The following is a 576,716-nucleotide window of genomic DNA, read 5'->3' as shown; positions in this document are numbered from 1 at the left end:
GACCACAGAGTTAATTCTTTCTTCCTGTTACGTAACTCACACAATGGAATTTTTTCCAATACAAATTCTCAAATTTCAAACCACAAAACACTGTTTTAAATGGTGCAGAAATAAAGCCTATATACCTCAACATTGTAAGGTACACTGCAATTAAATCAGCAATGTATAATTTGTAAAATTCTGAGACCTGACATAGCAGAACATCAGCGTATATAAGAAGCTAAGAATCAGTGTGACTCAGTCGCCACCTTAAGGACTGTTTTATGCAGCAGTCAGTACAGCACATCAACTGACTGAAATGTATAGGCATCTCTCTTACATAAAAGATTTTGATTTCCCTGGCAATGAGCTTTGCTACAAATACTCTTGGCATAGAATTCAGCCTCTTTTGCCAAGATGTAGGTGTGACATAGACAGTCAGAAATTGACAAGCCTATATTTATCTTGTATTTTAAATTGTAATTTTAATTTACACTCTATATGTGTACTTATATTTATTGTTTCATTAATATTTATAATATACAGGTATTTGTAATATTGCCTTAATTAAGTTTTGCTTGTATGCTTCAAACTGTCATCGTTATTATTAATAAATCTAGATACCCATAAAGCAAAATTGTGTATATCAGCTCCCTTCTTACATTTAAAAGTCATAGATCAAGCTGAATATTTTAAATGCCCCACCTGTCATTTAGCAAACACATCTACAATGATGTACACTTCGTCATCAGAAATGTAGATAGGACATGAAGACATCACACACACCCTTAATCTCTGAAAATGGCTGAGCAATAAAAGATGCACCTAACATGATTCATGTTAAAAGATCTCATATATTTACTGAGTTCACTAGGTCTCTGAGCATTCTTACACAGGCTACTAATTGCAGAACATATATCAAACATATGTAAACAATGTCTGTCAGAGTGAAAAAAAATAAAATAAATAAATAAGGGAAGCACTTATGTGGGAGTGCTGTCTTTTGTTTGACATCTCATTTTCTGATGATTCGTTTGCGGGGGATATTTTGAGACTTCTGCATTTTAGACTCCTTGAGACAATGGTTTTATATCTAGTCTATATACTTAGTTTTATTCCTTCAATGAGTTTTCAAATTTGTAACCACCAGTTAAAAAAGTATTTTCGATAATTAGACACTCGCAAACAGAAATCAGAAGAACATAAGAATATATTTTTTTTAAAGTTGGTAACCAAAAAGTTGATGGTAGACATTGACTTCCATAATATGAAAAAAATACAATGGAAGTCAATAGCTACTGTCAACTTATGGTTACCAGCATTCTTCAAAATATATTCTTTTGTTAAACACGTTTGGAGCAACTTGAGGGCGAGTAGGCCTAAATAATGACAGAATTTTCTTTTTTGGGTAAACTATCCCTTTAAGGATGGTATATTTGACTAAAAGCATTGTCAACAATTTTGTTATAGATTTACATATCACCAACGGCCTATGTTTAATATTGTAGAAAGTAAGTGCGCCAAATGACAAATTCTGTGCTAGATGAACAACACTGCGCCTCGAATTCACTGAAGAAATTCTTTAAAATGCTGACAACTCGAAGGTCATTCGGCACACATCGTATTAGTTTCACTAAAAGTAGGTTTTGATGTGACTTATCACTAATCATCATGACGAACCGTCATGTTGTTTTTCCATTACTAGGCTAAGACAGAAACTGCAAAACGATGTCATTGTTAGATTAAGTCATATTCAGAAATTTACACGCCCACCACTTTGAGTGCGTTTGTGAATTTCGTAACGAGATGTGACGTGTGTTAGTGTGTCAGTCGAGTATTTAACTTCTGGAAAGCAGGGCAGGAGATTACACGCACTCGTCATGATGTGGACTGCGCTTCTCCTGCTGGGACTCGCTGTTCTGTTGCTGTGCGCGAGACGCACGAGGTGAGTCCAGACCAGTCCGACAGACGACACTTAAACTTTACAAATACGCTTAAACAATTACGAATTGAACTTGTCGGGGTTTTTTGCAGACGAAGAAATGAGCCTCCTCTTGATAAAGGAGTGATTCCCTGGCTCGGTCACGCGCTTGAGTTTGGCAAAGATGCTGCTAAATTCCTGACACGAATGAAACAGAAGCACGGCGACATTTTTACTGTGAGTTTTTGTTAGGTCACGTTTTGGTTGAGTAAAATAACACTATCATTAAATAAGCATTAAATCAGTAATCTGCCATAATGTGCAGTTTGTTTTGTTAACGGGTAAATATAGTTATTTTAAGTCAAATTTCACTTGAATATGTAAATGAAAAGTGCATGTTTTGGTGTGACAGGTCAACAAGTTTTCAAAATTTAAGGGATTTTGGAGTTTGCTTAACTAGGTAAAAGTACAAATATTTCATATAGTCTCTCAATTTAGGTCAGATTAGAAGAATATATACAGAACAGAATATATATACTGTATATTTATGAAACTTGTATATATTAAGGATGGGACGACAGGCCTACACCTATATATATATACATACAGCGGGTAAAGTAAGTACTGAACACGTCATTATTTTTCTCAGTAAATATATTTCTAAAGGTGCTGTTTTCATGAAATTTTCACCAGATGTCGGTAACACGAATACAGACATACATACAAAGAAAACAAAACAAATAAGTCTAAAAATTAATTTATGTGTAATAAAATGGAATGGCACAGTGAAAAGTATTGAACACATGAAAAAGGGAGGTGCAAAAATGCATAGAAAGCCAATCAGTATTTAGAAAGCAATCCTGCCCCTTGTCAGTGGAAATTAATATTAGCTGGTTCAGTCCCAACACCTACCAGGATGATGAAGATGAAACAAGGGTGGACATTTCAGCAAGATAATAATCCTAAACATACAGCCAAGGAAACTCTCAACTGGTTTCAGAGAAAGAAAATAAAGCTGCTAGAAAGCTGCCCAGCCAATCACCTGACTTGAAACCAAAATAAATCTATAGAACGAACTAAAGATCAGAGTTCAAAGAAGAGGCCCACGGAGCCTTCAATATTTGAAGACTGTTTGTGTTTGTGTAGAACAATGGGCCAAAATCACACCTGAGCAATGCATGCAACTAGTTTTTTTTCATACAGGAGGCATCTTGAAGCTGTCATTACCAAAATAGGCTTTTGTATGAAGTGTTAAATTTCAGTAAGCGTGTTCAATACTACACATAATTTAATTTCTGAACTTATTTGTTTTGTTATATATAATTATATATATATAATATATATATTATACATGTGCATACATCAAATATATTATACATGTGCATATTGTATCATTTTTATGACATTTGACTACATGGATGACTTATGACTTTCTTCTTGCTGCAAGTCTGCATTTTTGATTTCCACTATTAGTACTTTGACTTTATTTGTTCATACTTGCAACTAAGATTTACAGCTACAGCTGTTTATAATCCTAACGGTACATTTTACTGATGCAGTGTGGCTGATTATGCAATGAATATAGGTCTCCAGAATATTAATTGCAAGCTGTAATGTTCAATTTTTTTTTTTTTTTTTTTTTCAAAATATAATGAATGCGTAATCATCACATTTATAAGAATGAACATACAATGTATTTTACACATTTTAATAATGACGAACATTTACACGACAATGTAGCCGTAGCTGCAATTATTCCCGGGTCTAGAAGAAATGACCTGGGCTGCATTTCTCTAAAGCATAGTGAGCTAAGTTGATTGTAGGGACCATTGGAGGCAATGGTACCTACCCTTAGTTGGCTGTTTTCTTAATAAATCTTTATCTGGATATTGCAACTGTATACGAGAGTTCAGATAACAATCTTGTTTTCTCACATGACATTTCCTGTGCCAGCTTCCTTTTACTTGTTTTTAGCACTAACCACACTCATCTAATGTGATCCAGGTGCGTGCAGCTGGACAATATATCACTGTTCTGCTGGACTCAAATTGCTATGATGCTGTCCTGTCCGATGTGGTCTCGCTTGACCAGACCGGCTATGCTCACGTCCTAATGAAGAGAATCTTCAGTCTGAATCTGCCCAATCACAACCCTGAATCTGAGAAGAAAAGAGCAGAAATGTAGGTTTCTAATAATGTTAAATCTCTCTGTCAGAACTACTGTCATCTTGAGAATTTGCTTTGAATGATTTTAAGATGTTTTTCAGATGCTGAATAGATGAAAAGATAACATCTAAGCTGAAATATCAATTAATCTGAACCATATATATATGTGTTTGTGTGTGTTTGACTAGGCATTTTCAGGGGTCCGCTTTAACCCAACTCTGCAGCTCAATGAAGAACAACCTCCAGCACCTTGTGACCCCTTCAGAAATGGGCCTGAAAGTATCTGAGTGGAAAAAAGACGGACTCTTCAATTTATGCTACAGCTTGCTCTTTAAGTATGCCAATCTCTAAAATCAACATACTAGCAACCCTCTGAAGGCTATAAGACCCATTTCGCACCACAAGTGCAAACACTGATATGCAATTGTGAGCAGGTTTCAGAATTCACCGCAGCTGCAACGCTTCACGCTTAGTAAGCTGAACTCAGCAGAAAGCATGTTGAAAATGCATTATAAAACTAAAATGTGATGATTAATTTCATAATAAATCTCAGTGGTCACTTCCTGATATCCATTTCATAATTCATGGGCGTTATTGGAGCAAGTACTTAATGTAGAGCATAACTGTTATGCAACAGACACACTGTCATTACGCACTGCTCGAGTATGTAGGCTTAATACTTTATTTGGCATTCATTCTGTACCCATCAACAAGCAGAGACTGTCCCACCCAAAAGCTGGCACAATAATTATCACTCACAATTGTACAGATAAGACCTGTTGTCATGCCTCCACAAGGTGCAGCTTGGTTATCTCATGAATGCCTTAAGGTCATACTGTAAAACGTGGTATTTTGTGACAGTTGTTAAAATTAAAGGCTTAGATGTTGTACTACAGATTTTAACAGACTGGAAAAACCTGATTTCGTGGGAAAATGATTAAGGCTGACTTAGGGTTTTTTGAATGCTGTATATCCTTATACCAATCACTATCTGTCTTTCTTCTTCTCTGCAGGACCGGCTATCTTACTGTGTTTGGCACAGAGAAAAACAGTGCAGCACTTGCAGAAATTCATGAGGAGTTTCGCCGGTTTGACAAGATTTTGCCAAAACTGGCTCGGACTACTGAAAACAAAGGTAATGCGGTTTCATTTGGTTTCAAATTGCTTAGAAAAACAGACGTTCTTTATTCCATTATTATTGTTTTCTTTTAAAAATACATTTCATTAGACATGATTTATATAACTAACCTGTGTTTTTTTTATGTATACATTCATTAGAGGAGAAACAAATTGCAAGTTCAGCACGAGAAAAGCTGTGGAAATGGCTGACACCATCATGTTTAGATAGAAAGCCAGAATGCCAATCATGGTTGGGGAACTATGTACAGCAACTGCAGGATGAAGGAGTTGATGCTGAGACTCAGAGGAGAGCCATGCTGCTACAGCTATGGGTCACACAGGTGAGTTTCCCTCTGTCTCTATCACTTAGTTGTCCTTTCACAACACATGCTTGCAAAAAAAATGTAATGCGTTGCGAAAAAAAAATGTTTCTAAAAGACATTCTGTTGTAATAAACATACATCATTCAGAAGTTCAAGCTGGTAAGATGTTTTTAAAAGAAGTATTTTATGCTCACCACAGCTGCATTCATATGATCAAAAACAAAGAAAAACTACAGAAAAATTACAATTTATTGTTTTCTATTTTAAAATGTAATTTTCTGCAGCCATTACTCTAGTCTTCAGTGTCACGTGATCATTTAGGAATTATTCTAATTATGTTGATTTGGTGCTAAAGAAATATTTATTCTTATTATCAATATAATGCATTCTTGCAGAATAGAAGTATTAATTTATTTATTTTTTAAATCCCACTGACCTAAACTTTTGAATGGTTATGTACAAATTTTCCTGCCAAATTTAATACTGCCAGGCCCCTAAATAGACAATAAACCCTTATGGCTTAAGAAGACCTATAGATGCATTATAGTGCCTTTTTTGTGTTTATTTTGGAGCTCGGCAGTATAAATAACCATTTATTTTCATTGTATGAAAGATCTCCTTTTGTATTGTACTGTGAAACTGAAAAATAATATAGGGTTGGAACACCATGAAATACTGGGTAAAGTAGTAGTTCATCATCATGAACATAAACTATTCCTTTTGTCTGACAGCATGCTTAATCACTCAAAACTACATAGTGGTGACACAGTAATACCTCGAGGTTTCCGTAGGGATAGGCTGTTTTGCACTCCTGATCTTACTGTAAACACAAGAGCCTGTCACCTCTGGAATGTGCGAGTGTGTGATTTCACTCAAGTTTCACAGAACCTGATAAGCTGCCCAAAGCACACCTGAGACGCCATAGCCTGAGGCCAAACAGCTCCTACTGAATGATTCCTTTGTAATTGAAGGGAATTAGATAACGCAGGTTTTGACCCTTGTATGTACAATGCATTTGACAGAATTATTACATGCATATTCAAGCTTGTTAACACAGTCACATATAAATTATCTAAATAAACGCCATGAGGCACAATTAAAGGATTAGTTCACCCAACAATGACAATTATGACATCATATACTCACCCTCATGTTGTTCCAAGCATGTAAAACTTTCTATGGAACACAAAATGCATACGTTTATGCATATGAGGCAGAATGTTCACAGGGTTCTTTATATACACTGAAAACATACAATCTGCTGTACGAAAACACAATAAAAGTCATTTATATGACTACAAAGAAAAGTCAAAGGGGTTTGGGATGACAAGGTAAATGAAGAAATTAATTTTGTAATACAATATACAATTGGTTGCATTGCAACTATACCTCAGTTGTTGTTGTTTTTTTTCATTTTGAGTATAGATTTACATTTCCTAAGGCATCAATGCAGCAGTTCTCAGCTTTAACCACATGAGAGCAGTGTAACTATAGAGAAACATAATTAGTGGTTCTTGCTAATATGACTATTGCTCATATTTAGGGTTAGGGATTTGAACAAACCACTAACTTTGGCACAGAATACATTTACAAGAAATCAGGCTTAACATTTTTATCATTGAAGAATCTCAGACAAATCTGGGATAAAGAATATTATAAAGAATTAAGCCAGTAAGAAGTCACCCAGAACACACTAGTAATGTGCTTAAACCACTCATCTTTTCACAAAACTGTAAAACTACTGTTCAAACATTTGGGGTAATTCGTTAAAAAAAATAATTAATTACATTTTAAAAGATATTCAACGATTTTACAATTATGTTAAATTGAAATAGTTCAAAATATTACTGTTTTTACTGTATTTTTGATCAAATAAATGCAGCTTTGGTGAGCATAAGAAACGTTTTTCAAGAACATTAAAAACATCTTACTGACCCGAAACCGTTTAAAAGTAGAGTAGTTTTTGGCATGCATTTTAGTGTGATGGAGCTATGTATCATGTCCTATCCTAAGCTAAATCAAATAAACCCATAGGCTTTATCTTGCATAATGTGTTGTCATAGCTTGCCACAGCATGTTATACTCTTATAAAACCAGCATGTGATCCAATTTCAAAGATATGAGCACATGGGAATTCCCTCTAATAGAAAGCGATTCTTTAGGTTTGTCATGTTTCCTTACGAAAAAGAAGTTTATTCAAGTGTGCTATTAGTATACTTCTTTAAACTAAAAGTAGGAAAGTATACTTTGTCTACTTTTTATGTACTTCTCAGAAATGGGCTTTATGTACTTCTCGGAAATATACTTAAAATGACATTTACGTATCCTGACTTATTAGAAAAAGTCTAAATATATTTGAGCTATACTTGTGCTCCTAGAATCTGTGTTTTCACTGTTATATGGTTGGGGGCGCTAGTACACATCTTCTGTACAGAATAAAAAAAAAAAACACAAGTGAAGAAGAAACCAAAACATCAGATGCTTCCACATGTAATCTAATGTGATCATCAGACATAAAACAGCATCAAAACTGTGTAACGTTATGGAATAAAATGTAGACCAATGAAGAGGTAATAATGACTGTCAGGCTTTGGGGTGTCTACGTTTTGATTATCATTATGAATCTAATTCATAGTCTTTTTTTTCAGCTTTTTGTTCAAAATGTTGTTTATTTTTTATTTTTTTATTTATGAAACTTTCCCACATTCAAGTGTTTAAAAACGAATGCATGAAGCTAGAATAAAATGTTTTTGTTTACAAATAGATACTCTGTTCTTTCTTTTGATGTTTTATATGTTCAGATATTAATTTACAAAATATATACAAATTAATACCTAAATAGGGATATAGTAGTATACTTTAAGTGAACTTTACATCATACTTTAAGAAAACGTACGAGTATACTTGCAGTATAAAAATACTAAACGAGTAGTTTACTGAGACTATACTTCAAAGTGTACTAAAGATGCTACTACACATATTTAATTAGTAAACTATCAGTATACCTATAAATTCACTTTTATTATAGTTGCAGTTCAAGCTAAAAACATTGATGTAAACTAGTTGTGTACTCAGTTTACTACTGTTATACTTAAAGTGTACTTGTATATACTAGAAAGTGGGCCAATTTAGTCCCAAGGAGTATTTATATAGCACACTTACCAGTATACTACTAGTACACTGATTTTTGAATACTTACTACATAAAGTATACTTAAAACTATACTTGAACTTTACTTAAGGATACTAAATAAAATAAACTTGAAGTATACTACTTTTTGGTAAAGGGTATCAGCAGGTTTATTGACAGACAGATTCACCTAACAGTCTGTCTGAGAGTCTTCACCCCTCATTGGCCTTGTCTGTCAGTGAAGAGTCACCCTGAACCCACAGCAATTGTTGTATGACAGGTTTAACTGCCCTGCTTCACGCGCACTGACAGCAATGTTGATATAAAACTTCTTTAAGGAGAAGCAATATGCTATAGGTTAGACCCTGTTGTATATTTATATGAAATGCCATAAATCTTCTTTTTTTGCTTGTTTTGACTTGTTTTGCAGGCAATTAAAAAGGTTTGTTCTAGATTTAAAGAGTATAAGTATCAGCCTTTTTAGTGGTTTGTTTGACGGTAATTTAAGGAATGTTTCTGTCCTCAGGGAAACGCAGGCCCCACTGCATTCTGGGTACTGGGCTACTTACTCACCCACCCTGAAGCTCTAAGGGCTGTGAGAGAGGAAATCCAAGGTGGGAAGTACCTCTGTCCGGAAGAGAAACAGAAAAACACTCCAGTGTTTGGTAGGTCACATAAGAGAAGTGATTTATATCATTATTTAATATATATTAAAATGTATATGGCAATTACAAAACCAATTCCAACAAATTTTACGGAAATTTAAAAAAAATCTGAAATCTGTTTTTACAGATAGCGTTCTTAGTGAGACACTGCGTCTAACTGCAGCTGCTCTCATCACTAGAGAAGTGAAGCAAGATAAGAAGATTTGTTTAAGCAATGGGCAAGAATACCAGCTCCGACCGGGCGATCGGCTATGCGTTTTCCCCTTCATCAGCCCTCAAATGGACCCACAGATCCACCAACAGCCAGAGGTGCACTTTCAGATTCCACTTCCATCCAAACCTCAACCAAGCGGAGAGATGAGATTCACTTGGGGCAGAAATCATTTCATTACTTGAAGAATCTGGGCAGATTTTAGATAAATTTGAAATGTGTATTGATTTTCACTTTGTCAAAAATAGGTGCAATTGAAATAGACTACAGCACTTACACTGCATTATATAACGACCCAAAAATATTCTGTAGACTTACATTAAAGGTACCAAGCAACATCTAGAATATAATAAAGACTTGGGGGTTAGTTCTTGGCAAGAACACCCTAGCAACCACATAGCAACACTCTGGCATCTCGACTTTTCCATGGGCAAGAAAATGGAAAGAATTGTTTTTTATAAAATGATAAATATAATTAATGTAACACTTTAGCAATCAGAGAATGGAAAAAAAAAAAAAAATATATATATATATAGAAAAAAAACACATTTAACTTTTTACACTTTAGAAACCACATAGTTTTTGCAATATATTTTATAATTATTTATATTTATCAATTTGAAGTTGAAATTGAAAAACCAAAAACTATTACATAATAATACATTAATCACAAGAGAACAAAAAATGAACAAAAAAAGATTAGTGTTGCTATGCAATGCTATATATTTTTTATTTTTATTTTTTGCAGAGAATGCATTGCTTAGTATGTTGCTTTATTGACACACATCACTTATTGATACAGCCTAAACCTCCTTAGCTTGAACTTTATTGACGTCCACCATTATGATCAAGCTTGGATTACATTCTGCATAGGTCCAACGGCTAATCTAGTGAGATATTTGGGATTAGCTATTCAAGTGCTGTCATTGGCACAAAGACATATAGGGGGAAGGGGGTCACAATTTATAGGCACTGCTGCTGCTTATACTATCTGTGAGAAACAGATGCTCACACCATACACATTGCTTTTTAGGCCAAAATGCTGACGTTGCATACCGTAGTGCTGTGTATTGGCACTGTGAACTAAAGATCTGATCCAAGCTTCCATGTCAAGCACACTGATTAATAGTGAATTGATTAACAGCACAGCAAGATCTTGTTCTTGCAAGCTAACATTGGACGCGTCTCACAAACATATCACAAGAGCACAGTTTCTTGCTTTACAGTGTTACATCAACGGCAATTGGATGTTACAATTATCAATATAATGTATTCATTTTCACCTAAACACGCAATAATAAAAATGCTAATTCTGCTTGTTTTCTCCTCATGTTACAGATGTTCCAGTTTGACCGCTTCCTTAATGCAGATGGGACAGAGAAGAAGGACTTCTTTAAGGAAAGAGTGAGGGTGCAGTATCCCTCTGTGCCCTGGGGGACCAAAGACAACCTGTGTCCTGGACGCCAATTTGCAATTAGTGCAATTAAAGAGTGAGTATAATTGCATTAACCATAAGGTGCAGTCACATTTACCATTGCAAAATCCAATCATTTCAGTAGGGATCTGTGATACTGGAAGTTTCAAGGTGCAAAATGTTTTCCACACGGATGGAATTTAACTTGAATGAAAATGAGTGATAAACTAGCAGTCTTTACAATGGCATGCACTGTATAAAAGTCCTAGATCATTTTCAAAACCTTTGTATGGAGTTTTTATCTACTGAAAGTTTTTTTTCCAAAAAGATGTTTCGTCAGCTAAACAATTGGTATGTTGTTAAACAAAAGTACAGTCCGTCGAACACAATGTTCTTCTGTCCCTCACAGCTTAATTTTTATTCCTGTCAAAAGAATCAAAGAATCTTCTTGTCTGTGAAATTATTGCCAAAATTTCACTTATGTGACTGCACCTTTATTCCTTGTGTTATGCTTTAAGTTGATTTTATTCAACAAATTTTATGCTTGTGTCTGCAACTATTATAACGTTTGGAATTCTTCTTTTCAATCCCTTTAGGCTTGTATTCACAATCTTGACTCGATTTGATCTGGAACTGTGTGACAAGAATGCAAAGCTGCCATTGGTAGACCCCAGCCGATATGGCTTTGGCATTCTCCAACCAGCTGGTGATCTAGAGATACGCTACAGAATAAGATCTTAATAGGACAAATCTAATTAAAACTGTACAGATAAAAATATCCTTTTTTTTTTACCAGTGTCATGAATACTTATTGAAATAATAAATATTGTATTTTTTTTAAACTCTGGTTTGTCATTTCTCAATCAACCTGATGTCATTTTGTTTTATAATCCTTACTTTTCTGCATCCAAGGCCTCAAAAAAAAATCCTAATTCTAATGCAATTCAACATGTTTTAAATCCCATGAAAAATGCACAATCAAACACACTTGGTTTATTGTATTATTTCTTCAGTATTTTTGTTTGTCAGGGTCAAACTGAAACAAAAGTAAAAGTACTACTATAGTAGATAACACATTTTGGAAACATGCATGTCTGCTTTGTTATACAACAAAGTTAAAGCTTTGATGTGTCTGTAGTGTTTTGACTAGGTCAAAGGCACATAGGTTACCCCAGGGTAAAAGGCACTTTTGATTTTTTTTTCGCCCAAAATGCTAAAATGCAACAATCAACACCACATCACTTTCCTAAACACCTGTTTCCTGAGAAATTGAAAAGTCAATCCATTATCCACAATATAAAAGATCAAATTTGATATAATTCATTCTAAAATAACATATTTACATACAATTTATTCTAAAAATGTGTGTGTATGTATGTATATATATATATATATTACAGTCGTGGTCGAAATTATTGGCACCCTTGGTAAATATGATCAAAGAAGGCTGTGAAAATTAATCTGGATTGTTAATCCTTTTGATTGTACACATGGGGTACTTTTTATCCGTGCTCACCAAACCCATGTTTGCTGCTACAAACCTGTGTTTGCTGCTAAAAAGCTCATTTTTTAGTTTCATCTGACCATAGAAGCCAGTCCCATTTGAAGTTCCAATCGTGTCTGATAACTGAATATGCTGGAGTTTGTTTTTGGATGAGCTTGGATTATTATTCTTGAAACCCTCCCAAACAACATGTGGTGATGTAGGTGCTGTTTGAATTTTTGTTTTTTAAAGGTTTTCTGACCCCAAGACTCAACTATTTCCTGCAATTCTCCAGCTGTGGTCCTTGGAGAGTCTTTAGCCACTCTCAAACTCTCCTTCTCACCGTGCATTAGGACAATATGGATACACGTCCTCTTCCAGGTAGTTTCGTAACATTTCCTGTTGATTGGAAATTCTTAATTATTGCCCTGATGGTGGAAATGGGAATTCTCACTGCTCTAGCTCTTTTCTTAAAGCCACTTCACTAATTTGTGAAGCTCAATTATCTTTTGCTGCACATCAGAAATATATTCTTTGGTTTTGCTCATTGTGATGGATGATTAAGGGAATTTGTGCTTTGTTTACCCTCCAATTTATATTTATGTGAAACAGGAGCCATGGCTGGAGAATTTCATGTTCATAATTACCCTGGAGTGCTCAAAATTGTGAATATGAGTGGGAATATACTTCAGAGATATTTTACTCATAAGAATTTCTAGGGGTACCAACAATTGTGTCCAACGTCTATTTGAGAAAAACATTTATTCCATAATGAGATTGTTGTGTTTTTTTAAAAATAAAAGATCAAAAGGATTAATATTGCAGGTTTATTTTCAGAGCCTTCTTTAATCATATTTGCCAAGGGTGCCAACAATTCTGACCACGACTATATATATATATATATATATATATATATATATATTTTTTTTTTATTTTTTATTATTATATATATATATATATATATATATATATATATATAATTAAAAAAAATATATATATATATTTTTTTTTTTACAGATTTAAAGTTTCTAATGAGAATCCCAAGTAGATGTTACATTTATTCTGAGACACACACACACACACACACACACACTCAAAAGGCATGTGTGTGTTGTGTAAATGCATGTGGTAACAAATTATGCCTGGTCACTATTGCAGCTGTTTCTACACTACATGACTATAATTTAAAAGACAGAAAAGTCAGTCTCAACAGATCAGAAATGTTTAAATTTACCCTTAAAATAATTAGGATTGATAATCTACTCTATTTGTTGAATTTCAATATAAGGGCTCTGAAATGTGATGGCAGGAGAGTGGAGACCAAAGAATGTGAGCATCTCAGTACAGCTGCTGTGCTTCACCATGGTAAAATATTAAATGAAACTCATATATTCAAGGAGCTGCAGCTATGGCTGAACTGACTCAGAGGCTGCTTTGAGCACTGCCCCAAAAAGCGGATGCGTTTCCTAACGTATATGAAATAAGGGGCTATTTTCCGTACTGTCCACTCTTCAAGCGCCATTTCCACACAGGTTGCTCGTTACGACACAGAAGGAGCTGCTCCGAGAGCCTCTTGGTGCTGGGTGGCAAGGGTTAAACGCGCCGTCTCTCTGCCATTGGGCGGTGAGACTACTGAGAGCCAGCCATCTGCAAGGAAAGCAGCTGTCGCTTTCACGCCAGAGACGTTAGACATCAGAGAACGAAAACAGTGTGGATTCACCCCAAGACTTGTTGATCTTGTTCCATAAACAAAAAGCGGAGCGCTATGTTTATGTCTGGAGAAGAAGAACGAGCTGCTATCTACTGGTTTTATCTAAACGTTTGCCTTTATTTAAATGCTTAATTTCACACCGCTGTCAGCAATGAGTCTTCACAAATTAAGGTGGGTGTTTTTTTTGTTTGTTTGTTTGTTAGTTTTTTTGTAGATTTATCAGTCTAACTGGTTTTGAAAATATATTTTTACCGTACGCTTAGATATTATTGGTCGTATTGAAAATGTATGCTGAAGACCTTGTGTGAAAAGTGTGACATGGTGTGTAGATAAGCTATAAGCGTTTTCTAAATAATATTTAATTGCATTCACACGTGCCATACAAATAACTACAGTTGCATTGAGGTTGTAATGTTGTTTTGTGGCGTCTGAAGATGCTTTTTTCCCCCATGCATGATGCAGGATCAATACTGGTGGATGCCACTCCTACAACGTTTAAATGATCTTTAATGTCTTTATAATAGCATATTCATGTTTGGAATATGTCCAGTATTATATTCTCCGCTTTGGTATTTAGCGTGATCAATAAAATCACATCATAAGCGCAGCGGCATTAATGTCAATTACCGCCAGATGTGATTAATAACATTTTATCCAAGACTAGACGTGCGATGCTCATTAATAATAATAATAATAATAATAATTAGCCTTGCAGTGTGTAATATAGGCTAAACCAAAGTGTCTATCATGCCATCATATTTTCGTCCTGTTCTGCATGTTGTTGTTGCTGCAGCTGTACAGTCGGGCTTCAGAAGATCTTATACTTAACTCTTTAGTTGCAAGGTATGGACATAAGCTTTTAGTCTTTTACTGAATAGATGGAGTATCTACTGTACAACAACAGGGATATTGGGAGTTCTCGAACGGTAGAGGTAGCCTACTGATGTTGATGATTAGACAGCATGCTCATTTAGAGGATAACAGGTAGATCGCGTGCGTTCCAGTATATTTGGATTTAAATGTTTTTGTTATCTTTTGAGAGTTTATAGAGACAGCAGCAGGTGATTCAGCACCACGCTAGTGGACAGCGACTGCTCCGGCTAGTAAGGAATTTAATTATTTGTGATTCTAAACGATTCAGGTTCCTTAACGTTTCATTAAGTACTTCAGATTCATTTAGTTGCTTATTATTTAAAAACATAATTGTATTTACTGCACTTAACAGTCTGTTGTCAAATAGGCCTAATGATATAATTTCACATGCCAATAGGACAAATATAACAAATTTATTTCAAATGTCAGTTCTTTTAAAAAGTTTTTTTTTCTTTCTTTTTATGTTTTGGATTCACTAACAAGAACCGGCTCAGACTACATTGGTTGCTCTACGTTACTTAATCACTGAAAAAAAAACCGCTATAAAGTAATTTGTTTAGGATTCTAACTATTTTAGTCGTGCTTTAAAATAATTCTCTGAAAAGAGCCGGCTCATGAAAGTCATTGGTTTGGGAATCCGATCGATTTACACTTGTGTTCTACATGTTTTTGATTCACTAAAAAGAACCGGCTCGTACGAGTCATTCGCTCGGGAACCGAACACCACTGGCCGCGCTGTAGATTCGATGCTTAGTGCGGCGTGAAGTCAGCACGGGCCTATATGCATGCACGTTCAGAATTAAAGGTCATGCAAATCACTTTTTTTTCAAGTGAACCGTAAAAATATCAAATGCCTTTGAGGGATGACATACTTTTAATAAAGTATGCTTCTGCTTGTAAGTGACTGGTTTAAGAATTTATTTGTTTTGCAGGGATAAAACTTAGCAGAGCACTTAACAAACATCATAAAACATGCAGCTAATTTCTTGTTCCTCCTTTCCTCTTCAGCAGCTCAAATAAAATGAAACAGCTCGGAGAACCACTGGTAACACCGCCAAATTCATAGGGTAGTCTGCACAAAAAAAAAAAAATGGATAAACCCTCCGCAGAAATGAGTAAAGTTGGCTCTCGCTCGACAGCCTCTCTGCCCCCGGAGCCTGTGGATATAATCCGGAGTATGTCGTGCTACCGGCGTGTCAAACTGAATGTAGGGGGTCTGCCGCACGAGGTCCTGTGGAGAACCCTGGACCGACTGCCACGCACACGACTGGGCAAGTTACGAGACTGCAAAACCCACGAATCACTCATGGACATATGCGACGACTACAACCTAGAGGACAACGAGTACTTTTTTGACCGGCACCCTGGGGCCTTCACATCTATACTGAACTTCTACCGCACTGGGAAGTTGCACATGATGGAGGAAATGTGTGCCCTGTCCTTCAGCCAGGAGCTGGACTACTGGGGGGTGGATGAGATCTACCTGGAGTCGTGTTGCCAGGCACGGTACCATCAAAAGAAAGAGCAGATGAATGAGGAGCTCAAACGGGAAGCTGATACTCTGAAGGACCGGGATGGCGAAGAATTCGATAATACGTGTTGTTCGGAGAAAAGGAAGAAACTGTGGGACCTACTAGAGAAACCAGGCTCGTCTGTAGCAGCCAAGGTATACATCACTACATACACTGACAGCATCTTATCAGTCTGATAAACAGGCTGAGATTCAGACATAAACACACGTTTACAGAAGACCAACTTCCACAATATTATGCAATAGTTCAGAAATAAAAGGAGACTCCTTCTTAATTTATTATAAATTGCACAGCCCTGCATCTTGAAAAAAGTCTGCTGATTTGCAAAAAAGCCTAATGTTACTTAATTTGATGAAGCAGAGTAAACAAATATCAATAAAAAAATATATATTTCACAAAATAAGAATGAAATTGTCAAAAGTTTTTTTTTTTTTTTTTTTTTTATGACAGTAATAGCATTCAGAATGTATCATGTAAATGACAATCTGTAAATGGAATGGAAAAAATGTCAAAGACTTTTCCAGAAACTAAAGTTTTGTTTTTTTTTTTGCAAAAAAAAATTTAGTAAAGATTTTTAGTAAAAGATTTAGTAAAATACCCACAGATGTAGACAGAAACATCTGGGTCACAGTAACTGGCCATAATTCTAACATTAAAATCAGAACTATGCATAAATGTCTTCCGAATCCTTCATATATGAGAAAATCGGCTGAGAATTGAACAAACAGAAATAACCTAGCTCAGAGGAACATAGGAATCATGCCTTTCATTCACTGCTGTCATATTGAGGGATGATACAAGACTTCTTCACCTTACAAAAATGCTACGAAATGCACATATTTTTTTATGAGAAAGTGTGACGTGATAAAACAAAAATGCAATATTTTTCAAATCAGCACCCCAAAATTTGTATTAAACAATTTCATACTGTGAATATGATGCAGGGCAGTGTAATCACACATGTATCATAAGCAATAGCCATCCAGCAGCATTCAACATTGTCTGTGTCAAACATCTTCATCAGCCAAGAAAAAAAAAAAAAATACGCAACCTCCACATAAGCATATATCAACACTCAATTAGCTTAAAAGGGCAACGTAGAAAGTGCAGTTCAAGCCTCTGGACTCTAACCAAATTGCAGCAGTCGTGTAATCAATCACAACAGAGTGGCACTCTTGTGCTTCTCACATAATTTAAAAAGTAGTATTTCCATGTAAACGTTCATCGATCACAGGTGAGGTCTGACACTTATGTGTGTCTAAAATAGTTTCTGCTTGATATCTATGGTCACAGATCAATAAGAGCAGCATTTTGGTTGAATCATTGTTAGAGATGTAATGCTTGCTCTAATTCCATAATTGTGTACCTGTGCTGATATATAGTCACATGGGATTGGGAGGGACCGTAAGACTGTCCTTCCTGTTACCAGGCAACAGAGAGATGACTCTATCACTTTAAAAGGAAGGACTATAAGTCACTAAAGGACAAAGTTAGTGTTAGAGGGTGTTTGAGTTGCCGTAGTGGACCATTGTTTTGAGACACATGCATTTCCTACTTGTATTCAAATAAGACCGAATGAAGAGTCAGGCTTCTTTTTGGCTTTTTCCACTTCCATCTCTCCCTCCCTCTATCTTGAGGCTCCTTCACTGCACCTCTGGCTAAATGTCAGGGAAATGTCACATTAATTATCCTCCATGAGACTTTGTGTCCCATTCTGTTTTTAAGCCCCTCCTTTCTCCCCTATTCTCACTAGAACGGGCTCTGTCTACATCTGTCTCAAATCAGATTTCGCTGCATGGCTCTACCGCACAATAAGATTATGTCAGACTGCCGTCATATCATTGCAAATTACCGCCCGGTCATATTTCATAGCTAGACTTCACCTTTTTGGCATTTACTAGTCCTGCATTACCATGCTATTTAGTGGATACTAGAAGTGTAGTAATTAATAGTGTTTACAAGATAGAAAGTGGCATTTGCTTTAAGTTAAGGACCTTTTATTGAAGCCTCATGGTCAAGGCTGTGACGCTTCAGTCGAGGCATGAATGCTGAGGTAGTAAATGTTGTTTTTAATTAAACTGTACATGCAGTTTATCACGTAATGGGCTCTACCTTGATTCAGTGCAATTTATAACTGGTATTGACAAACTTCACTGTAAATCTAGGTTATGTATCTATAATATATGCATTTTAAGCACCGGTCTTCAAATTTGAGTATATGCGTATATAACATAAAATGTTAAAAAAAGAAAAGAAAAAAAAAAGTGTTCAAAAATGCTCTCAAATTCTTTAATAATTACTAAAAAAAATAATATCACACACTAAAAAAGGTGGTAGCATCTAAATTTACTGGTTTACAAAAATATTTAACACCTCTGAAATATATATAATATATATATATATATATGCATATATATGTGTGTGTGTGTGTGTGTGTGTGTGATAAAATGATATGATATGATTGCAGTCTGACATAAACTTATTCTATAGTAAGGCCATGCAGTGAAATCTGACATATATTATATATCCCTTATAAAATCATAAAGATTTTAAACAAAATCTTAGAAGTTAACAGCAAACAGTATATTGCTTTAAATATTGCACCTGGAGGAGTCAGACAGACTTCTGGTATTAGAGTACTTTCCAGATGTAAGGAATGACAAAGATTAATCCCAATTAAAGGTGGTGCTGTGAGTTCAGGCTATAAGCACGAACAGGTCAAGACGGAGTAATTATCAAATGTTCTTTTCAAAGAATCTCATTTATGATTTAGCCCATCACATGCATTGAAGACCCACAGTTGTGACCCAGGCCTGTGCCTGAGGATGTGGGCATTTCCTCATTCTCTGAGATGTCACAACACACCAATCTTATTTACTATCTCCATTTGGTATAAAGGGAAGTAATCACTTACTGGATGTGGTTATTTACAGCAATGTCCTTCCAGAAGCCCTTGCAGCACTGAGGTAATGGTAGTTACCTTCTGGTTTGCAACGCCTTCCGTGATACTTGATAATTGATATGAGACATTTTCACAGAGATTATTTTCATGAGATTATTATCAAGACTTTGATTTATTAAAATATTTAAACGTCATATGGCATGTAAAAAACGGCTGAAGGTGACCCTGTTTATTGTGAGAAAGACGACCTTTTTCCTGTTCTAGTTAATGCTACTGCAGTTTTATTACTATTATGTTCAAGGGACATTAATTCTTGTGAGAGATACAGATAATAAGCCATCCATTCTATCAATGCAACATTTATGAGGATATCTGACTAGTGCCTATAAAGGTGTCTAATGTCAGGATGGCTAACCCAAAAATAGAAAACTACGGAAAGACTCAAGGATCAATTCCTGTGCAGTCTAACCAGTTCAGATGATAAAAGTGAAATTCATATCTCACTGTATGAATTGATAGGACTGGATGAGGTGAAATGAATTTGAAATTGCTACTAATATTTCTAAAGCTCCACCCAAATGGCAAATGAGTAATTTGTGTAATTTATTTCACTTCATTGTCAATGTGTAAGCGGTTTATTTAATAATAGATCCTGTTATAAAAATCATAACTATAGCAGGGACAATGTAACACGATTTGTATACTGTTGAAAGTGATAAATGGTAAAAAGAATAACACATTATAAATATTACATACAGTTTCAAATTCAGATTTAACCACAAATAAAGCATAGTGTATGTATTGAAACACTTCTATAAAACAGTTAAGTGTGTAACTTACATTTTAGTCACGATATTACCAGTAGTAACTTTATCTGTATTTGCCGGTCCAACCAAAATAGTTCCAAATAAAGCCGAAGCACAACCATTGCAAACCGATCGATATACTTCAGTACTGTTTTGTTACTGAATGATTCACCGTTTTTGAAAGAATCGGTTGAATCATCGAGTCAATAGTTCACTCATAAAACACTAATTTGTCACCACCTACTAGCGCAATGACGTAAGTTCCAGAAAGAGTAACCTGCTCACCTTCATTATCTTTGCAAACCTGTATACATTTCTTGCTTCTTTCTACATGAAAGAAGATATGTTGAATTCATATATGCATGGAACAATGTAGGGTGAGTAAATAATGGCTATCCCTTAATTAAGTGTACATCATTTTTAATATAATGACAAGATTGTACACAAATGTTTAGGATTTGCAGCATTTTGCGATGTACTTTTTGTGTTGGACAAATATTGGAGGAAGTGGTGAAAGTTTTAGTCCGCTTCACTGTATTTAGCGCTAGACCTTGATGGTGGCATTTTAAAACAGCTTCGTCAACCATTCTGATTCTGTTGTTGTGTACTGGATTCCCTTTTTTTCTTCACAACCCAATACTGACTCTTTGGTTCAGGAATAAAACAGAATTAAAAAATAAATAAATAAAAGATTTTACAGCAGTTATGTTACTTTCTGGTTTCTGAGGTATCAGGAACACTGACCATATCATAGGCTTGAAAAGCCAGTAGTTTTCGTTTCAGAGATGTTTTAGAATCTTTTTGTAATTCTTTCCTGGATGAGAGAATTTTAGCAAGTCAACCCATCTTGGCAATATTGATCCAAGTGTCGTTTTTTAAACATTAGTTTACCAAAATACTAAATAAGAAATGGTTTTACTCTCAATTTGGTCTTCTCGGTGATGTTGTTGATAGGTTTGTAGGCCTCTATTTTATACTGTTTAAAACTTTTTTGGACCAGGACGGACGTCATTTCCCAGAATGTGCTGAAATTCTTCAAACTGAAATCAATAAATTCATTTTCCTATCATTCTAATGCCAGAGAATGTGGCCAATTCAAAGAAAAAGAATTTAAATATATTTATCACATCTGTAAATTAGCTCAGTACAGCATCTCATTTTACATTAGAATCTACAACATGTTGTACTTCAGTAAGCTCTGAGTAAGTGTTATGAACAACATGTGCATAATATGAAATCGTTTTGCAAAACAGCCTGTAATTATGCATTGTTATTGTTACCACAATGAATTATTTTGACATGTAACTTGAACACTCGTGTATTATTAGAAGGTGTCCTGCAGTTTTTGCTCAGCCCTCGGCAGCGGCTTCACGAAGCCCACCGTGGTGCACGGGTCTTAACCTGTGGTTTGCTGCGGTTACGATAGCCTAATTACCTGTGACACAGAAGTTATGATGTGAACTTTTTCTTGTGAATCACACTCTCATGAATCACAACAGTGTGATATGAATCATCTAATGCTTGGTGAGCTTTGTATCTAAATGCTAGAAGCCATGTGGCTTGTTATTGTGCAATCAGGCCTAATCGCCTTTCTGTCGCATCTCATTCACCTTATTTATGAAAGTGGGTCAGTAAAGTGTCTGAACTGGACACTTCTGGGCAAGATATAATCTAGCGTTATCTCCTAAAGAATAACACATTAAAAGGGTGCCAATTCGATTTATGCATTGCATAAATGTGGTGTTTTCTTTTTTAAGTAGATTACATTCTTTGAAGCTTGGGCCCCATCTTATTAATAACAGCCCATGTTTCTGCATATATAATTAATCATTCTTTAATTACACCTCATAAGGAGGTGATTTGTGGCATTTAGTAGGCTAGGCCGTCTTGGAATCTAATGAATAGAGAAGTGTAATTATTTTTTCAGACCCATCAATGTAAGTTGTTGAAATGAGATGTGACTGCAGAGCTCAAGAGAAATTTACCATCATCCACCAATAGCTTATCTGTGCAAAATAGTTCTGAATCAGAAGGCCGCGTTCAAGCTCGGCTATGTCTCGCTCTTTTCACTCATGTGCACGGCTACCGAAAACATGCCGCAAGTCAGAAATACAAGATTCTCATGTCAGTGTCTCGGCATGAACAGAAGCGACTTTTCTGGAGCAGCGTGTCTGGCTTTGACATTAAAGAACAGGTTCGTGCTACAGTTAAAGAAAGTTCATACAAAAATGATGGGATTTTTTTTTTGCCATCATATCCTCACTCGCATGTCATTCAAATCCTGTTTGAGGTTATTTTTATCTGTGAAATAAAAAAGAGAAATTCTGAAGAATGATTGTCTGCCTTTTCCATGCAATTAAATATTGAGGGAGAAGGACTTAAAAAGCACATTAAAATATCCTGAAATTGTCCATTTGATCATGCACAAGTCTTAAGAAGACATGTAAAAACTAAAAACATTAATAAAAAAAAAAAACTGACAGAAATGTACTTTCCATGAAAGTTCATGAGTAAAATAGTGATGTCTGCCTTGCAGAAAAAAGTTTCAAAGAATCAGTTGATATGGTTATCAAAATGAATCATGAATCAGACTCATTGACCTTTGAAAAGGAAGATTATCAGTGAATATTGATGTTTTAGTTCCCATTCATTGCTTTTGCATGGAAAAGAACAAAGTCTTTAGAATTTCTCCACAGAAGAAAAAAAGCCATACAGATTTTTAAATGAAATATTCCTTTAACTAAAGGCACTGGCATTAAGCCTGGCAGTTCGACCTATGCATTGCAGAACTGTGAATTCTTCTTCTTTTTGTTAACCTTATTAGACATGAATTTAGATAGCACAATCAAAGCTTTCTAGTTACTTCCCTATACACTGTGGACGCTTTGATCCATATGCAAAAGTAAGAAAACAGCTATTTAAAAATGCATTTTCCCATAAATTGTTTAACTCTCGAAAGGTCTACATACAGTAAGTGTTAATCCATCCCTAATCACAGCATTCCCATTCACCTACACAATTGGCAGTAGAGCCTCTGTTGCCATGGCAAACTGCATCAGTTTCCAGGGCAATGGCTTGTGTCTCTGTGTTGAAGTAAGAGGATGTAGTGTGCAGTGAGTACATAATGAAGCTTACGTTGACTTCCTTATTGAAACTTGCAAGTTTGACCAGCATGCTTAGCAGACTCAGAAATACCATATCGTGTATGAAAACCACTGTCACGTGTTCCATTCTCTCTAGTGTTTGCTTGTTATCCCTGAGAGGAGCTAATGGAATTTTGGGAAAATATAAGTGTATAATTTTCTTGCTAGATTATTCATGATTCATTTCCCGTTGCAGTCTTGATCCTTTGGTACTGTAATGAATCATATTAATGCACCTGTTCCCATCTCATAATGATTAATACATTATACATATAGGTACTGACCCCTTCTACATAGTCATTACCCTTGTAAGTGCTTAGATCTGGAAGATGACATAGCTCAATACAATGTCTATTAATTCTTCCGCAGTTCATCCTACAGTGTCAGTTTCATCCTACATCCTACACCCTACACTCATATACTGGGTAAATATAATTTTGAAATTCAAAGAGTTTCAAACTGAATAGATAAAGTACATTCTGGCTTTATCCCTCATTTATTTTTGTAAAAAAATTATGAAATAAATATATATGCGCTGAATGGAATACACACACACACACATAATTGTATGTAATTTATAGGATTATTATAGAAAGAGTTAGTTAAGAAAAATATCATTTTTAGGATATCTTATAAATATAGCAATAAATGTACCATTACTATTACCTTTTTCTATAAAGTATCAATTGCTATATATGTGATCACTACAATACAAAAAAAAAAGAAAGATAGAATGAACTACGGAGTCTTCACAACATACACATGTACAGGGTATTGATGCTGTGCTATATGCATTGTTAAACCAACACGTAACAAATTAAGAAAGACTGAGTCGGCAGAGGTTCATGTTCACAATCAGCCTTTGTCATCCTGTACTGAGTGTCCCTAGAGACAATATATCAATACTATACTGTCTCAGTACTGCACTATCTCTGTCTACTGGGCTGTCCCCACGGTTTCTTTTTTAGCATCTGCAATGCCCAAGGACAACACAACCTGATGAGACCTGGTGTTTCCAATACTGCTGACTTTTTTCCTCTAATTGAAACTCACTGAGTAGCAAGTTGAGTTAGTACCAAATGTGAACATATGGACTACTGTGCCAGTCATTTGTTTGTTAGTTCGCATGATGCATCAGCTAACATTTAACACTCTAGTCCAATTTTACACATATCTTTTTCACAGCATCACTACTGCGCTTCCCAGTGCATGTATTAAACTGCTGACAGCTGAATTGTTGCAAAAAAACACATGGCACTCTCAATTAAAAAAAAAAAAAGTTTCTACAAGAGATTTTGCCTGGCTGACTTAATCTACACTCCCTAAAATCCTTCCTCCAGAGACATGTCAGCTGATGCAAGTAACCCCAAAAAGCTCAAAATGACAGGCAGAGGTTTTTTTTGTATTTTTGGCTAAAAAAAAACCACAGGCCTCCACCCTGACTAAAGTGTTGCTGTTTACAGAGTCACAAAGACAGGTCTGATTTCTCAAAACACCCATTCGAGTGATAACTGTCAGGTAGAAGAGACCATTTATGTGTGGTATTCACCTACAGCATACGCCTTTAATTGCCTTACAAGAACTATCTGCCACCTCCAGAAATGTGAGCACTTGCATAATGCATAATAGAGGTTCTTTCATAATGTGTAAATCACCTATGAAAATAAACAGAAACAGCAAATCCAATACAGATGCACAGCTTTTAATTAACATGATTTGATGAGTAATTTTTTGTGCCCTCAAAAAAACTATATATTACTGCCAAGAGCAAGTAATAGCAGACCTACATTAAAATTAAAAGGCTTTCTCTGGCAGTGTTAAATGTTGTTGTTTTTTTGCCATCTTACTTAACCTTTTCAGATGACATTAGATACAAGGTTTATGTGATAGCGATGCATTAAGTACATCTCTGACCCCCTTTACTGGCCTTCATTATCCTACCCTATTACTATGGTATTGGTTTAGCCTGGTCAATATATAATATATTTGCATATTTTAGCAGCAGAACTATGGAATATTGAGCATGTTCTTAGTGTAAAATAATATTACATTTATAATAATAATGTAATTTTTAATATAAATTTATTCATTTAATATATTTATAAATTATATAGATGTATATTTTAAATATTTAAAAATTAATATATATATATATATATATATACTAAAAATATTTTATTTTACATAAATTATTGTATAATGTTTTCATAATACTATTTACATTCCTCAATATATTTTCTAATATACATTTATAAATATGATAAAAAATATTATTTTCGTAAAGAAGAGAAAATATATTTGCAATCAACATATTCCTCCACTGACAAAATGTATTATTTTATTGCCTTTTCTGCAAATTATACATGTAATGCTGCCTTACACAGCTCACAAAGCTATTTAGAAGAGCTCAATGCTCTTTATTTAATGTGAGCTGGGTATATTAGCAGACACATCTTCTATGTAAGCGATTATGAAACAACGAGAAAGTTCCGGCATACAAGAGAAGGCTAATCTAGGGAGAGATAATCAAAGATGGTTTCAGTCAGCATATCACGGAGGAACATGGTGTCTCATTCTATTGAAGTCTTTCCCAGGCCATTAATACTCCATCGAGACATGAGCTTGACTGAAACAGGAACAGACTGCGAGTGTGTGATAAACAGAGGAAGGTGTACGTGTGTGGGGGGTAATTTGCTCTTGAAAGAATCCAATGAGAAAATGAGTTTGTATTGAAATATGCGTCTTTTGATTAAAGAATTTGGTATTTTAGCTATTCTGAGCACATATCCATTACTGAGATCAATAATATACTTTAAAATTCTCCATTTAGTCTCATAATTGGAGAAACAAATGAGATTAAGAGTGTCAATTTACCATGAAAATTAATTATTTAACATAATAATAATAATGCAATATAAAAATATACACATTTAATCACTCCCCAAACTTTATGGATATGGAAATAAACAATATTCTGATTCTTAAGTCCTTTTTTGTAAAGTATATTTAGCGCTTTACTCATCTGACACAATAATATATCCAATATTATTTATGATTCATTCATTTTCCTAATTGAAATATCTTATGAACTCTTTATTGTCTACTGTTTAAGAAAATCCATCAATTTCTTTCCCTCTTGCACAGAAATTCCATTCGAATGAGCAGCAGGCTAATAAATCAGAGGAATGGCAAATAAAGGGAGTGGGGTTCAACAGTTTCCCATGTTGTCATTCCATTCTGTCCCTGCCACTTGGCTTGTCATGTTTATAGTGACAGGTAGCTCTCACTGTGCTACGTTATAGCCAGTGCAATCAATAGAAACGACCGTAAAACACACTACATAAGGCCTACAGAAGCACGGAGGGCATCTTTAGTGCAGACCCTTGTCTGGGTGTCAGAGATTGGATTGCCGCTGGAATGGATTTGACAGGGAAGCAAAGGCCAGGATACAAAATAAATGGCACTTGAGGATGGGAAAGGTTTATCAAAACCAGTATGTGATTCTAAGGCAGATGCAAGAGAGAGCAAGAGAGAATGACCCTCTAAGTCTTTCAGCTAGAACCAGACTTGCTTATGAAAGAAGGTCTTCATACTTTACAACTGCTGGACATTGTACATTGTACACGCCTTTCTCAAGAATGAGTGCCACTTGTGCCACAGTTCAAGATTTTACAGTCAGTAAGATTTTTAATTTTTTTTTAATTGATACTCTTATTCAAAAAGGATGCATTACATTAATCAAAAGTCGTGGCCTAATGGTTAGAGAGTCGGACTCGTAATCCAAAGGTTGTGAGTTTGAGTCTCAGGTCCGGCAGGGATTGTAGGTGGGGGGAGTGAATGTCCAGCGCTCTCTCCACCCTCAATACCACGACTGAGGTGCCCTTGAACAAGGCATCGAACCCCCAACTGCTCCCCGGGCGCTGCAGCATAAATGGCTGCCCACTGCTCCGGGTGTGTGTTCACGGTGTGTGTGTGTACTTTGGATGGGTTAAATGCAGAGCACAAATTCCGAGTATGGGTCATGTCACATCACTTTTTTTTTAAATAATTTTACATGGTTACAAAAAATAAAAGCTGTACTTTAGAATTTTTTATTCAGCAAATTATCTTAAAAATGTATCAAAGTGTTCACAAAAATATTAATCAGCAAATCTGTTTTAATAATAATAATAATAATACTTAAGTACCAAATCAGCCTGAAGACTGTAGTAGTAACTGTTATCATAAAATAGAAAAGCTCTTTTAAATGGTCATATTTCAGAATATTACTGCGTTCACTTTATTTTGATCAAATAAATGCATTAATAAAAACATAACAAATATCTTACAAAACTTTGGAATAGAAGTGCATATGATTAGAAAAAATTACTACTCAACTTTCTAAAAAAAAAAGATCAGAAAGTATTATATAATATCAGAAAGATCCATCCATTTTCTTTTAACATGAATGAATGAGGAACACAACATAATAAAAAAATGAATAGACAAAGACAAATTCTGAATTCTAACATGTAAACTAAACTGACAGTGAATGCATGTTTCATGCAATTGCAATACAGGCTATTTATTTTTGTAAATAATCTTAAAAAAGCACTGGCTGATAGATATTATACTGATTTACATTTTATTGCACTAAATACTAATGCTATGAAATAATGTGATTACAATCAGTCTCCTGTAAATTATATACGAAGTCAGCAAATATCGGAGTTTCCTGTAAATGAGCCTTGGCTACGCTTGTGTAACCGCTAATGTAGGTTCCATGTGGAAAATAACTTAGACTAATCTCGGAGATACATTAAAAAATAATGTGAATGCTGCGGAACGCCTCTCTTAATTACCTTTTCCCTTGACCTAAGTGTAAATCTCTTTGTTGCAGGGTGTCGCTGCCTTTAAACTTTAAACATTCAGGTCAAGAGTCAAATTACATGATTTGTTGTGCTGCTAGCTGACATTTGTGTGGGTACAGGTTCATGCCAACTGCACATATTGTCAAGGGTTTAGTCTTTTTGAATTAGGATGCGTTGCTGCTCTCCATGCCTGAACTTTTCATCTTTAGCTTGTTGCGTTTTTGTTTTCGTACATGCCTTCGCCACTGTCTGCTTTTCCGCTGACACACACGCACACACACACACACACATACATTCTTTTCTCTCTCCCATCCCTGCAATGCTAAAAAGCATGTCGTCATTGTCACCATAGCAACTGTGTCTTGTGCGACGCTTGAACGCACAGCTGTCTCTGCCAGGATAAACAGTGGTGTGTGTATGTGTGCCTGTGCATGTGTTTACTTTGTGTACCGCTGTTTTTTGGGGGGTTTGTGTTTGATTCTTTGTGTCAGCATCTTATGTGAAATGTATGAACTAATTTGTGTGGTCGGGTGTGTATCAGAGTGACAATTAAGTGTCAATGATGCGTAAATGCATGTTTGTGACAGATATGTGTCTGATTTCTTGAATTTCATGCAAATAAGAGATGAGATATAATGGGCAAAATTATTAGGTCAGTCAGGGACCTAACTGTTAAAGGGAAAATGTCAATTCTGTCATCATTTACTCACCTTTCAAACCTTTCTGTGGAACACAAAAAAGGTATTCTGAATCATGTTAACACCCAGACCAATGTCAATGGGAATTGAAACAGTTTGGTTAGCAACATTCTTCAAAATATCTATCTGATACTTAAAATAATGCAGCTTACTGAGGAGAGGTGTGCTATTACTTTTCAAAGCAATCATAGGACCCTATGATTTCTGCGATGCGGAAAATGGAAAACGAAAATGGAATCACAGAATCCAGCCATAAAAATGGAATTTACTGTATAACGTAGAATGTCACGGAATTTGCCAAATTTTGGATGAATAAATCAAAAGTAGCTCAGTACACTTAAATCAAAACGCGATATGGACTAGTATCTGTGAATATTAAGCTATAAAATACTATTTACAAATCCTGCATGTTCTGCATGTCTCTGTGTGAATGAATAGCGCAGACATGCGGTTGGTTTCATGTACTACACACACATAATGAAGCGCATGTGACGCTCGCAATGTTTTCTGCCTCTGCCGCCTTAATATATGAGAACATGAACATAATTAAAACTACTCTTAGAGTCACTTCATTAGCATTTTACCATTTCTTTTGAGAAAAACTGTCATCATATCATATAAACAGAGAAACTTAAAAATAAAAGTTTGGTTTAACTTGAAGAAACTGTGACAGAAATATATGTAATGATAGTACTATAATAAAATAGGAATGTTTACCAGAATTTTTTTTACCAGAATTTAATTTCCAAAAAAAAAAAAATGTAAATACAAAACAGTATTTCTGAAAATAAAATAAATTATTATTATTTTTTTTTAATATAAAGTCTATTATTTAGAGATGGTTTTGATTATTAAAGTTTAATGAAATCATTAAAATGGAATCCAGAAAATTAAAGGAAAACACAAGAATTTTGTCAAAATAAAACTAAATATGAGAAAAAAATAAAACATATTTCATAGAGCCTTCAAAAAATGTAATTTTTGTTAAACTTTTGCTGTTAAATTGTGTAAGTTTCATGATTTCAGTTAATTAGATGTGCTTTTTGATAAATAAAATTGAAGTTAATCATTAAAACTTTAACTTAAAAAATTAAATGCAGAAAAATTAAAATGGAATTTAGAAAAAAAAACAATTTCATAGGGCCTGTAATCAGAATTACGATTTTGAACTTGCGCGTGTTAAAATAGAAAATAATATCTCATAGGCTCTCATTGAAAAAGGAACCAATGTCAAATGTAGTTTACTGACTTGCGAGTCAGTAAACAGCCACCATGCAACTACCAGAGCATTCTAGAAACTGCATAGCAACACATTAAAAACCACTCAGAACACCTTAGCCACGACCCAGAAATATCCTGCCATCGTGGAAATGACACCAGAAAATGCAGAAATGTTGTTGCTTTTTTTAATTGTCTACAATGCAACAATTAAATCATAAAAATTGGAGCATGAAATATTGCCACATGCTGTCCGCTGGATCGTCCTCTAAGGTGTGTGTGTGTGTGTGTATTCTAAGAAAGCACTCCTGTAGGATCCCAAAGCTGCCCGACTGGAGCTATTAATAACTATGTCAGGGGCTGGGCAGGTTTATAAATAGACTCGGTGGCTGGATTTTCCCTCTCATTGCCGACAAATGAATAATGAACGAAAAAAATAGGGCTCTGCCAAGAACCAGTCACTCAGGTCATCTAGCACTGTGTATGTATTTGTGTGTGTGTGTGTGTGTGTGTGTGTGCACACGAGGACACAGCTGTTGCCTATGTATCTCAAGGGCTTCACAGATACGGGCGAACCTTGTCTTCCAGCTCAGGTCAGAGCTGTTCCAAAAGACAAAAACAGAAGACGAGGACAATTCTTCAAGGGCAGTACTTAAAGGGGTCATATGACGTTGCTAAAAAGAACAGTATTTTGTGTATTTGGTGTAATGCAATGTGTTTATGCGGTTTAAGGTTCAAAACATATTATTTTCCACATACTGTACATTAGTGTTGCTCCTCTATGCCCCGCCTTTCTGACACACGTTGATTTTACAAAGCTCATCGTTCTGAGAAGCGAGGCGTGCTCTGATTGGCCAGCTATCCAGTGCGTCGCGATTGGCTGAATACCTCAAGCCTGAGATGGAAATGTTACGCCCCCTTACCTGTATTGTGATGCCGTGTCCTGGCGCAACAACACAAAAACAATAAAACCCATTATAAACAAGGCATTTTTTGCATCCAGTGGGGACATACTGATTATAATGATTTATACTGTCTTTTTACACGTCACGTTGCATCGCGCCTCGTAAACATTACCATGTCTGCATTTGTGATCAGAGAAACAACACACAATAAGCACTACTCTACACTGCTCAAAACTCGCGTTTGAATTGTCAGTGGCCAATTCTTTAAATATGAAAACATACTTACAGGCTGTGAGTCAGAAGCGCCAGACAGTCCTTGCAAAGTTGGAATGGCTCCACTTTATAGAAACAGCCTTTGTGTAAGCCAGCGTTGTAGGCTACTCTTCCGGGTTCAGGAAATAGCCCTCCATAAAATGCACTGTCCACAATATTTGGGTTGAACTGTTCTGGAACAGTGTTGTAAATACAACTTAACCACTGATTTCTAGTTGTGTCCTCTTTTGGAAGCCCAAACAAAGTACTTTCACTTTCACAACAAAACGCAGCGTCTCCAGGACATGGCGCCGGCGGCAGCAACAATACTACAGCGAGAATAAAAGTTACGCCTTCTTTCTTTGCGTATACATTTGACGAAGTTTTGCAAATCTCCCCACACCGTGACATAGACATGTGGGGGCGTGTTTGAATGAGCCGTTTTAGGTGGCCGTGGTAGAGTCTTAACTTTTATAAAGAATATCTCTTTGGTTTTGAGACTTTAGTCTTTGCAGCTTCAGGGATCTTATCTATGCACAAACAGCTTGTAAGACTCCAAAGAGAAAGGAAAACTTGAAATCGCATCATATGACCCCTTTAAAACCGAAATGAAATGACTCGTTTTGCATTGCTATACATGAGAATGTGTGCATGCGTTTGAGTGATTTGTCATGCCATCATTTGTTGGAAAATGTAGAAGACATGGTCTCTTCTGGTAACCATGGTGACAGTGTCACTTTCAGAGGGTGAAGGCAAGTTCAACAACACTATCAGAAGCGCATCTCTCCCCACTTCCCTTACGTCAACCCACAACAACAGCAAGTCTGGGTCTGTCTGGATTCTCACTTTGATGCATTTTTTTAAATGATCGCTCACATTACACATAAATGATAATGAAGGAATGTAGCTAACTAGAAGCAAAGCCATGATGCTAGGTCGTTGTAGGTGGTTGCAAAAGAATTTCTATCTAGTAGCTAGGGTGTTTCCGAGTGCTTACTCATTATGACTCTGGGCTGGGGCTGTATTACAGAAACATCCTAACTTAGAATCCTATCTTAGCTTAGGAAGTAGAGCACACAGGATCCAGATTTTAAAAAAAACAAAGCCAAGTTGATTTTTAGTGATACATTTTTAAAACAGACACGTTGTTAATCAATGGTCTATGCTTTTATTGAAGCCCTCTGTTCGCATTAAACTTATTATAAACTAATCATTTTTAACTAACAGTGGAATTCGAAGTAATATACAACATTAAATACTATTTTAATACAGAAGATTCCACCAATAAAAGAGTTGCAGCAGCCATTATATGGTTATATAGCCATTACATCGGTATCCCTACTCTCAAATATTTGAATAAATACATGTTTTGCAATAAACTTAGTTACATATATTGCTTCAATATAATTATATATATATATAGCTTATATATAATGGACAATATATATTTTATTTCACAATGTTTTATATAATTATCATTCCTATTGCCTAAAGGATTAGTTCACTTCTAGAATAAAAATGACCTCATAATTTACTCACTCCTATGTCATCCAAGATTTTATGTCTTTCTTTCTTTCATCAAAAAGAAATTAAGGTTTTTAGGAAAACATCTTCATGGACTTCAATGGCAGCCAACAGGTTGAAGGTCCAAATTGTAGTTTCAATGCAGCTTCAAAGGGCTCTACACGATCCCAGCAAAGGAATAAGGGTCTTATCTAGCCAAACGATCTGTCATTTTCAACAAAAATAAATAAAAATTTTGATACTTTTTAACCACAAATGCTCATCTTGCAATAGCTCGACCTCACATATCACATAATCATGCATTAGTGACGTAGGTGGAAGTACCTACCCAGTGTTTACAAAGCGAACTTGCAAAGAAAGTCAAACGCCCTTTACAAAAAAAGGTAAAACATCGATGTTGGACGATTTTGAAGTTGGAGGAGAAAATGAGATGGAGTTTTTCACCTTATACCTTTTTGAACCGAAGTACACAGACAAAGAACTAACCATGTGTGACCTTTCTAAAGTGATTACGTAATGCATGAAGATGCTGAAGTTGCACATGCGCATTCTAGAGCTAATGCAAGATGAGCAAATGTGGTATATAATTTTTTTTTCTTAAATTGGCAGATTGTTTCGCTAGATAAGACCCTTATTCCTCGGCTGGGATTGTGTAAAGCCCTTTGAAGCTGCACTGAAACTGCAATTTGGGCCTTCAACCGTTTGGCTGCCATTGAATTCCACTATATGGAGAAAAATCCTGTAATGTTTTGCTCAAAAACCTTAATTTCCTTTCGACTGAAGAAAGAAAGACATGAACATCTTGGATGACACGGGGGTGAGTGAATTATCAGGGAATTTTCATTCTGGAAGTGAACAAGTACTTTTTCAAATCATAAGTCAAGAATTACATACAGCCCCTTGTTTCTAGATAATGGCTCTGGTCCCTCTTTCAATATTGGTTCTTTTACTTGATTTATCATCTGCTAGATGAAATCAAAAGTCTGATGGCCTGTAAAAGTAATCTTACTTTAAGTTGTATGATTTGTGGTATCGTTCATGTCCTTAGCATGATAGGTTGTTCAGACACTCGAAATCAACCATTGACGTCAATAGGATATACTGCCATTGGAGCCATGGTCTAACATTTATTGCACATGCTCTGGCACATTGAGTAGTACAAGTTCAAATCTGGCTTGTGACATTTTCAGATTCTGTTCCACATCATTTCCCATTCTAGCTCTAGTATACTACACTAAAGGCCAAAAAAGAAAGAAAGAGCACAGATTGTTAAAGCTACCATGCAGGCATACAGCTGTATGTTTGTTTGAGGCTACCAGTCTAGGATGGTGTTGATGCTGATGATAAGAGGGACAGAGACATCTACACTTTTCAAACAAACCTCTTCATGTGACTGCCTCCTACCGAGCTTGAAGAAGGTTGCCATGACAATGCTGCAGCAGCGGTTGAATGTCAGTGGTCAAGGTCAAAGGAGTTTTCACTGAAGAGTCACAGAAACATCTGCACAACGAGTGAGTATATCTACAAATGGTGATAAATAATATATAACGAGAGATGAGTGTATGGTCTAGAAATAAGTGTTACCAAAACTTTATCTTTTTAAAATAATAATTATAATTATAATTTTAGAACTTTACACTATACATTTTGAACATAGAAATATATTGTTTAAATGTTAAACTAAAACCATCAGTAGGTGGCGGCAAGTCAACGTCTTAATGAATGAGTCACAGAATCATTAGATTTGTTCAAAGGACTGATTCATTCGAAACGAAGCAACTGACTAGTGATTTTATGAACGGATATTTAAATCATTCACTCAGCCGATTCGTTCATAACGTAAATTCATTCAGGAACCAAACATCTGTGTTAATCGTGACAATCATGTCATCCTTAATCTCGGGAAAACAGCACTCTTATTCCTTGTCTAATATAAACAAACGTCAATGGCACTACTTGAGAAAATGGACTTATGGCGTGAAAAGTGAATTGCGCGAGTAATTATTGCGTGAATAAATCAAAACATCTAGGCCTACCTGTTTCTTGGATTGTCTTAGATTGTTGTAAAAAAATAATAATTATATATTTATATTTATATATATATATATATATATATTAGGCTTTTAGGGAGACAGAGATATTGACGAGAATCTCATTAGTGATTTGTCTTTCCTGTGGAATTGCATGGAATTTAATTGCGCTTTATGGAATGTTCTGCTGTGCAGCAGCTTTTGGAGCCTTCACGCGCTTGTGTGTGTATGAATATGAATATATTTGTTGTGTGTCTCAGGAGAACATAATTTGTACTTGCTCGTAGGAGCACCCCACTGGATGTGATAATGAGCCGCTCGCCTGAGATGACGCAAAGATGCCGGGATTTCTCCCTGTGCATCCTTATCTCTACTCAGGGAGTTGACCCTGTTATGCCTTCCCCAGTTTGAGTGTGTACAGACATTATTTACAGATTATAATTTGGTCAATGGCTCAATTGATTGCATTCTGAGAATTTGTGCTGAACCCTTTTAAAATGTATTCCCCATTTAACATTCATTGTCACTGTAGTGGACTGTCTTTTTTTAGCTGCCCTTTTCACTTTTTAACATTTAGAATACTTTGTAACGCACATGTGCACACACGTTTGGCATAAAAGGCCAAGAAAATGACCTAGAAAGGATTTCTTAGCTTCAGGGTTCAGAATCACTCAGAGCTGTAGTAAATTGTTGTTGCTCAGAGGTTGCTCTTTCAGCTCAGGAGGCATAATGGGCTTGCCAGTTACATTTCTTTAATTTAGGTATTAAATTTATCTCCATTTGAAAAAAAAAACACTAAAATATCTAACTTTTGACTGCAAAAATGTCAAAATCTTGTCTGAAATCTAAAGGAAGCATATGAGATTACTGGAGTGTTTTTCACAAGATTTAGTATTATTGCTCTGTAGGATAAAAACTGACATCTCATTTGTCATTTCTCTTAAGGGAATTCTCATGTTGTTCTACTCCAATTGTTTGTCTTTTATAGCAGAGTTTTTATGACCATAACTACACTGCTAACCACTTTGGACCAATAAAAAACAACTTTATATCTCTAGCAACAGAATGTATACTAATCACATCACAAACATCCAGCCAATGTTATTGGCTGCTATCAGACAGTGAGTTTAAAACAGAAGGGGGATAGGAGCTCCTGTGTGATTTAGAGATTGCGGTTGCTGATACCGGTGTTTACATAATGCTGTTGAAGCTCTGGCAAGCTTATAAATAAAAGGCTAATCTTTCCTGTTTATAGGTTATGGGCTGTTTTTAATCTTATTACTGTTTCCAATTTACCCTCATGACTCACGTGACTGCAGGGTATCATCTCTTCTTAGACACATTAATACACACAGAAAAACACCTACAAATGCAATGAGTCACAAATGATTTTCCATACTATTCATATGAAGGCGAGTCATTTGATAAAACTGACAAAGAGAGATTAGCAGACTAAAATAGAAGATAGAGGAACAAGTTAGGGATTCATAATTCTGTTATGTCTTGGCATAACAACAAAAGCCTGGCTAAAGCTGACCACTTTATCCTTCACAAACAGTGTGCGAATGAGACAATATGTATGCATATTTTGGTGTAAATGTCTTGCTTTTTTTGAATGTAATATCCAAAATTGACTCATCTTAAGAATCCTGAATCATGTTGCCACCACCATGCTTTGGTTTAAGTACAAAAAAGAGCAGAAGTCAACAGAAATATTACAATATAATGCTTTTGTCACATTGCCTATAGTGAACTGAGTTGCTCCAGGCTTTGACCAGAAGTGGCCTTCTTCTTTCCACTCCCCCAAAGAGTCTATGAAGAGATTTTTGAGAGTTTCTTTGTCAAAGTTTCTCTTATCTCAGCCAAAGAGCTCCGCAACTCGGTCACTGTTCGGGTCTTGATCATTTCTCTGACAATTGTCCATCTTATTGAATTTTTTGGTACAAAATCCTCTTTTAGGCTTAATAGTGTTAGGATTGTGCCACGCTTTTGCCATTTTGTTGTAATGGACTTTATGTTCTGTTCTGTCAGAGGTTTAGAACTTTAAAAGTCTTTTTCTAGCTTTAGTTTTTTTTTTTTTCTGGAAGGTTCCACAGGGAGCTATTCTGTGTTTAGACAGCAGATCGTATCTGATGTTTTAGTTGAGAGACCAAGTGTTTTTTGTTGCCTAGATCTCTAAAAACAATTAAAAACCCAATTTAGTTGTTTAGTCATTAATTGTATTTATTAGTTATTTTATTACTTGGCGTTTTAGTGTAGTTTTCTGTCAATAATGAGACTTTGTTGGGGATTTACTAACTTCTGGTTTTGCTGGTTATTGCATGTTCCACAACATATCTGTATTTCTCCATAACCCTCAGCCCTGTATTACTCATTCATTTACTACATTATACTGCTTTCTTGACCGAACGACACAGGCAAAGCCATTATTATGCAATGTCTTGACATTCACTACTCAGCAGTGAGTATAAAGATTTAGATTTCATTTACATGTTTTGGCTGACAATGTAGTCGACAACTTGTTTTGTACAGGGCTGTCTAACCAGGTTTCTGGTGTAAAGCATGTTTCTACAAGGTTTTCAGCAAATCGCAACAGTGGCATAATCTCTTGCTCACAGTCACAAAGAAAATGATTTACCTAGACCTTACTCACCACTTTTTCAAGCTCATTCTCTGTTGGCCTCACTTTAATTAATCCTGATTGCGCACTTTAAAGAAGAAGTCCTTAGTGGAAATGTCGTATTCAGTGCCTCCATGCATTTCATCAGACATTTAATTCAGCTGTCTTGGTTTAAGCACCAATGTTGGATTTCTCTTAGGGTTAGTAGAGAACAATTTCACAAAGTATGAATGATCTGTCAAGCCATCACAAACCTCAGTATTAAAGGTTTTTCATGTTTTCTAATGATGGATTTTTTGTTTGCTTTTTTTTTTTTTTTGTCTTTCAGATCTTGGCAATCCTTTCTATTCTATTCATTGTGCTCTCCACTATCGCTTTGTCTCTTAACACCCTCCCAGAGCTGCAAGACACAGACGAGTTTGGTCAGACAACTGATAATCCCCAGCTGGCCCATGTGGAGGCGGTGTGCATCGCTTGGTTCACCATGGAATATCTTCTTCGCTTCCTTTCCTCACCAAGCAAATGGAAATTTTTTAAAGGTCCCCTTAATGTCATCGATTTGCTGGCCATCCTACCGTATTATGTCACCATATTCCTGACCGAGTCAAACAAGAGCGTGCTACAATTCCAGAATGTGCGGCGGGTGGTGCAAATCTTTCGAATCATGCGGATTTTGCGCATCCTCAAGTTGGCACGTCACTCCACTGGGTTGCAGTCACTGGGCTTCACGCTACGACGGAGTTACAATGAGCTGGGCCTGCTTATCCTCTTCTTAGCAATGGGGATCATGATCTTTTCAAGTCTAGTTTTCTTTGCTGAGAAGGACGAAGATGACACCAAGTTCAAGAGCATCCCTGCCTCCTTCTGGTGGGCCACTATTACTATGACCACTGTTGGATATGGGGACATTTACCCCAAGACCCTTCTGGGTAAGATTGTTGGTGGACTCTGCTGCATAGCAGGAGTGTTAGTTATTGCCCTTCCCATTCCCATCATCGTCAACAACTTCTCTGAATTCTACAAGGAGCAGAAACGGCAAGAGAAGGCCATAAAGAGACGGGAGGCTCTAGAGCGAGCCAAACGCAATGGCAGCATAGTGTCCATGAATGTTAGAGAGGCGTTTTCACGTGGTGCAGAGCTTCTGGATGTGGTGGTTATGGACAAGGGTGAGAGAACCCAGGACAACCATCTCTCACCCAGCCGTTGGAAATGGTCATCCAAGCAGGCAGCTTCAGAAACCAGTTCTAATCGTTCCTTCAACCCAGACCAAGGTTCTCCTAGCAAGGCGAAAGCATCTAGTCCACAGAGGCTTAATGCACAGAAACTAGAAGAGATGTACAACCAGATGGCAAAGACTCAGTCACAACCCAACCTGAACACCAAAGACAGAGGTTCATCCCGAGCAGGCCATAGAAGGGATGAAATTGAGTTGGGAGCCTTGCCAGGTCAAGGAGGCGACCCACTGATTGGGGGTCGGGAAGGGGTGGTAGACATGAAAAGTCTGTCAAGCATTGACAGTTATATCAGCTGTGCAACAGACTTCCAAGAAAACCCACGATTCCCCTACAGTCCGGCAGGAGGTCTCTCCATCCCAGAGAGCTCTCGGTTCTCCCACAGCCCTGGTTCTGGCCTCTCTGGTCGGGTCAGTGCTAATCCGAGTCTGCAGACCACCTTGGAGCACGACACTATGCTCACACCACCATGTTCTGGTGCTAAACCTCTCAACAGCGAGGGTTTACGGCAACAAGGACTTCTCGGAAACTCTCAGAAAATGCATTCGGTTAGGGTGAATCATCGCAATTGCGGGGAGGCCAGCCCATCAGGTGGTCCTCTGTCTGACAGCTCTATTCTTTCTGACCACTCCATCCTAAGCCCCGAGGTGTCGGTCTACACTACAGCCAGCAGCAGGACTCCACCTAAGACACCCGAGAGAAAGGCACTCACCCCTGCAGTCTTCACTTTTCACGACGCGTCCATCAGCAAGTACATCGATGCCGACACAGATGACGAAGAGCACTTGCGCGAAGGTGGCCCGTCGGAGCGCTTGCTGGGTGGCCTGAGCTCCAAGCCTCGGCTCAGTGGTTACCAGGGGGCCACCAACCACTTGGAAGCTGCCCAAAGGCTGCTCGGTCAGAACTGCCTATTCCCACTGGGAAGTAGCCCAAGTGTTGGCCATGAAAACCATGTGGCTTCAGAGACCTCACGAAGGCCTAAAGGGGACAGGGGACATTCCAATGCATTTGATAAGGGCCTCTGAGGCCTCAGGGTCGTCAGTTGGACTCCAAAGGGAGTCCAAGAAGGGAAAGAAGGCCAAGTTCAGTCAAGAACTTCGGGGAAAGCAGAGACTAATGTACAATGGAGAATCATTTTACAGGCATCTGACCAGGGGGCCTACCCTGGTGACTTTATACAGGAGAGTTCACTGGAAAACAGTGGTCATGTTACATCATTAAGGAACAGGATCTTGAGGATGTACCACTGCCTACACCTCTTGCCCTTTTTCTTATTCTGTAAACAAGCCTGCATTGGTGCGTTGCAGGGGTAAGATAAAGCCAGAGCGGATCTGGTCTACAGTTGTTTGTGAAAAGAACAGAATGTATGCTAAAGCTTAATTAGCTTGAGGCTGAACACTTGCCAGACATTTAAGCGCAATTGTTATGGTAAATCAAGGGGGACAGTCTGTCACTGCCCACTTCAGCTAGTCACTGTCCAGAACCCACCTTAAAGATTAGCATTAGAGACATGTTATACCCTGTTTACTAGTGCACCCTTCGCCTGTCCCCTAATAAACTGGCCTTACTTAACTGCAGTTATGGGTCTGCATACAGTATGAGTGCTTGTGTGCAAGCATATTTGAAATAGGGAGGGTTGATGGTATGATAATGTGCACGTATAAAATAATTAACATTCCTGCACACAAGCTCACTCTCCACATGGTGTGTGATTCTACTTGATTAATTTATTTTTATATAGACATGAAGATTATCTGTAGAAGTCTGTCTCACATATTTCTTGTCTCATATTCACCAGTATAAGAATAAACCGTCAATTGTTTCATCGGAAAAAGCTAAAATCTGTTTAAATTTACCTCCCCTCATTTACTTGTGTCATCTTTAAGATTTTTTTTTTTCTAGTTTGGCATATTTTAAAGGGATAGTTCACCAAAAAAAATGAAAGTTCTGTCATTGTTTACTTTGTCTCATTTCATTCATGTGTGCTATATTTCTTCGGTATAACACATTTTTTTTTTTTTTTTTTACAGCCAGTGGGGTCCGATGTTGTTTAGACCCAAATATTCTTATAAATATCATCTTGTGTGTTCTGAAGAATAAAGAAATGCATACAGGTTTAAGTGAGTGAGTAAATGTGACAGCATTTTCTTATTTGGGTTAACTATCCCTTTAAAATTCAAAGGTGTTGTTATTTAAGAAAATTACTCAAGATGCACTTCTTGCTGTGCTTACATATGTAATATTGTCTTTCAAAAACCCCATGTTTATGACTGCTTTTTTTAATTATGTAAAAAACAATTACGCAGCACATGCATATTGGCAGCCCAAACAGAAGCAACAACGAGAACGAATGGACAACACATACCTCGCCCTGTTGTTACCAGATATTGGTAAATGATGGAAGGCTAGAATTAAATCTGACCAAGATAGAAACTACAGAAAAACTTCAGGTCAATTCAACATTTCAGTTAGAAGTTTCATAGCAGTATATGCTGTCTCAAACACAAATATTTCTGAATATAAGAATAAATATATATTTCTAAAGTATTTTCTAGATGATCATACAAAGTGAGGGAGATGGTCTCATACTTTTGCATTGCCAGGGAGAATATTTATTTTAAAATATATGATTTAATAAAATGTTTTATGGGACCTTTTGTGTCCTCAATTGTTATTTAGGCTCAACATTCACGACATGACCAAGATGACCACCAGTTAATCCCAAACATTTATCCTTTTTGATAGAGAGCTCTGTAATACAGTACATAATGCATGGCCACGTTTACCTCCAAGTTTAATACAATCTTTTCACACTGCACAAACTTAATATCCTTAAAAGATTAGATCCTTATCTCCAACATCACCATCTGTAACCACATGCATACACGTAGTCCAGCATGTATTCACAGGTATGTAGACAATGTCCTGAAGATGACTATATCCAGTTTCCATGGTGACCACAAGCCCTCCCTGCTAGCGCTCGTATCCTATTTGAAAACCGGGATAGTGAGGCTAAATTAGATCAAAATCATACACTCAGTTGCATCTGTGTCAACAAATAGCATCACTAAAAGTCACATTGTCAGAATGTACTTGTCTTTTAGAATATGTATGTGCGTGCATGTGTTATCAGGGGAGTGCAAAGATGATGGGGGAAACTCTGCCTCTCCTGAGACTTGTGAGTGTGTGTACGTTTCCATCCTTGTCTCAACGATTTTTTGCTGAGTTGAACTGAGGTGTGAACGGAATACCAATTTTCTGCAAGAGAGCAGGAGAAGGGTTTGATTGGGAGAACGGTGAAAAAAAATCTGCAAGTGAGAGGGATTTTCTCTCTCCCCTCAATTAAGAATAAATTATGAATGCAACGATGTGTACTGCTTACTGTAATGGTGGGAAAGGAAGCTGCTTTCTGAGTGCTAAGGTCCCTTGCTCCACTTGTGGTCTTTTATGTGGATATTATATAATATCCATGATCTGTTGGGTGTATGCTCCACATTTAATTCCCTATTCATTCAATAGCTTCATATGGAGAGAACATAGCTCTACAATGTGACTTTACTGAAGCCAATCAAAACTCTCTTTCCTGTATCTGTGTTAGGCTGTGTCCTGAAGTCAATGTCAAACCTGTTTTTTTGTAATGATCTATGGGTGAATCTCACAAAGAAATGTCTGAAAAGATTTCACCCAAAAATCAAAAGAAAATAATGTCATATTTGTCTTTTTAAATGATTTTAAGAACATTATCACCCCCCAAAATTATATTATTTAATTTGTTTTCAAAGCAAAATATAAATAAAATTTCTATAGATATAAAAAATACTTAACTGGATACTAAAAACTAAAGGAAAATTTGGTTTAAAATAATATATTTTACACACAAACATTACCTGGATCGTAAAAATTTGAAATTAGACTAAAAATTAGAAAAATAGATTAAATATAATATATATTTTGGGGAATGAAAATCAGGGGAAAATGTTCTTAATTTGTCATGTAAAAAATGTGATAAAACTTCAAATCTTACTGGCTCCTAATATTGCTTTCATTTTCTTTATGCAGTATGAAGTACCATTTTTACATTTTCTTTTAATTTTATTGATGTTTTTCCATTGAAATACAACCCAAACATGAGCTTGACAGGTTTTGTGAGATTCACCCCCATATAGTCCATGTTAATTGCTCAATCAGAGATTAGCATATGTTGTGTTATTGATGAGTTAGGTTCTGCAGATGTCATTCTGTGAAGTCCCACAGGAGCATTTGCAGTGCAGTGTGCATAGAGCATTTACAAAGATTAGAGCGAATTATATATGGGTGTTTATTTTGGGGATATTTTTTTTTTTTACACCAGTCTATAAACAGTGATGACAATCAGTAATTTGAGTCCAATGTCAGTGTCTTATTGAATGGTTTGATGGCATTAAAGGTGTTTTGTCTAAAGTACCCACCCACACAGTGCAGGTTGCAATTCATCATGGTACATTTATAAAATCCTTCAAATTAAGTGGTATTAAAATTTCTCACAAATGTGTCAAACTGTGACGACCTGATGATGCTTCCAGCATCAACATGGATGCTGTTTGAAAATGAAATGTGATTTTTGGTTTACAGGTACATGTAATAGATAATCTGCACTTTGACTTTTAATTCAGTTGATTATTAATGAGAGGCTTTATATTGATGTATTTAATTTCAACGCAAAAGCACAAATAAGATTTATTTGATTTTTCTTGTTTTCTTATGAAATTGTACAATAACAGTGGTAACTAGAAGTATGAAATTTAGGAGTTATTTCATGATTAAAAGAAATTACCGTAAACATCCATGTAGAATTTCCAGGGAACTAAAAAAGAGAGCACTGTTTACAATCCCTCCCTTGCCCTAAATCTTCTACAATGTTGTTTGTAGGTCTAAAGGCTGTTTGTTTTGTAATCTTTCTACCTGTTGACTTTCTATGTCGTTGTTTCTGTATGTGTGTTATGTTGTTTAATGCATGGCGTACCTCTGAAGCTGTAACTTGTTCTGTATGTGACAAAAAGCCAATTCCTTGTGTTGTAGGAAAAAGAGCCAAAAATGTGTCAACATGTCCTGAAATCTTTAGATTTATTTGCAGTATAAAGAAGAGATATCCCCTCCCCCCTTGGTTGGCTGGAAATCAAATAAATGATACAGATGATTAATTTTACCAATTATTCTGTGTTGTCATTAGAGTTTATACGCATGAATTCAAATGGTGACCCAATTCACACTTAGAAGTCATTTGCTCTAAAGAAAAATAGCAAAAGCAACCTAATATTTTTATTTACTGCTTTTAATATATTACTGGTTAAAATTCATTATTACTGCTGAAAGGAATAGTTCATCATCAATGAATAGATTTGGAGAAATTTAGCATTATATGACTTGCTCACCAATGAATCCATGCAGTGAATGGGTGCCGTCAGAATGACCAAACATCTGATAAAAACATCACAATAATCTAAAAGTAATCCACACGACTCCAGTCCATCAATTAACATCTTGTGAAGTGAAAAGTTGTGTGTTTGTAAGAAACAAATTATTAAGGTGTTTTAGCTGTAAACCGTTCCTTCTGGCCAAAAAGACCACCAGTCTATAATTCATAATAACACTTCCTCCAGTAAAAAAAAAAAAAAAGGCCATTCTCTGTTGTCCTTTCACATCAAAATCCAAAACATGTTCACAAGACATTAATTAATGGACTAGATTCATGTGGATTTCTTGTTGTGATGTTTTTATCAGCTGGTTGAACTCTCATTCTGACGGCACCCATTCACTGCAGAGGATCCATTAGTGAGCAAGTTATGCAATGCTAAATTTCTCCAAATCTGATGAAGAAACAAACCCATCTACAGTGTCCTCCATAAGTATTGGAACAGTAAAGACAAAATTGCTCTGTTGGCTGTGGAGTCAAGACATTTGCAAATATGATTAAAAGATGAATATGAGACAAAATTTTGTCTTTACTGTTCCAATACTTTTGGAGGGCACTTACATCATGGGTGGCCTGAGGGTGAGTGAATTGTCAGCAAATTTTCATTTTTGGGTGAACTGTTCCTTTAATCATAATTTGATGGCCATTAGCATTAGTCTTTTATGTATAAATGGGAATTAACTGTAACTAATATTGAATATTTTCTTGATAACGTACTGTAATGAGGTTTCATTTGGCATACAAGCCTAGAGCTGGTTTGAGCTACCAAAATAGTCTGCACATTCAACTGTCACTTCTTTAAAAGTGTGAAATTTCATGACCCTGTTTAGGCTGATTGAAGCGTGCAAGTTAGATGAAGAGAAAACTGTGTACAGTAGGACAGGAACAGGAGTCTCGTCGACGGACCCGTCTCCACAGCCCTCTGCACCGAGAATTCCCCACGGCCTGCCACTGCAGAGACAAGCTCCTAAGAGTGAGAGAGTGAGAATGTGATGGAAAAAGATGATAGAGGAAGACACAGAGTGATGGGTATCGCTCTGGCTGTTGTCCTTGTGCTAGGTTAAGAGTTTCAACCCTACCTTATGAATAATACAAGCATTTAATGTGTTGGTTAATATAAAATATCGTTATAGTATTATTAAAAATACTACATAAAAAAATACACCAGCATCATTATGGTTTAAAATTTAGCCCAGATTAAATAGGCAATTGCTCTCTTTTTATTAAAAAACATAACAAGGCTCTAGAGTGCTCCAAATGAGTGCACAAGTCTTAAAGCAGTACAGGATGTTTTATACACTAGCTTTTGAATATTTAAAGATGTGTCATGGTTCCCTCTAGTGGCCAAGATCTAGTCTCAGTTACTTGGAAAAACCTGGCCTACCTCACTTCAGGAGGCCATATTTCTTTCACATGAGATTTTTAGACTTGTCACGATATTTTGTAATGGTTTGTCGAAGTAATTTTTTTTTTTTTTTTATCTTTTTATGAATCGCATAATGATTTACAGCTGAAATGCCTAATAATAATTATTCATCTCAGTCAACTATAGTTCAAATATTTAGAGTCAGTGAAATCAATACTTTTACTCAGCAATGATGCATTAAATTGATCAAAAGTAGTAAGAAATGTTTCTTAAAGCACAGAATCAGCATATTAGAATGATTTCTGAAGGCTCACGTGACACTGAAGACTGGAGAAATGGCTGCTGAAAATTCAGCTTTGCATCCCAGAAATAAATTGCATTTTAAAATATATTGAAAGGGAAAATAGATATGTTTAGAATATAATAATATTTCACAATATTACAGTTTTGACTGTACCTAGCATATATTAATTCCTCCATAAAAAAAATTGTGTGTGTGTTCTTTGAGTTGTAAAGCTGTCTAAATCCTCAGTTTGTGGTAGGAGTAACTTGTTTTTGAGTGTTTTTTGCTCTATGAGAAGATTTTATCACACTAGTCTCATGTGAACATGTATAATATCTTAGTGCAATACTTTTGACACAACTATTTAAACATTTCTAATTCTAATGATTATTGTTTGTTTTTATAAACTGAGGAGAATGTCTAAATTACTGCACTTCATTTAAAAAAAGAAAAAAAGAAGCATTTATCTAGAAAGGTTTCTCTGCATTTACCTGTCCTGTCCCTTGTTCCCCCCGTCCCTGGAGCAGTAGGATTGGCCCTGGGCCAGTGCTGGTGGCTGGCACTCCACACACACCTGATGCCCCTCCTTCAGGTACCGCATCCAGCGAGTGTGTGGACTGAAACTGCGTTGACAACCCGCTGTTAGGGACGTGAGTTTGAACTCCACACAGTAACTGAAGTGTGCACATACAGATATATAAATACACAAGAAATTACACGTACACTAAATATATAAACATTTGGAATAAGAATGATTTTTTTTTTTATTTATACTTTTGACAAGAATGCATTAAAATGATCAAAAGTCATATTACAGATTTGCAAGGCTTGCAAATATAAACAAATTATATTTCAAATAAATGCTGCTGTTCTATTCCTCGGCTCAAAGAATCCTGAAAATAAATATATCATGGTGTCCAAAACAATATTAACCAATGCAACTGTTTTCGGTGTTTATAATGATAATAAATGTTTCTTGAGTACCAAATCAGCATATTAGAATGATTTCTGAAGGATCATGTGACACGGAAGACTGGAGTAATGATGCTGAAAATTCAGCTTTGCATCACAGGAATAAATAACATTTCAAAATATATTAAAATCGAAAACTTAGTTACTTAAAATTTTTATAATATTTCACAATAATACTTTTAACTATATTTTTGATCCAATAATTATAGTATTGTGGTGATTTGTGAGATCTTACATATGTACCATGGTTAAAAAAATAATAATAATATAGTACCATGGCCATTTTTGTTACTTATTTTGTGTTGGATTGACAAATCTTACCCTGTGATATTGTTGTCCAAAATCTCCCTCTTTTTCCTTGCATTTCCATAGCCACCCGTGGTGATGAGAGCTGGGACTGTAAAATAATGAGACAGAGGAGTGGGTCAAAGATTAAGGAGGAGAGATTTTAATGCATATGTGCCCCCATCCTTCACCTGCAGTCTCATAGGAAGGTTCGACTCATTTTCAAAAGCACATGGTTGCTCAGGATAACAGGTGACATTTAGATTGCTGCTTTAGTGCCTAGAGAATATGCACTGACGAAGATGATTACAGTTCATCATTTGATTACAGTCAGAACCACTCTGTGTACTGATAATGTGATTATATAAGATAAATATTCACTCAGATAAATGGGATGTAATGTGTACTGTGGAGTCCATCCAAGAGTAACAATTCAACGGAAAAATAATGGTTGTATAAGTCATTTTAAATACATTTCAGATGCTTTTATTATGGATTATAAGGGTTGACTTCAGACCTTCTGAGATTGTTGATTATGATATGTGACACTTGTGTAGATGAATGGCAAATGGCTTTGCTTAAGCTTTAGATTTCCATACCTAGTGATTGTAGGCAGGGGCCGTGCTGGTCGTGATACTCCGCGCAGCCTGCGGTCTGATGTAGAGAGGGACAGGGTTTGCCTCCATTATGTGCTTCCTGAATCACCTGTCTCTGCCTGGTACGCAGTGTGGGTTTACACGGCTCCAGACAGCCAGACCACACACTCCATTCACTCACCACACAGGATACAGCTAAAACACACACATAGTAGATGTAGAAGCTAAAGAAATGATATCCACAAATGTAATAAGCAGCAGCAGCAACAGGAAAAAGTGTCATATCATACATTTGATCATTTTTACTTCAGTTTTTCGTGACCACTTTCCACCCTCCCTCTGAAGCTTCAAACTACACAGGCTTTTTTGCTGCTGCTGTTGTTGTTGTGCCTTTAAGGCCTCTTTGCATGTGAAATGAGGTTTAGTGTCTCCAGTGTAGTTTTTAACTGAACCATTACACAATACACTGTGACAGGATCACAAAACAATCAGCACTAAAAAGATGTTTGAAAGTTTTTGTCCTCCAGTGCGTTAAATAATAAAAAGCGGAAACATCTGTAAAGTACTACAGTGAGAAGTTTTCAAAGGCCACAGAAACTTTGTTTTGTATGAATGCATGCAGCAATGCCTACTCACTACATTCTGTATTAAATGTATTTATTTACTTTAACATTAATTCCTCAAAAAATTAATTTGTAGCATTAAGTAAAATATGAAACAAAAGAAATTATAAACAGCTACAGCACTTATACTTTCCCAAATGCATTCATATACTTTTTTTTTTTTAAAGAAGCTATTACTTTTATTCAGCAATGATGCATTCAATTGATTAAAATAACAGTAAAGACATTTATGATTATATTTAAATAAATAAATGCTGTTTTTTTTTTCTTTGGATCATGGTTTCCACAAAAAAAGAAGACAAACCCACTGAAAATAATACAAAATGTTTCTTGAGAACCAAATTAGATAATTAGAATGATATCTGAATGATCATGTGACACTGAAGACTGGCGTAACGTGCTGAAAAAAAAAAAATCAGCTTTGAATCACAGGAATACATTACATTTTAATAGACATTAATAAACATTTAAAATTTTAATAATATTCCTCAAGATTGGTGAGCATTAGAGATGTCTTTCAAAAACATTACAAATCTGAAAATATCTGAAAATATTATATAAAATATGTTGTTCGCAATAAGTGTTCAGGATTATTTTTTGATTATAATATATTAATATTGTTATATTTGGTAGAATTTTTTTTTAAATACAAAGCTCTGGAGCAAATCTAATAAAATCCAGTACAGACATGGCCTGAAGTAGTTTGAATCTGTTTTATAATTTTAATATATAGCATCTGAAAAATATAAAATTCTAGAAACCTGGACAGGCAAGGTCATAGTCGTGACAGCAGTCCAATGTCGTCTTGCATGCCTGGTCGCAGTAACATTCCCCATAGGAGCGATCTTTCCTCCAGTCTTCAGTAATACATGACTGGTTTTGTCCAATGCAACACAGTCCCGTATCCTGACAACCTCCTTCACTCTGGGACACCAGTGTTACCAGCAGAGCAAGGTAAAAAACCATCCATGAGCGTCTGGAGCTGCACGCTGACATGATAATGAGCCGCCTGAATATGTCGCTCCCCACATCTGAAGAACTCATGCATGTAATTGACTTCTACATCTTGCTGCACCTCTGAGCTGGACTGTGACATTTACTGGGCCTGTTTTAGATGACATGCTTCACTCAGTCAGAGATTTTGGTTTTCAATTTTTTGCCTCATGGCACTTAAATGAAAAGTTCACCCAGAAATTTGAGGCCGTCTGAGATGTACATGAGTTTTTTTTCTTCAGAAATTTAGCATTACATCACTTGCTCACTATTGGATCCTCTGCAGCGAGTGGGTGCCGTCAGAATGAGAGTCCAAACAGCTGATTAAAAACATCACAATAATCCACAAGTAATCCACATGGCTACAGTCCATCTATTAACATTTTGTGAGGTGAAAAACTGCAAGATTGTAAGAATCCATCAAGATGGTTATAAAGAATGGGGACTTCAAAAATCACGGCCTGTATGAATTACAAAGATTTAAAGTAATGAATGACCAAAAATGTTTTTCACTTAAAATGTATAAAAGATCTAATGTATGCAAGTTTGTTTTGCATATACAGTTGTTAGATCAGTGTTTATGGTTGAAGACCCTCTTCAATGTTTCCTTAGCTGGCCAGGATTGCCCATTGATGCTGAAACACGTGAAAGGAGAGGATTAAATTCATTCCTGTAGCTAGAGGCTATTCATGCAGAAAGAACAATACCATAGGCACTGCTGTAATGTAGGGCCTCATATATCCACATTCCCACGTCTCATATGCAAAGACAGAGGGACTTAATAGTTATGTGAGGTAAATGGCACATGCAAGAGCATACATGACGTGTGTGTAAAATAAATGGAGCTTTGATACTGTTAGTGAAATACATGTACACATAAATATAAAGAGGCTTTGAGAAATTTTTGGGGTACATTTTTTCTCTCAAGTATTATTAATTTATAGTCCAGTACATCCATTGTGCTTAATTTAAAGCATTGCATTTGTTATTGTTATTATTACATATGATTATTAGTAAGTAATTGACATCGGCAGGTTATGGTTAAGATAACATGGAAACCTTTGATCCATTCTTCCCAAACTGAACATGCAAGAATTCTACATTGATTTACAAAAGCATAACCACATCAGATTAATGCTATACACACATAATCTATTTACTGAGTTGTTAAAATGCATTTTTTGTGCAAATGCACATCTTGGACTAATATATGTGGTTTACTAATATCCACTTTATGGATTGTTTTTGTGGTTTAGGGAGCTCAATAGCAGTATAGTAAATATAATAATTATTTTTCAATCATTTTAATACATTTCAAACAGTAGAACATGCCTCTAGCAATATTAAGGGAATGCATGAACGTTGAACATAGATAGACTCAAGAAATAAAGATGCTTAAATAGCCTCAAATAAAGCAAAGACTCGTTAACGAATCTTATAAGATGAGAACGATGAGAGTCAGTAAAATAGACAAATAGATGGATTAAAAGTAAATGCCGCTTTGCCTTCATTGTATTACTTGATATGCATAGAACACATGATGTGGGAATTGCCTGATTTTATCCCTTTAGCCTTCTTTACAGGCCTTCTCTGATGTAAACACATTATTCCCCTATGAAAGTCTCACTTTGATCGGCTTAATGCAAATAACCGTGACCACGTATGAAGTGGATTAATGCTCACATTGAGCAGTCTTTACACATTATTAGCATTGGGCTGATTTGTCTGGATGCCAACCAGTGATGGTGACACTGTGGTTCTTTGCATTCATATATGTATTCAATAGGCAGACGTTTTTATCAAAGTCTGCTTAAAGTGTATCTATATTTTTTCAGTGTGTTTGTTCCCAGAGAATCAAATCCATGGAAGTGAAATTACATGAGAGCTTTTGATTTATCATTTGAGCAGCTACTTGAAGAGTTTGATTTATTATTTTATCATTTGATTTATCTCCATTAAGTCTCAATTTACTCATGCTAATGCCATTCCGATTATGTTATGTTTGTGTGGAAAACAATCTGATGATTTTGGAAGAATGTTCATGCAGCTATTCATAATAACCATGGTTCTCAAGATCCAAAAAAAACCTCTCTGCCAAAAGCTCTGAAATAACACACATTTGAATGACTTTGGTTGTGACATGACTGAACGTGAGAAATCTCATTCCTAACTGAACCAAATGAGATTTCAGAACTTTGCCTGAGGGGAAGATTATCATCGAATTATGACTTAAATTTCAATCTCTTCCTCGCACAAAGCTATTGTTTTTTTTTTTTTTCAGAAAACATGGAATGTGAATAGATAATGTTGAATACTTTAATTGTACTGTTATAGTGCTTTTCATAGAGCTGCATGAAGATTTTTATAGAATTCTCAGTTTGTGTTCCACAGAAAAATTAAGTGCATGCAGGTTTAGAACCCAGAAGTTTAAGGTTGTATACTGTATATCAAACTACTTGATTTTGTTTGTCGGCATGTAGAACGTCAAGGCGTTCATGCCCCAAAAATCATGGCCACATCATCACTATAGCGAGCGTCTTTGGCCTCTTCAGCACAGCCTGTGTAGAGGTGAGATATACAGACTGGGTGTATTAGCAACTGAGTAAAAATAGAGTTCAAAACCCACCTTTAAAGTGTTTGATTTATTCCTGATTTCCATTTTAAACTACTGATGTCTTAATGTGTGAATTTTAGGAGTACTGTGCCAGTAAGTTTGCAGCGGTGGGGTTTCATGAACTGTTGACAGAAGAGGACATGGATGGACTGAAGAGCACTCTTGTGTGTCTTTATATTGTGGACAGTGGCATATTTGAGGGCAGCAGAACTAGGTCAGGAAATTTACATATGGAAAACTTACAAAATTTCTAAATACACTACTGTTTAAATGTTTGGTGTAAGATTTTTTTATGTTTTTGAAAGAACTTTGATGCTTTTATCCAAAGCGATTTTTGATTTATGTGATCAAAAGTACAGTAGAAACAGTAATATTGTAAAATGTTATTACAATTTTAATTAATAGTCTTGTTTTAATATATTTTAAAATGTAATTTATTCCTGATGCAAAGTGGATTTTTTTAGTATCATTACTTCGGTGTCACGTGATCCTTCAGAAATCAATCTGATATGCTGATTTGCTGCTAAAAAAAATCTTTTTTATAATTATTGAAAAAAGTTCTGAGTTAATTGCAGTAAATAATCCTTGATAGTGCTCTTGTTGTTTCTCTGCTCCTGCAGGGAAGAGACTGAACTGATCCTGCCTCCACTGCAGCCCTTATACTGTGTACAGCAGGCCCTGAACACCATTCTAACAAACCAGCCGCTAATGTGCATCCCCAGACTGACCTACATGCCCTTCCTGGCCAGAGCATGAGTGTACACTAACATCCACATGCTTGACTTAACTCATTTCCATTCACATTGGAACCTCATTTATGGCACCACACATATTCTAGCTGTTTTTATAATAGCAAACCTTGATGCCCTACACATTAGATGTTCACTTAACTGACATCTTGCCTTTGCAGTCTGTTTCCATGGGAATCCAATGCAGTGACATGTCGCTTTCTAGGTTTAAACAAGTGTATGTACCTATTCACTAAGGCCACGAGGAAGAAAAGAGTAGCTAATGGTGCCATAGAGGCTGCTTAAACATCTGGAATGCTACAGATCTGACTGGTCTTTTTCGAATAGCCGCAGCAACTTTTTAATGTTGTTACTTAGTTTATATTATTATGGATGTTTGAATGTGAAATGGGTATCTTCTAAAATATATTTAAATATTATGTAATAAATGTCCATTATGTATATAATTTAACTTAAATGTGTACAAGTGTTTTTTATCCTTGGCTTCCCTTTACATTAAAATGGAGAGTTTGTTGTACTTCATAAAACAAAAGCATATATATATATATAATTATTATAATACATTTATTTCAATATGTAATATTTATTTGAAATTAAAAATTATTTACTTGAGAAAATTACTAGAATAAAATCTTATTCTCAACAAAAAAAAAGGCTATTTTCCTTATATTCATTCCATAACTGGAAACCCAGAAATTAGTATTTACAGCACACACACAATGTTTTTATTTGTGCACATCGTTTTTACTCATATTCCATGAGGAAAACAGGATGCAACTGGTAGAGAGATGGGCGGGTCAACACTGATAGGAGAATGCATCAGTTTAACTGACATGACTGAAGATTATCGTGCTTGAAACAAACATTCACTCACTCGCTTCCATACACACAACACAAAACACCACCACACACTCTACACTGAAGTCACAACAACATTTTCCCAGACCTACATGAAAATGTAGATAAATTAAAATAATTTGTGTGGTCGTCATTGTAACTCAAAAAGCACTGGAGAAAAACCACCACAGCAGAGACATGTTTGAGAGCTTCATCGTATCCTTCAATGGGGTTTTATACTGCACTTCACAACAGCGCTAACACAACCCAACTCGCTGGGTTCCAATAATACAACGTTAAAAATAAAAATAAAAGCGAGAACAAAAAATTCATGACACTGAAAACATGATGTCCTTGGAGCAACGAAGAAAAGCCAATCCACTCAAATCAAACTTCACGATAATCGCTTTACAATTTAACAACGAAAACAAAACCACCACTTCACTGGATATGATGAGGCGACTTTTCCAAAGCCTTAGCGTTTAAAAATTTATCACTGCGTGTGACATCTCTTGACCTTGTTTAACTGTGTTTTGAATACCTTAACTTCTTTAAATCTAAGATCTATTAAGTATTACTCAAAAGGCCTTTTTGAGCAGTCAATCAAAACTCTGCTTCTGACTTTTCTCTAGAGTTTTGGAAATAAAACGACCAATCAAATAGTCAATTCTACACTGTGCCGTCCAGCGTCTTTCCGATGGTACTTGAGTTAGCCGGTTTTAATAATGCATCACCCTCAAGGTCTTGTTTGTTGCATCTATAGAGAGGGAGAAACGTGAGAAATTAATTGCAATAAATGCAGTTACTGGACTCTTATCAGCTCTATCTTTAACTATGTGCATTAAAAAAACTGCCACTTACACAAACTACATTTTTTTAAATGACTATGAAAGGCACCTACAAAGTCCATGTATGGTATAATATAGTAAAAATTAAGACCCTTTTTAACATTTGAGACTGACCCTTTCATTGGTCCATTAGCTGTGCGCTCATTGGACTGCTGGTCAAGTTCTGACAGGAGCTTCAGGATGTTCAGAGCAGCCTGTTTAGAGACAAAAATACATTGCAGTAAACAAGATACAAGTTGATACATACACTGTCTATAATGACATGAAGAAACAGAACAAACTGAGACAGACTAAATCCAGAAGAACTGTGGCAACATCTCCAAGATGCTTCAAGAAACCTACCTGCAAATTTTTGTTTGCACTCCTTGTGCAAACAAAAATCTCACTGGATTATTACAATTAATGGCAAAATGAATGTTTGGAAATGTAAACTGATATGTCCAACTGACACACTGCAGCAAAATATAGAAATAACTGGCTTAAAACCATTTTTTAGCTGGTGAAAATACTAGTGTTCTAATCATTTTGGCCATCCCTGTACTTTAAATTATATTATGGTGGGAAAGCTGAATTTTAATTATAAATGTTTTTATTATGTATATATACACACACACACACAAAAAAAACAGTAACATTCTGAAATATTATTGTAATTTAAAACCTGTTCTATTTTAATATATTTTAAAATGTAATTTATTCCTGTGAAGGCAGAGTTAATTTTCAGAAGCCATTACTCCATTCTTCAGTGTCACAATCAGGATTTTTAAAGTCAACTAAAACCATAAATTTGGTTAATTGTAATAAATGTTAACTGAAATACACAACACTTAACCTCATTTTCCTAGGCAACATCACTCATTTTCATTTAATGACTAAAATTGAAAAATAAAAAAGACATTTAAAAACAACAAAAACTAATAAAAATGTCAAATGTGCAGTTAAATTTAACATGAAATCAGAAAATTAACTATTCAATTTAACAAAATATATTATAGTATCTCAATGACACTAAAATACCTCTGATACTAATAAGAAATGTTTCTTTGAAGAATCTTGTGCAATGTTTAAAACGGCTTAATACTCTTGTGAAAACAGAGATACTATTTTTTTAGGATTCGCTATTCTCTGTCATCAGTAACGCATGGATACGCTGTTTCCGTTCAAATCAAAGCATAAATAAATGTACAATATGTATCCATGCGTTACTGATGATAGAGAATAGCCTACGCACTTTGCGTCCATTGGATGCTCTCCAAAATGGCGCTACGCTGACACAGAGAGGAGACGAATTGTTGAATAAATGTTATTTTTATTTTCTTTGCGTACAAAAAGTACTCTCGTCGCTTCATAAAATTCAGATTGAACCACTGCTGGCAGATGGACCATCCTGACGATGCTTTATTTACTGACAGTCACAAGCCTCCCGGGTTTTCATCCAAAATATCTTAAATTGTGTTCCGAGGACGAACGAAGCTTTTACGGGTTTGGAACAACATGGGGTAAGTGATTAAAGATAAAATTTGCATTATGGGGTGGAGTCCCTTTAATGCATCCTTACTGAATTTTTTTTAAGAAAAAATAAGTGTTAGTAAATGTGTTATTATTATTATTATTAATATTCAACTTACCATGTCATGGCAGGACTCCACGTCCTTGCCGATGCCGTGGCTGATGAGAGGGGGCTGAGAGGAGCAGTTGATCAGAGACACAAACTCATTCTTGTTATTTTTGGGAAAGTCTTTGTATTCAACCTGTAGAAAAAAAACAAAAAGGTACCGATTGGTTGAACAACATCACTGGGGTGGATAAGTGAGTGTTCACTGTTAGATTCAACACCTGTAAGCCCTGTACAGAGGCCAGGTAGCTGAGCTGTTCGGATGGTCTGGTAAGGGGTCCGTGGGGTCTGTGTGCCAAGCTGTTGTTGGTCTTCAGTATACCCTCCGCGGTCGGGGACGTCCCGGCGTATAGCAGCTCACTTGCAATCATGGCCGTTACTGTGGCCTTGGCTGGGTTGGGGGCAGCTGTGCGACCGTAGTCTTTGGCATGGAGTCCCTGGTTGGCACCCACTGCCTGTGCCACCTCAGGCACCATGGGTAAAATGCCAGCAGGAAGCTGCTGATGGCTGAGGAAGGGAACTCGGAAATCCTCCTCCTTACTGACTGCTTTTAGAAACACAGGAATCAATTGCACATGACAACATTCAAGTGAATGATATTTATGACACAGGGTTTCTGCAGGATTTTTAAGCTCAAATTTAAGACTTTAAGACCTTTTACCATATGAGCAGGGTAGGAGAAATTAATTTCCAACATGTTTTATGGGCATTTTTACCTTTAAGCCATTTTTTCTAAAAGTATGCACCATCTTTTGAGTCAAATTCTTGCATTTGGGCTGTTACCAAGCAAATGAAATCAGAATCAACCAAATGTATCTTGGCAATAAAGAGGAAACACAGAAGCTGCATCAGAAGTGGTATTTAGATGTATTTACACACGGTTTAATGCAGCTCTGAGGGACATGGAATACTTTAACCTGCAGTTACAAATGCATAAATAATGTTTTGATATTTTAAACAAACCACTGAAAACTGATGTTTGAAATTATTTTAAAAATGAAAAGGTACCTTAAACGTGAAATTAAAACTGCCAGTAGGTGGCAGCAAGTCACTGTTAAGAGAGTCATTGGGATTGAACTGAATCATTTAAACTGTTGATTCATTCAAGAACCGAACACAGTCATGTTGCTCAGAGACGCAAAACAGCACTGTGGCTGTGTTTGGAATGATTTTTGTTGGAGAAATATAGCAAAAACAGAACCAGAGATGCAAACAGGTAAAGGGGAAAAAAAAAAAAAAAAAGGTGAGAACCGGGGACATGCTCCACATGGAATTTTTTCTTAAAGATATTTGTTTTTCATGCTCATTTGTAGTAACTTTAAGGTATTTTTGAAAAATATTTTTTATTTTCTTATGTCCAAAACTGTATTTTTTCACCAAAAACAAACAAACATCTTGTTGCAACATTTTACAAAAATCAAGATTGAATATATTTGGTCAAAATCCCATGTTATAAAAGATGAAGTGCTATGCAAACTATTTTATTGGCTAAAATAAAATAATGATTAGACGGCATTTCTGACCTAAAATGCTAAATGTGTGCCCTCTCTCTCTTCACTGTGTCCACATCTCAGACCTCAAATACACAAAAAAAAACCCTTTTTAGACAGTTTAGTAAAGAGTAAAGAAAATACTATACAAAACTTAATAGCAGTTGCTCAAGTGCTTATCGGTCTTACTTTTCCAATACAAATAAGACCAGTCTACCTTTTCTAAGACCAGTCCAGGTGACTTGATCTCAAAAAAGTCGAGTTGTCACCTAAAGGTGAGGAGTTTTGCATCTATGCAGAACATATGGTGTCTAAAATGCAAGTCTCTTAATATGAACTACTACTTTATTGAACTGTTGTATAAAATCAGTATCACATTTGTAATCATGCTGACTTTGAGAAAAAAAAAAAAGTCACTCTTCGTGTGATATTAACTATATGAAATGTAAATATATACATTTTCTGCCCCATATATTGAATTATGTGACCATTCTGAATTCTAGATTTTTATAATGCATTGTCTTATCGATCCACCAGTTCACTTTTAAAGCTCTGCGTGTTTGCAGGGTAAAAACATGGGTTGATTTTTGCATTGGTCTGAACAAAACAGTTTTATTGAAAATGCACATTCATTCTCTACCAGCAGGTGGCACGTTTGGTAAAAATATAACTGTATTACCGGTAACAGCAGAACACAAAGCGGCGCAGCACCGGACTTTGAAACGTGCAGCGCTCATGTTTATTTCATGAAATCATAAGACTTTTGAAGTTTAATCTTCACATTCAGCATATCACAATTCTGGTCTTTCCGTCCTCAAATTTAAGACCTCTTAAAATCAAGACTTTCTTGTACAATTTAAGACTTTTTAAGGCCTTAAATTCGATACAACTACATTTAAGACTTTAAGACCTGCGGAAACCTGAATATGAAAACTGACTACAAAACACATACCAAGACCAGCCTTCTCCACAGAGCCCGGTTCAAAGAAGGTCACTTTACGTCCATCTCCAGGTTTCTTAGCAGGTGCCTTTACAAAGATAAATAAGTTTATAACCGTTTACAAATGAAAATGATTGATTCTTGGAATTTATCTTGGAAATGTAGTTTTGGAAGATTTGGAACAACATGAAAATTTGTAAATGTTCCTTTTTTGGAGAACAAATGTTTAGATGCCAAAGTGTCCAAAATACAACGTTCCCATTATGAGGGATCCCCTTCCAAAAAAAAAGATAGGAATTAAATATTTTCAATTTTTTAGAAAATTATTTCTGCTGAAAATTATCAGGTGCAATGTTATAACATACAAGTTATTTACTCTTCTCCAAATTAAATATTTGGCTTTTATATTGTTATACCAAATATTTTTCTTATACCTTTTTTTTAAACAAATAGTTTTAAACTTATCTAGAAAATATTTTTTTACACTAAACTATATTCATATTGTTTTATTTGCTCATTGTTAAAAGTGTGTTCTGTAAACAAAACAAAAAATAAATAAAATCTGACCCTTATTTACAAAGCTGAAATAATATTATACAGTATCAAATGTGGTGAATGTATAAAAATAAAAAACACAAAAAAAAAAAAACCACACACATTACATTAAACATGTTGCATTAATATTTATTAAGTGCACGCCTTAACTTTGAGAGCCCTAAAAAATTAATTTTGAAAAAAAAAAAAAAATCCTTAAAAAATTTCACAAACACCCTTATCAGTCCCTTGCAGCCCTGGACCCATTTGAAAACTCCTGAAACCGATTCCAACATGTTTTTAAAAACAAAGTAATAAAGCTGTTAATAAGCAGGCACACACCTTCTCATCCGTTTTCAGTGCCGGTTTGGGTGGTTGTGGCTGAGGCACTTTGAAGCCCAGAAGCTCCAGCATCTTCTCGGCTGCATTTCGCTTGGCCACTTTTTTACTAGGTCCCAATCCCTCTGCATTCTGACCTGCAACTGACACCTGAGTGAGAGGAAAAACAGAAAGTAATGGGGTGGGGGGCACATTACTTTTTCAGGGAACATTTCTGACAAGAAGCAATTTTGCAAGTTGTTTGAGAAAATGGTGGGCAAAAGAAGAGCATGGCCTTCACACAAAATGTGCACTGAACTATTATAAAAATGCTGAGTCAGAGAACAGTTTTCTCTCTGATGGAGTACCTGCATGACAAACTCCCTGCGTCGAGGCAGTCCTCTCTCCGTTACTAAAGTGTACTCGGGCTCTTTTTCTTTCTTAGCCTGCTGGATCTGAGCCAGTCTGCTGATGGGGTTCATGCCCTGACCGTACTCAGGGCTGGTCTGCAGCTGAGAGCAGGGACAAGGTTCATTAAGATAATTTTTTTTTTAATAAATAAAACAAGGCAGTTGATAGATTTTGGACTAAAACAAAGCAAAATGACTATGTTAGCTAACTGGCTAATCCAGCACAATTATGTAATCGCTAAATGAGATATAATAAATGCAATCGCTAAAAAAGATGATTAACTACCCAGGCTGAACTACTATTAGCAAAGTGTCTGAGTTTTTGAGTCAGCATAACACTCTAGCCATCAAACTAACTCAGCCAGTCTAAGTCATCTTCTACCTTAATAATGGACTTGCTTTTCTTTTTAATACGTAGTGGTATCTTGTCAGTGACAGGTAGTTGAGGCAGGTTGTGGAGCTCCTCCAGGACAGCGACGGCAGCCAGTTTCTTGGAAATCTTCTTGCTTTTGCCTTCACCCTCCCCTGAAAACTCGCCCACAGTTACCCTCACCACAAAACTCTTCATGTGGGGAGGCCCAGTCTCTTTTAGCACCTGTATATAGTTAGACCAGTTAAAGAAAAGTCGACAATTGTTCCAAAAAGTTTTTGCTTAATTATGTGCATTTTTATATACTTGTAACCTATCCATGATGGGATCATGACATACCTTGAAATTCACAGGCATGTTACGCTTCAGTGCAATCTCAAACACTTGGCTGATCTCTGATTTGTTAAGGTTTTCTTGTACTGGCTCTTCGTTCATCTACAGAATACACATGACATGTATTTTCAGTCAAGATTTAATACAGATTAGATAAATGTATTTTGCTTGTATTTTCTAGTCTAAGTTCAAAATTTAATCTACTGATAGCCCATTCATCATGTTAGTAGGATGAAGTCTCACCTCAGCTAGTTGCTGCATTATTGGTTCTTTCTGCAGATATTTGATAGCTTTAGCCGCAGCGTCATGTTTGGCTGCCTGACGCGTGCGGCCCTTGCCGTGGAATTGTTGTCCACCGATAGACAGCTCCATGTGATACAGTACTGGCCCCACAGGAGGAAATGGGTAGTAATAACTGATCAAGAGAAGAAAAGCAAAACAGTATATAATCAATCACATTTAGTCACTATCATATCAGCCAAAATCTCTACTGTGCATCAAGTAAGCAAAAGGAATAGATTAAAAGAGAGAGTGCATACTGCTGCATGGAGCGTGCATAAGGGCCTGGTGCTCTGATGTTGTAGTTGAATGCTGGTCTCATCCCCTGGTAGGCACCTATAGGTTTGTAGATGGGCTTCTTGCCCAACTTCATACAAAGTGCATTAAGCTCCACAGTGTGGGTTACATTATCTGCATGAGAGAGAAACACGTCAGCTGATTGCACTAATATACAAGAGGTTCAACCTAATACTGTAAACACATTAATATTGTAAAATGATTGCAGTTTAAAGTAACCTTTTTCTGTTTAATATGTAATTTGAGACCCTGGATCACAAAACCAGTCGTAAGGGTACATTTTTCGAAATTGAGATTTACACATCACCTGAAAGCTGAATAAATAAGCTGTCCATTGATGTATGGTTTGTTAGGACAATCGGACAATATTTGGCCGAGATCTGGAATCTGCAAAAAACAATCTGGAATTTGCAAAAAAAAAAATCTAAATATTGTGAAAATCTCCTTTAAAGTTGTCCAAATGAAGTTCTTAGCAATGCATATTACTAATCAAAAATTAAGTTGATACATTTACGGTAGGAAATTTAAACAATATCTTTACGGAACATGATCTTTACTTATGCTGCCTTCACGTGCTATCGGAAATTTCCTATTTCCCACTTATGAAGTCATGATTATGAGCTCGTCGTATTAAAGTGCTTGTTCCCTCCACCATGTTTAAAGATTATGACCCGCCCAACTCGGAACCTCTGGTATCAGAATTATTTCAGAATTTCCCAGTAGTAAATACGACTTGAGAGGCCGTTCACGTCCAATTTCCGATTAGGAAACTCGTATTTACGATAATTCCGATACCACATGAAGGCAGCATTAATATCCTAATGATTTTTGGCATAAAAGAAAAATGGATCATTTTGACCCATACAGTGTATCTTTGGCTATTGCTACAAACATGCCCAGCGACTTAAGACTTTTTTGTTTTGTGGTCCAGGGTCACAATTATTCCTGTGATGAAAAGCAGAATTTTTAGCATCTTTAGTCCAGTTTTCAGTGTCACATGATCCTTCAGAAATCATTTTAATATGCTGATTTGGTGCTCAAGAAACATTTCCTATTATCAATGTTAAAACATTTGTATTTATTAACCTCTGTTAGTTAATAAATGCACAACTCATCATTGTTAGTTCATTTTAGCTTGAGTACATTAAACAATATTAACACGTACACCTTTAATCATTTAGAAGTAAATGTTCAAATTAGCATTAATTAATGCCTTTAAGTTTGTTTTTTTGTTAGTTCATGTTAACTAAAGTTAACAAGTGAAAACTTAATGTAAAGCGTAACCTAAAAATCCTCTGTAACCCTGTAAATGTCTTTACTATCACTTTTGATCAATTTAACATGTCCTTGCTGAATAAAAATATGAATTTCTTTTTACCAAGCATTTGAACGGTACTGTAAATGCAAAAAACACACTGATATACTGAACACTACATCATAAAGACAAATGAGCCCCAACGGATGTACTCAAAGTTAAAATAGGTGGAAAGATGATGTTTATTTTTAAGTTTAAAGAAACAGTTCACCCAAACTTTTAAAATCTAGTATCAACTACTCACCATGTATGAAAGTAGTTCATGTGACTCTACATTTAAAGTTTTAAAAGCAGTTGAAGCAAATGCTGTTTCTGGATAGTTCAGTTGCTACACACCTGCCTGTAATTTTCAAGTAATCCTGAACACCTTTGTTAGAAGGTTCAGGTGTGTTTGATTAACTCTACATGACACTAGCTACCCCTTCTCTACAGCATACAGACTTCTTTTGCAATATATATATTTTTTTTTTTTTGCCTTTTTGGGGTTTGACCGCCCTATTCTATAGAATCCAGGTTCTGCCATTGAATAAAAAAACTTAAAAATATATAGTTTTATTTCACAATTTTGGCATTTTTCTTGCAATTGCAAGTTTATCTCTCACAATTCTATATTTTTTCCTTGTAATTGCGGAAGTGTCAAAATTCCGTTTTGATAATGTGGGGATGAGAAAATCTTTTTAATTAAGAAGATAAAGGGAACAACTGGACGTACACTCTGAGCCCTTGTAGATCCCACCTGGGTTCTTTCCTGGGTGGCGGAGGCTTCTGTGACTGGGTTTGGGGAGAGTGGTTTGGGCGAGAGCACATGTTGCTGCTGAGTGCTGGGCTTTTTTGATACTGGTCCCCTCTGCATCCCAGTGCTGATCCCCCAGAGTTAACCGCACTGAGAAAATCTGACCAACACACAACATCAGAAAGTTCAAGCAGGCGGGAAGAGACAGTTTTGTGTGTTTGTGTATAAAGTAAAGCGCCAAGTCTTACCTTGGAGTGGGCTGGTCCTTCTTCACTGAGTAGCTTGTATTCAGGTTGGATCTTATTGTAACGGGCTAACTCATTTACCAAACACATAGGGGTCTTCTCTTTAGGGTTTGCCATGTTAGATACTAGAGGACAACATTAAAAGATTATGCCTAAATCAAGAAGGAAACATTTTAAAACTCTTCCAGTCCAAGAAATTACTTTTGTTATCAGGCCATAACCAGGTCCAGATTTTTCGAAAGTTTAGGGTCAGTAACTTTTTGTTTTGTTTTTGAGAAAGTTGTTTATGCTCACCAAGGCTGCATTTATTTGATAAAAAAATACATTAAACAGTATCTCTGTGAAAAATAATTACTATTTAAAGACATTTTAAAATGTAATGTATTCCTCTGATGGCAAAGCTGAATTTTCAGCATCTTTAATCCAGTCTTCAGTGTCACACGATCCTTCAGAAATCATTCTAAAATGCTGATTTGCTGCTCAAAAAACATTTATTACATCAATGTTGACAACAGTTGAGCTGCTTGATATTTTAATGAACATTAAGTTAAAAAGATTTATTTAAAATATACATTTTTTTTACTATTATAAATATCTTTACCCCTACTTTTAATTAATAATATGCATCCTGGCTGAAAAAAACAAAACAAAACAAAACATACCAATCCCAAACTTTTGACCAGTGGCATTAATTTTTTCAGCATGTTTGAAATAAGACGACAATTTTTATACCACTGTTATCAGATTTTTTTGACAACATTTGTGCTGCTTAATATTTTTGGTGAATAGAAAAAAAAAAACAGTATTTATTTAAAATAGGAATCTATTGTATTACTGTCAATATATTAATAAAAATATGAATTTCTTAAAAAAATGTTTTAAAAATTTACTGACCCCAAATTTTGGTATTGGTTGTTTTTTTTCCCCCAATATATTCTGAGATAAAAAGATGATTTTTTATAACCACTGTTGTCAGATTTTATTGCTGAATTGAAACATATCACTAAAAACTTTCCATATGAGATTTCTATATGGGCCTGGGCATAATTGAATATTTCAAATGTACAAACTGTCAAGTCCTATATAATGCATCACCCACCTGTGGGGTTGCAGAAGGGCGTGGCGGAGGCGGAAGGCAGGGCGGAGTTTCGGAGCGGGTGACTGGCACTCTCTGAGGGTAAAGGAGCAGCGGCGCAGGGAATGCTGAACCCGGGTTGGGGCGGGGCCAGCTGTAAAGGGGCGGCACTGGGTGCAGGGTTGCCAGGCGCCTGGAACTGAAGCTGTGACATTCTGATTGGCTGGTAGGAAGGTGGGTTGTTTGAATGACCAGGTATAGACTTTGCAGTCAGATAGGAAGAGAACTTCTCGAAGAAGGGTTGTATGAAAGAGAGAGTGGCACAGTGAGGGTTTGTAGAATGAAGGACGACTGCAAAGCTTTACCTGCAAGAGAGGAAAAATGAAAAGGATTGTAATTATCTCCCAATAATATTATTAAGATAATATTAAAAGCTAATCAAAGCTCTGCAGTTTTTATTGTGGTGGGCAGAACCTATTATGCAATGCAATACAATGATGGCAGAGATGAACAAATAAAATGTTTGTTTTTTTTCCTCAAAATCATGAAGGAACATTTAATAGAATTTTCCTAAAAACAATTATGCATGGATAATGCTTTAGTCCAGTATATTTTCATCTTGAAATATTACTAAGAATATAAAAAGTTATTCTTACATTTAGTTCATAAAAGTTATGAACGAAAGACCGTGTACCACAAACTAAAGGTGGACATTTTTATACTAAGAGCCTGCTAAAAAAAATTAAACAGTCATCAATCAGACAACTTGAGGCAGTAAGGTTTTGATCATTTCGATAATTCAAAAGCCTGAAATGATAAAGCCAACAGACTTTATGGGGTTAACGTTATGATGGCAATGTCAAAATGGAAAAACATCATATTACAGTAACATGGCAACAAGCTCTTATTGGCTGACAATTCCTGGAAACCTGTTTAACAGCACAAAATCAAAAGACATCGTCCTTGCAAAAAAGTTATGGCAAAATGAAACGTCAGACAGTGTCATTTAGATTAAAACATTTTTTTTTACAAATGAACATTAGCACAGTTTGAACAATTAGTATGTACAATATTATCTGACCTACTGCACTTCTGCATGCACTGTCAAATGATTTTTTTTGGTTTGTTTTTACATTTGAAACAAAAAAACGAACCTCAAGCTGGAAATATGAACAGAAAAATAAATATCAGCTGTCAAGACTCCTCCTACCCTTACACAAGTATCAAAGCCAGCAATATACACATACTACAGCTATAAATATAAAAAGCATGGCATAACCGAATCCGCCCAATTTTTATAATGTTATGCATGTTTCTCGTGAAAAGCCGCTATGACAATATGCGATGAAATGCATTGAGATTAATATGAATGGCTCGAGCTAACACACTAGCAGCTCGCGCATCTCCACAAACGCCGGCTGAATAAAGCTCACCTCGGTTTATTTCTCTCCGGTTGTGATTTACTCCATGAGTTACGATGTTAAAGTGTAGTGTCTGTTCGGTTTCGTCCTGTTTTAAGGGGTTCTGGACTGGTTTAGCATGAAAATACGGGGACGAGGTAGAGGGTGAGTGTAGACAGGGCAAACACTAAAGAGAATAGCCCGATATTTTCCGCCCCTGACAGGAAATGACATCACGCCAGTCATTTGTGGGGTAAACATTATGAAAAAAATTGTATTTAATAATTGATTCCTACTTTAAATTACTATTCATCTTTTTAATTAGTCGTATTTAAACATAATCTGCATCGGTTTGGTGGGCCTTGTGTTACAGTGGTGTGGTGGGTGGAGGGGCTGGTAACCCAATCCTCTCACAAACATGTTTTAGACATACTTGAAGCACACTTTATGCATTTGAAATGCTGTTTATTGGTGAAATTGAGACAATTTTGTCCTTAATGCAACAGTTCAAGCATTTCACAGGCTTTTTTTTTTAGTAGGTACACAATGAAAAAATAACAAATTACATTATCGTTAAAATAAAGAGGAACTCGGCTTATTTAGCCTCTGTATAAAAAAGAAAATATATTTATAAACTGCTGCTGTGTTCTCTTACAACTTTTGAAGCCTTTTTGTACATAGTGGCCATAGCCAGAGAACTTTGTAAGGATTGATGTTTTCAGCAATATAAAAATGATGTGGTTTAACATAGCGCAACCAAAATTCATTTAAAGTAACAGTCAACGTGACATATTTCAAATCCATGTCAGTAGTTATAAATTGATGCATGAGTGACTTAATTCCAGTGCGTCGTACTTACCTAAATGTGGCCAAAACCTTTATTTCTCACACACACACACAAATACACACACAACTAGGAGATTATTGCTGAAGCATTTCTGACAGTACATAATACTTTATCACATTGTGATAGGAAAGATTTGGTAGGAGAAGGCTTGCATAAATTAGAGTCCTGAGAGTTGGGGATAAAATAAAGGTTTAAAGGTTGTACGCCTGACGGATATTGAGCGTGTCTTTCATCATCAGGTCTCGGAGTCGCCATAATGCGTCGGCCATCGTGGTGTGAGCACCCTTGCTTTTTAGCCAGTGAGTAGGGAGACGGCTCTCCTGCTCCCTGGTGAGCCGACAGTCTTTTCTTTGTGCTGAAGGAATGAAAATTAGAAAAAGCATTTTTAAAACATGCATCATTTGGGATAAGGCCACTAAAACTGAGCAGCAAAATTGGGTCGTTCAGAGATGCTTTGGCTGTAACATCACAGAAGTCACTTACAGACAGAAGACTTAATGGTGCAGCCATTTTTATGAAAACAATCATTTAAATTACTAAATTATGAATGTTTTTTGTGCAAGACACCATGTATACCATATACTAGCTACATATAACATCATATATGTTGCATTTATAGTAAAAATGCTACAAAAGTGTGGTATAAGGAAATATCATAAAACAATTGCTTTAAAAATTTTAATTATTTTGTAATGATTTAGTATGTACTACTATTCAAAAGTGTGGTGTCTGTAACATTTTTAAATGTTTCTGAAGTCTCTTAATTCTCCAAGGCTGCATTTATTTGATCAAACAGAGTAAAAAAATATTATTGCAATTTAAAATAATTATTTTCTAATTCAGCATATTTTAATATGTAATTTGTTACTCTGAGGGCAAAGCTGAACTCTCATTAGCCATTACTTTAGTCTTCAGTGTCACATGATCCTTCAGAAATCAAGAAAAATTAAAAAGTAATATTTTCATAAAAGCCAAAAAACATTCAAAAGAACAGCATTCATTTGAAACAGAAATCTTAAATATTCTTATAAAGAAATCTTTATATTCTTATGTGTGACCCTAGAAATGTCCTACTGTAAATATGAAAACTTAATTTTTGATTAACAATATGCATTGCTAAGAACTTCATTTGGACAAATTTAAAGGCAATTTTTTCAATATTTCGATTTGTTGCACCCTCAGATTCCAGATTTTCAAATAGTTGTATCTCGGCCAAATATTGCCATATCAAACCTAACTAACCATACAACAATGGAGCAATTTATTCAGCTTTCAGATAATTTATAAATCTCAATTTAAAAAAAAAAAATGATCCAAGTGACTGGTTTTGTGGTCCAAACCCATGTCTTTACTGTCACTTTTGATCAAACTAGTGCATACTTCCTGAATAAAAGTATTAATTTTGGTCAAATTAACATAAACCTAACTGACCTCAAACTTATGAACATTAGTGTAACTGTATATAACTTCAAAAGAAATACATAAAACAACTCATATTCAATTCGTATGCAAATCATCTTTACCCTTAAGGCTCTGGTCCCACTTGCTAATAGTGGAGGATTCAGCACTGAGGCCCTCAATGTACTTCAAATAAGCTTCCGAATGCAGAAGACGTTGGGGTTTTGGAGGCGGGGCCACAAAAATAGGCGGGGTTGGCTGCTGCTGGCCTGGTTGACCTTGACCTGGATATGGTGGAGGAGCTTGTTGTCCTGGCCCATATCCACTCATCTGGGAGGACAAAGTAAAGACAGAGATGACAATCTGCATCTGCTTTAGCGTCACCACTGAAAGCTGCATGAACATGTTCTTCACCTGCATGCCATAATGGTTTCCAGGACCAGGACTGCCGTTCATTCCTGGGCCCATCACACCTAAGTAGGAAAGCAAAACAGTTTCAATCTCAACTCCAACAAATAAGGTTGCAAATAATGTGCACTGATTGAATAAATAAATAGTTTACATAAATGTTTGTTACATTTTCCCCAAGCAAGTGGTGTTTTTATAAAACAATGATTCAGTGAAGTCAGAAAAGTGGAAGTGACAAATCATGTGTAGAAAATAGATTAAGAAAGTGTGATGTGAGATATTGAGGGGGAAAAAAGCATGTTAATGGTTTTGTGTGAATATTCCCACCCTATGAATTAGATACAACTACAATTAGACCATGCAGAAATACAGATATTATCTAGTTATAAAAAGCATTTCTTCATTTACTAAAACAATGTACAGACAATCAGCTCTGTTTCAAAACCATATAAGCTGCCTTGCTGTCCAGGCAGCTCACTAGTTTTTGGAACAAAGCCATGATTTCAAACCGAGAAAGGAGAAAAAAAAAAAAAAAAAAGATTTATTTTTTAAAATCTGGATTGGAGCTGGTCTGAAGATCTTCAGGTGGGGTTTCTGTCTAGTTGGGGTACTTCTTACCCGGATGGGGCATATCAGGGTACCCAGCCATGCCTGGTAGAAGGTAGTGCTGGGAAGGCAGCTGGGGCACCCCCATGGAATGAGGTGGTGTGCCACCCACGCCCATCATGCCCTCAGAAGGACCCTGCATAGGCATGTAGGGCGGGCCATAATTTCCCATCATGCCTTGGGTGAGGAGGAGATAGCACAAAAAGATCCATGCATTGATGACATGCAGTTGTCTAACAAGTCATGCAACTACAAAATAACAGTCATATCAATGTCAAAGAAAGTTTTAGTTTTTAAATGTGGTTAATCCAGGAATATATAAATAGAGCTCTACATATTAACAGGTTAATAATAAAAAAAAGGTTATCATGCAAAGAGAAAAGTGCAAATGTGAAAAAGAATGTGGCATTATTCAAAAACACAAAACAAGGCCAAAAAGGTTGGATACAAACAAAAGGCATTTAGTGAAATGAACTGAATTATCACTAATGGGGCACACTTTTGGTACAGGCAAGATAGAGACTTGATTGATGAGTTGAGGTTTTAGATGGTTTAAATGGATGAGAACTGTCGGAGGGTGCCCGGATGCTGCATCTGTCTCTTTCAGCAAAAGTGGGGGTGATTTGGCGTTACCTGGCACAGGTGGCATGGCCTGGTTTAACATCCCAATAGCGCTTGGGGGAGGTACCACCTCCATCATTGAGCTGACTGGGGTACCTGCTCTTGGGGAAGCCTGTTGGTGCTGCTGCTGAAGGACCCTCTCCCGTTCCTGCTGCTCTACCAGTTTAGCTGCCCGTTCTGAGAAAACATTGTTAACTGAATTGAGGCTCTTCGGCATGTGGTTGTGTTAAGCAACACTGTGAATACGAAAAAAGTTTCTATAAAAGAAATAATCTGCAAAGCATCATATGTTGTGCACGGAGGAAAACTAATCCTGGTTACCATTGTTATTCATTTCTATGGGGAAAATAAACTGCTGGCTATTTTTAAGGAGGACAAATAATCTTTTCAGACATTCAGCTGTGAGATCCCAAACACATCTCATATCTTGTGACTGAATTGGTTGTATTCATAGCAGTGTCTTGTAAAAAATGCTTTACTTTGAGTATAACTAGATATTTATCTTAATGGAATATTTTACCTTAAAATGAAAATTTGCTGACAATTTACTCAGGCCAACAGTCAGGTGCCATCAGAATGAGAGTTCAAACAACTAATCATAACAGTAAAATATCATAAAACATCACAGTAATCCAAAAGTAATCAACCATAAATGTGAAGTGAAAAGTTGTGTGTGTGCACAAGAAACACACAACTTTTCACTTCAAAATATGTTAATTGATGGACTGGAGTGGTGTGGATTACTTGTGGATTATTGTGATGCTTTTATCAGCTGTTTGAACTCTCATCCTGATGGCACACATTCACTGCAAAGGATCCATTGGTGAGCAAGTGACGTAATACTAAATTTATCCAAATCTGTTCCAATGAAGAAACAAGCTCACCAACATCTTGGTCATGTGAGGACAAATATAGTAATCGGGACTAGAGAAACTTCTCAGGAAGGGTTGAGAACGTACCTTCATATTCTGCCTTCTTAGAAGCTTCCAGGTTCCTCCATTCTGTGCCCACCAGTCGGCTTAGCTCTCCAAAGGAGAAATCAGGGTGACGAGCCTTAATAATCGACCTCACTTCACTGCTAAACAGGATGTAGCCACTCATGTTGATCTTACGCTTGGCTCCTTCCTTTTTAGACATACCCTTAATCTTTGGCATGGACTGCAAACAGGGGTGTAAAGAAAAAGTCAGCTATTGTTAAATATGAAAAAAAAAACTATGGAGAATAAAAGTTGATCAATTTAAAACTAGACAGTTGAAGATTTATGTGTGCTTGCATATTGAATTTAACTTTCAGACAACAATGGATTTCTGATAGCAATAACTATGTAATATATTTACTCATGTTTCCTTGTTTGCTAAAAAAACACTGGTTATGATGCACATATAATTGGAAAATTATTAATGTCTGAATATTCTTGTGCATGTAAAACTGGACAGGATGGGTAATGACTGATTTCTTGGGAGACTGGAGTACCTGTGGTGGAGTATAAGGCATATCCATGTCACTTGTTGTGGATGCCTGACTGGGTGGCATTGAGGGCGTCGCTGCTGCTTCATCGTCATCTTCGTCCAGGTCATCCATATCTTCATCCAGATCTTCCATGTCTGCAAACTTAGCCTCTAGCACCTCAATCTTCTTATCCAGCAGGGGGGATGGCACCTTCTGGGGCACGATGGGTTTTCTGAAAATTAATTTAGAGCATCAGTTAGTCGCTAAACCCAATCAACCATTTCGAGTCTTAGTTTGAAGTCTGGCACATTAATTATTAACAAAAGCAATAAGACTCTGGCTGTAACACATATTGCACACTAAATGTAAGGTAAGAAAATAAAAAGCACCTAAAGTAGAAGATCTCGTCATCAACGACTTTGCCTGAGAGGGAGAAGCGTTTCAAGGCTTTAAATTTCTTCATCTGCTTTTCACTCTCAATGTAGCGACTTTCAAACAAGAGAATGTCTTCTTCTGGACATTCAGTTGGTCTGCAGGACAGGAAGTCCTTAAAAGACGAGACCACACATTTGCCTGTGAAAAGAAAGAGAACGACTTAAAATATGGTCCATACTAAGTTTTCAAACAGAGTCAGTTTTTTCAAATACAAGGGAGGGAACCGAAGAAGAGAACAGAGGAATTAAAATGAAAACGTTCAAGCACTTAATCAGCTGTATAAATCCCATTTGTGGGAATGCACAGTCTTATAAGTTTCAACATGATACATTTGCTACTGGATCTGCAATAATTTATTTCACTTGGCTGCTTTTTGTTCTTACTCGAGCCAAGTGATCCCGCATTGATTCAATTATGCATTCAGGGTTCTGAGGTTGCTAAATTTATACCATAAAAATCACTGCAGATTTACACAAGAAGTAGGTCTTAATTGTATTTCCAGTGTCTTTGTGATATGAAAAGTTTCCCAGCATATTAGGCGCCTTGTGCATTTGATAGTGAAGTGAAGTAACATACGGCCAAGTATGGTGACCCATACTCGGAATTCGTGCTCTGCATTTAACCCATCCAACGTGCACACACAGCAGTGGGCAGCCATTTATGCTGCTGCGCCCGGGGAGCAGTTGGGGGTTCGGTGCCTTGCTCAAGGGCACCTCAGTCGTGGTATTGAGGGTGGAGAGAGCGCTGGACATTCACTCCCCCCACCTACAATCTCTGCAAACTGATATGAAACTAGGATTTTATTACAATTATGTAATGCCTGATCAGGATACACACACATCTAGGTTCAACACATTCCTGATGCAAGGATGGATCAAAGCTCGCATTCCAGCTCAGGAAATTCACGTTTTGTCATTTCGAAAGAAAACAGAACTCCCCTTCCCGGAGCCTAAACTTTAAACCTAAGTCTCTCTCTCTCTTCAGATATAAACAACTCGCTCCCATTTGTGTGTATGTTAAATTGTCTGTTAATGTTGTGTTAGAATAGTGAATAAAACCTTGACTTTATTAAGAAATCTTTTGTCTGTGTTATGTGATTTAACATGTCGTAACTATTTGCCAAAAAGGTCGCGTTTTACCTATACGCTCAGGAGCTAACTAACTCAATTTAACTATTTGATTTATTTTAATCGTTGGCCACGAATTAAATAAACAAAGCGTTAAGAAATAACTTGCTGTTATTAATGCTTGCCGGACAAGTCGTTAACAAGGCATAAGTTGTACATTATGATTGATAACAATTAATCATATGAAGATCAACTCTTAAGAGTGATTCCCTAAAAGCTAAATAATAATAATAAATATATGTAGGATTCATTTTCTACAATTACAATGGATTCATTCACTCAGTGCCCATACCTAAGATGCAGGTCATAGGACATGTCTCCTCCAGGCTGCTGAGGAACACCTCACGTTTGTAGAACATCTTTGTTGGCTCATGTTCTGTTTCCTCAGGGTGGATGAAGATGGTTCCAAAGAAGAATGCTGCTTCATCCCGCAACCACATCTTCTCGATTCTGTCCATATCAACCATAACAACTCAGACTAATGCTATAAACTTTTATTACTATCAATTGTGTACTTTTACAATGAGTTATTAGAGTAAAATAAGCATGATTTTTCACACCTGCCAACTCGTGGTCGCACCAGCCCATGGGAGCGTATGTAGACACAGTCGCCCAGTTTAAGCCACATATCATTGTAGTGGAGCTGTTCATAGTACTGGAATCCCGGCTCCCCATTGGCCACTTCAACTGGAACATCTTCTCGCTCCTGTAATGAGTGCAAGAGAGTATTACATGCTTAATTTAATTTAAGAAAAAAAAGAAATGTACACAAAATCAATAATTTCCTTCATACCTTCTCGATGAAGCCACCACTCTCCCCATCAGGAAGATCAGCCGCTTTGTCTTTTGCACTGACAAACATGGAGGCAACTCTGACTACAGGTAACGGAACCTCTCGAGAGACTAGTTTGACAGAGCTTGGCGGCATGGACCATATTTTTATCTTCTTGAAGGTTTTGGTCCTGGCAGTGTAGCGGGATTCACAGACATAGACGTCTTCAGGTCTAAAGCCTTCTGGTTGCAACTTAAAATACTCCTAAAACAACAATTCCACAATTAAGAGAATTAAATGCAAAATCCTTCAAGAGCCTGTGAGGAACATATTGAAACGAAAGTAAAATTAATAAGACATATATCATTAATTTGACTTACCTTGCAACACAGTCTCTCGTGGCATATGGCTTTATTTTGTGAACCTCTTGGTCATATAAATTTATTATTTAAACATATTAGCCTCATGTTACTCACCTTTACAAACAGCACAACACATTTCCCCAAGATCTTGCTGAAAGGCACACGGTTGTAGTAGTCGCTCTTGAATACCTCCTTCTCCAGAAACTTGCGGTTTGCCAAATGGAAAGTTTCCCCTGGACGATAAAACCAACATCCATACATCCACTGCTCACCTGCAGTCAACAAACATCCAATTGTTAATACAAGAAAATGGAAAAATTTAAATAAAATATATGATTTGTCAAATGGAGGTGATACGTCAGCAAAAAAAGCAATAGAGAATTAAGCAACGGCAATAAAGAAAAAGTGAGAATGCACGCACCAGCTTCATCCTTCCAGAGTTTCTCAATACAGACAATGTGAGGTAGCAAATTCGCTTCTGAAGGCTGAACATACACACAATCTCCCACGCTGTAGGTGCTGTTCTCAAAATTGCAGTCCTGACTATATGACCTTTGAGGACCTGATGGCCACTGGCTTCCAGCGGCACCCTCTGCCTTGTCCTCTTCTGGAAGAGCTATTAATCATAAAAGCAAAGTGCACATTATTACACTTCTAAAATAGACAGTGATTATAGCAGCAAGACTTTAAAGGGTATCCCAAGGTGTTACATAACTTTAAAAATGCTAAAAGCAACAGCAAAGCAATTTCTGAAAACATCAAGAGCAAAGAACCTTTTTTGTCTTCTTCCCGTTTCAGCTGGTCTTCCTCAATTTCTTGGGGCAGTTTCTCTCGCTTCTCTTGATCTATGTCGGCATGCAGATGTTTGGATGTGTAGCTCAGTGCTGGGGTCAGCAAGATTTCGCCATTCTTGCACAGCTCGTCACGGATCCTCACAAAGAAATGCTGCAACTCCACAGAATCCTCAAAGATCTCAGAATCAGTCCTGAAAACGCACAACAGCTGTAATGAATTCTCAGATTACCATTTCTAAACTTGATTTCTATTCATGATTTGTGACTTTCACAGACTGCATACATTTTAAATACTAAGTCATATTTCAAGTTTTAAAATAATATTGTTACTGATTGCATCTATTTAGAAAATATTTTAAAATAATGGCAATAATTTGCATATTGAATATCTATAATAGTCATTCAGTTGTGTTAAACAATGACTTTTCTTTTACTATACCTACTCTAAACATCATATATATATATATATATATATATATATATATATATATATATATATATATATATATAAAATTATATAATATATAATTATTTAATTTTTTTTCTAAATAAATTTTAGAAAACAGATATTATTTAACCATTATCTGTTTTTTTCCATACTTATCATGACCTGGAAATGACTAAAATCAAAAAGTTGTCTCAAATAGGAAAAGGAGGACTAAAAGTTCCTACCCTTCCATACTGCATAGGAATCCTAACATAATGAAATATGGAAAATGTATAGTGACCCTGGACCACAAAACCAGTGTTAAGTATAAAAGATTCAAAATTGAGATTTAAATAAGCTTTCCATTGATGTGTGGTTTGTTAGGATCTGACAATATTTGTCCGAGATACAATCTGAATCTGAGGGTGCAAAAAAAAATCTAAGTATTGAGAAAATCGCCTTTAAAGTTGTCCAAATTAAGTTCTTATAAATGCATATTACTTATCAAAAATTAAGTTTTGATATATTTACAGTAAGAAATTTACTAATTATCTTCATGGAACATGATCTTTACTTAATATCCAAATGATTTTTGGCATAAAAGAAAAATCGATCATTTTGACCCGCGCAGTGTATTTTGGGCTATTGGTAAAAATATACCCCAGTAACTTAAGACTGGTTTTGTGGTCCAGGGTCACATATATACACGCATACATATATATACACACATACATATACATACATATATATATATATATATATATATATATATATATATATATATATATATATATATATATATATATACAAATAAATACATTTTAAAAAGCATCAAAAACATCTCATAATGGTCCAATATATTAAATTGTGAAATGAGGTTTGAGAAAGACACAACGAGGGGAAGAGAAAACACTGGCACATTTTCTGTCATTTTTAAAGCCTAAAACCATTCCTGTTCATTTTATAGAAAGTGGCATCTTTTATATTCCAGTTTCTTTAATGAGGACAAGAATAGAAAATTTTCACACTCTTCCCTGCTGCTTACCTGTTGAGACGTCTTGCTTTCTCCAGTACCTCAAACACATGCTCCTGGAACACATCCAGTCTCCGATAGCGGCTGCGATCCACATTATTACGAATAATATCCAAAGTGAGGGGTGGGTCCTCTGGATTAGCGGGGTCGATGGCAGGAACCTCTGCCAAAGAGTCACTATAGCAGCGGCCTTCGTCATCCTGGTGGCCCATCATCGAAACAAAGAGGTTTCTGATGAGCTCACGCACAAGAGAGGCAACCGACAAACCACCCAGTCCACCTTCATCTCCCTCCTCTTCATCCTCAATTTGTCGACGGGCTTCCAGGAAGGCTCGATGGAGCAGCAGTGCATCTCGGTATATCAGAGACTCTGGCTCGTTGTAGGTGCAGGCGTTGTTAAACATAAGGATGAAATCTTCTGCTAGCGAGTCAACATCTTGATAGCGTCCCTGTACCATGTAGCTGCGTATACGTTCCATATCAATAGGACGCTTAATGGCGGCATAATAGTCAGGCAGCTCAGAACGCGATGGAAGACGCAGGAAAATGGCGCTGAGACGTCGGCCACGATTGTCTGTGAAGTTGCGCACTGCTTCGTAGAGATCAGTAAGCTTCTGCTGGAGTGGGGTGGTCTGGGTACGGGCCTTTTTAGGGGAGGCAGCAACTCCACTACGGCCTAGAAAAAAAGAAAGGAATTTAGTAGAAATCCTAAACAACAAAAAAAGTTAAATCTGAAATTCGTTTCTTTATTAGTGCATTAAAGTGTCAAATTTTAGCCAAAAAACATACGAAGCTTGAGTTTGGGAGAGCCCATGTTATCTTCCTCAGGAGGAGGGCCGAGCTCCTTTTGTTTATCCTTAACTATCTTCTCCAAGATGTTTGTATCATTATAAACCTGCAGGTAAAAAAAAATTTAAATTAAAAATTAAATGGCAAGCATAAATTTCAAATTAGACTCTTCAAATTAGATCTTTTCAATTTTAGACACTATATTCGGGTTTGAACCCACACAATTAAATAATGAAGAAATATTATTTCTGAATGAAAGGGTCCTTTAACACTGCTGTCAATCATCATAGACATACTTGTAAAAGATAAGAATGAGCAACTAAATATAGACAGTTTGGGGTTGGTAAGATTTTTAGTGTTTTTGAAAGATGTTTCTCATGCTCAAACGATGCATTTTTGAGTTAAAAAACAGTAATACATTTATACTGTGAATTATTATAATAAAAAAAAATAATAATAAATGATGTGGCAGCAAAGCTGAATTTTAGGCAGCCATTACTTCAGTTTTCAGTGTCACATGATCCTTCAGAAATCATTCTAATATGCTGACTTGGTGCACAAGAAACATTTCATATTATTATTATCAACATTAAAAACTTTTAATGATAAATATTTTGTGGAAACTGACATTTTTCAGGATTATTTGAAAAATAGAAAGTTCAAAAGCACAGCATTTATGCGTTTTCTTTTTGCAACATTATAAAAGTCTTTCTCATTACATTTTTTGTCTTTTTGATAAATTTAATGCCTCCATTCAGAATAAAAATATTTTTGACCCAAAACTTTTGAACAGTAGTGTATTACAATTTAGCATTCAGCTTGAGTAAAGTAATGATACTCACCTGAGATCCCTCCTCATTATAGTGGCGGGCATTGCGAAACATAAGCTTCATGTCATCCATAAGTGCTTCCTGATTGTTATAACGCTCAGTGCGGATATTGTTCTCGATAGTACGCAGGTCCATTGGATCTTGGATGATCTGGTAGTAGTCTGGGTAATCCTTCTTAGAGGGCTTCACCATGAAGAGATCACAAAGGCGCCGTCCAGTGCCTGCCTCACGTGCCTCAGTCACTGCAGCATACAGCATCTTCATTCGGTTTTTCTTGGTGTTCTTTTTGTGGCTTTAAGGACCACATAATGGCAGCAATAAAAAAAAAATTCAAAACGTATTACTGACTGCAAGTCATATGGATAAAAATAATGCGAGTGACATTTAAAAATTACCTTTTCCTTTTACTACTTCCCAAGTCAGAATTTGCTGTAGAGACATCTCCTTCATCGTCATCTCGAAGCTCTCTTTTCTTTTGCTAGAACACAAATTCAACCAAAAAAATAACCCTTTTTTCTCATTTCCCTGAAACACTAGGATCTTCCTGCAATGGGTTCCTCACTAGGCTACTGACCTGCGTTATTTGCTGTAACCTCTGAGCACGTTTGTATATGGAGGAGTTAGGCACGTTGTAGCGTTTAGCATTCTCAAACATTAACGTGAGGTCAGCCTCAATCTGCTCGATTCCTTCATAATCCCCATTCTTCATTTTATCTCTATAATGAACATAAAATATGGAAAGAATGTGTAAATGTTGACTGTTTTCAAACATTACGATTCAAATCATCAGATATATCACGTGTTTTATCCACACTTGATCTGTTGAAGGGAGATGGGGTTTTTGATCTGATGGTAGTAGTCTGGGTATTCTCTTCGTGTGGGCAGTTGGAGGAAGGGTTCAGCGAGAAGCAGCCCCTGAACGCTTCGGGCTCCTCGCACTGACTGGTACAACAAGAAGATTGGGTCACTTGCACTAAGACCGCAATCGGCCTCCGATTCTCCAGTGTCATAACGTACAGTGCCTGAGACAAAGTATAAGGACAGACAAAGGTAAAATCCTTCAGGTATATTAAGCTGCAGACCTTGCAAATGCATTTTTGAATAAGAGTGTTGGCAGAATCTCTCAAATGGATTGCTATAGAGTAATCTCGGACAAAGGGAACTGTGGATATGTACCTGTCAGAATAGAGTCTTCATCACTTTCGGATCCAGCCTGAAGAGCCATAGTGATGGCAGACAGCCGGTCACCCTGAGCAGACCTCCGATTTCTAGCAAAACACAGCATGTTAAAGACTAAAATATGCATTTTCAAAGCAACCAATTGAGGAAAAGAAGAAATACCTGATGCGGAGGCTAGATTTAGTGGGTTCAGCCTGCTCAATCTCAGTCCTTCTCTGGGCGAATACCTTCTTAATTGTGTTTGCATCCTTTACAAAGACAAAAATGTGTTTACGTTGTATACAAGGAGTTAAATGTTTAGGATGAATAGACAGCAAGGGTATAAAGTGCACAAACCTTGAAAACTTGTGACCCTGGCTCATTGTACGTTTTGGCATTTTTTGTCAAAATATCAATGTCCTTGGCCATGGCACTGATGGATTTGTAATGTCCTGCCTAAAAACACAACAAAATATTACTATTATTCACCTTATTTTGCAACACAGGAAGTAAACCATTTCGTGTCGATGTGACAGATTCCTCAGTGGGTAAGTAACTAGAGAAGAATAACAAAGTGAAGTAAACAAAACTATTTGCGCTAATCAGCATGTTCCTGATAACGATAATAAATTTGAAAACAAATACCAGTTTGCAATATCAAGCAGCATAACGGAATATTTTTGTACAGATAAAATAACTAGATGCACCTGACATGTTATAATAATTATTATTATATAATAACTGATATATAATTATTATAAAACTTTTGCTAAGTAAATAATCGGCATTATTATTATGAACAATTACATGTGATATTTATTACATCAGCGTTTGACAGTCTTGTCATGGTTGCAATTATTATAACAGCTCCAAATACACACCACTACACATTTTGATCGCTAAAGGCCGCTAGCATATTTTCAAAGCAAGCACCACATACCTGTATCTTCTGAGCTACAGCACGCAGATCTATTGGTTCTTTTATTACGGCATAATAGTCTGGATAATGCTGGAAAGGAAAGAATGGAGATGGGAAAAGTCAGTTGTAATTAAAGTAGCAAACTAGTCATGATTATCCACACTGCAAAATGACTAACCAATTTGGAGGGAAGTTTTTGGAATAGCTCGCTAACAAGCCTCCCTGAGGAATCAGTGCATGATACTATGGCCTCTAAGAGCTGCTCCAGTATGGCTTTTAGATAGCTTGGTGGTCTCTGTTGGGCAAAGGTGTATAGAGGAGAAAAAATTATCTCAGTTTGGATATGCATATGAATAATAATAATTAAAAACTATTAAACATCTATAAACAAACAGAAAAAAAAATCTGTCTATTTTCTTTACCACCACCTCCTCCTCCAAGGAAGCACTAGGGTTTTCCCCATCTTCACCGTCCTCATCATCCTCAGCCTCCTCTCCTTCGGCTCCCTGTAGCAGTTCATTCTTGGTAGACAGGAAGACGTTCAAAAGCCTACAGGCAGCTCTGCACTCTGCACTGTCAGCCTGTTTTAAGAGACCCACAGGTGTATTAGCATTTCTGAGTTAACGGTGGTTGTGATGCTGAACAGTTTTGCTTGTGCAATAGCTATGTTATCGTCTCTATGACTAACCAGTAGTCTAAAATAACAGACAGACTGAGCTGATTCACGTGCCAGAAACTTCAATGTTATGTGTAAATGCAAATACAAACTCACTTGATAGTAAGCTTTGGCGTTATTAATAAGCAAATGAAAGTCAGATGAGAACTGCTCTACATCCTGGTATTCCTCTGCCCTGAGCTTCTGCTGTATTTTCATCATGTCTATGGGCTGGCTTACCACTTCGTAATAGTCAGGCTGATTCCTAAACAGGAAAAATAAGAATGGAGGTTGAGGTGTAGGTTAGCGTCTACTGCAAGCATTAAACTCAGTATGGTTAATTCATCACATTGTAAAATTCAAAAGAATGATACAGAATTAATTTCCTAAAAAGCTACAAGTGTGATTACTACTCTTACTTTTCTGCATACCTTATTTTATAAAATGGATGTGTTGAGCCAGTGTTTTTTTTTTTTTATTATTATCAATGAGATACTACTATTGCATTTATTAATATTTTGAAAAAGATTTAATTTGTAATCTTCCATTTTATTTATTTTAGATAATGTTTATTTTATTTCAAGAAACAAAAATGCTTATGATTTTAGTTTAATCAAAGTCTCTTTAAGACTAAAGACTTTAAAGGTATTCTATAGTCTTTGGTTTTATATATTAGACTACTAACAAAATAAAAGGAAATTATACAGCACAATGATTTTTTTCTAATAAAAATAAACAATTGTGATAAATGTGATGTAATAAGTGTAATTTTAAATTAATTACTGTTTTTATTCTATGTTTATTCCATTAAAGGTAATAAAAATACAATGGTTTTAGTTGTAGTTGACTATAATAACCCTGAGACTAGACAATAAAGTAAAAGCAGCCATTAACTGTCCAGCATTCAGTTTTATGACTTTACTCCATTTAGAAATGAGTAAAATACTATGTATTAAAAAAACTGTAAGTGTATCCAAACATTTGACTAACAGTGTGCATTAAAAAACAAGGAATATACTCGTACCTCCTCTTTGGTGTACGAACAAAGAGCTCACAGATCTGTCTGCCTTGGTCATCTTTGTAATCTCTGACAGTGTTGTACAATTCATGGCACACAGCAATCTAAACAAGAAATAAAGTCAAAGTCAATCTGACAAGATCAGTGTTATGATCTAAACTGATCCAAACTGTGAGCTAGAGCAACTCATCTGACTAAACTAAACCCCATGTACTCACTTGATCAACAGATGGAGCGGTGGAAGCTCTCCTCCTCTTGCATCCACTGACTGGGGTGGATGAGGTGGCATCATCAAAGTCTCCTCCGCTGGCACTGCTGGAGGGAGAGGTGGCTCGTCTTCTCTTAGAGCCCATTGAAATAGTACCTGTTCACCAACAAACATCCATTTAGACTCAGGGCTTCCAGCACTAATTTATTTCCATGACTCTTCCAGTTGTATTAATAAAATGATGTGGATTCTCAGAATTATTTCATAGAGATAAATGCCTTTTGTATGCCAGGTACCAATCCTTAATATCTAAACATTTACATGGTTATACTTTTTACTGAACAAATGTCACCAGTTAAACCTAAAACGCCTACACGTCTAAAAGCTCAAGATAAAGCAGAATATTATCGAGTACAACATAACAAGGAACTCTTTACGATAACTATCGCAGATTTTCATGATTTTAAAGATGGTATTATATGTCTGTAGATCACCATATAGCATTTTCCCATAATAAATGTTTACCATACCTTTGAGCTACTTATCATAAACAAACTACAGTTGACCTGCTTAATGGAGGACAAAGGAAAGTTTAGACATTAATTCATCACCCATATGTTCATTATTTCATACCAGCTGTTAAGTAAGCCTTTAACAGAAGCGGTTATGCTTTGGACTATATGCATGTACAGTGTTGTGTAGAATAGCATACTTAGCCGCATGCTAATCTTCCGGTAAACAATCCCTAAACGCCAACAGCCAATCGACGCTCCGTGTTTCAGTCAAACAAAAGAGCGGTGTGCTCTCGTACTCACTCACTTCTCTAGAAAAGCGCACTTCGGTTTCTTATATTAATCTTGCTGAGCTTTATAAACGTATTAGGGAACAAAGGGTTTAGACCTACCCGTATTAAAATCTCGACTTTATTGGCGCAGTTAGGAAGTATCCTTCAGTAACAACACAGCGGTAACTGTTAGCCAGCAAGTAGCGTTGATAGCTAGCAAAGTTCCGCCTCCTTCGTCATACAAAACCGGAAGTACATTTAAGAAGCCATTCCTTACTTCCGAAAATGTTTAATCTCTCTTTTTTTATTGTATTTTTTTTTTTATATATAAGTCATTGTTCTTAAGGCTTTCAAGTTTGAATCGTAAAAAAAAGGTTTACATTTAGAAAATTTACATGTATGAATATGATATTTAGCTAAAAGGAAAATAAAGTTTATAAAATAAGCATCGAACAGTTGGTGTTAATATCATTCTTGAGTCTTTTAAGAGAGCACTTAAAATCTGGGTAAATTCTATGAATCAACTTGAATGCAATTTCTCTCATTTTGTTAGTAATTAAATAAAACTTTCCAAACTTTCTTCCAGGGAATATCACTTACTAAACCATTCCAATAAGAGATTACATAAGGCACAGAAGTAGACTCCATCTGAAACCAAACTCTAATTTTCTTATTGTTTTTTGACTTGGATGACGAAAGGCGCTGTTTTCCAACAAATGTTTTACAAAGATCCACTGAGTGACATGAGATTGGAAAAGAAAGAGCTCTAAAAAGCATGAGAGCTCCACGTGGCACTGCATCAGCAACAATCGCAACTCTTTCAGACTAATTCCATGCTAAATTAATGGATTAAAATTTAAGGAGCATCTTTCTAATTAAATTTTTGTTATAATAACACCTAAATAAGATATTTGATCTTTGATTTGAATATTACACATTTCTGACAAATTACATTCATCAACACAAAGTTGTTCAATTGTTGAGAGGGTAAAATTATGCTTTTCTATCTTAAAAAAATATGCGGGACTGAGTTCTCCCTCTTCGAACCATTTTTTCCTGGATCTCATATAAGCGCCCCTAGCCTTTGATAAATACAATTCACCCAATTTCATTTGCAAATCTGCAATTTCAGATTTTTCCTCTAGAGACATGCAATCAAAATTATTAGACTGAGATAATTTCATGATTAGGCTGTCTTCAAGAACCCTTCTTTTTTTGGCTAAAAGTGTTCCAACTTTTCTTAAATAAACACCTGTCTCAAACTTAAAAAGCTCCCAATTGGTACCAAAAGAATTTTGAATTGTGGCTGTTTTCCAATAGCTAGCAATTAATTCTTTAATTTTATCCTTTACATCTGGTAATTCTAACAGTGAACTGTTAAGTTTCCACAAAGAAGCTCTGCATTGGCCTGTTACATAATCTGATTTTAAAGAATTACACACACACACACACACACATATATATATATATATACAGTTGAATATATATACAAAACTTTCCATACACCTTTCAGAATCTGCTAAATGTTAATTATTTTACCAAAATAAGACAACTGAGGGACTCATATGCAACTATTACAGAAGGTTCAAACGCTCACTGATGCTCCAGAAGGAAAAGCCATGCATTAAGTGCCGGAGCATGAAAACGTTTGAACAGAATGAAGATGAGTGTGGAAAGATGAATCTCAAAAACATACAGTCATTGTTGGAAAGGGTTCAAATACACAAAAATGCTGGAAAACCAAGGAAATTGTGGGACCTGAAGGATTTTTCTGAAGAACAGCAGGCAGTTTAACTGTTCAGGATAAACAAGGGACTCATGAACAACTATCACTAAACAAAACAAAAAAAACACAGCTTTGGATCGTTCAGGTAACAACACAGTTTAAAGAATCAAGTGTATGCAAACTTTTGAACGGGGTCATTTTTATGAATCCAACTATTATTTTCTCTTGTGGACTATATGTAAACATCTTTTATGTGAAATATCTTATTCAGGTCAGTACTAAATAAACAATAACATGCATTGTGTATGATCCTTCTTATTTTGGTAAAATAATTAACATTTTGCAGATTCTGAAAGGTGTATGTAAAGTTTTGACTTCAACTGTATATATATATATATATAGAGATGTGTGTGTGTGTGTGTGTGTGTGTGTGTGTGTAATTCTTTAAAAGCTGTATATATAGGCCCTATACAGTCATGGCCAAAAATATCGGCACCCTTGGTAAATATAATCAAAGAAGGCTGTGAAAATTAATCTGCACTGCTAATCCTTTTGAACTTTCATTTAAAAAAATCATAAAAATCTAACCCTTCATTGGATAATAAGAATTTAAAATGGGGGAAATATCATTATGAAATAAATGTTTTTCTCAAATACATGTTGGACACAATTATTGGCACCCCTAGAAATTCTTATGCATAAATATCTCTGAAGTATATTCCCACTCATATTCACAATTTTGAGCACTCCAGGGTGATTATGAACATGAAACAGCCATGGCTTCCTGTTTCACAGAAATATAAATTGGAGGGTAAACAAAGCCCAAATTCCCTTAAACATCCATCACAATGAGAAAAACCAAAGAATATATTTCTGATGTGCAGCAAAAGATAATTGAGCTTCACAAATTAGTGAAGTGGCTTTAAGAAAAGAGCTAGAGCAGTTAAAATCCCCATTTCCACCATCAGGGCAATAATTAAGAATTTCCAATCAACAGGAAATGTTACGAAACTACCTGGAAGAGGACGTGTATCCATATTGTCCTAATGCACGGTGAGAAGGAGCATTTGAGTGGCTAAAGACTCTCCAAGAACCACAGCTGGAGAATTGCAGGAAATAGTTGAGTCTCGGGGTCAGAAAACCTTAAAACAAAAATTGTCAAACAGCACCTACATCACCACATGTTGTTTGGGAGGGTTTCAAGAAAAATTCTCCTAGCTCATCCAAAAACAATCTCCAGCATATTCAGTTATCAGACAGGACTGGCACTTCAAATGGGACTGGCTTCTATGGTCAGATGAAACTAAAAAATTAGCTTTTTAGCAGCAAACACTCAAGATGGGTTTAGTGAACACGGATAAAAAGTACCCCATGTGTACAATGAAATATACTGCTGTATTTTTGATGATGTGGGACTATATTTCTGCTGGAGGTCCTGGACATCTTGTTTAGACACATGGCATCATGAATTCTATCAAATACCAACAGATAAAAAATCAATAAGTGACTGACTCTGTTAGAAATCTTATAATGGGCCTTTGTTTGGATCTTCCAACCGTACAATAATCCAAACACAAACCTCAAAAACAACACACAAATGGGTCACTGAGCACAAAACCAAGCTTCTGCTGGCCATTCCAGTCCTCTGACCTGAACCCTGTAGAAAATAAGTGAGGTGAACTGAAGAGAAGAAGCACCAACACTGTGAATCTGAAGGATCTGGAGTGATTCTGGATGAAGGAATGGTCTCTGATCTCTTGTCAGGTGTTCTCTAACCTCATCAGGCATTATAGGAGAAAAATTAGAGCTGTTAAACTGGCAAATGGAGGTTTCAAAAAGTATTGAATAAAAGGGTGCCGTTAATTGTGGCAAATGTGTATTAGAGAAAAACATTTATTTCATAATGATATTTCCCCCCATTTTAAATTATTATTATCCAATGAAAGGTTAGATTTCTGTGAATTCTTTAAATAAAAGATCAAAAGGATTAACAATGCAGATTAATTTTCACAGCCTTCTTTGATCATATTTACTAAGGGTGCCGATATTTTTGGCCATGACTATATATATATATATATATATATATACACTAGAGACAAATATATATACATATATATACACTAGAGACGAAATTTAATAACTACAGAAGGTGACACAAATGTATGTGTTTTAAATTATTTGGTTGGATTTTTATTCATTATATTTTATTATATTGAATCTATTGAGTGCAATTTTTGTCCTGTCATTCGGCATTGTGGTCCAGCAGGCGTTTTCAAAACTCATCTACTTACAAAACTTAATAGCTTATAAATCTTTGGGTTTTGCGAATAGCACTCGGGAATAGTATCGTAGTATCCGGACTGTATCATTATATTGTCAAATGAAAGACGCCTCCTCCAGTCGCTACTTGACGTCAGGGTAGATCCCGCAACTATTGCATCGAAAGAGAATTGCGGATAGATAAAGAGGCAGAAGAGGACCATCCGTCCGTAGGAGCAGACGATCAGGTATCGCATTTATTTGAAGTTTTCCTGGAAGTCAGCGGTTAAGGTGTATGTACTGATTTAATATAGTATCAGAATCTTCTGCAATGCCACTGTAAGGTTTCATGTGTGATGTGGGCAATACAAAAGTCCATGTTGCACATTAGGATTCTGTGTAAGATAACGTTGATTTAAAACAAACATTTTATCTGTTTTCAGTCAATTCATGTTAATGCAATTCATGGTAGCAACAGACTCCTGCATGCGCATCTATGCGCAGTGTTTGAATACACACACACACATTCATACACGAACAACATGCATCCACTGGCATAGCGCATTGCTTGTTCAATGACTCGAGATGCGAAACACTTTCAGATAGTGGTAAGGGGTTTTGTGCATTGCAAGTTTTGTCATATTCATATTACATAGCATGGAATTACTATGATACATGTTAAAACATCATTGCATTGCTTTGGTACAAGATCCAAAAATAATACAATAAACGTACTTTTTGTACTTTGTTGCAGATCTGAAAAATCTAACTTGTACTTTAACTGAATGCTGACTGGATAAAATTTATGATAAATGCATGATATATCTATGTACAACAAGTACAATGGATTGCTGAATCTTATTTGTTATTTTGCCACCTTTGGTTTGGCTTCTACGAACAGGGTAACTGAGCTGATATTTTTTGTTCTTTGTCAACAAATTGTCAACAATCAAACTTATATTATGACCAGTGCTTATCTATTTTAAATGTCTTAAAGATGACAAAGATTACAATGAATAAGGAATGACCAAAGCCAGATATATAATAAATAATAATAATGAAAAATGTTGCCATATAAAATAAAAATACATGACTAATCATAATTACAGAACATTGTAAAACAAAAGAAAATTGAGGGGTCATGTAATTCGTTCTAGAGCTTATTGGAAATATCAGTAAGTGTGTGTCAGTTAAACTGAGTTATGGCACCTCAAAGGAGCATCAATAGTTGTGTAAATCACAATTATCCATTTAGACTCATTAATAGTTTCATTTAAAGGAAATTCTTGAGGACTTTAAGATAGGACTTGTGAAGTTTAGAACAGCCGATACATATTTTTCATGACAAAATAGTTTCAATTTTTTTTATGAATATGCGAGTATGCATTACTTTCTCTTATTTTTTTTGCTTTAATCATCTTGAAAACAGAATCACTAGAGTTTGCCTCTAAAAAAATTATCTCAAAATCTATAAATAGTAAAACTGGTCACTGGCTTACAGATAACAATGTGCTCAAGCAGTCCCTGCAGATGCTGAGGCTAAATAAAATGGCTTATGCAACCACAAACTATTGGTTTGGCCCATGTTACCCTGTACTGAGAAGAGTAACAGGTACCATGATGATGGCATTCACACATGCAGGCTTCAGTGGCGGTGAGATTTGGTAATACACACCTGAACAATGCCACACTATTGCAGTAAGATTTAATAATAGCCATGAAACCAGAAACACTCTTCTTAAATACAGCCAAGTTTTTTGCAACATTGTTTCTATGTCTAATTTTCTATTGAATTGATTTTTATTGATTTATTCACTGATCTCTACTCCTGTTTTTTTAGTTCCTGAGTGGAAATCAACTATACAATGCCTTTAGGAGATGATGAAAATGGATGGAAAAAGAAGACAACTGATATTAAGGAAAATTATGATTTCAAGGAGGTCTTGGGGACGTGAGTGTTTGATAAATGAATTGCTTGATTTTACAGTGAAAGTGGCCAGATACAAGTGTTATTTTAATATAATTTTTACACTATTGATATTTTGAATTAGCTTTTATTTTTATATTTTCAGTTTTCATTTAAATTTTAGTTATTTTTAGTCATTTTGTTCTGTGCTTTCATTACTATTTAGGTTTAAATTATTTTTATTTCACTTTCTGTTTTAGTCATTTTTGTGCTCTAATATATTTTATTTCAATTAACAACGATAATAATCTTGGTTTGAGTGATTTCATACACTAATAAAATGACATTGAAACCACACAAGACTCACGATGACAGGAAAATCAGGTCTTCACAGTGTTTTAGTTCTGTTTGGAGCTGTTGAATCACACCTGCAACTACTGTATCAACAAGTATTCTTACTCCTAATCTTCTTCTGTAGCTCTGTAGATCCCCTTCATTTGTTTTAGCCTGTTGAGAATAACAATATGTCATGTTGGCATTATGAAAACAATATTCAGAGTATATTGGCACTGAGTGGCATCAGAAACAGATCTCATCCATTTTCTGTTGGAGCAGTTGCTTCTTTTTCTCACTTTGCCGGGTGTGATTAATGACACCTCAGTGTGGTACGCAGCAGGGCTTTCATTATCCGTCAATATTGGGAATTAGTTGAATTTACATTCGCATTTATATTATTCCCAGATGCTTTCCTACAAAAGCAACAACAACATTTCTGTTTTGAAGTCATGTAGACCTGCTTCTATTATTAATGAAGCCAGTCGTAGCCGAGGACAAGAGAGAGTTCGTTGACCCTAAGTGCACTAGCCCTTTTATGCCGCAGATATATTTATAGTGCGTGGGCAGAGTGTGTACATTTTACTGTCACGTTCGGTGCATCTTGGGCGACGTGGCTGTGGACGGGAGCCAGAGAGAGGGATAAGCAGATGGACAGAGCGATCTGCTATGCCGAATCTTAGCGACACTCACGCAAGATCTTTCACGAAGCACGTGAGAAGCAGGACGGCGAATGCTGGGTGGGAAGCACATCGCCATCCTCCAAGGCACTGCTGAGGGGAAAGTCACTAGCGTAGAGCTGTGATGAAACCTTCAGACACGCACACACAGACACATACACAAGCATATAATATTCATCAGGGGGTTGTTATGAGTGTCTCTCCCCTCCTGCGGCCAGAATGACTGCTATTTCAGATGGCATAACAGAATCATTTCGGCATGCGTACTTCACCTCGAGTTCACATGGCCAGCCTCATGTTAAATCCCCTTCTTTGGAGCTGTGCATGCTACACACTCACCAGAGATACATTCTTAGCATCACTGTGGAGCAATTGTCAGTCTTGACCCTTGTTGCACCAAAACCTCAGCCTTTAGACCTAAATTTGGACCACTTTGCAGCTTATTCGGGCAAAAAATTGTCTACATCAACAGAAGGAGACCATTTTAATGATATATAAATTGGCCAAGTGCAGTCTCGTTTGGAGGTAGATACCTTGTGGCAAATTGCAATGCACCTTTAGTTGACAGATCCCACTTTTCAATTTGTGTAACAGTTTTTTTCCAGTCACTTTAATTTCCCTTTTTAGCATGAGTACACGTTTTACTCTATTTACAAATATCCTGGATTGATTTCTATTAATTGTAAATATTATATACTGTACTGTTCACAAGTTTAATTCGACATTTAACTGATCAAAAGTCACTTTAAAGATTTATTTTTCAAATAAATGGTTTTCTTCAGAAATTTCGATTCATCAAAGAATCCTGAAAAGTGTTTTGCAATTTCCACAAAAATATTATGCACCACAAATGGTAGATAGACAGACAGACAGACAGACAGACAGACAGACAGATAGATAGATAGATAGATAGATAGATAGATAGATAGATAGATAGATAGATAGATAGACAGACAGACAGACAGACAGACAGACAGACAGACAGACAGACAGACAGTTAGATAGATAGATAGATAGATAGATAGATAGATAGATAGATAGATAGATAGATAGATAGATAGATAGATAGATAGATAGATAGATAGATAGATAGATAGATAGATAGATAGATAGATAGATAGATAGATAGATAGATAGATAGATAGATAGATAGATAGATAGATATGCCTTCATAAGCAGAGAGTTGTTGGACCCCATTGACTTCCATAGTATGGAAAATATTACAGAAGTGAATGGGGGACTGTTTGGTTATGCACATTTGTCAAAATATCTTCATTAGCGTTCAACAGAAGAAAGAAATTCAGGTTTGGACTCACTTGAAGTTTAGTAAATGATGACAGAATTTTCATTTTTGTGTGATCTGTCCCTTTAAGGTGACTTGCAGCTTCAACACTTCTAGTGCTGACCGCCTTAAGCAATGTGACATCCGTCACTTCTAGTGTAGACACAGTGTTACATAAATTGTTGCATTGAATTAAATGCAACAATTTATGGTAGAATGGTTTTACACAATTCGTTTCATAAATGAATCCCGTTGTACCTTACAAACATGACTTGTTTCATAGCAATCGGAATTTGCATAGCATTTCTGTACATGACATTTATATATAAACATTTTTCAGACACTTTTATCCCAGACAGCCAATCAGTCTTGTTTGTCACATCCATGAGATGGTCAATGAACACTCTGGACTCTATAACTATTTAAATATCCTGCATTGGACTGGAGTAGTGCAGTTAATTGTAAATGGTACAATGGAACTATCAATGTCAATGAGCAATATTAGTTTTGTGCCGAGATGCACATTCCATGCATGTTTTCGTTTGTCGGCAAACAACGAATTCTACAGAGAGCTGAATGAACTGAAGCGGATTGTGTAGTAGGCAAGATTGCTGCAGCTGGGACCTGTCTGCCCCATCAGCAGAAATAAACAGAGAGAAAGAGAGTTATAAATCATGGGAAAGTCCAAAACTTCAAGGAGACCTTTCTTGAGGAATGTTGTATCAATAGCAGTGCAGAAGCAACCTCTAAATATTGTGGGAAAAGGTTAGTCTGCTAATCTTTAGTAAGATGGCTCAAAAGATTTCTGTTATTCTGTACTCTTAGACCACACACTGTATGGTCATAAATCAAAAAGTGCTCTTTGTCCTTTCTGCACAATTAATTTCGCATTAATGCAACTATAGACAGAAAATGGAACGGTTTCTCTGTATAGGCAAATCTGTAACCTAGCTTTGTTTTCACAGTGTCATGCGGTTTTGACTAGTTTGCCAGTAAGGCATTGTTCAGAGGATTTAACTGTATATGTTGACAGAAAGCCTCTTTTCTAAAGTAGATTATGGAATTGGTTTAGCCGTGAATTCTTTGAGTGGAGTCAATTGATTTATTCTGGGGAAATTGTATCTGCTCTGGCTTATCTAACTGCGGACCTGGATTTTGATTAAAAACATGAAAAACGGTTTACAACTGAAGACTAGAGAGTTTTTAATTTTAGCAGATTATGCAGGATTTGCTACAGTATGTCGAGAGACTAATGTTTGAGTAAGTGGTACATGTGTGTTTTGGAGGATAGCTATAAAAAGAGATAAGAGTTGTGTTAACAGTTAATTGCAACTGTAAGCAGTATGCATTCTGGTTGTTTTCCATATTGTAATTTATACAGTTTATGCAAATGTACATGGCTGTTAACATAATTAAGAACAGGTGGGTGGTACTTTGGAGACTTTGTTATGATATGTTATGAGTAAGTGCTTAAATCATTGCGCTAACTAATATATACAAATAACAGTTTGCTTATCTTGTTTCTGTAAGAAGAACAAGGTCTGTTTTTGTGAGACGAGGTTAGTATTTGAAATTTGTGTGTTTTTTTTCAGTGTTGCTGTCTGAAAACAGTGATATTTGGGAAACAAAATGGACTGTGTATATTTGTGCTCTTTCAAAGCTTACAGAATTCAAACATTACTTTGACTTTGCTGTTTTGTTTTTGGTTTAGTCATTCACAGTGTTCATCTTATTTACAAAGTGAGCAGAAGAGGTCAAAGGAAACTGGTTGCTATGGTGATGGGATTAGATATTTTTTTGATGAAAGTTTATGTTTCAATTCAAAGCTGTTTTTATCAAAGGTCCCTTTGTTGATTTAAACTCTCAATCTTCCTAAACAAAATGAGAAAGGTGTTTTGAAAGATTACATTTAGTTAACCAGAAGGCCAGTTTTGTCAGGTTGGTATGATGTCAGAATTTTTTTTTTCAGTCAGTAGTAACAGCCAAATTTATACGGCTTTCTAAGGGAATCTAAAATTACATTAAAAGCTCCCCAAACAACCTACCGTTTTAAAAGACATCCATAAAAAATAAAACAGAGCCACTCATGCTGCATTTTTGTTCAATTATTAATCACAGCTTGTTAGCATGAGTCTGTGATTCAGAGTGAGTTTTAAGATGCCTTTTTTTTTACAAGGGATAATTTTAACAATATTTGCTGAGAAAAAAAATTATTTAATCATTTTAATGTAATAAATTAAACTGATAATTTATTGTGGCAGACAAATGTATGATAGATAAAAAGTTGAGTTGTTCCTGGAGTTAAAATCATAATGAGAGTTGTCTAGTGTTCCGGCACTGGATTATTGCTTCACAGATTATTTTCCAGGTCAGGTACAGTGGTTAAATTAAATGCTGCGTCAGTATTACTTGAATAACCCTACTAGATATTGTAAAAAATCGATTCAAACACACTAAAAATAATATATTTGTGTGTGTTTTTGTGTATATGTGTGTGTGTGTGTGTGTAGAGAGAGACAATTCAGAGATAGAATCTTAAACTCGTATTAAATAAATTAGACTTAAATTACTTATATTTGTATAGTTATTGAAGCAATGAATTAACATTACGTATAATGCAACACCAAAAATATGTTTAAAATACTTCATATTTTATGATATCAGAAAATTTACATATAATGACTGGGCCCACACATTTAGACAAATTTCCCTTAATTCTCAAAATGCATGTTAATTTATTGTTCCTCCTGATGCATATTTAAATATTAGGTAAATTTTTAATATGTTTTAGCTAATCTAATAATGCTTTCAATGACCAGTAAGAGTCTCTCAATGCTGTTATACCACATTTAAACATTTTATGAAACATAAACAGTGTAATGTATTAGCATTTTGTACATGTTTGTAATTTGTCCTTTCATGTTGTTGATGTTGTTTTCACTTTTTGTTGACATGTAAACTACAATATCTCCATGATTCTTAACCCCTCACTAGAGAAACACTTTATGCCATGTGTATTTTTAATCTATTTTAGAGCACAGAGCTGCTGTTGGGAAATGATTGGCCTTGTAACATATGTAAGGCATTCCATCAGCTATATGTCTCTGCGAAACAATTTTCTTATTTACAGACCCAAGCACCCACATCGGCTGTCTTGTATCATTTCCTAATCTCTATTCTCTCTCCTCTCTTCCTCCTCCTTTACCCACAGGAAGCCACGGGAAGCCTTAATTACACCATGTCTCACGGCAACAGCACAGCTCCCACTCTCTTCATTTCCTCTCACTCTCTCTTTCTTTCCTTCATTCTTTCTTCCCGACCTCCTTTTTGCCCCCCGCACCTCCCCCTTTCCACTTAAGGCAGTCTGAGAAGTCTGTGATACGAGTCCAGTAGAAAGTTTGTTGACAGCTGCAGCGCTGTATGAGCTGCTCTCTCTCATTAAACAACCCTGCTGTGATCATGACTCACTAGCATGGCTTCCAGGTCATTGGAGATTTCCGTTTTATTTTTATTATCTCAACAACAACATATCATAAGGTCCTTTTAATTGAAATCATCCTCATGGAAACAGACAGACACGCATGCAAGAAAAACTGTCCTCTGTGATTTCAGAAAATTGTACATAACGACTGAGCCCAAATTTCCTGTTATTCTGCACTTGTTTTTCTTCGTTTTACACGTTTTGTGTAAAAGTTTTAAATATTAAGTCACATTTGAATATGTTTTACATTTTTCAAAGGATTTCAAAGTTAAGAACAAAGGTTCTTCCAGGAGCATTAATAATTATGTCATTCAAAGTTATCTTATCTGATTTTTAATATCGTTCTCAAAATATTACAAAAACATTATTTAGACATTATCCATGAACCTTTTTTCTATCGTTTGTCTATCATTTTTTTAATGTTTCTACACATTTCAGAATGTTCAGAGAATGTTCAACAGTAATATTTCAATGATATTTGTAAAATTATATGATAGAATATTCCATTACTATTCATATAACCAAGAAAAAACGTTTTAAACCATTAAAAAATGTTTTTTTTTTTAATGTACAAATAACCGCATAAATAACATTTTCATAATGTTAGAACATATTTTTTGTTAGCTGGGTATCTGTATTCATATGTAGATGTTATTTTTGAATAGTTTGAGACATAACTAAAATAAGAATGAAATGTTTGAAATCATAATCAGTATTTTACCACTATATCAAATTTAGTCTTGGAAGTGAGGAAAAGACATTTCCTCTATACTGTCATTTATTCTTTAACTTGTTTATTCCTCTTTTCCTTAGTGGCAAATTATATGTTTAATTGCTCCCTCTGTGATTAAGAAGGCAGTTTAGGGAGTGTGTGTTAGGGACAGCTAGATTATACATGACAGTGCTTGTTTTAACTCATGGGCTTTGTGTTTAAGGAAGAGAACGAGAATTAATGTGTTTTGTCTACAAACCTGCAAGCCTGAAAAGATGCTGGAAATAGGACAAACACACACCCAGATGGAACACACACCCTAAACACATGGAAACATTCCTTGGATGATTAAACAGCTTGTGCTGTTTGTCTTTTTCTGGCACTACCTGTGTCCCTCTGGAGGATGCAGACGTACAGCACACTGTTTCATCTTTCCCCATCTGAAGAGTCTGGCCTGATAAAATATCAGCCGCTCACAATATTTCTGTTGCGCAAACAACACACAAAAAAAGAAAAATACTCTTGAAAAGGCGTTAGCGCTGTTTGCGTCCCTTTTGTGTTGTGTTACACAACAAAATCAGGGTTGAATTACCGCTGAAGGGTAAAAATGCATCAATGCATTTACTATCAATCCATCAGTGATGTAGGAAAACTTATGTGAATTAACTTTTAAAGCTGTTCAGAGTTACACCAAGCGAGTTTTTTTTAAGAAATTGTACTTTTATTCAGCAAGAATGCATTAAACTGATAAAAGGTGACAGTAACAACATTTACAGAGTTACACAAGATTTCTTTTTCAATAAATTCAGTTTATTAAACTTTACATTCAATATAAACTTTATTAAAATAAATGTTTCTTGATTTGTAAATCAGCATATTAGAATGATTTCTGAAGATGATATTGAAAATTCAGCTTTGCATTGGAGGAATAAATTACTTTTTAAAATATATCATATTAATATATTTATTTCACAGTATTACAGTGTTTAATACATTGTTTTTATTATAATAAATGAAGCCTTAATGAGCATAAGAGACTTCTTACAAAAACATAAAAAAATCTTACAGACTCCAAACCTTTGAGAGGTAGCATATGTTATTTTTATGCTGTTTATTCCTGGTTGTTATTCTTAACTGTATATAAATATTTATGTTAATCACCAGATTTATATCATATATTGGTGACAAACTTAACACACATAATAATTGCAGTTGCTGTTATCATCATGTATTATTTACAATAAATATTAAAAATTCTTTAAAACATTTAAATATAATCAATATCGTTAATATTTACAATAACCATTGTCAAAAATATATTTTTTTAAATAATCAAATTTGATTTAGCTTACTGACTGATGTTAATAATCTTGAAATATTGGTAAATTAATTAGCCTAAGTAGATCGTAGAGACTGTGGGTGCATTTACTTTTGAGAAATGCAGTTCTGGTCAATATATTGGTTTATGTCTGCTTTCATATCAATAGCTTAGAGGTCCACTGGGGGAAGATAAATATCTAATAGCACTAACTCCATCTTTGCTGTCCTCCAGAGGTGCGTTCTCTGAGGTGTTCCTGGCTGAGGAGAAGAAGACCCAGCGACTCGTGGCCATTAAATGCATCCCTAAGAAAGCGTTGGAGGGAAAGGAGAACAGCATTGAGAATGAGATTGCTGTGCTACACAGGTCAGAACTGGCTATCTAATGATTTACAGCATACAAAACTAGCTTGATAGTCAAGATGGACAGCTGGCAGATCAACTATCTAAACCAGCTGAGGACCAACTTGGCCTTAGGCTGGTTTAAGCTGTTCATTTTTCATACAGGACAGGAAATATTTATCATATATGGAGAAAGCCAAACAGAGGAAACCTGTAGTCTGCAGGACACCTTAGTATACCATGGTATTTGGGACTGAACTCTTTGATTACAGGGAGAATAACAGATAAGACCATGTCATGATTTGTGTGCAGATATAGGACAGATGCTGCCGAGAGCTTGACTCTTTGTGAGGTAGTGTTAAAGATAATTGGCAGTCAAGATGCTGAAAGGTCTCTTCCTTTTCCTCTTAAAAGCCAGATTGCTCTTTGAGAGAAGAAAAGCTCTTGTGAATGCTATCTGTGCCATAAAAATGTGCTATAGCTTTAGAAATCATAGAAGTGTGTACCGGAAATGTCAAGAGTATACTGGAGATAGTCCTATTTTTAGTGACTCTGTTGCCAGGGCAACAGCACACACAGAGGCTGAGATGGTATGGAGGTTCCCCGCAGCAGTATTGTGAAAGAGAGAGAGAAAGGGACCGAAGAGGAAGAATAAGGATAGAATTAAGAGAGAGAGAGAGAGAGAATCACTGGTGTGAAAAACTGTAATCAAATGGAAGGCATGCAGGAAACCAAAAGAGTGGAAGTCAAATGGAGATGGAGCAAAATGTTATTAATGTCTGTTTGAGTATAGCTGGTCTAGCTTCATAAAAGAGACTGACAAAGCACATTAAAAATAGGGAAGAAGGAAGGAAAGCCATCATGAATAGAGCATACAAAGATCTTTAGAGCAATGCAATGACTTTCACATGCATATTACATTTCCTGACAGCAGTGCTGTTATAACAAAAATTATTCTTCTTTTTCTTATTATTATTATAAAATAGTTTTCAGTGTTTAAATATATTTGAAATGAGATTATATAAAAATCAAAAGAAAAGAAAAGAAAAAAAAAACAAATGATAAAAATAAATAGTTGGCAATATTTAAATACATTTGAAATTTGATGATAAAAATCTAAAAAAATAAAATAAAACAAAACAAATCAAAATAAAATAATTGACAAAAAATTAACTGTTGATTTGTGCACACATGGCAAATAAAATGAATTAATTAATGAATTAATGAATTAATGAATGAAGGAATTAATTAATTAATTAATTAATTAATTAATTTATTTATTTATTTATTTATTTATTTATTTATTCATTCATTCATTCATTCAATTATTCATTCATTAATTCGTTCAAAAACTGAAACTTAAAAAAAAAACTTAAAAATTTGAAATGTTTCTATGGCAACTAATTGAAATAAATTAAAGTTATATAGATTTATAAAAAAAAACTAAACGAAAAAGACAAAAACATAAAATTAGTAAAACATGAACTAAAATAAAAATAAAAACTGAAAACATAAATTAAAAGCCAATTCAAAATATTTATATAATATAATAGTATATAAATAATACAAAAGTAACAGTGCCTTAAGGCCATTGCACACTGAGTCCGAAATGTTTCACGTGCGTTTTTTTTCCATTTTTTCATATTCCTCATCCTTTCCTATCAAAATGCATGCTACGGATGCGAAAACGCAGAAAATCGAACCTGATCCAAAAAATGTTTTAACTGACAAAAGTTTTGGAGTCAGCGTGCAAACGTGATTGACACAACATGAGGTCGTATTTATTTTTTAACGTGCAAAAATTCGGACGAAAATTTCAGACTCAGTGTGCAGTGACCTTCATAGTGAAATAAATCAACATATACACAATGTAAAATATGAATCTGCAGCATGCACAAATTGGATCCTACAAGTTCTGGTCACTAATGTAAGGGTCTTAAGCCATTTTACTGTCCACCAGCTGAAATAATAAGTCTGATTGCCAGTTTAGATTCTAATCATTGCTGTTTTTTTGTTTTTTTTCAGAATAAAACATGAGAACATTGTTTCACTGGAAGACATCTTCGAAAGTCAGTCGCATTTGTATTTGGTCATGCAGCTGTGAGTTTTCTCATAAAAGATACTGGCTGATGTTGGTTTAATTTGCAGTGTCAATTGAACACTTGTGTGATTATAGTAGACGTGCTAATTGTAGTTTGTGTGTGGGTCTTCACAGTGTATCGGGGGGAGAACTCTTTGACAGGATTGTGGAAAAAGGCTTCTACACAGAAAGAGATGCCAGCAAACTCATTCGGCAGATTTTAGATGCGGTCAAGTATCTGCATGATATGGGCATTGTGCACAGAGACTTGAAGGTAATGCTTACATATTCTTTCCCTATTGCCTTTCTAACCAGGCGTTATGTGAAAATTATTCAGCATGCAATCTTTTTTCTGTCCTCGCTGAATAAATATGACAATATATTCACTGAAAAAAATTCTAATGTGCTGATTTGGTGCTGAAGTAATTTCTTATTATTTTCAGTGTTGAAACTTGTTGTGATGTTTAATATTTTTTGTGGAAATCATGATACATACCAATGGATGTCCATAGATATGACTTGAAATTACGTTCAGTTGATATTCATTCATTCTCTTTCTGTGCAGCCAGAGAATCTGTTGTACTACAGTATGGAGGAGGACTCCAATATCATGATCAGTGACTTTGGCCTGTCTAAGATCGAGGACTCGGGAAGTGTGATGTCAACTGCCTGTGGAACACCTGGATACGTAGGTATGAATGAGAGCTATTCAATATATTTTACCATCCTCAGCAAGGGTCAGTAATGTGTTGGTTTTTAGAGGCTCGCAGTCATTTGAAATGCCATACAGTGTTAAGTGCTAGCATTTTAAAGTGTCTCTTTGATGCTGCCCTCATTCTCTTATAAGCTCAAAAGGAAAGGGAACTAAACAGAAAAAAGAAACACTGAAAGCTTCTCCCTCTCGTTCACTCTCTCAAACAGCTCCAGAGGTCTTGGCACAAAAACCATACAGTAAAGCTGTAGACTGTTGGTCCATAGGAGTGATTTCTTATATTCTGTGAGTATTTCTTGATGCTATCTGTCATATCACAATTTATTTTGTTTGTATTGATTGCCAATTTTATAGGAATTTATTTAGTTTGATCGAATGTATTGAATGTATTGAATTATTTATATTTATGGTCAAACCTCATTTATTTATTTAGGGAGGAATGTATTATGAATTAGCATAAATCAACATTTCAATCAAATCAGAATTTCATATGTATTTATGTATTTGTCATATCAAAAACATTTTGTTTGTGCATATTTATTTATATTTTATATTAATTTATTTATTAATTTAAATCCTTTATGTATTGAATTTATTTTAATTATTTTTTTTGTTTGGAAGCCTGTTTCCGCCACTGAATAAAAAAATGAACTCAGACTTTTTATCTCACAATCTCACTTCTTTTTCTCACAATTGCGAGTTTATGTCTCGCAATTCAGACTTTTTTTTCTCAGAATTACATGATAGAAATTCACAATTCTGACTTTTTTTTCTCAGAATTGTGAGATATAAACTCCAAGCCACAATTCCAAGATAAAAACTTGCAATTCTGAGAAATAAAGTCAGAATTGCGAGATGTAAACTCACAATTTTGACTTTTTTTCTCAGAATTCTGCACCACTTTGTTTGACAAAAAATGAAAGAGTTTGTATAATGTTTATCTGATAAAAATTTGTATTAATATTTTATGCCTTCATTTGATTACCAAAAATTTTAATACACAACACATAATTTCTGAAAAAACAAACAAACAAAAAAAACAACATTATTGGGCCTTATTATTTTAAACAAATTAATAAATTAAATTGTTTTTGTGCATTTAATTAATTAGATATGTTTTTGATAAAACTTAAACTTTTGATTGAAAAATGAAAACAGAAATTGAGATTTTTTAAAAAAATATATATTTCATAGGGCCCTAAAAATGTATTTTTGTTAAACGTAATAATAATAATACATTGTATTTTTATTTTTTGTATAATAATACAAGTTTATATAATGCAGTTCTGAGACAAAAACTCAGAATTTCGAGTTTATATCTTTCATATTAATTTATTAGTTTGTTTGTTTGTTTGTTTATGATTAGCCAACTAATAAGAGAGGGATAACTAACAGTCTGTTGGTTGTTATTACAAAGCTATGTCTTTTGCAGCTTATGTGGCTACCCTCCATTTTACGATGAAAATGACTCCAAGCTGTTCGAGCAGATTCTCAAAGCAGAGTATGAGTTTGACTCTCCGTACTGGGACGACATCTCTGACTCAGGTACATCTTTGACTTCAGTCGTGATAATGTAATCATAATCCAGTAGCATCATTTTGACAAGTTCTTGATACAAATGAATGCGCCGATTGAGCTCAACAGCAGGTTTTTAAAAATAAAAATACCATTAGTGATGTAACAATGTTAAACTGAGTTCATTTTTATATAATCCGACTTGTCTGCCAATAGGAGTGAAGAAAAACCTTCTCAAAACTAATGATGAGCTCAATCCTGGGCATTCTCTTAATGCTTTCTTAATGCTTGAATATTGTTTGACAAACATATTGTCGATCACATCCCATCCCAGCCAAGGATTTCATCAGTCACTTGATGGAGAAAGATCCCACTCTGAGATACACATGTGAACAGGCTTTACAGCACCCATGGTAGGATTACCTAAAAATAAGTGTTATTGTTGGACTTAATCTATGATCATAATATCCTTTTCCTCTTTTCAACAAAATTGCATTAGTAACTCATTTCTAATTTTGAAGGATTTCTGGAGACACGGCTCTCGACAGGAACATTCATGAGTCTGTCAGCGCTCAGATCAAGAAGAACTTTGCCAAAAGTAAATGGAAGGTGAGAATCCCATCTTTTTTTTTTTAACATCTTGCATTTCCAGTCCAACAGATCTGGGTGATGTTTTTTGAATATGGCTTACTTGGTTTGGCAAGAATAAACCTGAGCTATATTTTCAGCCTCTGCAGTCTCACCATATGACTACAAAAACTATTGTTTTATCACATAGACACAGAAACTTAAAGGTCTTCACAGTAACCCATCAAAATACAAGTTTTGATTCAAGTTGAAGAAATTGTGACAGAAATATATTACATTTGTCTTAATGTAATGCTATTACTACTAATAATAATACAATTATTATTAGAATTTAATTAATTACAACTTTTGTTGTTAATAATCACACAATGTTTCATGTTTTTAACAGTAAACTTATGTTGTGCACCACTTTGTTTGATGAAAATGAAAGAGTTTGTATAATGTTCATCTGATAAAAAGATAAATTTATATTTTATGCCTTCATTTGATTACCAAAAATTAAAATACACAACACACAATTTCTGAAAAACAAAACAAAACAAAAAACATTATTGGGCCTTATTATTTTAAACAAATCAATAAATTAAATAGTTTTTATGCATTTAATTAATTAGATATGTTTTTGATAAAACCATTAAAATGGAAAACACAGAAATTGAGAAAAAAAAATTAAAATAATAATAAAATATATTTCAGGCCCCTCACATTTTTGTAAATATTGTATTACCTGTATATCTTTTCATGTGACAACACTGAAGAAATGACACTTTGCTGCAATGTAAAGTAGTGAGTGTACAGCTTGTATAACAGTGTAAATTTGCTGTCCCCTCAAAATAACTCAACACACAGCCATTAATGTCTAAACCGCTGGCCACAAAAGTGAGTACACCACCTAAGTGGAAAATGTCCAAATTGGGCCCAATTAGCCATTTTCTCTCCCCGGTGTCATGTGACTCGTTAGTGTTACAAGGTCTCAGGTGTGAATGGGGAGCAGGTGTGTTAAATTTAGTGTTATCGCTCCTTTTCTCATACTGGTCACTGGAAGTTCAACATGGCACCTCATGGCAAAGAACTCTCTGAGGATCTGAAAAAAAGAATTGTTGCTCTACATAAAGATGGTGTAGGCTATAAGAAGATTGCCAAGACCCTGAAACTGAGCTGCAGCACGGTGGCCAAGACCATACAGCGGTTTAACAGGACAGGTTCCACTCAGAACAGGCCTCGCCATGGTCGACCAAAGAAGTTGAGTGCACGTGCTCAGCGTCATAGCCAGAGGTTGTGTTTGGGAAATAGACGTATGAGTGCTGCCAGCATTGCTGCAAAGGTTGAAGGGGTGGGGGGTCAGCCTGTCAGTGCTCAGACCATACGCCGCACACTGCATCAAATTGGTCTACACGGCTGTCGTCCCAGAAGGAAGCCTCTTCTAAAGATGATGCACAAGAAAGCCTGCAAACAGTTTGCTGAATACGAGCAGAATAAGGACATGGATGACTGGAACTATGTCCTGTGGTCTGATGAGACCAAGATAAACCTATTTAGTTCAGATGGTGTCAAGCGTGTGTGGCGGCAACCAGGTGAGACAAGTGTGTCTTGCCTACAGTCAAGCATGGTGGTGGGAGTGTCATGGTCTGGGGCTGCATAAGTGCTTCCAGCTCTGGGGAGCTACAGTTCATTGAGGGAACTATGAATGCCAACATGTACTGTCACTGTGACATACTGAAGCAGAGACTGGGCCACAAGGCAGTATTCCAACATGATAACGACCCCAAACACACCTCCAAGACAACCACTGCCTTGCTAAAGAAGCTGAGGGTAAAGGTGATGGACTGGCCAAGCATGTCTCCAGACCAAAACCCTATCAAGCATCTGTGGGGCATTTTCAAACGGAAGGTGGAGGAGCGCAAGGTCTCTAACATCCTCCAGCTCCGTGATGTCATCATGGAGGAGTGGAAGAGGACTCCAGTGTCAACCTGTGAAGCTCTGGTGAACTCCATGCCCAAGAGGGTCAAGGCAGTGCTGGAAAATAATGGTGGCCACACAAAATATTAACACTTTGGGCCCAATTTGGACATTTTCACTTAGGGGTGTACTCACTTATGTGGTCAGCGGTTTAGACATTAATGGCTGTGTGTTGAGTTATTTTGAGGGGACAGCAAATTTACACTGTTATACAAGCTGTACACTCACTACTTTACATTGCAGCAAAGTGTCATTTCTTCAGTATTGTCACATGAAAAGATATAATAAAATATTTACAAAAATGTGAGGGGTTTACTCACTTCTGTGAGATACTGTATATGTTTATATGTGTATAGAATGCAGATGTGCAATAGCTGGTAACAGATTTCCTCATTAATCTCACTGAAATGTTCTCAAAGATACTTGTAAACATATTTCAGAGGCACGTTATTTCTTGTTCTTGTCCCTGTAGCAAGCATTCAACGCAACAGCAGTGGTCAGACACATGCGGAGACTGCAGCTGAGCACCAGCCTAGAGGGGCCGAGCCAAATCACCACCACCAGCCCCTACCACAGACACCTGCTCCTGCCCGCCAAAGAGCTCGACCAGGAGGAGGATGAGGACGAGGAGGAAGACGACAACAGTAAGCCTGAGATCATTCTTGAATGAAAGTCACATACTATCCATCCTAAATAATAAACAGAATTATTACTTGACAATTTTAGCACATACAACCTGTTAAGTAAACAAGGGAAGAGAAGTTAGTACCAGTTTTCTTCTTGGATTTCTTTTTAATTGTAGAAAATTACCGCAGCATGTATTGATTTTTTTTAAAGATAATTGATAAGGTAATGAGCAAGGTCATGTTTTCAGAAAGAACTTAAGTAGATTAAAAAAAAAAGAATTTGTGAAATATCAACTTTAAATATCTTAGTATAGATGTGGTTTTTATTGTATTGTTGCAAGAAAGTTAGTAGACAACTGTTTGTTTCTTTTATTTTAAAATACTTTGATAGTGCCATACCTTATATGGCGCTAAAATAAATATACAAACAAACAAATAAATAACTTTTTAAAGTGAAGTTAAACAGCACACAGGGAAAAAACACTTCATAGAAAATGTAAAGTATGTAAAATATTTGTCGTGGAATTTTAAGATGGCTAAATTAATGTTACTTCAGCATTATTTATGTACTATTATAGTATTTATTAACATTTTTATAGTTTTATTCGTTTTTTATATTTCGATTTATACTGTATTTCAATTTTAGTTCTATGTCAAGACAACATTTCCAGATATATATTTAAGTAATTTGAACATGTTATTTTCATCAACAACTTTTTAAAAAAAAATAGTTTTAGGTAACAATAACAACACTGGGCCAAATGCTGTTTTATATACTACACTGTTGCTGCTTGTTTTCACATACACTTTTCTGTTTAGGTTCCCCGAGTGTGGACGGGCGTCGAGGCAGTGCCGATCGAGACAGTCTCAGAAGCTGTGCTTACTGCTGCCGACCAACCAGCAGGATCTGAAGCAGAACTCTGAGCCCAGCAGAACCTAGAGGAACCCAGTGGAACCACACATGCACCAGTCTGACCCGGAACACAGAGCTTTCCTGATAACATGCACTAGATGGAGCTAGTGCTGCTGGTGGGACGTGAGAGGAGAGCATCATTGTTCCAGACATTCAGACTTGGGTATATCATAGACAGATATGTAACTCCTCTATTGTTTTAATTTGATTAATATTTCTGTACCCCAACCAAAGACAAAAATATGTTTAAGTTGTACATTTATGGAAGGTTTAATTATTTATTTTATTCACATTATTTTTTAAAGAAAACGTTCAGGTCTTGTACCCTGTAGCAATTTGGACTTTCTTGGAAAGCCACTAGTTATACAATGTCTTAACAAATATTAATGTCTTAATAAGCCCCACTTGCTCAGGCGATAAGTTCATGAGGAAAAAAAGATCATATAATTTTTAAGCCTTAATCCATTGTGGCTTTTTTTTTTGTATGGTCTGTTGGGTAGAGCTGATTTTGTGATCTGCTCTGACTTCATATGCAGCTTTGTACAATTCTGAACCAGGAGTATTTCCAAGCTGTTACGGAGATCACATGATCTTGTCGTGGGTATAAACCTTCATATGAAGCATGTGGACAGAACAGGGGTTAAGAGATTTGAGCCACAGTCCAGATGCTTTTTTGTTTTTTACACCCAGATTAAATACAATACTTAGATAATCTCCACATTCAATGAAGATGACTAATTTTAGATTTATGGGGCAAAAGTAGTCTGTAGCTCAGTTCCAAAACTTACATTTATTTGTTTTTTTATTTAAATCTTAATTTAACATGTATTTGAATTTGCATATAAAATATTCATCCATATGAACAAACTCATAACTTAATGTAATGCATATTTGACAATCATACATGAATGAAAGAAGTAAGATTTCTGTAATATTACTACTAAAATGTAACCAGGTTTATATATTTATCATCAATAAATCTGAAAATTTGTTTCAATTGAATGCATATTACTAATTAAACATTGCTTGTAGAGCTAGCCATATTTTAACCATGTCCATACTTTATTTTAACTGAATAAATTTAATTGTTTGCACAATTAACAGATTTATGCAAATTCCAAGCATTTTGAATAAATGCATTTTCACAAATGAGATTTTTGCGATAATGCTAATGTGTTTTAAATCCACAATAACCAAGGTTTATATATTTCCCATCAATTAATCCAATTTGATTATCTAATCAGTCTTATTAATCTAATGAATATATTTTAACTTACCATGTTCATACTTTTATTTTAACTAAATAAATGTAATTGTTTCCACAATTAACAGATTTATGCTGATAAGCAATTGGAATAAATACATTTTGAAAATATAATTATATAAATCAAATGTGATGGATGAAAATAGTTAATAATAAACTAAGCCATGCTTTTTTGTGTGCAGAAATCTTATCCATTTCATTTATTCATGACTGACAAATATGCATCACATTAAGTTTGCTTACACTAAATCTGTGAAATTCAAATAGATGGTAATATTACACAATTCAAATACATTTGAATGTATTTGTAAGCCCAAGTTTAATGAGAAGAAATCAGATGCACACTCCTGGTCCAAAATAGGTCTTTTAAGACTATACTTGTTTTGGCCAAAATTCTAAGGCAGATTGTATTGTTTACTGCGAAAGCAATCTCATAATGCAATGCAACAAGCGCAGTAAATATTTATTAAAAAAATCTATTTTAGCCAATATTTGTGAGCGCTATGTGGAATTATGCTTTTTAGAGTATGCTGGCATCAAATTCTGTTGCACTTGTGAGTCGAGTGTTGTATTGCGCTGCACATGTGAGGCACTATTTGTTGTAGAGTGTTTCAAATCAGTCACTTATGAGATTCCGTTTAAATTAGGATTCAGCCTTAGAAGGTTTTGGAACAGATGTTGATGAACTACTTTGCACACAATAGTGATTTAGTTCTGCAACCAAAATGATTTATCTGTCCATGATTATCAGTTATTCCATGTTGTGCATGTTGTGTGAGCTGATTGGTTAAGGTTCTTTTGTTTGGGTCGCTGGCCGTAATCTGAGCAGAAGACGTCTAATGTTTGCATGACCTCGTAAAAATATGTTTACAAGAGCGATGATCAAAATATAAAATATACATAAACATATTCATATCTTTACAGTACTAATCGCAAAATAAGACAGACTATTCCTGTCACAAGTCATTGGGAGGCACAAGAAATTTGGACACTTAATCTGTTTCTTTTTCTTTATGAAATATGCATACGACAGAAATGCTGAGTTAACATTATCTTAAGAACTCAATACTGGCCTTATTTTAAAACTGGATTAATAAAAAAAAAAACAATGCAAGAACATTTATCACCTTGTTCATCAATATATCATATCTGTGCCAATTTGCGCACATTACATACTCGAAGCCAACAATAATACAAAAAAAGTTTTAGTTTTTTGCTAATGGACCCTTAATATAATAAAGACATTTTGCTTTTAAACATGAACAATTAGTCTTAAGTTGACACTCCCTCTGTCTGATATAGCTGTATTTATCATTTATTTGCATAAAGTAAATTTCTAGTTTGTCAGAACAGTGTTGTCAATTCAATGAAATTCTAAAACATTAAGTACATAAATTATGAATATATTTAAATTTAGAACTGAGTCATACCCAAGTGCAATCATTGATGTAATTAGTATAAAATTGCAACAGTCTAATGAGCAGTTCAGCAATCAGTTCATTATGATAATTATGCAAACTGCCTCAGAAGGGCTGATTAAATATCATTATAAGTCATCTATGACTTACTTTGGCTTTGGAAAGTACTATAGGAAGTTACACCCAGGTTTTGGGTAGTGAGTTCCTCCCTTGATCAATTGGTTTTTCACATGGAAGTGCACACACTTCAGGAAGTAAAGAGGAGACACAAATACAGTATGTGTATTATACATAAAGATGATGTATACATATATTGTATTTTTTTTTTTGTAAAAGCTACAAATGTATGGATGCAATGCATCATGTGTTATCAATGGAGTTATGAAGAGCCAATGATTTGTACCCTTAAAGATATACAGGTAGTAGCACGTTATGAATAAACACTCCTTGTCTATGCATTGTGTGTTCAGTAAAATCTTTGTGTACAGTGAAAATAAAGTTCACATCCGAGTGCTATGCAAAGGCAGACTGTGGTTGGTACTTTCAGATTATATACTCCGAACTGTATGACATGTCAAAATCCCTTTATTTAAAGATTATTACAAAATGTACAAAACGTATATATACAAAAAACTAAGTTGTGTTGTAAGCCAAAACATACACATCAAAATCAAATGATTTATGATGATAACATAATATGAGTGGAAAAGCTCTGACAGGAATAGTTCACTCAAAAATGAAAATTGACACCCTCAGGCCATGCAAGATGCAGATGAGTTTGTTTCTTCAACAGAACAGATTTGGAGAAATTCAGCATTACATCACTTGCTCAGCAAAGGATCGTCTGCAGTGTATGGGTGCCGTCAGAATGAGAGTCCAAACAGCTGATAAAAACATCACAATAATCCACAAGTAATCCACATGACTACAGTCCATCTATTAACATTTTGTGAAGTGAAAAACTGCAAGTTTGTAAGAATCCATCATTAAGATGGGACTTTAAAAATCACGGCCTGTATGAATTACAAAGATTTCAAGTAATGAATGACCTAAAATATTTAGCATTTAGCCAAAAATGTATATAAAATCTAATGTCTAATCTAAATAATCTAATAATCCACATGACTACAGTCGATTTAAAGTTAAAACGTCCCCTATTATAGATTTTTGAAAATGACCTCTAATGAAATGTGTAACAGCTCTAAGTGAATGAAAACATCCTGCAAAGTTTTAAATCTGAAAGTGCACCGTGCATAAAGTTATTGTCTCTCAAAAGAAAGAGTCAACTCTGAATCATTGAAAAGAGTCGTTTTTAAAACAAATCTTAAGATGTTTCATTTTGAAGTCATCATGAAACATTAGCATATTGCCTGCCCACTTGTTGCCACTAGGTGCTGCTTTTGGAGCCTTAAAAATAGTTATTTCCCCAGTAACGGCTGTACACAAAGCAGCACTGTGCTCTGCATTAAATTAAATCGACCAATCTGACCAATAACCGCAGATTAGCGTCACGCAAAGGTTTGGAAAAATGAATCATTGAGTGAATCGTTTGGAAGTTGTTGAGCAAAAAAGGTAAAAATAAATATTATAAGAAAATGAAAGTGTTTTTTGACCTTGCATGCATGCCAACCGGTTGTTGTGGACTCCCAAAACAAAAATATGAACCTTTCATAACCCATAATCGAGGCACTTTAATGATGGGTTTGTTTGATACAAACACGCAGCTTTTCACTGCACAAGGCCCAATTGATGGATTGGAGTTGTGTGACTCTCATTCTGACGGCACCCATTCACTGCAGAAGATCAATTGGTGGGCAAGTCATATAATACTAAATTTATCCAAATCTGCAATACAGAAAATTCCTTAAAAAAAAAAAAGTCACTTATACAAGAAGTGTAAATCAACAATACCTTAATTGTAAAAGATAATTTTGTAATATTTTGTGATAATGTATTTTGTTAAAACGAAAATGCACTATGCAGTGATACAGATTATATATATATATTTTTTTTTTTATTCTAATTCATTTAAATTCCGATTTCCCTGCCCAATCAAATAGTGAGTCAATAAAAAGAGATGCTAAAATTGGCTATCCCAAAAATGGAGTATCAAGTCGAAAACATTGCATTATGGGATATAGTGTCCTTCTCCTTATGCTCTTTTTGTACTATGCATTGTGTTAAATGTAGTAGTGCACAATATCCGAAACTAGTATGCATATGTGAACATACCAAATGATTTGAACCATAAATGTAGAAAAAGTTGAAAGAACTGCTGTCTGTTCATAAAAGTATATAATCTATAAATATGGAAGATCAATCATTTCTATACTCAAACACTAGATACAGTTCCAGCATACTGGAGTTATTCTGCTCTTGTGTGTTTCTCTAACTGGTGCAAATTACAGCCACTTAATCAGCAATTAAGTTGAAATCTTATTAGACCATTACAAGTGCTTAACATGACATAACATTAGCCCACATTTTCAACATGTGTCCTTTGTCAACGGTTTTTCACATTCTGTGATTGCATTCAAAATCCAAACCTCAAACTTTGTGAATAAAACTAAGAATCATTCAAATCAGCAGCTGGAGGAGTATCAACACTCATGTAGATCAGTGAAATAAGGTAATGTGTGATTACAGCTCTTTCTCCACAGCACTTGTGATCGCCGTCCTCTTTAGGCTCTCTTTGACTCTGATGAACTCGGGCGCGCACTTTGACCTTTCTCTCTGCTCTTTGACCTCTCTCTCAAACTGAAAAGAAGAATGATTAAAGTTAAATCATTTCTGAATGAGGTTATAGTACATGGTGTATATATTATGATTGACAGCTCATTTATTTGGAACCCGAGATCAATGTGTTCTGATATATTGGTGTATATCAAACAATATTGTCCATTCAACACTCATTTCAGTATAGTTTGAGGAATGTTATTTCAGGTTTTACCTTCTCTAACCTCATCTGTCTCTTCAGTAACTCCTGCTCCAGTGGTGATTTCTCCTCCTTCTGTTTTCGGTCTTGTTTCAGAACTTGAGCTCTGTTTCTCTTTTCCAGAACTCTCTGTAACTCTGGCTTCTCCTCCACCGCTGCTCCTCTGATGGAAAGGGAATCCAGGATGTGAACGCTTAAGGTCAAGTTCACGCTTAAGAACATCTCAACATATGTTAACTCGTCTATTGTATTACAAACCATTAAGCTATTAAAATATGGTAACAAGTTTCCATTAGTTAATGCATAAACCATTATAAACCAACATTAACAAGCAATGAGCAATACATTTGTTACAGTATTTATTAATCTTTGTTAATGGTAAGCATTAAAAATACAAAACTGTTCATTGCAATATGCATCTTAACAATATCAACAATATGCATTGATGGATCGTTCACTATAAGGAGTGTGTATTAAGAAAGCAAATAGGGTTGATTTTGATTTCAGTTGTTTCAAAAACATCACATTTAGCGATAATTTCTAAGAAAATGCGTTTTGACTTTTATAATGTATCCACAAGAGAGATACACCACGCCAGAGACTCTAACTACACGCACAACTTTGACTTTACTGTCATCTGTTGGACAAAACATGTACATCCAACAGAGACATAAACTGCAGTCCCTCTGAGGCTACATGTTTGAAGTGAGATTAGGAATTGGGTCAGGTGATAAATTAAGGCTGCAACTAAGCTTGTTCATGCTTCAAAATGTGAACATGCTTTCAACCCAAATTCTGGGTCAGTTTGCACCTTTTGTGGGTAATAATCAGCTCTCGCTGGAGCTCCCGGTGGCTCTTGGACACTTTGATGGGATTGTGGAGCTTTTTGGGCCTGATGAGCTCTTCATAGTAACCGCTTTCTGTTTGCTCAGGAAGCAACTTGCTCTGGTCTAAATCATCTTCTCTGCCCTTACCCTGATCAGGGTCTATCACGGCTCCAAGGTCAGAGACTAAATCTAAGAGTGGGAGACAAGCAAAAGAGAGCATTCTATTAAAGGAATAGTTCACTAAAAACAATGAAAATTTGCTGAAAAATCTTTAGCAAATTCCAAACAGCTGATAAAAACATCACAATAATTCACAAAAAATCCACGTGACTCCAGTCAATTATTTAATATCTTATGAAGAAAAAAGCGGCATGTTTATTAAAGAACACATCCATAATTAATGTGTTTGAACTTCAAACCATCTACTTCTAGCCAAAATACCAGTACATAATTCATAACTCAACTCTTTATCCTATTGTCTCTCACATCAAAATCCACCCACATACTTTAGAACTGTTTTTGCTTGTAAATGGTGCTTGATCTGTGCCTATTTCTCTCCTGATTCAGACGATGTAATTTCAATGGAGAAAGCAATACTGGTTTCAGTTGAGGAAGACTTCAAGCTAGAATCAAATGTTTGAAATTAAAAAAATCTTAATGATGAATTTGTTTCATCTTACAAACACCCAGCTGTTCACTTCACAAGACGTTAATTGATGGACTGGAGTTGTATGGATTATTGTGATGTTTTTATCAGCTGTTTGGACTCTGATTCTGACGGCACCCATTCACTGCAGAGGATCCAGTGGTAAGCAAGTGATGTAATGCTAAATTTCTCCAAATATTATTAAATGAAGAAACAAACTCATTTACATCTTTGATGGCCTGAGCGTGAATCTTTCAGCAAATTTTCATTTTTGGTGAACTTCCCTTTAAAAACAGCCAATATCATCCACCAGGAGAAAAGTTAATTTGCATGGAAAAATAATAGCACACCTCACATGACCGTAGCACCAAATGCACCTTTGTTCAAGAAAGCATGAGTAATAATAATGATAGCACTATTAATCAATGTAATTGCATCAAATAATATGAAAGGAACATAGAAAACCTGATTCACCAGGTCCAATAAGTGGTTGAGCACAAACAGAGTTATGATTTTGATGATTATGATCTGCCTGTGAAAGAAAAAGGATACAAGTCATTATTATTTTTAACCACAAGACAAAATACAAAAATTCGATTTTCATTTGCATTTTCCCCTCTGCATTAGTGATAGCATAATACCATGGTACTGTATGATTAACATATTTATAATACCATGGTATTACCATAATAGTACTCAAATACCATCATTATTATCATGTCCAGACCAGAAAGTATAAAAGGACATTGCACTGCCTCATCCTTATCTAGCATCCAAACGATCTAAAATAATCTCCAAAGCTGTTGATGAACAGCACAATAGCCCTGTGTGTTGAGAGAAATTTGCACTAACACAAGGGAGGCATTGTGTGTGTGTGTGTGTGTGTACCATGCTGGGTTGATCATATTGGACTAAAATGGTTTTGGGACCAGCTGGCATTTAGCCACCTCATTACTAGCCCTGCCAAACAAACTATCAATTTTCCCTTCATAATCTGTTTGCTGTCTAGAATGTGATTGTGTCAGGACAGTCACGACGAGTCCTCGGACTAAATCACCAACCGAACGAAAATCAGTAGGGAATCAAAGTATTCAAAGGAGGTTAATGTTACAGATTGCAACTAAATATGCACACTTTTTTACACTGAAAGAAATCAAAAGATGTGAAAGCTACAGATAAAGACAACTGGAGTTGAGAAGAATGTAGGCTGTTTCTATGTTAATTAAACAATAAAGCATATATAATGTATATATATATATATATATATGGCAAAGAAATGTTGCTTTGGTAACTAATAGAAATTTAAGGTGAAGCACTATCATTACAAACTGGAAATAAAAACTAAAACTGAACTGAAAGTAAAACTAAAATAAAAATTATATTAAACCTGAATAGAAAATAAAATAATAACAAAAACAATGTCAAAGGCACATAACAATATTACCAATAATTAACCAAAAATTAAACTGAAATGATAAAAAAGCTAATTTGAATTATTAATAAACCTATAAAATAGTATATAAATAATAATAAATAACAGCTAATGCACCTTGATTTCACACATATTCCTAAGAACTGAAACCAAATCAACTTAAGACACTCAACTCATAAGTATATTTTTAATAAATGTCTCATGCTCAAACTTTGTGATTAGAAGTCACACAAACAGGAAAAATAGCATCAAACAAAAGAAACAGTCTCACCTCATCAATTTCAGTATTTTAAGCCTAAAACAGTTTTCTGAACAATGTCCATTTACAATCATCCATACAGAGTTTGAGTCATGTCAGATCTTTAGAGGAGATGTATGACTTACACTCGTAATATACCATCAAACAGGTTCTTCAAACTGGATGAAAATATTCTTACTTTCTTTCCATGGGTCACTCCCATGATTCCTAAGGTGCAGAGTGCTCAGTGCCTCAGGATTGTTCCAGAAAAAACTTCTCGGGGATTCCACCTGCTCTTGCTTTGCAGAGCAAGAGGAGAAGCAGGAGGGGGATGTACATCCCTCCAAGCAAACCCAAGCACACACACACTTACTTTTACAACCCCCGGAGTGCATACAGTGTCCTAACTAGTATTACGATCCAGCAGAAGGAGAGGGAATGAAAAAAGGGACTGTGTTAAAGTGATGTCACTTTCCCATTTTCCACTCTTCATTGTTAATATCAACAGCAACAGTCTTACCTTATATACAAGAGCCAGTGTGAAGGAATTGTGTATGAGAACTGTGTATGCAGAATGCTTGCTCTTTTAGTGTTTGGAAAAGAGCATGGTAAACATATGCAAAATGTTGCCTAATGTGTTCCTTTGAAAGAAGTCAACAAGAGTAAACGATTCCTTCAATTTTATTTGCTTAGGGAGGGAAGATAGCAAAAAAAGCTTCTGTGTTAAATGTCCTATTTTCATATGTCCTAAACGTGGTGATATGGGGTTGGCTACTCTGGCTTATTCAGTCTCAGATACTCTGGGAAAGCAGCCAATGATCTCCTCCATCTCTGGCCAGTCTTCATACACGCTGCTCCTCATATCATTATGAATCAACTAGCTTCATTTATTCCGTAGGCGCCTGCGAACACCCAGCTATCCCTGGGCTTCAGGGATTTGACCATTGTGCTGCCCAGTGCAGTGAATATATCTCTAATCTCATCAGTCAGCCTGGAAATGAGGCGGTGGCAGTGCAAGTGACACATGTAAGAATAATTCAACTCTAAAGCCAAATTAATCATGTTGATGGTGTGTCACATTTTTACTTTGGTGTAGGGTCAATGTGTGAGGCCACAAGCACTATATTTCCTGGTTTTAGTGTCTTTAGATAGACAAGTAATTCCTAAGGATCTTGAAAGAAAAACAAGTGGTTCTGTACATCAGGATAGTTTTATTTCACATCTTGTTAGATTTAGAACAATTTCACTAAAAGACCCACCTCTAGATTCCAGATCAAAGTTATTATTTCTTAAAACCTCAGCGGTTTCACCTAAGAAAAGAAGAGCCAATGAATCAAATTGAATTTTATTTGCATATATTAATACTTGCATAAATAAACAGTCAACTATTTTTAACATAATAAAATATGAAAATGATTTCAGATTTCAAAAAATTGAAGTCCTGTGTAAATATTTTTAATAAACGAACCATTTACTAACACAATGTTCAGACCTTGTCCTGCATTATTCTTAATGCCACCCATGATGCTGTAAGGATTTAGCATCTATAAATACAATTGAATTAAATATTTCATTCAAAAATGAAAACTGACATCTTTTATCTCAATAAATCTTAAAAATGCTGCATATCCATCAGTTATGCATAAAAGAAACAAGTACCGTAATAAGATATTTCTGTTATAGTACTAATAAACTGAATGTGTTTTAACCAGCTTTATATATAGCGTCAATAAATCTGATTTGATTTCATTTCATACATTTAAAAAAAAATCTTGCTTGCTTCACAGCTATAGCCATATTTAAACCATGTTCATAGTTATTAACTGATTAAATGTAATTGTTTGAATCTAAAAGTAATCTAAGTAATCCAACAGTTTAGCGTGAGGAACAGACAGAGATTTGTTGTTATTCGCCAAAAACATTTAAATATATGCAAGCTATATGATTGCAAGCTTTGAAAAGTATGGACAAGCAGCATAAATGTTCTCAGTTTGCATTCATATGGGTGAGTAAATGGTGAAAGAATTTAATTTAAATCACCACTGTGTTAGTTTTTCAGGAACAAGCACCAGAATGTAACCGTTCTTACACTGTATTGTTAAAGCAGATCTTTGCAGCCACCACATTGGCTACACCGCTGTGAATGTGGAAGGGAAAGTAGTTGATAGGGCAATGTTTATGTGGACAGCAACCAAAATGAGGCTTAAATAGACCTGTCCAAAAAAAAAAAAAACAGGTTGACTGAAACAAATACAGTACTACAAGCACCCTAATAAGCTCCTTCTCCATCTCGTCCACTAATGAGCATAAAAATGAAGCTTACCTGGATTGTCACAGTCTGTCACAAAGTCATTAACTTCATCTGGAATACAAAACAGCCCCAATCTCAGCCAAAGTAAAACATAACAGCAATAAAAATAGATTTGAATAATGTTAAATATTAATAAGCAGTCATATGTGATCACCATGTTCATTACATAACCGTTTGGCAGCTTCTTGGAGTTCTGACCAGTTGATAGAGAAACACCATATTAAGATGATCAGCATTGTTGTGAGAACATACACATGATCTGAAAAACACAATTGCATATGCTCAATATACACATAAACAGTTATACAAATTAATCAGAAATGCCAAAAATGTTTTCTTTACCTTTACGTCTCATTTTTGATAGCGCAAAATAATCTTCTGGGCGTCTCACCTGCCTGATGCAGAAGCGATATAATAAAATGATTAAAAATGCAACTGCCTGAAATCCCAAGGAAAAAAAATGATATATAAAAATATTTTGTACTTCAAAGTTGTTACCTGTTTGAAAGTTCTCAGGACTATTGTGGTGTGTGAAACCTGACCTAACAGGATGTATCTTAAGGTGTGGCAAATTTGCACCATTAAATCCAATCAAATCTAACCTAAACTAACCTAACCGGTCAACTACACAGATGAGATGTGTTGTTGCATGCAAACTGATTTTACAGTTGTGTGCTGCCCTCTTGTGACTACCTATGAGAAAAGTGCATGCATATTCAACCACACAAGGAATATTAATGTATATGATTTTATTCCTTCTCAGTTAAACAAACAATTTTTTAAGTAGTCAGTAGTTCAGTCTCAGATATGAAGGTGCAAACATATGAAAATCTAAAGATACAGAATTCCATCATCAAAAATACTTCCCAGAATGAACTGAGCTCATAGAAACACCAACATTGTCATATTTAAAGAGGTGAAGTCAAACACTGTCATTAGTAAATACCAATACCTGTATATGAGTGCAGATTATTGTTCAAATACCACAGAGTTAAATTACACAGTAACAGATTTCAGTAAGGCACTGAAATGCAAACTCTATAGCATCATTACAATTGTTAAGACTGGTTAACAGTAAAATGCTTATTCATATGTGCTTCTGGTATCAGTGGCACTGTTCACAGTATCCAGTGGTAACAACCCTGAGATTGTAAAGCGGTTTTAAAATCAAGAAAAGGTCAGGCACAATAAATAGAGGAACAATCATTTCAACAGGCTTTGGTACAATGTGCCTTGCATAGAGAAATTCAAGAAAATACTAAACAAGTTCTTCAAGGAGTGCATTTAAAAAGTAGTTCCAATATTGACCAAGTATTAAGCAATGGGCACAGTAACCATAACAGCTCTTTTCATAAGTTATTTGCCTGCAAATAAATCATAGTAACTTTTATCTCTAATGAGCATATTAAACCATTTCCCCACAGTTCTTTCATGTAGGGGATTTTAGCCTTCCAAGCCTGCCAAATTTAACCAGCTAATTTTAACTGGTTGGTGGACATATCCGTGCTGAAAAATGGTGGAACAGATATAAATATTTCAGAAACTCCTGGTGGTTTTTAAATGACCCATGTGATGCTTTTGGCCATATAATGTCACAGAAAGAAAAACGTCAAGGATAAATTATGTGATTCACTCCAAAAGGTCCTGTGGAAAGAACATACAGAGAAAGAATAAAAAGTAATTAAGTATATATAGTTTTGAAGGCCATTATTACTAATTTTCAAGTGCCATATATACTAACCTCATCTGAATCATTCTCCTCTTCTCTGTCTGCATTTTGTTCTTCCATTTGTCGCAGCTCTGAGTATCTATATGTTATATTACTGGAATAAAATAGTCTAAATTTAGTTGTCACTTAATAGGCAACACATATTGGTTTAAAGCTATTCACTTTCTTATAAATTATTCCAAAGTATGTTTTCGTACAACAGGAATGTAAGGATAGGTTGTGCTGTCAGTGTCAAATAAAGCATATACCTCTGCAGACAGCAGTATTTCCGGACGATGAAGACAGCAGCTGCTATTGCTGCTACAATAACGATCACAACAGACGCGATTACTCCGACATGGAGTCTTGCAACCTGCGAAACAACATACCGCGGATAGTAAGTGTGCCAACTAATAGAGAAGAGACTGAAGCAAGAAAGTCAAGTTGACAACGAACCTGTTGAACATTTGGTGCTGAGGTGGGTTTCTCCAAACTTTCTGACTGTCTGGATTCACGATATGACGGAAAGGCGAAGGCGAACTCATTAAAAATGCTATATAAAATCACATTTAGTAACATATTTGAGTACTGGCTTAACTTGAAGGACTTTCTCGCCATTAGATATGTTTACTTCCTATGTGACGCTACCTGTCTAATGACGTACAGGAGTAACTGGTGTGTGATTGGCCGATGACTTCCGTCAACAGTATACTGTAGAATAACTTTAAAACCTGTGAATTGAATTATAGCAGGTATTCTATAATTTTAGTTCGTTTTACATAATAAAATTGTTCCTAGTCAATATAAGTTTGGACTAATAAACACTGAAATGAATTCAACAATGAGTTTATTTCTTTATAAACTTAACTTCTGTTATGAGCTTAAACAAGCTTGAATGTGAATTTAGAACTAAAAACTAATATTACATTAGAAACATTTACAAAAAATACACTTTAAATCCCAAATTTCCATTAAAACCATTAAATGTTATGAAGGACAACATGCTTCAATTAATCCATACATATAAATGGCGGTATTGAACAACATGGTTGTAGATGTAACTCATCTCAGGATCAGAGCAGTTCGTAATATTTCCCAGATTGTGGATCAAAGTAACAGTTGAGGCAGGGATCATGCATTAAATTGAGAAACTCTTCTTCTCCACTGTTGTTGTGCAACGTAGACCCTGTGGATAGCATAGAAAAAGAGTTATGATATATAACAGTTTAGTTCACATTTAAAAGATTTATAACATAAAAACCACACATAACACAGTTGACATGAGTAACACAGTTGACAGGTATGAACTTCGTATCCATAAAGCCATTTAAACACACACACACACATTATAATAACATACATTATAAAGTTAATGACTATATTACATTATTATAAAGTTAAATGAAGTTGTATAATGCATCATGACACTTCAAGTTGTATATTGACAAACTTGCTGCTTTGGCGAGGGGCGGCGCAGTACTGAAAAGCCGTCTAAGCTGTTTACCAATCACAACGCACTGGGACAGCTAACCAATCACAACACATTTCCTTTTTCGGAAGGCGGGCCTTCATCAAACCCGGAACTAATCGAGTTGTTTGTGTCAGGCTGGGGAGGAAGGTATTGTAATAATGTAAATTATGTGAAAAATAATGCGATTATCGAACAACCAAGCATGAGAGCATGTTCTAGTACAACCCCAAAACAAAATCAAGACTTTGTAAAAGAGCATAATAGGACCCCTTTAAGAGTCTTGCAGGGCTCTCAAGTTATAGCAAAAGTTTGGAGTAAGATTAGGGGAGGGGCCATGCAAAGGGGAGGAGCAACTCAAATATTTGCAGCACCCAAGTTTTTACTAGCAGTTCAATTTTACTTATTGTTCATAATTGACCAGCACAAATAGAAATGATAACATCTGATAAATCTGAAGAAAGACAAATTTATTCTAATAAAATAAAAAAGATTTATGTATTTAAAAATACAAATGTATCAAATAAAAAAAAACTTTGCCCCAAACCTGCCAACTGACCAGCAGTACTCAATCTACATACTGTACACATACAGTAGGATTACAGTACTTACCCTGAGCATGTATGCCAAGCTGTGTGTGTGTGTGTGTGTGTGTGAGAGAGAGAGAGAGAGAGAGAGAGAGAGAGAGTGAGAGAGAGTGAGAGAACACATTTCAGCTTATGTTTCTTTTTTTCTGTTGTAAATGTTTGTTGCACATTTTGATGCCTGATGACAGGGGTAGAAGACTCCCACATAAAGCACTGTCATGATAGATGATAGCGTTCCATCCAGAGCCAAACTGTTCCTAGTTTTGTTCAAACCCACCATGGAAAGCACAATGCATTTGAATTTGAGTAGGGAAGCCACATTGCTTTATATGGGAGCCCCCTACCCCTGTCATCAAGGCATCAAAATGTGCAACAAACGCAACAGAAAAAAATAAATAAACACACACACACACACACACAGACAGAGAGAGAGAGCTTGACATACATGCTCAGGACAAGTTCTGTAATCCTACTGTATTGTTGCAATCAGAATTATCTAAATCTTACCCGGATACAACAATGCTATTTTCTGATTGGCTGTTCGGTAGCTATATTTTTTTATTTGATTAGCTGGTGCATGACAGGGCCTTCTGAACTCTATGGGGAACTCAATTGATTCCTCTAATAGCGGCGCAACTTGGGGGGCGTTATCCTGGAAATTTCTCTGCGTGAGAAATACAAGGTGTGGCGTGTGAGCGGGTTCAAATGCGTGTGTCTCACGCGATTGAGAGCCCTGGTCTGGTCACAGACATATCACTGTGGTTTTAGATGAATGTAATTGTTCCAGTTCTTCTCCGCCCAAGAGAAATCTAGATCATGATTTATTTTTAGCAACAAAGGGTAGAGAATATGATTTTTCTGGTGTCGTACCTCTGGGTGAGACCTTGCCGTGGTCTCCTTTACCATTTGCCATCTGTTGATTTGGATGAACTATCGGAGGGCTGAGGACATCCATCCATTCTCTAAAATAGGGTTAAACCATATAGTCATTCAAATATAGTGTATAATTTTTCTTTTTCTTTTTGGGAGCCAGGGTTTAATGGTCCTAAAAATATACTTTCTTCTGCCTTAACCTATGATTTATAGTTTAATTATACAAAAGCTTTTGGAATCATACGAAGCTGCATCAAAGCCCATTTTTGAAATTCCTGCTCTGTCGTTAACATGTTACCTCTTGTTATGAATAAAAGACCCCTCTTCTGCCTGTCTCTCGCTTTCATATTCTCTCATTTACATGACACTTTTTAAGGCACCATGTGGAGTTGATGGACGGGCTCCCTGGTGAGACGGGAGGGAGGTGGATGATGACCTCCCAGCGAGCTCTGCTGCAGCGGTGACAGCTAGGTGACATATGCAAGCCTCTGAGCACATGCATAACTCCTGCTTATTCATTGTCCCTGACAACCATGCTTAATTAATCACCGAGGCGTGGCAGTGTGGGCAGCTTCCCTTGACAGGAAAAGTTCTGTGTAGGAAACTAGCCATAGTTATGCTCTGTGTACAAAAACACATAAATGATTTTTGATCGGCTGATTTATATTTAAAGGTCTACTTATAAACAGTCATTATGCAAAATCAGTTTCTTCCTAAACAATATTTAATTAGTGCAGTGTAGATTTTTTTATTTTTATCGTCTTAATTTATTATTTACTTACATCCTGCTACTACTACTAATTTATAATAATTATGTTTATGCAATTAATTCATTACTGATGTTAAAAATACAATAATAATAATTATTATTGTTTTTAATTATTGTTATTATAATCATATTTTTTACTACTACTACTATTAATAATAATACATATTTAATTTTTAATAATAATAAATATTTGTATCATCATTATCATGATCATTTGTCATACAGTTATTATTATTATTAGTAGTAGTAGTATATAAATATTATATAAACAAAATAGTTAAGTAATAACTAAACAGTTTTAAAATTTGTATTATTATTATTATTATTGAAAAGAATGAGGAGACAAAAATAAATAAGGTGCTCCGTTATGTAGACAGTCTGGAAGGTTTGTCATGAAATGAATGGCAGACAAATCTTTTGAAGGCTGGCATAAAATTTTGTGGAGCAAACCACCTGCTCTCTTTTTTATGCTTTGGTGTTCAAAAGTTCTTAGTATCCTGGAACCATTAGATACAATTGTCAATGGAAACGTCAAAATGTTCAGTGCCCAAAAAGCTATCACATTTTCTTACCACTTTTCAGAAGTCCAAATTATTGAATGTGCATGAGCCTGAGGGCTGACAAGAGTTCTCCTATGAACTCACATGATGAAGTTCTGAAATGACTCATTCACATCTGAGCCTCAACACTTAAGATACTGACAGGCTTAGCATAATGGCTTAGAGTTATGCGTCACAAATTTAGAGAGGCTAAAAATACTGTATTTTTCTCTTACCTGGGATTAGAGTGAAGAAGAGGGTTCATTTCTTTCTGATAGTGCTGGCCTTGGTCCACTGGCTGTGAAGCACAGAGAGAATAAGTACTGTATATTTGTAATCTGGTACAGGGGCCATATCTGCCCACTATTAGCTCCAGTCTAGTGGGAAAAAAAAATATATGTTCTGGATAACTGCATTCCTTGCTGTAAAATTATGATTTAAGCCTTTATAGTTTGGAGCAGTGGTTCTCAACCAGTGGGCTGTGAATCAATACTGAGTTGCAGGTCTGTTCTGATAGAATGTAATACTAATGCTGTTCCATCAGCTGGAAAAATCGATTCCACCGATATCATTCCGATCCGTTATTGTTATAGTTGTGGTGTGGATTGTGCTATTTATTTATTTTTTAATTTAGAATGATTTTTAAAACTATATCTTTGAATATAAAATGTAACATTTTTCTTTTACTTCTGCATGATAAATGATTTGTTACAGAGCTGTTTCGCCACTTGATGTCTAATGTAAAAGCTGGTTCCTGAGACAAAACCACAAGCACTTGATTATTGTGCATGTTCCTCTAGCCTGATGGTGGCAGTATTGCTATGTTTTCACAATCTTACAGTCCACTAATTTGCAGTTTCTCAATACCAGGCATGATTAGCAGTTGCAGCATATCTTTCTAATCAACAGACAACAGCAACATCAACAACTGATGGATAGGGTCTGATATTGAAATGCCATGGGAGTTTATTTCACTCTAATTAGTGTTTTTTTTTTTATATAAACTGTTTGATTGCCCTTCTTTTTAGGAAAACAGTTTTAATATGCACTCTATTATTTGCCTGCTAGCTACAGTTCATCCATACAAAGCACTCTGTACAACTGAGGAGCCTAATAATGAAGAAGGAATTCAGGCCTTCCTGCACTGTGCTCAAGTGAGGCAATGCTCTTGACTTCTGTAATCATAAGTGTCTGTAGTGTATGTGTGTGTGGTTTGTAAGCCCACCAAAGGAATACACTGAGCCCAGGTTGAGGTGACTCATGTTGCAGTGGTGAATCCGACGGAAGATAAAATAGTGTTTATTTATTGTCTTTTTGTCTTGTGACTCTCACAACACTTAGAAAGAACATATGTGTCATATGGATGAAGTTAGAATTATTTTATTACCCATGTTGAATTCTCTGTTTTTGTTTTAGGATTCTTAAAGATTTAAAATAGAAATAGAAAGAAGCTTTCAAAATGTTATAAATCTATATAAATTTACTATCACTTGATATATATATATATATTTATATTCTCTTATACTTACCAAGGCTGCATTTATTTTATCAGAAAATACTGTAAAACTGCAACATGTTAGTGCAGTCTAAAGCAGCCATTACTCCCATCTTTACTGTCACATGATCCTTTAGAAATCATTCTGATTTGGTGCTCAATAAATATTCTTATTATCAATGTTGAAAACATTGTGCTACTCAATATTTTGTGATAACCGAAAATTCAAAAGAACAATTATTTAACATATAAATCTTTTGTAAGGTCAAAAATGTCTTTACTGTCAGTTTCAATCAATTTATTTATTATCCTTAGTGAATAAAAGTATTTATTTTATTTATTTATTAATAATTCTTTAAAGTATTAATTTATTTAAAAAAAACAAAAAAAAAACAAACTAAAAACAAAATCCTGCTGACCCCAAACTACTGTGTATAATAAAATAATTATATTAAAACATTTAAATATATATATATATATATATATGTTGTGGCGGGGTGGAAGGAACACGCGACAAGCAAAGCTTAGGTGAAGTCCCCGGAGGGTGGATTTTATTAACAAGTGCGAAAATATGTGGGCGGTGATGGCGGTCTTCCTCGTGGCGGTGCTCTTGAACGTGTCCAGGTGTGGGTGAATCCGTGCGGTGCTCGTGGCGGTGCAGATCCGTCACACGCTGCTGTCTGGAGGGAGAAAGAGAACAGAGGATTACGTCGCTGTCTCATGGAGAGGCTTCTCAACCTTCCTCTGTGAGCATGCTGTTTAAATCCAGCCTGGCTGACGAGGCGCAGGTGTAGCCGATCAGCCCGTGATGAGCTGTGAACAGGTGCTCCACGTGTGTTTCCAGGGCAACGCTGATGTGGACTCGGGACGCTCGTCACCCCCCCCCCCCCCAAGTGTTGTCCTGGCAGAATAATATGGTGTTAGTAGGGGTGACATAAGGGGTGGGTGGGGAGTGACCCCCGACAGACCTGTGAAAGCTGACCAGATCCGGGAGAGGCCGTCCGCATTGGAGTTGGCTGCTCCAGCCCGATGTCGCACTTCAAAGTGGATGTCCTGGAGCACGAGGAACCACCGCGTCACCCTGGCGTTCGTGTCCTTGGCCTGGGCCATCCATTGGAGGGGTGCGTGGTCTTTAACGAGGGTGAACTTCTGGCCGATGGACTTGGCGGTGGCCTTTCGGAGGGGCACTGCTTCGGGGTACCGGGTGGCGTAATCCACAATCACTAGGATGTGTTCGTGGCCCCGGGCAGACTTAGGCAACAGCCCCACTAGGTCCATCCCGATGCGCTCGAAGGGCACCTCAATGATGGGCAGTGGGATCAGTGGGCTGGGGGGAGGCTTCCGCGGAGACGTTCTTTGGCAGGTTGGACAGGCCTGGCAGAACCGCCTGACTTCGGCTTCCATCCCCGGCCAGTGGAAACGGTCACGTATTCGGTGGGTGGTATTTTCAGCCCCAAGGTGTCCCACCAGGGGGTACGAGTGGGCCAACTCTAGCCCACTAGAGTTCTGTCTTCGTCTGGGGCACCACCAATAAAATATTTTCCTCCCCCCTTCGCTGCGCGACACAGTAGGATGCGGCCTCAACATCGTCATCAGCTGTCATCTTCGGCAAGAGTTGCGGGACTGAACAAGGCTGACCACACTGCCGGAGTCCAGAAGAGCTGGGAAAGTGTGGCCATTGATTTTCACCTCCGCTTCCGGAACCCCCGCGGGTAAGTCGCGATGCACAATACAGCCTGCCAGCCACGTCCGTGCGGGAGATGCGGGGTCCGCTGTGGGCATGTGCTCGTCCCTTGGAGTGGGAGCCGCCGGCCTGACTACTGGTCGCAAGGTGCCCTCCGGCGCCCGTCGCTCCTGGACCACCCTCCGGGGAAACGGCCTCGTTTGCTCCCCAGCATCCCGGTGTTGGGCAGCATCCGCCAGCTCCACCGCCTCGACGAGTTCGGCTATGGTGGTGGGGTTCCGCATTCCCGACAGCCTGGCGGTGAGACCTCGGAAGAGCCCGGAGGAACTGGTCGGTGACGACGCGCTCCGGCACTTGGGCAGCTGTGGGTTCTCCGTCGAGCAGCCAATGCCGAGCGAGGCGTGACAGTTCAGCGGCTTGGGCTCGGGCTGGGAGGCGGGGTTTATACTCCCAGTCGTGGAAATACTGGGCTGCACAGACCGAAGAAAGCCCCAAGCGGGACAGGATTTCCTTTCTAAGCTCGCCGTAGTTGCTTGATACTTCCGACGGCAGAGCGAAGTAGGCTCGCTGAGCCTCGCCGGTGAGAAGGGGCGCCACCAACCGCGCCCAGTCATCACTCTCCCAGCCCTTCCGGGTTGCTGTGGTTTCGAACATCTGGAGAAACGCCTCAACATCGTCATCAGCTGTCATCTTCGGCAAGAGTTGCGTGACTTTCGCCCGAGGATCGGGTAGCAGAACGCGTCGCGTGGCTGCCGTGCACTGCTCGTCGAGCTCCCGCTCGGTCTGCCCCTGGCGAGCAGCAAGGTGCTCCATGATCTGTTGCTGACGGATGCTGACCTCCGCTAGCCGTTGGAGGATTTCGTCCATGTCGGAGAATGGGGAGCAGCGGCCGCCTGGCACAAGGAAAACAGAGGGAAAAAAAAGGAAAAATTAGTGCGTTGCCGGGAGATCTCTGGTCGGTGTTCCTCCCACTAATATGCCCGCATTCTCCACCAGTGTGGCGGGGTGGAAGGAACACGCGACAAGCAAAGCTTAGGTGAAGGCCCCAGAGGGTGGATTTTATTAACAAGTGCAAAAATACGTGGGCGGTGATGGCGGTCTTCCTCGTGGCGGTGCTCTTGAACGTGTCCAGGTGTGGGTGAATCCGTGCGGTGCTCGTGGCGGTGCAGATCGGTCACACACTGCTGTCTGGAGGGAGAAAGAGAACAGAGAATTAGGTCGCTGTCTCATGGAGAGGCTTCTCAACCTTCCTCTGTGAGCACTCTGTTTAAATCCAGCCCGGCTGACGAGGCGCAGGTGTGGCCGATCAGCCCGTGATGAGCTGTGAACTGGTGCTACACGTGTGTTTCCAGGGCAATGCTGATGTGGACTCGGGACGCTCGTCACAATATATATATATATATATATATATACTTACATACATACATACATACATACATATATATATACAGTATACACACAAAAGCGGTTTACAATTTTTTTCAATGCTTTCTTGTTTTGATTTTAGGCTAAAATATGAATATGAATTTCCTGCCTGTGATGCACTAAGGCCCTTGCCTCCAATGTCTCCGTCTCCTTCTTCCTCCTGCTCTCTCTTCAAACTGGCCAACATTTGCAGCTCATCTTCCTCATCCTCTTCGTCTTGACTTCTCCTCAGATCACACCTGCTGGAGCCCAAAGGTTGAACCCTCTCATCGACACTCACCTGTAAAGTCCAAAAATCTCATTACTTCATCAGTGTCACTTTGTAATGAGACCGATTGTTACTGGGAATAGCTAATTAGCAAGCAATCAATCAAAGCTTGCAAGCTAATTGGCACCCCCATTAAGGCCAAGACATCAGCAGGGATGGCTGTCTGCTGCTTAGAAATCCACTTATATGAAGTCCTACCTGGATCTACAAGCAACCTTCCAGATAAGCTCAGCAAACGTCAGCAGCATCAAAGATATGTGCCATGTTTAAATGGGGGGAAAGTAGTGTTATGGGGCATCCGTAATGATCCTCCATAATTCCCACATCAAGCTCCATTTAAAACATTTAGTTAATGACCATCTCAGACCTGTGGTGAGAGTCTGCGGTAGTTGTGCTAAATGCTTGGACCCGTTTTAGTCCAAACATGTTCCAACGTCTAAGAGAGGAAATAACACTAATGAGTTGTCTTTGATATCCCAGTTGTTTCTTTAAGGCAACAATGAGAAGAAATGGAGAGCAAATGGAGACTTTACTTTGAAGTCTACCGCTTCTCAAGTCTATAGAATAATTCTGTCATTTTGATATTCTAATATTTTGAAGAATGTTTCAGCTGTTTTTGTCCATACAGTTGAAGTCAAAAACAATACTGTTCCCCATTTACTTTAATTGTATGGAAAAAACAGGAAAATTGTATGGCTATTCTTCAAAATATCTTTTTTGTGAAGATTTTTATTGCATGCATCTGTAGTGATAGGGGAGTAGGTTATCTCTGTGTACATAATTATTTCATTTTATTTATTTATTTTCTCAAAATATCATCTTTTGCATCTTGCAGAAGAAAGAAATCCATATAGCTTTGGAACAACATATCAGGTGAGTAAATGATTAAATGTACATTTTCATTTTTGGGTGAATTATTCCTTTTACATAAAACTAAAATGCAATATGATTGTGTACACACTGAAAAACAAATTGGAGTAGGATTGACTTTGAAACCATTTTATTCAGAAATTGCTATTAAATTTCACAAATAATGACAAAACAATGGCAACACGCACATTTAAACATGAAATGTAGAAGTTAACCTGTTAACCCGCATCGGCCCGCGGGCGGGCCGGAAGGGCGTGGTCGGGCGTGGTCGGACTTTTTATTACCTTTGTTTTAGAACAATATTCAATCAATTATCATTAACTATATATCATTTGAAAGCTAAAACACTCAAGATTAACGATGTGAGCTTGTTTTTGAAATCAATACACCAGAGAGGAAAGGGTTAACAGAAATGCTGAAAGACCGGCCATTTAAAATGAACAAAGCGAACCGCAGTACTCACGTTTGATCGCCAATAGCGCTGGTCAGCTCAGACTTTTCCAAGACACACCAGCATACATTTCAAGAGAAGGGTCCACTCTTCAAAATGCATCCACTTTTTAATCCAAAACAACGAAAAAATAGGGGAAAACACGATAGATCCTCCTTTGTTTACATAAGCGATTCGAGTTATAGTTATCGATAGCGTCCATTTTCCAATAAATATCGATTATAATTCGTATTCCAGCTTTGAAACGCCATCTATTTCCAGCAGAATCGTCTCTTCCGAGTAAGAATAGCCCTCCCTCGTCTCTCTCCTTCAATCGCAGGAGCTGTTATAACCCGGGACAGTAAGCGCGTCCGTGAATGGGTCAGCGAGGTGTCAATCCGGACACATCACAATAGGGGTGTTTGAACCCAGCCAATGCCTCGCCAGCACAGTTTTGATGGATGGAAGTGTTAGCCAACCACAAGGACGTTTAAAGTGATTGACAGTTTGAATAGTTTACGTAAGATTGTTTAGAGAATAGCTCGGCGTATTGTCCGTGTGTTTTCGTGCGCTCTCGGGTTACGCATGAAGCGTACACATAATGGCGTCGCAGCGCTACACAGACTGGCTATCAGCGAACAGATGTTGTCCAAAGCTCACATCTGAATCTCTCCATCGTGGATCTTCGACTTGAGAAGTGTTTCTGTGGCGTTTGGTGGTGTTTTGGAGGACGTGGGGAGAAAAATGGCTAATTTAGTAGCCGAATACGCGCTGAGATCGCTGGGAAGCGTGGATAGCATTAGCACGTAAGTGTCTCCACCCTCCTCTTGAATGTTTATGTGTCTTTATCATGTATTTGCAGCTTTTGTTTCATGTTAGCTGTTTTAGATTCTAAAAATGACAACGGAGAGGGATAATATGAGGGGATTACATGAGTTTTGTTCGTGTGGGTGGGTGGGTGTGTTTGTTTGTGGGTATGTCCCGGTTATTGTGTGTGTGTGCGTGCGCGCGTGTGTGTGTGTGTGTACAAAATGTAAACAGTGTTGCAAGTTTGATTTGTTTTGCTTACACACTTTCTCACTCTTTTTCTCTCACTCTTCCCTGTCTTTTCAGAGGTCTGGTGAATCCAGATGGTCAGAAAAAAAACCATTTTAGTGGCTGCTAGAGCGTCTTCCTCCACTGTAAATACTGTAAATAGTTTTTTTTATTATTATTTAGTAATATTAGTAATAGTAATCTATTACTATATTAGTAAAATAGTAATATTCATAATATTCACCATATAAAATAAATAAAAAATACAAATGTTGTAAAAACAATGTATTTTGCATGTTTTGTGTTTTCACTAGTTCAAAAATGATCAAATCTGTTTTGGTTCACTGTTTTCATTATTGGAATTGTTCAGAATAAAGACTGTTTAGTTATGTTCAAATTCTGAAATAGTTTTGTGTTTTTTTGTGGTTTCATTGGTAGAGCAGTTCTGAATTGATATACATATGTAGTATGCAGTGTCTTATGGAGTCTCTAAATAGCATTTTTGAAAGGATTCCTAGACTTTTCTTGAAATAAAATATCCAAATGACTTTTCCAAAGCTTTTCTTGAAATGAAATACCATAAAGATGTACTTTCTGTAAGTCTTTACCTATAAAAAATTTATTATTTCATATTTTATTTCAGGAAATATTTAGGCGTTTTTTTTCAAAAATGCCATTTGTAGACTAACCAAATGACTAAATGAGTCAGCACTACAAATGCTGTTCAGAAATAGTTTTTTATTGTGTGTTTTGGTGGGCAGAGCAGTTCTGAATTGATATACATATATGTATTATGTAGTTTTGACTCATTTGGACATTTGTTTACAAAGTGTCTATTTGGGGTCTCCAAATGGCTTTTTTGAAAGGACGCCTAGATTTTTTTTAAATAAAAGCTTACAGAAACTACATTTTTGGGAGTATCATCCTCAAATTTGAATCAAAACATGGTCAGATGTTCAGCTTTATCTTTATGGTGTTTTCAGGCCTTTGGCATGAAAGTCTCATCCATTTTTCCCTTAGTGAGCTTCATTAAAACATATCGCGAGTCAATTTCATGTATATTTTACCTTGTTTTACTCTATTGCTATACTAATTTTGAGTTATTATGACTCTAGAGTAACAAAGGATCAAGTGTCTAGTTTCAAACAACACCAGATTTTTAAATATAGACCTTAGGGTTCAAGAGCTACAGACATTTTTATTTGGTTATATCGTTTTTTACAAAATGCTCAAAAATAGGGGCGCAGGGTAACAGGTTAAAAGACTGAAATAGCAGTTTCCTGTAAAACATACTCCAATAATCTTTGCTTTATTTACAATGTTTTTTTTTCATTGTCTTTGCAATGTTAGCATCCCATTAGGTTTTGATTGTGTGTGAAGAATTCTCATTTGTGCCTATAAAGGACAAATGTACAAGATGAAGTAATTGTATTGTAATGTAACTCCAAAGCTAAGAAAGAGCGACCTCTGATCAATAGAATTTTCTGCTGGGAGTTCAAAACGCCAGAAAATGTTTTATAAATCACGAACACAAAAGAACACTATGTCCAAGCCATTTGCAATATTTTGCCATTTGCAATTTCCAAATGCATCAGAGATGCAAGGGCACAACCCACTCCCCTCAATCTGAATGGATTCAGATTAAAATATCCAGCCTCTGGGGAAGATAAGAACCACACCAGTTCTGAAATTACAATAAGAACAGAGGCCCTCATAAACAAGCCACTCTGCTGGAGTGCACCAATTCAGCTGAAGTATGTGCTTGATTTGATCCCTCTAACCCTGCATGCTTGAAAACATTTCATCCACATGAACACAAGGCCATGTGATTGGTGTGGGTTCACTCCACAAAACCTAAGAGCTTGCTATATTTTGAGGATCATTTCTATATCTTAAATAGATTATGCTTGCAACTTTGTGCTGATTATTCTAAGGGATAATTCTGTGATCGTTTACCTACCTTGATGTTGTTTCAAACGTGAACTTTCTTTCCTCTGCTGAACACATAAGAAAATGTTTGGCATGCAAACAACATTGGGCCCCAATGACTTTCATTGTTATAGAGATTAATAAAAAAAAAAAAAAAAAAAATCTTATTTTGTCTTGATTTTCGCTTGCATACATATGAATCACTTATTTAATTTAATTAAAATTATTTTATTTTATTTTACCCCTTTGACTTTCATTGTATGGACAAAAACAATAAGACTATCTTAAAAAATGGAAGAAATCCATACAGGCTTAAAAGGACATGAGGGTAATTAAATGATAGTAGATTTTTCTTTTATCCCTTCAAAAGGTAAACGGGCTCACCTTTTGGAGGCTAGAATTCTTCAGTGAAATCTCTCGCACAGATGTTCTGTTGATAGATATCCTGGTATCTCCATCAGGCAATGCTCTGCCAGCTTCGAACCAATCCAGTCTGCTCCCTTGTCTGGTTTGGGTGAGAGGCAGCGGGTTGGTGCTATTCGCATGGGTTCATGCCTTTTTGGTCCTTCAGAGACATGCTGGACTGTGGAGGCCTGAGTCTTAATTGGCTCAGAAGAGAACTTGGGTAGGACTGTGTATTTTTGTACTGAAGGAGGTGGTGGGGGAGAAGTAATGGAATGGACTGCACATCTCTGAAGGAACTCGGTATGCATTTCATCCTGTGAAGCAAAAAGAAGTAATTGGTGTTAGAAATAGTTTGTATGAAATAGCAAAATATTTAATTTTTTTGAAGAAAGTCATGAAATGGTTGTTGCTAGGGTTGTTACTAGGTGATAGCTTATTAGTCTTTATTATATTCTAGTTGCCTTCAATGTAAATCTGTGGGATTTTCTGCTTATGGCTGTAACACAAAGGACTTAGTTCACACAAAAATTTAAATTTAGTGAAGATTTGCTCACCCTCATGCCAAGATGTAATGCTATAAAATCTGTTCTGATGAAGATACAGACTCATCTACATCACTTGCTCACCATATGGATCCTCTGTAGTGAATGGGTGCCATCAGAACGTCCAAACAGAGAGACAAACAGTCAATGAGTCCAAACAGCTGATAAAAACACAACAATAATCCACATTTCACCAGTCCATCAATTAATGTCTTGTGAAGTGAAAAGCTGCAAGTTTGTACAAAACAAAGCACATCATTAAGACGCTGTTGCTTCTGACCAAAATACGAGTCCATAATCCAATTATTTTGGACTGCTTTCACTTGTAAACACTGCTCGATATGTGCATATTTCTCTCCTGATTCAGATGTGACGACTTTTTCATTTGAGAAAGCAATTTTATGGATGGAAGATTTGTATTTTAGATGGAAGTTGTGTGAATTATTGTGATATTTTTATCAGCTGTTTAAACTCTCTGACGGCACCCATTCACAGCCAAATAATGCAGAATTTCTCAATCTGTTCTGATGAAGATACAAACTCATCTACATCTTTGATGGCTTGAAGGTGAGTAAATTCTCAGCTAATTGTTTTTTTTTTTTTGGGGGGGGGGGGGGGGGGGGGTGAACTATTCCTTTAAGGAATAGTTATTTTTGTCTCTCTTTTTTCAAATAAACTTCCTTAGCAAGCATCACTAATTATGACATATCGAAATGAATAACGCCACTACGCTCAATTATTTTCTTTCAGCCTGAGCCATTAACACAAGGAAGGAAATCTGTGAATATATCAAAATTCCCCCTAAATCTACAAATCTTAAATTTATCAACAAACTTGTAATGGAGTCATAAAGAGAATGATGAAATCTCTTGCAAGGGTCTTGGAGCCACGAACGCCAACGCTGCCACAGATGAAACGCATTAATAGCCACGACGTGAGACAGTCTGGCGCGGGCGGAGTAACATCAGAGTTACCTGTAATTAATCAGGGCGACACTGTGCCCAGAAAGTTGTCTGTCTCTGCTCTGTTTTGGAAAAGATAAGGTCTTTAAACTAGTGAGGCTTTGATCTACACTAATGGTCTTAAACAGCAAGCTTCACACATGATGATGACAACCTCACTAAAAGGGCACGGCCAGCCAGCCATCAGATCAGCCAGAGATTTGTCTCCTTTCTTTCCATCTTCATATCCCATGAAGGGACCAGTTTTAATATTTCAGCTTTTTTATTTTTTTGGAATAAAAAAAAAAAAAAAGTGTCATCTCTCACTATGAGAAATGCTGACATTCGGTAAACACACATCGTCTGGCGCGGCCCTGTATCTATTTGCAATGAATTTATTTAAAATGGGCAGGTTATCTACGAAACTGAATGTGTTTAGTGGTTATTAAGCTGTGTTAGATGAATTTCAATATGTTACCGTTTCATCTGTCTTCCGATGACAACTCTGTGGCATTAATGAAAGTCATTAGGTGAATATAATCACCTCTGCTTCTAGTGGAAGTGATTTACACAGGTGCAAGTTATAGAGGTACAACATAAACATAATGTTCAGAATACTCAAACAAGTCATTATTTTTTTTCATCTCCCATTAGTAATAAGAAGACAAATGCAGACGTCTACTTTTTTGCCACTAAAGAGAATGCAGATTAAAAATAAAGAAAAAAATGACACAAAAAGGAATTTATCAAGGGCAGGAATGGAAGGGGAAATAAACAACAAATAAAACTGTCAGCGGTATCAATCAAAAATCTCTAATTAAGTGCAGCAGAACATATGTATGCCAAAGATGAGACTGATTTCCCAGGAGGAGATGAAACAGACTGCGAATAAATGAATGATGTTCCTCTCAGTGGACGCAGAACCCAAGAGCACCGTGGAGCTCAATGCCGTCTCGTCAGAAATGAACTGAACTGAAGAAAACTGATGGTTTTCTTCATGGATTCAGCTGAATGGCAGGGCCCCTGGGGGGCTCAATCAGGTTGTGTTGGTATCATTAACAGATGACTCCACTAGATCGTATTTCTTTGGGAGGGAACTTGGGAAGAAAACAATGCAGGCAACATGTGTTAAGGAGATGGGGAATTGTTGCTGATGTTGTGTTTGCATATTTCTACAGTACATACATCTGTAGCAATAAAGGAGGAATTGATTATTTCGACAGGTGTCTCAACAAAAGTGTATAATTAGATTAAAAATAAAGGATTAACAAAATTGAAAGTACCTTTGGGTATACACATTATTTAATTCAATTTTATTTTATTGCTAAAAATTACTTTTGTTGTAAGGATATTTTTTATTTTTACTTTCATTGTGAGGACATTTTCAAAATAGCTTTTATGTTCCAAAGAAGAGAGAGATGCATGCTGGTTTGGAGAAACATCAGGGTGAGTAAACAATGATACAAAATATATTTTATATTAAACTGTTCACAAATTACTTTCATTGTTTCATTGTAATGTTTTAAGATATCTTCTTTTTTTGTTTTAGAAGAAAAAATGCATTCTGGTTTAAAATAACATGAGAATGAGTAAACAATGACAGCATTGCCATTTTTTTATGTTGATGACATTGAAAATAGGTTTTGTTTTGTTTTTTGTTTTGATGTCATTGAAAATAAAAATCTTCAATATTACTGTGACCCAACATAGAACACGCAGTTGAGAAAATGGATAGACGGATGAAATATAATTTCATAAAAATTATTTCAATTAAATTTATTATTATTATTATTATTATTTTATAATGCTAAAAATCCCAACTTAAAAAATTAAAATAAGGCATCAGCCATACCAAAGTGCACCCATACTGTAAAAATAAGGCCTGATGGTAATAATGTTGAAAAAAAAAACATTTCTATTCTCTTTCTTCAACTGACTTACTATTTCTATAAAGATCAATAATGGAGATCTAATTACTAAATGTTTCGTCTTTCATTTTTTATAGAGGCACCACTGTTTCTCACCTGCGTTCATTTTAATGAGCATATGCAAATAAGTGCAGAAGTAGAATCCTTAAAGACTGAGATGAATTCTACAACGCTTGCCAACTGAGGGCGAGTAGGAATTTATAGGACTCTTCCAACCTCTTTCATTTGATAACTGCAGCATTATGCTTTAATTACACCAACTTATATTCCTCATGAAATAGTACCATCCGACTTATCCAATCTGACAGAAACTATGCATTTTCTCTTAGTGATTTCATTTGAAGATCTGTCTACAGTACTATAAGACTACGAGCTTAATTTTTTTTTTGTCTATTTTATACAGTTTATCACAATTTAGCTCCAATTATCTGTTGTGCAGCTCTACTAGCCACTTGATAACCCAATAGAGTACTAATCAAACTACTTTAGTAAAATTCTGAAAGTCCTCAAATCTGTTAATTGGATGTGAGAAGCAAGTCTCAATTCCTGTTAAATCAATTAATGTCAAAGCCATAAATGTATTGCTGTCTCTGCGTGTGTGTATGTTGTCTGCGTGCCATACCTCTTCACTCTCACTACCGACAAAATCATCCTCCAGACGTGCATCTTTGCGCTCTCCTTCTGTTACCAGTTTGTGACCTTTAAGGGCAAAGGTCAAGTCCTCAACAGGGTTGCTGCTAGCCTGATTCCATCTGGCTGAGTGAGGGCATGAGGAGAAAGTGAAGACTACCTTTTGAGAGAGAGCTCAGTCTCTGTGTCACAAAGGTCAGCATCATCTGTAGTCAGCAGACGCTCTGGAGGTGAAGCAGCACATGGAGGCTTGAAGGCTGACCTAGATGTATCCGCACTAGAAGCACAGTCTGCAGAAATACGACAGGGAGATTTTCAGGTTATATCACCATTTGTTGCCATTTAAAATGTGCTGTACTTTGTATATGTTAGTAATTTGTCTTGTTTTTAAATGCTATTTGGCTTTATTTGAACTGATTGACAAGTCTTAGGCCACACATACAAATATATGAATATTTGTGTTCTATATAACAAACACAAAGTGCCATTTACAGTATTTAAATGAAATTTGAAAATTGTTTAGTCCACAGTTTTACAAAATTATTTGGACTGTCTAGTTGTAAAGGCAAGTATAATGCACTGAAATTCATATATTTGTGTGCCTAAGTACCAAAAAAAAACTTTTTTGGGCAACTGTATTCACCACCATTCAAAAGTTTAGGGGTCAGTGATATATTTATTTATTTTTAAGAAATTACTACTTTTATTGATTAAGAACACATTAAAATGATCAAAAATGACAGTAAATATGTTTACATTGTTATTAAAAATGAATAAATGTTGTTCTTTTGAACCTTCACATTGATTCCACAAAAATATTAAGTGGCACGACTGTTTTCAACATTGATAATAATAAGAAATGTTATTTAAGCAACAAATCAGCATTTAGAATGATTTCTAAAGGATCATGTGACACTGAAGACTGGAGTAATGATGCTACAAATTCAGCTTTGTCATCTCGAATAAATTAGATTTTAAAATATATTCAAATATTAAACAGTTATTTAAATTGTAATAATATTTCACAAAAACATTGTTTTACTGCATTTTGATCAAATAAAATTTATGCAGCCTAGGTGAGCAAAAAGAGGACTTCTTTTAAAAAAATAATAATAAAAAAATCAGACACCAAATCTTTAAATGGAAGTGTAAATATAATTTTTAGAACTTTTTTTAACACTTGCATTGGCAATAACAGTAGAGAGGACACATAAAATCATTTAAGGAGAAAGAATGTGCACAGTTTCTGTGAAAAAAAAGCTCTGTTGAAAACAAGGCCTTATGGTAATTCCACTGACTTACTGTTTCTATAAAGATCAATAATAGAGATCTAATTACTAAACATAATGTTTCGTCTTTCATTTTTTATAGCGGCACTCGTGTTTCTCTCCTGCGTTCATTTTAATGAGCATATGCAAATAAGTGCAGAAGCAGAATCCTTGAAGACTGAGATGAATTCTACAACGCTTGCCAACTGAGGGCGAGTAGGAAGTTATAGGACTCGTCCAACCTCTTTCATTTGATAACTGCAGCATTATGCTTTAATTACGCCTTAAAATATACATAAATGGGGGAGAAGCATTGAAACGATATTTTAAAGATGTAGATGGCAGGAATTTACATCTGCGGTCCTAAGAGAATTGCGGAAAAATAGCATTAAACTTACTCTGTGTGTGTGTGTGTGTGTGTGTGTGTGTATGGGTTCAGGAATGGGGGAGAGGGTGGGGGGACATTCTGGCTTTCCCACTGACAAAAACAGCATCATTAGTAGATAGGGAGCAATGGTACAGTAAGATCATAATTCAGACGGGGCGATGTGTGCCTGTGGGGTCTGCATGCCCTCATACTAAAGAGAAGACACCCAGAGAGCAGGGAGCAAAAGACACCGCAGAGACCAAGTGATGAATTTGCCGTGAGAGCGTACAGCGCTTTGATCTACTTCAGCAAAATGCACAGCAGCAAAAAGTCTAAACCGCTGTGAAGTTGTGTGAACTGTGAACCTAAGCTGTACTTTCTCGTACTTAGAGACAAGGACAAAGAAATGGCATTGGAGACCCAAACAAATTGTTTTGTGCTTTAAAATACTCTGGCTTATGACTGTCATTGTTCACCACAAATGCACAGAGCATTTTGATGACACTACATTTGCCATAATGTCATGTGGACTATTAGATGAATGCATTTAGATTAACGTTGTAATATTACAGCAAATATATATTTTTTTTATTGCTCAGTGGTTGCTCTTTTATTAGCTCACAAGACTTCTCAGCTATGTTTCATTTAAAGAAATAGTTCACCCAAAAATGACAATTTACTAAAAAAAAAATATACCATTCAATATACAGATGAGTTTGTTTCTTTATTGGAGCAGATTTGGAAAAAAATTGCATTTTATCACTTGCTCACCAATGCATCCTTTGCAGTGCATGGGTGCCGTCTGAATGAGAGTCCAACAGCTGTGTGTTTGTCAGAAAAACACATCCATAATTTGGTGTTTTAACTTTAAACTTCATAATTTATGGCCAAAATACCAGTCCATAATCCATAATAATGTTTCCTCCAGTGAAAAAAATCCATCCTTTGTTGTGCTCTCATGTCCAAATCCATGCATATGATTCAGATGAGATGACTTTGCACTGGACAAAGCAATGTTATGGATAGTGGACTTGCTGGAAGCAACAGTTTGAAGTTAAAAGTATCTTAATGGATTTGTTTACTACAAACACTCAACTTTTTGCTTTACAAGACGTTAACTTGTTGTGGATTACTTGTGGATTATCGTGATGTTTGGACTCTCATTTTGACGGCACCCATTCACTGCAGAGGATCCATTGGTGAGTAAGCAGTTTAATGAAAATTTTTTCCACATCTGTCCCAATGAAGAAACAAACTCATCTACATCTTAGATGGCCAAAGGTAGAGTACATTTTTATTTTTGGATGAACTGTGCAAAGACTTTCTGAGATCACTAAAGTCTTTTTCTCATCACGAGCTAGATACTTCACCCATCTCCACCCCCCCCCCCCCTCCCCCATTTAGTCTCATTGCTGTCTAACTGAGATATAGGGATCTCATTTGTGATTTCCTTTACTATGGTTTGTTTTGAATGGCCTGTGTTTTGTTCTGTTTGTTTTGCTCACATGCATGGATCATAAAGACATTATCGGCTAAACAACTGCTTACATATTAAAATGAAATATGAAAACAGCAACATAATAGCCATGTCAGATAAAGTGATGTAAAGGCTCTATTAAGCTCTTCACAGAGTAGCGTTTCATCTAATTAAAGCATGCACGCTCACAGAGCACCTCTCAAGAGCTGCCTTCCCTCTTGCCATTCCGAGGGGTTTAGCATATTTCGATTCCTGGCACGTTTTTGAACAGGCTTATATTATAATCACCTTTTCTAATTGCCCACGGTGCAAGCTTGCCTGAACCCCAGAGACTTCTTTCTGACCTACACAGTGTACTTAATGTCCCATTACCACTAATGAACTCTCTTTCCTCTGCTAAAGGGAAGTTCGAGTTAGACCTACTCCACAGGAAAGGACTGTTAACGTGTAACAACTGCTTGTGGCCTCTGTGTCAGCGTCGAGACAGATTCCAGTATCGCTCATATGGTATGTTTGGTTTGCTAGACCTTTGGTCAAATCACCTTTATTTATATAAAGCTTTAATAGAGCTTGTTTCAAAGCAGCTTCACATACAGAATTAAACAGAAAAGCAAAAGAATCATTGATGCCAAAAATGTTGCTTAAGACAATAGTGTACTTGTAGTTTTACTGTTAGTTCAGTGTTGATTCAGTTTAGTTCATTAACTGTCAATGTTGCACATTTTATGAATGAATTTGATTTTGAAAACCTCTTCCATTAAAAATGTGGTTCTTGAAGGTTCTTAAAATCTTTGAGTTAAAAAGAATTAGAGGTAAGGTAATTCTAAAAGAAAGAAAGAAAGAAAGAAAGAGATGGATTGATTCGGCCCAAATTAACACCTCAGTATTCTAACATCTGCCATTCAAGTGGAGTGATGATGTATTAAAATAGATAATATAATATTGTTTGCATTTAGACTAACAATATCATGGACACCCTCTATGACAATAGACTGTTTTCATATCCATAATCCTTGTAATTGTAAGGCCCTTGCCATCTGTTGGTTTGCAATTGGCATATTTTCAATTGTTATTTAGCGCAGTGCTGCAAGAAAAAGCAGCGTTAAGGTCATGGCAACCTGGCAACAAAACACAAAATACTGCCATTTGTCATTTCAATATAGCAGCCAGCTCAGGATCCAAGGCTGTAAGCTACATCTACACGGTTTCATACACAAGGCCCACGGTGTTTTGATACGTTGTTGCTAGGTGATGAAACAGGGAAAAATGATAGAACGAGAGACTGCGGTCTTTTGTTGCAATATTTGTAGAAACATTTTATATGATCTCATTACAGTCCTACACCTCTTGTCAGTGATTGACCTCCTGTTATATTAATATTTACATTTAGTCATTTGGCAGACGCTTTTATCCAAAGCGACTTACAATTGGGGAATACAAGAAGCGATTCATCTTGAAGAGGCAATCAGACAGAGGAAGTGCTCGTAACACCAAGTCTCAGTCATTGTTCAAATAAGTAAAAGCTAGCAAGGGAAGGAGAGAAAGATAGAGGGAAAGATTACGTTTTTTTTTTTTTTTAATATCTTGCTAGGGCATTATTTGAGCCTTTTTTGAGAATCTAAGGGTGAGATGACAGCAGTCTGGCACTGTGATATGAGGCCAACAGATGTCTGGATAAATAAAAACTGTAAGAACGGCTATGAAGGTCTCACTGGGCTGGCAGAGTGGACAGGTATGTGACTAAAGAGAGATGATTAGAGCTCTCTTGGCAAGAGGTGTCTCTTGTCAGCAAACTAACAGACAGCAAATAGCAGGAGAGTTCTGCAGAGGGTCTGACCTTCTGTTTAGCAAAGAACAAGAGGGAAAAACACAAAACTTTGACTCAGTTCAGTTAAAGAAATACAAAACTACAAATAGAAAATAAGGAAAGAAGAGATTCATGTTGAACTATAAAGTAACTGACCGGCATCTGAGTTTGTAGGTCCACTCTTTAAATCAGTCTGTCCCAGTGTCTTCATGTTCACCAGCTGAACTTCACTAGGAAACTGACAGTTCCTCGGAATCTCTTCTTTTGGACCATTACTTACTTCTAAACCTTAAGTAAAATACAAAAAGTAGAAGGTTTTCAGGCTTTGAGTTCAAGGTTTAGAAATCAATGTTGTGAAAATGCTTCAGCAAGTAAAGAAACAGATCTAGGCTAAAATGTCAAAAATAGAATATTAAGGCGAAGCATTTGTTTTTCAAATGTTAAATGTTTTTAAATACATATTTGTAATTAATTTAAAATATTAACATATAGCATTTATTGTCCCTAGCTTATATATATATATATATATATATATATATATATGTATATATATATAATTCTTATTACAATAAGTACACGTTTGAAGAGCTGAGCTTGACACAAATGTAGGACACAAATAAACATTACATTTATGTTCATTAGAAAACAGTTTATCTAACATATCCAATTATCTCACTAAAAACAGTTTGTGCCTCAAATGCTCTAATTAAAGTAATGGGACACCAAAGTGAACCCAAAAGTGGGCCACAAAATAGTATACATAAAGTAAAGCAGGATGCATTTTCCCCTAACCTCCATCCATGCAGTCTGCAGGTTCATTCTTCATCGTGAAGATGCGGCAGACCTTACAACAGGCGGAGATGATGATGCCATCCAGAGACAGGAAGCACGTCCCTCTGAATATCTTCAGATCGATACACAGATTACACCACTGCACACAGACAGAAGTACCTTATCACACTAGCTCAAGAACATTTTCAGGTCATTTTTGTGGTCACGTTACAAAGTGTCTCACTGAGCTAAGATCAATTGATCTGATGGCTCTTTTGTAGATAGTCACAGAGAATGCAGCAGTCGGGACTTACAGTATTGCGTTTGAGGCACGTTAGAGGTATTCTCGCATGCAAAGGGGTTGCTGAGAGCTCTTTGTGCACAGTAGACAGGTAGAGTCTCTTCTTTAGATGCTCTTCGCCAGTCACTCTAGAAGACAGCATTGAAAAGTTAACCAAATTGCTTGCTCTGTAAGGCAGATGGAAAGATTTTTAATCATTTTCTTGTGTGTGTTTATGTGTGTAGAAGAATGTGTAGGAGTGGTATCTGCATGCGTGAAAGTGTGAATTAATTCACCCTGCATGGTAATAAACCCTCTACACTCTCTCTGAATTTCATCTATATTATAGCAGCACAACAAGGCGTTTTCAGTAGATTGAAAATAGATGTCGGAAGGAACCTGTTAACAATGAATTAAAAAAAAAAAAAAAAAAAGAAAGAAAGAAAAGCTGGGACTTACAAAAACTCAGTGGAAAAATCTCTTCCCAAAGGAACGTTGACCTGTAGAATCAGAAAGCTCTGAATCAGACCAACTGTAGGAAAAAGAAACATGAGATTAAAAGATACGCAAAAGCAGGTATATATAAATGGCGATTGAACCTGATGCGCAATATGATTTTTTTTTGTGTGATTAATCTGGCTTTGTAGATGTCCACACAACAACAACAACAACAACAATCTATAGGCCTAAGCAAAATATACAATTTAAGTAATCTTTCAAAAAATTTTTTTAAAACTAACCATTTATTAGCTGTGAAAGATAAAATGTAAAAAAAAAAAAAAAAAAAAAGTAAAATATAAGTGCACTACATGATCATAAGGCAGCTAAGAAAAAAAAAAGAATTCTGGCCAAAAATGTATTTAAATATATGAAGCTTAATAAAAATATATGTATTTCAAAATGTATTTCAGGGGCAATAGAATATATTTTCAGGCTTACAGTAGCCTACATTTAGGCTAAATGCAATCAGGGAAGGAATAGCCTATTTGAGATCAAACCTAGATATTTAACGATTCTATAATGTTACATTTTTTTAATATATGGTAATATAGTTGTTTTTTGTTTTTGAACATTGTTGATTTTTATTCAAATATATGTTTGCATTTTCTTGGATTGAAATATATGGAGGCCATTATATATATATTTTTTAAATGCTTTTAAAAATAGATTAACATTTTTAACATGTTCTCAAAAATAACAACATATTGGTAGAATACATATTTACATATATTTTGAAATAATATTTAGCAAATACATTTTTTTGGCCATTTGTATACATTTGTATATTTTGAGATATTTTTGAAAATATATTGTTTTATTTATTCTGGTTTTATCAGCACTTACGAGCCATCTTGCTATCCTTAGGTAACTGCATCTTGTGTGTTTGACTGCTGCCTTCAAGACTGTATACAAAGCACTTAACTTCTTTATCAAACACCTGTTAAAAAGATAAAATAAAATCAATAAAACCCCCAGAAATGCTCCAAATGCTCCATCTCAGTAGTATTAATCTTAATATCTCCGCAATAATAAAATAAAAACACTGGACTTCTGCAGATACTATTGTGTTACAGTAACAAGCTATTTCGGTTGGATTCTTTAGTGGTGTTCGTGTTGTTGTTTTTTTTTTTATTTGCTGCTAGTCATATTGTGTTTCATAGATGAACATGGAAAATTATAACCATCATCCAGTTCTATCTGAGATTATTTAGAGGGCAGATTCCACTAAACAAACTGTGTCTATAAGAATCTGTGTTCCTTTTAAGCCAGTAAATAAGTTTTTTCTTATTATTAACTCCAAGGTTTTTATTTTCTTTTTACATTTATGTCTGAAGGCCAACTTCTTTATGACATGCCTTAGAGTCTTGGCTGCAAAAAGCAATTGAACATTTTCACCATTATTGCCCAGAAAAAAAAAAAAGATAGAGTTCACTGAACATGCTGACTTTGTGACAACATGCCCCATTAGTGCAGCATGTTGTGATACTGTACGAGGTAAGCTGTCAAATGGGAGGCTTTCATTAAATTGCTTTTAAGCTAAATTTAGAGTACAACTATTATGAAACATAGAGAAACATGACGGTATTGGAATTTATGCTGAAATATATTGAATATGTTTTCAGTTAAAAACAACGTCCCTTTTTCGTTATGGTAAAATCTGCTGAAACATACTTTAGCTATTGAAGATTCCCTGCCATATAGTTTACATTTGCCACAGGGTCTTTTCCTTGTGCGCTGAAGATGTCAACCATGAGACCACCCTACACACACACACACACACAACCACACACACACACACACAAGAAACACTGAAAAGAATTGCAACTGGAGATAACTTAACAGTTACTTAGCGAATGTTTAATGCTTACTGTAACTGATAATCGTTCCTGAACATGCTTCCAAACGATTGAGATATTCTGTCGAATTCGAAACGAACAAAAGATGACTCATAACCACTGCCGCACAATAACGGCTATAGTTGCTTTCATAATGTTAACAAACAAACATGTTTTAACCACGTTCAGCAGAACGAAAATCCAAAAGTCTTGGTTCGTTCAGTCATTTATTAGTTGTAAGAGCGCTTTATTAATTAAAACACCTAAGTTGTTTAGCTATATTTCTTTAAGTATGAGTTGCCAATAACATTTATTTATTTATTTATTTATTTATATCTTAACCATATATCATGGTACCATGGCCTGTGCTAATTGTTAAATAACTTGATTTTATCTGAACTATGTCATGGTGAATAAGCATCTCTTCACTCATGCTGAATGTCTTAATATTGCAGACTCAGAAAGCGGACTACTGCATTTTGAATGACAGTGCAATTGCATGTGTTAGAAATAACATCTTCCTCGAAGTCTTGCAACACTTTAGACCCACTGCTTTAAGTGCATTGTGAATCATTCATCACTGTTTAATGGTGAATGTCAAATGCATGCATTTTTGTAAGTCAGAGATTAAACTTTCAGTATTTTACCTTGTGACTCTGGAGACCGGCATCAACAGAGAATTAGTATTCATTGTGCAATGTGCAAAAAAAATGAAATATTATCTGTTGAGTTCCTATCCGTGATAATTTGGAGAGAGAAGCGTGTCTTGCGTTTGTGTGTGACAAAGGTTTAACTACTTTGAGCAGATGGTGGGTCTTTACATGCATTTCAATACTAATGATGCAGCAACTGCAAACTGCTCCCCAAATTGGATTTTGGAAGGTTTTTAATAAGTCTATTACTAAGCAATGTAAATTAAGGCCATTGTCACTGAAGGTCAAATATGTAATTTGATGGCAGCTTGGAACATACCTGAATAGACACGCTCATACAATCAATAAGCAAGCAACACTATTCGAAACCAAAAGGGTGCCACTTCACAATGAATGCAGTCAATCTGTTGAATATTGAAAATTATTACCCCAGTTTTCTGTAATTCCCTCTGTGATAGGTGACTGCTGAGCTGTCATTTCAGATCTAATGGAAATGCATTATGTAGCCCTATGGATGCAAACAGACATTTACATCATCTTCTGTCTAAATACATTTGCACAGTTCATTTTAGTATTCATTTTAGAGTTAATTTTAATATTTTTATTGCGTGCATACTATGCACCTATAATTACTGTTTTTGCCAATGTTAATTCAAATCAGCATACATGCATACAGTAAATGAAATTGTGCACTGAGTGAATTATCAGCTTGTTTTGGTGTAGATGTGTTTACATAATGCTGAGTTGTTTATTCTGTAATTAATTTTTGCATATTGATTTTTCTATCATTTTAATATTATTCACATAATTTCATTTTTATGAACTATTCCTTTAAAAATAACTTGGCCTTTAAATAAATGCATGCCTTTAGCATTTAATGAAGCTCTTTTTAATATAAACACTTATAAGAGAAACTGTCTACTATGCAAAAAATCTTATAGTTCATTATTCTAAGTATATTTTCATATCTATAGGAATGTAAAGGCTGACCTCCAGAGAGCACAGAGGCTTTCTAGTAGTTATATTTTTACTCTGTTCAGTGTTAGGTTGATTTTAGTACTCTGATTAAGCTGTTTCTATGTCGGGGTTATTATTGGTTTAATACATTAATATAAAATGTTCAGGACCACAGAAGACAAAGATAACAAATGGACTTTAAATATCTCATTCACTGTAATGGTGATGAATTCGGTCTATTTGCTGTTATTTTGCACTTAAGCATCTGTTGTTTTATCTTTATATCTATTTAAACATGTCTCTTGAGGTTTAGCTGGCTGCCTGAGATGCAAACTGTATGAATATATTGGACTATGAAATATTGTCTTTGCTCTAGAGAATGGCCTCAGCAATTAACCTATAAACCATAGACTTTGTAACCATCATTCCACCGTCACGGAAATGTGACAGCAACCTCAAGATTTCAACAACTTGACAACTTTTCTGAGTATACATGTAACAGCTTTTTTTCCCCAAGTAAACCAATTATAGGGAAAATAATTGTGCTGTAAAACTATTTTAGATTGTCCTTCCCTGGTGTAGAGAGAGTTTTTTTCATGTGCCATGCACATGTAAACAAGCTGCTAATAAACTGCAAATTATTCACTGACAGAAAGGCAAAAGGAGAGTGGCTCAACAGGGAAACAAGTCCCTTTGAACAATTAATGACTGTCTTGTTTTTCTGATTGAGGTATAAAAATAATTTCTCTAATTAAATCATGAGAAACAAACTTATTTCAGACATCTGGTCCTGGACCTGTACGTAGAAAGTAACATATTAGTCTTTTACAGTATATTTTCTTACATATCTTAAATTGTATTCAGAATCATGCTGATTTTCAATTTCATGTGTCTGCACCGGTAAGTGTTCATGCTTGACTTGAAATGATACGTTTAGTTAACTTTATTTAAGTTCGATAGTAATAATAATTCATACAACTGTTCCTGACACTTTCTTACATGTAATTGACACTCTTCTGTTGAAGTGAAGTGAAGTGAAGTGAAGGGACATACTGCCAAGTATGGTGACCCATACTCGGAATTCGTGCTCTGCATTTAACCCATCCAACGTGCACACACACAGCAGTGAACACACACACACCGTGAACACACACCCGGAGCAGTGTGTATATATTGAATATTTACTTTACAGAAATGGTTCAGTGTCATCGAGAAAAAGTCCGTTAGCATCACAACCGTACAGAGGCTAACTATAAGAGGTAAGCTAGCTAAAGATTTGAGCTCTTATTTATGAAAGTTTGGGATTTTAATCGCATATTATATGTAGATGAGTTATTTTTATAGCATTGTAAATGTTTTGCTGGCAATTTGTTAATAAGTGAAGTGACATACTGCCAAGTATGGTGACCCATACTCGGAATTCGTGCTCTGCATTTAACCCATCCAACGTGCACACACACAGCAGTGAACACACACACACCGTGAACACACACCCGGAGCAGTGGGCAGCCATTTATGCTGCGGCTCCTGGGGAGCAGTTGGGGGTTCGGTGCCTTGCTCAAGGGCACCTCAGTCGTGGTATTGAGGGTGGAGAGAGCGCTGGACATTCACTCCCCCCACCTACAATCCCTGCCGGCCCGAGACTCAAACCCGCAACCTTTGGATTACGAGTCCGACTCTCTGACCATTAGGCCACGACTTAATTTTTTATATTTATATTTATAATATTTTAAAACATTGTCACAATGTTTGCAATTGACATTATCGGGATTTAAAATAAAAATAATCCCAAACGCAAGTACGGCGCGTGGGGCTGTGACGTGTGGTCAGTGATCCGTTTCCAAAACCACCGGCGTTGCAACGGCAAAACACACTGTTACCCATTTGAAACATTTTAATGTGAGTATTATGACACAAGTGAGGTACAAAGCTTTGTTAATAAGATAAATAATTGGTTAGCAGGCAAATGTTACATCGCGACCATGCTTTTGGATTCATGCCGTTCAAGCGCATAGATTTAAATCAAGCCATACGTGGCTTTGTGTTCTGTTTTGCCAGATGGTCACGAATTTAATATTATTTGTTTCTTTTCCCAAATCCTCACTGTCTCACCCTCTAGATTCGCAGGTTTATTTTATTGTTGTTTTAATCACTGTTTTCGCATCTCTTACTGTGGTAAACATGTGGAGGGAATTTAAGATTACGTGGCCATGAATTAAGAATTCGTTACTATGACTTAAATTGCTCCCGCATTTAAATTCATGGGTTTTCTAGGGAACAAATTAATGAAACCTGAACAGTGGCCACAAATTAATATGTCGTAGGAACGAATTAGCAAGTTGTATGAATGAATAGCCTCTATAGTATCTGTCCTGCTCGTGTACACGCAGCCCTGTCAAAGCTAAGTTGCCAATATGCAACAATTATCTAGGGAAATTATAATTGAACATGACTTACTACATTTCAGTACAAAATTACTTTGTATTGTATCTGTTTTAATGTACTTTTAAAATTTGGATCACATTAAAAGCGTAGTTTGTACATTAGTAAATTATTTTCGTGTAAGACCCAGCCCGTTCACCGTCACTCACAGACTTTTGCATGTATTTTGCGCATGAGCTGCACGCACCCCAAAATGAAACTGCTTAATCGACCATCGATAGCTCTTATCGATTACATCGCTTATCGACAATTAATCGATTGTCGATTAATCGTTGACATCCCTAGTTGGGGGCTGAGGAGCACTGCACGTTTCAAAATCGAAATCCAGTGTGGGTGTTTTTATATCACTGTATTTCTGATGGAAACCAACTATTTTCAGAAAATTTTGGATGTCATTTTCATTGAATCTTGCATGTAATGTCTGAAAAAGGAGCAGAGCTCTGCTTTGTGTGCAGCGTTCCCGGGGAAACCTCGCTGTCTCCCGCTCCAACAGCGCCTACTGCTGGCAGAGAATTAATTTGCAAATATATGCGGCCACAAAAAGTGTAAATCTGTGGGACTATGGTATAAATAAATTCAACTGTATTACAGTTTCAGTGCAATTCATGTTATAATGTTAGAATTAAAGAACAATTTAACATAATACATATTACCGTTGCACTTATCTGTACATAGTCAATGCAGTTATTTTTAAGCTGTTGTTGACATCCCATCTAAAACGTGATTTAGCCAAAAAAAAACAACAACAATAACATTACCACTTTAATATGTCTTGCAATATGCGTGCATGCAAAGGTTCTGCACGATCCTCTTGTTCAATATTCTCGGGGTCTGAATTGATATAGACGAATATTTGGCGAGGGGCGGGGCAGTACTGAAACGCCGTCTAAGCTGTTTACCAATCACAACGCACTGGGACAGCTAACCAATCACAACACATTACGTTTTTCGGAAGGCGGGCCTTCATCAAACCCAGAACTAATCGAGTTGTTTGTACCAGGCTGGGGAGAAAGGTATTGTAATAATGTAAATTATGTGAAAAATAATGCGATTTTCGAACAACCAAGCATGAGAGCATGTTCTAGTACACCCCCAAAACAAAATCAAGACTTTGTAGCATAAGAGCATAATAGGACCCCTTTAAAAAAATTTATCAAATATAAAATATTTTTTGAGTCCTGTATGTCTTACAAGGCCATCCTGTTTAACACTGCATTGAGGACACTGCAACCTACAGAGGGGTACAACCAGGGCTCGAATTGAGGGGGGATGGAATCCCCCTGGTAAAAAAACAATGCCAAAAAGCATCCCCTCTGTAAAACCACCATCCCCCCTTACCATCCCCTTTGGATTATACATTTTGTGTATTACGTAAAATTTATCATGGACATGAAATGTTAAAATTCTCTACTTATGATCATATACGAACTAAGTAACGGCGATTGCCAATCAGAACTCAGTACTGTAACAAGCTGCGCACAAGCAGAAGCAATTTCATCATTTTTCGTGCAAAATGGTTCAAGCGCAACTTTTGAAGATCTTTAAAAAGAAGACAACAGAAGGTATGATTTTTCCTTGATTAGAATTTAAAGAAATTCTCCTGACATAATGTATGTGTGACTGTGAGGGACTGAGAGACGATAGGAGAGCTGACATTATCCAGCTTTGAGAGAAAAAAAACAAAACGCGTCTTGAGAGTTCAAAGGCATTCACTGCGCGATGAAGCCCATTAGAATACAGTTAGAATGCCCTTATAATTGTACAATGTACTTTTCTGTATATCAGTGCATGTGCGCAAGGCCGCAAGCACAAATGTGCAATTAGTTTTATACAACAGTGCAGAGCAACACTGTGAATGAATCAGTTTTTGAACAAATCCAGTGAGCCTGTGATTCAACGGTCCATTCAGATGGTCTCACTTGTTTCGTTTCTTTTGAATCAGCCGTTTTGAACGAATCGTTTGATATGAATGATTCAGCAAGTCATTTATTAAAACAGGGACTTGCTGCCACATACTGGCGATTTGATTGTCATATTAATTTATCCATGACAGACCTAAAACAAAGAGTATAGAAGACCATATTCTTTGCCTAAACTAGCCAAGGTGCCAGCACAAAAACACATTCAGCAAAATATTGTTTAATTATCAATATTGACCAAAATTTCAGGCCCCAGAAGGCATTTTTTTTAAATAAATAACAGTTAATTTAATAAGGATAGTTTTTCATTAAATAGAAACCAATTTTGTAATCATTGTGTAAAATTAGCCACAAAACCTACGGTAATTCACGCTGGCCAAAACACACAAGGAAACGCGTTGTGAAAAAATTCACCGGCAATCACAGACATGGCAGATTCAGACGGGATTAAAATCACCAAATTATAAGTCTGTTAAACACAAATTTCTCTAACGACCCCCTGTAAAACTAGTCCCGTTCGAATAGGACTTTTGTTTCTTGTAGAAACCTCACACAAGCCTGAAAGGTGCTTAAAACTTAAAATCTTAATTGTTGAAGTAAATGTTGAAATCTGAATTCTTGAAAACTGTTCACCAAAGACTAAATTTCAGTCCGGCAGAATTTTCTGCACACTTCACCACCAAGATCAAAAAGAGCATTGTGAATGTAAAAGCTTCACACTACATTTATAACAATAATTATTAATATTTTAATTGCATTTCAGGGCTGTTCGTGAAGACCGACAATCAAGAGATGTTGTGACAACCTGGACAGAATTCAGCTCCAGATCCACCCTCCACACCAGACTTCTCACTCACAAGGATTGCTTTCTAATAGCATATCATTTGTTCTCTTCAGAGTTTGGTGCATGCAGATATTACTTGATTTTTGATATAATGAAAACTATATATATACAGTATATATATTTTTTCTTCCCCCAAAGCACCTAAAAGCCATTTTACACTTGCTGTACTCCAAAAGGGTGAACGCTGACCAGACAAAACAAAATAAGCATTTTTTAAAAGAAAATAGTTTTTTGGCAGTGTGAAGTGACCATAATGCTGTATGGTAGGTGTGAGATTCATTAAACTTTGTTTGCTATAATACATCTATTCAGAAGGGCATCAGTGTGAATCATAATTCCCCCCACATTTGCTGTATATCCATAGAGTGATATCTTTGTCATAGTATTATTTCATTGGTTAACTAACTCATTAAGACCTCCAACCTACTGGCATAACAATGTAGCCTGCAATGTTTTTAAAAAAAAAAAGAAAAAACAAATTTTTTTGCATGATTTCAAATTAATTATTGGAAGTGAGTTGGTTGAGGGCCTGATTAGCTGATGTATTACAATGCTTGATTCAGGTTCAATAGAGGAGCATGTGATTAGTTGAGAAATTGTGCATAGTTAATGATGGCTCTTAAATATTTAAATACAGTGTGTTGAATGCCTACTAAAACTTGCATAATGTTTTGACCCTGGATGCTTATAGAAGAATAATCTTTCATTTATGTGCCAGAAACATCATAAGCGTTCATAATTTTGTAGGTTCATGCTGAACTGGTGTTGATAAATGTACTCTTTATATTAATAAGTCCATTTATATTGTCACTGTTTTTAAGTTACTTTGTCTGGAGAGTTTTTCAGTGCCCAAATTTTGTTTGTATTCTGTTTATAATGAAGGGACAAATTCTAATCTCGATAATGAAAACATTCACATGTGTGGAGATAAAATTTATTTGCATAAAGTTTGAGTAAACGGGAATATATTCTATGAAACATGTTCGAGATGATTTAATTGAATATTTTAATGTTTTAAAATATATTAGCATGTATAGAAATCTAATATATTTACATGTACAGAAATGTAATATGTTAACAAATATTACAAATTAATATATGGACACGTATTGCAAATTAATATATTTGCATAGTCTGATATCTAAATGTATTTACATATAAACGAAATAAATATATGTAAATATTTTTATCGGAAATAAAAACTAAAACTAAGAGGGCTAAACTAAAACTAAGTCATGAAACTCCAGGGCTGAAAATGAGTCCCACTCCGGCCCTGATCTCACCTGCGTATATTTGCCACACAAATGAAAATGTGACCGCACTTTTATTGTACTAAGTTGTTTCCAAGTGTAGAAGTTCAGTTGAAAACTGAGATAAAGGAAACTCATCTTAAAACTCAAGTGCTGCTGCTAACTAATATTATTGAGACGTTTTTCTACATCACATCTCTTCTGATTCCTCAAGCATACATTGTTCCTCTTTATCAAAAATGAATTAGTTATGCCTGGATGTCTTAAAGAGGAAAAGATCATCAGGATACTCTGTTTTATATGGCATGTGATTTGCTCATATTGATTTCTTTGTTCTAAGTTCAGATTAAAAGCGCAACATAAAAGGTCTAATATTACAGCAGAAAATGCATTGTGAAACCCCATTAATTTGTAATATCCTCATTCTTGGTCTTCTTTAAATATGAGCATGTGTTACTCCTACTGGTAGGGGAACTGCAGATCTTGTTTTTTTTCCTGCAAATGTCAAAGGTTCAGTCAAGTGGAGTGAAACTCAGAGGCCAAAATACATTAGAAAGCTCTCTAAGCAATCTCTCTAGACATGCAATATTAGTGGCCCTGCCATGAATTGTGACACATGTCATGGACATTGTTGCTCACTGAGTGAGTGTGTGATATTTCTTTGTTATGACAATACCATTACCGTATGTCCAAAAGCATGAGCTGTGGAGAGCTTATGGAAACATGTTCTGATATTTCTATGAATATCTTTTACACAGCCCAAGGGTTGTTACAGACTGATAGGTTGCTATAATGAATGAATAAATCTGAAATGACATATAGGAATATGGCCATTTCTTTTACAGGGCATTGCTATGTGATTTCAGAGAAATTAAAGAAAATTAATAATTAACATTTGTTATTATACAGATTTAAAAGTCCTTAAAAGTGAACATTTTAGAAGACATAAAAGTGGAATCTGTTAAGTGAATATGCAGCGCTTCAGCCAGCGGAGTAAAGTGCTCTGGATTGCCTTGTGTTAGCTTGGTCTGTCAAGCACAGAAAATCAATGAACAGCTTCCACTTCAGTTTACAGTCATTTAGTATAGACATTATGTTTGTTTCTGTTCATTAGATGCATTAAAATCTCTTCACGTTTTAACTATATGTGATGTTAACATAGCTGTAGGTAATGGAACACAGAGACTGATCTTGGCACAAAAATCGGTGGGTTGTGCACAAATACATGCCTTGAAAACTCTATTAGAGAGTTATAGTACTAGCAATGCACCTTCAGTCCAAATTTAATTGTGTGTGTGCTTTATTTATTTACTTAGTTTTGTACAGTTCTATAATATAATTTTAAAGCAGAAAATGTTTTAATACATTTTACATTTTCTCTATTTTATGTTTCTGTAATGATTCCCTGTATACACTGAACAAAATTATAAACGCAACACTTTTGTTTTTGCCCCCATTTTTCATGAGCTGAACTCAAAGATCTAAGACTTTTTCTATGTACACAAAAGGCATATTTCTCTCAAATATTGTTCACAAATCTGTCTAAATCTGTGTTAGTGAGCACTTCTCCTTTGCCGAGATAATCCATCCACCTCACAGGTGTGGCATATCAAGATGCTGATTAGACAGCATGATTATTGCACAGGTGTGCCTTAGGCTGGCCACAATAAAAGGCCACTCTAAAATGTGCAGTTTTACTATACTGGGCTTTTAACACGTGCAAAAACTCCCACTCTAGACCAGTTGTTTGGTTTGAACAACCTTTGTACAGTATTGAGTGTCATGAGAACACTAACCAGATGATAATGATCGAAGTCATTTTATTTCAGCCCATGAGCCTCTTTATTTTCCTATTGAAATATCAATGCAAACATGTTCTTGCACAGAAAATGCAAATGTATTTTCCATTGGTTAAAATGCCAGTCATGTGCATAAGTAACTTTACCAAAGCACATAAATGTTGCAAGATATTGTTCTTTATTAATAGGCCACTAAATATAGGATTCGTTTCGTACGTTGCTGAAATAGGACAGGAAAGGTCGCCGAAAAAGCAATACGGGGAAGAGGACATTAATCACAGATTTCTCAAGGAAAATTAAACTGACCTTTTGGCAGGCCAGAAACACACTGAAACTCTTGCTCACTCACATGAAATATGCTGCCGTAACAAACACAGCTCTCACTGTTCTCTCAGAGGGAACGTAAATGGTGGAATTTACTCTGTTATACAGTGTTTTAACAATATGATTGACCCCGATTTGCCAATGCACTCGGGAATAAACTAGAGAATTATAACCATTTTTCACTTTGTCTTTTGCGGTGTTTGGGAGCAATAAACTAAAAGTATTTCTCAGTAGCAAGACAGTGGCTAATTCAGTTTGTTACATGTGTTTGTTTTTCATTTAATATTTATTTATTGATTTATTTAAGTTATATTTAACAAAATAATTTTTTATAGTTTTAGTGTATTTTAGTATATTTTTTAGTTAGTTTCAGAGATGGACTGTGTGTGTTACTATATGATGTTAAAAGATTATGAAAACAAATATTGTTTTCTTCTGATAATGAGCACTGATTAAATGTGGGCGATGTGAGCAGGAACATTTATTAATTATGCACCATAGTCAAATGTTGTTTTCGTTACCTATGGAAAAGTTTCTGTAAATAATGCAATTATGCATAGCCTTTAAAAAAAAGCTCTTTTAAAGTACCAGTAAGTGAAAGAAAAAGTGAGTGAATTGTTTTGTAAGTTGTGTGAAACAGGATTTCAGTTTGCTGGAGGCTTGTATCATATCTCTGCACTCGTCCACCTTAATTAAGCAGGCCGGCAAGTCCATCACTCTAATTCTCTTCCATTCTGTGTCTCGCTCTCACTGCTATCACCCCTGTCCCCAAACCCCTCCCACTCATCTTAAACAAGCTGCCGAATCTGTCTCTCTCACTCGCTTTCGCTCTCATATAGCGATGACTAATCCCTCTGTCTGGAGCCTCAGGCTTTGCGTCGGCTCCCGCTCACATACTGACCTTTTCCCGCTCCCCTGGATTACAGTACACTTTTAGATTACTGTACAAAACAGAAGAGTAAGAGAGTGCCGACTGCTTGAGGACCTTTGGCTTCACAGTTAATGAGTTCCGCTTGTGTTTTCCCAGTAAGTTGGTGATGGAATATAAAGGTGAAGGAGCAAACAAAACATTTGTAAGATGCAAAAACTTCTTTGAAGTTTGGAATACAGGATGACGTGTTTAATTATGTATCTCCACAAAAGGAATGGGAATGACATTACTGTAATATCCATCCTCTATGCAGCTTACAATCATTAAAGTGAAAATTCTTTAAATTCAACATAAAACAGCTTTCATATCCCGTTTTCACTTCATAAAGAAAACATTTGACATTGGAATTCTACGCGTCAAAGTGATAGGAACTTCCATTATAAGCACATATCTGTTTATTTTTTAAACTGAAGGACAAGTGGAAAATATTTTCTGTAGTGACTGACAGCATGTCATGGATGCTGTCCATATAATTTAAACATTAGTATTTTAGACTGTCAATCTGTGCATTGGTAGGGAGTTTTCAGCATCTCTTTCTGCAGATTCCATTAATATGCCAGTAGGGGGCAGCAATTAAAAGTCTTTATGAGTGACTCATTGGGCCCTATCACACACTCGGTGCAATGTGGTGCCAGGCGCAGTTATCGTTTTCACGTCCATGTTGTTTAAATAGCAAATGTATTTGCGCCCATTTGTGTGCCCATGGGCATGCTGGTCTGAAAACAAGGTGTGTTCAGGCGCATTGTTGGCGCGTTGCTATTTTGAGGCAACTGAAATAGACTGCGCCATTGACCAACTAAACCATTGACAAACCTGGTCTATAATGATGCAGTATTTTTTTTTGTTATTTAAAGAGTGCGTTAGTAATATGCACCTATAGGCAGGTACACAACGTGCATACACTTATTACACACACAGGGATGTGCAGCAGCACACAAACATGTCAAATATTAAAATTTAAAGGATTACAATGTAAAAGATTATTATAAATATGAAAAATGCCTATGTCATAATGGAAAGTCATTGCATGTATCAGAATCAGCCTACCTAGGCCTATCCGTTTTTGCGCTTGCAAATTCCACTGTGTAAATAGCGAATCCGCCATGGCGCAAGCGCAGTTGGCTCTTGAAGAGAATGGGAGATGAGACTCTGATTGGTTTATTGCACAATGTGCCCAAAACATACCCTTGACTCATTAAGACAATAGGAAAAAACCCTTTTAAACCATGCGCCGGGAGTGCCAACCATTTTTCTTGTCATTAAACTAGCAAAAGTGGATTCGGACATGCCCTAAGAGCACCTGCGCCGTGCGCTTTAAACCATGCTCGTAGATCACTAAATTAGGGCCCACCGAATCATTCACTGAAATGATTCACTCAAAAATGTTGATTCATTCAGGAATGAAACAAATGACCATCTTTGTATGTGAGTCATTGAATTATTCGTTCAACCAATTTGTTTACAAACAGTTATTTATTCAGGATCGAAACAAGTGACTGTTTATAAATGAGTCATTAATTCATTAAATCCAATTGTTCAAATTAAATAGTCAAATCAACATATTCATTTCACTGAAGGATTCGTAAACATTTTCTCTAAAGTCAATATGTTAATACTTGAATGTTTCTGTGTCTATGTTAACATACAAAATGGTAACTACCATTACTAATGAAATCATCTTAAATTGTATTTAACCTGAAACATTCATTTAAAGTTGTGTTTTTGTAAATGTATCTGAAATGTAAACGTCAACCCATGTTCTATTCTGTACAAGGAACTCCCATTAAAACCAGTATTAGAGCACGGCTCTCTGTTAGATCATTTATCTGAGGAGCACACATGATGGATACACCAGCTCTCTTAGCATGATGCATGTTTCTGACCTCTAAAGGATTACATTATCAATAAGAGTTATCTGCCGCAAGGCTGCCATGCGTGCAATTCAGCGCACTGTGAGCTGTAGATCTCATGATTAACATGTTGGCAACTTTGAGCACTCAGCTGAAACACAAGCTGTGTGAAATCCTCCTACATACATTTATACTGTACACCTCTGTCAGATTTACAACATCCATGATTAATGTGTTCTTTGGACAGAAATATAATATAACCAAATGAATGGCAAAATAATTGTGTGCTAGTTTGTCTAAGATGTTAAAACTCACTAATAAAAACATCTCTTTATTCTGTTTCGTTCCAAGTTAGAGTTATTATTTATCTAATAATATTTATTTATTTACTTGGATTGATATTGAATCTTCGCCCACGCTGTTGTTTGAAGAAGCGGTGAGTTGTAATTACTGTTTATGTATGAGGTAAATAAAAGCCAGCTCTAAATGCCATTTGAAGGCCACTGTTGATTGTTCATGCAATTGCTACAAAATTGGGCTGAAGCAAAACATTTACGCAGAGAAAACTTGCTGATAGCTATTATTTGTTCTTTATTAATTGACAATGAGCTACGAGAATAACAACATAATTCAATGCAAAGCCAATATTTAGCTCTGCAAAAAGCTCTTTGTGTTGCAGAAAGGTGCAGAACAATCGTATTGTTTAGGGAATATATCATCAAAGAAAATCAACTGCTTTCACAGAAGGATGCCAGGTTTCAGCAAATGAACTTTTCACTTCCTAATCCATGTTTTTCTCTTTTGTGTACTTTTTGAAAGCTTCAGTTAAAGAACAGTAATACTTGTAGCATTTAAATGTCACATTTTCTGAATGAGCATTGAGATATTAGATTGCATGTGCTTACATTTAGACTTACATTCACACACACAGACAGTGATGGTGTTGGGTGTAATGCAGTACTGAGTAATTAATTACTGTAATTGAATTACTTTTCCCTTGAGTAAGAGTAAAGGATTACTCTTCATTTTTCTGTAATTTAATTACAGACACTTCTGATATAATTGCATTAAATACTGTACAGACACAATTCTACATAAAGTATAGTGGATTTACCAACCAAATGTAACATTTAATGTTAAAATGTATGTTTTTTTATCTAACTTTATCCCTTTAAATACTTTGGTATTTTCAAGAATAATGTATGCAATTGTATATTATTATTTGAAAGAATGAAAAGCAGTATTAAGAAATTAAATAAGAAATTAAAAGCAGTTTAATGACTATCCTTGTATTGTTCATCTAGTCGAGGATGAACATTTTTTGTATATTTCTAATAACCTTTTCATGCAGAAAAGATAAAGATGTGGGTTGCTGCCAGGTTGGTGTGAGTTGACATTTAATAAATAACTTGCAAAAGCTTTTTTGTTCTGGATGTGAAGGTCGAAGGCCACGTTTAAGTTCATCCTTGAGCATTGTGATGTATCCCAATGATGTCACTTCTGCTGTTATTTGCTAGTTTGTTGTAAAACTATTCATTATATTATGTGGCCTGGGTGATATCATCCAAATGGAAGATATTTTCAGAGGTGAAGCAAGTTATTATATTTTGATGAAAGCTTATGAAGGCTTTTCTTTCCTTTGGAATAGTGTTCAGAGTCTCGAGAAGCAAACTGTGAGAACAGGCCATTGTGAGATCCTTGTGTCGTGTCACTCTCTCATTGAGTTGGCTCATATATAGACATGCTTCGCTGTCTCCTCATATCTTGGCATGCGTGATATTTGTTCATCAGCATGCATAATTACCCATCACAATCTGTCATGCCAGATTTTGTGTGAAGGAGACTAATTAAGTGCAGATTGATAACGAGCCTTTGGTTTTTATTTAGCAGCCCAGTAAGAGGTGTAGGGTCAGCCGGGAATGTTCCCCAACCTGGAATGACACAAAATCGTGATTTGTTGGTCGTCAGACCTGATAAATATACACTGAGATGTTTTTGTTAAGATCAGGGTTTTAGCATGTTAATTTAGTGTCACTGAGTGCAAAAACATGATAAAAAGTAATGTGATAGGAAATAATGAACCATTCACTCTGTCCTGTACGTATTCTGCAATAATAACAGATTATTATGATTACCATCATTTGAATAATTAATCTGTATCATGTATTTAGTTTATTTTTAAATTATAGATTATTAGAATTAAAATTTCTATCAGTAATTGTCTATAATAAAAACTAAGAGAAGGACATGAAAGTCCATGGCATTGGAAATGTACTATTATTTACTTAGTTTATTTGCTTTTGCTTTTCTGTGATCTTAATTATAATAAAAAGCCTCTTGATGGTTGTTATCGGGACCATTTCAGATAATGAGAGCCGCATCCCTGCTAATTGCTTTTATTTCAGTGGAGGTACTTGTATTTAGCACTACAACTTTACAGTATTTCTACAATTCAGTTAAATCATTAAGCTGAAAAGACAGCATCTGTCAAGAACAAAAATGTACAAGCACAAGAGCTCTCTCTGGGGCCAGGCAATTTTTAATAATTGTGTGCTTTTTGTCATGTTCTGATCAGACCGACATAACCGCTTCACCCCATAATACTATGATTACAACCCTTACTAGAAGTACTGACTCATACACAGTCTTGAGCCTTGATGGGCTTATAGTTTATTGGAACATTGCAATAGCTTGTACCTCTCTTGTGAATTTGCAATTAGTTTTCAGTTTGTTTATAATATGTGGAATGCTCTAACAGGAAAAGCACTGATGATAATTGCCAATATAGTTCTTAATACATCAGTAAAGTATGTCTTTCATGTTGGAATCTTAACTTAAAGGGATAGTTCACCCCAAAATTAAAAGCATACCATCATTACATATACAATGCAATATATTATTTTGCAAAACAGAACATGAGATTTCAGGCAGGATATTTGTCTTTTTTTATACCGTGAAAGTGGATGGTTGACCAAGTTCTGTCAAACTCCAAAAATTAGACCAAAAAATATGTCCCCATAAAAGTATCATAGTAGTCCGTACAAAGAATCCTATTTATTTATTTTAACCCATATGATAGCTTTATGTGAAGAAAAGCCCCAAATTGAAACCATTATTCACTGTTTTTTATTATTTTATGTATAAAAGCAGCATTAGCATCCTGCTAAAAAATCTTATTTTGTGTTCTGTGGAAGACAGTCACACTGGTTTGGAATTACATGGTGACTTTCATTTTTTTCTTCATTTGTTTTGCATTGAAGACACTGGGAATATTGATATGGAACAATTTGAATAATCTAATGCAAAGTCTGCTTCTTGAAGAGAATTATACTGTATTTGGTTGCTTATATGTTTCACACATTTTAGCTCAGGCTTCGTTGAAGTTTTCTAGTACATAAAAATGCTTTTAGAATCACACCTTCATTCTGTGTTAGCTGTAAAATTAAGTTTAATCAACCTGTTTTCTCACATTTTATCATTTCCTCCTTAGTGTATTGTTAGTCTTGCCGGTACAGAATAATAAACAATAAGCAAACTACATTATGCACATTATTAATTTTACAATGGTGTGACAAGCAAACTATAATGAACCCAAAAACTAATTTTATCCATGAGCTTGTGGATTCCGTTTTTTTTTCCACCACTGTAAAAGCAGCAAATCAAATGCGTACATGGAATGTATTATTCAAATATATTTAAATGAAGTCAGTGTATTCAAATGGAAACAGCAACGGGTGGGTAACTCTGACTGCATTATGTGCCGAGGTATAGCTTACTTTTCTTGTTGCGATGAATGCTGAAAAATGAATACACATATTCAGCCATCCAACATGTTGTCTCAGAATGTTTCGCATTAGACAGATTCCAGAAAATAACTGTTCACTTTAGAATGTCCACAATGTGTTATCAAGTAAATGTATCACCTTTTAGTAAGTTTTACTTTATAGAAATACCAAACACTGTATATGCTAGTGCAGTGGGTTTCTTTTAACCCTGTAAAATGTTTTTTTTTTTTTTTAGAAATAGAACAGTTTATTGAGAATGAGGAGTTTTCTCTTCATGCCTAACGCAAGAAAAAAACACCCTCACTTGTTCTCATTCAGAGGCCCAAACTGAGCAGCAATTTGGTGCAGTTGCTGATATTTACATGTTCAAAAAGTAAGATGAGATCTTGAAAGCTTATAATGTAAATCAATGAGATCTAATAATATGCTATATAATAGTATTGCAGACTACTTGCATAAAATGCTTATAATATCAGTTCATCAAATGTGGTGATCATAAATATCACTTCCAATAATATGTCTTATAGTAAGATGATAGTTGCTATAAACTATCAGTCAGAAGGCATGTAGAAGAAGGCATGTGTATAACATTATGATTTAAGCGGTTAAATTTGAGTAGAAAAAAAACCCCAGAGGAAATAGCATCCTTTTAAAATATTTTTCTTCAAAATTCAGACTACAACAAAACTGCCTTCTTTTGAAATATGAAACAATTATACAGTATGTTGCAAAATTATATGCAGAACCAGACTGTAGGTCATAGTATTGAATTTAATACAAAACTTAAGAGATTTACGAGGGCAATTTACCACTTGAAAATAAATTATATTAATGAACTCCATATGAAATAAGAACACATCTCAGAGTAATATTATTGCTTTAATACTTACTGAATAGTTTTTCACCTTTTATGTGGTTTTATGTCTGTTTAAAGCCATCATATTTATTTCATTCATATTTTATCAAGTAATATTTTATAACCAGTGCTGGCCGCTGGGTAGAAACTGACTACAGTGATTTTTTTATTGATTACATGATTAGATTAATCACATAGTCACATGCCATGCAAATAAACAACAGGTATATTTATTTTTTATATAAAGTTTTATCTTTATATATATATATATATACGTGTGTGTGTGTGTGTGTGCATGTTTATGTGGTTTATGAGGACACAAATTTGTATAATGACATGGGTATGACAGAGGTGTTACAATATGAAGGTGGTTTATGAGGACACTGCCTATGTCCCCGTAATTCAAAAGGCTTAAAAAACATACTAAATTGTATTTTTTTGAAAATCTAAAAATGCACAAAGTCTCCTGTGAGGGCTAAGTTTAGGTGTAGGGTTGGTATAGGGCAATAGCGCACACAGTTTGTTCAGTATAAAAACCATTACGCCTATGGAGAGTCCCCATAAACCACAAAAACATGTATGTGTGTGTGTGTGTGTGTGTGTGTTAGTAAGCAATTTACCCAGCACTCTTCGTAACTTTGTTTTGAAAAAAAAAAAACATTACTTTAGTATCGTATCTACCAGCATCAGTGTTAATCTTATATTAATTTTACCAATTACCTAAAAATTAAATAAAGATTAATTTGAACTCTATTACTTATATCCATGATTAAAGAAATGTAGTGTTGCAGATTGCCCCAGTTTCTCAAACTTTATCTTTGAATGTTACAAGGATCACAGACAACAAGGAACCCTTTAGAGCTAAAGCACATCAGTGCATGTCCTACATGGGTCGCAGTCACCATCTGCATGCAGATAAATCATTGATTACACTGATCCATGGATCGCTGGGACCTCTGGGAATTGAGCGTCAGTGGTACCAGGAAGGGAGTGAAAAAAGAAAGAATGAAAGAAACAAGATTAATAATAGCTTGATGCTAGAAAGCCCTTTGGGAGCTGACTGCTAAGTGTTGTTGACAAAATGCAGGGTTGTAAGGCACAGATGAATAGTCTTCAGAAGCTGACACCATGGGGGAGTGCTATATTGTTGTAGTAATAGAAAAGCAGCCAGTGAAGCACCTGTCTTTAGAGTCCGGCTGAGGATGGCCCGCACATGCAAATCGCATCCCTCTCTGAGGCCTCTCAAATATACACTCACCTAAGATAAGGGCAGCACAGGGGGCCAATCAGTATGCAGCTGTATGCTTCTAAAACGTGTTGTTGCTAGGAGCGAGGCAGCTAATCTGAATGTGTTGATTCTGAGGCAACAGGTGAACATTTACAAAATTGTAAATGCACCTAACAACGAATGTAGATGAAGTCTCCGTGTTGTTGGCATCGGCATATATATCCAAAATATTCAGAAGAAAAAGAAAAGAGTCACAACTCAGTTGTGATTTAAACTCAGTATTGCAAGAGAAAAGGTCAGAATTTTGAGTAAAAAGACACAATTACCATTTTTTATTTGTATCCCATTTTAAACATTTTCTTTCACATTTTCTTTAAAAATTTACTAACATTATTAACAATTAGATTACTAACAATTAAACTGCCTTGTTTTGAAATATAAAACAATTATATGTGGTAAAATTTTATGCAGAATTAGGCTATAGATTATTGAATTTAATACAGTACTTAAGAGTAGAGTACTTAAGAGAGCAATTTTACAACTTGAAAATTAATTTACTATATTTAAAATAAGAGCACAGTTCAGAGAAATAATATCATTGCTTTAATTCTTAAGAATATTACTGAATATTTTTTTCACCTTTGGTGAAATGGTTTTACATCGGTCATATTTTATCAATTCAGTCATATTTCAGCAGGTGAAGATTTGTGAATATAACAAACAATGAACGTGGTTGAAGTCTCCATCTTCTTAGGATCGTCAGCTTATAAATGAACTGTTGCATATTTGCCCATGGGCGTGCTTGAACCAACCTCGCCATTTCCACTAAACACAAGGGAAGTCTTGTCTCACCACCTGCAGACATTTATTCTAGAAAAACACACATTAAGCGGCTGAAAGTGATTGGAGCGTGACCACCACTCCCCCGGCCCGCCTCCTTAAGGCATGGCCTTAATTGGATTTTATGAACTATCCCTTCAGGCTCTAAAACGTCCCATCAGTCCATTTGAGAGGGTGTAGAATGTGTAGAATTCAGCAGAAGCTGTATTCAAATAGGACCATTTCTGTGTCATAGCGAGGGGGGTTGTTCTAATTAAATCTGAATATGGATAATGCAACTGACCATGTGCATTCTGGGACTGTACGTCCCAGCCTGTTTTCAAACTCTTCATTCCTGGCTTCCTGTGTAGATTATGCTTACCAGCGTTTTGTGGTCTTGTTTAAGCAGAAATGCAAGATCAACATTTTTCTGACCTCAGATATCTTCTGTTCCAACCAGCTGCTTCACTTGATGCCAGCATGGCAACATTTCAGTCCATTTGACCTCTGGCCTCCTGTAGCACCCATTAGGGAAAATTTGTTCCTTAATGATTCCTGCATAGCCTTAGCAGACAATGCTTAGCATAACCTTGCATTTGGTGTCATAAATACAGTGCCTTGTGAAAGTATCCATACCCCTTCATTTTTTTCACGTTTTGTTATGTTGCTGCCTTAAGTTAACTGCTTTAAATTAATTTTTTTCTACATCAGCCTACACTCCATACACCATATTGATAAAGCAAAAACAGAATTGTCACAACTTTGTGAATTACTTACAAATAAAAAAATTGAAATAAGTACATTTCATAAGTATTCAACTAAATATTTAGCTGAAACAGCTTTACAACCTCAAATCTTTTTTGTTGGATGCAACAAGCTTTGCTCATCAGCATTTGGCAATTATCTGCTATTCTTCTCCTCACCTTTTCACCTCTCAAGCTCTGTGTCAGGTTGGATGGGGGCAGACACACATTTTCAGGTTTCTCCAGAAATATTTGATTGGGTTCAAGCTCAGGCTCTGGCTGGGTCACTCAAGGACATTCACAAAGTTGTCTATAAGCCACTCTTGCTGTGTGTTTAGGTCCATTGTCCTGTTGGAAGGTAAACTTTCTGCCCGTCTGAGGTTCTGAATGCTCTGGACTGGGTTTTCATTAAGGCTATCTCTATATTTTGGTGCATTGAGCTTTTCTTCTACTCTGACGAGTCCCTCAGTCCCTGCCGCTGAAAAACAGCCCCACAGCATGAGGCTGCTACCAGCACACTTTACTTTTGGGATGGTACTCTGCATGTGATGAGCAGTGCCTGCTTTCTTTCAAACATGATGCTTGGAATTGAGGTTCATCAGATCAGATAATATTATTTCTCACAGTCTGAGGGTTCTTTGGGTGCTTTTTTGCAAATTCTAAGTGTGTTTTCATGTGTCTACACTGAAGAGAGGATTGAGTCTTGCCACACTTCCATAAAGCCCAGATCGATGGAGTGTTGCAGTGGTGTTTGTCCTTCTGTAGATTTCTCCTACCTGCATATACGATCATGGAGCTCAACTAGAGTGACCATCAGGTTCTTTGTCACCACTCTAACCAAAGCCCTTCTCCATCAATTGCTCAGTTTGGCCAGGAGGCCAGCTCTAAGAAGAATTCTTCCATTAAGGGTAACAGAGATGCTTCTGTGACCCTTCAATGAAGCAGAATTTTTTTCTGAACTCTTCCCCAGATGTGTGGCTTGACACAAACCTGTTTCTGAGCTCTACAGACTGTTCTTTTGACCCCAGGGCTTGGTTTTTGCTCTGATATGCATTTTCAGCTGTTGAACCTTTTATTAAGACGTTTGTGCCTTTCCAAATCATACCCATTCAATTGAATTTGCCACAGGTTACCGTCACTCAAAGTCTAGTAACACCTACAAGCAATATGAATGCTCCTGAGCTCAATTCCAACTGTCCCAGATAAGGGTATGAGTACTTATGCAACATAATCATTTAAGTTTTTTATTTTTGATAAATTTGCAAAGATGTTAAACTTTTTATTTTCTTACCATTATAGTGTATGGAGTGTAGATTAATGTGGAAAAGAGTAATTTAAAGCAGTTACATGCAGCAACATAAAACGTGAAAAAAATTAAGGGCTATGAATACTTTCGCAAGGCTCTGTATATCCATATTTCTTTTGCGTGGTCTTGTTGGCAATGTTTTATTGCAGACTTGCTGCTGAGGTGTGATAGATTTTATAAACTGACATTTTGAACTGCAAATTCAATCTCATGGGGCTCCAGGGAATGAGATGTTCATGGTCTGTTATTTCGGTCTCTGCCTTATCACTTTTCAATATGTGATATATATAGGTCAGTGTGTTTACTGCTGCCAGATATATTATTGATGGTCTCATTATGTCACTCATTTGCTTTATTTTGAGCCGTATGTGGATCTCAGTGAACTTGTGATTTATATTTGCAATATTTTGTCTTGTGAAAACATTTGAATATTTCCTCGCAGTTTATACTATGCACCTAGGGAGATAATGCTCTTAAATTCAATGCTCTGTGCCAGACTTGTGCAAAATTATGATTCATTTCAGAAAATAACTCAGCCTGGAATATGGAAACAGGCTGAACAAGATTAACAATTAACAATACATTTGGCTGGGTATAAAACGCTTTGAAAGAACCAAAGTACTTGAACAAAGACACAACTGCAGTATTTGGAAATGCGTAATCTGTAGATGACTGGCAGCTTGAGCGGTTTGAGAGTATCTGACCACCTCTCTTTGCGGCTTATTGTAAAAACTGTGCAGAAGTTGTCCTTGGATCAGAGCTGTATGCGGTAATGATGTGTACTGCGTACTTTGTCACTTTAAGTTAGTGAAGCAAAAGAACTGACAGAATAGTTCACCCCAAAATGAGTTATTTACTAATTTCAGGTATTTTCTCACAAATTTTGATCCATTTCTCACACAGAGGCTGGTTGGTTGTGTGGCTTCAGATGACTTGGGATATAGCACTCCATTATATAAGTCACTTGTGATATTTTTTGAAGCTTAAAAGCCTCACCCAGAAGAAAGAAAAATCAAAAGTGAGATCTCTTTAACATCTCAAATATTTCTCCTAGACATAAATTAGGTTACTTTAAGATCGAATGGAGATATAGTTATTAAACCAAAGACTCTGGTGGTCTCATATTTGTCTCCTACAATGTTTCAAACAAAATCTCAATGTGAAACAGGGTCTCACATCACAGGGTCAAGATCTCAAATATTCTATGTTTATTCCAATGCACGGGGTCAGTTGCATTATCCATATTCAGATTTAATTAAAACAACCCCCTCGCTATATGGCACAGAAATGTATTATTGGCTATTTTTAGGATAAACATCTGAGACACTTTTGAGACTAAAATGAGAAATACACGAGAATCACAACTAAGTCTCCTGAGCTTAGAAAGAGCACTGAGCAATAAAATATTAATGGAGTCTTGATAGAGATTGCAACAAGACAAAATTAAATATTCTATGTTTATTCTACCACATTCCCAGTTTGGACTCATTTTGTCTCATATCATTTTTTTATCATATCTCATTTGCGTCTGCTTTTATTTCTACTAAGGAATTTTAAGAGAAAGATCTGAAATATTGTTGATACTAAAATGAGAGATATATGAGATATATATGAAGTCTCCTGAGCTTAGGAAGAGCAACCACTGAGCAATACATGTTTCCTCTAGGCAGTCCCCACTCATTGTAATTGTGTAGAAAATAGTCTTTTGTGTTCTACAGAAGTATGTTTTGGAACAACATGACACAATTTTCATGTTTGGGGGAAGTACTTTTTAAAATTTTGGGACAATTCAGTCAACCGCAACTAAGATTTCAATATTTTGTTTTTGTGCAGTCTGATATATGAATGCAAGCCATTCAATTCCAGTTCATAAAAAACATGTTATTGCTGCTTTTCGATCAAACAATAACTTGACGTTCCTTTCATGAGAACACAATTATGAAAGACCTTGGTTTGGGAATGCAGCTCTGCAAGAACAGGATCAAGAGTCCTTATTTGTTTTCAGGGACTGTTTCACACTCTAATTGCTTTGCTGATGACCCATATACTGCCTTTGGATTTCTTCACCAAAGCATTTGATCGGCTTTAACACAAAGCTCACACAGCTCATGGTCATTCCGGTAATGAGAGTCCTCTTTTGCTTCATTCTTTCCAGCTATATGCAAGTGCAAAAATACACACCGTGTTAAACCCTGAATCATACATCAGTGTTGTTTTTCAGAAAAATAATTATGTTTTAAATGAAAACATATTGTGTTTTCAGCCTTGACTAGAAAATTAAGATAAATTCATTCAAACCACTTTTTCATCATTTTAATATGAACTAAATTATTTAAATGTTTAATAATTAAACACTTTTAAAAAGACTGCAGCAATAATATTTTGTCACACATTATTTTGTTTCATGGGAGAATTGTGATCTCTGTTTGAGACAAAAAAAAATTGTGATTCTCAATTTATCCAGAATCGTGCAGCTGTCGTATGTGACTGAGTGCAGAGCTTTGGTAAATATCTAACATGAATAACGTTATCCTAACACTACATCCTTTTCAAGCTAGTTTGCCTATTCACCAGGAATTTAAGTTGGCAAAGTAGTGTAAAGTTATGTGCTCGGTGACAGAAAAGTGTGTGTGTGTTCATGACTTGCAGCTAACAAAAAAACATGACATCAGATGAGGACACTGACAGGGAGAGAGAGCAGCATATACCTAAAAAGAAACCAAAAAGAGTCCATGCCCCACAGCAGTTCCTCACAAAATATGAGGATATACCCCCCCCCCCCCCCCCCCCCCCACCCTGTTGTCACACAAGTGGCACTCAAAAAAAAATTCAAAGGTTGGCAGGTCTGACATTGAGAGAAAAATAAAATAAGTAAATAAATAAATGATATTGCACAATGAAAAATGTATATAGCATAAAGTCCAGTATAATTTAAGTCAGACCATGTATGTGCGAGTATGGAGTCAGTGCATTCGGATGGTAATAGCTTTTGGGAAAAAGCTGTTCTTAAATCTATTTGTCCTCGTTCTGATGCACCTGTAGCGCCTACCTGAGGGCAACAGGTTGAACAGGTCGAAAGCAGGATGGTAGCTGTCCTTAATGATATTCTCAGCTCTGCTAAGGCAGCGGGAGGTGTAAATGTCCAGCAGAGAGGAGAGAGGGCAGCCGATGATCTTTTGAGCTGCTTTGACTACCCTCTGAAGCCTCTCTCTGTCTGCCATGGTACAGCTACCGTACCATACCGTGATGCAATATGACAGTAGACTCTCAATAGACACACGGTAGAAGATCAATAACAGGCTGGGGTCCAGGTTGTGCTTCCTGAGAACTCTCAGGAAGTGCAATCTCTGCTGGGCCCTCTTAATGATCGCTGTGATATTCACTGACCATGAGATGTCGTCTGAGATAAGGACGCCGAGAAACCGGAAAGTATGGACCCTCTCCACACACTCGCCATTCATGTAGAGTGGGGCCAAGTCGCTGCTGTGCCTCCTGAAGTCAACAATGAGCTCTTTGGTTTTCTTGGTGTTCAGAGCTAGGTTATTCCCTGAACACCAGGTTGCCAGCTTCAGGACCTCCTCCCTGTATGCTGTTTCATCACCCCTTGAAACGAGTCCGACCACTGTGGTGTCATCGGCAAACTTCACAATGAGATTACTGTGTAAAGACAGTACAGGAAGGGGCTCAGCACACAGCCCTGTGGGGAACCGATGGTCTGGGGGCAAGCTGGGGAGCACATGCCCTTAGCACCTTACCAGGTACTCCGTCCGGACCAGCTGCTTTCCTGGGATTCACTGCTAGGAGCACCCGTCTGACATCTTGCTCCGTAATAGTGAGTGGAGTGGAACAGGAACCAGATGGAGGTGGGGGTGAGGGTGGGAGCAGGGCTGAAACGGAAGAGTGCTGCTGTTGTTCCTTCCCAAACCGGGCAAAGAAGCTATTCAGCTCCTCTGCCAGCGGCGCACTCATGTCCCATGCTGTCACATCACAGCCCCTGTAGTTAGTGATGTCACGAATGCCCTGCCACACCTCTCGTGCATTTTTGCTGGACAAATGGGACTCTAATCTCCTCTTATAGTCCGTCTTGGCTTTTTTGATTCCTTTTTTCAAGTCGGCTCGGGCAGCACTGTACAGGGCTCTGTCGCCTGACCTGAAGGCAGCATCGCGGGCTTTGAGGAGTCTGCGAACCTGGCTAGTCATCCAGGGTTTCTGATTTGGAAAAACCCGAATGTTTTTGTTCACAGTTACATTCCCAATGCAAAACCTGATGTAGTCTAACACCACTTTTGTGAATGTTTCCAGCTCCAGATGTTCAAACATGCCCCAGTCTGTCTGTTCGAAGCAATCCTTCAGTTTGAAGAGTGCATTGTCAGGCCAGATCGTTACAGATTTTGTAGTGAGCCGGGTGCTGCGAATAAGGGGAGTGTAAGCTGGGGATAGCAAGAGGGAAAGATGATCTGACTGGCCAAGATAGGAGAGAGGTATGGCTCTGTACGCATGCTTGATGTTAGAATAAACATGATCCAGAGTGTTCTCTCCTCTGGTCGAACACTTCACATGCTGATAAAATTTCGGAAGTACAGATTTCAAATTAGCCTTATTAAAGTCTCCTGCAATTATATGAACTCCATCAGGATAAGCCCGCTGCTGTTCGTACATGGTGTTCAGCAGGAGAGAGAGGGCAATGTTTACGTTGGCGTTGGGCGGGATGTACACAGCTGTAAGGATCACCACTGTTAATTCTCTTGGTAGAAAAAAAGGCCGGCATTTTACAGACATGTGCTCAAGGTCCGGGGAACAGTGTTTATCGATGATTGTCCCGTTGTTACACCAGTTGTCATGTACATAAACACAAAGCCCCCCTCCTCTGCTCTTACCAGAGTCTTTTGTTCTATCCCAGCGTAGCTGATAGTTCTAGAAACATAAATTTAACACAAAAAAAGAGAAATTAAGTGTGTTAAATTACGATACTGATAACAATTGTTTACCTGTAATCTTTGAACCCCTCTTTGATTACAGTACTTTGAGCATATAATTTCATAGCCTCTTCTAATACATGATCTTCAAAGGTAACCTAAAAAGCACATTTTTTGATTGACTCCATCCACCATTGTATGGAAGTTCTGACATTGTGATTTTTTTTTTATATATATCTTGGCAGCTCTTTTTGATATAATGTAAGGAAACTGAGACTAAGGCTGTCAAGCTTGCAAGTGACAACAAAGGCACTATAGAAGTATCATACAAAGCTATTGTATGGCTTTAGGAGATGTGGAATTTTGCACATTTTTTGCACATTGCTATTTTATGGTACTCTCATGGTGCATTCCATGTGATTTTTAGAGCTTGGCAGTCCTAGTGTCCTTTCACTTTTATTACACAACCAGGATATTCTTCAAGACGGAAGATGTGTATTTTGTTTTTCCTGTGGCACGAAAGATAATCCACAATCTTTTTAGTAATTACTTTACAAAAGGAATGCAAAAATGTAAAAAATGCAAATTTTTTAGGGGGCAAAATTTAGTATGTGTCATTTTCTGCTATAAATAATCAGAATTAACTGTGCTGGTCTAATTCAGGGCTTTTTGAGAAAAGACCACACAACCGTGGATTTGTCAAAATCTTAAGGAATAATTCATCCAAAAATAAAAATTTAGATGAGTTTGTTTCTTTATTGGAACAGATTTGGAGAAATGTAGCATTATATCACTTGCTCATCCTCTGCAGCAAATGGGTGCTGTCAGAATGAGAGTCCTAACAGTTTGTAAGAAACAAATCCATCATTAAGATATTTTAACTTTAAATCATCACTTCTGGCCAAAATATTCACAATCCTTAATAACACCTCATTTAGTGGAAAAGTCCATCCCCTGCTGTTGTCTCACATAAAAATCCACCGACATATTTGTTTACTGATGACTGTTTTTTTTGCCAAAGACAAAGGTTTAAGGTTAAAATTATCTCGATGGATTTGTTTATTACACAGCTTTTTGCTTCACAAGATGTTAATTGATGAACTGGAGTGGTGTGGATTACTTATGGATGAATGTAATGTTTTTTATCAGCTGTTTGATTCTGACGGCACCCATTCACTGCAGAGGATCCATTGGTGAGCAAGTGATTTCCAAATCTGTTCCAATCAAGAAACAAACACATTTACTTCTTGGATGGCCTGAGGGTGAGTTATTTTTGGGGTGAGCTATTCCTTTAACAGGACGAATGATGGTTAAAACGTACCAATGTTTGCACATCTGTTATTTTTTATTTAATTCTAGCAATATTCTGCATTCATGGTGGTAAACTAACTAACCTCTTATATTACTTTTAATATTCTAAGGGTATTTTGGGAATAAACCCAAGGTGGGAAAAGCATCTTGTGCATTACCTCGCTTAATGTGCTGGATATCGAAAAAGGCATAACTGTAATTTATCAGCACACCTGTTTTAATGAGCTTCTCATCCTGAACAGTTATTTTTACATGAAACACTTTGTTCTTTGACCTATTTTAAAATGGTAGTTATTTGTGAAGCTTGTTAAAGTAATTTATACTCAGCGTGTTAATATGACCACTGGGATGCACAACCTCTCCTTGCACAATCCTGATTACAATTCTATATTTCACAGATCTAGACAGTACAGTATGTTATAATATTCTGCCTGCATGCATTTTACAGATCATTAAGAGCTGAGACATATGTTCTGTGATCAGTCATCATAAATAAGCATCTAATGTGAAGAAAAGTGCACAGTGAGGCATTCAATAACCATATCGCAGTCTCGGTTCCACTTGTTGACATAAATTTGACAAAGAAGATCTGGAAAACAATCTTCTGCTATAGGCTTTTTCGCTGCGGCTCCACGTCTAAGAAAGTAAAGTTTCTTCTTGAACCGCCTTCAGTTTTTCTGTGTGACAACCTCATAATTGCCACATTGACTTTAGGCAGAGCAAACATCTCATCACCAAGTGCTCACTGTGACAACAGTACAAATACTCCCACATTAGCTGCCTCGCGATGCAGAACGGAGGACAGGCTGAAGACGAGATGATGATGATGGACTCTCTTTGTTATTTTAAGAATTGTCTAATTACACACTTTGATACTCGTGCATTTATTTTTCTATTTATCTTATTTTATTATTATTATGTACTAAAGAGATCTGCACTTTTGCCCTCTAAATCCATGCAGTTGTTTCTCAAACTAATAATTCATGACTTGTTTGCAGATAGAGGGTTTTGTTTCCTCTGCATCAGAAAAAGATAAGTCACATTCATACGTCCTAATTTAACTCCGGTCTTGATATAATCCATGCAATTAATTCCGCACCGTGTAAGGGAAGCCTTCAAGTCAAATTGTCGATAAAGCATAAAAATGTACCTGTACGTTTGTAACACGCTTGTACTCATTTATTACACTTCCTCGCCGTGTTAATGTCCTCAAGCTCAGCTTTGGTCGCTCACAAGCTTAGCCGTGAAAACAAGACACCAATTATGTCTCGCTGCCTCTCTATGGGTGAACATTTCTGTTATTCATATCCTTGAAAATAAATTGCTTCTTTCTAATCCTGGAATGACCATTAAAATCCATCACTTAGAGCAGGATTATAGTTCCCTGCATATATCTTAAGGAATTTGAAATTATAAATATGACAGTTCTATACTTAATGCTCATAAATTCAAACAGGCAGGACAATACATCACCTCTGTCCATCGCTGCAGTCCATTTTAAACCCAAACCCTCATCCCTCCACTAGCCCACATCTATCTATCTATCTATCTATCTATCTATCTATCTATCTATCTATCTATCTATCTATCTATCTATCTATCTATCTATCTATCTATCTATCTATCTATCTATCTATCTATCTATCTATCTATCTATCTATCTATCTATCTATCTGTCTGTCTGTCTGTCTGTCTATCTGTCTGTCTGTCTGTCTGTCTGTCTATCTGTCTGTCTGTCTGTCTGTCATTTGTGCTGCTTAATATTTTTGTGGAAATTGCAAAACATTTTTTAGGATTCTTTGATGAATAGAAAATTCAAAAGAAAACCATTTATTTGTAAAATAAATCTTCTACAATTATAGCATACATGTCTTCTTTAAAGTGACTTTTGATCAGTTAAATGTCGAAATAAAGTATACATTTCTTTCAAGGAAAAAATCTCGCTGACCCCATCTATCTGCAATCACTTAATAGGCGAAATGTGTTTTTGGGGCAAACTTTTGAAAATGATGTTGTCATTGTCTCTGTGTAAACTACAAAAATACAAATTTGTGAAAACCAATAGTTTTTAGGCTGTACAGTACGTATGTGCACAGATGAGTAATGTTTACTAAGTGACATCGCCAACTACTGGACTGGCATGTATAATGCAGCGTTTGTAGACATTTTCGTTAGTCGTGAGCGAGGATTGTTTTGACAACGTTGTCGTCTGTACTCAAAACTTGTCAAAACGTAAAGGTATCACTTTTCTGTTTTTAGTCCATGGTTGTCATGTAAACACTCTTAGTGACATCCTTAACAGCCACCCCATAATTTTCAGCTTTGTCAAGCTAACGTGAAAGTTTGTCGTCTTAACAAATTTTGCTATGCTGTAGTTTAACGGTCACGGTTGTTCTACATTTGGCCAACAACCAAAGCTTCTGTAGAAACCAGTTTCACTTCTATATTTCAGGAATCAGGTTTAGAAAGTGAGTTGAGAAGGCAAAGGCAGCTGTACTCAGTGAGGGTTTTAGAACTTTGCTGACCTATACTTTCGGCAGCAATCAGTCTTGTCCACTTAAGGGAATTAGTTTTCAATTAACTGTTGCCACCTCACATGAACGACTCTGTGTAATTAAGAATGATGATGTAATCTTGGAAACCAATTTTACTGCCGAATAACTTTGAATGCCATCAATCAGTATCAGAATTGGAGAAGATGCCCAACATTTCAGCCATGCTGATAAACACAAGTGGGGTTAGATAGAAAAGTTCAGTTAAAAGTTAAACATATATTGAAATGGTAAGAAATATATACTAATATAAGATTTTATAACGATAGCATACATTTGATGAATTTAGGCCATTCATAAAGTGAACAGAAACATTACCTATCAATCCATCATGTGTTTAGGACAGACTGTGTCATGTCGTGCTTCAATCTCCTGTTCAGACAAAGAACTTGCTTGCATCTTACATGTTTCATAAGCCCAAAGGTCAGGTGTTTCAATATACATATCAGATCAGCCATAAATATTAATTTTATGCTAGAGTTAACAAATGCAACACACAGACTGGCAAAACTGAATGGTTTTCATGTCAAGTAAAAACATTTTCTAAACCATAGCATTTCAATTTTTGTCATTTTAATATACATTCTCTATACATTTTATGTACAGTATATTTCGCTTTAATAATTAAATCAAATGTTCCAGATAACTTATACGTGTTTTGATGATTAAAATGTGCTTATGCTTGCAAAATTCCTGGCACATTCAGAGTAAGCAAAGGTTCCAATTAAGGCATGTTCATAAATCATTACCAGCGTGCTGTGTCAGCATATCACAAACTTCAGCGACGACATTGAGCTTGTAGAATTAGATTAGCATGAGCTGGTGACTGAGGTGCAAGGACATTTAAAAAAGCTTTGGGGAGATCAGATGCAGAGGTCTATAGACCACTATGCAGCTGACATGGACCAGCTCAGCTCCAATAAAGCTTCCCAGAAATCTGTGCATGCTTCCTCATGTACAGTTAATGTCTGGTATGACACTTTTACATTATCCAAGAAATATGTTATATAATAATTAAACAGTTCTCTTTTGTGAGCATTTATATATTCAAGAATGTGTCTTAAATATATAATAGACTTGGGCATTTCAGGTGGTCAGGTGGTGACAAGCGACTGTCTTAATGAGTGAGTCACTAATTTGATTCGATCAAACATGCTGATTCATTTAAGAACTAAACTAACTTAGTTAGTTAGTGAATCAATCACTCAAATAGATTCTTTCAGAAACTGTGATTTACTCAGGAACAAAACAAACAACTGTTTTTATGAGTGAGTTATGAGTCAATCATTTAATAACTTACTCAACTGATTCATTAAAAAATAATGTTTAATTCAGGAATATAACAAGCGTCTGTTTTATAAGTGAGTTATTGAATCACTCAATCGATTCATTCAAACACAATGGAGTACGTATCGACAAGTGATCGTCTTAATGAGTCAAATAATCATCATTATGATCAGTCGATTTGTTCAAGTGCACTGATTTATTCAAGAATTACACATTATAAATGAGTGAGTGAATCATTCACTCAATCGATTCTTTCAGAGTTGCTGATTTATACAGAAACAAAACAAGTAACTATTTTATGATTGAGCCGATTCGTTCAAACACACCGATTCATTGTGTGAATCAACTGTGTTCGTGCTGTTGGAAATATATTGCAACAGTAAGAAATATAGACTAAAATTTAGATTTTTTTTTATGATATCATGAATTTGATTTATTTAAGTGGCTCAAAAAATGAACAGAAGTTGCTGTTAGAAATAAACTTCCATAAGCACATTTTAATCGTCAAAACATTGCCTGGGATTTAGGACATTTGATTTAATTGGTTTCAACCAAGCGTGAATATACTGTACATGTGAATGTTTATAGAAATTGTTATTTCTGCTGTTGCAAATAACTGGTAATATTAATGTCTAAAATGTACGTTTCTTCTGAATAACTCCTTATTTATTGAACTGAAAAGTAATAGAAATAAAATAAATGCACAATGCATTTGCTGTTGCTGCACTCACAGTTCCCAATGTATTCGAATGCTCAACTGCTTTAGCAGTGTGATGGACTCAAAAAGGGCAAAAGTAGCAGCCAGAAAAATAAGGTTTAACAATCCATTTAAATATTAAAATAGCTTTCTTGATTGTGTAGACCTCCCTCTTGATTTTGTTCAACTGGTTGGACATGAATAGAAGAAAGATGTGATTAACAAACCATGACATACAAAGATAAAGTGGCCCTCGTTCAAACAGAAAGCCAACTGGCATATGTAATTGAGAGTCTGGCAGAAATTAAATGATTAAAAGATGGGGGTAGAGGGGAAGAGCTCTTCTGTCTGTTTAAAGCTAGAGGGAAATGTATAGGTTTTCTTTTCTCTCTCACCCATTTCCTCCTTCACTTCATTCTTCATTTATAGGTGGCTAAATTTCAGCAGCTGCTTTACAACAAAAGTAAAACATCAGATAATAAATGAAACGGTGTACTTGTACCGCATCAAAAGTAAAGATCCTTAATTTCGTCATCTTAATGGCAGGATAATGATATCACATTCTTACAGCTATATTAAAATGCTGGATGTAATCATTCATATTTAACCATGCAGCACCAATATTAAAAAGCTGGAATTCTGTTAAGCATTGCCTTGGTTTGAAGCAGAGGAAATATGGCTGCAAAACTTGAAGTCTGATCTGGTTTCAGTGATTTATCATCTGCCATACGCCTGCGTTAATACAATATGCCACAATTCACTAATCAATTGATTCAGAACAGACAAACACCATCCATTATAATTATAAGCTTATTGAAGAACTGCCATGGCTAATGTTCAGAGATAAACAGTTTGTCTTAGAATATGTGTTGGCTTTTTCTCAAAGTATACAGGGAGAGAGTTTTATCATTAATAAAGTGGATGGTAGGTAGAAAATAGTTATTACTAACTGCATAAGTGCCATGTAATGGGGCCAAAAAACTCAGTTTTGCCGACAAACTGGATGTTTAAAGTCCATCCATCCATTTTCCAAGTTGCTTATCCTAGAGTATGTAGGATCTTCAAATTTGGCCACTTACGTGTCGTGGTGTATGGGAAATTATACTAGTATGTTATCGTGTAAGTTATTTTAGCCTGGTAGACAATGAAATCGGTTTGTTTAGAGATTCAGTTGAACTGTTCTGAATCATTAACAAACAGGTTATCGAGTTGGAGTGGTAAAAAACTCACTAATTTAAATGATTCAGTTGAGCAAGTCTTCCAATCTTCCTCTTAATCGCAGACACTATCTGGGATATAACTGTTAGCATAATGCCGCTGTTAGCAAAAAACTGAGACTTTTAAGGCTCGTTCACAATGAGGACAATAATGATAAAGATGTAATTTTAAAAATCATTCCATATTTATAACTTAAATTCAAAACCCTTTTGAAATGTAATGGAGATGGAGTAGGCAAATTTTATACAAGAAAATGGGGAGGGATATACTTGTTAAGATGTGTTGTTCAGTTGTTCATTTATTCAAGCCTCTCCCTAACCATAAAGTCTTATTGATTAATGTCTTTCCAGGAAAAAGAAGGATGTTGGTCACAGTCAAATTACAGCAAGCATATAAGCTAAAGTGAAGAATTTATAAAAATCAGTGGTGAGTGACGACTATCCCTCAGGCTATTTTATTCTCATCTCTGCTTGAGGTGTTAATTGTTTTTAGTGCCGTTTATTTCCAATGAGGGATGCAAGTACAACATCCATTATTCATTTCCTCCAAGTGCAGTCATAAACAAATATAGATTGCACATTAACCATGCATAATGTCCTAGATTCCAAAATATCATAAAAATGGCTTTCCTAAACTTTCTTTTAATTGTGTTTGGAGGAAAAAGTTCTGACAGTTTGATCTGACCTTGTTTTTCGGGTCAGGGTGACGTTAGCAGGTGTTCCAATCAGTTCAGCTTAATACGCTGATAAAGTGGAAAAGGCTGGGTAAAATGGAAGAGTTTTACAGATACAAGATCCAATTCAGTCGGGCAAATCACATAACATCACACCATTGCAGAAACTGGGTTCAGTGAATGAAAAGTGATTTATTCAAATGAATGATTCATCTTCATTATTAATTTTTCTATAAATTATGTTCTGGTTCATACTACTATACCAAATGATGTCTGTCATGATAGACTGTAGACTGGGACATTACAGTATTTTGTAACATTTTGACCTAATTTCAATTTTAGATTCTCTGTAATTCACTGAATTATTTATTTTCTCATTTCAAGCTATTGTTCTAACATTAACATGCAAAAATGAGTGCGTCATGGTGCAGTTCCACAGATCTAGAAAACTGACCCCATTGTAGACGCACAGAACTCAGGTCTTTCTGGGTTGTGTCTAAGGTCCTGTTGTCATATATCAAAGGCTTGGTCAAGCATTCACATGCTATTAAACTGATTTATAGTGGCGTTGTATCATATGCCTCTGATTCTTTAAATGGGCCATTTTTCATCAGAGTGTGTGAGCTGCAGCTTTCAAAATGTACAAGTGTAAAGGTATTTCTTCTCCATTTACATGCATATTGATTTTTTTGTATATCACAGCATTTCAAGTTAATTAAATTAAATCAGCTCAGCATTTCTGATTACGCATTCAACAGACATTTCCTTTGATGATTCCGATGTTGTCTCAAACAGTATCAGCCCCAGCGGGCCCATTTGGCACAGCAAACATATTGAAATCTCAATGCTGAGTGTCCGTTCAGAGGACAGTAAAGGGACTTTTCTGGAAGCTAACAACCTTCCGGCTTTTAGCTGCCTGCCGCCATCAGCATAATTAGGTTGAGCGGCAGCATTTGACCCTCCTATTCACATGTCCTTGGGAGAACTGATGGTTACAGATATTGACAACCAGAGAGATTGCTTTAGGGGTGGCGAGGGGTGAGAAAAGAGAGGAAAGGGTGTTCGGAAAAGATGACACTGACAGAGCTTATAGATTCATTGATGTCCCTCCGCTCGTGAAACCTCTGACCTTTTAAAACGGGCTAAATTTGTTCTGTGTGAGCAAAGCCTTTAGTATAAAGAATAAAATACACATAGTCCTATTTTTAGTTTCCTACTTTATCACAGTTGACTATTTGCTAAAGCAATTTGAACTTATCCATGGCGGACTGCCAAATGCTTTGTACATTTACGCGTTTGGCAGCAGTAACGTGATCAGCAGTATCATTACATAATGTATCTTTTCAGGAATTAAGCTATTGTATTGATTAAGTAGTGGGATAGTGTTGTGAAACACTTAAAACATTACACAGTATTCTCTGACAGCTGTTTAGAATGTGCACTGTCCGATTTGGGAATTAATTAGTCTTTTGAACCGGTTCTTTTAGTAATTCAGTTGATCTGGTCTGAATCATCAACACACAGGTTGTCCGTTTGAGTTTGAACCAATTGGAGTGGTAAACTACTACTCACTAAATGATTTGGTTGGCCAGTTCTTCCACTCTTCCTCTTAATCGTAGACGCTGCCAGGGAAATAACTGTAGCTGTTAGTGTAAAACGGAGGCATTTAAGGCTTGTTCACACCAAGAATGATAAATCAAGCATTCTGCGTTAGTTCAGGCAGGCCTCGTAGTCAAGCTCCGCTTTTAGCTGATTGGAGAAATTCAAACCTGGCCCTTATCAGCTGATCCGACTCCTAAGCTCTCAATTGGGAAATCTCAAACAGGGCACCTTACTTAAACACGGCTTCTGTCTGCTTGCTTGGCTGCTTCTTCTGTACGCTGCTTGCACCCCACCTCCTCCCCATCTCCTCCTTTAACTTGTGTTTAACTTAATGTCATTCTGTTGTCATAGTTGCATGCTCTGTTCTGGGGTTTTTGTGCTACTCTCCTATTCTTAAAATAGGAGGGTTGCCCCTGAAGCGGCTGCTGTTTCCCTGTCTTGGCTTTCGTGGAGCTCATGAAAAGGACAGGGAACTTGGAACAGAGCCATACTGCCAAATGTAACTTTAGTAAACATGCCAATAAAAGTTGACTTAAAGGCTTGTCTAGGTTTTCTTTTTTGCCTTAAAAGGTCCTGACTGAACTATAATTATAACAAAGGATATAGATTTAAAAATCATCCACACCTCAACCATAATGATTACATTTGAATCACTTTCAGATTTTTTTTTCAGCTCATGAATGATAAAAACATTGACAGCTAATCAGAATCCATCCTGCTCTAAAGAGCTTGAGCATTTAAAGTGGCAGTCAACAAAACTACAGTGCATGCTTATAATAAATAGAACGTTATCGTGCATTAGTACTAATATAGTTATCCTTATAGTTATCTGCATAGTTAGCATTCTTGATGTGGACCGGCCTTTAGACCTGCATCTGACAGCTGGTTGTTTTGGAAGTGGGTGGAGCCTAGGTGCAAGTGGTAATACCACTGGCTGGTGCTCACCAAATCGGAGCAAACCCCACCCCACAGCCAATTTCATTGGTCAGCTCGAATATGTAGTCACCTGTCAACAAAAGTTCAAACTTCAGAAAAATCATGGATGGATCTGATTGCGGCAACAGTGATTCTATATATCAGAATGTGCAACCAGCAAATGTTATGGTTTAAGGTAGTGGTTTAGTGTTTCTTTTCAATTTTGTGTAGGCAGTTAGCACTGTGATTGATCTGACCAATGAAATCTTTATAATTGATATGTAAACAAATTCCATTTTACTATTTTTTTTTTATATATCACACATGAAAATAATGCAGCAAGTTACATTGAGCCTTTCAGCTAATGTTTCTATAGAGTCATCTGTATCTTAGCAGCCTACATTTCTTTATGTAGCTTGCCCAGTTCTGTTTGGCAGATGCTTTTATTCAAAAAGACTTGCGGTGCTTTTAAGGTAAATGATATATTAGTCCACGCATTCACTGAAGTCAAACCCATGACCTTGGCTTTGCTAGTGCTGTTCTCTATTGTTTGGACTACAAAAATGTTTTGCTGCAATGCTTGTTGCAGTGCTACAGAAAGACATGCCAACACACAGCATCAAAACTGACACAGTATATTACCGTTCAATTTACAAGCCACACTTTCTTCTTTGGGTCAGAGTCTCTCTATATGATATCACAACTTCGACTAAGCCTGGGAGTCGGTACCTTCTAAATGTTTAACTCACACCGCCTAGGGCTATTGGCACATTGAAGCAGAAATGTAAAACAGTCTTGGAACAGCAGTGGTGCAGCAGATTTTTGCTGAAATTCAAATTCCCTAATCCCAAAATGGCCTAATTATGGGCTATGGCTTGTGAAAGCAGAGGAAACGCTCCTATTCTTATCTCCTACTTATTTTGACAAGCCTCCTCAGGTTAGTGTCTCGGGTTGTGGATGTCGTTCTGATAAATAGATTTCCCTGCGGATTGAATGTGCTGGTGTGATGATGTAATACGTTAAATTGCATATATATGCAAATGGAGCATTTATTGTACAAGCTGATATGTGTGCATATCTCAGACCAGAAAAAAATGCATATTGTGGCCGTGATACCTTAGGCTTCACAAATAGGCTGCATTTTTATGCAGCCGACCAGAAGCTAGACATTTTCATCCGCAACCACGCTCTTTATGAAGTTCACAAATAATGTATGACAAACCATGGTGACAAAGCATCCAATTTGCATAAATATCCCTCTCGCAGTTGAGTCAAACTGATTGCCAAGATACATTCAGATAAGTCTTTAATAAGGGTTTCACGTCTGTTTTTGATTAGTATCAGCACTGAGGGAAAGGCAAGATAATAATTCATGGAAAGAGAAAAAAAAGCAAGCCGCCCCCCTTTGGTTTCAGAATCATCCGAACATCATTAAGAATTTTCTAACATGCCTTTTCTATGAGGGTGACTTGAGCCATTCCCAATTGTATAATGACCTTAGTGTTGAATCGCTGCGCTGATCCTCATAAAATGCTCATCTTCAAAAGGTTCTCTCTGTCTTTTTAAAGCTTTTTTAGCATTTTAATTGCAGGCCACATTGCTGTCAAGGTGAACAGACGACCACTTCGTTCTTTTCATGGCCAAGCTCTTTTCTTTTTCTCAAAGCCATTGCTGCATGTGGTTTCCTTTGCGCCTTATCGCTCCGATAAACAAAGAAATGTGTCGACCAGGAATTTTTATCAATAAATGCCATTATATTAGGTGAATGAGGCGATGAGGTGTCATTGCATTCCAGTAGGCCCTTGATTTTTTTAGCACTTCCTGTTTGACCTCAGTCTTAAAATTTTTATGAACGTCACCAAATCCACAGAAGCACTTTCTATATCCTTTTATATGCTTTCCACGCTCTGTGGCATGAACTATGTGCACAGGACCCCTTTGGGAAGAAATATTTGCCATACATAACAGTGAATTATGACTATGTCTGAGATTTACAATGTGCAGGGTTGCACTGATTCATTGAATTTCACATACTGTATAGTTGTTGTCTGAATAAATGCTACATAATTGATGCGCTCTTCCATATATTATACAGCAACTGTCAACATGTGAAATCAACTGAAAAAATAATAAAGAGTTGCTATATAAAGGACAGAGTGTGTGTTTGTGTGTGTGTGTGTGTGTGTGTGCGTGAGTGCGTGCGTGAGAGAGAGATAGAGTGCTAAGAAGTGAAAGAGAAAATGGTTTCTTCCCTTTTTTGCAGGGGTCACCAGAGAGCGCTCCAGAAGTACAGGCAGATGGCTCACATCCTACACGCTCAAAACACTGTGACAATCCCCAACAGCTCCTCTGAGAGAAGGGTAATTAAATACCGAATTTAATCAGATTCTTCAAATTAAAGTCCAGCTGGGCAGCTCTCCCAAACTCCCCTGCTGTTCCCTGTCCCGTAGCCGTTTTTGTGGCTGTCTTCGGAGAAAACCGGAGTTTCACACAAACACACAGGCTTTGAGCACTGGTGAGAAAACCTCAGAGTGATAATTAGCGATAAAGTATTAAACTCACAGCTCTGACAGGGTGATGGAGAACCATTGGTCCATGAGAGCCTTCTCAGATCTTGACCTCACAACAAGGATGATAACATTAATTCATTCTCATATGAATTTTTTTAAGATGAGAAACTGTAACTCTGGATTTAATTTTATTTTTTTTAAATGTGTAATTAAATATCTAAATATCCTTATCTAATACTCAAATGTAGAGCTGGACTGTTTTATGTAACATTTCAATTGTGTTACATGTGGTAACATACAAATGAACTGTTTTTTGTCAAGTATTATAAACATTAAATTATACCAATGAAAGAAAAAAATAAAGGAGTAGTTCACTCAAAATGAAAATTAACTCACTCTCAGGTCATCCAAGATGCAGACGAGTTGGTTTCTTTATGAAAACAGATTTGGAGAAATTTAGCATTGTTCACCAATGGATCCTCTGCAGTGAATGGGTGCCGTCAGAATGAGAGCTGATAAAAAAAATCACAATAATCCACAAGTAACCCACACGACTCCAATCCATCAATTGACATCTTATGAAAAGCTGCACGTTTGTATAAATAAATCCATCGTCAATTTTTAACTTCCAGCTTCCAGCCTATTGCTTTCTCAAGTGAAAAAGTCTTCTTGTCATAATCAAGAGAGAAATATGCACAGAACAGTCCAGAACTGTTTGAAATGAAAGAACAGCAGAAGATGATATTTTTTACTGCTGGATTTGTTGTTACGAACTGTTTTTTTGGCCAGAAGTGATGCAGCTTTTTGCTTCACAAGATGTTAATTGATGGACTGGAGTCGTGTGGATTATTTGTGAATTATTGTGAGGTTTTTATCAGCTGTTTGGACTCTCATTCTGACGGCACCCATTTACTATAGAAGATCCACTGGTGAGCATGTGATGTAATGCTGAATTTCTCCAAATTTCTGCCGATGAAGAAACAAACTCGTCTATATCTTGGATGGTCTGAGGGTGAGTAAATTTTAAGCAAATTGAATTTTTTGGGTGAGCTATTCCTCTAATTGTCTGACGAACTAAAAATATCTCTTTAATGTAACAACTGCACAGTGATTCACAATATATTATACATACAGTCTCTTAATAAGTGACACTGTCGTGAAATGGGAGTTGTCAGCACCATGGATAATGCATGACAGCTTGGCAAACTTTCAGCACCTTGGAGAGCGACAGTGTCTGAGGCCAGAATGCGAAGCAGGGATAGAAGCTATGGCTTTTCTGACAGGATAACTGAATATAGCTATACATTGCTTTAACTGAACTGTTGGCAAGTGGGAAATTTGAGCTCCGCTGAAATCTGAGAAGCACAGAATATGCCGTGTAAACCTTCTGTCAACATTGCAGGGTAATTTTGACTCTCCCGTCTTGCAGTGAAGAGTGAGGGCTGAATGAAAATGCAATGCCTATTGAGTTCTGCTGATGATGGGATGATATAAAAGGATATCCCGAAATCATTTGGTTCATGAAATTAGATGGAAACGCACATAGCTTGATGTAGATTTTGTCTTTTGTTTGCAGTATACAAATAAAGAGCTGTCCCAACAGTACAGTAGTGTATAATTAAACAATATCACACTAGCAAGAGTGTTGTTGCACTGAAATGGGATGCAGGCTGTGGTTACTAACATCACAAAGACTAAAAGCTGGTCTTAAACAGCATATGAGTGGACTGACGAATATTTTTCTGCTCAAAACGCTCTATAATTATGGCTCCAGCTCCAGGCAAGTACTAGTCAGAATGTGAAATCCTTATAAAATTCATACAAGTTCTTAGAAACCTGTATTTATATTGCTTTCGTACATTTTGGTACCATTTTGAACATATTTAGTAACTAAACATGTAAAGGGGTGATGGAATATATTTGTATAAACAAATGATATCTAAAATAAAATATAAATATATTATACGTGTATAAAATAAATAATAATACAAATTAGGTTCAGGTTCCTTTATTTTATACCTGTAGATAAGTTAGGTTTCAGTGAGCAAGTTCAGACTGTTTCTCATGCATACCATAGACAATACAATAAACAACACCAAACACCATAATAAACCCATTACTTTATCTTATTACTGTTCATATGATTAATCACTACTGGGACAAAGCTGTTCTTATACCCTTTCGTATAAGATTAATTACATAAATTAAGTATAAAAATATCATGAATTTTGAAGTAAGATTTTTAAGATGTTTATTAAGACGTTTTTAAGGGTTATTCCATTCGACAAAACGTTTTTAAAATATGAATAATATTGATTACATATTAGGATTATATGTAAGTTTTATAATATATATGTATAATGTATGTATTTTTAAAGTAATTTTTATATCAATATAAATATTTATTTATTTTCACTTTAAACCTCGCAAAAATATCAAAAATACGTAATTTTCATTATAGAAAAGGTGTATTTATTTATTTTTTTATTTTTTTTAAATGAACTACTAAACCGGACAAAAAAGCTACAAGTCATGGACTCAGTTGTCCAGTACCCAATCCTCATCTTTCTTCGGCAGGCGTGCAGAACCACAGCCTTCGGCGCTAGGATCCAGAGGACAGGGCTTTGATTTCTCAACTAATTCCTCTGGCAAAACACGAAACGCTCATATGCACAACTTCCTGGATAGAGAAGCGGACCGCGCCGAATGTGATCGAAGCGACTGACTTTGTAGATGCCCGAGAGCGAGAGCCGCCGTGCAGAAGAGGAGCTGAACGAGCGTCTCAAAGTGCGTCCGGTTGGGATTAATTTGAGAATGTAAAGGACGCCACAGAGAGCAGAAGTGTGCGCGGGTTGTGGGCTGTCCGAAATGTCCCACGAAACAGGCACAAGATCTGTCGCCGGTCATTAAAATCGCCTCGATCACTTGTAATTATTTTGATTAGTCAAGTTAGCGTGTTTCCTTCATTGACGCTCAATTTGATCCGCCATTCCGTGTTGCTCTAATTGCGCATTTGGACATGTGGAGACTGCGAGGATCCTGGCGTGTGGGGATGTTGTGTTTGACTTTGTCAGCCCTTCTCATCCAACCCATCATCTGTCATCCCGGTAAGACGGGCCTTTGTGCTTAATATTTTAGGATATGAACGGTGATTGTGGGATATTTCTCTGCAAAAAGTTGTGTTGAATGAGCAGGTGCGTTCGTGTCGATCAGCATCACAGATCAGAAGGCGTTAAGAGTGATCGTGTGGGTTAAAGGCAAATATGTGCCTTGCAAAGCAAAAGGATCTTAACTGCAGATGCTATAATTCAGTATTTAAAAAGGTGCATATGATTCATGAAGGTCAGTTTCGCAGTCCTCTGCTTTGTGGCAGAAGTAAAGGCTAAAAGCAAGAGCTCGGATGGTCTCACGGACTTGATTGTTCCCAAGGTGATGTCATCCAGGCTGTGTGAAGGGTATCCAGAAACTTGTAGATTTGACTTCCAATTAGGAATTATTTAATGCATTTTTATGTAATTTATTTGTATTATTTTTTATTTTATATAACAATTTATTGTTTTATTTTTATTGTATTTATTTATAATTATTTTGTTTAGTACAAATGCAAATGCCAAATGAGCTTTATAAATAAAAAGCATGTATTCTATTATTTAGATTTTTTAAATAGAATTTTATTTTTTAATTTATGGCTTGTATCAGGCTGCAAGATTCACATTCAGAAATGATTCTCTTATCATTTGCGCATATGAAATTAATCTGAATTGTAGAAAAATGCTTATTTTATTAAGATGTTCCTCCAGCTTGTGAGCAGATGTACTGTAAAAGGTTTTAATTGTTACAAAAGCATCTTTATTTTCCATCCATTTAACCTGTCACAGTAATTTCTGTGATTTGAAATTTGGAACCATTTAGATTTTACTTCAGTTTAATTGCTGCCTTAAATTTAATTCAGTTTATTTGTTACCCTTAAATTCTTAATTTCCATTGGTTGGATATGTTTAAGAGTGATGGGAAAAAAGCATCTTAAACCAGTTGGTTTGCTGGTCTTATATGGTTTAAACTGGTCTCCCAACCTGGCCAAGCTAGTATTTAGCTGCCAGCTTGACCATCTGAAAAATACCAGCCAAAAGAACATCTTGACCAGATGGGAAGACTAGCTAAACCATCTTATGAACCCTTTGATCATACATAACTGTGATATTTAGTGTAAATCTGGTTTAATTACCATGGGTTTTCCTAACTATGGCCGTACCCACCCACCAAATTGAATGTTCTTATTAGTGGTTGACCAGTATCGCATTTGGTGCCCATTAATATGTGCTTTCCTAACCACGTCTGGTCATGTGATTTGAGAATATGACATTAATTGTGTGCATTATCATTATCATTATCGTCACATTACCATTGTACGGAATCATTATGAATCATGTCAGCAATTACAGCCAAGACATAGCAGTTCTCTTTAAGCTTCACATATGCCAAATTTCCCTTTTAGACTGTGGCTCATGAACACTCTTGACATCATGTGAGCTTAATGAGCATGGCTAAAAAAAAATCCAAGCAATAAGTCTGGCTGGAAATGTGGAACATGATAACAAATTGAGCAAACCAGACCTTTTCGCCACTGCCGAGGCGGCACTGAAATTAATAGAAATATAAGCTTGGAAATGTGTCGGGCCTTTATTACTCATAGATAATAGCCTGAGCAGATGAACATGGCGGACATCACAACTCCTGTTTCCTTTTCCTGTCTCAGCCCTCATTAGCTTTTATTTGAGTACAGACACTCACTTTTGTACACTGTCACAGATCCCGTGCCTGTATTTCTATCAGCTGTATCATATTTCTATAGCTGGCAGTGAGCCGAGATGGTCTCTATGTAGGACAATGGTTAAACTGCAAGTTTAGATAACTTCTATTGGTAACAGCCTGTTACATCAGCTTGCACAATGGTTTATGGGGAGAGGTTACATTTGACATCAAAATCAGAACAGATGTTTTATTCTTTTTGAAGCCAACCTGGCCACTGGGCATCGGCATTCAATGATAGAACTTTCTGACCCAATACTGTTCCCCATTGTCTTCCCCCGAGCTTCTCAGAAATGAAAGGGCACTTCATTATTTGGTTCAGGAAGGGCTGGGACTTCCGATTATATAATTCTTTTTGTTTTGGAATTCCATTTGAATTATATATTGTTTGTGTGGCTCTGAATTTTCTTACGTTGTGGAGACCAAATATATATGGCAGATTAAAACATAAACTCCTGGTCAAACGATTGCAATAATTATGAATTGTTTTGTTTTGTATTATTATTAAAATTTAAAATAACTGTTTTCTATTTTGATGTATTTTAAAATGTAATTTATTCCTGTAATGCAAAGCTGAATTTTCAGCAGCCATTACTCCAGTTTTCAGTGTCACATGATCCTTCAAAAAACATTTTAATATACTACTTTGCTGGTCAAGAAACATTTCTTCTTTATTGTTAATAATGATTTTTTTTTTTTTTTTGCTGCTTAATAATTTTGTGATACACTATCATTCCAAAGTTTGGGTTATGTAAGATAAAGCATGCACTCAATTGATCAAAAGTGACTGTAAAGACAATTATAATTTTACAAAACATTCATATTTCAGTTTATTTCCAATAAATGCTTTTTTTTTACTTTCTATTGATCAAGAAATCTTGAAAAAATGTACCATGCTTTCCACAAAAAAAATTCAATATTGATAATAATAACCACTATTAAAAATAGATCTCCAATCATATTTAAGCAGCAAATTAGCATATTAGAATGATTTCTGAAGGATCATTTGGCACTGAAGACTGGAGTAATGATACTGAAAATTCAGCTTTGCATCACAGGGAAACTAAAATAGAAAACAATTATTTTAAAAGATAATATTTCACAGTATTACTTGACATGTCCACAGTCAATCACAAGCCCCAGTTCACATCCGAGCAGGTTTTGTGTAAAATTGAATGCGCACCCTCGAGCTACTACCTGCTCCTGTGCTTTTGTAGATGTCTTTAAACTTATATCAAATGCATAGTTTAAACTTTTCATTTGTGTGTTCTTTCGTGCTTGCAAAAGAAGGTCAAAGATCTCCAAACCCTGTGGGGAGTATCTATCATCTCCTCTGGCCGACACCACAGGAAGCTTCTGCTTGACACCAGTATCCATCAAGGGCCTCTTGTCAAAAGACACTAGATTTTTAATGCTCTACCTTGCCCTTCAGTCTCTGTTGCCTCACTCTCCCCTAATGAGGAGTCCTTTCCTGTGTGATTGAAAGGCAGTCGGCGCAATAAAATCTGAAAAGAAGCCCTCTACTCCTCTGCCATTCTTATCCACCCATCACCAAAATCCTGACCTGCATACAAAGAGCCTGTAAAGCATTTAATTGAAAGCAGAGAGTAAAAAAATCAATACGCAGGAAGCATTAAATATAATGGGAAGCAGTGATCCAGATCCATATTTCATATCCACAGATGGGTGTGACTTTTATATATGTCACTTGCTCACTTTAGCATGCATTTTACAGTCTTTTTTAAACAGGATTGGAGTTTGACTGTGGGCAAGTGCTTTAATAGAGTGGTTTAAGGTTTTAGTTCCCTGGAAGATCACTCCTGTTGTAACACACATTTAGGCTAATAAAACGCTGGCATTTCGCCCCAACAAGATGCCTTAAGATGAGGATATGAAATGATTCTGCATCCTTTTGTGTCTTACTCTAGGATTCTGAGATGTGTGTGTGTGCTTGTTTCAACTTCGTCAGCAGTATGTTGTCAGCAGGGAGAAGATTCAGGAGGGACGTCTCCTTCCGTCTCGGGCCTTATTTTGCATAGTCATTTTTGTCATTTATTTCTGTTTGATCATGACCATGACATCTGGCATTGAAATCCAAACAATTCTAAAATGTCTACATGATTTATTCAACTTACTTGTAGGAATGTAAAATATTTTTTTGCAGATAAGTAGATAATTATTAAATATTACAGTATCAATTTATAAAGTTTGGGGTCATTGAGTAGGGTCCTATTAAATCCCTTTTATTTTTTTCCCAAATTCAATTTTTTTTCCTTTTTAATTTTTCTGGATTCCATTTTTTTCTGTTTTAATTTTTAATGGTTAACTAAATGTTATTTAATCACAAGCATGCCTAATTAATTGAAATCATGAAACTTACACAATTCAACAGCAATTAGAAGTTTAGCAAAAATTAAATTAAGTTTGATCATTTTAGTTATCAAATCATCTCTAATAAATGGATTTTATTAAATTGTTATTTATTTATTTATTTATTTCAGAAAATATTTATACTTCTATTTAAGAAATGAATATTTCTATTCAGCAAAGATGCATTAAATTGTTCAAAAGTGACCGCAAAGACTGAAAAAACTGTTAATTTAAATAATTACAGCCTTCACTGAGAAAAATTATTTTGTGGTGAAGTAAATGCTACATAAAAACAAATGTAATTTCTACATTAAATAATTTAGTTCAGGCAATAATTAAAACATTTAAGTAAATTCTATAATATTACTCCATTTAAGCTTGTAGAAATTAAAGTTTGAACTTATAAGTATAATTTACTTAGAATTGTTTGTTTACAAGGATTTTTTAAATTATGGTCCCGTTTTTCCCATCATGCACTGGGTCATGAATAATTAAATTGAATGTATTTACACTATTTTATGGTTTCTTTTGTTGTTAGGTTTACTAACTTACTGTTTTCTGACATCTGGAGTTCATTTTCTACTCAAAAATGACCCATTCCTACTCAAACACTATCCACTGATTGTCACCGTCATTGTGTATGGTGTACCAAGTATTGAGGTCTCTGTGTTAATTTGGGTAATAGTTATATTGAGTGAACATATTTAAAAAGGATGATAAGCTGCCTACTTGCTTACGTTTGCAAGTGAACCACGTTTTAATAGCATGTTATTTTCCAGTGCTACATTAAGTACATTTTATAGTGACTGAGTGAAATGTAGCAGTGCAGTAAGCAGACCAATAGTTGAAGATCTAAAATAAGTTAAAATGTTATTGTTTCTACTCAATTAATTATATTTTTAATATAAATAACTTTAAATGTTAAGTTAACACAACTTGAAATTACGTAGTAGATTATATCATATTGCATGTTTTAAGTAAAGAATGTTCATTTAACAAAAATTATCTTTGTTATTTTACTTAAAATAAACAGGTTGGGTTTACTTAAAAAGTATGATGCAAAAATGGTGCATATATATTTTAAGTAAATCGAACACATCAGTTTTACCAGTGTTGGTGAGAATCAGAGACTTACAAAAAAATCTTACCGACCCCAAACGTTTTTGTGCTGTATTTTGCATTCATACTTATTTGTGATTTATTTTTATTTTTTTTATATATATTGTACATTTGAAACATATTAGAATATACTCTTATTGACATTTACAGTAGGTTTTAAATATATTAACATAACTTGTTCTGCACCATTGAAAGATACTCCAATTGTGTAGGTAGTTGAAGTGCTAATTATGTGTGATTTTCACCTGCTGGATCATAAAAGCCCTTCAACTTGCACTGAAAGAGGAACTCTAGTGACCAGAATATCATAGAGACTTGCAGGTAGCTCTTTTTAGTTCTACTAATAAGTGGCCACCTAGCAACCACCCAGGACACCTTAGCAGTGGCATAGCAACACTTAAAAAGCACCTTAATATCATGGCGGCGAGTTCTTCAGTCTCATTTTCTGAAAATCAGAATCTTCCGGTGCATAAATCAGTGTAGTCTTGAAGACACGTCTTTTTAATGATTGCAGTATTGCGTTTTTGAAGATGTCCTGGATTTATCTAGTATCTTGGGTATTCTGTTATCTAAAGCACTATTGCAAATGTTATTTTAATTAGTCCTTTAAAAGAAGAGGAAATGTGAAATTGTGTAACCAGCTCCCTATTTGAGACTTTTTCTTGACTTCTTTAGAAGCTGAGTGAGTAGTCGCCCAGAGCAGATGAGGTATTTACATTTTTATTGAGGTGCAGAGGCACACAACTGGAGGGCAGGGATCGGGTCAGAGATTATTTAGCCACAAGCTCTCTATGAGTCTTTTATCATATGTTTCCAATTGCCACATGCTGATCTTTGGATCTTCTGTGTGGTTGATGAAGGGCCTTGACCTGCCGCATCCTCATATCGATTCCAAGCCGACTGTCCAATCACCCACACCAATGACACTGTGAACCACGTTAAAAAGGCTTAGGATGTTTGGAATGAAAGACTGTTTGGTTCTGCTGGTTCACAGGCGCTTTTGATGATACTGTTGCACATGATGCTGTTGCACTGTTGCTGCTTAGCTGGAAGGCGGTCTCCGATATATCTTTTATGTGCATGATACTTGTATAGTATCTAATTACATGTATATTCAGTTCTGTGCAGACATATTAAAGCGATATGCGGCTATGAGTTAATAGCTATGTTTTATAAGCCCTGAAATATCCACAGATAACAATCTGATGGCAGTAATTGGATGTCAGTTCATGTAGCCTTTCACAAATGATTTTGCTAATTATACCTTATTTTAAGAGAGAGGTTATATTATCTTAATATAATGATTGATTTGTGCCCTTAATAGCCTGACAGCTTCTGAAGCCTTGGAGTGGATATTTTTCTCTCTCTCTCACACACATTCACTTTGTCCTTCTTTTTTGCTTCTCACTCACTCTCTTTCTTGACCTTAATACTGTTGAGATATAGAAGTACGAGAGAGTTATCGCACCCCTCGACTTGTTGCAAGTCCATTCAAAATGCTCAGAGAAGTGGTAATTTTCTTCTCTCAGATGTATTACAGATAGTGCTGAGGTGGATGGACATGTGCACACACAGACACACACACACACACAGAGACACACACTTTTCTTTAAAGTGCCCTGCCTGTTAACATCCACAAAAAATAAAAGCCATGAAGTGAAAAATGGGGGAAAACGTGTATAAGCAGTCCACCCTTTGTTTTGTTTTTTACAGTTAGTGATTTTTTAGATCAGGCACATCATGCGATTTAAGAGCCGCATGTTGGGTACCCTTTAAATTTGATTAAGAGAGTTTAGAAAACAAATTACAAGATTACAGCTTCTCTAAGGGGATAAACACGCATTCAGTCTCAACAAGCATCACATTGCTATTCTATTGACATTTTTCTATTGACATTTTTTCTGTTGACGTTTTTTGTAAAAGCAACAAACCACAAAGAATAAGTTTAAAAATGGCAGAACAAATAAAATACTTAACCTGTGTTTTCTCCGAGCGATTAATTAATGAACTTTTTTGTGATTCTGTCTATTTATAGAGAACAGCCAATCATAGAGAAGGGAAGGAATGAGAAAATGATGAGTCTGACACTAGATCATTGTTTTGGTCATTTTAATATTGTGTAATTTATCTAATTGTGTAGTTAGATAAATTAGTTAAATGTGAGCTACAGAAGATTTCTCTGGGTAAAAGTGAACCCAAAATTGCATTGAACAAGTACATGAAATAAGTGTTCTTGTCTTAACCTATTTTAATAATTAGACAAACAATTTATATTTTGACCACTCAGGCCTATTTTGCTGAAAATTTTACGTTTACGTCATTTTGTCCTTGCACGTTTAATGTCAATCTCTGTAATTTCCTTCAGATTTTATGTTTTAACCATAGGCGGTGATAGAGAGGCCTGCAGTGTACTTCATTGAAGGAATAGTTCACCCCCAAAAAATAAATAAATAAATTCTGTCATCATTTACATCATTTTCACATAAAACAAGAGATTTTGAGAAATGTGGATACCCAGACAGTTGTTGGTGCCCATTGACTTCCAATGGAGAAAAAAAAAAAAAAAAGTCTAAAGTGTTGCTTTTTTAGTAAGAAAAATCATTTAAATTTGTACATGAAAGTAATTTTTTCTTATGAATATCTCAGATGTTTTAAAGTAACCTTTTGAACTCTTAAAAACTGAGATCAGTAGATTTTCAGACCCTTTATGGTTCTGTGATTATGATTGTCCTTCTAAAGGTTGTTACACTTTCATCCAATTGCTTGATAATTAAAAGCGAAAATGTGTTTGCCCTTTCCTCAAACCTATAACATATGATTAATCCAGCTAATGGATTTTCCCAAGCTTTTGATAGACTCAGTCAGCTGAGCATTCAGCTACTATAGCTGGTAAATCCTTAGTGTTAGCTTTGGCAGCTTTAGTGATGGCTACTGGTCTAAGAGACTCCGTCTATAGGGATCTTAATTACTCCGTAATTATCTCTCACACCGGGTAGATGTTAAGGCATTCTCTGCTCTTAATAGCCTCAATGGAATTTTACATTATGCAGTCTACTTTGCCATTTTCATTATATTCATGAATGATCACGTAATACTCCAGCGGAACCCAATGGAGGACTCTATAAAACGGAGCTTTCTCGTTCCGCGGCGGCTGTTTAACCGTTGGCTTTTCCATGCAGGAAGTTGTACTGTACTGCTGTTTAAAATAGGTCAGTCTTCTTACTAAACAATGAAACAATAGACCATCACTTGTTCCATAAATACAGGATAAAGCCAGGATGTCAGTGGTTTGCAAACACAATGTGGGCTGGCTTGCTTTGACTCCGGACTCATGGAGCGGGTCCACCTTGTAAAGCCTTTTGCTTTAATGCTATAGATGGGATCTTTTCTTCCTTTTGGGCATTGATTTATCCTCATTGATTGAATGAATGAGGATAAATGTTTAGTACTTACATGTGAGATGTTAGTGATTAAATTACTATAGGCCTTCTCTGTAAACGCTGAGGCAGAGGCGTTTACAGAGAAGGCCTATAGTAATTTAATCCCATTCCCCCTCTTCTTTTTTGTTTTGCTACTTGGCAACTCAAATCACATGCTTTTTTGAGAACGTGCTATTATTGTATTTATAAGTCATCAGATTTATCTTTTTCATCTGGCTGACAAACAAACAAGTAAAACACTACTATAGACTTACTTATTATATTTTTCACTCATATTTTCAGTATGTCTTTCACTTTCCTTCATTTGTTTTACAAAAAATAAAATAAAAATTATAACACTGACACAAGGCATTCAGCCATATCTTGGTAATCAGAATATCATTTAGACTTTTGTTTGAGCTTTTTTGAATTGGGGTGATTATAAACTCTCTAGCAACCACCTAGCAACACCTTAGCAACAACCTACCAACCATTCATAATAGCCTAGAAACCACAAACTTCCTCGAAACCACTGATAATCCCTTACCAATGGTTTTGCATACTGTAGGCCTATAATTTATTTATTTATTTTATTAATGCTTAGAACTTTGGTAATCAGTCAGAGTTTGTGACCCTGGACCACAAAACCAGTCATAAGGGTCAAATTTTCAAAATTGAGATTTATACATCATCTGAAAGCTGAATAAATACGCTTTCCATTGATGTATGGTTTGTTAGGATCAGACAATATTTATCCGAGATACAACTATTTGTAATCTGAGGGTGCAAAAAAAAAATCAAAATATTGAGAAAATCGCCATTGATATTACATATCAAAAATTAAGTTTTGATATATTTACAGTAGGACATTTGCAAAATATCTTCATGGAACATGGTCTTTACTTAATGTCCTAATGATTTTTGGCATAAAAGAAAAATCTATAATTTTGACCATGTATTTTTGGCTATTGCTACAAATATACCCCAGGGACTTAACACTGCCTAGCAACATCCTAGCAACCAATTGTAATTCCTTATCAATGCCATAGAAACCTCTCGGAACTCTGTATTTGCATTTAATTTGCATAATCATTATATTCTTCTCTAAGATATTTTCAATGTTTTTCACTCTCTTAAATTTTGATAATTTTATTTTTCTTTTTTTTCCTGGCAGACAGAAATGCACGCAAACCCCCCATAGACTTACATAGACAGAGGGCCTTTAGCCATATCTAGGGACCACAATATCATACAGTCTTTGGAGTGGACTCTTGATTTTGAAACAATAAGACAAAATCTAGACTAGATTCTAGACTCTTGTATAATACCTGTTTATATTAGAGACCTGTTTATATTAGAGAGTGTGCGATATTTAGTATTTTTAAAACTATGCTTAAAGTATGGCTTAAAGAAAATCAAATATGTGATCATTGACTTGATTTTTTTATTTAATGGAGTATGATGTGATATTGTATGTGTTGTATGTATTGTATTCTTTGTGACTGAATATTGTAATTTTGTAACAACATCCTGCCCAGGGACGGCAGATGCATTTATAGCTAACTCTGGCACAACACTTCTGTTGTGCATGGTCCCTGTATAAATAAATGAAATAAACTAAAATAAATTGCTTAATAGAGTAATAGCAAATAGAGTAAAAGTTGTTAGAGACTGTGGTGAGGTTTTACATTTAGTCATTTAGCAGACACTTTTATCCAAAGCAACTTTCAAATGAGGACAAGGGAAGCAATCAAAATCAACAAAAAAGCAATATGCAAGTGCTATAACAAGTCTCAGTTAGCATAATGCAGTACATGTACTAAGGTTTTTTATTTCTTAAAGTAAGTTTTGCATGCGCAAGCACCATTTTACTTTTTGTTCTAAAGCCTAGTTTTGTTTGTACTTTTTAATGATGACAGTGTTCGGTGATAGGAACAGAGTAGTCTAATTATAAGAAATATGCACATTGTAGATTACTTATACTTATATTTTACTTAACTTATACACTCCACTATTGCCATACAAAGCTTTCAACCACAGTTTAGTAATTAGGATCTTCCCATTTTAGCGATTTCACAGTTTGTAAGCTGGTTTCACACACAATGACACATAATCTTGGGTCAGCTCTTTAACCTGACATCTCTTTTTAGATGATCTCCACTGGGTCAACAGGCAAATGTAAACACTAACCGCAAAAATAGATTATGAAGCCAGAGCGGGAAGCAGAGGCCCAGTTAAATATAACTCAAGAGAGCTTCACAGTTAGCTCTGGATTCTGCATTTGAAAAGCCTCTGTAACGAAAGTAGATTGTTTCTTTGTGGACACAGAAAAATCACTCATATGCCGAATCATTTATCAAAGGATTGTCTGCACTAACCAAACCACCGACGGAGGTTTATCGCTCGCGTTTATATCTTCATGCACGTCAGGTGCTTTAGGTAGGAGGGAGGAGCCGTGCATCCATTATGCTTTCCTGACCTTTTCCGCTTTTAGGTCTGTGCGTGCCATGTTTGCCCTTTGAGGACTTGCTTTGGAACACAGTGTAAATGTCCGCTGTGCCATTTAAGGATGTTTGTGCCACGGATTTAGAGCTTTCAGTAAAGGTCGACAAAGAGAGGTATTGTTAAGGAAGTTGAGAAGTGCAGATGATAGACTCACCTGCCGTGACCCGCGTGTTGAATTTGGACGTGCCTGGACCCTGAAATGCAGCCCACTCTTGTTGATTTACTCTTTCCCTATCCATCCGTGCATTCATATGTTGTTTAGAGCGCAGTATTTTTATCCTGCTTTTATTAGTGCATTCATATTTCCTTTTTCACTCTTTTAAAGCCTCTTAAAATTGATTGCACTTGAAAGCACATAATTGTACTGAAAGTCCATTATAAATTGATGTGTTTCAAAGAAACAGTTCACCAAAAAAATTTAATTTGCTGAAAATGTACGTGCTCTCAGGGCATCCAAGATGTAGATGAGTTTGTTTCTTCATCGGAAGAGAAATTTGCATTACATCACTTGCTCATAAATGGATGAGTGAATGCAGTGAATGGGTGCCGTCAGAGTTTAAACAGCTGTTAAAAACCATCACAATAATCCACAAGTAATCCATATGACTCCTGTCCATCAGTTAACATTTTGTGAAGTGAAATGAAAAGCTGTGTTGTTTTTAATCTTTAAACCATCGCTTTCAGCTAAAATACAAGTCTTCTATCCATAATATTTCTTTCTCCAGTGAAAAAGTCATATTATCTGAATCAGGATAGAAATATGCACAGATCTAGCGGTTTACTAGCAAAAACAGTTCAAAACAATTCTGTTATGTTGGTGAATTTTGATTTGAGAGCACAATGTGGATGGACTTTTTCACTGGAGGAAGTGTTATTATGCATTATGGACTGGTATTTTTGCCAAAAGTTACAAATGTTTTGATAGATTAGTTTCTTACAAACACAATTTTTCACTTCACGAGATGTGAATTGATGGGCTGGAGTGGATTACTTGTGTATTATTGTGATGTTTATTGATATTGATCTGTTTGGACTCTCATTCTGATGGCACCCATTCACTGCAGAGGATCCATTGGTGAACAAGTGATGTAGTGATACATTTCTCCAAACCTGTTCTGATTAAGAAACAAACTCATCTTGGATAACCTGAGGGTGAGTACATTTTCAGCAAATTGTATTTTTTAGATGAACTATTCTTTTAAAACACATCAATTACACAGCCCACTTTATGTAATTATAAACTTATGAACAAATGACACAACTAATTTTTGTATTATACAAGTGGTCAGCAATGATAAACAAACCCTTGCTTCTCTGTGTTTGATGCTAAATCATGTGAACAGTTTGTTTCCATTAGGGTGATGTAAAGGTTGCATGATTTGCTGTAGTTATTATAGCAACTATTCAAAACTACGCAGCCTGATTAAAAAATTATTGACATGAATTATCACTTAGCCACCGCAAAACATTATGGTTGATGAGAACCGTGTCGCGACATTTTAGCGTGTCTTTACTTAAACCATGTTTATTTGTCAAAAAAAGGGCCATAGTGGGTGTTTCGGCTTAATTAAACCTCTGAGTTCTCATGTTAAATTGTGACGTCTATTTTCAGCACGCCTAGTGGGAGTATGGGTTGTTTATGTATTATGCTGAGAGGTCCACTGAGAAGCTTATGTGAGCATGGTAACAGTAGCTTTATATAATAAACGTGGAATAAACGCACTAAATAAACACACTCAACAATAAACGTGGAACACACAACTATAATACTTTATCCATTCACCACACTCACTTATTTTGTTTTTTTCATTTCTAATTTGCACATACTTGACCTGTACATGCATAGTTGTCTATATTATATATTGTGTTTTTGCTGCTTTGTACATTGCATATTTGTATATTATTCTTTTATTTTCTGTGTCCTGTCCTGTTGCTGTCTTTCTGTTGCACTGTGGAGCTTCTGTCACTACAACAAATTCCTTGTATGTGTAAACATACTTGGCCAATAAAGCTCATTCTTACTACTTTTTATTCAGCAAGGATGCATTAAAATTATCAGAAGTAACTGTAAAGACATTTATAATGGTACAAATTATTTATATTTCAAATAAATCCTTTTCCTTTTAAAGAGGTCATATGATGCTTTTTTAAAGACCCCTTTAACTTTCTATGCATCACAAAATCCTGATTTCTAAAGGATCGAGAGACTGAAGACTGGAGAATTGGCTGCTGAAAATTCAGCTTTGCATCACATGAATAAATTGCATTTTAAAATGTATTTAAACAGAAACCAGTTATTTTAAATTGTAAAAATATTTCAGAATATTACTATTTTTACTATAGTTTTTGTCAAAAAAATGCAGTAGCAAAGGAGACAAAAAATGGTACTGACCCCAATATTTTAGATGGCATACATTACATTGATTGTGACACAGACAATGATAATATCTCATATTATGCATCTTGTAGAAAATAAGTGTTCTGTTATTTTTCTGATTTTTGCTTGGCAAACAAAAAACTTGCATTGAAGGGGATTCGAGGTGCATCTAATGATCAGAATATCATAGACGCTTGAGGTTGGGCCTTTTTGACCTTTTCCAGTAAACAACCTCTTAAACACCTTAGAAACTACATAGCGAGTTTCAGCGAGCTTTCTTCAAAAAATATAAAACTTATAGTTAAGCTGTGCTGCCCACTTCATCAAGCAAACTGCACTTTTTTTTCTCGTTATCATACTTATTTAGAGAGCTACCATCTTTTTTTTTTTTTGTATGTATGTACAAAAAATATTTATACATGACAGGTGAAATAAATTTTGAATCAAAGGAGTCATCCATGTCTAAAAATATATATCATACAAGCATAAAAATAAGAAGTATCTTCTACTCGCCAAAAATCCAGTAAAACAAACAGTAATATTGTGAAATAGTTTACAGTTGAAAATCATCTGAATTTTGAGCAGCCATTATCCAGTCTTCGCTGTCACATAGTGCTTCAGAAATTATTTTAATATGCCGATTTGGTGCTCAAGAAGCTTTTCTAAATATTTTTACACATTTTCTGCTTAATATGTTTGTGAAAACTGTGATGCTTGTTTTTTTTCAGGATTATTTGATGAAAAGATAATGTAACAATTTTGTAATAACACAAAAGTCTTTAAAGCAAAGCATGCCATTTTCGATCTATTTAATGCATCTTTGTTGAATAAAAGTGTTAATTTGTTTAAAAAAAATTTTTTTTTAAATGGCATTCAATGTTCACATTTAAAAAGTGTTCACAATGATTTAACATCCTGAGAGTTCTTTGCTTTGACCATTTTTTTGTTATTTTTTTTTTTTACCTGTCATCAAGAAATTTGGCACCAAGGTGAGCAAATGATAAAATGTTCATTTTTCAAGTGAACTACAGCTTTAACAAACCATTCCCTGATGTATAGTGCAACACATCTCGTGCACACATGTTGTGAGCACTTAAACAGAGCACCATGTCAGGCAGTCATCAGATCTCAAAACCAAAGTGCAATTCCTCATTTTATCTCACTTCAAAGTGTCTTAAAGTGACTCAGTCTCCGGGGGTGCAGACACCCTGGCGCTGCTACTCTTGCATAAACAGATTTTCCAATCCTTCGCTGTGCTCTTGCCCTCACTTGCATCATTACTTTGGAGATTAATTAGTGGCTGCACTAAGTCGATTCCCTCCATTGCAGCAATTACGTCCACTCTTATTGGTTAGTAAGCAATTAGAACTGCTCCCATTGGTTAGCGACCTGTCTGGGTCTGTTTATTGTTTAATCCCTGATGGACAGCAACAGACTACGTAGAGCGTTGTACTAGCATGGCAGACAATTAGCATCTGTGAAAGTTATCAGAAAGCATTCAAAGGTTATGAATAGGGTTCACTAACCTGTAATGATTTTCCTATCGCTCCTTACAAAGGGTAAACATTAGGTTGCGACCTAAAATAAAGGACTCGATACATTAGTGCTTATGCAAGGCTTGTTTGAAGTCTTCTCCCGTGGGCTTTTAAAACAGTAGCTACTAGGGGTGGGACAATAAATCGATATGGCGATATATTGCGATTCTTCTCCATGCGATATGAGAATCGATATCTGGCGCCAAATATCGATATTTTCATTAATACAATAAGGCGCTCTAAATAGATTTCCCTGCTTCCAGCGTCTAAAAATGCGTGGAAATCGCGGCCGCGCCATTTCCACCTTCTTTCCAAAGCACTCTGAGCAACCATGAACCACGTTCTCTATGAAGATGGTGAAGCACGAGGAACCGAAGTATAAACAGATTTCCAGCCACTGTATTAGCTCTACTGCTATATTTTATGTTTATGGAGATGAGAACTAAAAAATCTGCCCCAGAAGTGCCAGAACAGCTATCAGCGTGGACCATAGGCACCGATCATGTTTCAAATGAGCGCATATTCAGTCCGTGAGTAGCCTCTCTGCTCGAATCGCAGGTGGATTTCCCTCACTATATGTGTTAGAGAGAGCACTGCCAGCGCGTCCAGTTTTCCTTTCTCTCTCAGATATTACAAGTGCGTGTTATGCAGTATGAGGGCAGGGGGCACCCGACTGGTAGAAACATAAATCTGCACCTATGGCATGGACGGTGAAAAAAAACCTTGTCAGAGCCGTCATGTAGCGCAGAAGTATGTGTGCTTGTCGCGCATCTACATTTGAAATAATGAACCTGAGCGCCCAAAAGACGCGATGCGAACGGCAATTTTTTCCCTGCATGCTATATGTGCAGGGCACCGTTTTTATAATGAGAGGAGAGGAAAGTTGATAAGCAGTTAAATGTGTTGGTTTACACACAGAGAAAAGTGTAAGCTTTTAAGAAGTCCAAGAATAAAATGATTAATTTACTTAACATGTTAAAATTGATTTACAGAACTTTTTTTTGCTGTTTTCTAACAGTTTGGACTCGAATAAAGAAAGAAAACTTGCACTTAACCTTTTCACAGGCATTTTGTTTTCATAGTTAGACAGATATCGTGATGTGTCATTATATGATTGTCTAGCACTATATAGATTATCGCAGAATCGCTGTATTGGGATATTATCGTTATCGTGAACCATGTATCATGATTATATCGTATCGTGAGGTACCCTGCGATTCCCACCCTAGTACCTACCAGCCAGCAGGCGCCACATCAGCAAACCAGTCCTCTGAGGGAATATGTTTGCATGTCTGCCATTTGACGTGGTAAGGAGATCACGAATAAAGTAAATGAAGGATGGCTTGCTAAAGGTGAGCTGTGTGTGTGTGTGCCTGTAGCTGGCTTGTTGTTATGAGGCAGGAGGGATACAAGAGACAGGCAATATGTGTGCTGGCAGATTGTGATGCCAGGTGCATTTACGCAGTTCAGTGCAGCTAAACATGACATTAAAGAGGAACTGCTGCCTCTGAACTCACAAACATCAACATAACAGGTAGCCTGGGCAACCTACACACGGGTAAACACGTATACGCAAGGACACGCAGGTGTTGGCAGATGTTAAGTGTCCTCTAACACACAACTATATGTTACATCTACCATGTTTAACAATGTCGTTTACAGATGAACTAACATGCTTAAGTAAAATGTGCTTAATTTTTATAAAATTTAAAATAAATTTTGTTAAATAAGTTTTATTCAAAATACAATTTAATTTTGTATGCGGTTTAATTCATTACAAATAAATCAAATTGACTACATTAGATTACATCGACACAAGTACAGAAATTTTCTTAAAATCAAGACTTGCAATAACTGCACAATTTCATGTATATTTACTCTCATTTTTTATGCAGTGAACCATTACTGATATACTTATAAATGCACTAAACCACTAGTCTCTCCCTGACATATGATCTGCCATTTGGTTAAAAAATGCAGGAAAAACACCGCTCTCTAAAGCGGAGCGTGAAAAGTGTTGTTGAGAGTTTCTCTAATTGTCTTGAATAGACATATGAAGCTTCTCAGCAGGAAGCTTTGAAACACACAGAGCAAGATAAGCAGGGTCTTTACAAAGCCAAAGGGAGAATAGCAGGGTATGCCAGACACAGCTGAGAAAATGTGTACTTTTAAGGTACTGCTGCTTGAAATATTAATCTGGAGGAGAAATCCTATCCTACACACCCCAGCATGCATCTTTCTGATGCACACCAGGAAGCATTGATTACATCCCATCATCCCTATCAGTCCCTGGTACAGTGAACTCTGCTCGTTTCATCTTAAGAAAGCCAACTTAAAATTTTAAGGCAACCAGCTTCAGCAGATTTTTGAGTTTCCTCAACTTGTTGTTTTAAGTTTATACAACAAAAAGTTGAGAATCTCCTACAAAAATAAGATGAGAGAACTCAAAAATCTGCTGAAGCTGGTTGCCTTAATTTTAAGTTGGCTGAACATTTTATTTATTTATTTTTTTTACAGTGCACTCGGACAGTTAGGTTCTATTACAAGATGTCTTGTTTTGACATAATTTGTTCTTCAGACATTCCTCTTTAAATGAAAAATATCAGCTGTGTGCAAAGCGACTCGCACTTGTTTTTTGACCACTGAGAATGTGTAGAATTGAACAATTTACTCATGGACCCACAATGAAATCCCAATATCTCTGGAAATGAACCTTAAATAACGAACATACCAAAGGAAAAGGTTGTTAAATCTGTTCGAAATCTAAAAGGATATTAAGATATCTTTAATATTTCTTGAGTTACAGGCATTCAAAATCTGGAAGAAACACCCATTTCCCCATTTTTGAACTGCCACCATTGTCCTATTATGAACGAGGATTGCTAAAGTCAACAGATTTTGCTAATAGACCCATCTTTGTGTAAAAATAACATAATGATGCTGCCATTTTCCTCTGGATGAGTTGATACAGAATGACCCATATGTATGCATTTATATATGTGTGCGTGTGTGTGTGTGTGTGTGTGTGTATGTACTGTATACAGATTTACATTTGACATATTATTTAGGATTATGTTGTCATTTAGAATTATTTATCCTTGTTACAGCTGATTTTACTCTGGTGAAAAAGAATAGCCCTAACGACCTGTGCATCATTAAAATAACATTTTTCAGTTATGCAGTCATTGCTCGGGGTGTGAATTTGTAAGACAGCTGTGAAAATGAAGACTAAAGACTATTCAGAGAAAGTTAAACAAAGGCATAAATGAGAAAAAATGTCCCTATATCTCCATGTCGATTAGACACCCCAGAGAGCACTTTTTGTTCAGTTATCACAAAGTCAGCTATCCAGCTTCTGCTTTGAAAAGACTGTCCCTCAAAAGCCTGCATGCAGAAGGAGACAAAATGAAAGAAGCCACAAAGAGCCGAATAATCACTTTGAAGCGGCTACAGAGTTCAGTAGCTGAGAACTGAATAAAGGTGCACTAGTCAATCTTATAAAGATCTCTGTATAGCGCTGGCCTATATTGGAGGTTGGTGCAGATGGATGAATGGTTTGGGAAAAATACTGCAAGGAAAGTTGTTTAAGTCTGCTAAAAATCATTAATCTTTCAGCAGTACAGTGATCTCAAAAATCAGACCAAATTAATATTGCGGTCCTACATTGTTCAAGTGAAAGCATTGAAATGTTTAACGACCTGTGTAAGTATATATTTGCCACAAAAGATGAAAAGCTGCCATTGATTTAAAAAATCAGAATGGTGAAAATGAATGCTTATACAGATTGTCTGTTGTTATTTAACTCTTTTGACTGATGAGCTAAGCGGTTATTCATAATGACCAATATTCCAGATGACAAAATGTTATCAAATTTAATATCAGGCTGATAAATTTTATGCTTTGAACTTCTGTGCTTTGAAATATTTTAACTCTCATATCCTGTGCAGTGGCCCAAAAATGTTTTTAGTATTAATGCATGAATGCTTAAATAATGGGTGTATGAAATGGTGTGTATAAAATATATTTTGTAACAAAATTTTATTTTAAAGAATAATAGGATAAGCATATTTCTCAAGGAAATTATTTAACAAAATAGCTTTTTGGTCTGTCCGTGCTGAAAAGTACAGTCAAATAGGCTAACTTTTTTAAAGAACAGCATATTAACAATAGAATTTAATGAGTTTTTGTAACTATGTGAATATCGTAACTATCACTTTAATGTGTCCTTGCTGAATAAACCTATTAATTTAGTATTAATTAATCTTACTAACCCCTAAAACTTTTGTGTAGACTGTTAAGAATGAAGACAAAAAAATATTTAAACACTTTCTGGCTGTCAAATGTCACATGTCCTTTGTTAATGTGATTTCAAATGTGACTTATTTCATTTCACTCACGTCATTAAAGTAAAAGACAAATTGTACTTTTCCAAAGCTCTGTACTATAAGCCCTGATGCATGTGAATTTTAAATGTAGAAACTATTTTTGTTGGTAGAAATTATGGTAGCTATTATTTCTGCTCTGTTGGTTCAATTTCTTAGTCGATCAATTCATAAGCTTAGACTTGACAAGTGAGAGTAAAAGAAGCCTGATTATCAAAGAGAAACTTTCTGTTTGTTAAGCATGACCTCCCACTACTCTCTCAGAATTACAATGCTGTTCTTTAGTAATTATGACGACCGGAACTTGAGCTGGTGTGAGTGTTTCTAATGAGAGGAGCAAAGTGCCAGGTTTTTCACAGGTTTGAAGACCCCGCTGAGTACTCTTTGAGTGTTATTATTAGTGTTATTATTACTTTTGATTACTTTGTCAAGAGACACGGCATGTATGCAGTTCTAGCAATGGAGGTAAAAGCATTAGGAGTTGCATTATAGGCAGAGTATTTTCTAAGGTTGACCATATTGCAATATTGATCTTGTTTTGCATTGACTGCTAATGGAAAGTCATTATAGTGTCATCTGATTTATCTCCGACAGCTTCTCATGTGGAAACAGAGCATCGTGGGAGCTCAGCCACTCAAAGAGAGCGGAGGGCGTCTGGGGAACCCTATTGGGCGTATTCAGGTGAGTCACTCTCTCCTCGACCAATAAACAATGAAAATGTATGCACAGCATCAGTAAGCAATAGCAACAATGTTTACTCAGCATAAGCCTGTGTGTCTGTGGGGAATCAACCCTATTGGGAAATTTAATGAGTATATTTCCTTTTGAAAAGCGGCAGGTGGGTTTGGTCTATTAGTTTTACATGTTTTGCAGCAGGAAAAGACCACTATGGAGCCACTAGGCAAAATCAATTGGAAATACTGAAAGCTTTGTCTCGGAGAGAGATTTTTTTTTTTACATGATCTATTACTCATAACTCAGCAGAATCTGCGAGCGATTGCTGGATAGTTGTTATTTCGTATTTATTGAGAGTTATGAAAATGAATCAATCAATGGCCTCTGGCGATCATACGGTCAATAATCGTGAACAGCAGCTGCTCTTATCTCATTTCAAACTCTCTTTCCCCCTCGTATTTCCAGCTGTTCTTTTGTCTTTTTATTTCAGACTTTTTTCTTCTCTCGTTCCTCTGGGCACCTGAACTGTTTGCTTCATCAACTCTGAGGCTCTGACAGACCAGTGCCGGCTTGTTCTTTGCCAGCAATCTGACTTGTGTCGGTGCTCAGAGGGATGAGGAACATTTATGCCCGTGGTTCCAGCAGCCCTCTAGCATGGAATGATCTTTAAATGGTGCTTTTTCCTTTCTTTTGACTTGCTGGCAGCCATATACGTGTATTTACCATGTGAATTCGTGCGATTAGCCCTGCGAGGCTTTCTCCCTCAGTGTGTGCCTGCTCTAATAGACGATGCAGCGTTTTCCAAATGTCGTTTCCATAATCCAATGATCTGTCAAAAGATACTGTTTTCTGAGATTCTGATTTTTTTGTGGTTGCTTTTCATGTATCCCTGTAGGAAAGAAAACCCCAAATGATCTCTTTAATGTCTCAATATCTATCTGTCTGTCTGTCTGTCTGTCTGTCTGTATCATATATTATATCATTCTATATTTTGTTCTATCTATCGTTCTGTCTATCATTCTGTTGTTTAACTAACTCTCAAAACTTCAAGACTTTTAAAACGTTTTAGAACTTTCTCAAAAAAATTATCTTGACATTCATCACCAATTTAGCATTTCTTGATTTTTTTCTGGTTCTGTTATTTTGTTCTTTTCAGTTCATTCTTTACATTCAAAATCAAGTTGCAATTCTGCATCATGTTTGTTATTGCAGAAATTGAATTGGGATTTAAAAGGCTATTAATTCAATTGTGAACCAACCTCACAAGATGCTAAATGTCTATAGAAGAAAAGTCCGAGATCTCAATATGAACTCAAATTATCTGAGCTGCTGTCAATACTAATATTTTTAGACCTCCTCTAATGGATTTTAAGAGAAACGTCTGAGATTCAACATAACTCCTGAAATATGAAAAAGCAACCTATAAGCAATTCAGTTTTCCTCTAGGTTTGGATTCTGAGCGAAGTAGCCTGTGAAATGTTAAGATTTTCTGTAGACCTTGTACGAGTGTTTTGAACAGATGTTGTTGTTGTTTCTCAGGTATAGCTGTGGTTCCACAGCAGTTTCTCTGAAAGCATTAATGAGGCTAGTCAGCATGAAGGGTTTATGATTCAATTCACAAGCAATAGCTGTCTGCTGTGCTTGTTTGTGCAATTTGCTTGTCTTTCACACATTTTTTCTCCTCTTACAAAGGATTTATGTTCTCACCAGACACTTTAACTGTCATTTTTGTTTCTTTTTGATTCAATTTCATTGTTTTGCAGCTTGTTCGTGTCAGAGTACTGTGTTGTGTGTTCACTGTTAAGTTAAACCCCCTGCTAGTGTCTGATGGCGTCTGCTAATAGCTGATGTGGTTCTGTGGACTAAAGAGAAGCACAGTGGATTTTCGAAACTGTTCTGGGCATCAAAGCTTTTTCGGTTTCCAATTCTCAAGTAGTTTTATGAGCTATGTTAAAGAGCATTACAAATGTTATAAGGAAATATTTTATTTTATGGATCTCTGCCTGCAGCAACCAGTGCTGTTTTTACAGTAAAGTTTTAGTTAGCTTTGGAAGAGAAAATACTGTACAAATGGTACTGTCATGGTTTTTGGACATGGTGCTAATGCAATACTATTTTTGGACATGTACCATTGTATTCTTTGAAATAATTTGGAGTATTGTGTAACTACTATTGCACATGATTTTCAGTATTTCAGTACCAAAGAACCATGGTGTTTTGCTTGCCATGGTATCATCTAAGTTCTTTGTTGTCACGGGTTGACCACAAAATGCATCTTATGTTGTTTAAAACATTGTTTTACTACTAAAATATAAAATTTGCATCAATTAAAATGCAGTTGGATTTAAATATCTGAGACTAAATTCTCAAAGAAATCTAACAAAAAAAAAAAAATCTAAAAATAAGCAAAAAAAAAAGTTATGGCATAAAATGAAGAAAAAAAAATTAATTTAATTTCAAATACTAAAGTAAGAAGAGACTGAGAAAATTTAATGTACATTTTTAAGTTGAACAATTTTTCACCTAAATATTTATGCTGTTAGAATAGGGGTGGGCGATTTATAGAAAAAATATCATATCAAGATATTTTTTTTTAATATCACGATTTTATCACGATTCTTTGTCATGTTGGTTTTGCTATTTTGGTTTTACAAGTTGTCTGAGCATTACAGCCAAACTAGAAAGACAAAGCCTTTCAAGGTAACAAAAAACAACAAAAAAAGACACGGCAGATATTTAGGCCAAAGTGGGCGGAGATAAAAATCTTTGTCATTATTTAATCTTTCTTATTAAAAACTAAGAACAAAGATACACATTACAAATACACATAATATACAAATAAAACAAACAGTGCTTTATTTTCAGGTACAATAGACCATTCAATGAAATTGAATGAAAAAATATAAAAATAAAACACTAGATAGACTGATTCCTAAAGCAACTGTATTAAAGTTTTTCAGTCAAGAATAGTGAGTGATTTTTCTCTTTGCGTTTTGTTGTTTTGTTAGCGTTAAATGAATAGTTCCCCCAAAAATAAATATTCTGTCATCTGTCTGTCAATTCTGTCATAATGTTTTATTTTTATACCATCATTTACTAAACCTGAATGAGTTTCTTTCTTCTGCTGAAGAATGAGTGTAACCAAACCGTTGCTGGTCCACAGTGACTTCCATAGGATTTTTCTTTCCTGCTATCAAATTCAGTGTGGACCAGCTCGTTCTTCAAAATATCTTATTTTGGGTTCAGCACAAGAAATTAATAGAGGTTTGTGACAACATGTGAGTGAGTAAATAATGACAGAAATTAAATTTTAGGGTGAACTATCCCTTTAATGACAGTCGACAGCATGTTTAGTGTCCTGTCCCTTTAAGAGCTGCATGCATCTAATATAGAGGCACGCATCTGTTTCTCTCTTAACTATTTACTTTCATTTTAGAGATAACCAACTGAGTCTGTATGTAAACCTTGTGTGTTTTGACAGTATTAGTGTAAAAGATGAGTTAGTTGAGTAATCAGGTGCTGTTAGACAGGCTTTTTAGTGTGCGTGCTTCACATCAGACCAGCGCACAAATTAAACATTTAACCAGCAAGGCTTGTATGCAAATAATGTACTTTTGCGATCGCGAATAAGTGCAGTGTCCTGTCAGAGTAACTCTACTGCTGTATGTCGTGTTGTACAGTATAGAGTCGGAGGCGCCAGAACTGTATTTGACGACATGTGCACTGTAGCACGATACTACGATATTTCTTCAAAAGCAGATCGTGGAGACATATTTATCCTCCACGATCAAAAATCGTCATATCGCACACCTCTATGTTAGAATAATTTGTAAAGAATGCAAAACATAGAAGTCTCTCAGGCTTCTGGACCAGAATCTGTGCCTTGTAATGATTTCTGTGTTAAGCTTCTCTTAACAGATTCTCAATTGAAATGTTTAAACAAGAAGTCATTTTTAGGACGTTCATGAAAGCAATAGCTTTTCTTTGCTGAGTCTTTAGTGTTCTTTTCAAATTCGGTGACATTTGAAGCATTGCAAGTTATTATTATTATTATTTTTTTTTTTAGTCTGTATGTTTGTGCTTCTTTTGAATGCCAGAATGCACTCGAACCTTTCATGCTCTCACTATAATTTCTGTGCCAGAAGCATTTTGCTGGCTTTACCTCTTTACCTCTTCCCTCCTTTAAATCCATTTTCAGAGCAAAAGCAAATCAAAGCTTGACAGGTGCGGGAACAATTACAGATTGCCCAAAAAGCCCATCTAAACTCTTATTTCAGGATTTACACCTTTGCGTTTATATGCAGTAAGATGCAATAATTATGAAAAATAAGCTCCAAAAAATTGCAGGAGACGCTGGTAATGATTAGCCAATGCTATAGATTGCTTTCTGCTTGGAAAAAGGATGGTCATCCAACATTAATTTTGTAGCTCATATTTTCTAGCTTGACATTATTCAGTTTGGAAACAAGATAAGGAGGCCTTTGTTGATAATTTTCCCAATTTAGGCATGTAATGTGCAAATCAGCAGTGTTTATGTGCATGCCAATGATCTATAAAGGATCCTGCTAACTTTATCGTAGAGTGGATGAAATAACAGAACCCCCTCTTACAATATATTGCTCTCAAGAAGAACCTAATAAGGAGCAGATCCAGCCTTTGCCTTCAGAACAGCTTCCAACAATCTCGAGAAGAATATTACACAATCTTTCACAGGAGAAAAGCTTCCAAGAAAGAGTCTATTTCTTGCTTTGTGCTCCAGAACTTCATTCCAAGAAGTGATTCTCTGTATAAAGCTCTATATAGCATAAAAACACTGTATAGGATGTACCTGGACCTGTAAAGTTTACTTTTTAGGTAAAACTGTTTAAAAGTTTGGGGACAGTTGTTTACTTATTTATTAAGAAATTATTACTTTATTTAGCAAGGAGGCATTAAATTGACCAAAAACCTTTTATAATTTTAAAGTAAATTAAATGTGTGTTTTGACATTTCTGTTTATCAAGGAATCATAAAATATGTATCATGGTTTCTATAAAAATATGAATTGTTTGTTTTCATCATTGATATGAAATGTTTCTACATCTCCAAATCATATTAGAATGATTTCTGAAGGATCATGTGACACTGAAGACTGGAGTAATGATACTGAAAATTCAGCTTTGCATCACATAAATACAATTTTTTAAATGTATTAAAATAGAAAACAGTTATTTAAAATTTTAACTATTTCTGGATATTGCTGTTTTACAGTATTTTTGATCAAATAAATGCAGTCTTTCAAAAAACATTCAAACATTTTACTGATCCCAAACCTTTTACCGTTTTCAGTTGTGCATAATGCATGTTTAAGTTAAGTGTCATTTTCAGCATCATTAGCAGCACCAAAATTTAGAAGTAATTATATAATGTGGCACATAACTCATCATAGTTATTCAACCATTTAGGTTTGAACACATCTTTTGACTTCCTTAAAACTTAATCGCATCAGACTGAGGGAAACAGATTCATTAGGTATATTTTATTACTTTTGCTATTGCTCAGGTGTCTAGGATTTATTCCTACACCAGGTTATGTGTCTTTGTGTTGACCTTGGATAAAGACAGTTTCTGTATAGCAGCACTGTAATAAATTTCAGCTTTGTGAGGGTCTTAATATAGAGGTTTATTTTTTTCATATAGGTTTCATAAAAGTTTGGTTATAATCTCTGAGATTCTACTTTTTTACTTAATTTTGGCCTTTTGCCACTTTTATTTGCTGAGATAACATATAGAAAGGTCAGGAAGTGATGAAGAGAAAAGTGCCCGAGTGTCAGATTTTCCTCAGATGTTTCTACCAAAATCCCTTTGAAGACAAAAATAATTTAATCATAGAAGAATTTGATAAATTGAAATTGACATCAAATATATTTTTTGAAACTGTAGATGTAATGTAAGATTGCTGGGGTCTTTTCTCAGGAGAAACATCAAAAAAAAAAAAAAAAGAATCTCAAGCAGAAGTCACAATTTGCTCACTGCTGTCAAAAATGGAGATAAAAGCGATCACATTTGTGACCCTGGACCACAAAACCAATCTTAAGTCGCTGGGATATTTGTAGCAGTAGCCAAAAATACATTGTATGGGTCAAAGTTATTGATTTTTCTTTTATGCCAAAAATCATTAGGATATTAAGTAAAGATCATGTTCCATGAAGATATTTAGTAAATTTCCTACTGTAAATATATAAAAACGTAATTTTTAATTGCTAAGAAATTCATTTGGACAACTTTAAAGGCGATTTTTCTCAATATTTAGATTTTTTTGCACCCTCAGATTCCAGATTTTCAAATAGTTGTATCTCGGCCAAATATTGCCCGATCCTAAGAAACCATACATGAATGGAAAGCTTATTTATTCCGCTTTCAGATGATGTATAAATCTCAAATTTGAAAAATTGATACGTATGACTGGTTTTTTGGTCCAGGGTCACATTTTTCTGTTTTGAGACACAAAATTTGTTGAGAAACAGTTTTCATTCAGACATTTTCTAGTAGAAAAACTAGTAAAACATAATCCAATAAGCTTTGTATTATCTATGAAAAATCTTTTTTTACAGTACAGACTTAAACAATACCCACATGAGCATAAACTAAGAACTTTATTTTTTGTTACATTTAGCAACTAAATGGTCTCTACATGTGAGCTTGGACCACTTTTCCCTTTTTTGCTGATGCAATTTGTCCATGCTCTGCATATGCTGTTATAATTTTCTACTCTCTCCCATGTGACACGACAAATAATGTTGCTATTTTTGTGACAGATGTGCCTGCAATTCTGGCACTGGCAATATGATCTTTTTGGAACTCTGTTCAGTACCATGTGATGCTTTAGAAAAATGACATATCGAAGTGCTAATTGTCAGGTCTCTTTAATTGCCGAGACACACCACTAATTGCCTGTCAACATAATGTGACCTACCTTTGCAGCTGCATTTGTAATTGACTTCATAATTAAACTCTTTTCATTCTGTTCATAAATGCAGATGTATGTAAAAGTAGTTGTTAAACGTAATTAGGTTTCTTTAAGAAGACAAAAAGACTCTATATGCACAGATAGATGTGAATTCGGCTGAGGAAGGAGCCCAGTATATGACTGTAGAGCTTGCAAGGTGAGATTTGATTATGGTTTATTTAAAATGTGCGTGTGTGTGTAGGCATTTTTCAAAAGGGACAGATAATATGCCACACTGCAGGGTCTCCCCCAGGAGGTGCGGGCATGCATCATTACTCATATTTTTCCTCTCATATTCTGCCAGGTTTTCATTTTCTTCTGCCAGTATTCTCTCATTCCCTCTCCCTATCTCTTTCCCTCCCCTTTCCTCTCGCTATATCTGAGCAAATATTCACTTTGTGCTAAAAAGAGAGTATCGGTGTTTGACAGCCTTCGTCGTCCCAGCATGCAGTTATTACAGGAGCAGTTTGCGTATTTTATTTACTCAAACGATTCAAGATTTTAGGGTGAATTCTGGGTCATTTGGGTTCCATTTTTAACCACATAACAGTTCATAACTTTGACATTTAGGATTATGAGACTGCTAAGGATTTGAATGGTCGTTCCCAGTCATTTATGTGATGTAAATGCAGCACCATGACAGCCTGTTGTGGTTGGATGCTAAAATAAGTCAGATCGACGTTCCCCAGCATCATTTTTCTGTGTCCCTGGCAACCCTCTGTGATTGATGGGTCAAGATGACCAACAAGACGAGCTCTCATAATTTGCAATGATAAATCGCTAAGACAGGAACCAATTTGTGTGAGGAATCCGGCTCCTATATCATCCTCAAAGTATTTTGTGGCAAAGTGCCTGTCCTTGCTGGAAAAACAAGTTTTATTAAGAATTCAAATTAGATAGGATCTGTTTAACATAATGGAATATAGCGCAACAGAAGGAGATGCTTAGAATGATCTCAGATGTTCTGTGGTTACTCGGAGAAAGGAGCACGTAGAGCATCCAAAAGAGGATTTGTATTCCGAGCTGTTTACATGTGGAGTGAAGTGGATAAATGTTTGGAGAAAAGATTGGTAGAAATGATGCAGTGATTCTGAAGAAAGCTGTATAATATATGCATAATTGCTAAGATGATATATACTCTATATAAACTTTAGGAAGTACTCACTTTTTTTTCTTTTTGTAAATTAGAATGTATCCTGTTGTCCTCTTTTCTTAGCAGAAAAAAATCATAAATTTTATCCATGTCTATAAATATATATATATATATATATTTATAAAATACATTTTATACATAGATTTAACTAAAGAATCATGCAAGCACTTGAATATTTCCTCCTTTACTCGTACTGCACAAAAAGTGGTTCAATAATGTTGAATGTTATAGGGACTGATTATTGCAAATGCAGATCCCAGTGTGTTCTGCAGTGTGTTCTGGTTAAACTATTTTTGTTTATTTATTTTTTGCTAAGGTTTGCATATGGTGGTGTGTTCTTAATGACAGCTTTCCTAAAAAATATATATCCTAAAATAAGAAATATCCCAATATATCGCCTTGCTTACAGCATCGCAATATATCGTTATCGCAACCCCTGTATCGTGATACGTATCTTATCGCCAGATTCTTGCCAATACACAGCCCTAAAAATGACAGGTATAGAGAATTTTTGATTGGCTGTAAAAAGTCCAGGCAAGCCCCTTGACTGTTTCTGGTTCTGTACAGAGCCTGGGAATGTCACAGAAACAAATGCATTTTCTCAGGACACCGCTTTCAGTGATACATGTCACATAGTTCTGTGAAATCTGAACAGAGTTTGAGTCATTTGTTAGGATCTCTATGAGTTTTACTAGTAAAAAAAATATATATAGTTTGTAGCCACATAAGTTCTAGAAAAAAGCTCATGTTGGCATTTGAGTTTAGGCAGTTACGTGCAGCCTGGCAGGCTAAGAGAAATCTAAGGTTACTCTCCCTGCCAACACGAGCGTTTTGTAATCGTGACCATGCGTGAGGAGGGGTTTGTTTGGTGAAACCTTCCTCCCCACCCATAACATCGCTTGTGCATACAATGGAAGTGACCATATCTCTGTGTCTGAACAGGAGGAGAGGAAATGAACACATTGGAGGGTGAACTTTAGAACATGCAGCTTCATGCTAGATAGTTATTTTCCACAAAATACAAGATAATTAGTGACCTTTTAATTTTAATTCACAGTTAAGTTTCTTGTTGTAGTTTTCCTTCCGTGTGAATCCTCCTCACAGCGCCCGTGGCTACAGCCATTCATAATTCATTATATGCTCACCAGAATAATAGAAGAATACATAAGAATATATTATTTATTATAGACACCCTGAAAAATCACTGCTTCAGTTTACTTCCAAATACTTTTTACACTTTTTGTCATAAAAACATATTCATAGCTTTGTGTGGAATTTCTGTGACAGGGCTTTTTTTTATCAAAAGATCCATTAAATACTATGTTGTAAAATCAGTAAAAAGATGTATATGAAATTAAAACAGAATGTTCCAAACCACTAAACACAGAAACCCAAAGTTTCCTTTTTTCAGCCTCCTAAATTAAGTTTTACAGGGTGTGGAACAACATCCAGTTCACTTGAACTCTCCATATAACTACTCGGAACAGGAAAGGACTTTTTTTTACGTAGCAAAGTACCTTAAGATGGAGACTGATAATACTGGAGGCGGACCTTGTTTTGTCTGGAACGCCACTCGCCAGCTAATTAGACACAAATAGACCTTTGATTTATCATTTCCTTACTTGTACTGTTTCACCATGCAAGTGGAACGCAGCCGAGATACTTTAGAAGAATGGGTCAAAGATTAGTGTTCTAGAACATTCCATTCCTTATATAAAGGATGCTTTTAGACAAATTATGTATAATATGCCTCACATCTCATGAAAAACAACTGCAGTACTGTTCAACAGTTGGAGGGCTGTATGATTTTTTTTGAAAGAACTCTTTTATGCTCTCCAAGGCAACATTTATTGATCAAAAATTAGTAAATATAATTAGAATTTAAAATAACTGTTTTCTATTTTAATATATTTTAAAATATGTTTTATTCCTGTAATAGCAAAGCTGCCAGCAGCCATTACTCCAGTTTTCAGTGCCATATCATCCTTCAAAAAACATTTTTATATGCAGATTTGGTGCTTATTATTATCAATGTTGAACACAGTTGTGCTGCTTAATATTTTTGAGGAAACCATGGCACAAGCAGCATTTATTAGTAACCACGTAAGAGTCTTTACTGTTAAGGTCATTGCCCACTGAGTCCGAAATTTTCGCATGCGTTTTTTCGTATTCCCCATCCTTTCCTATCCAAATGCATGCTACGGATGCGAAAACGCAGAAAATCGAACCTGATCCAAATTTTTTTTTGACGGACGAAAGTTTCGGAGGCAGTGTGCAAACGTGATTGACACAACGTGAGGTCATACTTATTTTTTAACGTGCGAACATTTCAGGCTCAGTGTGCAGTGACCTTAACTTTTAATCCGTTTAACTTGTCCTTGCTAAATAAAAGTATCACAAAAAACTTTTGAATATGATATAAGTGCAATTCAGTTCTTATGCATCTTATTGGTCGTTCATTTTTGAGGGATTTTTTTTTTCATTTATAGGGACTAGGGAGGTGTAGTTTATGGTGAGCGTTTGGTTTGCTATTGTGTGTATGTGTTCTAGACTGATTATCGAGGGCAAAATACTGTTAATCCTAGTACACATTACAAAGGAAGTGGGTGGAGACAGTGAGATAAAGGTTGTAATTCAGTCTGAAAGGTATCAATTAATGAGTTCAGTTATATCTCACCAAACAGCGGCAAAACCCATTTTCCTGTTACACATTTTTTTACTCTAATGAAGGTTACACAATGTTTGAAAAATGATTCAGACACAAAGCTTTAAATATGGAAAGGCTTCTGAATTCAAAGCAGGTTCTTTAAAGCGGTCATCGGATGCAAAATTCACTTTTCAAGTTGTTTGACCATAAATGTGTGTTGGAAGTGTGTGTACACATCCATCCTATAATGATAAAAATCTACCCAGTGTTTTTTTTTTTTAAATCCCCTTTCTGAAATCAGGCTGTTCTGAGACTCCTGTCAGAATGACGTAGTTCTGTACAGACCCCTCCCACAATAGTTGATTGACAAGATCGTCTTACCTTAGACCCGCCCTGGGTGAGGTGCGAGCTGAGAGCTGTCTGCCAAGATGTCTCCAATTAAGCGGTTGAAGTGTTTAGTTGTTGGATGTAATAATGAATATAGCAGTCATCATTTACTCCGAACATCTGAGCCACTGAAGGCAGAGGATTAACGTTACTTTCACTTTGAAGTGAATGCAGCCGATCCCCGATCTACATAAATGCATCTATGTTCGCCCGAATCATTCGTGATCCAGCTTTATCTACAGAAGAAGTGAGTATTAGGGTTTTTTATTAATCTTTGCAAATCGCCTTTCCTAATAATGTGCTAGTTAGCCAGTTTCGCAACTGAAGTTTAGCATGCTCCATAGATATATATACCTAGATGCCTCATTATGTACAGTTTCTATGGACCACGATAAGTAACCCATCCACCATTTTTGGAACGGTCTGCGAATCGTTGAGCGCATTGACTGTGTGCGTCTACAACAGCAAGTTATACGCTTGTGTATATCGTTGAATATTCATTGATTATTATGGTGAATGCAAGATGGCTGACGCGTCAACGTGTCTGGAGCGGTCGAATAGGGAATCTACACATATCTATGGTCTGCTCGTCACTCCACTGAAGAGAGGGGCGGAGTCAGCAGAGCTCACTAGGATTCAAAGGAACATGGACTAGATCAGCGTGCTGAAGACAGAACTGATTTTGACATGTTTAAAAAGATGTTTTTTACACTATCATTGAGAATTTTTAACCAAAATATGTTATAGACTTTTCCTTAAGACCCTAAAGAATCATACCAACTCATATCATTCTGATGTGAATGGTTCAGGGCAATGTTTTGTTAATGTTTCTATGCAGTTCATATCATAAAAGTCTCTTGTGTAAGTTTTTTTTTTCACCTGTTTACTTTCCACTAGTTAAAAATCATGAGTCTGATTGCTCAGAAATGTAATCTTTCCTCAAGCCACAGGGTTTGAGGCATCATTCATTCCTTTTTATTGCCCAAAGATTAATTTATAAGCAGGGCCTTCAGATTCTTTCAGATTCTTCAGATTCTTTAAATTACATATTAATATTACTTTTTTATTACGTTACAATACTCTTAAAGTGTTTTTCATTCCAGAAAGATTCAAAGCTTTAACAATTTTCTGACTGAACAGCTTCGAGTAGTTAAAACTATGTTCCTCTTTCAAACAATTATGACAAGAAAAGAGGCATTATTGTGCATTTTCCATTTTCTTTGTATTACTGAAGACGTTTTAAGGTAAATGTGAGAAAATGAAAGAAAATTGGTGTGGTTACAAAAGCTGTCATAATGCATCCAAACAGCAATTGGAATTTTACTCTTTAAGATGCAAAGTATATTATAGCTGAATAAATTGTATTTTGAATAACTGGACTTCTCTTGATTTTTGTAGAGTCCATCAAACTGATTAAAACATTTCAATTGAACCATTACTCGCACTCATGCTGCTCCAAAGATGCATGACTTTCCTTCATCCGTGGAAAAGGAGAAATTTTTATGAATTGTATTAGTCACTCTTTGCCATGCAGTTACACTGAATGAATACTAAGGCTTTCAAGTCGCAACAAGGATTCAGAAAGCACCAACAAAGTATCTTAAAATACAATTCATGAGTTATATTTTAAGTCTTCCAAAGCCATGTGAGAGATTCGTGTAAATAGGCTTGTGTGTGCCTATAAACTTGCATCAACCGAGTCAATGAGTTGAACTTAAGAACTGGATCAGTCCAATTCATGAACAAATCATTTCACATGCCTTCATCTTTACAGTCGTATTTACTACTTATGATACTTTTCAGAATAATACAAATTTTCTTTTTATGTTTCACAGAGGAAAGAATGCATCCTTGAAATGATGGTGTCGAAATAGCAGCTTTTAATTTTTTTTTTAACTAATCCTTTAAGACAGATTTCTTATTGCTTCTCATTTCTCTTTGAATTAAGGACATTTAGCATATTTTCCATGAATATTAATACTTCTAGTTCTATTCACCCATTGAATATGCATACCTATAATCTGCACACAAAGACACCAAATTCCTCATTTCCCATGACTAACATGTTTAATTCTTTTTGAAGCCTAACAATCATTTGCTTGTTCATTTATGAATCACTCCTGCAATGAAGCTCTAAGTCTTTCGAACAACAAGCCTCTTTCGGCAAATAACGATTTAGTATCGGTGACCGAATCTGCATAATTCGCATCTCGTTGATTTGTAACTTTGTTGTAGCTATATTTGTCCAGATTCAGATCTGATCCGGCCTGTTTTTCGCATCGCTTGCAGCTATCAATGACCCTGGAAAAGTGCCAATAACCGCAGGTCTCCTGTCCTAAACCCCAACCAGCTCCACTGTCACTATCAATCGCATCAGCGTTGCATGTTTGTTTCCTGTCAACCGTGCGTGGTCTACAGACCACAGAGGGTTAGATTGAACACGACTGGTGAGCGGAGTCACGCCAAAAAGTGTGACGGCTGCCAAAGTGTGTGCCGCGTGTCCCATTTTCTCAGGGGGGACAAAACAGACATGACAAGGCAATCTCCACACAGTCAGCGTTCCCCTGGCAACGCCGGTCAGGTTATTTATCTGCAAGGTTAATGGGATTACAGCTGGTAACAAAGATAGTGGATTGAGACAAACATGTGCCCGTCGGACTGAAGGGAATGTGACAGAGTGGTAGCTGTTGAGCTAAATGACTCAGCTAGCCCAAACAGATGGTGTTCAATACATACACGAGTCATAAAACTGTTTTATGGCTGGCGTTCCTGGTTTTTCCCTCCAAAAGAGATCTGAATGTGGCACAGCATATTTGGAAGCATTTGCATCGTCTTGCCTGTGTGTGTTTTACTCAGTTGATTTAGATTTTAATTTCTTTGTTCTACTTCTGTTATGTAACGCTGCAAACATGTGCCAGAAAGTACATTGTTCATTAGAACATTGTACATTGTTCCAGAAGTACATCTGGGTATTCATTAGCAAACTTGAGACACGTTTTCCTGTAAAATAAAAAAGTATTTGAACAAAGATAAAATTACTTTTAAAATTACTTTAAGGCATTGGCAGTTATGTTTTCTTTTGCCTTGTTTTAAGCATGAGTCTATTTAAATTTAGCTATAGGTTTATGCTCAATAAGATTAAAACAATTTGCCAATGATGTATTCTCTAATATCTTGCACAGTCTGATATATCAAGAAAATGACTGTCTACTTTAGTAATAGTCTAATACTATTCAGAGTAATACAATCTTTTACTTTTGCTAGATTTAGGTTCAACATGATTAACACAATTGCCGATGATGTGTATATGTGTGTGCTAGATATATGTACTAGGTATACATATGTATTTTTAAAAATAACAAATACATATATCAATTTATATTTTCCAGTCCAGTTGAATAGAAAAAAAAGAAAACAAACACACACACAAGCACGCACTGACAGCCCTAATATATATAATATATATCAGGGTTCCTCAAATCTTTCCCTGGAGGGCCAATCTGCTGCAGAGTTTAGCTCTAACCCTGATCAAACTCACCTACCTGTGATTTTCTAATGATCTTGAAGACTCTGATTAGCATGCTCAGTGTGTTTGATTAGGGTTAGAGCTAAACTCTGCAGGAGTGGGCCAGTGAGTTTTCTTATTTGTAAGTCGCTTTGGACAAAAGCGTCTGCTAAATGACAAAAGTAAAGTAAAGTACAGTAAGATTTGAGGATGCCTGATATATATTATGTAAAGGATTAGCCCTTATTTTAATTTAGCTTTTAGGGAATCTATTCTTAAGATTCGATATTGATATTTACATGATTAATCGATATTAATCAAAACGTCCAACTTATACCTTGTTAACAATACCTCATTAACAACTTGTCCAGCAAGCGTTAAAATCAGTACGTTATCTCTTAACAATTCAGGTTTATTCCCGTGGCCACGATAATAACACAGAATTGATTAGGTAATTTTGAGCATAGGTAACGCAATCTTTGGCAAATAGTTTAAGACTTGAAAATCACACAGCACCAGACAAAGATTCCTTTATAAAATCAAAGTTTATTTTACTACTCTACTATACTACTAAGCTAAATAACGCAAAACAGAATACGTAAACACACAAACACGCACATTGCAATGAATTGTTTTGATCTGAAGAGAGTTTAAGGTTCTACTGCTCGTTTTCAAGAATGCTCTAACTTCAACCTGAGGGAGTCACAAGCAAGGAACTTTACTATCTTTACTCTTAAAGATGAATGAGGTTACCGAACGGTACCCAACCCTACTTGTGACTGTCCCATTGACTGCCAAGTAAATACCACTGTCAAGGCCCAGGAAAGTATGAAAGACACTGTCAGTTTTTTTTGTTTTTATAAGCATTTCTTACTATGTGTAAGTTGTGTGTTTTTTGTTTTATTTTTTTAGCATGTTTAGCAGTGTTATTTTTAAGGATAACTGATAAACTACTGTTGTTTGATTTGTATTTGTTATTTATTTTAATTTTAGTTAAATTATGTCAGAATTTATGTCTGTATAGGTCTTTTATTAAGTTTTAGTTTTATTTCATTTGAGTTATTTTAATACTTCCACAAACTAAATGGAAATGAATGAATATATATATATATATATATATATATATATTGAATTTATAGGTGTGTGTGTGTGTGTGTGTGTATGTGTGTGTGTGGTTGTACATACACACACACATATATATATATATATATATATATATATATATATATATATATATATATATATATATATATATATATATATATATATATATATATATATATATATATATTAGTTGTTTTTTTGGTGTTTGGCTTAGTGCTATGTTAGAAACATTATTATACTCTTATACCTTTTGTTCTTTAATATTTTTTAATTGTTTTTAGCTTTATTTTTTGTTTTTCATTTAAATGTTTAGTTTTTAAATTTTGTTGTATGCATTTGTCATTTTTATTTAATTTCTTTATTTTTAAAATGTGTATAGGTAGTATTTATAAAGTTTTAGCTTTTAGTTTTGGATCTGTTTGTAGTTGTTTTAATAATACAGTTGATTGCTTTTGTTGTCCTCATATACATATATATATCAAGATGAAATTACTGATTTAGAAAATTACTTGTGCTGTGGACTGAGACTTTCTGAGAAAAACAACAACTGTTTTCTTTTCTCCTAGGAACACTTGTGGCTTCATGTTTTTATAATGTTAGACTTTTGAACACAGACGTTGTAGCTGTCGTCTTGTGATTCATAGTCACTTTTCAGGGATCCAACAGAGTTCCTTTGCACCTTCCTTTACAGGGGGTCCACTCCTACGGACAGCTAAAATGTCTTCTGAAATTGAATTGAAATTTCTGCTAGAGCAAAGGGCATGCAACCAAAACTTTTTTCCTTCTTTTTTTTCTTTTTCTTTTTTTTTTTTTACAATATGGCAGGTCAAATCAAACCAAACTGAATTCCAATTACTTTTTCCATCACGATTTGATATTTAGAGGCGTTAGAGAATTATTATACTTGGCTAGGGCTAGAATATTATAGAGACTTTTCTTGACTAGGGCCTGTAACTACCCTAGCAACCACACAGAATACCTTAGCAACCGCATGAGCAATATTTTGCAACATTTAATTAGTGTGATGCTTGTTAAATAAAACTTAGATGATGATCAGATATCATTTTACAAGATTATACATGAAGAAATCCAAATAATTCTGATGGGGATTTCCATTTTCTAAATGTGTTTTTGATTTTGAATTTGCATCTAGGGCCTTGTTGCATTATTAGTATTTTTACACTATCCAGTCCCACAATCCCTTCATTCATTCATAAATTCAGGCCTTAGGGCAACACAAACAACATAATCCAAGATGTGTTTTTATGACAGCTTCTGTTATCAATAAAATAAGTTACATAGAACCACTTCTTGTTTTAACCCCTAGTTGTTTACAATTTAAGTTTGATTAAAAATAAATCAGATGATGATATAGTTGTGTATCTCTTTGCATTGCTAGGCCTGAGATAGACAGGAAAAAAAATGTCGTTTCTTTCTCATTATCATTATCTTGCTGGGAATCGGATCACGCAGAATTAATCCAATTAGTGTCTCTGTTAATTAGCATGCTATTCCAAGACTGAGATATAAATTAGAGCTTTCAAATTGTTCGGTGAGTTTGTTCTGAACACTAATTAAAATGCAGTGTGAATTATATGAATTGTCAGGACATAAAAGATGAGTTATTTCTTGGCCGAATGAAAGAAAAAAGTTGGGAAAGTAGTCAGATTTAAAACACTAAAAGCTGCAAGATTGCAAGTACTTCAAGTCGCCCATTGAATCAGAAGCAGTCGTTTATGTAGATGAGGCTGTTATAGGTTTATTGATGTTTCTGTTATATACAGAAAGGCCACGAGGAGTGTAATGGCTGATAAACGGTAATATATCTGAAAAGGATGATGACTCGTACAACATGTAATTATCCAAGTCAGTTTGTTCTGCTATAACTTCTATATATTGCTGCATAAAACTGTTTTTATAAAGGAATTTTGTGCATTTGATGGGGTGAAAGACGTCAGCAAACACAATGGCTTGCTATATGAGGTGCATTGCATGGACTAGTCACACCTGTATGAATTAGTTTTTATGTACCTGTATATATTAATGAGTTTATTTGATGCAAATTCACATTTAAATTCAGGCAAATCTTAAGCTTGTGGAGCACCAATAAGAGTGAAAGTATCGCAGCGTAATTGCATCTCTCAGGGAACTGTTTGAAAATACACACATGTAGCGCTCGCATCTCACACTGCCTTGATGTTGGAATGTCAATAAAAAATTCAAAAGGGCTTCAAGGCATATAATATAATTTTAGGATCCATACCGATGCCCTTAAATGCTCTGAAATGTATTTCAGCAGAAATTCTCAACAATGAGTGAAAGGTAATGAAGCCGTTAGAGTAAAAAAGCAGCATAAAAAAATCTCTTCCATAGCTCTCAAATGTCATTCACACTTATGCATATTTAGAGGCGAATATGCATTTTCTTTCAGTTAATAAATTAAGATTTCATTAAGTTATTATTTCATTCTGTTCCTCACTTTAATGATACACTACCCTTCAAACGTTTGGGGTAAGTATGTTTTAATGTTTTTGAAATAAGTCTCTTACCAAGGCTGTAAGAGACTCTGCAATTTAAAATATGTTTTCTTATAATATATAATATAATATGTAATATATTTAAAATCTTAAATCCTGTTATGGCAATTTTCAGCAGCCATTACTTCGGTCTTCAGTGTCACATGATCCTTCAGAAATGGATCTAATATGCTGATTTGGTGCTCAAGAAACATTTCTTATTTTTATCAATGTTGAAAACAGTTGTGCTTCTCAATATTTATCAGGATTCTTTGATGAATAGAAAATGGAACGTATAAAAGAATAGCATTCAAAAATGAAAAAGAATAGCATTTATTTGAAATTAAAATCTTTTTGTAAAGTGAACTCTTAAAAACTCTTTCCTGGTGCTTTTGATCAATTAATGCATCCTTGCTGAATTAAAAATATTATTTTCTTATTTAAAAAAAGTACTAACCCAAAACTGAGCTTGACAGCAGTTGGTCAAAGTATGCTTGCATTGTATAGTCTGCAAAAATAAATAAATAAATGAAATAAAATGATATGGGTTTGGAACAAGGTGAGAGAGTAAATAATGACATACTATTCTTTTAAAGGAATTGCTTGGGCTAAAACTATTCTATTACTCTTCACTCACCCCTCATGTGTTTCCAAACTCTCTTTCGTCTATGCAGCACAGACTAAGATATTTTGAAGAATTTTCAACTGTTTTTGTCTGCATAATGAATATTATAATAAGTGTGAGTAAATGATGGCAGAATTTTAATTTTGGGGGGAACTATCCATGTAAGTCTCATTAATTATCTTGTCATATCTCCTCTGATGTTTTTGTCAGCCTGTGAAGCAGAGTTGATAGGTTTCCTCTCTGTGTTGCTGCAAATTTGTTGCGTTTTCAGAGAGCAAGACACGACAAAACTGTCAACTATCACCTTCCCTCAACACATCTCTCAGTGTGACGCGATGAAAGTTGTTGCATCTCGCAGCTCGTGAGCCACATCGTCTGAGGTGACCGGTCATCAATTATGTATACAGTCCTTAAGGATGAACGAAGTGTCGAAGCGAGGGAGACGTTGAGCGACTTTTAAGAGAGAGCGATCCAACGATCACCCTGGCAGGGTGGATGTAGTGTCACTGTCACAACTGAAAATACCGGCAGAGCCAATTGTTCAGTCTGTGACACGGAGAGATTAAATCGTTCAATGAAGATTTGTGGACTGTCAGTTGGACGGACGTGGACGGCGTGCGGGAAATACCGTAGGGCCGATAGCTTAGGATGAGAACCGCGTCTTGATCTTTTCACAAAGGAACCTGGATGACTAATTTGTGCAGGTGTTTTAAATCTATTTCAGAGAAGATGGTGACCTGCATTGCTGTGGGGGGCTTATGTCGAAGCGGGCTGAATCTGGAGGAGAGATTGAGTATTCCAGGTGAAGTGTCTTTGTACGGATATCCAACCCCTGCTGGGACAAAAACCGACAGCTGGATCGGGCTCACCGTGCAAGCACTTAACAAATCAGAATAGAGGAGTCTGGCCGAAAGAGAAATCAATGGGGAGGTGGAAAGGGGTAATCCAGGATCCATCTAAGAATCATATTAGCAGCGAGACTCTACGCCTGGGCGAAAAAAAACAAGTGGCTGACTGTCGTCTGAGCTGCCATACTAAAAGCATAGACGCAGAACCCTGAGGAGATACAGTGAAAGCCAGGATAGCCCTCAGGATGTGTTTAATTGGCTTCTGACATTGGGGAAAAAACAGCGTCAGATTGTAGAATCAATTCATCATTTTGGACTTGGACAACCGTGTGCAAAAATATTCACCAGTTGCTTTTTCATTGCTGAAAAATTGATGTCAATTAGCAGAGCTCCGAGGAGATTTCCTCACCGTAGCTGCGGGCCAAGAACTTTGGAATGACCTACTTGTCCCCTCGTTAATTGGGTAAGAGGAGTAACCTTTCCTTAAAAGAGGAGAAGCATGACTTCTTCTGTCCCAATGGAAAGTGATCTGACCTTAATCTGTCAGATGGAAAAGAGAGCTCCCCCATTCTCTCGTGGTCTCAATGTTCCTGTTCCATGACCTAGGTGAAGGGTTGAAACTGGTCAGGGCATATATCAGGCTGTTTTCAGTGTTTGATTGCTTGGTCCATTAGCAGTCTACCACTTATTTTATTTTTTTATTTTTATTAATTGTTTTATTTCTTTATCTGTATATTTAGCCATTATTCAGTGACTCTTTCTGCAGGTTACATCGATAGACCAGTAGTGACCGTCTTCATGAGTGAATCATTGAGTCATTCAGGCAACCCAATCGCTTCGTTCAAAAGCATTGATTCATTCAGTAAAGCAACAAGTGAATGTCAGTGAGTGAGTCAATGAATCATTCACTGAACCAGTTACTTAAGAAACACTGATTTTCATAAAAACAGCGTTTGATTTGTTTGCTTTTCTGTACTCTGCTCTCCACTAATGCCAGTCATACAAGCCAAACTGTCAGACTTGTGTGTCTCAGAATATCATCAGGATGTCATACAGTCTTATCGACAGGGAAAATACGCATGACTGAGCTCAGTTGGGAGTCGACAGACTTTTAGCGCAGAAGATTAGAGATGGCATCATTCTTGACACCACGATCAGACCCTCAAGCCCGAGGGCAAATCTGATGTGCTGTCTTTGAACCTCCGGCATAAAATACTTTGGTTATAACTCAAAAATTGCTTCATAACGCAAGCCCATTTTTGACTATGCATTTGATTGGCATGAGGTCAGTGTATACACGAGATAGCGTTGCGATGGCAACAGTGCACCTTTTGAACCAATCCCATGAGGTTGTTCTGCTATCCTCCCACTTTTGACTATCTAGGCTGGAAAGAATCTCAGTGCGAGCAGTGCTGATGATAAAATTATAGTGGCTAGTTAAATTTTGTACCTTCTTGTGATTAATAGTATTCAGGTTGCCATAGCAAAGTCTGTTTAATCTGACTCTGGAAAAGCAGGTCCCAAAATTGGAGTGATTAGCTTCAGGCGCACAAACTGCTCTTCAGAAATTATAATAACATATTGCTGTGTACATTTGTCCTTGCAGGAAGCTGAAAAAAGGTGATTAAAATGAGTTTTCCTTAGTTTTCACAGATTGTTAAACGGAAACACAGTTGCTTTTACTGCTCCTAACAGTCCCATCCAGACATATAGCTGGTTACTGCAACCCTCTACATGTCACAGATTATTATTCATATACTGTGTGGGAGACTTAATTTGATGCGCAAAGCATTAACCATTAGGAGACAATTTACATACACCACTATGACATGGACTCTGATACGTCTGCCACCACCGGTAATGAAACCATTCATCAGTTTAGCGCTGCATGTTTGCAGAACCATGTGTGCTCATATTTCTCTGTCTTAGACCAACACAGATGGCTGATGAGTATCAAATGATAACTCAACAACATCACGAGAAGAGGGATTATGTGCTGAAAAAGTTTGCATTGCATTTGTGTTTTGCTAATTCAGGTTTACATTGCAAATGTGTACTTTTCCTCAACTGCTAGACAGAGATGAGTTAATGTTTAGTCAACAGAGGAATAATTTAATTCTGTCCTGGTGTGTGACATGATCACACTCCATCTAAAACAGCATTTTGCAAATTCAGTTTTTTTTTTTGATTAGGCATGCCATTTTTATTTATTAAGAGGCCTCATGTTAACTGAGAGACTACTTGAAATATTTTAGCTTTTAAAAAGTAATTTGCCACACTGCAGGACCTTTTAAAATTACCTAGTGAAGGAAAAACGATTTAAAAAGGACATTATATATCAACTACAGAGTTTATATTGAGGTTAAATTAATGGTGCTATGTACATACTTATAATTTATCAAGCATCTGCTAATGTGTAAATGTAAAGTTTCTTGTTTATTCTTATTTTCTTTCACAGGCACTTACGGACCAAGAAGGTGGGCCTCTGCTTATCCAGAATGCGGGGAAAGGAATCAGTCTCCGGTGGATATCCCAGATATAGACACCCAGGTCTCTCAGGAGTGCCAGGAGCTCACCTTGGATGGCTTTGAAACCAAGTCGTCAAACAGGACCACCATGAAAAACACAGGCAAAACAGGTTCGTCAAAGAATGAAACTGCTCTTGTTTTAGAACTTTGACCATCACTGCACTCTTAAGGCCACTTACATGTTTAAAATATTTCCAAATAATTGCAATATAGAGTTTGCAGGCGTCCCATCATGACAGACAGTTGCATCAGTTCTGAGGGAGTTTGAAAGTCAAAGCCCAAGCAAATATCAGACATGCTCACTGCCCTCACAAATTTTCTATAAGATCTGTTGTGATGCCTTGCGGATGTGGAAAAAATAGCAGTGTTAATTACAATTTTAAAAAACTATAAGTTCCATACAAAAATTTGAGGTTTGAGGATTTTTTGCATATGAATAATTTGAATGCAATCTATACTGCAATCATCATCATCATCATCATCATCATCAAAAAAATATTTAATTATTGTAATAGAAAAATGTTCCATTCCATTTCCAAACCTTATTTTACCCATATTTTGCAGTCATTTGTAGGAAAATTATTCCTTTTGCCTACAAACCAATAACTAGCCAAGAATGATGATGCAACAGCATACTTTGCACATTTCAAATGTTGCTTTATGGTGGTTTTAATTAGTGATTTTGTGTGATTTTGAGAATGGCACACTGTAGAGCGCTATATTTACTCCTGAGAAGGTTTTTGGGAACGCTCGCCAGGACCATAAACACGCTGTGGCATAATTACCATAGGAGCTTTTTCTACTGTTTACAGAGGACGGCGTTAGATCCTTTAAACCCCAGCATCACGAGCGTCTCCTGAGTACCACGAGTCTTTAGCCCAGTGTGTGTGTTCACCAAAAGATCCCATCTCTCCACAAACATTCCTCATATCCGCCTAAATCGGTTTGTTTGTTTTCACCCCAGCACTTTAGTTTACTTAAGAATTAAACAGAGATCTCCACACGAGAGCTTTGCTGATGTGAGATTCTTGAGTGATTCCTTTTAGTTCATCCTAGTTTTTTTTTTTTTTTACTCAACAAAGGACATGAATGGGCCTTGACCAATTCTTAGAGAGTATGCGGTAGAGCTCTGAATTAAAGTGGTCATTTAAAGCTGATTTGAAGTGAAATTTGTAGTTGTATTTCTGCATTCTCCTATCCAATCACAAAATACTTAGACAATTATATTCGTTAGGTCATTCTAAGTTGAACATTCAATAAATGCATTGTAAAGTTAATGTTTTTATGATCCGTCTGTGAAAATTTTAGTTAACGTTCTGATTTATTAATAATAAGGTCAGTAATGATGCAGATGATGCACATATTTGACTTCACTTGCAGTTAAATGGACTCAAATGTCCAGAATGTTTTAAAACAGCATTGAATTTGACCAAGTTCATTAAATGGCCATGGAAAAACAAGTTGTATAAAATAGTTATACTGTCTCTGCAGAGTCTACCCAGCAGAAGAAATGGAAGATATTTCAATTTGTTTACCAATCCAGGCTTTAAAGAGTCAAGAGGTCAGCTCTTAATATGGTATAATGTGACGGTCTGTGCCAGGAGAACCCATGGAGCTAATTTTTTATGTGTCTGCTCTGGCCTGCAGAGTGCATACTCAGTTTCTTCTGCATCATTATTTGTTTTAAAGGTCCTTTGTCAACATAAAAAAGACTAAATTCCCCTGGAGCATTTTACAGTCTGAAGAAGAGTGGGATATTAAAATGTATATATATCTGTCTGCATTGTGTGTTGTTTATTTACACAGCTTAAAAAGTACATATACTTGGCAGCCTTGGTTTTACATATACTGCACATAAAAAAAAAATAATAATAATAATAAAAAATAAAAAAAATAAAATATATATATATATATATATATATATATATATATATATATATATATATATATATATTAATTGTAATTTATTTTTTTAAAGTATTTCACTCTTCCATTTGGTCTTCTTTTTTCATTCCAGTGTCTATTGTTCTGAAGAATGATTATTTTGTGAGAGGGGCCGGCCTACCTGGACGCTTCAAAGCAGAGAAGGTTGAGTTTCACTGGGGCAGCACCAATGGATCAGCTGGTTCTGAGCACAGTATCAATGGAAAGAAGTTTCCAGTAGAGGTGAGTGTCACATTATGTCCGTAATATTAAAGGGATAGTTGACCCAAAAAGGAAAATTCTGTCATTAATTACTCACGTCCCCACATGTCGTTCCAAACCCATATGACCTTCGTTCGTCTTCGGAACACAAATTAAGATATTTTTGATGAAATCCAAGTTCTGGTATAGTTCCGGAAATCTGATCGTTCCCTTGCTTTGTGTTCAGAAGATGAATGACATGAGGGTAAATAATTAAAGACAGAATTTTAATTTTTGGGTGAACTATCCCTTTAAATGTGTCAACTACACTCAAAGAAACAACATCAGTTCCACTTCCATTTAAGTTTAAGTGCTTTTCGGTATGTTAGTGCCATCAGTACAGCTCTGGAAACCTCCAAATCTCAAATCTCTCGTCGATAAAGAAAAAGTTTGTGCCTGATGCCAAAAGGCCTAAAGGAATACATTGTTTCTTTACAAAATCCTGTTCACAACAGTCCTTGTGAATAGTCCTTAAACCACCCACTTTCACATTTAAAAAATTTTAGGCGAGGAGGATAACGTTACTAAATGAGTTCCTTCAATAAAGTTCAAGGATTCCACCTTGACTTGAGTAGGTTGAAAGCGGTGTACTAATCTGCACTAATTGAAGAACCTCTCAATGAAACTGGGATCGATACATTTTATCAACTTGATGGTGCAGCTACTACATTTCACTGAAGAGCAAGGATATTTGGCTTCCTTAATTCTCCCCTCAAGGTGATGTCTTTAAAAATGATTTGAGTTCTGGTCTTCTTCACCAGTTCATCTTGATGTGTAAATGGGTGGATTTGTTTCTATTCAGTATTATCTTAATTATTGTAATAATTATTTTAGATATTTGTATTATTATGTTATGATAATACTAATAAGACATAATAAATGTATATGTATGCTGTGTGTGTGTCTGTACATATATATTTATATTGTATTTATTTATTTTTTGTTTATCTATCTTTTTATTAGTAGTATTATTAATTTGTTTTGTTTTATAAATGAATTTTGTGGATATGAGAAATGAAGTAATGAGCCTTAGTGCTCATCTCAGTCAACAATGACGAAAAGCCTTAATTTGTAATTAAGTGTAATTATTTTCTAGCCTTGCAGGGTAGTTCCAACTTGTTTTCAACAACCCTCCAGTTCAGAAAGTGTCTCTTTTGGCTTACAGATATTATTTTGCGCAAAAATTTGTATTAGCTCTTGCTTGTAAACCTACATTTGCCCTTGAAAGCATTGGATGCACATTCAAGTTTGAGAGCTGTGTGAGACAGAGTTAGTCGCAGGAAACATTTTGAGATTTCTGAGAAAATGGTGCAAAGCCAGAGAATTCCGGATGGACACACCACTGCATTCAAGTTAAATATTGTTATGCAATCGCACATTATACGCTAACTTGTGAAGTCAAGTGTATGCTGGCCTTTTTTTGTTTCTGCACATGGTTTCTGTCCCATTTTGATTCATTAACTAAACGTGTTTGTGCTGTGCTTTACTTTCGGTCACCATAAACTCTGTATTGGCTCTTGGAGGAAGCTAATTGGCTAATGAGGTTTAGTGATAAATGAGTAATATATTTCCCCCTGTGAAGACACAATAAATGGACACCATTAAAGTCTGTGATTTAAAAGAGGCCTGAAGGAGACTGATTGGTTTTCATTAAAGACTTTAACTTTGTTCTTTCTTCTCTTTATTAGTGGTTTAATTTATTGTCCACCCCTTCTGACATCGTCTGGTCTTAATTACTTTGTTTGGAGGTTATTTTTCAGTTGCCTAGCTTTTGCCTGAAATGCCCTGGGTTCCTTTGACTTGTCTGTTGCCTTGCCAAGGGCGTACCAGTCTCCTTTACAGAAATTGCTCTTTATTTCATTCCATTTCATTTCAGTGTTCAAAGAAGGTCAGAATAAACTCAGAGTAGATATGAATCCTAAATTCTTGAGCCAAACCCAACTGGCATTTATCCATGATCTAGCAGTATTTCTTTTCTGTCAATGCAGTGTCTACACAACAACAATTTAGAGGATGGGAAAGTGAAATCATTTGTATTCATCAGTCTAAGTTTGTTGGAAATTAGCTGGCACAGAGGTCAGACGACCTGGGCTGGCTCCACCTCTCTGGCAGCACTTTCTCATTAGACGAATCGACTTCGCTCCATAAATCCCATTTTACACAGAAATACAATTGATGTGTATCCGCACGCCGCTGGATAGCCACTAAGCATTATCTAGCGATTTAAAACCCAAATGCACTGAAGCCAGAGAGTTAGAAAAGAGGCATCCAATTATCTCTCGACGACTTCTGTTGACCTCTGGCTCAAATCTGGAACATTAAATTAAACTACAACAGCAATAATGTTAATTTTATTTTTTTGGCCTTTTTGCCACTTTTTACTGTTTCTTGCCAAGGCAAACATCAGCATTAGTATTTAAATGAACTCTTAACCCAAAGTATTAAACTTCAGCACATACTGTTTGCATTACATATGTTAACCCTGTAAAGCCTGATTTTTTTGGGAATAGTTGGAACAGTTTACTGAAACTTTTCTGACACTTTTTATTTCTTTCTTTTTTTAAATTTTGCACATTTTATGTTTTGTATCATATTTGATGCATCAGGCTTATAGTGAGAATGTGGAGCTCAATGTCACAGAGGGAAAAAAAACCTTCAATTTTATTCAGAGGCCCAATGTCAGAAAAAATATGCAATTTGGTATCGACAACAGACTACTTAAATCAATGAGAGTGCAGATTACTTTCAAAAAATGCATAAACAACTGTAACAACTGTTATTTATATTTCCCAAAAATATTTTTATGATCAAACTTCTGTTCACAGTATAGCAAGATTTTTCAAAAAAATTATGAATGAATAATCAAGTAACGCTAGTTGTTTCAGTCCAGTAAACGTTCTTATGTTTACTTTATAATCATTAAATGTTTCACAACAACAATACTTGTGCACCACAACCTGAAGGTGTACATTTTTAGAAGTATATTAAAAGGCTTTCTACTTGCTAAAATCGGAGGGCAGATTGCATTCAAAAGTTTTTGTGCAACAGGTTTTTCAGCAAACTTTTGCTGATCATGTTAATAATTCAGAGACCTTAGATTCATATATCAGATATGATACAGTAGGCTTCGTAAATCTTTAATTGTGCAGTTTTTTGAGAAAGAATGTTCTTTAATTTTTTAAGGTACCAGAGTGTCATTGCACACTGAGTCCGAAATTTTTGTACATTAAAAAATAAATACGACCTCACGTTGTGTCAATCACGTTTACACACTGCCTCCGAAACTTTCGTCCATCATAAGAAATTCAGATCAGGTTCGATTTTCTGCGTTTTCGCATCCGCAGCATGCATTTTGATAGGTAAGGATGGCGAATACGGAAAAACGCACGCGAAAATGTCAGACTCGGTGTGCAATGACTTTTAGTATGCAACTACATAGAAAGTGCTAAACACCACTCCAAGTGCCTTAGTAGCTACATAACAAAATCATAGTATATTTTACAGGCCAGTACTAGACCTGTAACCTGTTTTTAATGTAGTTTGGGTCATACACTTTGCAATGCTTATTTTACCATAGCTAATTTGTCTACAGTAGCTTCTAAAATATTGAATTTGATTTGACACAAAGCCTCCGTTTTTTTTTTTTTCTTTAAAAAATAATTTTCCTTTCCTAAGTGTAAGATTATATGGTTAGCCGCATTTTAATCTTTGTATTTAGCATTTTTTCTCATCTCCTCTCTGCAGCCTTATCAAAACAAGCTGCTGCCCCGTCAGTTGAGAAGCACTGGTATAACAAAATGAGAGCTTGCTATTTTTCTTACATGCACCATTAAATGACCAGGGAAATGTGCTAAAGCGAATTCTACAATATAAAATGAAGAGAAAAAAACATCGGTGGGCAAATAACTTCGGCGCACGAAAGGCTGCCAGAGAATAAGCTGAATTGAAACGTGATTGTCATAGCGAGGCTTAATCTTATTCCCTGCATTTCAACGATCTCTTTCACGATTGCTCAGCTGCTGTGAGCTTTGACATGCCATTCATCCCGCTTTCCTTTCTCTCCCTCTCTCTTTCTTTGTAAGATCGCCCCTGTTTTTTCTGTAATAGTAGATTTAGCATTTATTTGACACATGGCACTTTGTGCGTTTGTTCAGAGACCATGTTTAAGGCAACAAAGACATGTTGTTTATTGCGCCGCACAGAGGGGATTTGCTTCTGAGGTTCGCTTTCTTCATAAATCCGTCCTCAGAGAGAAAGCGTATAATCCTTAGTTGTCTCAGATTTCAAAATGTGGAGTGATGAGAGAAGTAGGATATGACAGATATGCCGCTATTGTGCGTTTGAAGACGATGAGAGGAATATCAATTCGTGAGGATTTGACAGCGCTACTGTACCAATTTTGATACCACAATGCATTGTGTTTACCAAACAGGAAAGTCAAAGTAGAACATTAGTATGAGCCGTTTCATACCCTGTCAAATACGAATGCAGTTATAAAATCATGTTCTCATCTCTTTGCCTCATAGATGCAGATTTATTTCTACAATTCAGATGATTTTGACAGTCTGAGCACCGCGATAAAGGAGAGACGAATCATCGCCGCCATGGCTGTCTTCTTTCAGGTGAAGATCTTCTTTGATTTTTGGGGGTTTTCAAATGTTTACCAGCCTGTGAAATAGGGTTTTATAGCCCATGGTACCAGAGACAGAGAGAAAGAAACTAAAAACATAAGATTTGGTTTGGGCCCATGTAGCCTCAAGGCTTATTTTCACCATTAGCAACAGGTAGAAGAAAGCGCAGATGTCTTCTGCTGCCCTTTTGCCATCTTCCTCTCAAAGTATAATAGAATCAACTTGCTTCTAGCTTCAGTTTCAAAGAATAATGAAAGTCCATGGGGTAAAGTCCATTGAAAGTCCATTGCAATTGGATAAAAGTTAAAGTATGACTAAACTGCTTCAGAAGTGTAGCTGCAAGACTTTGTGTCTAGCATGATGCAGTGGCCTTCTAACCTTATCGGTTTAAAGGTCCATGCAATCATGTATGAACATGTAAATAATGGCATGACGTAACCAAGAGGTCAAGATTTGGCTGGTTAGCATGGCCTCTCTGGTAGATGAAAACATGTTTGACTAAAATTGTTAGATAATGCTGTGGTTTATGGATAAATGTCTGATTATGCAAGCCCAGATTGGAAACCAAAACAAAGTTTACATATTTTTGTGGAAAATCTGCAGACTTTATTTTTGTTTTCCATCTGGGCCTGCATAATCAGACATTTATCCTCTAGAAAAGTAGTCTGACCACTGAAAGGATGATTTAGACAACGTTACAGCTAATATAACACATTTTACTGTTATTGATTTTTTTGTTTTTGAAAGTTGGTTGCATTTATTTGACCAAAAATACAGTAAAAACCGTAATATTGTGAGATATTATTCCAATTTAAAATAACTGTTTTCTATTTTATGTATTACAATTTTATTTATTCTTGTGATGGCAAAACTGAATTTTCAGAATTATTACTCCAGTCTTCAGTGTCACATGATCCTTAAAAAATCTTTCTAATATGCTGATTTGCTGCTCAAGAAACATTTATTATTATTGTTAGTGTTGACAACTGATTTTTTTGTGGTTTGTGAAAGTTCAAACGAACAGCACTTATATGTAATAGAAATCTTTTGTCACAATTTAATGTAAATAAAAGTATTAATTTCTTGTATACTATACTGATCCCAATCATTTAAGCGGTAGTGTAAATGCAAGCTTCATATTTCTGATTTTGCAGAAGGCGTACTGAAATGCCTTGCTTCATATACCTAATTGTAGTTGCATTGCTACAAATATTTTTCTTTTGTTTTAACAAACTTAGGGACGAGTTGAAGAAAGTGACATAACAGGGCAAGTACATATACCATTATGCTCCTACCAGCATTGTCTCCTGTTTATTTTTACTTTTCCTTCTTCTTCAACTGTGACAAATGTTCTTATCAAGGCACATTTTCCACCCTTTTCTTAATGAGTCAGGCCCAAAAGGAAGATTTGTGGTGCACAGCCTCAGTATTCAGGGATGTCACATGAATGAATAGAGAAAAACAGGCTTAACAGGTCAGCGTGATGATCCGTGAAAATAACACAAGCTTTTTTGCAGCGCGGCACCACATTCTTTCCCCTTCATTCACAACATCGCACACTCGAATACAGTAGGTATTTACACACCTTAACTAATGTGACAGGCCTATTCTTCACGCTGAAAGTGGAACGCAGGTGTGTCCTATGTTTATCCATTGTCAAACGGTGAAAGAATAACCTACGTCTGCGGACTTAAACTCTTTCGCCCACATGTGACAGCGTTATGGCTTACCGCTATTAGTGCTTAGATGAATGGTGTCATGTGGAGTGTGACATGTCCGTTCCTGGGGGTTTTATATAGTTAATCGATGTGTAGCTCCTGTATTGGTGGTTCCCTTGGGCTCTTTTATTGCCACCTAGTTCAACCAAATGAATCCACAGAGAGCACAAGTGAGTATATTTCATCTCTGGCCTGAATGAGCTTCTCCATCAACCTGAATAAAAGGTGCTTATGTCAGCGTGCTCCAGTTTTTAATGTTACATAAGCAGAGAGCATGGGAAACTTATGTTCGATAATAGCAGAATTTAAATGCAGCCCATACTTTTTGTTTCTTTAACAGAGAGAAACAGAATAATCGCTAATTTCATGCTGCATTTTTCTGTTTTTTTTTTTTTCTAGGTGGCGAAGAAAGACAACATTGCAGCTGAGCCCATCATCACGGGTCTCAAACGGGTCGTCCATCATGGTAAATGTTGCTATATAAACAGCTTTCAGAGTGCACAATTACTGTATAATAAAATTAAATAAAAATAAATAATAATAAAAAAGTGCCTAAGCGTTAGCACAACAAACTATTTTTGCTGTATATACAGTTCTTATGTTGGTTATATGGCTCTTTGGAGATTAAAAAGTCAAGGTGTTGCAATATCATATTATATTATATTATATTCCAAAAGTGAACTTTTTCAAATTCATGGTCCTTTTAGAAAACCATCTATTATCTATATATCTACATAGCTTCTTCAGAACAACGTAGTGGTTCTAATAGAGAAAAAATTAAGCTTTTCTAGCAAATAGATGGTTTTCTAAAAGGACCATGAATTTCAAAAAGTTCTGCTTTGGAATTAAGAACATGGAGTTCATATAATGAGAAGCTAAATATACATTTTGAATTGTCTTTTTTTTAATAAAAGTTAATTACTACGAAAACACTACTGTTCAAATGCTTGGGGTCGGTGATATTTTTTTTATTTATATATATATATATATATATATATATAGAGAGAGAGAGAGAGAGAGAGAGAGAGAGAGCGAGAGAGAGAGACTGCAAAAACAGGAATATTTTGAAATATTAATGCAATTTAAAATGTTTTATGTTTTATCAAATGTTTTATAAAATTGAATTTATTTCTGTCATGGCATTATTCCCATCTGCAGTGTCACATGATCCTTCAGAAATCATTCTAATATGCTGATTTGCTGCTCGTTAAATATTTAACTATTATCAGTGCCAAAAACAGCTGTGATGCTAATTTAGAAACTATGATACATTTTTCAGGACTTTTTGATTAATAGAAAGTTCAAAATGGATATAGTTCAGAACAGCATTGATTTAAAAAACAATATTTTGTAACATTCTAAAGGCATTGACTGTCACTTTTGAGCAATTCCATGCATTTCTGCTGTTTAAAAGTATTATTTTTCTTTTCTTTTTTTCTTTTTAAAAAAAAAAAATCATACTGAGCCCAAAACTTTCAAGGGTAGTGTAATTGAAAATTTAATCAAAACTCTCTCCAAGGTCCTAAAAGTTATTAACATGCAATCAATGCATCTATTGTTCAGAAACTTGGCCCACCCAGTTACAGTCTGGAAATAAAGAGAAATCTGGGCAGATGCTTTTATTTCTAAATGCCAGAAGAACTAACAATAAGATAATAAAATGTCACCAAAACCTGTGTATATGCCACATGTGCATCACATCTTGCTGCCTCATAGTGCTTCAGGCAGGCTTCATAAGATCTCCTTCAGTCTTGGAGTGTTTATTCTGTGTCTTTTATTTAACAGAGAAGGAAACAAACCTTGGTCCATTCATACTAAGGGATCTTTTGCCATCATCCTTGGGAAGTTATTATCGCTACACCGGCTCGCTGACGACACCTCCCTGCAGTAAAGTCGTGGAGTGGATCATCTTCAGTCGACCTGTTTACCTGTCCTACCACCAGGTTGGCAAAAACACACACACATAATCATGCTTACATGCACTTTACATTCATGATCATGTATCACCTCCAGCTGTGTGCACTATGCTTGAAATTGGTCTGCGTTCATTCTCCTGTATCACATTCGTACCATCTGCAAGCATGCACACAAACACAGACAATATTACATTAGCAATGTGACACATCTGCTGTGTGCTCAAATGTTCCTGGAAATGAGATGGTGCAGAAGATTTACTAAACAAATTCATGCATGTGTATGTATATGTATATGTGTGTTGTAGATATATAGTATCATTACATTGCATATAATGCAGTGGTGCTGATCTTCACCAGAATAATGTTCTTTCTAAAATTATTCTAAGGATGCACAATATATTTGTGAACATATCAGTATTGTCCAGTAGTAGTGTTATCTGTTTATTTGTGTTTGTTTGGATTTGTTTTATTTATTTATAATTATTAATAAAGCACATTTAAAATAAATAAATAAATATATTTCAGCATCACACAGAGTAAAGCCACAAAGTCATACCCAGCATGCTCTTCTCTCCTTTCTACGCCCTTTTTGCCCAAATAAATGGAAAATAAATTAATATATTCTCTTGCAAAGCCAACCTAAAAATGATGAAATGAAACCTAAAATCATGATTAAACTCGTAGATAATGTTGTTCTTTGTCTTTCTGCCTCTCTATCTCTCTCCTTCGCTGTAGCTGGAGGCTTTCTACTCCATCTTCACCACAGAGCAGCAGGATCATGTGAAGTCCGTGGATTACCTGAGGAATAACCATCGGCCCACTCAAGATCTCAACAGCCGGCAGATCTTCAAATCAGCTCTGATGGATGCGTGGATTCCCGACCTCATGACAGACAACATGGCCAGCGCTGCAGACTCAGAAACTTCTCGAGGTATGATGGCTTTCTTCCCAAAACTGGCCTGACCAATGAAGAAAGAAGGATACATGCTTTTATTTCTTAAGTAGGAGACATCGTAGCCTTCAAAAGGATCCTATTTCAGGAAACCGTCTTTATGAATGAAACATCTGTACATTTACCACTGGAACTGTGCTTATTTCTCTTGGCTAAAACTGTAGTTCAGTTTTGTACTTCATAGACGTCTTGTTTGGGTTTCTTTTCATTCATCTCATGCATAAAGTGCAAAGCTGGTTGTTTTTGGGATATCCATTGCTCTTGAGATAGACTGAATAAATAGGATTTATTAATGCAGTGACTACAGCAGCGCAGCGCTCTGAGCTGAGCCAGTAACTGGGGGACGCTGTACTGTGTGCGTTAATGATAGCGTTGTTTTCCTCTCCGGCTGAGGGAATTGATTGCTATTGGTTGTGATGAAGTCGGGAGTGATGCAACACAGCCGAAAGGCGGAATAATCATCATTAATATTCCCTCTAAAAATAAACTCGTACAAATGAACACTGTGTGGCCAAACAGTAGTTCTGCCGTTTTCCATGCAAGCGGTTGTGAAAACCCTTTGCAATAATACATCTTTTTATCATAGTGTTTTTCTGTTTCTCTTTTTCATTCGGTTTCAAATGCTTTCTTCCATGGCATTTTTACTTGAGTACGGTACGCTTTTGTCTGCTTCTTTTTAAAGAATTAGCAGAAATATGATGTTTTTGTTGTGAGAATTATTAGATATGCTCAGCTTAGTTTGATATGATATTGTGTTATTTAGCAATCAACAGAACCAATCCAATGTTTAAATTTTTACATAAATTGTGTGTGTGTGTGTGTGTGTGTGTGTGTGTGTGTATATATATATATATTATATATGTATATACAGTTGAAGTCAAAACTTTACATACACCTGCAAAATGTTAATTATTTGACCAAAATAAGAAGGATCATACACAATGCATGTTATTGTTTATTTAGTACTGACCTGAATAAGATATTTCACATAAAAGATGTTTACATATAGTCCACAAGAGAAAATAATAGCTGAATTTATAAAAATGACCCCGTTCAAAAGTTTACATACACTTGATTCTTAATACTGTGTTGTTACCTGAACGATCCAAAGCTGTGTTTTTTTTTTTTTTTTTTTGTTTAGTGATAGTTGTTCATGAGTCCCTTGTTTATCCTGAACAGTTAAACTGCCTGCTGTTCTTCAGAAAAATCCTTCAGGTCCAACAAATTCTGTGGTTTTCCAGCATTTTTGTGTATTTGAACCCTTTCCAACAATGACTGTATGATTTTGAGATCCATCTTTTCACGCTGAGGACAACTGAGGGACTCATATGCAACTATTACAGAAGGTTCAAACGCTCACTGATGCTCCAGAAGGAAAAACCATGCATTATGTGCCACTGTATAATATTAATAAATTTGGCAGTTTATTGCCTTTTCAAGCTCAATCATTTAACCCTGTTGCCAAAAATGTAAGAAAAAAATTATCAAACATATATATTTTTTTATTTTTGTGAAGTTTATCAGTAACTACAAACCAATATTAATGTAATATTTCTTTTGATGTGTAAATTCAGCTTAAAAAATAACAATAGCACACAAATACTCGGCTTTTAATTGTATTTATTTGGCTAACTGGGTTGTAAAAAGATATAAAGCTCATATAAACTTATAGAAAATATTACAAATGTAGAACACAATATTTTTTTCCCCCTTTATTAATTTTTATATAATACAACCATTTCTTACATTTGGTGCTTACACGCAGATATAAGAGGGACAATAAACATATAAAATAAAGCAAACAATGATGATAAAAGGAGAGATCTAAGTCAAAACGTTACAGCAACTATGATGCACCAGTACAATCTGCAGATTTGCCCATCAAATTAATAAATGACTCCCACATGCTCTTTCTTTTCCTTTTCCAAATGCAATATCTTTCCCAACTCCATGATCCACATATCAAGTGTTGGTACTGCCTCAGACTTCCAGTGTTGTAAAATCAGACATTTTGCAAGTAACATGCTGAGGGCAACAGCTTGTACTTCATATTTGTCCAGCCCCGTTTCTACACCAAACAATGCCATAATAGGATCTGACTTAATAGTTCTGTTATATACCTCAGAAAGATGATCAGACAGCAGGTTACAGAAATTATTGAGCTTGTGACATGTGAGGAACTGATGGCTGTGTCCCTTCTGCAGAACACAGAATTGTAAAATATTCTGGAGGACAAACATGTCCTTTTACTGACTATTTGTTGATAAAGAAATAATAAATAGTTAATTTGAAATCGTTCCAAGCCCTATTTTGTACCCTAATTGTGGGAAGTGCTATGCAATATATGTACCTGTCAAGCACAGAGTGTTACTTGCACTATACCCAGTGCTGACATCTTAGCTTGTTGACTACATAAACCAAAGAACCGCCATGAGAATAGAGTAAATTTGAATCATCAGACTCTGTGTTATCTCTGCCGGACAGTAATGGCGGCAGTCATTAGCATGCTGATGATTGAACTGATGAAAATAATGGGCTCTCGCTGAGTCACCCGTGCTAACAGAGCTCTCGAGGCCGACTTCCACAGCAAATGCCCTTTCACTAATCACCCCCTCGTCCTTGTTTCACTTCTTGTGTTCTTGCGATCTGCCTCTCGTTTCACAGATGTGTTTATCACAGGCTTGTTGACAGGTCGCTAATGCTGATACACATACACATTAAGAGTAGAGGTTTCGGCACAATGACCTTATCAAGCGCCACTTATGCGGTTCGCCCAGCTTGATTAAAACATGTCCCACCAAATGATTTGTGTGATAAGTGACGTCAATCGTGCAATTACGTCTGTTCGCCTTTTCAGGGCCTCTGTAGTCATTATTAAAAACAGCTTTTTTACTGTTTATCAGGTAAAAATATATTCATTTAATAGGAAAAGCATGAGTTAGATTGATGCATGCACTCCAGGTAATCTTGGTTCAGATCTGACCTGCAACAATTTAAATGTATTCTGATTGGCAGTGATGTCACATCACACAGCAGTGTTACATTCTGTGTAATGACCTGTGTTACATTTCAAGCTAAAAACCTGCTTGAAAGCCTGAACTGGGCACATTTGGTAAAGATTATTTTTAGCTGCAAAACTAACCTAGTTCTTGTTTGTAATGCCTGTGACATCAAAAAAGCGCCAAAAATGAGGTCACTGTAACAAGGAAGTTGAAAACAATAGCCATTGAAACAACATGATGAGATGTGTTTTTGTGTGTATGTGTGTGTGTACTAACACTCCTCTAACGGTCCTCAGATACTTTTGCTTATCCCTACACTCAAAAACATGAATTAGATCAATAGTACTACCACTATTAATCAACATTAGCAAATTATATTTACACAATTACTATTTATCAAATGTGTAGACCCTAATTAGCAGTTCTAGGGCTGTCAATTTAACATATTAATTGCATTTAACTAAAAGAATAGCAAGTTTATACATTTAATCATACCTGCTGTACCTTACATAAATTATAAGGATTTATATATTTTAAGTTATATAACATGGAATGGGCAAGGAGGGCTTTTCTTAGTAAATATTGATATGCAGTCAGTTGTTATTTAATTGATCTGAAAATCATGTATTTAAATGTTTTTTATTTATTTATCATATCATGCTTGTGCATTTATTCAAGTAGATATGTAAAAAGCAGGACTACACTTCTGTTTAAAAGTTACTTTTTTTATTCAGCAAGGATGCATTAAATTGGTCAAAAGTGACAATAAAAACGTTTGTTACAAAAGATTTCTATTTTAAATAAATGCTGTTATCATTTTAACTTTCTGTTCATCAAAGAGCCCTGAAAATCTGTTTTCTACAAAAATATTAAACAGCACTGCATTCAGCTATTCTCACATTGATAACAATAAGAAATATCTCTTGAGCAAGAAATCAGATGACAATGATTTCTAAAGGCTCATGTAACACCGAAGGCTGCTAAAAACCCAGCTTTTCATCACATGAATAAATTGCAGTTTAAATTGTTAAAATAGAAAACAGCTATTTTCAAATGTACTAATATTTTACAATATTACTGTTTGTACTGTATTTTGATCAAATAAATGCAGCCTTTGTGAGCACAAGATAATTCTCTCAAAAACATTTTAAAATCTTTCCAGCCCCAAACTTTTAAACGCTAGTGTATTTTTACTGCATTAATTTTTCATCGTTGTATCTGCATTTTAACTGACGTGCGTGATTGGTGTACTTCTTCCACCACTGAGAATTACGCGCACACACATACACTCAGACTTCCTACTGTGTCCACAGTAGCGCACACAGCCACAGCCACGCATGTGTGCGCTCACTGCAAGGCTGTTTGAAAGCCTGGAGGCAGATTGAGATGAACTCATGTATTATTTTCCACTTTGAAGCAGTTTCTAGTGAGAACGCTTTGGTGAGTCAGACAGCAATAAAAGATTTAGCTTCACCTGGGGGCTGCAGTCGTGGACCTGTGCGGCTGAGATCTGGCTCCGCTCCTACTGCCGGAGAGCCGTAATTCCACCTGTTTATCTCCAGTCACACATCCCTAATCAAATAAGAACAACTGTACTGTACCTTCTTCCTCCTTGTTTTTTATCAGTCGTATCTCATCGCTCTGCTTCTCCTCTCTCCATCCAGTCTGCAGCAGCATCCCTGACAACATGAAGGCCCACCCTCTGAACAGAACTGCTCTTGTGTTGACCTGGGACAGACCGTCAGCTGTCTACCATCCGCCTATAGTGGGCTTCCTTGTCTCCTACAGCTGGGCGAAGGATGAACTCTCTTTTGAGAAGACCTTCACGCAGAGCGGTGAACACAGAACGGTAAGGCTCCCGACAATGAAAGGCAGAGCACATTCAAAGTGTCAACCACCGCAAACCTCATTCCCTCATAATACTTTTAGTCCTGGTTTTATCTCAGCCATGTATTCAATCACTGTGTTGATGTTACATTAGACTGAAGGCGCAAGTGGCATAAAAATTGCTAGACCATCTACGTTTGGTCGATTAAAGATGAGTCTCTATTAAATATCGTAAAAAAAAACCTGTGTTAATAACATGGACATTAGTGTATTATATACTACTGTAACTCTTCAAAACATATGTGGTCAGTAAGACTTTTTTTAAGAATTAAAACTTTTATTTAGCAAAAAAATGCTGAGATATGTTACAAAAGAGTTCTATTCAAAAATGCTTTTAGAACTTTCTATACATCAAAGAATCCTGACAAAAACGTATCATTGTTTCCACAAAATAGATTAAGCAGCACAACTGTTTTCAACATTGATAATAATAAGAAATGTTTCTTGAGCAGCAAATCAGCATATTAGTTTGATTTCTGAAGGATCATGCGACACTAAAATACTGTTTTCATTTTAATATATATATTAAAATGTAATTTATTCCAGTGATGGCAAAGCTGAATCATTACTCCAGTCTTTAAAGTAATATTTAAATAATTAGAAACCATATGTAACAACATTTATTTTTTACTGTGTTTTTTAACAACTAAATGCAGTCTTGGTGAGCTGAAGAGACTTAATATATTAAATGTTATTAAATATTTTAAAAAATAGTTGATAACTAATATTCTTTTCTTTTCCCCCATGAATGTTTTTTGTATTGGCATCCCAAATAAGTTGGAAAAAATATCAATTGCTGTACTACAATGGACCCTTTAAGGGTCACAGACCCCCTGTTGAAGACTCGAGCTAGACAGGAGTGTAAGATGTAATGGAACACTTCCTCTATTACAAATCCAGGATCTCGAGACGTGTTGTAGTGCCAAGACTTGTCGGGAGTAATCTGGAATGAAAGCGATTAAGACCTAAAACACTGTTATATGGGACAGATGTGAGGACGGCAGGTTGGCCCGATTGGTGTCATGAGCCAATTAATTGACTGAATTTGAACATTTGAAAATATATATAATTTTTACCCTTGATATACAACCTCTTGCCAGAGCCTTGTCTTCTGGACCCCAGCATTCCCTCATAATTCTGATAGATGGACTGCTCTCATCGATTTGATGGACTTGAACAGCATTTTGTCTTTCTTCCCTCAAGTCTAATGAATGACTTACACCCATGTCTGTCAGTCACCTCATTGAAGCGGCCGTACACACACACAGTATCCATGACAACAAGACAGTGTCCAGCCAGTTGAAAGAACTTTTTCTGATGAGCGCTGTCAGTCTTTTTTAGCCTCGGTCAAATTAGATTTGGATTTAGTTGAGGGATATAACTGCCCCGGTTAAAGTCCAATTACTTTCTTTCACTCTACATCCCATCATGACTCCCTCATCTTTACATTTTTATTTCAATTTTGAGCCCAGTCGCAGGTTGTGCCAGCGAATCAAGGCCAACTTTGGTATATGAAATTTAAATCAATATCTATCTATTTCTGGGACAACGAGGATCGCTGAAAGACGGAGCAGGACATTGCAATAAATAAATGTCAATTTATACAAATAATAATGGCAGATGTCAAATTTGCTTTGACATTTCGGTTTTGTAAAATAAGATCTTGTCAGATTTACATCTGCTCACTCTGTGTTGTGTAATGAGGTTTTTGGATTTGTGTGTAGCTGTTGAAGGGACACTCTGAGTGTGTCCAACATTCAGAAATGCATAAATTAGACTTAATTTTGGTCAACTGAGGACAGTTTGAAATCAAAATTGAAGTTTTGTGGTGTTTAATCCGTGTCTGTTTGCTTGGAGGCCATCTATATATGACTGTACAACAAAAACGTATATAGGCATATATACACGCATTGAAAATTTACCATCTCTCTTGCTCAAGGTTTAGTACATTTTGTTTTCTTCTTCATAATTTACTACAGCCATTGCTCTCCATTATAAAACAATGGTTATTTTGTTCTGTACTGTTGTATAGTGCATGTTGTCAAATGTACACTGGTACCATTCAAAGGTTTGGGGTTGATAAAATTATTCAATGTTTCTTATGCTCATCAAGACCAAATTCGTTTGATTAAAAATACAGAAAAAAACAGCAATATTGTGAAAAATTATTAAAATTTAAAATAGCCGTTCTCTATTTTAATGTAAATATAATTCAAATGTGATTTGCATCCATTACTCCAGTCTTGAGTGTCACATGATACTTCAGAAATCATTCTAATATGCTAATTTGGCACTCAAGAAACACATTATTATTAGTTTTGAAAACAGTTGTGCTGCTTAACATTTTTGTAGAAATCATGATGCATTGTTTTTGAGGTTCTTTTGATGAATAGAAAGTTAAAAATTACAACATTTTTATTAACATTGTTAATGAATTAACGTTAACATTGTTACTGATAATTTGGATCAATTTAATGCATCCTTTTTGAAGAAAAAAGTATTATTGTAGCGCTTACATACTGAAAATGTACTGTACATACTGCAAAGGTAGAATGAGTTATTTTGAAGGTATCCAGTTTCTATTCCTGCCGTCTATACTGTTATTAAAATGCGTCACATGTTTCCTGCAGAGGGCAATCATCACACTCGTGTCTCCAGATGTCCTGTATCTGTTCAGAGTGCAAGCTGTATGTCAGAGAGACCAGCGCAGTGACTTCAGCCAAACACTTATATTCAAAGGTTTGTTCCATTTTAAGTGGTTTTCTGTTCTTAAAAATTCAAAATGCTGCTGCTATTCAAACAGTCCATTAGTATTGATTATCATACTGTGCGATTTATTCTTCAAGCAAACACCACAAGGATATTCGAGGGCACAAGGATTGTGAAAACTGGAATGGTGGGTAACTGGTTTAATCATTTCTAAAGGCCTGTTCACACCAAGGATGATAACTATAACAAAAATGATAAAGATATCCTTTTAAAAAATCTTTCTAAATTTTAAAGAATAGCATAGATTCACCAAAAACATTCAGCAGATATTAACGCTTTGAAAAAGAATAATCTCTTACTGGAAAATTAACTAAAATATTAATACTGTCTTGCTCAAGGTTATTACAATTTTTTGTCTAATGAAATGTTTATCTGTCCAGCTTTAAAGAGCTTAAGTGCATGCTTATAATCTTGAGTTATCATGAGTTGGTGTGGATGCTAATGTAGTTATCTATCTTTATAGGTATTTATTGACTTTATTTATCGACTAAAAGAGCATTTCTTTTCTTCTTCCGCCCCGTTCTAGCCCACGGTTTCCCCCGCCTCTTCGGCAGACATGGCCCCTATAAGCTCAGGCTCCTCTACTTGGACATCCGCCGGCCTCCCCTTTTCCTTTGTTTCAATGGCGACGGGAATGGGGCCTCCATCCAGTGGTGGACAAGCCACTGTAGCATCTGTGGTGACCAGCACTCTGTTGGCAGGACTGGGTTTCAGTGGCAGTGTGATTTCTTCCCTCCCAGGATCCTTTTGGCCGACCCACTCAACAAACTCAGGTCCCACGCCCACTCAACATCCAGCCACTCCCACAGCCGAAAACACCCCATCTGACAGCAACATCCTGACCTCTGAGGACAGCACTGAAGCGAATAACAAACAGGAAGAAGACCGTGAAAGAGAGGAGAAAAATGAAGAAGAAGAAGAGGAGGAGGAGGAAGAAGACCAGGGAGAAGAGGAGAAGAAAAAAAAGGGGAAAGATGTGACAGTCAAGGACAAAAAGCAGGACATGACTGTGCCCCAAAAACCAACTGCCCCCATCCCAACTTCAAAACACAGGGAGAGGGGTCGAGAGAGGGCTGATGTTAACACTGAGAACTCCACATTGGCCCCTAGAACAGTGGAAGAGCAGGTGCCGCGTGCCACAGAGACGCCTTCTGGTGAGGATTCATCAAAACCAACATGGCTGGTAGAGAATGACACTGTAGACATGCAACTTCCCTCCAGCTCGACTGAGACCACCGAACTCACCAATGAGGAGAAGGCACACTGGCCATACTTCATTCACACTGGTAGGTGAGCTACAGACATGCAGTCTAAAGCTCAAGGCAAGTACTATTAAAGTTAATATGTGGTGCCAAATTGTGTCCTAAAACCTTTAAACAATATTAATATATGTATATTAATATGTATGAATATATTGAAATATAAAATGTGTTAAAATGTATAAATACAAAAAAAAAAGGATTTTTTAAAAAAAAAAATTTTATGAAAGAAATTAATACATTTATTCATCAAGGATGCATTCAAATGATTTAAAGTGACCAGTAAAATTTTACATTGCTACAAAAAAAAAAATCTATTTAAAATCAATGCTATTCTTTATTTGAAAAAGAATCCTAAAACAACTATTGCAATTTCCATAAAAATAAGCAGCAGCACTGTTTTTGGCATTGATAATAAGAGATGTTTCTTGAGCACCAAATCAGCATATTTAAATTATTTCTAAAGGATCATGTGACACTAAAAACAGGAGCAATGACTGTTGAAAATTCAGCTTTGCTATTACAGGAATATATAAAATGATAAAATATATTAAAATAGAAAACAATTATTTTAAATTGTAATAATATATATAAAAATACGCTTTCCTGTAGCTCAAATAGTAGAGCATGGCGCTAGCAACGCCAAGGTCATGGGTTCGATTCCCAGGGAAAGCAAGAGCTGGTAACATGTAAAAACTGTAACTTGAATTCAATGTAAGTCGCTTTGGATAAAAGTGTCTGCTAAATGCATAAATGTAAATGTAAATAAAAACAGGCTTGGTGAGATTTATATAAAAAAAAATATAAAATACATATCTTACCAACCCAAAACTTGTGAATGGTAGTGGATGTAAGTATTATTGTGAAATAAATATATAATAAAATGTAATTAAATAATATAAAATATGTAATAAAAACAAATTGAAATAATATAAAATGTATAAATGTAATAAAAAATGATCAGAAACTAAATATAAAGTTGTATGTAATGTAATAAAGACTGCTGTATATGGATTATTGTAAACTATATTGTATTACATGCAGATTTATAGTTGAAATAAGCTTGATCTGCAAAGGAAGATCATTGTACAAAAATAGCTGTGTTGAATTTTTTCATTTATGCCAAAATAGACTCTAATATAATCTAATATAAAATTGTTTAAAACTCTGCTTTTGTATTTGTATTTGTTACCTTGCTGTGGTCTCCTTTGACCATCATGCAGAGAGGAACAGCATCTCCTCTGTCACCCGAGACCCGGTGTCACCCTCCAGCCGGATGGAGTGGATCATCCCCCTGATGGTGGGCTCTGCCCTCACACTGCTCTGTCTGATCATGCTGCTGGCTGTCCTGGTCTACTGGAGGTAAGACGCTGTTGAAAAACCATAGGTCATAAGGCAGAGGTGAATTGGCTATTGACCAGCACACTGGTCTTAGATCATCTTGGACCTTGTTTGGGATCTTAACTGAGAGCATCTAGAATCAGTTTTCTTCATCTAATTTCCTTCTCTTGTAACAGCTTCTACATTCATCCGTCTGGGTTTTTTTTTTTGTTAACAAATGCATCACCTAATTAATATTCATGACAACATGTTTTGTGGAGTAGATCCGTCTGGTCATGGTTGTGGCTGGTTTGTAAACAGTGTAAGGTCGCTCTGACCCCTGAATCCACACCTCATCTACCTCTTTCTACTCCATCTACTGGCCTTTATAAACCTGGCTCAGCTCCCTGGAGAGTCCCAGCCCCATCTGCCCGCCCTCTCCCGGACCGCTCTCAGCCCCATGGTAACCGAATTAAAATCCTCCTATGGAGCTTCCTGCCAAATACCACCATCCTCCTGTTCAGTCTTGTGTCTGTATGTGAGCTAAGAGGTTGCGGGCCCCCTAGGGACCATGAGTCTTATGTGGAGGGACCCAGCTGTGCTCCAATCTGTGAAGCTGACTCTTTGAGCGTATCATTTAAAATGTGAACACACAGTACAAACAGTAATGTTACATTAAAACATTAATATTTAAAAGCAATTTTATATTTAAAATGTCTGTATGACGTAAGATGATTCTTAAATGTTATTTTTTCTATTTTATTACAATGTTATATTCAGTATTACTTTTAGTTATCTTTATATATTATTATTATTATTATTATTATTATTGATATTTTGAATAAGCTTATTTTTATATTCTGAGTTATGTTTTATTTTTAAATTGTCATTATTTGAAAAGTTTTCATTTTAGTAATTTTAGTAGTTTAAATTAAACCTATTTATTTCAGGTATAGCATGATTTATTTCACCAAAGCAACATTTCTCATTTCTTGTTTAAGGTTTTTAAGTTTTCATGTAATATTAATATTTTTATTTTATTTTATTTGAGCTTAATTTCAATTACTGAGAACAGCTTTTAATAGTTTTAGATGTAGTAATTTTAGTACTACAGTTTAATCTATTTATTCCAGGTATACTTCTAATTTTTGGTCTAAGGTTTTTAAGTTCAAGTTTTCATCTAATATTTTATTTTGTATTTAAAATTTTAGATATAGTTATTTTAGTACTACAATTTAATGTTTATTTCGGGTAGTTGCCAAGGCAACAGTTCTAATTTTAGTTTTTTAAGTTTTTCATCTAATATTAAATGAATAATTTATTTCAGCTTTATTTGACTTATCGAAAACAATGTTTAATGGTATTATTTTTAGTCATTTTAGTTAAAGGGATAGTTCAACCAAAAATGAAGAATGATGGTAGCCAGTAACTTCCATAGTATGGAAAAAATACCATGGAAGTCAATGGAAGACAACTGTTTAGTTACCAATATTTCAAGAAAAGAAAGGTTTGGAAGGTTTGGAAGAACTTCAGGTTAATAAATGATGACAGAAATTTTATTTTGGATGAGCTATCCCTTTAAACATGAACGGAAATTGGAAATCTTGGAAGGCTTTTCATCTAATATTTCTATTTTACGTCAGATTTAAAATGATTTTTAAAGGTTTTAATTAACAATAACAGCACCAACCTCACATGGCCTTATAAAGCACGGCAAATTTCGACAAATTTTTGCCTGCAAGTTTCTAATTGCAAAGCAATTACGTCAGCCGACAAATCATGCATCTTGAAAGGAAAAGATAATAGCAGTTTGATTTGATCGCTTGATGGCTTTATAAGAGGTTGATCAGTGACAGTTGAAGTGAATGAAAGACTGTTTGCACGGTAATCAATCTGTTAAGTGAGTGGAAGGAAGACAAGTGACGAGATGCAACCGCTCCCCCGAGAACGTGACGGCAAATGTCTTTGTCAAGACATCACCGTTGTCAAATTTCAAGAACATGGAGAACAAAGCAAAAGCCATTCAAAAGATATTCCATTCTCGTTTTCTTATAGCTGGAGTTCACACGAGTGTTTACCAGAAAGTATGCTATTATTTGCTTAAAATGAAGTTATGATGTTGCCAAGGCGATAGGCTAATGAGAGGTTTATGTAGGCAGGGTTCCATCTGGATGGCTCAGAGGCTTTCAGTCTCCTCCGACTCACAGATGCCCATTAAAGACCAAAGATGCTGCACTCGTCTTCGCAGTACATTTCTACACGTGCGCATGAGATCGCCAATGAGTTAAAGCAATTTCAGAGCTGACGCTGATGGGGTACGATAAGAGGATATATTTATCTTTTAACCATTCGCCTGTTTTGCATTCTCAAGGATTAAACCGCAGGGTCCAAAACTTCACTGAAGGACCCCTCTTCACCATTAGTCTAACATCTCTAAACACACGAGAGATCCCCATCATAAAAAGATCATTAGTGTAGGGTATTGTCCCCCCTCAGTCCCCCAGCCCCCCTCCTTCATCAGAGCTCAGCGAACATTCAGTCTTTCTTTTTCTCTCACCTCCCAAGGATGACTAGCATCTGCTCATTGCTCTGCATAAAGTACAGGTAGGGGCATGCTTATACAAATGCTTCATGGGAATTGCATGAAAGTAAGTCTTCGATGAGGGGTGGGAGAGGTCTGTTTTTGTGCACTGAAAATGAAATAAAAGATAGATTTTTAAAAGATCAATCCCAAGGCAGCAGGAGTTGCGTGTGCAAAGTTTGGCTGGATATTTGATGTCATCACTTTGCTGTTCATGTATATTTTATGAAACCTACAGTGAGAACTAGACATCTGTGGGTGTCTGTATTAGCTAATGCATTTTAATTATAAAAATGTGTCGGGGATAGACTTTATTATGCATTATGAATTTGCATAACTTTATTTTAGAGATCTTGAATGTAATTGCTGTCATGCTGTTATAATCTTAATTTGTTGCTGTTGAAAATTTCCCAATTGTTAAAGACACGGTGCTATGCAATATAAAGAAGTATTTGAATGGATTTATCGTTTCATGCATGGTTTATATTAATAATGATAAACTGATATCTACCGAGCTGATTCATTCATCCGATATTTAGCTGTTTTGTGATGTTTAGCCTCAGCCGATACCATACACAATTGTACAATTTGTACAACAGAATTTAAGTTAATGTTATTTTGTGAAAATAAATAATAAGTTAAATGGAATAATTATGAGATAGATAGATAGATAGATAGATAGATAGATAGATAGATAGATAGATAGATAGATAGATAGATAGATAGATAGATAGATAGATAGATAGATAGATAGATAGATAGATAGATAGATAGATAGATAGATAGATAGATAGATAGATAGATAGATTCAGTTGTATTGTCATACTTATACGTACAGTATATTTAGGCAATATGTTTGGTATACTCATTCTTTTGTAGTAATGGACTGATATTAGAGTTGAGACTAAAATTGCAGGTTATTGAAAAGAAACTTGGGTCAAAACAGCACTAACAAGAGTATACAGCTTGACATCTAAAGTGGTTTGTAAATTAGACTCTTGACGTTAAGTAATCACCCTACAACAATTCTCACGCTTCCTCGAAATTAAGGAGCTGTCTAAAATCCTCTTGTTTACCTGCATGCCACTAACTGAGACCGTTTCTGTTCATAGGAGATTCTTCCAGACTGCACATTTGTATATTGAAGACAGGAACTCTCCCAGAGTGATCCGCAATGACAGTTTCCCCATCCTGTCTACAGCGGGTGAGTAGCTAAACAAAACAAATGAAAATGCATTGTGCTGCAATAGCTTTTATTTTTACGTCATTTCATAGGAGTTCTTTAGTTTTGATTTCATCACATGTGCCCAAAGGTGATCCTAAAATGGGAGGCAGCTGTTTATTTAGGGAGCATAAGGTTAATAGGTTTTGGCATGGCTATATTCTGAATCTGAAATGGATCAATAAGATATAAGAAAGTATAGTGAAATGACATTTTATAAATATACCTGACCTGCTGACAAGCAGTTATTACAGAATGTCGTTTATTCACTAAATAGTAAAATAATTGATGAAATTCTATTAAAACCCACACCCTTACTACCATTTCAGCCATTCAAAAGTTTGGGGTTAGTATAATAATATTCATTTTATTTTTGAAAGAAGTTAACAGTTAAGAATTGAAAGTGACGGTTAAGAATTTATGTTACAAAAGCTTTCTTTTTCACACAAATGCTGATTTTTTTTCAAGGATTCCTAAAAAAAGTTTCATGCTGTTTCCACAAAATATGAAGCCGCACAACTGTTTTTAAGACTGATAATAATAATAATGTTACTTGAGCAGCAGATCAGCATATTAGAATGATTTTTGAAGGATCGTGTGACACTGATGCTGAAAATTCAGATTTGCCGTCAAAGGAGTAAAGTATATTCAAAAAGAAAACGTCTGTTTTTGTAAGAACATTTGACAATATTTCTCTTACTAGAGTAGAGACTTTTGATATAGCTTTGGTGAGCATAAGAGACTTCTTTCAAACACATTAAAAAATCTTACAGACCCCGAACTTTTGAACAGTGTACTTTTATTCCGTAGAGAACAAAAGGAGGTGCTTTGCTGAATGTTCACAATGCTCTTGTGGATCAGGACTTTCAAGATCTGATGATAGCATTGAGTGAGAAGAATATCTCTTTTGTGTTCTATTGATGGACTATTTCTTTTAATGATCAGCATTCCTATCTTGTGGTTTTCTGGATTGTTGAGTGGATGCATATTTTATGTTCTGTGTGTGTCTGTTTGTCAGTGGGCGAATGGAAAGTCTGATTGCTCACATTGGGTAGTGTGTGGTTTTCTAAAATTGCATGAACTGCTTTCAGTATTACCACTCTTTTCTCTCTTGCTTTCCCTTGGTTTCTTGCCTCTCCTTCTCTCTCCTCATGTGATGCAGTCCAGCTCTTGACTGACAGGTCTATATAACTGTAAGCCAAAAGAAGTAAAACTAGCCATTAATGTTTATGAGAACTCCGTTTGAGGTGATAGCTTAATGTCTCTGCTGTAATAGAGAAGTCATCAACAAGCCCTGTTAAATTGAAGAAGTCGTCTGTGTGTGTGCATGTCTCAGTGATTTAATAAGACAGAATATTTTCTGTTAATTGCATAGACACTGGATACAGAGTGGGGGTTGAATTGATGTGTGTTTGATCATCCTTCACAATGGCAAAGCAGTAAATGCTCCAGGGGATTCTGGTCTTTTTTAAATATGGTCCCAGCTGTGTACTTTCCTAGGCAGTAATGAACCATACCTTTATATTGCCATTCTACGTGACAATAGACCATCGGTCCAGTCCCTTTCTTTGATAGATAACTGATGAGCTTTATGTGACACAGATGTGACCAAATATCATCACTCAGGAAGTAAGGCCACAAAAGTAGGGCGGATGAATTTTGGTTCAAAGTCTTTTGTCATTTGGAACAAGGATGTGTTTTATTTATTTATTTAAACTTTTATTTTCCACAGGGGTTTGTTCCTTAAAAGTGACCATAGATATTTTGAAATTACAAATATTCATTAGATTGAATGTAATTAATGAATAGTTCAACTGTTTAATGGAAAAAAAGCTGCATATATTATCATATGCAGCCACTAAATAATGTATGTGTTGTGAAATATATGTCAGTTGCAGTAATCTGATGTTTTTTTGGTATATAATATTCTATGAGATAATTTGGTGTATTTAATGAAAATATACAAGTTTGGAAAAGTAAATGCTTATTACTTTTATTAAATTTTTATATTTCATAGATTTTTACATGAGCTTCAACTAAATGCTGTTTATTTATTTATTGTGTGTGTGTGTGCGTGTGCGTGTGCGTGTGTGTGTATGCATATATATTTATTTATTGATTTGTTTATTTCTATTTGTCAAAAATCATCAAAAATAAATAATGGTTTCCACAAAAATACTGAGCAGCACAATATATATATTATTAAAAAGAACTGCATAATACAATAATGTATTTGGGTAAAATATTATTTAATATTATAATTTAATACTAAGTTTATATGTTAATTATAAACCTGCACCCTAAATATGAGAACAAATATTTAAATTTAATATTCTATTTTAATATCATAAAAAGTAATAATATTTTAACAAAACATTTTAATTTAATACTAAGTTGTTGGTTTTCTGTTGTTGTTGTTTTTTAAATAAACCACTATCTTTAAATATGGGAAAAACTAATATTTCAATTTAATATTATAATTTAATATAAACCCCTATCCTTAAATATGAGAAAATGTCATAATATTTTACTGTAATGTTATAATTAAATTCTGAGTGTATATATACAGTATGTATTTTTTTATTATAAACCCTTATTCCTAAATATGAGGGAAAAATATTTATAGTATGCATTTATCATCAATTTATATCAACATTTTTGCTTTAAATAGGCAGATGTAGTATGATGTATGTATGGTTTGTGTTTCAGATGACCTGGAGGCTGTGCCAGTCAGGCAGTTCATCAAACACATCATGGAGCTGTACTCCAACAGCCAACATGGCTTTTCTCAGGAGTTTGATGTGAGTATGGTCATTGTAGTTGGAGCGTGTTAAAATGTGTGTGTATGTGCTCTGCACATGTACCGGTGCTCCCAGTAGCACAGAGGCACAGATGGCTATGGGAAAAGGACTAATTAAAAGAGGAGAGCCTCATTAAAATCACTCCTCTCGCTGGAGGAATCTATACAGGAATGCAGGGAAGCTTGAGTCTGGTTCATGCCCACAGCAAACATCACAATCCAATATGGACACATCCAAAAGCAAGAACTGGGTCTCCTAAAGAAGATTTACTTAAAACCTTTGATGCATACCCGTATCGGCGATGCAGCAGGTATCAGTTCATTACAGAGGTGCTTTGTTTTACAGATACTGAAAGACGAAATCTGCACGGTAGGTTAATGTCTGCTTCATTATGGCTCACTGGGGAGCTAATTATTATGCTGCTGTATAAAATTTATTTCAAATTGCATTGATGTGACAATTATTAAATGATTTGGACAAATGGGGCAATTTATGTAAATTCTAATCAAAGTGTGGCTAATTACTGGAATAATTAACTAATTATTTTGGAAATGAGTCTTAAATAATTTACCGATAATATGGTCAACAAAATTTCAACAAAGCAGTTCTAACAGGACTGCATTCAGAATTAAATAATCTAAGTATTCATTACTGTTAAAAATTTTTTTTTACAATTATTACAACCTCACAGATAACCCATGTGAAATCCACTTATCATATTAGAGTTTTTTCTTTCTTTTTAACCCAAATTGATGTATTGACAGTTGAATTAAACATTGAATCTTTTTTTTAATTGCTGATGCTGTTTACAGTTTATCACATGAGAAATAGATGGTGAATTGGTGTGATGTTTACTGCACTTTACATCTATATAGTCCATGCACACAGAAATGATGCATATTGTATATGATATACATGCTCTGTACTGCAGAAATAAGAAGTGTAGCATAGTAGTATGCTATTTTCAACATAGTGTGTAGTCTGTGAATTACAATACCTGCAACTAATAATTTGAAATCATACTTTCCCTGCAGGAGGTTCAACACTGTACATCTGAAATGAAGATTACAGCAGAACATTCAAATCACCCAGACAACAAGCACAAAAATAGATACATCAACATTGTTGCCTGTGAGTTGATTATTATTTGCCAAGCATGAACATTTACCTTCTTAAACATACTGTGAATTCATCTGTGATGAAGTGCTAGCAGTGCATGCACAATGAAGATAAAAGATATTAATATCCATTTCTCACTCTTGCATGCACTGCTAGTATTTCTAAATAGCTTACGTATCTCAAATCTGATTCGAATGATACATCATTTATTGCTTTTTAATATCCAGATGATCACAGCAGAGTGAAGTTGCAGCAACTGTCTGGGAAAGACTCCAAGCACAGTGATTACATCAACGCCAACTATGTAGACGTAGGTATTTTATTACTAAGTGCATGCTTGTTGCTTTAATGTTTGTTTTATCATTTAATATTCTCCCTCTCAGGGTTATAAAAGACACAGGGCTTATATAGCCGCTCAGGGCCCTCTCAAGTCCACGTTTGAAGACTTTTGGAGAATGATTTGGGAGCAGAACACCACTGTGATTGTCATGATCACCAACTTGGTGGAGAAAGGCAGGGTGAGTGAGTAATAACCACTTCATCTGTTTTACACAAAGTTACACCTTGCTTACACAAAGTTTATTTAACATGCATTAGCATAAAAAAACTATTTGAGAGCTATGGTGGAGGGTAAGAATTTAAAGGAATAGTTCACCCAAAAATCTAAATTGCTGAAAATTTACTCACCCTCAGGCCATCCAATATGTAGATGAGTTTGTTCCTTCAGCAGGACTTTCAAGAAATGTTTAGCATTATATCACTTGCTCTCCAAGTGGATCCTCTGCAGTGAATGGGTGCCGTCAGAATGGAAGTCCAAACAGCTGATAAAACCATCACAAAGTCCACAAGTAATCAACAGGACTACTAGTCCATCTTGTGGAGTGAAAAGCTGTGTGTTTGTAATAATCCATCATTAAGATGTCTTTAACTTCAAACCATTACTTTCTGCAAAAATAGGTCCTCTTCTATCCATATTTCTTTCGCCAGTGAAAAGGTTGTCTGAATCAGGAGAGAAATATGTACAGATTAAGCACTGTTTAAAAGTGAAAACAGTCCAAAACCCTGGAGCACAAAACCAGTCTTAAGTTGCTGGGAAATATTTGTAGCAATAGCCAAAAATACATTGTAGGGGTCAAAATTATCCATTTTTCTTTTATGCCAAAAATCATTAGGATATTAAGTAAAGATCATGTTCCATGAAGATATTTTGTAAATTTCCTACCATAAATATATTAAAATGTAATTTTTGATTAGTAATATGCATGGCTAAGAACTTCATTTGTACTACTTTAAAGGCGATTTTCTCCGTATTTTTATTTTTTTTGCACGCTCAGATTCCAGATTTTCAAATAGTTGCATCTCGGCCAAATATTGTCCTATCATAACAAACAATACATCAATGGAAAGCTTATTTATTCAGATTTCAGAAGATGCATGAACCTCAATTTAAAAAAAATTGACACTTATGACTGGTTTTGTGGTCCAGGGTCACATATGTTGGTGGATTTTGATGTGAGAGCACAACAGGAGATTGACTTTTTCACTGGAGGAAGTGTTATTATGGATTATAGATTCAAATTTTGGCCAGAAGTGGCAGTTTAAAGTTAAAATGTCTTAATGTTGGATTTGTTTCTTGCAAACAAGCAGTTTTTCACGTCACATTGTGTTAAGTGTTGGACTGGAGTCATTACTTGTGGATTATTGTGATGTTTTATCAGCTTTTTGGACTCTAATTCTGACGGCACCCATTCACTGCAGAGGATCCATTGGTGAGCAAGTCATGTAATGATAAATTTCTACAAATCTGTTTCAATGCAGAAATAAATACATCTACATCTTGGATGCCCTGAGGGTGAGTAAATCTTCATTTTTGGTTGAATGTTAATGTTAATCTGTTAATGTAGACGCTGATGCTTTAAAAAGCAAAACAGAAGGTGCTTTTGTTGTTTTTACAGAGGAAATGTGATCAGTATTGGCCATCAGAGAACAGTGAGGTTTATGGGAACATAATGGTAATTCTGAAGAGTACTAAAGTTTATGCTTACTACACTCTCCGCCATTTCATCATACGCAACACCAAACTGAAAAAGGTGCGTTTGAGCATTTGTACCGTGTTTATAGAGCAATGAAGTATTAGACACTGCATTTTGACCTCTGGTTTGTCTTTCTCAGGGTCAGAAGGGAAGGCATAATGAACGGCTTGTTGTCCAGTACCATTACACGCAGTGGCCAGACATGGGTGTACCCGAGTATGCGCTACCAGTCCTCAAATTCATCTCTCGATCTTCAGCGGCACGCACGCCGGGCACAGGCCCCGTTCTAGTTCACTGCAGGTACTGACTGTTATGGAAATATAAGCTCCGCCCACTAGCGTGTGAAACGTCAGTTCCAGTGTCGTACTTTCCAACTGTGCAAGCTTTCCCATCCCTACATAATATTCAGTGGTTGAAAGTGTGAGCAAAATGAGATGTCGTTTTTATCAAACCATCTCTTTCTCTGTGTCCTGCAGTGCTGGAGTGGGCAGAACAGGCACATACATAGTCATAGACAGCATGCTGCAGCAGATAAAGGACAAAGGCACTGTCAACATCCTGGGATACCTCAAACACATCCGAGCTCAGCGTAACTACTTGGTCCAGACCGAGGTTATTACCTGTTTGATTTAATACACTATATTTTCACATACTCAAAACGCACACTGAAAAATCTCTGGCTGTTGCTGTTTCTTGAGGTAATATTAGTGTACTGCTTACTGCATACTGTGCTGTTTATAGTATATACTCCAGAGACTCTTTGTTAAAATTTTACATGGAACTGTGTAGCACTGCATTTTGTCACATGACCTCATTGTTTTGCATGTTGCATGTGAGAGTTACTTTTGTTAACTAGAAGTAAAGCTAAAACTATTAAACATAAATGTTTCTAAATTAAATAAAAAATGAAATATAAATATTAGATGAAAAACAAATTAAATCCAAATTAGAAATGCTGCTTTGGCTGATTAAAGTTCAAAGCACATAACAAAATGAATAAACATTAAAATTAAGATTAAAGCTGAAAATATAAAAATAACAGCTCATTTCATCATGCTAAAAATAACTAATGATACTAATCATTCAGGTTTTAATTCTAATTTATTAATTTTACTAATAATACTAAAATAACACTGTTGCATATGTAGCTTCCAGTTAATGGCTATTTTGCTTTTGTTAAATCCCATTTTGTGTAAGATTGATTTACTTTTGGCAGTCCAGTCAAATTGCTTTAATTTCATTATAGTGGAAATGTAAGGTCAATACAAGTGCATTGCATTGTAGGATACAGTATGCAATGTTTTCTGATTGCATACTGCACATTTTGGCAAATGTAGAAGGTCATTTTGGTTTAACAAGCATATAGAATATTTGCATACTATTCGCACTCTGCATACTGAAATAATTAGTTGAATTGCAGTATGCCATTCTGAACATAACTCACACATACCTAATGCAACATTGTTTATTTTAATGACTGTGTATGTGTGACCTACAGGAGCAGTTTATCTTTATCCATGATGCAGTAATGGAAGCTGTGCTTAGCAAAGACACCGAGGTGCCTGCTTGGCAACTCCATAGTTATGTCAACAGCATTCTCACCCCGAGCCCCACGGGACAAACACGCATGGACAAACAGTTTAAGGTCTGAACTTGATGACTGTGTTGTGGCTCTATGCAATTGTATTGAGATGTTCGTTTTCTCAGTTAGGCCACTAACCTGCTCCTCCTTGTGGACGCTCTTGTTATTGTTCCTCCAGTTGTTAATGCAATGCAATTCTCACCTCACTGAGTGTTTCAGTGCCCAGAAAGACTGCAACAAAGAGAAGAACCGCACCTCGTCGGTCTTGCCAAGTGAGTCGCTAAACCTTCCAAACCCATATATCAAAATCAACAATCCTGCTTTGTTGCCTATATGGATTTTGCTATATTCTCAGTATTTAGTGTAGCACAGTGTGGTAGTGCAATTTTTTTTTTATTATTATATAGATAGATAGATTGCATTATGCATTGCTGCATTATGTAGTATAAAATAGATATGCTTCTGATATGACTATAGTCTTCATATGATTGTATATTACTGTGCGTATTATTGACTACTTCTGGAAGATAACTTTTTTTTTTAAATGAAGATGACAAAGAATAGCAAACAATAGTATTTTAAAACACAATGACTTAATGAATGAAAGAGCACAAGGTTTGGTTTGCTGTGACTGTTACAGTGAGTTGTTTATCATTGATGTTTTGCCCCTCAGCGGAGCGGGCTCGGGTGGCACTAGCTCCCCTCCCAGGAGTAAAAGGAACAGACTACATCAATGCCTCCTACATTATGGTATAGCAACAAGACTTTACTGGAACATTATACATTATTTTTGATCATATTTAATAATGCATGGAACATTAATTATTTTTGTTACTTGCATTCCTGCTCCCTATCTGCTCGTCTCGTTTTCTTGTAGAATAAACTCAATGTTTATCCACTCACAGGGCTATTACAGGAGCAACGAGTTCATCAATACCCAGCATCCTCTGCCCCACACAACCACAGACTTCTGGAGGATGATCTGGGATCATAATGCTCAAGTTATTGTGATGTTGCCAGACAACCTCAGCTTCGTGAGTACAGCGTTGAAAAACTACTTATGAACATGAGTTTTTAAGTGGATTCATACTGCGTTATGTAACTTATGTTCTTTTTATAAATGTTCTGCAGCTTGTGTTAATGCGTTCTCAATTGTTTCATACCAGCAGGTTATCATGGCACTTATACTTTTGAGTTCAATTGAATTATTACATTATATAATACCAAGTTAACTTAAAATAATAAAAATAAAATCTAAAGAAGCACCCTTTATTAAAGGCAAATTATAAGGAAATTTTAATTTGTTTAACATTTATTATAAAATCACTTTTATTTGCTTGTAAATTTGTAAATATTAAATGTGGAAACATGCTCAACATTTATAAATGAGTTAAATCTGTATATGATATGATATGATATGATATGATATGATATGATATGCCCTTCTCTTGTTTTTATAGACTGAGGATGAATTTGTGTACTGGCCCAGCAGAGAGGAGCCCATGAACTGCGTGGCCTTCACTGTCACCCTCATTAATACTGACAGACTCTGTTTGTCTAATGAGGAACAGCTCGTCATCCATGACTTCATCCTAGAAGCCACACAGGTACCTCAGTCACCACACAAACATCACACTTCAATTGAAAATTCACATGAAGTTAGATTAAGTTTAATGTTGACTTTAACAACTGATGCACATATGTAACATTCAAAGTAAAGTGATTAAATCTTATAAATAAATACATAAATTCTTATATTTGTGTCCTTTTTTTACTTTTTTTGTAGTTTTTCTTTTTGATTTTTGTTGATTTATTTCTTAATTTTCTTATCAATTCAATCATAGTATTATTAACCAGGAAAGTAAATAACCTAAAAAATATGTAAGTATATAATATATAGTGCAAGGATCCATTAAATCAGAAAATACATTTATAAGGTTATGAAAGTTTTTTTTTTTTTATGTTGAATGTTTTCAACGTTAGTAATAATAAGAAATATTTCTTGAGCACCAATTCAACATGTTAGAATGATTTCTGAAGATCATGTGACACTGAAGACTGGGGTAATGATGCTGAAAATTCAGCTTTGTCATCACAGGAATAAATGACATTTTAATATATTAAAATAGAAAACTGTAATTTTGAATTTCAAAATTTCACAGTATTACTATTTTTAACTGCATTTAGATTAAATAAATGTAATCTTAGCGAGATTAAGAAAATTCTTTCAAAAACATGAAAGAAGGGAGGGAGGGAGGGAGGGAGGGATGGATGGATGGATGGAAGTTTCTGCTTCACCATTAAAATTGAAAGCAACCAACCCATTTTACTTCCCGTTTTAGCTGCACTTGTTGGTTGGATCAAGTCAAGTCAAGTCAAGTCTGCTTTATTGTCAATTCTTCCACATGTACGGCGCGTATACAGAGAATTGAAATTGCGTTACTCTCAGACCCTTGGTGCATACAGTTAACATTAAACACGTTCAAATACAGATAATACAGTTTAAACATATGTACATACAACTATACAGCTATACAAATGAGGACATTGTAGAAACATAAAGAAATAGATAAAGTGGCATAAGGCGCATGGTAGAATAGATAGTGCAAACCAGTTAAATAAAACAAAACTGTGCAGATATATGTGTAGTGCAAGAAGAGCTTGTCAGTAGGGAAAATAGTCCTTATATCAGACTATCCGAAGAGCTAGTTTGCAGTCAATGCTGGATGAGGTAGTGATCAGTCCAATGTTGCACAAGGGACAGGTGCTGGTCACAGTTTTTAAGTTGGTGAGGGGGGGGCCCATAGTGTCAGAGTTCAGTGTTGCATGGGGTAAAAGAGGGGAAGGGGGGCAAGGACGGGAGGGAGTTCAGCTTCCTGACAGCCTGATGTATGAAGCTGTCCTTCAGTCTGCTGGTCCTCGCCTGGAGACTCCGCAGTCTCCTCCCTGATGGCAGCAGACTGAAGAAGCTGTGTGTCGGGTGGGTGGGATCACCTGCAATGCGGAGGGCTTTGCGGGTGAGACGGGTGCTGTAAATGTCCTGGAGGGAGGGGAGAGGGACACCAACGATCTTCTCAGCTGCTCTCACTATGCGCTGAAGTGACTTGCGGCAGGATGCGTTGCAAGCGCCATACCACACAGTGATGCAGCTTTTTAGGATAACTGTTTATCTTTGCTGTGCAGGACGACTATGTTCTAGAAGTCCGACATTTCCAGTGTCCAAACTGGCCAGATCCTGATGCATCCATCAGCAGCACATTTGAGCTTATCAACATCATCAAAGAAGAGACCATGTCAAGGGATGGTCCCACCATCGTGCATGATGAGTGAGTGCATGAACCATGAGTAGAAGTGCATGTAACCAGAGGAAGAGAGAGCCTCATGGATTGTGTGTTTCAGGTTTGGAGCCGTCTCAGCTGGGATGTTCTGTGCTTTGACCACACTTTCGCAACAACTGGAGAACGAGAGTGCTGTGGATGTCTATCAGGTCGCCAAAATGATTAACCTCATGAGACCTGGCGTCTTCACTGAAATTGTAAGTTCCTCATAATACAAGTCTGCTTGATGATGAATTAAATTAAAGAGAGGTCATTGGGGTTTTGTGTAGAAGTTTGACACAGTACGGTTAGAGTTCCAAAATGTTCTTTTCCTTCATTGTGTTTATTTCCTTTTTTTTCTCTCTACCTCTTTTAGGAGCACTATCACTACCTTTACAAGGCTATGCTCAGCCTTGTCAGCAGTAAAGACTTCAGACTTGGCTTCAACTACATGGACAAAATTGGTGGGATAGTGGTAACAGAAGAATCCAACCAGGCTGAGAGCATGGAGTCCTTGGTGTGAAGTTTCCGGAAAATGCGATGGAACAAAGTGGTTCCTTGAACTTTCCATGAGGCCTTTTTTCCCCAGACTCTTGGTGAAATGAAAAAAAAACAACAACAAAAAAGAGCTTTTATATACTGATAAAAAATAAATTCTTTTGATATTTATTTTTGCTGCTTTTTGTTATCCTGCTGAGCGCCACAACCTGCTCTCCAAAACACACGCACACAGACACACACACACACACACACACACACACACACACTTTGCACTACACTGGCAGTGTTACTACTTGATGCCTAGCTGATTATTGATAATTGTTGAATACGTTTCTGAGTATCACTTTATTGTTGCCGATAAAGTCTGCAGACTTGTGAGGGTGATCAGCGACAGCACATTAACACACACACATCAGCCTCATACCCATGAAAACTGTACACAGAAAAATTCCAACCTAATGCTCATAATGATGCGACTTTTAACCGTCAAGCATTGTGACTTGTTAGATTAATGTTCTTTTTTTATTTATTAAGATATGCCATTTTATGTCTAACTTATATACATTATTTCAGTGTGGTATCATAACAGCAACTGTGAACATATATTGTTATCAGTAGCATTTCTATTGTTTTGTAATATATAAAGATATTGATCAAAAAATGTGTCTTGTTTACTTTAATTGAGTTATGTTTTCAATTACCACTTTGAGTACTTTTTAATAACAGGCATTTACTTGGAAAGTTGATTCTATTTTATTTTTTTCTTGGAATGGTGACTGTTCTGGGTAAAACATCACCAAACATATTTGGACAGAAAACTGAGAATTCATATACTGAAGTAAAAATACTTAACTGAAAAGGTTAAACAACCTCTTAAATCTAAAATTATCACGTCTAGTCAATGAAACGACTGAACAATCAGGATCAACATTTAGCTATTTATTTATTTTGGCTATGTATATTAACCAGATAGAATGTATATTACAACTCTTTCATGATTTTTTTTTTTTAAAGACATCACCAATAAAAACAAATTAAAGGTATGTCAGATTCCAGCAATGCAATACATTTTAATGTCCCCATCATATATTTTGTGTTTAAATATACTGTTGGCCTTTTAAAACGAGTGTTTTACAATTAAGTCAAATTAGCATTATTATATGTTTTTCTTATATCACGATATCTCTATTAAGCGAACGGGAAAAGCAAAAATTATTTTAGTACTTGAACTTCTGCTTTCCCCATCACTGAACATCTCGAGACTCGAGTAAATAACATGGATGTTATTCTCATATCTGCCACTAGGCGCACTATATCTCTGAGAGCAGCCCACTGTTACACAGAGAGAGGTGCTTCTGCTTTCATCAGTAAACTGTTCTGTTACACAAATGACTTGTTGCACTTAAATTATTCAGGACTAACAATTTATATAATTACATTTTATGTGTACATATCACCAAAAAAGCAAACATGAATGCACACCAACAGTGTTTGTTTTCCCTTTTCTCCCCCCGTGCACGTGTAAAAATGAGCTCGCCCACTTGTGACGTGTTTCCTTCATGACTTAGGTAAGGCCATCTTGATACGAAAATAGTGTCGCATGAGTTCTACGAAACGGAATATTATCGTCTTAATGTTATATACAGAGATTGCATTATTTCGCTTTATTCTAAATAGAAACCGACACTGTTGAGTGTGTCATTTTCCTTGAGTTAAGTGGCTCATTCATTCCTGGCAGTCACGTTTTTCTGAACGAGGAGCGCTGCTGCTGGTGGCGCTAACAAAGGAATATCTGGACCCGAGCAGTTGTTCATTGGTAATGTTATTTGAATTGTTTCACTATAGCACATACATTAATGTGTATCTAGACCGCATATTAGTGGTCTGCTGATACCGTATTGTACTGTTACTATTCAATAAGGATTCTCGAGTTTTTTGCACGCGCTAAGTACTGAAGTTGCGCGCACGGCCAGCTCGCATTACAACTAGTGGAAGGGGTTTGATTCGAATCGTTTAATTCGGTTCGCTAAAAAGATTCATTCAGTGACACTTTTACATTTTTTAATGGTGAAGACAAGTCATTAAATTATTCGCTTAACGAAACTGAAATACGCCGCTTCTACTGCTATTGTTGTTGTTTTAAAATTCGTTTCGACGTATCTACATCTACCAAGTATGAAACATTTCCAAACAAATGACCACAACGCACACGTTATTTTAACAATAACAGTGAGTTGAATTGTGAACATATTTCGTTCAGGAAGGAGATCAGCACTATATTGAAGGGGGCGTGGTCATTGGGCACTTCCAACCAATGAAACAGCTCCTTCACAGCCTGCACTCGATTGCTATTGGTTCGCTATTGCCAGTGTTTGATCAGAAACAGAATCAGAATGAGCTTTATTGGCCAAGTATGTTTACACATACAAGGAATTTGTTGTAGTGACAGAAGCTCTACAGTGCAACAGAAAGACAGCAACAGGACAGGACACAGAAAATACAAGAATAATATACAAATATCCAAATAGGCAATGTACAAAGCAGCAAAAACACAATATATAATATAGACAACTATGTATGTACAGGTCAAGTATGTGCAAATTAGAAATTAAAAAATAAAATAAGAGTATGGTAAATGGATAATGTATTATAGTTGTGTGTTCCACATTTATTGTTGAGTGTTCATGAGATGGATTGCCTGAGGGAAGAAACTGTTTCTGTGTCTGGTCATTCTGGTGCTCAGAGCTCTGTAGCGTCGACCAGACGGTAACAGTTCAAAGAGGGAGTGTGCTGGATGTGAGGGGTCCAGAGTGATTTTACCAGCCCTTTTGCTCAGAGTGGGGAGGGTTGTACCAATGATTCGCTCAGCAGTCCGGACTACCCTCCGTAGTCTTCTGAGGTCAGATTTGGTAGCTGAGCTGAACCAGACAGTTATTGAAGTGCAGAGGATGGATTCAATGATGGCGGAGCAGAACTGCTTCAGTAAGTCCTGTGGCAGGTTGAACTTCCTCAGCTGGCGAAGAAAGTACAACCTCTGCTGGGCCTTTCTGACAATGGAGTATATGTGAATATCCCACACTTCAGGTCCTGGGAGATGGTGGTGCCCAGGAATCTGAATGAATCCACTGCAGTCACAGTGCTGTTCATGATGGTGAGTGGGGGGAGAGCAGGGGGGTTTCTCCTGAAGTCCACTATCATCTCCACAGTTTTGAGCGTGTTAAGCTCCAGGTTGTTGAGACTGCACCAGACAGCCAGCTCTTAACCTCCTGTCTGTAAGCAGACTCGTCACCATCCTGGATGAGGCCGTTCAGTGTGGTGTCGTCTGCAAACTTCAGGAGCTTGACAGAGAGGACTTTAGAGGTGCAGTTGTTGGTGTAGAGGGAGAAGAGCAGTGGGGAGAGTACGCAGCCCTGAGGAGCTCCAGTGCTGATGGTACGAGTGCTGGATGTGAATTTACCAAGCTTTACTAACTGCTGTCTGTCTGTCAGGAAGCTGGTGATCCACTGACAGATGGAGGGTTTCCGTGATGGTGTTAAAAGCTGAGCTGAAGTCCACAAACAGGATCCTCACATAAGTCCCTGGTCTGTCCAGATGCTTCAGGATGAAGTGCAGTCCCATGTTGACTGCATCATCCACAGACCTGTTTGCTCTGTATGCAAACTGCAGGGGGTCCAGTAAGGGACCAGTGATGTCCTTCAGATAAGCCAAAACCAGTCTTTCAAATGATTTCATGGCTACAGACGTTAGGGCCACAGGTCTGTAGTCATTAATCCAGTAATTTTGGGTTTCTTTGGGACAGGGATGATGGTGGAGCATTTGAAGCATGGGGAGACTTCACACAGCTCCAGTGATCTGTTGAAGATCTGTGTGAAGATGGGGGCCAGCTGGTCAGCACAGATTTTCAGACAGGCTGGTGACACACCGTCTGGGCCTGGTGCTTTCCTTCTTTGATTACAGGAAAACAGTCAGATATATGAATCAAAGTGACCGAGATCGATTCGCTCAAAAACACTGATCCTTTCACGAAGGAAGTGCCACTCATTATACCATTGATTCACCAACAGCTCGATTGAGGAGAGATGGCCGAGATGTACATTCGCGTCGCGGAGGAGGAGAACGAGGAGCCGATGGAGATCCCGTCGGAGGACGACGGAACGGTGCTGCTGTCCACGGTGGCCGCTCAGTTTCCAGGGGCTTGTGGCCTGCGTTACCGGAGCCCGGTGTCTCAGTGCATGAGGGGAGTTCGCCTTGTGGATGGAATCCTACACGCCCCCGAGAACGGCTGGGGAAACCTGGTCTATGTGGTCAATTACCCCAAAGGTAGGTCATGTGGTCATTACGAATAAGCCTCGGACTCAATTTAGAATATAAACATGAAAAAGTTCCTTATAACTGACAAAAGCATGTTTTATAATATGAAATAACATTATTAACCCTAACTTCTCCCCCTAGAAACATGAGTCAAGAATAGGGGTAATTATTTGTATGCATTTTAGGCATGTGGCTAACATTGTACTTTAACATTGAGGTTATATGTCATAATAACCAAAGTTGAGCAGCACAGTCGGGTGATGGAAACGTGTTCTTCTGTATTTCTGTCTTTAGCTGTAAAAATTCAGTTCATCTTAATTTAATGGGGTTGTTTTTGTTGCATGAAAGGTGATTGACATTTTGCAGAATGTGAACTTGTAACAAGTGAAGTTTTCTGTTCTAGAAACGGTTCTGCCGGATAATAAGAGGAAGATGGATGAGATCGATGCTTCATCTGCAACAAAAATCAAGAGAGGAGATCAGAAGACTTCAGATCTGATTGTGCTGGGTCTGCCGTGGAAAACTACAGAACAAGACTTGAAAGACTACTTCAGTACGTTTGGGGACGTCATCATGGTGCAGGTAAGATATACTGACATAAATGTAACACTCCAACTGTGATTGTCTTTGTACTGCCATATTTTGGTGAAAGCTATTCATGATTTATGTCTCTGTCTAATGTTTTTAACTTTTTATGTGGCTTTTAAAAATAGAACTGGGCTCAGCTGTCAATCATGAAGTCAGATTAGATCTGGTATGAACGTAGCTCTTGACTTGATTCTGTTACATTAGGTCAAGCGGGATGTGAAGACGGGAAATTCAAAAGGATTTGGGTTTGTGAGGTTTGCAGAGTGGGAGTCTCAGGGTAAGGTGATGTCACAGCGGCACATGATTGATGGCAGGTGGTGTGACTGCAAACTACCCAACTCAAAGGTCAGTGTTTTTGGGGGGGGGTTTACACTACCATTTAAAAGTTTGGTGTGAGTAAGATTTTATATATATATATATATATATATATATTTGAAAGAAGTCTCTAATGCCTACGAAGGTTGCATTAGTTTGATCAAAATTACAGTCAAACAGTAGTATTGTGAGATTATTACAATGTAAAAAAAACTTCTTGTATTGGCAAAGCTGAATTGTTAGCAGCCTTTTCTCCAGTCTTCAGTGTCACATGATCCTTTAGAAATTAGGGATGCACTGATCCAATACTCAGTATCAGTATCGGTTAGGGTTAGGGTTCCCGGATCGGGTATCGCGGATCATGAGACTGATCCAAATCCGATATTGTGCGTATAGTATTCTGTGTTATTGTTAAGCCCCACAAAAGACACAAAAACATTATAAAGCACCATAAAGTTTTCGTGCACTATATTCCAAGTGATCTGAAGCCATTACATAGTTTAATGTGAGGTAGAGATGAATATTTAAATCAAGTTCACGTAAACTCTTCTCTCCACTGCGGCTGTCTGTCATCCTCCATTCAGCATTCAAACTGCGTGCCGCATTTGGTTACTACAGTCAAAACGATGAAACTCTCTCCAAGAGCACAGTAACTGAAATTTAAAACTGTTAAAAGAAAAGGCTCAATGAACTATCGCACAGATTTAATATACTATGCATCAATATTTCTTCACTTTGAACTTTTCTATGCTGCGTGCTGTGACTCCGTGTTGCTTCAAGCGCATCATTCTGTGCACGAGATGCACATACACGTCTTGTGCCACTCTATATTGGGGCCTTTCGTATTATAATACTTTTGCGCAATGAAAGATTATTAATAGCCTTTCTGGTTCTGTCCTATCTATCATATGTTGCTGCCTCCATTACTGTGCTATATATTTAAAAGAAATATCTTATCATTTTATAGTATATATTTATATATAAATAATATATTTACTTGTTTTTCATAAATGTATTTTACAACAATACAAAGACCCATGTGTAACATTTTACAAGATTCAGTCCTACACTTATTCATTTATTTGTTCCCCACTAAATAATGTTATTTAACTAAATGTTTAGATGTTATAAAATTGTGCACATGATTTTTCTAGATTAACTTTTGCTTCTGAATTAGCCACTAACCTAGTTTATAATAGTATTTTTGTCATAGATTGATTAAATATGTTTTCATTTATTTTTCTTTAAAACGAAGTTGTCTATATTTAGTAGATTGTGTTTAACACAAAACAGTGATGATCAGGTCAACACCCTGAGGTATAGAAATTCTACATTGATTATGAAAAAAAAAAGAAAAACAGTGCTTGGATCGGTATCGTCCGATACTCTGAATTTTTGGAATCGGATCTGATCTTAAAAAAATGGTATCGGTGCATCCCTATTAGAAATCAATCTAATATGCTGATTCGATGCTCAAGATCATTTCTTATTTTTAGTGATTTATTTATCAACGGTTCCGCTGCTCAATATTGCTTTTGGAAACCACGATCATTTCAAAATGTAGTTTTGTAACATTGTAAATGTGTTTTTGTTACTTTTTGATTAGTTTAATGCATCCTAGCTGAATAACAATAAAATCTTACTGACTTCAAACTTTTGATCAGTAGTGTATATGATACTTTAAATCAGTTGGCCATTTAAGAAAGAAATGTCAGGTTTTCTCTTTTTGGGGTGCTAAACTGAGTGATCTGTCTGAATATTTAATAGCAAGGCCCAGATGAACCAATGAGGAGCAGGAAAGTGTTTGTGGGCCGTTGCACGGAGGACATGACCGCTGATGAGCTCCGTCAGTTCTTCATGCAGTATGGGGAGGTCACAGATGTTTTCATTCCTAAACCCTTCAGAGCGTTCTCTTTCGTCACCTTTGCAGATGACCAGGTAAGCTATTGTTGTTTTCACATCGATTTTAAGGTGATAAACCAGAAATAAAAATAAAAAACAACTGCTACAAATTGACAATGGAAGTTCTTTTCTTAACGAAAATTAAATAAAAATTAGCATGCTTTAATGCAAGATACAGCCTATATGAATATGAAAGCCTTTGAATATGCTCAATTAAAGATCTTGTTTGTGGTGAAATTCTTTTTTTTTTTTTTGATACGAGGATTTGCCTTTACATTTGCAGCTTTCAGGAATTTATTGTTTAATATTCTACTCTGGATGGAAAAATCAGCTGTTCATGCATAATTATGAATTTCTGTTTTCTCAGGTTGCTGCCTCCCTTTGCGGAGAAGATCTGATCATCAAGGGCGTCAGCGTGCACATCTCAAACGCTGAGCCAAAGCACAACAACACTAGGCAGATGATGGAGCGAGCTGGGCGCTTTGGGAACGGGTTCGGAGGTCAGGGTTTCGGAGGCAACCGTAGCGCCATGGGGGGTAGCTCCAGCAGCTTGGGAAATTTCGGCAATTTCAACCTCAACCCAGCCATGATGGCTGCCGCCCAGGCCGCCCTGCAGAGCAGTTGGGGTATGATGGGAATGTTAGCGCAGCAGGGTCAGTCAACAACATCTGGCACAAGCACAAGCGGCACAAGTTCCACTCGGGACCAGACCCAAACATACAGCTCGGGCAACAGCAACTACGGCAGCAGCTCAGCCGCTCTCGGCTGGGGCTCCGGCTCTAACTCTAGCGCTAGTGGGTTTAACTCCAGCTTTGGCTCTAGTATGGAGTCCAAGTCGTCAGGGTGGGGTATGTAAGCCGGTTTGTGTTTGAAGTGTCGTTATTTCTAGCGTGTTTGGTAAGTATTTTCTGAGAGACTTAAATCATCACGTGTGTTTGGGAGTGGGGATGGGTGAAAAGGGAGTCTGGGGACAAAAAAAAAAAAAAAAAAAAGGAATATTTTGTACACTGAATGGGATTTGAGTTAGTGTTTGGAGTGAGATGTTAACCAGGGTGCTACGTTAATGTATCATCTTAGGTGTTGTTTTATTCCCCCCCTAATGTTGTATTGTCTTGATCGATTCAAATGAAGCATTTCAACTGGATTCTTATAATGCATGTTGTTCAATCTGTGGATATCTGAAAACGCATGAAAATTGCATCATATTTTAAGTACATTTATCTTTACGTAGGACAAAAAAACTTGCATTGGAAAGAATCTGGTTGAAACCTGAACATGTTATAAGTTCAGCTTTATTTCAGTCCAGTTTTATGGAAACCCTTTAAAACAAGCCTTCATCAAAATCTCTTCTGCAGTTGACATCTGTGGGGTTTGCCTGGGAAGAGCGCCCTCTATGGCAGCACAGTGTGGCTGAGGTCATTATGTCACCTTCCTCCCATGTCTATATGCTCTCATCGCACGGCTCGATGACACGGTGGGTGTCTCCTTTTTTTTTATCCACTTTTTAAGACAACAAGTGCGCAGAAAGTGCCGTTTTTTTAAACAACCCTTGAGTGCGATTGGTGATGGCGAAGAGTGAGAAGGCTGCGAGTGAGCGAAGAAAGTGTGGAGCGCACGAACGAAAAGACTTGCGAGTGCGATGAACGAGCCGAAATGTGACTGCAGTGGGTGAGCGTGTGAATGAGAGCTGCTGATACTTCCCAGCTTCCCCCTTAATTGAGCCCAAATTGATGGACATTTAGTACATGTACCTCATGGATTTTTTTTTTTTTTTGGTCTCCCTAGATCCCCAATTTTGCTTTTCTCCTTTAGTATACTGACAATGTGCTTATATAGTTAATGGAATGTTGTGATGATGATGATACATACTGTCTTGCTTCTATTATCCCATCTGAATGCTGTATGGTGTGTGTGCTTTATTTCCTTGTAACTTGACCTTTGATGTGGATGACATCTTCAGTGGACACTGGGGGGGCATGAGTGATGGTGTAAGTGGGACCTGTATGTTGAGTGCTGTGGATGTCTGTGGAGTTTCCCTCTAGATAACGTCACTCAGTGTTTTCAAAGGCATTTTATATGACTTGTCAAATGAAGGGAGTGCTTCAATAAAACTTAATTTGAATAGATTGCTCTTTTCTCATACTGGTTTATCACGTGATGTTTGAGAGCTAATACCACACAACTAATTGAATTCACACATTTAGGGCCTGGAATATGGCTGGCCGCAACTGAACCCCAGGCGGGAAGTCCGTTTGGGGATGGAGGAAGATGGAGGATGCTGTGGTTCTGCATCTCTGGTAACGGCCATGGACACGGTAGACTCTAGCAGAATTTGATAGATGCTTCAGGATGAGCGCTTTTCTCAGAAACGTTAAAACCCAATACATTTCAACCTGTATTCGGCTTGATCTAGTTTTGAGAAAGCAGCTCATCTGATTAAAATGCAGGTTAAAGTCTTGTTTTTTCCAGGTCCATGTTTTTAAAATGTATGATTTAAAAATCTGTATTGTTTCATAGAGCTTAATATTCCCAACAAAGAGATGTTTACAGAATTTCTTATTACAATAAAAGACAAATGAACTCATGTTTGAGTAAAAAAAATGATTGGTGTTTAGTATCGAATGTGATTCATGTACACACATTTACACAGCTTTTTTTTTACTACATGCAAAAACAAAGTACTCTGTAAAACTCAAATGTCAATAGTGAGAATTTGTACACTTATTCAGTCTTCAAGCTCATTCTCCTCTTCAGCTTCCATGTCTTTACTCTTCCTCTTGGCAGCTTTCTTCTTCCTCTTCCCCTTCAGTTCTTGGTTGTTTAAAGCCAGTTCTTCACTTTTCTGCTAAATGTAGTTGTACTGTGAAGGTATAGCAAGAGTACAATGTTTTTCACTAATTTGACAGAACTGTAAAATCTAAAATTATTTAAACAAATAGCAAAATGTCCTTGTATCTTACAAATATTTAATATATTGATTTTTTTTATATTAAATATAATGTAATTATATGATAACTTTTAAAAAGATCCTGCTAACAAATTTAGAAAGTTAATATTTGCATTGACAGTTACAACACATCAACACTAAAGTAAATTTTATATTAACATTTCATGTTTAGACTTGGTTTTGTTTTTAGATTATTTTTTTTATTGCAATTTTCTATGACAAGACTTCTGAACACAATTACCTTAATTGTAAAAGGAAAAAAGGGTGGGGTTTTGAACACTGATTTCTGAACATCCTACCAGTGCAGTGGTTCTCCTCGCTGTCAGCTTCACATCATCCACTGTAACCGTGTCTTTTAGCATGCCTGTAAACATTGTAGAGAACCATCAGTACAAATAAAGCATCTTCACCGCGTGGTTAATTCCTGAGGAGAAACTTTTGAGTGTGAAGTTTACCTCGCAAACGCTTCTAACTTAAGTCTCTAAAAGCATAGAAATACTGGCAATGTGAGAGAAATACCTTCTTTAGAACGTGTATATGACAAAAAAAAAGTATATCATGGATATTATGCATTAGCTGGTCATTAAATTTAACGTTATAACCTGTTTTTGTGCCTCGTCCTCATCCATTTTCAGTAACTTCGGTAAATACGCTGAAGCTCAACTGTGTTCTTCAGGTTGCAGTGACTGTGTTTATTTTCGTCGTATCAGCGCCTCCTACTGAGGTGGAGTGAATGTCAGTCACGATAAAGAAAATAGAAATAAACATGTTTCTTGGTAGGTCTTCATTATATGATAATGTCATACGGGGAAGTTGCAAGTGAATATTTCCGTTTGTTGCTTCCTTAAAAGTAAAGCATTCAATAGGCTACTGTGGAAAGCATTGCTGTGTTGGGGTTAGTTGACACAATTGCACAACATCTTAATCATCAACCAGATCTTTAAGTCAAAAATATAAACGTCTCATGCATTACACGGCAACATCAGCCTTTTGATCTCAAAGCAATAATTAGGCTAATTGCTGTATAGCACTTATAATAAATGTATCAAATGTATGCCATTCTCTGTGGTATTTTTTTATTGAAACCGTTTTTATTTAATTGAAACAGATTTTTGACTCCTCACAAGAAATATTTTGGAGACACTGTTGCGTTCCTCTTGAATGCAGGCCTACTGTAGGCTTTCTCGGTTGTTTACGCTTTCCCCTCTTTTTGTAATGTTATTTTCACTTCATTGAGAACTGTTTAATGCTGAAATCTTATGTTATTACTCTTCAATAAACATGCTAAAAATTTCAGTTAAAAACACAATGGTTCAAGCTGTTCTTTTGTAGGTTTGCTTGCAGATCTGGTCTTCACATCTAAGTTCCTTTAACAGAAAAAAGTTTCTTAAGTGTTTCATTTTTCTGGTATTTTATTTGAAAATTACAATTTTAAGGCCCATGTTTGACTTACAAGGTAAAGAGTGTCTCCCTCCATCCAGTGTGTCCATCCTCTGTTCTTCTTTTCTCCTTTCTGGACACACACTAGTTTGTCATTGTCCCAGTTGACTGTTGTCTGTAGAAAAAAGAAAAAAATTGCAGTATTTCTCAATTCTGGCACAGAAAACTCTAGACTATGACCACACACCATTTCACTGCCACTCTCTCTTGTGACTGTGTGTGTGAGTGTGTGTATGTTTTCAACCTGGCATTTTCTGCCGTCCAGTCCTTTGGTGATTTCCTCAAATTCTTCACCGATTTTGAATGAACAGGAGTAGTTTCGGAAAGTTGTCAAAGTTTTAATGACGAAAGAGTCTCTGTCTTGTTCAAAAACTTTCTGTGGCTTTAGCATCCCCGCCACCTTTCGGGTGGCGAAATCAATTCCTGTGTTACATATATTACATTGCAGAAGGTTAAATTCATATTCTTAGTAAATACATGACTAATGTATAAAAAACGACTTATCAAATTAATAAAAAAAATGAAATAACAGCTAAAACAAATAAATATATATATTTAAAATCTAAAAAAATAAAATGCCTACTATACATGTGTAAAATACCTATATATAAATTATGAAAACCCTGAGAGATGCAATGAACGATATACTCACCAAGAGCCACCATGTAACCTTCAAAGTTTTGATTGTCTACTATGTCCCAGGTTCCACTGTAGTTTGCAGGCATGCTTGATGTTGATCCTGAAGCGTTTCTGAAGCGTTTGAACCTAGAAGCTGGAATTTAAAGGTTCATGTGTGGAAATGAGAGAAGCAGATATGCTGTGTCGTATTTACCAGCAGGTCTGTGTGTGGTAATATGGGGCAGGGGTGATTCCTAGGACACAAAAGCTATTTTAGAGGCTTGGTCAGAGGGGTTGTTCTCTGAGGCGGAACATAACTTTTACACACTAATTGCGTATGTGTCCTGTGGGAACGCAAAGAGAACAATGTAAATCGAAAGACACATGTTGCTTGGCAGTTGATTGAACTGGTACAACAGTCTGGCAAGAATTTAACAATGTTAGAGGTGCCCAGTATGTTTGAGGTCATTTCATTAGCTTTCATTAAAAATGTGGAGATGGCTTTAAAGAATGTCTGAGGTATGTCGACGGCTTAATTCAAACAGTGAAATGCAAACTCAGAATATGACACAAACTGCAGTAATTAAATATGTCAAACAACACAAATGTATCTAATCCCATTTTATTAACCAATGTCTTTGCTGCTGACCTTTGATGATCCAGTTCAACCATACTAATAAGCAAAAATCACTTTAGATAAACTAACAATTGTGCTTCATTGTTTTTTATTGCCGAAGAGAGTTAAACCTTCTTATCCTGATTTCTATTTTACTGGCGTGAATTTACTTTTCCTTCAGCCTGAGGTTTATTCATTACACTTTTTGGCTTGAAAGGGCTTTACATTTGTATTAATGTAATTTCTTGTATTAAAAACAATCAAGCCCTGCTCATATTTAAAAACTAACGCAATGCATTACTTTTCCATAAAAAGTAGCGAAGTAACGTAATTAGTTACTTTTTTAGGGAGTAACGCAATATTGTAATGCAATACTTTTAAAAGTAACTTGGTTAGTTTGTGTGTAAATGTATATTTCTAAATAACTTTTTGCACGATGTTATTTCTAGCGAGAAATTAGTATTATAGTAATTAAATATTCGTTTAGTTATCACCAAATCTCACCAAAACGCATATTCAGTGTGAACGTGGGCAGTGAAGGTTGCAAGTCTTCTGTGAGGAGCAGACCATCATCAAAATGACCACAAGTCATTATTTTCTGAAAAGATGGGTTTCTAATAGCAGTAAAATAATAATAATGTTAATGAAAAAGTCATTAACACACAACACTTAAAGAATCATGCTGTTACTAGTTCTCATTCTTTCATGCCATTTTAAAGGCTTTGAAGTGTGAAATAAGGTATGCATTCATTGTGGTGCTTCATGTTAAAATGTTTTTTTGTTTTTTCCTCGAAGCTGTAATTAAGATTATTGGATTTTTTTGATTACAATAAAATATATTTTTTGTAATTATTTGTGAAATTTACTAGTAAGTTCTGAGTGAAAATTGTTTAGATTTAAAAAAAAATTCAGTGTATATGCATTTTATTATACGTCAACACTTAATTTTACACAATACGCTGATCAGTGGCTTTAACCTGTCACATAAAAATGACTCCAATCCAAAATTTGAAATCTCTAAAATTATACTTAGACAAACCACTAGAGGGTATCATATTACCCATAGACTCGGTTCCCAGAGCTACTAACCTGCTATACCCAAGTACTGATAGCATGAGACCTTTCTGGTAAGTCCTGCAATTCTTCTACGAGTTTTCTTTCCTCAGACATATTTCACTATGTGAATACTTAAAATGTTTCAGTAAGATGCAATTTAAGAGCATTAAAAAAGTATTTAATTACAGCTGTATATCCAGCTAATAAAAGTGTATTCTGCTGTTTGGCTCATCAGGTGACAACGGCACAATGCTTCACCACTTCTTAGTTCATGCAGCTTTTCAGACCAGCAGGTGGCTTCCAAGAGATCAAAGGTTAAAATTGTAAGGTAACAACATATCTATCTATCTATCTATCTATCTATCTATCTATCTATCCAACAAGTGCTAATCAGATGCTAAACATGTTTTATTTCTCTGTTGTAAAACTTGCGTGTGACATATAACATAAAAATGTTAAAATCTAAATTGTTTCTCTCTGGCAGTCAGATTGTTCTTTTCATCTTTGTGGTGCTTTTCCTGGCACCACAGTTTTATGTTTTGTCAAGGTAAGTGAGCTACATAACATTTCGCAGATAAAAATGCTAATATGCGCATGCTTCATCATGTGATATGTCTAATATTCTGCAGTAATGTTCTCACAGGCCAAAAACATCTCGTTATTGTGAAAAACCACTGTTGAACAATCTCATAGCCTTCATTGTGTTCTCCTTCATAGCAACAGGTAATCTGATTTTGATATTTATAAGTGGTTTTTATTTTGCGTATTTATTTTTTGCTTTCTAATTTCAAATACTAATTATCAGCCCTCCTCTCGCCATTGAAGGTTTGGCTGTAGCTCTTACACTCACTGACCCAGTTCCCAAGAGCATCAGGGTAGCTTTTCACTCATTTGGGCTGTTCACATTTATCCAGGGACTCTGTACAGTCATTCTTACCCTGTCTTCACCTCAGTGTGTAAGTATGAATTATGGTAATATGATTTTATGTGCAAAAAAATTTGCTTATATGTCACTTTTTCTTTTTCTCAGGCAAAGACCACCACAGAATTATATATATTTTCTTTGGTAGTCTCTTGGGCGTGCATACTCTCAACAGGTAAGATGATATACTTGGTTTTTGGTCAGTTCCAATTCCAGTGTAATAAGTGTAGAAAAAATAACCATTGATCTTGTGCCTCTATCCAGCTTTCTTTCTGGTTAGAGGAGGTCTTTGCCTGATCCACAGACTGTTTCCTCATTGGTTAAGAGATATGTGCCTCTGGGGTTGAAAATGATCCACTGCTGCAGTATAGCCTTCTACTGACACTCAATACAGGTGCATCTATTATTTACATGGTTTCAGTGGTTTTTCAGGCAGTTGTGAGGCACCTTTTCGCTAATATTACCGTGTAAGGGAGAAGAAAGATTGCATGTATACAAATTGTATTTTGAATTTTTGCTTTGTTTTGTTTGTAGTCTACATGGTTGGGTCATATTTGGAAAGAGGGGGGTCAGATGATTTCAAAAATATATTTTATTGCTATGTAGTAAAACCACTGCAGTGAAAAATAAATATATTAATATAAAATGATGTATGTGATTCCATGTAATACAGCTGAATACCGTAACAAAATTTCCTCAAAACATATAATGGAAAAGTAATACACTTTATTTAAAAATGTCAATTCAAATGTTTAACCAGTCAGCAAGGCACATACTTCGTTGAAATACACATAATAGGATCTCAACAATGTTAAACATTTTTTATTTATAGGCACTTTAAGAACATAGGAATCTATTTGTGTAAATACACATAAGGACTTTAATATGTGTGCATTTATTTGAATGTTTTATTAACATTTTCACATTAGATGATTAGATCCCTGTGGAATGTAATGCTGTTTTGCTTCACTACAAAATGTTAAATCGGTGGCTATGAATCAGACAATGCTGTCCAGCTGTTCAGAAACAACTCCTGCAGTGTTTCATAAAGGATGCAATGCTGACTAAAATGTACTTCTTAGATTTTACACAACGCAGTATAAAAACAGACTTTACAAAGGCATTCATGTTTAGATATAAACCTATTGTAAGGTGTTGTAGTGACACAAATCTTTGACACTAATACATTGTCAACAATGTAGTTCTGGAATGGTTTCATCAAGAAGGCCAACAATAGAAACTCAATTCAGTCTAAAGATGAAACAGTGAATTAACATTTGTTCCATCCTAAAAACACTGGATATGCTATCTTTGGCACGTTTTGTGTACATGTTTTATTAGTATTTCCTAACCTGAGGTTTGTGATTATGTCTAGAACAGGATTTTACCATTTAATATAAGTCTTTCAATAAAGAAGTGGGGAAAAGAAACTAAATGCATATGTTTGTTTCCTTTGAAAAACAAAGTGTTGGTTCTTCATCAATTTTATCTTGGCAGTCCGATGAATAATTGCAGCTATGTAAAAAGTAAAAAAAGTCAAATTACAGAGCATTCAAATATATGTTTTATCGGATCACTGCTTGGTCACAAATGTGGAAAGAGTGTTTGAAATGGAATTAAATTTTTCATACGTATCTTCTTAACTGCTTCTAAACATCTGATCTTGTGAAATAAGTATTTCAGCAACATTATGAGATTAAAAAAGTTATTGTAAGCTACTAGAGTGCCTGAGATTTGAAGTGGTCAATAATGCAATGATTCCGTAGCACAGTCAAACTGCAAAATCCTTATCACAGCATTAAAATAACTCTCACACATATCACACCTCAGTTGGTGTGAAAATTACACTTCAATTTATACTCTTCAATCATTCACAATACAGCATTCAATTTGAGCTATAAGCCCTGGCGGGTGTCTTCACTGACCAATTTACACTGGTCTTTAGGCCATTTATCCTAACAATGCATCATAGTCAATGTACCATATAAGAGTACCGGTCTTTGGTTGTACTTTGGTGATGGGATACTTGTATGATTCGCCCTTAATTCGGCTGAGTTGACTGACAAGTTCATGCTTGCTCTTGCCCATGATTAAAACACCTACTCTTCGAGCCCTATTGATAGCTGTGAATGTGAGACTCATCCTCTGGTGTGGTTTAATGGGGCTTTCTGTCAGAATTACCAACCGTTCCTCATCATTTTCCAATTTGGTGTCCTGGAATAACGAGGCCGTGTGGCCGTCCTGGCCTACACCGAGCAGGATGTAGTGGAAGCTGGAGCTGTTGACATGTTTACTGATTTCCTTCTCATATAATGTTGGTCCACCATCCTCTTCCACACATAACCGTTGGGTGAGATGCACTGGCATGGGATGGATGTTGAAGTAGGGTATGCGGATATTCTGAAGCAGGAGATCGTGAACGGACCGGAAGTTAGAGCCTGTTTCTGTATGTGGCACACAACGCTCATCCACTTGCCATATGTGAGTGTTACGCCACGGAAAGGTGTAGAGGTTCTGGGCCAGGGCACGGAGCAGTGCCACTGGGCTGGAGCCACCAGACAACGCCAGGTGAAACTGACCTTCTTCACGAATGGCCTCCTCAGCAGCCAGGAGAAGATCAGAAGCCAAGCGCTCCACCAGTTCCTGTGCCCAGGCAGATACCATTTCTGAACTACGGTACTTCCCTTGCATCACCTGGAAGTGGTCTTCAGCACTGGGGTTAATAACGTTGACCACGGCTTCATGGCTAAAAGCAACATGATGGCCCTTCAGCTGAAAGTTCAGTAGATTTCCATTGGCTACGCCACCTGGATACACCCGCGGAAAGACCCGACTCAGGCCTTCAAGGAGGGGAGTCCAAAACGCCCAGGAAGCAAGGAGTCCCTCGGCACTAATAAAACTATCCATTCGTCCAAAGAAGACATGCGAGATCAGTTCGCAATAAGCCTCTCTAGGTGTGACCGGTGACTGAATATAATAGTCACTAAGTGGTAACCCCAGGACATTCACATCTTTGTATTCGGTGACCTCCTTCCAGTCACCGCTGCTTACCAGTTGAGGCTTGAACAGGTTCTTGCTGACAAGAATCGCAGGGTACTGCAGGTTTCCGTGACCCAGATAAAATATGATCTGTTTGGATTTGCACTGGACATTGTTGGGATCCTGGACGCAAAAGACATCATTTTTGAAAAGCACACGTGCATAAGAAACCCGTTCATCAAGTGCCTTGCCTGATGTCATAAATATGGGAATACCCTCATATTGCACATTGTCAACATGAATGACCACACCTGTAAAGACAATTATTGTCAACATAAACATGGTTGATTTTCCACAGTCACACTGTGACTTAATGAATTAATGACTGTTTACATCAGAAGTCACCACACTCGGTCCTGGAGGGACAGGTCCTGCAGAGTTTAGCTCCAACTTGCCTCAACACACCTGCCTTGAAGTTTTAAGTATACCAAGCAAGACCTTGATTAGCTGGTTCAGGTGTGTTTGATTATGAATGGAGCTAAACTCTGCGGGACACCGGCCCTCCAGGAACAAGTTTGGTGTACCCTGGTTTATATGCACTAAGGAAAACAGCTTTTCTGCTATAAGCATTTTTCTTGTGTGCATGTCAACATACTGGATTATGTAGCTACAAAGCTCTTCCACTCACCAGCAAATGTGGGGGTCAAGCTGAAGTAGTCCTTTGTTTTATTTAGCTCTTCCTGAACCTCTCCATTGTAAGCTTGGTACTGGCCTACAACCGCATTACTGTCATCTACGTGTTGAAGGGAAGCCAAGAAATTAAGCTTGTTTTGTAGTATCTCCTTGCTGTTGGACAGGTTTGCAGGAAGGTTCATCAACATAAGGGTCATGACCTCTGTAAGGTGGTTTTGGAGCACGTCTCTGATTACGCCATATTGATCATAAAACTGAATCCGGCCTGTAAATGAATGATAGATAATAAGTGCTGAAGGAATGACTGAGAAGATAAATGGAAAAAGGAACTTTTTAATAACGTGAACTTGCATTTATAAGCAACTAAAAAACCAGTACCTTTGGCATCCAGGGTTTCCTTCAATACAATTTCTATTCTTTCGATATGGTGCTTGTTCCAGATAGAGTCCAGAGGTTTCTTATTCTCTTTCCTAAATGGCAGTATTTTAGAGACAACCTTTGGGACATTAAAAAAAACGAACTTTTAAAGCTAATGTAGATCCTGTTATTTATGTGAAAGTACACTGCCATTAAAAGGTTTGGGTTAAGAAAGTTTTTTTTTCTTTGAAAGAAATCAGTACTTAATACATTAAAGGGTTACTGCACCCCAAAATGAAAATTTTGTCATTAATCACTTACCCCCATGTCGTTCCAAACCCATAAAAGCTTTGTTCGTCTTCGGAACACAATTTAAGACATTTTAGATTAAAGCCGAGAGGCTTGTGACTAGGGATGTGCTCAAAATATCGATTCTTAGATACATACCGATATAATAAAAAAAGATACAGTATCGATATTCTAGCCCTTAGTATCGATACTCCGCCCAGCCATTAGGGGGCGCAGCGGCGCCCACGAGTTTAAAAAAAACTCATGGAAAATGTTAAAGCAAGATGTAGCATTTAAGTGATTTCATAGTGAAATATGTTAGGGCAGTACATGGTGTCACAAAAAAGAATCATAAGAAGATTTAATAAGAAGTTAAGAATAATAAGAAGAAGATTTTGTGCTTGTGTGAGCTCAGACTGTACCCTTGGAAAGTTAAATATTGACTTGTGGTAATTTCCAGATTAATACAATTTGTGTACAATTAATCAGAGCACTTAAAGTTGCAAATATTTAAGCAAAATGCACTTTGTTATAATGCACTTTTGTCTTCAATAAATTGAAGAAAAATGCAGAGTTCTGTTTGTTGAGTAAATGTGTTCAGCATTAACTAATTGGCTCTGGCCCATGTATTTTATTGAATCGTATCGAATCGTGTCACACTGTATCAAATCGTATCGAGACAGCTCTGTATCGAGGTACGTATCGAATCGTGACCTGTGTATCGAGGTATGTATCGTATCGCCAGGTTCTCCAAGGTATACAGCCCTACTTGTGACTGTCCCATTGACTGCCAAGTAAATAACACGGTCAAGGCCCAGAAAAGTATGAAAAGCATAGTCAGAATAGTCCATCTGCCATCAGTGGTTCAATCTGAATTTAGTGAAGCGACGAGCACACTTTTGCGCAAAGAAAACAAAAATGGCTTTATTCAAGAATTCGTCTCCTCTGCTTCAGCGTAGCACCATTTTGAAGAATATCTGCTGGACGCAAGCAGCGTACGCTGTTTTGTGTCAGCCGCACCGCACAGATACGTCTTCTACGTTTGTTCACACTTTGATTTGAATGAAAACAGCATATCCGGTGTGTGGCTGACACAGAACAGCGTCCAGTGGATACTCTTCAAAATGGCGCTATGCTGAAGCAGAGGAGACAAATTCTTGAATAAAGTTATTGTTTTTGTTTTCTTTGTGCAGAAAAAGTGTTCTCGTCGCTCCACTAAATTCAGATTGAACCACTGATGGCAGATGGACTATTCTGACGATGCTTTTCATACTTTTCTGGGCCTTGACAGTGGTATTTACTAGGCAGTCAATGGGACAGTCACACACCTCCCAGTTTTCATCCAAAATATTTTAAATTGTGTTCCGAAGACAAACAAAGCGTTTACAGGTTTGGAACAACATGGGAGTAAGTGATTAATGGCAAAATTTTCATTTTGGGGTGGAGTAACCCTTTAAGCATACAAAAGGGTATGTTACAAAAGATTTCTATTTCAAGTAAATTATGTTCTTTTACACTCTTCATTCATCAAAAATTCACAGTGTTTCACAGTATTAGTGGTTTTTACTGTATTTTGACTAAATAAATTGAGCTTTGGTGCGCATAAGAGACTTTTTTTCAAAAGCATAAAAATCTTGTCAATGCCAAACTTTTGAACAATAGTGTATGTTAATTAAATAACATTGTACCTGCTTCCCTAAATAGTGATCAATCCTGTACATTTCCTTTTCTTTCAGCTGGTCTGACAGTTTTTTGTCAAGGGCCTGAGCACTGTAAAGGTTGTGACCAAATGGCTTCTCCAGTACCACCCTGAGCCATGCATCAGATGGGGGGCGGCAGGTGTTGTTGATCTTCTCTGCAATGTCTGCATATGCGAAAGCTGGAACAGACAGGTAGAAGAGCCTCCCTGCTTCGACCATACCCTCCTGTCCTAGCTGCTGTTTGATCTGCTGGCTGAGCGTCTCGTAGTCCTCAGTAGTCTTCAGCTGGTGATATTTGGAAAGATGCAGGAACTGGTCTTTGACCAAAGTACAGCGCTCTGCAGAGAGCTCCGAAGGACAAGCCAGCTCCTTCAAGATCCCAAACAGCAGCGGTGTCCCCTTCTCGGTCGACGAAAGGCCCCCACCGTAAAATGAGAAGGTGTGTCCTTTGCCTACCTGGTCAGCATAGAGCTGGAAAAAGCCTTGCCACAGGTACTTCCTGGCCAAGTCACCTGTTCCACCCACAACTACCACAGTCACATGCCCAAGACTCTTCTTATCCTCATGATTATCTGTGTGGCCTCTCTGCGAGCATATGATGGCCATTAGCAGCAGCTCCCATTTTATCCTAAGCATTGTAATATCACACACCAACCCTTTAAAAAGAAATAAAAATAACAGGATTTTAGAATGTTTGTAAAAAATCTATTGATGCAAATTCTGAAAAGCTTTCACACATATGAATTAAAAAAACGATAGAAAACCAAACTATGAAAACTGTGAATGGTTAAGCATGAACTTAAAGGAATGCATTCAGAAACTGGATTATGAAGTTTGCTTCATTGGCTTATTGATGGCTTTATTTCTCATCTATAACTCAGTATAAAGTGAACACCTTTTGCAAACATTTGATGATTACAAACTAGCCTCGATCCTCACATAAAGCATATGGAACTGTCAACACTGCAACAAGATAAGACTTTAGTCCCTAAATAAACATTTCAGAAGTATTAAGAATTGCTACTGGATTGAAAAATGAAAAGCAGGGAAAAATACATTTTTAGTGTTATAAATTAAATAATGTTAACATCAATATTTTAGCCATTTTTACAAATGTTATATTAATATTTTCTGATACATAAAATATTCAGTACACTATTCACTGTCTACATGTAATTCAGTCCAACGTATCATCATCATTACAACACTGCATAATCACTATGTGATGTTTCAACACAAAAAACGTTAATAAACAGTCACGGTCTTTTAACGTACCAAAGTCCATGAAATTTTTTTTTTTACTTTTCTTATTTTAAAATCACTCAGCACAATAAAATCCTGTTAATTTGAGCTCATTAGGTGTGTGGATCGTTTTATTGTGATACATAGGCCTATACAGTATGGTCTATGATAGGCCCAATATCTATAATAACTATATATAACTATACCTGGACTGATTTGCAATAATTATTAAAAGCAAGAACCACAGTAATGCAAATGAAATCTCTAGGTAATGATTCACCCTTAGAATCAAGGTTAAGCCAACAGCCCCAGAACAAACAGACTACATTTACTGTAAAAGACCAGAATGAAATGAAAGGTCACACAACTTGGCCAAACAGAGAGAATCCAATATATAAGGTGACTATGTAAGAGTTGAGAATTGCTGGAATCATTCTGACATATCTTACAGAAATCTGTTAACCAGGATAATTCTGATTTCATGATAACTCATGATACGCTTGTGTGAAGGCCAAAGATGACAAGAGTACACGCAACCCTAATGCTCAGACAGAGCAAGCATTGTTTGCACATTTGGGTGTTGCAAATTGTTAAACATGGAGGCACTATGTAGACTTAAAATAAATACAATAATTCCTTGAAACAATCAAGACATTAAAATGAGCATAACAGGATGCAGTTGAGCTAAACACCTGCTGCACAGAACTCATGTAATTCAGCACAAACTCAGGTCATTCCTCCCATTCATATTATCTATTAAACAATAAAAACATTCATATGAACTTGTCAAAATAAGCTTTGATCAATTCCAGCACTTACATTATTACATTTGAATAATTATAACTTACTATATAATTATTATTACTTACACTGACAAGAAAATTAATTACGCCCCATCAAAATCATGTCACTTAACCTCATTAAGGGCTATTTTATCCAGTATATGATGGAGACCCCAAAATAATTTATTTAAAATGTGGGAATTATTAATATTGATCCAATTAAATGTGACCATATATCTTAAGTACGTTATTACATTTTAAAACATGAAAATACACTGTATTAGAGGCGGATGGGAGCACACTATCACACATAAACAGATCCTGACAGCACCTGCTATAGCTAACTGACACAGACAGGCCAATAAAAAGCTAACATTTTAAATTGTAACGTACATATAACATCTGCAGGCAGAGTGACACATACATAAGGACAAAAATGGGTTTGGCAGAGAGAGGCTGTGAGGACATACCTGATTCACCCCTGGACAGTGTGGTGACAGCTCGAGCGGCGTGGTCACATCCTACAAACAAGCGTTTCCAGTAGTCGGTCACGTGATCGCGCCGCTGGTTAATCTTGTGGTTTAAGTACAAAACATTCGAGTTTTTTTGGAAAATGCTTTGACTGAGAACACGGGGACTCTTAAACCTGTAAAGTCATTGATGAGCAATTAAAACACCTATTATTTAAGTTTAATATCATAACAGAGGTATATACCGAGGGGATGTTTAAAAACGAGCGTGTGATGTGAAACAAACAATTAAATCAATGGCATTCTCTGACAATACCGGTTTAAAGTCCGCTTTGAGAAGCCAGGTAGATTGTCTTGATTTTTATTTATTTATTTATTTATTTTATTGATTATCCAGAATTTATAATCGAAAATGTAAATCCACTACTGTTTGTGTTATGCAGATCGTGTGTTGCCCAAAGGAGGGCGATATTTGCCAATAGGTGCTTAATAAATGACTCCAAACGAGGCTTTTCAGAAACAGATTCCCATCGTCAAGTTATAACATTAATAAAAAAAATAATAATAATACTGCAGGTAAATAGAATACTACGGGTAAATGAAAACGTTTTTCAAAACCACAAGAGTCACAGACCTACATAAAGGCTAGGGCTTTTTACACTTGATTTCACAATATGTTGAGCAATGAGTTGTCATTAGTGTGGTCTGATGAAAATATGCTTATCTTTGTGTACACGTGTGTGTATTCCTCTTTTGCACATTTCCTTTTTACCTTAAGAGAGAAAGAGTACTAGGCAAAGAGTATTCAAACAAGAACCATTCACCTCCGGAAACATGTAAAGTCATCCAACCTGCTTTAAACCTGTTAGTAAGCACCATTAGTAGCCTACTTTAAAAGTGCAACAACAACAAAAAAGTCATTATTATTCTGTAATGAATATTTGTGATCTATATAGGCATACTGCTTGCAAAAAAAAATTTGTCAGAATATGCCAACATTTGTGGATGCCCGTCAAAAGAAAAAGATGTTCTTTGAAGCCAGATGGTGTAGATGACATCTACAACCAGAGGCTAATGAGGCTATGTTAACCAGTCAAACCTTGACCCCTTGATCCCTAGCAGTCTAACATAGCACATGCTAATGGTGTGAGTTTGGGGTAGGGGTATTCAACCAATGGCAGATGGGGGAGCGTTTAGGAAAGCTGTTTGAAAACAGTCTATTGTTCGGAATGAATACTAGCTTACTAAATACTGCACAGTGTGCAACATGTACTGTTTTATTATTATTATTATTTAATGTAAGTGAAGCAAGCTACACAAGCTTCTCTAATGTTCTCTAATAGCAAATGCTTCAGTGTCGAGTTTGTGACTTTTAAAAAATATATATTTTAGTGTAAAACTGCATCACATATTATGCTCAAACAATAAGTCAGAAAAGAGATTGCAGTTACTGTTACTTCCGGTTAATTTGTTATACAGGAAGTGGAAAGTCAAGTCATGCGCAGAGCAAAATCTGAAAATCTGCATGGTGTGTAGGTGGATCAATAAAGTTGACAAAAACACATTTTGGTTTTAGGTTTTAGGACAACTTTGATGAAAGGTTTTGATCCACTTCAAATCATATACTGTATTGCAGAAATATTAAGAGTAGTGTGTTAGCATGATAGTCCGAACATAACTATTATTGCAGTTCTATTTGGTGATGCTAGTAGCTCAAACATTATATAAATTTAGATTACACACATTGGTAAAATCAAAAGCATTTTTTTAATGTTACATTTCTGTTGCAGGATCTGTTCCAATCATATAATATCATCTCCCACGGCTATTATTGTTTGAATGCTTGTTAAATCAAGTCACTCATCACTGTTTGAATCCAAAACATTTCCCGCAGCTACATGTTAAGCGTGTCAGCAAATGTTGCTACATTTCAGAGAAATTAATCAATGAATGAAAAACTTCTTAGCTTTTATTGGTCATATTTATATTTTTAATATTTGTATTGGTTTTTAGACAACAAATGACACTTCTGCTAACAAAAACTTAAAACATAACACATATATCTGTATATACTCTGCTCAATACTGTATATAGCAATTCCACTGTACATTCTGTAAATCATATCTTCATTTACTCTGCACTTATATGTATATAAAACACTATATTCTTGCACTTCTGGTTAGATGCAAACTGCATTTCATTAGCTCTGTACTTGTACTCTGCATAAATGACAATAAAGTTGAATCTAATCTAATCTAATCTAATCTAATATGCATTCACATAAACAAAAAGGCCTTCCTATAGTACAGGTAATATTTTTTTATTTTCTTAGGTATCGTCAATCATTATTTATAGTAACATAAAATACAAAAATGTGAAATAAAAAAGTAATAGAAACTACACAGACCTATTAAAAAGAATAAAAACAGGAAAAACACACCTGAATTATAATTGAACTCAAATAAAAATGGAAATGGAAAATAAAATCTCAAAAATTAATATAGTCTTCATAGAGTACCATTACAAGTCTTACGCTTTGGACAAGTGTCTGAAATATTATTATCATTAAATATATGTAATAATGTTGGAGTCACACAAACTTTCGTCAACCATTTGTATAGTCTTTTCATGAAGATGATTGTATTTCCATGCTGTTCAGAACATTGCATTGGGTTTATCAGTGTTGCATGAGAGATTTTATACCCAGATGCACATGTACTCTCAGCTGGGACCACACTAGTGTAGGCCTCCCTGCTAGATCACCAGTTAAGGCCAAAGTGAGATGTAAACTGTAAACTAGGTGACAAAAGTTCCTGTTTGTGTGACAAGTGTCTCTGGTGTAGCAAGTTTGCGAGTGTGAACGCATGTGTGTCATGCAGGAAAAAATCGGGGGGCTCAGCTGTCGCCGTCTTAACGTGCACCCAATGGGGCTACTTGTGATTTGAGTGTGTGTGTGTGTGTGTGTGTGTTAAAGGGAGCTGGAGGTAAGAATGGCTATGGCACCAGGGGGCTCATTGTGCGTAAGATCTCCCACACTTCTTACAACCGTCCATGTTCTTCTCATCACCCCCTTCCCACTGCCACCCTGCCACTTGCCTTCCTTCCTTTAGATTCAAGTGCTTTGTTCCTCCTGAAGTTCTTTGTTCTTCCTCCGGCACAACATTCCAATCAAGCTGAGCACACAAACACATGCATATGAATGTGTGCCATCCTCTTTATTGGGCCTCTTCACCAACACACATTACATTTATCATCCCTGTGTCTAAGCATTGACTAATTTAAAGCTCTGCCTGCTACTTAAGAGTTCAATACTCCCAGATTAAGAAGTGAATGAATGCTGTTAGTTTGGCGGTGGATCAAAGAAACAGCATTTCTTTAGAAGAGAACTTGTGTAATTGTATAGCACATAAACATTCACAATTATATTTCAGAACATGGCTTTCTGGAATTCTTTTTTTTTTATGTATTCATTTATTTATTGTTTTCTGGAATGACTCTGATTGGTCATGTGTAATTGTATAATACTGCTACGTGTGTAATTGACTAATGTTACAGGTAATTAATTTCCCACGGAGCATGCATGTCTCTCATATCACTCTGTGGTTTCATTTGAATTTTTCACTTTAAAAATAATCAACATCTCATATCTGTTTAAGCTAGCATTTAATTTAATTTTCAATGTTCAACTAGTTATTAATCAACTTAATGAATATATTAAATATAATTATAATATTATATAATAATATTTTTTTATGGAATATTACAATTGTAAATACATTTTCTATTTTAACTATTTTAAAATGTAATTTATTCCTGGGATGCAAAGATTAATTTTCAGCATCATTACTCCAGTTTTCAGTGGCACATGATCCTTCAGAAATCATTCTAATATGCTGATTTGGTGTCTTTAAAGAAATATCTCTTATGGAAAACAGTTGTGCAGCTATATATTTTTTGAGGATGCCATGATACATTTCAGGATTTCAGGAAAAATTCAGGGTTCTTTGATGATTAGAAAGTTTGAAAGAATTGCATTTATTTAAAATATAAATCTTCTGTACCAATGTAAAAGTACTTACTGTCACTTTTGATTAATTTAATGTGTCCTTGAGGTATAAAAGTATTCTTTTAATTTAACTTTTCTCTTTCTCATACATTTTTGTCATTATTTAAAACCAAGTGGATGTATGAAATCACACAATTCACTTTAACTAGACATACCATTTATGTTTGACGACCATACAAGTGTAGACATTGTTCTATAATTTAATAAAAGTCTCTTGTGAAATAAAAACAATTGTGCTTAAAAAAAATTGCGTTAGCTTAATATAAATGAAATGCCACTTGCTTTGATATTTCGTAATATTATGCAATGACGTTCATTCATTTTTAAGTATGGCTTAAGTGACTAAAGACTTTTTTTTTTACTTTACATTCATGACTCACAGAAATAATTTAGTTAACTTTGCGTTAATAATGTGTTAACATCTCGCCATATGTCACTGGCACATATCCCGCAACAGCACTCCCGTCACCCCCAGTAAAGGGATCGGTGTAGGATCAGGAGCGTTAACAAAGCTTTTGAGGGGCAGACAGTCTCGACGCAGCCTACAATGGAAGGCCGCCTCTGTATTTGCGTTTTTTGGCGAGAGGTGGTGACGAGGGTGACAAGAGGGAGTTGAGGGGTGGAAGAGTTGAATGACCCTGCAGCAGTGGTCTCACTGCAGATCCGTGACCCCCGGAGTAAAGGGCCAACCTCCTGGCGTGAAGTGCTTTGTATTGGCGGTTGTGTGGAACAGGGTGGAGAGGTGAAGGGGGGTTGATGGGAGTGCAGCAGATAATTCAGGCCTCCTGCAACACACATGGCCCTTGAATGAAAAGGGAGCTCGGCATTGTGAGGGCATCTCAATGGCTCTAGCTCCTCATTTGTTGAAGACAAATGTCCCTCTGAACACAAGTGTCTTGTGCTTAAACACCAAACAGAGCGAAGTCATTAATCATCCATTTTGTGTGGCCGAGCACTTGCTCCAAAAAATTAAGAGTCGTACTCAACATTCATAGAAGCTGGCGTGAAAAACAAAGAATTACTTTGTTTAAGCGTTAATAAATGTTGCACACATAAATACACAAAGGAATGTTATTAATAAGCAGATCACATTCAGTTTTGCCTTTGTGACCAACTGCTTGCTATTTTTAATCGGCCTGCACTTTTTTGGACTAGTTGATATGGGAGTTTATATGCATGTTAGACTTTAGTGAGCTTGGTAGTGGTATGTACAATATACCACTACAAATGTCAGAATGCTATTTGTGACTCTGGACCACAAAACCAGTCATAAGTAGCAGGGGTGTTTTTGTAGCACTAGCCAAAAATACATTGTATGGGTCAAAATGATCAATGTTTCTTATATGCCAAAAATCATTAGGATATTAAGTAAAGATCATGTTCCATGAAGATATTTAGTAAATTTCCTACCATAAATATTAAAACTTAATTTTTGATCAGTTATATGCATTGCTCAGAGCTTCATTTGGACAGTTTTAAAGGCGATTTTCTCAGTAATTTGATTTTTTTTTTTTTGCAACCTCAGATTACAGATTTTCAAATAGTTGTATCTCAGCCAAATCCTATCCTAACAAACCACACATCAATGGAAAGCTTATTTATTCATATTTCAGATGATGTATAAATCTCAATTGCCAAAAACTGACCCTTATAACCAGTTTTGTGGTCCAGAGTCACATTTGTCTAATAGGGACAAATAACATTCTAATTCACAGTAACTGTATTGTATTTACTTGCATAGTATTTTCTTACTGCATTTTAATAATTTAAGGTGACACTCCAGGTGAATAGGGTAAAAAAAGTACCTAATATATAACCTATAATTTAATGTCTCCCCAGCTGACTGATTACAGAAAAAAAAAAAATATATATAATATTTTTCTGAAATGTTTAAATATGCAAATGATGCCCTTTTTAATTAAACATGCACTAATTTGCATACATTTCCAAAACAATTTGCTTTCCAGTAGTCTGAAACATGTTATGACAAGCCACATAGCCCAAAACCTCGAAACTTACCATTACATGAAAAATCTGTTTTTGCCTCAATAATAATTTTGGTTTAGTTGGTTAGCTGTTTTAACCTGGAGCTCTGCCAGGCATGTTTGGCAGACACATCATGTGTGAACATAACCCTAAAACCAGCTGACTGAGAATATTCCTTACTTGAATCATCTCTGATAAAGGGGTTTGGAATGAAGGGTCTGAATGTTGTTCTGACAAATGAAAATTTTATATGTACACGTAGTTCTTTCTGGATTTTTATAGTTGGTATAGGCCTAATTTTGCTCTGTGGGCATAGCCTACACTGAAAAAAAAATGGTGGTGAAACAATTATCACTCAGTAAATTTCACAAATAATTACAAAGAAACAAAATGACACATTAAAGTAGTAGAAAGACTAAAATAGTATTTTCTTGTAAAACATACTACAATAATATTTGTTTTATTAACATTTTTACAGTGCATTTAAATATATTGGAGACTAGAATTTAAATAGCTAAACTGATAGATCAGTCTAAAGTCTTCATATTAAAAACTCTCTGAGTCTTGATTTTGTTTAGAACCCTGCCACATAAATCCCTGCTTGAGTTTGTCTAGAATTAAAGCTGAGGTCTTTCATTCATTGTCTGTCTAATGAATATTTATAGCTGCTCTCCCAATGCAGGCAGCCTCCAAAGCTCTTGAGAAGAAGTCAGCTTGTGTTTGACTCCCAGGTCAAGGAACTCTGACAGACTGCCGCACAAAGGAGACTTGACTCAAGCATTCCTTTGCGTTGCCTGGTGATGCTTTTGTTTGTAGTATTTCGCTGTCTACATATTCATACTCCTTCAACTCATTAGCAGTTATTCATTCATTGAGGCAAGCCCACTTGACCCCTTCTCTAACTTGTCATGGGAATAAATAGTGATGGTTGGTTTGGCAAATATATTACGTGTGCTTTAGTATGCCCTATACCACATCAGCCTATAGCTTTAGTGTCAGTTCATGCTTTAAAGCATTTTCCACTTTACCCACATGTGCTGGAAAAATCTTTACAAAAAAATCTATTAAAAAATCTCTATCCTGACAACTGCAACTAGACAAGCGTATTTTCAATATATAATAATTTGTGAACATCTTAAAATTGTTTTCAGTCACTGTTAATAACCATTACTAACATTGCTTTTTCGTTTAAGCCTATTGAAATTCTGGTGAACCGCATAAAAACATGAAACTAATTGCAGTCTGCAAAAGAAATACCTGGATATTAGCTTCAAAGGAGAGGAATACTAAAAGCTCTCTCTTTGAACTGATACCGTACCCAATCGTCTAAAATTACTATTGTGCAAATGAACGTGGCCAAACATCCGAAACTCATTGAACAGGTGTGGGGGCACCACTGGTCCCAGGACAAGCCCACCAGCGCCATATATGGAACGCATTCCAAGGGGCGGAGTCACTTCACTTCCCATATCCATGAATGAAACCTCAACACCACTTAGTAAGTTCCTTCATGCAGGAGTCGGAGGAGTTTCGCATGGACCAAAAAGTTTAATTTGACAAACGCAATGGAATACAGACGCACTCCGTTTCATTTCTTATTTTTGTATTTATTTGTTAACAACGTATTTATTGGGATCCAGTCAAAAGAACGTAAGTACAGACCGAGGTTTTCTTCATTCTAATATTTCTACTCAGATTTCACGTTTCTATTTATAATTGCTGCATGATGCATGAATTAAATATATTATTTGTGGACAAAATCGTAATGGTTAGATTTTATATAATATTTCGAAACATATTTAGGCTATCTAGCCTATATGATTATATTTTCCCTCTACAAATCGATATTTAAATAAGTAACCTAAATTGCTTTTTTTTTCTTTCTTTGACTTGTTCTTCTTAGATGTGCTACTTGATATGAAGGCTGCCGGAAGTGAATTAGGTTGGTTAACCTGGCCGACTGAAGAAGGGGTGAGTCTTATTAATTGATATGTTCCCTGTACATTCACCATACCCGACATTAAGATCCATGAATAGACTCCCTTCAGTCCAGTTTTGTTGAGTACATCTTAAAGAGGTTACATAGATGCATGAGTCGGTGTCATTTCGTGCACTAAAACACCAATCAAAATCAGTCATATCCTCAAATCCATTAAAAAGATTTTTTAAAGGCTTTTTTCAACCAATGTATTTTTGCCAGATACCACAAGCCTATTAGACAATCACTTTATAAACAATATGTCATATATATATATATATATATATATATATATATATATATAGTGATTGTCAATACTCAGAAATGTATATTTAGTTCTAAAAAAATGGTCAGATCAGTGTTGTTTGCAGATGCCTCTTCTTTTATAGATTTTGCTGTTTTATGCAATGAGGTTCATATATTTTTATGTGTAGCATATTTGTTTTGCACCAGAGTGTCTAAATATGTCCTAAATAAGTTCCGGTTATAGGCGGTAGAATGCGTACGCAACCCACTTTTTTTCTTTTTAGCTTTGGTTTATAAAAATTCACAGTGAATTCCTATTCAGCTGCACAAAGACCTCTCAAGAGATATACTGCAAGGGTTCCACCACTTCCCCTGACCGTGCATGCTCACACGCTAAAGGGTTTATTTAGTCTTTTTGAAGCTAGTCCTGTCATCTTCATTCCCTGATGTCGTGAAGGCATCAGCTCTATTCAGCTTCTGGATCCACAAAACCCTTTGAGGACACACTTATTTTGCCAGCTATTTCAGTACTTTTTGAAGAGTCGAGTCAAAAGGGAGTTGTATCAAGGCATAGCATGGTGGAAAAGAGGAGAGCAGAGGCCTGCTTGTCTCCCACACCCTTCTAATGAGGTGTGATTCCCACATTCAGAATGTCATGTTTTAGTCTAACATTTGGAATAGAGGATATTGGGATATTTCAGTTATTTGTTGAGAATCCTGATAAGACTGACTTAACCGGTGGCATGAGTTTGGGATGAGACTAAAACCAGTCTTAAATTATGCAATGCAGAAATAAAATGCTTCACCTTTAAAAAAATAAATAAACATTTTTTATTTGTTTAATATTTTCTCTTTTTCCATCTTTCCTAGTGGGAAGTTGTCCAGACGGTGGTGAACGGCTCTCTTCTTTACACCTACAGTGTGTGCAACGTTGCCAGTGACAAAGAACAAAACAACTGGCTTCGTACTACATTTATCCAGCGCAGGGCCGATGTCTCCCGAGTATCCGTAGAGCTCCGTTTTATCGTACGGGACTGCAACTCGTTTGGTGGCTCGTCACCTTCCTGCCGCGAGACTTTTGGCCTCTATCTAAGCGAAACGGACACAGATGTTGGCACAAATTTCCGCAAGAGCCAGTTTCGAAAGATAGCCACCGTAGCCCCAGACGAGGTAACAGCTAATCGTGGAGGGGGCCGAGCTGATCTGCGAGTGAACACTGAGACGAAGAGCATCGGCCCACTCTCCAGAAGGGGCTTCTACCTTGCCTTCCAGGATTTAGGGGGCTGTGTTGCTCTCTTGGGGCTGAGGGTGTTCTACACCACCTGCCCAGCTACGATGAGAAGCCTGGCCGCCTTTCCCGAGCAGGTGGCATCAGGAGTGCTGGCGGAGGTGGAGGGCACTTGTGTGAAGGACGCAGTGGTGGTTGGAGAAGCTGCTCCTCGGATGTACTGCACCGCTGAGGGAGAGTGGGTCGTTCCTGTGGGCCAGTGTCTCTGCCGAGCGGGATACCAAGCTGTTGGAGATGCTTGCAAAGGTGAGTTTTGATGTTTATTGTTTAGTAGGGTTCTGTGCTTCAGTGATATGTTAAACCTATGCTTATTTAACAGTGGTTAATCGACATGGGTTTTTACTTAAAGGGATAGTTCACTCAAAAATGAAAATTCTGTCATTAATTACTCACCTTCATGTTGTTCCAAACCCGTAAGACCTTCATTCATCTTTGGAACACAAATTAAGGTATTTTTGATTAAATCCAAGAGCTTTCTGACCCTGCATAGACAGCAATGCAACTGACACGTTCAAGGCCCAGAAACGTTGTAAGAACATAATTAAAATAGTCCATTCAATCGCAATTTTACGAAGCAACAAGAATACTTTTGTGCACAAAGAAAACAAAAATAACAACTTTATTCAACAATTTATTCTCTTCCGTGTCAGTCTTCGAGCAAAAAAGCTATTTTTCTTTTCTTTGCACATATGAAGTATTCTAGTAGCAAAAATATCTTAATTTGTGTTCCAAAGATGAACAAAGGTCTTATGGGTTCAGAACGACATGAGGGTGCATATTTAATGACAGAATTTTTGGGTGACCTATCTCTTAAAAGGCCAATTGGTTGGCAATATTGAATATACAATCAGATTGTCATTATCCCAAAAGTGGTTAGACAAAAATATTTAAATGAAATCGGTCCGTCGCTATAATATACTTTACATTATTTCATTGTTTGAGTCAATATCTCTACACAAGTTGAAGACAATTTGGGAACAACTGCAGGTCTTTGTGGGTGGGCAGATGGTAAGTGTCTTGTCGGGTGAGGGTGTGTTCTGGGAAGCTCGCAAGATTTTTGTGGTTGCCACAGAGCTGTCTGAAAGTTTGTGAGAGGCCAGAAATATGACTCAAGTCAAATGGAATGTCAGCCATCTCCACACCCTTTCACCTGCTGGTGTATTATTTCTACATGTGTGCTTAGTGCTTCGAGAAGGAAGCGTGAAGATACCATGATACTATTGTTAATGAGTATATGTACATAGTTACAGTGGTATGATTTGCCTTCATAGGTTTTTAACCTTTGGACTTTCTCAGATATCTTGCATTTGAATAGAACTTAAATAACGTGTTTGGGTGAAAGGGTTAGTCTTCAATAATGAGCTATAATGCTTTTTATCAGCCAGTGACTTAACCAACTGGTCCCAATGTTTTTTCTTTTTAGTGGATATATGAAGTCATTTCCCCTCAATTTTGGTTTAGGGTGTTATCTAACATAGCTACATTCATACATTAAGTGCGTATTAAGTATTGGTCCACTATAACAAGTTCTGACAAAAAAAAAGATTATTTTAAGTTTCATTTTAAGGTTTTCCCAACTAGTTTCAAGGAATTCCCCCAAGGTCTTATTACACTTTTCCCATACCCTCCGCCAGCTGATATGACTCAATGGGCAGAGCTACCATTACCTGTGTTACATTGTATGTGTAAGTGTGTTACCATGACAACAGTTAACCTCAGATTACAGAGAAGGTTTGGCATGCCCAAGGTCTATCTAGGGTAGTCATCGTATAATTAAAGGTTGGGCTGGACTTCTCTGGACACCTTTTGTATTTGTGGGAAAATGTGGTTTTGAGTAGACACGCTATTTATACGTTACTGTAATACGTAAAACCAAAGGAATTCAAATCTATCCATTGGTAAACACATTGCAGACCAACTGCAGGGCACGTTTGTTGAACATGCAGTAAAAAAGTTTTCAAATTCAGCCATATAGGAAGGGCAATCTCAGGAAAGCATGTTTTAAAGACCTTGGCCTCTGGCAGCCCAACAGGAACCTGCACCTGAAACGGACGTTGAAGAACAGAATATCTGAAGGCATTCAGGGTTATTGGCAAAAGGGCAGATTCCACACATTTCCTTCATAATGTAGTTTCCAAGAGACATGCTAAATGTTTTGACACCCTTGGGAGAAGTGTGATGAATGATGACCTGATGAAACAGCTCATGGGGGAGATGTAATGGAGACTGATATCTTGTTGACTTTGATGACATGTTTCAGGAATGAGGAGTACATGTCCAGACATCCCAACCTGCAGTTCTTTCCGTTCTGATTCTGACAAAGCCTTTTTTCTTCTTCTGTAAATTACTGTTTCACACTGTAATTTGTTCATCAACCCAAGACTGTAGTAATTATCAACCTTTCCCCATACCTCTTGATTCAACTTGGTTTGGATTTTTCTCCACAGAGTGAAAAGATTGCTTAAAGCATTCAATGTAAAAGAGGGTTCTTAACCCCAAACAACCGTCGAAACAATGAAGTTGCTGTTGTCATTGTTTCATGGGAGTTTTACGAGTGGTTTTCTACGTGACTGCTGTTCTGTTCAGCTTATCGCCACCTGCCAGTGTTTGTTGGGGACAATTGTGGTTGGTTGCCGGGCTGGGATGGGGGGAAGGTTTCTCGTTTGAATGGTTAGCCAAAGAAATGTGGAATTGAGAAGTTTCGGGGGAGATCACAAGTGTTCCACCGCTTGTGAATTTGATACCAGTCTACCAGAGATGTTGCATAGTAGCTGACTATAATGTCATGTTTTATTTTTAAAATGTTATATAAGAGTAATGTTATACACGTAATTGCATTGTCACATGAAGTGGCCATAATCATTTTTAAAATTAGCTCCAGTTTAATAGATGTTTAATCCAGTTTAATTAGAGGGTGGGAACTTTATTTAGTAATTATGTGGTTCAGTTCTGCTACTAATACTTGGAGAGCAGTGTGGTCTATGTTTTACATGAATAAAGTATAAATGTTGTATCATTAATACGTTATTTTTTTTAAATAATTTAATTTTTATTTATTTATTTTTATTTAGCAGTGTTGGCCAATATTGCATATTTAATTGTGCTTTCTCTTTTTCCATAGTTTGACATGTACATGAGTGTGGGTTAAAGGTAAAGTTAATCATTAAAACTCAAAATGAATATCTAGTTTTAATAGTGTACATGTTTTATGTTGTGATTCCTAAATTCACTTTTTTATTTAATTTATTCAAAGTGGTAATTAAAATTTAATTTTATTTATATGCCATAACATGAAAATGATTAAATATTGTTTAGGAAAACATTTCTTGACATTAAACCATTAGTTTTCTTTAAAAGCCACAGGATTGCTCTCACACGTTGTTGAGGACTACTGTGTTGAAACTGCTATTCTAACTGTTGACCTTTTTACCCAAAGGGCATTAACTAGTCCCTTTGTGTATTATGTTCACCAGCCAAAGACTTAGTCTTATCAGCCCTGCCAATCATTTGTGTCATGCATATTTAAGTGGTTGTGGGAACATAAACGTGGCACAAGTACGCAAAATGGTCACTTTTTCTCACATACTGTTTCTGATGGCTCCTTGACTGTCCACCAACACAACATTGCCCTAAATAGTTTCTTGAAATCGGTCAGCCTGACTCATCAGTGGTGCCATGAGCAAGTCAAACATTACAAAGCACTTTCTAAACCTATTTCACTCAAAGTTCCCATGGAAACAGCATTAACATATTGAATCAGACTTAATACTCATGGCTGACACGCATCTTGGCGTTTGGTGAAATTTGGATTCATTCAGACCGATTTCACGTTTGCCACTCTCAGTAGACACAAACATGAAGATTAGAGGAATAGAGTGGGAGTTTCCCGCTCTTGTTCTGGCTTCAAATAAAATGCACAAAGAAGGGCTGCTTTTCTTATGCGGACCCCCTCCTATAGACGTCCACCCTTATACACAGAGCAAATACACAAAACCCAATGTAAAATCCCAGCGGGAGAACTTCTGTCAGCAATCCTCGTGCACCCATTCACGCTCACACTCGCACACCTCCCACCGGTCGTCAATCTGAAACTCGGCCCTTTGTTTGAGGTGAGCACTGAGAGACGGGCCCCAGGGGGGACAAACTCCCCTCAAAGGAAGTTCCTCAGCTCTGTGGAATCTATATTCAGTGATTTTGCAAGCCAGTGAGTTTCTCATGCCCATTAAAAGTACACCTATCAGAACCGGCCTCTTCTTAAGTCCGTGCATGTGATTCTGAATCATTGCTCTTGGCCGCCTTTGTTAATAATTGTTATCACCCCCCCCACCCCCGGCCTCCATTCCTTCTTTCCAGAGTTTCATCCCTTTGTGTGTGTTATAGCATGTCCTCATCCTTCGGCAGAGGAAGGAAAGGAGGAGAAGAGGAGACCAGAGGGATTATATTGACGCTTGCAGTTCCGACATCCTGTTTTGTCCAACGAACATCTAGATGTGCTTCATTGCATTTTTCAGATCTCTTTCTTTCAGTATTTCGCCACTAACAGCAGATATAATTAGTCATAAAGGGACTACACAAAAGTTAGCGACCAGTTTGACTGGTTTTATCTTACGGTTGCATTGTGAAGTGTGATCAGTTTTTTGTTTGTTGAATGTTTGAATACCTGTTGTATGTAGCCTGTCAGTTGCTTGACATCTTGATTGGCTCTTTTTGTGTGCAGTTGTGATTATGCCAAAAGTTTGGCCAAAAACAAGGAAACTGTGATGCGAATCTATGTCCTTTTAGTTGATAAATGTCTCATGCTCACCTGTTTTTTCTGTCTTTTTTAAGCTTGTGAGCCGGGTTTCTACAAGAGCACAGATTCCAGCCAGCTATGTGAAGTTTGTCCAGAAAACACCAAGCGCTCGGGTCATGGAGCACTGCTGTGCCCCTGCATGGAGGGCTTCTTCCGGGCCCCTACGGACCCTAACTCTGCTCCTTGCTCTTGTAAGTGTGAATATATATTTTTTGCTCATCTACAAAGTTTTTTTTATTCTCTGCATTTTAATTTAGTTTCTAAACATCACGTTTTGCTCTTCTAGCTCTGCCTAGCCCACCCCAAAACCTGGTATACACACCTCTCCTGACTGCAGGGAGTTTGCAGCTGACTTGGCGCCCACCGGCAGACACTGGCGGCAGAAGCGATATCACATATAGTGTGGTGTGCGAGCGCTGTGAGGGTGGTCTGTGTTCGCTGTGTGGCGGGAGGGTGCGATTTGAGCATGCGCAGATGGCCTTGAAAGACCCTGAGGTTGTGGTTAGCGAGCTGGAGCCTCATGTGAACTACACATTTACAGTCGAGGCCCAAAGTGGCGTGTCCCGGTTCAGTCGAAAGAGAGCCACGGCTAGCATTACAACAGTGCTTCACTTCACAGGTTAGATATTAAGAATTTAAGTTTAAATTGCACTGTGAGGGACAAGCAATAATTCTGTATACAGTGGTAGTGAAAATGCAGTAAAAATCACATCCATTTGCATTTAATGCATTGCTGAATTTTGAACCAATGTGGTTTCTTTGTGGGCGGAGCTACATCATTGCCTGTCACGGCTCAATAAGATTAACAGATTAACATGAAGGAGAACTGATCACAAGACACTGTATCAAATGGCATTTACATGTAAATTGAGACATTGATGGTTAGCCAAAATACTGATGAATTGTGCCTCTTTAATTAGATGGCCCGAGGGTGCTGTACTTGAGAGTTGAAGATCGGACCACCAGCAGTCTGACTTTATCCTGGGTTGTGGACCACCATGTGCAGAATAACAATTCCCCCCGCTATGAGCTCATGTACCGCAAGAAGGTGACTATGATATCTTATTTAGTTTTTTTTTTTATATGAATATCATAGAGACTTGAGCGCCACCTAGAACACATTGGAAACACTTAACAATGCCCTAGTAATACAGAACACCTCAGCAACGGCATAGCAAAGCCTTGACATTGTGAAACCTTAGCCATTTCTTTAGAAAATATAGTTGACTGTTGTATGCTTTCTCCTTCTCTCTCCATGGCCTTTCCATGTTGTCTGCCTTTACCATTTTGGAATAAACATTCAATTTCCTCTCCTTATTGTTTCATAGGAGGATCCTGGAGAGATGGACGTCACCACCTACACGGTTCTGGTTCTGGAGAAGAACTCTGTGCAGATTAATGACCTCTTACCAGGAACAAAGTATGTGTTCCGCGTTCACACCCTGACGGCAGAAGGCCATCCCAGCAGCCACAACGCCGAGCTTGAATTTGAGACGTTGGCTCTCTGTAAGTGCGTGCGAATGCATGTGTGGGTGTTTTGTTTTAGTCTTTTAATGCTTTCGTGTATAAAAGTGCGTAACATGGATGCGATTGTGATAGGCTGTGGGTGGTGTGCCAATGTTTGTCAGTATGAGTAAAGAGAACTCTTTTTGTTCTATATTCAGCAGCGGAATCTCAGACACAGAATAGTTCCATGGTTGTCATGGGAGCCATCGCTGGGGGCGGAGTGATGTTGCTGATTGTGGTGGTTATTTTGCTCCTGCACAAAAGGTTAGAGGACGTTTCTCTGGTCTCACTTTTTCCATTCTATTCTCTTCTTTATCTCTTTTCCAACCACAGAGCAGGATTTCCCAACTTTGCCTTAGTCGCTTCACCCACACTGTTTACATTCCAGCTTTGATGCGCAATCTTTCTCATTTAAGATATCATCAAGATAGGAGCTTAAATTAAGTCAGTAATGTGATCTTGAATGTTCTTTCATCAGGAGGGTGAATTCCCATGTCCGATGGAGAGTAGATGAAGATTACTTTTCATGTCCAGGTAAGAAATGAACTGAATCCCTTTTGGATTCATGTGTTTGGCGTTAAGATGTCATGTTTGATGCTATCAGCAATAGCTTTGCACGAAAATCCCTATATATATATTAATCTTCAAAGCTGGTGGGCGTCATGCAATCAAGGTTAAACTCTACCTATTTATTTTACAGAAAAACTCTTGCCTTTGAAGACCTACATTGATCCCCATACATATGAAGACCCCTGTGCGGCTGTCCTCAAGTTTGCCAGTGAAATTCACCCTAGTAATATCACCAAGCAGAAAGTCATTGGGGCAGGTCAGTGTTATTTTAGTATTAATTATATCCTATCTAATTTTCCTGTATTTTATTTTATTTATTTTATTTTTATTTAATTTTGTTATGTGCTTTTGACTTTTTTTTTTTTTTAATATTTATAAATGGGTTAATTTTCCTTTTTTAATTATAATTTAATTTAATTAATAATTAATTAATTCTACTTCAATGCAAACGTTTTTAAGGCAACATTTCTCATTTTCAAAGTTTGAATTAAAGTTTATGTAATATTTAGATTTATTTTAATTTTAGCTTTATTTCAGTTAGTTATAGTTTCAGTTTTAGTTAACATTAACAACTCTGGTGCAGGTATTTCAAAAATAGTCACTTGCCATGTTTTACCCTTTAAAGTGTCTTTTCTGCATCTTAATTTACATTTTTAATTAACAAATGTGTTTTCATACTGTTCTACAGGAGAATTTGGTGAGGTGTACCGTGGTTCTCTGAAGAAACCAGGGCGCTGTGAGGTCGCAGTAGCCATAAAGACCCTGAAGCCAGGCTACACTGAGAAGCAAAGGCAGGACTTCCTTAGTGAAGCCAGTATTATGGGCCAGTTTTCCCATAAGAACATTATCCGTCTGGAGGGTGTTGTCACTAAATGTAAGAATGATACCGACAAATCATAGTTTCCAGTACTTTAGAATACCATTCCACAAAACAGTACATGTTTTAACAGGATGTTCTCCTCTACCTATTATTTCAGTCAAAGACGCCATGATTATCACAGAGTACATGGAGAATGGAGCTCTGGATCAGTATTTAAGGGTATGTTTCTGTCAGCAAATGTAAATGTTTAATATCTGAATACCTTTGCTTAGATAGAGCAGAAACACTAATCTGTTTCTTTTTGCTCCATAGGACCATGATGGGGACTTTTCCTCATACCAGCTTGTGGGAATGCTCAATGGCATAGCGGCAGGAATGAAGTACCTCTCAGACATGAATTATGTCCATCGGGACCTCGCGGCTCGCAATGTCCTGGTCAACAGCAACTTGGAGTGTAAAGTCTCAGATTTCGGCCTGTCACGAGTGCTGGAGGACTATCCTGAGGGAACCTACACGACTACTGTAAGTTATATGAATGCATAGAATCATTGTATAAATTTCTTAAAACATTTTCACGATTCTGAAAATGAATATTTCTATTTGTTTTCTAAAATGATTATCTAAAGTGATTTAATATAGGTTTTTTTTTTAAATATAAAATTCAACATAACAAAATGCTGAGTTAACCTTAACTCTTACTCTTTTAGGGAGGAAAGATTCCTATTCGTTGGACGGCACCCGAGGCAATAGCATACAGGAAGTTCACTTCAGCCAGTGATGTGTGGAGTTTCGGCATTGTCATGTGGGAAGTGATGTCATTCGGAGAAAGACCCTACTGGGACATGAGCAACCATGAGGTATGGGAAATTTATTTTATTTATTATTGCTAATTTCTCATACTTTAGGAGTTTAACCTAAATTGGGTGATTACAAAATCACCATATCTAGGGATCATTAACATTAATTTTGTGGGCTTTTTCCCCCCACTTGGGCCAGGAAATAACCACTTAGCAATGTTCTAAAAAGTTTTTAGTTCTCTGTGAACACGAGTTTCATCGTCTTCTTTGTATATTTGATCACAGGTTATGAAATCCATAAACGAAGGCTTCAGATTGCCGGCACCGATGGGCTGTCCATCTGCAGTCAATCATCTCATGCTGCAGTGCTGGATGCAGGACCGCTCCAAACGGCCACGCTTTACTGATATCGTCAACATGCTCGAGAAGTTGCTTCGCAACCCAGAGTCACTCTCTGCCATTGCTAGTATCGACCCACGGTAAGAAACGGTTAACAGACTGCTGTTATATTGCAGAAATCTACAATGCTATATATATTGAGATTTTTAATAATTATATCTTTTCCCCACAGTGTCTCTATTCGTTTACCCAGCACTAGTGGTAGTGATGGCGCCCCCTTCAGGTCAGTGGATGAATGGCTGGAATCCATCAAGATGGCCCAATACAGAGAAACCTTTGCCCTTGCTGGAATTAAAACGATGGAACAGGTGCTACGCTTGAAAATTGAGTAAGCATGCCTACTTACATGCATAAACGAATCACAAAATGACCCAATTACAAGAGGTTATAAATGATTAATGTCCTCATCTAACCCGTCCTCTGTTTTCTTTTTCATAAAGGGACATTAAGAACATTGGAGTGCGACTGCCAGGTCATCAGAAGAGAATAGCCTACAGCATTCTGGGCCTGCAAGACCCGACGGTGACCCTGGATCTGTTTGCAGTGTGAAAGATGTTGCGTGAAGCAGCACTGTTCTGGACTGGACTTTAAAAAGCTGATTGAATAAAGACCAGAATGCCCTCCTTAAATGAAACGGATTCCCTTTGGGAATATAATCACTTTACTGTTTTGATATTTAGTTTCTCCTTTTTATATAATATTTTACATGTCAGATGGACCCTTATGCTCTTTGTGATTCTGTTTTAACTTAAGCCATATTAAGCACACGGTGGACATATGATGGTCTGTTTTAAAATATTGTAACTACTGCCTCAGGTCTGATGATTAGGTACTATCAAGGGTAAAACGATAGTAACCTTTTATTACTGTAGTCCCCATATATTGCCATAATATTCCACATATTAAACAAAGTTGCCAAATGTGAGGGGTTGAAGTCTGATATAAGGTTGGACAATTACAAATGTAAAAAGTTTAGTAGTAAATGTTATATGTTGTTAAATTGTTGGCAGACATCCTCCTGTTTTGAAAGATAGGATGAATGTTTACATGTCTTATTTCAGCTCTTTTTATTTAATATTTATTTTTATATTTATTGTCTGTGTTTGTGAAGAAAATAATGTACTGTATAGTATTAAAATATTTTGTAAGTCTCATCCTATGTCATTGCTTTACCATCATGCACTTCACACAAACTCCATGCACTATGCCCAAAATTAGTTTTAGATAATCTTGATGAAGACACTATGCGGTAGTCCGTAAGATCTAAGTCTCTCCACAAATTCAGTTTGGAAAGCCATTCACTGTAGTGGAGACAAAGTGTCTGTAATAGTCCTGACTCACATCAGTCCTTCACCGATGAATGTTTGCGAAGACTAATGAATCATAATAATCATGAATTAGCTATTTTTGTAGCTCAAGAGGTCCAAGCAGTGGTAGAATGAACATGCTTGATGAATGAATGCTGACTGTGGCCTTGGGTGTGTTTAATACAAAAGCAGACATAATTTAAACTCTTAATTGTGCAAAAGCTTGTCTATTCGGGTCCGGTGTGGGCCAGGCTCATTTTTCTACACTTACCCTGGATATTCATATACAGAGGACACATAGCACAATATTACAGACATTAATTATGACTTTGAAAAGATTGACATGATTTAGATAAAATTACATACAAGATAATAGTCAACAGAGCTGCATTTTAAACATTTCATATAATCTTTTGTCGATTATGAGTTAAAAAAAACACAATAGTTCTATGTTATGTTAGGAAATAGATACAGACTTACCTAATAGAGACATTAATGTAAAATAAAAAGCGAAATGTTTAAAAGATGATACTTAATTTACATATTTCAAAGATTTACAGAAATACGTACCTTCTATCATTTCACTTATGTCCTGAAGAGGGAGCCCCTTTGGTCACGTGCTTTACGTCACATAGTAAAGATGGCGACTCACTGAAGCGCTCCATGCTTTATTGTTGATAAAACAATATATTGTTATTTTACTGGATAAACTCACACCGGGATCGGAAAAGATGTCAAGGTTAATAGTCAAGAACCTCCCAAACGGGGTGAGTATCTGTAATGATATTAGAATATGATGTAAGTCCGCTGTCAAAGATGCATGCGTCTACAAAGATGTGCTCACATATTAAACACGTTTATTCACTAGTTAACAAAAAAGTAGCATGGTACAACAATGTTTTGTTTGAAGTGGTGTCGTGGAGTTACCGAAGCCATGCTTTTTTGAGTACAATTTAAATGCCATGGTGTATATATTAAAGTACGATGATATTATTATTATTTGATAACCTCAGTGTAACGTTAACATGGTACCGCCACTGTACTTTCTTATAAGGGTAATTAATATAATTAAAAAGAGTTTATTTAATTCTTATAAGCGCTCTCAGGCAGTGATTCAAATGCATTGTGGGCTTGAACTGTGTGTGGTCTCATTTAAAATAAAAAGTTGAAGTTTTATTTATTCTGTGTCCTCAGATGAAGGAAGAACGTTTCCGAACGATGTTTGCGGATTTTGGGACGCTTACAGATTGTACGTTGAAATTCACCAAAGATGGTAGATTTCGCAAATTTGGATTTGTAGGCTTCAAGACAGAGGAGGATGCAAAGAAAGCTATGAAACATTTCAACAAGAGCTTTGTGGACACATCTAAAGTTACTGTAAGTGACTGTGTGTGTGTGTGTGTGTGTGTGTGTGTGTATGCATGCATGCAGTGATGGCCAAAAATATTAGAACACTAGTATTTTCACCAACTAAAAATTTTTATAAGTCAGTTATTTCTATATTTTGCTGTAGTGTGTTAGTAGGAAATATCAGTTTACATTTCCAAACGTTCATTTTGCCATTAATTGTAATAATCCAGTGAGATTTTTGTTTGCACAAGGAGTCTGACAACAGCCAGTGCTCCACACAGAGATCTGATCTCACCATCATCCAGTCTGTCTGGAATGACATGACGAACAGAACAAACTGAGACAGACTGAATCCAGAAGAACTGTGGCAACGTCTCCAAGATGCTTCAAGAAACCTACCTGCAAAGCTTCCTGAGCAAAAGCTGCTTTAAACGCAAAGGATGCTCACACCAAATGTTGATTTAATTGAGTTAATAGAAGTTAATAGATAAAGAAAATTTACTTATGACTTTATTTTTGACAGCATCCTCATTTTACAGTACTTTTACACAAGTGCCTTTAACAGTACTGTAGTTTTGTAGGTAAATTTCTTGAAGCATCTTGGAGATGTTGCCACAGTTCTTCTGGATTCAGTCTGTCTCAGTTTGTTCTGTTTCTTCATGTCATTCCAGACAGACTGGATGATGGTGAGATCAGATCTCTGTGTGGAGCACTGGCTGTTGTCAGACTCCTTGTGCAAACAAAAAATCTCACTGGATTATTTACAAATTAATGGCTAAATGAATGTTTGGAAATGTAAACTGATATGTCCAACTGACACACTACAGCAAAATATAGAAATAACTGACTTTAGAATTTTCACCAACTAAAAATATTTTTGTGTTCTAATAATTTTGGCCTCCACTGTATATTTAAACATTTGTCTTCTAATTCTTACTCATCTGTCTGAATAAGGTGGAATTCTGCACAGATATTGGAGACCCAAACAAAGCCAGACCTTGGAGCAAACACACACATCAGCCATCATCAAACAAAGATACAGAAGAACAAAAATCATGTGAACAAGCAGAAAAACATGAAAAGGTTATTCAGCTCTGCTCTGTCACTTTTTCCATATTTGCACTGATCTATTCCCTTTTATTTACAAAGAGATTTATTGGATGGTCTCATTGATTTTTCTTTTCTTTTTATCCATTTGTCTGTTTTCATTAAACTGCTTTGGAATAATATTGTAAAAAGTGCATTATAAATAAATCAAACTGAATTTATGCTGTCACTCCATCTCCACAGAAGCAGAAGAAGCCTTTGAATGTTCTTGGAGATGTAAGTATGCCTCTCTTTTGCATGACATATATCATACTCAAATAAATATGCAGACATTGTATAAAATGTCATTTATAATCCTCAGCTTGAAAAAGACCAGAGCTTCCAGGAGTTCCTCGCTGTGCACCAGAAACGCACACAGGTGCCCACTTGGGCCAATGACACTGCAGAAGTGACTTCTGTTGGAGTTGAAAAGAAGAAGGAGAAGCAGCAGAAGCAGAAGGCGGCTGTTAGTGATGATTACCTAAACTTTGACTCTGATGAATCGGAGGAATTTAGTGATGCTGAGGATGATGAAGAGGGTAAACAAGGTAAGAACTTTGTGCTTACTTCTAGAAAATCCCAGATGATCCTCTGACTTTCTGAGTGCATAATTGTGATTTCTCATTCTCTCCAAATGTTTTTTTCTCCAGAGACTGATAAGGAAGCACTGAAGAAAGATCTGTCTGATATGGATTATCTTCGCTCCAAAATTGTGGAGAAATCAGACATGGTGGATGAGAAAGAGATGGAAGCAGATGAGGATGAAGAAAAAGAGGGCCACAGTGCTAATGCTGCTGATAAGAATGAGGAAGAGGAGGAGGAAGAGGAAGAGGAGGAGGAAGAGGAAGAGGAAGGGTCCCCGGTCCAAAACACAGACAGTGCTTACGAGAGCGGTGACAAGAAAAGCACAAAACCAGCAGCTCAGAACACGGTCAGTGTGATAAAACAGGAGGTTTATTATGGAAGAGTTTGGCTATTAGAGGCTCATTTGTATATGTTGTTCATACACTATTATAGATTGAGCCAAGCACAGAGTTCACAGTCAAGCTCCGAGGTGCTCCATTCAACGTCACAGAGGTGAGATATTGGTTATTGATCGATTCTGAACTTTTCATTGTTTACATAAGCCTTTATTAATGTTACAGTGACATGCACAATAAACTATTTCAGACACACATAACCTCACAGTATAACATCAATATAATCATTCAAATCCACTAATTATAACTCAGATTTTTATGGTCTGACTTGAGTTTAATAAAGACTGTTATCAAGGTTTCATTTTAGTTTTATGTTTATTAAATTCCTAATAATATAATAGTAGCAATATACAGTACTGTTCAAAAGTTTGGTGTTGGTAGTCTCTCGTGCCAATCAATACTGCATTTATTTGATCAAAAATACAGAAAAATCTAATTGTGGGGAATATTATTGCAGTTCAAACTAACTGTTTTCTATTTTAATATATTTTAAAATGTAACTTATTCCAATAATGTCAAAGCTACGTTTTTAGCAGCTATTACTCCAGTCTTCAGTGTCACATGACTGAAGCTGAAAGTTGTGCTGCTGAATATTTTTGTTGGAAACTAAAACATTTTTAATGATTCTTTGATGAATGAAGTGGTCAAAAGAACAGCATTTGTTGAAATAGAAAACTTTTGTAATATTATAAATGTCTTTAATATCACTTTTGAATTATTAATTTTTTTTATGATGCTGACCGCAAACCCCTGTACATTTTAAATATAAGAGAAATGTACAATTTTTCGTACTGTTCAACAGCTACTTGCAATATTTGTACACCGCTAATTATAAAACAAATTGATTCTGCTCTAATATCTTATTTGAAAAAGAGAGCTGGCTTTAAATGTAAACATTAAAAAAATTAATTATTTCATTTAAATTTTCAGACAATGACAGTAATTTTTTTTATTTGTCTAATTTTTGCCTATCTTTCTGGTCTACCACTTCATTGTAGCAACAAGTGAGAGAATTTATGGTACCTTTGAAACCTGTAGCCATCCGATTTGGCAAAAACCAAGATGGGCGCAAATCAGGTAAGGGCATCTGTCTGTAGATGATTTAGAGATGTCACTCATGTGCCGTTGAATTGATGTCAAATTTCCTGTGATAAGGTTATGTTTATGTGGACCTGCGCACAGAGGCAGAGGTCGAGAGGGCCCTGCGCTTTAACAAAGACTACATGGGTAAGCAATTGTTCAGTCTCTTTGACAAGTACACAGCTGTGACCAAAAGCAGCATAACAAGTTTGAAAACAAGTACTCCAAATAGGGCTGGTTTCAGGATCTCAATGCATATGCATATCTGTGTAAACCCACAGGGTTGCGCTATATTGAAGTGTTCAGAGTCAACAACTTTAAAAATGATGCAAGGTCTGCAAAGAGAAGTGAGAAGGAAAGAAATTTTATTCACGAGCTGAGGGATGATGAGGAAGAGGAAGATGTGGCAGAATCGGGAAGACTTTTTGTCAGGAACCTGCCCTACACGTGCACTGAAGAAGAACTGAAAGAAGTCTTCATTAAATATGGTGAGTCACATGACACACCTTATTATCAGCACTAAACAATGTGGGAAATCAGCCACACATCATATCTCAATCAGTGTTTAAAAAACCACTCATTATTCTTGTGTCTCTATTAGGTCCTCTTTCTGAGGTGCTTTTCCCCATAGACAGTCTGACTAAGAAGCCCAAGGGCTTTGCCTTTGTGACATACATGATTCCAGAGAACGCAGTCTCAGCCTTGGCTCAACTGGATGGCCACGTATTCCAGGTACTGATCCAATCCTTTCCTTCATTTGTGTCTGTGTGGTTATATTTGCTTGCTTATAACTGTCTGGATCCTGTAGGGACGGGTTCTGCACGTCATGGCTTCAAGACTGAAGAAGGAAAAGCCTGATCAAGGGCCCAACGCTCCAGGCAGCTCCTCGTATAAGAGGCAGAAAGATGCCAAAGACAAAGCCGCTAGTGGCAGGTCAGCATTTGATGAACCATCTAGAGCTTAAAACATTTATTGGAAAAATTTCAATTGTGTTCACCCTTTTTCTGTTGTGTTTCTTACACAGTTCTCATAACTGGAACACACTGTTTTTGGGCACGAGTGCAGTAGCCGATGCCATCGCTCAGAAATACAACACGACCAAGAGCCAAGTGTTAGATCACGTGAGTATTTGGGATCTAAAAATGGTATCTCAGGTTCTGGAGAGGATCAGCATAGGTGACACTGGATTTGTGTTTGTTTTCAGGAGTCTGATGGCAGCCTGGCTGTGAGAATGGCCCTCGGAGAGACACAAATTGTACAAGAGACCAGACAGTTTCTCCTGGACAATGGAGTGTCTCTGGACTCATTCAGTCAGGTATAGTATGTGTGCTTTGCTCTCATGTGTAGTTAAAGACAAAGGTTTGGGTTTCTCAGAAATTAATTGAAATATTCTGCAAGGACAGCATTTTATAAAGTTACAAGACGTTTCTATTTCAAGTCAATGCTTTTCTTTTGAACTTTCTACTCATCAAAGAATCCTGAAAAAATATATCACTGTTCCCACAAAAGTATTATGCCGCAAAACTATTTTCATTTTTTTTTAAACAATTTTAAACGATTTCTGAAGGATCATATGACACTGAAGACTTGATTAATGATGCTGAAAATTCAACTTTGCATCACAGGAATAAATGACATCTTATAATATATTAAAATAGAAAATAGTTACTTTAAATTGTAATAATTTTTTGTAATAATTATTTATTAGTGATTTATATAGTAATAATATATTTCCTTTTTTGTAATAATGATCAAGAAAATGCAGCTATGGTGAAAATAAGAGACTTCGGTAACACTTTATTTTAAGGTGTCATAATACAGAGTAAATACCTAATTAATTACTTGGTAGTAGCCGTTGTACATGAAACAAAATGTACTTACCATGTAACTAAGTTATGGAACAGTCTGTAATTACAGTTTGTAATTATGTACATGTAATAGGCAGCTACTGTTACACATATGAGGCCGAGTCCGTTACATGTTACTTGTACACTTAAGTACAATCTTGATATACTTTATTTTAAGTAGCTTATGCCTGTGTAATATTCTGTAATTTTAATGTAGTAATGAGTAATGTAATGAGTGGTGTAATAAAATCAAAAGGTGCTTCAACAACGTATTCGTTTAAGGATGTGCACACTCATGCAACCACATTATTTTATTTTTTTTATTTTTACTCCACCTTTCCTAAAAGATTTCAGTTTGTTTTTTAATTTAGTTGTACAGGTTATAGTTTACATTAAAGGTGGAAAAATGTTCTGAAATTATTTATCTTGGTCTCATTTTTTTACATCACAGAAAACTGGCATTTTAACAGGGGTGTGTAGACTTTTTATATCCACTGTGAGTGTGTGTGTGTGTATGTATGTATGCATGTATGTGATATCCATATATATATATATATTATTGTTATTATTATTTTTTTATTTATTTTTTTTAAATTAGGAATGCACCAATATTCAAATTCTGGCGGAAGAGATTTAACTAATTTATTTTCATATTTTAGCTAATATTAATGTTTTATACTGTGTGTAAAATAAATGAAAAATCGAAAAATTTAAATTAAAATCAGTCATTTTAAATGCTACAAGTTAATTTAGGTAAATTTAGATAATTTAAGGTAATCCGAATGTTAAAATATGGTGAATATCCAATATCAACTGAGATCAATACATTTAAAAAAAAATCTAATATCGCCTTATTGCTGGGGGTGGTGATGGCGCAGTGGATAAGACACATGCCTTTGGTGTGAGAGACCCGGGTTCGAATCCACTGTGAGACACCAATGTGTCCCTGAGCAAGACACTTAACCCCTAGTTGCTCCAGAGGCGTGCGACCTCTGACATATATAGCAATTGTAAGTCGCTTTGGATAAAAGCGTCAGCTAAATGAATAAATGTAAATGTAAATTGCTGATATAATACAAATATATTGTGTATTCCTATTTGAAACACTGATGTTATTACTAAGCCATCTATTTAAATGAGAATGTGAGAACTATTCATAATTAGGCCTGCATGGATTCTGCATAGCGTTCTAATCACCTGAATTCCAATTCTTTATCAAAACTCCACAGTTTGCTCAATTTGCACAGAAAAACCTGACAACTCCTGTGTGCAAATCTATAGTTTCTTTTTCTATCAGCATGAATCATGTATATGTGTGTCTGTGATTTCCATCTGTTTAGGCATCAGGTCAGCGCAGTAACTCTGTGATCCTGGTGAAGAACTTGCCCTCAGGAGTGCAGGTCGCAGAGCTGGAGGCTCTGTTCTCGCCCCATGGGTCTCTGGGAAGAGTTCTGCTGCCCCCATCTGGCCTCACTGCTGTAGTGGAGTTCCTGGAGCCTACTGAAGCCAAACGGGCCTTCATGAAACTTGCATACACCAAGGTCAGTGGGAAGCTACTGTTTTCACTTCTAAAAAAGTGCTGAATCATAAAAATACATTTGTGCCTTTGATTAGTTTAATAAAACTTGCAACATAATATGATATCATACGGTCTGCCACTTCAGTTCCAGCATGTTCCGTTGTATCTGGAGTGGGCTCCTGTTGCGGTCTTTACAACTCCCTCAGCACCTAAACCAGGTAATCCTTTAATCCTGACATATCAGCCTGCGGGTGCTTGAAACAGCAGTTCATCTTTCTATGAAGGGTATGTATGTTTAAAGACTCAAATGTTCATAACCGAGCCATTTATTAAAATGTCAACATGAGAATTCATAATCATCCCTTCAAGGAATCTGCAGAGAATTCCAATCATTCAAAATTCGAAATCTTCATCAGAATTCCATGGAAATCTCTGTACATTTTAGGAGTAATCAAACACAAGCCCTGCCCATGGCATGCAAATATTTTGGCTACTGTGATGATACTTTTAGCTACGAAGTATTATGTTTTTATTATTTTGTATTTGATTTAAAATGTATTTTAGAACTGTATTAGTTTCATAAGTTCATGTGTGGGAATAGATTGCAAGGAAATTTAAATTCTGAAATGTATTTATTATAAATTTAAAACATTAGTTAATGCACTAGATATCATATACTAACAATAAATTAGTATTAATTATTAATGTTTGTTTAATGTTAATTTTTATAAATATTATGTTCACCAATACTTAAAAAAACACACATTAAAAACTATAATATTGTGAAATAATATAGCAGTCAAGAACTGTTTATATATCAAATATTGACATGAATATCTTTTTAATATTCCTGCAATGACAAAGCTGTATTTTCAGCAGCCATTACTACAGTCTTCAGTTTCACATAATCCTCCAGAACGTATCAATTATTAATAAATTATTACAAAATAAGTGGTACTTCTTAATATTTTTGTGGGAACCGTGATAGTTTTTTCAGGATTCGATGAAGAATGAAAAGATCAGAAGCATTTATTTGGCATATAAATCTTTTGTAAAATTATAAATGCCTTTTATTGTCACTTATTGATACTTGATACTGTCATTCATGTCCATCCTTCTCCTAGGGCCTCAGACAAAAGTTGCATCTGTTGAGAACAATGACTCAACCAAAAAGGACGAGGAGAAGGAGGAGGAGGAGGAGGATGAGGAGGAGGACGAGCAGATTTTGCCCGGCTCGACTCTTTTCATTAAAAACCTCAACTTTAACACATCAGAGGAAACACTGCGTGAGGTGAGCGCAGAGGCCATAACGACATGTTGTGTGATCAGATCACCCAAAACGGATGTTATGTTAATAACAGGTGTAAACACGGCCTATTTCTCACCATATGACTTTCATTGTGTTCTTTTGACAGACGTTTTCTAAATGTGGTGTGATGAAAAGCTGCACAATATCAAAGAAGAGAGATAAAGCAGGTTTGTTTTCACAGACACGCATATTTACCATATCGATTTCATTTGTGTATTTGTTAGTTTTTTGCTTTCTATCTATTTTATCATGTCTCGCATCTTGTTTCCTCACTGTGTTAATCTCACCTTGATCTCTTTGTCTCTCTGTCATTATCTCAGGTAAATTATCATCAATGGGTTATGGCTTTGTGCAGTTCAAAACTCCAGAGGCGGCACAGAAAGCCATGAGACAGCTGCAGGTAAATGACCATCTGCTGCAGTTTCATTTCTGTGTTTATGTACTCTTATTATGCACAATATTCATGTGATGAAATGGATTCAGGTATCTTTTTTCACTACTTCTTTCATTTTTCTTGCAGCACTGTAAAGTAGATGAACACCAGCTTGAGCTGAAAATAGCAGAAAGAGAAGTCAAGTAAGTCGAGGCATCTTTTGTGTCTTAAACCTTTAAGTGCTGTGTAGGTACAGGGTTCCACAAACCTCAAGCTCTCTTGGGTCATTTTTAAGGGAACCGATTATGAATTTAGTTTATTCAGTGAAGAATTAATCAATTTATGAATGATTCAGGAATCAGCTCATAAGAGTCATTTGCTCATCATGAATCAGACTACACTAGTCAAGCATGTGAAGATTGTGTTTTATTTCATTAATTCAGACTTCAAATTCACATATAATGCTTAAGTAAAATATGATTTGCTTTGCAGGAGATGCAGGTGTAACTGATGCAGAGCAGAAAATACTAGTGCTGAAGCTGTACATTATTATAGCCAAATACTTCTTTCAACTGTTACATGATTTTATAAAAGAATCAGTTTTTATACTTTTCTTTAAATATTGAACTTCTCTGTAAAATTAGGGTTTTGAAAGGGTTGTGAAAGATTACATGAACAATCTGTTATGTAAAAATCTCATGGAATAGGTTTAACATTGCTGAAAATGTATATATTTTCAGGATGCATACAAAAGCAATGCATTAGGGCCTTGCACATGAATGTGTTTTTGGGGGCAACTTCTAATATAAAATGCATTATAATGAAAGTGATGAGAAACTTTGCAAAGTTTCATAAGAGTACCATTTATATACTGTATATAATGTGCATAAACCCTATTCACCTGTTCTTATTATATCAATGGTTTACCTAAAAAATAAAAAACAATTCCAGTGTGCTTTTGCTGAAATTGTGCCATTTTATGTAGAATTCAGGTAGTTATGCTAAACAAATGATTATGTACAGTGTAAATTTTTTATTTATTTTTAGATTATTTTGTCACTGCTTTTAAATGCTTTTTTTATGTGCCATTTCAATAACAGGCACAGTGACACTAGTCGCACTCATGAGTGACAGCTTTTTTCCTCCTGTTGGTTTTGCAGGTCAGGTGTGGCGCAACACAAGAAGAAAAAGCAAACCGGCAGGAAACAGACAACCTCGAAGATCCTGGTGCGAAACATCCCCTTCCAGGCCACAGTCAAAGAACTGCGAGAACTCTTCTGGTGAGTCTTGTTTCACATTTAATGGGCATTTGTAGTGTGTTTATTGTGTTTCGTGTATATCACACAGAACATTTATGCCTTTGGAAATTATTGGCGAGTATTTTTCACTAACAAAAATGATTATGATCATAACATGGTTTTGGACATGGTACCCTGGTAATTCATGTAAAATAGTCAGTCATGTGAGATTTGAGAGTTTTGAAGTGCAGGCACACTATGTGATGTTGGATTCGTGTGTTTTTTTCAGTACGTTTGGAGAACTGAAGACAGTCCGCCTGCCAAAGAAAGGGATTGGTGGAGCCCACCGTGGTTTTGGCTTCATTGACTTCCTCACTAAACAGGATGCCAAGGTGGGTGCATCTGTCTCTGTATCTTTCTGTCTCTTTTCTCAGTCAAGTTGTATTTCTGTGAAACAACTAATCAACACTGATCCTGTCCAATATGTGCATACATCTAACCCAAGCTTTGATTTTGTGCGTGTTTCTTACAGAAAGCGTTCACGGCGCTGTGTCACAGTACCCATCTTTACGGCAGGAGGCTGGTGTTGGAGTGGGCGGATGCAGAGGAGACTGTGGACGACCTTCGACGGAAAACCGCACAACACTTTCATGGTAAAATCTCTGCTTTATACACACAGTTATTTAGTGTAGACAGCTGCAAGCAGTTTTGATTTGGGAACTTTTTTTGCCACATTAACCTTATAATAAAAGTAGCCATACAATTGCTCAGATCTTTTCAAAAAGAAAAAAATAATACAGAAAAAGGTTGAAATAATTTTGAAATAAAATTGCAACTTAAAATGACCCTTTTCTCTTTTAATAAATTAAAAAATATAATTTATTCCTGTGATGGCAAAGATTTCAACAACCATTACCCCAGCTTTCATTGTCACATGATCCTTCAGAAATAATTTTAATACGCTGATTTGGTGCTCAAGTTTTCTTAGTAACAAGATATTTCTGGTAGCATTGCAGTATGAATCAGTTTTCTGGCACTTTAATGAATCAGTTTGTTACACAGGTGATTTCAATTAACTGGCTGCTTCATAAAACAGATTTATTAATTGCTAATTACTCACCGTTTTTCAATAGAGAAAACTATCAGTATTTTCTCAGAATTCCCATGTGTGCCTTTCTTTTTCCCCCAAATTCTACTGTTTTGGGGGTTTAAAGGTTTAGGTTTATTTGATTAAAATTTTTTAAATATTACTGAAAATAATTGTTCTGTATGTAAATGTTCTATATAACCCTTATTATCTGTAATTATATTTATAATATTTATATAACTACTCTGTAAATATTAACAAATATTATTTGAGGTTTTGTTCTTTAACTTAATTTACTGTATAATTTAGTGACTGTTAAATTTAGTCTTGTTGCTTCCAGAAATGATTTTTTTTTTAAACATATAATCAAATAAAAAAATTTACTAAATTATCATAGTCATTTGTTACAACTTTTCATTTTATTAGTCAATTAAACCAATGCCTGATTTTATTTATAGTCTATTCATAGTTTTAGTGCCAGATACATACTTTCAAAATCAGTATAGATTTATTCAGTATTCTATATATCATTTTAAAGATTTCCCCCCCTTAAATAGTCTGACAAAATTTAAAACAACAATTAAGCTAACTTTTTCTATACTTTTTCCAAATTGTAGTTTGACTGTTGCTTAACTGCGTGGAAACTGCACAAGCTACTTTTAATTTGAAGTAGTTTCCCCAACACTGGTTGCAATTCTAGTCATTTCCCTTCTTTAATTGAATTAAAACAAATCTGTGCACAAATCTGTCCTCTCATCATCTCTCTCAGATGCTCCTAAGAAGCGGAGGAAGGCGGAGGTGTTAGAGGGAATCTTGGAGCAGATGGAGGTCGGGGAGGAAGACGGGGAGTGAATAGCAGCCGTCAATCACCTCCAGCATCAATAAGAGACTAAATCATCCAGTGGAACTCCATTTATCTCTATTATTACTCCGTCTTAAACAGCTGCTTCTCGGTCTCTTCAGGAATTCTTCCTTTTGGCCCCAGATGCTCCCAATTAGCTTTTTATTATATGCTCATACATCATCTCTGTTATTGCTGTCAGTGTATTAAACACAGCGTCTCCCCGCAGACCAACTCTGGCTGAAGGTGAACTCGACGATGGAGTCCTTTTGAAAAGACGCCCAAAGGCCATGTTTGCTTTAGCTGTTTTTAATCGTCACGGAGGGGCGAGACCTTTCATACTCTGCTGCGACACGACTGACATTGAAGAATCACGATAGTGATTGACCAAAATATCAACTGGAAATGTTTCCTTCAACATCATTTTATGACATAAAATGTGTCTATTGTAGTCTAAGAATAGTGTAAAACCGCTTTTTTTTTTTTTTTCACTGTTATATAAGTCTTTTCCAGTGTGTCTTCTCAATCTGGACACTGGTCAGTGTTGTATTCAAGAAATGACAAGTGCTTTCATATATTTTTGGGATCATACTGTATTTATTGATGTGACAGTAAATAATTTTGTCTGGAAATGTTCCTATTTTAGGGTAGTAATTACACTAGAAACCTCGCGTTGTAAAATGTGTTATGTGTACAGTCGAGGTCAAAACAGTCTTGGTCTACACAGAAGATGCCTTACACATCACATAGTGGACTTTCTAGTGCACTGCATCACAACTATCACGTGCTTTCAAATCAACCTGTAATATTATCAGTTTTGAAATGTCTAATTTGCTTGATCATTTGTTTTCATCCAGAAATGCAAATTCTGTCTTCATTTACATTTTTCCTTACCGTCATCTCATTCAAAACCCAGATGGTTAAAGGCTGGAATACACTACACAAAGAGCAGATTTTACACCACTATGCATCAAACACTTGCCAACTTTGTAAATGGTTACAGAGAAAAACAAAGACTTGTATCTCCCAGTTGTGACCTTATAACTCAAAACATGGCTGCAACTGACTTTATCAAAATGATTAAAACTTTTTTTTTTCTTGCTTTGAGGTGGAATCGAGTTTTCCCAAAAGTTCCCATGATTTATGCATATGGAATGCAAATAAGTTTTAAAGCAACAGTTTGTCCAAAATAAAACTTTGTTCTCGCACTGTTTCAAACCCTACCAAAAAAAGCAACCTTCAAAATATCTTTTTGTTCCACAGAAGAATAAATTATAGGTTATAAAGGTTTGGAACGACAACAATATTCATATTTGGGTAAACCAATGCTATACTCAAATAACTGTTTGGCCTCAAGGTCTATTTCTCATAGAAAGCGTCAAAAGATTTGGAACATAGCGTAATATAGTAATATGGATACCTTTTAATATACTTGTCCGTTGTGAACATAAGTCATTTATGTTTGGAATGATGTGAGGGTGAGCAAATGACAAAAGTATTGGTTGAACTGTTATTAAGCACCTTATAACCACATTTGTGTGATCATTAATGTAATTTATTTTGTGATCCAGTATAAACAGAGAACCTTGGAGGAAAAAGTTATACGGTTCAATAAATGGAGTTCCGATAAAGTCAAAGAAGTTTGGTGGAAAGCACTGCTTTGAGAAAGAGCATTCTGGCTATGACAGACACACCGATACACACTGGATGACTGTATTTGTATCCTTTTGTCAAAAGTTCATCGGTTAGTACCTAATGAATCAAGAATGGAATGAATACATCCACATGCAGAGCCACGGTAAGCTAAGAAACGTCTATTCTGTTTGTTAGATAAAAACCGAGATGAGTTTTGTAGGAAACTTTGATGTCCACTTAAATATAAATTATCTGGAATATACAAAAAAGCATTTACATATACATTTGTTTTCACTCAGTCTCAGAGCTCCACATGTCCCTTTAAGCAGTATTTGCACCTCAAGAAATGACAAGCTGCTTTCATCGCACCAATCCCACATGGCATTTAAAAAAAAAATGCAGAGCTCGAGCCCCCTACGTTAGCAGAGGTCACACACGCACACACACACACACCGTATTGCCTTGAAACAATGAGGAACAGCATAAGGCTGTCATAATATGGAACATGGAAGCAATAAACTCGCACCAGCTACCCAAACCCCAGCATCCCGCTTGACTAGCCGCTCACAGCCCTGGCGTCCAGCACTTATCTAAGTAGGTAATGCTAAGAAATATGTATTAAGGCTTTTCTGAGGACCTGAGGATTTCAAAAAACACACAATGAGGCACACAAAAGGCAAAGAATAGCTCTAGATGCGACACAAACAGATAAGCAGAAGATGACGGAAAAAAGAGACGGCCAGTGTCAACGCCTGGTGTCCGTTTGCTGCTGACCAGTAAGGAGGGAGGTGACAAATGCCCAACTTGGCCTTGTAGCAGCATTCTCTCGAGTTTCTGGTCAGGATGATTTTTGTTGTTGTTCACTTTCTTCCAGATGTGGTTTCAGTGCAAGTATTCCCGTGTCGTAAACAGTAAGAAGTCCTTGGAGATTCTTAGCTTGTAAGTGCGTGTGACCTTCAGAGGACCGTCATATTGTGATGATTAGCTGGTTTTCAGCCAAATATGTCTCGCTCTAAATGATTAAGTTTCAGACACCTGCATTCTCTTACAAAACATTGTACATGACATGCATCTAAAGCAGTTCCTACACACCCGGCGTACTGTAATAGGAACAGACAGAACTGGATCAAACAAAAAAGTAAAAAGCTAAGATATGTCGTACATACAAAAGAAGCATGTGACATTTTCCTCAATTTTTTTTTTCATTTTGTTTTTTTCTTTAAAGCTGCTTTGGTAACATCAAATTCAATCCCATCAGCCTTCAATCTTTTTTTGAATTGGCTAGCGACCCACACACCCGTTTTTTTTTTCTTTTTTCTCTTTATCCCAGCATTATGGTTCACGTAGGTCCTCTGGTTTGTATGAATGGGTTTTCATCGATCTGTCTGAGTCACTTTTCTCAGTCTCCTCTCGAGGAAGAACGTTTCGTCTGAAGTCAGCGGCCCGCGCTGTGTTCTGTCATAAAGATGTGCGAGCTGTGAGGGAGAGAGCTATTGTACTGAGAGCAGAGAGAGTGGACACACTGGAAGCCGAGCCGATGGCATTGGGACCTGAAACAGAATGAATCAGCAAAAGAATGAATGAAGACAAAACGGTGGAGTGCTAAAATAAACAAGCACATAATTTAACATCAACTCAGTGATGCTTCAATTGTTCAATTTTTAGGAGGTCGAATTATATTATGTTATCTCAAAGATTTGTTATTTAGCATGACACATTAAATAATTAATAAGTGACAATAAAGACATCTTCATTGCTATCCAAAAAAAAAAAAAAAAACTAATTTATTAAGCCACACAAGTGTTTTCAACATTGATAAATCATAGTGATAATAAATGTTTCTTAAGCATCAAATCAGCATATTAAAATGATTTCTGAAGGATCACGTGACACTAAAGACTGGATTATCCTGAAAATTCAGCTTTGCATCACAGGAATAAATTACACGTTGATTAAATATCATTTTAAAATAAATTAAACACTTTAAATTGTGATTATATTTTACAATATTACTTTTTTATTGTACTGTAATAGCATTTTTAATGCAGCCTTAGCCTTGGTGAGCATAAGAGATTTTTAATTATTTAAAAAGTTTTGAACAGTGGTTGCATTTTATATTCAAGTCTCTCATATTCATATAATTCTGCTCACATAGGAAAATCACTTAATGAATAGTTCATGTCCATGTATTAATTTATTTGATGAGCATAATGTAATCATCAGGATAATGTACAGTCAGCCGGTCATTAGCGCAAAATAAATCCCTTCAGGCTAATTGAAGTCTGATCGCCCTGTTGAATTTAATTATGTGATAATGACCAGTTGATTGTACATCATCTCTGAAATATTATATTTATAATGCATTCTATTTCTAAAATTGTAAGCTTAAACCTTTTCCCTCTTAAATAAAATATAGCATAAAATCAAAACGGAATTAAAAATAAGTCAATTAGCAGAGGACGATCTACCTGATATTCTGGGAATAGTGATCTGTCGGCTGCTGCTGCCTTCCCCTCCTTCTCCAAAAGGCCTGATCTGAATGATGTACTCCTCATCCATGGGCAGCGAGAGCTCCACTGAGGTGGTGTTGGTCTCCATAATGTTGGGCCTGCTGAATTGGTTCCGCTTATACAGTACCTACAATTACAGTTTTAAACAATTATCTTCCTTTACATCGTTCCACTTGTTATCAGAATGATATGGGATATTTTAACGGCTGATGAGGAAATGTAGATACACTCTTAAAAATAAAGGGGCTTCAAAAGAACCTTTATATCTAAATGGTTCCATAAAAAACCTTTAACATCTGAGGAACCTTTCTGTTTCACAATAAGGCTCTTTGTGGCAAAAGAAGGTTCTTCAGATTATAAAAAGGTAAGAAAGAGATGGTTCTTTAAGAACCTTTTGCGAAGAACCTTTTAAGCACCTTTATTTTAAGAGTGTTGCATAAGAGCTAATCAGTCTAAATCACTAAATTCTATATTTGTAAGCAAAAAAGTTTTTTTACACAAGCATGCAAATATTTAATATGAATATTTGACATGAAAGATATCGAATAGCTTTTATACCAGGATTAAATTCTACTAAACAATATAAACAAACCGACAGAGTCATTGTCATACACTTATCAGAGCATTTGGTGGCGCTAAAGCACTGCAAGCTGTTTAATCATTGAGCAATAAGGTGCTGTGTCATATTGTGAATGTATTTAAGGCTAAAGAGTTGTTAGGCATGCTACACAGCAAACAAAGTTCTTTGGTTCTGCAAGACGATCTGGCTTACCTTGTATCCCATGACCTCGGATTCATTTTCCAGAGGTTTCACCTGTTCCCAGTTGAGAATGATTTTGGAGTTTGATGTATTCCACATGACTTTTGAGGGCGGCTGGCTGGGGGCTGGATGAAGACAGAAACTTTAAAACAGTAATCTAATACAATAAGTGTTACTACCCTTAAACTTCAATGCTTAATCTTTTTAAAAAGAACAAAGTTACTTACGAGGCTTTTTGGTTGTAACATTGACTGCTGGACTTGGTGGTCCTGTTCCTGCTGTGTTGTAGGCCCTCACCGTTACGTAATAGGTGGTACTTCCTTTTAAGCCCTGAATAATGGCCATTGTCCGGTTTCCTACTGTCCTTAGCACACTAGCAGTGTCTTCTTTCTCATTCTTCTCCCAGTATCTCAACTACAGAGAAAGACAAAACATTAAACTTTTAATAAAACTAGAATTCATTTGTAATTTTCTTTGTGGCATATCTGAATTCCAGGCTATCAGCTTATAGGTGCTTTGGTTGCTCAGCCACTGAAGTGTGGCCGTATTGAAATGAACCTGTCATAGGCAAATCATCATGAGCAATGCTTCCCAACTGTCAGGTTGACTGATTTTCCTTTTCCCTCCAAAAGTCTCTGGACATTCTAAGCTGAAGAGTCAGAGATGGATGATGATATAAACCTAATTTGTATTTGTTAGCAGAGGACAAAAGGTCTTTATAATTAGGATTTTTGCAAATGACTTGCCAAAAATGTATGAATGGCACAACACTAACTAGAGAATCCCAGAAAAAACTCCCTAAGCTCACAAATGTATTATTAATGTTTAATATTGTTCACATGTTTGAGGTCGGTGTGAATTAATTGTTTTTAAAAGGCTATGTTCACCAAGGCCACATTTATTTGATAAAAAATATATATTATTATAATTAAATGTGAAATATTATTATAATGAAATGTAATTTATTCCTGTGATGGTAAAGCTGAGTAAAGCATCAGTAGTCTTCAGCGTCACATTATCCTTCAGAGATCATTCTAATATGCTTATTTGCTGCTCAGTAAACGTTTTTATAACTTTACTTATTAAAAAAAAAAAAAAAAAAAAAAAAAAAAAAAAATATTATATATATATATATATATATATATATATATATATATATATATATATATATATATATATATATATATATATATATATATATTATTAGTGCTGTGAAATGATTAATCTTGATTAATCGCATCCAAAATAAAAGTTTTTGTTTACATATGTATACATATTTTGTAAAATTACACATCTTTACTGCTACCTTTAAACAATTTAATTTTGCTGTTGCTGTGCTGAATAAAACAATTAATTCTTTAAAAACACATTTGAGCAGAAGAGTAATTGTATATTTTGAACAAAATTTAAAATAAATAAACCGTTTTTTTTTCAAAACTGAAAAATCAGTAGTTTTAAATTGTATCAGATTTTTTTAATGTGTACTAATTAAGCCATTATTTTACAACATGAGCTACTCAATGTTAATTATGCACGTCAACATATTTATTTTGTAGGATTTAAAGGGAAAAAAATCTTGTTTATAGATCAGTAATTAGAACAATTTATTTGAAGAAAATGTAAGTGAATCCTTCAGTTTTTTAAAAGCATAATTAAAAAGTACACATTATTCATGTTTGTAATGATTTTAATATTTCAATTTTTTTAAATCATGATGATATAATGCCAAAAAATGAATGCAACTTTAATCTGACAGTTTTTAGGGTACCTCATAGCCGAGAACACGTTTCTTGCTTGTGCTCCAGGGAAGGGCCTTCCAGGACACCTCAACGTCAAAAGCTGAAAGACTCTTGGCTCTGAGTCGACTGGGTGCCCTTCCAGGCTCTGGATTCGAAGGAGAAATTCTTCGATTAGACCGTTTAATTCAACAAATGTCTTCAAAGTCCAACTCTTTTTGAAAAACAAGGCAGACCATGATTAATGGGTTCTGGCACAACTCACTTCAGTTAACTTGGCTTCTATTAACTGCCTGCTAAGCGAAATGTCAAAAGGTACATTTGACTTTAATTTCTCTGTTGCATGTAACCAAACGCTACAGTTAATGTGACTGACCCTCCTCAGCAGAGTAGATGGTGACCACGGGTCCAAAAGGTCCTTCCCCCTTGTTATTGTACACCCCCACTTTGACTTGGAATGGAGAAAAGGGTAAAATGGTCTCGTTTTTGAAGATGTATTTGGAGGCTTCAGGAGAGGGAACTGCCGCCTGCATCCACCCGGTGGCACCAAAGGGCCGGAAAGCAACGACGTAGCCAAACCCTGCCCCGTTCTGGAGCTCTTCAGGAACGGGCTGCAACCCACAAATAAAGCACATACATCTACAATACACAACATAACCTGTATTATGAATCCTATTCAAAATGTTATCTATACATATGCACATAACAGACAAAAACAACCACGTTTTTGGACATGTACATGGTAATGTCATCTAAATGTCATGGTTTTTCTATCCGAGTAATCACGAAACTTGTTTGTAAGGTGTGTTTTCTATTAACTCAGGGGTTTACGCACAAACACTCCCATCTTTCCTACAGACGACAGGACGCAAGACTTCTCTGACACCTGTCAGGCATCAGATGGCGCATCCTTCCGCACTAATCTGTGCTGCGGCGCGATAGCTGTCATCCCGGCCTCTTCAGCAAGAGAGGGATTCCATCTCCCAGGAAATCGTTTTGCCAGGTAATGATATCATGGTGGTTTTGTTTGAAGTCTCGGTCTGCCACTGACCATGCAGTAATGCAGTGCTGTAACACTGAGACCACCAGAAAATAGCATCCATTAGTTCCAAACCATGGCATGTGAGTCAAAGAAGGGGAGAGATTATGTTTTCACGCTCGCACACTTGTGCGGGAGAGCTTAATGGCTAAATAAAAATGCACCTGTAATCAAGCGCTCTCTCCAGTGTCTGCTGTGGAAAAAACAATTCGCGATGGAGAGACCAAAACTAACGGGATGTGTTCCAAAACCTATGAGCTGCCTTATTGTATAGAACTTACACAGTCAGCTGCTTTCTAAGACTGCACTGTGGCTGAAATTAAACCTCATATGTGGCTGATTTGGAGCTGCAAAAACTCTAGAAACTCTACAAAAAGCATTTGACTCGCAACTGATTTCAACATGTTTGGTGCATGTTACTAAGCTAACAATAACAATGCGTATTTTTTGTAACATTTATTGCTAACAATGCATATTTTTTAGTGCTGTCAAATGATTAATTGCGATTAATCGCTTCCAAAATAAATGTTTTTGTTTACATAATATATATGTGTGTGTGTACTGTGTATATTTATATATATATAAATACACAAACATACAGTATATATTTAGAAAATATTTACATGTATGTACATGTATATATTTATATTCATAAAATTTATATTATATATTTAATATACAAACATATATTTTTCAGAAATATATACATGCATGTATGTGTATTTATAAATACATAATAAATATATACAGTATATTATGTAAACAAAAACTTTTATTTTGGATGCGATTAATCGCGATTAATCGTTTGACAGCACTAATATTTTTCTAACATTTATTGCCCATTTTATCTATTTAATTTTTTTGTTTATGTGATCTCAGCTATAGAAGCACAATATATTATATCAATGTTGTCAGATTTCATTCTTGATTTGAATTTTGACATTTTGGTCGTTCCCTATTTAAGTAAATAAGTGTTTTACTTCATGAATAGACATGCAGTCACTAATATTAAAAATTATATTTTAAAGAATAAATATATTTAATATTAGTATTATTTAAAAGTATTATATATATAATTTTCACATAAAAAAATAAATTACATTTGTATTCAGTGTATAGGCTAACTGTATTTTATATTTTTAAAATATGATTTTTAGTGATATTAGTGACTGCATTTCCATTCATGAAGTACAATATTTAAACATTTTCACATAAAATAATAAGAAAATAATATTGATCAAAATTTAAATCTATTTTGCTTTGTCTGTCAACTTGGATAGGATTTTTCTGAGCTTGTTGCAATGCACTATAGTATAGCCATTTTTCGGCAAAAATACTAAAGATGCTGTCTTATACTTTGGAAAAAAAGGTAACTTAAATCAACATTATGCAATAGCCTTTGCTTTAGACAAATGCCTATTATACCATAAGGTAAAATACAACATGACACTAGGTTTTGTACAGTAACATACACCTGTACTTCTTGCATTAGTGGGACATGGTGGTTTTGGAATAAAAGAAGGCATGAAATTCTCTAGTACAATAGATGTTGATCTGTGGTATCTGTCATTTTTATTTCAAAGACAATACAACAAGAAACTCTCGAAGTGAAGTTTCAAGCTCCCTGTGACAAACTTCTAGCTCAATAGATAACATCCAGCTGACTCTCAAACCTGAACAATAGAACACGTCTCATGAAAGGAGATACAGAGAGAGAGAACATAATCTTTGAAAAGTTCCTCGCAAAAAATTGGAGGGTAACTCCATTTAATTATCTTCGCTGCTTCTCTTGTATGACAGCGGCAGTTATTGCTGCGCAGCTCTTACAGAAAATGAAGTGTTATGTGTTTCCGCTTTACTATGATTAATGAAAACCTCACATAAAGGGAACAATAGAGTCTAGCCAGTTTGCAAAAGGAGACTGTATACAAAAGACTCACTAAGGGAGAGAAACACACACACACACACACACACACACACCGCCAGACGGGCGAGTGAAGTGCACTGACCATCTTACCTCCCAAGTGATGACTAACTCTGATCGACTGCCACCTCCTCCGCTCACGTTGGCTGGGGTGACCTTGGGAACTGGAGGAAGGAAAAGATTTCCTCAGTCCGGCTCAGGTCTGACCATTTATAACTTCAATCCTTATATTTGATTTGAAAGTTCAACAAATAATATGGATATAATTTGAGTTTCAGTTATGTTAAATAATGTTTTAATGTACAAGGACATGTTTATATTTTTAGATGCTGGACACTATTTCTATTTGAACATTTAAATGATATGATTTAGAAGTTCGAATATGAACTGACAATTAAAACTGATATGATTAAAGTTTAAAAATATTTGAAGGTATAAGAACAAGTGTATATTTTTAGATGCTGGTCACTATTTGATCACTATTTTGTAAATTTTTCACCATTTTTAATCACTCCTTTTTCCTTATGCAGTTCTTGATAGTTAAAATTATATTTTAAATACTGTTCAAAAGTTTGGGATCTGTAATTATTTTCGAATAAATTAATACTTTTACTCTTCTGGGATGCACTGAATTAATCAAAAGTGACTGTAAAACATTCATAATGTTACAAAAGATTTGTTTCAAATAAATGCTGTTATTTTGAATGTTCTATTCATCAAAGAATCCTAAAAAAAAAATCATGTTTCCATAAAAATAATAAGCAACATCATTCTTTTCAATGTTGATAATATGAAGAAATGTATCTTAAGCAACAAATCAGCATATTAAAATGATTTCTGAAGAATCATGTGACATTGAAGATTGGAGTAATGTCTGCTGAAAATTCAGCTTTGCTTCACAAGAATAAATTACATTTAAAAATCTAAATGAAAATAGTTATTTACATTGAAATACATTTTTTTTGATAAAAAATGCAGCCTTAGTGAGCATAAGAAATCTTCCAAAAACATTAGTGTATATTTATTTATAAATTACCATGCATGTATGAGAACGTGTGTATTTTTTTTATTTATTCCTTTTTCACAATTTTTTATCACCTTTTGCCTTTTACAGTTCACTTAAATGGCCCTGCTGCGTAAGAAATAAATTTTTTAAAGTACAAATACTCCATTTAGGCTTTTAGTAATTTATATGAGGCTTTAAAACTGCATGCATAACTACATTTTTACATTTTTGAAGAAATGTGAGTGGTGTTTGCCCATGCAAAATGAGCCGCCAGGATGTTAAAGCATTGCAGGATATTGCTGTGTAGTTGCTAAAGTGCTTTTTAGCTTTTTGCTATGCACTGCCTCCAAGTCTCTATGATATTCTGGTTTGGGTCCCTCCTCCAACGTAAGTAACGGAAGATAGTGCATCACACCACAGGATGCTAATTGAAAGAGCCACATGCAGACTAACGTGACAGAAGCACTCACCTGTTTCTTTCGTCCTGGATTTCTTCGAGGGTTTGCTGGGCTCTCCTGTGCCCACTGCATTGCTTGCCAAAACTCTGAACTCATACTCCACCCAGGGGTTAAGCTCGATGACTGTAGCAGTCAGATGCGAGCCCCCGACCACCTCTGGCACTGGAACAAAACAAAACACACACATACTGTGAGACAAGTCCCCTCATGAGCCGGAGCGAGCCCCCCACACGCTCACACAAGCACCTCTCTCCAGCTCGGTGAGATAATAGGCTCTGTAGGTAAGATACAAAAAACTGGCTTATCGACAGGTGCTGTGAAAGCAGAGATAAAAATAACACCCTACAGTTCAAATTATAAAGTACAATAAAGAGCAAAGAGGTCAAGAGATATAATGTGACTTAATTTTTTCTATATTGTTGTGTTACATTATTATATCACTGTATATGGTGCATCTATCTATCTATCTATCTATCTATCTATCTATCTATCTATCTATCTATCTATCTATCTATCTATCTATCTATCTATCTATCTATCTATCTATCTATCTATCATATATTCAAAGGTTTCTGGTCAGTAATATATTTATTAAAGAAATACATTTTTTAATTCAGCAAGGATGCCTTAAATTGAAAGTGTTTTTTATTTTTTTATTTTAAAATATAATTTTAAAGATTTGTTTTTAAATTAGTGTTTTAAAATAATATTTTAAAATAGAAAACTTATTTTAAATAGTAACAATATTTCACAATATTACTGTTTTTACTGTATTTCTGATCAAATCTATGTAGTCTTGGTGAACATAAAAGACCACATATTTATTATTTTAAATTAATATTTTAAAAATTAATATTTTAAAATAGAAAACAGTTATTTTCAACAGTAACAATATTTCACAATATTACTGTTTTAACTGTATTTCTCATCAAATAAATGCAGCCTAGGTGTACATAAAAGACAACATACAGATATACACATACACATATGTGACCCGGGACCACAAAACCAGTCTTAAGTGCCTGGGGTATATTTGTAGCAATAGCCAAAAATACATTGTATGGGTCAAAATTATAGATTTGTCTTTTATGCCAAAAATCATAAGGATATTAAGTAAATATCATGTTCCATGAAGATATTTTGTAAATTTCATACCGTAAATATATTAAAACCTAATTTTTGATTGGTAATATGCATTGCTGAGAACTTCATTTGGACAACTTTAAAGCAAATTTCTCAATATTTTGATTGTTTTGCACCCTCAGATTCCAGATTTTCAAATGCTTATATCTCTGCCAAATATTGTCCTATCATAACAAACCATACATCAATGGAAAGCTTATTATTCAGCTTTTAGATGATGTATAAATCTCAATTTTGAAAAATTGACACTTATAACTGGTTTGGTGTTCCAGGGTCACAAATACTATTTAAATTAAGAATGAATATACACAAAGACTATAGAAATATAAAGACGGTTCACTCCTATACTTATGACGACATGCAACATGGCAGAATAGTCCTGCCTTCTAAATGAAAGAGCCAATTAAATCATTCCGTCACTGCAGTGGCTGTTAGAAGCTCCGGTTCCCATAGAAACTTGAGGCTAGACCAGCCAATGTGCATGCACAGTTATGCATTTTGTGACTGTGCATGCGCATTGGCTGGTCTAGCCTGAAACATAAGCTTTTTAAACGCTATTTGAGCATAAGAAACAACATTCATGGGGCAGTTCATTTCAGATATTGTTGCTGATTTAAAATATGTAATTTAATTGCGAGTTCAGTGAGCAGTTGTTGAGATTTCAGGATTCCCCCATTCATTTAGATAGGACTTGGTCTTGTTTGAGTTGCCCGGGGGCTTTGGATGGAAGGACGGATATATATGAATTAGATTTTATTTTTTTCCTTGCATAAATTTATCAAAAGCTTTCAAAATTTTGGCACGAGTCATATGGAAATGTATGGTACTTTCATTTATTTAGCTTGATGGCCCATGGACACCCTTCACTTTCATGGTATGGAAAAGAGCAGTATCAACATTTCGCTAAACATCTTTGGATTCTCTGTTTCAAGCTAAAGAGAAAGCAAACTACATGTAGAAAAAAACAGTAATTTCACAAATGCAGTTTAGCAAGGCATAAAAAGCAAAAACAAACAATCACACAAAAACCCAAGATGAAAATCTCACTACATAATAGGAGAGGAAAAAGCAGGGGGACGAAAAAAGGAAACTATGCAGCAAATGTTTTGATCAGTGAAGGCTGGTTAGAAGCCTCACCTGTGCTAACAGCTTGCCAGCCGAGGGAGAAAGGGGTTCTAGCCTGGATGGTGTAGGCAGTAATTGGACTGTGATTATCAGGACCAGGCCTCCAGGAGAGAGTGGCAGTGGTATCTGTGATTTCTTCCACATGGATGCTGGTAGGGGGGCCGGGGGGACCTGAGACAGAAGACAGCCATGCAAACCAGAAACACACACACACACACAGGTTGTCACGCTTGTAGGCTGCATATAAACGGCCGCCTAAAGCACACCAGTGCAGCTGGTTAACTCTGAGCTACATGTTTTCACTGACTTAAAAGCCCTAATTACATTAGGTCTCATTTTTAATGGGTAATCTTTGCTAAAGCAGGAAAACCAGCACATCTTTCCTCCATTTGGTAAATACTTACAATGCTTCAAGGGCTTGTTTAACAGTCTGTAACACTGTATATCCAGTTCATTTTTATGATCGACATTTAATATTCAATAGTCACAGTGTGCAAAAGATTATGTCTGTATATATAAGCTGTGATATTTATATTGTGAATGGGTTGTGTGGGTTTTAAAGCATTTTCACCTCTGACAATCAGATCGGTTGCGATGGAGCTGCTGTCCACCTTGGTCTGCACGGCACACGTGTATTTCCCAGCATGCCTCAGCTGAATGTTCCGGATCATGATGTCACCTGCTGAGTGCTGCTAAAAGAGAAAGATCAAAGTCATGGTAAGGATTCACAGTTTGGGTAAAGAAAGGAAATTAATTTTGTATTCAGTTATATTTATTTTTCTTATGCTTATTTCTCTGTACAATTAGCTTTAGTTTTAAAATGTACTGTTCAAAAGTACTGATAAGATTTTTTTTCTTTAATCCTCACTAAGGCTACATTTATTTGATTAAATACAGCAAGAACAATTTTAAATGTTTAAAAATGTAATTTATTCCTGTGATGGCAAAGTTAAATTTTCAGCATCATTACTCCGGTTTTCAGTGTCACATTATCCTTCAGAAATCATTCCAATATGCTGATTTCAGGCTGATTTGCGGAAACTGGGATAAGTATTTTTTTAAGGCTTCTTTGATGACTAGAAAGTAAAAAACAACAGCATTTATATGAAATAGAACTTTTTTGTAACATTACATAATAAATGTATTCACTAAGTTTTGATCAGTTTAATGCATCCTTGCTAAATAAAAATATATCTTAAAAACAAAACAAAAAAAAAGTTTTCTGTACAGCTGTTCACAAACTAAGATTAATGATGCATTACATATATAAAAAGTTTTTTTAATACATATATATCAAACAAAATCTCTTTCTGTCAAGGTGTTTTTTTGTTCGTTTTTTTTGTCGGTATATACAAAAAATTGGACCAGACTTTATGACGAATCAAAAATCTGTCTAATTTCTGGCACATAGTGTTATCTATTTTGGTATGTGTCTCTGTGAGTACTTTGAAATGTTTAAATGACTTGAGCAAAGGTCGGATATGTGGAATTAGTACCTACATTTTTTTTTTTTTTCAGGGTATATACTTTTCCCACATTCTTCACTCAAAGTTCTGCTATTAATATGCACCACTCATATTAAATCATAGTAATCATGTTAAATAATATAAGAGTGGCAGGTTTCGCTCTTAAAATTGAGCACTTTCATCTAGAACATTCTCCATCGCTTGTTTCTTTGGCAACAGGCTCCTATGGATGACATGATGAAGTTGAATCAGCCCCTCACCCCCCAAAAAAGGAAAAATAATCATGAACATTTAATGAAAAGAAAAGAAACGCATGTGACTGTACAAGTGCTGTAATTCATATCACTGAGAGGGAAGCCTAATTATACTCTAGATTAATACAGAATGGGTTGTCAGTGGCTGCACATATAATGGGAAAATCTCTTATCTTAAATTCACAAACTCAAAACTGGAATTTAATGAAAGGATTAATTTTTTCCCCCTAAGAATTCAGTTGAAAGTACTCGATTTGAATACCTTAAGTATAATATATGACCAATTACAGTTTCTATAAATTTGCATATATTGTATGTGAAGTGAATACTGTGTGGCTCCCTGCTAACAGACACTGCATGAGTTTGTAGTATTTTTAAATAAAGAGTAAAAATGACTAATTAAAAACAAACTATGGCTGTTTAGTAACCTACATTTGTATGTTATTTAATTTATTTTATGTAATCATGATGAGATCACATGACCAGCCAAAAACTATTCACTTTATCATGGTAATCCCAGTATTACTTTTGAATGTGGTATAAATATATAAACCACTGAATAGGGTATTTGTAATCATTTTCTTCTTACTCCGCCAACTTTTTCAAAGTATCCTCCGTGACTGCCAAAGTGGATGAGCTGCTCGTTGAAAAACCAGGTGAACTTGAGCTCCAGCGAGGGATCGTAGGACACCTGGCAGGGAAGAATGATGCTCTCACCGACGGTCACGTCCAGCGTGTTGGGAGCAGTTGTAATGATTGTTGGCTCTGAAAAACAATGTATTAATGGTTACACAAGAAAAGGTTTCAAAAGGTTCCGTTATCAACTTCTAAAGCCACTAACATTCACAGGTTGAGGGTCAGTAAGATTTTTTTTTCCTTTCTAGAAATGAATACTTTTATATAGCAAGGATGCATTTAATTGGCCAAGAAGTGACAATTTTACAAAAGATTTCTATTTCAAATAGATGCTGTTCTTTCCAACTTTCTATTCATCAAAGAATCCTAAAAAATATTAAGCAGCACAACTGTTTCAACATTGATAATAAAAAACTAGTGCTGTCAAATGATTAATCGCAACCAAAATTAAAGTTTTTGTTTACATAACATATATGAGTGTACTGTTTATATTTATTACTTATATATAAATAAACACACATGCATGTATATATTTAAGAAAAAAGTGTCATGTTTATATATTAAAAATATTTATATATAATATAAATTATACGAATATAAATATATACATGTAAATACATGTCAATATTTTCAAAATATATATTGTATGTGTGTGTATTTATATAGATATAATAAATATACATAGTACACACACTATTTGAATCATACGAACAAAATGTTTATTTTGGATGCAATTAATTGCGATTGATTGTTTGACAGCACTAAAAAAAACAAATGTTGCTTGAGGAGGACATTATTATATTAGAATGATTTCTGAAAGATCATGTGACACTGAAGACTGGAGTAATGAAGCTGAATTTTTTTTTTTTTCAAATATATTAAATATATATAACAGCTGCTTTAAACTGTATTAATATTTGATGAGTACAAGAGACTTCTTTCAAATACATCTTACCAAACTCAAACTTTTGAACTCTAGTGTATATTAAATTATTTACTCATCTGCCATAATAATGTCTTTCAGTTATCCTAATTTGGGGGATTTTCAAAGAAAAAAAATTTACTTTAATTTTGATTAATTCAATTAATCAACCAGAATATCGTGTAGTTATTTTATAAAACAAATTACCTTTTTTAAACTACAAATGAACATTGCTTAAAATTAAGATAGTTCAGAGCTCCATGACAGACGGCGGTTAGCTTACAGGCCGATATCTGAGGATGGACTGAGAGGTGAATATCCCATGAACGCTCCACCATGTGTCACTGTATGAGCTCTGCTAAGCCCCTAAAGTCCCATGTGCTCTCCCAGAATGCACTACTCCGAAAAACAGATAACACACCAGCAGCCAGGGCAGGGCCGGCGCCTAGCTCACTTTCTCTCCAAGTCTCAGTTCACACAGAGACTGATGCCATTCCACAAGGGAACACGACAAGCACGCCTGCTCTTCAGAACAGGTGCAAAACATCAGCTGCAGTTCGCTTTAGCGTTTCTTGAGGGCGCTGTGTGTATTCCGCTGACGCATCCGTCGGACTAAATTAAGCACGGTGAACGATACCCCAGACGAGTGCAAATTTATGCAGAAGGCGCCCGGCACAAGCTCCAATTTATGTGTGAGGATTCCATTCTAGAATTACAGGTCTACGACACATGAAACAACCTTTCCTCATCTCGAATGATATCAAACTGGAAAGGCAAAGCTAACAGGTGCACTGCTATGGGTTTTGTGCGGAACACAATGAGGGGCCGTCGGATGAGGCTCGCTTCTTTTATTGTTTGGATGAGATCCCTCTCCGACTGTCTGTCAGATTCACACAATGGGATGACAATACGACACTGCCTGGCATTCTACTGTCAACTCTTAGCCTGGCAATTTAATTCAGAATTCAACAGCACTCGCCTTGAAACCCAGAAGAGTGCATGTTACTCGCTCTTCTCCTGCAGGAACGACACTTGTTGGAGGATTCGTTGAATAATGTACCTCTTTTTCATCCCCGATACCTTCACCACTCTCATGCTGTTCTCCTTGTAATGTTCTCATGTTATTGTTTGCCATCTCTTGTGGTAGATGGATATCCCTCGGCTCCCTTTGTTCTTTTGCGTGGAAGTGGCTTGGGGTCTCCAAACAAGGCGGATTCCTCTACGGTCTATATTTAAACAAGCAGCGGCCTTAACCGAACAGGTGAAAAATTACCATTGTAAGCCAACGAGAAGCTATTAATACCTCATATTGTAGCCGTAATGGATGAAATGCGCCTCAATGAGGGAACGCGCAAATTTGCACTTCGGGCCAGAGTTGGGCGAAGCTGGTCTCGGTAGCCCTGAACGGTGGCAAGAAAATCTCTGAAGTGAAACCTGAGAATTCATTCAAGGCAAAGCTGACACTGCTGTCTGACTCTCCAGGTTGTAGAACTGGAGAAAATGTCTCTTATTACCCTGCTCCATCATCATTTGTGACAGATTGCATAGATAACCTCGTTTAAAAAACCTGACGCCCTCAAGCTCTCGTTGGGGTAATCTGAGTGATATCCATCTTGCATAATACCTTGTTACTGTTACTGTCTATCTGTTACTGTTACTGTCTACCTTGTTACTGTTAGCTGTCGAGAGAGGATGAGACCCTGTGCGTTAACAGGGCAACCTGTTGAAACTTTCAGACCGAATTTTTCTTGAAGAGAAACATCAGTGACCTCAAAAGTGTGTACACAGACTTGAATGAATGTAGCATCCTCTATATTGCTAACACAGTGACAGAAGAAAGGTGAAAGGAACAGAAAAACACTACTATAGGATGACCGAGCATAGTTAAATGGTCTGTGGAAGTATCCTAGAGCTAGACTACATGGTATTCGTCTGTCTCTAATATTTCTACTTGAATATTGCAGTCTCATACGGGTCAAGTGTTCAGGGAGGCTCACAATGATCTGGCACAAAAGCAATTGAGCAAAGCTAATGCGCAGATCTGTGCGACAGGCCCCTGCTGAGGCTAGAGTCAAGAAATCAAACTCAAACAAGGTCAGACTATTAGCAAAAAACACCTGTGACCTTGTCTTTGATTTTGAAGTATGATTTTTTTTCCAGTAAATAATGTTTACAAGAAGCTGTACAAATTAATGACATATACTATATTACATAAAACAATATAGCCATAGTACATATGTGACCCTGGACCACAAAACCAGTCACACGGGTATATTTTAGCCACCAATACATTTTATGGGTAAAAATTTTCGATTTTTCCTTCATGCCAAATATTAGGATATTAAGTAAAGATCATGTTGCATGAAGATAATTTGTAAATTTCCTACTGTAAATATATCAAAACTTAATTTTTGATTAGTAATATGCATTGCTAAGAACTTCATTTGGACTTAATTTGGACAAATTTAAAGGCAATTTTTTGCACCCTCGGATTCCAGATTTTCAAACAGGCCAAGTATTGTCCTATCCTAACAAAACTTACATCAATGGAAAGCTTATTTATTCAATATATATATCAATTTCAAACAAATTTACCCTTATGACTGGTTTTGTGGTCCTGGGTCACATATATTATATAATAATAATAATAACAATATATTACCAATATCATTGTTTATACTGTATAGCAACAACAGCATATTTTTTCAGTATGTGTGGTTAAGATGTTGTCAAATTCTGTAAAATTCATAATTAGCAATAAATATATATGCAATTATATCGAACTTCCATAACAAACTAACAAACTAATGTTCAACTTGCTCTTCATTTGCAATAAAAAAGCCACCACTGAAGCAAACTAAAAACTTTTCCTCAAAACTTCCAATAAAATACTGTCATGCAGAACTGATGTTGAGTAAAACTAAAGTGAATGATTTCTGTGTTTTATGGAAAACTTTAAGCTGCCATCAAAACATTTTGTTCCACAGGAGAAATAATAAGACTCAAAAGACACAAAATAGGACAAAACTACATCACTGAAGATGACAATTGACTACCTATAGTAAATGCATTTACGTTTAAATCAGAAAGGAACCCAATTTGTGTTTTAACAGTACAATGTAGATAAGCATTTTTATTTTGGCCATTTTTCCATTTTATTATTTAGAGATTCAGTGGAGAGAACAATGCGGAGAAAAGGAGGGAACAGGATCAGGTAATGTCACGAGCTTGGTCCACATGATTACCAAAGCGCCTACGAAAAAATATAAGAGTACTTGACATGATTCTTGACCAACAAATAAAATCTATACCATACTAAAATCTGATATATATCCGTCTCCATTCTCCATGTGTTTTTCCTCTCTTCATGCACACTCCGAAGGCAATTTAGAAATGACCAAGGCTCCTTATCTTCACTCAATACCTCTGCAAAATCAAACCAAAAGAAAGCTGACAAAAGACCTGACCACTGCAACCTCTTCCAATTGAGTTTCCACCCTCCGCGATAACCTTGTGGATCATGTAATCCCCTTTTTGAAGCTCGTACTCAGACAACACGGGTCGAAAACATCACAAAGTAATAATTGAAATAGAGCCTCTTGGATATGTGCACAATCTCAGAAAGATTTAGTCCTTTTTCAAAAGAGCCTTGGGTGAAATCCCATCAAATCACAATTATAAAAGCCTTTAATGAAAATGACTTCAGTCAAAATGAACATTTATTTGTCAAATGTGCAACAACACAGCAAAACTGTACTAGCTGACAATGAAACTACTGAACACCACTAAAAGTAAAATTAATATTAAAAACTGTATTATATTAATATAATAAAATCATATTATTTAATCTTAATAATATAATATAATAAACAATATGACAATTATAAAAGCCTGAATTTAATTAACTTAATTGTCAAATATGCATCAATACAGCAAAAAGTGAAAGTAAAATAAATATAAAAAATTTGAATGATTAATTATTTTAAATAATATAATATAACATTACAATTATAAAAGCCTTAACTGAAAATTATTTCAGTCAAAATGAATTAAATTGTCAAATAGAGTTGTGCTCATAAGTGTACATACCCCTTGCAGAATATGAAAATATGTTGCATGTAATGCGTTATTTTTTATTTAGTACCGACCTGAATAAGCTATTTCATGTAACAGATGTTTATATCTACTCCACAAAAAGAAAAAAAGAAAACTGAATTTATAAAAATGACCCCGTTCAAAACTCTACATACCCTTGAATCTTAATACTGTGTGTCGTTTCCTGAACAATCCACGACTGTTTTTCTGTTTTGTGATAGTTGTTCATGAGTCCCTTGTTTGTCCTGAACAGTTAAACTGTCTGCTGCTCTTCAGAAAAATCCTTCAGCTCCAACAAATTCTTTGGTTTTCCAGCATTTTTGTGCCTGATTTTGAGATCCATCTTTTCACACTGAGGACAACTGAGGGACTCATATGCAACTATTACAGAAGGTACAAACGCTCACTTATGCTCCACAAGGAAAAACCATGCATTAAGAGCTTTTGAACAGAATGGAGATGTGTACATTTTTCTTATTTTGTCTAAATTTCCCAGAAGACAAAATAAGTTAAATTTACCCTGATCTTCAAATTCAAAGTTTTCACCCCCCGCCTCTTAATGCATAGTTTTTCCTTAAAAACAAAGAAATATAAACTTTATAATGTTTATAAAATATTCATTATTATTTATTTTAAAATATAACAATAAGCAATACATTATACTATACTACAACTGTTTTATCAAAATGTGTTAAAAAATGGTTAAACATTTATTTTTTGATTATGTGTCAGAGCGTGCACTGCAGCTTTAAATGACAAGGTGCTGATGGGATAATTGTGAACGTCGCACGTAACAGCGAGGGAACTCATTACGAGAATGATCTCTCACCAGCTCTGATATCATTGTCCAACATCCAAACACATGATATGATCCTCAGTTAATCTCTGTCCAGCAAAACCAATTTCTAATTAAGACTAATTAATCTGGGTAATATCCTCTCAGCGTTCTGATGATTGGGACATCACCAGGGCTGACACAATGCTCGGTTTCCAACCTCTGTTTGCTGGGAGGTTTACGTGCCACTTATCCAGTGAGAATCTAATATGACAGGTATTTTTCAGCCCTCATATCACCGCAGTCAATTTAAATAAACCACTGTCATCTCCCATAAGGGCTACGGCAGATGCTGATGTACACAGGCAAACCAGGTTTCCACTCCTAAATGAAATTGCAGATGTAAATGTCCCTGTCTTAGTCTCAGAGCCTTATTGGTAGTGACAGTTAGGTGCTAGATCATATAGGGGGAACATTTGTACATCAGCAAGAATGCAGCGACCCACAGTCCAGAGTAAATGCTCAGGGTGGATGACGCTCTCTCTCAAAAATAAATCTGAAGATAATCGTGCAATTCATCCAGATAGAAAAAAGACGCATCTTTCTCCGCAGGCTGATTGATAACCAATTTAATGGGCCGCTCCCCATCCTCAGACACATTACAAAGTGTTTGGATAAATGTCATCAATATTGACAAGAGCGGACATGTTTGAGGACTGCGTTAATGAAGAGAAATAATGGAATAAAAGGTGCGAGATGACGCGACGCACAAACAACACGCACGAGGCAGACGGTGACTCCAAGTAAATGAGGCGGGCTGAGAGCCAATTTTGGATGCAGGTGGATGCATCTTTTTTGACTCGGGTTTGAGTTGAAAGAGCAGTTATTGCTTGACTGTGAAATCCAAGTCCTGCAAATGAGAAATAAAACATCCTTTCAAGAGATAATTCTGTTTTTAGAGACGGATAATAATAATTATGAGCCAGCTTTTCAACCTTTACGATGGGAAATGATCTGTGGAGTTTCATTCTTAAATTAAATATCTCCAGATTAAAGAATTTCACTCTTGATTAATTAAATATGTCAGTGTTAGAAAGTGAAAAACCGCGTGACTGTACAACACTCGTGCTGGTGAGAAAAAAAGGTCTCTCGATGAAAGCATGGAGCGGAGACTCAACATAAAAGACTTGTAAGATACTCATCCATCTATCTCTCTGTCTAAGCTGCTCTGACCGCAACCATATATCATCTATAATGCAAGTAATTCATTTTTAAATCACTAACCAGTCTTTGTGAACACAGACGAATTAAGATTTTACAAGTAACCGGCAGAGAAAACAAACGATTTGTTTGCATTAACAAATATTTTATTTATGATAGACTAAATAGGCATTTTGGTAACGGGAGTGTTATATTACCATCAGTTTAACTAATTAAAAATGAGCTACAGGGGTGAAATCACTATCATAAAAACAATTTTGAGCTTAATATTAACTATATAAATTGGATTTGTGATCATGTCAATGGATTTCATATAGTGTATATCATGCAAGCTTTTCATCTACATATAAAAAAAAAATCATAACTGAACAGAAAATGTTAGTTGTAACTGCCAGAGAGTCACCACAGTCTCCACCAACGACATTCACCACATCCCAATCCCCTGAGTTCTGATCACCGCCACCTAGAGAGAACAGCAGCACCACCCCAAGAAGGATGAAGACCATCTCCTTTCAACAGGTCAGGTCTGCCCCCAAAATTCTTCCAATTGTCTATGAAACCTATGTTATTCTGCGGGCACCACTTAGACATCCAGCAATTGAGTGACGACAGTCTGCTATGTATCTAATCACCTCAGTAAGCAGGGAGCAGACCAGAGCATATTACAGTGTCTGACATCGTACTTGCAAGTTCACACACCCCTTTAACATTATATATAGTGATCTCCGACTGGCGAAGTAGGCTGTCTTCATCAGGAGAGGATTTCCTTTCTGGTACTGGAGGGACCCACTGTCGATATCCTGGGACGCCCATGGCTATCTCAACATTCCCCCGAAGTCAGATGGGATACCAGCGAGATCCTCCGATGGAGTAAAACCTGAATCCAAAACTGTCTCTCCAACGTCCCTGTACCCCTGGTTAGTAACCTGAAGCTCCAAGTTCATTACACCCTAGTGGAGAGCCCCGAACCTCGTGAGGTTCCGACGATCCCATCTGACTACCTGGCGTTCCAGGATGTGTTCAGCAAACAGGCAGCCACGAGGTTACCACCGCACCAGCCATGGGATTGTGCTATAGACCTGCTGCCTGGAGCTATATTCCCCAAGGGTCGAGTATACCCCCTGTTCATCCCGGAGCGCAAGGTGATGGAGGATTACATCAGGGAGGCTCTCCGATAACAGTTTATTCGCCCTTCCACCTCTCCGGCAGCCTCGAGCTTCTTCTTCATGGGGAAGAAGGACGGAGACTTGTGGCCCTGCATCGACTACCAGACCCTCAATGATCACACTGTCAAGCTCCCTTATCCTCTTCCCCTGGTTCTGGCCGCCCTTGAGGAATTCCATGGGGCCCGCATCTTCTCGAAGCTGGACCTGCGGAGCGCCTATAACCTCGTTCGTATCTGGGAAATTTCTACCGGAGGTTCATTCTGAACTTCAGTCTCCTCTCAGCCCCCCTCACTTCCATGCTCCGTCAGAAACCCAAGTCTCTGTCCTGGAACTCCGAAGCTCGAGCCGCCTACAAGAAGCTCCAGGAGGCCTTCTGCACTGCTCCCATCCTCTCACATCCCGAACCCCAACTCCCATTCATAGTGGAAGTGGATGCTTCCACCACCGGCGTGGGAGCAGTGCTGTCTCAATACCACGGAGATCCTCCCCGACTCCATCCTTGTGCTTACTTCTCCAGGAAGCTTTCCCCAGCGGAGCGGAACAACGATATTGGAAATCGGGAGCTGCTCACCATTAAACTGGCACTGGAGGAATGGAGACACTGGTTGGAGGGAAGTTTACTGTCATCACCTGACCACAAAAACCTAAAATATCTCCGAAGTGCTAAGAGGTGAAACCCCCGGCAGGCTCGCTGGGCCCTCTTCTTCACCTGGTTTCAGTTTTCCATCACGTATCGACCCGGAGATAAGAATGTCAAGGCAGATTCCCTCTCACCTCTCATCCATGCCCCCGACGAACCCTCCACACCTGAACCCATACTCCCTCCAGCCGTCCTTGTGAACCCCATCCGGTGGGCCCTGGATGAACAGATCCGCATCGCCTCCATCATCGAACCCGCTCCGCTGGGAGGCCCAGAGGACAAAATCTACGTGCCCACCTCCTTGAGGACTTCCCTTCTGGGCTCCCTGCATGCTTCCCCGGGCTCTGGATACCCAGGCAGCCAGCGTACTCTCTCGTTCCTCCAAGCTCAGTACTGGTAAATTCATATATATATATATATATATATATATATATATATATATATATATATATATATATATATATATATATATATATATATATTAGTAACAACACAAGTGGTAAATGTAAAAGGTATAAGAACAATACAAATTATAAAGTGGTATAAATGTGTACTGCAAATGATAAAAAATGTTTATAAAGATATAAAAATATAAGTATATATTTTTTAAACATAACAATAAACAATATATATTTCTACTATATTACTAATTAATTATGCATAATTAATGACACCAATTTAGGTTAAATTATCAGATTTTTAAACCAATTTATCACATTCCTATTACATTAGGGAATATATATCATCAAATATCGAGACACAGACGTTGTGTTACAACACAAAATGTGTTCACCATTTTCCCCTATGGAAAACATTTACACCAGGCAACCTTATGGATCATTGCTAAATATAGAGGAATCAGTGGCGTTAAAGAATTATGATATGACTTAAAAAAAGGGCAAATGAAACAATCAAAGCGGTCACTATAGCAACCACTAAAAGGAGAACTACCTCCAAGGTGCTTTATTAGAGAGCTGTTGAGCTGGTGTCTGAAGGCCTTAGAGATGACTCACGTGTGCGGACGGAAACAAAAATTTATTAAACCTTTAAGTAAACATGACAGCGAGCTCAGTCACAACAAATTTGTTTTTATGTTGGACTGTTTTTTTTTGGGAAAAAACTATATTAAACTTAGAACAAGAACAAACACGTGGATTGTGGACTACGTGATCTCATTAGTATTCGCAGGTGTTCAAACGTGCACATGCTTTTTTTGTTGTTGTTTGGCCAGATACTGATTCATACAACAACAATGTATGTAAACCCTTTGTAAAAACTTGGACTGACTGAAAAAAAAAGATTGCATTCATGAATAATAATATGAAATAATAATATAAAAATGTGTGTGTGTGTGTGTATATATATATATATATATATATATATATATATATATATATATATATTTATATTTATATACTGCCCTACAAAGGCAAAATACCTTAACTCGCTAGTGTGAAACTGAGAAAAATTACTTTTAAGTTTTTTTATTTGTCCAGCCAAATTAATTATAGGTAGGACACTGGAAATTTTGCAATTAGATGTTTTAGTAATGAAAATGATCTCCATTAAAAAATTGTGAGCTCAAACATGATTTTTACACCTATTTTGAGGTTACTGTACTCTGCCTTTGCTGCCTTTGTCTGCAAAACGTGAGAAGTCACACCAAGGCAAAAGACAGTAACTTCCACATTATCAGCATTTGGTTGCTGATCATCATTTACAAAATCATTACAGTAACACCTGTATAAAATCTAGTGATCATGGGCATAGGCTATCGCATATAGAAAAGTGACTGTATTGTTTTTTTGACCGTAACAAGAAGACTAAAAAGTTAAACATGTGAGTGGATACCATTTTGCAACCAATTTATTTGCTATGCTCAGTAAAGTAAAAGAATGCTAGACATCGCGTAATTGCTTTTATATTGACTTGTGGATTGATGTGACCGCAAGCATGCAGGAATGCTCAGAATGCTTGTGCATTAAACATCTCTGGCGACGTTCAGAGCCATGGATTGATTTTATCGGGTTACATGCTAGGATATGGGTTTAATTGCAAATTGTTACTGATTTTATAATTGATCATGCACATGCTACGGCATTCTAATCCACACGCGTCCAACTAGAAGCGACAGCCTGGTGAATAATCTGAATTTTAAAAAGGAAATAATAATAATAAAAAAATATCTTTAAAGGTTATTCAAGATTATGTATTGCTGCAAAGGTATTGTCTTTTCAATGCTTTGTTATATGGAGTTGTTTGGTAGATCGCGATAATTAGTTTGTCTAATAATCTGACAGATCAGATGTATGAAAGTATACAAGTTACACCGTAATTAATGCGGCAGTCTTTAATGGTCAGTAAAACAAAGGGAGAACACCTTATATCTCCAAGTCGGCACCGCAACTTCATATTGATGCGTGGCTAAACAAAGGCAGAACGCCGTAACTCATTTTGAGCATTCCAAACAAAGAGAAAGAGCCATAACTGGTGTTATACGGTGTTCTGCCTTGGTTTCTCCGGGGCTTTTTGAAGTTTACGGTTAAGATGACCCTTTTTTTTCTCGGGAAAAACAATGAAATTGACTCAAAATACTTATGCACATGATAAAATATGTCTTGAATGTCCTAAAAATATCAATAACTAATTTTCGACCAAAATCGAAGTTACAGTCTTTTGCCTTTGAACGGCAACATATATACATACATATATATATATATATATATACATATATGTTTTACTCTACATACAGTACATTTACATTTATTGATTTAAATTAACTTTCCAATTTATTTTTACAGAGATGAAGTAGCTTAAAATGAATTAAATTGATTTAATCTCAATTTTCATATAATAATAAAAAGATTTGTCTATAAAGTTCACATATAATAATAGACATTTGAGAGGCTATCCATAGAGTATAAATTTGATTAAATTTATATGTGTACAAAAAATACAAATACGCCACTGCTCCGGGTGTATGCTCACTACTGTGTGTACACTTGGATGGGTTAAATGCAGAGCGCAAATTCCGAGTATGGGTCACCATACTTGGCCACACATCACTTCCCTTTCCCTTTCCCTTTTTGCAGAACATAAGGTTTCTGCTTCCTTCAAAAGTTGTCTACACTAGTTTTGACTGTATGGTATAATTATGGATTTTCCTTGCTGATGCAGCATGTGTACACCCATCTGACATACTAATGGAGATAAAATGGAGGTTGACATATAGCTGCCAGTGGCGTATCACTTCAGTTGACATATTTGGCAAGTGAAAAGCGCCCTGCATCATCGAATCTATCAATCGTGTTTAAGGTCCTCTGCCCCAGTCCATCTATCTATAAATGCCATTTACACCATGTTGCCCTGCATCATGTCAATATCTTGATAACATAATACATATGAATATAAAATGAAGGGGATTCAATATTTATTGAGTTTTTGATGGATCTCCCCTTGACACACAATGATTTAGGGTTTCATTGGTTGACAAAGGTTAATGAAGTAGACTAAAACGTCACACTTAAGGCACAAGAAACCCTGCAGTTTGAGAAATTGTTCACTTTTAAAAGAACTTTATGTGAGTGAGGAGATAAATACAGAGGTTTTTATAGAAATGTAACTTTGCTTTCTGCAGGATCACATTAAAATGAACCTCCTGAATGTTTGTTCAGGACTTCTATTTAAAATGGTTGCAAACTACTTTTACTAAGTGCTTCTGATAGCTGTGCTGGAAAAGGCTGGTATAAACTATTGTTGTGCATCAGTAAGGAGTCTTAATTATTTTTGTGTATGATCTGTAAAGATACAGTGATATGTGGTGGTGGCCAGAATGCTACTTATCTTAAATAAATAAACTATAATATGAAGGAAAAGCACTATTAGGACAAAATTAAATTTCCCTGAGGAGTTTAGGTAAAATCGTGTTTCACAGTTGCACTTTTAATTTTATCCCTTAATAAAAATTACAGAGCAAATAAGCCGCTGTTCTTCAGCCACCTTGGGCAACCTCTGAAAAATCTCTCTTCTATCCAGACCAGATAGAAATTATCTGTGATTTTGGTATATTATTTTTTCACAGCCCTTCTCCTCATTTATTTTGACCTTCGCCAAATACTGTAACTAAAGCTAAATTTGTCGTCGTGCTGCCTGCTTCACCTTCATTATGAATTTTTGCCAACTTTCTGGGCAACTAACAGTTGGTGGTTCAAGTACTGCTGGCATCCCATCCAATTTAAAAACAAAATTAAATCAAAAAGGAGAGTCCGGACCGCTCAATACGGCCTTAATTAATTCCTTCCCTTAATGCATAAGGTTACTATTAATCACATATGTGATTTATTTCAGTGCGTTTCAGTGGGTTTACAACCTTCTGTAACACTCCCATCTTCAGGGTTGTGCAAAATTCAGAACTGAATAATTAGTCTCTTAAATTAATAAGTTGGAAATTAATTGGCAAAACCCCACTGGAAGTTTAATTAGAATTTGAAATGCATCTGAAACTGAAGGATGTCCAGCCAAGATTTAAGTTTGTCTTTTCGACTGCAGAACTGTACTTGACTTCAGAATGTGTATGAATTAGTGCTGTCAAATGATTAATTGTGATTAATCACATCCAAAATAAAAGTTTGTGTTTATATAATATATGTGTGTGTACTGTGTATATATATTACGTATATATAAATGCACACAGTTACATGTATATATTTTAGTGCTGTCAAACGATTAATCACATCCAAAATAAAAGTTTTTGTTTGCATAATATATGTGTGTGTACTGTGTATATATATATATATATATATAAATACATAAAATACGCACACATGCATGAATACATTTCAGAAAAATATGTTATGTTTATATATTAAATATATTTATATATAATATAAATTATATGAACATAAATATATACATGTTTATATTTTCAAAATATATACTGCATGTGTGTGTATTTATATATACAAATATACACAGTACACACACATATTATGTAACAATCGTGATTAATCATTTGACAGCACTAATATATTTAAAAAAATATTTGCATGTGTATATATATTTATAATTATGTATTATGTATACATATAAATATTTGATATATAACTATAATTTGTTTTCTTAAATATATGCATGGATGTGTGCGCATTAATATATGCATAATAAATATACACAGTACACACACATATATGATGTAAACACAAACTTTTATTTTGGATGCGTTTAAATCACAATTAATCATTTGACAGCACTAGTTTGAATTCTATATAACGAGTTTGAGTTTTAATTCAAATTCGATTTGCAAATATGCATCCTGTTTGACATTCAACACAACCTTGCAATCCTCACAAAACCCATCATTACAGACCCAAATTCCATCCGAATCCCTACACTGAATCAAAGTCATCCTGTCTTATTAACTGTAACTCAAATGCTGTTTAGAAAACTAATCTGCCCACATATTGCTCAAAGGAAGGAGGAAGAAAAAGAACGATGAGGGAGGTAAAACACACACGTCGTAGAGGGTATGGAGACCTCCACTGAGTTGTGCTTACATCCTGAAAATCCCCCCAGCCTTAGAACACTCCTAAGTGAACATGCTCGGCACCGCACACCCACCTCTCATTCATATTTAATACAGCATAATAACTCACTGCTTCAGTGACTCAACACAAGTGCGATCTGGGTCCCTCCGGGTTCCCCATGCTGCTGTTCTGACACTACACTCCTTCATCTCTTTGGGAAATTCCACTTGGCTAAGATCAGATAACTTTGGAAGGTACTACGTAGCTATAATACAGATGTGAGGTGGATGTATTATGCAGAATGTCCTGTATACAATCAAATATCCAATAAATACATGGCAGAAGACTCCAAAATGACTGAATTGAAGCAAATACCTTTAACAAGCATGTTCCCTGAGCTGCTGGCCTCACCAAACTGGTTATGGGCAACACACATGTACGTGCCAGCATCAGATTTGGTGACATTGGATATCCGAAGGCTTCCACTCTCCAATATAGCAATTCTGCAATGCAAACATACACACACATGATAATATTACTTCAGAGTGCTTCTGTGACTTGAAACCAACAATCAACAAAAGCAATTCATTTTTTTTGACAGGATAAAAGTAAGACGAGAGGTTTTGCAGCTATTTAAGACTTGAGACTTCTGGAGAGATTTTAAGTGGGTGATGCAAGACGATCTAGACGCCCTTAAAGAGACCGTTTCAGGGAAAAAGAGAGCAATTTCGGGACGGTTTTGAAGGTTTTTCAGCCTTTGCACATTGCTAAGAATCCTTTGTCTTGTCAGATCTCAAATTCCCACCTTCAACAAACTGCTGTCAACATGTTTTTAAGAGGAATAAGAGTGACACTGAAATGCTTTTTTTTTTTTTTGCCCACAAAGAACGAATATTGTTGGAAGAAGTATTTGGACAAGTCTCATGCTGGGATATTTTCCATAAGCGATTTAAAATTATATATTCAAATACTGATCCTTGAACCGGAATCAGACCAATGTAAATTTTAACACCTGTTTTTATGTAGGTCAATGAAAGAATCAGTACAAAAATTCAAATACGAAATTATCTTTGCACAATACTGGCCTTTAAACCATGTAGTGCATACGCACATAAAAGGGTCTTAAAAACACATCGTCAAAGATAAAACGCATGATGTGGTGACCTTGAGGATGAAGGAGAAAAATAGGGAGGACTTCATTAATTCATGATGGCATTCTAATTATTCTATCCACGATACTCAAGAAGGAGTGAGCCATAAGCAAGTTATACATGATAATGTGCATAAAAAAAGAAAATGAGTGAGGAAAAAAAAAGAAAAAAAAACAACAACAACATGGTGCCATATTATAGAAGGGACTATTTTGAAAAGCTGTGATAGCTTGGGGGAAGAGATGTTTAATTGGTGTGGACTAAACATTGAATATAAATAATCCATTTCCACAAACTGTGGATTTCATTAATGACTCTGGGGGGACCCCAATAAATAATATATTTCTAATTAACACTGTTGAAGTGTGGCAAATGTAATAATAACTGGTAAACACATTGTAAAAGAGAGAACACAGGTGGTTAAACACTAGTTACATTAGTGGTAAAACACCAATGGTCAGATATGATGTTTCCTGCACACATGCACAAAATGGACAATCACATATGATTTGAGCTTCACTAATATGCAGATAAAATCAAACATACATCAATGCAATCTCCTTACACAAACATTTTCAGTAGAATAGAATGTACCGACCAGCTCAGTGATTTTGTACATGGCACTGTCATAGGATGGCACTAGTAAAATGTGTTTACCGAGTGTGAAGAACTTGACTAGCCTGCACAAAGCCCAGACATGAACCCCACTGAACACCTTTGGGATGAATTGGAACATCAGTTTCTGACCTCAGTGCCGAGAAAATCCCTGCAGCCATGTTCCAACATCTAGTGGAAAGCCTTCAGTGTCTGTCACACATCTTTTATCATAGTGGAAAATTTCTGTTTAAAAGTTTGGTTGGTGAGAAATTTTTAATGATATTGAATAAAGTTTCTTATGCTAACCACACTCTTAAAAATAAAGGTGCTTCATGATGCCATAGAAGAACCTTTTTGTCTAAATGGTTCCATAAAGAACATTTAACATCTTTGTGTCGAAAGAAGGTTCTTCAAATTTTAAAAAGGTAAGAAAGAGATTATTCTTTAAAGAACCTTTAACTGAATGGTTCTTTGTGGAATTAAAAATGGTTCTTTTATGGCATCGCTGTGAAGAACCTTTTAAGCACCTTTATTTTTAAGAGTGCAATTTTGCAGGGCATTCTCAAATGTCCCCAGAAGTGTACTTAGAGTTGGTACAAAGACAACTATGCCACTGTGGCAAAAGTGAGCTATTATGTTTTGCTGGGGAAGACAGATAGGTATTATATATATATATATATATATATATATATATTGTGACGAGTCGGCTGCCTCCCCCCTGTCCATCATCACCACCCCGTCCCGTATTCGCCGCCCTTCACCAGGCTCCCGACGGGAGTGGGTGTGTGAGAGAGGAGGGGCGCTGAACACGCAGGGCTGGCGGCGTGTGATGAGGCGCACCTGACGTGAATAGAGCCTCATCACCGCCGCCGTTTAAACGCCGAGCGCGCCTCTCCTCGGGAGACCGGTCTCTTCCCCGTGCATGCATGCTGGTGTCCTCGTGGGTCCAGGAAGGGTGCGTCGAGCAGGACTGCCGCACCCGTTAGGCGGCTGACGGGCCAGGATGCCGGGCCGTCGAGTCCCCCAGAAGCGCCGGGAACCAAGGAGATGGAAGGAGCCGCGCACGAGACGCCGCCGCCACTCGCTCCCGGCCCCGAGAGGGGAGCGCGTGCGGCCACCGGACTCCGCCCCTTCCCTGGACCCTTCCCTGATGAACACTACCCTCCTTCACTAGCCCCGCGGCACAGCGAGGACACCAGGTTCCCTGTTTATTTGGACACTTTTCCCCTTGGACACTTTATTTTCCCTTTTTATTGTTTAATAAAAACCTCTCCGAGGCTTGACGCCACACCCACTGTGTCTGTCGTTGGCTCCTCCCGCCACAATATATATATACAGTAAAAACAGTAATGTTGTGAAATATTTTTACAATTTAAAATGACAGCTTTTATTTTATTTTAGTATATTTTAAAATCTAATTTATTTATGCAAAGGAAAAGCTGTATTTTCAGCATCATTACTCCGGCTCAGTGTCATGATCCTTCAGAAATCATTTTAATATGCTGATTTGCTGGTCAAGAAACTTTTCTCACCAGTGTTGAAGATAATTGTGCTCCTAAATATTTTTGTGGAAACCCATGATACAGTTTCTTCAAAAGAACAGAATTTATTTGAAACAGAACATTATAAACGTCTTTACTGCTCCATTTGATCAATGCACACTTGCTGAATTGAGTATTAATTTTTAACTGACCCTAAACTTTTGAATGGTAGCACATATATAATCACAGACAAACGTAAACCAGAAGATCAAGACATTGATATACACAACAATTGCAGGTCACAACAAAGCAGGTTAAATACAGTTTATCAATGATAGCAGTGAAGTTTTGCCCTTCTTTCCCTTTCTCCCCGGCTCCTCCGTTATGCACCCTACCTCAAGAGACTACCAACAAATAGGCCAGCACATTGTCTTATCTAGATCAAGGAATGACCTGCTTTTGTGCAGCTCTCCTGCGTTTGCAGCTGTTGGTGATGTTTTATGAGTTATGAGATACATTTGTTTGCCCATCTCTTTATAACGCTACTCTCCCTGTCTCTTTCAACCTTCAGACAATTCTTACAGAGAAAAGTACTTTGACATATGGATATGTGGATTTCAAATACTAGTGTTGGAAAACAAAGTGAGGCCACCAGCAATGAAAAACCACAATATCTCAATTGTTTCTCCTAGAATTCAGCAATTCCAGGAGAAAGTCACTGATTTCTCAGGTTTTATCACCTAACTTTTATACCCTGACTTACCTTTATCTTCTTTTATCTCACATGGTTCCTATAAAATTGCTGAAGAGTTCTCAAAAATATTTTGAACTACTCGGGTTTGCCAAGATACCCGCAAACAATAGACAGAGATCTTAATACGAATGCAAACATTTCTAATGTTGACTAAATATTCAGCATGTGTATAAAATTTGTGTCCATTATTGTTTCTTCAAAGTAAATTTTAGAAGAAACATTTGAGTAAAAGTAAATATCTAAGTTTAAAACTCCTTGACGTTTCACTCCAAAAATAAAATAAATAAATGGTGCTAAATAGCACTAAAGGTGGTTCTTTGGCTCGTAGTCATAGGGGAACCCCTTTAAGTGCTATAGCACCTATATCTTTAAAGATGGTGCTATATAGCACCTTAACCACCCCAAAGAACCCCTGAGGAACCATTACAGGTTATTAATAGGTGCTATATAGCCCTTAAATTGGTTCCACTATGATTAAGAGCCAAAGAACCACTTAGCAGTCCTATATAGCACCTCAACTACCACAAAGAACCACTGAAGAACCTTTTTTTGTGTGTGTGTGTTCCTTAAGCAACATCTGAGCTTCATCCTTCCATCATCATGGGATTCTGGTGTCTCCAGCAGCCTTTTTAACTTATTTAACCAGCAAAATTTGGCTACACTGACCAACAAGCAATAGCATTAACCAGTATAAGCCAGCATGAAAATTCCTATACTAATATTTTCAACAGAGTAAGCAAACCTGACAGATTCATTCTGACATTGATGGGTTCAAACAGAGGAGACTCCTAAGGTTGGTGGTGTAGTCTGTGGTCTTCAACATACTTAGAGAGCGTCTATTCTTGGACAAGCACACCAGTCCCACCATCCAGCCTGAGCGAATGGAGACCTATCAATAATTCACCAGCGAGATGAACCTGAGTGCTGGTCTCCTCATCTCCTGTTCGTAACAGCTAATACGGACAGCTGTAAATCTCCTAGCAGGATACAAGCCTGTATGACACGGCGCTGGTGAGCAGTTTAAAGAGAGGCACTATGTTGCAGGGAATTCTCCCCAGAAGTGTACTTAGAGTTGGTACAAAGACAACTATGCCACTGAGGCAAAAGCAAGCTCTTATGCCCTTTTATGTTTTGCTGGGGAAGACAGATAGGAGGCATTATTTAAAGACATCCTGTAGGAGCTTTCCTCTGGAAATCACAAACTGGACAGTGTATCCATGTTGTATGTTGACTCCTCTGGCTGATTTCTGGCCAAAAGTCTATGCCAGAAAGCTCTGTGAATTGGCCTAAATTATAATTTATTTACTGATGAATTGGTTAATGCCCCCCTCTTGGGTCTCTTTTTCATTTTTTTTTTTGTAAGAATGGGACAATACTAAAGGCATAATTCTGAAAATCTTGTAATGCGTGAAGGAATTTGACCTTAATATTTGTTAGTATATTCTTTTTCATTTCAAAACATTTGCTTCTGAAATGGAAGCATGATTGGAATGATAAAATTCTGTTGACTTTGTTGAGACATTTGCAGTCTAAGCGCATCACTTAATAAACTTCAACAAGCTCTTAAACACGCTCTTCAGAATTTCTTCCACTTAACGCTAGGTCAAATAGAACAGTCTTAAACAAGGTGCAAAAAAATATCCTGTTACACAGAATATTTTATTGACCAACTTGCATTCAAAAATGAGGAAATTTAGGAAATTGTAATTATGATTCCATCAATAATCAAATATTTAAAGTAACAAGAATTCCATCCCTGTTTTCCCAAATAAAACAATTAGCCATTTTCTGTTTGATTTGATGATGTAAATTTAAAATATAAATATATGATCTAAATATAGTTTAAATGTAAATTAAAAAATATCCTAAATATAAACCAGAATAATAAAAAGTGTAAACTGTGTCAACAACATAGTAATAATATTTTCTAAAAAAAATGATAGATAAGAATAAAATAAAAGTGGCATTCCTGAATGAATCAATGTTATGACCAAATGAATTCAGTTGAGTGAATGATACACTTGTTGCCACCTACTGTTGTGCCGATGTAATATATATACCTTGAACAAATAAATAAATAAAAATACATAGAAAAATGTTTTAAGTATGCAAAATATATAAAAACATGCTGTTATGAATATGCTCAGAGAATATACAGTGCATATTCTGACAGGTTAAAATCTGACTTGTCTTCTGACTCCTGATCCCATTCCCTCCCTCTCTCACCCTCTGCTTCTTCATCTCTCTTGAGTTTCCTGCAAAGGAGCTTTCATCCTGACAGCGATTTTCAGACAAAGCAACCTAAGTCATTACATTTTCAATTGGCAGCATCATGAGTGACAGTGACCACTGGCGTTCCAAGTTCAGAAGATTTAAACTCTTGCAAACAGGCAGCAGTGTGATGCGCCGACTATCAACGGGAGCGCAGAAGAATCTGCCAACTAGTAACCAACAGTAGAGACTCGCCAACCTGCAGCATTTGAATCGCTAACAGTGTGAATGGAGCTGAAGTGTAAAGGCAAAAGCTGATAAATAATGTTGCATATTTGTTTAAGCTCACAGATATGACCCAGGACAGTGCATTTAAGCGGGTTCCAACTCTCTTGCACTAACTGGCCCTCTCTGACCTACCTGGAGGTTGTGTTCCATCAGTGATGTTTTTTTAAAAAAACATTTACCGAGGACCCAGAGGGAGGGTTATGTAGCGGGGCAAAGCAGCGTCTACAGAAGGACCAGACAGGTTGTTTTATCCTCCAAATGGTGCACTAGGCTTGACCCAAACGTGAAGGGCTGATCTATGTTGAGGGCTAATACCCTAAAGAGGGGTGTGAGAGAGCTCCTGGCGTTATTTATATGGATCATGTGTCCATATCTCAGTAGGCCTTCTGCTGGGAAGCGCGTTTGATAAACTGACGTCCTTGTCAGTTGGATAAATAAACCGGGGGAGGCAGAAATAGGTCATTTCAGATCACGCTCTGTCAAGAGATCTGTTTACAGGAACCACCTTGATGAGCGTACCTCTACTTTCGACTCCTCAACCTCAAGGTTAGTCGGCAATTACTGCCACAAGTAAAAAAAAAAGAGCCTTCCGATGAGTTTTGCTGTTATCACTAGAACAACAGAGCAATCACTTGTTGGTCAAGGGAAAAAGAGAAGAGGGGAAAAATGGGACATGGAAAGGTTGTCTTCTGACACTTTTCCAATAGCCAGGTAATTGTTATTGATTTTTTTTTGTGTATACGAGTCAACGGTTCTTAAGACATAACATTCATTATCGCATCTGACACTTACATAACCGTGTCAAACTTTTACGAATTACAGCATCTATCCTGTCTGACTTACTGGCTTAATGTGGTATAGTTGCATTTATAATGCAGGCCATATCGATTAAATTAACCATAAATCAGAAATACGGAGAAAGACATTGATTTCTGAGATACAATGATATATAAAGGCAAAACTTGGAAGTAAATCCAATGTGCCATGAACTCAACATCTCTAATATGCTCCAAATTTGGGGCGTATTTACAAGAGAAACGGCTGAAATTGGCTCATAGAATTCACCCGTCTTTGCGATGGGCATTATTTGGTTTGTCAGTTAGAGACAGCTCTTGGGTTTAATAATGCGGGTGTCGCTCACTCCGCGGGTGTCCAAAGGTCTTGGCAATTCTGTTATAATGGGAGTGATAAGAAATGATTGACAGAAGTATCTGGATACCTAGCCGAGCTCAAAGAGGAGGCGTTTTAGACAACCAGCTGTGTACAATAGTGTTTTCCTCCTTACGGTATTAAAATAGCAAAGGAACGGCTGAGTTGCTAGCTAAAGCGGCTGTGACATTTCCTGCGAGCGCTCAGCACGTTGACCCCTCGTCTCTGGGGGACCAGCATTAAGTTTCCATGGCAATGTGGAGATTTGTAAAAATGAAAAAGGAAGAGAGGAAGTATTAATCTCTACTTTTGTAAACCCCAAATACACTGGTGCCAAATTTATAATCGAGCCACAGAGCTGAGTGTCAGCGGCGACGTCAAGATCCATTCCCTGTAGAGCATCATTTGCGATGTATGCCGGTACTTTTTTACCCACCTTAAAAGGAGGCTTGCATTGCCTTCCCACTTATCCTGAGGTAATTTTCTTAACACATTCAACGCTGTTCAATTATTCAAGGTGCTGATTTAGTATGGGTACATTCGGCTCTTGCCATTCCACAAGATAATTCTATGTCATTTCTCAATGCAAAATAAATCAACACGGCACCAGCTGGCATAATAATTTAGCTTCAAATCAGTTGTGTGGGAAATGGACTTAAATAATGTGCACGGAAATATGTTAAGCTCTGCTTTAAGCCACTCATATTCTACATATAAAATAAATCGCTGATTTATGGGAAACAAACTAACCTGCCATCAGCTTTGAAAAAATTAACATTTCCACTTTTAAAGTTAAATGAAACATTATTATGTCCTGAAACTTCTCATAGATGTTCATACTTTTTTCAGTACCATTAGACATGTATGTATGTATGTGTGTGTGTGTGTTATACACTGCCAACAGTTTGGTTGAGCAGTTCTATAATATTATTCAGCAAGTACCTAAATTAAATCAACTGTTCTTCCGTCATATAAATACTGTTTTCAACACTGATAATAATAATTAGAAATGTTTCTAAAGGCTGCTGAAAATTCAGCCTTGCCATCACACGAATAAATTACATTTTACAATATATTACAATAGAAAAAAGTATTTTCAATTGTAGTAATATTTCACAATATTACAATTTTCCCTGTATATTTGATCAAATAAATGCAGCCTTGGTGAGCATTAGATACTTTTTTCAAAAACATTTAAAAACATTACTGACAACCTCTAAACAGTAATGTATATGTTAAATCCATTAAACAAATTGTAAAGAAATTGTTTGGTATTTTAAGATAATTCCCTTCATCTTAAGGTTCTATAAGTATCAAGAAAAAGAACAAAATGTGATGTAAAAACATAGTTTTCAATCTGACTTTGGTGACAGTTTGAATCTATCCTTTAGACTATACTGATTCATTCATCAAATTGAATGCTAAATTTGTCAATACATACTAAATGCTAAATATTTGTCACATTATTTTTTATATGGTATTAAGCTATTCTGAGCATCAGACAAGAAAAACACATTTTGTGAGAAAATGAAAGCAGAAGGACATGTTTAGCAAATTATTCCAAAACAATTCCATAGCATGAACGTACACTTTTCAATTCAGTAGCTTGTTTTGTCCCAGTACTCAAGAATAGATTAAATATAATAATAACAGACACAGAGGAACACAAAAAGCTCCAAACAGAAACAAAAATGAAAATATATGAACATTGTATCATTTCATGTTTGCAGTGCAAGGAATATTTCCAGTAGTAAGCGAGGCTTTTAATTTCAGCCATATCTATCCCCAGGGTCAGCGGCTGCGGAGAAACAGTGTTTATCAGGGCCAAACACTGTGGGCTTGTGGGTGTACTCAAACCGGGCTCCTTTAATCACAAATGGCTCTTCGGCTTCATTCTTTCAGACTGATATTCATCTCTTTTTTTCTCACACTCATATGCACACAATTCCTTCTAGGAATAAAAAGCAACACACATGTGCAGGCTGAAATGTGCAAAGGGACCAAAATGGATTACTGGTGCTGCACTGGCACATTCGTTCTTTGAAAAATGATATTAGCCTCCAGTCCCCCAAGATAAAACTAATCCCGCCGAGTCTAAAATGGCACTTAGACTAGTAAAGAGCGCGCCAAACTAATCACGGCCAAATCTCTGCATCCATTTGCATTCTGGTTGAGTTTTAATTCACCAAATTAAACTAAATTCTCCTGAAGAGAGTTATTACTGCGGTGAAAAGGAAGGGGATTCATATACATTATGGTCCAAAATTATGAAACCGCAAGTGAAAACGCTTATATTTTGCATTTTCCGATCAAAGTGATAAGTGACGAAATCTTAAATATTTACTTGTTTAAGTCCATTTAAAATGTCCTTTAAGGTTTAAATGTAAAGAAATAAATCCAGATTTTCAAATATGGTTTTAGACATTTGCAACCCAATGTATATTCAAGAAAAAAGTCAAAAAATACCTTTTTCATACTAATTGTCCCATTGAGAATTTAATTACAGCTGCATATCAATTGTGTGAGACTGCAAACATAACATTAGTGACAATCGATGTGCTGTCCACCATCTTGATTGACCAATTGTCTGCCGTGCAAATCTATACCTATAGATTGTCTGTGGCACGGCTGCGCCACACGGCATATCAAATTATGCTCTGCTAGTTAGAGTCTTTTAGCCAACATTAGCAAAACACAGCCATAGGAGCTTAAGTAAATGACATTCTATTTAAAGGGGCAGGTAATATGTTGATAGAGACCCTCTATGGTTGGGTTTTAACCAAGAATTTTAAGCTTTGGGGCATGTTCCAGATCTCCGCTGGTGGGCCCTTTCCCCTTCAAATGACATTCCGCTGACTGACACCGCCTAATTTCCCCTGGTGAGAGAGGAATATGAAATTAAAATGAACCATATGAGCTGGCAACACAATAGTTTTAGGCGGATGAGCCTTAAGGTGAGCTAATTTTTTGGCTGTGAGAAATGCTCTGTTTTACGGCGGCATCATGTTCAATCTTTGTGTCCATGAGAAGGCAAGTTCCAAACAGGTGTTCAATTAGATTAAAAAGAGAAAAAAACTGAACAATGGGCTTCGGCGAAAAAAAGAAAAACCTGAATGCGACATCGAAGAATAATAAACAAGTTTCTTTTTTAATAAATGCAACAGCATGTTGCCTAAATTGTGTATTTTTTTTACCATGGTTATTATCTTAAAACACCTGGATGGTTAAGGCGACACGTCAAAGACCTTCAGATGCTTTTAAGCATTAGATTGAAAATTAAGTTAAAGCTTAATTCTACGATAACAAGATAAGGGAAAGTGCACTTAATTAAATAAGTAAACGAATCCCGGCCCTCAAACGTGTTCTATATCAGCAATGACAGCAGCTGTGCTTGTCTCCACAACCTCTCCTATATGGAGCTTTCTGAAATGATATCGCGCCGCCCTTCATTCACCTGCACCGCAGCCTTCAGTGGCAGACGCGCTTTTAAATGGAAATCATCCTGACAAGCAATCACTTCATAGAGTGTACTCATCCCACTCCTCCTCGCTTTTCTGCTTCATCTTTTGCTCTCGCTCTGTAAAGACACCGACCGCATCTACAAGTGGGAAGTTAACTCAACATTAGTGTGTTACCACAAGACGGTCGGCATACGGTTTTATATATTTGTATAATTATGTTATATGTTATGTTATAATTATGTAAAACAGGCCAAAATCAAACAAACAAAATAATTATACTAGAAAAAAAGATTATATAAAAAACAAAGCCTATTTTAGAACCACTGTGACATGTTTTTATGACAATTAAGCACATGTATATCTACGATAGTTTGTGTGTGATACAGTTTTACCTATAATAACTTTTTTTAACTTAAAAAAAAACTCTCTTTTGTATGGTATTTATTCTTCTCTTTTTATTGTGTTGCTGTGCCAAGTGAAACTTTTTCCTTTGGGTGTTTATTTAAGGAACAATCCAATCAAAGTCCATTTTTTTTGTCAGAAATAATTACTGACATTTTATGGTTGATTATGTTGATTCTTATTATCTCTTATTTTTATATAAACTAATCATTTAAACCAGTACAACAGTATTAAAGGCAGTAAAAAATACTACTTTAATGTATAAATAACTTTGATATATACATTTGTTTGCATGGGAAATGGTTGAATTATGTTTCCTGCCATCAAAATAATGTCACAATACATATATTATAAAACAAGCTTCATTTTCTTTAAGCAAAAATAATTTCTTATTTATTTCTTCTGATTTTGGGGTGCAATTACTTTTGTGAGATTCACACATGTGTACATGTGGCCCTGGTTTTCCTGTCTACTTCCTCCGCAATAGTCCACAACCAGAAATTTCATGAAGATCAAAAGAAGACAGTCCAAATTTCCTCCAAAACCCATTCCATCATATATACCAGGCAACCTTTCATCTTCTTCAAAAGGCTATTCTTTGAGAGAGGGCGATTTCAGACACACAGCTTTGTGAAAAAAGAGAGTCAACTCTCCATTAGTTTGTCTTTTACAAATTATGCCTCCACAGAAAACCTTTGATCCTTTGTGTTAACTTAAATTTGTACATCTAATATTGTCACCGTACTGAACGTGTACAGATTTCAGATTATGAATCGGTTAATTAATCACCTTTCCTTTCTGAACCCACAGGCAACCCTTTGTTCTAATGCATGTGTCTAATATTATGTTCAATGCAATTAAATAATTTGCTATTAGTAAAAAAAACCTGCACAACCAGCAGACTACACAGACACATAGTGCATGGCTGCAATCGTATCTAACAACTAGCCACTGTTAATAACCCCCCTTGGGCTGCACCGAGCCGCACACAAACCTATTATATCCTACTGTTTGTTAAACAAGTGCACATCAACACAGCACAGGCAAAAATTAGCTGTCAACTCAACCGCCGCGACAGTACACTATTGCACAGCAGTCATGTACAATCAACTCAAAATCAGCCTTGGAAACATGAACTCGGGTGCAGCAAAGACAGCTCGAAAACATCAGCCCATCCGCTGACCTGTCCTACCTAAAACAGCTGATTGTATATCTAGAACAAATCCCCTGCCCTATCTCCTTTATTTATGTGTATCTCCTATGGGTATTATTTATTTTACTGCAGTGTACGACTTTCAAAATGTGTGCTTTTCAGAAGCTGCAACTATCTTCTTATGCAAAAAATAGAAAAACTAAATTCATCCTGCCATTTCAGCGGCATTCTTGCCACCGATGTCATTTAAGTAGACATAAAGGGTTGAACCAGCACAGTACCAACATTGTTTATTCTACAAAAAAAAACTAAACATAAAAATGTTTAGTAATATGAAAATAAACAGCATAGGCCCAATAAGGCCTACTTTGCAAGAGCCTGTAAAGTTCGGACCTCTGACTGAACAGATAACAACGATTTATTAGTGGGGTGGAGAAACAAAGCAATACCCCAAGCAAGGACAGTATCTAATTGGTCAAGACGTCCAGATGGGACGGTCTGAAAGCCGAGTTAAAAAACTCAGGACACCATCAAACTTCCTCTTAGTCCCTCTTACTCTTACTCTCTTACGGCCTCTTCTTCTCTTTTGCCACCGCGTGCTGTTCTTTGAGCGTGCTCTGGCCCACGTGCCAGCTGCTACCGCGATGGAAAGAAAACCAACCTAGTCTTGTTACATCATTTTATTTTTATTCTTTTACTTTAGTTTCTTTTCTTTCCGTGGAGTTTCGTGTTCTAATGTAAGTTTGCTACAAAGTCCAGCTCCGACTGCACTCGCTTCAAACTTCGACCAGACCAACTCCGCATCCTCAGCCAACGCCCAAGACACGCCTCTCAACCAATCAGACACTTCGGGGAACCCCCTGTCTGCAACGACGACACAAAGGAAACCTCTTAACACAGGCAAAGCAAGTACACCTCCAGATTCTAACTGAATCAGGTGCATTTGATATAAATTTTAGCCTCATTGAGAAACTCAAAGCGAGGGTTAAATAAGTGATTGATGGTTGTTCAGGTGTATGCAATTGAACATATTGCTGTAAACTTGGGATTTCACATTTCCATTCTCTTAAACTCATCCTTTCCTCACTTTCTCTCTTTCTGCAACGTGTGAATGTGTGAATGCTTGTGTTCATGTGTTAGATTAGTTTATGCCTTAGGTTTATATAAATAAAATCTGATTTATATTGAAAAGAGAAGCATCTTGTGTTTTCTGCTCACAAGTTAATGTCTTAATCTGCCGATCTTGTTACTGTGCTGTTAAACAGTGTTTTCACTATATTTTGGATTTTAATATCCAGTGCAGAGTTTGTTATACGGCTCGTTCAGTGAATCGCCGTGACAGTGATTCTGTTCAAATCCCTATAAAATCATAAATGATTCCCTTTGAGCTAAATTAAATTATTTCTTTAAATTACATATTAATATTACTTGTATTACGTTACACGTATATATATAGATATCAAATATGGTAAACCCGGTGTGTATATGGTGTGTATATACACACACACACACACACACACACACACACACACACACACACACACACACACACACACATATATATATATATATATATATATATATATATATATATGTGTGTGCGTGCGTGCATGCGTGCGTGCGTGTGTGTGTGTGTGTGTATATATAGACACACACACACACACACATATATGCATGCATATATTTCAATTTTGAAAAGCAAACAAACAAAACAAAAAAACTTGCTGTAAAAGCGATTTGGCACGAAAGAATGACTAGTTTGTGACAGCGAAGGTAGATTTTCCTATCAGAACAGTCCTACGACCCATTTAAGGGTCACAACCTGCTAGTTTAGATGCACTGATCTATAGAGTGTCCAGGTAGACGCATCAGTTTCAAATAAGACAGAAACAGCATCAATCCCTCCCTCCCTTTCGATCTCTCTCCTCTCCTCTCTGGCAGAAAAAAGGGCTGCTGCTATGAAGATGGATTATCCTGCTGGTGACACCGTCTCCTCTCCTTCTCCGCCATCAAGGAGAGCTTGCACAATTATGCCAATTAATCTTACACAAAAGGAGTTCAAATGCACCCTGCTTTGATTAGGTCTGGCTCCCAGACAGGTGCTTGCACTCAGCATGCATCCACATACACGTACGCACACGCTAACACCAATTTGCATAAAACAATACATCTGATTTTGAATTAGTCTCTAATGGCATTTCCACTTAATGAGAGTGGTGTCTTTATACCTGCTGCTGTTTACAAGGTTAGCGAGAGCTGACAGGGACGCAATATAAATAAGTGGAATAAAACACATCCTAAATCCGACATGAAACCGCATTTGCAATCCTTTTTATTTCACATATGTATCACACAGAAAAAGAAAACAAGATGGGATTCAAATTTACTAGACTTGTCAATGGATTAAAAGAAAGTTCAATTACATATAGTATATATAATTGTGACATGAATTTATTGTATGAGTTTATCACCCCTAATATGTATCTATTCAATACTCATCAATTCTCACATACATTTGTGTTCATTTACTTCCGGGTTTACCATATTTGATGCACTCTTTGATTATTATTTATATGTGAATAAAATTAAATCTGTATAAACATTTATTTTTTGTGAACTTTACACAGTACATATTGTTGCTATCCACAATACACACTGTTGCATTTTTCTATTGACACAATATATTGTTACATCATTAATACGTATATAATTTTATGTAAACTAATTTATTCAAGCTCCTGTCTTCTATTGGTGGTTTAACATGTAGTTCCGCCCCAAACTCACACTATTGGCTAATCTAGCTATAAATGTTATATGTATAGCTGCTATTAGAGAAAGTACTTTACTTTCATTTGAAAAACTAACTTCACACAGGAAGTGAAATATTTTGTTGTACATAATGAAGCTTATGCAGTTTTTATAACAAGTAACTGCAATGAATATCAGTTTAAAAGCATGCGTGCGTACATAAGTGTGCATAGGTGTGCAAGACATCGCCAAAGGATCTTGAAAGAAAGTCAGCATTTTCCAGAAATACATTCAATTCTGCAGAAAGTTCCCTGGCTGGCTTCCATCTATTGACAATGCAATCAAACATTCTGACCAGACCTCGCTGGCCACAATACAACCTGGGACATGTGCGCGCAAACTTGTGATTTATCCATTTTTCATTTTAATTACCTGTGTGTCAAAGATGGGTGAGGAGATGTGGAATTTATTATGTCCACATATATGTCTATGTGGAAATCCATTCCCTATCAAAAACGAAAAAGAGTATTATTTTGTTCTAAACCACAGTGAGGGCCCAAACGGCATTAAAAAATAATGTTCTGGTTTTCCATTAATGAATACTTAGTCATTGTCTTATTTTTTTTTCCCTAACTACACAGGCAGAGTGGCAAGATTTATTATTTAAATATCTTGTAAGATATGTATGATGTCTTTATTTATTTATTTATTTAAACAAGACAATTCTTTGGAGTCAAAATGCACACTTAAACACAAAAACACCCATTTGGCACCTAAATGGCTCCTTAAAATTCAAATAAGGCTCTTAGCAAACTTTGTAAGCACAGAACACTTGGTTCCCCAAAAGAAAACAAGCACTGCCTAACACGATATTTATAGGAAATAACGCACAGCAAATACTATTATCTAAAGTGGTAGGTTTAAGGACATTTGTGTGCCAGGTAGGACGATAAAAAATGTCTTCTATAATAAGGTCAAAAAGTATTTAGACTCTTAGGCCACACTTAATATGTCTGAATTTCATTGCATTAGACAACAAAATATCAAACTAGCTTTTCTGAACAATTCTTTCTGATAACTTTTAGTGTATTTATGAAGCCAGTGATCAGCAAGTGTGACAGCCATTAAGTATCCAAATGCTTTTGTTTTATCATTTAAAATCTTACAAATTTCTTTCTTTCTTTCTTTTTTTTTTTTTTTTAATGTTTTGCTTGAAATGAATGCATGTTCTATCCTTCTTGAAAATAAACGCCACTTGATATTTTGTCATTGAATGCAATCACATTCAGGCATTTTTAAGTGTCACTTACTTTAAGTGCCAAACACTTTTTGAGGCCACTTTATCTTCTCTATAACCCTAAGCAGTGCGCAAGATTTCCTAAAATTAAACCATAACAAAGTAGACAACACATATTCTCTATATTCAAATCTGAACGCCTGATTTAAAAGAATAAGGATGAGATGCAAAACAAAGTGAAAAGAAGAAAGGCGTCACATGGCAAATCAATTTCCTGCCTTGACTCTTCAAGATGCAGACATCAAGAAATCGTCAGCTTTGCTTTCCTCTCACACAGGACAGCTCAAGGACATTGGCAGCGTAACCCTTATGCAAACGGCCCGCCACTCTGTTTGATGAGCACCAACACCAACTTTGTATATGTAAACGATGGGCAACCGTGGTGTGCACACACTGACAGATGCATACACAAACACACACAGACGCGCTGAACTTTGCCTATCCCAGTGTGGTCAGACGCAAACGCTCCAGGGTCGGTGACATACTGCACTTGTATCAAGCTGCGTCTGGCTGCCACTCTATAGCTGAGACAGGGACATATGTTTGTTGATAAAGGTTGGTCTGGCAGGGACGCTGACCTCCTACTACGAGTGCAGAGAAGTTGATTAACACCCTGCCTTTGCTCGGGAGGGGACACCACTGGTCACCTGATAAACCTGCAGAGTCCGGTTATGAGCAACTGTGTGATGCATACTGGAGCTGTTAATAAGAACATCAGGCTTCATTTGAATAATTGAGTGTGCTCACTGATTTCTGCATGACATACACTGCATGCAAATATGCCAATGTAGTCAGTTTATAATAAGAAAATGTTTTTAAAGTATTTTAGGACATTATAGCCCTGCTGAAAAAAAAGTATAAACCAGTTTGAGATGGTTAGACTGGTCTGGTTGCTAGATTTAGGTTTTGGCCACTTGGCAGCTGGTCAAGCTGGGAATCCAACTGGTTAACGTGTCAAAACAACTAAACATGAACTGATCCAGGAGACCAGATGAACCACTATAAACCACTTTAGGCTGGTTTTAGACTGGTTTAATATGCATGAAATGCTGTCTGGGTATGAAGTGCATTACCATTCAAAATGTGGGCTGGTAAGATGTTTTAATGTTTCTGAAAGAAGTTTCATATGCTCACTAAGGCTGCATTTATTTGATCAAAAATACAGTAAAAACAATAATATTGTGAAATATTACTACAAATGTTATTATTTTCTATTACTTTTTTTTTAAATGTCATTTATTTCTGTGATGTGTCTTTCGTCTGGGACAGCCCAAAATGTGTTGTCTCTGGCTTAATATGCTGACTTGGTGCTGTCTTATTATTATAAATGTTACATTTTAGATGTGCTTGTTAATATTTTTTTGGAAACAGTGACTTCAATAAACAGAAAGTTCAAAAGATCAACATTTATTAGAAACAAACATATTTTGTAACATTTGATATGTCTTTACTGTGACTTTTGACCAACTTAATGCATTCTTTACTCTTAAAACTAAAGGTGCTTTAAAGGTTCTTCACAGTGATGCCATAGAAGAACCATTTTTTTGTTCCACAAAGAAGCATTCAGTCAAAGGTTCTTTAAAGAACCATCTCTTTCTTACCTTTTTATAATCTGAAGAACCTCATTTAGCCACAAAGAACCTTTTGTGAAACCGAAACGTTCTTCAGATGTTAAAGGTTCTTTATGGAACCATTTAGACAAAAAAAGGTTCTTCAATGGCATTGTGAAGCACCTTTATTTTTAAGAGTGTTGCTGAATAAAAAAAAAAAAAAAAACATCTTGCTGACTCCCGATTTTTTTAAATGTTAGTGTAAGTAATAAAATATATGAGATAATTTGCATTATATGCATATACAAACAATATCTGTATATGCATATAATATTTCAGAGTTTACTAAGAATATTTTGAGGAAGTATCTTTTTTGATAACATGGCACACGTTAGAGATCCGCCATACACATGAGAATAGTCCACTATGAGGCTCTTGTGTTTAGGGGAGTGTGCAAATAACAGAAGGAGATAGTAAAATAGAATGAAAGAAAGAGAAAAGAGCAGTTGAAACTGAAACACAAAGCCCACTAGAGACATATTGTTGCGACCCTTAGCAGAGACATGCTGAGACATGCTTTTTCTCTGGATGCTGTAGTGGGATTCCACAGGCAGAGATGAATGGCCAAAGTCAGTGGCAGTGCTTTGTTGCTGTGAATAACAGAAATGATTTGACAAAGACATTATATCAAAAACCAGATCTGGAGCACAAGCGCAGTATTGTGGGCTCATCATCCCACAGTCCTGTTGATGTTCCTGCATCAGACTGGAAAAGCTCTGATTTTGTTGCATTATGTCAAAAGCCTGAAATAGAGGAAAGGATCCGCAGATATGACTAATGGCATCTGAGTGGGATAAGGGAGTTACCTGCTGTTTTCTCGGAGGGCATCGTTGCCTTTGCGCCAGAAGATCGTGCCTCGAGGAGACATCTTAGGTTTGCATTCAATGAGAACATCGCCGCCTTCTTTGACTAAAGTGTGGCTCTTCAGCTGGTTTTGGGAGAAATCAGGAGCGACAGCTGAAACAAAAGACAAGTTTTAAATTTTAAGAGTATACATCAACAGAAAGCACAGAAAAAATTAACAGCTGAAATTATGTATCATGCAACTATTTTTAAATACATACAAATAAAGGAATGCTTTGGGATTTAAAAAAATAAAATTAAAATCCAACCATAAATTTCTTTCAAAAGGAAACCCTTGGAAGGTTATTTCTGCTATGGAATAGAAAAATAGTAATTATGACTTTATCTCATAATTCTGACCTTTTTTCAGAGATACAAACTCACAATTGTGACTTTTTTTTCTTGCAAGTCTGAGTTTACATCTCATAATTATGAACTTTTTTTTTAGAGATATAACTTCACAATTCTGCCTTTTTTTCCTCATAATTATGATTTTATATCTCATAATTCTGACCTTTTTAAGAGATATAAACTCACAATTGTGACTTTTTTTCTCGCAATTCTGAGTTTACATCTCATCACACTTTCAGAAATAAAGGTACAAAAGCTGTCACTGGGACGGTACCTTTTCAAAAGGTACATGTTTACCAAAAGGGTCCATTTTGGTACCTTAAAGGTACATATTAGTCCTTAAAGTGTACATAATTGAACCTAATAGGTACAAAAGTGTACCACCCCAGTGACAGCTTTTGTACCTTTATTTCTGAGAGTGTATAAACTCACAATTCTGACTTGTTTATATCTTAGAAAAAAACCTTTAACTTAAATTTTGAGACGTTAACTCAATCCTGTTAACAAAATCTCAATAGAGCGATATAAACTCACAACTGTGAGAAAAAAGTCAGAATTGTGATGTGAAAATTGCCAAATAACAATTTCATTTTTTAATCCATCGCATAAATCAGCTTCCGTAGTAATTAGCACTGACTGAGTGTCATGAATCAGTGTCACAGGAAAATGTAAATGGCACGTCTAATTATGTCAATCTCAGTTTAAAAAATTTGATAACTATCGATGTTGCTGTGCAAACAGTATAGGTTGAAAACATCAGAGTTGTGGCATAGCGGTTTGCTTTGTGGTGCTCATCCAGCTTGAATCCGGTTTGTGGCTTTTCCATTTCCCTCTCGTATGCCCATTATTTTCTGTCCTATATCTTATTGTGCCAATAAATAAAGGGCACACAAAGAACGTTTGAAATATTTAACAACCAAAGACCATCGTGCATCGGGCCAATTTTTCCCTTCATATTTGACCGATATTTACAGGTACGCGGACACGAGGATTAAGGACTATTTAGAGCACATCCTTTCTAATCACTGTACTTCAAAGGAAGACATGTGTACACGAGTATGTATGATGTAGAAACAGAGATGGCAGAGCAGAGGCTCGGCACACTTTAATTATCACACGCTCTTTTTCTCTGCTTAGAAAAACAAAGGGAAAATGTCATGTCCTTTCCTCTTCTTTTCCACGTTCCCCACTCAAATGAGTTTTTATTATGATAATTTCTCCGGCTTTACAATCTTCACACTCTGTCTTTTAAAAGGCACTTCAATTATTATATCTGTGTGAGGGACTGACAATTATTCTCCTGTGAGTTCAGTTTCTTGGCCACTTTGGCGGCTGAATTTTAATGGCAAAACAATAAACAAACAAAGTTGTGGGTGAATAGAATGTGGATGTAGACGGCAAGTAAACAGCTCTGCGGGGTAATGCATGTTACTGAACATGACAATCGCAATCCCAATTTAATGTGCAGAAACCTTTTGCAGTAAGTCATTTGTAGGTTGACTTCCTGAATAAACGCAAACACTGCAGAGCTTCCAAAACATTTCTGTGTGTTTGAGAAGCCCAACATGTCAGCTTTTGGCTCAAACAATAGCATGAGCTGGTGCAGGTTCAACGATTCTTTTTTAGTACTTTAAAGGAATATATATTTGGAAACAGAAAATGTAATTACACAGCCTATTGATATTTCAATAATGAATACATTAAAATAAACCATTGAAAATGTGTGTTTACACAGACCTTCGACGTTGCAGCATAAATGCAATCCAATAACTGGCCTAGACAACAATACTAAAATAACAAAAACATGTAATAACATCCATTTATTTATGTTTATAAATTACCACTCATACAATGTATAATGGGTATCTTTACCTACACTTTGTCATATTAACAACCATTCAGCAACTGTTGGTAAGCTGATTGATTCACTAATTTGAGTCATTTGTTCAGTACCTAAACTACACTGTTTGCACTATATATGATTTTGATTCAAAATAAGAACAAAATGCATGTGTACACATCATGAACAACATTACACATCTAATTACATTATATGACTCATAAGTGGCCATTATCAGGAGCATGTAGTTGAGATGAAGAGTGTAAGCTATATTAATGTGCTCGTTATTTTGTGCTTTGCAAATTTACAAACCACACTAATATTTCAATCAAACGCAATTAACCAGGTTTCACTTACCGATAACTCTGAGTTCAGCATTGGAGTACACTTCTCCATACTTGTTTCCAGCCACGCACTGGTACATTCCAATATCGGAGAGCGCCATGCGAGTGATGGACAGGGCGCCATTAATGACCTGTACCCTCTCCTGTGGAAAACAGGATATCACCGTTAAGAGTCTTTTACTGAGATTGCTAATCTGCATAAAAGCACAACGTGTCTGGGAAGGTAAATTATGTCTGGAGGTTGATGGAAACGATCATAAATCTGAGTGTTCATTACTAATGGGAGACACTGCGTAGGGAGGCTGCTCAAAAACGACGGCAATAAATCTGTATGTTTATGAGATGGAAATAAAGCCTTGGCTTGTTTACTTCTTAGCCAGAGTTGAAGCCTCTGTATTCCGCGGACAAGCAATTGGGAGGCTGGATGATGTTTGCCATTATAACAAAAGCTGGGCTAATATTTTAAAGCTGACAGCTTTATACTATTTCTAATATGTGATGCAATGTAGTTTGCATGTCTTCTGATGTTAACCAAACTTATTTGATGAATATAATGTATAAAACAACATAAAATAAGGAAGCTTAAAATGCCAAAGACATCTTAAAACACCAGTACACTGCAATCAAAGGTGTATATATATACTGTATTTATAAATAAATATATAAACCTTCAGCCTCTGTCACCTTGGGAGCATTTAGTTTCCACCTCATGTTTCCTTCCAACAGGCATAAACTAAATTTTAAAGGCTCATAAAAAGACAGGTACATATTAAAAATTGGCAGGAAAAGTGTCAGAACACTCTCTTCTGTGGTTTAGAGTGTATTCTGTCCTTTCATATCTCACATTTTGCCCTTTAACTTTATTCTTTGTATGCAAGGAATAGTTCACACAAAAACGAAAAAACAAAAAGCCTGTCATCACAGCCGTGTTGGCATTCAGACCAACAGCACAATTATGAATGTGGTATTTCTTTGATATAATAGCTCAATAAACAAGTTAATACTGAGTAACTTGTTGTCTGTTTTTGCTCTGCCAATGAAAATAGCTTTTAATTTCCGAATCCACTTTTGCTAGTATAACGACGGGAAAAACGGTCGGCGCTCCCGGCGAGTGGTCTAAAAGGGTTGTCCCTATTCTCTTAATGAGTAATGGGTGTGTTTTTGGGCATAACGTGCAATAAACCAATCAGAGTCTCATCTCACATTCCCTTTAGGAGCGAGTTGCGCTCGCGCCATGGCGGATTCGCTATTTAAATGGCGGAATTTTAAGGCGCACAGACTGAACGTGTCTCCAGAGAGCAAACTCATGGGCGAGCAAATAGGTAGGCTAATTCTGATACACGCAATGACTATCCATTATGACATGTATGACATTTTTATATTTATGTAGCCTACACAATAATATTCTTTTACACTATAATCCTTAAATTTTTTATATTTGGCATGTTTGTGTGCTGCTACGCGTCCCTGAGTGTAATAAGCAAAGTGAACGTGCGTTATGGGCACATTTTTTACTAACAAGCTCTTTAAATAACAAAAAAATATTGCGCCATTGACTTTAGACTAGGTTTGAGTTGATCTATGGCACAGTCTATTTTCAGCTCCTCAAAATATCAACGCGCCAACAATGCGCCTGAACAAACGTTTTTTTAGACCAGCATGCCCATGGGCGCACAAATGGGCGCAAATGCATCTGCTATTTAAACAACGCAATGCAGGATGGGAAAATGCGAACTGTGTAGGGCTGAAACTAGCAAAAACACTTTCACAGCACCTTACGCCAGGTGTATGATAGGGCCCATAAAGTCAGTCATGCTTTTAGAATCTGGTTTTCGAATGAACCCGTTGAACAAATGATTTAATGTCTAGTAAATATTTATTATGGCGGAAATTAAATTTGAAGTCAGAAGAGTTCAACAATACCTAAAACCAATATTTGTAAAATGCGTTCATATGTGTAAATGTTTTGCTTAATTTTTGTTTAATTTTTTCTTTTTCCTGTTTATCCTAATGTACCTCCTTGTACACAACTTGACACAACTTTCATTTTTGAGGGAGCTCGTATTTTTAAGTAATAACATGTTAATATCCTTTAACGTCAATAAAGTGTTTACTGTAGTCACAGCATATAAAACAGCAGTCGGCCTTCAGGATAATCTGCGCTTGAATGAGATTTGTATCAGTGTACTTTGAAATGAAAAGGAGAAGGAATGGATGAATGCACAATATGGGACAAATAAGCCTGCATAGAAAATCACATGGTGGCATATAGCAGTTCGGAGTGAGGCGATGCTTCACTTTACCACTGTACTAATTAACCGTGACATTCCTCTTAAATCAGCAGTTTTGCACGTGGCGGGACCTGAGGGAAGTGACCATCTGCACGTCTGCGCTGAAATGCCATGATTGGCAATGTCACTGCTCGAAATCCGTCGGGTCAGGACATAAACCGCAATGCATGACTACAGTCGCGGCAAATCTCATCCTGATATGAAGTGCGTGTACGCAGCTGCATGGACGTTTTCATTTCCTAAGTCTTGATTTAAATCTGCGCCTTTGAAAAGACGATAATGTCTCCTTTCGTTCGAAACACCGTACATGTTAGGCCTCATTAACAGTTCGTAGCAGTTGTAAACACTTCGTTTCATATTACGTGGTACATTTTAAATCAAACTACTACAAACATAAGCTATGTATCTGCATAAGCAGTGTGAGCTGGTATCAAAAAAGCACAACGATACGGGTGAACAAGATCATTGACACGTTTATTACTAGATTAGCCAAGACACGGTGTGTGCCTTATATCATATCCCTTTTTCTCAGCGACTGGAGCGTCACAGTGATTTACAAAGAAGAGGTTTTTAGCTGGTCACCTTAGCAATGCTGTGTTCCAATAAGGCAGAAAGAACATGAAAGGTCCCCATTGATTAAGCACAGTGAAAAGAAAAAATGGTATAAGTCAACAAACCATGCTTTTGCTACATCAATGACCTTTAGTTATACAATTGATTAAAGCTCTGATGTTGGCGGTGACATTTGGAGATTGTAATAATTCTGCACTGATTAATTCATTTAACCGGGATACATTGAAAATCTAAATCTGAATCAAATATGTAAGCTAGGGCTATGATTCAATCAAGAGATTGTTGTGCCCTTGAGACATTAGTCTGTCATAGTACAAACCAAGTGGTATTTGTGCAATGCTCAAAGAGACGTGCTTCCAGAAAGGCGCAAGGTCTTTCAAATCATTTTTACAACCATAAATGCAAAATAAAGAGATTTTTATTGCATTTAAAATTCAAGTGTACCTTTCGGCAATTACCTTGGCACACAAACATACCTGTAAAACATTGATCATTATGCAAATTTGGTATTTCAAGTACAAATTCACTCAACGAACGTGGAGCCAGCAGAATCTGCATTAGAAATTATTTCCTGAGGTCCAATGCATATAAATGAACTTTTTTTTTGATTGCGGCGTATTCTGTTGGAACCGTTCTTTAATAAAGTGCAAAACAATAAATTGGACAGACTGATAATTATGCAGCGCTAATAGATATTCTAATCCGGTGGTGTGAAAGATGAAGAAGAATGAGTGACAGATGAAGAAAGACAAGTGGCCATGTCTCTGAACACATAAACAGTCTCTAAATGGATCAATATCTTTTGTTTGTTTGCACCCACATCGCATAACAAGGCTAATTTACATGAAGTTTACTGCTTTGTTTATTCACCACACCATAGTCTCTAAAAATAACTTCATGCGCTTAAGAGTTTGGAATTCTGGGTGAAATGCTCTCAGTGGAGACAGGTTGTATATTACATAGAGTGTCGAGACATATAAATGTTTATCACCTCTTTCACTATAGTTTAAATGGATTTCAGAGAAAGACAAAACAATAAGAGCCTGTCTGGTACACAGTAAAGGTTTATAAGCCTTCTCCTAATGGCCTTCAAGGAAACGGGCTCAAATTCTGCTGTTTTAGATGTGATGATTTAATGGGAGATTGCTAAGTGTCTTGCATCTTGTGTCCATGGCTATGAATGACTTTGTTAAATCAAGTCTTAATGTTTATACTTTATTTAAGGACTTTTTAAATGTCCTTCATATTCTGAGCTTGTGTTGTTTGGTGATGTTTGTAGGTTGTAAACCAGTAATTATGTTTATGTAATGATGAGCAGTAATGATGATTAGAAGAGCTGTAATTAGCATGCTCCTCTCTGCACCTTATTTAAAGCAGACATGAAATCAAAACTGTCCTGTTTACTTACTTAATGCACTTTACTGGTCTTACTGTGCATAATTCATAAGAGCATGTTATTCCAAAGAAAAAATGTTTGCGTTTCATCAAAATATCCTGACTTGCTCCACATCAAATGACTTATCATTTGACCTCACAAAGGCTGCTGAAGTTTTGTGCTGTCAGTGTTTCCTGTCAGAGTGTAGCCTTCAAAACTCAACCACAAAGTCCAGAAGTGGCAATTTTTCATATTCCAATAAATTTCTGATGGATAAAAATCAAGCACTTTTTTCCACATTAAACATCCTGAAAAGTCACACAAGAATAACTTTGAAAAAGTCACAAAAAAGGAAGAGGTATGAAATGAAAATGTGTTGGTTCAATCTTTAAAATGTGTTGTTAGAGAGTATTGCTAGTGCATCTTTCTAGCTATTGCCATCTTGAGTTTATTGCATTTTTGGGGAGCTATTCCCTCTTATTGCCAGAACAAGTGGTGGATATTTGGAAGCTTTTATGCTCTCAATTTTGTCCATTCCTATTGTTTCGATAATTCTGGAGTGGCCTATATAGAAGGTCTGCAGAATGACATATCAGGTACTCCCGTGGATTCACTCTGATTTAGACGGTTATAGAAAAGCCATTAAGGAATATGCTCTCAAGCAGTGGTCTCACAAGGTTAATAAAGATGGCAGATCTACTGTGATGACTGCTACCAAATCACTCATATAACCTAAAAACAAGACAATAGATAACAAGTTTCTTAACTTTCTTCAGATATAATCTGTATTTTTTTATACTAAACCTATATTTTGATATACAATATTTAAAAGGATAATTCACGCAAAATGCGGCTTTACCATTTACTCCAAACCTTTATGATTTGCTTTTTTTCTGTAGAACAAAAAAAAAATAATATGATATGTTTCAACTGTTTTTGGCCATACAATGAAGGTCAGTGGGGTCCAAAACAACATGCATGGTCAAAGATCCTTTTAAGATGTATTTTTTGTGTGTTCCACAGAAGAAAACAAGTCAAATGATGACTGAATTTGCATTTTTGTGTGAACTGCAATTTTTAATACAATTTCTTGTCCTCAAACCTCAGAGGTGAACTGACCTCAATGGGCTCCAGGTTCTCTCCATTCTTCATCCACCTGTAAGAGGGTTTAGGTTTCCCCGTGGCTTTGCATTCCCACACAAGAGAGTCATCGATGACCTTCTGCACATCCTGAGGCTTCTCAATTAGCTGGGGGGAGGCTGAAACAACCAACAACAGAGGTAATGACTACAAAAAATTACTTTAACCTTGATTATTAGATGTTATGTGCCCTTCAAAGCGGACTTACGTTATCAGAGCCATGAACTGTGGGAAATGGTGTGATGTAATCACAATAATGGCACATAAGAAAACAACATCAGTCAGGTCCAACTGATTCCACACTTCCACTTAGATGGGTATAGAAAGGAAATCACATCTAATATATTAGAATCGTGTTAAAGCTAGTACCATAAACTACCTTAACCAATCCTATTAGGGTAAATTATGGCTTAATTATAAACAAACTGTATTGATCTTTATCTTTTAAATGCATGTAACTCAAACCTAGTAAATAATTGACTTAGAGCACATTTAAAGAATCATTTATGAGCATTTCCCCTAAAAGGACATTAAAAGACAGATAAGAATGGGTAGAATGCATACAAAACAAACAATAAAATATATAAACACAAGTGTAAAGTTTATCTGATGACTGTTTTCCATTGGAACTGGAAATGGGAAGTAGTGATGTTCTTCTTTAGAGTCAAATCTATTCAATGAATCATTTGTTCGCAAAAACAGTTTAAATTATTATTTTTTTTAAGTTACTCAACAGGATGATTATCGTTGAACAGCTTACAATTTAGTCTCTTTATTGCTATCAAAACCATTGTAAGACTCCAGAAGATTTGGAATGCATCTTAAGCAGCCTCCACTGACGCTTTAACATTGGGTCCCACCAAATTGTGAACATTTGGTTACAATACTGCTTTTACGGTGCTTTTGCATCCTTTTGAAGCTCGAAAAGCCTCAATCCTTCAGGCGCTAATTGCATTGTAAAGACTGACGTCAATTCTTCAAAAGAAAGTCAAACAGGTTTGATATAACGACACAATACCAAATGATAACAGTTTTCATTTTTATGCTGAACTGTATGTTTTTCATGATATGAACACTTTAAAGAGACATAACAAATGGTTTGAATGTAGTATTTGGCAGGTAGGGTTGCGTTTAAGGTCATTTAAGTTTCACAAAATGGTTCTTACGTCCAGAGTTTCCCAACACAGAAAAACAGATGTTCTTCCATAGAGTACATTATGATTGCTAGGGACACAGAAAACATCTATCATAATCACAGTATGCCACTGAATAAGCATTCAGTTGGTATTAAGGATGCTGAGAGCTCATTTTGACCTCTCTACCTCTCATTCCAGTTTGACTTGTGGGCGTGAAATGTTGAGAGTGATTGTGTGCCCTGTGGGCAAGGCTAAGTCAGGCCCTGACTGCTTACTCTCATTTAAACAGTGGGGTTTAAAAGTCAATACTCTCCCAGTGAGTGTGAGATAGACTGAGTGGCAGTGACTAAGGGATCCAGGCAGCATTAGTAGATGGTTGACAGTTTGTGACTTAAATGTGACTGTTTTTTTTTATATAAAAAAAACAAACTTTCCTTAAATTTTCTGGTCCAGTAAGACTTTTTGTCATTTTTGCACTTGACAGACTCATTCCCCTTTTAGTATATGTCCGTGTATGTCATTTATTTGTTTTCTTAGTTTTCATGTTACGTGAACGATTTCTTTAAATGTACAGCAGCACAATCATTTAATTTTAAGGATTAGATATGGGGTGAAAAATGGTCAAGTAAAATCAAATTACTGTTTTAATGCATACAAACCTTGACTAACACAATACGTGGGAAAAACAAATGCTAAAATTTATGAAGTGACCCCTTGAATAATTTATACACACAAAACATCTCTGTATATGTGTACCTGTAACAGATAAACAATCTTCATAGCCTAGCAAAGAACAGGACTAATGAAGGCAACAAAAACATTTGATGGCAATTGCGAATCAAGTCAACGCAAGCAGAAAGAATGAAAGGCTTTGAGTGTCTCCTCCTGCTTTGCTGCTGCTAGTGGCAGTGATAAACATGAGATACACTTATTGATCGCCTCATTCCCCCACTCTGCTGACGAATGTCTCGTAGGCCTAATTCCATCGGACTTCAAAATAAGATTACAGATTTTTATCACCTGGCTGGCAAAGGGAAAAACGTTGGGGAAGAGACTGAGACACAGAGACAGAAATAGAGAGGAAGGGAGAGAGAGATCTGAGAGGTAAGTCAAGAGGTCTGTCCGTAGGCTAATGCTGCCATTGAAGAATCCCAGAGCCGCGAACAGGATAAACTTCAACCCGTCGCTGCGTTTTACAGGCCTGCAGTGGCTTTAAGATGTGTTGTAAATAATTACAAATAGCATAAAGCACAGAATGAGTGATAACTGGGAGATGAATGCGGCCAAAGTCAGCTCATTTTTAGGCAAGTCAGTTCACTCGTGGCCATTTTAACTGACATCTAATATAGATAATAGGATAGGCTAGAAAGACCACAGTCTCAAAACTTTCAATTAGATATGTCAAACCATCAAAATTGTTTTTGGCTCAAATCACACTGAAACCTTAATTTGCAGAGCTCAATTTGACAAATTTTACACTTTAAGTCATGGTTTTTGTTTTGTAATGAAAATATCCATTAAATTGTTAATACTTTGCCGTGTCATATTCATTAATTTTAGTCTAATTACTCAAATTACATTTATTTGACAAGCATTTATTTGACAAAAATACAGTAAAATTTAAGGTGAAAATATAAAATTTACATAATCCTTCAGAAATCATTACAATATGCTGTAATGGTGCTCAAGTAATATTTCTATCTCATTAATCATTTCTATCAATGTTAAAATGGTTGCACTGTTTAACTTTGAATATCAATGAATATCAATGACTATCAAATTCAAAAGAACAGCATTTATTTTATTTTATTTTTGCAACAATCTAAAAGTCTTTAAGTCTGTTACGTTTTGTCAATTTTTTGTGTCCTTGCTGAATCCAAGTATAAATTTCTTTAAAAACAATCTTACTGACCCCAAACGTTCGATTAGTACTGTATGTTATTTTTAAAAATGATCAATATTAACAAAAACTGTCCATGTTCTTCTCCATCATGCAATTGTTAGTGCATTGCTAATATCCTGCGAAGCTATATTTTCATCATCACTTACTTTAAAATCATTTAACTATCACATTAAAATAATTTAAAAATGACCTTTTTATTATGCACATTTTGTCTCTGTTATCATTGATAAAATCAAAAATCTTTTCATGAACCATTTTCATCAATGATTTTGTTGATGAGACCAATGCCGGTTCAGTGTGAGATATTTCTCTGCAAAAACTTTCATCTTATTCAATAGCCTCCGGCAATCCAGTTTAACCAGACGTTAAAGGTCTGTCTCCTTCTCCTTATACTGCATTTGACTTATACACAGGAGAAGAGGTGAGACGGGGGTGGAAACGATTGAAGAACAGCAGAAGCGAAGCGAAAACCGAGGCGAATTATCATAAATATCAAGTCTCTCCCAAACAGAATGGGGCATGAGACCTGAGGAGCGAGAGCATTAGTGAAACACAACCACGCCTATGACGAATCGCCTCCTTGGCTGGATTACATTAGCTTTTACAATATGCCCAAGCTATTTATCTAATTAATACATTTATAAATCACCGCAACGTTGCGCATCTGGGAAGCCCATTAGGAGAACTTCCCTTTTCTAAGAACCTGTCCCCCCATATTCCACATTGTTTGGAATATAAACAATGAGACAACAGGGATAATAAAACATTCAACGAGCTCCTTGCAGACTATTCCTGTAAATGGGCCACTGGGCATGCGGGTACAGCATTAGAGCCAGTGCAAGATCCCATACGGGGAGGATAAATCCCACTGCTCTCTAGCCTACAGGTACTTACTTAATAGGTAGCTGTCTTGTATGAACAATGCCACGGAGCCAACACGGCGGTGAAGGGAAAAGGTTATGAACCTTTCATTTTAAAGTTCATATTTAATATGCTTCTCTACATAAGCCTCTGAGTCATATTACACTTGCTAGAAACCCAGGTCTATAGCCATTGGGGTCTCATTTTTACAATTCATGCCAATTTGCACTGGTAAACAGATGTAGGTTGAAGGTGCACGTGCAATTAAAAGAATATAAAAGGGATTTCCATGTTTTAATATTCAATGTTTTTTTTACAAGTTTTTTTTCTCTCCAACTGATTGGACGACTTAAATCCTTAACTAATACATAGCTGTGGCAGGTATATTATTTTACTATTTTACCTAATAGACTTCCATCAGGACAGAACAACTTGATTTATACTATTTACATTACATTTACATTATTTGAAAATCTATTTCAAATAAATGCTGCTCTTATGAACTTTATATTCATCAAAGAATCCTAAAAAAATGGATCACTTTCAACAAAAATGAACAAAAATTCTTATTACGCAGCACAACAATTTTCAACTGTGATAACGTTAAGAAATGTTACTTGGACACCAAACCATAGAATATTTAGAATGATTTTTGAAGGGACATGTGGCACTGAAGCCTGGAGTAATGGCTGCTGAAAATTCAGCTTTGGTATCACAGGAATAAATTGTACTTTAAAATGTATTGAAATATTTTTTTAAATATTACTGTTTTTGTTGACCAAATAAATGCAGCCTTAGTAGATACAAGAAACTTCTTTCAAAAATCGACTCCAATTTTAAAATATATATTAAAAATATGTAAATATATAAAAATCTAGTTAAACGTTATGGCATGTTTTCCATACTATTTTTCACTAAAAGAACACAAGAAGAATAGTATTTAATTAGTATTTTGTTAATACATCTTTTTAAAAAAATTTAAAAATTGTTGAACCAAAAATTTGAACAGGACAACAGAATTAAATGAAACATTTTGAACTCATTCACAGAAAATAATTGATATTACTAACTCTGACACTGCTTTTAGGGAAAAAGGGAAATGTTGTGATGCCAAGTATGGTGAGCCATACTCAGAATTTGTGCTCTGCATTTAACCCATCCAAGTGTACACACAGTAGTGAGCATACACCTGGAGCAGTGGGCAGCCATTGCTGCGGCACCCGGGGAGCAGTTTGGGGTTTGGTGCCTTGCTCAAGGGTCTCACCTCAGTCGTGGTATTGAGAGTGTTGGTTATTCACTCCTCCCACCTACAATCCCTGCCGGACCTGAGAGTCGAACCCACAACCTTCGGGTTACAAGTCGATCTCGCTGTCCACTAGGCCACGACTGAATGAATTTACTAGCTTTTGAATGAACTTACTAGTTGCTAGGCAAGGTAGTTGTTTAGGTCCAAAGAGCCTTGCCTCCTGTCTTTAATGCAAGTCTATGACATTTATCATGCGTCAGGTGAAAACTATAAATCCTATTATTCCTTACAAAATAATAGCTTCTCCTAATATGCCGCTACTATTTCTAAAATAATTAATGACGCAAACAAGCAAGCTCCACTAAGCCACTGACCCAATTTAATCTTAAATTGGGTCCAGAGTCTCCAAATATGCTTTAAAATCAACAACAATTTTTTGATAAACACACACAAAAAAAATCAGAAGTCATCACAGATCCAGATGCTGCTCTGCTGAGTATTTTCCTGGCATATGTGGCCCTCATCTGAGTATAATAAATTTAACAGCTTTGATCTGGAGTCAAATTGGAGCCCAATCACAGTGCCATCTGGCAGAACGGAACACACACACACACAAACAGAAGGTCAGGCTCAAGGTCACCCTCTCATCTTTTTAATCTGGATAAAAATATTAGAGCCATCACGAACGGGAGGCTTTAATCATTTTGATGCAGTGTTAAAGCACAACATCCGGCCGTAAGTTGATTTTCTGCTGGTCAAGGTTGACGGCTGGAAAGGCAGAGTCCTGCATCATGTCCTTCACTTCAATGGACGTGACATGTGGCTTTCGCTGTTCAAATATTCATGCATCTCAAGACAACTCACCAAAGAAAGACAGCTTTCCCTGCACAGAATTTCTTCCTTTGGTGTTCTCCGCCACGCATTCGTACGTGCCTGCATCTTCTTGCTGGAAGTAAGGGATTTCCATCATGCCGCTGGTTTTCCTTACATCCACTTTACGGGCGAATGGGACTCCGTCCACCCGATGCCAACTTATGGACGGTACTGGACTAAGTTGCAAACACAAACACAAAAAGTAATTCAAAGACTGATTACATTCTCTTTCTACTGAGGACATCTTTGCAATACTTACTTCCCCAGTGCAAAACACTCCAGGCGCACAGTTGAACCTTTGGCCACTTGAACAATCTCTGGAAACTGCACTTCAATCTTTGGCTCATATTCTCCCATTACACCTATAAAAAAGAAACATTCGCAATTATTTTCAACAAAGTTATCAATTACTCCATCAGAAACTGCCATTTCAAAAGCAGCCAATCTTTTATTTTCCCTTTCATTGTTATTGCATGATTTATTTTGTAGCTTCTGAAAGGCTTTTGGGATAGCAGGGAACCCTGATATCTCCCTCTGTGTTTTTATGAGGAGTGCTATTGTACTACTAGCGACTAAGCTGTCTGAGGGACTCAAAGAGATGCTTATCTGTAATGTCTAACACTGGCCATTTATGTCAGCGCTGCCAAATTGGAAGGGTTGAAGAGAGGCAATCATCTCCTTCTGTAGCATCCCAGGTAGAGAGACATGTACAATGGCGTTTGAAATTGTGCCTGGAGATCACACTGTGACAGTAGCCATTGAGCGGCTCATGTTGTTCATACACCACCGATAGAAACATCAGGCTTTTATACAACATGTTTTACAGCATAATTCAGACAAGGCATCGGTTGCATCTCAGTCAGGTGGACCTTAAAAATGGAAAATAAATAAATATAAAACTGTAGTTTCCTTTTTGAGGTCCAACTGGTGTCTTGTTTGAATTGTGGTATATATATATATATATATATATATATATATATATATATGGACATATACTGAATGTTCAAGGCTAAGTTTGGGGGCAGTAAGATTTTTGTAATGTTTTTGAGAGACAAATATAGTAAAAACAGAAATAAAAAAAATCATATTTCAATATCTTCAGTGCCCATCAGAAATCCTTCTTGTATGCTGATTTGTTGCTCAAAATCATTCCTTATTATCAGTGTTGAAAACAGTTGTTCAGCTTAATATTTTTGTTGGAAACTGTGATACATTCTTTTCATATTTTAATGAATAGAAAGTTCAGAATTGATTTTTAAAAGTCCTTATTGTTAATTTTGATTAATTTAATCTGTCACACTTAATAAATGTATTAATTTCTCTCCTTAAAAACTTGCTGACCCTAAACTTTTGAATGTATATTTACAAAAATGTTATATGTGTTAGTGCATTTGCATTTAAATGCACTTTAAAATTTTGGTAAAAAGGGCATAAATATGATTGAGGACAGTTTTGACCTTAAAAACCTAAAAAAAATGAAACTTTTACTAATATATTTATCACATATCCTGGAGACACTGAAGTAACTAAAGCAATACATTTGTCAGCAGTTAATTAACGCCATTGTGAAAACAAAAAGACATGTATTCCTTCAAATTCTCAAATATGGTTTTTAGTGACACCAAATAAAGCTACTTTTTAGATAATCATGTAAAAGTTAATATAAAGTCTAGGTGGAGGCAAGGCAAAATAATGAAATATTAAAATAAATAAGAATATTATTAGGATTATTGCTTAATTAAAGGCAGTTACTTATGTCTATCATAATTCACTCTTTAAAACTAGAACGGTTGTTTAATTACAAAAACAAAAATCCTTTTTTCTTTAAAAACAATCACTGAAAAACCATTAGGTTCCGAGTGGTTTGAAAGAAGTTTATTTTATGCTATCAGTTAGATAAATTAGATTCTGTTTGTCTGTTAGGATATTTGACAATTTATTTTTATCACCCTTGAACATGAGTGTGATCAAATTGTAAATCCACAGAGAAGCAACAATTAGATCAGCCTAAGACAAATGACCTTTCAGTTTGAGGGCCTTTGATAATGCCAGCCTAGAGGCACCGAAACATGCTGCCACAGCATCTTAAAATTTGCAGAGAAACAGCTTATTAACCTTTGAATACAATTTGTATTCTTCATATATTTCACATCTTTTTATTTCTTTTAGTTACATAATTCCATAATGCATGTAGGATTGAATGTATGGTATATATCGAGACATCGACAAGCATCCTCACCGTCATTGCGCAGTATCAGAGGAGTATGCGGCCCTTGGACGCGCGTCTTGGTGACAGTATTGGTTACAACACAGGTGTAGTTGCCCACATCAGATGGCTCAACTTTAGCGATGTATAGATTCCCTGTCTCCTGGGACACGAATCGACGAGAATCTTGCTTCACGAATGACGGGTACTCATTAAAAATCCAGGAGAACGTCAAAGCTGTTAGAGGCAAAAGAAAAGATGGAGAAAAGACCGTCAACATCACACATGAGTAGAAAGAGGTCACTCTACTGCCCGGAAACTACATTTGCATAAACATAACTAGAGTACACAGTGACATTTCCTCTCTCAGCAGAGCCTAAATGGCATATGTGGGCTCTGCTCATGAATCTTGCGCCTCCCTAGAGTTACTAAATTAGCATTGGGGCTACATGCTAGGGTGAAAATTAATCAGCCTGAGGAGGGTTGTGTGGCTTAGGGGGTGAGAATTAATGACAGAAAGGATAACCAGTGCCCTGTGATTAGTTGGCCTCTAGTCAAGTGGGAAAGTGGTCGTATGTAACCAATGTTCAAAAATCCAGAACGCTATTCATTGACATTGGTCAGTTAATGGATAATTAGGTGACAAGTAAGCTAACCATACGGCATTTCATTAAAGCAGAGAGCTTTTAATGATAACAACAAAGAAATCTTAACGTAAAGGTGTGGAAAGGACAACAGATGAATGGAAATGTCTTAAAGTGTCCAACTCTCGTAATTGGGCGAATCTCGCAAAAACTGTCAAGAGATGTCCTTGTTCTGCCAAAATAATATGACGCCTATTTTTAGGACTACTGACATTATTTTCATGACAATCCAATTCTAACTAGCCCACTATAATGTGAACAATACATATGATTCACATCACAGTAATATGACAAAAACTGTACATTGTAAATTAATTTAAAGTATAGAATATACTTAACATTTAAGGATAAATCACATTACTATTTATTCTAGGTCTATTGTATTTAGTTTATTGTAATTACAAATATTTTATTTCCAGAAATAATGATTTTCATTAAGATTTATGATGCCATTTTTAAAAAAAAATATTTGAATTGAACAGATTTGCTTTTTTTTTAAATAATTGAGATGGAAATGTACTTAACTGTTTCAGTGGTGAGTTTAAAATATTCTAGCGGTCCCCTCAGAGTGAGGTTTTTTTAAGGCGACCATTTATTTTTAAGTTTGACCTGACTGTTTCCATGGCGACGCATCATGCTTGTCACGTGACACACTGCTGCCACAATAACACTGTATGACAGATGGATCGCTTTTATTTAGTTTTTCCTTTTTTATTTAATATATTCACAAACTTGCTTATCATGTCTTGGACAATCTGATATTCCGATTCAAAAATATGTGTAAATGAGTGTGTTTTGTTGCTTAAACACCTTTATAAATGATCTTGATCATGATCTGTAACGTGAGATGGGCGCCGCCATGTTTGTTTTTGCGCTGCAGTTCAGAGATTCCTGTCAGTCACATTTACAGCATGTGAATTCATCAATTTCTACCGAAATACATGTAAGTAAGTGGCTGGTGAACTGGGTGAAGAATAGAGTGAACTTTATAGTTACTTACACTATGTGTATCTGATATGTACGGAGCCCCTTAGAGCTCATGGTGGTGGAAAGATTTCGGGGTGGGAGGAAAAAATATTTTTCAAATCTTTTGTGTTCTCTCGCAAAACTTTGCGTTCTCTCACAAAGATGATTGCATTATCTCTCAAAGATGTTTGCTTTGCGAGAGAACGCAAAGTTTTGCGAGGGAACGCAAAAGTTTTGCGAGAGAACGCAAAAGATTTGAAAAATATTTTTTTATACCCCGAATTTTTTTCACCCACCCCGAAATCTTTCCACCACCATGAGCTCTTAGGGGCTCCGTAGATATGTACAAAACACATCGGCAAATTAAATTTGAATGGACATAGACATCTGTGTGTATTTTAGAAGCTCTACATGTATTGTTTTACTAGTAAGTATGTGTATTTAAATGTCTGAAACCTAAAATATGCATTATGCAGTTAATAACACTGCACATTTGTGATAATATGACAAGCTCAGTGCACGTCCCGCTCTGGCTCCAGACGTCACCAGACGTTATAAATCCCATATGTGGGACTGTACTCCCAGGGGCATGTATATTAAAAATCCCATATGTGGGACCGTACCGCTCAAAAGGTACATTTTTATGAAAGTAATATTAGAATCCAAATTAGGTTTCCTTTTATTTAAGAAAAATATAGTTTGTTTATTTATTATTTATTCATTCATTTTTATTTTATTTTACTTTTTTAAATTCATTCTTATTCTAGCTCAAGCTGGAAATAGTAATTCAGTCATTTCCAGTTACGTAGTTTTCAACACACTATTTCACACTATATCAGACAAAGAAATAAAACAGTTTCAACTCTGAGAGGAGTGCTGTTGACCAAACTTTGAAGATGTAGCATTCTCATTGGCCGTTCCTCTCCTCGAAATGTCAGCATACACTTAATGTCACATCTGTCAGTGGTCGGTTCCTCTACTAGCACAGAAAAACAGTTTCAAACCTGACCTCCAGGAGTTACAATTGTTTTGCCTTTGGCTGATTCAATTACCCACAATCCCTATCATTCTCCAAGTTCCACCGTCAAGTATGAGCCACAAAAAGCACAAGGTGATCCCAACATTTCTCTATATTATCCATATGTGAATCAAAACAATAAAGTAAATTTTCCTTTCAGAGGAAGCGCTTTCTGATAGTAATTCAACTGCTGACTTTTTACTTGAAATTGCTAGAATAGTACATGTTAGTAATTGGAGAAAGGCTCTAAACTAAAAGGAGTGCTTTTATAATGGCTTTGCATAAGTCAAAATCTAATTGCTGCTCAAAACAGCAATAAAGAAATCAGCTGTCAATCTAATAAGCATCTAACCGCATCTGTGGAAGAACAATGCACTGAAGCATTAATAAACCGATGTGCATTTCCTGTCACCAGCAGCCTCCTCCATGTTTATGTGGCACATACCTAAATCTTATTCAACCAAACCACTCTGAGGTTAGACATGTTGGCATGTGAGCTTTCCATTTGCGCCGTTAATGATAAATCCATTTGCAGAACGTAGTAATGTTCTACTCGGCCAAGGCTTTTGGCTCCCCAGCAGCACATTTATTCGACAGGCACATAGCATCTCCCCGGCTTAGCCCAATCAAACCCACTCACTCGTTAGCTAATTAAACAAAACAGTCTTGAAGGATTCCTGCCTGAGCCCTGGTCATTTATCACAGTCTGATCTGATCCATAGTTATGGGCTTCGGCTATCTCGCGCACAGAAGGGGCTTGAGTAGCTTGGTTCTCCCACCCATGAACCCTGAGCGCTAAGCTAACATCATTCCTGTAATATACAACTGTAATATAAGGAAGTATTTCTATAAAAAAAGCTGAGCAAGACTTTCAGAAATATGCAATGGTAAAACTTAAGCACTTTAACTCTTAGTTCTCTTTCATCATCTCGTGTTCGAGATCCACCTATGGGAAGGGCATCCGCCCCTGACCTCTGCAGAAGCATCCAATTGCACCAAGTCTGGCTTGACAGACAGGAGTGCGTGCGCAATTCCAAGTAAGGAACCACCCCCTTACCCAATGCATAAAGGGACCTGCATGTGCTACCCTTCCTCAGTTGATATTAGCCTCTCGCGATCTCTCGTTATACAGCCTTACTGTTTTTTGCCTGACTTCACTAAACAGTCTACAGGAGGACATATCTCCGATCAGCCTCTGCAAGGCATGATTTTCAGGCTATTACGGTTAGTCGCTGTTTGTTTCTTGGTCTGCAAGCCACTCACGCTCGCAAGCTCTATTTTTCTCAGGCTGCCCGCCTGCTTCTACGCTTTTCACTCTCTTCAATGGATAAGGCTAAACCCTCCGCTCCAGCTAACCCTTCGTACTCGCAGTCGCGTGCATGCCCTGCCGCCTGTGGTTCTCTCATCGCCGCTAGGGATTCTCATCCTGCGTAGTGTGCATGGGGTTTAAGCACGCGGAAGAAGCTCTTTCGCTCCTGGAAAACTGCAGCCATTGCTTCGCTCTTCCGAAGAAGCTTCTTCGTCGCCGGCTTAAGGTCGTGGACGCACTGGCCCACCCATGGCCCAATGCCCTGCTTTATGCATTTCCTCCTCTTTGTCTGATAATGCCTACATTGGTCAGGGTGTGACTCTGATTTTAATCGCACCCAGGTGGCCCAAGGCACCTTGGCTGGCAGAGATAATTTCTCTTCTGTACGCCCAGCCGTGGCCCCTCCCATCTCCTGTCCCAGGCGAATGGGGAAATTCTCCACCCTCATCCAGACAGGGTGACTCTTTGGGCTTGGCCCGTGAAACTTGAGCACAATGGATCTTCCCCCACGTGTCATTGCCACTATTCAGAATGCCAGAGCCTCTTCTACACGATCCCTATATGATTGCAAGTGGCGCGTGTTCGAGGAGTGGTGTGACAGGCGCCAGTTGATTTCATATCTGTGCTCAGTCTCTGATATTTTGAGTTTTTTGCAAGACCTTATTGATGATGGGAAGTCTTTTTCCACTGTTAAGGTCTACGTAGCGGCTATCGCTGCATGTCACATCGGGTTTGATGGCACTACAGTGGGGCAACATCCCCTTATTTGTAGGTTTATGAAGGGCCCCGCTGTTCCCTTCCGGTCATTAGAAGAGCAGTCTCAGAATGGGACCTCTCCATGGTGTTCTTCGTAGCTTGTGCATTTACACCTGTCACACCTTTTAGCCTGGGTTATCCAGTCTGGGTTATTCATGTCTTTTAAGCATGCCATCCATAACCCCCCCCCCCCCCCCCCCCCCACCCAAAAAAAAAAAAAATTGGCATTCCTTTATGGTCAATGTGGCTTGTGCACTTCGTGCGGGGTTACTGCTTTGTGACGTGTCGTGCACCACCTTTCCAGGTGACCGTCCTCTGGCTGTCAGGGTCTTACTGTGAATGTATTGGGCAACTGGGGAGCTGTCCATATCTCCCATAGGTGGATCTCGAGATGATGAAAGAGAACAATAGGTTACTGTTCGTAACCCCGGTTCTCTGAAATTTGCCCCGCTTGCTGCACGAGAAGCGAATATGCTCACTGAGGAAAGGTAGCTAGCGCGTGCAGGTCCCTTTATGCGTTGGGTAAGGGGGTGGTTCCTTACTTGGCATTGGGCACGCGCTCCTGTCTGTCAAGCTAGACTTGGTGCAATTGGATGATTCTGCAGTGGTCAGGGGCGGATGCCCTTCCCATAGGTGGATCTCTCCACTCGATGTTTCAGAGAACCGGGGTTACGAACAGTAACCTATTGTTTTAATTAAATGTTTATGTGTGAATTAACAGGAAAATTAACAGTAAAGCTAGCAAGATGTAAACAAACCACTAAAGTTAGCTGTAGCTCAGTGCTAGCTTACATGAGTGAGCCAACTTGAAGTTAATTTTGATATTTATTTTTTTAAATCTCTTTTATGCTAGTGTTGTGCTTTGAAAATGTCTGATAAGTCACTTGTGAGGAATATAATACCTGCATGCAGACATCTGGTGCTCAGGACGAGCTGAAAAACATAATGTGATTTTGTGCTGTCGCACATGGCAAAACAGAATCTGCTTTCTGACTTAAATCCTGCCATTCATGCATTCAATCAATCATTCTTCTCAATGCTGAATTTTTTTATGAATTTCGAAGGTAAAAACTTCAAATCCTAACCCACTACTGCTGCAGGCATTAACACTGCTTTTAAAAACAAAACAAAGCTTTGTGTTAACAAAGAAAGGTTATATACGGTAGCTCAAAAGCTGTTGTTGCAACCCTAACATAACCCATAGGATTTTTTCCCTCAATTATTCAAACCCTTAGATTTATGATTTTTCATATGGTTTGATATCAAGGTTTAAAAAGAAATCAACTTGTACATAATGCAACAAAATGAGAAAATCCAAGCAGATAAAATATAATATAAAATATCAAAGCACAAAGTTTTCACATTTTTGCCCTGATACGAAACCTTTCCAGATAAAGCACTTGGTTCTCAGCTGGGCTTTTCCCCCAAAAATAAGAGATTTAAAAAACATTATAAATGCTACATAGAATCTTCCATACAGTATGTGAAATGTTCAAGGTTCACTCTGAAATTTGATGTGTAAGAAGCCAAGAGTCTTCACTTTGAAGGGTCCCTAGAGGGGACTGTCAGATGCTGACAAAACTCAGTTTGCATTATACCAAGAATGCTGGGATTGCAGAAAGTCAGCAGAGAACTCAACATAAAACGAAAAGGAAAAAAAAAAAAGACCGTATATGATTTGTGCAAATTGTACGGATGTGGAGAGTATTAAGGAAGATGAAGGAAACAAATTTTTGCTTTCTAAGGGCAGGTCTGTTGTACAAAACTGGTGGGGTTAACATCTACTGCAGAAATACATTTTTTATAGCTGATGCATATTTTTTTTAATATATATTAAATGTCATCTGCAGACTGGTGTAATACTATATTGTGAGTTTGGGGTGATATTACCTGTTTGGCTGAACAATGGAAGACGGGATCAGGACAGATGAGAAACCTATTATATATATACATTCTTTATATATGTTTTTTTTTATTCAGTTTAAATTTCAGGTACACCACCTTTCAAAACTTTCAGGGCCAGTAAGTTTTGTTTTGTTTTATTTTTTGAGCATCAAATCAGTAAATTAGATTAGACGTTTTAAAATAGACATAATGTAAAGTATTAAAGTAATGTGCATGTATTAAAATAGGAGACAATTATTTTAAATTATAATAATATTTCATTATATTACTCTTTTTACTATAACATTGATCATAAATGCAGTGTTAGTAAGCAAGAGAATTCATTCATAGACATTACAAAAATCTCATTATTAACAATGAATCTTAGGTTACAAGCTGAGAAATTTAACGAGACATGGAGTAAATGGGTAGATTATATTCTTCCAATTAGGCCAGATCTAACATAGATTTTAAAAGAGAAATCTTAGGTGAGGCAATGGGGTTATCAAAGGAATTGAAGAAAGTAAAACAAATAAAAATACCCATATTGTAAAATAGAATATTAATCTAGTGTAAATGAAACATCCTCATGTGTTTTTGTATATTTGGGAGAGAAAAATAAAAATAATGTTAAGAGAAGTAAAGCTTGAGTGCAGATTAGGTACCATGGACAAGGTTAAAGGAAGAAATATACAGCTGTTCTGGTTAAGGAAACTCAGTAGTTTTTTTAAAATAATTTACATGTATAATTTGTATTGAATGTAAAAATATAAACACGTAAATAGGCATGTATATTACTTAATCTGTTATCGAATCTGATATTGGTTTTATATGTCCTGTTGTTGTAGTGTTTTTTATTTTATTTATTTTTTTTGTACACTATATCCAGCTGTTAAAATATTATCTAGGTTTCTTTTGGATACCTCATATCTGTAAGAAAATATAAAAACTGTTGCAATTAAAAAAAATTCAATAATAAAAAAAAAAAAAAAAAAAATCTCATTGACCCCAAACTTTTGAACATTTTATTATCTATAAAATAATCAAAAACTGGAAGTCTGATCACTCAAAATTTTTAAAAAATAAATAAATAACACACCTCTCTTCAATAAACCACTTAATTTGATGTATCATTCATGTTTATAGCACAAACACAAACAAAATATTTTTGGTTAGGGGTTTGTTCAGTTTTTTAGCAAGCAATTCTAAATATAAATGAGCAAAACAATGACTTTACGCTATTAACATATCCATGAACAAAAAAATAAAATAAAATAAAATTAGTTTTGTACTTTTTCTTGCCATTAACTGGACATGATGAAGGTGACAGTATAATCTGGCTCAAAGACAAATGATCTAATGTGCTTACACAAGCACTACTGATGTGTGACAGTACTGGAACTGCAATTAGAAAATAGATGTTTTAGACTTTAGGCTAGGTCATACTGTAGTGCCCGTCTGAATACTATAAACAGTATATCTGACAACAATCCCTCTCTTTCCAATTTGCACCAGCCACGGAAGCCTGGGGGGAAACACTGGTATAGGAAGTATTTAAAAAAAAAATCTGACTATCATATTTCATTTTAGCGGTAAGAAACCATTATTACACTGGTGAAGAAACAGAAAGAAAAGACATAACTGCAGACAAAATAAACCATCTATCACCGCAAACACCAGTCTCAGTTCCAATCAAAGAGACCCATTCATTATTTTTACGCTCTGTCATGCCGCAAGCAGGAAATAAAGCTTTATGAAAAGATGCACATATCTGCCTCTTAATCACACATTATCGATGCGAATGCTCTTGAAGAATTTTAATAGCATCACAGCTGCCTGATCATCACCTGTTAATAATACATGTGAGACTTGTTGTGACAACAGTATACATATTTAATCATTGTGTTCGGCATTACACAAGTTTACCGCTTGGCAAATATATATAAAAAAGTTAATTGATTAATTAATTATTAAGTAAATAAATAAATCATAAAAACAACAGTGATCAAAGAATAAAGGTTGCTTCCAGTTTGTAAATGAGGACTTTTTAAAGGGATAGTTCACCCAAAAAAATAAAATTCTGTCATCATTCACTCACCCTCAAGTTGGTCTATACCTGAATTAATTTCTTTCTTCTGTTGAACACAAAATAAGTATATTTTGAAGAATGCTGGTAAACTCAGTTTAATAAAAATAAATAAATAAATACAAAAATTGAGAAAATTGTCTATAAAGTTGTCCAAATGAAGTTCTTAACAATGCATATTACTAATCAAAAATTAAGTTTTAATATATTTACGGTACGGAATTTACAAAATATCTTCATGGAACATGATCTTTTCTTCCTATATATTATATCCTAATTATTTTTGGCATGAAAGAAAAATTAATGTTGACCATTGCTACAAATATACCCCTGCTACTTATGATTGGTTTTGTGGTCCAGGGTCACATATTGTCACCAAGGCTGCAATTATTTGATCAGAAATACAGTAAAACTAAAACTGTAATATTGTGAAATATTATTACAATTAAATATACTGTAATCATTTAATTTTTTATTATTATATTTTCAAATGTCATTTATTCCTGTGGTGGCAAAGCTAAATTTTCCATAACCATTACTACAGCCTTCAGTGTCACATGATTCTTCAAAAATGTGCTGATATAGTACTCAAGCAATAGTTCTTAACAAAATATAAATGAATACCTTTAATATTTTAATATAGTATTTGTTTCATTAAGTAAGCAATAAATTGATGAAAAATGACAGTCATAAGATTTTAAATACTGCTCTTTTGAATTTTCTTTTATTTGAAAAAAAAAAAAGATACTGATAATAATAACCAGTATTAATATTATGTAAACATTTTTAAGAAAGACTTCAGACAGTCAATCTTCAGTACATTTTGTAAAACAAAATCACTTTCCAGAACATTTTATTTCACTGTTCCATGCTGGTGGAGTGATCTTCTCAACTCTATCCAAAACCCCAAATCCCTGACAAAATTCAGGAAACCACTGAAAATTCATCTCTTCTGTCAGCACTTAACTGCATCCTGCTGACAGCAAAAAAAAAAAAAAAAAACTACTATGTTTTAAGTATTCCTAAACCTCTCCTTGTTGTAGCTTGTAGAGTTCTAAATGATGTCTGAAACTTTATTACTAGCACTTCTCACTTTAATTGCCACTTTTTGATTAATCTCTTGTTGCATTCCACATTTGTAAATCTCTTTGGATAACAGAATCCAAATCAATGATTAAGGTAAATGTAAATGCATGACTTCGATGTAATTCTGCTAGTAATGACATTAAAATGTTGTGACCTAGTTTAAGCATTTTTAAACGGACCCTCCAATCTCCATTTATGTCCTCCTTAAAGAGAAGCTATCCACTGTATGTACTGTCACCGAGTGCAGCGTTTACCGTCTGGCCTTGTGTTGACAGTCGCAAGAACCGAGAAGAGATAACCTGAAAGAGTGGGAGAAATCAGAAAATACAGCAGCAGTCGAAGAATCTCTTCGCTTAAGGCCTCCAGAATATCGCATCTTCTTTTCTCCTAACAGGACCAGACAGAGTGCACATGCTCTGTGCCCTCACTGCTGCACGACTCCGGGGCAGATGCCATCATGCCCATTGTTAGCGGCATAGCAGAAAAGAAGTGATTTCAGCATTCGCTACACCTGAAAGGGCCGAGCTCCATTAGCAAATGGAGGTCAGCCGCATTAGATTCCCACACTAAACATAGTTATTGAGTAATACAGAGAATAAGGCTGAATGATGTAGACGGTGTCTGAATGCAGAGAGGCTCGGAGGCTGAGGTGGAGGTAGCAGCCGCTCAAATGCTTGTGCGTGACTGATCCGACCTGACTGCAGCAGCACGGAAGGCTCGATTTGGGTCTACGCTGCACACTCCTGAAGTCAGTCACGCACACAAACATTTATTCATAACCATAATTCCAAATCCAGCGATGAGGAATACGCATCTCAGAAGAGAGCTGACAGCTCCGATGAGACGCGACCTCTAAGATTCTCTTGTATTCTGTGCTTTATGGACATACAAGGACATTGGATGGTATAATAAGGAATGGAGGACAAAAGACAAAGAGATGACACCTTGTTGAGTCTTTGCAGGTGAATCTAAAATAGCCAGAAGCCAAGAGCTGGTCTATTATTATTATTATCATCTCTCCATTAACACAAATACTTTGTCCTTGACTTGACTGCTAACTTGTGTCTCACACAAGATATCCTGGAAAGGAAGCATATCACTATACCATTGCTCATATTTAGACTTAGAAAATGAACAAAATGAAGACACACCGGTTGCATGGTTTAAATTGAATTCAAAAATAAACAAACCGGCTTCTCCTGAAAACATCTGGAACATCTCTCTCCAGCATGTGATAGCGAATATATTAAATAATCCTCATATTAAACCACCAAAATGAAAATAACACATACAATGTGTCTTAACGTTTTGCGACAGGTGGTGTGTCACATGAAGGCGTGATGGCAGCTATTGTGCGTTGCTCTTCAGTGTTTGTACTGTTTCTGTTTGTTTTTCCTGTTTTGTTTTTCAAATACGATCAGTTTTACCAGGGATGACCTGCTGAACATTCGGCAGAACACAACACAAAATCTTTTACCGGATTTAGATTTTTCGGACGTTTTGCTGGACATTGTAGTTGGCGGAGCCGTAGCTCTGGTCAAACGCTACAGGAGGCGCAGGCGGGGGAAACAAGGATTTTTCTAACTCTGCTGCTCTGTGCTTCATGGAAACCTGGCTAAATGGTGACATACCAGACAGCGCGATTCATCTGCCTCATTTCCAGCTGATCAGAGCAGATCGCGACGCGGAATCAACAGGGAAATCGTGCGGCGGTGGGACATGCTTCTACATCAATGAGAGGTGGTGTACAGATGTAACTGTTAAAGACGATGTGCTGTTCAGATCTAGAAATGCTCTTCATTAACTGCAAGCCGTTCTACTCGTTCTACTACTTTCTGCTCGTTCATTCTCGTGAGTGTCTACATTCCACCGCAAGCACACGTGAGCACAGCTTTTCAGAAACTCGCTGATATGATCACAGAGAGTGAGCAACAACACCCGGACTCTGTTTTAATCATTCTCGGGTACTTTAATAAAGCAAATCTCTCCCGCGAACTGCCAAAATACAGACAGCACATCACATGTCCCACCAGAGACAGTAATATACTGGATCACAGTTACACAACAATAAAGGACGCATATCACTCTGTCCCACGAGCAGCTTTAGGACTCTCTGATCACTGTTTGGTTCATCTTATTCCGACCTACAGGCAGAAACTTAAATCTGCAAAGCCTGTACTAAGAACTGTTAAAAGATGGACTAATGAAACAGAGCGGGATTTACAAGCCTGTTTCTCTCTCACTGATTGGACTGTTTTTGAAGCCGCTGCCATCGATCTGGACGAGCTCACAGAGACTGTAACATCTTATATCAATTTCTGTGAGGATATGTGCATTCCTAACAGGACTCATCTAATCTACAACAATGACAATCCATGGTTCACTGCAAAACTCAGACAGCTCCGTCAGGCCAAAGAAGATGCTTACAGAAAGGGGGATAAAGTCCTGTACAAACAGGCCAAATACACACTGGCAAAGAGGAATTATTATATATAAGCTAAGGTAACAATTATCTTCCAGTGATTCTGCTTCAGTGTAGAAACATGCTTACAGACAGGACAGCTCAACACGCTCAAAACTGTGGAGATGATCGTGGACTTCAGGAGAAACCCCCCTGCACTCCCCCCACTCACCATCATGAACAGCACTGTGACTGCAGTGGAGTCATTCAGATTCCTGGGCACCACCATCTCTCAGGACCTGAAGTGGGACAATCACATATACTCCATTGTCAGAAAGGCCCAGCAGAGGTTGTACTTTCTTCGCCAGCTGAGGAAGTTCAACCTGCCACAGGACTTACTGAAACAGTTCTACTCCGCCATCATTGAATCCATCCTCTGCACTTCAATAACTGTCTGGTTCAGCTCAGCTACCAAATCTGACCTCAGAAGACTACGGAGGGTAGTCCGGATTGCTGAGCGAATCATTGGTACAACCCTCCCCACTCTCCAAGAACTGTACTTATCCAGAGTGAGCAAAAGGGCTGGTAAAATCACTCTGGACCCCTCACATCCAGCACACTCCCTCTTTGAACTGTTACCGTCTGGTCGACGCTACAGAGCTCTGAGCACCAGAACGACCAGACACAGAAACAGTTTCTTCCCTCAGGCAATGCATCTCATGAACACTCAACAATAAACATGGAACACACAACTATAATACATTATCCATTCACCACACTCACTTATTTTATTTTAATTTTCTCATTTCTAATTTGCACATACTTGACCTGTACATACATAGTTGTCTATATTATATATTGTGTTTTTGCTGCTTTGTACATTGGCTATTTCTATATTTGTATATTATTCTTTTATCATCTGTGTACTGTCCTGTTGCACTGTAGAGATTCTGTCACTACAACAAATTCCTTGTATGTGTAAACATACTTGGCCGATAAAGCTCATTCTGATTCTGATTCTGAAAAACATGAGATCAGGAAAACTGTCTCATCTTGAAAGAGAAAGTAAAATAATTATATTGCTGTAATGTACCACTCTGTTTAATTATAAAAATAAATAAAATTATAAAACAATTCTCAAAAATAAAATACAATTAAAAAAATCTAAAACAAACATGAAATAAAATAAAAATAATAAAGTTAATAATTGCAGCAAACTGTTACATGTTGATCTGTTTTAGTTGTGTTTTGCCATGTCTTCCGTTGACCTAGTTTTCCTTAGTTGCCCTGATTAGTTAATTAGCTCCTCACCTGTTGCTGTTTCTCCATTATTACGTTCAGTACTTAAAGCCGGTGTTCTCACCAAGTCATTTGTCTGCTATTAGTTTGATTCGTGTGTTTGCTACCCCTCGCTCCTGGACTTTCTCTGTTTTGACTTTTCATTAAAAGACTTTATTTTTGATTATCTTTCGTCGTGCTCTTCTTTAGCAAGCACCAACGTAACACAAACATGTAGGGACAAAATATCCTTGGATTTTAAATTATAAAAACAATAATACTCTAACTATAATAACACTAGCTACTAAACGGCAACCTGCAAAAATCTTGTTTTTATTAATAAGCTGTTGAACTATTCAATATACCACAATCAGGGTCCAATACAATAGAAGTAAACTGCTTAAATACAATTTGTGTTTGGTGACTGCTTTAAAAAAATTCATTTGCAGACATAATGCGAGGCAGACGGCGCTAAGCACAGCTCCTGAGTCTCCTAAGCCTTAGCCTAGGAGCCTAGCACATAATCAGTTGTTTTGTTGTTGGGAATGAGTGGCAGTGTATTCCTGCAGGGCTGAATTTATTCCCACAGGATTGTGTACAGGTGAGGAAACGTGTGTGGGGGGCGGGTGTTTGTTAGCAGGAAGCCTTGGGGACGTCACAATGTGTGACTGGTGTCCAGTGGAGAGGGACACACTGTTTACTGACACCTAGACAGCAAGGAGAGACGGGGGGCAGCTTGAAGCTGTTGAAACGTTTTGAGCCTTTCTGAAAAGCCACTAAAGCTTCATGCAAGCTTTTATGTGCTGACATTTACACAAATTAAGTAAATACTAAACATATTGTATATCAGATACTATAAGCAGGAAAAATGTACGCTACTAGTGATCACACCTACATTTTTCACTTTGCAAAACCCTTGTAGACATTGAAGGTGGGCTCTTTTGACATGGGACAGTAAGCAAGCACCTACCTACCATCCAGAACAAACTAGCAGCCAAACAGCAACAGGAAAATGCAAAAAAAGTGTTTTTTAAAAGTTATGACAAGTCAAAGTTTTGGTGACCAAACACAGCACTTGAAATATAAACTTTCCTGAGCAACTTTGGATTCAAATGCTGGAGAACATGATCATTAGGTTTTATACAAACTTGTGGAATTCATGTAGTCAAAAGAGGATGAACCAAATACTAAAAAATTACTGAGTTTTAAATAAAATTTACTTCATTCAAATTGTTAGTATAATTATGATGGGGAGAAAACATTAAATAGAGGCCTTTTCACTAACATGTATACATAAATGTTACCCTAGAATGCTGGGAAAAGGCAGTGACGTTATTTGTCAATTTTGATTTGTATAATTGAAACAAATACAGTCAACAAGCCATTTGCTCCTCATATAGCATAGGCTGATTTTGAACACTCCGAATCCCTCTGTATCAGACTTTAATTAATATATTCACAGCTTGTCCAGATGTTAAGTAGAGGGGGTATGATGAAATACCCTGTGAATGATAACTTAATAAGCCCCATAATGCATGGTGCCAGATTGCTCCTCATTTATTCACCGATCATATAGAATCTTATGCGTTCAGACTCCTTGAGTGTAATCTCCAATCAAAAGAGCTTCATGGAATTTTAAAAACATTCATAAGAGAGTGCATTTTGTCATTGTAATCAAATAAACAGAATTTATGATTTAAAAATAAATATCCAATTTAATTCAAAGGGAAAATAAGTTTTCATACCCTATTTACAGAAATTTGTTCTTGCCTGTTTTTTTAAACTCAATTTTGTTACATTTCTCAGAAAACAAGCAACCCTCTACATCGCGAGTAAATCACTCACATAAGCGCATATATCAGTCTGGTGAGTAAACTGAAAAAGGTACTAGCCAATGGTGATTCAATTGCCAAGGTGTCTGTAGAGGGTTGACAAATCTTAATATTTTCATTTTGCATCTCAAATAAATGCATCTTCATTTAAGGATATTTAAATGTTCTGGGTAACAAGACTGAGGAAGATCTTAATTTTTAGCAATGCATGCAACATGTAATGTCGTGACTTTAGGACTTTGTTTTAATTTAAGACCTTTTCAAGGCCTTAACATCTGTGAATTAAGAACTGCAGAAACTCTGAATTAGGAAATTAGCTCCGTAATACCTAAATTGTTTATTGTCTTGATACAAGTGAAGATGAAATGCAGTTATAGTGTTTAAAATCATATTTAACTGGTCTCCAAGCCTGCCCAAGCCAGTTTAGGTGCCCTTCAACCAAACGCTATCAGCAAGCACAGCCCACAACCTTGATCTTCAACCGGACTACGATCTACCAAACATTTAGCTCTCAACTTCATGAGACATCCTTAGATTTAACCGAGCAAAAATGCAGATAATGTGCAAGAGATCATCTGCTCCCATTTCATAGTCTGAGTCACAAGATCACACATGTATACACACTCGGGAGGTTTGGCACGCTAATGTATGCTCACACTGTTGCACGTGGCCACACATCTTATCACATTTGTATTGGAGCAGCGTAAGAGCCAGCACAGTTTCTCCTCCAATAACACCCCAATCCTCTCTTCTCGCCTTCTCCCTCGCCAGTGGATCATATACAGCTCAATCAGCATGTGTGAGCGCATCCGCAGCGTGCTGCGGGCGGCATAAGGAAACAGGGGGCCAGCTGTCTTCTCTGCCTCATGCTTCCCCTGACAGTTGCTCTGGCAGGCAGGGCCCTGCTCCTGACGAAAGGTTCTCTGCAACATAAGAGTCCTCAAATCTGTAGCCAGTCATACAGACCCCGAGTGCAGAAGGTAATGAATAGCACTATGCTGTTATATTCATTCGTTACTGCGCCACCCACTGACTATGCCAAGTTTGACAGTGGAGGATGCTTGGGGGAGAAAGAGATGGATGGCATAAATGATCAACGTCAGCATCAGCTGTCACAGGAAGTCACTTTTTCCAAAGCAGACACGAACTGGAGACACGCGTCTTTAAAGTGCACTGATGTTGAAAAACTACAGCATTAATTATTTGACTAAACGCTTTTTTATGAGTTTCTGGACCTATTACAGCTTGTACAAGAAAATCTGGGGTGATTTGTGTGAGCACTGAATCAGTCCAGCTGTACAACACTTTTATAGTCTATAATAGGGCTGTCACAATCCCAAAAATTTAATAGTCAATACCATGATTCTCAATATCAGTTCAGCAAAAACTAATGATACGGAATACACTCTTATATTCATATTTCAATAATGATTTGTATCTGCTATAACAATTGATATGAACTAAGTACTATTATAGTATAAAACATTATTAAAATAAATAATAATAATTATTATGAGTAATTAATTCCTAATCTAAAATATTATTAAAACTTAAAATAACTGTTTTCTATTTTAATATTTTTTTAAATGTAATTTATGCAGGCATTACTCCAGTTTTCAGTGTCACATGATCCTTCAGAAATCATTCGAATTAGTTGATTTACTACTCAATAAATATTTCTGATTGTTATCAATGTTGGAAACAGTCTTTGTGGAAACCATGATACATTTTTTATAATCCTTTGATGAAAAGAAAGTTCAAATTAACAGCATTTATCTGAAATAGAAATCTTTTTAAACATTATAAATGTCTTTACTGCCACCTTTGATGCATCCTTGCAGAATTTTTTTAATGAAATAAAATATCTGACTTTTCCTAAAATTATTACCTAATTAAATTAAAAGAACAGAATGTAGCCTTCAAGCATTTGCCAAATAAGCAAATAACACTTTTACAGTACTTATTTAACGTATTTGTAAACGGTACAAATTTTATTTTTTTTGCATGTAACAAGAACTCAGATAAACTTCACATACATGGTTTTTCAAAGTGTTTAAATGTTAGTCAGACAATGTGAAGAAACCACATGTAGTCATTACTAATAATGCAGAAAGATGGGTATAGTTAATTTTTTTTATTATTTTAGTACCAACTTTGTACCTTGGTATTTTTTTTAACAACTCTAGCCTCCAAAATACTTACGAAAGATTCAGCCAAACTCTTGCAGTTATTATTTTTTTCTTTGTAAAGTTAACAGAGAAAGTCTTGCTTCCTTGTTTCCTTCCACAGTGCCATAGAGACAAGGACATGATAAAAGTTAACATACAAAGGATTATTTCGGTTCCAGACACGTTATACACAGAATAACAGTTCCTTTTTTTCAGACAGTCTCGTACTCCTCTATGTTTCCTTCTGTGAGTCAAAGATAAATCACACTCCAACACCAAAATTAATTTATCTAATTTATGAGGACAGCTGAAAGGAAGCTTTGGCAAACCAACTCGCAGCCACACAGTCAGGAAAACACTCGCCAAATCCAACAAAGACAAGAAGTTCTTAAACTTCAGAGAATTTGTGAACCAATATCAAAGTAGACCAAAAAATAAAAATAAATAAATGTGGTATCTGAAGAAAACAGATCCTGCACACAGAACAATCAAGGTACAGGAATGTACCTAAAAACGTATAAATGCTTTGTACCCTAGTAGGGTACAGCAATGTATCTCGGAACGTTGGTACATTTTTGTACCTTCTTGTTTGTACCTCTAAAAGAACATTTATGCACCCCTAGTGATAGAAATGTACCTTTGTGTCCTGGTATGGTTTAAAATTACATCCTGATATTTTTCCATAGCATTTCACTAATGTTCTGCTGAACTGATTTGTCCTAAAAAACGTTATATTTCTAAATGGAAAAAGTACACATGCATGGGGTGATTTAATTGCTTCAGAAGCATTAGGCTGTGTGAGCATATTGTTAACCATTTTTAAATACAAAACACATAGGCAGTCCATGTTTATCTAATATTTTATAAGTTTTCAAAAACACTGGTACAAAGAAATCATGACAGAACAGGAGAATTTTAAGTATTTATTGAAACACAACAAATGTTTTCAAGCATAAAACAAAATCAGTGGGATGTTTAGTCAAAAATATAATATTTAAGCTATCTTATCAAACGTTTCAACAAACAAGTAAAGGGAATTATATGCAAAGGAAATGTTTAAAATCTATTTAAATGTTAAATATAATTAATAGTAATAATAATAATTATAATAATAAACAACTGCTAAATAATTTGAAACACAGCGGATAATAAAATAAATAAATACAATAAATAAAAATAGTTTTCCTTATGATTAACAGCACATTCTATTCAAACTTTAAGAGGTTTGTATACTGTAACTAAGGGAATATATTAGTGCAAAAAACAGCACCTGTAAACTGACCCAAGATTTTGCAGACATCATCTTCAGATGCAATTAAAACATCCAGTGGGTTTAAAGACAATGTTCCATCTTCCTCCTTAACAGCGAAGATGGTGACAGCCGCCTTCAGCACCTAATCAGGCTCCCTTTTCTAAATGCAGTAAAACATTTTGTTAGTGTATGTCACCAAATATCATCATATTTAAACAAAGCGGACATCATATTAAAAGTTTCATAAATTACAATAAAGGTGTGAAGGATCAGAGAAGTGTTTATTCAATAAGGTATGTGCTCATTTAAAACACAGTAGTACTTTCATTTTAACATCATAACTTCCAGAGTGGTTTATCAGCAGGTTTTTCAGGGCTGAATGTCTGAATGTTTTAGAGGTTGAATTGAATTTGTTAATTTACATTACTATTTAATTTAACAGGGCTTAAAGTGATAGTTCACCCAAAAATGAAAATTCTGTGATTAATCACTCACCTTTCGTTCCATCTTTGGAACACAAATTAAGATATTTTTGATGAAATCCAAGAGCTTTCTGACCATCTGTAGACAGCAACACAGCTGAAATGTTCCCAGACCCAGAAACATAGTAAGGACATCTGTAAAGTCCACGTGACATCTGTAGTTCAACCACAATTTTCCGAAGCTATGAGAATACTTTTTGTGCACAACGAAAACAAAAATAATGACTTCATTCAACAATTCTTCTCCTTTGCATCTCCCTAAGGTGCCATTATGGAGAGTATCACGGCGTATGCGTGTGTGTTCCTCTGCATTAAAACAAGGCTCTGCGCATGCATGTTCTACGTCAGCAGCACCATGCACATGCATTTTTTACATATAGAGATACTCTCGATAACAGTGGAAGGCATGATTTGGAGGAGAAGAATTGTTGAATAAAGTAGTTTTTTTTTTTTTTTTTCTTTGCACACAAAAAGTATTCTCGTAGCTTAAACTACTGATGTCACATGAACTGTTTTACCGATGTCCTTACTTTTCTGGGTCTGGGAACATTTCAGTTGCCTTGCTGTCTATGGAGGGTCGGAGAGCTCTTGGATTTCATACAAAATATCTTAATTTGTGTTCTGAAGATGAACGAATGTGTTACGGGTTTAGAAGGACATGAGGGTGAGTAATTAATGACAGAATTTTCATTTTTGGTTGAAAATGAAAAAAAAAAGTGACAACCCACCCCAAAATGAAAATTATCATCATTTACTCACTGTCATGTCATACCAAACACATACACATTTTGTTCATCTTTGGAACAAAAATTAAGATATTTTTAATACTCTCTCACCATTTTGTCAATCCATTGAAAGTTTAGGCAATCAATATTCAGCTTCGAGAAGTATATAAAGACAGTTTATCCATATGAATAAAGTGGTTTCATTCAAATCACAAAATTAACCGAGAAGCTTGAGCTGAGGATTTTTTATTATGTGTCAAAGCCTAAATTAAAAACTTGTTGAACCTTGAAAATAAAGATTACCTAGACTTCCAATGCATAGACAAAAATGATGAAAGAATATAAAAAATATTTGTCTGAAGATGAATAAAATGAATTCAAAATGGGTTTGGAACAACATGAGGGTGAGTAAACAATGACATAATTAATTTTTTTTAGTGGACTATCCATTTAGGACAACTTAAATGTTCAACTATTTAGTAATTTATGCTGATCTCAGCTAAAAGTTGAAATGTTCCCAAGGAAATATAAAGTTGTCCTGACATGTGTCCTACCTTGTGTGTCTTGAAAAAATCTGCCGAGTCTTCTTTTCAGATAGTAGTAGATCTGCCAGGATCAAAGCTTTAATGACTGATGACATTATTGTCCCTGAAGACAAAACACAATGTGAATTCTACTTCATTTTAGGCTCATATTAGTTTTGCAGCCGTCCTGTTGCCAATGTCATCACACCACCCCTCACTGCCTTTGCTCTGAGAAGATTGATCTCAAAAGCATGACAACAATTTGTTAGAATGAATTTTAAACAAGACAACGTGAGGAGCAAATAACAGCCTAAAATGTTAACTAAGGTTCACAAAACAGCCATTATAAACGCTCCTCAGCCCCTTTGCTCACCGGGGCTTCGGCAGAATTAGTAAACTTCATCAGCATCACTAGTTGATAATGACAAAGCGGATAATAAATAATGATTAATAAAAAGTTTCAATGTATTTAAGTTAATATCGGGAATGTGTGTTTGCTTTACCTTGCTTGGGAACTGTGAGAGATGAGGAAGATGGTCTGTCAGCCGTCTCTCCAAATACAATTTGCTGGACTCGTTTGTGTCCGGCAGTGAAAAACGACAAAAAATGTTTTATTTAATTTATCGCTGACAACCTGTTGTGTATAACACTGCATATTTAACACTTGCCGTTAATAACTGAGCTGGTTAATCCTCAGATAAAGGTGACAATAAAACCCAAAACATTCAAAAGTGCTTTTATAGGAATAAAGAAGTTCAAAATGCTTACCTGTTATTTTCCGTGACCGCCTTGCGAGCCGTCCTACTGTGATCCCGTGAGTGAGCAGCGGGGGATATGGGGAGCGGACATGACTGACTGAAAAATTTGTGCGGTTTTTGAAAAATACACAGATAATATTTTGCCTCGAGTAAAAGTAATTACTTTTAAAACAATTAATGTAGACTTAATATGAAATGGATTTATGTATTTATTATATTATCACTTAGTTATTTAGTTATGAAAGGTAATATATTACAGTTTAGTTAGGCTATTTAATTAGCTATAGAAGATATAAAGCATAACAACCTAGAGCCCTATACAAACGTGACTTCTCGAAAAAAATATTAGAGATCATGTAATGCATATATGAAATCCCAGCTAAGTTTATAATGGAACTTATAGGTCAGGGGTCGGCAAGTAAGTTTGGCATCAGGCCAAAAACAAAAACTCAACACTAGATGGCGGGCCAGAACATAGTCGAAGGATAATGTGAGATATTAATTGATGAAAAATGTATTTTGTAACTAGTAGTGAGCTGTTACTCTGTGTAAAATCCAGCGATAGTCATTAATAAAGAGCCACATTTGTGTGGCGGTGTCCGATCAGAGTATGTGAGCGGAGTGGAGCGTCAACAATTTCCCCTTCGCGCATTTAATAATCACTCCGCTCCCGCTCGACTCCGCGCTCACTGATATCAGAAACACCCTCCGCATCTAAAGTATTTCAGTATGTTTCAAATATCACAGTTCAATGGAAGCCTGTTTCCGCCACTGAATAAAAAATTTAAAAAGCCTAATGTGACTTTTTTTTTTCACAGAATTGTGTGATATAAACTCGCAATTGCCATTTGGACTGATATATTCTCAGAATTGCGAGTTTATATCTCAGAATTATGACTTTTTTAACTCGCAATTGCGAGTTTATATCACGCAATTCTGAGAAAAAAAAGTCAGCTGTCAGCTGAAAATATTCAGAAGGAACAAATAAATTCCTTGAGAAATATAACTTTCCTCTCATGTCACACTGCAGTCATCATAGCCTTCACATTCTTTCTGATTTGAGTGATCCTTTTCTATCTAGCTAGCTAAATATGTTTAACATGTGAATTCTTACTAAATATGCAGTTATATTCCGGGTCGTTGGCATGAATTGTAGGCTACTCGTGAAGGAGCGGTGATGGAGCGAGTGAAAACCAAGACACTCCGACTTTTAAAAAAATCCACTCTTCGCTCCATTCAAATTCACATCGCTCCACTCACGCTCTGCTCACATACTCTGATTGTGAGTAACTGTTGCTGTCATGACAGATATATTTCAGAACCAGCCGCTATCAAAATAATCTGGCTACGGGCACAGGCCAGATATTATTGCTGGCGGGCCACCTGTTGCCGACCACTGTTATAGGTCATACTGACCAAGAATTAGATGGAAATTTACCAGTAGCCTTTTTTAACCAATAAACACACACTCTATTTAAATTATGATTTTGTGATCTGTGATTTGCTGCATAATTTGCCTGTACCTCAAGCTTGTTAAAAGTACAGTTATGTACCTTTTGCTGATTTTGTACCTTTAAATTAAAACAAAGGTCCACAGTTGTCACCTTAAGGACCATATTCTGTACGTTACTGGGTACATTCGTGGGCAAATGCACCTTTAGGTACAGAAACGATACCCCTATTTTTCTGTGTGTGTTAAGAGTTCCATATCATATTATAATGTTGTTGTTGTTTTTTAACCAGCCTGTAAATGGGCAATACTAATAGTATGCTTACACAATACACAATATGTTTAATATACTGTAAATGTTATGTCTATAGGGTACTTCAACCATTTTACTACAAAGAAACACTTTAAAACTGCTAAAAATGACTCAATTCAATTTCTTCATTTCTTCAACAAGACAACCACACATTTGTCCAGCAAATGACCTAATGACATACAGTACTTCTAACTCTATAGACAAAGAAACGATCAACATCTGCAAATAAAAGACCAACTAGCATCACCATTAACACAAAACATAATTATCTAAATAAATGGCTCGTCAGAAAAAAATAATGAATTATACCATTTGTAACTAGCTGGAAGAGTCATTGTCTAATCTGATTTCCTTGTTGCTTTGCCATTTCCTTTAGCTGCCAAATTTAGAAAGCAGCCCACGTTGAATGTGACACAGCCCACTCATCTGCTACATTTCAGCACAGATTATAACAGTTAGTTCTGGTCACCTGATATAACTCGATTTATTGATTTTTAAATTTTTTTATTGACTGATTTCATCCTAAAACATCTCAATGCAGGCTTTACAAACATATAATCCCCCCCACTTCACAATGTTAATTAGCTCACATAACAAAAGTACAAATGCTTTGGATCCATGCAGCACTTCAAAAAGGCCATGTGAAAAAGCACCTATTGTGCAATAAACGCTAACAAAGCACTTATTCTAACAAGCAACACTGTTGGCACCATTAATAAGCAGTTAAATCACACGCAGCTGGATTAATTGATAGAGGCCATCAAAGTGATGGCAGAGTTAATGAACATTTCACGGTGGAGGTAGAGACGTGAGATTCGGCAGAGAAACTCTGGAAGAAATACAGGGGAAGAGCAGCCCAGCATGGATGAAATGCTCGATGCTTCAGGGTCTTTGTGTAACTCAGGAAGAGAGCGATCGTGATTTATGGCTTTCTGACCTGCATCCCTCGCTCAGTATAGGGAAGGATGCTGCTCGACGCTACAGGGAGGCAGGTGAGGGTGGAAGTGGGTTTGCACACAAACAGCTCCGTCTCCGGAGGGCGACTGGGCTTGCCTACACATGCTGTCAGAGAATTGAGAGATGCTGATGGGATTATATGATCTACAGATTGGACAACCGAGTGCCGAGAGACTGCTGGAAGACCTCTCCTCTGGAAAAATGAGCTGCAAATGAAACGAATGAACGAGCTAGAAGTAGTACTGACCTCCGGAGTGAGGGGGCGGCCCGCAGAGAAGCACCACTCCTTGTCCTTCCCGGACAGACACAGAACTCCGCTTGTGGGTTTTGAAGTTTTCCAAATCTGAAAAAAGGAGAGAAAACATTACACTTATGCTAATATAGACTGTAGATTCATGGAAATATATGCAGCACATTCAACGTGGTTGTATTTTTATTCCTAAAAAACTATTTTGCCACAATCAGCGAGCCACACAAAGTTAAAGCCTTGGAGGAGTGTGTATACAGACGTGGTAAATAGCCTTCAGCTGGACTGGGGGCTAAATCACCACCCATTGCGTCTGTTTATCGAGAGAGTTTGAGCCTCTTGCTGACTCAGACTAGAATAAATGGGGAAAAAAGTTTGAGGATGAAAGTTAAATTCAAAAAGAAGGAGAATGTCTAGCACAGTTTACTGACATTCATGACATCCTGCTGTTTTGAATATTATAGTGCAACTGGATTTTTCTTTCTCATGCAATACTCCACCACAATGCTTTGCTATGTGTAGCTAAGGTGTTGAAAATGGATTTTAGTGCATTGCTATTCGGTTGCTAGGGTGATCTAGGTGGTTTCAAAGGCACTTTAAAGCAAGTCATTTCACTCTGTGGCCATTTGGTAACGTCCCCCAGACAGGTACTTCAATATCAACTCAAAAAATGTACCTACACACACAATTCACTGCAGTTTCCAGCTGAAAGGAACTCTAGTGACAGTAAAACACCAGCAACTTTTATTCTCTTTCACAATTCTGAAATTATGATTACAGCGGCAGATTATCAATTAATAAAGATTTATTTCCAAGCATTATATCTCCTCAAGACACTTGTACCATGGTGAATGAATCATAATCTAATACAAGTTTGCATCACATAACCAGCTTCAAATGTATGGCTTTTCTGATGTAGTAAACTTGCTTGGTAGCCCACCTGGTAAACCATTTCACTTGTGATGCAGTCACAATAAAAAGCTCAGAGAAGACTTGTAGAAGCAAGGTAAAATGGCATGGTTATTTCAGCAAATGTGTTTTTATCCTAAGTTTGTTTTTTTTAACACAAGCATTAAGTTTAGGGTTTGGTTTAGTGTAGATGGTACATTATTTTCAAATATACAGAAGAGCATTACATTGTTTTTGCCACTGCTGGACATTTAATTTCCAAACTGCTGCAATTTGTACAACCAATGTAATAAAACATTGCAGATTTACATTCCTTTGTTTTGAATTTGCTTTTAGCAAACTCACTGGACACGTCATGAATCAAGAATATCGCAACATAATATTACCTTGCAGAAATGTTGCCACAGACACATTATTCCAACCTTCCAACCTATTGAACCTGGGTTATTCAATAGAAGCAATAAGCTGGCAAGAACATTTCTTAAAACCTAAAAAACTGTTTAGTGGTCCTAAGTCAGACTGCTATTCTTAAAGGGATAGTTCACACAAAAATTACAATTCTGCAATCATTTATTCATGTCATTCTGTATGATTTTCTCTCTTTTGTGGAACACAATTTTTGTGTGCGTGTTTCAGTGTCTGTTTGTCAATAAAATGAAATTTAATAGGTCCACAGATATTTTGGACCCCACAGATTTTCAGACCAAGGACAAAAACGATCTGCAAAATATCTTTTGCGTTGTCACATGATTTGATGTATCAATAATGTCTGTAGCACAAACAGTGTGGTCCAAGCTTAACAATCAGGCTTATTTTAATTTTTTTTTTTTAGGATTTCCTTACTAAAGATTGCATTGTGTTTAAAAGCTCACTGACAGACCTTAATCGCAAAACATCAAATCTACAATCACCAGCAATGCAATTTTACAACATTTAACAGATTTGGAGTAAAGATGAGGACAAAATCAATGGGTCCCTCCAAACAGAAGAGTGCTCTTGCCCAATTGTGGTGGTGTTTTGCTAAGCGTGAGCCACACATGAGTGCTTTTAATGGCTCCAGGCCCCCTCTGAGTTGTATTCATCACAAATCGTGCTGGCAACCATTACAAAGCCGTTCCAAAAAACGCATCAGAAACTGAATTTCCTTTCCTTTGAAACTAATTTAGATTTGACAATTGACAGAAAACAATAACAAGCCACAATAGCTTCCTGCTTGTCCCTTGCGCAATTGTTGCTTAAAATCATTGGGAAAAGTAATTCGCACAGGCAGATCGAATGCATGGATGGGCGCCTTGTAAAGTCTCAGGTGGGAACTGTTGAAATGTGCTTCGTTAAAGGATCCTTTATTGTTTTTCAGAAACAAAAATGAACAATTAGATGATGAGCCTATACAATAGGCTAGACACTGGGGCTAGCTGTCACACAGGGAAGTTAATGCTTGTTTTCTTGAGTACTGCTTTTGAATGTTGGTTTCAAACCATTTTATAAATTCTGTCCAACAAAATTAAAGTTACAAAATTAATAAATAAATAAATACAAACAAAAACACACAGAAATACTGAGACAACAAAAGTCAACAATAATAATGAAGGCAGGCTGTTGGGATGAGAAAAGTTGGCACATTTACATCTAGGCAGGTCATCATATGTGTGAAAATTATATATTTTTTAATACTTTGTATTACTTCATAATTATTTAACTGTTTAATTTGAGCTGAAAAGCCTACAATAGTTTATTCAGTGTCAGGTTCTCAGTATGACAGCTTACAACATGCCCGATTATTCTAATAATAAAATAGCTTGTCTTTGGTGAACTGTATCTTTTTAAGGAATGCATCTATCCAAAAATTGGCTTTCAGTAATAAACCTACAGTACCATGTGAAATATTCACTGGATTAAAACGTGTGAAAACATAAGCACTGAAAAAAAGAGGAAATTGAGAGACTTCATGAATTCATTTGCTTAATTCCCATACCTAAAACCCACCACTAAATTCCGCTCTCAACATGACTGGAATAATCTTGAAATTATTTGATGATAAATCATTGAAGAGAGTTTTTAATGGCATCCCTGTTGCACTTCAAGGATCAAAAATATAGATGCTGATGTAAAACATTTCTGCGAGACTAGCACGCTTTGAATTGGAAAGCGTGAAGTCAGCTTTGTGAGCCCCCGCTGTCATCTTCCTCAAAGGGATTCTGCAGTCGCTCAGCTGAAAAGTACATCAAAGTTCAGAGACCCCTTTACTTGAGTGACTCACGTTGAAGAACACCTCACAACTGGCCTCATCTAACAAAATCATTACCATGAGCTCTTATATAGGTCGGCTATTCTAAACAAAGCTGCATTCAACAGCACTAAGTCTCACGCCACATGCTAACGCTGACATTTAATGGCACACATTGCACAAATCAGAAGAATTAACCCACATTAACCTCATCTCCAATGATCCTGGTTCTGTGGTGTCACCTGGACCACTGATGCAGAGATGAAGTGGCTCTTTATAGGCTAAATCAATGCTAAATCTTCCTCACTTCCCCCTAAACACAGACCAGTGATTGGTTCTGCTTCGGGGCTAGATTTAAATGCGAAATTATGGCGCTCAATGGTTTATGAAGATGACTAAAAGGTCAGCTAGAATGTGTCATGTTGGCTAGAGGACAAGTCTATTAGGGGGCTTTGGCTAATTATTTCTTAAAACAAATTTCTTTTTAACCCTGGGAGTCAGCGGCAATTTGAAATACTGGTCTTCTATTAGGGAAAGCAATTCCTGTGCATTTTTCACATATTAATATGTGACTTTGCGGTAAAGGCTCATACACCTCTGCAATGAGCAGTCTCTAATGACGGAGTCATTTATGCAATTGCTTTTTCGCTGGGACTGAGAATCAGCATCAGTGCTGGTTGTTTTATTTTTCAACGGATGATGGTAAATGGGTAAGAAATGACACTAAATTAAGTTGAAATTCACACAGATTTTAGTAACTGGTCCAATTTATTGTTTTTAAAATTGCATCTTTGTGCGAAAAAAGTACAAGTGATTAAAAAAAAATAAAAAATACATACAAATTTGTATCAGTACAGCTGGGCCTTTTCCCCTAAAGCCCACCAAATGCTCAGCTTCCAAAGGCCACCGAAATGAATTGAAGTCACAGATGTGTCATGAATTGTATGAAGTTTATTGACAGACTGTTAATACTTGCAGGCTAATTACCCGTATGAATGTCAGGGCATAGCTGGGAATGAGGCATGCAAATTATTCATCATTTGTTCATATTAATGTGACACAATGTATTTGTTTTGGAAGGAAATTACAAAAATTCTGATTCAGTATCTGTTCGTGTAAAACAGGATTTACAGTGTATTCAATCAAATGGAGTCCTTCAGTCATTACTACACTGGCAGATGGACAGACAAAAGGAAAAAAAGAGATAAAAAAAGCTTTAAGCTACTACCTTTAAAAACAGTTAAAATAAAATAAAATGAATTAATAAAAGAATGAATTATTCTTATTGAATAGGAATGTTAAATGAATAAGATTAATTTTACTGAATATGCATACCAATATAATGATTTTGAATTCCAAAAAGAATTGAAAATGAAAGATTATTCATATTTTTATGTATATTTTTAACTTTAGTAATATTTACAGTAAGTTCCCCAAACTTCACGGAAAATCCTGGCAGTAGTACCTGGAGTGTGACCATACAGCGAGCGCTTGAGCACTCATGATTATAACCCTATTGGATTCTATGATGGGAAGGCAACAAAGGGCTGGACTGCCACTTTCATGTCAATGAAACACAGGATGTTAGATAAAAGACTAACAGAAGCCATAAAATTGAGAGCCTACAAGAACAAAGTAGACAAACACATTCAACATCTAAGGTACTGAATTAATTTGAGGCAGGAAAAAAAAAAGAACATGTCTTTTTGGGTATATTTTGGATAGAGATAAAAGCCTGAGTGATTTGGAGAGGGGACATATGGTCGTCCACAGCGAGAGTGGGGCGCACCAGGTTCGATCGCAGCCGGTTTACCTTTATCGGGCTACTGACAATCCCACTCCTGATGTCTATAGTTTTTTTTGTCTGCCTTTTTTTTGGGGAAGGTTACAAGTGGTGCTCCCCGCTTCATAAACACACACCGAAAAGACCAAAGAGACTATTGTTGTTTAAAGTACTCAGCGGGCTGTTTCCTTCAGGATAGCACACAGCTGAGGTTTTTCAAAAAGAAAGTGAAATAGATAGAAAGGAAGAGTGGGGGGGGGGGGGGGGGGGGAGTACTTAAACAAATGCTTCTTTTAATATACACAGCTGAAACCATTCACTTTTTTATTCCCCCTGAAGAAACGTGGCATAAAAGCATCCCGCACCAGCCGCTCACATGAAGGGACGACTTTAAAAAGAATACACACACACGCATCCCCATAAACAGTTGGGGCTGGGGGGGGATCCAGATGGTATTCATTTAAACAGTTCAGGCTAAGGAAATGCAGTGTTATAAAATAAAAATGTGGTAAATACGCATTTAACACATACAGATACTCTAAATCAGTGCTTGTCAACTGGTTTGGCTTCAGGACACAAATTTTACACCAAGCATCAAGTAGCGCCCAAATCGTCTTGAAGACTATGTATATGAAGTACACAACTGATCATGTACTTAAAATCAGATGTGGACATTTACATTTAGTCATTTTATGAATATTATAGTTAACTAATACATTTACATTTAGTCATTTACCAGCAATCAAAATCAGCAAAAGAGCAATGATATGCAAGTGCTATAACAAGTCTCAGCTAGCTTAACGCAGTACACGTAGCAAGGCGTGCAAGTGAATAGAGTGCAAGTCTAAAAGGGACATGTTTTGTTTTTTACAGAATAGAATTAGAATAGAGAGTGCTAGAGTTAGAGGGTCAAAGAAAGATGGAAGAGATGTGTTTTTAGATGATTTTTGAAGATGGCTAAGGACTCAGCTGCTCAGATTGAGTTGGGCAGGTCATTCCACCAGGAGCGAACATTTAATTTAAAAGTCCGTGATAACATGCAAAAGGATAAACTTGACAAATGAATCATTTTGTAAATCCATATGCAGCAGCAGCAGATATGTAAATAATAGGAGAATGTACAGACCTGCCTTAACTAACAAGTTCAGAAGCACTGCTCTAAATGATAACAAAGATAAGAAGTAAATTGTTTTCATGATCTCATAAAAAAAAAAAAAAAAAAAAAAAAAAAAAAATATATATATATATATATATATATATATATATATATATATATATATATATATATATTTTTTTTTTTTTTTTTTTTAAATAAGTCCTGTAGAGGATGTCATTAGAAGGTTTTCTAAGATTTGTAGCTTCTGGGGATAATTGTTTTTAGCAAACTGTGCCCAAAGCATAGTTAGTTTATAAAAAAATAAAATAAAATAAAACAAAATCATTTAAAATATAAAAATAATAAACAAGAAATAAATTGTGCTCAAAGTACAGCTTAGAAAATTAAATAAAAGCTAAATATAATTTAAAATGTAGAATAAATAACAAAAATACTTGGCAGTAAATAAAAATAAAAATAAATACATTAAACTATTCAAATTCAGAATGTCCTTGATAAACCCCAGAAACAGTTCTTTTCCCAAATTAGCAGCAATTCAATTCCCAGATCAGCCATGGTGTTACAGTGTCAAACTGTTGCTATATTCCAATGGGGAATGTCTCAGTTTTATTCATAAAACTTTAATGGGAATTTATTTCATCTCAAATCACTAACAACGTGTTTTTACCTGAATGACAGGCATGCATTTGGACTGAGAACGAAGACCTGATGCTGCCGTGATGCAATGTCCCATGAGCACTTCACAATTCTGCAATTCATAACAGTTCGAAATGAAGAAAAACGACACCACTGAAGAACTTCCAGCTAAGCAAAACCGATCTGACGGGATGTACAGTAATCTAAATGAACTTGACTATCAAGAGCTGCCACCGTGCGTGATTTGTAAATGCCAGCATAACTTATCATAGTCCTAGTGAGCCGTCGTGTCTTTATAAAGACTGGTGATACACGTGACCCTCCCTCCACAGGAAGCTGATATAATACTCAAATCAAACTAGCAGAGGAACTCCAGCTGTTTTTTTACTGTCAACTGGGACAGAATAAAAAGAAATCCCTCAAATGCTTGATTAACAGCTCTTCCTCTCTCCCTCTTTATTAGCTGTCACAGTTTTACTCCTGTGAATATTTCTCAGGGTAGGTTTAATTTTGAAAGCCAATTTCTGTACAGACACATGCCTTGAAATCTGAGCTGCAAGCTATTGAACCATTAGGACAGGAAAAAAGATAAATGTTTCATTTAACGTGTAAACCAGCAGTGGGGCATGTTGACACAATTCAGTTTATTCTTGAGAAAACTCCAGTTTTACTATAGTATCTACACTTCAACTGAACCAAATGTTATCAAATATAAGTACAAAGGTGTAGAAACAATTTGCACTCAGAAATGCAAAAAAAGTCAATCTTACAAAAAAACAGCAATTAACACTGAATTATAAAAATAAATAAATAAATTCCATGTATTATTGACTATTTAATGAATTCACAATAAATATGAAATGCAAAACGATTAATAAAAACAGCAAAAATGCACACAAAAAAAAATCAAACCACTGTTTCAGCCAATTAAATATCAATTTGCCTCAATATAAATATATTAAACACAGTTTAGACTCCATTATATACAGTAGTTCATCATTGCTTTAATGTAGGACGCTATGGTTTAGTGAAGTTCCCTTTCTCTTCGAAAGAAAATGATACTGGATTTCTAATATGATTAATAACATTTGCATTCACAAAAACAAGCCCAATTAAGTCAATTTTGGTCAAAACTAGACGTTCGAAACTACTGCTATAGAAAAAACAAGCATTTGTGCAATCAGACTCCAAATCTCACTATTACTGAGATTCTGAGCCCTTATGACAAAAAGACCTGGTATCTTGACTATATATAGTAAGAAATCTCTTCAGTATTCACTGACCCATCAAATAACATCAGCTGAACTGCAAAATATTCTTTCAACCTGTCACCACAATGTTCAACATGTTGTTAACTCTGCAGATATACGTAGTTTAATTTCTTACAAAGTCAAAAAGAACTTTAATTGTTATTGCCCATTAAGAGCGAGGTCTTTTTCAGGACCCAAATATGAAAATGAGAAGATATGTGAAATACGATTTAGACGCAGCACACAGCCTTCTCTATCAGTGGCATTTTAATTAAAAACATTCTGCAATTCCCAGAATGCAATTACTGCTTTAGGGATTGGTGTATCGACACTGACAATTTTTCTCATTTCCTATGCATCTACTGACAACCCTTTCAATATCTGCCTAATTCATCCAGTCCTATTCAGAGAGAATGAAATTTTTTTTTTTTATCACATCCAATGAAAGTCTCTTTTATAACCTGTACTTTTGATAATTTGAAAGCACACAAAGGCACCATCCAAGCTTACACCAAAGTAACCATAAATGTATTTTCACACATTAAGTGATTTTCAACAGTCAGTTATTTGAAAAGAAAAGGCAGAGGTGTTTAGAGACAAATACATTCTAAGAGATGCAAACTACTTCACGAGCCACCTATTACTTATAAAGCTAGTCCTGACAGAAGGCTGCTAAACGTCTGCATAAAATAAAAACCACACTTGTGCAAATTGTATAAAATTATAAAAAGACAAATCAATCCCATGAAATGGCTTCATTAATGTTGTTTTCTTTCCTGTGTTAATGCATTTTTTATTGAAACAGGAATTAAAACCAGCCATTTAAAAAAAAAAAAATGTCTGGTTTTACAGAAATGTGTTTAATGACAACATCAATGTATTAAAAGAACCAATAAGAAGTCTAAATTTCAGGTTAAGGAATGATCTATACTTACTGTATTTAAACTACGTAATATTTTTTATATTTTAATATTTTGCAGCAAAATGTAAATACATAACTAGTATTCAATCGTTTTATTATACATATTTATATATTATTTTGATTTCAATTACGTAAATCACAGCTCTTTATGAGATTGATAGTATATTTCCATGAAAAACGTCAAGTACAATGTTTAGCTTTTTTTTTAGGGAGCATTTTTAGAGAAAAAATTGGATATTGTGAGTCCAAGAGGAGTCTATAATATTTGTGATTCATTTTTAAAGCATAAATTTCAAATGTTTGTTAATTTTTTTAAGCATACGTATACTCGCACATAAATGACCTCAGAGCGTATACAATGACCTCAGAGCGTATACATATAAACCAGCAGCCACAAACCTCCAATTTTCATCATCTTCCTTAATCTACTTTACTGCATTAAAACATTTGATGAATTCAAGTTGGAAATGTGACTTCTCGACTTCACCTTTATGCATTCTCATGCACAACATGGTCGCCTACAAATTCTCCCGCATTAGATACCAAATTAGAAAATATCCCATCTAATAACATCAGCTTCCCTTTAAATTATTCTCTTGAACCTGCACCACTCCATCATGCGGCGGAGTTAATTAAGCTATGGAGAGAGTAATAAAGAAGATGGATGTGGAGCAGTCAGAGACGCGTGCCCCCACCACGCAACAACAACTGAAGCCTAGTAAGGTCAGAGACCAGCAATTGATGGATCTGCCAGCCAATCGTCTTACGATGACAGCGGACTTCCTCCCCACAGAATTGGATTGTTCCTGCCATATAGTGCCATCGTCTTCAGGCAGTGGTTTTGCTGGGAATGTGGTGAATCAGAATTCATTTGGAAAAGTCTGTTTATCATTTGCTATCTGTGCATGAAAAAACGGGTCAGCCAATCAGAGTCGTGCTAAAGAGAAATTCTGTAGTTTTATCAAAACACTTTTCATTTCTAAATTGGTCTGTTTAATATATTTAATAATATATAAAGTTTAATATATTGTTTTTGCACTATGCAAATATGTGATGCACCAAAATTTTGGTAACTAGAAATTTGTGTACGAAGCAGCAATTATTTGGCAGGAATAGTTTTGTTGGGCTGAAATCATTGAAATTATCATCTTGTGCATAAAAATATTCCAGCTTTCAAATTCTGTTATTTTGACCACAAAATAAAAACAATAAATGTTTTAACACTATTTAATGTGGTGACAGATCGATGTAGGCGCCTCAGTTCAAGTGGCATGTGAACCGATCATTTCTTCCTCTTTACTACCAGTTAAACTGTAGCACAAAATAAACAAGAATGAACATCAGAAGGTCTGTTGAAACAGTATAACTTACTGAAATATACTGAAATATAAATTTTGACGTCTCGGAAAGACGTCAAAAAAAAAAAAAAAAAAAAAAAAAGCCATTCAATGCCTATTGATCTGACAGTCAACTAGAAAAAACTTGCGTTCTCAAGTTTTGCGAGGGAACGCAAACATCTTTGCGAGAGAACGCAAAGTTTTGCGAGAGAACGCAAAATATTTAAAATATTTTTTCCTCCCACCCCAAATTTTTTTCACCCACCCCGAAATCTTTCCACCACCATGAGCTCTTAGGGGCTCCGTATTTATATGCACTATATTACATATTCATTATATTTGTACTTAACCTGTTGTCTTCATTTTTTAATTTACATTTGAAAAAAAAAAAATCTGTCATGAAAATTATTTTTTTATTACAGCTTGTATCACATTTTTATTCACCTGTTTGGCAAGTGTTTCCCATTTTCTGGCAATAAAGATTAACTAAAGATTAAATCTGGTTTCTGCAGCTTTCACTCAGTAGCAAAAATGTGGCTTTAAATGCAAAAGAAATAAAGATTTGAAATATCAAATAATCAATGACGGATATGTAAAATTTTATCATGATCATATTTTAGGGCCTGTCCTATTTCTAAATGTAGAAAATTGTCAAAATTATGTGTATTAACAATGCATAACCAAACTGACTGATAATAAAAGATGTGACATATTTAACAAAAGAAAATAATTTCCTATTCATTAGCAATAGCCTCTTTCTAAAATAGCATGCTAGTGTAAGTGTGCAGTATACTGCCGTGTAAATTTGTATTTTTTTTTTTTTTTTTTTACATAGTATATGAAAAGTATTCATTATAAAAACATATCAAACAGTGCCATTCCAATTCAAAGAAAAAGGAGTGTAAAATTGACAAAATCTATCCAAATTCAACCATACAATTTGAATTTTATTCCCTGCATTTTGCCATTGTAAGGCATAGTCATATGCTGCATTACTGTTACATGTTACACTTATTATGTTGCATGTAAATGCTCTGGAATTCAATTACCGGCTTGGAAAAAAAATCTTTCTTAAGCATTTTTTAAAATCCAAGTTAAAGTGAAAATTGCTTAGCATTTGGCAGTATAATCCAATCGAGAAAACGAATTGTAAAAAGTATGTATTATTATTATTATTATTATTATATTATATTATATTATTACTATTATAAATTATATAAAAAAATTCACATAGTGTGTCCAATACCCACTGAAGAAATGATGCAATTAGTATGGTAGTACACTATTTGGACCATAGCCTCAGTCTCATTATTTTATATGCTGGATAAAGCTTTTCTTGTGGTGTGTGGAAAGGATGGAGCTTAAACCAATTAGCTGCCAGTCGTCGCTTTCAAAACAGCCATAACAAGGAGCGCAAGGCCTGAATGTGTTTCACTGAATCTCATTTTTTGATATCTCATTATCAGCCCATATAAATGATGACTGCATGACTGAATCTGGCCCCTGAACAACCTGTGCGTATGTGAGACACAGACAGAGGGAGAGAGAAACAAGAACGAGAGAGACTGAGAAAGCAACCAGGCTCTCCTCAGGGAAAACATTTCCATTTTGATCATGTTATCAGCGAGGAGAACAAGGGCCAGCGTACCAGTGTGTGCCGTCAGGTCTGCAGGTTCTGTTTGTTTGGGCCTGATGTGTGCTGCTGTGGTTTGATCAGAGATCAGAATGTGACTTACAGGCAAATGTTAGGCTGGCCTCCCTGCTGACAATGGTCCCGAAGGAGTTGGAAGCAAGGCACTGGTACGTCCCAGCGTCCTCGTCTTTATTGAGATGGTTGATGCGAAGGTTGCCTCCTGAGAGGCTGTGATGGGAGCCGGGTTTAAGGTTGAGCAGGCTGCCATTTAGCTTCCACCTACAACACAAAGGAGTTCACAGTTCAGAGATTTCAATACGAACTCATACATATCTCATCATTACCTTCCATGACCTAAATGTCATAACAAAGCTTATGTTGTAGCTGTATTCGCTTATTCTCAAACATAAGAGCATATATGAAAAAACTTCTAATTTTAGTACAAACATCTGAGACAAAGTTGATACTTAAAATATTCCTCAATTCCAAAGTCTCTTGAAGTATGAAAAATAAACATTTGAGCAATAAAAATCACTTTAAATATTGAGTTATACATATATTATACTTATTATATATATATATTATATACATTAAATAAAAAATTAAATAAAATTAAATAAAAGCTAAATATAATTTAAAATGTAGAATAAATAACAAAAATACTTGGCAGTAAATAAAAATAAAAACATTAAACTATTCAAATTCAGTTTTCTTTTTATTTATTATACAATTAACAAAAAGCAAAAAAAGGGCCTCTAACACCTAGCTTGCACTATTCTTTTTCTATTCTGTCTGTTTTCTTTTTATTTACTATTTAATAAAAAAAAAAAAACCTTGCTACGTGTACTGCGTTAGGCTAACTGATATTTGTCATAGCACTTGCATATCATTGCTCTTTTGTTGATTTTGATTGCTTCCATTGTCCTCATTTGTAAGTCGCTTTGGCTAAAAGTGTCTGCTAAATGATTAAATGTAAATGTAAATTTAAATATAAATTGGCTATAAAAATTATTTGGACACTTAAGCCACTCTTAAAAAGGGTCATTTATTTTAAAGACATAACATTTTTTTTTTTTACAAAAAAATATAATTTACAAAAAAATAAATACGTACGTTTTTGGGACAACTGATATTGAATGAACATACTGAATGTATTTCTGAGTAGTTATGTGTATTCATTAGCAAATTCATTTATACACTTTGTAAAATACAGAATAAAATGTAAAACCAAAAATAAGAAATTGGTTTATAAAATAATACAGAAAATCTTCAGGATTACAAACATTGCAGTCAATCTCATCTAATAAAGTTTAATAAGAAAACACATGGCTGGAAGCAGGGTAGAATTGGTGTAACCAACTGTTTTGCACAACTATCGAGTGTCTTCAGACCAGTGGGTACAAATCTGGGCTGTTGAAACAAAACCTCCAAGTGTGATCCCACATAAAGAGAACCAGTGAACTGCGCTGAGTTACTAAGATCCACAATTATTAGACTCCCGAGTAAAGCACTTAGTACACTACACTAACTCCAAAGGGACTGTCCTTGCAATTAGTGCACTGTAAAGTGCTTTGCATAAAAAGTGTCTGCTAAATGAAAAGCAACCAGCTGTAGTCCTGATAAATTTATAAGCCTGCCCCCCCATACCAAGATTAATGCCCAGAATGGCATGGCTTGTGACCATCCATCTTGTTCAACACAAAGTCATACAGCATCAAATGTAAGCTTTATCATGGCAGAGCACCAATCAAAACTAATATTTGCAGTGAGCACCCCCATATTCTATAGCATGCAGTGTGATTACTACAGGAATTTACTAAGATTACCAAAGGAAATAATTCATTTAAATTATCATTGGATTCTCCTACCCTTCAAACAGGGTTATTAAAACAAACAAGCTGCCAAATCAATACAAAAACTCACATATAAAGCAGACTTTGAAATATTGCTGTCTTTTCATCATTAACAGTGGTAATGGGATGATGACCGCACTTCGTTCATGAGGTTATATGTGTGTGAGACTTGAACAGAAATCGTGATATACTGTATGTTTGTGACTTATCCAAACGCAAAGGCTGCAACTTAATTAAGTGAAGCACAGCACAGTATTTATTGTTGTTTTTTATTTTTTACACATGAGCAGCTCATCATTTGTTGTTTTTTCAGTGTGTTGTTGTTATTATTATTATTTTAATTTTTTTCCTTAAATACTTTATTTTACAGTGAATTATTACAAAATTAATAATAACAACAATATAATATATTTATTTATCAAAGAAAATGTTTAATATTTCAAATTTCAATTACATTTTCACCCAAAATCATGCAGCCCAAGATCTATGTTCTATAGGAGAATCCTAACTAACAGCTTAAGTTATTAATAACCATTGATTAGAAATAGTTCACTCTAAGAATCTGAACCATTTCACAAACAGGACGATTTCACTGATGTCCCTGCATGGTTCAATAAACAATATTTTTATAACTTCTCTTACAATCTCCCATTGCAGCATCTTTACTTCCCCCCAATTTTTAATAACCCATAAAATATGTAAAAACAGTTTTGTAGTCTTCCCCAGATCTGTCTCAACACTATCCTGTCTCTCAGCTCTGCAGGCCATTCCTTTGACCTCAGGGCTTAGTTTTTGCTCTGACATCCATTTCAGCTGTTAAACTTTATATAGTCAGGAGTGTGTGCCTTTCCAAATCATGTCCAATCAACTGAATTTGCCACAGGTTAACTCTAGTCGGAGTATAGAAACGGCTCAAAGAGGATCCAGTGAAGCTGGAATACTCCTGATCTAAATTCAAAGTGTCAAAGCAAAGGGTATGAAGACTTGTGCAATGTCATTTTTTCAGTATTTCCTTTTTAATAAATTTGCAAAGTTATGATAAATCCGGTTTTTGCTTTGTCATTATGGTGAGTGTATATATATGTGGGGAAAAAAGTAATTTAAAGCAGTTTAACGTTAGAGCGCATAACAAAATGTGAAAAAATTAAGGGGTATGAAGACTTTCTATAGGCACTGTAGATCATGAAAAGTGATCTCTAAATGACACTTGGTGGAGAGGGGTTGGTGATGGCAGCTCAAAACTATTTTAAACAGCAATTTTGAAAACTAACTACTATTTTACCTTTGGAATAACACGCACAGCCGAATCATCAGGAACCAAATTAGAACATAGGTCAATTTGGATTTCATGTTGACTTTATATAGCCAACAACCTTTCGTTCAAGACACATGATAAACCATTTTTGCTTTGCTAGTCTGCGAAATACGCAAGGTGCCCCTGCTTTGTGTCTGACAGGCTGATTAGCCTTACAGGCTCAATATGGTTAGGGTTACGTCCTCAACCGCCTGTCAGGAACAAAGCAGGACACCTTCCACCAATCTCAGCTGCAGATGTTGCAGTAGACGGCATTTTACTATACTAAAAGTGGTATAATGAACTGTACATCCCTGGCACAACATAATTAACTATTTTTTTCCAAGAAAAGTATCACATAATTGGTATAACATTATTTCCTGTCACAATTTAGAAGTACACTCATTTCAAAGCTAACTAAAAGCCACAAAACTTCAGTTTTGAATTAATGGTTTATTGAGATGATGTCAAAAAGTGGCCCACATGATAGATGTGTGCCTTTTTAAAGGGATAGTCCACCCAAAAATGCTTGTCATTCCAAACCTATAACTTTCTTTCCTCAGTGGAACACAAAAAAAGGTTGGCAACAAAACAGATTCGGTTCCCATTGATTTCCATGGACAAAAAAAAAATAAAAATACAATGGAAATCAATGGGAACCAAAACTGTTTAGTTAACATTATTCAGATTATCTGAATCGGGGGTGGGTATATAATATTTTATGACAGAATTTTTGAGTGGACTATCCCTTTAACTAGCGAGAAATCTAATGTTAAATCCCTTGATACATTCACACATGCTTTTCTAAATGGTGTTTGTAGTTCGACATCTTGTTTTCTTTGTCTGTTTCACATTTGTATACAGATGCTTCTTATTTTCCTAAGCAAAAACAGACTCTCCCTAATGCCCTCTGAGAGGTGGATCATTTGCACACACAAAGACTCTTCACACCGGGAAGCGACTGCGTTTCTATGCAAAGCTCAGAAATAATATAGGTGTAGCCCTACATCGCTTCTTTCAGGACTTCTGCTCTCGCATCTAATTTGAATCTAGTACCTCTAATCTAGTACCCACGCCGAGTGTTTTCAAAAGACAAAAACGCAATAAATATGTCATATTTGTAGCCCACAGCGAACGATACTGCCCGGTCTTCAGAGATGCCGATAATTGATAGGAGTGGAGAGTTTCCAAATCTCAGGCTCAATAATAAGATGAATTCCCCTTCCTGTTAGTTTCCAAGTGCCCTTTTCAGCTCTGTTTGATCTTAGAGAGGCTGATGAAAAGAAAAAGGGATGAGCAGTCGTTTCTGACAGTATAATGAGTTTCTTGTTTTTTTGAGATTCTTGATTTGGCCATTTGTGAAGTGTAAAAGCACACTTGCAATTAGGAATAATGACAACACCACATCAAGTGCGATCAAACTTGTAAAAGAAACATTGGTTGATATATCGCATCTAAGACATCTAATTATATAAAATAGCATGGCATTGAAACAAGAGAAGGGTACGAATGGATGCCATCAGTTATTACTAACCCCCTGTCCCTGGAAGAAATTGAGATTTCACCACCTACAGTTCCCATCTTGGGTGACAAAACATCCAGTTCGTGTCACAGACAGCCTGTGTTTTTTCTCTTTATCTCCAAGTTTTTGTGACATTTGCATTTTCACACTACGCCAATGCTTTGTTCTTGTTTCATCGTGGGGGACAGAAATACTGCCGCGTTCTCCCAGAAAATGTAACAACTTCATTTCAAAAGATCAATTATCAGCATACAAATGAGAATGCTGGTATATGACAGCATGTCAAGAAACTTTGTGTAACCGTTAAAAAAACGGCCACTTCCCATCTGCTGCTGTAACTATGGCTACGGGCTCTCCTTTGATTGACAATTCTCCCTCAACTTCACGACGAGGTGATGCAAGGATACTCTATAGCGTTCTCTAATCTCCTTCATGTTTTAAGCTGAGGTTCTTGAAGTGAGGTAAAGAGGAGAAGTGAATTAGAATGAGAAGCTAAGAGAGAGAAGGTGGGAAGTCTGAAGAGCAGCTGTCGTCTCAGATCAAGAGAACCAAGCAGTGTCATTTTACAATAAGTTGTTAAACTTCAAATATACTGCCTCTCCAACCTTCTCCACAAGGAGTAGGTGTTACAAAGCATCAGACCATGGAAGGTTAACAGGGCTGTTCAATGATATACCATGATCTTTTAGCGTTTTATTTTTGACATTTTAAGGAAAATCACATTGCCACGCATCACATGTGATGTCTCACACAACATATAATACCAGTTAAACGTTTAAACACAATTGACTCCAAACTAAAAAGCTTTTGATATTGTGCTTAAATACTTAAAATTAGTTTTCTAGTCTGATATGAATTTTACACTACATTACCATTCAAAAGGTTGGGGTTGGTACATTATTTATTTATTTTGGAAGATGTTACAGTCTATTGTCTATTGTAACAGTACTATTGTTAAATATTACTATGATTATTTTTGTAGCAGACATTACTCCAGTCTTTAATGTTATATGATCATTCTAATATGATGATTTGGTGATAAAGATAAATTTCTTCTTATTATTATCAATGTTAAAATGGTTCCACAAATGTGTTGCATGAATAGAAAGTCTAAAAGAACAGCATTTTTTTTAAATAGAAATATTTTGTAACATTGTAAATGTATGTAATTTAATGCAACTTGCTGAATTAATATATATATATATATATTAACCTAAATAAATAAATTAATTAATACTTTATTACCCAAAACATTTGAACTTTATTCACTTATTTACAAAATGACACTTTAAATCTTTTATTAATATTCTAAAATTAAAATTTGGAAAATAAAACTAATACAAAATTAAGTTTTTTTAATGTTTAACTCGTAGTGTTATATAATTCAAGCTCACTACATGTACACAAAATTGCTAAAATTAAACAAGCATTAATATAATATAAATTTCTAGAACCTAAAATTTGTCTAACAGTACATATTATGACAAAATGGAAAATAGATGATTCCAATGGTTGCGTGGCAGTGATAAAATCTAATTTAAGACTGTCTATGCTTTGTTACACAGCACAGTATTTGCAAATTAAATCAATATTTTATGTTGATTAATTTATAAGTAGCCATAATATACAGTGATTGTCCTGTCAGGGTTTATTTTGTAATAATGACCAGCTGATAGCACATTTCCTTACTTATTTAAGGCAAAAATATTATTCTATATTTTTATTTCTGTTTATTATTCTATGACTGAATCAATCTGACTACACTGGGTTATACAAACAAAAGTATTTTTTATGGGCTAGATCAAGTAGAAAAGCACTTTTTTAACTTTAAAGTGTAGTTTGACATAAAAATAATAGTACTGAGGTATGATTACATAGGATCACAACATCAAACTCCTCGTGGCAGTGACAGCTATAACCAGACGCTCCATTTGCTGAGCACATGCTTTACGTGCTCATGCTCAAACAGACATTACGTAGCAGACTATACAACACCATCTGGCTCAGGACACAGGAGGCGGTTTGAGGATCTGTTGCACACTTTAAGTCTTTCTGCTTAACAAATTCTTTACTAAAACCTTCTTCCAAGAAGGTAGACACACACCAGATGCCTTAGCTCAAAAGTTACAATCGCAGCTTTGATTATCCTCTGGGCTTGTGCATGAGCTTAAAGGGTAGTTCAACTAAAAGTATAAACATTCTGCCATCAACCTCATGTCATTTCAAATGCATATGACTTTGTGGAACCCAAAAATAAATTTGAAAGAATGTACTGACCAAACATTCGCATTTAATATGATTACAACAGCTTTCAATCTTCAAAAATGACACTAAATACTACAAAGTATCATAAAAGTGGTCTGTTTGACTTGTGCACTTTAAAGTCAATAATATAATACAATAACTATAAGTGGAAGTCATTATTCACTGAAAATGTTCCCCTCCTGTGAGCAATTAACTAGAGAACTGCCACAATCAAAAGTGTTATGGTGCTTCTGCATACTTTGTGAAGCTTCATTTTGAAGATTCATTATATTTGAATGAAAAAGCATGGAGAGTACATTTTTAAAAATCTATTAATTTCCACAGAATAAAGAAAGTCATATAGGTTTAGGAAGACATGGAGGCATTGGGGGAGGGATGGGAGTTCATGAGGTTGAACTTAATGCACTTTGAAAGTGATGGACACTAGAGCTGTCGAGAGAAGGACATTCATCAAAAGGCTCCATGATTCAAGCTTCCTGACAGGAAAGAGGAAGCTACTGATTAGCTTTTCCATTAAGCTTGATCAATTCCAGAACAGCACATATATCTGTCTTTCTGCAGCAGATCTGAACAGTGTCAGGGGAACATGTTCGTTTGAAGCCATCGAACCGGAAGCTCCATTAACATACTTAAAAATATACTTAACTATTGAGAAATCACAGCATGTGAAGGAGACCAAAAACAGGGCCAGGCCGATATATTACTAAAAACTAAATATTTATAAAAAAAAAATATATATATATTTTTTAAGGTATTTTCAGTCATTTGACAATATTTTTGAAGATATATCTCAATTATGTATTGCTTGAAAATGCTTAAAAATACCCTACCATTCAAAGTTTTGGGATCAGCAGTTTTTTTTTTTTTTTCAATTAATCCTTTTGGTAACACTTTATTTTAGGGTCTCTTAACTAGTTGCTTATTAGCATGCATATTTACTAGAATATTAGCCATTTATTAGTAGTAATTAAGCACATATTAATGCCTTATTCTACATGACCTTATTCTACGTCCCTAATCTTACCCAATGCCTAAACTTAACAACTATTAATAAGCAGAAAATCAGGAATTTATTGAGGGAAAAGTCGTAGTTAATAGAGAATAAGTGTTTCCTATTCTAAAGTGTTACCATACTTTTATTTAGTAATGTTAAATATTTCAAACAAGTGCTGTTCTTTTGAACTTTCTATTCATCAAAGAAAACTAATTCAAATAGAAAATGTAGCCTTGATGAGCATAAAAGACATCTTTTAAAATCTTGTCCACCACAAACTTGTGAATGGTAGTACATATGTAACGGGGCGAACAAGACGTGAGGTGTGCGGATCTATGTGCAAGCTTTTATTTATAAACATGGTCAATTCACTGGCAGGGTCAAACAACAGCAGACAGGTATGGCATGGGAAAGACAAGGCTATAGTCACTGAGAGGGCTCCGTAGAGTAGCTATCGCTAGGATATACGCAAACAATACTCGGCGATGACAGAGAGGAAGTCCAAGGCTTATAAAGTGTGTGTGATTTGTGTGATCAGTGAAATCAGCTGTGTGTGTCGTCAGTGCAATGGATGATGGGAACTGTAGTCCAATGGTGAAGTGCCTGTAGTGTAGTGTAGTGCAAGAGTCCATGTGGTGAGCGGGTGACCTCTGGTGGTGAACGAATGGAAGTTCATGGCCAGGATTCGTGACAACATATCTCAATAATTATGATTTTTTTTTAAAACAGCTCAAATATGCCAAGAAGATTCAACATGTTTAATGTAAGAACTAAAAATAAAAAGAATTTAACTGAGTCTGATTAAAAGTAATTTCCACTACATGAATCTGCAATCAGATTATATATCTGATTGCAATCTCATTTATATCTATCTTCACAATTTTCCTTTATATGCACCAATTTAAGAATTACTATTTTTTAACTAAAACATTTGTAATCTATAAAAACATCCTATACAGGAATATTGAGCAAACAAATGGCATGAGTTTGGGGTGGGACTATTTTATGGTCAACCAATGGCAGATGTGAGCAGCATTCAGAAATCCTGTCTGAAAGCACTCACTATTTTTAAGAAAAATGTTAATGTACAGCTATGATGGGCAGAACATTGGTCCAATGAGATTTCATTGTTGGTGGGACAACCCAGTGCAATGCTGCAGAAATACAAAGGACAAAAACTTTTAGAATTTTACCGCTTATCATGTTGCACCTGCTTAGGACACAGTGTAAAGCTACTGATGCCAATGTGCACTGGCACGAAAGAGCCTATGCATTTCTGGAATTGTAAAAACGGGACTGAGGTACAATTTACCGAAGCAGTGATGCAGATGACCAAACAGCAGTGTTTTTGCAGTGGCAAGTTGGCAGTCAACTCACCTGTAAAAAGGAGGAGGGTCACCTTGTGCCTCACAGCTGAAAACCACCTCCCTGTTCTTCTCCATGGAGTCTACTGGAAATACAATGCTGCCTGGCTGCTTCGTGAACACGGGGCTCTGCAGCGTGTTGCCTACAGACAGACAGAGAGAGAGAGAGAGAAGGAGAGAAAGAGAGCGATAAGCACGCTCCACTTACAGACACCCAACCTGCTTGCAAAACAAGCTATTAGCTAGTGGCTCTGAGCAGGCCAGCACTAGTAAGGCATTAGAGAGTCAAACCACAAGCAGACAAAACATATCAATTAATTCAACTAACACCACGGCAACTGTAATGGAATCGCCGTTGATTGATATAGAACAAGGGTTTGAGGACACGCGTTCATCGCTTTCTATCACCCCTGTGGTCTGTTTTTAACCTTCGCTATGGCAGTGCAGTAGTAACGGAAAACGCTTGGGCAATTAGACGTGCGGTAAACGCCTCTCAGTTGTGATTTGAGGCTCTTCCTGTGAAGTGACACACTGAGATTGCTCACGCAACCTACTCAGTTAAAGCTGCATTTCTTTAAAGCTGCATTCATTAGTGTGAAAATAAAACGAACCACCAAGATATTATTTTGGATCAATCTGTTAAATATATTCAGAGATATTCATTTATATTTTAATGCTTCTTCAACTTTTTCACAAAATCTCACTCAATACGTGTTAACATCATCAGATACAAAAATAATGTCAAATACATAAATATTGACAAGTGAAGCTTCACTAAAAAAAACTATATATATATATATTTATAAAAAGTCATCATTTGAATAATTCAGGTAAAAGAGAATACAAAATATACAGTATTAAACACAATCTAGTGATGGGCTTTAATCACTTTCATAGAAGCAATGTTGCTATTCTCAAAAATAGCGCCTGGTAAATTGCCTTGTGCATGTTTTTTTCACACTTCTCAAAATATGCAAGTGAATTGAAGTAATATTATAAAGTGACAAAACTAACAGAATATAATAAGAAAGCTGAAGACACATGGGTGAAGTTAATAATGCTACAGTTACAGTTGCAGTTGCAGTGTCTTATGTTACTGGACAAAACAGTTCTACGAACTGTTTCTTTACTGTATTTGGAAAGTCCTCACAGTTACATAAAAGAGTCTCCACTGAAAAAGAGTGTGATGTGAATGTCACTTGGTTTAATTTACACACAACACACCTGAAGGAAAAACTATCATTTTCTATAATTTTACACCAACAGCATTAGCTGATTAAATTTGTACTTTTTATGTTTTTACATGTTGTTGGTTAGTGTATGTTTGCTGGCTCTGTGCAAAGAAAACTCATTAAGTATTGCACTTCACCTCACTGGATCTCTGACCAACTGATCTAGCAAATTGTGCAAAAGGGAAGGAAAAAACAAATGAAGTAGAACTGAGACTAACTTAGTCTGAAGCAGCCATAAAAAGCTCTAAAGGCAATCAGATGCACAAACAAGCAGCAGGACTGAGCATTTTCTGACCAAAACCAGAGAACATCTGCACATGTTTCAGCTTCAAAATAACAGAAAAAAATAGCTTTTTTTTTTTTTAGAGGCAGGGGGTGTCAGCACATCGTGGTCAGCACATCAAATAAATACGAGCAGCTTAAAAATATTTAAATCATTATTTAAACAAGCAATAAATAGAGGGAAAAGCAGCAGAAATCATAACCTTTTTCTTTCTGTTCTTTTCTGCGAAATCCATTTAATTCCATTGACTGAAAAATGCTTTCTGGTTTGAGAACTTGTATTGCTTTCAGGAGACAAAGTGAGAGATACACTTTAAGCTTCTTTAAAGGAGCAAAACGTTGGATTTTTCCAAACTTTTCTAAAACATTATTTCTTCTTAGGCAGCTTGATTGCATAATGTTTTTGCCATAAGCCATGTAAATGTGTTTTGTACCTCAGATAATATTCAAAATGTGTCAGCCCCCCCCCCCAAAAAATCCAATAGTTAATATATTACAAATATATTTCTACATTTCTTCTGGATACGCAAAAATGAAAGAGCAAATTTGTTTTGTGAAACACATCAGTTTCACAAAAATATGTTCCAAAATTTTTTAAAAAGTAGTGTATCAGCTCACTCATATACAAATCAGAAAAACAATTCAGATTGAAAATAAAATAAAATAAAATAGACAACAGTATAACTTAAAATCCATAAAACAGGCTGTCAGTTCCAACATTTCTATCAAATACCTTTTTAAACATAACAGATTACAGATTATTTTGTGCTATACATTGAATGTTGATTTATTTCCTATATTTTAATATCACTCTTGTTACAATACATTCCAAAAATATTACTAATTGACTTTGTTGTATTAAATCGTGATTTAAATAAAAGTATGGAAATAATTTATATCATTGAACCAACAAAAATATGTTCAATTTTGCTAAATGAAATCAAGTGACCACCTGCTTTGAAATCAGCATAATTTGAGAATATATGTAAAATCTTAGGAAATCTGAAAATACGTATAAACATTTTTCAAATGAAAAGCTTTGTAATGTGATCAAATATCAAAAAGATAACCAGCTCTCATGTTTTGTTTCATCTCAAAATTGCGTGTCACTATTCACCATCCATTCTGCAAGAACCGATGTGTCTTTCAGGGGTAAGTGGATACTTACATCACCGGTAAAGAGCGAATTCGGTACTAAGTGCCTTATTTTGCAACCTTCATTTTCACTTTGTTGGATTGGGTGTGTATGTGTGAGCAAGCTTGAACAGTTGTCTACATATTAACACAGTAGAATTTCATCCACAGTGCATAAAACTAAACGGTGAGTGTGTGTGGATCGCTGCCACCTGTACGGCTGCTCTCTAGGTCCCGGGTGCTTTAATTGGGCTTGTTTTGCTTCCCATCACGAAGACAGATACTTCATCGCAGCTCTAACTATCTCCAATAATTCTGCCTGTGACATGAAAATGACAGCCCCTTATTTCAGTGTCAGAGACACCGCGGTGCATTCCCTCTGTACCCGGTGATAAACACTACTCCACAAACACTATTTGGATTTATAAAACCTATTTGACAAAATATGAGGAGGTTTTTAGGATATCAAATTCAACCTGAAATCAAAATGTATTCTTTATTATTGATTTTAATGTGCACAATTAAAGACACGTGTTGATCCAGGTTCAGCTCCACTTTTCTGTCAGATCTCAACTATGATATCAAATAAAAAGCCACTAAAATAATATAAAAATGGAAATATAATAAAAAACGAATAGTATATATACACTACCATTCATAAGTTTGATAGGATTTTTGAACAAGGCAGCATTTATTTGATCAAAAATACAGTAAAACAGTAATATAGTGAAATATTATTACAATTTAAAATAGCTGTCCTCTATTTTAATATATTTAAAAATATATATTTATTGCTGTAAAGGCACAGCTGAATATTCACAGCAGTCATTCAGTCTTCAGTGTCACATGATCCTTCAAAAATCATTATAATATGCTGATTTGCTGCCCAAGAAATATTTCTTGTTACTATTAATGTTTTATTGGTTAAAATGTTTGTGGAAACATTTTTTCTGGAGAGTTCAATGAGTAAAAGAATTCAAAAGAACCGCATTTATTTGAAATTAAATGGTTTTGTAACACATTTTTACATTCACTTTTGATCAATTTAATGCTTCATTGCAAAAAACAAAAACAACAAAAAAACATTTTATTATATTAAAATTAGACATACGATCCATATTTTATACAATTTAATTTTTTCTGACCTATCAAGCCACTCAAACCAACAGAGTTCTTAAGGCACCACAATGTTTACACTATTTGGCCAAATCTAATAACTGGGGCAAAATAAAGTATTTATCAAAAACACTTTTCAATCCATAAGAGATTTCTTCACCCAGTATGTACATAATTTCAGAGGGAGAGCTCTAAAAATATTGTGTATGTTTGACACTGGAGTGTTATATTGTCATATGTTACTGTTGATGTTGGATGCAGAGGGGCCAATCACCTGTACAAACACAAACGGAATATATCCAGAGGACATATGACACAAGGCATGAGACATATTTCACAAACCTTGCATCATGTCTTGCTCCATGATAACGTACAGCAATGAATAACAACACCACTAGTACTGACAAGACTTTTCTATGAGAACTTCCTAGCCTTCTGAGGTTAACACAGGAAAGAGTAAACAAAGTTAACGTTTTAATTAAAACCAAGATCTTTAAAGTCGAATTAAACGATAGCACCAGCACAATTAGTCAAGAACAGGTGCGTGCATCCTTTGGGATGAGGAGTGGGTTCAAAACTGCAAGAGTGCACCTCCTGTTCTTCAACCAGCATGTGTTGCGATCAACCGCATATCCCAGTCAGTCAATTAACAACGCATGCTCATTAAAAGATCCCTGCAGTGTCAAGAAAGAAAAATGAAACACGACAGGGTTTAAACTTTAGTCTCACTCACATTTTCCTCATTGAATTAAATTAGCTCCTTGAAAACATCTCGGCTTGCTCTGACAAACATGCTATGAGCGTTAGGAGAAAGTCAGAGAGAAGGTAGGAACGGGGACGGTTCGCAATTTTCTATGAATAAAACATTTATCGATATATGCATATGCAGGAGAAAATGTTGAGCAAGTGCAATCAACAACAAAATCTCCATATATATAACATCTATTTATATATAACATCTATAACATAGATATATAAATGCATCATTCATTCATTCATTCATTCATTCATTCAACAACAAAATGAAGCAAGTGCTAGAAAAGAAGAAAAAAAAAAAAAAACGAGATCCGACAATGGTAGGAAAGAAAACAGGGCCAGCCGTGAATCGCTGACATCACCAATTAGCAAGGGCTTGCATGCGCAGCCATCTAGGGATGCGTGCGTCTTCATGCAGCCACGAGAAGAATAATTGCGTCCCCAGAGATGGAGCAGGTGAGTCCACCTGGAGCGAAACAAGGGCTTCTGTTACTCAGAAACAGTCTTGGCTTTCATCAACAAGAAGTCAGCTCCCCGCTAATACTGTCATCAATGAACTGCGATGAAAGCTAATGAAAGCTTTAATGCAGTCACTTGCAGGTAGCCGAGCGGCCCGGTATTAAGACGTCATCCTGTGTGAGATTATTTTTCACAAAGTCAGGAGGTACTTGAAATATCACAGGCGCTGGAGTGTCTCACTAAAAATTGATTACTTGGGGGTTCTGGTCTCCTTCAAAGACCAGATGGAGAGACTGAGGCTGAGGCTGCAGAAATGCAGACGTGGACGAGGATCAGGACAGCGCTGTATCACGGCCGCAGCTGTACTCCGCTAGATGCTCTTTTTGAGGAGTCTGCAGGGCTGTGCTAATAGGGCACTGCCGCTGTTGGCCTGGCAACGGAACACAGGGTGGCGTAGACCAGATGCCGTTGACCACAGAAAGGTTATTGCATCTATTGAACAACCGAGGGTGCAAATAGCAGTGGGAAAAAAAGAGCAATAACATTACAAAAGGTTGCAAGTTTCTCTTATCTCAAACCTCTTGTTTGGAGGTTTACAGTGATTTAAGATAAAAAGGGGGAAATGGGAAACACAGGCAGAATCGCAGAATGGAGTTATAAAAAGGGAATTTACTATACAACGCTGAAATTTTAAAGGAGACCTATTATACCCCTTTTCACAATATGTAATATAAGTCTCAGGTGTCCCCAGAATGTGTCTGTGAAGTTTCATGTGTCTTTGAAATACCCCACAGATCATTTCTTATATCATTTTGAAAATGCCTAGTTTGAGTGGAAGCAGAAACACACTGTTCTTTTTCATGTTTTCTGGGTTGGTTGATGCACCGGGTACCTGATTATAGACCTTAATCATGGAAAAAGTCAGATTTTCATGTTATGTCATCTCTTAGATTTCAATTGATTAGACATGCCTTTTGATTATTAAAATGTAACTTTTTTTGGAAAGCAGAATTTGGGAAAAATTAGAAATTTAGGAATAAATTAAAGATTTAATAGGGTGTTAATAATGTTAATAATTTAATAATGTATTTTTTATTAAACTTAATAACTTTAATTGCACGTTTCATGCTTTCAATTAATTAGACATGCTTTTTGATGACTAAAATTGAAAGTAACTATTAAAATGGAATGCAGAAAAATGTTAACAAAAAATAAATAGAAAAAATTCCATCTCACTTTTGTTCCGAAAGTTTAGGTAGAAACGTAAAATTATTTAAAATGATTGTCAAATATTATTTTGTTTGTTTGCTTTTCAGCACATTTATTTATTAGTGTCTAATTGGCATTTGTGTTTTGAGGGCAGCTTGCAATATATAAAAATAAGGCAATGATGAGAGTAATAACATGGCAAACTCTGATAGGAATATCTCATTGTCATTTCTACCCTGTCCAACTCTGTTCTGTTCTATGACACATAATTTACTGGGACATTGTCAGCATGCAGACTGCAATGCTGGATCAATGCAGAGCAAGAGGAGCTGCGATTGGTTCAGGGCTCTTGACACGCTCCAATCATTGATCAAGCCCCTGAAAATTCATGAGCAAAAATTCCAACATGTATTGAAGGCCTTCATAAATCTGCTCCTGGAGTATTAGTTCCGCTGTGTGGCTAAATCATGGGCTGTCAATAATTCAGCTGAAATAATTCACTTCTCAAGTGCTTCTGACAGCCAAAATATATAACAAACTATGCATGATAATGAGCAAAATCAGCAGCGGCAGCTGCTAAGACTAGTTTGTGTTTGATTAATGAAGTATTAATTAATCTTAACACTGCGCTACTCTTTGTAATGATCAGATTAAAGGTTTTTAAGTCTCAGCTATAGCTGCTTTTATTAATGACAAGAGATGTATTGGCGCAAGAAGACCAATATCCAGAGTCTCATGAGCAAGACCAATTATTTTTGATGATGCGAATGGACATTAATTAATGCAAAATGCTAACAAAACTGTACCAAGACGTGCTTTTATAGGCATGCTACCATGTTCGTACCATGTTCTTGGAAACAAATAACACAATAACATGGTATTCTTGGAGTGACACTGTGGTATCAGATGGTTATAGTTAACTGAAATAAAACATTTTAGGTGACAAAAATAAGTGTTAAAAATTTAAATAAAATTTCAGTTCGATAACAAGGCAATATTTCACTTAGTTTAACTTAATGTACCAAAATATCTAAACCCAATTTAAAAATGAACAGAAACTAATAAACTGACCAAAACACAAAACAAAGTTACTAAAATTCAAATGAAACTCACAAGCAATCCTTTAACTGTGGTAAAATCACTGTAAAGCATAGCCTCGAGTGGCTTATTGCATTCATAAATTAACAGTAAATGCAGTATTTATATTTATTAGTAAAATCAATCATCACAATAATGAATGCTGCAATTAATGTAATCATTAGCCTTAAGTGTTCAGCTTCAACTTCCCACGCAGCTGCAATAGGTCATCTGTTTTAAAATGGTCTTGATTGAGCTGAATGGCTAAATAGAAATAGTTGAACATATTAAATACATAAAAATGCATGCTTAAATGCATATTTCTAAGTCTGACATTCTCTATTCACGTCTATCACGCCGCCACTAAATGACAAGTGTCAGACATCTCAAGAATGTCAAACTTTAAGAGTGTTTGTATAATGCAGAATGCAACACTTTTATATTCAATTCATTGCAGTGTCTGTCACCATGACAACATTTGTAACAAAGTCTGCGTGTGACGGTGACCTCACATGCCACATCTCGAAATCAAACTTAGCAAAGAGCACCGACTCAAAAACTTAGTTAACTTTTCTCGTTCTCTCTCGTCTGAGTGTGGATTTGAAGATTCAAGTCTTATTCATGAGGATAAAAGAAAGTATGATGTGAAAAAAGGGATGTTTCAAGGTGAGAACATCAAAGTGAGAGCACTTGTCTCTTGTATTGAAGACAAATGGCTACTTACTGTAGTTACTTCAACTTTACAACTTAAGACTTGCAGGAAAAAGTAATCCGTTTTATTGAAAACACACGCATTGCTAGAGAATTCAGTGTGTCTTTTAAAGGAAAGTCATTAGAGCTTACAAGCTTTAAACTTTTAAAATCCCATTCCAAATACACAAACCACAATCTCTGTGACCAGGTGACCATGCGAATGTACAGATCTCACCACAAACCACAATGTGAATAGAGAATAAATTACAACGAGCAGACAAGGCAAAACCCTCTTTAGAAAATCCAAAATCTATTGCATTAATTTCCGCACACCATAAGCCATGGGCAGAGGAGCTTTTCCACCCTCAGCTCTTATAGATATGGGCAGATAAGTCTGTTTATAACCCAGACTTGAAGCCAATTGTGTGCTTGTTCTCCCTTGGGTTTGGAAAAAGCTGAACTTCGTGGTACGGTCCGCTCTTTTTATATCTGTAAATCCAACCGTGGCAGACGACACACGGCGTGCCCTGGTGAACTTTCGAGAAAACGTATTCCTCCATGCTCGATGAGGCCTTCAACACATCTGATCATGCATTTGTGTGAAGGGAGTGACAGAAAGCTATATAAATTGGTTCAAGGTCAGGGAACGATGATAACGCTCGCTGCCCGTATTGTTCATGCTCTGCGGGAGCCATTAGAGCGAATGGGGTTCTGTGAGATGGGGCTAGTCCGGCGCCAAAGGGGAATATCCATCTTTGGATTGATAAATGATAATGGAAAGAAAAAGATATAGATATGAGTACTTCAGCCACATGTGGATATGATCTACATTAAATATTGATATATGGAAAGAATGGAAATAATCATGGTGGATGTTTTATGTTGGTTTGAATAAATGCATATTCCTTGCAGGAAAGGTGACCATTCAGATTTCAGTCTGATTTTTTACTCTTACGTAATCCTAAATGACGCATTTTAAAACAGAAAGAGATATTTAATAAACTGCTCTGGTGACCAGTGGAAAAAATACAACAAACATGAAGTCATACAATAGATTTGTGTGAGGGAACTATTCAAATATTTTTTTTGTTAAGTGAAATAAACTGAAGCTTTCTAACTGAATTAGAAACTTAAAAATTTGAACTTCAACAAATGAAATGAAGTTTAGGTTGAAGTACTAAAATTACTACAACTGAATATGGAATACAAAAAAATAAAGCTAACAAAAATTAATAAAAATGACCAAAAATAAATACAGGGCTTGAAAACGAAAAAAGCCAATCAATATTTTAACGTTTCCGTTCCTGCGTTCCTCTGTATTATTACCGTTCCGAAACCGGTTCGAGTAGAAAAATTAATGGTTATATAATAAATACGGACAAATAAAAATTGTCTTTGCCTATAATAATAATAATAATAATAATAAAGTACAGTGTTTTCTTTACACAAAAGTAAGAAAAAAATACAGAAAGAGATGGTCTCTTAATCCGCTGTGCTTAGTCACAGCCAATACAGCATCATCTTTTCTAGATTTTTAAATATCTAAATGTATTCTATATATATATATATATATATATATATATATATATATATATATATAGGCATTTCACTCACTGGATGCGTCAGCATTGCATTTGCATAGTCTGTACTACTTGATTTCCTGATTGGTTGACAGCAAATTTCAAATATTAAATGGAATGATAAAATAACGTTATTAACCGGCTAATGGTAATTTAAAATTTTCGATTCTGTTTGGAACTGTAAAATTTTATTTCGTTTCTGTTTCCAGTTCTGTTCCAGTCAAAATTTTGTTCGTTTCCGGTTTTCGTTTTCGTTCCTTGAACCAGTTCAGAGCCTTGAACAAACAACAAAATTACTAAAGCTTAAATTAAAATAAAAACTGAAAATATGAAAATATTAAAAAAATAATACATTTAACAACTTGATATTTCAATATATTTGGCTTTAAGAAATTAAAATTAAGCCACTATTTTGGACTTTTACGATTACTATTTGTAGTACATTATTATTGTATTAAAGTATTGAGGATATAATGAGAATCCCCATTGAAAATTATAAGAATTACACAAAATTAAATGTTTGGACATTATGGTAATGGAAATTTTTAATGGAAAATGTAATTGCCTTGAAAATAATGCCACAAGTAATGCAAAAATCTTTTTTTCAAGATTTGAACTTGCTCTTTTCTGCAAAAATGTTAGACCTGTTCTTACTGTAAGTAAACTTTTTCCAGTGCTGTCCGTCCTTTTCTTCACAAAGTTATCTTGGTCTACTTCTCTAGTTGTGGTGCAGTACACAGCTCTCCTTTCAATGTGTGTTTCTAAGACTGGCATACCAGAAATAACAAACATTATATCTTCCAACTGGATGACAAAGTGCTCTTTTTGACCCCTTTTTCATCTACAACCCCTTCCTCTCCTCTCTCGGGATATAGTTTCGAAGTTCCAGGTCTCTGCCTGTGAGTAACACTTGCCCGAGGCAAAGTCTATTGGCCTTCCCACGAGACACAGAAACTTGTCTGGAGAAAGTGGCCCTCTGATCTGCATGAAAGCAGCATCTCCCAGCCAGAGGCTCAAAGAAACAGCAACAAATACATAAAGCAAATCAGCAAGCAAAGCCACACAGATCCCACATCCCAATCTCTCACAACAGGCAGCTGTGTAAACCTGCCCTCAAAATATGACAAAGAGGCACAATAAGAAATCACAGGAAAGATAAAGACATGAGCTGGGATTTTTGGATGAGTGACAAGCATATTTTCACTACAGATGAGCTTGGCACAGGAATCTGTTTGATGACTTCAATTTGTTTCAGGGGTGACAAGGGATTTGCATGGGGCCAAATGTTGGGATTTATTTGCATAGAATTCTCATGCCACAGTGACACCTTTGATTTTGTTCACCCTCACATTATCCCTCTCTCGCTCTTTCTCTGTCTAGTCATCTGGTGGGTGGACAGTCCATATGCTTATCATATACACAGCACACTCCTAAAGTACAAAATGATTCTTGGTTGAAGCAAATAATGAAAAATAACATGAAATTGAGTTGTTTAGTTAAAAAAGGAAACACTTCAAGTTCCGGACAAATAAAATAAAATAAAAAAACAGTACGCTGAAACTATTTAAGGAATAATACATATATACACTCGCACACTGCCATTCAAAAGTTTAGGATCAGTAAGATTTGTAGTGTTTTTTTGAATAAGCCTCTTGTGCTCATCAAGGCTGCATTTATTTGATCAAAAATACAGAAAAACAGGTAATATTGTGAAATATTATTTCAATTTAAAATAGAAGTTTTCTATTTTAATATACTTTAAAATATTTTTGATTCCTGTGATGCAAAGCTGAATTTTCATCAGCCATTACTTCAGTCTTCAGTCTCACATGATCCTTCAAAAACCATTATAATATGTTGATTTAATATCAATGATAGAAACAGTTGTGATGCTTATTATTTTTGGGACCTGTGATACTAAGTGTCAGGAATCTGGTCCATGCTCTCCTGGTTTACCACCACCAGAGGTCACCCGTTCACCACATTGACTCTCACACTACACAGCACACTGGACTACAGTTCCCACAATGCATTGCACAGATCACAGCTGTCACCATTCACTCATCACACACACCTGATGCTCATTTCACAATCACGCACTCTCTATTTAAGCCTGGGACTTGCTCTTGCTCTGGGCCGAGTATTGATCTGCGTTTAGTGCTCACCTAGCGCTAGCTGCTTTACTGTGCCATTCCGTGTTTCTGTTTTGTTCCTGTAATTGTTAGCGTTTATCACTCTCATAGCGATAGCTACTCTACGGAGCCCTAGTCGTAGTCTTGCCTAGCCTGTTTCCCTGTGTTTCTGATACCTGCCTTTGTTTCCTGGATTTACCCCTTTGCCTTGCCGTTTGGACTGTTTTCCCCTCGTTTGGATTATTGCTGTCGTTTCTGGATTATCTCTCTGCCTTGCCCCTTTGGATACTGTTCGCTGATTGTCGACCCACGCTTGCTCCACGGATTGCTCTGTCTTGCCCTTGCCATACCTGTTTGCCGATCTCTGACCCTGCCTGTTGTCTGACCATGTTTGGTAATAAAGCTTTGCATATGGATCCGCACGTCTCACGTCTCGTCAGCCCCGTAACACTAAGTCTTTACTAATATTTTTCATCAATTTAACACATCCTTGTTGAATAAAATTATTAATCTCTTAAACAAACAAACAAACGTAGCCCAGCCACAATGAATCAGTGAATCAAATAATTTTAAACAAATTCATTTAGAAATATGGAATCGGAATCTGACTAACCAATTCTATACATACTAGACTACATAATTTTTGTAAAATGTTTGTCCTGATACACTACAAGAAAAAGCATCTTGAAAAAAAAAAACATTGTGAAGACCGCTTTTTAAAAATTTGTAGCATTGCTACCGTTACATACTGCAACATCACAACTCCCCTACACTGGTAGTGACTAAATCAATCAATTACATGAAAGCAAACCAGACTTCTAACCAACCAACAGGCTTGGTTTCAGGCCCACTTGAAAAAGCTACAGCACCTCAAATTACTCTCACATCAAATAGACACAGGATTTATTCTTTCTCATGTAACTCTCGGTGTCTATCTTTGGAGATCAATAAAGCTTCTACCATGTGGACTCAACCCACTAATCTGGGCACAGGCAATCAAACCCCTGATGCATAAAAACCTGAAGTGTCATTAGAACAAATTACTGATGTTAGTACAGTGGTTACTCATAGTTTCATCATTCCACATGAACTCAATTTATCAAAACATGCAAAACATCTTAAATTCAAAAGAATTCTTCCTTTCAAAAGAACTATTTATTTAAAAATATATTTTTTTTGCAATATTATAAATGTGTTCTTAATGTTAAGAACATGTTCTTAATCATTTTTGATCAAGTTGATGCATGTTTGTTAAATAAATGTATATATTTCCTTTAAAAAATTAAATCTTACTAATCACAAAACAAAACATTACATGATCTAAATATAACATTTTTTAGAGTGAACTTTATGCATGCAGGTCACACTGTTGCCTGTCTTGCCCGGTGTCTGATATGGGCCACATTTAAAAGGTCATGTCCACAACCTCACACAAAAACATCAGATTTGAGCAGAAAATAAGAAAAGTGCAAAGTGCCTGTGTCTATAATACTAATGAAGACAATGGATAAGCTACAAATCCTCATCACACACGAAAAACATGTATTCCACATGGTATAGAGTCAGGTAGAGCTAACACACACAGATACAGGCATACACATCTACACGCACGCAAGCCAATTAAGATTCATATTATCAATTCATATTCACAAGAACAGAGGCGTGTGGAATATGTGGTGTGAAATGTGATAACATATGATACACAGCTCAATGACTACACTATTTCTTGCTAGTAGAAAGACAAACACTCGGGATATATGCACGCTCTACATCCACACATGAACAGCTTTGAAGAAAAAGATTGCATAGTTTTTCAATATAGAGAGTCGTGGAGGCGAGTCATTTGGTGTTCTATTAGCATTTGTATGCGCCGTGCCAGCGGTAGGTCGGGCAGACAGTGCTTCTTAGAACATAACACCTCACGGAAAGAAAAAATTGTTTTGTGAAAATGCTGTTTACAGAATCCCCACTGGGCCTCGCCTTTACAAGCCATGAATAACTTGGTCACCAAATGATGGGTTTCTGGGTCCCGCTGTCTGCCTTTTCACCTGTGAGTGGTCTATACAAAACAGACATACAAAATAAAAGCATAGGAACAATGACTGTGTCTGAGCTGATTGCTGTATCGGAATGATCTAACCCCCAGATTAATCAGAAAAGAAGATGCACTTAAATTATTTTATGCCCACAGTTCAAGCAAATATCTACTGACAGCCCGTCAAAGACAGAAAATTTAAGGAAAGACTATGATAGCCCCACAGTTAATTAACAGAGTATACTGGTATATTTTAAATCTACGTATGATTTTGGCAGAGGTTAAGTTTTCAGCGAAAAACAACTTTAATTTCAACCTTCTCAAAGTTTCAGAAGAATGATAACTTTTATATCACACTTTTTTCAAATTTAGCACTTAATGGCACCAGTTCCTTTCTATTTTCATAGTACAAAAAGACACATTGCGCGCAAAAAAAAAAATATATAAAAAGAAAAAAGAAATACAGCAATGTCATAGAAGAACCATTTTTGGTGTGATGAACATTTAAAAAATCTAAACTACCTTTTTCCACTAAAGAACATTTTGTCGAAAAGAAAGTTTTAATGGATACTAAAGGTTCTTCATGGAACCACAGATGCCAATAAAAAACTTTATTTTTTAATAGTGAACTTTGGTGGGGAAAGTCATATGTCTGGAATTAATAAAAGTTTTATTTCTAAGTATTATTATTTATTTTTATTTTTCAGAACTGAAATATCCAATGGCTCAGATGCTTTTTGCAATTAGGAATTGCATCCTTTTTGTTTGCAAAAATCTTGCTTCCTAATAGCAGCTGATGGCAAAGAGCACTTCACTGTCTGGAAGAAATTTGTAATCAAAGAAAAAAGGTGGGCAAATTAAACAGCTCAGCTGGTAAGGGAAAATGTCAAGTGGTTTGTTTGTAAGGCTCAAGTATTGAACTTCCACACGCATGCTTCATATAAACCACTGACAGCAAGAAACAAACATCTCAGGCCTTTTAAGTTCAACTCACATGTAAAACCAAATCACGATTTAGCTATATTCACCTATGCCGTCTCCAGTTTCCTTTTCATTGTGTGTGTGTGTGTGTGTGTGTATGTATCATGTATGTGTCATATATATATGAAAACTAAAAGAATTTCAAATCACATGAGCCAATATTTTATTCACAATAGAACATAGATAACATATAAAAATGTTATAATTTTTATCCACAAAATGAGCTCATTTCAAATTTGGTGCCTGCTACAGGTCTCAAAATAGTTGGGACAGGGCCATGTTTACCATGGTGTAGCATCTCCTCTTCTTTTCAAAACAGTTTGAAGACATCTGGGAATCGAGGTTATGAGTTTCTGGAGTTTTAGTGTTGGAATTTGGTCCCATTCTTGCCTGATATAGGTTTCCAGCTGCTGAAGAGTTTGTGGTCGTCTTTGACGTATTTTTCTTTAATGATGTGCCAAATGTTCTGTACAGGTGAAAGATCTGGACTACAAGCAGGCCAATTCAGCACCCGGACTCTTCTACTACGAAGCCATGCTGTTGTAATAGCTGCAGTATGTAGTTTTGCATTGTCCTTCTGAAATACACATCATCTGGAGATGAGCATATGTTGCTCTAAAACCTTTATATACCTTCCAAAACATGAAAGCTGCCCATACCGTATGCACTTATGCAGCCCCATACCATCAGAGATGCTGGCTTTTGAACTGAACGCTGATCACACACTGGAAGGTCTCCCTCCTCTTTCGCCCGGAGGACATGGCGTCTGTGCTTTCCGACAAGAATGTCAAACTTGGACTCGTCTGACCATAGAACACTTTTCCACTTTGAGACAGTCCATTTTAAATGAGCCTTGGCCCACAGGACACAATGACGCTTCTAGACCATGTTCACATATTGCTTCCTTTTTGCATGATAGAGCTTTAGTTGGCATCTGCAGATGGCATGGTGGATTGTGTTTACTGACAGTGGTTTCTGGAAGTATTCCTGGGCCCATTTAGTAATGTCAATGACAGAATCATGCCGATAAGTGATGCAGTGTCGTCTGTGGCCTGAAGACCACGGGCATCCAACAAAGGTCTTCGGCCTTATGCACAGAGATTTCTCCAGTTTCTTTGAATCTTTTGATGATGTTATGCACTGTAGATTATGAGATTTGCAAAGCCTTTGCAATTTGACGTTGAGGAATGTTGTTTTTAAAGTATTCCACAATCTTTTTACGCACTCTTTCATAGATTGGAGAGCCTCTGCTCATCTTTACTTCTGAGAGACTCTGCCTCTCTAAGACATCCTTTTTATAGCTAATCATGTTACAGACCTGATGTCAGTTAACTTAATTAGTTGCTAGATGTTCTCCCAGCTGAATATTTTCAAAATTTCTAGCTTTTTCAGCCCTTTGTTGCCCCCGTGCCAACTTTTTTGAGACCTGTAGCAGGCATCAAATTTCAATGAGCTCATTTATTGGATAAAGTGTAAGATTTATCCGTTTAAACATTTGTTATGTTCTCTATGTTCTATTATGAATAAAAATATTGGTCTTTTAGTTTTCATTTTATTCAAATTTAAAAAACGTCCCAACATTTCTGGAATTCAATTTGTATATATTGCAAGCATAATGTATCTGTGGAAAGTGATGAAAACAATGTAAGAGTGACGAAAATAAAAGTACTTTAGGAATACAGTGTAGGATGCAATTCATTTTATGTTAGTTTTACTACTTTGAATATTTTGTTTTTAAATGAAGTGTTGCATCATGTGAACATGTTTTTGCACTTGCCAAACTTCTCATTTATAAATTAGATTTTTTTCCCAATAAAAAGCTTCAATTAAAAAAACAATCAAATGAGATAAAGTGGTGAATTCACTTGATTATTTTATATAGGCTTTACAACGTGGTTGTTTAATACATAGCTTCTTTTTCATTGGATATCCAGAGGAAAAAAAATGCCAATACCCTGATATAAAAGGACCATTATCTGAAGAAACTGACAGTTCACCCAAAAATGAAAATTCTGTCATTATTTACCTGTATGACTTTTTTTTTCCTATGCAGAAAAAGAAGATATTTTAAATAATGTTGTGCACAACACTGGATCCCATTGTCTCTCATTGTATGAAGAAAAAAAAAATCATACAAATTTGGAATGACGAGTTTGAGTTAATAAAAAAAGTAAAAAATAGAATAAAATAAAATGGATATTTTTTTCACCCTCGTGTCATTACAAACATTTATAACTTTCTTTCCTCTCTAGAACACAAAAAAATATATTTTGAGGAATGTTTTGCCCAACATTGGACCACACTGACTTTGTTTGTACAAAAAAAAAAAAAAGTCATACAGGTTTGGAAAGACATGAGAAGTCAAATTTTCATTTTTGGGTCACATCTTCTGCCAGAAAGGGAAATCATGATGCTTGAAGTGTTCCTTGAATCATGACAGCGTTTTGAAGAAACCCAAATCTAAAATAATGCGCCTGGCCCTGAGTCAAAGAGAACAAGAGAAACAGACAGGGAATTAGAATGCAGTGTGTGTTTGGTCGAAATGTGTGTGATGCTAAGGTAATCACATGCTAACTGGGTGGGTGATCAGGGTGGAGTGATGTGTGTGTGTGTGTGTGTGTTGCAGACAGCTCGCCCCTGTCACTACGCACTGCTGTGAGAGAACAAAGGAAGATGCCTAGCAGGGGATGGAGATCATTGCGGTCCCCTCTCAGCATTCTGAGCAGTCGCCCTGCCAAGCCTCGTCTTTTCAGGGGCAAACCTTCCTCGTCTCTGCTGTTCGGCAGGTTGCACGACCTTTCCTGTCAGTTCAGCAATAAAAGGGAGTACAACACTACAACAACGAGTGCCACCCACCACTAACTGAAAATACAAGGCAAGAACAAAGATCCTTCAGTGCAAGAAAGTCAAGTACCACCAAACACAGTGTCTTTTCTGATCCAAGCATGTGTTGGGAGATAATGTAACTGAACAGATGAAAGGAATACTTCACCCATAACTGAAGATTCTGTCACTATTTACTCAACATCATGCCATTCACATTCATTGTAATTGCATGGAAAAGAGCGGCTAGTGTGGAAGAAAAGAAGTCTCACGTGAGGTGAGAGAATTTCCCTTTGAAAGGGAACTTCAGTCTTCAAATACACATTTTGACAACATTAAAAGTGATGTTCAGAGAATTTTCATGGAATTTATTCTGCTTCTTTCAGCAGCTGAAAAGTTGCAACTGCATTTTCAGTGCTGTCATGCGTCAGTATATACACTACTGATTTAAAAAACACACCCATTCACTCCTTTCCGCATTTAGAATAATATGCGAATCAGATCATAACTATTTAAAATTTTGGCTTCTTCAAAATCACCTCTCCTTGAGGACATTCTCTCAGCTAACTTAATGAGGATTCTCAGATGCTTGGGCACTTGCTGGCTTCTTATCCTCAAAAAAAAAAAAAGATTAAGAAATTAAATTAAATACAATTAAATTAAATAACAAAATTTACAAAAAGTCTGCCACATCTGCATTACCAAAACTAAAGGTAAAGAAAATGCTTAAATATACATAAGTGATCACTGATCATTTGTGGCATCTGTGGATCTTTCTCTTTCATTCCTTAAATGTAAACTACAGTAGATAATTAGCAGGACGTCATCTCACTAGTTGATTAAATACTTAAAAGAAGGTAAAAAGTGCTAATTTCACACAGACAGTGTTAAGTATGAGAAATGGGACCGCTTCTCCGAATAAGATTATGATTGATGTAAAAGAGCCCTCAGGTAAAAAAAAAAAAAAAAAAAGAAAAAATAGAGATAATAGCCACCTTAATTGTTCCTTAATTAAAATATTAAATAAATTCAAGATCCAAGTTTGAATAAACTCGTATCACCATTTCCTCTCTTTGTACATTAATTAACAACAAAGACTTTATAGATAGATGAGGGGGGTGAGTTTTAGTTCCCTACAGCCTTAATTTTCTATTTTAAGACACTGAGTGGGAAGGATCATTGACTTCAATGGTGTTGCACGGTATGAACTTTATAGGTTTGTAACTAGTTGGTGGTGACTAAAAAGTAATTGGGGAACAATTTCCCTAGTATTTCCCTCAAATCATCCACCTCACAAAGCACAAGGGTTAATCTTGTTAAAAGTAAGCAATGAAAATATTTGTGAGTGATAATGAGAATGAGATGAAAATACACTTCATTGTGATGAATTACAAGATACTGTTGACGATGATGGTAATATGTATATGTCTGTATATATATATATATATATATATATATATATATATATATATATATATATATATATATATATATATATATATATATACCAATTAAATTAAATACATGTTTGACTCATTTTAAAGGACACTGTCATTAAAATACAAAAACTAAAATAAAAAAATTGTAAAACAATCGCATTGAAACCCTATCAAACAATCAATCAATCTGTCAGTTGATTATTCAAATCAGCCTTAATGTAACACTGATATGAAAAGAGCATAATATCACACTTCTTTAGCTCTGTTTTTCTCAAAGTAACACTCAGTAATTGGCTTTCTGGAACAAGTCATTTTCAATTGTGCAGCACCGAGCACCTCTGGGTCAGTAGCGTCCCCCAGAATTTAATTTCAGCCTGCTATAAATTATATCAGTCTGACAAAGAATAAAGATTTGGATTTCTCCCTCTTCTTGATTAAATTTCACATTCTTAGCTATCAGTACATTCAAATTAATATTTCTCATCTTAGTATCCTATCTTGCAAGCTGATCATCTAATTTATATTCAAAACTATCAAGCAAACAGCCGACAGCCCTTCCTCTCGGATCTGTCCGCTGGATCCTGTTATTTACATTAACAATTGCTCTCCTATTAACTGAACTACACAGTCCTTTCTTTGCAACTTGGACTTTTCTTTCTCCTTTTTATTGATTGGGCCTATTATTTGCTAATATAAATTGCATCTGAGTTGGTTGCAATCTCCATGACGTCTTTTCAGACAGTCCCCTGGCCTATATACATAGGAATACGGAACAAGACTTCACAAAGACGAGCTGCCATGCACGCATCAAAAGTTCTTAATAAGATACTTTTACCTGCAAGGCACCCCAGGAATGACTGCAGAACCAGCAGTTTCCATAGCAACTTCATCTTCACTTTGGTACGGTCAAAGTCAACTCACATCCAATCACGAAGGTATGGAGGCCTCTCTGTGGTTTCTCGTTCTTCACTCTGCAAGAAACACAAAAAAATAGGTGCTTAGTTTGATTCAAAGATCCTCCACTCTGGTAAAGTTCTAGTAATAGTTGACCGAGTTAAAATGCAATGCTGCCATAATGTCTCAGTATTTCAATTCTGATTCGGTTCTTTTTGGCACCTGAAACAAACATGTTGAATTTGCTTTTCATAAATAAAATTGTTCACCACCTACACTTACAAGAAGGTACTATTTCAGATTTTCTACATCAGAATTCCAGGCTTAATTCAGAAAACTTACGTTTAACTGTGAAATTTACTAGCAACGTCTGAGTGAGAACTGTTACAGCAATTCGTAAAATATGTACGAATTGCTGTGAGATCGGGCTGGACATGCTGCCAACTTGAAGAAGAAAAAAAAAATTACCCATCAGGAGGTTGGAAATTGTATTGTGAAGAGTGGTCTCTACATATATGACAATATATGATACATATATGACATTGTTGAATAAAGTTGTTATTTTTGTTTTCTTTGCCCACAAAAAGTATTTTCATAGCATTGCAAAATTACGGTTGAACCACTCATCTCACATGGACTATTTTAATTCGACCTTTCTGGGCCTGGGAACAATTTCAGTTGCATTGCTCTCAATGGAGGGAATGACATGAGGGTGAGTAATTAATGACATAATTTTCATTTTTGGGTAACCTAGCCCTTTAATCTTGCATAAATCTAAACAAATTCATCTCTTCTAGCTTGTACAAAACTCCCAGTTTATTAAGTTTATTATAACGAGAATGTGATCTTATCTGGCAAAAATGCCATTAAGTTATGTGTCATTATGTGTCTTGAAGTTGTGGAGCTTTTTCTATATCAGCCCCAGGCTAAATAACACGTTCTTTCACACTCTGTACAGTTGAATACATGTGTTGAATCTTCACATAGCAAACTTCGATATCTACTGTGTGCTTGGTGTGGTTGAGGGATGTTTGTAGTGAGAATGAGGAGAGGAAGCGTTGTTTTTTGGTTCTATTTTTACTTCTCAGTTGGAGTCCCATAGGGATCACCATGGAATCGTGACCAAGTGCACACTGTGCCTAGCAAAGGAGTAATTCTCTATGTGTTTCAAGCCTTTGACAGTGCAAAGCACAAAAGCTGCTGGAAAGGGAGTTGAAATCAATGGGGTCTACAGTAAAGTCCCAGAATCCCAAAGCATTACTTGTGTCTTCTTTAAAATAGTCCTAATTTAGTGGAACAAATGATGGGTTTAATGAACAGACAGCTTCATTGTGTTTATTTTGTATTCTAGGCAATTAGAGCATCAGAGCATCTAAATATTCATTATTTCTTTAAGTAAATATAACAAAAACAAGCGGAGATAACAATATTTCACACCAAAATCAAAAAGAAAAATATTTTTCATAAAGAAAATGATGCATACTTGAGAAATTTCTTGCACTGTAACAGTATGTGAAGATAAAAATCTACAAACACACACACACACACACACACACAGAGAGAGAGTAGGTGAGGTACAATTCTGTGTAAATCATTTACCAAAAAAATTTAGCGATTCAGTCAATGAGAATACGATTTTTTCACATTACATTAATGATAATTTGGTGAGAATGTGCTCATTTATCAAAATGTCACACTGCATAAACTCTTAAGAGTTTTCTTAAGCATTGTTTGCTTTATATTCTCTTTTTCTTATGATTTTGTGGAGAAATATTCCCCAGACTTTACTAGATAAAGAAGCTTGGGTCAAAACCTTGGAGTGAGCGAAAACAAACTAAGAAATAGGTAAACTTCGCTACACTAGCAGCAATATAAACTTGAAAAATCAGAGCGTAAAACACGGATCAATCTAATCTTTGAAGTGCATATGGATTCCACTGTGCTCCTCAATACCACTCTCAGATTCCTGTTCAGACCGGCTGTCTGGGAGGGTGAATTGAGGGGCGTTCGGTTCTGAACTACCGGCTGAGAAAGACATGTAAGTGGGACACGGTGTGATTTATGTAGCATTCTACAGACTGAGCAGAGCAATCGTGAGAGGAAACATGTCAAGAGTTGCCTTGAGAAAAAGCCAAGTTCTGCTTTACAAGGAGGAAGAGCAGGAATGAAAACTGCTTGAAAGCATGACTGCCACAGTGGACAGTCTCGCAGTTTGCAGTTTATTAATTCAGCAGTGCCCATACGAAAAAGATGCTAACACCTTTCCGCTCGAATATCCGGAAGCATAATTTCTAAAGAGCTTTCCACATCGAAAATCACAAGGATTGCTGAGATTGAATCCACTTTATTTCCTGAAAAGTAACGTCAACAACTTAAGCTAAGGATTTGTCAACGCAGATCATGTCTAAAATCTTATCTGTATTTCAATCAGTCCAATCTCCAGGTCACCCTCAACCCCTCCTCCTCAACCCCAGCTCCACCTTAATCTGCTCTCATACACCAGCTCTCTTTTCTCTGTACCTGGGTTAGAGGGATATTTTCTTTCATCTGAAACCAGAGCGGCCAAGTACAGCCTACGCTTCAGACTCAAAATCTGCTTTATCTACACTGATGTGATGTGCGGATATGGGTTTTTTCTATATCAAGATCTGTCAATAGCAGATCCTCTATCACTACTGTGCCCTTTGGAAATGCCCTTTACCCCTGGAAGAGGACAAAGGATATTTCTAATGGATAAAGGAGTAAAATTTACATTCTTGATATTTTTATTGTCATTTTAAAAGGAATGACAGTACTATTTATTCCTATTATTATAAATGTATTCCTGTGACTGCAAAGCTGAATTGTTAACAGCCATTACTCCAGTCTTCAGTGTCTCATGATCCTTCAGAAATCATTCTAAAATGCTGATTTAGTGCTCATTTAGTGTTCCATTGAAAAATATCTTTGAATGTTTTGCCCAGCATCTCCTTTTTGTTCAATGGAAATTATGCAGAAACAGCATGAAAGTGAGTAAATGATGACAAAAATGTCATTTTAGGCTGAACTGTTTCTTTAAATTGTGATAAATACAAAATCACATCAAAATAGACAGATGAGAAGATGCCAGAAACACACATCCCATTACATATATTTTACAGTAAAACAAGCAATTTAAACAATTTGCTCTTGAACATCTCAAAATCCTCTTGAACATATTCCTTATGGCATGTCTCCATTAGCATGCTGTTTCCAAGTGCAGGTTAACACTGTGATTGATTGGAAGTGCAAATGTGAACGATCTGATGACACGCTTGCACTGAAACCCTCTAAATGAGAGCCATTTCTTTCTTTTTTCAAGGGGTCAAGGGACAAAAACAGCATTTAGATGAGGACCATTGAGCTCGGCCATCACAGGCATGCTGATTCGACCACAAGCTTTAATTTGTAGCTGATACTCAGACATGACTGAGAAGGCCAACAAATGAGGTGGAGAATCCAGACCGCAGAACAAGCTCCACAATTGATCCAGCAGTGGATGGGGTTAATGCGCTATTTCAAGACATGTGTTGATCAAATCTAGTGCACTCATGCCTCTCAACTTACAATGTGAATTGTTTTATTGTCTCTTGTTTGTTCACAAATGAAATGCTTAATCTTATAGTCAAGAACATCTCGCAACACACTCATAAAACCTTCCTGTAGTGATTTTCAAATTACACAAAGAAAATGACAACGCAATTTCGAGTTTGACATTGATTTACAGTATACAATTCAATAAATAAAGTTAATATTGAATAACTGACATAAAGACACAATACTCCCAGTCTCTTTTTGCACCGCTAATAAATATAGTTCCTAACAAAGCCTGTATAAAATCATTGCACATCTGTAAACAAAACACATGAATGAATCAGCGTTTTTAAACAAACCGAGTGAATGATTCAAGGACCGACTAATATAGACATCATGTTTTGTTCCTCACCAAAAACTCACACTCTGTCTGGATAAGCAGCTGATGTATATATAACAAAATATATTAAGGCTGAATCTACTATATATATATCTTGTGTCACATAAACACATCCCAATTTCAGAAGTTTGCCGACACAAGACTTCCACAAACTCAGAACTCAACAGTGCAAGTATTTTACTCATATTTGTGACTCTAAAAATAGATGTGTGCGAACTGTAAAATATATTTTGGAGCATCCTTGAGAATAAAAATATTTTTATTCCTTTTTCTTAAATAAGTCTTAAATATCTTAAAATTGTATAACAAACATCTAATGTCATAAATTTGGGGATGGAAAAGAAGCAATCACAATACGGCTCAATGTGATTAATACACTTCAAAATGCTATGATTTCATTAAATAAATATAATCGCTGTACATTTCAAATTCAAAACGCAGTGAGTTTGCACGTTCTACAGGCTTGTGGTTTCAGAGCAGTTTATAATCAATGAATACAGATCATATTTTTTTTCTTAGTTAATATTGGATTTTGGTTATCAACCATTTAATTTATTGTTAACTCTTTTTTATGCATTTAGCAGACGCTTTTTATCCAAAGCATCTCTCGAACTCTTGAAGCTGATAACATTATTTCACATATATTATCCAAAGCATTACATGGATACACATTATATATGCTATACTCGTTGTAAATATCTTCTTCTAAGGAAAACACATTTTACACATTTTTGTTGCATCCTTAAATTTTTCTAAATTATTCAACATAGGAGCACGTGTGCTCCTTGGGGGGAAAAGCTTCCTGAAATGCTGCTATGCGTTCCTTTAACTTTTAAAACTTGTTTGTTATTCTCACTGTATTCATGCAGATTGTTATGAATCTGGCCTACGAACTTCCGTTAACTCGCCACCAGTGGTCACTCACTCACTACAGGGACTCTTGCACTACACTAACTGTTGCACGCCACCTCAGACTACAATTCCCATCATCCATTGCACTAACGACACACACAGCTGATTGCACTGATCACACACCCTACATAAACCAAGGACTTCCTCTTCCTCTCTGCCGAGTATTGTTTAGAGTATATCCTAGCGATAGCTACTCTATGGAGCCCACTCAGTTGTTAGTTTTTCCTTGCTAGTTTTCTCGTGTTTGATACCTGCCCGTGTTTCCTGGATTTAATCTTTGCCTTGCCGCTCGGACTTTGCTTGCACCTTGTTTGGATTATTGCTGTGTACCTGGATAATCTCTCTTTGCCTTGCCCCTGTTAGATATTGTTCGCCGATCTAAGACCCATGCTTGCCCTAGGACTACTCTTTGTCTTGCCATATATATTCCTGTTTGCCAATGTTTGACCCATGCTTGTTTCCGACCACTCCTTTTAATAAAGCCTTGCAAATGGATCCCCATTACTCACGTGTCGTTACACAGATATGCATTCACTGATATATGACTAACGGTGTAATTCATATAGAGCTATTGTCTAGTGGTGCCATGTGGAGTTCTATCTGCAAATCTGTCTTGCAATCAATGTCCTTTGCGTGGGTGTTCAATAACTGTCACGGTCAAAAACAGCTCAAAAATAAATTAATGCGGTATTTTGTTTTCTCTTCGAGCTACCTCGGAGGGGGGGTAGTGCATTTCCCTTTTGCTTTCTTTTTTTAAAATCTATTTTCAAAGTGGCTATATATTGCTTAAGTGACATGCCTACATCTTTCATGCTTTTTTGGGCCAGAAAATCCCTCTCTCCAAACCAGAGAGGAGCCCAGGGTACTGAAAGTCAGGCATGCATTGGTGCATCAATGACAAGCACTCAGAAAGATGGGTGAGGGAACGCATGGCCATAAAAAAAGAGTCACCGCTACTCCACGGAGCTTCAGGCAATGGCTGATATAAAGAGAGTGGCTTAAAATGTCTTCTTACGGCTTGCAACGCAAAGCCGCACAAAAGTCTTTCTGCTGCCTCTCTCTGAAGCTGAGCTCTTTGTGTTGGATGTAACCTTCATGGCTGAGCCACTATGTCTTTGCCAATCTCGTTACAATGTAGGGAGCCGAATAGGATTCATAGTCAAAGGTTCAGTGAGATCTGGCTGCTTTTTCGCTTTCTCTTCACGGTCTCTGTCAGCTTGCCTTCCTTTCCTTAAATACTATATGGTAAAATACTATTTATACTCTCTAAATGTCATAATGAAGTCAAAACTGGCCTTATTCGCTTTCTTAATGAAGGTTCAATTTTAATGTTTTTATTAATTTTTCACGCGCAAGCGTGTCATCAAATAATAGTTTCACTGATCAATACAAGAAGTTACCATCCACTTCAGAGAAAATACATAAATATCGAGACACATCGTTATCAAGGTTTCAACATCCTTAAAATATAATCAATGCAGTACCATGCATGTGCACACTGCACACAAATATTATTCTAATTTAAAAAATGGATGAGAATGGAGCCATGTGTCAGCATGAAATCACAGCTGACCTTGGCTTGTATTTACTTTTTAAATGCACATTGCTGGTTTTATTGTGCATTATTCATCTGTGCATGTTCTTTTAAAGAAAATAAATGTCTATCCTCATAAACCTTTATCAAAATGTAATAACTTGCTCGGTTATGCTTTTCAGCCATCTTACTTTTCAAAACATCTCCAATCACATGACTCTATTTTGGTATGTAACAACCACTTTTTACTTTCAAATCAATTCCTGACAAATACATTTTGAATATATGAATATATTTTATTGAATATATGGAACAATGTTCAAAGTGGTTTAATTTAGCATAAATAATAAATTGGCAAGAACACCACAGCTATAAAATAAAAGAATGCCAGATTTATTAAAACAAGAAGAAATACAGCACCAAAGTCATATTTTTGAAAGTTCTACAAGATTTATAAGCAGTAGCTGGGAGTGTGAAATTGCAGTCAGTGTGCCTTAAGCTTTACTACCAAACAAGATCTCACATCGACAGCTGACAAATGCCCAAGGCTGTGAGTTCTGGTGCACTGGACACTCTTTGCCATAGCAGTATCTTAGGCTGACAACAATAAATCCACAAGAATACGCTGCAAAGTCCACAGAACCCGTGCCTAGCACCAGAGATCTGTGGAAATTAGCAATAAAAAATAAACACACAGATTTAACGCTATGAGGTCACAGAATGAAACCTTGCCCTTTTAGTGAGGTCACAAAAATACAGTACCGACATCAATAGAGGGTTAAATGAGGGCCAAAATCAATTAGGTTTTCTATTAAGTCAGATTACTTAAAAAGCATTTGACCTGAAAGCACAAAAGCCCTGCTAAACTACCTTTAGATGAATTTAAATGCTAAAAAATATTTTGCAGCACGTCTCAGATTAATGATACTTCCATTTGCAAGTATCTTGTTATGCTTTAATAAAACATGGACCCATTTCAGATGCTTTCTTCAAATTGAAATGTACCAACACTTAATAATCTGCAGTACTTGACATCTCATTTAATGACTCGTCTGCTTGTTACTGATTTATGTAAATGTCACCACTTCGATAAATGCGCTTCATCTGATTTATATCTGTTATGGACATACGTAGTTCATTCTTTTCAATACTTTCTTATTCCCAAAAATAATAAGATTTCTAACGAAAAGGAAGAGTGCTGAAACAGTTCATTCTTTTTAATGTTACACCTCTAGCCCTGCAACAGTGGCTTACTGATTCTACTCTGCTCAAATTGCAGCTCTCTACCCCATAAAGGCCTTTCTATGGTCCTGTATTTCATCCTAAGCTAAATTACAGCCTGAGCCTTGAACAATAATGGCATCAACAACATAACACCACCACCATTACATCACCATTATGGCAGGAACAATACAAATTCCTGTGTCTATCCAACTATTTAACACGGTGCCAATGATGAGCTGGATTAGCCAATGACTCGACAGAGCCACCCTTGTTTCTGGCTGATGTGTGCCAGCCAGACTGTGTAAACCAACAAAGGTCAAATTCATGTCATTTTTAGAATGAAACTGATGAAAAATCTAATTTTCTTGTGTACAATGAAAACATACTGTTACTTTAAGAACCCAAAACTTCCTAGTTTTCCTTTTCAAAAAAGTATGGTGAAACTAAGCTGCAAAAAATGAGTGATGCCTATAAGATGATCAGAAACAGTGTTATAAAAGTTAAACTTTATCACCGTTAAGAGTAACTGTAAGGTCGCTTAGTGTGGTAGATAAATAGAGCAAATGATAGAACTGTGGAACAAATGATTGAACAAGCAATAGATAGATAGAACGATAAAATGACAGATAGAACGATAAAATGACACACACATACATACATATATTTCATATAAATATATATGTAACCCTGGATCACAAAACCAGTCATAAGTGTAAATAGTTCGAAATTGAGATTTATACATAATCTGAAAGCTGAATGAATACGCTTTTCATTGACGTATGGTTTGTTAGGATCGGACAATATTTGGCCGAGATACAACTATTTGAAAATCTGGAATCTGAGGGTGCATATAAAATCAAAATATTGAGAAAATCGCCTTTAAAGTTGTCCAAATGAAGTTCTTAGCAATGCATATTACTAATCAAAAATTAAGTTTAGATATATTTACAGTAGGAAATTTACAAAATATCTTCATGGAACATGATCTTTACTTAATGTCCTGATGATTTTTTGGCATAAAAGAAAAATCAATAATTTTGACCCATACAATGTATTTTTGGCTATTGCTACAAATATACCCCAGGGACTTAAGACTGGATTTGTGGTCCAGGGTCACATATATTTTTTTTATATATTATATATACAAAAGTGTATGCAGTGAATGAGACCTGTTGTATGTAGTGGACGTAACTAACATTCCATCTGCAACATTCACACATGCTGTAGCCTGCTGTAACATTTAGACAGGAAGTGTTCATATTTGTGCTCATTTTGAAAAGGGCACTTGTTATATAAAGGCTACTTGGTCTTGATATGCACACTTGCTTTCTGCAGGATAGCGGCGTACATTTTGCAAGTATCACTCCATCACATTTCCCCTCAGAGACAATGCATTTTTTAAATGTCATTTTTGCACAGCTTGTCTAAATTGTGGGTTTTAGAAAACTCCAGGCCTGGATCCCACATTTGACAAAGAAATGCAGTAGCCTTCCGTTAGCCTGTCAAATCAAGATCAGCCGCTGATTCATTATCATGGTCCAACCATAATTCACATCAAGGCGACTTATCTGACCAGATAAGATGAGATGACAGTCAATCCAACATGGTAATATAATTCAAAGCTTTTTTTATAGCCAGCAAATCGCTTTGCTACTTCTCAAACATGAGCCACTGGAAGATGATTATATTGTGAATTGCCTCAGACCTTCAGGACATATTTTTGAGAGCTAAAAATTATGTATTTAGAGTAAAAGGCTCCACATTTCTTTCACTGGTAAGACATGAGGGCCTGGATTTTGCTTCAGTGCAACAATTTGTCAGAAGAGCTCAGAAAATTGGAGTAATCTCTCATACCTGAGAAGTCATGTGAGGACACACAATGGCACGGGAATCGTATAACCAAAGAAGACAGCGAGTTCTATGTAATTTATAGTAGTACTACCCTCCGAACACACATTTCTGCCTTTCTTCAAGGTGAAAATGTGAAATATGCATTGCAAGTGCTCACATTCAAATCATCAAACTAAGGATCAGAATCAGAATGAGCTTTATTGCCAGGTATGTTTGCACATACGAGGAATTTGTTTTAGTGACAGTAGCTCCACAGTGCAACAGAAAGACAGCGTTTAAGTCTGTTAAAAAAAAAATATATGGGATCTGACTGCAAATTTGCACCATTTCACATGCAAAAAGTCAATTTTCATAGTCTTAAAGGCACAGCAGCAAAATAAACAGCCTGTTTACCTTCAGCACAAAATAACACTAAAAACGATCATATATGTTCTCAGTGGCTTTGAATGTGCTGCATTACACAGCATTTTCTCTTTCGGTGTGTATAGACAAATTACATTGTGCCTGGTTAAGATATGGCATAATGGTCAGAGAGAGGGTGGAAAATTGTAATGAAAAATAAAAGTATAGGACAATTATAGTGTTTTTGAGCACTGGAAAAAAATATTAACATTATAAGTGGACCTAAGGGGGAAAAAACCCCAATATGGCCCAATGTTATGAAAATCTGTGTTATAACTTTAATAATTTTTATGTAAAAATCATGAACCAGCACAATCACTGCTTACTTGTGACCAGTTTTCTTTCTTTTAAAACAATTACATCATAATTTCTCTCAGAGGCACACACACTTTTGAGTTAAAAAATGTATCATCTAACCAAACTTTAATCTCACTCAGTAAGCTTTATTCCTGATGGACAGAAGCCTCATGTTTGTTTTCCAAAGCATAAAGTAGTAGAATGTTTTTAGCACCATCTGAACTCCCCAGAAGATTGTCTTAGATTTCTCATAAGCACTTCAAAACACACCCATGTGGTTTGGCAGCACTTTGCTGATTAAACAATTTGCCTGACATGGCCACCATTAAAGCACGTCATATACAACATCTCTATCTGACATATTAAGTTTACTAGAGGGAAGAACTATCAGGGAGCATATTAAAGGTAAATAATAAAACCGGAATCACAGCACCAGTAATTCCATAAATGCCTTATCATGTTATGCTCCGCTAATGAAACCCACAATTACCCATATTCCCAAAGGAATATGTTGCACCATGATTGCATAAGAGACAACAGACAATAGGTCTGTAACACATTTAGAAATGGCAGATATGGGATACAGTTCAGTGAATCTGAACTAATTCAGAACCACAGATTATTAGAGACATGTGCTGGTTATTAAACCACCCCCAAAACCAATTTTCACTTTCTTTTTATGTGCTAGATAAATAACGATGCACTAAAAAATGCACAAACAAAAAAGTAATATGGTGTTGCCATGTTTCATATGACATACATAAAATAACATACATAACATTACACATCAACATTATAACATTATATAAACGGACAGCTCAAGTAGGCAGGCAGGTTTTGATTTCATTACATGTTCATATCACTTCACCAAACAATTTCAGTTATTTCAAAGGTCCTTACAGCTTACAACAGCAAAAGAACCAAAACCCACATTGACACTGAACAAGCAAATAAATATAGTAAACAACAAGAAAAAAAAATAGACTAATTATTTCCATGTTTTTGCCACAAAATTCATTTTTTTTACTCTCTTTTTCCCGCTCTCTCTCCCTTACAAACGCACACTCATACAGTACAAACACTCGCACAGAAGCTTGTTGTCAGTGTTGACAATTTTTATCAGTAAAATATTTCAACTACATGACATTTCTCACAAGCGAAGCAGTAACGGCACTGTTCTTGAAGAAGATGAACTTACAGTTTGGCTATCAGTAGAGATGCTGCTTCTGAACACTGTTGAGAGACGCAATTAAATTTCTCTTTAACAACTTAATTAATAACTGCATTAGTCTGCTATCAATTTATCAAGCCTCTGTTAATAGGTCTAAACTGACATTTTGTTATTAGCAATGGAGGCATGGGATGAAATGCGTAATTAATCCTACACACAAGAGCGTTTTAAGGACAAAAACCTGAAGAATGTCTTAAAATATAACATCTGAACAATGTCTTGAGGTGTGTGATAACCGTAGTATAAGTGGAATAATTGACTCCGGTCCATTGAATTATTAGAAAATAATGCACACCTGAGGCTTCATCAACCGTCATAAATTATTCCTTCCTTACTGTATATTAATCTTTGGTAAATACCATTGGTAATCATTCAGTATCACAGTATATATTAAAAGTATAATAATATTACCATTGCTTGCTTTCCATGGTACTGCCATTGTTAAAACTAGTGTGGTGCAGAAAAAAAAATGCATTTATAACATTTTTTAGGCCGTTAATCCAAAAAGAAAAAAACCCACATAATTTTAATGTGTCTGTAACTCTGAAATCTGAAAATAAAAGCAGCTCACAAGTCCATTAACACAACTGGACATTAAGGCATAATAAAAAGGCACAATGGCGGTGTTATTAAAATGAATGATAGCGCTGTTTGTGGCTGGTCTACTTGCAATCATGTATGAGGATCATTACATGAAGCTGAGGACCTTAAAAATACAGCTCGGAGACATTAAGTGGTAGTGATAACAGCAGAATAAAAGAAGAGGACTGCTTTAATGGGAACTTTTTAAACATGCTGAATACTGAATGTACCCTCAGTTACTCAATACTTTGCATATTTTGCCCAAACAATAGCTTTAGTCCCATTGAACAAGCATAACAAACTGATCCCAAAGATTTGATTTTACAGCGATTCCTTTAGACAGGAAGCTTGGGAGTGGGAAAAAAAGAAAAGAAAACAGTACTACACTGATGCCCCTCCACTACTCTTAACCTTACATTTTCACCTGTCTTCAAAAATCACTCAGTTTCTTCAAGGCAATTTCTCACAAAACACACTTTTTGAGGGTTTTCTTTAACTCCATTTGATCCCAGTAACAATACAGCTTTACCTTGCTCATCTACGGTCCTGAACCCTTAAAGTGTTTCCGCTTTTTTTTTTTTAAAGTGCAATTGTGAGAAAGAGTCTTCTACACTATAACACACCGCTGTCAGCTTTCCTAAACTTCAAGCCAATATGGAATGAAACGATGTGTTAAAACAAAAGAAAGACTTAATTTTCCCAGTAGCGTTTATGTCTTCAGTTTAGCCTTTTAGCCATCAGTGCTAAACAATATGAACGCTATTAATAAACCATCGGAACCAGTGCTTTGTGAGCAAGTGCATTCAATACACCCTTTTCACACACTCTGGAGAGGTATCTGAGAAATAATAATTTCTAGCACCAGAGGGATTGTTTTTCCTAATTGACAGCCATCTTAGATCCATTAGTACACTGCTGTCAGTATACCCGGCTTTGATCTGTGATGTCAGCTGGATCAATTTCAATGCTTGGCAAATATGCAAAATAATTCCATAGCAGAGATGTGTCAAAGGCACTCAGCGTATGCTTGCGCTAAGACACTGGCTGTATCTCGCTAAAAAGAAAGAAGGGGGTGGAAGAGAGAGAGAGAAAAAAAAAAGAAATCGACTTTGAGAATCCACAACGGCTAGATGGGGAGGGGGAAAAAAATTCATCTTAATATGACACAAGAGGCTTACAAGTCTCAGCATGTGCACGGGCGAAAGAAGTATCAGGGGCCCACAGCCTCTCTGTGCATAATAATGTTTTGAAAAATCGCACGCCGCTGTTTGCTTTTAAAAACCTACAGAGTACAGCGCCAAAAGGAGAGTCTCTTACTGGAGGCGCAAGGCGGATGACAGAGAGCATTTGTCTTTATTTGCCGGGCTTCACCCTAGTTTACCGCACGGTCCGCTGGGAGAGGCGAGCCCCTAGATTAGACGCTAACGGACTTCTCAGGACACTGTCCAAAATGCTATTTTGCCTAGTGTGAGAGTGGCCAGCTGTGCCTAGCCCACATGTAAATGACTGCTTTGTTGCTTTTTAACTCAGGCCGCCCACTGCATTCGCTCTGTCAACGTAAAACTAAGGAGGATACAGTAACAACAGGAGACTCCCGAGGGGCTCTACCTTTCCCTGAAGGAAGCAACATCCTAGCAAAGACAACGGGTATTCAAAATACTATATTAAAGGGACAGTTAAACACTTAAAGGGACCGTTCACTTCATTTACTCACCCTCATGCACTGAAGAAAATTGGCTGTATAAGCAATTTTCACTCAACAACTGCTAGCAAATTTCAGAAACAGATACAAAGAAAAAGCAAGTAACACACTAAAAAATGTTAAATGCTTAAGCAGAAAAACTTACTGTCAAAATGATTTTTCAAAGTTAATAAAACTTTATTTGAGTGTGTCGTTACAAACCTGACGGAAAAACACAAAAGAAGATATCTTGAAGAAAGTCTAAAAACAAACAACATTGAACCCCACTGACTTTCAAAATCTTCTGTTTTTCTCAGAATAAAAACATTAGGTTTGGAATAACCAAAAAAGTGATTTAATTAAACAATAATCATTTTTGGTTGACCTGCTGTATAATTAACAAACCCCATCTCAGATCTGCATGTTTCCTGTAAAAGCTGAATATTTGTATTATTAAAAAAGGGTTTCACAAGTTTCAACGGAGTGATCACAATCCCTGCTAACACTTCTACGCACAAAAGTTACAATTAATGTCACCATATTTTACTTATTAGTCGCCTTCACACGTCTGTTGCCAATGAAGTGAAAATGAAGTGTAAAATGAAAACGACCTGTAAAACTCTTCAACCCTGACACGCATGCACACACTGCACCACTCATATAACTAACTTTTCTCAGCAACGAGAAGGAAAGTATATGTTGTATAGAAGTGGCCTTCTTGACAGATTTTCTCAGTGCTTCCACCAGCAGACACCATCCATTGAAATTTTTATGAAATGCAACCACCCCAGATTCTTTTTAATGTCAATTGCACTACATCACTTCTGACAGGCAACCATGCTTACCGTAAGAACACACTCACGCTCATACTTTCGTCTTGATAACGCCGTTTAGTATAATAAATGGCCACCCAGTTCTCCGCATAATTCCAAAACATTATTATCCAAAACAATAATTATGCAACATATTCTCCCATCAGCAGTGTTTTGACATTAGATTTATACAAATCCCATTTGCATGCACACATGCAATCACACTGAATTTGTCTCTAATGTATTGTGACATGAACATAAACCAGGTTGCTTTGAAAGAAAAGCCTGCACTGTGAGCGAAAGATAATCATACAACATGTCCTGCATTGTTATAGCCTGACTGGTGATTAACATTAAATATTATCCATATAAAACCTCGTCTGCTTGGCCACCAGACGAGATGAGATTGTACTCAACACAGGGAGCTGCAGTCTGGGATGCTGAGCGACAGATGCTAGATAAGTCTATCCAACCACATATACAAATGAGGTCTATAACTTCAGTTTTATTTAGATCGCTCATCTTTGCCTACAGAACCAAGAATATTGTGAGCCATGTAGCGGCTAAATCAATAAATAAATCAAACGAGGAGCAAAATATAAGGAAGCTATGACTTTTAACACGTGATTCAGAAAGTAAATCCTTCAAGGGAAATAAAATTCTGAGTGGTTTATGGAGTTTGTGGACAGCATTAATCAGTAAATCCGGCCGGATTAAGTGATGGAGGGACAGTGAGAGCGGATTAATAAACATCTGCGGAGGCACTAGTCTCCAACATGACGCTCTCTAACCGAATCAAACCCTGAGCATATCAGATCATTAACCCCAGCGCAACATGTCTCGAAGCATCAGTAATACACACCCGTCCTGACGTTAATGCGCTCTGTACACAACCCAACACCAGCTGTTTCAGTAAGTAAGATCAATTCGAGCAAGCTTCGAAAGTCAACAGTGATGATGACTTTCACAGCAAACATCAAGATGCTTGTCACTTTCACTTGATTAAAAGCGACAAACAAATATTTACTTTTTGAAATAAATGACTAGCCGTAGTATATGTTTGAAACAAAATATAATGAACAACATGATGAACATACACACATACATAATGTATAACAATAGATATACTGTATATGTTCATATGCTGTACATGTTCATCAACAACAACAAATACAAGTGAAAAGTCACGTGATATGAGGCAGTGCCCACACGTGATTGGCTGATCACACTTTCAGCTGCATAATGTTATCGTAACAGGTGCACAAACCGGCCCGAATGTGTCAAAGCAGAGAAAATGGGCACTCGTTACAGAGTAAACAACTCACCCACTCACATATCATTTCTGTCATGAACTTGAAATGACTTGAAATGCAAAATGATCTGTGAGTGATACAGTTTTTAGCAAATAAACGAAAGGTACACTCCTGTGCCTGCCGCCATCATGACACCTGCTTATGAGGATTTGATGAATAATGATCCCAAAGGTCACTTTAAGCAACAATAGCCAATAAACAAACAGTTTGAATTCATAAAAACATACAAAGTATTCTTGCTAGCTATACTGCAGCACTAAAATTACTTTTGAAGCAATACAAAACTTAAAAAAAAAAACATTATTCGTGAGATTTGATTTCATGCATGTAATCACAGCACATAAAAATATGTTAAAAATAAAGACAAAATGTTAATAAAAATAATATGAATAAAAATAAGAACATTATAGAATGATGCAATATTTATTTATTTACTGTTATTACATACTTTACAATATAGTAAGGTAAACTATTTTCCATATACCAAATATGCCCAGTAAACATAACACTGGAACAATATTGGAGGAAAATTGCACACACGTACACATTTACTAGTGATAATTAACAATCCTTTTACAATTCTACTGATACTGTTCTGTTGCTGCTACTAGTACTAGTCATTCCAATTAAGCATTTAGTTCACTACTGTATATTTTGCCTTTCCAACTAGAAATATGTAGCCTATATATATATGATATTACTACTACTACATCTTCTGTCACTAGGACTACTACTCACAATGATAATGCTAAATAATAATTAATTGATCTTCTGTGGTTTGCTCGTCTACTGCATGCATAGAAACGTCTTGTAATAAATGGAGAGTCGTCAAAGTGAGCATGTGTCCCTTCTCGAAGTAAATGCCTAAGAAAATACGTGAATACTAACCAAAAACACAAGACGAAACGTGCAACGGCATACTCACTCTCCGAATATGTTTAAAGTGCAGATAGAGCAGCAATATAAACGCGAGTTCAGCGTGACGGAGCGATGCACAGCTGATAACTAAAGACGCACTTACTGTGATGCATCGAGTCTCTTCCCTTCTTCAGAGTGATGCGGGCTCTCTGCGAGACGCTCACTGAACCGAGCATCCGAATAACACGGAGCGGATCTCCAAAAAGTGCCGCTTAATGGCAGAAGATACGAGCGCCAGCGCTGAGCTGGAGATATCGCGCTATCCACACACGGTCCCCACTGATTCCTGCATTAGATCAACATGAGCCAGCGCTGCTCGTGTGGCACGGGGTGGGCACCTCCCACATACTGTGCTGGAGGGCTCCCAAAGAGTCACACAAATCACATCATCTTTGTGTCACGAAGGGCTGAGGTTTTGACATTAGGGATACGAGGACACAGCTGATATGGCAGAAACGTAAACTTGCAGTAAAATGTGCCCATGTATTATTAATTTGGCTTTCAAGAGGGTGGGATGCTTTAGGTGTACTGCAAAGAGTAAAAATATGCACTGTAAATATGTTAGTAATAAAAAAAGGAATAAAAGACTGTTTCATAACACATATTGTAAATATATTTAACATATATAAATATACATAGGCTACCATATTTTACTGTAAAATAAAAAATAAAAAAACATTATCTAAGGAGAAAACGTATAGCCTATTATGCATGTTCAGTAAGTATATGTATACTTGTGTGGTAAAAAATGGTAGATTAACTAAATATTACAGTGGGCTGCTGGTACTTGATTTTCTACACAATCTGATCTTAAATCTTAAATACGAATGTTGATTCTGCTTAATAAATATTGATTCTTTTAGATATTGCCACATTTGTTGTCACTAATTCATAATAAAATAACAAAACAAATAAAAAAGGCATTTTAAAGGTCAATTAAATAGCTGCCCAGCTAACAATAAATATGTTCTAAGAATGTTCTGCTAAATTTTCCCTTAAATTATGAAAATGTTATTTTGGAATGTTCAATAAATCCAAATGTCTAGTTTTTAAAAATTTTTACATACATACTGTACATACATACATATTTATTTATTTATTCATTCATTAATTCATTCAAAGATTAAGAGGAATATTTCATTTTTATAATTTTGCAAACATTTAATATATTTAAAAATGTAACATTTAAATAGTGTTAGAGAAATGTCCAACTAAACCATTTCAGTAATAAAATGCTCCACAAATAAAGTACAAATAAATGAATTAATTTATATAGTGTTTACGTAAAAAAAAGAAAAAAAAAGGTTTTCTAATACTTTGAAAGACCACTTGAACAAACATTCTATTAACGTTACTGGAAGAACATAAACTTGAGAGAACCTTGCCAGAACATTAGCAAAGTTCTAGAATGTTCCTTGTCAACTGGGTAACGTTACAAAACATTGGTGGATGACTCTATTCTCCCAATTGTATGACTATATGCTAATTGAACTAAGACTATATGCTAATTGTCTCCTGAAAAACCAAAGTAATACATAGAAGTAATGATATTTACTTAACCTCATATTCTTTTATTAACCTCAATTATTTTATTTTGTTCCTCTGACCTATCCAAAACCCAGAAAATGGAAACTATTAGAGCTTTAACTCACAAAGCAGCATACACCTTTCAAAAATAGCACTTTTATCCAATAGACTAACATTGTTTCTGTTTGGACCCAATCTGACTCTAGCAAAAAACACTAGAAGAATACAATAAAACAAATCCAATTACACAACAAGCAGAAGAGCATCTCCTACACACTGTACTGCATTCAAGTTTTACTGTATATGTGAGGTCTCTACACCCCAAAAGGAAGTAATGTACATTTTTGATGCAAGATGATGCATCAAGTTAAAATATTCTTCATAATTAGTCCTAATAACATTAGTCATGAAATATCAACCTCACAGATGTTAAGCATGTCGTATAAGACCCCAGACATCCTGATGAGTGATTTGCAGAGAACACAGTTGCCAAATACAATCTAATAGAAACCCTTATGAAGCAGTTGCATTAGATGATAAATTATGTATATGTCTTTTAATGAGATCACATTGCTCTATGTCATGATTGGAGTTTAGTCTCCCCCGCCTCCTTCCCTCAATACTATCACATTTTCCTCAATTAAGTTGGATCAGAAGACTGATCAATCCAGACACCTGCGCCAGGGGGTTTATAAGCTGTTCAGTAAGTGTCTTGATCAATGTTAGGGGCTTATTGACATGTTTAACTCCCGATGGCACCCTCTGTCTGCTGTGACAGAACAGCAAGGTGGAGAGCGTGACATGTTTTGACACTGGTGTGACGGGGTTGTTAGGTGCACCGTGCACGTCTGTGTGTGTTGCTGTGTAACTATAGCTGCTTTGCATATGATCATGCAATTCAAAGACAGGAGCAGGAGCTGCAGTGCACGAGCAGTGCGATTTCTCATGCACAGCTGCTTGAGAAATAGGTCTACAATGAATCCATCTTCCTTAGCACTCATATCCTCACCGAGGGAGGCAGATTGCATTCATATAGACTGTTAGCGGACACGCTACGACCATCCAGATGCTCTGGCTGTGTGTTTAGGGCAGGTGAAGTTTTAATGCAGTAAAGCTTCCAATTTGTGAGACTGTCGGGGAGGGAAATCAATCGTTTGTTATTAGATACGTAACCTCATGTCCATACGGAAGGTGCTAATCCACTAGGTGGCACAAGTTAACAAGCCTGTTGTCAAACACTGGCTGTTCAAATAAGGGTAAACTGCTCACATTTGACTGTTTGGGGGAAAAATATAGCGCTACCGCTAACTGCTGCATTCATTTAAATTGGTCACTTAATTTTTTTTATTTGCATAATTATTGTGCAACTTTGTATTGCATATCAATCTCAGGATTACACTGCAAGGAACCACATTAAACAGACTCAGGCCCCTCTACAAATGAATTCCACCTTTGATCCCTTACAATTTTCATTATCCGTGCATAAACCCTAATTATAGTAAGTGGGATTGGAGAAAATCTTCTCCTTTTAAAATATTCAATTGAAAGGCGATAATTAAAAGAGAAGTAAATTGAATTCCTGATGGGATTAACTTGCAGGAAAGACAGCGAGGAAAAGAGCAACAGCCTTGAAGGGAGAGCAGCGAACGGCAGCTTTTTCACTGTCTTTGTGCACTCAGACACATTTGCTGACTTCTCCTGCTGCATACATAATCGCTAAATCACAAAAAGATAAAAACCACTTCTGCAGCAAGGCTGACTGCATGTGAACAAAACAAAATATGCATATCTACTTTCAGTGACTATTTAAAGATGAACTGTAATTTATGGGCCTGGAATTGCACTAATTATGACTATTACCGAACAGGTTTCCAGAACACTCCCTCTGTTTGTTATAAAGAAGCGATTCTCCATTTGAGGGTGGAGCTTCCAGTTTATTTGACCACTGATACATGCAAATCACTGAAAGCAATCACTATTTTTTTTGTGTGTAATGTAGAAATTACACATATACATATAAATAAACAAATTCCAATAAGATTTTCAAACATTTCACTAAAAGTTTGATTTTTAAAAGTCAGTCAGGGTTACCTGAAGCTCACAGAAATCATTCACCTGGGATGGTAACCATAGCAACTGTAGGCAACTTAAGGAATTTCCATTCATCTTGGATCATTATCTTACTAAACACTGTCAGAACATAATGTTGCAAACATATCACAAAAATTTGTATTTTTTTAAAATCATCAATTATCTTAAAATATAAAAAATTGACAATGAACAATTCAAGTTGCATAAGATAAATATAAATAAATAAAATAATTTAAAAAATACATCATTGTTCAAAAGATCAGTCAGCAAATTTTTGTAAGAATTAAAAGTTTCAAGCAAAAATGACTTAATCTGATCAAAACGAACAATAAAGACTTTTACATTATTTAAAAAATATTTTTCAAATCAGTGGCATTTCGATTACATTTTATTTTAAGGTGTCCTTGTTACAGTGTAATTATATATTTAAGTACTGAGAAATATTAATTTAACTACATGTACTTACTGCATATGGTTAGGGTTAGGACTAGGGTTTGGCTTAGTATTATTTGCATGTAATTATGCATAATTAATTGTTTTTATAATAATAAGTACATGTAACATGTAGCAAGGACACCTTAAAATATTAAAATAAAGTGTTACCAGTATTTATTTGATCATTCTATTCAAAGAATGCTGGAAAAAAAACATAGTTTTGACAAAAATATTAATCAGCACAACTGTTTTGAACATAGATAACAATAATAAATGTTTATTGAGCAACAAATCAGCATATTCAAATGATTCATGAAAGATCATGTGACACTGAAGACTGGAGTAAGGGCTGCTGAAAAATTAGCTTTGTATCACAGGAATAAATGGTATTTTAAATATATATTAAAATAGAAAATTATTTTAAATTGTAATTATTTTACAATATTACTGCTTTATGATATTTGTAGATCAAATAAACACAGCCTTGATTAGCATAAAAATTATCATAATAATCCCTAAAGTTTTGAAAGTGACATGACATGTGGCCAAGTATGGTGACCCATACTTGGAATTTGTGCTCTGCATTTAACCCATCCAAAGTGAACACCCGGAGCAGTGGGAAGCCATTTATGCTTCGGCGCCCGGGGAGCAGTTGGGGGTTCAGTGCCTTGCTCAAGGGCACCTCAGTATTGATGGTGTAGAGAGCGCTGTACATTCACTCCCCTCACCTACAATTCCTGCCGGACATGAGACTCAAACTCGCAACCTTTGGATTACGAGTCCGACTCTCTAGCCATTAGGCCACGACTTCCACTTTTTGAGCAGTAGATGTTCTACACTGTAAAAAAAAAAAAAAAAGGTTGAGCCAACTTAAAATTTTAAGGCAACCAGCTTCAGCAGATTTTTGAGTTCTCTCAACTTACTTTTTTTTTAGGAAATTTCTCAACTTTTTGTTGTATAAACTTAAAACAACAAGGTGAGAAAACTCAAAAATCTGCTGAAGCTGGTTGCCTTAAAATCTTAAATTGGCTCAACTTTTTTTTTTTTTTTTTTACAGTGTATAGCAAGCTCTCAGTTGCAGTTTGGGTAGGGGAAAAACATTAATATTGCAAAGGCTCTCTAGCCCGTAATCCCTGTTAAGGGATTAATAGTGTACTCAAACCTCAACAAGTACTGTATGTGGGAAGATATGGTCTCAGACTGGTAGTCAGTCTCTAAAGGCTTTCTTTTAATTCAAAGAAAGCAACCAGTTCTCTTGGATCTCTCTTAGAGTTCAAGGCTAAGCATTTCCATGCAGACCTCCAACTCTGTAATGTCTCAGCGTCTCCTGGGCCGAGCTCTTTGGGGACTTGTCTGCTTGCTGTCACTCTACAGCCGCTAATGACTCACGGACAGAGGCATTTAACTGTCCATAATCCTGTTAACTACAACCTCTGCACTGTGAAATAAAGTTGCACTCCACACCGTGTTGACTTTTCTGATGCTGAATGCGGGTAAATCAATTATTTTGTGATGCAGTATTCAAGGGGTATTGATATTCAGGTTGCATGGGCTTTGTGGATCTTGATAGCTCATTAATACATAATATTCCCCATCCACTAAAGGGTTTATCTGATTAAGACGAGATCTCCTGATCAACAGAGATTATAAACTGTGCAATGCAATAAAGAATATTAATGATGTTGAGAGAAGAGCTGCTCAAGTGCATTTTAAAGTGTCGTACAGATCGCAGAGTGATTTTAAGCATTAGCCGAACTCGCTTCAGGGAGAGCAGATTTGGGCTGGGAATACACAGGAAGCGTGACGTTATCAGGCCTTTTTATCGATGGCCACAGGGTCGTTTTGAATGATGAGCCCTGTTTCCTTCCCATTTGGAATTGCATTACGGCTCTTGACGGCGTGCATTCAGTAATACAATAGTTTAGACTGACAGTGCAGCTGAAACAAATCTACAAAGTTATTTGGGGTCAGATCAGGCATGGGGTGACTTCAATCACATCCTTTACTGCGATTTTACGCCTAGGGTAATCATTTTCTTTCCTGATTTAATACAGAAATAGTTTTGTCAATGAAAAAACCCTGCTGAAACCACAACACATACAATAGCCTAAGCTGGTTTGCTTGCCTCAGCTAGTCTAACAGCCTGGACAACCTGGTCAAAATGCCCCAAACCCCTCTAAGACCATGGTTTAGGCTGCTACTGTAAACTGCTTTACTGGTTTGCTTGTATGTGAAACCTGCCCAAAACATCTCTGTAATAATCCAACAGACCAGTCTTGGAGACCAGCTAAGACCAGAAACTGTTTTAGCCTGGTTAAAGATGATATTTCTTCAGCAAGGAAGACAGTACTATGTTCTCATATTTTAAACTACACTGCTGCTTAAAGCAACCTAAGACGGTCTGTTTGTCTTAGCTGGTCTCACAACCTGACCAAGCTGGTCAAAAAGCCCAAAACCCCTCTAAAACAAGGAAACTAGTTTAGACTGCTAAAAACGCAACTTAAACCAGATAATTTTTCCAGAACAATCCAAAAGAGCACTTTGACCAGGCTGCATAATTTAGCATAATTAAAGGTATGCCATTTTTTAAACCACACTGCTGGATAAATGCTGCCTAAACCGGTTTGCTATTGGATGGTCATGTATTGTTTGCTGGGTTTTGGGCCCTTTTCAGCGGCATGGTCATGCTGCAAGACCTGCTAAACCATCTGAAGGCCATCTTAAACCAACTAGATGTTTCAGTCATGCATTATCATAATTTCATTTTTAACAAAACCTGACCTATTCATCAGTTACAAAGTGGCCTGGCTGCTCTACTCTACTGTAACTGCTGTCTTGTTGAGCTACTAAGCAGGTAGACATCAGTTTTAACAAGACCCACAGGGAAACGATCTATTGTCAACTAGAGCACTCTTGTTGGCATTTCTCACAGAGGTATTAGCATTGAGTGCTATTGTGCAATATTATCATTCCCTATAATTAAGAAACTATTTGAGAACAGCTCAAGACATAGATCGAAATAAATCTGAGGAGATTTTCTCCTGGTGCGCGTGCTGTGTACCACATAAAATCTGCAGTGGAAAACAATAAACAATGAGGACAGTTAAATCTCTGTCTATCCCTGGATGGAGGAGATAACCACCTTTTATGGCCAGTGAGGCAAAGAAGAAAATTAGTTTCTGAAAAAGTCATTAGCAAGTTGCCTGCTTTATAGGTTGACACAGACCCCTGTGTCCAATATTGCCTGGTTTCTCCTGGAAGCCCTTTTTTATTGTCCGAGACCCATACTGGGCTAAATTCATGGTGAAACATTTCTCAACACAAGCAGGCAAAACTGTCTTACTCACACCTGTTCTGGCTCGATCACGTTCAGATGTTTGCACTGCTCTCTAAGCTAACTGTGCCAGCTACATGTCAGCTGATACAAAGTTCCCTCACAACTTAACGAATGTAAGTACACACACATAAGCTACTTAAAATAAAATGTATCAAGATTATACTTAAGTGTACTTCATGTGCATCTGTAATGTACACCTTATCCAGCTGCGCCTTAGTTTGATTTAACCCACCAGTACAAAGCTTAAATACATGTTATACATTTCTAATTACATTAAAAATTACATAACATTACACAAACATAAGCTACTTAAAATAAAGTGTATCAAGATTGTACTTAAGTGTACAAGTAGCTGTTTAACAGGCTCGGTCTGTTAAATATGTGTAACAGTAGCTGCCTATTAGATCTATATAATTACAAATGGTAATTACAGGCTGTTCTATAACTAAGTTACACGGTAAGCAGAGGTAGGTAGTAACGAGTTACACTTACTTCGTTGCATTTACTTGAGTAAATTTTTTGGGAAACTAATACTTTTAGAGTATATTTAAAAATGGGTACGTTTACTCTTACTCAAGTACATTTTTAGTGAAAAAAGGTACTTTTACTTCATCTTAATGTTCTAGGAGGAATGCCTTTGCCTAGACATAATACTGATATTTTCACAATATTTACGCTTGCAGAAATAAAGGCTACATTTGTTTACATTTTGCAGAACAGACGGAAGAAGATCCGTCAATGTGCATTTGTTCCGTTATGTTCAGATGTTCTGTAGCGGTCATGTGAGGAGTTTTCACTCTTCTCCGTGTCAGAGGTTATATACATTTATAATACATAATTAATATACTTTAAAATATAATTTAATTCAGTGATGCAAATCAGAATTTTTATCAGCTGTTACTCCAGTTTTCAGTCATATCAGAAATCATTGTTTCACAATGTTGTTGAAAAAACAGCATATGCTGGTTATGTATGTTTTGAAGCTGGGATGCTGGTTTATGCTGGTCTTTAGCTGGTAATGTGCTGGTTTTAAACTGGTCGGACCAGCATAAACCAGCAAAGGACCATGTTAAATCAGATCAAACCAGCATCACATGCTTCAAAACATGCCTTACCACCATATGCTGTTTTTTCAACTGTTTTGTTGCTTAATATTTTTTGGAACCTGTGACATTTTGTTCAGGATTCTTTTATGAATAGAAAGCTAAAAAAGAACAGCATTGATAATAAATCAAGCTGAAAGAAATTCTGATTTGCATCAAGTGAAATAAATTACATTAAAAAAAAACATTAAAAGTATTTTGAACGGCAGTGTGTGTGTATATATATATATATATACAGTGCCCTCCAAAAGTATTGGAACAGTAAGGCCAATTCCTTTATTTTTGCTGTAGACTGTAAATATTTGGGTTTGACATCAAAAGATGAATATGAGATGAGAGATTAATATTTCAGCTTTTATTTACAGGTATTTTCATCTGGATCTGATACACAATTTAGAAGATAGCACCTTTTGTTTGAACCCACCCATTTTTTCATGTTACCAAAAATATTGGAACAGATAGAATTAACATAGATTAAAGTGAAAAAGACTTAATATTTAGTTGAAAATCCTTTGCCTTCAATAACTGCATCAAGCCTGTGACCCATTGACATCACCAAACTTTTGCATTCTTCTTTTGTGATGCTTTTCCAGGCTTTCACCGCAGCCTCTTTCAGTTTTGGGGGGTTACTCCCTTCAGTCTCTTCTTTAGCAGGTAAAATGCATACTCTACAGGGTTTAAGTGTGGAGATTGACATGGCCAGTCTAAAACCTTCCACTTCTTGCCCCTGATGAACTCCTTTGTTGTTTTGGCACTATGTTTTGGGTCATTATCTTGCTGCATGATGAAGGATCTCCCAATCAGTTTGGTTGCATCTTTCTGTAAATTGTCAGACAAAATATTTCTGTAGACTTCTGAGTTAATTTTGCTGCTGCCATCATGTGTTACATCATTAATGAAGATTAATGAGCCTGTCCCAGAAGAAGCGATGAAAGCCCACGCCATTACATTACCTGTGTAATGTGTACTATAATGTGCACCTGTGTACACTGTGTTTCAGATGGGCTTGTATGTTTGGGATCATGAGCAGATCCTTTCTTTCTCCAAACTTTAGCCTTTCCATCACTTTGGTCCATAAAATCAGTCCATAAAACCTTGTCCCAGAATTTTTGAGGCTCGTCTCCTATTCTTCTTGCTAATGAGTGGTTTGCATCCTCTGTACTTTTGTTCATGAAGTCTTCTGCGAACAGTAGATTGTGATACCTTCACTCCTGCCCTCTGGAGGTTGTTGCTGATGTCACTAACAGTTGTTTTAGGGTCTTTCTTTACAGCTGTCACACTGTTTCTGTCATCAACTGCAGATGTTTTCCTTGATCTACCCGTTTGAGGTGTGTTACTTAGTACACCAGTGGTTTCTTTCTTCCTCAGGAGATTCCAAATGGTTGTACTTGCTATTGCCAGTGTGCAATGGTTTGATTGCACAAACATCTCACCTTCACTATTGCTCGTTTTTTTAACCCATAGACACCTCTCTAGTTTTCATGTTGGTTACACGTCTAACTAACTATAAATGCAGTCTGCACGGATCTGAAACTGAGCGCATACATTCAGTGCTATTTATTGTTTGAATACTCAATTAATAGGACACACCAGGGCAACAAAACACACCTGTCAGTCACATGTTCCAATACTTTTGGTAACATGAAAAATGTGTGGGTTCAAACAAAAGGTGCTATCTTCTAAATTGTGTATCAGATCCAGATGAAAATACCTGTAAGTAAAAGCTGAAATATTATTCTCTCATCTCATATTCATCTTTTGATGTCAAACCCAAATGTTTACAGTCTACAGCAAAAATAAAGGAATTGGCCTTATTGTTCCAATACTTTTGGAGGGCACTGTATATATATATATATATATATACAACCTACTGACAGATCTATCTATCTATCTATCTATCTATCTATCTATCTATCTATCTATCTATCTATCTATCTATCTATCTATCTATGTATGTATGCACTGTATGTATGTATAAATTTTATCTAAATGTCTATATATTTAAATAATAATAGACTATATTCAGTAAATGATCCAAAGTAACTAACTACTTGATACTTTATTCGATACTTTTTTACTCTTACTCAAGTAACTATTCAGACTATTTCTTTTAATTTTACTTGAGTAAATATTTCAAAAAAGTACTTTTAATTTTACTTGAGTACAGTTTTTGGGTACTCTACCCACCTCTGATGGTAAGTAAATTTTGTTTCATGTAAGTACAACGGCTACTACTACTTAATTACTCTGTATTATGACACCTTAAAATAAAGTGTTACCACAAACTCATTTACATCTCAGATGGCCTGTGGCTGAGCAAAAATGTCAGAAAAATGTCCTTTTTGGGTGGACTGTTTCATTAAAAAGTAGGGGGAAAGTGTTTTGAATTACATGAGTGTGAGGAATTTCAATTTTGGGTGAACCATTTCTTTAACACAATGCATTTTTCATTAATTTATTTGAGCACAAAAGTATAGTGCATTTGTATGCATGAAAGACAAAGCTTTCAGTTCATTCTCAGACATGCACCATTCAGTACACTTGGAGAACAAATGCATATAAAAAAAAGATACCAGTTCTGTTGTTTGGGGCCTCAAAGATGTCCCACTTTATGCCTAAATTCTCATTCCGAACACTGGTTCTACATCGTAGCTTCTATACATCCTACTTGAAATTAAACTTTTGAATGTTTAAAAAAAAGTTTATAAAAAATGTTTTTGTATACAGAATTTTTTTTATTTCCTCTGGAAATAGTTTGAGATTGAGCACTTCTATGACACTTGCGCCTACCCAAAAATAAACAAACTGCCATCAAAGCCAGGGCTATATGATAATTCAGCATCCACTAACAGTGCATCATATGATTACAATCTAGACAGCTCTACTCGGATGAAGGCTTTGATGTTTGCACCCGTCTTATTATTTTCCTTTGTTCCAAGGAAAACCTATTAAATCTGCATGAGAGATATTGTTATCTGTCACCTAGGAAGATCACACCCCATTTGCTTCCGAAAGAAACGCATTTGAAGAGGAAATAGCCTTCTGTAGAACTCTCACGTAGCTCCTTTCTGAACACATGATTGGTAAGTTACAGTTCAGAGTCGCTGCTTCTCCTGGAGTGGAGCAACAGACAAACAAGGAATCCTCTTTTATTAGTCACTTCTCAAATGGAGCTGCGCGAAAATAGCGGAAAGAATGCAGGCAAATTACTACTCCAACAGGAAAAGCGCTTTTCTGAAAGGCCAACAGCAGCACAGCAAGTTTTCTATTAGAGTGTTTCCTCTCTAAACATGAAAAACATGAACACTCCGAGCTTCACAGATTAAAGGCTCTGGGCCAAGGAGAGGGAGAGAGTAGAGACTGCTGTATCCGTGCTGGATAAACCCATGTCGCACCAGCGAGTACAGTGATGGGTTTTTAGATTTGAAGAGATTATAAAAAGAAGCGGGAAAGTGGAGGAGGATCGGCGGGAAAAGAGAGTACAGAGCGCGCCGCGCCATGCTCTCGCCATCACCCCCGGGTGGCACGCTGAACCTAATTTCCCTGCTCGCTGTAGCACGTCTCACCACATCAGACCGTTCCAGGTGCTGTCTCAACTGCCTCGTCCCCCGGTGTCACACAGGCAGCGGTACCACACCGAAGACAGAGGACACGCTAACAAGGGTACGCGCAAAGAGTATACGCACTAATGTGCACAGATATATCCGGGGTACGCAGCGGGAAATTAAATCCACTGCCCCTCAAGAGGGGACTTCATCTAAAACCTGACGGATGCGCATTCAGCCCATCCTCGGAAAACATTAAGAGCATGACAAGCGTTGCGTTTCTCATTTAAATATAACAAATGCTGAGCTAATGACTTACAGTAGGCTCCTGACAGCTGAAATGTAGTAATTTGTGAGTCATTTCCCCAATGGCCAAACTATACTCTATTCCTGCAAGCAGACAGCAACAAAACAAGCAAAGCAATATTTTGGCCGGCTACGGCAAAGCCTCATTAAAAAGTCATTGTGCATATGAGGAACAACCTTGTGAACCTTTGTAATTGGTCTGCAGGGAGTTTGCTCACTGGCATCATCAGGATTCATTTCCCAATGCCATTAATGTGAATGGCACAAATAATCATTACTCTCCTCTTTACGCCGACCAATAAACTCGTGCCCATGAACTACAATATCAGCCCATATTTATAAGGATAGTAATGGGCTTGTCAAACCAAATGACATTTGCTATCAAGAAACTTGTTGTTGCTGCTGATTTTATTTGAGCAGTAGCCTATTTACAGCTTGCACTGACCATTACATATAATAACAAGAATAATAATAAATTGACAATGCCACATTACAAATATTCTATAGAATAATGTATATTAATGCGACACCAGTTGAGGCAGTTGAATTATGCAATTATTATGGTTGTGGTCTTAGCATGAATAAACAACTGTCTCTGATTACCACATTAATGTACATCGTTTATGTTTTACTTTATTATTCTGAAGAGAATTATCTCATTTGGATAAAAATTGCATACTAAATAATGTAAGAACAACACATACAACACAGTGTGTGCCTGTTTTTCTTGTGTTTTATTGTGTTAGTTATTCTGTATTTTTTTTGTTATTTTTTAACCTAATCAAAAAAACCCAACTGCAGTTTCATTGAGATTAACTGGAATGCACAATGAAAAATCATGATTTTTGAAAATGGTTAAGAACAGAGTTTTTATATGCATATATATATTTTTTATACACACATATACATACATATATATACATACATATATATATATATATATATATATATATATATATATATATATATATATATATATATATATATATATATATATATATATATATATATACACACACATATATACACATATATATATATATATACACATATATATATACACATATATATATACACACATATATATATATATATATATATATATATATATATATATATATATATATATACATATATATATATATATATATATATATATATATATACATATATATATATATATATACATATATATATATATATATATATATATATATATATATACATATATATATATATATATATATATATGTATATATACACACACCTCAGCTGAGGCCACATTGTATATCTCTCTTTCTAGTATATTTTTTATTCTCAACTGAATAATCTGTTTGGAAACAATAATTAAAAAATATATTATTAAAATAAAACACATATGATTCAATTAATAACACATACGTGTGCATGGTCTATTCATTGTGTTGATTTGAAAACACAGGGGCAATGCATTAAAATGCATCATCATAAAAAAAATATTACTCACATGCTTTACAAAATAACACTGAGGAAAAATGGTGTAGAAACAATTTTGAATTTTCAGAAATTGCTGGTAAACTTCACAATACATGACAGAGAAACAGCAAGTAATGCCAAGTTAGAAGTAGAAAGACTACAATAGTATTTGCTTGAAAAACGTAATTCACTACTGTTTGTTTCATTTACAACTTCAAAAAAAGTTTTACAGTGTAATACGATAAGTTTAAAATATGCTTCTATTTCTATTTCTGCTGCTGTGATATAGCAACATTGTTCTCGCACTGGGTCACCATTATCTCAAGGCTCAAACTAATTGCAAACGCTAAAGCGCACACACGCACAAAGCACACAAAAATAACTTACCCATCAAGAGATGTTTTGCCTTGAACGTCCAAGCCACTGATATCAGTCTTCTACTAACCACCCCGTTCCCATTTTCACATGACCCTTCCTGGGAGAAGAATGAGTGACATCGTCTTATGAGCCGGTTCAAGATGGCCTTAATGGTCCAAGATCATGTTGCTCCACTGACACACCATTAAGTGCTAAATGTTCAGAACTGCATTACTGCAACCTCTAAGATTAAGCGTGATAAGGTAAAGCACTATTTCCCCTCCTCTTCCCTCATCCTATCTACTCCCTGGCTGCATCCGCAGCTTTCTAGGAATGAATTATTCATACCTCCAAATCATCAGCTGCCCAAGATAAAGGAGCTCTAACCACTTCTCAAATGTATTGATTTCTGTACCATTCGCATGATGGGCGCAAGAAATTGTGTCCAGCAGAGGCTGAAATCTGAGAATGTTAGATAAGTCAGAGTAGTTTTAGGGAGTTCTTTCCATACTTGTAATATGGCTATCAAGGACATGAGGCCTTGAGACAGGAAGTCAGATTGAGAAAGCCTTTCATATCCTTTACAAGGGGTTTCAGCTTTTGTTGTGAAAACAAGTGGATTATGATGTAAGTGTCATAAAACAAACGATGTCAACATTGTGTCAGAGGCATTTGAAACTTTGAAAGCCATTTTCCAGAAAGCTGCTGTCTATACAGTGGAAACTTGTTTACATCTTATGCAGCATTAAGCACACCTGTGCATCAAAAATCATTTCACACACATCAGTGAAGCTGTTTTTAGTCTTACAACCTGAATGTTTAGATTTGAATACAACATTTTTAGCAAATGTAGTATTTTTTTGTAAAACGACTTCGAAAAATTACTTTTTTTTACAGAGTATCTGAGGGTAATAGAATAATAGATAACAGTCTTAGTAGTATAAATAAATCATTTGATTGCCACAATAATGTACATACAGTATTATATGATATACACTAACAACAGAAAATAGCATTCATCTTGGTTGCCTCAGCTGATGCTGTCATTCTAGAATATATTTTATTATTTCCAACTAAATAAACGACATTTGGAAAAATATTTTATGAAATATTGGATTGAAATATTATATAACATTAAAGGTAATAACATAAAATTATGTGCATGGCCTTTATAAATGGAAAAAATAGTGTAGAATTTTATTTTTATTTTTTACAAACAATTCATCAAAGAATTACAAAGAAATAGTAATGGTAAGTAGCGTGTTGAACGAAACATACAATTTTAGAGTATTTTCAAATCATTTTTCTCTGGGTAGAAAAATCACTTTTTAGAGTGTATCAGATATTATCATAATAACCCATTCAGTTCTATGAGAAAGACTTCAAATAAATCTAAAAAAAGCCACCCCAGAGAACCCTTCAGAAACATTTCAGCTTCAATTATATTTTGAAGTGACTGGAGTGGACACCAAAAATCCTGTGACAAGATGATAAGAGATGTATCATGCACAATTCAAACACTGTTCATTATTAGATCTTAACGGAAATTGATATTCAGTCATGGTCGGAGAACAACACCATCTTACTGTGTAACCTAATTCCAGGGAGAGAAAAAAAGTCATATACGTCAACATCAGAAATAGATCAAATTTGAAATCTGATTCCTTTGTAAAACCTCTTGCACAAAAGTAAGATATCAGCTTTAAAATGTGCACTAAAGTCAAATCTTTGAGAATACAGAGGATAGACCAGCACCACACGAAACCAAAGTAACCAACGCAGCTGCAAATTCAAGTCACACTAGGCTGATCGCCTATTAGCAGTATGCGTCAGCTTTAAAAGAAGTCTGATAATAAGAAGCTTGTTCTCATTTCTCACAAGCAATTACGTGTTTGAAAAGATCAGCGCACATCCGTTTGAAAGGATATGAAATTGTTAGTTAGTGGAGCGAAGTGTGCAAATGATGAAAAACATATCAGGAATGTAAAAATGCATTTATATTTAACATAACCCCCCCCCCCCTCCAAAAAAATAAAAAAAGTATTAGCTGGTTAGGTTAATCACCTCGAATTTTCTAGTAATTCAGCAGCCCATCGTCAATTATTCCTGTATATTTATGAAAAAAATATACATTTTCAATAATAAAAACCTCTAAGAATGCATCTCTAAAATATTACATTATCATTAGCATTACATTACATTATCAGTTTGTAAAATTTATTGATATCACAATAGAAGACAATTCACCATAACTGATAAAAACACATTTTTTATATAAAAAAGGATGGCTTATGAAAACATTACTAAAGAGGCCAAACTGCATAAAATTCTGGTGTCAAAACATCCAAACAATGACCAATAAAATAAAATAAAATACAGGGTTTACACTTCCTTGGAGGGTAATTGTAAACTAAAACTATTTAAAATTAAAATAATAATAACAATAATAAAAATTAATTACTTGGAATAAAATAAAATATAAAAACAAACATTTTATTTCAGATATACATATAAAAAAACAATAACTGAAATGTAATTTTAATTTTATTTTATTTATATAAAAAAAATGTATTTCAGCATTTCACATTTTCATGTTGATCTATAAAATAACTATAAACTGGAAAAAATCATAAAAACTATATAGTCTATATGTAGACTTTAGTGCTAAAAAACTAAACTTACTCTAACATCAAATAAAATTAAAATCAAAACAGAAAATATAAAAATGAAAACAAATTCAAAATATTAATAAAAACATAAATACTATCTAAATGACAGAGAGAGAGAGAGAGAGAGAGAGAGAGAGAGAAAGAGAGAGAGAGAATTTTATTTTAACCAAACATTTTTCACAATTTTTATACTCTCAAAACAATTCTAATACAACAATGACCAAAAAGCTTGACATTAGCATTACTGTACCAAACACGACAGAAATAGTTCATCTACAACGGAGCAAATTGCATCATTATAACACCACTGACTTGTCTTTCATCATCTTATAAAATTTAAAATCAACCCCCACTCTTGCTTTTATCCGATTTTTTAAATAGATACAACTTCACAGCCTTCTGATCCTTCAATTTTATTCCTCCTGCTTATATACAACCATTTTTGCTTCACCTAATTAAATTTTATAACATTTAAAATTTGATGTTTTATCTTGTTTTTTGCTGTATAACAATACCCAAGAATAAAACTCTGAACTGTAAAAAAAAAAATTTAACTTGCCAAACAACAATGCAAAAATAAATAAATAAATAACACAATCTTGTACACTCCATAAAATAATGAGAAATTATTTCTTTTTACACAAAAAGCACATAGACTGCAAACACTTGGATTAATAACATTCACAAAAGAATTAACAGCAACTGCGCCATGTCAAATTCTCCACCTTTTTTCCAAAGGAGGTTTCTAAAAAACTCTCCACACAGGTTTTGTACTCCGATTCAGGGGAAGTTGTGGCCTAATGGTTAGAGAGTTGGAGTCGTAATCCAAAGTTTGTGAATTCGAGTCTCAGGTCCGGCAGGAATTGTAGGCCACCCTCAGTATCACAACTGAGGTGCCCTTGAGCAAGGCACCGAACCCCCAACTGCTCCTAGGGCGGCGCAGCATAAATGGCTGTCGTGCGTGTACTTTGGATGGGTTAAATGCAGAGCACAAATTCTGAGTATGGGTCACCATACTTGGCTGTATAACGTCACTTTTCTTCTAATAACAATATAAACACAACTCCCAAGCCCCTCTTCTTTTCTTGAATTGGCTCCATATTCTAAAGACCCCATTATAGAAAGGAGTCAGTCCATTCAGCTGAATCTTGCTAGAGTTAGAGATGCACAATGTTATTGGACCGATATCGACATCGGCCATTATTTTTCATTGAAATGTATCAATGTTGCTATTTATGATTTTAATGTTTACATAATCAGTTTTATGTTATTTTGCATGTAATCTTAAATGATCTTGTTTGGGTGTGGGAGTCGAAGGTGGGGAGCAATAGGGATTTGGCCTAGGGTGTCAAAATGGCTAGAAATGGCCCTGAACTTTGTTTACATCATCTAAGAACAAAACATTGGCTCTGTTCATTCTTAATGCGGACAGAACGCTTCTGTGGCCAACAACCTGTGCAACTGCTAAACTACAGTCTTCCATAGAACAGCGTTTCCAGGGACAACTTTAATGCCATGCGTGGTTATATCTAAAGAAGATCGAATCTGTAACGAATGTAGATCTGGATCAGTTGATATGGAGGAACACTTCCTCCTCCACTGTGACAAATACACATCCTTAAGAGATGCACTGTACAGTCAAATACAGCAGATTATTCATGAGTTCCAGTCACTTCATGAAAATGACAAATTAAAAATATTACTTGGTGAAGGATCTACTTCCTCTTTGGTAGCACATCATATTTATAAATGCCACAAACTAAGAAGTAGAGTGAACACATCTGCATTAGCAGTACCATATACATATAAGTATATAAAGCCCATGTGGATGTATTTTACATGCGTTATGTTTTTTTATTATTATTTATTTATGGATGTATATTATATGTATTTTTTGTTTGTTTGTATTCTTCTATGTACAATGCTTTGGCAATATGTACCTATGTCATGCCAATAAAGCTATATGGATTGAATTGAGAAAGAGAGAGCAAGAGAGAGGGAGGGAGGGAGGAAAAAAAACACTTCTCTATTTGTTCAAATACTACTTTGTTACTCCTGAAAATGCTCCCTTACTCTGGAGAATTTTAAAAGCAGAATTTTCGTTTGTGGGTGAACTACTCCTTTAAGCTCTCTCCTGCTATGCTTGGTCTTACGCTGAGCTTAAGCATGATTAGTTCTGTGATATTTCTTCATCTTCATCAATTACCTACTTGAGGAGCTGTCGGCTGATTCATGAGTCCCGCTGATGTTTTTTTGTTTTTTTTTAAATGTGTGGGAGTTTAGCGAGGGTTTCTGCCAGACTAACACTCGGTGCCTCCACTCTCTCGATCAGAGACAGAGACAGGACTCACTCCAGAACACAAGTCATCTGACTTTGGATGAGCTTCAAGGACAAACAAAACCACCTCCTCCTATATAATGATGAAGTGGTTGCCCTTGCCCTTTCGAGATAATTGCATTATTTCTCTGTCTTCTAATTAATCTGGAGGAAATGTGTTTAAAACAGGATATTTAAATACAATGAGGAATGCTGTGTAAGGAAAAACATAATGCTGCATATAAATTCTACATTCTTATGGTTATTTACAAATGAGAATTGTGTGCCCACAAAGTTGTTTCGAATATATATATTATATATAACAGTTTTAGATTTACATAATGTGTGCGACATAATGAGAATGACAGTGTGTACTTCAGCCTTTTAAAGCACATACAAATCCAAAGCATGACACTGTTAAGGATAATGGAATTACTCTCCATTAACCTCAGATTATACTGGTCAGTTCCATCACAATCTGGAACTGCACTTCATGTGCACTTGAGAATTACTTATCCAAGTAAGATCTTTTATTGATTGATATTCAGTTGTGCTCACCCTCCACAGCTTCAAGCAGCTTTTCCCCTTCAGAGAAAATAGTGAGCACTGCCAGAGAACTTTAAAAACATGCACTGATGCTCTTGATGTCCTTGATAGCTACAAACAGGTATTGAATTCTGACTTTCCCAGTAGTGCTGTACAAAACCTAGATCTATATATACAGTCATGGCCAAAAATATCGGCACCCTTGGTAAATATGATCAAAGAAGGCTGTGAAAATTAATCTGCATTGTTAATCCTTTCATTGGAATTATAAGAATTTAAAATGGGGGGAAATATCATTATGAAATAAATGTTTTTCTCAAATACACGTTGGACACAATTATTGGCACCCCTAGAAATTCTTATGAGTAAAATATCTCTGAAGTATATTCCCATTCATATTCACAATTTTGAGCACTCCAGGGTAATTATGAACATGAAATTATCCAGCCATGGCTTCCTGTTTCAAAGAAATATAAATAGGAGGGAAAACAAAGCCCAAATTCAAAATCACACTACCCAGGCGGGATAACCACTCATCTCGACCAATCACGTGAATGAAGGCAAGCAGAGTCGGTCTACTTCATAGTATGGTGCGCGAGAGCAGCGCGGAGTAGTAGAATAATAATTAATTATTGATTACTGATTTATAACGGAAATCATATCTTAAAATGAAAAGAAGCAGGCTTTAGCAATCACATCATTTTAAGCCATAAACTCCTGGAAAGTCCAAGGATCCAGTGAACGAATTCAAACAGTAGCCTAAGCTCAAAACAGCGCTAATTCAGAGAAAACACGGCTGATTTCATCAGCGATTACGAGAATAGTGATTTACATCCAGATGTCAGTAAAATTATTCTGTTCAGCGTGCATTTGGCTTAAAAGCAAGAGTGTTTTATAATGAACGCTGATTATGCGATGGTCAGAGATTTAGCGATTCTGAATGGATCCGTATATTAAAGGCAGGCGATATTGCAGCTTGACCTGTGCTAATTTGTATTGAAAACTTGTCTTTGATTATCGATTGATTGATTGTGGCACTATACATACATTGTGAATTATTAAAAAATACTTATTTAATAGAAATAAATAAATACAATGGGGGGGGGGGGGGGGGGGGGGGTACATAAGTATTTAAGTACTTTTTAAAATAATTACAAATAAAAAATTAATTAAAACAGTTGTATGTTAAGAATCCCAACAATAGAATCCATCACATAGTAGACACCATTATAGTTTCCATTAAAACCAATACAATTCCCATCATAACCATTAAATCCATTACATTTTCTATTGTGTTTTTTAGCAGGGTTGTTTTTTACTATGACATCATAGACAGCGTCAGCATTTGAAATTGAAAGCAGCCTTCTGTTAGTGGGGTTATAATATATAAGTCCACTGCATTCCAAACCACATAAATGAAGACTTCGTAGAGCATTTGTAAGGAAAATACCGATGGGCAAGACCGCACACTTCAAGTGTAACATCAAACAAAGCGCACGTCTCTCACGGTGCATCCTGTGTAATGAAGCCCGTTGTAATTTGCTTCAACCTATCCAAACTTTATGAAAGATTATTTTACGGAAGGTTCGAGTGGTGTATGTGTGTGAGGAATTAGAAGCAAGCAGAACACTGGTGTTTCTAAAGCCAACTCAGCGTCATCGCACATCTGGTTAAAAACTAAGCTCAGAATCGATTCTGAATCGTTGGAGAGAGAATCGCGATGCATCGATGAATCGATTTTTTTATCCCACCCCTAGTGTTTATGCGGATTAAGGTAAAAAAAAAAAAAACATTTTCCACATACTGTACATTTTGGTTGCTCTTCTATGCGCCGCCTTTCTGAAACACTTCCGATTTTTACAAAGCTCATTGTTCTGAGAAGTGAGGCATGCTCTGATTGGCCAGCTATCAAGTCCGTTGTGATTGGCCGAATACCTCAAGCGTGAGACGGAAATGTTAAGCCCCTTACTGTAATGTGATGCCGTGTCCCGGCGCGACGAGACTAAAACAATAAAGCCAATAATAAACGAGGCACTTGTTGCATCCAGTGGGGACATAATTACTGATTATAATGACTTATACTGTCTTTTTACACGTCGCATTACATCGCGCCGTGTAAACTTTACCATGTCTGCATTTGTGATCGGAGAAACGACAAACAATAAGCACTACTCTACACTGCTCAAAATTCGCGTTTGAATAGTCAGTAGCAGAAACGTACTTACAGGCTGTGAGTCAGAAGCGCCAGACTGTCCTTGCAAAGTTGGAATTGCCCCACTTTATAGAAACAGCCTTTGTGCAAGCTTGCATTGTTGGCTACTCTTCCAGGTTCAGGAAATAGTCCTCCGTAAAATGTGCTGCACACACTCAAATATTTGGATTGAACTATTCTGGAACAGTGTTATAAATACAACTTAACCACTGATTTCTAGTTGTGTCCTCTTTTGGAAGCCCAAACAAAGTACTTTCGCTTTCACAACAAAACGCAGCGTCTCCAGGACATGGCGCCGGCGGCAGCAACAATACTACAGCGAGAATAAAAGTTACGCCTTCTTTCATTGAGTATTTCAAGTTGTCACACATACTGTGATATGGCTTAGTGTTTTAATATACAAAACATAACATCAGCACTTAGACTGATAACTTAATCACTTTAATATTTTGGTGCAAACTTTCTGACTCAATTGTTCTTATAGTGTATGAATGCATGTAACCTTTATTCCTAATAATTGTGAAAACAACACTTACAAACCCAGTAAGTTCCCTGTGCTGTCATTTCACATAAAAACAGCTCTTCTCGCATAAGCAAACAAATAGTCTGTTCTGCGGGATAACAAAGTCTGCTGGGACTGTGGGTAGGATGGTGTGCTCCGCTGGAGCTTTCAAAGGGTAAGTGGATAGAGCTTAGGGGAGTGTTAGCGATGCAGAGAAGCTTTGGCCTCTAGATGAGCCACTCCACTGGACACCACACACCCAGATCAGTCCACCTGCTGCCAGCATTCTCAATAACAGATAAGAGCCTATCTCTACAAACCAGATACACAAGTCATTTAACATATAAGGTGGTGGGCTGCAGAAAAAAAAGAGAGAAGAGTTCGACCTCTCCTCTTTTGGCTGCTCCCACCCATCAGTGACATCGCTCTTCTATAGTAAGGGATGGTGGCCTTGGTGAGTATTGATTTGGTGTTTGTTCACCAAAACAAATGCTGGATTTACCTGCTGGACTCAAGGGAACATGCTTTGAAATTAATTACATGGAAAAACCCAATGGCAGAAAGCAAATACACCTACCCTAGCTGTATTTGACTTAAATATTTTCTCCTTCGTGCCTGCAATCACACTGCAGCAAAAAGACAAACATGGCACAACATCTAGAAAGAGCCTAATAGTCCCAGTGAGATCATGCAGACCCTGATGTGTGCATTCGTATCACTTTTTTTTTTTCTTTTACGGTGGACTGCAGGGACTTGATTTAAAGATCCATCTGTTCTTAAAGGAAGGAAAACTGAAAAATAACATCAGTGACAAGTTCACCAATTAAAGAGCAGATGGCAGGCTGTGGCAGCTGCTACCTGAGCTGGGTGAATAGCATATGCTGGTGGACGGAGTTTACAATTAAGTTCACTTTAATGTTTTATTAGCATATCGAGATCAGATGGGTTGCCTGAGCATTATGAGAAACTTTTACTCTAGTTTTTTTTAGCAATATGGTTGCCAAACAGCAAGACTAAACAAGAAAGCATGGATGGATGGAACGACAGAACAATATATGGATGGATGATGGATGGATGGAACGACAGAACAATATATGAATGAATGGATGGATGGAACGACAACAATATATGGATGGATTGGTGAATGGATGGATGGAACAACAGAAAATATGTATGGATGGATGGATGGAACAACAGAACAATATATGGATGGAATGACAGAACAATAGATGGATGGATGAATGGATGGAACGACAGAACAATATATGAATGAATGGATGGATGGAACGACAACAATATATGGATGGATTGGTGAATGGATGGATGGAACAACAGAAAATATGTATGGATGGATGGATGGAACAACAGAACAATATATGGATGGAATGACAGAACAATAGATGGATGGATGAATGGATGGAACGACAGAAGAATATATGGATGGAACAACAGAACAATGGATGAATGGATGGATGGAACAACAGAACGATGGATAGATGGATGGAACGACAGAACAATATGTGGATGGATAGAACAACAGAATGATGAATTGATAGATGGATGGATGGAACAATAGAATGATGGATGGAACGAGAGAACAATATGTGTATGGAATGACAGAACACTATATGGATGGATGGAACAATAGAACAATGGATGGATGGAACAATAAAATGATGAATTGATGGATGGATGGAACATTAATTTGAACAAAAGAAGTTCAGAAGAGAATGATAGAATGATAGAACAAAATAATAGATAGATAGATAGATAGATAGATAGATAGATAGATAGATAGATAGATAGATAGATAGATAGATAGATAGATAGATAGATAGATAGATAGATAGATAGATAGATGGAAAAGGATAATTTCTGTTTGGAAACAACAGTGTAGTTGAATTGCGTTCACATCTGATGTTCAGTACACTAATTTCACACGAGACTGGACCAGCAGTTACACTGAAACAAAAAGATCAGAGAAGGATCAGCCAAAGTATAGATGTGCATGCAGTCCATTCCTGTGTGGCTCTTGGATAGGTACATTGAATTGTCTTTATGGAGCAGCATGTCGCTGCTGGGTAATGGAGCGTGATGAGCACTTTGTGTCAAGCTCAGCTGTCCCAACAGATAAGACCCAAGCCACCACTAACAGTTGGTGTCACATTTCCACCTGAGCATCGCAACGGAAGTTCAAACTGCTCCACAGTACAGTGCAGTGTATCCAATGCCATTATCATGAATCCCATGTCTATTTTGCAACTGGTGTGTTCAACAGTCGCACACTGGAATTTCTAAAATCCTGAAAGTAATTTCGAAAAAAATTCTGAAAATAATTTCTAGAAAAAAGAGAGCGAGAGAGAGAATACCCTGGAAATAAATAAAATGTGCTGGTAGAATTTTTCATTAATTACAGGAATTTTTATTTTAGAATTATATTTATATTTTTGGATTATTATGAACTGAAGTTACCATGACTTGATGCCATAATTGCAAGAATTTTCAGAAAAAAAAAAAAAAAAACAGTATTCTAAACGGCAAAAACAGCAAATGGTGTTTCTGAATATTGTACACTGCTCAAACTTCAAAATAATAAACTAAACAATATTCATGTAAATCTTTTGCCATATTTCAGGATTATTTACTTGGTCTAAAAATTATTTTCTACAGTGTGGGTCACTTTGTGTCAAAAAGACAAATAGCAAGGATTGTATTTCAGCCATTCTGTGGAGTCAGAGTTATTTGGCGATCACAGATCTTTGTGGAAATTACATCTGCTCATATGCTCAGCCTGAGCATGAAGGACTAGCACTTTAGGACGAACAGAGACATTTCCTGTTGCAGATCAGAGGAAAGGACACGATCAGATTCCGTTGCAACACATAAAAGAAAGAAAAAAACAAACAAAAAAACCCCAAAGTGGTCACAATGGAAGGTGGCACTTAACTGATAAGATGTCATGCATCTCTTTGCTTCCTTTCTGTATTTTTTAAATTTTTGTCTCTAACAATGTGTGATGAATGTTATTGGAATATGTACCACAAACAGGCTCAGAAAGGCTTGAGCTGGTTTAAAAGAATCTCAAGTGGGCATTTTGCACACCACTGCAAGAGCGAATGGAAAATTATTATTTTTATTATTATTTTGTGGCAACCAGCCTGACTAGCAATTAGCTAAACTTACCGCTTGCACTTTATAGTAACGATTCATTAAATCAATCACAGACATATGCACATTGAGCCAAGTGGAAATTTATCTAGCCTCCATATGGTAGAGTTAATGTAACTCCTCAGGACTGCTCTGTTTGCGTTGACACTGGGAACCTTCCTGCAAAGTTACAAAAAGATGTTATTTAATTTAAAATATACTTATCACCAAAGTAAATATGAAAACACATAAAATGAAACAACAACATTATGGATATTGATTTATAAGAGACCATGTTATTTTTCATTTCAGTGTAATTAATTACAAAGAACTTCTACTTATTAATTGCAAATAAGTCTTTAATTGTGCATTAATCAAAGTGAGACTATATACACAGTATGAGCTGTTTTTAAACAGAGATGCTTATAGGAAGCTGCAGTCTATATGAAAAAATAGAATCTATAGGAGGTTGTGTTTTCACACTACTGTACGTGTCTTGCATAAATAATTTGAGACAAATAATGTGCCCTCTAAAACAGAATGCAAATGTTGAATACATATCTCTTGGGATTAGTTTCAGCTAATAAAAAAAATACACCTAATTAACCAATTCTAACGCCTTTTGAAGTTTAAGACTTTTGGTCAACCAATGGCGTTTAGGTCTTTTTGTCTGACCAATATCAGACAATGGGAGTCTCTGGGAAACCTGTCTGAAAACAACTGTTTTTGCAAGTCAGACAATAGAAATTACACACTTTTTCATCTTTGATGAGCACATAAAAAGCACAATAAACCATTACAATATTCACATTGTAGTTTAATGCTACATCACTTGCAAAATCCTCACAAACATACTTTTAAAATTTTGCATAGCCCCAGTCACAAACTTTTATGTGAGTTTGTCGTTTATGAACTGCAACTTCACATTCATAAGCACAGGCAAACCAAATAGAAGACAAAATTCCTCAAAAGTATGCAAGAAATGTTTGATGGAAAAAGTTTGACCAGCTGCTCCTAACGGATGTGAGGCAAACTCAATTATCTCTCACCCGACTGACATTTCTGTCCAAGCTGTGCCTCAGAAAGTATGCACATTGTCCAAGCTAATAACAATCCTTTCCATAACTGAAGTAGAAGCATTGAGTGCATTTGTCAGAAATGTGGCTGTTCACTGCAGGAAGGACAGGAACAGGAAGGTGAAAGGAGGTGAAAGACAGGAAGGTGAAAAGTCGGGTCTTAATTACAGGGCAATGGCATACGTCTACAGGGCAGAGTCGAGTGGATAAAGTTGGACTGAGTGGGAGAATGCCTGCGAGATTAGCCGTAGGCGACAAGGTCCTATAAGAGAAAGAAAGCGAGAGAGCGCTCAAGACAGAGAGAGAGAGATAGAGCAGGGCTTCGAGGTGGAAGATGGGGGTTGTGTGTCAAAATCTCAAAGGAGATCCATGCTGATGATGCTGACATAGGACTGTCTACCACTCAATGAGCCAACACCTGTCAAGAGACTGTAATCAGAGTCAGACAGACAGAACGAAAGAGAGACAGACTTGAGTGTTCAGTTATTGCTGAAAACAGCGAGAAGATTCGCAGGAGAGAGAGGGACAGGCAGAGCCCATATGCCCACATGATATGGACAGTCACAGCATTTGGCCCACAATGACAGTGTCCAAATCAATTTAAGAAGGTATAAATACCTGACACATGACAGGTTTATAAATGATTTAGACCAAAAGAAGAATACATGGGGGGAAAGGGGGGCATGTCAAGTCAGTAATCAATAGACCATGGTTATGACAGAAAATAACGAAGCAAGTACACTTAGCAGGTACATATTTTCATGCATTATTTTTGATATTAGTGGTAATTGGTAAGACAAGAGTTATTGTTAGTTTTGCTTATTAAACGAATAATTCATGCAAAGGTTCTGTCATCATTTACTCTCCCTTATGCTGTACCAAATCCTGTAAGACCTTCTTTCTTCTACAGAAAACAAAAGAACATATTTTGAAGAATGTTTCAACAGTTCTTGTAAATACAGTGAAAGTCAGTGGGGTCCAAACAACAATGGACCCCAATGACTTTCACTATAATGAAAATGAAAAATAAAATAAAATAAAAGATACAGGTTTGAAATGTCAATGGGTAAATAAATGATTACAGAATTCTGTGAACTATCAGTTGAAAGGGGTCATGAACTGCCTTTGTTTTTTATTTTTAAGATTTTTACAAAAAAATAAATAAAATTTGAATAGGCTATTTTCTGTCCTGTTTTGACCCCCTCATCGGAACGCTCTGTTTGAATAGGTATATATATATCAATATAATTCTGATGCAGCTGCTGGCTCTCTATAGCTCTCCTATACTGTAAACTAATGTGTGTGTGTGTGTGTATATATATATATATATATATATACACACACACACACACACATTAGTTTACAGTATAGGAGAGTTATAGAGAGCCAGCAGCTGCATCAGAATTATGTTGATCATTAACAATTCTGTGCATTATCACCTTTAGCTACTGGGTCTATCCACTGCAGTGTTTTAACAAGCACAACTGGGATCTTATCATTCTACTACCTTTCAGGTATTATGTATCCTCTTCACTGCCAGTGCAAGCCTATACATTACTCCATGCGGATAACATTTACCAGCCAATATAACTACATTTTGCATTATTTTTTGTGAATTTTGCTAATCATAATTATGTTTTATTGGCTATATGCAACAAATATCAAATATGCATCAATACATATTTATCCATCTTAAACATTTTACAATTTGTATTTCCATCCCAAATTTTATGCAATATGTCAATACTGTATTCTCCTCCATGAAGGTCAAATTAGCTTTCCTCCTAATCACATTAAACCATGTAACCGAGTAAGTTTTTCTCAGTTTTTATTCACATTTAAAAAAAAAAAAACATTTTTATGTACATTATGTTCAGATTTTACAGTGTAAATAAAGTCTTGCACTGTCTGTTTTAACTGAACTGTGAGTATTTGTGTACTTTACATCTGCACTGTATTTCCTCAATGCAATCAATAAAGTACAGCAATACATCTTCCTGTCTATCTAGGTGAAGCTCTTGGAAAGTGCTTAAGCAAGAACTCAAAGATCACTTCATATGCAAAGTGTGAAACTGGCATATGGTTCGAACTATCACACTCAGGTTGTCTGACTCAGAAACAGTTATGTGATGCCTCACAAATTGCTTTCTGTCTCCCCTTTACCCTGGAATATCCGAATCACTCCATCTTCACAGCTAGAAGTTGGGTACAGCCACTCCTCTCCCCTTAGTAAAAGATAATGAGGACATTCAAATGTGACTTATCGCGTTATTATAGACATGAGTAAGCTATCTGCCTTCTCACCGTCTCTTAATCAGGTCTCACGGGAGAGCTGCTCAGTTGTGTGAGCATTAGCACTCCACATTGACATTTAGCTATTATGTCGAGTTCAACTGTGTGAGAACTACACTGGTATTTTAAGATTTTCCCTCTTTTGCGCAAGCTTCCTCTTGTGAACCAAAGACTGTGCCTACTTCCTGTGGGGGTACTCAAGGTGTTCATAGAGTTCATTGAGTCTTTTTTTTTCATCGGAAGAGCTGATGGGGAACATAATGTGTATTATTATCCACTTCTGTTGTTTTAAGTGGTTGGTGTCTGTCCTCTCTGGAAGGGGAGTTGATGTCTGAGTTATTGACAAAGCTACAACACAAAATGAACCAGAGATACAATTACCCTTTTATTGAAAGAGTATATGACCATGCAACAGTATCATGTCAATCATCTAAATTATCGCATGCCTGGAATTCAAGACTACATCCTTAAAACACTTATGTTCTTTTCCCATAAACCCCTGATTAGACACACCCAAGGATTCAAGGAACATAAACGACCACTTATTAACGCCCAATTTAAATAAACAAACAGGCCACAAAATCTACTTCTACAAAAAGGTGCTACAAATTGGGTGTAATGTAATGTAATAATAATAATAATAATTTATTATTATAATGATTATATTTTTAATGAATGAATGAATGAATGATCATTTATTATTTTAATTTGGGGTCAGAGATTTTTTTTATGATTTTCAAATAATTCACTTATTCTCAGCAAGCCTGCATATATTAAAAAAAACATTAAAAACTGAAATTGAGAATATTCTAACATCATAATGTTGTAAAATTGTTATTGCAATTTAATACAATTTTTTGACTTTTTGACTTTTCTGTCACTTTTTAACAATGAATGCATCTTTAATGCAAGATACTAATTCCTTTAATAAAAATGTTACTGACCCTGAAAAGAATATGATCATTTTCAGAGTGAAACAATGCACTATTGGTTAAAAATAATGTAGAAATGGTCAAATAATTCCACTGCTATTGACTGAAAAAATATAGCTATAAGTAAAAAATCTATGCAGAATACAATTTCATGGTCAGTAAGAAATACTTATGGCTGGTAAACGCTCTCATTTCATCCACCATGCATTGGCAGGTGGGGTAAAAAGTTAATTTTGGACCCTGGACACACCTGCATACGCTCCCTTTTTTCATAATTCCACTGCTCGGCCAATTTCTCTTTTCCTTCTCATTTCTTCCACCTCCTCATGAACGCAATCTTAAGAAACTGACCCCAGGTCATTAATATGCAAAAGAGGCTGTTTCCCAACTGAGGACTTACTGGAGCGTGTCCCCATGTCTTTACGAGTACAATAATGTGTTGCCTATGACACTCAGTGTGTTATAATCAGCTGACACATAGTGAGGAGGAGTGTGGAGCGAGGTGGAATGGAGCAGGCCCCCTGGAGGGTGAGAGATGGAAGCGGTGCTCTCTTCAAGCCCAGCAAATCTTATAAAGGATCGGTGGCCTCTGGGACTGAGGAAATGAAAGTTTGCTTCCTCTTTTAGAACAGGTGCTGTAACTTTTAGGTAGTGATAAGTTAAACATAGTCTGAAGGCTGACCTAAAAAAAACACTGCTCTTCCAGAGAACTGCAAACCTCAGAAAGGGGGGAGATGGAGTTCTATGACTCTGTTTTATGTTATGAATGGGGGCAAAGATGCAGCTGTTTTTGTTTGCATATATCATATGGAATGCTTAGTGGTCAGGTTTGTAGCCAGCTGGGTTTCCATAGCCCTTATAGATCACAATTTGTTTCCTCAAGTGCTTACACAGATAAAATAGAATAGAATGTACAATTATAAATAATATATTTATCTTTTATAGTTTTCAATTGATATAGTGAGGTTGAAAAAAGTTAATTTATCTTTATTTTTTAACAAAACAGAATGTTTTATTAATTATTAGCACTCTGGGTTTGAGTCCCAGCTGTTCCCTTTCAGTCGATCACTCAGAGTCACGTCGGATGACCGACGAAATTGGGATCTCGCCAGTGAGACCACTCCACTTCCAGTATAACTAAACGAGCCAATGGACGTTGGTATGCGGTAATTTACATCCAGCTGCGCGAGTGATTTACATGCAAGCCTATTCCTAGATTCGCGCGAATAGCGTTAACTAACCAGGCGCTTGCTCTAGTAGTCACGTGATTAACGAGCGGATGCTTGTTGTTGCTGATGAGACCTACCACTGTTGTGTCATCAGCAAACTTGATGATGTGGTTGGAGCTGGACTTGGCAGTGTGGTAGTGCTCGAGGTGTTGTGGCCGACACGGACTGACTGAGGTCTTCTGGTTAGAAAGTCCAGGATCCAATTACAAAGGGAGTTGTTAAGGCCCAGCAGGTTTAGTTTATTTATGAGCTGTTGTGGGATTATTGTGTTGAATGCCAAGCTGAAGTCAATGAACAGCATTCTAACATAGGAGTCTTTATTTTCTAGGTGGGTAAGAGCCAGGTGGAGGGTCGAGGAAATTGCATCGTCCGTAGAGCGGTTCGGACGGTATGCAAACTTGAACAGGTCGAGTGTGTTGGGGAGGCTGGTTTTGATGTTGTCAAGACTAACCTCTCAAAGCACTTCATCATGATTGGAGTCAGTGCTATGGGACGGTAGTCATTTAGACAGGACACAGGTGATTTCTTTGGTACCGGTATGATTGTTGTGGATTTGAGACATGTGGGGACGACTGCCTGGCTTAACGAGGTGTTGAAGATATGTGTAAGCACATCTGTCAGCTGTGCAGCACAGTCTCTCAGAACACGGCCAGGTATGTTGTCAGGACCCGCAGCCTTGCGTGGGTTAATCCTAGATAGGGTCTTCCTTACGTCGGCTGGAGATAGACAGAGCGCCCGGTCGTTGGGACGTGTGGGCAGTTTATGTGCAGGTGTGTCATTCTGTATTTCAAACCGTGAATAAAAGTGGTTGAGTGCATCGGGGAGGGACGTGTCATCATCACAGGCCTGTGGCGGGGGCTTGTAGTCAGTGATGGCCTGAATGGCTTGCCACAGGCTCTGTGTGTCTCTGCAGTGATTGTTGATGTTTTGAGCATATGACCGTTTTGCATTTTTAATGCCACAGGACAGATTGGCTCTTGCTGTTTTGAGGGCTGCTTTATCTCCTGATCTGAATGCTTCATCTCTGGTCTTTAGCAGCCCATGAACTTGGCCACACACCACTTCCTTTTCCCATTCCTTTTCCCCTTGACGACTAGATGTTGATCACTGCATCGGAGGGCTCTCCCTCTCTCTCTCTCTGGGCATGACAACCTGGCTGCGTTGCCCCCTTCGGGTGTGGTAGCGTTGTCCGAGCCAGACCCAGAGATGACGGCTATGCTTTCCCAGGCCTCCGAGAATGTCGGGCTCGTGTGGAATCCTCCACCGCGTCCCGATCCTTCAAGGCTGGAGGAGTGGTTTCTCAGTGGGTTCTCAGCGCCCCCCCCTCTGGTGCCATTCTTCCCGGAAGTGCATAAGGAGCTTACGAGGTCGTAGAAGGCACCTTTCACTGTCCGAAACAGATCTTGTTGCTCCTCCCCCCTCACCACCCTCGATGGTGGAGCCGCTTTGGGGTACACGGGCATCCCCTCAGTAGAGCGGTCTGTGGCCATGCAACTGTGCCCAACAGCCACTACCACTCTCCGGGGTGAGCCGTGTCTCTCCTCACGGGCCTGTAAGTATTTGTCAGGCCTAACTGGCAGTGCTTACAGAGCTTGTGAGGAGGCGGCTTCTGCCCTCCACGCCATGGTGTTACTGCAGGTCCATCAGGCCAAAGCCCTGAGAGACCTGGAGGAGGCAGACCCAGCCCTAGCTTTGCTCTGTCCTGTACGCGCACTGCGACAGTACGTGGATAGAACTCAGAGCTTCAGGACCTCAGAACAGCTCTTTGTCTGTTACGGAGGACAGCAGAAGGGGAAGGCTGTCCCCAAGCAGAGGATGGCCCACTGGATAGTGGATGCCATCACCTTGGCCTATGGAGCACAAGGTGTGCCCTGCCTGCTCAGGTTGCATGCTCACTCCACTAGGGGTGTCGCATAGTCCTGGGCGCTGGCTCATGGTGCCTTGCTAGCAGACATCTGTAGAGCTGCGGGTTGGGCGACTCCCATCACATTCGCTAGGTTTTATAGCCTACGCGTCGAAACGGTTTCCTCCTGCGTTCTCACCTCAAACGGGTAGTGGCACTGAGAGGCCCGGCTCAGAGTTGGCTTGCAGCGTCCTTACGCCTAATTCTCCAGAGAGTTCCTTAACCAGGCAAACCCTGTCGAGTCCTCCAGCACTCCGGCGTCCGGTCCGGCCTTCAGGCCAATGAATTCTTGAAATGTGGTGTGAGGCTAGTGCCGATATGAGAGACCCTGCTGGGATCCCATATGTGTATTCCATGGTATGCTTATTAGAGCAGTGTTTCCCATGGCAGACCACGTTCTGTCATCTCTAATGATGCAGTCTAAGCTATCTCAGAGACTTCCATGTGCAATAGGGCCCTACGGGGTTACTTCATATGTCCAAATGTCACTTAACCCCCTCTGGGAGGAGGTGACTCCATAGTGTGCCTCTTCCAAGAGGAAGGGCACGCTTCCCAGTGTTATCCAAGTCCTACTGTTTGGGTTGCTCAAGGAACAACAGTAGTTGACCTTCTCTGTGTAGAGCCCGGTCCTATCGTCTGCCTTATAGGAAGGATCAGGAGGCCTACACAGGGCACTGGAAGGGACAGGTTCTGTGGTGCTTTTGTAGGGATCCCAATTTCGTCGGTCATCCGACGTGACTCGGAGTGACCGACTGAAAGAGAACGTCTCGGTTACATATGTAACCCTCGTTGCCTGAAGGAGGGAACGGAGACGTCATGTCCCGTCGCCACAGTCGCTGTACCACCACTGAGCTGCCGGGACACCGGCTCGGCTCCTCAGCGAAAGCATTTATTAATGCGGTGCACCTGCTGCCTCTTATTCTCACGCTGTGATCAGCGGCAGCTGGATGCGAATTGCCGCATGCCAATGTCCATTGGCTCGCTTAGTTACACTTGAAGTGGATTGGTCTCTCTGGCGAGATCCCAATTTCGTCAGTCATCCGACGTGACGTCTCCGTTCCCTCCTTCAGGGAACGAGGGTTACATACGTAACCGATACGTTCTCTTCTATAAAATAAAGCCCAGTAAATACAGTAAATAAATAAATTAAAATAATATTTGTTTAAAAATTGTTGTTAGTTCAAATTAGTCAATAAATTTAGGTTTACATTACTCGGCTTTGCACATTCTCATCATAAAGTCCTAAAAGGTCTGGCAACTATGGCTGTTTTACTAAAATGTGATACTTACCTGCTCAGATGATACATATTTAAATACACATCTCTAGTCGTCCTGCTATCACTGATCAAGTAGCCAGACAGATCTGCTATGTTATGATCAAACTATAGATCCATTGAGCATTGACTGAAGTGGAAAAAATGGTGCTACGCAAATCATCTGGAATTTGATATTTCAGTCACAGATGTTGACAGAGAGCCCAGAATTCCATAGTATCCATCTAAACAGTTTTGGGATTTAGTTTTAAATCAAAACATCACAACCATGACATTTTTAACTTGGTCCAGACTCAGAGGATTCTGATAGCCTGCCAGGTACATAACATGGCACCTAAAAAAGAGAATGAATCCACATGCAGTTAAGGTTACTTCCAAGTTTTGGTGATTAAACACTTAAGATAAAACTAGATTGAAAAGTATGTAGACAAACTTAAAGTTGGCTTGAAAAAAAACTAGCTAGCATTTTTGAAAAGGTTTTAAAAGCTTGAAGTTTGAAGGTTTTCAGATTGATATTTAAAAGAGTTTTAAAGATTATAGTTTGAATGTTTTGACGGCAATACAGTCTATCAGAAAAACAGATGTAGTTGATATGGTAACCGGGGTGGTTGCTAGGGTGTTTCTTTGCAATTGCTAGGGTACTCGGGGTGGTTTCTTGGGCGGTTGCTATGGAACTCAAAGTGGTTGCTAGGGTGTTGCTATCCGGTTGCTAGGGTACCCAGGGTGGTTGCCATGATACCTGGGGTTGTTGCTATGGTGTTGCTCCTTTGGGGACATCCGTGGTCAATTCCAGTCATCACAATTTCAGAAATAACTTCTAGAAGCAAATCAAACTAGGTTTGAATATTTTGTGAAGGAACCTGACTGCTTGTAATGATAAGACAATATTAGCTTTTAATTCTTCAGAATCCTTTTGTAATAGCAAAAGGAAAAAGCAAATCAACAGTCATATAATAGTTATAGGAGTTTATGAGTTGGGTGTATTAGCAGTGGAAAAGGATTACTTCACAAATAGTTCAGGGAAAAAAAATCTGCAGAGGATGGAAAGTAGAAAATAAATATTTTCACATGGTTGCTCTTATTAAAGCAATTCAGCAATGTTATTCACTAAAGTGAATTAGCAGGCTTGTATTTGCTCTTTTACCCTTGCCTAAAGCAAGCGCTTATCTCAGTTTGGTGGTCTACACTCACATCAACAGAGTGCTGTGAATGCTATTGCTAAATGCTAACGGTCACCTTTAAGCCAACAAAACGCCGTAAAATTGTCTGCTGGAATGCCTGTTTGTTTTTCTGGTCTCAGGTAGTCTTTAAAAGGATTGAAGCTCGACTTTGATTGATAGCTTATCTCCATCGCCCTCCAGATGTCACAACAAAAACAGCCCAGGCCAGGGCTCAGGTTCAAAACAAAGATTCAATTCCTAATGTGCCCAAATGTATCGCCTCCGTGAGGCAAGGCTATATCTCCCCTGAGTCATTTCGTAGGTGTGTACCTGTCCGTTTGTGTGCGAGAAAGAGTGTGTACATCAAAAGCGGCGGCAACCTCTGTCTTCTCGGTTGTGACTTCCTGGATAGATCGTACCTGGATGGCAGATTCAATTCAGCTGTTGATCACTCCTTCCCACGCACATTTCAGAAAAGAGTCAAAGGTTGAGGTGAGAATCTGGTAAATATTGATCGGCAGAAGCGAGCCATTTTTTTCACTCTGCTCTCAGATCGAACATCTCGGAGACTGCCGTTAGTTGTCCGCGATGGAGTAATCGGTCACATGCTGAAGAGATAGAGAGGATTAGAACTGAATCGGTTAGCCTTTTTTTAGGTGAAGTATCATTGTACGCCACACATTTTCTTTAAAGCACGCAGCCTCGAAATACCCCACCTCTGAGACTTCAGCCTTTCCTAAGTCTCCATCTCGTTCTAGAGCTGCTAAGCTTTAAACATTCCGGTCATGGCTCGGCAAGGTGCACACTGTCAGTTTTATTTATAAACCTGGCTGTCCCAGTCTTTCATACAGAGAGCAGGCCGCCAACCCCCCCACACATACACCGAGAGAAAGCGGGAACGGCGGGCAGATACCATTCACCCCTGAAAGACACAACCAAACGCTTTGGCGGTCATGCGACCCGCCTGATGTTAATGAGACAATGTTAGGAGGGTGTTAAGAAAGCGAATACAATGAAGCTGAAAAGCTCGGTTGGGCGCAGTGTGAACCGAATTCATGCGCCAGGTGCCACCAGCCCAACGGCTTTTCTATAAGAACCTTCTCATGGTGAAAGACACTGAAGCGGTAAATGTTTGAAGGCACCTGAGGCAAAAAGTCAGAGCATTGTGACAGTGGGCTTTGATAGGCACAAGCCAAATGATGATTGTCGCGGCAGGTGGGGGCGTACGAGCGAACCGAGAAAACGTTGCAAGACACGCACACTCACCAGAGAAATCAAACTATGTAATAGCAAGACATAATGGGGACAATGGCATGCAGCCACGTACTCCGTTAAGACTTGTGTGGCCTGATCAACGCTGAGCGCATGTTGATGTCAGTCATTAGGGCGATATATTCATCGGACTGGATGTGTTGTGCGTTTCGCTCTCTAAATTGTGTCAACCTGCAGTACGTGCCACCCATTAATTTGAAAGAATAGATGTAGTAATGTTTGTAGCGTTTGAATGCTAATGCTATTAGCTTTAATTAGACCTCTTAATTTGCTAGAGGGTTATAACTCAGCCAGCAGGAACATGAATCATAGTTATTCAAATTTAGAAAGCATTGTTTTACGCCACTGCAGCTGTTTGCAAAACAAAAATTAAAATACAAATGCAAAGCATGGTTTATTGAATCAATCTTAAATGCAAAACGGCGATGTATTACAGAATTAGACCCATACTTTCTTACACTATTTGTGCCTGCTAACAATGCCATTTTAATTCAATATTTTTGGTTAAGTGAGAACACTTTTGAACAGCTTTTGCCATGTACAGAATACAGACATACAAATCTGAAAGAAATAAACACTGAGACAAGTAAATACACTTACGAGCTGATTTTAAACTTCCGCTGATAGACTGCTTCTCTTAAAGACTATTTAATTACACTGCCTTCTACTGGCGCTTGGACCCACTTTCCTGTTTATCAACTAAAAATGGCCAAGCAAGTGCACACACTGACAAGATACGAGATACAATACGAGACCAAATGCGATTTCAGCACCTCACATTTCATTTACAGGTATTAATAATTTGTTTAGATGTCTGAAATGTATATCTATGGAAATACTGAATAATAACCCCAAGAACTACAGTAAAGATTACATTTAAAAACAATAACACTAAAACAACTCCCCTTTCAGGGCCTTCTGTGCCTGTTATGGGTCTAATTTTATCTGAATTTCAAATTAAACACCATTTTAAAACATTGTGTTCGCAACTATTTGCAATTAACAACTAGACACAAAAACTTTAAAATTCATATAGATCCCTATTTTCCAGAGACACAAAATCCAGCTACAATTTGAATGAATTCGAATTTGACTATACATTTCACAAATATTGATATATGGATAAAATTACAAAATTAAGAAGAGGACCGCAATTCATTAAATCTCAGCCATGATTGTGCCATCGTGTGTGACTTTGTAGTTTGCCTTTGTGCGTTGTCGTCGTTTGTTTAAGTCTTTGAGTGTCTTACCAGAGAGATAGTGAGTGGGTCCACTGTAAAACCTGATAAGTTAAGAATACTCAAAACATTTGAGGAAACTTATTGCCTCAAAATATTTGAGTAAACAAACTCAATTTGTTTTTATGACAAATGGGGCGGCTGAGAGCCATGGGAGCCAAGTGAAGCCTCTCTTCCATGATCCCACCCCACTCTTCACAAGGATATTTACAAACAACTTACTTCCATAAACAGCTCATTCATTCTGATCCTTACAATTAAGTGCTAGTTAACAAAATCACACTAACACATGTAGTTATCAAAAAGACTCTCACTATACACTTCAACAAATTTTATTTGGGATAAACCCCTTGAGATGCATCATCTCGTTTTCAAGGGGGTCCTATTACACAAAAATCAAAAACATAACACAAAACAAGCAACAGCAACAATCACCACAATCAAAACAACATACCCTACTACAATATTAACACAAAATAGAATAATTATATTTAAATAAAAATATATCTTTAATTATAATTACCTAGCACATATTAAAAAATAAAATAAAAATACTAAATATATAATCTAAAGAAATTACAAGAAGTTTCAAAACAAGAGAACAAACCTTTTTTGAACATATAAAAAGAAGTCAAATATCTCACATTTGGAGGTAAATTATTCCAATCTGCTGGAGCCTTGTACCTAAATGCCTTTTTCCCAAACACTTTCTTAACTAAAGAAGTGAAAAAAATAATTTGCAGAGTGTCTTAAATTATATGAAGACAAATATCATATCAAATTCTGATGTAAATAATTATAATTAAAATAAACACATTTGAAAATAAATTGCAACCAGTGAATATGCCATCTGATATTGAGTGGAAGCCATTTAAACAAATCATACATGATACAATCATATGTATCGTAAAAACATTCAGTTACTGTCTTATATAATATCTGTTATATATTACACTTGCATGTTATTATTCATACAAAACACAGTTTATACAGTCTTTGAGTCCATCCTCAACCTAACCGGAGGCTGTATTCTTCACCATAATGGTAACACTACAAAACCAACATAACCGAAACCTGTGTAAATCCTAACATAACACAACATTTAAGTACTAACTTATGTCTCCCTATGTTAATCTTGTGCAAAACACACAAAATAACACTTAATTTCAACATTTATTTGCCTTGTTGTCTGATGCAAAGCATGCTGGGAACTAAAAAATTCAATCATTTTAAGTTAAGCTTACCACAACTACATTTTGAGTTTACAGAACTTATTTTAATTAAGTCCAATGAACTTTCATTATTTTCATTATTCTGTGATAGTGTTTTTTTCATTTTGTGATATTCCTTGTTTTAACTTGACTCATGCCTGATTGACTATGATTTTGGATTCCTATTGTGAATTGTTTGCTGTTAACTTGTATATATTTTGTAAATAAGTTTTGGTAAGTTAAGCGTTGTAGGGGGTTAGACGCCATTTTATTTTGAAACATCTTTTGTCGTTGTTTTTGGTTAAGGGAGTCAGGTAAGTTGAAACTGTATTTTTGTTTTCTTTAATTTTGGCTATTAATTATAGCGTGTTAAAAATATATATTTTGCCCCTGAAGCTAAACCCTTATTTGTAAATAAATTCTTGTAATTCAACATATCTCTGGTATTGAGACTCTTCCTTTTTCCTGTTACGGGTCGTAACAGTGTTGAGATGAGATTTTGTGCCATCTACTGTATGGTCAAGAGAGAAAAATAAGGTAGGGGGTCATCTTACCGATTCTTACCCTGTAGTTTTTTGTGTTTCTTGTGCAAAACTTGCTTGTTACAATGCTTGTTCCCTCTTGGCTAGGGGCATCACAATTCACGATTTTAATCACAATTCTTTGTCATACTAATTTCCAAACTATAAACATACAGCCAAATTAATTTCCCTATTATAAAGACAAAGCCTTTCAAGGTAACAAAATATAAAAAGGTATGGCAGATATTTAGGCCAAAGTGGGTGAAGATAAAAATCTGTCATTATTTTAGCTTTGTTATTAAAAAATGAGAACAAAGATACACATTAATAAATATAAAAGATAAAATATAAAAATAAAACACTATATAGATTGATTCCTATTAAAGAAACTGTATAACGTTTTTCAGTCAAGAGTAGTGAGTGATTTTTCTCTTTGTGTTTGGTGTTTTATTAACATTAAAGGAATAATTCACCCAAGAATTAAAATAGGCTAGTGTTTTATTCTTATAACCTTCATTTACTCACTAAAAAGTTGCTTTAAACCCGAGTTTCCTTCTTTTGCTAAACATAAACGCTATTGTGAAGAAGGTGGAAAACCAAACAGTTGCTGGTCCACAGTGACTTCCATAGTATGTTTTCCCCCTACTGTCAAAGTCAATGTGGACCAGCACCTGTTTGGTTACCCACATTCTTCAAAATATCCTCTTACTGATGTGAATGTATGTGGCACTGTACAGTATATTGATACGGCTGCGCCAGAACTGCAGCTGATAGAATGTGCGCTGTAGCAAGATACAATGATATTTCTTCAAAAGCAGATCGTGGAGAAATTTTATCAGGGCCACTGCTGGCCAATTTTATCAGGGCCACTGCTGGCCAAATTTTTTTATGGTTTTAATGGTTATAAGTTGATCGTTTGTAATGGCATTTGTGATTTATTTGTGATTAATTTGTGATGGTGTTAGAATTTTCTGTGATGGTCTATATTGTTTTCTTTCAGCATGGTTGCCTCATTGTTTTCATATAATGCATTTTTAATCATTTTAAAGGCTGTTGTTGGCTTAGGTCTGCGTTTATAACCACACACAACCCCCCCCCCCCCCCCCCCCCCCACAAAAATGTATATATTATCCTAATACTTCTTTGATTATGAATGTAGCCTACCTGAAAGTGACGCACGCGATTCGTTTTCATCTTTTTTTTCTCTTCTTTTCTTGACGCCGGATTGCTGATGTCTTTTCACGGGCATAGTTGTCCATCAATTATGATCATCTGCATTCAGCCGCAAACATGAGGTGCGAGCAGTTGCAACTGGTATGGTGCCCCCACGCAAGTTGGTGCCCTACGCAAACCGCATACTCTGCATATAGGGAGCGGCGGTACTGATTTTAACGTCCACGATATCGTTCATATCGCACAGACCGGACCACAAGGCAGGGCCGGTGCCAAGTGGGGGCATTCACGAGTTGTGCCTACCACTTTCCATCCTCTCCTCTCCTTGCAGAATGTGAAAAGTGAATTAAAACAGCGCGCAAAAGAAAGCGATTGCACACTTTAGCAGTGTCCGCACTTTAGCATCGGACCTCAAAGGGGCAGGGACTCCAGCCCCTGTGATTGATTGCTTAGCAAACCCAACTCAAAAGAGCCCATCCCCATCATTCTCAACAGGCTGCATGTTATGAAGCATCATTCATGTCTGTAGCAAGTACATGAAGAGCTACATGGCAAAGTTCAATAATAAATGGGAAAAAAGAGAAAGAAAACACTTGCAAAGCAGTCAAATAGTTTTCTACATAGCAACATAACTGTGTTCAGGACTGCCATTTCTCTGTAAGTGTGTGCTATGGGCAGGTGGGAAGAATTCTGAGGAGCAACAATCCACACAGCAGAGCAGAATCTGGATATGTAGTCACGTCCTTGCCATGCACCGACCGCCTCAGGCTAAATAGCCTGGCCGAGATAGGCCATTTGTGACAAAACTAGTCTCAGGCCCGTTTCTATCAATCTCTGCTGTGAAATAATGCACATCTTTATTTTAAAGCTGGTAGGTGCTTATTTTATGGGTCTACATTTTTCATCATTTAAATATGCAATCTCACAGCACCAAACACGCTCAATGAATATTGAACTGTTGATTGAAACCGTATGGGATTAAAAATAAATAATGGAAGGCAAAATCATTTCCTGGAATATCTGGCTGATTTGCTTGATGTAATACATCATTTTGCAAGCAACAAAGCGATGTATCTGTTAGTGGACATCAGTTCCACTAAACGAACACAGCTATATACAAGCACGTGCAAGAATGGCTGCTGTCAGTCACACACAAAACAATACAGACAAGCATTCATGCTTACATTCACTCGAGATGTAAGGGACAACTTCAGAACTAAGCCATCCACACTATTTGAAATCTTTGAACCATGTTAAATCAATCAAAACACCATTAATGTAGTATAAGCAACGTCTTCACTAGTTTTCATGTTTGGAAGACCTCAGTGGTGTGTACATTGGTGTTTAATCATGTATCAAGTACTTTTGAAGTTAAGCATGCAAACCAACTCATCCGAACCAGGTAGGAAAGCCTTCGGATAGCTCAGGTTATCTCCATATACTTGCTCCTGCAGATGGTTTCAACAAAATAAACAACAAAATATATCTACCCAGAGACGTTTCTGGCATCGCAAATCCAATTCTGGTTATTCTGATTTTCACTCTGTTATTTGCCAGAGGGCCACAGATTGTATTTCCTTGAACAAAACAGCTATGACTTGGTTGGAAATATTTGCTCAGTGATGCTTAAACAGCATTTACTGCCTCACCAGTCCACACGCCATCGTAGCCTGAGGGAGGATTGCCGCACTGAGAGCCATCTAAATGTAGCCTATCAAGTTAGCACTTGTTAAATTGGTGCCAACTATACATTATGATGGGGAAGAAGAAATCAAATAACTTTGTAATTCTTAGAGAGTCCCTGGATTTTATTGTGGCAAATACAATAGGGTTGTGCAGAAAAACCTTGAAGCACAAAACAGGCTAATTCCGTCTTCTGGCATTTATAAGAGACGAGATGGAAAAACTAATATCACACAGGCTTGATTAAGTTGACGATAAGACAGAATTCTATTTTTTCATCTGTTCATTTCTTTAGACTTCCATCCCCAACAATTCCCACTCCATTTGCACAAATTAGGCGGATGCAAATTGCTTTATGAGCAACTGTATGAATGGTAATGCAGTTCTGAGTGGGTGAGATGAGAAAATGAACATGGAACCATTCAATCAAGTGACACATTTCAGTCAGAGCCATTTGTCAGTGCCACATTTCTTTATATTTGATCCACGAGGTAAGAGTGTTATGCAGAGATCATTTGTCTTCATCAAGTATGAGAGGTGACTTTGCACTTCTGCCCACTGAGCTGTCAGTCTGCAAGACCCGCCGACTCTGGAAACAAGAAAACCAGTCAGTTTCACAGTGCATGTGGACTCTCCAGTTTATCTGTGGTGAAATGTATTATAACATGAATAATCGCAAATCACGAACTCGGAATATGACAAATGGAGTTCTGAATCTTCCCCTACAAGAAGTACTGTGGCTATACCATAGTATAGGAAACACATTTTTGAAAATTTGGTCTCCAAGGACGCAATAAATTGATAAAAAATGACAGTAAAGATAATTTTATAATGTCCACTAAATGCTGTTCTTTTCAACTTTCTATTCATGAAAGATTCCTAGAAAAAATAAAATAAAATCACGGTTTCCAAAAATAAATAAATTAAATAATGATCAGCACATCCATTCAGAAATGTTTCTTGAGCACCATATCAGCATATTAGAATAATTTCAGGAATTTCAAGGACACTTAAGGCTGCTGAAAATGCAGCTTTGCCACAGGAATACTTTACATTATGAAATTACATTAAATTGTAATTAAATTGTAACAATATTTCAAAGTATTACTGTATTTTTGATCAAATAAATACAGCCTTGGTGAGCAAAAGAGATATGTCATGCTTTAAATACTGACATTAAAAATCCCAGAATCTCTGAACAGTAAATACAGAAGTTTTATGCTATTTTAATTGTGCCTTTACAGTATATCCTTTTTAAAGATTAAAACTCCAACTTCTATTCAGTGCCATTAAACACAGAAAACAATGTGGAAAAAAGTGGGAGACAAAATAAATACTATCACTACATAATTTGAGGATTTACTGAAAAGGAGTAGTTGTTTTCCTCTTCATGGGTAAGACACATTTGGTCTCTTAAATGATAAGGTGGGAAATTACAATGACACTACACTCTCTATACTTTATACATTTCGCTCAGTCACACGTCTCTCGCATACACAGAAGGCTATTTCTTCTGTGCTATAATGTGTTAAAGCTGTTGACAAGTTGGCTGTAGATTGTTCTTGCACACATTTCTGCATTTGCCTCTGTATAAAGAGGATTTGAAGAGATGAATGTTTGCTGGAATTCTGGTTAGTCAGTTGGAAAATTTCAAATGGTGGTCATGGCTTCTTACTATGGCACTAATGCCAGACGTGTTAAGTGTTAGTCATGATTCAGGGCACAAAATAAGAGCCCCAGGCTTAGCGGTTTAACACACACACACACACACACACACACACACCTATATTTAGGCTTGGATAACAGTCAATTCAAAAGTTTCTTTGAAACGTAAAGAGACAGTTCACCCATAAAAATTGTGTCATCATTTACTCACCCTTACATCATTCGAAACTTGTTAAAGTTTTTAACGCTTTTTCTTCAGTAATTTTGAAGCTTGATATCACTGCTTGTTATTCACTTTCAATATATGGAAAACTACATTATGGTGTGTAAATTATGACAAGAGTTTCCTTTTAGGTGAACTTTCTTTTTTCTTTTCTCTCTTAAAAATAAAAGGTTCTTTATTGGAACTGGTGGTTCCATGAAGAAACTTTAACATCCATGGAACGTTTCTATTCCACAAAAGGTTCTTTATAGTGGAGAACAAAAGTTTTTCTTTTGTTGTTTTTTTTTTTTTAAGATTTTTAAAATGTTCTTCACATTAAAGAAAAAAAATATTCTTTTTAGAACTGTTCTTTGAGGAAACAAAAATAGTTCTATGGCATCTCTTTTGGAAACCCCCATTTGGAACCGTTGTTTTAAAGACTGAATGAAAGCCATTGGAAAGCTTTCCTCTTCAGGTTATCTCCATATACTTGCTCTTGCAGACAACAAAATAACAACAACAGAAAATGTCTACACCGAGACGTCCCAAAGAAAAAAGAATGCCACAGAAGAACTATATTAGTGTGTAAATGACCAAAAAGTTAGATATATCGTAAAAATAGGTAGGTAGAAATATCCCTACAGCCCACAGGGAATATTCTATTACTGATAGCAATCAACACCACACTGGATTTGTCACAGTCTTCAACCGTCTTGAAATGCCTACAGAGAACGATCAACACCCTGGACACCCACAGAGGCTGATTCTTCAACTTTCCCCTACAGAATTGTGAATAACGTTGAGCCGGAATTAGTTGTTCACAGTCCACAGAGCTCATAATTATAGAGAAAAATTGAGGGGAAAAAAAATTAAACAAAAAAATGAGGAAAACATTTTAATCAATGCTATGATTATGTTATCATCTGGCAAAGGTAACAAGACATACAACAGATTAAATCCTGCTCATAGACGGCGGAGGTTGTGCTCTTTTCAGACACTGAGGAGAACAGTATTAATTGAGGTCAAAATGCCGGGTCTCACACTCCATTTAACACAATTTCCCCAAGTAAGACCTGCCCTGAACTGGCCGCACACCCTCAGGAACTGGTGAAAAGCTGCTTGAAATGAGCCTGTCATGCCAGGCAGCTTTCCCTTGGATGCGAGAGCAGGGAGATCGCTATATTGGATTAGAGGAGTGTTAGCACATGCTGCGTGTCTTCTGGAGTGTGTGTGTGTGCACATTTGTGTGTGACGCTCCATGCCTGCTGGCAATAATAAAGACTAAATGCCACGTTACGAATGTGGTGTCATTAATCTTTGGGTGGGTTCCACCCAATCAATGTCTTTTTCTCACAGGAGCAAAGATTGATATTACGTGTGTAGCCTTAACTCTGTAATCAGTGCGACTACACAACACGCCCCCTTGACATCACGTCTCAGGAGTAACAGATGCACTGACAGATATGTTGCATGGCACATAACAAATGGATATTAATTCATTTTTTGTGATAACTTAAGTTTAAAAGTGCCCAGATTGCAGTTTGTCAACTTTGTGAAAGGTAATTGTATTGCAGCGTGAGTAGAAGACAGTAACCACGGGAGAGATAGCATTAATTTCCATCCTATTGTTTACCACAAGCAGACATTTATGCAAGTAATGCAGTTTTGCTTTAGGCCCAGACTAGTGCACATCTGTAAAACAAAGACCAACAGGAGATTCTTTTCTGCATATGATATAATGAGGTTATACTATTTGTCTGCATGAATCTGTGAACTGTATTTTTATTTTTAAGACATTTGTCTGGGTTACAGATGAGGATAACCCAGTGTTAAAGCAGTCAACCAAATTATTTAATATTTGTTCATCAAATATTCATGATTTAAGGGATTATTTGGCTTCTGGTGAAACTACAGTAGGCCCACATTTAAAACCATTCAATTTCATACAGGTGCCAAAATTAATATTGCAAAATTGGATTTAACAGTTCTATATTTTTCCATATACAAGTATAAAGTACTCTGTAGTATATGGAAAAAGTACGGTTCAGCCACATGGGAGAAAAAGCACTATAAAATGAACATAAAATTCTTCTTCATGAACTTCATTTCAAGTCTTCTGAAGCTATATGATTACTTTGTTTTGTTGTTGTTTGATTGTTTTGATGAATTAGTGGCTAATTCGTCACAATTTTTACCATATCATACTGTGAATACGTCCCACTGATGCAGGGTTATTATTAACTAAAACTGAAAACCATAAAAATTGTATGTTGGTGTGGACGCTAATATAGTTATCGTTCTCTATGTAAATCTACCTTAAAATGCACCGAAAATACCGACATAAAAATAAATAAAAAAAGAAAATATAATCAAATTTGAAATAATTACAAAAACTATAATAGTATATCAATGACATGCAACTAACACGTTTCTCATGAGACTGGATTGGGAACAGCCTAAAAAAATATTGTTTTCACTGATGTAAACTTGGAGCAATCTCAAGTTTGAATCAAGTTAAACTTACATCCATCCTAGATCAGTGATTTGGAAAACTAGGCATACGCATGCAGCAAATTCTCTGAAAAAACTGGCTGAACGTGTTCTTGACAAATGATGAACTTTGAAACCAATGAGACTGCTCAGCATTATCACTCTCCATCCTTGTCCAGAGATCTGCCAAACTGAAACAGAAGGGCCCATAAGGGAGATGGCACCGTTCACTCATAATTTACTCTCATTCAATCATGTTGTTGGGTACGTCTCGCAGGAGTCAGTCAACTGACATTCTGACTGGTAGCGGGATAAAGACACGGTACAGGAAATATCCAAAACTAATTCCTCTGAGAGGTTGTTTCTGCCAGGCAAATTTTGCCCAAGCCATTTTTTACAATTTAAGCAGAGGTGGTGATCAGAGGTGCACAAGGAGACTGTATCTGGCATATGCCAGTTGTATGAGGTTATTGATATTAATGCAACAAATCAAAGATTTGAAAGCTAGCAACTACAATAAAGTTCAGTAACAAAAACGATTATCATATTTCCAAGTCATTCGTTACTTTACACCCAAACCATTATTCTGGGAAGTAGATCCTTCTCATAATTTCACTACTCGGCCAAGGCTTTATCCACGCTAGAGTCTCTACTGAAAGCGAGCGTCTGAGGGGGGATGTCGGGCTCAGTATGAGGAGGCTGGTTCATGGTCTGCTGCCAATGATAAGCCTCCTGACTATTATTCATCTTCACCGAGCAATAAGGCAGCAATTAAGCACTTTAATTTACAGAGCAAAGCAGCTTTGAGGAGCCATACATCATCATGTTCCGCTGCACGCAACACTTGTTTGCTTCAGCATCCATGATTGGTTGAATGATTCCAGACTGTGCTGAAATAATAAAGGACGTGTAAAATTTGATCTGGATGTTTCTTGGTATTATTGCATTAACTGTGATAAAACTGAGCTTTTAGAGAGTTTCTAACATGCTAGCGCTAACAGCTGGACGCTAATGAATGAAGCTCATGCTCATAAATCTCCACAGGGGATGTTCTACAACAGTGATCCCATCAATGAGGTCAAGGCAAAAAAAAGTCAGTAACATGACCAATGTAATTCAGTGTTAACTTAAAATGACCAGAGGAATAAGCGTTGCCCATTGCTTATATGATAATGTCTTTGGATATTTTTATTTTATGCCGCTATTTTCTTTACATGACAAAGGAGTTGTAAAAGACTGGTCTATCAATCTTGTTTTATGCAGGCCCTGAGGATAACACATAAAACTGAACACATAATTTGCATGCACAGTAAATCCATATTATTCCATTTCACACTTTTAAAGGGTTAGTTCACCCAAAAAATTAATTACTCACCCTCATGTCGTTTCAAACCCGTGAGACCTCCGTTCATCTTCGGAACACAAATTAAGATATTTTTGATGAAATCTGAGAGCTCTCAGACCCTCTATAGACAATAAGGGACCATACACGATCAAGGTCCAGAAGCGTAGCAAGAAGATTGGTAAAATAATCCATGTGACATCAGGAGTTCAATCGTAATTTTACGAAGCTACGAGAATACTTTATGTAGGCAAAGAAAACTAAAATAACGTTATTTAACAGGTCGTCTCCTCTACGTCAGCGTAGCGCCATTTTGGATTATATCCGCTGGATGGAAGCTGCATACGCTCTTCTGTGTCAGCCACACCGTGCCGATACGTCTTTTACGTAGATTTATGCTTTGATTTGAACGACAACAGCGCATCCGGTATGCGGCAAACACAGAAGAGCATATGTAGTTTCCGTCCAACCGGTATTCTCCAAAATGGCGCTAGGGTGATGTGGAGGAGACGAATTTGAATAAAGTCGTTTTTTATTTTTTTATTTTGCGCACAAAAAATATTCTCGTAGCTTCGTAAAATTACTGTTGAACCCCTGATTCCACATGGATTATTTTACTGATCTCCTTGCTACGTTTCTGGACCTTGATCGTGTAAGGACCCTTGCTGTCTATGGAGGGTCTGAGAGCTCTCAGATTTCATTAATAATATCTTAATTTGTGTTCCGAAAATGAACGGAGGTCTTACGGGTTTGGAACGACATGAGAGTAAGTAATTAATGACAGATGTTTCATTTTTGGGTGAACATCCCTTTAAGAACAAACACACAGTGCTGAGTACTGATTACATGTAATCTGGATTATGTAATCTGATTAAAAAATGATGTTTTAAAATGCTCAATCAGATTACAGAAATTGAGCAAGCAAACAGGAAACAGGAAGCATACATGTGAATGTAAGGAAGTAGAAATAAAATAAAAAGAATTGAAGTTAAAAAAAAAAAAATCACAAACCATAATTTTAACTATAAAAACAAAGTATAGATTTAATGTAAATGTATAGATTAAATTTAATTCAAATGTATGAATCGAACAGGAACCAATTCTTCAATTCTGAATTCTGCAGGATCAGACTGTGATGAAGTCAGAAGAATTGATTTATAACAAATCTGAATGTAAATGAGGCTTATTCAGTTCCCTAATTAATATGAAACAGACACAAATTTCATTTCCCTTAATAGCTAGGTGTTATTTTGTAAACAATCATCTCCAGTCAAGAAGCCGTCATGCCATAGGTATCACAATGATGACAAAGTGCATAAACCACGCTTCATTTCAAATAAATTATTCCACGTTATTGATGCTCAGTGCAATCAGTTTGTTCTCAATAGCGTTTGATTCCAACATAAGACGTGGATTTTGCTGAAGAGCCGGCAGCTGCTTAGAGGAGATAGGGCTCAGACCTTTTCTGTTCTTGTTGCACAAACAGGATTACTTTAATCAAGTGTCGTAGTTGGAATATTTTACTATCTCAACCTCATCACATCTCTGCTTTTCCACTGCAGCTTTTGAAATTTACAGATTAGGGGCCATTCTTACAACTTCCATACATTAATCTCCATAAAGAACCCATAGACATTGGTATGAATACAGATACCTTAACGGCTGGGATGTGAAAATACATTATGGAGATAATTGGAGTCACTGAAAATGTTTAAGAATACAAATGACAAAACACTGAAGCCTGCTTTATGCCTCTTTTCACATATAGGGGTGAGATCTAATCTTAAATATTTCAATGAAATCGTATCATCTTGAAAAGATATGTTTTGACATTCATCATAACAAATATACTGTTGCTTCAAAAAATCCCTCTTTCAAGAGTCTGGAAAGAAACAAAAACATCTGTAAAAGCTTTGATCTATTTTTACAGAAAGCTTAGAATCTAACGAAAGAAACAAGTTTTATGCTATTATGAAATACATTACACAATACATATTCTTTAATCTACTGATAAATAGGACAATAATGTGGACACACACATCGGAAGTTGTGAAATGCAGTGGGCTAATCTGGAGTACACTAAGGTGCTTTATATAACTGTAATATTGTGTTTCTGTCAGTTCTCATCAAGGCTTATGACAAGTCCTTCATCATGCAATGCAAATCTTTAAAGCCGCTTGATGCTTGAACATTACTGCTAAAAAATAAATAAATAAATAACACATGGAAGCCAAAAACTGAATGTAGAAAAGTTGCATCAGTGTTTCCCAGACGTTTTTTTCCCATGCAATACAATAGTCACATCAAAGGCTCAAGTTTTTCTGACTGACAAACTGCACACATAAATACACTACACATAGACCTATATAAATGAAATGTGTGCACACAGCTCTATAAGAGGAGAAGAAATATCAAAACATCAAGCAACAAAAATTAGAACACCAATAATTTACACAACGCCAAAACATAGTGATGAACAGCGTTTACTTAAATATTCCTGTATGAAAAAAGACGACCTAAGATGCCAGACAGGGACTCGATGAATCTATTTTGGAATTTGTTCATTAGCCGTCCGAACGAACCAAAAATTATTATGAATTAGACTTTACAACACAGTATATGAAAAAGAATACCGTTTTGGACAAATTAAATCGGACTTTCTAAACAAAACAATTCAATAGAATGAATCTTGCTCCATCAATATGAATCCATTGGAATAAATCGTACTTTATGAACGAACCAATTTCCTGCAATGATGTGGACTTTCCAAACGAACCGATTCATCACCTTTTTCTTGCGGTAAAAATGGCCATTTGTAAATTCTATGGGTCTAGCTTCCGGTCTCTTCCGCGTCCAGCTACTTTTAACTGTACAAAACAGTTTGTTTTGCTGCTTGATATTGAAAATTGATGTGTCTTATCGTATTCTTTTAATGTATTATCTTAATTATGAATACACGTAGTGCAAACAGTTTTACCGTTTACTGCACGTTGTTATTCTCCTCGTTATTTACCTATAGCAGCTAATGAACCAGAAGTCTCACTCATAGGCTCACTTCTGCGTTGAAGAAAAAGGTGCATACGCCTTTGCCAACGCTACACTTAAGAGAGAAATTAAAATTGCTTATAAAATCAAATACGTTCTGACGAAAATAAGCCTAAGGTTAATGTTCATCTTCTGTAGTAGTGGCTATTGATAAAACAGGACAGTTATGAAAGACCAAAATATGACTTCTTAAAACTATCTGCCTACCTTAAAAAGAGATTAAAACCAAAATAAGATAACATTAGTTAGGATAGATTCTGAAGCAGAGTTGATTACACTGAGCATATCAATGAATATTAGAATCCAGATTACAGAATAAACCTACCCACTCACATTCTTTCATTCACAAGAAGAAAGTAAATGATGAACAGCAGTGCGTGTTCATGTAAAGTCTGAACTGAAGATTAGATTCACAGTCTTTGGTTCAAATTGAGTTCATGGCTTCAGGTTCAGCCGAGGGTTGCGCTTACCTTAAAGTGCGTACATGGAGATGAAAGATGAAAGAATATGTACGGAGAGATCGTCTTGGAATGAATTTTCACGTTTAAAAGGTTGGCCTAATATTTTATGCAGGCTAAATGCAAACAATTTCAAACTTCTTCCAGCTAACACTTTTGAATTAAATACGTTTATCCATTGCTATATGTTTTAATCTGTAAACAAACAGATTTCAGTATGGTAGCCTACTGGTATATTTAAAAAAATTAAATAAATTATAAACCACTTGATGAGTTTTCTATCCTGTACTAACTGAATTTGAAAGTTTGGGGTGGGTCAAAGCAAAGCGCCCGCCTACATTTTAAAATAGCCAATAGCCTTTGATTTTCATTACAGTTGTGAACTATGATTTGCTATTTCTAACCAGGCAATGGGGATTCAGGATCAGGCATTGGCTGCCCCCCCCCCCACACACACACACAAAAAAACAAACACTTTAAACAAATATGATTCCAAACCTTTTTATTTATACAACATTTAATTTATAATTTTGCATATTGTTACTTATACAGTAAAAAAAGTTTGGACACATTACTATTTTTAAAGTTTTTGAAAGAAGTCTCTTATGCTCATGAAGCCTGGATTTATTTGATCAAAAATTATTTAAAATGTATATTTCTGAGATGCATAGATGAATTTTCATCAGCCATTACTCCAGTTTTCAGTGTCACATGATCCTACAGAAATTATTCTAATATGCTGATTTATTATCAATGTTAGAAACAGTGTTTAATGTTTATTTTATAACTTGTGATCCTTTTTTCAGGATTTTTTGATTATTAAAAAGGTGTTTAAAAATAATGATAAAAAATATAAATCTTTTATAACTATATAAAAAACTTTTATATCAAGTTTCATTACTATCACTTTTTTTTTTTAAATGTATTTAACATATCCAAGCTGAATATTACTGTTTTGTTCTGTATTTTTGATCAAATAAATGCAGGCTTGATGAGCATAAGACATTTCTATCAAAAACATTTGTAAAAATTTGAATGGGTCCAAACTTATATATGTACACATTAATCGATGTTGGATGAAGATGTTATTGTTGTTGTTATTATTATTTACATTTATTCATTTCGCTGACGCTTTTATCCAAAGCGACTTACAATTGCTATATATGTCAGAGGTCGCACGCCTCTGGAGCAACTAGGGGTTAAGTGTCTTGCTCAGGGACACATTGGTGTCTCACAGTGGATTCGAACCCGGGTCTCTCACACCAAAGGCATGTGTCTTATCCACTGCGCCATCACTACCCTATTTAGCTGTTTTATTCAATTTAATTCATAGTTCCAGAATACCATTTCAGTAGATGAACATTAAGTACTTTTATATATTTTTTCCCCTAGCTGGGTATGGGCAGGATTTCCCCCTCCAATTTGATCAATAGTGACAACAGATATTGTCATATTATTAATATCAATAATATGATAATGTATTGCATTGTTACCATAAATATAATATATATATATAGTTAGTTAATTGAAACTGAAATATTAAGTGTTATGTTAAAGCAATAATGTAATCCTTTATTTTTAGAAGATACACCTGATATCCTTTATTTGAAACATTAAACAATTTTCTAGTGTGTTTGCTTTTTAACTTTGAATAAAAACTTATCTGCTTTTACTTGTAAGAAAGCATACAGATATCATGTTTTCATCATGTTTTCATAAGACTAGGTGGACAACTTTCAGATATTTGTCTTTGCGAAATCACAAGAGTGGTTAGGACAGTCAGAAAGTGGCAAGTACAGAAGATAGAGGGAGAGAGAGAGAGAGAGAGAGAAAGAGGGATAGAGAGAATAACCCTGCAAACTGTCAGTCATCTTCTCCAGTTCTTTGCGGGGAGAGGGGGCTCCCAGTCTTTTTAATTCTCTGTGAATCTTCTGTCCATCACCACACTTTATCCCTGCTTTAGAGCTTGGCTCAGACTCACGCACTGTCACTTTCCTGACAAACTACACCTATGCACGGAGAGACATCATAAACTGTCAGGAAAGAAGGGGAAGAGAATCCACCCGACTCCTCTCAAGAGAAAGAGGAAACCCATACAAATACTCCAATCACTTTTCACTGTATTCTGGCACTGAACAATTCATAAAAATTTAAACTAAAATGTTTTGCAAGCAAGTTTGAGGAACTGAAATTACATGGCAAAATGACTAGTAGCTCTAACACATTGGCTTTGAAGCTTTTTGTTATGTTTAACCTCATTTTATTTTTTTAATAAACCCCACACATTACTATGGATTAGACTGTTGGCTGGAAGCTGCAGGTAGGCAATTCATGTAGAGGTTTTAATTTGACCTAAAATTAACCATGACCATTTTATACGGCTTTGACAGCACCCTACTTGGATTAGCTGTTTTAATTATCGCAAATGTCAAGCGGGGCTAAGAACCTGCTCACAACAGGCTAAAAACACCAAACAAAATGATTGAACCAGCGATACCTTTTTCTTGAGGTGAATATATTCCCACATTGCAATGAATTCCCTGAGACATGCTCACAATAACTGATGACAGGTGAAAAACCTGAAACAATTCGTGAAACAAATCCAGTTTGTCAAATTTTCTCTTAATGGCACATGATTAGAAAATGCTGTCATAAAAAATACTTAGAATACCTCTAAAATGTTAAATATAGCCAACAGATTCACATAAATTCACACACACACACACACACACACACACACACATATAATTTCTCTAAACGATTATTGTTATATTAATATTTTTCTTTGGAAGTAGAAAAACCTAAGTCTTTATTACTCAACAAGATAATACAGAGTCCCAGAGCCTTTTTAATAGATTGTACATTTAATATATTTTAAGTTTAACAGAAAAATGCACACTAAACTCTACTCTAACTCTTCTCACACTATATGTTTTTTGGAGGTAAAAATGTGTGAATAACCATTAATTAGAAATCTGTATTTCCCAACAAGATAATACAGTCCTTTTAATATATTTTCAATTAAATATATTTTTAGATTTATAATAATACACACTTTTATTCTAAAAAAAAAGAAAATGTGTGAATAACCATACAGTGAAAATATTTATTACTCAACAAGAAAACACAGTCCTTTTAATATATTTGAAATGCAATATATTTTAGATTAAATGAAATAATCCACACTTTTTTCTTTCTTTTTTTGTGAAATAAAATGTGTTAATAACCATACAGTGAAAATTGTTATTGCTCAGAAAAATCATGCAGTCTTTTTACAATAAAATACTGTTAATGCTATGTCTTTCATACTTCACCTTACAATTTACAGTAAAAACGTTAAAGAGTTAAATGACAAATCACATTTGAGTATGCTTTATTTAACAGTATTTTCAAATTATATTGAATAAATCTAATGCGAAGTTCTTATAAGAAAATCAACATGTTTAGATTTTTCAAATTAGAGTTTCAAAACTGGTCTGTTTATACTTTTTTTTATTTAATTTTTTTTACACTTCAGAGGATCTTGCTGTTAGTCTATGTTGTTTGATCAGGTTTTGTGCGCCTGTTCTTAATATTCACCACGATGTCAAAAGTAAGAGTGTCTCTGAGCCGTTTCTTCTGTTCAGCTGACAGGTGAAGAAATGGCCCATCTTTCCTCTAACTTCTAATCCTGTTTACTCTCCTCCTCAGATGCTGCCTATTCCACAGCTCGGAGTCTGGGGACAAGCTTTGTGAACACGCAACCTTCTCCATTCACGCCAATTTACAGGCCTAGCAGCCCAAGGCTCTACTTTGCAGATTATGAATGCTTTTACCTGGCTTTCCACACCTCTTGGTAATTTCGTCTCTATCTTCTTCGGACCACATTTTCTAACCCTCCCCCTTTACGTGTGTCACTTTCGTGTGAATTTACATGCAGAAACATCGTGACCACATCAGCTCCATGAAACACAGAGAGCTCTTCTTGATATACTGCCATGTCATCACATCCTGCTGGTGTGCAATTGTCAAATTTAAATGATTGGTTTTGCATACCAAATAAGGCCGTGATCAGTTTGATTGAAGTGGTTGAACAAATGAAGAGATATTCTAAGGTACAGGGCAATAAAAAGGATGGTTTCTCCTTGGCATTCACGCCGGCATTCAAATTGCCGCATGACATGTTAGTAATGCAACAAATTAGCAAATCATGGCAGCCTCTCTTTAGATCAGGTGCCACTTACATCTGTGTATTAATTGATAAGGGAGAGCGTGAGGAATTCTCGGTGTGAATACATTACTGCCATTACAGAGCTGATTGCACTTCTGAATTACTGCAGGCACACAGGTAACGTGATAAGTTGCGATTATATTGTAGATGCATCTAAAATAATGCTTACCATTTGGCAAGAATATGCTTGGAAAATTAACATATTTTATTATAATACCATAAATATCATTTAAATAGAATCTGTCATGATTAGGATGATGGATGGCATTTTGTATATTTAAAGCATATTAAAACACATTTTTTACACTTTAAAAATAGTACACTTAATAATAATAAAAAAATGAACATAAGTAATTCAGTTAGAACAAATCTTTAAGAAACAAAATAAAAATGCAAGCTATAGTCTCGGGTGCTTCATAAAGAGTTATATTTATTTAGAATTACAGCATTTAAAGCAAAGATATCGGCACCTCTGAAATTAAACATTATAATTTTAAAGAATGTATGTTGGATGAGTTCTTTTGATATAACTCCTCTTTTTTTGATATTGCATTAAAGGATTTATGTGTTACCTCAATGATAAATAATCATTTTTACTATGACTTAGACGTGTGGTTATAAGTGCATGATATAAATATGTTAATTCTGACATTCAACAATGACATTTCAGTCATAATTTACTCATCCCCATGTCTTTCATTAAACACACAATGGGATATTTTGCAATATGTTCACACTCCTTATTTATATACATCAAAATAGTATAGCAACCACACGCTACTAAATGACAAAAAACTGCAAAAAAGTTGAAATCTAAATCAACCCTATTTGTTTTCTTCATCCATGCAAATTAAAATGCCATTTATTATAAAACGATATTCATTCCAAATTAAAATGTCATTTATTCCTGATTGCAAAAGCGAATTTTCAGTCTTCAGTCACATGATCCTTTAGAAATCATTCTAATATGCTGATTTGACGCTCAAGAAACATCAACATTATAAAGGCTGAAAACGGCTTGATATTTTTGTGGAAACCATGCTACTCTTTTTTCAGGATTCTTCAATTAATAGATTTATTTCCGTAACGAAGAAGTCTTCACTGCAACTTTTGACCAATTTAATGCATCACTGCTGAAATAAAAGTATTAATTTACTTTAAAATAATAATTATTAATAATAATAATGATAATAATAATAATGATAAATCGTTCTGACCCCAAACTTTCGAGTGGTTTTTGTATAATTTTATAATGTAAGTTAGTCAATTCCATTTTATTCTGATTTCAAAGCATCTTAAATATGGCTTTTACACTTTTTTTTTTTACTTTTACAAGCATTGTGAAGAAAAAAAAATCAAATCTCAAGTATAATTTTTCTACAAATGTAATGCAGTTTGAAAACTTGAGAACCAATAGTGTTTATCATCACTAATGTTAACCTGGCGTGATTCATATGGAATTACAGAATGTAATGTTTGGTAGTACTATTCCTTTAAGAGTGATGCAATAGTCCTCATTAAAATGAGAACATATTAGCACTCTTATCTCAATTAAGTTCTACCACTGACTCATATATACTTCTGTCTTCGTCTCCCTGGTGGTGAAATTTGTTTTATGGCCTTCACCTGCTTGCACTTGAAACCAGCTAAATAGGCTGCCAGGTCTCTCATCCCCCCTTCAATACTACGACCGTCTTCTCAACCTTTCCCTTTAACATGCCGAACTTCTAAACCATTCATTATCTTACCAGTTTCCCCCCTGTGCCACTGCACACTAACAAGTGAACTAGACAGCCCTATTCTATCATTGAAATGATTAATTCGAATAGCCAAAGGTTTCCTCACAATTATTTCTCCATTTATATATCCGAGGGCCTTTATAAACCGCTATGGCTATCTCTGAGAAATCTGGGCCACATTTTCTACATTCATTTTTGCATAAGATCCATTACATCGCTGCGGGGTAGAATTTTTAATCTGCCCCACTTCAATAAGCACATCTCTGCCTACCTTGAAAATATTGTCAAAACGGAAGGTGGCTATTATTTATCAGTGCCAGGATTGATAAGAAGGGGCCGAGAAGGGCTGCTAAATGTCTACAGTTGGGTCCAAATGAGACCACATTAAAAAATCTGGGATTTTTTCCCCCCCACTCAAAGTAAAACAAAGACATAATCCAAATGGAAACTGAAATTATTTCTTTTCTTTAGAGCAATGATACCTTTGTTCTGGGCCTCAAAGTGTCGGACATATAAAACGCCCTTGCAAAGTGAGCAAGGGTTTATTACAGCCATTTTGTGAGATTATGCAGACACATTGGCTTGACAAAAATAGTGATTAGGCAGCAGCCTTCCCATGTCTCGCTTCCATATGGGTCTTTACAGCTCCAGTGAAGCCATTAATTTAGGAGGATCGGTGCGAGAAATATCAGTACCCGCCGAAATTTGGTCAGACTCAAAGGCACTATTGAAGGGCACCAAATAACATGCAAGGAGGACTTCCAAAAGGCTCTGTGACTGCTCCTGTTTCAGCTGGACTAGTATTTATGGTTAAATCCCCTGGTAGCCCAACAAGTCGGAGCGGTTCTCGGGAGATTACATCCGTGTTCGCACACTTACCTGTCAGTGTTCCTGACAAGCTTATTCCTCTGAGCTCTTCGAATAAACTCCTACACCTTCACTGTGAAATCTACTTTAGCAAACTCCATTTCACACCTCAGCCGTAACCCGGTTTCATAACTTAATGTCAAATGTTGGTAAATAAACATGTAGGATGTTGCTTATTGAGTGAACCTTCCAAAAAAAGATACAGACATGTGGCTACTTCTAGTTTTTTATGGTGCTTTACTAAACATGCGACTGAAGTTACACTATTTTGGCATTGCAAACGGATAAAATATCATAATTAAATATATGGTAATTAATATATCAGCACCTTCAAGGACAGTTTATTGATTATGATGTACAATGGAGTCCAAAAGACCATTTTGAAAATCTGGGACCCCTTAACTGATGGACTGGAGTCGTGTGAATTACTTGTGGATTGTTGTGACGTTTTTTATCAGATGTTTGGACTCTGACGGCACCCATTCACTTCAGAGGATTCATTAGTGAGCAAGTGATACAATGCTGAATTTCTCCAAATCTGTTCTAATGAAGAAACAAACTCATCTACATCTTGCATGACCTGAAGGTAAGTAAATATTCAGCCAATTTTCTTGTTTGGTGAACTATTACTTTAATTTCCATTGAAGCACAAGATGCTTTTTGAATGCTAGATTAGATGATCAACAGGTTTTACACAAACTTCAGGATTTCATATCAGTTCAGTTAATGGGGGACATGCAAATATGAAGAAATCCATGTTATGTTGGACTTTAACAATTTCAGTTAAATTTAATCTGATAATTTAATTTGTACCGAAAAGATAGTTGCATAGTAATAGTAATAGCATTTTTACTAGCACACTCAGACTTTTGGATCCACAGCATAATTGTTTAAATTTTTTTATTTTTGTAATTTAAATAACTCTCAGTAAGTATGCCTGCCGTCTTTATGTTCTCATCCAGCAGAGACTAATCTCAGTCTATTGGTAATTACCAATCAGTATGCAAGTCTTTGAAGGAATCGTCTCCAGGCAACCATATAGATCAGCCAAGCTCTATTCTATTCATCAAATTAGAATGAAATGTCTCCTCCCAGATCAAAAATGCTGTAGTGCGTGTTAGAGGCAATTACTGATACTGTAGCTAATCATATATTTGCTCTACATATATTTCAATATGAAATGTTATTTATTTTATCTCTCAGAGATTGTACAGGGTTAATACAAATGTATTAAATAGGTCAAAATGCTTACATAACAGCAAAAGAAAACACCAGACGAATATGTTACATTTATAAAATGCAAAATAAGGCAAAATTGTGGATACTATCAGGTGATTAACTATTTCAAATGTTCATGATAAAAAGTAGCACACAACTATAAAGAAACTAAATAAAACTTTAATTATAAAAATGATATAAATAAAAAGCAGCAATAATAAAGTTAAAAAAAATTAATATAAAAAAATTAAATAAAAAAATAGAGAATAATTAAACATTTCTTTCAGATGTATGAATGGTGATATTTAGAAAACATGAAACCAACAAAGGGAATATCTGTTTAAGCCAAGTTCAGATGACACACTTTGGTCTCATCGTCAAGCGTACAAACTCTGCAGATGTTTGCAAGAAATATTATCACAGGAACAAAGATGATGAAGAATCTTTGAGAGATATCAGGGTTATTATGGGTTGAATAAAACAAACAAAACAAAAAATGTGTTTCATAAGAAATCATCTAATGATAGACTTACGTAATTGTCCAAAACAATAATTCATACTAACTAGCAGCAAGAAATCTGTGTAATTATCCAGAAATTGTCGCTATTCTTCAAAACAATAATATCTCTCATGGCTTATGCAAAACAACACAATTCATTTCATCTATCTAAAGGCCTTTTTACATACACAAACACAGCGTCGCTGACTTGACCGACATGTGTAGAAGGAAAAACACCATTCATATTCATAATTCAAGGATTTCTCTTAAAGATCCAACATTCCAGGTCACTACTGCATTACAGGACTTAATACTGTGCTCAATTTGAATCTCAGTTCTGAACACCTAAGCAAAATTATTAAGAGAAAGCTTGCTTTTTTGCATAAAATCTACATACAAAAGACGAATAGTTTGACAAAGAGGTAAAAAACCATCACAATATAAGGCAATGGAGCTGAGTCACCAGTTTTTTACTATTTAAGGAAAATAAAATGTAACTGTATCCACCCAATCAGATTTTTTTAAAGTATTAAAGCTGAAGTGTGTATGCAACAATTCTAAGTAAGCCTGTAAATTTTTAGCATGATTTCTGTTTGGGAAACCATATTGGTGACATCAGTGGCACGGAAATGACACACTTCAGCTTTACATAAAGGCCGAGTTCTATGAAAACAACCATGACATGATCAGAAACACTACTCCATGAACATGGGCCATCTTGCTTGCGTCTGAACTGAAGTATCCTCTTGAGTTCAGGCCTGTGATGGAGAGGAACACAAAGACATCACAGACAGGATTATACATAGGAGGCCATTACAAGTGTCAAGCAATTGCCAGGCTAGCAGTTCGATTCTGTGAGTAATGAGCTCACATGAAGTCTTACTTGACATCTTTGGAATACGGATGGGGCTGCTGCTGCTGCCGTCTCCTCCGTCACTCAGGGCTTTGATCTGAACGAGTAGGTCCTCTTCTGACGGCAACTGAAGCTCCACGGACGTCCTGTTGGTCTCGACTACGCTGCTTCCTCTGTGCCAGTTTTGACGATACACAACCTGCGCGGGAGAAAGTGGGTCAGTGAAATGCAGCTAGTCTGTGCCAATTAGCTAAAAACACTCAAAAATAAATAAGTCACAACCACAACAAGGATATTTAATGACGTACAGCAGAAAAAAAAAGTGTATAAATGTCTGTTTCGCACCATTTCCATGCAATCTTCAAAACCCAGGTAAAAGAGGGAATACAAATTAAATAATCGTTATAAATTTCAAATTGATTTTCAGTGGGAGGATTATTAGTATGTTTGCTGACATATCTTGCTGTGAAAAAAAATAGGTTTCACAATCCATAAATCATTTAAATGTATTTTTTTCAGATTGACAGTGCAAAACAAATAGCCACCAAACTGATATTCTTTCTTACTCATACAGACTAGAAAATGTATGATTATTGATTGCATTATTCTGCAGGCGCCTCACAGCGGACGGTTAGGATTGCAAATGAATAGTGCTTCACCCTCGCAAAGCTCTTCGCTCCAGATGAAGATAGTATCAGAGCCGTCCAGCTGTTCACCGACCCCACAAACCTCTACATTTCAGAGAGGCCGCCGTCAATTAGCTGGCAGCACGCTGCAGCAAATTAATTTGCTCAAAAGAAATGAATCGCATCGGACAATTTTTAATCCTCTTTCTGAACATTTTGTGTGAACTCTCACTACAGATGACTCGGGTTTTGAGCGCAGCAGGAGATCGGAGAAGCTTGTTCTGAAATGTAAAAAAGCCTCAGATGTTTCTGAACTGTATGTATGACCTTCAGTGTAGAAGTGCTTTATTGCGGCTTGTGAAAGGAAATTTGAAAAAAAAGTTAAAGATTATATTAAAGGGGAAATCACATCTAGACAGTGAATATATTTAAAAATACCTTTTCATTTAATGTCTAGTCAGATATTTGTTCAGAGTTCATTATTTTTAACATTTATCATTTATATTCTTTGTTAAGGGTCTTGCTAAAAGCATATACAGCATCTATGAGAGAAACCCTGAGTTTTTCATAATTTTACTAAAAGTGTTGCTAGCAAAAAAGAGAAAGAGTGGCTTTTGCTGAGAAGAGAGATTTGATTTGTTTTGACAAATCCAATCCAAGATGACATTTTATCATTTCTAATGTAGAGGTTTATACAGTAAGTTATGTATGTTAAAGGCCTAGTTCACCCAAAAATGAAAATGCTCTTGTTCCAAACCTGAATGCATTTCTTTCCTCTGCAGAACATGTAAGAACATATTTTCAAGAATGTTGGTCACCATACATTTTGGTTCCCAAAGAAGTCAATGGGAACCAAAACTAGTATTAAATACAATGCTATGCAAAATGATTTGCACTTTCAAGTTCAAAGGAGTTCCATGAGCATATCTGGAAAGGCTTCACTAGCACTTCAAATAAAAAATTTAATGAAAAACATAGTATATAATGCAGCTTTCAAAGGTAATGTTCTCAGTCATTTATCTCCGAGTTGTTTTATGTGAAACACCAGCTTATGTGGCACAAAAAAACAGATTACCTTGTAGCCGGTTACTTCTGATTCATTGTCCATTGCCTTCACATGTTCCCAGTTCAGAAAGACCTTTGAGTTCGTCAGGTTCCACTCAATGTTCCCTGGGGGTTGACTTGGAGCTAAAAGACATAAATCATATTCTGATTTACTTCCAACTTGTGTAATATGAGTAAACAACATCCCCCTTATATTTTGTCCTTTGAAATCTTAACAATCAGCACTGCACCAGCTGTGGCATCATCTAAATGAAAGACTTTCAAAGCTCACTGACTCTCACTTTAAATTAGCTGGACTATAAATGGAACTTTAGGAATCATTTTTATGTAGCAGCAAAAAACTGCTATGAAACAAAGAAACATTGTGCAGAACATCAAAGGAATATCTCTATAAAATATCTATATAAAATTTTAATTCTTTGATTATTTATTCACTCTCTTGTCTTTCAAATCCCTTAACAGAATGTCCAAGCTGATCTTTTCCATTCAGTGACGTTGAATGGTGACCACCTCAATAATTCTGTCTCTGTCTATTTCTCATACAACGCAATTGAATGGATTCTAAAGATTTTTGATATAGTGAAAGTAGTATAGACTACTTTTATGATGCTTTTATCTTTTTGGAGCTTGACGGGGCCAGGTCCCCATCCACTTTCACTCTAAGACAACAAAATAGAGTAGACAATCTTCAAAACCTCTGTTTTTGTGTTCCTCAGTTGTTGGGTTTGGCACAATGTGAGGATGAATAAATAATGCCTGTTTATTAGTTCATAATTTTGACACTAAAGAATGAGTTTTAATTCATTACGCTTGACAAACAGAGAAATTCACATAGAACTAAAGGCAAAAAACGACATCTTTAAAAAAAATGCCGTTGTAATGTATTACAGTTTTTGATATTCTGACATGCCAGATATTTTGATGCTGCTTGAATGTCAGCATGCCCTTCTTTCGTTTATTTCCATATCTCCCTAACTGTTAAATAGTTGCCCCAGATGTAGGGTTGCTTGGGAGCAATTTTATAAATTTTGTGTTTGCCACTGCCCGGTCATGTGCCCACACAAACAATTCTACTTTTCACAGTAATTGAGGAATTTATACACAGTTTAATGGCATTTGAGCCCTGAGAAACCTCTTTTCTCGTCAAATTTCATGGCTAGGACTTTGTGCACCATGTATTCATAGTTTAAAAAAATTGAGGATAATAGCTATCGTAATTTGAAGCAATTTAACTGATAATACCGAGCCCACCGAGTCTACAATACATGTTATTATGATAACTATTCAAGATCATAACAGTGTTCGGCGGTATCACAGTATGTTTAGTCAGAGAATCTGCCGTACAAAGAAAAAAGGACAACCGGCTATCTGCTCCGACACAAAGAAAGAGATCTGTCAAGCTCTATTTTTTAAAGCGCCCTTAATTGTATGCTCAATCTATTAGCTGAAAATAGCCATAAGACTCCCTCCATAGTAATGTAATAGTTTATCAGATCAGTTTCTGGCTCAGTTAAACACAGTGTTTTGTTCTTGATTATTGACATCAGATAATGAGCCTATTTAGCCACGGTAGTATAACAAAGGCCACCTTAATCTCTAATAGTGTTGAGAACACCCCACTAAAATGTTAAGAGGGTAGGACTATGATTCTGTCAGGCCCCTAATCTACATTAACTGGCAAATATTATCTACATTAACAAATATATATTTTTTAAACTTTCAAGCTTTTTAAACTGGGGTGAACTTCTGTCAGGACCACTATCGTCAAAGATGATTGACAATTAACATATAGTTTGGATTGGCGGTATGGTTCTATTCTGGGCAAGAACTCCCTGCGTATCCATGCAGCCTTGCATGGATGAGAGCAGGGAGAGCGGCGATAACGCCCCCAGGGTAAACAGAACAGAACCAACAAATGTATTGCAGATATTGTTAAAGTTCAGTAATTTTATGTACACATTTTAGAATTTGTCTGATTCAAAAGAGAATCAGAAGGCTGGATCCTGACTGACAGTGGAGGAGTTGGGGATGGAGGAGGGTAATTAGCTATGAAGCAATGTGAAAACTGCTGATAATACTGACGGACCTTATATATGGATGCTTAGGCGAGAGTCAGCTGATGCGAGCTTGACTAACGTGACCTGCCAGAACTAACGCTACGCTTGATTTTAATTTTAATGACATTATTTATGCAATTGAAGTGTAAATGCATTCATGCAACATCTGAGCTGCGATATAAACCAATTCACATGCGGTTTTAAAAAAATCATACTAATATATATATATATATATATATATAGTGTGGCGGGAGTAGCCAACGACAGACACAGTGGGTGTGGCGTCAAGCCTCGGAGAGGTTTTTATTAAACAAAAATATTTAAAATAAAGTGTCCAAGGGGAAAAGTGTCCAAATAAACAGGGAACCTGGTGTCCTCGCTGTGCCGCGGGGCTAGTGAAGGAGGGTAGTGTTCATCAGGGAAGGGTCCAGGGAAGGGGCGGAGTCCGGTGGCCGCACGCGCTCCCCTCTCGGGGCCGGGAGCGAGTGGCGGCGGCGTCTCGTGCGCGGCTCCTTCCATCTCCTTAGTTCCCGGCGGTTCTGGGGGACTCGACGGCCCGGCATCCTGGCCCGTCAGCCGCCTAACGGGTGCGGCAGTCCTACTCGACGCACCCTTCCTGGACCCACGAGGACACCAGCGTGCATGCACGGGGAAGAGACCGGTCTCCCGAGGAGAGGCGCGCTCGGCGTTTAAACGGCGGCCGTGATGAGGCTCTATTCACGTCAGGTGCGCCTCATCACACGCCGCCAGCCCTGCGTGTTCAGCGCCCCTCCTCTCTCACACACCCACTCCCGTCGGGAGCCTGGTGAAGGGCGGCGAATACGGGACGGGGTGGTGATGATGGACAGGGGGGAGGCAGCCGACTCGTCACAATAGCTAGTGTGTTTTACCAACAGTGTATGTGGCAATGAGCCCGCGGCGATAGCTGTTACTTTACGCTGTATATGAAGCCTGAGGGTCCAATCTTGCACTGTTTGCAGTGAGGCGCCCACCATTCAGCTTCCTCTGGCAGTCTTAAAAATACAGGCTGAGGTTTTTAAAGCCCCTGGAAGTCTGAATACTATACTGGACAAGTCTTGTTATTAATGGCCTTTTTACTTTCACTTTTTATGCAAATAGTCCATGTAGTCTATCATAAAGGCTACATACATAATAAATACAGAGGACTTAGACAATGCCATTAAATAGTTTTAGATGGAGCCATGCCCAAAATCATTTCATGTCATCTACTCATTTACTGAATTTGGTTAGAAATCATGTTTTTAATAATCATATGACTTACGTGGCTTCTTGGTGGTGATGCTGATGCGTGCGCTGGAGGGTCCGGTGCCTGCGCTGTTGTGTGCTCTGACTGACATCAGATAAAGCGTGCTTCCCTTCAGACCCGTGATATTGACTGAGGTTTCTGTGACCCTTAATCTCTCTGCATCGCTTTCAGGTGACCCATCCTCCAACCACTGCACCTGTAATAGTGAAGGTGACATTTAAAGAGACAATAGGTCATTTAACTTTTTACAACATATAAATAATTAAATAAATAATAAAGTTCTCCATCTAGCAGCTCGCAAAACAAGAGCAAAAAAAGTATACTTTTTTAAAAGTACTTTTAAAAGTGGTCTTATGGTAAAGAAATTGGTCATGAAATATGAAATATGAACATATGAACATGAAATATGAACACACACACATTTTAATGTTTGAATGAGCATGATGTTTCTGCTTGAGTAAGCGTGCTTCCAACCTCGCAGCTAAGAAATCGACTTGAGAAGAATGTCATTTTTGTTCCTGTATTAGCGTTCGATACACTAACTCTGTGACAAAGTCACTGTGACTCGGTTTCTTTTTTTACTACGTTCAATAAACATCTGCACACCGCAGCAAGGGACTCTAGAAGTATTTGTGGATTTTCATATGTGCTTTTTTTACTACCCGAAGCTGTGAACGACTTTGTGGTTTTCACCACGAAACAACCGTGTGACCTGGGATTTCTCGCGGAGGCTCGTTTGGGTTGGAAGGAGAGAAATGGCCAGAAACCTGTGGGTTTCTCATGCAGTAAGAAACGACCTAGCAGCTGAAGTGTTTGCAGGAGGGGGAATTGATGTATGATGTCCACACATCTGAAAGGTGATTTATATAAGTGCCCAGAAAGCCTGGGTATTGGCGCTCCCCGGGAGACAGGACCAGCTGTGAGAAGACCTCTTCATTCTGCAGATGAGATTGTGAAAAATGTGGCCGGGGGATCACAGACTCTTGTTGGGGAACAGGAAATTGCACACCCTGCCATCAGCGCAGTGCATACATTAAGGAATCTGATTGAGGTTATGCAGTGTGAGGTCAGAGCCTCTTTTTTTCCCTCCCTCCATTTATGGTGTTTATGTACCTCGTAGCCTGTTATCCGTCCTTTGCTGCCACTTTGGTGAACAGGTTCCCAGAATACCTCGATCTCAGATGCGGACAGAGTGCGGGCCCAGACTCTAGGAGGAGCTACTGAGGGTTCTGTTGATGTCAGACATATCAAAAACAGGTAAAGAACGTGAAAAACAACAGGTAATTAGAACAGACAGTTTACAGGATTCATCCAACATCCGTCTTTGGTGCTTAAATGTACCACCTGTTTGCGAGAACTAATTGCACTGTTAGCACATTTGCGAATAAAGAAATTACCATCAAAGTGCACTAACACAGCTGTGGAGGGAGTGTAATTAAAACTTGAAACGCATCCATCAACTTTTGTCATTCCTAAACGATGTCCAATAATGTCCTTGCACAATTTGCATACAATCAACAGAACACAAGCATATTAACCTTCATCTGCTGAATATACAATGACCACGGGGCTAAACGGTCCCTCTCCGATCTCGTTGTAGACGCCGACTTTTACTTCAAACTGAGTGAGTGGTGGAAAGGTATCATTTTTATAAATGTATCGTGATGCATCTGCCAAGGCCAACACGCTTTGTTTCCATGTTGTTGTGCCAAGTGGACGAAATGCCACCACGTAGCCAAACTTTTCTCCATTTTGTAGCTCCTCTGGCACAGGCTGTGAGAAAAGAAGATGAGAATTAAAAAAATGTTACGTGATTCAATAAAGAAAGTCACTTGTTTCGTTCCTGTGGTTTTACATTTACATTTTATCCATTTGGCAGACACTTTCATCCAAAGCACCTTACATGTATTTAGCGGCTTTAATGAGCAAAATAACTACAATCTCATTAAGAATTTTGTTGCAAAATCTGCATACAAATATTTAATATTACAAAATCGTGTTTAACAGTGGAATGCGTGATGAAAAACTACATTACCTATGATGCTGTGCAGAAATTTCCACCAATAAGATGGAATAAGATTTCGCAGCCAGCAAATCACACCAAAAAAAGCTTCTCCCACGATGCACCATGACTTCAATAAAAATTTCAATATTTGGATACATATATGCATATTTTGCAATAAATATAGTGTGTCTATAGATAAAATTAACAATTTTAAATGAATAGTTTTATGTGATTGTAGTTCTCTGCTTTATGGGTTTGTTGTTCTTTCCTTCACTAAAGTACACAATCTTTTACCTTTGTCTACTTTTCAAATACTTTTTTGCTTTGAATAAAATGTTATAATGTTGTATTCTCTTATTATAATAACAAATGCTCTGAAAAAAACAATAGCAAGTGCAGCTCTCTTCAACAAATTCCCGTTATTTGAGGTGTCACTCATGCCTGTAGCACAAACGAAGCGGGACGATTTACAAGGCAACGTTTCATAGGCTAATAGGGTTGTTCAATGTGTGAGCAATAATATTAGTCCCTCAAAAATGCATTAAAGCAAAATCATTCAGCTGACATGGCGTTACATTACTGCAAGTTGACAAGTAATTTTCCGTGGTAGGTTTACATTGTTGCTTACATAATCTGAAATCCAGTGAATATAAGTAAATAAAGTTGACAGATTTAAGCACTACTGTGTCAGTCAAGAAAACTCTGGACTTAGTGAAAAATGTGCCGTATTTTGAAAGTAATACTGTGTTTAAACACGATGCTGAATATCTGCCGTGACAGCCGGTGAGATTAAGAGAAAGCCATTGATAAACATTGTCATTTCAGATTTACTGGTGTGAAAGCTGTCTCATATCTGCGTCTTCATTATGATTTACATACCAGAGGGAGCAATCTCACTGAGGCAAAGAGCAAAGACGACAGCGCTGCCTTTTAATTAAACCTTGTCTAATTTAAACCACGTCACCGTGGAGAATTCCCTCAGAATCCGATTCACAAGAGAAGACTGGTTTGAAAATGCTTCTGTCACAATAAAGACGCTGAGCTCACCTCCCAAACAATCACCAGTTCGCCTCGGCTTCCTCCACCTCCACTCACGTTAGCCGGGGCGACTTCAGGATCTGCCAGCCAGAACAGAGAACACACAACAGAACAGAAGAAACGGGCTTTATACCTGTGGGATTGGAAAATCCAAATCCAAACACTTCCTTTTCCTGAGGTGCGGCTCAATGGTCTTTTCAAAATGGTTCAAAGAACCCGAATGAGGTAGAATGTAACAACCTGTCGAATTTTTAGTTTCCTGATGAAAATGGTTGTTTGGTCTTAGCATATGTTTCTCAGCCTGGTTTTAGTGAGGTTTTGTACACTTTTTAGCTGAACACCAGCTTGGGCAGGGTCGGAGACCAGTTAGACCAACTTAAAACCAGCAAATCTAACAAGTTCAAGCTAGTTTAAGAGGTTTTAATGTCAGAGCTGGGTAGATTACTTACTAATTGTAATCCGTTACCGATTACAGATTACATGATAGTTAGTAATGTACTCATTTTAGTAATGCAATTCAACAACATTTAAGATTACTTTTATCAAATTTGTTTTAAACTTACATTAAAACACACCGTATTCAAATAAAAAAGTAAAGAAAAATAAAATGTTCAATTTTTTATATCAACAATTAAGTAAAATGCATTAAACTTTACATTATACAAGGGTTTGCCAAACTGGGGTTAATGTAAGAACTGCCGTAGCTTTGTGCAAAAAGCATTTTAATCATGAGCATGACGTAATACACTCTAATTACAAGTGCTTAATTGTTGGAAGATGATTACATAATCCAGATTACAAGTACTGTAATCAGTTACTACTCAGAACTGTATAATGTAATGTGCATAGTATTGAATAATTATGAATACATTACGTATTTGCATTTTTTTTATTATTTTGCAGTATATATAATGTATCTGTATGCATATTGTGTACATTGCAAGTTAAATTAAGAGTCAGTCACTAAGTATTGCTAAATATTATTTTCTCATTGTGTGAACAGTGTTCAATTGTAACATATTTACACTGTCTGGAGGAAAATTAATTAAAAGTAAATAATGGCCAATTCCCCAGCCAAAGGGAAGACTAATAACCATGATTATGACTATTTACACTTCATAACTATTTACAATATTGTCCCACTGTGCAATGTTAACTTTTTATCAGTAATTATGTCAGAAAATGATTTCACAATATGGATATTGCTGTTAAAAAGCGTAAAATCCTTGCAAATGTCTCATTTTGAACTGTCTTTTTTTTGCTGAATAATTGGGATCTGAAAGACAACAGCTGTTTGCATATGATTCTCACTCGGGATTGTGTGATGAAGCCTGCGCCTATTTGTGAATCAGTGATCGAGGCATTTGCACACAGTACCTGGGTTTAAAATAGAGCCTTTCAAGTGTTACTGCCTGAGAATACAGGAGAAGTCCACTCAATTTTTGTTGATGTCGACATGAATTACTGATAGCTGCATTTCCTGATCGCTGATGTCCAGCCGCTGAGTGCAGCAGGGTTGGATTTCACGTTAAAGAATATATATATAAGCTGTTTTATTTTGTTCTAAATTTCCATGCAACCACATTTTCTTGCGCCAGCCCTTCTGTGATGCCATTCTGATTTCCGCGCACTTAATTTGTGTCCTAATTGTCTGTAAATTATTTTGCAATTTGGATGTTCCCAGGAAAACCGGTGTGAATGCACAAGTGTTTATTTCTCATGCCTGAACTCTATTACGAGGAGTCACTCCTGGTGATTTAAACTAATTATAGAATTAAATTACATTTTCTCCTTCCTGATGTATTAGAGATGACAGATATGGAATCGGGAGGGATGAACGCTTACCTGCAGCTTTGGTGCGAATGGGTTTGGATGGCACGCTGGGTTCCCCCACCCCCACGTTGTTGATAGCCACAACTCTAAATTCATAATCTACCCATGGATTTAGATTCACTGCTGTTGCATGAATCATCTGTCCAGGCACAGAATCAGGAACTAGGATTAAAGAAAATTTGGAATGGAAAAACACATCAATGCCCATCTGCACAAATGAGTAGCCTAGCATAATTATTTTGCATTTACTTATGCAGATATATTTCGGTCTATCTTAGCAATTGCCCATTTCTGTTTTTATCTTTCACAGTGTACAAAAAAAGCAGTTGCATAAATCACATTTAAGTAAACATATGAACAGTTGCTTTCTGCAACAATAGTGTTGTTGTTGCAGTAGATCTATCTATCTATCTATCTATCTATCTATCTATCTATCTATCTATCTATCTATCTATCTATCTATCTATCTATCTATCTATCTATCTATCTATCTATCTACTCACAAATAATCACATGTATCAATACAATTATTAAGAAAAGCCCCCAAATTAAGTTTACCGAAAGACATTATTATGCCACATGAGTAACAAAAAGCACATGAACAGTTGTTTCCTGCAACAGTATTCTATAATGAACTCAGATTCGGTAAGAAAATATGCAGTCCTGTACCAGTTTTGACTGCCTGCCAGCCGATAGAGAAAGGGGTCCTGGCTTGCACGATGTAGAGGGTAACAGGACTGTGGTTGTCAGGTCCGGGGCCCCACGAGAGCTGAGCAGCCCTGTCTGTGACGTCCCCCACCAACACGCCCACTGGAGCACCAGGGGGCCCTGACAACATCACCGCCAAAAAGACAAAAAGGACTCAAACTTGCTGCGTCTCCTCATCAGAGAAGGGCACAGCAAGGTGACCAAGTACCTTGCGATGTGAGACAAGTCTGCCCACAAAAGGCGACATGCTTAATATTCAGAACCAGGGAGAGAGATCCTTCACTTGATGATGGAAATACAAAAGGTTCTAAAGAGCACGAAGCAGGGAATTAATGCATTGATTTCAGATACTCCTGTAGTCATTACTTCAAGAGCTGAATAACGTAATAAAATAGAAATAGCGGGGCAAATTGTGAGGCCTTTTTAATTTATATTTGATAAATGCTCAGAAAAGTGTAGAATACTGAACAGCCTCTGCGGGGGGAGATGCACATACCTCTGACAATTAAGTCTGCCGCTGCAGACACACTGTCCATTGCTGTATGCACCATACAGACGTACTTCCCAGAGTGCTTCAGCTGCACGTTCCTGATCATAAGATCCCCAGAAGAGCCCTATAACAAAGAATATTATATAAAAAAATTGGTAAATAAAAAATCTATCCATCTGTCTGTCTGTCTATCCATCTATCTGTCCATCCATCCATCCATCCATCCATCCATCCATCCATCCATCCATCCTTCCAGTAATTTGATTGCTATATTCATGTATTATGGAATATGTATATATATAACCCACGTAATTAAGACAATTTAAAAACATTAATCTGCCGATAAGTAATAATTGAACAGCCAATTACAAATAGTAGACTATTTTGTACACTACTATTTATAAATGTTTTTGAATGAAGTATCTTATTTTCACCAAGGCTGCATTTGTTTGATTAAAAATTGTGAATGTATTGCAATTTAAAATATCAATTTTATATTTCAATATATTTTAAAATGCAATTTATTCTTTGATGGCAAAGCTGAATTGTCAGCAGCCATTACTCCAGTGTTACATGATCCTTCAGAAATCATTCCAATATGCTAAATTGCTGGTCAAGAAACATTTGTTATTATTTACAATGTTAAAAATGGTTGACCTTCTTAATATTTTTGTGGAAACTGTATTTTTAATGAATAGAAAGTTGAAAAGCATATTTGTTTAGGGGCAGTCGTGGCTTAATGGATAGACAGTTGGACTTGTAACCCGAAGATTGTGGGTTCGAGTCTCAGGTCCGGCAGGGATTGTAGGTGGGGGGAGTGAATAACCAACACTGTCTCCACCCTCAATACCACGACTGAGGTGAGACCCTTGATCAAGGCACTGAACCCCCCAACTGCTCCCCGGTGATGCAGCATTGGCTGCCCACTGCTCCAGGTGTATGCTCACTACTGTGTGTACACTTGGAAGGGTTAAATGCAGAGCACAAATTCCGAGTATGGGTCACCATACTTGGCCACACACCACTTCCCTTCCCCCTTTATTTGAAACAAATTTGTAAATTCTAATTGTCACTTTTGATCAATATAATCCATCCTTGCTGAAACTTTAAAGTCTCTAAAATCAAGTATATATTTTCATTTCTGTAGTTACATCACATTTGAAAAACATCAAGAAGCAAATAGCAGTAGCAAAAAGCTATCATATTTGATTGGCTCTTCAGTTCAGATAGGGTTATTTTAACTTGTTTGGACAAGCAATCCTTCTGCTGTTAGTGAGAGCCCGCCATTTATGCATTTGTTCATCGGTCTCTCCAGGTTGTCAAAAGGAATACTTGGCAACTTAAAAGCTCGGTGGATGATCTACGCAGTGAGAGAGTGGGTCCTGTGGATTGCTATTTGAGGTTCACTGTGTGTTAAACAGAGTACGATGTAAATCCTGTAATCAGACAGATTTGTGCCTCTATGTTCAGAGAGCAGCCAGGTGCCCTTGTACTCAAGTTCCCCCCATTGCTAGCTGAGAAACACCAGATACCAATCATTCCTCACTCGCATTCCTCTACCCCGAGTGATTACAAAGAGGAATCCAAGGCTACAGTAATTCAGAAATTTAGCATTTGTAGCTTTGAATTATAATGACTGACAGAAAGCGCACCCCTCCAATCATCCCGAAGTGATCGTGTCGAGTGAAATCGATGAGCTTGCCGTTGAAGAACCACTTGAAGATGGGGTGTAGAGTGGAGTCTTTAGATACTTCACACGGCAAGACAATGCTCTCCCCCACTGTGGCATCCATACTCAAAGGAGGGACTGTAATCTTCGTCGGTTCTGTCAAAAAAAAGTTTTAAGTGAGATAAAGGGAAGATAGGACTAGGACAGAAGTGTTGAAGGTCTTTAGTTATGCATTAATTCCTGAGAGTTTTCAGGTTTGGAGACTCAACGGCCAACCAGCTAAACAAACTGAAAACCAGCCTGGGAAAACAGCCAGACCAGCCTAAACCAGCTAAATTCATAGATTAAGTTGTTTTATTCAGCAGGTACTTGTTGATTCACTTACTGGACATGACAACAGAGAATCTGCCTCATTTTAAAATTTAACACCAACAAAATTATACTTTTTTTATTCAGTTCTTAATTTGAATAACCCTACTTGAAGCCATCAAAGTGTTCAAAAAACATGCATATGTAATGCCATAAGTTATTAAAGGAGTAAATTGAGAAAAAAAAAAAAAAACTTGCAACAGCAGCATATTTTTTAATTAAACATGCAGAAAGCGACTGGGGAGACGAGGATGAAATCCGCTCCCGGTGCTGTGGACGGTTCAGATTTTTTTATCATACCAACGGCTGGACCAATAACTCACACATGACAAAAGCTTGGATGAGTTATACCTCTGTCAAACCGGCAGGAACATAAAACAACTATATATTTCATTATCAATTTCATGCTTGAGTTGCTCAGTTTTTCCACTGGTTCTCATCCGGTTTAAGGTGTCCGCTTAGAAGCAAGAGAAATGTGCTGTTTGTGAAATGTGAAAGATGCTTTACCTTTGACGACTAAAGTCCCAGAACTGCTGGATGTACCGAAGGGGTTTCTGGCGACACAAGTGTACCTCCCTGCGTCGGATTTGGTAACATTGGCAATCCTGAGGGTGCCATCCTCTGAGATGGTCCGCCTGCAACAGTAAATAAAAACTGTTGGAACAACTGATGATAACTGCATATAACAGCTGTTTATTAAATAATAAATAAACGTTATATATATATACTATAGTACTGCTGTCAAACGATTAATTGCAATTAATCACATCCAAAATATATATTTTTTAACATAATATATGTATGTGTACTGTGTTTATTTATCATGTATATATAGATGCATACATGCAGTATATATTTCGATTTTGTTTAAACGTATATACATTTATATAATTATATCTTATATTATATGTAAATATATTTAATATATAAAGATTGCATATTTTTCTTAAATATATACATGCATGTGTTTGAATTTATATATACATAACAAATATACATCATAAATATACACAGTACACACTCATATATTATGTAAACAAAAATGTTTTTTTTTGGATGCAATTAATCATAATTAATCATTTGACAGCACTAATATATATATTTTTGACAGTAAAAATATTTAACAAAATAACTTTAACAAAATAACAGTTTCTTGAACAGTGTGTGTGTGTGTGTACAAAACCGATTCTCTCACTCTCCTCAAACATATTTTTATTAGAGCTGGTAGTTCATAAACAGGTTATGGATTTTTCATAACCCCAAACTCTCATTATTAAGTGTGTATTTTTCTGATATGAATGATGGCTAAAATTACGTAGGTTGGAGAGGTGTGTGAGATATGTAAGCATCCAAAATCTTCAACTATGTATTATAGAACTGTGTTAAGTAAGACTAAAAGTATTTGAGTGGTGAAACTGACAGTCTACTGGAACAGACGACAAAATAAGCAAAGATGGTCTTTAACCCAACATGTTCTCTGACACACAGAGTCTGCTCAGGTACTGGATCAGAGCTTTAATGTTCAAGGATACAGCAACCTTCCTTCCTTCTTTCTTGCCTCCCCCCCAAAAATTCTTAAAGACACAGTCTCAGCCCAACTATTCCAGACAGAATAACACAAAAACAATCAGTATATTTCTCTTTGTATACTTGTGTTTATTTTTTCTAAAGTCTGAAAACTGTAGAAAATCATTCAGATTAAACAGACAGAGTTTTCAACAGGATACAGTCAGTTAATGGGATTCTAAAAGATGAAACCTTAAAATTCACAAGTGAATGCTGCTATATTAAGGCCAAGAATAAAGTGAAAGGGAAGAAGATGTAAAAGGGAAGCTGGTTTGAATTCTTACCTGTGGCCTTATCATTATCCAACACATGTAAGATACTATCGATACATTAAAAAGCGTTTCCAAAAAGGTGGCAAGAGCAGATGTGATTATGGAGCTCTTGCAGAAGGCTGTCTGGATCATGTGAGGAGATGTTGATAGCGTCTGACTGAAATGCTAACCTGGCTAGAGATCTGACTTCGAAATAGAGCTGCAACAGCACAAACAAAACAGATTCTCTCGCTCTGTTCAAACAGGTTTTTATTAGTGGTGCTTCTTCAGGTTATGGATTTTTCATAACCCTCCCCTTACCCTCTGTATTAAATGTGTATTTGGCAGATATGAATGATAGCTAAAATTACGTAGGTTGTGTAGGAGAGGTGTGTGAGATAAGTGCATTGTAAGTGATCATTTATGCATCTGTTACGTTGTTGTTATGCAAAATATGTGCATTTTCTTTAGAAATTGTTAAAATTATTATATATATTTCGTTTAACTGGAAACTTGTCAGAGCTCCTGCAACTGATTTCAGAAAACAATTCTCAGATGTGCTTCATCGACCTTGATGTACATCAACAAACAATGCTGCTATGCTTTTAATAATTAGGAATAGAATGAAAGGATAGATAGATAGATAGATAGATAGATAGATAGATAGATAGATAGATAGATAGATAGATAGATAGATAGATAGATAGATAGATAGATAGATAGATAGATAGATAGATAGATAGATAGATAGATAGATAGATAGGAGCAATGTAAATATATAACGTTGAGATCCGCTGTGACCTTCTCCCTGAACAAATCAAACACAAGCGCAGCAGACCTGCCAGCTCAGAAATCAAACAATTTCAGCTGCCGCTTTTTAAAATAAATATGTATTTACTATGGCTCAGAGAACATGCTTTACGCCGAGAGCTTTCCTCTGATTTATTGACAAAAATATCAAACGTTGAGCGATAGAAGCGTGCCGACCAGACGACCCGTGAGCAATGAGCTGCAAAACCAATAGGAAAAAAGCCAAGAGCTATCTGCTTACGGAACGAAACTTCTGACCACATGGAGCCACATTTATATGTGCATCAAGACATGATGGCTTTGTAATCAGTCTCTGATCCTTCCTCTCCTGACCGCCCTGTGGAATATGATGACTAATCGATGCTTCTCCTCGCATGTTGAGGCACGTCCAGAGAATCACAAAGTCTACGGTGCAACACATATTGACTTGATGCAAACTTAGGCGTGTGAGATGAAACACGATTGAGATGTTCGTGTTTGTACTGCTTCAAACTAAAGCAGATTGCCGTGAGAACATTTCAGACTTAATCATATTTATCCACAAAGCATCTATCTGTGTGCCTCAGAAGGACAAAGTAAATAAACTACCTTTTAAAAGTTTGGGAGTTTTTTTTTTTAAAGCTTTAAAAGAAGTCTCTTATGTTCACCAAGGCTGCATTTACTTGATCACAAAAACAGTAATATTGTGAAATATTATTACAATTTAAAATAACTTTTCTATTTTCATATTTAATTTATTCCTATGATGGTAAAGCTAAATTTTCAGCAGAAATAATTTTATTATTAATTTCATGTCATGGCTGATCAATTTAATATGTCCTTGCTGAATAAAAGTAAACATTTAATTTGCAGGGTGGTATATTTCCAGTACGCACAGTATACAAATGTTCTCCATGCATGGAATAAACATATAACCATACTACTTTACATTTGTCAAAATGAGCAATATAGAGCAGAGCACACAGTGTGAGAAAACTGTCACCATACAATTCAGTTTCCATTGTAACAAATGGACTAGAAGTAATATTATTTGATTAGACTGTTAAGAGTACAAAATTAGATTAAAATGCATTTTTTTATATACAGAGTAGACACCAATTGCTGAAATAAACATGTAATTTACAATAACAATACTGCTTGAACCATGCTGTTTGAAACATTTTGCAGCATATTTTCCATAATGCATATTTTATTATGCAGCAGGCAGTATACTAATGTTTCATTCCAAACACAACTAACCAGAGCACATTGTGTGCAATGGTATTTGTCAGATACTCCATACTACTTCACATAAACTACTATATGTAAAACATTATTATGCAGTGCACACAGTGTGTGTGCATTAAAGTGTATTGTTAGAAGTTAAAGAGATAGTTCACCTAAAATAAAAATTCTGTCATCATTTACTCAACCTCATGCTCTTTCAAACCTGTAGGAATTTCTTTCTTCTGCTGAATACAAAAGTTATTTTGAAAATGTGGGTAACCAAACCGTTTCTGGTCCCCATTGACTTCCATGGTGTTTTTTCCCCCCATACAATGGAAGTCAATGGGGACCAGAAACGATTTGGTTACCCACATTTTTCAAAAATATCTTCTTTTATGTTTAATAGAAGAAAGAAACTCATACAGGTTTGGAACAACTAAAGGGTGAGTAAATGATGATTTCATTAAATTTTTGGGTGAACTATCCCTTTGAGATATTTCTACACAATATCTGAAAATAATTATTTCCAAAATAACAACTAGATGCCACTTGCTGAATTAAACATGTGCTGTTTATTTATGCATATTGCTTCAAATAGGGCACTATTTTTAAAACAACAGCATTCCGACAACAGTGTATGCACAATATAGTGTATCCCACAATGCAGTGTGCTTGACTGGACTATTTCCAAAGTAATAACAAAATGCCACTTACAGAATTAGACATGCTCTTTATTTGTGCGAACTGCATAATTGTTTCATGTAGGCTACTATTCCTAAATGTATGAAGTACACACAATGTGCAATAATGCAGTGGACTTCACTTGACCTTCCATTTCCTTCAACACATTTAGGTGAACTGTCAGAAGTTAAAACATTGCTACTTAAAATCTAAAAACAACAACAAAATAACTATTTCCAAAATGATAACTAGATGCCATTTGCTGAATTAAACATGCGCTGTTTATTTGTGCAGTTTGTTTCATATAGGCCACTATTTCTAAATCAATAATATGCACAATGTGCAATAATGTATCCCACAATGCAGTGCTCATGACTTGACCGTCCGATTAGTTCCTGATAGATTTGAGTGGACTGTCAAAAGCTAAAACATTTCTACTCAAAACCAGAAAAGAACTGTAAAATGCTAACAGGATGCCACTTGCTAAATTAAACATGCACTCACCATTTACTGAAATCTTTTCGGCATATTGCATAATGTTGCATATGCTACAAAACAACAGTATGCTGCGTAGAGTACCTACTGTGAGGTATGGAGTTAGGAGTACGTTAGCACTCCATTTCAGGCTTACCCTGAGCCTCTGATAGACAGTATCTGATACACAGTCTTGCACCTCTTGTCTCATTTCCTCCATTCGCTCTAACTTCCACTCCCTCTCCCCCTTTCCATCGCTCCCCCTCTCCCTCATCCAATAATCACATCACTCCATGGAGACCCAGGGCAGCATCAGTGAGTCATGGCATGTGTGTTCTCTCTCAGGCCCAGATGGACCACAGTGCACAGAGCGAGCTCCCATTGGTTATCACTCCATCCCCATCCATTACTGGAGATCATACACTCGTCCCTCCTGCCACCTGTTCTGACATAGCCATGCTAGAACGATTCTGTCCCATTGAAACCCCAAAGGAAAGAGGCAGAACCAGGGGTGTATTAATTAGTGTTCTACTAGGCACTCACTCTTGTGTGAAAAGTGCCATCAGGAAGGATGTTGTTGGTTTTGAATGTGCAACATCTGTGCCTTAGCAACTTGTGTTCGGTATGGACAAAAAAAAGGCAATTATGTTTGAATAAAAATAATATAGAAAAACATCACAGAGTAGTGGGCTGATGCTTTGCAAATAATGACTGCTAAGAAAGAGAATGTAGGCAACAGGAAGTAAAAAAATTCACTCATTATAAATTGTTATTTTTTAAGTAATGTTAATTTGGCATTATTTCTTCCCTTCACAGCAGATGCTTTTTTTCTGCAACATATAATTGAGCACAACTGGATTCCATTTAAGCACTTACATTTACGTCATCAGCACTATTTTGACATTTTAAATCTCCAGGAAATCAAAATTGGGAGTTTTGACCCAATGAATCTGTTCAAAAGCGACAGTAAACAATTACGCTACACAATATTTCTATTTTAAATAAATGCTGTTCTTTTGCACTTTTTTGTGCTGCTAAAACAAAATTCTTTAACAGCAGCTGCAGAACTGTTTTTCCACATTGATAGTAATAATAAGAATTGTTCCTGAGCACCAAATCAGCATATTAGAATGATTTCTGAAGATTGCTGAAAATTCTGCTTTTAAAGGTTATTTTAAATTGTAAAAATATTTACAATTTTAAATTTTTATATTTCACAATATTACTGTTTTAACCAAATAAATTCAGCCTTGGAAACACTTGTGCACTGTAGATACAGTATACACCCTATTTCATCCAACAAGGAGAGGTTTTTATCAGTTAATTGCATTTATCAGTAAATAAATAATAGATAAAGAAACAATCCACATTGCTTGTTGGAAAAAAAGTATATTATGGCATAAAATTAACTATACTAATAAAAACCATGCAGATGGATACAAGAACGCACTCTGTGTTCGGGCCCTAAGACGCTTCACCAGAACCCTGCACTACTGCGGTGCAAACAAACCCAAAGGCTCTGGAGACAAATGGAGTGCAAGTGGCTCATTTCGCACCTTTCATTAGTGACCGGTCTGCTGACCCGTACCTCTTGCTGTCTTTCAGGAACTCGTTGCCTCTCCTCCAAGAGTACGAAGCTCTGGGGGATGCGTGCGGCCGGCATTCGATGATAGCTTCCCCGCCTCTCTGGATCAGCGTGGTCTTCTTCACTGGGGTTTTTGAGAAGTCTGGAGGAGAGGCTGAAAGACAAGGGATTTGTGGTGTCTGGCTCAGATTTGTGATTTTATCGGACATATTTCACCACTAGAAATACTGAATACCAGGGTTCACACACATTTGACCAATCGATTTTCTTGACTTTTTAGTGATGCACTGAAATTATATATTTCAAAAGTTTTCATATATCCAAAAACCAAAACTGAAAAAAAAGTAATCAACTAATTAATCACAATGATTTAATAATCAGCACTCAAATGAAAACTAAGTTGCATAAAGATTTAAACTTCCCATCAAGTGATTTTCATATAAACATTTGAATTATATAATCAGGTTTCTACTCTAGTTTTTTTTTTTGCTGAAATATAAGCACGTTTAAACAGTGGCTGTAAGAAAAATTGGTTTCCACGACACATTTATTTGAACATATGTTATACAATGAAGATATCACTAACATGTTAGGTCAAAATATTACGAATATGTAATACAGTGTGTATATTTAGCAAACAGAATTTTTTTCTAGTTGTCTGATGAAGTTATGGTAATTGAATAGCTTTCCCGAGGCAAATGTAATGTTTACAGCTGTTTTACCGACATCTTTCTGCGGTTGAAACCCTGTGATTAAATGAGACATAATACATTTCAGTGCTGTTTATTTGAGCAGACCTTCTGATGTTTATACATGTTACTTTCATGCTTTAACTAGTTGCAAAAAAGAAGGGATGATCGGTTCATTTCCGGCCATTTCTGTGTATGACTACTTTCAAGATCATTAATATGGTTATAAAATAATATTTTATTGACATTTCTGTGGTGGTTGTACATTTGTGTTCTCAGATATGTCAACCTCATTAAATACATTTTAGAGCAGAACATAACTATGTTCATATGCTCACACAATACCAAATTCCATTAATCTCCAAGACTTTTCCAGGTCTGAAAACTACAATTTTAATTTCCATGTGGAAAGACTAGTTCTTTGATTTCAAGGAAAGATGCTTACCCACAACTTTGAGCTCAGCACTTGCATATATGACTCCATTATCATTCTCTGCCAAACACTGATACATCCCAGAATCCATCAGGTTTATGCTGGAGATGGCTAACACGCCACCATCAACACGAATTCTGTCCTGAGCATAAACAAAACTGTCAGGAGAGATTGCGAGCTCCACTGATAACCTAGATATATAATATTCCAACACATAAACATTTCAACATATAGCCTGCATATCTCAAGTCTTAGTACTTCACACTGAGGGGTGTTATTCTGGCGGTTAGTATTATCACCTGAGAGACCAAAGGCTGTCCATTCTTGAGCCATCGGTAAACAGGTTGAGGTTTTCCATTAGCCTTGCACTCCCAGTGAAGATCAGACTCGATAGCCATGTTTGCGTCATACAGAGTCTGCGACCACTGCAGGTGTTCCACATCTGTGTGAACAGCAATGAACTACTATATTACAAATGCAGAGGTCTGCATCTTGCCTTAAACGGCTGTCTCTCTGAACCTTCTCTCTTGCAATGAACTGCAGCAATGATGAAAGCATTGTGTTTTATAAACCACCAAAAAATGAGGTTACTCTGTGCACATTAATTCTAGATAGTCTTGTAGAGGAGCACAGAAGCAGTGCATATATTGTGGGCTCTCTGGGTAGACTAAACAACGCCTGCTATAGCCATTCTAATTAGTCTTGCCTTGACAATTGACAATAAAATCTATTCTTTCATTATTTATTATTTACCACAGGTTGCTGTGTGATCCGTTATCTGACTCATTAACAATTTAAATTTATTTTATTGATTCTCCTGCGGTAATCATGATGCCGACAAAACGCTGCATGGATAGGAAAGATAAAGAAAGGTGAAAAATTTTGAAAAATACTCAAAAACACATTTTTTTGGACACAGCTGACTAAATATTTGCAAAATGGGCTAATTATCATCAAATAAGTATTTTGTGTGTAAATTTAAGTCAGTATTTGACCTTACTTTGAAATACAAGACGTCCTTTAGCAATACTACGTCCTTTGGAGTTTTCGGCCACACATTCATAAAGTCCAGAATCCTCTGGACGAAAATATGGGATCTCTAGGACACCATTCGAGTGATTTATCTTCATTTTTCCTGGGAACGGGCTTCCGTCCGCTCTCTTCCAGGAAATGGAAGGCACTGGACTGAAAAAAGTCAGGAAAAGAGACATCACACTGTGCAAAGATGGAGGCTTAACATGATTCATTACTAGTTAGTAAGTTACTAGTTAGTCAACATGTTACACAATCAATTTCTGCACAGTTAAAATTAAAATTTGACATTCTCCAGTCGCTTGCATGTATGTAAGATTGTATTTATTTTTTGGAAGAAATAAATTAATACTTTTATTTAGAAAGGACACATTACATTGATTAAAATTGACACTAAAGACATTTATATTGTTACGAAATATTTCCATTTCAAATAAATGTTGTTCTTTTAAACTTTCTATTCATCAAATAATCCTGAAAAAAAAGTATCATGGTTTCCATAAAATTATTGAATAGCCCAACTGTTTTCAGCATAATAAGAAAAATCATGAAATGATTTCTGAAGGATTACTGGAGTAATGGCTGCTGAAAACTCATATTTGCCATCACAGGAATATATATATATATATATATATATATATATATATATATATATATATATATATATATATATATTTAAATATATTAAAATAGAAAATAGTTATTTTTAATTGTAATAATATTTCACAATATTACTGTTCTAAAGTATACTAATCAAGCAAACAGAGCTTTTGTAAGCATAAGAGACTACTTTTGCTGTCCCCAAAAATTACTCCAAAGGTATATTAAATTTATATTAAATGAAATGATAAATAAAATATAAAAAATAAATGGCCTGGCAGCATATCTATTCTGTGTTTGATAGCCCTCTAAAATCCCAGCATCCCTTAACACATTACCTGTGGACAATCCAAGGCCAGAACCCTGTCTCACCCTTGGATCACAGTCTGCAGCTGGTTTTAAAAATAATGCCTTCGCCTCTCCATCTGTTTCCTACTACTTCACTAAGATGAAAGGATCCTGTATATTTCTGAGACATTTCTCTTAAATAAACTGCTAAGATGTAATATGTGCCAAGTGTGGCAATCCCCAGTTAGCAAAGCAACCCTCTGGAGGCAAGGAGTCCATCTGTTAGTAAAGAAGAGACCTACTTTCCTAAAGCGAAACACTCCAGTCGAACTGATGATCCTTTGGCAACGTGAAGCATTTTTTCAAACTGGACTTCAATCTTTGGCTCATACTCTCCCATCACAGCTGGAAAATGAGGATGGGCAAGTCTTTTAGGGTAAAACAAATGCACTACAATTCAAATACGATTATACTATTTATAGTACATACATCACTTTATGTGCAAACAAGACACAACACATGCCGTTTGTCAAGAAACCCTGCTGAACAGACAATGGCTGGTCACCAGCACATATAATGCTTTGGATTCTCATGTTTTCAGTAGGTTTATAACTAGGTTTATAACAACTCTATTCATTTTGCAAGTTGACATTTTTGGTTATAGTTTTGTCTTTTGACAATATTTTGTCATGTCATTTTCATTAGCTTTAGTCCATTTGACTCTACACTTTTATACTTAGTAGACAAGAATATAATTTTGATATATAGATAGATAAAAATAGATAACTGAATAAAATGAAAACAGATAAAAAGGTAAATAACTACTTTTCTGAAAATTTCAGAAAATGTTAATACATATCATATGTTTAAATATAATTTTAGTACACAAAAATACTTGTTAAATTTAATAAAAAATAAATAAAAATAAAAAACTTAAAAAAGACCAGACTTATTTTATGAAAAAAAAAACATAATTATAAAATACATTATTTTAAACATTTATCACATATATAAATATAATATATAATATGAGATAACAGTGTTTTATTAGTTAAATTAGGATTTGTATTAATAAAAATAAAATTATTTTTATGAATGAATATAAAAATACATGCAAAACTATTTTAGAGAGTTATACAAAAAACAAAAAGAAGAATCCTAGTTGATTTTTTTTTAAATCAACTAGGATTTTTGGCACTAATTTTGTTAGCGTTGCTTTGCCAACAAGACTTTCGTAACCAAACAAGTTTTAGCTAAAGATCCTGATAGTTTTGGCTATGCTGGTCGACTTGCACCAACTAGAAAATCATGTAAATTTATGCTGGCCTAATATGGTCTTTTCAGCAGGGAACATAGATCAAACACAAGGAAAAGTAAGAAATAAGAATTAGTAAAGTAGTAAGAGTTCAGCAGTGGTCTTGCGCTCAAATTATTCATAGATAAAAATATTCAATATTCACATGAACTCAAAATATTCAAAACCTCTCCGCCCTACTTCATATACCTTGTCTGGGTGAATATTAAACAGACACTAATGACTAGTGATGTTGAGCCTCCCGGGGTATGTGTGTGTGTGTGTGTGTGTGTGTGTGTGAGGATGGAAGTCTTCTTTCTTAATGCAGAATTTTTTCTCCTTCCCTGTCTCTCTCTCTCTCTTACACACACACACACACACACACACACACACACACACACACACACACACACAGTTGGCTGAGCATGGCTCAGAGACTATGTATACACAAATGCTATGTCTCTGAGTGGCAGCAAAGCAAACACCGTCATGCTCAAATCTACTGATTCATCACTGTTAGCAGTTCCTCCAGGCTACTCACCATCCCGACGTAGCACCACTGGAGTTGGGGAACTGTAGACGGTCGTGTTGGTCATCACATTCCTTACCACACACGTGTAGTTGCCCACGTCTGACATCTCAACTTTTGCAATATACAAGTTTCCAGTCCTCTGAGACACAAATCGTCGGTTGTCCCCAACAACAATGCTGGGACGGCCATTAAATATCCAGGAGTATCTGATTTCTGAGGAGAAAAGTTTTTTAGATGACAGAACTAAAATTTTTACCAACTCAAAATATAGTTAGGATGGCCATATGTGCTGTTCATATGGGACACGTCCTGGCCAGGATTTTAATATTGCCTAAAACATCCAAAGTAGTTTGACCAATAACATGCAGGTATTGTACATAATCGATCAATCGTGGCACTGCGAACGCTCAAAGCAATGCAGATAAGCACACGTGTTTGTTCGTTTGTTTGACTTGAAGCGCCGCTGTGATTCGAAAGCATAAGGAGCCGTCTGCTCTGCTCTCTATAGCTCTCATGAATGCCACATAACGATCTACCGCACAGTGCAAACAGCCAAAACCTGGATATTTTAGGCAATAAAGGAATCCTGGCAAAGACGCGTCCTGTAAAAATGGCCCGTATGGTCACCCTATATATAGTCAACATGCTTCATGCCCTACTTAGTGTATAACCTGATGCATTATGAAATTTAAAATTTGAACTGTTTAAAATAGTTTTTTTTATTAAATTTAGCCATTTGTGGATGAAGTTTAGATGTGTTTGTTCTCAGCTTGTTGTGGGAAGGGGGTTTATATATAACAAGGTTAAAACAATACAGTTTAGACTTTGACAGTCAAGCAACAGGAGCTGAAATCTAATATTGTTCCATGAAAAAGGCATATTCTGGCTCTACAAACAGCTCTACAAAATCTGCATTCATTCTTCATGATTACAAATAAACACAACATTACAATAAAAGATGATAACCTGTGATGCAGAAATATTACAAGTGTGTGTGTGTATGACAAGCATTCTGACATAATAAATGCTAAGAGGAAGTTTTAAGACAAAATACATAATTAAATCATTCATTTTAACTATTTATTTTCATACAGGCATAATACATGTATTGTATTATGCTGGCAAATGGCATATTTCTCAAAAACAACCCTTATACTGTCAAAATAATTAAAACGGCCATCAAAACAACTTTTAATTTCCCACCACAAAATGTCCAATGCTTTGGTTTGTGCTTTTGGTTTTTATCTTCATAAAAATAAATATTGAAATCAAAATCTGGAAAAATATTAATTTATTATATATTGCTGTTTGCCTTCATTTTGAAGAGTTTGGGCTAAATTAGAGTATTTTGAGAAATTAAATATTGTTACACCATGTGCTCACATTTTTCTCTCTCTCTTACTCTCTATAAAGCTATATAAGTTATGCGAATATCTTTTAATAATACACGATTCTAAAGGCTTAATTAACACAACCCTGAACTGATTTGAAGTATCTACATTTACTGTTGTAGTTATTCATCTACAATAATAAATAAAGATGAAAAGTAAACGTTTGTGCTTATTTTAATTAGAATCACCTTTACATAAAAATATTGCATTATGGTTTAGCAAATTTGTTTTATAATAAACCCAAAGCAAATTAATGGGTTTTCAATTAAATTTTTTTGCTTTTCACAGTCTTTTTTTTTGTGACGTAAGCTCCTTTTGTAATGGTCTTCATAATTTTTCATCTATCTCCATTCATTCATGTCACCTCTCACTCTTTCTTAATGAGACAGGAATATAGGAAGACCGCACAGCAAGGCCTGTGGTATGAAATGAAGTATGAAAGTATCAAATTAAGCAGCGTTTATTAGAGGGCAGACAGGGGCTTAGAGTGGCTGAAATGTGGATTGATAAGAGCTATTTAAAGTTCAAACAGCATATCTAAGAGTGTACAGCACTGAGGAAAAATAACCATTTGGCTTCAAGACAGAAAAAAGTGAATTAAAACCATCATAAATGGAGTGGTGACAAGGTGAGGGACCTCTCGTCATTACTGGGCACTGTGCTCAAGGCTTTTGGTCTCTTAGGAAACAAATTCACAGCCACTATAATCTGAAACCATGTGACAGAGCAGACCAATGAACACGGCTATTTATGAGTAAAAAGAGGTGACTTTTTGTCTTTTTACTTCAAGTAGTAATTACTGTACAGCGTTGGTCTCAAACTCGATTCCTGGAGGGCCACAGCTCTGCACAGTTTAGCTGTAACCCTAATCAAACACACCTGATCCAGCTAATCTAGCTCTCAGAACCCTTACGAAAAAGAAGTTTATTTGCATACTTCTTTTAAACTTAAAAATAGGAAAGTATACTTTTAGTCTACTTTTTATGTACTTCTCAGAAATGGGATTTATGTACTTCTCAGAAATATATTTAAAATGACATTTAATTATACATACCCGAGAAGCATTATCCATATGAAAGAGCCTCGGATTACGGAATGTGGCAAACAGTCAAGGGTGGTGTGGCGGGAGAACGAGGGAAGGAATATAGAAGCTGGAGGGTGGTTGCGGGGAGCGGGGAGTGGAGAAAGGTGTGATTATGACCATTGATTTGACTGGAAATGTTGTGGAATGACAGAACGGTGGTGCGGTGGTGTGAAATTGCACCTCTGGCGCATGTGTGTGTGGCTCTTTGAGCGGCTGCTAATCAGCTGTACACAGACACAGAAGAGGTGCACAGCTGGAACGGAGGATAAAGAGACACGTCGCTTTAAACCAGCCACCGCATGCCTTTATTACTTTTCAACAAAAGGCCAAGGCTAAAGAAAATAACCTTTCCAAATGACCACAAGGGCACAAGTGCCATTAGGAAGGAGGAGGGGAAGCTAAATGCCAAGAGGTTGGTGCATGAATGCAAGAACGCCAGCTCCAGAGTGAGCCATTGTGCTCCGGTCATTTGAAAGCTTGATTTGCTCACAGTATGAGATGATTAAGATACAATCTGAACCAACATGTACCATACATACTAAGTGAGCAGAGTGGAGAGAGGTTTGCCACTTGCAGTCAATTCCTGACCTTGGATTTGCTTAGCATTATTCCACAGGCTAAACACAAAGCTTGAATTGATAAAAAATGTGCCGTGGAAAGATGTCAACAGGTTTGGCGAACAATTGTCACTCTTGCTTTGTATGAAAGGCTCTATTCACACAAATCAAAGTGGAAGAGTAGCGATAACTTTAAGAAGAGCGGCTTGTGTATTTGTATGCAAACCCCCCCGATATATGTAATAAATAACATTCAGATTCATACAGAATACAATTGTAACGGGGCGAACGAGACGCGATGTGCAAGCTTGTATTATTAAACACAGTCAATAACAGGCAGGATTATCAAAAAACAACGAACAGGTATGACACGGGCAAGAGTATTCCTAGAACAAGCATGGGTCTTTGATCGGCGAACAATATCCAACAGGGTGAGGCAGAGAGATAATCCAGGTAAACAAGCAGTGGTCCAAGAGAGGTGCAAACAGAGTCTGAACGGCAAGGCAAATGGTTAATCCAGAAAACACGGGCAAGAATCAAAACACTAGAAAACACACAAGGCAAGGCAAGACTAAGACAACAAAGAGGGTTCCGTATCGCAGCTAGAACTAGGAGAGTTCTAAATGCAGAACAATAGAACAATACTGGAACTAAACAGAAAAACACAGAGTGGCTCGGTAAGGCAGCTAACACTAGGGGAGCGATAAACACAATACTCGGCAGAGAGGAAGAGGAAGTCCATGGTTTATGTAGGGTCTGTGATCAGTGCAATCAGCTGTGTGTCGTCAGTGCAATGGATGATGGGAATTGTAGTCTGAGGTGGCGTGCAACAGTTAGTGTAGTGCAAGAGTCCATGTGGTGAGCGAGTGACCTCTGGTGGTGAGTGAATGGAAGTTCATAGACCAGATTCATGACAACAATAAAATATACCTCCGAAGTGGGGCGGCGGACCACACAGGAGCACAACAGCCTGTCCTTCTCTCACTAATACTGGACTTCTGGCCTTGCTGCTGAAATTCTGCAGGTCTGCGAAAACAAAATAATAGGATTGCCATTATTTTTCATTAAAGGCACTGTCATCACTCTGACATGCAACAGACGACTCACAGAGCAGGGACCTTTAGAAATGCCACTCTATAGCACAGAAAGGGACAGGCAAAAATGACATCCCACACTGGGCTAAAGCTGCGGTGTTTATTCAAATATCAGCTCCAAGCCTCATGAATGTATGCCTGTGTAAAACGAGTTGTGTTTTGTGCAAATAAAACACACACCGCAAAAAAAAAAACAAAAAAACAAAACAAAATTAAATTAAAATTTAAGTGAGGTTTATGCTTAAAGCAAGAAAAAAAGTTGAATGAAGTAAGAATTTATAAGTAAGGAAAAAAAGAAAGAAAAAAAAATTATACTTAGATGCATGAAATTCCACTAAGACATTCTAACTTGCAGACTAAAGTGGTGATTTCTGTAGACATGTGGTTGTCCTGATAACTATGATAATTGCATATTGTCAGATCTATATTTTAATGAAATCGCATTTGGTCTCATACTGTATCGCGTATCTTGTCAGTGTCTGCACTTGCTTGGCCATTTTTTGTGATAAACAGGAAAGTGGATTCAAGCGCCAGCAGAAGGCAGTGTAAAGATATAGTCTTTAAGAGAAGCAGTCTATCAGCGGAAGTTAAAATCTCAGACCACATTGCTAAAACTGCCCGGTCCTGCAGATTTGCATTATACAATATTAAGAAGATCAGGCCCTTTCTCTCGGAACATGCAACGCAACTCCATGTTCAGGGGCTCTTGTTCTGTCGAGACTTGACTATTGCAATGCTCTCTTTGCAGATCTTCCAGCCAATTCTATTAAACCTCTACAATTAATCCAAAATGCAGCTGCAAGATTAATCTTTAATGAGCCTAAAAGAACGCACGTCATGCCTCTGTTCATCAATTTGCACTGGCTACCAATAGCTGCTCGCATTAAATTCAAGGCATTAATGTTTGCCTACAGAACCACCACTGGCTCTGCACCCCTTTACCTAAATTCATTACTTCAGACTTATGCGCCCTCTAGAAGCTTGCGTTCTTCAAATGAACGATGCATTATTGTGCCATCCCAAAGACGCACAAAAACAATTTCACTGACTTTTTCATTAACTGTTCCCATCTGGTGGAATGACCTGCCCAACTCAATCCGAGCAGCCGAATCCTTACCCATCTTCAAGAAACGGCTAAAAACTCATCTGTTCCATCTTTACTTGACCCTCTAACTCTAGCACTCTCTATTCTAATTTTTATTTTATCTATATGTCTTTTATTTAAAAATAATAATAATAATAATAATTATCTGTACTGCGTTAGGCTAACCAAGACTTGTAATAGCACTTGCACGTTGTTGCTCTTTTGTTGGTTTTGATTGCTTCTTATGTCCTCATTTGTAAGTCGCTTTGGATAAAAGCGTCTGCTAAATGACTAAATAAATAAAATAAATAAATAAATATAGATTAGCAAAAAACAACGTTCTTGGAAAAGGCTTCAATTCTATGTATATTGTGCATGCAATATAAGTTGCTTTGGATAAAAGTGTTTCCCAAATGCATAAACATGAAAAAAAAAGAAATAAAAACATAACCGATGGCTATGTGAGAAGGTAAATATTTGGGAAAATGCTTTTTTCCACTCTGTAAATGCCAATTTTACCAGTGAAGCACCACCAATTAGTCCTTCAACAATTTCCTGCATCACTCAAGACCTGAAAAGATACATCTAAATGTGAAATTTCGAATGAACAATGTGTTTTTTAGATGTACACACAATATGAACGAGGCAGACTTGCTTTGTTATTATTATCTGTTGATTTAAGCCCTTTTTTAAATTTTCCATGACAGGCTGCATTTTAGTTAGGCACCATTGGACATCTGGAATCTTCTAGATAGGAAAATGTTGTTGCCTGCTACATCAGGGAAGAAAGTATATCTTACCCACTAATGGACCACATGACAACATGAAATATGAAAGATAACACAGTGGCCATTTTTACATATTATGCATTTAAAGCTTCCAAAGGATACAGACAGTGTAGTCAAAGTAATAGTAATCAAGACTCTCAAACATTCACATATACAAAGCAATCTGCACTTACATGCAAACTCCACTTTAGCCTCTCGGCTCAGGATGGTTCCAAATGCATTAGTGGCGATACACTGGTATACACCACCATGCTTAGTTGCCTGAGGGTTATTGATCAAAAGGTTTCCCTCAACAAGGCTGTAGTTGAAGTCTATGTCAATATCAAGATCTTTCCCGTTGAATTTCCACCTAAATATGAAAACAGGTGGAATGGGCACAGGATAATGATGATGAGAAGAAATTTAAGCATTAATATATACACATATTTTCTGTAGAATTTGTTATTTAAATTTAGATTAAAATGTACAATGAGTCCAAAAGAAGCAATGTTATCACTAAAAGAAACTAAAACTAAATAATTGCTATTTTTAAATAGAACTGTGTGTGTTTTTTGATAAAATATAAATATTACACTAAAAAACTAAACTAAAATTAGTTGCCAAGGGTAGTAAAAGTTGGTAGCTTTGCCAAATAACTGAAAAACAAAGTACTAAAATTACTAAAACTAAAACTGAAAGAATTAAAAAATATATAAAAAAATACAATAATACTACATTAATAATATTAAAATAACATTGTTCAAAAATCTGACACTAGTGACAAAATGTTTAATTATAAATTAAACTTTTATAAACTGCAACATTAAATAACTCAATTTCTTGTTAAAAATAAAACTGTTTATTCAAATATGATTTAATATTGTTCTAAAGAGCAAATAAAACATTGTAATGTCAATGTCAATGTGTCACAAATTCAGAATCTTAAATGCATGACATTCAAATTTTAAATTTCATTCCATTATTTTATTTATTTTTGTCAATGTTTCAAAAGTCCCATTTTGTTTAATTCTAGGCATAAATTAGTAAAAAAAACTAAAACAAACAAGAAACACTATATCTTCAATATGGTTTCGGACTTTTGTATTGAAAAGGTATTAAGGAAAACTGTAGTACTTGTAATGTGGTGCTGGACTTCCCTTGACTTTGCAGTTAATGAATATCTTGTTGTCCTCTGTGCTTAAAGGGAAAACACTGTCACTGGGCTCTTGGGTGAACACTGGGCCATGTCGAATAATTCTCTCTAGAAGAAAAAACAAGATGCTCATAATCCACAATCTGGAACATGAATCTAGATCATAAAACAGGTGTGAACACATCAGGTCTGCATTATGTCTAATGTGCACTATTCATTTATTTTCAGCAACTTCCCACACTGAGCTCATTAGATCTGCAACATAAACACATGCCAGAGGAACAGCTTTCAGTTCCCCTCTTGTAGCAGAAATCGTATCAACATGACGTCCTTCTTTTGGCAGGCCCCTAACACGCATGGCAGTGTGGCTAGGTCTGTTGTTTCGGTTGACTGCTGCCAAGACACCAATCCACCTCCCTAATTACTCCATGTTGTGGTAATTACTCCAGTGAAATGTATCATTTCTTAAATTAATAAACAAGCTCTCAGAAACATGTCTGCCTCTCCACAGAGAAAGGAATTGTGCTTTTTTTCCTCAGTAAAACTCACCTGTACTTTTTTCCCTGTTCTCTTTGAGTGAATGAAATTCATTTTTACAGGTCCCTAACCTTGACGAGGACAAAAAAATAAAAATTACCCTCCCGCATCATCAAGCTAATGGAAGTGTCTGGGCGTGTTTGCCTGGGGTGAACCCCTGTCTCCTCACGCTGTGGGAGATGCTACCTTTTTTCCCTTTCCCTTTTGTGTGTCCTTTGAGTACGAACTCTTAGAGTCAGTTAATTCTCAGCACATAGAGACTCCTTCACCCAGATATCACACTATAGAGACTGTGTCTGTTCCCCGAACTAGAAAATACAGAAAACGTCCAAACCAAATTAAGAGTAACAATTTAATTGATGTTCAACAAATAAAAAATGTTTACAACACAGAGAAACAATTGATAAAGCTTGTCTTACTGTATATCAGGTCCCTTTCTACAAAAGCACTTTTTGAAAATGATTTGATCAATGATAATAATCTAGATTTGCTCTGTTTGACAGAAACATGGCTAAAACCAGATGAATACATTACTTTAAATGAGTCCACCCCCCAAGATTACTGCTATAAAAATGAGCCACGTCCGAAAGGTAAAGGGGGAGGTGTTGCTACAATTTATAGCAATATTCTCAGTATTTCTCGGAGGGCAGGCTTTAAGTACAACTCGTTTGAAGTTATGGTGTTGCGTATAACACTATCTAGAGAAACACGTGTTAATGATAAATCCCCTGTGATGTTTGTACTGGCTACTGTATACAGGCCACCAGGGCACCACAGATACTTTATTAAAGAATTTGCTGATTTTCTATCTGAGTTAGTACTGGCTGCAGATATAGTCTTAATTGTTGGCGATTTTAATATCCATGTCGATAATGAAAAAGATGCATTAGGATCAGCATTTATAGACATTCTGAACTCTATTGGGGTTAGACAACACCTTTCCAGACCTACTCATTGTCGAAATCATACTCTATAGATTTTACTGTCACATGGAATTGATGTTAGTGGTGTTGAAATTCTGCAACAAAGTGATGATATCTCAGATCATTATCTAGTCTTGTGTAAACTCCATATAGCTAAAACTGTAAATTCTACACCTTGTTACAAGTATGGTAGAACCATCACCTCTACCACAAAAGACTGCTTTGTAAGTAATCTTCCTGATTTATCTCAATTCCTCAGCATATCCAACAGCGCAGAAAAACTTGATGATGTAACAGAAACTATGGACTCTCTCTTTTCTAGCACTTTAGATACAGTTGCTCCTTTACACTTAAGGAAGGTCAAAGAAAACAAACATAACCCCTGGTATTTATTCAATACAGTCACTAAATTAATGAAAAAATAAAGCATCAACAGGTGTTGGCAGTTCCCAAAAGCACAGTAATGACTTTATGAACTACTTTACTTCCAAGATCAATTCTATCAGAGATAAAATTGCAACCATGCAGCCGTCAGCTACAATATCGCATCAGATAGATAGATCTGCACTATAGATCCCCTGAGGAACAATTTCACTCATTCTCTACTATAGGAGAGGAAGAATTGTAGAAATTTGTTAAATCATCTAAACCAACAATATGTATGTTAGACCCTATTCCATCTAAACTACTAAAAGAGCTGCTTCCAGAAGTCATAGATCCTCTTTTGGCTATTATTAATTCATCACTGTCATTAGGATATGTCCCCAAAACCTTCAAATTGGCTGTTATTAAGCCTCTCATTAAAAAAAACACAACTTGACCCCAAAGATTTAGTTAACTACAGGCCGATCTCAAATCTCCCTTTTCTGTCAAAGATACTAGAAAAGGTAGTATCCTCGCAATTATATTCCTTCTTAGAGAAAAATAGTATTTGTGAGGAATTCCAGTCAGGATTTAGAACGTATCATAGTACTGAGACTGCTCTCATTAGAGTTACAAATGACCTGCTTCTGTCATCTGATCGTGGTTGTATCTCTTTATTAGTTCTACTGGATCTTAGCGCTGAATTCGACACTATTGACCACAACATTATTTTAAATAGACTAGAACACTTTGTTGGCATTAGTGGAAGTGCATTAGCATGGCTCAAATCGTTCTTATCTGAACACCATCAGTTCGTAGCAGTGAATGAAGAGGTATCATATCGATCACAAGTGCAGTACGGAGTACCTCAAGGCTCAGTACTAGGGCCATTACTTTTACATGTTACCCTTGGGAGATATTATCAGGAGACATGGTGTTAGTTTTCACTGTTATGCTGATGATACTCAGCTCTATATTTCTTCGCGGCCCAGTGAAACACACCAAATTGAGAAACTAACGGAATGCATAGTCGATATAAAAAACTGGATGACGAGTAACTTCTTACTGCTAAATTCTGAAAAAAACAGGTGTTAATTATCAGACCTAAAAACGTCTCGGTTACGTACGTAACCCTCGTTCCCTGATGGAGGGAACGGAGACGTTATGTCGTGACGACATTAGGGGATTTACTTGAGAGCCCCGACTGCCTCTGATAAGAGAAAACGCCAATGAAATTTGGCTAGTGGATTTTGCATACCTGAGCCACTCCCCGTGCATACGGGTATAAAAGGGCGACAGGTGCATCCACTCATCAGGTTTTCCGCTGAGGAGCCGAGAACGTGTCCCTGGCAACCAGCGATGGTTCAAGATTGTGGCATGGGGACATAACGTCTCCGTTCCCTCCATCAGGGAACGAGGGTTACGTACGTAACCGAGACTTTCCCTATCTGTCGGTCACTACGAGTTATGTCGTGACGACATTAGGGGTCTATGGAAAGCGCCACAACCTGAGCCCCGTCACGACCTTGTGGCATGCAGATGTTGACAAGCTAGCGCGTGACAGACAAATGCGATGCGAAGGTCGCAACCTTCCCGTCGCCCCAGCGCAAATTCGCTAACCTTGGTGCCCGCAGGGACCACTGAGTACATTGCTGCTGGAGATAGCCAAGCCGCTGTTCCTGTCCCCAGAAATCGGAAGGGATTTCGACCTTCTATGAAAGACTGCTTCAAGTCTTTCCTGTTTGTTGTTACGGCCCGGCAGTAACGACGGGGAAGCGAGCCTTCCGGAGAAGGGCGCTACGGAGGCCACACCCTGCCCGAAGGGAGGTAACGTGTGGAGACACTGGTATGGACTGGCCCAAGCCTGGGGCAGTGCTACATACGCCTGGACCCTGGGGCAGATCCTACCTAGGAGAAGGGAGGAAGGCTGCCAGCAGGGTCTGACAGAGCTCTGTCAAAGGGAAGACACGGGTTTACCGTGAGGGAAACCGTACCGTGGATGAATACACATGTGGGATCACCCGAAGGGAATCAGGCCACACGGGCACCTAGCCGAGTACAGGGGCTGACCGGAGACCCGGGCAAGCTAACACCGGTACTGGGCCTGGCGTCAGACTGCTCCGCCCAGCCTGCCTGCCGGGGGTGCTGGAGGAACTCCGCCAGGGTTCGCCATCCGGGGAACTAACTGGAGGAGAGAATAGGCGCTCGTATCCCCGGGTAAGGGGGAATGGCGCAGCAAGCGTGACACCGGCCAGCTCTTCCCGCCACTTACCTGTTACCCAACACACGGGAAGAGACTGGCTCAACGCGGAGACTGTAAAATCTCGCGAAGGTGTTCGGTGTCGCCCAGCCCGCAGCTCTACAGATGTCTGCCAAAGAGGCGCCGTGCGCCAGCGCATAGGAGGAGGCAACACTCCGTGTGGAGTGAGCCCTCACCCCGAGGGGGCACGGCTCGCCTTGGGATTGGTACGTCAAGGCGATGGCATCCACTATCCAGTGGGCCAACCTCTGCTTGGAGACAGCCTTCCCTTTCTGCTGACGTCCGTGGCAGACAAAGAGCTGCTCAGAGCTTCTGAAGCTCCGGGTGCGGTCCACGTATATGCGCAGCGCTCTTACGGGACACAGCAACGCCAAGGCTGGGTCTGCCTCCTCCGAGGGCAGTGCTTGCAGGTTCACCACCTGATCGCGGAAAGGCGTGGTGGGAACCTTAGGCACGTATCCAGGCCGGGGTCTCAGGACAACGTGAGAGTAGGCCGGCCCAAACACAAGGCACTCTTCGCTTACCGAAAATGCTTGAAGGTCCCCGACCCTCTTGATGGAAGTGAGCGCGGTCAGGAGCGCTGTCTTGGCCGACAGGAATTTCAGCTCGACTGAGTCCAGCGGCTCAAAGGGACCTCTCTGAAGTCCAGCCAGGACAATAGAGAGATCCCAGGAGGGCATCAGGGGTGGCCTAGGAGGATTTAACCTTCTGGCACCCCTCAGGAACCTCACGATGAGATCGTGCTTCCCCAGGGACCGGCCGTCCACTGCATCGTGATGGGCCGCAATAGCAGCCACGTACACTTTCAAGGTGGAGGGCGACAGCCCGCGCTCCAACCTCTCTTGCAGGAAAGAAAGCACCACTCCAATCGTGCATCTTCGGGGGTCCTCCCGCCGAGAAGAACACCAGTCCGCGAACAGACTCCACTTCAGCCTGTGGCAGGCCACTCAAGTCTGCCGCGTCCCATCCAGGAGCCGCACATGGCGGTTCCACAGAGCCGGACGCGGGTGCCGTATGGTGCCGAGCCCCTGAGAAAGAAGGTCCTTCCTCAGAGGGATGCGCCAGGGAGGGGCTGTCGCGAGGAGGGTGAGTTCCGGAAATCAGGTCCGGGTGGGCCAATATGGCGCAACCAACAAGACCTGCTCCTCGTCCTCCCTGACCTTGCACAGTGTCTGTGCGATCAGGCTCACTGGGGGAAACGCATACTTGCGCAGAGCCCGAGGCCAGCTGTGTGCCAGTGCGTCCGTGCCGGGGGGGGCCTCGGCCAGGGGGAAATACAGCTGGCAGTGGGAGGACTTGCGGGAAGCAAACAGGTCTACCTGAGCTTCCCCGAATCGACTCCAAATCAGCCGGATCGTCTCGGGATGGAGTCGCCATTCTCTGGGGAAGTGAGCTGTCGTGAGAGCGCGTCGGCTGCACGATTGAGCTCCCCCGGAATGTGGACGGCGCGCAGCGATTTGAGCTGTGACTGACTCCAGAGGAGGAGATGGCGGGCGAGCTGTGACATGCGGCGTGATCGTAGACCTCCCTGCCGGTTGATGTACGAAACAGCCGCAGTGTTGTCCGTGCGGACCAACACGTGCTGGCCTGGGAGCAGTGGCCGGAACTGCTTTAAGGCCAGATGCACTGCCAACAGCTCTAGGCAGTTGATGTGCCAAAGCAGTCGAGGCCCCATCCAGAGCCCCGAGGCTGCCTGCCCGTTGCATGTAGCGCCCCAGCCCATGCTGGAGGCATCTGTTGTGACAACAACATGCCGGGACACTTGTCCTAAGGGCACCCCGGCCCGTAGGAAGGCAAGGTCCGACCAGGGGCTGAAAGAGCGGCGACACGATAGCGTGATGGTGACACGACATGTCCCGCGGCGCCATGCCCATCTCGGGACCCGTGAGTGTAACCAGTGCTGAAGTGGTCTCATATGAAGCAACCCGAGCGGCGTGACTGCGGCTACGGATGCCATATGCCCCAGGAGCTGCTGAAACTGTTTCAGCGGAACCACTGTCCTGCGTCTGAAGGAACTCAGGCAGTTCAGCATTGATTGGGCATGCTCGTCCGAGAGACGTGCCGTCATACTCACAGAGTCTAACTCCACACCGAGAAAAGAGATTCTCTGCACAGGGGAGAGCTTGCTCTTTTCCCAGTTGACCCGAAGCCCCAACTGGCTGAGGTGCCGGAGCACCAGGTCCCTGTGACCACCCAACTGTTCTCGTGATCGGGCCAGGATGAGCCAATCGTCGAGATAGTTGAGGATCCTGACGCCCACTTCCCGTAACGGGGCAAGGGCGCCCTCCGCCACCTTCGTGAAGGCACGGGGAGACAGGGAGAGCCCGAAGGGGAGGACCCTGTACTGCCATGCCCGCCCCTCGAACGCAAACCGTAGGAACGGCCTGTGTCGAGGGCGAATCGAGACATGAAAGTAAGCGTCCTTCAGGTCGATCGCTGCAAACCAATCCACGGAGTGAACTCATCTGCGTCAACGTCTTGAACGGGAGCTTTTGTTTAGGGCCCGATTCAAGACTCTCAGGTCCAGGATTGGCCGGAGGCCACCGCCTTTCTTGGGCACGATGAAGTAGGGGCTGTAAAACCCCTGCCTCATCTCGGCTGGAGGGACCGGCTCGATTGCACCCTTTGCCAGAAGGACAGCAATCTCCTCGCGCAGGACAGGTGCATCTCGGACTGCCACCGAAGTCTCGGGGATGCCGCTGAACCTGGGCGGCCGCCTGGCGAACTGAATCGCATAGCCGAGTCGAACTGTGCGAATGAGCCAGCGAGACGGGCTGGGTAGCGCAAGCCACGCCCCCAGATACCGTGCAAGCGGCACCAAAGGCCCAATCGACGTGCCCGCAGTGGTGCAGCGAGGGGGAGTAAGGTTGGATGGAACAGAAGGCAGTGCGTTCTGACTCATCCCCACAAAACTCCCTAAGTCCCCGGGGGGACTGGCTAGAGGTGCGCGGGGAGGCATCGCGTCCCCAGACCGCACTCTCTTGGCCACTGGCAATATGGGTCTCGGGTGAGAGTGAGGAGGCATTGCGTCGCACACTGTCAGCCCGCAGACCTGGGAACCCGGAGGGAAGGAAAATTGCTCTTTCTTTGACAATGTGGGTACCACTGGCCCTTGAGCCAGTGGCGGAACAGAAAGAAAAGAAAACACAGGATTCTCCACCCGGCCCTCCTCCGGGGGAAGGAGCGACGCTAGCCTCGTCGTCTCCTGGGAAAGAGCAAATTCCTCCATCTCCGGGTTGTGCGCGTCAGGGCCGCTTTGTCGTCTTCCTGGAGGACTTGGCGGCCGGCTGAGGCGCAGGGGGCGCCGCACTCCTGCGAGAGGCTCGACGCACCGGCCTAGGTGACGACTCAGCACGGGGCGGAGCAGCTCTGGAGGACGCAGGAGGGCGCCCACGGCGACCAGCAGACTGGGGCCTGGCCCTTGGGCCAGCGTTGGCAGCTGGAGCATCCCGCCGTTTAGGGAGGATGTGCTGAATTGCCTCCGTCTGCTTTTGTACTGCCGAGAATTGCTGGGCAAAACCCTCGACAGTGTCGCCAAATAGCCCCGTCTGGGAGATGGAGGCGTCGAGAAAGCGTACTTTGTCGACGTCCTTCATCTCGGCCAGATTGAGCCAGAGATGGCGCTCTTGGACCACTAACGTGGACATCGCCTTCCCGAGGGACCGCGCCGTGACTTTCGTCGCCCGGAGAGCGAAGTCAGTCGCCGTGCGCAGCTCCTGCATCAACCCCGGGTCGGGACTACCCTCGTGCATTTGTTTTAGTGCCTTGGCCTGGTGAACTTGCAGGATGGCCATGGCATGCAGGGCAGAGGCGGCCTGGCCCGCAGCGCTGTAGGCCTTGGCGGCGAGTGCGGCCGTCAGCTTACAGGCTTTGGACGGGAGACGCGGACGATTCCTCCAGGTGGCGGCGTTTTGCGGGCACAGGTGCACCGCAACCGCTCTCTCCACCTGGGGAATATCCACGTACCCCCTGGCCGCCCCGCCATCGAGGGTAGTGAGGACGGAGGAGGGAGACGAGCGGCTTCTGGCCGAGAAAGGGGCCATCCACGACTTCGTCAGCTCCTCATGCACCTCCGGGAAGAAAGGCACCGGGGCAAAGTGCGGCCGCTGGTCGCGTTTTGCGCCGATGAACCAATCATCCAGCCGCGAGGGCTCGGGACTGGGCGGTCTGTTGACCTCCAGCCCGATACTCACGGCTGCCCGGGCAAGCATGGCCGTCAGCTCTGGGTCCGGATCGGCAGTGGCGACAACACCCGAGGGGGGCAGCCCCGCCGATCGTTCATCCTCAGAGGACGAAAGCCCATCCCCCGATGCCGCGATCGACATCTGATCCTCGGGCGGCGCACCGAATGAAATGCTGGCGGCCCCGTGAGGCGAACCAGCGAAATCACTCGGGAACCGGACGGAACAAGCGCTGCGGGAGGAGTAAGAGGTCCGCGGGGACGTGCCCGGCGGAGAAGCTCTTACCGTCACCCTCAGATCTCCCAGAGCGCCAGCCGGCGGTCCTCTGCTCGAGCCAGAGAGACCGGGACGGGTGGCGGCAGAGGGTGCCAATCCTTTCAGAAAGGAAAGGCGAGAACGCAGCGTTGCCATGTTCATACGCCCACAACAGGCGCATGACTCATCCACAAACGCATCTTCAGCGTGCTGGATGCCCAGACACTGAAGACAACGCTCGTGACCGTCATCCGAGGACAGGAAGCGACCGCAACCAAGAGAACACGGACGGAACGGCATCTTTAAAAAGACGCGAACCGCCCAGTGTTTTAGAAATTTGCTCTTTCAGGTGAAGTGCCCAGGGGAATCGCTGCTGCAGGGACACCGCTGTCTGCACCGTAACGCCACCCAGGAACAAACTTCGAGGCAGACGGCTTTGTGGAGATCTGATCTGTTTTGAAGATTTCTCATCCACTCGGCTCCGAAGCAAAAATCTGATGAGTGGATGCACCTGTCGCCCTTTTATACCCGTATGCACGGGGAGTGGCTCAGGTATGCAAAATCCACTAGTCAAATTTCATTGGCGTTTTCTCTTATCAGAGGCAGTCGGGGCTCTCAAGTAAATCCCCTAATGTCGTCACGACATAACTCGTAGTGACCGACAGATAGGGAACCCCACATGTAATAACCTAGAACACTATCTAACACTTGACGGCTGCACTGTCAATTCTTCTTCATCAGTTAGAAACCTAGGTGTGCTGTTTGATAGCAATCTTTCATTTGAAAACCATGTTTCTAGCATCTGTAAAACTGTGTTTTTCCATCTCAAAAACATATCTAAATTGCGACCTATGCTCTCAACGTCAAATGCAGAAATACTAATTCATGCGTTTATGACCTCAAGGTTAGACTATTGTAATGCTTTATTGGGTGGTTGTTCTGCACGCTTGATCAACAAATTACAATTGGTCCAAAATGCAGCAGCTAGAGGAAGTATGACCATATTAGCCCGGTTCTGTCAACACTGCATTGGCTCCCCATCAAACATCGTATAGATTTTAAAATCTTGTTAATTACTTATAAAGCCCTGAATGGCTTAGCTCGTCAGGACTTGAGCGAGCTCTTATCACATTATAGTCCTCCACGTCTGCTGTGTTCTCAAAACTCTGGCCATTTGATAATACCTAGAATATCAAAATCGACTGCAGGCGGCAAATCCTTTTCTTTTTCTCTTTCTTTCTATTTAGCACCCAAACTCTGGAACAATCTACCTAATACTGTTCGGGAGGCAGACACACTCTGTCAGTTTAAATCTAGATTAAAGACACATTTCTTTAACCTGGCTTACACATAACACACTAATACACTTCTATTATTCAAATCTGTTAAAGGATTGTTAGGCTGCATTAATTAGATCAACCGGAACCGGGAACACTCCCCATAAAACATGATGTACTCGTTACATCATAATAAGAATGGCATCTACGCTAAAATTTGTATGTTTCTATTCTGTTTCTCAGTCCGTGTCCGGATCAGATGGTGGATCGGCGCCGGGAGATGATGTATGTGGCTCTGATCGTCGGCGGAGACCAGGACACCGAGATGAGCGCCAGAGACAGATCCCCAGTGAGGACCCCGCCACTTAGACAGCCATCGGGAAAGACCACTGGAACCAGTTAAGCCCTTACAATCTGACTTTGCTGCAGTTGGAATTGAACTGCTGGTTCGTTTGGCCAGAGGAGAACTGGCCCCCCAACTGAACCTGGTTTCTCCCAAGGTTTTTTTCTCCATTCTGTCACCGATGGAGTTTTGGTTCCTTGCCGCTGTCGCCTCTGGTTTGCTTAGTTGGGGACACTTAATTTCCAGCGATATCATCGACCTGATTGCAAAGACACTATTTAAACTGAACTGAGCTGGATGATGACATCACTGAATTCAATAATGAAATGCCTTTAACTGAATTTTTCTTTTCATTTTACATTATTGACACACTATTTTCCTTTTTTGATATTGTACAGTTGCTTTGACACAATTTACATTGTTAAAAGCGCTATATAAATAAAGGTGACTTGACTTGACTTTGAACGATAGGAATTAATGAAGCATTAGAGCGAGGAGTAGCACACTCACAGTAGTCCACATTTAGCCGTCATTTACAAAGGGGACACGTCCCCATAACTTTTTGTCATTGATGATTTTGTCCCCACCCCTTTATGGAATTTACAACAGGGATGAATATAATACAAAGAAGCATCTACAGTTCTTCAGCAGGACTGTTCATTCCAAGGGGAAGGAAAAAAAAAAAAAAAAAAAGGAAAATGTGCTGTAATTTTCTGCCAGGACATTATCCAGTAATTTTACGAACATTTCCATTAACCCTAAAACAGTGAACCCTAAAATACAGTAAAGTGCAACATTTCTGTAAAAACACGTGTAAAATATGTCAATATGGAAAATTCCTTCATAAATACAGTTGAGGTCAAAAGTTTACATCCACCTTTCAGAATCTGTAAAATGTTATTGTTTATTTAGTACTGACCTGAACAAGATATTTCACATAAAAATAAGATGCTTACATATAGTCCACAAGAGAAAATAATAATTGAATTGATAAAAATGACCCATTCAAAAATTTACATCCCCCTGATTCTTAATTCTGTTTGTTACCTGAATGATCCACAGCTGTGTTTTTTTTTTTTGTTTAGTGATAGTTGCTCATGAGTCCCTTGTTTATCCTGAACAGTTAAACTGCCCGCTGTTCTTCAGAAACATCCTTCAGGTCCCACATATTCTTTGGTTTTCCAGCAGTTTTGTGTATTTGAACCCTTTCAAACAATGGCTGTATGATTTTGAGATCCATCTTTTCACACTGAGGACAACTGAGGGACTCATTTGCAACTATAACAGAAGGTTCAAACACTCAGTGATGCTCCAGAAGGAAAATTATGCATTAAAAGCTGGGGGGGGGGGGCACTTTTTGAATTTGAAGATCAGGGTAAATTTAACTTATTTTGTCTTCTGGGAAACATGTAACTATCTTATGCAGCCTCTGAAGGGCAGAATGAAAAAATATGACATGTAAGTGAAATAAAAAATAACACATCTCCATTATGTTCAAAAGTTTTCACCCCCGGCTCTTAACCCCCCACTCCTAGCTCAAACGTTTGGGATCAGTATGATTTTTGTTTTTTATTCAGCAAGGACACTAACAAAAGTGATAGTAAAGACAAAAAAATGTTATGTTGTTACAAAAAATTCAAATAAATGCTGTTTTATTTATTTTTTATTATTTGCTGCAGTATGATCATTTTCAACTGTGATAATAATAAGAAATGTTACAGCATATTAGAATGATTTCTGAAAGATCGTGTGAAATGAATTTGTACATTTTATTCCTAATCATAATGTAATCATAATGTTATTAAAGTTATTAATAATTTACTTACACTTACAATGAATCACATTTCCAGCAGGGATTCTTTAAAATGAGGGCAGCCAACCTAGTTTAATAACTTCCTAAGCTTATTATTATAACCACATCCTTATAGATCCATTCGTTGTTTAAATATTAACTACATTCATTTTCAGTATCTGAATGTTAAATAACCATTTCACTTTTGGTAGATTATTTCCCTCAATATAACCTATTTTCTTAAATGAGAATTATTTCTGATTATGTGTAGGCTACATGATATTTATTTATTTCCTGACGCTACAACCTATTATCTTCAAGAGATCTAATCAACTTCTACACCGACAGGAAATTTACTGCAGTTAATTACCGCACAGCTTATCAGTGTTTCATCAGCACTGTGACAATAAAAAAAAAATTAAATCTGTCTTCAAAGATGCGATATGGCAGGTTGTTAGATATGTGGGTTTGGTCTCCTCAGGTGTTCGGTGCTGAATAGCTGCTGCCCTTCCATCTGAGGCTGTCTGGCCTCTGCACTTCCTTCTCTCCAGCTAAGCTTTCTGAATATCAAGCTGTGCAATCAAAAGAGCACCTGTGGCTTGAATGCAAATGCCCATTTGAGTTGGCATAGTTACTGTAGCACAACAACGGCAATAACTGAAGCACCGGCACTGAGTTGGGGACATTGGTTTGTTTAAATGGGGCACCTGCCTCTTCAGATGCCCTCTTCCTTACAGTATGTGGTGAGAGTATGTGGTGAGAGTTGCATGAACCATTGGAGAAATAATATGCACATTTTAATGTAAATTTTAAAAGACTTTTGAAACATGTCACTGCTGACAGGATCTGATTATGCATATGGTGAGTTTTAGTGCATTTCTAAAGTGCTATAAGTAGATGTAAATAATATCAATAACTCTTTCGATATTCTGTAAAACAATGGTCTTCAACTCAAAGTGATGGGTCACGGGTTTGTTCTAATTGTGAGTGTAAAACGATGCAAAAAATATAATGAAAAAATATAATGGTGCAATATACTCTACAGCAAAATAAACAGGTTTTTAAAAATACAACAAAATTATAATATCTATTTAATTTAGTTTTATACATTAATTATTAACTATAATAATAATAATAATAATAGTAATAATAAAAATCCCATCCTTACAAGTTTTTTTGTCTAATTTTCAGTTAAAATATCTAAAAACACTTGAAACAAGATAAAGTTACCTGAGAGGCAACATTACATAAAATGTTAAAATTAATAATATTTATTTTTTCTTACTGCACTGGCAGATTTTTCCACTTGTTTTAAGCATAAATATGTATATATAAAAAAAAACTGCCAGTGCAGTAAGACTAAATATATTTAAATTCACAGTGCAATCTATGAATGTGAAAATGTTTATGCAATGTAGCTTCTCAAATGCATTTATATACAGTAAAACAAGTTAAAAAATACTAACTTATGCAATATATTAATAAATGTAAAAATGTCAGACTTCAACGCCCAATATATCATCAAAACTAAACTGCTTTAGAACATTCTTCAAAGCTACATAAACATGAAAAAAGTTTCAAATGCTACTCTGTTATGAACAAGCAAAGTGTGCCAAAATAAGTTATGTGAAGTTCTTGCTGAATAGAAAAATCAGAAACTGTGTCAAGACAAATGTCCTGCTGGGGCAAATGTCCTGTCCATCTGTCTCTAGAGGAATGAGAAAATGATTAGACAGAGGCACGAAAAGCCACTCTCTCTGCTGAAGTGGGGACTATGCAGAACAGGTGAGCTATCAAAGGCAAGTCGGGGGATATCGTACCTGCTAGGCAGCTCTTGAGTGACAGCAGGATTAAGAGTTCCCATGGCAACAACATCTTCATCTTCCAAGGTCACAGAATCTCTTTTATTTCCATTCAACTGCAAGAGGAGCAAGTCGTGTTCTTCCTATGTAAAGTCAGCTTTGTTAGCTGCAGAATGAGCAAGGGACAGGGCGAGAGGGAGAAAGAGCGAAAGACAAAAAGATTAGAAAACAAAACACCACAAGCAAGACGAGCTGTAACTTCAGATAAACCAGTGAAATATTAATAATTCATTCATCCAAATAAGGACAGACAGGATCCTATGCCTATGGGCCTGTTCACAGTTGATCAACTGCAGTCTGGCCTACCCTCAATATCTCTCTCAGGAGTCGAGGGAATCACACAGAGAGAGAGAGAGAGAGATAGACAGACCTGGGAAAAGCGAAGGCCTAAGAGAGATATGAAAAAATCCTCAGTGGCTTACGGCAGCAAAACCTCGACACATATTCAGCTGCCAAAGGCAATGTTTGGATTGTACTAAAAGTATTGGTTCTACACACTTACACTAGGAAAAATGCGTGTGATACATTTACAAACCTGCAAACATATTTCATTTTCAGTCCGGCGTATCTCAGGAACAGGATTATGATTCGATGGGGAGGTGATACACTTTGAAAGGGCAGTGAATATGATAGAGGAGTAAGCTATACGACATCAGCCCTCCCTCTGTTCGAGACAGCGGCATGCAATTCATCCACCTCACAGGAATTCAATATTCTTTAAAGCACATCAGAGTTGTCGAATACACACTTTAATTTATGAGGGTCAACGTCGCCGCATTGGCTTTTACAAATATGGGCCCTGGTGGGACGTGCGGTTTAAGTGTCAAACTGTAACAAATGTCTAGCAAATGAGTGTAATATTCTTGACATTTCTGAGTGCAGAACAGCTTGTGGTTTATGAGCGATATAGGAACACTAGGGACATCACATTTCGAATAAGCATTGAAAGTCACCGTGATACATAACATGTGTAACATTCAGACATTTCTTCATTTTCTGTGAACAATACCAAACCTGGTTTAGTCAGAATTGCTTTGAAGCATAAACACTGTTTTAAAGCATCAAATCTGACTTGAAATAATCACTGTTTTGTAAAGAATCAGCATTGTTTTAAAGCATCACATTTGTTTGGAAATATCAGTGTTTCTTTGAAGTAGTTTCTTTGAAATAATATTGTTTTTAAGCATCAGTACTTTTTACAAGTGTCAGTATCATTTAGAAGTTTCAGTAGTTTTGAAGCATCAAATCTGTTTGATACATCAGTTGTTTTTGAAGCATCAGATCTGTTTTAATTTATCACTCTTGTTTGAAGCCACTGTAATTGCTTTAGAGCATCAACATCGTTTTGAAGCATCAGTATTATTGTGAAATAATCAACATTTAAGACACCAGAATTGATTTGAAGCCTCAGATCTGTTTTAATTTATCACTCTTGTTTGAAGCCACTGTAATTGCTTTAGAGCATCAACATCGTTTTGAAGCATCAGTATTATTGTGAAACAATCAACATTTAAGACACCAGAATTGCTCTGAAGCCTCAGATCTGTTTTGAAACAGTAATGCATTGAATTATTAACACTGTATTGAATCATCATTATTTAGAATAGTTTTGAATAATCAGAATTGCTTAAAAATATCAAAGTTTTGAATCATCTTTTTTTTTAAATCATCAGTCCTATTTTTCTTTCAAGTGTCAATATTTCTTTGAAGCATTACGCTTTTATTGCTTTGAAGCATCAACACTGTATTTAAACATCAGTATTGTTTATTCAGAATTATTTTGAATCATCAGTACAGCTTAAAAGCATCAATATTTTTGAAACATCACAATTTTTTGAAGAATCAGATCTGTTTTGAATTATCACTGTTGCCTTGAGTTATTGGAATTGCTTTGAAGCATCAAATCTGTTTTGAATCAAAACTGCTTTGAAGCATCAGAATATTTAGAAGTGTCAGGTCCATTCTGAAGTACTGTACTGAATATCCTTTCAAAGCAACA

The 576,716-nt window shown here is 36.5% G+C and overlaps 19 protein-coding genes and 2 pseudogenes across 31 annotated transcripts; 9 read left to right on the top strand and 12 right to left on the bottom strand.

Moving 5' to 3' along the window:
- Positions 1-1,810: 1,810 nt before the first annotated feature.
- On the top strand, positions 1,811-11,765 carry LOC306879338 (prostacyclin synthase-like). The gene is made up of 10 exons (XM_079432184.1): positions 1,811-1,924; positions 2,014-2,137; positions 3,905-4,080; positions 4,254-4,400; positions 5,079-5,200; positions 5,344-5,525; positions 9,163-9,301; positions 9,429-9,610; positions 10,851-11,002; positions 11,523-11,765. The coding sequence occupies exons 1-10, from the start codon at positions 1,860-1,862 to the stop codon at positions 11,665-11,667; spliced, it is 1,434 nt and encodes a 477-aa protein (XP_079288310.1). The 5' UTR covers positions 1,811-1,859; the 3' UTR covers positions 11,668-11,765.
- Positions 11,766-15,150: 3,385 nt separating this feature from the next.
- On the top strand, positions 15,151-39,730 carry LOC306878977 (potassium voltage-gated channel subfamily B member 1-like; the record flags this gene model as incomplete). Its single annotated transcript, XM_079431617.1, has 3 exons — positions 15,151-15,223; positions 16,002-16,659; positions 37,802-39,730. Exons 2-3 carry the CDS (start codon positions 16,084-16,086, stop codon positions 39,728-39,730), a joined length of 2,505 nt encoding a protein of 834 aa, XP_079287743.1. The 5' UTR covers positions 15,151-15,223; positions 16,002-16,083.
- Positions 39,731-45,006: 5,276 nt separating this feature from the next.
- LOC306878976 (somatomedin-B and thrombospondin type-1 domain-containing protein-like) lies at positions 45,007-49,326 on the bottom strand (the record flags this gene model as incomplete). The annotated part of the gene is made up of 5 exons (XM_079431616.1): positions 45,007-45,124; positions 46,298-46,480; positions 47,100-47,175; positions 47,663-47,854; positions 49,044-49,326. 5 exons carry the CDS (start codon positions 49,324-49,326, stop codon positions 45,007-45,009), a joined length of 852 nt encoding a protein of 283 aa, XP_079287742.1.
- A 374-nt stretch (positions 49,327-49,700) lies between these two features.
- Positions 49,701-52,923, top strand: LOC306879683 (retinol dehydrogenase 10-B-like; the record flags this gene model as incomplete). The annotated part of the gene is made up of 5 exons (XM_079432828.1): positions 49,701-49,738; positions 51,756-51,843; positions 51,970-52,103; positions 52,510-52,641; positions 52,800-52,923. 5 exons carry the CDS (start codon positions 49,701-49,703, stop codon positions 52,921-52,923), a joined length of 516 nt encoding a protein of 171 aa, XP_079288954.1.
- Positions 52,924-53,348: 425 nt separating this feature from the next.
- On the bottom strand, positions 53,349-65,880 carry LOC306878984 (double-stranded RNA-binding protein Staufen homolog 1-like). Of its 3 annotated transcripts, none has more exons than XM_079431629.1 (15): positions 65,711-65,880; positions 64,302-64,642; positions 63,206-63,327; positions 62,937-63,117; positions 60,873-61,023; positions 60,577-60,748; positions 60,340-60,435; positions 60,013-60,225; positions 59,589-59,732; positions 59,245-59,391; positions 58,381-58,456; positions 56,160-56,485; positions 55,952-56,074; positions 54,438-54,517; positions 53,349-54,232 (listed from the first exon to the last, which is right to left on the bottom strand). In XM_079431629.1, the coding sequence occupies exons 2-15, from the start codon at positions 64,489-64,491 to the stop codon at positions 54,145-54,147; spliced, it is 2,109 nt and encodes a 702-aa protein (XP_079287755.1). In that variant the 5' UTR covers positions 64,492-64,642; positions 65,711-65,880; the 3' UTR covers positions 53,349-54,144. The 3 variants fall into 3 exon arrangements, with proteins under 3 accessions (XP_079287755.1, XP_079287756.1, XP_079287757.1); XM_079431630.1 differs by having other exon boundaries at positions 56,160-56,482; XM_079431631.1 differs by having other exon boundaries at positions 62,961-63,117.
- A 232-nt stretch (positions 65,881-66,112) lies between these two features.
- On the bottom strand, positions 66,113-82,566 carry LOC306879156 (protein polybromo-1-like). 7 transcript variants are annotated; one of them, XM_079431923.1, is made up of 30 exons: positions 82,439-82,566; positions 81,545-81,690; positions 81,333-81,430; positions 80,426-80,573; positions 80,076-80,234; positions 79,832-79,948; positions 79,675-79,743; positions 79,092-79,190; positions 78,918-79,003; positions 78,753-78,844; positions 78,391-78,598; positions 78,151-78,292; positions 77,972-78,054; positions 77,589-77,868; positions 76,747-76,852; positions 75,970-76,633; positions 74,477-74,688; positions 74,125-74,319; positions 73,818-73,975; positions 73,363-73,605; positions 73,130-73,275; positions 72,862-73,019; positions 71,397-71,580; positions 71,032-71,239; positions 70,517-70,715; positions 69,654-69,734; positions 68,949-69,113; positions 68,337-68,395; positions 68,048-68,252; positions 66,113-66,879 (listed from the first exon to the last, which is right to left on the bottom strand). In XM_079431923.1, exons 2-30 carry the CDS (start codon positions 81,677-81,679, stop codon positions 66,716-66,718), a joined length of 4,863 nt encoding a protein of 1,620 aa, XP_079288049.1. In that variant the 5' UTR covers positions 81,680-81,690; positions 82,439-82,566; the 3' UTR covers positions 66,113-66,715. The 7 variants fall into 7 exon arrangements, with proteins under 7 accessions (XP_079288049.1, XP_079288051.1, XP_079288047.1 ...); XM_079431925.1 differs by having other exon boundaries at positions 80,082-80,234; positions 82,439-82,527; XM_079431921.1 differs by having other exon boundaries at positions 82,247-82,462.
- A 5,599-nt stretch (positions 82,567-88,165) lies between these two features.
- On the top strand, positions 88,166-104,760 carry LOC306879658 (calcium/calmodulin-dependent protein kinase type 1-like; the record flags this gene model as incomplete). 2 transcript variants are annotated; one of them, XM_079432804.1, is made up of 11 exons in its annotated part: positions 88,166-88,254; positions 96,250-96,381; positions 98,382-98,456; positions 98,572-98,710; positions 99,002-99,128; positions 99,358-99,433; positions 100,581-100,693; positions 100,998-101,076; positions 101,185-101,272; positions 103,683-103,854; positions 104,656-104,747. In XM_079432804.1, the coding sequence occupies 11 exons, from the start codon at positions 88,169-88,171 to the stop codon at positions 104,745-104,747; spliced, it is 1,179 nt and encodes a 392-aa protein (XP_079288930.1). The 2 variants fall into 2 exon arrangements, with proteins under 2 accessions (XP_079288930.1, XP_079288929.1); XM_079432803.1 differs by having other exon boundaries at positions 88,169-88,254; positions 104,666-104,760.
- Positions 104,761-107,997: 3,237 nt separating this feature from the next.
- On the bottom strand, positions 107,998-113,918 carry LOC306879657 (protein FAM107B-like). The gene is made up of 5 exons (XM_079432802.1): positions 113,709-113,918; positions 112,305-112,371; positions 111,178-111,382; positions 110,382-110,529; positions 107,998-110,188 (listed from the first exon to the last, which is right to left on the bottom strand). Exons 1-5 carry the CDS (start codon positions 113,730-113,732, stop codon positions 110,072-110,074), a joined length of 561 nt encoding a protein of 186 aa, XP_079288928.1. The 5' UTR covers positions 113,733-113,918; the 3' UTR covers positions 107,998-110,071.
- A 464-nt stretch (positions 113,919-114,382) lies between these two features.
- LOC306879682 (protein FAM3C-like) lies at positions 114,383-116,345 on the bottom strand (the record flags this gene model as incomplete). The annotated part of the gene is made up of 8 exons (XM_079432827.1): positions 116,319-116,345; positions 116,163-116,215; positions 115,975-116,079; positions 115,833-115,871; positions 115,599-115,722; positions 114,985-115,036; positions 114,596-114,651; positions 114,383-114,500 (listed from the first exon to the last, which is right to left on the bottom strand). The coding sequence occupies exons 2-8, from the start codon at positions 116,173-116,175 to the stop codon at positions 114,383-114,385; spliced, it is 507 nt and encodes a 168-aa protein (XP_079288953.1). The 5' UTR covers positions 116,176-116,215; positions 116,319-116,345.
- A 211-nt stretch (positions 116,346-116,556) lies between these two features.
- Positions 116,557-118,182, bottom strand: LOC306878735 (uncharacterized protein). Its single transcript, XM_079431244.1, has 4 exons — positions 117,985-118,182; positions 117,798-117,901; positions 117,562-117,643; positions 116,557-117,464 (listed from the first exon to the last, which is right to left on the bottom strand). The coding sequence occupies exons 1-4, from the start codon at positions 118,144-118,146 to the stop codon at positions 117,450-117,452; spliced, it is 363 nt and encodes a 120-aa protein (XP_079287370.1). The 5' UTR covers positions 118,147-118,182; the 3' UTR covers positions 116,557-117,449.
- A 419-nt stretch (positions 118,183-118,601) lies between these two features.
- LOC306879681 (protein CFAP20DC-like) lies at positions 118,602-140,476 on the bottom strand (annotated as a pseudogene). Its single transcript has 7 exons — positions 140,422-140,476; positions 135,339-135,636; positions 131,285-131,619; positions 126,406-126,648; positions 122,001-122,062; positions 120,454-120,545; positions 118,602-118,714 (listed from the first exon to the last, which is right to left on the bottom strand). The product of its transcript is annotated as a protein CFAP20DC-like (transcript).
- A 576-nt stretch (positions 140,477-141,052) lies between these two features.
- LOC306879680 (protein CFAP20DC-like) lies at positions 141,053-143,568 on the bottom strand (annotated as a pseudogene). Its single transcript has 5 exons — positions 143,489-143,568; positions 142,661-142,754; positions 141,776-141,848; positions 141,351-141,465; positions 141,053-141,196 (listed from the first exon to the last, which is right to left on the bottom strand). The product of its transcript is annotated as a protein CFAP20DC-like (transcript).
- Positions 143,569-185,705: 42,137 nt separating this feature from the next.
- LOC306878631 (receptor-type tyrosine-protein phosphatase gamma-like) lies at positions 185,706-265,979 on the top strand. Its single transcript, XM_079431078.1, has 30 exons — positions 185,706-186,146; positions 206,150-206,236; positions 228,461-228,640; positions 230,548-230,696; positions 235,241-235,336; positions 237,463-237,529; positions 238,849-239,006; positions 239,715-239,910; positions 244,598-244,782; positions 247,451-247,559; positions 247,667-247,716; positions 248,116-248,875; positions 250,072-250,210; positions 252,734-252,772; positions 253,862-253,953; positions 256,681-256,772; positions 257,807-257,903; positions 258,119-258,201; positions 258,275-258,409; positions 259,847-259,981; positions 260,064-260,224; positions 260,401-260,536; positions 261,423-261,569; positions 261,685-261,778; positions 262,180-262,256; positions 262,412-262,540; positions 262,967-263,113; positions 264,690-264,832; positions 264,906-265,041; positions 265,200-265,979. Exons 1-30 carry the CDS (start codon positions 186,059-186,061, stop codon positions 265,344-265,346), a joined length of 4,254 nt encoding a protein of 1,417 aa, XP_079287204.1. The 5' UTR covers positions 185,706-186,058; the 3' UTR covers positions 265,347-265,979.
- An 899-nt stretch (positions 265,980-266,878) lies between these two features.
- Positions 266,879-275,033, top strand: LOC306879163 (TAR DNA-binding protein 43-like). 2 transcript variants are annotated; one of them, XR_013784994.1, is made up of 8 exons: positions 266,879-267,140; positions 269,389-269,644; positions 270,039-270,217; positions 270,428-270,568; positions 272,306-272,476; positions 272,808-273,288; positions 273,796-273,914; positions 274,645-275,033. XR_013784994.1 is itself a non-coding variant. In XM_079431951.1 (7 exons), exons 2-7 carry the CDS (start codon positions 269,404-269,406, stop codon positions 273,852-273,854), a joined length of 1,272 nt encoding a protein of 423 aa, XP_079288077.1. In that variant the 5' UTR covers positions 266,880-267,140; positions 269,389-269,403; the 3' UTR covers positions 273,855-274,559. The 2 variants fall into 2 exon arrangements, 1 of the variants encoding a protein (XP_079288077.1); XM_079431951.1 differs by lacking the exon at positions 274,645-275,033 and having other exon boundaries at positions 266,880-267,140; positions 273,796-274,559.
- A 1,409-nt stretch (positions 275,034-276,442) lies between these two features.
- On the bottom strand, positions 276,443-277,714 carry LOC306879165 (retinoid-binding protein 7-like). Its single transcript, XM_079431953.1, has 4 exons — positions 277,480-277,714; positions 277,072-277,250; positions 276,841-276,942; positions 276,443-276,754 (listed from the first exon to the last, which is right to left on the bottom strand). Exons 1-4 carry the CDS (start codon positions 277,550-277,552, stop codon positions 276,701-276,703), a joined length of 408 nt encoding a protein of 135 aa, XP_079288079.1. The 5' UTR covers positions 277,553-277,714; the 3' UTR covers positions 276,443-276,700.
- A 1,427-nt stretch (positions 277,715-279,141) lies between these two features.
- LOC306879164 (uncharacterized protein) lies at positions 279,142-280,478 on the top strand. The gene is made up of 7 exons (XM_079431952.1): positions 279,142-279,188; positions 279,353-279,440; positions 279,602-279,664; positions 279,761-279,840; positions 279,943-280,073; positions 280,148-280,214; positions 280,304-280,478. Exons 2-7 carry the CDS (start codon positions 279,367-279,369, stop codon positions 280,384-280,386), a joined length of 498 nt encoding a protein of 165 aa, XP_079288078.1. The 5' UTR covers positions 279,142-279,188; positions 279,353-279,366; the 3' UTR covers positions 280,387-280,478.
- A 267-nt stretch (positions 280,479-280,745) lies between these two features.
- LOC306879162 (GDH/6PGL endoplasmic bifunctional protein-like) lies at positions 280,746-288,620 on the bottom strand. Its single transcript, XM_079431950.1, has 5 exons — positions 288,551-288,620; positions 286,045-286,712; positions 284,090-284,207; positions 283,707-283,976; positions 280,746-283,329 (listed from the first exon to the last, which is right to left on the bottom strand). Exons 2-5 carry the CDS (start codon positions 286,690-286,692, stop codon positions 281,990-281,992), a joined length of 2,376 nt encoding a protein of 791 aa, XP_079288076.1. The 5' UTR covers positions 286,693-286,712; positions 288,551-288,620; the 3' UTR covers positions 280,746-281,989.
- Positions 288,621-296,062: 7,442 nt separating this feature from the next.
- On the top strand, positions 296,063-308,152 carry LOC306879289 (ephrin type-A receptor 2-like). Its single transcript, XM_079432106.1, has 17 exons — positions 296,063-296,252; positions 296,506-296,573; positions 297,697-298,360; positions 302,942-303,097; positions 303,193-303,525; positions 303,827-303,954; positions 304,235-304,412; positions 304,571-304,676; positions 304,891-304,946; positions 305,113-305,238; positions 305,671-305,856; positions 305,960-306,021; positions 306,115-306,324; positions 306,510-306,659; positions 306,885-307,078; positions 307,171-307,326; positions 307,439-308,152. Exons 1-17 carry the CDS (start codon positions 296,168-296,170, stop codon positions 307,545-307,547), a joined length of 2,967 nt encoding a protein of 988 aa, XP_079288232.1. The 5' UTR covers positions 296,063-296,167; the 3' UTR covers positions 307,548-308,152.
- A 764-nt stretch (positions 308,153-308,916) lies between these two features.
- On the top strand, positions 308,917-322,649 carry LOC306879418 (putative RNA-binding protein 19). The gene is made up of 24 exons (XM_079432353.1): positions 308,917-309,072; positions 309,500-309,682; positions 310,610-310,738; positions 310,946-310,978; positions 311,064-311,289; positions 311,392-311,672; positions 311,759-311,818; positions 312,720-312,798; positions 312,877-312,948; positions 313,083-313,289; positions 313,403-313,533; positions 313,610-313,734; positions 313,826-313,922; positions 314,006-314,116; positions 315,989-316,189; positions 316,313-316,385; positions 317,292-317,458; positions 317,583-317,643; positions 317,797-317,876; positions 317,997-318,052; positions 319,010-319,129; positions 319,377-319,479; positions 319,620-319,740; positions 320,944-322,649. Exons 1-24 carry the CDS (start codon positions 309,037-309,039, stop codon positions 321,024-321,026), a joined length of 2,835 nt encoding a protein of 944 aa, XP_079288479.1. The 5' UTR covers positions 308,917-309,036; the 3' UTR covers positions 321,027-322,649.
- On the bottom strand, positions 322,600-451,456 carry LOC306879420 (contactin-4-like). Its single transcript, XM_079432355.1, has 22 exons — positions 451,352-451,456; positions 431,588-431,717; positions 422,386-422,561; positions 410,469-410,564; positions 386,366-386,569; positions 384,386-384,488; positions 384,118-384,302; positions 378,087-378,226; positions 372,742-372,871; positions 370,157-370,307; positions 351,424-351,551; positions 336,661-336,836; positions 334,923-335,043; positions 334,364-334,522; positions 332,096-332,245; positions 330,713-330,783; positions 328,033-328,267; positions 327,689-327,804; positions 326,148-326,334; positions 325,933-326,045; positions 325,119-325,287; positions 322,600-324,200 (listed from the first exon to the last, which is right to left on the bottom strand). Exons 1-22 carry the CDS (start codon positions 451,410-451,412, stop codon positions 324,109-324,111), a joined length of 3,093 nt encoding a protein of 1,030 aa, XP_079288481.1. The 5' UTR covers positions 451,413-451,456; the 3' UTR covers positions 322,600-324,108.
- Positions 451,457-529,036: 77,580 nt separating this feature from the next.
- On the bottom strand, positions 529,037-574,736 carry LOC306879419 (contactin-4-like; the record flags this gene model as incomplete). The annotated part of the gene is made up of 22 exons (XM_079432354.1): positions 529,037-529,131; positions 529,257-529,425; positions 530,928-531,040; positions 534,257-534,437; positions 535,355-535,470; positions 535,780-536,014; positions 537,294-537,364; positions 539,130-539,279; positions 539,787-539,945; positions 540,322-540,439; positions 541,968-542,140; positions 542,861-542,988; positions 548,930-549,080; positions 550,061-550,190; positions 550,348-550,490; positions 551,049-551,233; positions 552,271-552,373; positions 553,804-554,007; positions 557,757-557,852; positions 559,966-560,141; positions 560,906-561,032; positions 574,676-574,736. The coding sequence occupies 22 exons, from the start codon at positions 574,734-574,736 to the stop codon at positions 529,037-529,039; spliced, it is 3,084 nt and encodes a 1,027-aa protein (XP_079288480.1).
- Between the last annotated feature and the right edge of the window lie 1,980 nt (positions 574,737-576,716).

The sequence above is a fragment of the Barbus barbus genome, assembly GCF_936440315.1.
Source record: "Barbus barbus genome assembly, chromosome: 13".
NCBI lineage: Eukaryota > Metazoa > Chordata > Actinopteri > Cypriniformes > Cyprinidae > Barbus > Barbus barbus.
Note: the sequence above shows the minus strand (reverse complement) of the source record. Positions and strands in the feature narration are given on the sequence as shown.

Coding starts and splice junctions, on each gene's coding strand:
- LOC306879162 (XM_079431950.1), bottom strand. CDS start 286,692: ATGCTTAGGATAAAATGGGAGCTGCTGCTAATGGCCATCATATGCTCG. Junction 284,208..286,044: donor ATCACTATTTAGGGAAGCAG/GTACAATGTTAT, acceptor AATGTCCCAAAG/GTTGTCTCTAAAATACTGCC. Junction 283,977..284,089: donor GGAAACCCTGGATGCCAAAG/GTACTGGTTTTT, acceptor ATTCATTTACAG/GCCGGATTCAGTTTTATGAT.
- LOC306879156 (XM_079431921.1), bottom strand. Junction 79,744..79,831: donor AAAAACTTCCCTCCAAATTG/GTTAGTCATTTT, acceptor TTTCCTTTCCAG/CATTATCCAGACTATTATGC. Junction 73,976..74,124: donor ACTCTGGAAGGATGAAGCTG/GTGCGTGCATTC, acceptor TGTTGACTGCAG/GTGAGCAGTGGATGTATGGA.
- LOC306879420 (XM_079432355.1), bottom strand. CDS start 451,412: ATGAAGTTGCTATGGAAACTGCTGGTTCTGCAGTCATTCCTGGGGTGC. Junction 332,246..334,363: donor CTGGCAAGCTGTTAGCACAG/GTGAGGCTTCTA, acceptor GTTTTGTTCCAG/TGCCAGAGGTGGTCGGGGGC. Junction 330,784..332,095: donor ATCCAGGACGAAAGAAACAG/GTGAGTGCTTCT, acceptor TCCTTCCTCCAG/TTCCCAAGGTCACCCCAGCC.
- LOC306879165 (XM_079431953.1), bottom strand. CDS start 277,552: ATGCCTGCAAACTACAGTGGAACCTGGGACATAGTAGACAATCAAAAC. Junction 277,251..277,479: donor AGGTTACATGGTGGCTCTTG/GTGAGTATATCG, acceptor TATGTAACACAG/GAATTGATTTCGCCACCCGA. Junction 276,755..276,840: donor AGGGAGACACTCTTTACCTT/GTAAGTCAAACA, acceptor TTTCTGTTAAAG/GAACTTAGATGTGAAGACCA.
- LOC306879657 (XM_079432802.1), bottom strand. CDS start 113,732: ATGGGAGTGACCCATGGAAAGAAA. Junction 112,372..113,708: donor GAGTGACCCATGGAAAGAAA/GTAAGAATATTT, acceptor TTTCTTTCACAG/GCAGATCATAATCATCAAAA. Junction 110,189..110,381: donor GACAGATGAGGTTAGAGAAG/GTAAAACCTGAA, acceptor TCTTCTTTTCAG/TTTGAGAGAGAGGTCAAAGA.
- LOC306879338 (XM_079432184.1), top strand. CDS start 1,860: ATGATGTGGACTGCGCTTCTCCTGCTGGGACTCGCTGTTCTGTTGCTG. Junction 4,401..5,078: donor TGCTACAGCTTGCTCTTTAA/GTATGCCAATCT, acceptor TCTTCTCTGCAG/GACCGGCTATCTTACTGTGT. Junction 9,611..10,850: donor AGATCCACCAACAGCCAGAG/GTGCACTTTCAG, acceptor CTCATGTTACAG/ATGTTCCAGTTTGACCGCTT.
- LOC306878631 (XM_079431078.1), top strand. CDS start 186,059: ATGTGGAGACTGCGAGGATCCTGGCGTGTGGGGATGTTGTGTTTGACT. Junction 247,717..248,115: donor GGATTGTGAAAACTGGAATG/GTGGGTAACTGG, acceptor GCCCCGTTCTAG/CCCACGGTTTCCCCCGCCTC. Junction 262,541..262,966: donor TGCCAGACAACCTCAGCTTC/GTGAGTACAGCG, acceptor TTGTTTTTATAG/ACTGAGGATGAATTTGTGTA.
- LOC306879289 (XM_079432106.1), top strand. CDS start 296,168: ATGGAATACAGACGCACTCCGTTTCATTTCTTATTTTTGTATTTATTT. Junction 298,361..302,941: donor TGTTGGAGATGCTTGCAAAG/GTGAGTTTTGAT, acceptor GTCTTTTTTAAG/CTTGTGAGCCGGGTTTCTAC. Junction 305,239..305,670: donor GCAGAAAGTCATTGGGGCAG/GTCAGTGTTATT, acceptor ACTGTTCTACAG/GAGAATTTGGTGAGGTGTAC.
- LOC306878735 (XM_079431244.1), bottom strand. CDS start 118,146: ATGGCGAGAAAGTCCTTCAAGTTAAGCCAGTACTCAAATATGTTACTA. Junction 117,902..117,984: donor CAGCACCAAATGTTCAACAG/GTTCGTTGTCAA, acceptor GTTGTTTCGCAG/GTTGCAAGACTCCATGTCGG. Junction 117,644..117,797: donor AAATACTGCTGTCTGCAGAG/GTATATGCTTTA, acceptor ATTTTATTCCAG/TAATATAACATATAGATACT.
- LOC306878984 (XM_079431629.1), bottom strand. CDS start 64,491: ATGTCACAGCTTCAGTTCCAGGCGCCTGGCAACCCTGCACCCAGTGCC. Junction 60,436..60,576: donor TAATGCAGCAACTAGCTGAG/GTGAGACTTCAT, acceptor TGTATTCTGTAG/ATGAACGAAGAGCCAGTACA. Junction 54,233..54,437: donor GCTAATGGACCAATGAAAGG/GTCAGTCTCAAA, acceptor CCCTCTCTATAG/ATGCAACAAACAAGACCTTG.
- LOC306879164 (XM_079431952.1), top strand. CDS start 279,367: ATGCTTCACCACTTCTTAGTTCATGCAGCTTTTCAGACCAGCAGGTGG. Junction 279,441..279,601: donor AGAGATCAAAGGTTAAAATT/GTAAGGTAACAA, acceptor TCTCTCTGGCAG/TCAGATTGTTCTTTTCATCT. Junction 280,215..280,303: donor GGCGTGCATACTCTCAACAG/GTAAGATGATAT, acceptor GCCTCTATCCAG/CTTTCTTTCTGGTTAGAGGA.
- LOC306879418 (XM_079432353.1), top strand. CDS start 309,037: ATGTCAAGGTTAATAGTCAAGAACCTCCCAAACGGG. Junction 316,190..316,312: donor TGAAACTTGCATACACCAAG/GTCAGTGGGAAG, acceptor CTGCCACTTCAG/TTCCAGCATGTTCCGTTGTA. Junction 317,877..317,996: donor AAGCCATGAGACAGCTGCAG/GTAAATGACCAT, acceptor TTTTTCTTGCAG/CACTGTAAAGTAGATGAACA.
- LOC306879163 (XM_079431951.1), top strand. CDS start 269,404: ATGGCCGAGATGTACATTCGCGTCGCGGAGGAGGAGAACGAGGAGCCG. Junction 270,218..270,427: donor GGGACGTCATCATGGTGCAG/GTAAGATATACT, acceptor CTGTTACATTAG/GTCAAGCGGGATGTGAAGAC. Junction 272,477..272,807: donor TCACCTTTGCAGATGACCAG/GTAAGCTATTGT, acceptor CTGTTTTCTCAG/GTTGCTGCCTCCCTTTGCGG.